Genomic DNA, 576,716 nt, shown 5'->3' on the forward strand with positions numbered 1-576,716 from the left:
GTGATTGAGTTGAATACATTTATTTGATGGAACTGATTTAGAGCATTTGTAAATGTGTAAATGATTCCTAAAACATATTTTATAAGGTGATCTGTACAGCAGTTTAGACTTTGGTATGTTGTATGGTTATATTTTGCCATGCAATAGTATTATGTGTTGTGGGCCTGATCCTATTCTCCTTAAATGGACCACACTGGTTCTTTGGCAGCTTTGCCTGCTTTAGGGGTAAAGGAATAGGCTCTAGCTCTGTGAAATGTTTTGTGCTTAGCTATTAGCATATAGTTCTTGTATGAGGAGAAGCAGTTTAATTCAATACAAATTAAGAAACACATCTGTTATGTTCAGTAACCTAGGGTTTTTTAAACATTATTTTGATAAGTAGCCTTGTTACCCTAAATTGGTTTTTTGCTTTTTAGCAACTCAGGGGTCCAGCAATTTACCTTGGAGAAGAATTAAAGTAATATCTTAAAACTTTTTCATAGTAATCATACTGTACATCTTTGTTGTCTCTGTTTAATGCCCTGTATTGAATGAGCTAAACACTGCATCTTAAACTGTATTTCTAATACCAAAGACTTATGTAACAATTCCAGAGCCGCTGCTTCTCAATGTGCTTTCTTTTGCCTGTATGGAGACCTTGCTGTCATGCAGTGACTTAGTACAGTACTTTGATTTGTAATATTTTGTACATATGTGAATATAATAAACTGGTTAATTTCTTGTTTAAATTCATGTGTCAGAATTCATACTTGGTAGCGTAAAGGCATGGTCTGGCTCCTGTGTGACTTTTTAAATAATTGCTGTTACTAGCAGGAATTGTTAATGGTCTGTTTATCAAACCCATACTTGTATAAACCTTGTTTATATGTAAGATTGTGTTGTCATTGTATATAGGTCAGTATATCCTTCCTTCCTTTGAGGATTTCTTTTTAGACTAATGTCCCTTGTGCTATATCCGGAATAGCTTTGTATATGTATGGATGGATACTCAGAATCAGCTATATATATTGTTGTTAATTGCTTATTTGTATGTTTTCCTCTATCAAAACCTGCACTTATCATTTCTTGCCTGACATATCCTTTTAAGAGAGATTTCTCTTGTCCATCTTGTTTTATAGATGTGCCCATCCCCATCTCCTTGTTCTGCATTCCCTCAGTGCTTAGACTTGAGATCAAGTCTGAAAATAGCTGTGTGCATAATTTCTTGGGCTGCTAAATTATCTTTTTACAATGTACCCTGTTCACTTAAAGTTTTGAAAATATAGCCTTTTATTTACAAACAGAATAATTTCTGTGCTGATTTATTAATTTGGCCAGTTCAGTGATAACGCAATTCAAATATGGCTTTACCATGTCACTTCTGCTTTTCAGTAACAAAGCTTTTCTTTGTGGAGCCACTTTTATGATAATCATTAAACTTAATGAGGCATTTACACATCTCTACACATGGAAGGCATAATTTTCCTGTCATATCAATTCTGTTCTTAACATCTCTCTCTCTCTCTTTCTCTCTCAGACACAAATATGTATGTGTGTATATATATATATGCAGATTCCTTTCACTTTTATGAGAGAGAAGAGAGGTATGCCCTCTGCTGAGTGAGAAATTAAGAGAAACTGTTGTAATTGATCTGTAGGGGCTGTTCATGGTGGGGTTCTGAATGCCAAAGTTTGCTTTGTAGGAATTAAAACTGAACCAGCCAGTGAAGGTTGATTTGGAGATTTGAGTTAGACAAATTCCTTCCTCAACCTGGAAAATCATCCCCACCAAGACCATTCCTTCTTATACCCCAAAGCAAGCTCTAATTCTCCTCCAAAGGTAAGGTGAGGTGGGGTTCCCAGGGCTTCTTCAGGTTATGGGGGTGGGAGAGAGGCATGCAACCTGGAGGAGAGGTTGCTGGCTTAACATTGTGGGCTTTTTCTTTGTGCAAACTTTCTTCGCCTGTGTTTCTGGAACACATGCAACCTCAGATCCAGGGTTGGTTTAAATTCAGTGCAAGTGTTTTGCAGGTCTCTGGTTTCCATTGATATTGTCACCAATGATATTTTGCAGTCAAGTTGCAATTGCAGTTTTAATCACTGCACTAACCCAGGGCTCTTTCACACTCAGTTTCATGTGTTACATTAATACTGCAGTACATTCATAGTTGTGGCTTTGCTGCACACTATGCCCACTAAGAGATTCACATTGATGTTGAAAATAGAATTCAAATTTTCCTGTCCTGAAAGCACTGGCTTCTCCCACTTGAGCTAAAGATGAGTCACAGCAGGCTAGGGCTTTTGACACACAGCTAAGTAGTTCTAATTCTATCTTTTAGAAGGCAGTGATCCGTATCATATGTGTGCATGCACACACATTGTTTTTAGCCAGTTTATTCTGATCCTGTTGAAGGATACTTACTAATAGAAAACAGGTTTCAGAGTAGCAGCCGTGTTAGTCTGTATTGGCAAAAAGAAAAGGAGTACTTGTGGCACCTTAGAGACTAAAAAATTTATCTGAGCATAAGCTTTCGTGAGCTACAGCTCACTTCATCGGATGCATTCGGTGGAAAATACAGTGGGGAGATTTACATACACAGAACATGAAACAATGGGTGTTATCATACACACTGTAAGGAGAGTGATCACTTAAGATGAGCTATTACCAGCAGGAGTGGGAGGGGGTGAGGAAGAAAACCTTTAGTAGTGATAATCAAGGTGGGCCATTTCCAGCAGTTGACAAGAACGTCTGAGGAACAGTTGGGTGGGGGTGGGGAAATAACATGGGGAAATAGTTTTACTTTGTGTAATGACCCATCCATTCCCAGTCTCTATTCAAGCCTAAGTTAATTGTATCCAGTTTGCAAATTAATTCCAATTCAGCAGTCTCTCGTTGGAGTCTGTTTTTTGAAGTTTTTTTTGTTGAAGAATAGCCACTCTTAGGTCTGTAATAGAGTGACCAGAGAGATTGAAGTGTTCTCCGACTGGTTTTTGAATGTTATAATTCTTGACATATGATTTGTGTCCATTTATTCTTTTACGTAGAGACTGTCCAGTTTGACCAATGTACATGGCAGAGGAGCATTGCTGGCACATGATAGCATATATCACATTGGTAGATGCGCAGGTGAACGAGCCTCTGATAGTGTGGCTGATGTGATTAGGCCCTATGATGGTGTCCCCTGAATAGATATGCGGACAGAGTTGGCAACGGGCTTTGTTGTAAGGATAGGTTCCTGGGTTAGTGGTTCTGTTGTGTGGTGTGTGGTTGTTGGTGAGTATTTGCTTTAGGTTGGGGGGCTGTCTGTAAGCAAGGACTGGCCTGTCTCCCAAGATCTGTGAGAGTGATGGGTCGTCTTTCAGGATAGGTTGCAGATCCTTGATGATGCATTGGAGAGGTTGTAGTTGGGGGCTGAAAGTGATGGCTAGTGGCGTTCTGTTATTTTCTTTGTTGGGCTTGTCCTGTAGTAGGTGACTTCTGGGTACTCTTCTGGCTCTGTCGATCTGTTTCTTCACTTCAGCAGCTGGGTATTGTTGTTGTAAGAATGCTTGATGGAGATCTTGTAGTTGTTTGTCTCTGTTTGAGGGGTTGGAACAAATGCGGTTGTATCGTAGAACTTGGCTATAGATAATGGATCGTGTGGTGTGATCTGGGTGAAAGCTGGAGGCATGTAGGTAGCAATAGGGGCCGGAGGTTTCTAGTATAGGGTGGCATTTATGTGACCGTCGCTTATTAGCACCGTAGTGTCCAGGAAGTGGATCTCTTGTGTGGACTGGTCCAGGCTGAGGTTGATGGTGGGATGGAAATTGTTGAAATCCTGGTGGAATTCCTCAAGGGCTTCTTTTCCATGGGTCCAGATGATGAAGATGTCATCAATGTAGCGCAAGTAGAGTAGGGGCATTAGGAGACGAGAGCTGAGGAAGCGTTGTTCTAAGTCAGCCATAAAAATGTTGGCATACTGTGGGGCCATGCAGGTACCCATCGCAGTGCCGCTGATTTGAAGGTATACATTGTCCCCGAATGTGAAATAGTTATGGATGAGGACAAAGTCACAAAGTTCAGCCACCAGATTAGCTGTGACATTATCGGGGATACTGTTCCTGATGGCTTGTAATCCATCCTTGTGTGGAATGTTGGTGTAGAGGGCTTCTACATCCATAGTGGCCAGGATGGTGTTTTCAGGAAGATCACCGATGGACTGTAGTTTCCTCAGGAAGTCAGTGGTGTCTCGAAGATAGCTGGGAGTGCTGGTAGTGTAGGGCCTGAGGAGGGAGTCTACATAGCCAGACAATCCTGCTGTCAGGGTGCCAATGCCTGAGATGGGGCGTCCAGGATTTCCAGGTTTATGGATCTTGTATAGCAGATAGAATATCCTAGGTCGGGGTTCCAGGGGTGTGTCTGTGTGGATTTGTTCTTGTGCTTTTTCAGGGAGTTTCTTGAGCAAATGGTGTAGTTTCTTTTGGTAACGCTCAGTGGGATCAGAGGGTAATGGAAATAGAAAACAGTATTTTTGGTGATTATTGGAAAGATGCTATCTCCACATCGTGTGCAAATAACTTTAGCATGAGGGGTGGATTAGATGACTTCTTGAGGTACCTCTAACCCTACATTTCTGTGATTCTTTGATTGTATCCCAACAGTGCTTTAAAAAACAATGGTAGTGCAAACTGGGTAAGCAAATGCACCAGTGCTTCATCTGCGTACAGCATCAAATCTTAGAATCTGTTTTATTAAAAGAACAAATGTTAATGTGTCCGCTAGTACTCCTTGAAAAGGGCCACAGAATTTTTAACATTTATCTGAATTTCCACTAGTGATCAGTGGCTGGTGGGTCACTTTAAAATCACAGCCAAAAGCTTTATGAAGCTAATGATAAATAATATACATTTTTCACGATATGTTGAAATTTGTAATTCAACAACAGAATATACAAAGAATTAAGCATCAAAATTCCAAATGCAGAAGACTGATCTCAGCATATCTCAGCAACTTTCTTTTCAAGAGCTAAGAGTGATTTGTTTTTATAGCAAATTAGATTTGGGTTTTTAATTTAGTTTTATAATTCCTGATCCACTGTACAGTATGCCACCCATTCATTATAAGGATCTCTGCTGCTTACTCTGAATATAATATTAGATTTTATTTAGTAAAAGAACCCTCCTGAAATGTTTGAGACATCTGTTTCCTTTGCTTGCTTTGACTACAGTTTTAATCTTGCGCTTTTGGAAGCTAGATATGTAGTTACTTTAAAATGTTGTAGTTTAACCTTCAGTAAACTTGTAGTTAGAACAAATGACAGGTTAGGAAGTGGCTATTTGCTAAAAGGGTTGTTTGCTTCTTTCAGAAATCAGGTTTTGCTAAAATTGCTATGGCAAAATGTAGCTCTAGAGAGGACTGAAATTGTCTGAAAAGAAAAAGGGGACCAGGAAAAAAGAAGACCAAAATTGATAGCAGGCCATGTATGCTGTAATCCTACAATCTGATGTGTAAAGTTTCACGTTAATACCATTTCTTACGCTGGATAACTTTTTTTAAACTATTGCCTGATATATCAGATACCTGGTGTTAGCTTTGGCTTTGAATCAGATATCCTGGAATGCTTCAGTGCTCTGAAACCTTCACTAATGCAGATACTCTAATTGACTGGCTTTGGGGAATACTGGGCCTGATCCTAGATGCTTTTGTTTGCTTGTAATCTTTAAGCTGAACTCCCAAAGAACCTATTTTGGGTGCTTAATTTTTGGAATTGCTCTTTTAAAATCTAGCAAAAGCCTAAGTTCCAGATGTATTTTCTTTTTCTGGTTTTCAATAAAATGTACCTTTTTTAAGGACAGGATTGGATTTTTGGTGTGCTAAGAGGTTTGTGCATATGTTGTTTAATTAGCTGGGGGCAACAGCTAGTTTCCTTTGTTTTCTTTTTCAGCTCTTCCCTGAAGGAGGGGGGTAGGGCTTCAGGGTACCCCACAGGAAGGAATTCCCAAGTGCGCCTTCCTGGGTTTCAAAGAAGGGGTTTTGCATTTCGGTGATGGCAGCGTTTACCAAGCCAAGGTCAGAGAGAAGCTGAAACCTTGGGAGTTTAATACAAGCCTGGAGTGGCAAGTATTAATTTTTAAAATCCTTGCAGGCCCCACTTTCTGCACTCGAAAAGCCAGAGTGGGGAATCAGCCTTGACAATATTCTTGAACATTTTACTGTGATTGGCCCTGTAGCCCGTCATTATTATTATTATTATTTTTATTATTATTTGTATTGCGCTAGTGTCTGGAGCTCCAGCCCCATTGTGCCAGTCCTGTATAAAAACAACTCCTTCCTCCTCCTACCTGCTTTCACAGACTTTTCTGTCTTCCACCTTCTATCTCCCTGGCTATGTGTGAATCTTCCCCTTTTGCCTCTCTAGCCCATCTCCCCTTTCCTCCATTAGTCGTATGTAACATTTATATTGCAGAGACCCCAGTCATGAGCTGGGAACCACACAAACACTTGGAGCTTATCTAAATTGAGAGTTAGTGCACAGCAAGCTAGGGTGTCAATCTATAGCACACTAGCCTGCCACGCACTAACTGGCTCTGGCGACCCTGCCTACTGCACTCTAAAAGTTCTCTAGTGCATTTTGATCTACTCCTGTCAAGGAGCAGGAGGGAACGTTTAGTGCATCGTAGCTGGTCTACATGGCCAGTAAATGCATGGCAAGCTACTCACAAAAGACTTGTCTATTCAAAGAGTAAGTGTGCAGCAAGATGGAGTATAAATCTTACAAGGCAGCCTTATAGATTTACATTCCAGCTTGCTGCACACTAACTCTTTTTGTATAGATAAGCCCTTTATAAGAGAGAGTTCTTGCCAATGGAGCTTACATCCTGCTTCCCTGTTTCTCTTTCCTTTCTTTCTCCTACCTCCCTTGCTCTGTTCCTCCCCATTACTTAAGATAAACTGTGTAGGGCCAGAGCGAAAGATTTTTCCTAAGAAGGAAATGTAGAACTATTGTTAAATGTAAGAGAAGGATGAATACATTTTTAAGTGAATCTTTAGATCTCTGAGAGCCTGGCATGAGATCTACAGTATCTGGTATTGCAGGTCAAGCAGTGACCATCAACTCTAACAAGGGTAACACATAAGACTAGATCGTGTGTCAAGGGCACCCAGCTCACAGTAACAATCAGAAAATAATCCTGAGCTATCCCAGGAGCAGTGCAGAGAAGAAACTGTGACACAGGAAGCCATGATCCTTTCCCACCATCACTTTGCTCTAGGCAGGTAGTAAAGTGCCACTCATCTATCCGATGGGAATTGGGGGGTGGAAGGCCAGAGAACAACGCTCTACCTATTCCTTAGCCGCCTTCTTCAGGAGGCGGGAGTGTAAGTGGGCGTGCATCTCCCTTTGTCCCCTACGTTCCAGGTAGTAAGCACAGGAGAGTCAAGGGGTTTTTACTCCCCTGTGCAGGCATGCAGTCTGTTTCAGAATTTCATTCATGGATTTCTGAATGCCTTACATAATTGCTTTCCGTAATTAAGCTTCACTAGACCAGGAAAGGCTCTCAAGTTAAAGGACTAAACTTTTTGAAATTGTATGGTTTTTGTAGTGTTCCATTCACTGACTATCTCTTGGGTTCAATTCAAGTTAGATAAAACCGAAGTGTTCTGTGTGAGGAAATGCTAAGTATACTGTATTTAGGAGAGGAGTGGTAATACCTCTCAGGGTGAAGGTGTAATAAAACCCAGCTGAGTAGGCCCAACTCCGAAATTGTATTGGCTCAGCCAGGTCGGCTCTGGAAAAAGGGCACATAGATTGTAAGAGGCAATTGCACTTCAATCCTTTACTAGTAATGTTCATACTTATTGTTGGGGAGAACCTTTGTTATAACCCAGCACACCAAGTAGACGTCCAAGGACAATAGGAAGATGATGGAATTTTCATCTTTATTGTTTGCAATGTAACACAACTTTAAGTATTATTAAAATTACATTAAATCAGAAGTATAGTGAGACTAGGTGAAGAAAGGAATGATGAGATGAAAAGAGAATCACTGACAAACGTTACTCATATGAACCTATTGGGTCAGATTCTGATCTCACACTGGTGTTAATCTGGAGTAAATCAAGAATTTATCCATGGCATATCTGAGGTCAGAATCTGGCCAATATTGAGTATTTTCATAAAATACTTCACCATAAATATTTAAACAAATAAAAAGCTATGGTTAATTCTGTATGAGATATGAAAGTAAATCTTCCTATTATCTAACTATCCCTAGAATTATTAATGTAAATTAATATTCAAGCTTAATGGGATCGTCTTTTTTGCATTCTGAATGTGTATACGTAACTACAATGGTTTATCTAGCAGACACAGATGAATTTTTTCTTGATTTTTGGACTTGTCATGAATATATTGTAGTTATCAGTGAAATGAATCAGTAAGTACAGAAAACAGCTGTACTACAAATAACATGCATCCAGTCAGTCTGACACTAATAAAACTAGATATTTTTTCTTTCTGCCTCTTCATCAGGGTTACACTGTGAACATCAAGAAGCTTTATTTGAATGTCACTAGAAGAACAGTTTTAATTACCATTAGAATTCATCAAAACATTTAGTGGAGAAGTGATATTAAGTAATAATTAATAGACTGTGTGATGTGGCTGCTGTGTAAAATGACAATGATTAACCTGTGACATAACAGAATGTGACTGCTTCCCATTCAAGCACCAGCTATTCTACAATATAGCTATGTCTAGGCTGCCCTGTGGCACTAGACCTCTGCCTATCTCTATACAAAAGGAAATTGGGTTCAAAAACCAGAATTTGTTATCTTGACTGGCAGTCTGGAATTTTGGATCAATTACTTGTCACCTTAAACTGTGATGCATGGGCTTATTTGTAGCCACTAACAGTAATTGCTGTGCTTATTACTACTCTGGTGGCTTATTACAGAGTAGGTGCTGATGCTAGTATATATATTTTTTCTCCCCATTGGGTAACTGTTTCTTGCTGTGTATATGCTTGAGAACATAGCTTGGCCGAAGTCTTAGATCTCTGATTGCCCAGATAAAATCATTGTACAAAAGAAGAATAAACTCTAGATTGATCTGAAGTGAACTGATCTCCAGTGCACAGGTAGGTGAGTATAAGCAGCCTTATTTTACAAATAGGGAAATTGAGGTAGAGGTTAAAGGCCCAAACCAACAGATTGCTGAGTGCCCCCAACTGCCACTGACTTCAATGGGAGCTGAGGGTGCTCTCCACTTTCCAGGACTGAACTCTAATTAGACTTGTCTACAATATTTTCTGTTAAGATCCTGTCCAAATGACAAGTGAATTGTTCAATACATTGGCTGTTATGTAGATTGACCCCAGTTGCTTTGACGAGTGTTTCCTTTCCTGGTCATAGTCAAGCACATTGTAGAAGGGCAGACTACTTTCTCTATGGAAAACTGCTTGTGATCAGAGAGTGCTGTAGATGGCTGGTTAGTAAGTGTTGACATAAGTCTGAGGGAGACAGCTGTAGTTCCCTGGGGCATCAATGATTGTATAGTCTCAAAATACTATAGCTTCCATTTTTTGTATCATGTACTTTATGGTATGCTGTTTAAAACTATATTACAGCATGACAGGGTGTGCCTGGCCTTGGCAGCTCCCTAATGGAGGCCACATGGTTATACTACACCCCTCCCCTTGAAAGGAGCAGTGAAGGTGGGTCTTCCAAGCCTGTCATGGGCCTTAGCAGGTCACTTCCAGGCTGGAAACCAGAAGTGTACTCTCTGGCCAAAGGAGTTCAACAACTAGTCAGAGGATATCACTGGTTGAATTTACGTCATTGGGATTGCTGAAAGAGAAGAGCCTGAGGACATTGGCCCTGAGATAGGGCTGAAGCTAAAAGGGCCGGCAGGAAGAGGCTGAGGGAAAGTGCAGTGAAGGACTGAGGTAAGGAGTATGTGGCTACTGTGTATAGGGTCCCTGGGTTGGAACTTGGAGTAGTGGACAGGCCCAGGTTCCCCTACCAGCCACAAGTAAATGGGACATGAACCCCAAGAAGGAGAAAGGATTGAGCCAGGAGCCCCCAAAAAGGAGTGTATTTAAAGGGACTCAGAGCCAGGTTTGAAGGCCCTAGTAAGGGCAAATAGATAGATAGATAGTTTAGTTATTTGGACTTGTCACTCAATTCCACTAAGACCCACTAAGGTCATCTGGCAGCCTGCAGGGGGTGCCAGGGATGAGAAAAGGACTGTGGTACCACACTCGGCCACTAGGAGGCCCTCAAGAGTGAGTGCTCCTATCACATAGGGGCAGTCCAAAGACACAGCATTCTAATAAGATTATAAAAAAAGAAAAGGAGTACTTGTGGCACCTTAGAGACTAACAAATTTATTAGAGTATAAGCTTTCGTGAGCTACAGCTTTGTTAGTCTCTAAGGTGCCACAAGTACTCCTTTTCTTTTTGCGAATACAGACTAACACGGCTGCTACTATGAAACCTAGTAAGATTATAGAAGTCTTGTTCTTCTGCTTACATTTCTCACAAATAATTTCATGTTTGATTTCTATATTTTACTTAGCTGGATAAGTGTTACATTTTAACATTTTGGTGTTGAAATCAAAATTATTCTTTGTCAGAACCCAGCCATTCTTCTTGTCAAAAAGACATATGATGCATTAGCTTAAGGGCGATTGCTAATAACTACGTAAGTGACATTTGGCTACATAGAATGGGCTAGGCTACATATATCTTTGTCAAGCTATCAAGATTTGCATACACTGCAGTTCATGCTGTTTAAGAGAGCTGCTGAACTAATGCAAAACCAAAACAAAACAAATTCAAGTTTGGCCTTTACACCATTTCATTACAATTAACATCTGCTCTCTCCCAGATTCACAGGAGATACCTTTTTTAGTGTTTGTGTTTATAATTGTAAAATGAGCTTGCTGCAGTTGGGGTGAAGAAAGCCATTTGATTGCCGTGTATTCTAAGTAGGCATTGGTGATGAGGAAGGCTTCTGTTTGTTTGGCGGATTTTCTCATTGAGAGAAGTGGAGCAAAGTGGGGTTTTTTGTGGGGAGGGGGATTTGCATTGGATTGGGTAGTATAAGATTTCCTATATGCCACATTTTACTGCACCCTTCTAATGTGTTTGATGTAATACTCACTTCCACTTGTCACCTCTCAAAGACATAAAATAACAAAGATGGTTTATGGTTGTTCAACACCACAAGACATCTTGTGTCTTGTTTCATCACTAGTGGATGAAAGGCCACATTTCTAAAGGTATTTAGATGCTTCTGAAAAAATCCCACTTGGTGCCTATCTGCATTTTTAGATGTCTAAATACCTTTAAAATTCTGACCCTAAGAGTATAAGCAAAACAGGACAAATCCTCCTCTCATTCACAGTGACTCCAGTGGGAGCTTGTAGCGGTGTAACAAAAGAATTTGGCCCCAAAACTGGATGATGTAAGCAGAGCAAAAACATGGTAAAATATTTTTCCTATTAATACAAACAGTTTCACAGCATAGTTAAAGGTTAAAAACCTAGACCCAGATTCTCATAGGGTGTAAATTGGCATAGCTCCATTTATTTATACCAGGTTAGAATCTAGCTCAGTACACTTAGGGTGAAATTCTGGCCGCATTGAAGTCAGTGGCAAAACTTTTCCTTTAGTAAGACCAGAATTTTTTTACTTAATAGGCATGCACATTTGGAGTTTAATTTACATTAAATTATTGAAAGTGAACGAATGTTATCATGTCACTTACCTGTTATCTTTTGCATCGTTTGCCCTCTTTCACTTCATTGAACCTGGACAAAGAAACAACAGGTCAGTTTTCTTATTCTTTATGGTCTGTTTCACTGTCACTCTGGCTCTCATGCACCTGTACAGTGCTACATTGCTTGGGCTGCAAACACCCCAGGAGAATGTTTAACCTCTAAAATTTAGTGACATGCCACCCCCATGAAATCATTTCTGTTAAATGGCACACCACTGTTGTACCAGATTGCTCGGGCAGATCCTGAGAACAACTTCCCCTTCCTCAGGAGATTCTCACATGGTGCTCACCAACCAATAGCATCGCCCTCCTTGTAAACAAAGCCACCATTCACCAGACGGGGTGCCTCTCTTGAGTGATGGGATTGACTTGGTGGTGGCTGGACAATGATAAGAAGCAGTAGTAAACAGAAGCAGCCCCCCATGTCACTCCTTTCCAGCCTCAGGTGTGCACGTAAGCATCCTAGCACTGAGTCTCCCTGCATGCTATGCACAGCAACAGCTCCATCTGTGTCACTGGAACAGGTTTTTAGAATGGAGGTGCTGAGCTGTGTCCGCCTTACCCCTGTCCGTGCCCCAGAGCTGGGGCCAGGGTGTCAAGACTGGTGCCACAGATGGGGGAGTGCGGAGCCCCGGGGTGTGGGCCAGCAGCCAGGACCCCAGGCATGGGGTCAGCAACTGGGACCTGGGGCCGGAGGCAGAGCCCCCGAGTGTGGGACTGGTAGCCTAGACCCTGGATGGGGGGCTAGCAGCCAGGACCCCATGCAAAACCTGGGGGTGCTGCAGCACCCCTGCACCCTTAGTTCCTGCACCTATTCACCAGTGGGGTTCCCTCGCTGGCCACTGGCAGTATGCTCAGATGCAAACCATGCTCTCCCTGCTCCCTTTTCCCCACTTGTGCTGCTCTTCTCTATCCTCCCCTGCCCCTTAGTATGGCAAGTTAGCCATGATACTGGGCTAGGTAGGCCAGCCTCTCTCTCGCAACCCCCTCAGCCCTTACCACAGTACTAGTGGCACTGTCCAGTAAGACCAACTACCTTTCTCTAGGCTAGAGGGCTTCCCTTCAGCTATTCTCCCTGGTGACCCACTCCACCAGCTGCCAAAGCCACATTCTTTGCAGTGCAGCTTCTGTAATTTTGTTGCTCTATCACCTTACTCATCCCACCAAAACCACTCTACTATTTTCAGAGTAGCAGCCGTGTTAGTCTGTATTCGCAAAAAGAAAAGGAGTACTTGTGGCACCTTAAAGACTAACAAATTTATTAGAGCATAAGCTTTCGTGAGCTACAGCTCACTTCATCGGATGCATTTGGTGCTCTGGGGAAACCCAGTGACCCTCCACTCTGAAGGATGAGTGGGTTAGAAGAAGAGCTTGGATTGGCAAAAAATTAGAGCCAAGTAAGAACTTTTGAGTTATGATATTGGACTTTATTTTAGGTTATTTTGACGCCTCTGTGTTAACAAATAAGCCTGCAAGAAAGGGTAGTTTTAGCTTATAGAGTATTGGTCTGACAGAGGGGTTCTCAACCTTTCTTTCTGAGCCCTCTCCTGCAATATGTTATAAAAATTCTGTGGCCCAGCAGTGCCACAACAACTGTTTTTCTGTAGATTCAATAGAATAAAAACCAGGGGCTGTGTTGGAGTAGCAAGCAGGGCAATTGCCCCGGGTCCCATGCCACATGGAGTCCTACAAAGCAAAGTTGCTCAGGCTTTGGCTTCAGCCCCAGGCAGCAGGGCTCAGGCTTCAGCCTTCTGTCCTGGGCCCTAGCAAGTCTAACACTGGCCCTGCTCTCTGGTTTATTTCGGCAGACTCCCTGAAACCTGCTCTGGGGCTCCCAGGCCCCTGGTTGAGAACCATTTGTCTGAGGGACTTTTGACAGAGGGGAGCTGAGGCTGTGCACCTGTGGGGCATGTTCCTGCGATGGAGGGGGCATCTCAGATAACACTGTCCAATCTGAATTCCTTCCAGCTCTACCTGTTATGCATCTATACACAAAAACACACTAGCCTATAAATAGTTTTATTTTGGATAAAGGAAAACAAGAAAGAACTAAAGTAAATTCTTCATGAAAAAGACATGTAATAGGTTGCAATAACTCTGAGAATTAAATGGCGGCTGTTTCTACAGAAATGCATAGTTCCTACAAATATAAAGGTGCATAACAGTTACATACCCCTTCTTTCCAGAACTACAAGGAGAGATCAGGGGGCCAACGGTAGGGACAAATCTTCCCTTCAGCCACTCTTGGGCCTTGTAGTCTCTGTCATCAGCAGCTGGCCACTGAACACTTAAATCCAAGTAAAAAATACATTTAAAAATGCTTTTAGTACAAATACAAAGTCATGATAACACTTCTATGAAGGCTTTTTTTCTTTATTTTAAAATGATGAACTAGAGCTAACTTGGAGAATTAAATTAGTTGGCATTGTCCTTTTAAAGGCCAAGGGCCTGATTCTCAGTTGGTGTATACACTGGTGTAGTTTCACAGAAGTCAAAAATGGAGATTTTCCAGTTTATGCTAGCTCAGGCTCTGGCCCCAAGTATTGTGTCTAGTCAGTAATATTTCTGGTTATTCAGGATGCTAATGAGATGCAGCTTTGTAGTTGCCATTTCTTGAACTTTATGTTCATTACTAACGTAACACTAATAAGACCACCTGTGGTTCTAATTTGAATGTTGCAATTATTTTAAAAAAATCTTTTCCATGTGGGCCTAATTTAAAAAAAAAAAAAGAAAGAAAAAGGGGAGCTGGCCAGTTGATGAGTTGCAAAGCCTTATGGTGCCAGCTGGAATGCAAAGGGAATGCAAGTGAACCTGAAATCATTGGCTGGGGCTTGGTGGAAGAACAGGTGCATTAGCTAAATGATGTCCTTGCTTTTCAGCAACCTTATCCTGCTCTCTCTAAAGACAATGAGCGTTTTGCTGTTAACTTCAATGGGAACAGGAGCAGGCCCTGGGGAGAAGTGCAGTTGGATCTGTCATGTAGCAATCTTCAGCTAGCAGATACATTAAACAGCTTTGGTGTTCACTTCAGAAGTAACAGCTGCTCACTTTCTTGGCTGGAGAAAAAGACTTGGGGAGATCTGAATAAATGTTGGAACATGTGGTATGGAAAGAAATCAAACCTCATAAATTATTTTTAATGTGATATTGCTTAATTGTTCTTTGCCAAAAAGGAGAGGTCGCAGTCAGCATCAAACCTCTTCAGGCAGTGTGCCAAATCTTCCCAGTCTGAGCCCCTCTCTGCCCTGCACCCCCCACAAGATTAAATGTATTTTTCTTTAAATTGAATCAATAGTCCTGTCTTTGGGAAAAGCAACACAAGCTACTCATCACTGGGTTCCTCCTACCCCCAACTGTTCCTATGTTTGTAGTCAAGAAAACTATTTTTTATTAGCGATTTATCATCCTGTCTGAGAGGGATTTTTTTTTTAACTCCACTACACTAAAGCACTGCATGTTCTATTCCTGTTGCAGAGAGCAGTTCAGTCCCTATGGCAAAATCAAGGCAATATTAAAAGCCACAACTTCAGAGAGAAACTTTCAGATGCCTTGGCCATTTACATCTCACATTAGATAAATAATAGTTTTGAATGTATGTGATCAATTTTTAGGATTTCAAAATATTACTTGAAATATTTTAGAGAGACAAGGAGAATGGGGTAATATCAGAGACAAGCTTTCTCACCAATAAAAGATCCAATCCCTCATCCATCTTCTCTCTTTTATATCCTGATGTAGCTACAACAACACTGCATACCAAAATAGTTTAGTTAACCAGAACTCCAGATTATTTGTAATTGCATTCTGTCTTTTAAAATTATGTATCAATTTGTCCCATTAACACATAACACTGAGACCCACTCCACATCTAATTAGATGAAATAATTGCACCTTGCATTGCTCCAGAGCTATTTTGTTTTTATGTAAATTATAACACAGTCATTAGCATGCTTCTGTGCATCAGTGTACAGATGCTTGGTTTGCAGAATGTTGTTTTGTGGCCACAAGATGTCAGGCTAATCTGAGTGTGGGACAGTGTTTTACCTATAGAATTTAGGAATGTTTATTAAATTGTGACAATTGAATAACTAGAGCTGGGATTTTCAAATAAGCCAAAGGAGTTAGGTTCCCAACTCCCATGAAGTTCAATAGGATTTGGGCACCTAATTCGGTTAAGATGCTTTAAAAATCCTACTTCTTGTGGCTGTTAAAACTATTATGCAGAAAAACCTTGTGTAGCAGGGTTAAAAGTAAAGTATAAAGGTAAGTTACATGTACTAGCCATAGGCAGAGATAGGTTGGGATTTTCAAATGGTCACACTGGGAGCAGAATTAGGCCAGCAGTGAGTGATTTTTTGCAAATCTCACCCATACGTGCTAGATGTTGCCCAGAAGATATTTTAAACTGTAAACAACACTATTACACATACCTGTTCACAACTTTACTGAAGTCATTCTACATTGCTCTTATTATATATTACCTTTATCAACCAGAAATGCTGTTTTACTTTATACTTACGTTAGGTTGACCAGATATCCAATATTAGGGGATTTGTCTTGTACAGACAACTGATCCTCCCACTTACTCCTGTCCCAGCATCTGTTGGTTCGCCATGCATTTCCCTTCTGAGCAGGCATGTAGATGGGTGAGTTGTCCTGTGCCTTCTGGCTGTGGTGGTTGGAAGCAAGTTGTCCTGCAGACTCCTGTTGTGTGTGGAGTCAGCCCGTTCTAGTGGTTGAGTGGCTAAGTTACATAGCACAAGCTGTGCTCCTCTGTCTGAGTTACAGAGCTAGGATGCGGAGTACTGTCAAGTGTTCCTCAGTACAGCATCACTTTTGTGTTTACTACACCTGAGTCCTGTCTTTATTTCATTGCAAGAGCGACTGCAGATAAAAGGCTGATTCTGTTAACAAAGGGCTCTTGGAAGACCTCCTGGTGCTCCATGGTAAGGAGCAGTTATTGGGGTGAAAAAGTTCTTTAGACAAGAAAAGTGCACAAAAGAGAAGGTTGGTTAGGTTAAAAAGCGATGTGCTAGCAAAAATACCTTGCAAATGAGTGGATGGAGAGAGATTCAGTTATTCTCTGTGTATGTTTGTGTAATACATATAAATACTACTTCATGGAGGTGTGAATTTTTGTAAGTCACTTTGAGATCTTCAGATGGCAGACATAGCAGTCCAATGTATTGGTGGGTGTATAAACATGCACACATAATATATATTATTTATGAAGGTCTTTACTCTGTCCTCATTTTAGTTCCTCTTAAAAGGCCATTTCTGCCCTGCTGTCAATAGTGAATCTAATTAACTGGTATTAAAATATTGTTGTTCACTATGCCTCTTACCATAACTTTTGTCCTCTTGCCTCTCTGTCCTGAGTCTGTGTGCCAAAACTACTCCTTCCTATATGTCTGGAAAATTCCTAGCACATTGTGAGCACTTTCATACACACCATAATAACTAAGAGTTATTAAGCACAAATGTTGAGCTCAGAGCTGTATGAGATGGATTGAAGAGATTCCCTACCCACAGGAGCTTATAGTTTCAGACAAAGATCTGACAAACACACAGTGGGAAACGCATAGGAAGGTAACTCGTTAAGTTATTTTTTTTTTATGTTCACACTAGCAGAGACCCTGAATAGAAGTGGCTTGGTAATGGGATCAAAAGCATTTGATAGGTGACCTAATCAAATCCAGTGCAAGGTAGTAGTGACTGAAACTTTGTGCTGTCTGGTGGCATGCATGAAATTAATTTAGTGCTCAGAGTCCATTTCCCAGTGGCAAGTGTTCATATCAAAAAGCACCAACATTTAGTGCTAATTGACTTGGTGACAGTCTGTTTGGGGTGTTTGTCTCCTAGATCCTGACATTTCTATAATCTTCCTGCATGTCTCTTTCCTCTAGTTCTGTGAGAGTACAGACAGTCCATTCTGGGTAGCCATTAACTGGCCAGGCAGTCACCATCACCACCTTGTAATGCTGTGCCTGTTGTTACCTCATCATGGATCTGCTGTGAGCCAGACTTCCTGTTGACATGGAAATTGACTCCCATGTTTGTAGTGTCAGCAGAGATATTAAGAGCTTGAATGGAAATGCAGAGAGAACTATCAGTTCTATACAGTGGCTTTCCTTTCATCGCTCTGGGCTTAAATACCTTGGTAAAGCAGTGGTGGTGCTCAGGGTAGGGAGGAGTTTGCCTTGCTAAAACATGAGTTACTCATTCTAGGGACATATAGGAAAAGTTCATCTCCAAGGCTGTTTATGGGACCTTCCACAAGCAATGTATCACTTAGAAAAGGTAAAACAGGAAATAAATTCCAGCCTCCGACTGGGTGACATGGTACGCGATCATGTGAATCCAGAATTTGATTTATTCTCAATTTGTGTACATCTTAACCATGCAGAGATGCAAAGTGTATAGGCCGCAGAAGGACTTAAGTGCTTTAGTATGTAAAACACTTACTAAAAAAAAAGACTGGTGAGCTTTTAGTTCCTTGGCAAGTGTGGCTTTCACAGAGGAAAGAAAACTGGCCATCTACACAGTGCAGTGCACATATGAGCGTGTGTTTGGATTCAGTCTCTACATTTGGTTAGATGTTTTCCTTTAGAGACAGATGTCTACTTCACAGTATGCTACTGGGACTTAGGGAGTCCAGATATGTCCATTAGACTCCTACGCACCCAGTCATTGATGGATGTTGCTGAGACTGATGGATGTTGCTGAGACCAGGCAGAAAGAACGATGTTAATAGTACTGTCCCCCACTGTAAAACAGTCCCTGATTGGATGAAGGGAATGACCATGAGGTGGAGTTCATGAACACCAGGCAGATCAGGTGAGATGAAATGAGTGAGGCTTTCCAGCAGAAACCATTCAAATGAAATTGAAAACCATGACAAATTTAAAGAAAAAATCCCCCCTCTCCCCTTCACACAAATACAGTCTTAAGTATGTGGCTAAGTTAAACAGATTGGACTTCAGTGTCTCATACTTTCAGCTATACAGTTGATTCATATTATGAAATACATGTTTAGTTCATTTAGCTGTTGAGACGTGATGAATTGGGCCTGAAAAGGAGAAAGTTGACTAATGTATTTGCTAAAAAGCCTGAAATGACATTGTTTTTCCTGTTCTGAACACTTACAACTTCTTTGTCTGCCCCTGCTCCCTGTCCCCACTGAAGTCCAAAGATACATTATGAAGCCTTTTACTAAGTTTTATATATTTCTGTAAGAAGACTGAATTAGGTTTAAAAGCATGTGCTGGCACATGCAAGAAAGCAAATGCGTTTCCCTCTTGGCTGTTTAGTTGTCTGTAACAATAATGTCATAAATGTTTCTGTACAGAAAAGAAGGGGATGTTTATCAGATATAATACATGCCAGTTAGGATAACTGAACAAAATGTTAACACAGATTAAACAGAAAAACATGCTGCTGGCAAACAAACAGTAGGTGAAAACAGCTTCAGCTAGGGAGTTCCTTTTGTCAGCTACATAGAAATGGTGCCTGCCACATAGGTGTGATTTTAAAATGAAGATGTTTGTCACCAATAGTGCTGTGGCTGTGAAAACATTCAGATGAAGACAATTTCAATGTTTGAGTAGGATAATGCACAATAAATGGACCTGTACAAATGTTGTGAATAAAATAGCATTAGTGGGATAATGATTCTGTGGTAGCGGTTTTATCTATTCTTGAAGTTGTTGTTCAAGTTAATTTAAGGCCTGATTCAAAACCCGTTGTAGTCAATGGAAGGCTTTCTATTGGGTTCAATGGACTTTGGATCAGATCATTGGTGAATGCAGATTAGCCAACCTTTGGAGAATGAAGGGTCTGTTTTTCCACAGAATTGAAACAGCAGGGACAGTGGGATTAAATTTCCCAACATTGATGGAGCAGTATGCTTCATCTGTGTTTAGGAGGGACCAGTGCTAAGGAAGGAGAGATCAGCATGTGCGTACGCTCTCTCGCTCTCTCTCCATTTATGATGTGAACATGTCCTGTGAACATAGTAACTGGACTGAGATTGGTGGCTGTTTTGAGGCTTACCTGCAATGAGTTGGCAGTCAGGAATTTCTGTCATCATAGATCTGGGCTATGTCATGTCCTTTTGAAATATTTCTTAATATAATGGTGAACAGGATGGGCACTTGAAGATGTGTAGCTTTACAACTGATGTTTCATCAGGAGCAGGAATTACTGCTTCTTAAACTGTTAACATCCCACTTGCAACAATAAAGGAAGTTTTTTAATAGATTTAGAAAGAAAACAAAACCTAATTCAAACAAAAATTGACTTCAGTGGGATATGAGCATGTGTTTAAGTGCCCTTTCTGAATAGGGGTACCTGTAGCTTTTTTATCTCCTTTCTCCTGCTTACTGAGAGATCCTTTTGCTAGAGAGCTGAAGATGGAAAACTATGGGAGTTTTCACTACAGACTTAAAATGCTCATTCTATGATTCTTACTATTGATTATTGCTTAATGGTGTCACATCAGGATACCACAGAATACAGAGAATACTTGGAGCATGTTTAATAATGATGATTTAAAATTGCTTGGAGTGGTGCATGTATTAGGATAAAGAATGAAATGGAAGGAAAAAAATAGGAATAAAATTTTAGAAAGTAGAATGAGAAAATGCGGAGGCATTACTAAATGCTTACCGACTGGCTAAATAGCTACAGAAAAGTTAATAGTCTGGTAAGAAGTATGCACTAGAGATAAGTAAGTCTGAAGAATGCAGTTATGTTCAACCATTTTTGCTGGCTTTCGGATAATCTGCACCATACTGGGACATATTGATTTATGAACTAATTAGTTGTACACAACAAAAATATTTTTATAGAAAATGTTTCTCTCAACCAGCCCTCAAACCACCCAAACAAGAGGAAAATGGTCTTTGTGTGTTAGAAAATTAAATTTAATATATATTTATGAGGCCATTCAAAATGTAGAGTCCTTCACTATCAAGTTTCCAGTAAGCAGAAATATCCATGCATCAAAACCTAATTGTGTCAGAAACCAAGACATTTGGGAATAAATTTAATTCTAAAGCTGCAAAAGATATTGTATATTAATTTAGAGGCTTATTATAGAAATGATTATATGAGCACTAATAAATCCAACAAAAAAATCAAAGTGGCAAATAATATGTAGACATCTTCTTTCTTTTGCAAAAATTTGGAGCATTTACTATTATTTTTCTAAAGTACAAAAACAATCTGCATTACTTTGGCTCTTTCCCCATTTCTGAGTGGATGCCGTAACTGTGGATTACCCCCAGCCTTAGATTCAGGAGTAAAATGGGAAGCAGCAAAAGGAGAATAGAATCACTTGTATGAAGTACTCAGAGCCTCTTGTGATGTGTATCATGAGACTCCAAGAATTACAGGCAAAGATGACGTTATGGAAAGTGTAATGTAAAATGGATTTGGAGTAAGCTTATTTGAAGTAGTTTTTGGTTGGAAAATGCTTGTAGATGTTTGATTTTGGACTTACAAGAATTTGGTGAAGCAGGAAACCCAGTAGTTAGGGGAAGGGATTGGGTGTCAAGACTGTGTTTTACTGCTGATTCCCTCCCTGACTTACTAAGTGATTGGGTAAGTCACTTAACCTCTCATTGCTTCACTTTCCCTATCTTTAAACTGATGACAATCAGTAATGTTTGTGAGGTGCTCAGACAATGATTAGCCCTATGGAAAATTATTCACCAGTAAATTTTCCTGGTTTAGTCACCACTTTATCATACCCTACCCAACAATTGCAGAGAGTGTTATGGCTCTGCCTACGAGAAGCAGGGAGGCAAAGAAGATCTCTGTCAAGGCGAGTACATAAACACAGATCCACCCACTTCTTTTCCAGTTGTAGACTTCTAGAACAAAATAATAAATAAGGAGGGCATAGAAAATATTCAGAGGGAGGCAAGAGGGATATAGGATGGGATTAGAGAGGACAAGAACAAATATAATTACCCATGCATATTTTTTGTTGTACATCCTTCTTCTCCCATCCTACTAAGCAACAGCTATTAGAGACAGCAGCTGTTTCAAGAAATGAAACAAAGGAGTCAAGCTAACCATTCAGTGATGCTTGATGCAGCTACTGGCCAATAAATGGCAGCAGACAAAGACCGGTCTAATTAGTATTGCCAAATGTGAGGGTGCAAATAACTGACCAGGTAGCTATCTCACAAGTTCTGCCCTATGAATCCACATGGAAGGCTCTGCCTTGAAATCTTCCCAGCAATTTAGAGGGTTGAGCCAATCTGTGAAGAGCCCTGGCTCAAACAATTGAAACAGGCTAGAGGTGCTGGGTCAGTCACATCACAGAGTCTGTCTTCACATCTGCCCAGAAAACTACAGGTGCTGAGCAGGGTCAAGGTCAGGGTAACATGTTGGCAGCACAGTTCCTACTCCTTTTCAAAAAGAGTGTGAGTTTTCCTCCTCTCTTTTCCCTAGGCTTGAAGGTCTCTCCTATCCCAGAGCTCATCCTGCTTTTACCTCTTTTCACTGGCATCCATTGACTTCAATAGGGTCAGGATGTCACCCTGGGTGTGGCTTATAAACGCATGAACTGACAGTAGTTACTGGTATTTGTGAATATAAATGTTATGCTGTGCAGCCCTATGTATATTTCCAGCTGCTCTGAACTTGTATTTTTATGGCTGTTTTAATGTTTTTATGCTTTCTTCCTTATTTTAAAAGCTGCTCATGAAATAAACCTGGATCTATACCAGCCTAATGTAATCCTGACTCATCTAATTAGAACAATTGTTTAGGATAATCTTTCTATTTCTACTTAGTTGTCAGTTAAGAAGGTATTTTTGTTTTTCTGCAGAATCTCGAAGAACTTGCCCACCCCAATTTTGTTTTGAGTTTAAAAAACAAAACAAAACACGCCTTCAAATTGTTAACTGGTTCATATTTGCTAAACTGTAGTTATGAAGAAGACAATCACAGAACCGGATGTCAGGAGATCTAAATTCTATAAATAGTTCTGCCTCAGACTTTGGGCAACTTAGCCTCTCTGTACCACAGTTTTTGCAAACTATAAAATGGGGATTAATAATCGTTAGCTTTATATGGTGCCACACATTGGGGTTGGGCAATTTTAGTCATTAATGTTTGAAGTTTTTGAGAGGTTCCAAAGTACTGTCTAGCCCCTGATGAACAAACATCGAATTAGGACATTTTCTGTTTACTTTTTTGCTTCTGTATCTTATTTTACTTTCTTGGTATGAACACTATCTCTTGGGATAAGAGCTTGCTGATTGCAACTGTATTTTAAATTTATCCTTGGATGGAAGATGCTATAGATGTGCAAAACATTTTTTAGCTCTTTTTGGATCCTTAGAAATGTAGTGCTAAATCAAGTCTATATGTTTCTGTGAAATATACAGACAAACTCCAGTTTTTGACATGTTGTGCACATAAATCTCTTAAAACCCAAATTATTTAATGGGACCGTTAGCTGCCACACAGTGGTTTATCTGAAATTCCAAAGCACACTCATTCTGTTTCATACATCTCACTCTTCATTAAAAAATTGAACACTAATGCATGGATCTCTCATTTATACCATAGCAGCTCAGTATTTTCCCATGTTAGAATTTGGTGCCCATCAAGGAAAGCTTATCAGCCATGTGAGAGGAGATGAACATCCACAAGAGTAGATGGAGGTAACTTTAAAACAATTGCAGAATGGTAAAAAAGTGCAGGGGAATATATATATTTCTCTCTTCAGAACACCAAGTTTCCAAAACTAAGTGCATGAATGAAACCTGTCTGTAGACCAATTTGTTTCTATTGTAGATCTAGCTATGGCTCATGACACTTGCATTACCTAATATAATTCCCATTAAATCAATTTAATTCAAATTATCCTAGAAAATGTCTAACAGCTAAGAGATAGAGGGATATTTACCCATTAGTGATACAATGAACCACTTTACCTACGGTCACTTGACAATCCATGAAAGTCAAATAAAGGAGATTTCTGAATGATCCCAATGGAGGAATGATGTTCATAAAAATGGTTCATAGCTGCTCTTCTAGACCCAGTTAATGTAGTGCAGAGGGATACATCTGGAGGACAATACTGCTAATAATGGAAACATTATTGCAAATCTTTTAAGGGAGAAAATGGACATTTAGTAAATAATCCTAATTTCTCCCATTTCAAATTCTGCACAAGAATATGAACATACTTTTTTTGGATTTTGTTGGGAACTGCCTGGTTGGCGAGTTCTTTTCTTTCCTTTACTCCTTGTTTAGAGAGCAGGATTCACCCTACTTCTGATACCATGTAGTGTGAGGATGCAAATGCAGAGAGCCATGCTTTAAGCAGTAATTATAGGAACTTCCTGGTTATGGAGTTCTCTATTTGTTAAGCTCTCTGCTGCAACACATCCTGGTCTTCTCTGGTAACTGTGGAGGATTAGGATCTCTTTATTCACTCCACACACATGATACTAGAATACATTCAGGGTGAAATCCCTGCCCCACTGAAGTCAGTGGAAAAACTGCCATTGACTTTAATGAACAAGGATTTCACTGTCAGTTTCCAAGCATCCCACAACAGCTACAGAGTCAAATGAGGCTTGGCCATCATTGTGGGTATCCCTGAACAGCAGTTAGAGAATGTAGGGTGTGATGCTGAAACCTTAAAAATTGCTGCAAAAATTCTTTGTCACTAATAGTGACATGTTTGCAAAAAGAAAAGGAGTACTTGTGGCACCTTAGAGACTAACAAATTTATTTGAGCATAAGCTTTCGTGAGCTACAGCTCACTTCCCGATGAAGTGAGCTGTAGCTCATGAAAGCTTATGCTCAAATAAATTTGTTAGTCTCTAAGGTGCCACAAGTACTCCTTTTCTTTTTGCGAATACAGACTAACACGGCTGCTACTCTGAAACCAGTGACATGTTTGTTACAATTTACACTATATTGGTTATATCTATGATATGATATAAAACCCTAACCATGCCTAACATGCACCGCCATTCACACCCACATCTTTCACACAAGCCAGCATGAGGTTCCAAGAGAAATATGCTGCCTTTATTAAGACAACAGCAGGACATAAAAATGAATGTGTCCATAAGATTTCCCCTGCCCCACCCTCCAAAGAGGCTGTGTGGATTTACAGATCTGGGTTATACCCTGGGCTGTCACACTCTAGCACTCCTTATTTCACACAGTGGCTCACAACAGGAGTCCAACCAAGATCAGATTCCCAAGACAGGCTTTTCCTTCTTAAGGAGCAATGCAGACAGTGAGTATCTACAGTGATGCAAGGCAGCCTTTTCAAAACAAGGTCGCTTTTCTTATTGACCTGGAATACAGCATTGGAGAGTCCTTAGGTTAGAATGGGAAAGGTAAACTTAAGACAGAGTCCATATTGGTGGAGGCCCTGGCACAAGATCTGTGGTGTTCTCAGATCCCAGTTGGCTTTCCTAATCCCTCTGTCCCTGCTCTGTCAGCACCACCAATCTTAACACTCATGATGCCTTTTTTTCTCCAGCTGGTGCTCTACTTCCCTGCAGAGAGGTCAGGGGAGAAGTAATTTGTTCTGGGAGTGAATGTGTGCTTATTTGAGGCTTCCATTGACTCTGTAATGTCTTCCATTCAAATGTGTTGATTCCAGCCCAGACAGACCTAGTAGGTATATGTCTCAAATGCTAGCCTTGACCTCTCCATCTCCCAGGGAGAAAATTAATTATCCCCCGCAATGGGTATTAATGCAAAGAGAATAGATACAGTCATACAGTTCATAAAACTACTACAGAAAATCCCCACATTTGTCAAATCTGTATTGATCAATTTTCATCCCATTGGTAGTGATAACAGAAGTCACAGGAGTACAGTGATCAATTTTTCTCGATTAACTATTGACATTCATGATGCTTAAGATATATGCATGCATTTGAAATGTTAAATTTCTAAAGCATAGAGAATTATAGAGCAGAGTTAGCAATCATATTTATAAATTTCAGCATAAGCTTTAATGGATTTCCTGAGCACAATAAGATAGTATGTTTGATGCTAGGAATATATCATGAATTTGACTGTGACAGTATATTTGGACTTCTCCAGTTAAAATGAATTTAGTTGCTTATTTACCTTTTGCTAGTACAATTGAGCTTAAGAATAGTGATTCTATTAAATTCTCCCTAGAATCTGCAAAGAAGGACTCAAATAGTCAGTTAAAATTAGATTTACAAGGTCAAGAATCTGTAACCCAAAAGTTGGTGCAAATCATAAAGCCCCCAAAGCAAGGTTTGCAGGACGATAGTAATAAGATCAGAGAACTGGGAAGAGTTCACAAGAAATGGGAATCAGACACAGAATTTTTAAAACAACTCTTGGACTTCAGGGAGGAGGAATTTAGAAGGTCAAATGTAGAAATGCAAACTGAAATCCAGGCTTCCGAAGCTGATCTTACTGAGAAGGAAACTGAAGGCCAATAAAAGAAAATTAATCCCCAGAATAATAATCAGCTTCCATCTACAGGTTAAAGATCAAAAACTGGCTCAGGTCCAATCAGGACTCCAACATTTAAAGGCTTTAATCAAATCCAAAGGGAAAGAATTCAAGCAGCAGGAAGCATAGATAAGAAAACTAGACTATTGTAGGGAACTCCAAGACTCGGATATTGGAAAGAAAGAAGGAGAGGAAAAAAAAAAAGGCTGCTCTTCTGTGAAGTGTGTGCTAGGAAAAAGGAACCATCAATACAGAATGGTCTAAAGAGTCCAAGGAATTACCAGTTTCAGTGCTTGTGGTGCTAGGCATTATCATGTAGTGAGGAGACATCGTGTTATCTTGTCTTCCTCATGTCATGTCCAATCACACAATAGGGACAAGGAAATAAATGTAACTGAAAAGAGTACATGTCCCCAAGCATGTCCACAGCCAGTCCAAATACATACATGTTCATGTGCATATGTGATAAATGAAGGGGGATCGGGGTGGTAGCTCCCTTTTATGGACACCCAGCCAGCCAGTAGCTATAAAATCCCTCTTAGGAGCTGTTCTCTAATTGCTCTACCTGTAAAGGGTTTAAAAAGTCACTGCAGTGCATAGGTAAAAGAAAGTGAGTGGGCACCTGGCAAAAAGAGCAAGTGGGAAGGCTAGAACTTTTTAAAATTGAAACAAGACTCCCCTTTTGTCTGTGTGTCTGTTCTCCAGGGAGAGGCAGACAGGGCTGCAACCATGCAACTGAATCCAAGTAAGAAGCTTGGATTCAGGTATGAAAAATCATCGGTATCATACCTAAAAACTCCTCATTTGAAACCCCAGATATGTAAGTAGATCAGGGAATGTCTAGGAAGACACGATCAGGTTTATCTCTTTTTATTTCTTTATGGCTTGTGGACTCCTCTGTGCTAACCCCAGGTGCTTTTGTTTTGCTTGTGACCTTTAAACTGGACCTCAAGAAACTATTCTTGATGCTTAATCATTGTAGTTGATTTTTAAATCTAGCAATAGCCTAAGTTCCCAGAAGTATTTTCTTCCTTTTGTATTTTTAATAAATTTTACCTTTTTTTAAGAACAGAATTGAATTTTTGTGTCCAAGAGGTTTATGCACATGTTGTTTAATTAGCTGGTGGCAACAGCTGATTTCCTTTGTTTTTTCTTTCTCAGCTCTTCCCTGGATGTGTGTGGGGGGGCGGGGGAGGGCTTGAGGGTACCCCCAAAGGAAGGAATTCCCACGTGTGCTTTCCTGGGTTCTCAAAGGGGTTTTGCACGTTGGTGGTGGCAGCATCTACCAATACAAGGTCAGAGAAAAGCTGTAACCATGGGAGTTTAATACAAGCCTGGAGTGGCAAATATTTTTAGAGTCTTTGCGGGTCCCCCGCCTCTGCACTCGAAGCACCAGAGTGAGGAAACAGCCTTGACAGCATATATTCATGCAGCATTTGTAGCTATTTAGGGACAGCCCTTGTGTTTCCAACAATTCTCCTCACTATGGGGTATGAGGAGACTGAACAGTTTCCCCCAGAATCAGGCTAGGGAAATAGAAACTGGGGCAGGGTCTCCCTTTTCCCCTGCCTGGAAGGAGAGCCTAGAATCAGCAGGCTCTCTTTCCCTCTGTCCCCTTGGAGGGAAGGGAGAATTTGAAGGGAAAGAGATCTTGCAGTATAAAAATCTAGAAGACAATACAGCCAAAGTCAGAATTTTTTCTTTCGTTTTCCAGTGTCAGCATTCTACCTCCCCCACCCCCCCAATTCATAGCTCACTAACTAAAGAATACTAAAAGTGACATTCAAGGAAAATTCTAGGACTTGGGTAACAAAATGAATGTTATTTTTACTTCCAAGTCTCTCTAATTTTCTTCAGCAAGTCTGGTGAATCTTTAGTATTAGCATAATTAGGTATTACAAAATAATGGCCTATTTCGCCAGCAATTATTGAAAGCTAATAAAATTATCTCCTAATCTTAAATGTTGCCCCTCGTTCAATTTACCATTCTATTACAACTGGTTTTTAGGTGATGGGAAAAAGCAAAGAGGGAATTAATGCATTAATTATATACTGGACTATTTATGTCTAAATCGTGCCCAAAGAAATGGAGGAAGTCTTTCTTCTTTTCCCTCTGAGGGACCTACTTTTTAAAATGTATCCCAGAGTCATTGTTATGCCATGTTAGAATGGAAACAATTATATTAAATTATTTAAAAGAGGGTCTCCACTAATAGTAAAGCAGCTACATTTCTTTCAAATAGTAGTCAGGTGTATGCATCCCACAATACAGAAACACTTCATCTATGAAGTTAATCTTGCATGCCCAAAACTCCTAGTTGCCTTCAGTAAGTTTTAAATGCATTGGGTATGCAGGATCAGGCTGTGGGTGTGCAAAGTGCTTAAGCACATGCTTAAATTTAAGCATGTGAATAGTCCCATTGATTTGCTGAATTGGGGCTTAATATGCAATCCAAATTCTCTTTCATGTTTATATGATTTATTAGTATTTATTTAAAACTCACCTTGTAGCAGTGCCTGGAGACCTCCATGGGGCCCTGTACAACCATACAGTAAATGACATTTCCTGCCCCTCATAACATCCTATTGTATGTTAATGTGACTTTTATCCTGTGCATACACCAACCTACAGTTAGGAATGATGTAGCATTTTTGTAACTAATAGGGTTGTGTGGCTCTTGGGTTAAGACTCCTCATAATATGACAGCCAGACTCATTGTGGCTTTTGTTGCACTTTATAAATTATAATAGGACTTTATTCTGATTTGTGTACCAAAATTGTGCAAGTTGCAGATATATCTTTTGGCACACAAGTCAATGTTTTCAAAGCTGGGTGCCTAAAGAAGGCTACCTAAATCCATATTTAGTAGAGCTGGTAGAAAAATTTTTGGACCCATGTGGGAAATTCAGATATTTCAAAATTTTTCTTCCTGAATCAGGACAAAACAAAATATTGAAAATTATCAAGGAATGGAGAGTCCTGAAAAATTTTATTGAAAGGTTTTGTTTTGGCTTGTTTCAACATTAATCTGTGTCCCCTGAGCTGTCATGGTGACTCATGTTCCCATTCTCCAGTATAGGCTGAGTTCTTTGGCCAGACTTCATTTCCCATAATGTTCTGTAGTCATGCGACTCCCAATATGCATTACTGCAATTCACCCAGAGGGGAGACTGCAGTGTACCATGGGAGATGTAGTCCAATCAGGAAGCCTTGCCCATTGGGGAGAATGGGGGGCATGAGTTACCTGAACAACAGCTCCCATGAGACACCATGACAGCTCAGGTGGACTCAGATTAATGTCAAACTGAGCTGAAATGAAATGTTTTGATTCATTTAAACAAACTCAGATGTTCTGATGTTAGTTAACCTGACCCAAAGCAGACTATTTCATTTCAATTTTCCCAACAGGACATCAAAAAAAATTCTGAAAAATCAAAATTTTTCTTTGTTTTTGTGGAAACTGCTTTTTCTGTCAAACATTTTGTCAGAAAATTTCTGCCCAATTCTAATATATAGGCATCTAAATCAGTGACCTGATTTTCAGACGTGTTGAGTATCCACAAGCTCTTTGAAGCCACTGGGAGTTGTCAGTGCTGGGCATTTCTGAAAAACTGCCTACTTTTTATTTAGGTGCCTCAGTAGGGATTTAGGTATTTGTCTTTCGGCATCCAGGTTTGGAAGATATTGGTCTTAGTATGAGTATATTTTTTCCAAATGTAGTACATCTCTGTAAGGGGATTCCAATATCCCCTTTTTCCATATTATGCCTTTTCCAAATATGGATTATACAATCTACAGGTGAAAAATATATTTCTCTGTTAATGAAGGATTCTTTTTACCTACAGGCCAGATTCTGATACTTTTATTCACAGTGAATAGCAGTTTGATTTCAGTGGGATTTCTTTTTGAGTAAGGTGCTACAGGAGTACTTGAATTTGGCTGTAAATATTCCACCCACTCCATTGCCCTTATAGGCATCTTTACTTGCAAATATTTTTCCTGATCTGATTGTTTAGGGTTGTATAATCCAGAATGAATTTCCTAATCATTTCTTTACTAGACATCATAAAGGTCTGTGCAGGGCGTGAGAATTACATTAAATGAGAAATAAAAATATATTTGACTGAAACTGTAGAGTGTAAACTGATCATTCAACAAATGTATGAAAAGAACCTACAGTTCAGAATCATTGCCTCCATTTCATAGTTACTGCTCACTTTAATTACAAATGGCATGTTTCCAGAGCTGATAACATACTTTATCAATATATTGCAAACATTTGCTGATGTAGCATTTTGAAACATGTAGTAAATATTTTAGTTAATCTAATCCACCTAGCACTTTTGTTCTGACCAAGACACACAATTAAGCACTCACTTCATGTCCAACTCTGTGCCTTCTTCCATATGGCCTTCCATGACGTGGAGCACAATGCATGTTCTTGAGTCCTTTCTTCAAATGCATTTCTTCCTAGAGGGGCCTGTATTCTAGTTCTTTCAAAGCATGTATTAGGTAAGCAGAAAACAAATGCAGAGGTACCTACAAGGCACAATGCTAACTGTTAGGGCTCTTATTCCTTCACCCACTTACTTCCCTGGTTCTTCTCATGTGAACAGAGAGCAACAATACCCGAAGTCCAAAGGTGCAAACAATTTGATGTTTATTGGGGTGAACTTCCAGCAAGCATGATTCCAGTTTCCGTCCTTAGTGTCCCCCTTCCCAGCTCTGACACCACAGAGCCTTACACCTGTGTCCCTGTTCCCATTCCTGCCCTTAGCCAAACATGATTCCAATTTCCCCACCCCCATTCCCTCTTCCCATTTCCCCCTTTAGCAAAACATGATTCCAATTTCCCCACCCACCCACTCACTCACTCATTTCCTTCCTGATTGACTGCAGACTATATAATAAAACTTGAGTTCTGCTTAGCTATACCTTAACCAATCATTTTCCTGAAATTTAACTAACCAATCCTAACATATTGTAACATGATTATTGAACCAATTATATCCCACCACCTTAATTAGTTTACACTCAGCAAAATGAATTATACAGCAGACAGGAACAATCATAGAACCAGACAGATTATACAGACAAACAATAGCAAAGTGGGAACTATAATGACAAAACAATACAGCAGTGAGGATTTCACATCCCAGCTATTGATAAGTGAGTTCTTGCCAAACAGGATGCTATCAGACTAAGTTTCCTTTTACATCTTCTAGGCACTTCCCTTTCTCTGGAGGCGATAGGCACTATCAGGACAGGATTGTGTTCCTAACAGCCCAATAGCACCTTATTTCAATGTGACTAGTTTGGAATGTGAGGATGTGGCCGGTCACTTTCCAGCTTATGGCTGCCTCTGCTGCTTAGCCAAAGGCCTTAGCCTAAGAACAGGGCCTCAGACTGTCACAGTAAGAGAAGGCCCTTACACCGGCAGACAATGATTTTGATTCTTTCTTTTATACCTCTAGAACTAGCCAAGTGATAAGAATACACCTAAATTCTTAGAGTATAGGTCTTTACAGACAGGCCTGAATATCTATATCCTTGCTTGTTTCTATTTATTGCATCTTGTCAGTCTTCTATATTGTTCCTTTAGATTGTAAAGCTTTTGAATCAGTGACCTTGTCATATTTATCTTAAAAGAGCATAATGCACATTTGGTTCTATATACGTAATAAACAGCAATCCCAATAATAGTGAAGTGATGGGTTTAACACAAGTTGGGTTTTTGTCTGTAGCACACCATAACACAAGCAGTGGGCCCTCCATTTCATTCAGGGAGATGCCACTGTTACAAAATGCTGCAGTACTCTCATGTTTTGCACAGTAATTTCCATTCTTTTGTGCTTTCTAGTACGTAGTATTGTGAAAGAGATAGATAAACTGATTTATATTTCTAATAGGGTTGTCAAGCGATTTAAAAAATTGCATGATTAAAAAAATAGAAAACCATTTATTTAAATATTTTGGATGTTTTCTACATTTTCAAATATATTGATTTCAATTACAACACAATACAAAGTGCACAGCGCTCACTTTATATTTTTTATTACAAATATTAGCACTGTAAAAAACAAAAGAAATAGTATTTTCAATTCACCTAATACAAGTGTTATAGTGCAATCTCTTTATCATGAAAGTTGAACTTACAAATATAGAATTATGTACAAAAACCCCCTACATTCAAAAACAAAAAATGTAAAACTTTAGAGCCTACAAGTCCAAACAGTCCTACTTCTTGTTCAGCCAGTCACTAGGACAAACAAGTTTGTTTACATTTGCAGAAGATAATGCTCCTGCTTCTTTTTTACAACATCACCTGAAAGTGAGAACAGGCATTCATATGGCACTGTTGTAGCTGGCATCGCAAGATATTTACGTGGCAGATGCACTAAAAATTCATATGCCCCTTAATGCTTCAACCACAATTCCAAAGGATATGCGTCCATGCTGATGATGGGTTCTGCTTGATAACGATCCAAATGTTCGTTGCATGTTCTGATGCATGTTCATTTTCATCATCCGATGCCACCAGCAGAAAGTTGATTTTCTTTTTTGTTGGTTTGGGTTCTGTAGTTTCTGCATCAGAGTGTTCCTCTTTTAAGATTTCTGAAAGCACCCTCCACACCTCATCACTCTCAGATTTTGGAAGGACTTCAGATTCTTAAATTTTGGGTTGAGTACTGTAGCTATCTTGAGAAATATCACTTTGTGTCATCTTTGCATTTTGTCAAATTTGCAGTGAAAGTGTCCTTAAAACTAACACGTGCTGGGTCGTTATCTGAGATTGCTATAACATGAAATATATGGCAGAATGCAGGTAAAACAGAGCAGGAGACAAACAATTCTCTCCTAAGGAGTTCAGTCACAAATTTAATGAATTATTTTTTTAATGAGAGTCATCAGCATGGAAGAATGTCCTCTGGAACAATGGCCAAAGCATGAAGAATCGTATGAATCTTTAGTGTATCTGGCACGTAAATATCTTGTGACTCCAGCTTAAAACAGTGCCATGCGAAAGTCTGTTCTCACTTTCAGGTGACATTGTAATTAAGAAGTGGGCAGCAGTCTCTCCTGTAAATGTAAACAAACTTGTTTCTCTTAGCGATTGGCTACACAAGAAGTAGGACTGAGTGGACTTGTAGGTTCTAAAGTTTTACATTGTTTTGTTTTTGTAAGTTATAAGTCTACATTTGTAAGTTGCACTTTCATGATGGAGAGTACAAGTACACTACAGTACTTGTAGGAGAAAAATTGAAAAATACTATTTCTTTTATCATTTTTACAGTGCAAATATTTGTAATAAAAATAATATAAAGTGAGAACTGTACACTTTGTATTCTGTGTTGTAACTGAAATCAATATATTGGAAAATGTAGAAAAGCATCCAAAAATATTTAATAAATTGCAAATGGTATTCTGTTGTTTAATAGTGCTATTAATAGTCATTAATGTTTATCACAATTAATTTTTTTAGTTAATCAAGTGCGTTAACTGTGATTGACAGCCCTAATTTCTAATCTATATTTAGAATCTAGATAATAAGACAGATTTTAATCACTAGACTGTGTTGTGATGAGTGCCTTTTGGCATTCATAAATAATTGCACTCATAGTTGTGCACCTAAAATAAATTGCTGTACCAAATATTAGTAGTTAGATTTCTGACTACTTGTTTGCAAGAGAAAACACAAAGCCTGGGCTGAAAGTCTAGTCTCACTTATTCCCTGAAAAATATGACTCAAATTATCTCTCATAGGTGAATAAACTCTAGGCATGGATGAGTCTTGTTAATTCAGTGTTTAATAAACCTACAATCCCAATGAGGCTATAACAAATGCACGTGGCTTATTCCTGCAGAATTCATGTCCCCCACAGCGTTCTTTGCTTCCCTGCAGAAAAATGACTTTCTGACAGGGAAGCGAAGGGAATCTGCAAGACCAGTCACGCACCACTCCCTAGCAGTGCAGGTACATCGTTCAGGCACCTGGATCAGCCAGCAGAGAGGTAAGTCAACGCAGAGCTGGGGACACCTCAGGCAGTAGCTCCTACCCTGAACTGGGGTCAGCTGCTAGTCTTGTCTGGGCTAGAGGCAGGAGAGGATGGGACTTCCTCTTCCCTTGCAAGAAGTGACTGGGGCTTTGTCAGACCCACTCCCAGAAACCTCCCGCAGCTCCAGGAAGTCAGCATCTTCCCCTGCTTCCTGTCCCCATCGCTCTTCAGCTGTTGGGGGAGGGGGTCACTGTACAGGGAGCTGCTCCCAAATCCCCATGCATCCGGACCTCTCATACTCTGACACCCCTGCTGAGCTTTGCCCAGTACATCCAGAACTCCCCTAGCCCTCCATAGGTGAACTGCACCCCCACGGAGCTTCAACCCCTGTAGCTAGAACCCGCCCCTGCATCCAGACCCCTTGCTTCCAGACCACCACCCCTTCATGCAGACCACTTCCCCCTGAGCTCCCTGCACTGAACCCCCCCCACCCTGATGCCCCACTCCCTGCACCACCCTGAGTCCCCATATCCAGACCCCCAGGCTAGCTGTACCCAGATCCTCCACCCCATGAAACCCTACTCCTCCAGCACCCAGACCCCCTGGACCCTCATCCGTCCCCTAAGCCCCAACTGCCTTCACCTGGAAGCCCCCCCAGAGTCCAATTTCCCTCACACCTGGAACCCCCCAACAAGCCTCTGTGCATTCAGATCCCCCCACACCTAGACTCCCCACTGAGCTGCCTGCACCCAGATTGTCCCACACAGAATCCTCTCACCCTTCATCTGGATCCCCCACACTGAGCCACTCCACACTTGGATCCTGTCTGGTTGAGCCTGCCTGCCCCACATCTGGTGCAGAGGGACAAGGCCCCAGTGTGTTTCTGGACTCAGCGGAAGGCCTGGACCCGCCCCAGAATGCAGAAGCTCCAGTATGGCAGTGGGGAACACTGGCTGTACAAAGGTGAGAGATCACCCTGCAGCGCTCCCATCCCCACCCCGCGCCCAGGACACAGACTCAGTGGTGAAGCCTAAGCAACCAGAGGAGCGACTAACAAGGGAGTTTTGCAAAGGAGTTTACAGGGGGTGTCTTGGGGAGCGGGGGGATGACTACATCCACTTAACATTCTTTAAACTTAAGCTAAAAAAATCCCCTGATTAAAAACAAAACAAGAACAAAGGAACCAGCTGCAGGAGTAAAAAGAGAATGCAGGCAGAAGTCTAGCAACAGAGTGGGGGCTACCCAGTTTATTGCACCCAATGCAGCATGAATGATTATCTGCCCTATGGGCAGGTGGCATAAGTGTGCATTTGGTAGACGGAGCTCCTGGCCCTCAGAGACTGTGTACAGGCTTTGGAGACCAGGGCGCAGAGCTGTGGCGGCTAAGAGAGACAGAGGTACATAGATGAGACGTTCCAGGACACAGCAGAATGGTCCCACCCCTGGTTTGACAACCTCTGCGTGGTTGAGGAGGATGAAAGCCTCAGGGAAGGAGAACATCCCCCTGGAGCCAGAGGAAAATGATCCCATAGTTGGGGCTCTCTTTCCAGATGATGATGTGGTATCCTCTCGCACTGAGGATACCTCTCTGGTGGAGGGAACTCCAGATATTAGGAAGACACAGGTATTAGTTATGGGGGATTCGATCATTAGAAACATAGATAGCTGCGTTTGTGATGATCAGGAGAACCACATGGTCACCTGCCTGCCTGGTGTGAAGGTTGAAGATCTCTTGAGACATCTAGATAGATATGCGTAGTGCTGGGGAGGAGCTAGTGGACGTGGTACACGTAGGTACCAATGAAATGGGGAAGGATAGGAGAGAGGTACTGGAGGCCAAATTTAGGTTGCTAGATAAGAGATTGAAGTCCAAAACCTCCATGGTAGTATTCTCTGAAATGCTTTCAGTTCCATATGCAGGGCCAGTTATACAGGCAGTACTGCAGGGTTTCAATGCATGGATGAGATGATGGTATTGGGAGGAGAGGGTTAGATTTATTAGGAACTGGAGAAACTTTTGGGAAAGGGGGAGCCTATACAGGAAGGATGGGTTCCATGTAAACCACAAGGGAACCAGATTGCTGGCGCTTAAAATTAAAAAGGTTGTAGAGCAGTTTTTAAACTAAGGGCTGGGGGAAAGCCGACAGGTACAGAGGAGCATGTGGTTCAGATGGAGATACCCCTTGGGGGAGGATCTATTAATGCAGATTCCCTATGTCCTAATAAGGAGGAGATGATGGAAGACGATAAAATACAGGTAGGATTTGATGAGAAACAGTCAAAAGAAAAAAAGTCCCATTCAATTACATCATGTAATGGCAGACAGCTAAAAAGTGACAAGTTTTTAAAGTGCTTATATACCGGTGATAGAAGTCTAAATAATAAGATGGGTGAACTAGAGTGCCTCGTATTAAATGAGGATATTGATACAATAGGCATCACAAAAACATGGTGGAATGAGGATAACCAATGGGACACAGTAATACCAGTGTACAAAATATATTGAAAGGACAGAACGGGTTATGCTGTTGGGGAGTGGCACTATATGTGAAAGAAAGCAAAGAATCAAATGAAGTAAAAATCTTAAATGAACCAAACTGTACCATGGAATCTTTATGGATAGTAATTCCATGCTTGAATAATAAGAATATAGCAGTGGGGATATATTATCGACCAGCCGGCCAGGATGGTGATAGTGACTGTGAAATGCTCAGGGAGATTAAAATAAAAAACTTAATAATAATGGGGGATTTCAATTAGCCCCATATTGACTGGGTACATATCTCCTCAGGAAAGGATGCAGAGATAAAAGTTTCTTGACCTCTTAAATGGCTGCTGCTTGGAACAGCTCGTCCTGGAACCCACAAAAGGCGAGGCAATTCTTGACTTAGTTGTAAATGGAGCACGTCCAAGAGGTGAATATAGCTGGACTCCTTGGTAATAGTGACCATAATATTAAATTTAACATCCCTGTGGCAGGGAAAACACCACAGCAGCCCAACACTGTGGCATTTAATTTCAGAAAGGGGAACTATACAAAAATAAGGAGGTTAGTTAAATAGAAATTGAAAGGTACAGCACCAAAAGTAAAATCCCTCCAAGCTGCATGGAAACTTTATAAAGACACCATAATAAAGGCTCAACTTAAATGTATACCCCAAATTAAAAAAATGTAGTAAGAGAATCAAAAAAGAGCCACCATGCCTAAACAACAAAGTAAAAGAAGCAGTGAGAGGCAAAAAGGCATCCTTTAAAATGTGGAAATTAAATCCTAATGAGGAAAATAGAAAGGAGCATAAACTCTGGCAAATGCAGTGTAAAAATATAATTAGGAAGGCCAAAAAAGAATTTGAAGAACAGCTAGCCAAAGACTAAAAAAGGAATAGCAACCCCCTTTTTAAATTACATCATAAGCAGGAAGCCTGGTAAACAACCAGTGGGGCCGCTGTACAATCAAGATAATAAAGGAGCACTCAAGGACAATAAGGCCATTGCGGAGAAACTAAATGAATTCTTTGCATCAGTCTTCACAGCTGAGGGTATGAGGGAGATTCCCAAACCTGAGCCATTCTTTTTAGGTGACAAATCTGTGGAACTGTCCCAGATTGAGGTGTCATTAGAGGAGGTTTTGGAACAAATTGATAAACTAAACAGTAATAAGTCACCAGGACCAGATGGTATTCACCCAAGATTTCTGAAAGAACTCAAATGTGAAATTGCAGGCCTACTAACTGCAGTCTGTAACCTATCATTTAAATCAGCTTCTGTACCAAATGACTGGAGGATAGCTAATGTGACGCCAATTTTTAAAAAGGGCTCCAGGAGTTATCCTGGCAACTACAGCCGGTAAGCCTGATTTCAGTACTGGGCAAACTGGTTGAAACTATTGTAAAGAACAAAATTGTCATACATGTAGATGAACATAATTTTTTGGGGAAGAGTCAAGCATGGTTTTTATAAAGGGAAATCATGCCTCACTAATCTACTAGAATTCTTTGAGGGGGTCAATAAGCATGTGGATATAGCGTACTTAAGATTTTCAGAAAGTCTTTGACAAGGTCCCTCACCAAAGGCTCTTAAGCAAATTGGTAACTAGTTGGTTAAAAGATAGGAAACAAAGAGTAGGAATAAACGGTCAGTTTTCAGAATGGAGAGAGGTATATAGTGGTGTTCCCCAGGGGTCTGTACTGGGCCCAGTCCTATTCAACATATTCATAAATGATCTGGAGAAAGGGGTAAACAGTGAGGTGGCAAAATTTGCAGATGATACAAAATTACTCAAGATAGGTAAGTCTCGGGCAGACGGCAAAGAGCTACAAAACCCACAACAAGGTTGAGATAACTGGTGTGTAAAGGCTTTAGTTTGGGTGGGTCAGACTGACCTTTTTTTGATTTTTACAGCACGGAGATATGTTAGATATACATATCTTTCTTGATGCACCTTTAGGAAAATGGTAGTTTTGAGCTGAAACTGTTGTCAGCCTCTCAAATGTGTAAGTTGTTCATTATTTTTATTACTATTTCCTGCATGTCTCTGAGTCTGAGATCAGAACTGAGCCCATAGTTAGTAGAAGGGAAACCTGGAAATTGTTCAGAAATAACTAAGTTTGGATTGTTTTGCCAAATAACATTTGGGTTTAGAGTCACATTACCTCAAACTGTAATCCTACAAGCTAAGCAAGGCCAAGCCTGGTCAGCACTTGGATGGGAAAACTTCAAGGAATGTCTATTAGATTCAGAAAATAATAATGGTAGTTCAGCAGCAGGCACTATACCCTCTGATCTAGTGTACGACCATGCCCTCAGTATGGTGGTATTCTAAGTTCTCTCTAAACTGCATGGTCGCAAAGCAGCCTATTAAGTGCCGTGCAGGTGCTCAGGGCTGCGGTGGGGAGAGATGAATTCTCCCCCAGCCCTGGAGCTGCTGTGGCACCCCTCCCCAGGCGTTGACCCAGCCTGGCCCAGTGGTCACAGCACTGGCTCCTCTCCGGACCCTCCCCCGCGTGCTTCTTAGCCAGCTGGCTGAGGCCTCCTCTCTCTGCCTCCATCACCAGCAGGTAGCAGCCGCTGGCCAGTTGCGCACAGGGCAGAGGGAGGGGGCAGAAAGGAGCCCACATCTGCTGTTGCTACTCTGGGCTGCCAGTGAGGGATGGTCTGCCGCTTTGAGCTCCCCCGGGGTCTGGAGCCTGAAGGGGTTGACCATCACTGGCGGCCCGGACTGCGGATGGACTTGCTGTGGCCTGGGGAGAGGCACCCCTCCCCCGGCCCCAGCCCAGTTCCCCCCGGAACTGATGTGGACAGAGGAGAGGCGCCCAAGCCCAGGCCCCCTGGACCTGCCAAGGATGGGGAAGAGGTGCCCCAACCCAGCCTCCCCCGGACCAGACGTGGCCCGAGGAGAGGCACCTATCCGGTGGCCCAGCCCCAGGGCTGCTGCGGCAGGGAGAGGTACCTCTCCCCCACCAGACCAGGGGAAATCTTGGATCTGACTCCCGGGAAGAAGGCCAGAGAGAAGCTGACAGAGGCAGCAACCACATTCTGTCCAGCCCTAATGCATCACTGCCACAGATGGTCCAGGTGCCTGCAGACCAGGATGAAATGTGAAAGGTGCTGCTGCAGTGGGAGAGAGCTGGGGGGAGTCCTCTCTCCCCACCATAGCCCCAGGGCAGCCTGCACCCTAAACCCCTCACTCCCAGCCAGAGCCCTCACCCCCTCCTGCAACCCAATCCTCTGCCCCAGCCCTGAGCCCCTTCTCACACTCCTACCCCCTCAGCGCCACCCCCGCCTCATGAATTTTGTTATGTGCACCAATATGGAGGTGATGTGTCACACATCACCTCCATATTGGTGCAGAAAACACAAATTTTTCTGCACCTGTGTGGAAAAAATTTAGAGGGAACACTCGTGGTATTATTATTACAATTTATGTAGCACTAAAGAGGTTTCATTTTTAGTAAAAAAGAAGGGGGGAAGGTTCCTGTGCCAGGAAACTGGAAGGTGTGCTTTTTCAGATAAGATATAAAACAGAAGTCATGACAGTTCTGGACAACTGTGCCTGTATTTCCCCTCTGTGGTCCCTTAGGGCACCAACTCTCGGCTTGTTGCTCCTCAGTCATCACCTGTCTTGGATTGAGACCTGTCTCTCCCTCCCGACCAGCTTTTTTCCAGGATGCTCAGTTCCCTGCAAGCCAAACTGCCTAAACAGGACAGCATCTGTGCTTTGCTTTCTCTTCCAAGGCTTATGAGCAATATAATTGCCAGCAGTTCTAAGTTACCACATAGCCCTTTATAAGCAAACACATTTATTTTTAAGGTGAAAGCAGTACAGAAGGTCGCCAATGTATATATTAGGTGTAGTATACACCCTGTTAATAGGTGTTATGTGCATGATATTAATTTAATATTCATAAGTGTTGTGAAGTTAATCTAACTGAATGTATTATTCTCTTCTCACAATTCTGTTCACTCATGTCAAGTATCCCACAACACTCTGCAAAACTGAAGTCAGCTTTGGAATTAGAAAATAAGAAGCTTGTAAAAGCAAAGATGCATGAATACATTTTTACCAAGTATAGTTAAGGAGTACTTTTATGGCTCATCAACACTTCGACTGTAGTATTCAAAATAAGAGCTGGAAATTTTAGGGAGGTACCTTCACAGACCAGTACCTGGAATGCTTGTTTCCAAAATAAAGATAAGAAAGGTACAGAACAAGAAGTTAAGGAATTAGTGCAAACTGGTGGGTTGGATTTTAGTGACATATAAGAGTGTTGTAACTTGTAAAATCATGCTATAAATACTATTAGCTGAAACTCATTTCTTTGAAGCACACCTTCTATGTAAGTTGAGAACTTGCTTCCCAGAGGGAGGGTATGTATGCCTCCTTTTTGTATTGTATTGCTTTGCTTAATAAATGTGGCTAAATTCAGTTATTTGGTTTCTTGAACATTTGTAAGAACAAGCCGTGAGTGTAATCAAACAATTGACTACACCTTTTAGTCAATACCGAGAGAACATGTTAAAAAATAAAAGTTCCTATATGCATGCTAAAAGCTTATCAGAGGTAACCTTCAGTCTTATGGGACTCAATAGATCAAAGTCCTGCCAACCCTTCCCAGGAAGAATTGGGGCCTCCTTTGGACAGAAGGTCCTGTCTATTTGCTGGATGAGAAAGAAGGCCCGAGTCAGATTAGACTCAGATTCTTTATTCAAAAGTCCTTTTTGTCTGTTGGTTTCTGGAGAATCCAGTTTGAAGTAGTACATGTGAGTCTGTCCAGGTGGTGGTACTTCTCTGGAGGTTTATTTGAGTACATTTGCCTAATTACCCCCTATTGTTCTTAGTTCCTGGAGGAGCTGTGGTCACTCTCTCATATGGAATTATGTAGAATCCCTGGCACACATGATACATAAACTTCATACAGTAAGTTTTCCCAGATATATTACAGGAGATTGCCACATCTTCCCCTTAAAGAACTGGATGACCGAATCCTAGGGAAACCCATTGACTTATTTCCTGGACAGGTTTATTTCTGTGGATGGTGTTTCTGCCATTACCTTTCCTAATTTCACATTTCATCCTGGTCTGCAGGCACCTGGACCATCTGTGGCAGTGATGCATTAAAGCTGGACAGAATGTGGTTGCTACCTCTGTCAGCTTCTCTCCGGCCTTCTTCCCGGGAGTCGGATCCAAGATTTGCCCTGGTGGGCTGGATGTGTTCTGCAAACCATCGTTTCCCACCCCCCCCCAGTCATCAGCATGATACAAGTTCACGAGCTGTACTGTTGTCTGATCCTTATCTCTGAGCTGCCTTTCTTTGCATAGATCAAGCATCTGACCTTCTTCAACTGTTCATAATTCATTCTCCCTGTCTCTCTCTTTTCTCTCTTTCTTTCCCTAAAAGACTGAGACTTTTCTCTGTTCTTTTCCCTTCCATGGTACTTGCTTTCACTGCTGTTGGGACTTATGGTAATTCACCCAGTCATAAATCCCACACGTGCTGAAACCCTATATGTCACAGTTCAGGGCAGTGGCACCTATATTCTCCCCTTTATGGTTCCTCGAGGGTGCCAACTCTAGGCTCCTTAACCATCACCTCTTTTGGATAAAGACCTGCATCCATGGTTTTCCAGGCTGCATAGTTCCATGTGATATTCCCACCAACCAAGAATGGCTAAACAGCCCAACATTTGTGCTTTGCTTTCTCTGTGAAGTTGTACAATAATGTAATTGCTGAAGTTATGAGTTACCACACAGCCCTTTATAAGCAAGCACATTTATTCTGATGTTGAAAGCATTACAGAGAAAACATATAAAATAATTAAAGTTCCTATATGCATGCTAAAAGCTTATTTGATGTCACCCATCAGTCTTATGTGGCCTTAGTGATTGGGGTCTCCTTTGGACAGAAGGTATTGTCCAGTTGCTAGATCAGAAAGAAGGCCTGAGTCAGTGTAAACTCAGATTCTTTACCCAAAAGTTCTTCCTTTGTTTGTTGGTTTCTGGAGGATCCACTCTGAACTAGTATACATGAGCCTCGCCAGGTGGCGGTAATTCTCTGGAGGTGTTACAACCTGAGTGAATTTGCACAATCATCCTTTCCCCACCCCCTCCCCCCACACTGTTGTTAGTTTATGGAGGAGCTGTGATCCCCCTCCCCCATGGAATTATGCAGAATCCCTGGCCCACAATGATATTTCTTAATAGAGCAAGATCTCCCAAAGATATTGCAGGAAGTTGCCATCTGTGTCACAGTGACTACTTGTGGTCATTGAAAGATCCCATAGCAATTTCAACAAGATGAGTCTGTTGTTCTGACCAATTTTCAATATGGGAAATACATTCTGGCTCCCTAAATTCCTCATTGACTTCAATGGAAACTGAGTTACACCAATACAGAGCAGTATGGAAATCTCATTATGTGTATGTGCATTATATAATTATTAATATACTCTGAATATTATAGCAGAACTCACGTTCAAAAATCTTCGGTACTGCAGTTCCTTTACAGTGTGTACAATGCAAAAATAATGAGGTTTGATGAAAATGGTGATTGAAAAGAAAATTCACTTTCCATTGGATGTGTACCTAAAATTAGTGTTTTATTAAAAACAGGCTGACCTATGTGGTGAAATGCAGAAAATGCTTTACAAATATATGAAAAGCTGTGTATTCCACATAGTTTTAGATGATCGTACCTACATGAAATTGAAATGCAGATGAGCTGATTAAGATCTGATATTCATTATACTTTAGTATTGTCTGGCAGAGTTCTGTATAATCAGACATGCACAACATGCTTCCTGAGCACTTTCACAAAGCCTTGACTGTATAATGACAGTTAAAGTGCATCTTTTCCAATAATTACCTGGTCTGCATTCGGTCTGGGCTAATAAACTTCAGGACAACTTAAATTCCACATTTTAATATTAGAAATCCATTTAATTATAAGTAATCTTATATTAGATCTGTATGTCACCTATATTTGCATTTATATTCCTCAGTGTCTCTGCAATATAATTTTCTGTTTGTTGTCTTGAGTATGCAACTAATATAAACCTACAATTTCACGTAGGCCATGCTGGCACACAGCCAAACCTTTAATTTATCTCACCCTTGTTTTGTAAACTAAAAGAGACTGCTGGTGTGATTAGCAAACATTCCATAAGCAGGGCTGAGGTGGTAGCTTGAACAAATGACAATCCAGGTAAACAAGTAGTAATCTCCAGATGGGTTTTTCTAGAAACAAAAACTGTTAAGATATACTGTTTCCTCATGTAGTATTCCTACAAGGAATCTGCCAGCAATGGGCTTTTCCCACCCTGGAGGTGGAGAGGCTATCAAAGAAGGTAATTCCCAAATTCACAGTCTATTCACCACAGGGGAGTAAGTAGCCAAGTAGAATCTATTGCCCTTAGGATTTTTGCCTGTGCTGATTAATTGTTTTCCATTCTAGACTATCATATTGGTAAAATATTTACATTATGTATGATGAAAATCTGCTAGGAAATGAATCCACACAGTGTTGCTGCCTTTTGATTTTCCTTGTCTCTGAAACATTGCCACGGTTTTGGTTTACTCGTACTTTTCTCTCTATCCCTTGCTGTCACACTCAGTAATTGGGTTAATAAAAGGTAGAAACAAGGATTTATTACACCTCGAGCAATACTTAAAACAAACTTTTATTTGCTGGAACAGCACTTTTTATCTACTTGCTGCTGTATATTTTGACACTTCCTCTAAATACTAAATCTGACTTTATTAAAAGTTGAATCACTGCACTTCTTTTTTCTGTGTGTACGGGGTTGTCATTGCTTTTGCTGTTTCTGAGGCAGACTAATGTTTCTATATAAATAAACATTTCATTTTAATGAAGCTTTAGGGGATGCATTTAAGCAGGGGATATATCCACTTCATTATTGTCAATCCACAAAAGTTGCATGATTTAAAGAAAATATTCTGTAATACTTTTGTAAATTAGCCTTGGAATAATTCTGGCAATTACTAGAGTGAATACAGATTTAGGGTTTTTTATAACCTTTTCCTCAAACAAAAGGTATCTTTTTATTCAGAGTGGATTGATAGAGAAGAAAACATGTTAGTTAGTCAGACTTCATTGTGAACTAAATTCTGAAGTTGAATTTGTATTTCATCCATATAGCAGACCTTAAAATGATCAAGGAAATAATTTTTAAAAATTGTCTTAAGAAATTGCAATACAAATTCCTGAAATTGTTTATGCAGGAATTTTTATTTATTTTTTTTATCTTCCAGTGTTAAAGCAACAAGAAAACATTTAGAATGTCCTTTGGTGGAATCTTATTACACTTGTTATATATGTAAACTGATATTCTTTGATGCCAGCACGTTGTCCATACAGAGAAATCTCTGCACAATTAAATGAAAGGAGAAAAGAAAAAAAAAGAAAGATTAAATAAAAAGTAGTAATTTTCTTATCCGATTAGAATTAAATACATTAATAAATTGTCTGGTAACACAAATTGTCAATAATACAAAAAATCTACATTGTACATTATTTCAAGAAAAATAACTTCATTTGAATACAAAAGGATAAATACACTTTTTGTCCTGTAGCCACTCTTGTACAGTAGATGAACACAGCATCTTACTGATGCGGTGCTGCTAAAATATACAAGGATATGACTGTCTTGAGTTTTATTGGGGGGGGGGGGGGCTGTTACACATGTGCGTCACTAACATCAGACAAAGAAACCTTTCAACCAACAAGGGTTACAGAGCAATGTTCACTAAAGCACAGGTTGGAAGGGATTTAGGGACTGAAGCAGGCCAATATGGCAGCTTTAACAGATTTCCTTATACCCACAATGCACTGACAGCAAAGAATGCCTCTATTTGGTTGGTCCACACACTGGGCAGAGGTACAGTAGCGCACCATATCAAAGTGGCAAATGTTTTTTATTTTCCATTTTGGGGGCTTGTCAAAGCCTTTTCAATCCTTTGTACTCTTTGCAGCTGGCAGTGTTGTTTGTAGTAATAGACTTGGCAGCTGCCAACTTGTCTTGAGTCAGAAATTAAGTCTTTTGACTCAGAGTGCAGTCCACAATTGATTAATATGGCTTAGTTCAGTTGGGCCTTCTTAGTTTATACGTGGTTTTCTTTTTTCTTTTTTAAATTTTAGTAGCAAATGCTTGGGTTTTGTTTTGCTTTTTTGTGGCACATTCCTTCTGAAGCAGTCTGAACGCGATGCCATCAACCAGACGGAGCCTAGAATATGAAAAGCCCAGTTATTCCTAGTAGAGCAGTCAGCGGTAATAGAGGGCCATGTGATACTGCCACATTGCCGGAGTTTGGGCTGCAGCCTCCTGGATCCCTTTCACACTTCAACTTCTCACACAAAATGCCAGTGTAGGCTGGAGGACACTGGCATCGCATGTTTTTGAGGCATGTTCCTCCATTCTGGCATTGCAGTAGTTCTTTGTCACATACATTTGCTACAGGACAAGGGGAAAAATAGAAGAGCAGAATAAGCTTAAGTTCATTTGTTACAGAAAGCTTTGAACTTAATTTTTTTTCTCGCCTTAGAGATGTAAATAGATATGTGATTCCAGTTTCTAAACAATTGCAGTTCACTATTTTTTATCATTTAGCTATTTTCCCATAATTTTTTTTGCTGTAATCTTAGAGAATATTATCTTCCATTTCAGACAATTGAATACTAAGTTACTTAGTACCAGCTGTTTGTCAGTGCCTTTATTATTATTTATTGAAATGGAATGCTTGGTGAAGTGCCTTATTTGAAAGGCCAATGTGTATGCTAACATCCCAGAGCTCTTGAAAAACATTAATGGCAATTAAAAAATGCAACACAATGAGGTGAAATGAATAGAACTGTATGAGAAACAGAACTGCCCCTGATACTGAGTGACTTTTATGTATTAATGTTCTGGAAGATCAACAAAAAGCAGTAGGGGATATGGCATGGGAAAGTCAGCATGCTTTATGGGTGTTAAACAATGTTAGTTTACAGAATAGCAGCCGTGTTAGTCAGTATTCGCAAAAAAGAAAAGGAGTACTTGTGGCACCTTAGAGACTAACAAATTTATTTGAGCATAAGCTTTCGTGAGCTACAGCTCACTTCATCGGATGCATCCTTTTCTTTTTTGCAAATGTTAGTTTAAATTCACACACCATGTCAATGTGAGAACAGAGAGAAAGGGCACCATTTTCATTACAGACTTACGTATTTCTTCTTAATTGTGTATGGTGCTTAGATACCAGGGCAATAGACACTTTAGAAATACCTAAGATATCTACTGAAGATAGGGAGGAAGGGTCACTAGGCTTTTTCTTTCCATTAATTAAACAAAACTGGATTGAAACATTCCCCTATAAGGGTGTGTACAGGCATACTGTGCTATTGTCTCACTGTAAATTCTAGATTATATTATAGAGTATAGTATGCTATAGATTATATTCTCATTTTAATAGAATATTTTCAGATTCAAAAGCCAGAAGGGACCATTGTGATCACCGAGTCTCCTGTATAATACAGACCATAGAGCTTCCTCCAAATAATTCCGAGAGCAGATCTTTGTTTGTTTTAGTTTTACTGTAAAGAGGACAAAGGGAGTGATCCTGCACTCCTAACTTGGGCAGAATTCCCATGCAATCGTTAGGAATTTGCCCTGAGTAAAGGAAAGCATGATTGGATCTAGTGTAAGGCCTCCAGGATCTGGAACAATGTTATATATTGCTTAAGCATGTAACATCCAGGGAACACATTAAAGGAGGCAAGGTAGAAAAACAAATTATTCCCAGTCTTTCTGCTGTGAGATATGCTAATTGTTCTTTACATTCCTAGATTTATAAATGCTTCACTTTTTTAAAAGTAAAAATACCATGGTAGCTGAAATCCAAATAGGTGGCCCAGATTCTCAAATTTATTTGGTAAAGCTCTCTGTCATAGGTTTACCAAGGCTATGTGGTGATTTACATCAGCTTTACACATGTTTGTCCCAAAGTGTTTCTAAAAATGACTTTGATTTGTCAAAAAACAAGTTATTTTTTATCTACTCCCCTCTTAACACCATCCCCTTGAACCAAAACAACAACAAAAAAGTTCAACCATCCCAAACACCATGAGTTGTTCTCACCCTTAAATGTCCTTTCTCACATATAATCGCTTTCTAATTCGGTGCATACAAAGGAGTCAAATGATGATGTTGGTGCGCTTCTTCTCCAGCATGTAATAATATGAAAATAACCAAAAGGCAAGTGTTTCTCACTTGACACCTTTCTCAATTATTCTTTCTTTTCAACCAATTGATATAACATTGAAAACCATCCACAATTTCTGTTCAGTAATTGTCTCAACTGTTTATTAAAGTTCAACTAATGCAGAATATTCAGGATATCATGAAGAGGAAGACCATATGTCTGCATTTCAGTGTTCTTTAGTATAGTACACTGGGCTATTTTTACATGATGAATATAAACTAACAGGAATAATAAACAATAAAATAAATACTGTATACAATGGTACCAAATCCAGAATGGTAAACTAAATTTTTCAACATTCTAAGTAAAATTGAATATTTGGTTATGTCTGTTATAATGAAGACCAAAAATGTTTATATATAATCATACAATTTATGTAGTGTTAACAATCATAGCAATAGCAAAGATCAAATAAAAAATACTGTCTTATGTAAAGATAAAGCTGCTGGGCTTTGCTTATTTTAATGTAACAAGTCTCTAACATTTCCTTTGATTTGGGCAACGGTGGTGAAATATCTATTCCATCAATATTAATCATTGTTGGCCTTGAATAATTGAGTAGAAATCAATAATTAATTAAATACCCTTTTTATGTAGAAGATGAGATCTTTTTTCTTAATGTTTGGTTTTGAATCCAAATTAGATATATATACCAACACCTTTGCCTTTTCCAAGTAGCCAATTAAACAAGTTTATTTGCCTACATTTGCTATTAAAAATGTTTTTTTTTGACAGACTCTCTGATTTTTAAGATAGTCTCTGATCTTTTGCCCCTAGTTTTCTGGGTGTGAATTATTGTGGTAGCATTCCACAGTACATTCACTGCTAACTCTATCTGGTCTACAAACACAATGAAGCACTTAGAAATCTAACTGCTATAAAATATCCCCACAATAATTTGCACTTAAAAAATTGCAGATGCAACATCACATAGGATGCTTTTCAAAATTAGGCCCAATATCTCTATTTATATATAGTGTTGCCTTAAGTCATCAAAAGAAGTGCTGCATAAAAAGTTTCAATATCAATGCTTTTTTGTGTACTCAAAAAACTACATAAAAAGGCTAATGAAGGTAGACAAAGGCATAGTCTAATGATCTGAGCAAAGTACTAGGAGTTAGTAATTCTGAGTTTCTAATTCTTGAAATGTCAGTGACTTCTCTTATGAACTTGTCAAGTCATTTCATTTTTCTTAATTTTCTCATCTGTAATACATAGATAATAATTAGGGTTGCTGTGGAGGATGGGGGCAAACAGTTGTGAAAGTTTTCATGAAATTTAATTGCTGGTTTCTGTTAATTTTATATTTGTTTTCATTTTCCAATCAGCTCTAATACCCTAACTTACATCCCAGTGGTGTTGGAAGGAAAGATGCATTGTTTGCAAATTGGCTTTGAAAATGACAAGCCCTATCTACGTTCAAATTACTGTTATTTATGTTGCTACTATTTTATTGACTTAGGACCTGCATTAACTTCTGATAATGTTTCCAGCACATAAGTTGCACAAAGCTATGGATCTGTACTTGAATTGTGACCAAAGTTGCTCACTTAACGAAGCCTAGTCAGCATGATGCAAAAACCAAGAGAAGGGCAGATACATTAGTAATAGTTAGGAAAAAAAATTAAGAGATTTTCCAATCTACTATGTTTTAAATGTTAAATGCAATATTTTGCAAGGAGAGTTTATCCTGACACTTGTATTATTATGTACTTGCTCTCTATCAAACCAACCCAATGATAAACAATAATAAAAATTTAACATCCCCCTACCAACATTGTGAAATGAACAAGGCTCTATTTGTTCTTGTTTCTATTAAATAAATGTCAAGGTGGAAACAATTGTATGTATTAGGCTAGGAATAAGATCCACAAAGTACCCATCCAGCTACTTTAAATTGGTGGTAGTTATTTTCAGAGTTTGTGGTACCATCTTTTGCTTCTATTTATTGACATAATTCAAATAAGCCACGCCTTAGTAAGAGGTCTGCAGTCACTCCTGTGGTGAGAAAAGGACTATATGTAATGTCTTGAATATAACTATGCATGGCTTTCAGAGTCCAGAGTCAAAGCTTTGCCTGAGCAATGCATTTTACATTTTTCTTCCAAGTATCAAAACAAATGTACCTCAGTAATAACCTGGCAGATATCTACTGGTGCCAATTCTGTCAAACTGTGGTGGATTTTTTGCTAATGCACACACAAGGACAAAGATGATCCCACCAAGCTTATATCCTTACCCAGAACTGTAAATCAGGGAACAAATTCACTGCTGGAGTAATCAGACACAACTCCATTGACCTTAAAAGATTAGCTATTTGCTTTCAGTGTTGGAGGCATGGTGCAGTGTGTAAAAAAACATATTAAAATGAGTCATTTTAGGCAGCTTCGATACAGCAGAAACTCAGAGTTACACCTGGGGAATGGAGGTTGTTCGTAACTCTGAAATGTTCCTAACTCTGAGCATGCTTTATGGGACTGGGGTGGACTACTCAGAGCAGGGCTCACAGCTCTGCATTGGCTGCCTGGTGAGTGGAGGTGGGGACAGGCAGCTGGTTCTAGCCCCCTGGCTGCAAGGGTGGTGAGTGAGGCACCTTGGGGGCATTGCAGTGTCAGTGGCTGCGTGGTGCAGGCTGTGGCCTTTAAAACTGAGCTGCTTCTCCAGAGCGCAGTATGCAGGCAGGAGCACAGGCGCCAGCAGCTTATACTCCAGGCCAGGTTTCAGTAGCAGCTCAGGAAATTTATTTCCCAGGCTCTGAACTTGCAAGCTTGTCCCCCTCCAAGCCAGGGGGGAGGGAGAGGGGAAAACAGCATTCACTACTTCCTACCTGTGACTGCCCCCTGCTGTGGCGAGTAGGGGTGGGTGTGGGAACAGGCCGTCCAGTTGTGCCTATCTTTAAGATGCAGTACAGGCACAGTACAGTACAGTGTTTGGGGGTTTTTGTCTCCGCTGCTGTCTGGTCACTTTCGTCAGGTTCCCCATGGTGTCCGGTTGACAGTCAGTCTGTATCTCTGGTGTTCGTATCTTTGAGGTTCTACTGTATACACTAAGCATTCACAGATGACTTTTCAAAATGTGATTTATAGTTGACATCTAAAGGTCAAAACTTGATGATCCTGAAACATCTCAATATAACTTCTAAAACCTGCAAATGTTGTTTGGTTTCTAAAGAACACAGTGAGCTAAGAGATTTTCATGTGGATCTCATTATGATTACTTTAAAAAAAATCACATTCAGAAAACAACCTCCAAAAGGCAAAAAGGTTTGTTTTTTCTCTGTCTCTCTACATCTCCCTTCTCCCTCCCCCCAAAAAAGCAAGCTTGTTTCCCACCACAGAGCAAATGCTCTCAAGATGTAAGAGAAGAAAAGGGACTTTTTTCTCCGCAGGACCATTTATGGGATCATATACTGCTAGTATATCCATCCTAAGGCACAAGTGTCTAGTCTAATATGTAACAAAGAATGAGATGGGAAGAGCAGCATGGATTCTACAGGGAAGGGGTATTGGATATGTGGTGTGCTTTTGCTCATCTTACATGGGATTTTTTGCCCAGTGAATCCACACAATACAGAAGTCCCCTTGTCAAATCCCTATCCCATCCTGAATTGGGGAGGAAGGGAAGTTTTGTGGTTGACCCTTTGGAGATATGGGTATAATTTCTGACTCTACTTCAGATGCCCTGTATGATCTTGGACAAGTCACTCAATATCTATGCATCTCAGTTCCTCATCTATACAATGGGGATAATACTCTTTTTTTTTTTCTTTTTCTTAGTCTGCTTTGTCTATTTACATGGTAAATTCTTCAGGTCAGGGATTCTTACCTTATGTGTATATATAGCACCTAGCAAAATGAGGCACCAATCTCAATTGGTGCCTCTAACCACTACTGTAATACAAATAAATAATAACCCTTCACATTGGCGCTGTGAAGATCTATGCAGGAGATCTCTGCAGCATTCAGGGGTATTGATTACTCCCTCTCAGCAGGGTCTCCATGGTTTCTGCCTTCTGAGGAAATGACCTGTATATTTAAAGCTGCTTTTGGTGACTCAAAAATTAGTATTTTGCTGTGGTGTTGTAGCTGTGTTGGTCCCAAGATATTAGAGAGACAAAGTGGGTGAGATCTGAAGAAAAGCTCTGTGGAGCTCAAAAAGCTTTTCTCTTTCACCAACAGCAATTGGCCCAATACATTCACCCACCTTGTCTCAGCAATTAGTATGTAGACTACAGTCTTCTGATTATGTTATTCTCAGATCACTGCACTAGATGGATGAAAGCCACCTGCAAAATTGGACAAAGTTTTCAAGCTTTGCCTACCTAGGGAAAAGACACTGCAGTTAACTCAGTGAATTATTCTCTGAGTTAAAACTGGGCATCTTTCCCAAAGTTATCATTAATAAAATATTGAAAACTTTTGTAGGTTATGACCTCCATAAATATTGAAAAGATGCTTTGCTACAGGTCACAAAATATTCACAAGAAATCATTTGTTTTGTAATTCCGATGTAATTAAAATTGCATTTTTTTTAAAGCCAGCCCTATTCTTCCAGCCAGGTCAGGCAGTTCAAATGGCAGATGGTACAATAATGTTTCATACAATTTAGTTGGACACTTAATCAAGCGTATTGATTTTGCATTACTGTTAATTATCAAGAGAGGATAATTGATAAGTTTTATTGAATTCATACTGTATTCTTAAATATTCATGTATGAATAACGCCTGGAGGAATTTCTAAGTTTGTTTAAAGCTTAACTTTCAGGCATTTGCAATTTAAAAAAATAGATTTTATCAGGACTGCTGTTAGTTATGAACCAACTATATAGATGATGTGACTACAACTTAGAGGAAAATTATATATACAATTATTGTTTCTTTCAAGTGGGGACCACAGGATCCAATTATGAGCTCTTTGTACCCTTACATTTTGTTTGAAGGTCAGTTCAGGGAAGTAAATGGGTTCCCCTCCTTTTTCTGGGACACTTTCTTCTTCTTTTGCTATATACAGCTTACTTAAAATAGCATTGTAATGCCAAAAAGGATAGGCAGGTGAGTCAGAAAGTAGATATGAGAGAGAACAGTCAGTTTTTCAAAAGGAAAATGAAGGTGATAACAAGGTTTGAGTCTGGAAAAGGGGGAGTTGCCTCTCCTCATCCAAAACTAGGACAATCTTCACATTTTGTGTGTGTGTGCACTAGAAACATTAAAAGGACTGTTAAATGATGGAGTAAAAAGCAAGCAAACTTTTGATAACATAGAGCTAGTTATATGTCTCATTTTTTTTCTTTTTCTCTTCCCTTTGTTCTTTCTATATCCTTATTCATCTTTAGGTCTCTGCAGTTTTTCCTTATTTTTTTTAGATTTTTTTCATCCTTTTGAAATTTTTCAGTTCACATTTTTTTTACAGCACCCCCCTCTTTCTTACAAGATATTTTTCTTTTCTGATCTGTCTCTTGCGTATTTGTATTTTTTTTGTTATCTTCTCTCACTCTGTCTGTCCCCTCTCTATTACAGCATTCCTTTCACAATCCCTTCCTACTTCTATCTCCCTAAATTATTTCTCCACTCCAGGTTAGTCCTCTCTTTCCCATGCTCCCCTGACAGTTTTCTTGGGAGCTGGAGTACAGGTATTGTTAATCCTCTAAATCAGCGTTTCCCAAACTTGGGACGCCGCTTGTTCAGGGAAAGCCCCTGGTGGGCCGGGCCGGTTTGTTTACCTGCCGCGTCCGCAGATTTGGCTGATCGCGGCTCCCACTGGCTGCGGTTTGCTGTGCCCGGCCAATGAGGGCTGTGGGAAGCGGTGGCTGGTATGTCTCTCGGCCCGCGCCTCTTCCTGCAGCCCCCATTGGCCTGAAACGGCAAACCGTGGCCAGTGGGAGCCGCGATCGGCCGAACTTGCAGATGCAGCAGGTAAACAAACCAGCCCGGCCCACCAGGGGCTTTCCCTGAACAAGCAGCGTCCCAAGTTTGGGAAACACTGCTCTAAATGCATGTGATGAGTGAGTTGTAGAGGGTAAAAGCATGGCAGAGTAAATATATGCGTATCATCTTTCAAGAGTGGATGGATTGACAGCCCTGACTACACTGTAGGACATATCTTGGTCAGTTTTAATGGTTTTTACTTCAATAGGCTATGGATCAGGCCCTATGTATGGTGAGTTAGCTACACTATTTCCCAACAGTCCAAGGGTGAAATCCTGGATCCACTGGAAGTTTGCAACTGACTTCAGTTGGCCTAGGATTTCATGCCTGGTGCATACTTTGACAGCATGCATGTCCGCTGGGCTGGGAAATATGAGTCCCACTTGTAAGGTTGTTCACATCTGTTCCATATTCGTTGGTTGAGAATGATATTTAACATCATCTTTGCAGAAATCTAAATAGTTTAGTTTAACATATGTTTTCAGTATGCTGATACTTACCTGTGTGCACCATCCAGACTGATTGTTCTGTTAAACTGTACCAAGTGGAAGAGGAACAGGTACAGTGGAACCCAGATTTAAGTAAAGGTGTTCACAGACAGCTTCAGAATTTGTGTGTGTGTGTGTTTGTCCACATATAGAAAGAGCAATTGGCTCTTGTGTGGAACTGCAAATAGCTCATTTACATGCAGTGAAAAAATTAGGGACATTTATTTCTCTTTGGCATAACAATGTCACTGTATCCAAGCTCAATATAAGAGGTTTAACTATACTGCCAAATTCAGATCAGTGAGTAACTAGAGTTACTGTAAAGACACTTTTATAGAAGAATGCTTATAACAATGTGTTCACTTAAGTCAATAAATTGGTAGTTTGGGAATAGGGAGAAAGGAGAAATCAACCAAAAAGAAACTCTATGTCTCTATATTATAAACTCTCTCTCTCATCTTCCAAGTGAGCCTCTGCAGGCATGGGGCAGAAGCAGAATTGTGAATGATCAAACTGATACTAGTTTAAGAGGACCATGAGAAATACCTACACAGATTTAGCTAAAAGGTTTTAATTTTTTCCCAGCAAATCACATATCAAGACATACATTTAAAAACTTACCAAATTATTGAATACAACTTAGTATGATTACCTTGGTATCTGTAATATTTCCTAGGTGTTCTGTATAACAAGTATAGGCCCAGTCCTACGACGTGTTGTGTGTGGTTTAACCCCTCTGCCTATACAGAGTGCCATTGATTTAAATAAGACTCTGCCTGAATGGAGTCAATTGCAGGATTCAGGCCGTAGGAAAATACAGGGAATACTTTGAAAACCTGGGCCATCAGAACTAGGATAAACTTGCCTAGTTTTTGAGAGTGACCATTGTTGTGTTTATCACTTCAGAAGTTACCATGATAGTCCTTAGTCACGACTCCACAATTAATGTTGCTTTAGCTGCAGCTAATTTGATAAACTCGGAATTTTGAGCGTTTAATATCTGACCTATCTGAAATTATTTAAGGCAGAAAACTGATTTAGGGTTCTTGACTTCAAGGATTTTTACAAAATAGGAAAAAACCAAAGATGTAACTTGGATCTAGTTTTGGATTACGTGGTTTTTTATGTTTTAATTTTTCTGATGCCATATATATATATATATATATATTGAGCATAGTAATTCTAAATGTTGATTAGGCTTTCTTAGGGGGTTTAAGCAGAGATAAAATATGAAAAATAGCTACTGCTCTTGCACAACAGTAACTATTCATAATTATATATATTTTTAGTGACACTAATTCGCTGTTTGCTGCAGGTGGCCATAATATCACTAAAACTCCCTTATGACCATGTCAAATCAAGTCAAGGTAGGTGATTTGATAACATGAAAACAAAACCATTTCTGTGCAAATCTATCGAGGCAACATTCCAAAGTCAAGACAGAAATAATCAGTGTTCATAAGTGGAAGCCTATGGAGACAATCTTACAACATCAAGATAATGGCCATAAGATGACAAACCGTAGAAGATGGTCTCTGGTGCAAATATGAAACAATGTCCTGACTAATTACATTGCATTAGAAACAAATCTAAGAAAATGAATAATACCTAGATGAGAGTGGCATGTGAAAACTGATAGCACCTGTCTTAGATATTCCTGCTGGACGCTCCATTGAGTTGAAGCTGTCTTATTTACCGATTTAAGAATTTGCCAGGGTACATGAAAGTGTGGGCTGCAGAGTAGGCTGCTTTTATTGTTTGTTTATTGCTGTTCTATTGTAGCTCCACTGATCTCTGGCAATTGGTTTATAGATTATTCCCTAGCACAACTTTTGATGTCACTGGACCCTATTCACTCCCTAGGCACACCGGCTTTGACCAGGCTTCAGGCAAACTCTTGGCTGTAAATTAGACAGAAGAAGGGAGGCAGCATTACAGAGAGGAGGGGACTGGAGCCAGCCAGCACAGTTTCAAAAACAGGCAGGTGCAGCTAGCATTCATAGCTTCTTAGCCTAGCCAGTAGAGCACCTGTACACCCACAGCTACTTTTCAAAGTTACCCTTTCTCCCCTGGTCCCAGGATGGTGGTTCACTGGGGTGATTACCTACATGCCCCTCAGCACAGGTGCAAATTGCACTCCCTGGCATCCATGTGGGTAAATTTGGCCCATTATGTCCTGTTCCTGTAAGAACAAAATCCTCTGGAGAGAAAAAGTGGATTTTTTTTCCAATTGTGGTGTAGGGTCAGCAAAGATGATGGCTTATTCTTTTCCATGAGTTTTGTCTGTGTCTCCATTCTCTCTAAAACCCCTGGTTGGACAATTAGAAAAGATCCATACAATCTATCAAAACTACAGTGCAAGGATTTTCAGGACTTCCTCTTCACTGAGTGGAATAGATAACTGAAATTCTGGATGCTACAGTTCCACATGATAGAGATGTTGTAACAGGCCTGGTAGGAAATAACAAGAGATTGCTTTCTAAAATGGATAGCATTGAAAATAAATCCAAGATTACTCATCTAAGAATTGCAGTTGTTCAGGAGAGGACAGAGCCCTCCTATCTCTTTTGGTTTAAAGCAATGGGTAACGGAGCTGTATGATTCTCTGACTTGGCTCTGATAAAGTATTTTCAGCTAGAAGGTTCCCAAGGGGAGGAAAAACCCTCAGCTGCATCCATGCTATTTATTGTTTTGTCTATATGTGGATCCCTGTCATTTTGTAATAAAGTTCGTAAAGCTGCTATAATAACCTGTGTATTACTCTTTCAGAGCTCTAAAACGGACACATTTACCTGCCTCATTGAAAAGAAAAAATATTTTGCTTTGGTCAATCTGTTATTTTGAAAAATAAGAATCAAAGCCATAGTTGTATCCGTCTGATTTATGTGGAGGTCGATGACCATTCCTACAGCTGTAAGTCTGTGGAAGAGGTAGATAGCTTTGCTTCAACAAAAATCCAATTATGCATTTGGATTCACCATTCAATGAGTCCAATATGAGTGCAACACAGGTAGAAGAACCACAGACAGCCAATGTGGCCCATAGTGTAATTTAAAGCAGCTTCAGGACTGCTCTAAACAATGCCCCAGCTCAAACGGGACAAATGGATAACCAGGGCATGCCAGAGTACAATATTGTGGTCATGCCCCTTCTTTCTCCTATCTCACCCACAATGATGAAGACTGGGAAAGGGGTGGGTGTGCCAGCTTTAAGCCACTCAAAGATTCCCTCTAAACTGGGAATCCCATATGGCTGTTTATCTGGAGCACAAAGGGGCTGTAGCAGGGCTTAGGCATAAGTCTGTGAAGTCTGAGTGACACCAGCTATTGTTTTGACCCTATCATGAAAACGAAGTTGTTTCGATCTTTGTTTTGCCCCATGCATGCAATTAATATATTTTGAATGTGCAAAGCTTGTTAATTTTTGTTAGATGTTATATCTTCTATGTACTTTTTATTCTCTTTGGTCTGTCACAAGTCTCCAGTCTCCAAACAGTCTCTGGAAAATAAGTTTAGTTTGTATTACAAATTCTTCAGATTCAGTTTCTTCATTATTAGTTGCTAACGCTTCCAAAAATGTTACTTTACTGGGTTTAGGTCATTGATAGACATGTGGAAGAGCTCATTTGGACTCTGATTTAGCAAAGTACTTAAGCCCGTGCCTAACTTCAAGCACATGAATAGTTCCTCTGGGAATCAGAGGAGCTCCTTATATGTTTAAAGTTGGGTATGTGCTTAAATACCTGACTGAAATGGTCACGCTTGTACTGCTCCTGGTTACTTACGATGCACATATGTATGAAGATTAGTATTACTTAGCTTTAATAGCCAATGCTTACAGTGTCTTTCTGTACCACCCTTTGTAAGAAGGAATCTCTTATTTCCCCGAAGATTACAAGGTATAAATAGTTTATATCAGTTTATAAATGTTTAATATCACCTTCCTGGTTTTTTGAGGGGTATTTTCAAAAGCATCAGTGACTTAGGGCATAAGGCTTACTGAAAGTCAGTGAAACTTGTGCTTATGAGTCAATTAAGTGCTCTTGAAAATCCCACCCTTAAATAATATCTGAATACAGCAGTGCTTAATTTGTGCAAGGGCTGAGCCCCGGCACCTCTAGGTTTGGCAGTTTATTGCCCCGGCACCTCTGGGCTTGTCACATAAGTTATGAACATAAAGAAGTTGCTTAAGCCCCGGCACCACTTTATTACAAATAAAGCATGGGACTACAGTTAAAAGATATTCAGCTCTTAGAAACACTGTAATGTTGCTAGGCCAGGAATCTGTGGTGTTTTCCTCTTTTTTAGCGACAACTTAGCAATTACAGTTGTATGTGGTAGCAGTGTCATTATTTCCATCTTCTTGGAGGAGAAAGATATGTCAACAGCATTATGTAGGAAGCATGAAAGTTAGAGGGTAAGAAGAGTCTCCCCTAAAGCAGAGTTTCTCAACCCGTGGTTGGGACTCAAAATTGAGTCGGCAAAATGTTTCAAAGGGTCGCGTGGCAGCTCCTGTTGCACAGAGCTGCCTGGGCTCACCTCCTTGGTCCAGGGGTCCTAGCACCACTGAGATTAGGCCCAGTCGTCATGATGATGGGAGTTCAGGTAGGCCAAATCTGAGTGAGTGGCATTGCAACCCCATGAGCCAGATCATAACTCCACTCACACAAATTTGGTCCAGTCACTGGGAGGGTGGGGCAAATCTGAGTGGTGCTGCAGTCCTGGAGGTTGCAACACCCAGAGCCGAGAGCCAAGCCCAGCCAGCCCCACAGCACAGGAGCTGCCACTGTGTGGTAAGTGCTGGGCAGGACCCAACCCCCCTGGCGGCAGGCCTCAACCAAAACCACCCCACGGCCTCCATCCTCAGACTATTTACTGGGTCATGACAGGTCATACCCATTTACAAATGGGTCCTGAGCCCAAAAAGATTGAGAATCACTGCCCTAAAGGATCTGTTTTTTCCTTCCTTGACAAAGAATGAAATAATTAACTCTGCAGTTTTTTAGTCTTGCTGACATTGGTAAAATCAGAAGGAACTATCAGCAGTGGCAGCTAGTATGTAGGGCAACTGAACACAGACATAGAAGATGAAACCAACAGCAAAAGGCCAGCTGCACAGGTGCAGTATACTCATGTGGATATGGGCCGAGCACTAGCAGCATGGCTGGGTAGCATTCTCAGTTTCTTACATACAGCTATGTCTTTGACAGGTGAGGATGGAGGAGGGCATGAGACAGGAGACTGACTGAAGAGTAGGGAAAGGTGAGACTCTTCCACTGCCACGAGCACTCTTAAAACAGACATAGTTGTGGTTTGGGCAAGGGAGTAAGGTTGAATTGACTTTAAGACTATAGTCTCAAGACCTGGATTCTTCACCTTGCTTTTCTACTGACTTTGGGAAAGTAATTTAACTTTTCTCTCTCTACCTCAGCTTCCTCACTGCATTTGTGTCAGTGCCAGGATTAAAATGTTCTTCAGAATCTCCTTGATGTCATTCCTGAGCTTAGCCTGCTAGACTACCCATGCTATTGAACTGCCTTGTGGTTGGAGGCATAGGTGCTGACTTCCTCTACACCTGGGGGTGTGCTCGACCCTCCCCCTGTACCCCAGGACTGCTACCACTCCACCCCTTCCTCCAAGCCCCCACCCTGCCCTGCCTCTTCCTGCCCCTGCTCTGCCCCACTCCCCGCTCCCACTTCACCCCTTCCCCAAAGGCCACACCCCCACCTTGCCTCTTCCTGCCCCTGCCCTACCTCTTCCCACCCCCTCCTCCAAGCACATCCTATCCCTGCTCCTCCCCCTCCTACCAGCGGCTCCTGCATGTGAGCGGGAGGATCTGGGGGGTCAGGGAGAGCTCTTCTCCGTGTATGCCTAAGGATGGCCCTGGTCCAGAATGCGTTTGCCAATAAAAAGTTACGAAATGTCAGTTTGAAGGTAGAATCTGGGCCCTGCTTGTGCATGCCTTGGCATTCTTCTAGTTTATTTTAAAACATTCCTGGGCCTCAACCTACAGTGCTTTGTAGATAAAACTTCAACTAAGGGCATGTCTACATTGCCATTTATAAAAAGAAAAGGAGTACCCGTGGCACCTTAGAGACTAACAAATTTATTAGAGCATAAGCTTTCGTGAGCTACAGCTCACTTCATCGGATGCATTTGGTGGAAAAAGCAGAGGAGAGATTTATACACACACACACACACACACACACACACACAGAACATGAAACAATGGGTTTATCATACACACTGTAAGGAGAGTGATCACTTAAGATAAGCCATCACCAGCAGCGGGGGGGGGGGGGGAAGGAGGAAAACCTTTCATGGTGACAAGCAAGGTAGGCTAATTCCAGAGACTTTGTTAGTCTCTAAGGTGCCACGGGTACTCCTTTTCTTTTTGCGAATACAGACTAACACGGCTGCTACTCTGAAAATTGCCATTTATGTCGGCAAAACTAATGTTGCTCAGAGGGGTGAAAAAAGCACCCCCCCTGAGCAACATACGTTTCACCAGTGTGAATGGTAGTGAACTCAGTGCTATGTTGGTGGGAGAGCTTCTCCCTCTGACATAATTACTACTGCTTGTTAGGATTTAATAATATTGACCGGAGTGCTCTCTCCCATCAGCACAGAGTGGCTACATGGGAGATCTTATAGCGGTGCAGTTGCATCGGTACAGCTGTGCCACTATAAGGTCTCTAGTATAGACTAGAGATAACTTCAATGAGATTTGTGCAGAGAAAGTGTAGGATCAGGCCCATCTCTTAATGCTATTTAACAGCAGTGGGCTTTTTCTGCCCCCTTCTGGTTTGAGAGACACGTATTCAGGTAGTTTTAAACATGCTTATTATGTATTTAATAAACATGAAGAATGTCTATCCAACTAATACACATTTTAAACCTGTATTGTTGCCTGAGAGGATAGAATAGTTCTGGCTTAACTATGTATGCATTTTTTGTTAAGAAAAAGACACATTTTAATAAATGCTTAGAATGTCTCCAAAGGAAAAAGTCAGGTCTGTTATGTAAATTTTTGTTGAGGACACATGATGTGCATAGCAAAAATGCTTATGAAATTGCTTTGAAAATAATGATTGCACATTTCACTAGCCAGTTTTTAAAGCCAAAATTCCTTGGATTTATATTTTTATTCTGGGATTTTTCATGCCCATTTAAAATTTTAATCATTGGCATCCTATAGTTATACATGAGCAAAAAATCATCTGTTGTTGGCAAACCTTCACTTTCTAATGTTTCTTTAGCTTAAAAGCAACTGAACTAATTGTTTTGAAAATTAGTAGCAAAAAAAATTCTGAGCTGGAAATGAGTCTTTATGGTCAAATTATAAATCACATATAATAAGGGTGTATAATGGAAACATCCATAGATCCTTAGCTACAGGCTCATGAACAGCAAAACTTTTATAATGGGAAAGGGCCGTATAACCTAATGGAAGGAAACAGATTTTCAATTATTTTTAACATTTATTACTATATTTTTACAGAGGTGAATCATAATCTACTACATTATAATGACCAGATATATGGCTAATGACATGTTTCTGTTGATTGCCTGTCTGTGTCAGAAGTGTGAAGATAATGTTTTAGTACAGAAGACCAAAATCCCATTGCCAGATCTTTTGGGAATTTCCATACAAATGATTAATAGTTACACGTTTTACATTAGTAATTACATTGTATTTGTTCCCTGTAAAACAGGAATATGCTGAAATGGAAGGAAGAGTAATCTCTTGGTTAGAGCAAAGATACCAGGACTCATACATTCTATTCCTGGTTCTGTCATTGATTCATGGTGTGATCTTGGATAAGACCCTTCTCAATGCTTCCGTTTAACCACTGGTAGAACAGGGATGATAATACTTCTCCAGCAGGTCTAAAAATCCTTTTCAAAGGTGGACAGGAATTATTATCCTCACTTAACCAGTGGGGAAGCTGAGACAGAGGAAAGTTACATTACTTTCCTAACGTCAGTAGGAAAACAAGGTAAAGATCCCAGTCTTGAGACTTGCAGTCTGTTGTCTCATTCACTGGATCACACTGCCTAACAGACAGGTGTGTTGGAAGGGTTAATTAATCTTTGCAAAGTAATTTTGAGATTCTCAGATGACAAATGCCACATAAGTGTAAAGTACAATGTGAAAAGAGGAGTATCCAAATCTTGCCAATTTAAAGCATTTGCAAATGGTTACAGGTAGACACCCCCTTTTTGACTAAAGAGTTAACTAGGATCTAGCATGCAATGTTTTAGCTTGACATGGGCAATCAGAGCTTCAGCATCTCCATATTTAACATAACAAGGACACTATATAACTTCCACTGGCTGTTTTTGACCTTGGGCTGCATTTTAGCCTTCTCTGTGTTAAAATATTACTTAACCTTTCTTTTTGTAATATTACAGTGAAACAGAGCATTAGGAATGAGAATTAATTATACTGTAGTCTCTCCCTCAAAATAAAGGAAACCACTTTGCTAAATCTATTGGGCAAGCTCATGAGCCGGTACATGAGTGACGTACACTGATCTAAATTAGTTGAGGATCTAGCCCATTAAATTTACCTATAAACAGATTTTTAAGGAAAAGGAAAGTTGAAGGGTGTTTTTTAGTTTAATTGTACCACTTCTGCTGTGAACAACTTTTTCTGGATGCTGACACAATATACTGTAAATGAAGTCTAATTTGGGTGGATGTATTATTCCACACTCTCTTTTACCAGAATAGTGACAGGATATCTTAACCATCTGTAGTTTAACAGTCAATGAAAAAAAAGAGAAATAATAAAATAATGCATCAAATAATTAAAGCTATTAGCCACTTTGGGATAACTTTTATCAGCAGCATTTGTTGTTACATGCAAGATTGCTTTAGGGAGCTTTGTGTGCTTAGCCTCACTAGAAGAAGTCACTAGAGGCAAAAAAAATATGTTGGATGCATTCCAACATGATTCTCTATGGTCATACTAACCTCTCTTTTCCAGTATGGTATGAAGATGTCCCAAATGAGATCATGATAGTCAATGTCTTAGCCCAATATTTTCTACTTTCTCATAATCTGAGTATTATTCAGCATAAATATCTAAAAGAAGTCTATATCAAAACACAGACCTTGTATAACAACTTCATTAACTTATATCTAGTCTACTTTATCCCTTTCTTCAAAAATATTATTTATTTGTATTTTCAAAGCAATTTACAGATGGGATCACAGTTAAATTTATAAGGTTGTTGCATACATACAAAAAGGTAGATATATAGGCGAAGTGTATTTTGTTACAATATCATTATGTAGGATGCTATACACAAGCTGCTAATACAGCAGAAAGGCTATGTTGACCTGGTTCTTGTCAGTTTCACTAGTGCTCTTAGTTTACAGATTTGCTGACAGAACACTGACAGGTCAGTTTTTGCTGTGCTGCAATTTGGGAAAGCTCTGAGGAGCTCCATTTAAAATATTACCAATTATTGGTGCTTTTGATAGATTTCAAAGCCAGAAAGGACTACTGTGATCTGCTCTCTTGTAAAAGAACAGACCATAGAACTGCCCCAAAATAATTCCTAGAGCGTATCTTTCAGAAAATCATATAGTCTTGATTTTAAAATGGTCAGTTACGGAAAATCCACCATGACCCTTGGTAAATTGTTCCAATGGTTAATTATCCTCATTGTTAGAAATGTACATTTTATTTTCATTATTTTTTTCCTAGCCTGGTAGTTCCTAATTTTAGACAATTGTCATTGGGTATCAAAGAGTTGGAGAACAGTGAGACAATTATATCATCCCCATTAATCTAGTTAACAGACAAAAATAAGAACATTTTCAACTGCTATTAGATATATGTTGAAGGAAAAAAGATTGATGATTTAATGTTTAAAACACTGCACCGATACCCTAGATGTTATGATGAAAATGACTAATTGTTGTATTGGAAATGTCTCCAACTCCCACCTTCTAAATGTGTGATATTGACGATTTTTTCTTATATCTCCAACTAAAGAGCTTTAAATGAGAACGTAAATACTCATAATATTTTCTCCTTAAACTACTCATAATACCAACATTAATGCCTTGTCTTCTTTCCATATTGTGGCAAAGTATTAGGTTAATAGCTTCCTAACATTTCAGGAGGGATATACGTAGTAACACTACAAACTCCTATGTCTACTTTATCTTAACTTAGGTAAGGAAGATTCACATCTGAGCATTGCTATAAGAATGTTGTACTTGTCCCAAAAATACTCTCTCTGAAAAATAAAGAGAGAAAAATAAATGGCTACATCTTTTTAGCTTCCTCTCTCTCACATACAAAAGTTGGAAATAAAATTGTTAATATTTGGATCATGCTTCCTCCTCAGCCAGCCAGCCTATCCGCTCCATCCAGTGACATTCCTTTTCCACTCATACAGCCAGTCTCCCTGTTTACCCTCTCTCAAGGAAGTAGCACCACCACCTCCTGCAGTGTGTGACCTCCCTCCAGTGGGTTCAATAGCAATGCCCATGCTGAGCCTCAAAGTCTATTCCTTATCAAAATCATACCCCAAAATCTAATATGGGAATGTGGTAGATTTGACTGGGATGGTGGTTTTCTGAAGAACATACAGCCTAGCAGCAGTCTGTTGGAGAGAGAGAGAGAGAGAGAGGAAGGGGGGATAGATCTGAAACTGGAATGAAGGAATTTAGACTGGTGCCGGAGGAGCGGGGGGAAAAGGGGGAGGTAGGAAAAGTGTGTCACATATCTTGGCTGGCACATTAGGATAACATACATACTGTTCAGTGGTAAAGTTTCGTATCTACAACACAGTCATGATCCTCCAGTGGTGTAGAGTTGACAATGGGTCCTTACACTACTGAGTCTCCATGGGTGTCTCTATGCTGGAGCTGAAAGGTGTGACTCCCAGCACAGGTAGACAGACTCACACTAGCTCTGCTCAAGCTAGTGTGCTAAAAATAGCAGTGTGTGAGTAGGGGCAGCAGTTCAGTGTGAACTTGCACTCTGGGGCTTGGACAGGCTTGGATTTATGTGGCTAGATTGAGCCGCCACCCAGCTGCAACATACACACTGTTTTCTAGCGTGCTACCTTGAGCAGAGCTAGTGTGAGTTTGTCTACCCAGGCTGGGAATTGCACCTCCCAGCTGCATTGTAGGCATACCCCATGCTGCCAGACAGGAAAACAGGGGGCATGGAAAGAATGAGGTGCCCTAACTTATCCTTAGCTGTGCTTTCACCCCAGTGCAGTCTTGCATGAGTAAGAGTGACCCTGAGGCTGTTCTGATCCAGTACATGGTAACCAGTCTGCACACAATATGTGGCCTTATTTCTGTGAGGGGTGCAAATATCGGGCCATATTTTCCAAACTTTGCACATACACAAATTCTGCTGCACACATGCTGCCCTTGTTTTCCATATGCTTATAGGGATGCAGAAAGAGGTTGTGCACCCAATGGGAGTTTGTGCACGTGTAACTTGGGCAGATGCATTTTGAAATATCTGAGCCATTATGTACAACAACTGTATATGGTACAGCATTACAATCTATTGGTAAAGAAGCTCTCAGGGATGGAATGTGTTTCTGTGAACTGAAGCCTGATGGCACAGAACTGCAGTGTGTTGCATAGCACTGATGCAGTGGGACTAATTTTTAGTGCTTTAGGAATTTCCTTGCACTAGTGACTCTGGTTGACATCCTATTGTGAGCACTATCCTGTTCTCCTTGAAATCAGTAAGAGGTTAGCCAGTGGAAGCAGTTTGGGACCCTGTGATATGAACCTGTCCTCAATGTCTATTGCCTCATTATCCAAATTCAGTGTTAGTTCTTGAAAGAAAGAGCTACATGTGATGAAGCTCTTTTCCTCCCTTGGAAATAAAACTAAACTTTTCAAAGTAAGAGTCCCATTTCAAGGATCTTTTGGGTTAAAAGGGAAATTCATATTCTTCTTAAAATATATATAATATTCAGAGAACACTATGAGGCAGCGTCTCGTTAACAGTACACCCTGCTGTGGACACTTTTTTATTTTCTTTTAATGAGGATGCTGTTTACATTTGTTGTTGCCTGTCAATGCAAATGAAACTGAAAATGGTAAGCACATGTCAGGGATCCTGGTAGCTCTTTAGATTATAGGTCTAGTGCTTCCCTTAGGGCTGCTCAGCACTGCTTTCCAAAGCTGCCCTAAAGCCAGCATAACTAGTCAGTGAAGGATCCATCCATAAAGGGAGGTGTGGTTGGGTGAGTCTCCCTTATAGCCTGGCAATTCCCTACTACTAGAATGACTCTGTGGGTCCATTAAAGCAGTCTTAAAGTTGCTCTAATTTAAGCAAGGACCAGACCAAGAATAGGATGGCCAACTAATGAAAAGTAAATGTGGCTTAAAACCACCTTTGTGTCCCCCATACTGAAGTTCAGCTTAGCTGCAGCTTCAGAGTATATGTTCTGTAGCTTTGAAACACCAGCTCAACATTTGCAGTTTACATCCAAGCACCCCAGAGCAGATCAATATTTTAGTTTATTCACTCATAACTGAGTATTAAGATGTGGCTTTCATGCTTCTTTCTTTGGAGACCAGGAAAATCTGTTGGGTTTTATATTTGTCTGAAAAGTGGGAAAGAACTGGTACTGTCAAAAGACCCAATGGATGATCATTAAAATGAAAGAAATATAAATCTAAACACTGTTTCCAGGTTCAGTGGGTAGACATTTGTGTGAATGTTAACATGCTGCTCTGAAATACCATCTGCAGAGTTTGGTCTACCAAGAGGGCACAGATAATCATTGGAAAGAAAGAATAGCATCTATAAACATGTACCTGTCCAATGTGTAATCAAACAACAAGAAATGGCTTTGGACACAATGCTTTAAACACTGCAGATCCTTTACTGGGCTCCAGATGATCCTATGCTGATGGGAGAGCTTCTCCTACCATTGTAGTTAATCCACCTCTGTGAGAGGTGGTAGATATGTTGATGGGAGAAACTTTGCCATCAAAGTAGTGCTGTCTACACTGGGGTGTAACTATATCGCTCAGGGGTGTGGATTTTTCACATCCCTGAGTGATGTAGTTATACCAAAATAAATCAGTAGTGTAGACGTGTCCTTAGTGATCTTCAGAAAGCAGCAATTTCCAGTAACTGATAGATTGATTGATATGAACCTATCTCCTTCCCTTTCTCTGTAGAGATCCTGTAACTTCTGGCACTATCTCATCTTCCCCTTCTCACTCATGATCATAGGTTAAGGTTTTATTTTTGATTTAGTTATTTTCTTTATAAGAGAAGATAATGGTAATGAACGTGGCTCTGGCTTCCAGTGAAGCCTCTTCTAGTTATTCTGCCACTAACTTTGGTCCAATTTAAGAAAACAGTAACTGGTAATCAACAGATGTGTATGTGGAAATCATATTGATGAAAGAAAATGAAAAAAGGTAATACTATTAATATCTTGCAGAACATTTTAACACCTGCATGTGCTGTATGGATGCCTGCAAATCTTTATTCATGTGAGTAGTCCTTACTTAGATGAGGAATTCCACTGATATCATGGGAGGAATGATAGTCATCCTGTGATCAACCAATAAAAAGACTATGAGCTGTTAATGTGATGCGGCTATGAAAAAGGCTAATGCAGTCTTAGGATGCACCAGACAAGGTATTTCCAGAAGAGATAGGGAAGTGTTAGTACCATTATACAAGGCACTGGTGAGACCTCATATGGAATACTGTGTGCAGTTCTGGTCTCCCATGTTTAAGAAAGATGAATTCAAACTAGAACAGGTGGAAAGAAGGGCTATGAGGATGATCAGAGGAATGGAAAACCTACCTTATGAGAGGATTCAGAGTAGCAGCCGTGTTAATCTGTATTCGCAAAAAGAAAAGGAGTACTTGTGGCACCTTACAGACTAACAAATTTAGGAAGATGATGTCTGTCTGTATCTGTACGAGTTTTTTCATGAAGTTGACAGATTTGTTAGTCTCTAAGGTGCCACAAGTACTCCTTTTCTTCTTATGAGAGGAGACTCAAAGAGCTTGGCTTGTTTAGCCTAACCAAAAGAAGGCTGAGGGGAGATATGATTGCTCTCTATAAATACATCAGAGGGATAAATACCAGGGAGAGACGAGAGTTCTTTCTGACCTTAAAATCTATAAGACTTTTGGTGAAGACACTGGACTGGCACTCAAGAGATATGCCTTTGGTTCCAGCTCTGTGGTTGAATTTCTGTGTGATTTTCCAAGTCACTTGGGCCTTGATCCCGAAAACACTCACATGCTTAACTTTCAGCAGAGCTTGAAGTTAATGAGACTACTAATATGTCTAATTCAGCCAGTGTTGTGACGATGCATTAATTAAAGGTGCTACAGGTACGGGGGCCAAATGAGTTTGAAGATAGACAGACTTCTTGTATGAGTAAAAGTTTTCAGAATCATGTCTTTAAAGTAGTTTGGGTTAGATAGATGGGGTTCTGGGGAAAATATATTGAGGTGGGAATCAGATAAGGATATGTGAAAGTTAATCTCTTGTATTCCATAAAGGAAGAAAATAATGACAGGCCTTCATTTATTTTCAGGAGATCATTTATATATAAAGTAGTTAATCTACTGACACCAAGCAATAAATCCTGTAACTCAGATTTAATAAAATAGGTATTCAGTTTGAGAAGATTTTTTGGGTATTCATAACAAATATTGTACATGGGTGAAAAAGTTAGAAGTCTCTCAGAAAATGCCCAAAATGGAAGTAATATGGTTCATCAACTGTTCAGGTACTGCAGTATTGGGCCCAGTATAAATATAGAGAGAATTGGCCTGGGGAAGGAATTGCTGGATACTTAAGGACAACATCCTTTTAGTATGTTCAATTCCAGGTCAGTAGTCAATGCACTGGAACATTAGTTATGCCTCCGGAAGTTAAAAGAACTTAAAGCCAATTGCAAACCATTCAATTTTCAGGTGAACTAGTCCAGATGATGTCTTTTGGAGGCTGCAGGAATGTAAAAAGTATAATGTTGTTAAGCAGTGTAAAAACACTGGCTTCAGCAAGAATTGAAGGGAGCTCAGTTCATCTCAGGAGGCCCTCAGCACCTTCCATGCTCAAACACTTAAGTGTAAGAGAAATATCATATATGAGAATACAGACCTTGTACAAACTTTAATTATTTCTATTTTAAATGGATTATTTTGATAAGCTTTAAAGTAACTTGCTACTCTACAGTGGGAATTCCAGACACAAGCTGTGTAACCTTTGACACAGTTTTACAAGATGATAATTGCCAAATTGTCTTGTTTGCAAGAAAATATGGCGACATTTGTCATGAGATGTCCATATTAATTTTTAGTATTGCTGATGGATGCATGTTGAGTGGTTGGTGTTTCTCTGAAGGTCTTCTGCAACTCGTTATTTTTATAGGATGTTTAGGGCTTTTTCCCCTACAAGTTTCCCTCTGGGGGCAGATGTTAGTGTCACCCTAAAAGGAGTTGGGGCTATGGCAACTACCTCAAAACCAGGCTTGTGCCTTTTTATGTTGGGGGTCACAAGCCCACAGTGCATATGGTGTGTGACAATGAGTATTTTTAAAAAATGCTTCCTTAAGTGGGACTTGAGGGAGACTGATGCTTCTGATTCCTGAGGCCAGCCTCTGTGGGGAAAGGGAAGGCAACAATGAACAAGTTATGCCAGTCTCTGACAAATCTCCCACCATCTGAAAGGCCCCACTAACATGAACACTGTTCCAGACCATCACCATATGGTTTCTTGATGGTCTCTCCAGATCCAGCTCCTATACCATGTGAATCAATAGACTCTGAGTACTGAAGAGATAACCCTTATTATCTTAAGTATATTATTTATCTTTTTTGCTATTTTTGTCCTTCATTTTATTAATGGAGACACATCCCAATCTTTTATTAATTTAGGACGTGGAAAGGCGGTTGTCTGCATGCTTGCGTGTGTGAGCACTCGTAAAGTCCACACAGGAAAGGCACCAGTAAGAAAGTTTTCCAGGTATAAACAGACCTCATAAAAATACTTGCTATTAGTGTTCTTCAGTCTGTGCAAGCATCCAAAAAACCTTTTAAATTGTCAATTGTAAACTGTTAAATAAGATTTGTTAAACTTCTGTTCATCAAAGGGTCCTATTAAGGCTTTCATTGTCAGTATTGGAGGGAATGAAAAGAGTTAGCCATCACATTGCAGTAAAATCCACTTAAGCTTTCACTGGCTGTGAGGTTGTGACTTAAGACATTCAATTACAATTTGGTTTTAATATTAAATATAAAACCAGTTAAATTTTGATAGTAATGCCATGGGGAAAGCTCTCTAATTTGGTTTTGGGACTTATAAGGATTAATTATCTGCTGTATTAATTTGATGATTTGACTAACTTGATGATTTAATTCTAATCCAATCTTACTGTTAACTTGTTGATTTTTACCTTAATTGTGACTTGATGCCTGTATTGCTTAATTTTAAGTTTAGGAGTGTTAACAGTTTACTTATGGTGATTTTTTTATTTGTTTATTAACATTCATAAAATGTCATATTTCCTCAATAAGAAATATGGTCCAGAACCTTTCAGAATCAGCTGGGGGTCAGCCAGTCCATCTAGGAACCTAAACATCTCCCTTTAAATTAACCTTTGGTTCTCACACAAGTGTTATCATGAACAGGAAAATCTTGTTGGTGACGCTAGGCTCTGATGGAAATATTTGTGCATGTTAATGTGTACCTGTGTCAGTATTGCATCAATGCCTTGCATAATGACAGGTTTCAGAGTAGCAGCCATGTTAGTCTGTATTCGCACAAAGAAAAGGAGTACTTGTGGCACCTTAGAGACTAACAAATTTATTTGAGCATAAGCTTTCGTGAGCTGTAGTTCACGAAAATGAACACTTACAAATGACTTAATACAGCTTTTACTATGCAGAACAAAAATGCTGCTATCCTTTATTTTTTAGTAGTTTATGTTTAACATAATACTGTACTGCATTTGCCTATTTTTTTTTTGGTCTGCTGCTGCCTGATTGTTGTACTTCCAGTTCAAATGAGGTGTGTGGTTGACTGGTCAGTTTGTAACTCTGGTGTTTGTAACTCTGAAGTTCTACTGCAATACTATGTATGTATTTAATAAAAGGTTAATAACTTCCCATCTGTACAATATATCTCCTGCAGCACTGCCTATTTTTATTAAATTAGTATTTTATCTTTTTTCAGTGGTTAGGTCTTTGTGAGCCTCCCTATTTTTTGCATTTTGCTTCTCTACAACTTAAAATGGATTGAGTTAGTTTGCTCAAAATTCCAATAGCTAGCTTGACAGCTGACCATATTGATAACCATATAGTGGAATCTGGAAAAAATAGTTGCTACCCTAAAAAGGCTGAAAGTGGACACCTTTATGAAGGCAATTGCAGAAGAAAAAAACATAGCACCATGATGGTAGGGGAGCTCCTTTCCTTTCTTAAATGGCCAGATTGGTGCTGTGGTTTTATAAATGCTGTTCATGTATAATGTGCTCTGATTTTGGGGGAAAATACACCAGGTGATCGCACTAGCCCTTTTAAAAGGAGAATTATTGCCCACTAGACCCCAGTGGCCTAGTAGTGTGATGCTAACTCTTTACTCTATTCCCTCTCCAGTTGTTTGTGGGCTGTCATCTTCCTGGGACTTTCTTCGAAATGCCCGTAGATGTCACTAACTGTTGACCATTGTGTTTACAATCAATGTCTTGGTCATACACTGCTATGGAATCCTTTCCTCCATGGAGAAGAGCAGACACAATTCCCCCCAGTGCTCATCAATACCACTTTCTCTGTAGGTCAGAGAAGATTGCTAACAAACTCGCTGTAGAGTGGAAAATGCTGTTTAGCCTATGCCAGCACTACTTAGCCTATGCCAGCACTACTAATGCTATAAATATATATCCATTGATTTCATTACATTCTATGCTGCAATCTCAACATTTATAGCATCCTCTCACCTTCTTTATGATAAGCACCCTCCCTTTTCCTCATCAAATCAAATCCCACACTAAAACCCACTTTTGTCATGAAACTATGCTTTGACCTGAGTGTTTTTGTCTCTTATACTTTGTTGCAACTGTATGGTTATCCCACATATCGTATTTGCCTGAACCAATGTACTCATCAAGGTATGGATCTTGTCTTTTCTGTCTTTAAAGATCCACAATGATAGGAGGTTATATGGAATTATGAGGCATATTTTCTGCTGGTAAATTGATATACCTCCACTGAAGTCAATAAAACTACATTCATTTATACCAGATGAGAATCTGACCCAATAACTCTGAGGGGATTTATAATTTTTTGCCTTGTTTGTTCTTGGCTTGCACATCCTTACATGTTTCAATATCGATATTCCTATTGCCTTTTATAGGACATCAGTGTGATTCTGGATTGATTTCAGTCAAGTTACTCTGAATTTACACTGGTGTAATTTGGTCTGGCATATTCAAAGCACTACCTAATTAACCACCACAATAGCCCTGTGAGATAGGTTAGTAAATATTATCTCCATCAGAATAGATGGAGAAACTGAAGTAGGGAGGGTAAGTGACTTGCCCAAGGTACACAGCAAGACCATGCCAGAACTGCATTAGAAATCAAGGCTTCCTGATTCTGAATTCTGTGTTGCTTCCTCTTGAGTATACTTCCTCATGTGCATAAGATTCATGTGTATGTAGTTAGGGTGACGTACAATGTGCATCTTTCCACACAGATATCGATATCTATATCTATATATATGTTAAGTATCCCTGCAGGCAAGATTTCTACAGGACAACTGCATTTATTTATTTTAACTATTTAGAAAGAACAGAAGGCTGTAATATGTCTTTTAAGAATGACATTTTTGGAAGTTCTCACTAGCAAAAGATTTTTTGTTGAATTGCAAATGTTAACTTCCTACAAGCAATGTTTATATAATTCATTGGCTCATGATTTAATGTTTGATTTTCTCTGGAAATTCATCCTGCATGATGATTTTCATAAAATGCTTTAGCTGCTAACATTTGTAACTCATGGCAAAATTCAGACAATAAAAGAAGCTTATTTACATTTAAATAATCAGGTAATATATAGAAGACATACTGACAGAATAACCTAGCATTCTATGGAATGATATAAGTTCAATCCACAAGACAGATGTAAGCACTTTGAAAAGTTCAGAGATGAGGATTTAATTGTAATCCTCTGACTGCTTTAATGAAAATTATTAAAGAATGGAAAAGGAGGAAAAATCAAAGAATATATGAAATGGCTACTTACTGTAATTGTGGTTTTGCAAGGTGTGATGCAGATATGTATTCCAGGTAGGTATATGTGTGTCCCGAGACTTTTGCCTAGCAGTATCTGTAGATGGGTAGCATTCACATCTTGTGTGTATCGCCTCTTCCTTGACTATATGAGGCAGCACTGCCTTCCTTCTCCCCACCTCCCCCACAGTTCTTTCACATTGAACATCCAGGGGAAGGCTCCGATGCAGAGGGGTGGACGGCGTGTCATACATCACATCTCAAAGAACCACAGTTACAGTGAGTAACTGTTGTTTCTTCTTCTTCTTCTCCTTCTTCTTCGAGTAGATGCAGATGTGTATTCCAGGTAGGTGACTCACTAGCAGTACCCTTGGTTGGAGTGGGGCTCAGAGTCTATGTGAACAGGGATCGCAGGACCACTTCTCTAACATTAGTGTCTGTTCTGGAAGAAGCAGTGATTGCGTAAACCTATCTATGGACAACCATGTGGTAGCCCTGCAAATGTCCAATATGGAAATGTCATTGAGGAATGTTACCAATGTAGCCTGTGCTCTCATTGAAATGAGCCAATATCTTCTGAGGAGGCATAGCTGACACTATCTCATATACCGGCTTGATTTAAGATGTTGTTCATCTAGAGATGGTCTGCGCTGAGACTGTTTGTCCTTTCACGTGGTCCGCATGTGATTCGTGCTTTGCCTTGCCTGTTTGCAACTGTTCAGTCCTGTTCAGATAAAAGGCTAGGCAGCATCTAACATCTAACGTTGCTTCTTTGGAGAGGAATGCAGCTTAGGGAAAAATACAGGGAAATACACCGCTTGGCTCAAATGAAACTGAGAGACCATCTTGGATAAGAATTTGGGCTGTAACTGGAATGTTACCTTGTCCTTGGAAAGCGTGTAAGGAGGGCCTTCCTTCAAGCGCCTGCAACTCACCCACCCTCCTAGCAGAGGCAATGCCTATGAAGATTGTGGTTTTTTGAGACAGGAGGGCCAGTGGACAGCATACAAGGGGCTCGAATGGAGGCCCCATTAGAGCTGCAAAAACTGTGTTCAGGTCTCACAAAAGGACTGGCTCTTGGACCAGTGGATGCAAGCAAAGAAGTCCTTTCAGAAATCTTGTCACTGTGGCATTGGAAAAAACTGATTTCCTTTGGATAGGGGGATGAAATGCCGATATTGTTGCCAACCCCAATTTCTGAAGGTATAGCAGGTACTCCAAGATGTCCTGTATTGAAGTTCCAGCCAGATAGGCCCCATGGGCCAAGGACCACACTGAGTAACCTCATCCACTTAGTCAAGTAGGCCATCCTATTGGAAGGCTTCCTACTGTTAAGTAGGAACAGTTGGTCTGCCTCCAAGCAATGCCCTTCTTCATTCAGCCATGCAGTGCCCACTCCATAAAGTGCAGGGAGCTGATCACCAGATTCAGGGTGTGGCTGTAATCCTGTGTGAGGAGGTCAGGAAGAAGAGGAAGCAGTATGGAAGGATAAATTGACAGGGCGACGAGGCCCCAGAACCAGCTATCATGGTCACATCGGGGCGATCCACTTTGAACTTGGTGATGACCTGGGGAATGATTGGGATAGGAGGGGAGGTGTACAGCAGCATCGACTGCCAGCTGCAATGGAAAGTGTTTGGAGATGGAGCCCTGGCTGAGCATCCCCATTAAAGCAGAATAGGCAACACTTCTTGTTTTCCCTGGTCGCAAATACCCCAATCGTGGGAATGTCCCATGCTGCAAAAACAATCCTCCTTCAGGAGCTATTCTCAGGGCGATCTGTGGCCTTGGTACCAAGGCAGGCTATATGGCCTGTTCAAGCAGATGCCGCTTGAGGCGAAGGTCCCGCATCCCCTGAGTCCTCTTTTTGAATGATCGACAGATCGAACAGCACTCTTTAAGGTAGGCTTTACCAAGGCGGAGCAAGCATCTTGTGTAGGAGTTGGGAATTGCCACTCCACAGGAAGGGCAATGCTTGGACCCTGGTGAGGGCATCATGCCTGCTAACACTACTCTTTCTCTCTTTTTAAACTAACACTAATTACTATTAACTATGTACAATGAACTAGGCTAAGAAGGATGAATGCGAGGTTGTGAGAGAACAACCACGCTGAGCTCTGACTCCAGCTGATGGGTGCTGAGAAGGAACTGAAAGGGGTCAGGGCAGCCCTGCCTCATATAGTCGGGGAAGGGCTATAGACACAAGGCACCCCTCTACAGGTATTGCTAGGCAAAATCTCTGGATCCAGAGGCACACACACCTACCCGGAATACACGTCTGTATTCTACTCAAATACATCTACTCAAAGAAGAATTAGTTTAACATTAGTTATCTGACTGAAAACCCACACTTCTGAAAGGAATGTTATGCTTGCTAATTGTTTGATTTATACTGTTAAATCAACAGATGATAAAACAGAGCTGATCCAATACTTCACAACAATAATGTGTTCAACAAACTTAGGTTCTCAGTCTGTAATCAGATCTACAGAGGGGGACATCTACACCTCCCAAAACCCCACTTGGGCTCAGTGATGAGTCAAGGATCTGCTTGCCAGGATCTCATTGCAGTAGCTGCTTTACCTGCTCACAGAATATCTGGGAGCAGATTGCTGGGGTTTTTTTAAACTGTATCCATTGTTTGATTTTTTTTATCTGACTTTTTCAAACTCTTTTTTTGTAACTCCGTGAGTTGATCAAACTGTGTTAATAAGTTGTCCCTGGTAGAAAGAATCACTACCAAAGTATTCTTTTTGTTATCTGATTGCAAACATTTCCAGCATAACTCCTTGCACTGGGGAAATTAAAAACTGGTTTCTGTAAATATTCCTGCATATATCAAATAAAATGCCTTGAAATGTTATGGTAATGGAACACAAAAGAGGTGAGAATATGGCAAAAGAAATATATGTAGAAATTTAATGTGGAAAATACTCTTTATTAGTCACAGCTTTAATTTTAAAACTGACATTGCCTTTGTCTAGATGCAGATGTGTCCCCACTCTGATTCAGGCTTCTCTTATCACGTCATTAAGAACCCACTCTGGACTGGTCCCTAATATGCAAAGATGTGGTTGGTCTTCTTGCTTTTTATTTATTTATGTATTCATTTATTTATTTATTTTTATTCAAGATTATTTAATTCTTAGAATTGCAAAATAAAAAAAAAGGATCTCTGATAATCTGGGTCACTTTCTCAAACTCTAAACAAGCTTAAGGGCTAGATTGTTTTTCATCCACTTCCTAGACTTTGGGGGAGAAGAGTGAGAGAAAGAGAGGAGGTTGTGCGTTTGTGTGTGCGTGCGCATGCCTGAGATAGAAATGGGTGATTGGCACACAGCAGTCACATCAGCTGCACCTTGTTTATTCAGTACAATAAGCATTCTCCCTGAACCAGCACACCTCCGTTAGATGTTATGTCTGCGTGGCAGAAGCCCTGAACTCTGAGGTTACTGCTGCTAATGTTAGTACTTATGATCTGGAAGGCAAGGACCAAGATTTTACCTGGCCCCGTATTAATAGGAATGCAAGGGGTGAGCTAAGTGTCTTTCTGCCTTCTTCTGACTTGTGTCCATGCAGTACTAAGAACAATTTGGGCCTTAATGTATAAAAAAATATTGCAGCACCTTGGTCCATAAAACAGAATAGGTCTTTGCATATAATATTTTAAAGAAGTGGATTAACAACTCTGGAACGTTATCCACTTGGAATGTATAATAATGTTTTTTAATACTTAAAATCTATCTGTGTAATTTAAATCTACACTATGAACTGACATGACATAGAATATGGATTTGTGTGATAGCAGGTCAAATTTCTGGTTCCAATGGGTCAATACTACACACTGGGAAAGCTCCCTAAACATAAATATGCCTAATTTTGTAAATAAACCATATTTTTTTAAAGAAGGAAAAAGTCCCATTATGTATATATTTCTGTAGCATCATGGCTCAGAGAAAACTGTTACAGGGAATGCTGAGGCAAATAATCCCTCCAGAGTCTTGATAAGTGCAGTGATTTTGGTTTTCATGTAATTTTCTAGAAGAAAATAGTAAACAAAATCTTCCAGACAGAAATTAATTGGAAAAAAATGGGCCAATTGCAAAAGCAACTAGATCATGGACTCCTCTGCTGCACACTGAAATATCAGACAGCGGATTTTAATCAGTGTGAACTCAGCTTGACATATTGAATACATGACAATCTGATGTCCAGCCTATATCCCTGACAAATGCATTCAGAAACAAGTTTTTTCTGATTTTTGAATAGATGGGCAGTGCTATTTGTTTCCTTTGTGTCAAGTAAAGAAACTTATTAAATATCTCTTGCTGTGTTTTAATTTTCTGAATATATCAGTCTTCTAGTGTTTTAACTAGATATCCTGCACAATATTTGCAAGAACTTTGATTCAACAAAATGTAGTTTAACTACATATTACACACAAAAACCACTATGAAGAAGTCCATTCTGACCAAGGCCATGAGACAGTGAACAAAGCATGAATTGACAGAAGCGTTCACAGTACATATAAATGTGTAACTAGTAGATAAGGGAACAGTAAAGTAGTGATTAATGTGTAACGGATGGCAGATGTGTGGCACGTGATCAGTTCATGATTTGTATGGAGTATGATGCCCAGAAATTAATGAACCAATCACAGAGTGCATGACATGATGTAAAGTAAAATGGGCATGTGGCATTCTCTTTTGGGAATGTGTATGTAATTAGATTAATGATATGTACTTTGGATTTGTGGCAACTCCTGTGCTAGTAGAGTCTGATCAACTCAGTGTAGTTTTACTATATGACAGTAAAGAAACCTAAATGACTAGTTTAGAGTCGAGCTGAATTGCTGGAGGTTAAGGTATTGGCGGAAATGCCAACACTATGTTAAAAGAAAATTGAGGTTGCAAACTCAGGCACTCAGAGGGTAGGAAATGCCAGAATTAAGGTTGCCTGTTTAATCCTAATGCTGTGTCTTGGGCATGTGCATTATGATACATCTTTAATTACATGATCGCATAATGTTTTTTTCCACAGGAGTCCTGCCTCATTCAGTGCATAGGATGGGCAGTGCTCATTTAGGGATTGTCTATGCTTGAAATGCTACAGCAGTAGTTGCATTGCTATAGCACTTCAGTGTAGACACTACCTATACTGAAGGGAGGGGTTCTGCCATCGCTGTAGCTAATCCAGTTGTCCAAGAGGCAACAGTACTGTCTATATTGAGTGTAGGTCAGAATACCTACGTTTCTCGGGGGTCTGGATTTTTCACATCCCTGAGAGAGACAGCTATGCCAATGTAAGTTTCCAGTGTAGAACAGGTTTCAGAGTCGCAGCCGTGTTAATCGTATCCGCAAAAAGAAAAGTAGAAACTGCATGCATCCAATGAAGTGAGTTGTAGCATAAAAGCTTATGCTCATATAAATTTGTTAGTCTCTAAGGTGCCATAAGTACTCCTTTTATTTTAGTGTAGAACATCAATTCAATAGTTTTGTTTTCTCCTTGTTGTTCAGCATTTGGCCTCATGCTTTATTTGCTGCATTAACTATTCCAATCCTGTTCTGAACATAGAACATAAGAAAGGCCTTACTGGGTGAAACCAATGGTCCATCCAGCCCAGTATCCTGTCTTCCAATAGCAGCCAATGCCAGGTGCTTCAAAGGGAATGAACAGAATGGGGCAATTATCAAGTGATCCATCCACTCCCAGCATCTGGTAGTCAGAGGCTCAGGGACACCCAGAGCATGGGGTTGCATCGCTGACCATCTTAGCAAATAGCCATTGATGTGCCTGTCCACAATGACCTTATCTAAATCTCTTTTTGAACCCAGTAATAGTTTTGGCCGTCACAGCATCCCCTACAAATGAGTTCCACAGGTTGACTTGTGTGAAGAAGTACTTCCTTTTGTTTGTTGTAGACCTGTTGCCTACCAATTTCACTGGGTGACCCCTGATTTCTTGTGTTATTTAAAGCAGTAAATAACACTTCCCTATTTACTTTCTCCACACCATTCATGATTTTATAGACCTCTATCCTATCCTCTCTTCCACGCTGAACAGTCCCAGTCTTTTTAATCTCTCCTCAAAGCTTCACAAATATTATTGAATTTATTTTCATGGCAGCCCTGTGAGATAAGGGAATTGTATTATCCCTGTTTTACAGATGTGAAACAGAGTCACAGAAAGATTAAGGTCAGAAGTATCCACTAATTTTGGGTGCCCAATTTGAGATGCCTAGAACCTTCTTTTTCATTATATAGCTCTTTATGTGTTCAAAGCACAACTCCCCACTGACTTCAGCAGTAGCTGTGAGTGCTCAGCACTTCTGCAAATCAGGCCCCAAGGTCTCAGGACAAGCACTCAGGAAATAAGGTATACACAATTACAGACCATCTGAGAAAAGTTTGATATAAATGACTTGACTAAAATCACATAAGCACTCCGGCAGAGGCAGGGAGATAATTCATTTCACCAGTGCAGCAGTCAACTGCTTTAATCATGAGATCATTCTTTCTCTTATTGTAGTCCCCCTGGCTCATTCACTATATATCTTCTAATGTCTGCAACAAATTAAGCAGGGGTTGAACAGCCTCCTTTCCTTCCCTCCTGTATCATTTCCGGAGCAAGTTCATCCTATACACTGAGTAAGGCAGGGATCCTGTGGAAAAATAGTATGTGATCATGTAATTAAAGTCAGTATGACAATGTGCATGCAGAAGGGGGGCAAATTAAGTTTTTGAGTGCTTGACTGTGCAGCCTCGGTTTTCATTTAATATAGTTTATTAGGCCTAATTTCCTAGGTTTTCAATAAAAGCAAACTGAGAAAACAGAAATTCCATCATGTGGCACAATATTGACACTCAGATGATTCATCAAGCAGGTTTGTACCTTTAGATTCACTGCACAGACCTCTGGCACTTGAGCTAAAGGAGTAATTGAAAGCAGTAGGAGGTTGTCATAATCTACTGAACCTGCATTAGAGGGATAAGACAATTGATCTCTTACATAGTTCATAGCCTGATAGTTAGGGAACTGGGCGAGGATGCAGGAGACGCAGGTTCAAGTCCCTACTCTGCTTGATTCACTGCAGGGTTTTTTTTCCTCACGGACCACTCTGAATCAGGGAGAGCAGGGCCTTGAACCACTGCTTCCCAAATCAAAAACCTCAGGTTTCAGTCTCAAAATGGACAATTCAACACAATTCTGATTTCCTTAAAAGCATTTGAAAAATTTTGTTTTAGTTCCAGTGAGGAAGGAAACCAAATTTCAAAACTTTGAAAGTTTCTGTCAAATATGTTTGCATAAACCAGTTATTGAATAATAAACATGTTAAAAACAAATCTGTGTGTTTATAATTCACAAATGTAGAAACAGGCCAAATTCATTGAATAAAATGTTTACTGTGAATAGGTCATTCATCTCTAGAGACTGCCTGTGGCAAACCTTCAGTAGTTGAAACGTCCTGTTTCAGGAATTATAGTCTTCCTACCTGCAATTCCTGATAGTTTTTCAAGTTCCTCGCTTTGGAACTCTTGTCTGCTTATTTGAATGCCAAGGTCTCTCTCCCTCTCCTCAGCCCTTCCCTCCCCTGGTAGTTGTATTTTAGGAAGCAGTGAAGTAATCTTAGGATATATCACCTGTATTTGGTTTTAGAGTATTTTAGAATCTGTAGCTAAAACACTATGCCAGTAATTCTTCTTCTTCTCATCTTCCATGAGTTTCTAGATCTTACTACCCAGGAGCAAGTGTTTCTTGCAGAAATTGTCTCTTGTATTTGTGGCACCTTAGAGACTAACAAATTTATTAGAGAAGTGAGCTGTAGCTCACGAAAGCTTATGCTCTAATAAATTTGTTAGTCTCTAAGGTGCCACAAGTACTCCTTTTCTTTTTGCGAATACAGACTAACACGGCTGCTACTCTGAAACCTGTCTCTTGTATGTGTGTGTGTGATTAGGACACAAGTGCTGAGAATCAGGGAGAGAAGGTGAAAGAAACAAATTAAAGGATGTTCAAGAGTTTGTAGAATTAAATCCTCAAAAGTAGCAGTTATAGAGATTAGAATATTAAGGATACAAATATTCTAATACAAAGAATCCAGCAGCAGCACCCTAGCCCAATATGTAATGGTGTGGCATTTGCCTGTGTTATCTAGAAAAGAAGCTTGGTATACAACTAAATACTGATCATCTGCTACTAAAAGTTATTAAATGCTGTTTTTGTTCCATTTTAAATGAAGTTAAAATCTTTAGATTTATTAACTCTGGTTTAGACTGTATTTTTGGTTTACTAAGAAATGAGTTAGTACGCTGTTCTATATATATTATATAGATGTCATTTAATTTATGAACTCACATTTTTAAGTTACTCAAAAAGGCTGAAGTTCAGTCATAGAAATATGTTAATACACTTAGATATCACCTTTTGTCTTTGTCAGAATTTTTAAGTTTGGAAAGTTGCACTTGTGGTTTAGCTCACACAAATGAATTGATAATGGGCAAGACACGCAGATCTGCATATTTCAGTACAAGCTCCTCCAGGCATTACCAGAGAAAAGGGGAGAGGGCACTAAAAGCATAATGAAATAAATGGACTGCACAGTCAATTTACTGCCCTCATTTGGGAGTATCCATACAGGTTCAGGGAGTAAGGCATTTTTAAAGCTTGTAAAAGTTTTGCTCTTTTTTAACTCTAAGTAACTGCACATGCTGGGATACAGAAGCACAGGCAGCAAAGGTGCGGAAAAAGGGCAGCTCTCAGTTACTTACGTTGACAGCCTAGGCTGTGCCAGATATATCCCAGCAGACACTTATCACATTTACGCCCTGATGTTCCCTCCTTACACTCACAGAATCCTGTGTCATTACAGCGATCACAGACAGAGCCAAAAGGGTTACAATTACAGTCTGCAGAAACAAGACAACACACATACGCTGGCCATAATTCAAACAATAGCAATAAAGGAAGCAATTCTAGTGTTTAAAAGTAAAGGAAGACTGTCTATTAGTGACATTTGGAGGAGAGAGAATAATTACCACAGGTCCACTTTTCATTTGTTTGGTCTTTTTAAGAGCAGACCTCTGTCTGATTATGTGAGGGGAAAAAATAAACAGAAAAGATGTAGAGTAAAAAGATAACTGATCGTAATGGAGATTCCATTTTAGCAAGGTGGTTTTGGACAGTTGAATGAACATAAGAAAAGATTTGTATAGCAAGGATAAATCAATATGCCATCAGGATGAAATCTGTTTTAAATTATTAAAATAAGTATAGCTGTATCACTCAATACTTTGAGTTCTGCTGAACATTTGTAAAGTGCTATATAATGCACTTTATTTATTTCCAAGATAGTCTTCCCTTTATATTTAGGAGTACTATGTTAATTATGTAGGTACTTGCCATTGTAGTGATGAGAATTTACAATGCACCTTTCACGTATTCCAAAACAACCTTGAGGTGCGGAGCAAAATACTCCAAGACTTGGTCAGTACTGACTTTAAGCTGTCCTTTTCATTCCACCTCTTTTCTTCCACTCCCATGGGGGGTGGATGTGAGGATGGAAGATCCAGATGCACTCCAGCACCCAAGTGCCTGAACCTGACCAAAGACTGTAGTAAATGGTGGTGGTTTGGGTTGACCCCTTTATCTTCCACAACCTTTAGTCTAGGGAAGTATGTCTTCTTCTCTTGAACCACAAATCTCTCTCTTTAACACCATCACAAATTCCGTGCTCAGCTCTGAGCTCCAGAGCAGGGGAGAGCCCATCAAAGAAGGAAGATAGTTGACAGCAGTGTTGAGTTTTCTGGTACTGCTATGGATCAGCTTATTTTCTCTAAGCCTAAGGGCCAAATTCTGATCTTGTTTGCACCAACATAAACCTACAGTAATTCCACTGTTGTAACTGAGGCCACATCCTACCTCTAAAAATAATTTTGTCCACACGCCTGATTTGTGCTGCTATCAAAGGTAAGAGATACAAATCCATTGGCAACCTTGCTGCGTGCATTGTTTATTTTTTTTTCTTTTAATCAAGCTGCCTTGCTGTTATTGTTTGCTAGGATTACATTAAATTGCAGCAATATTACAAATGACAAAAGAGGAAAAAGCAATAAAATATTTCAAAATCCAATGGAATTTTTTTATGGGGAAATGAATACTACCAGAAACAAATTTGTCACCTGTTGCCTTACTGCTTATTAACTTTAAATTAGAGAGGACGTTTCAAACATTTGGCATACTGGAGAAGAATAGTTACCTCTGGCAAACACAGTTCAACAATAATAATCCAGTCAATTAGCTAACAACATTAATTAATTAAGTTGAATACTGACATATAAAAAAACATTTTGAAACACTGAGCACAGTTATTCCTCAGTGGGGGGGGCATATAAAAAACTGGAACTTCTTATGTTAATCAGACATTTGAAACCTTTATGTAAATAGGCATACAGTTGAGGTACTAAATGGCAACAGTCAAATTTATTTAAAGAAGTGTAAGTCAAAAGCTAACAGCACTGTATATTATAAGGAAATGGCCTGATTCTCCTCTCATTAAACTGAAAGTAACTCCTGAACACAGCAGAATTACACTGATGTAAAAGTGGGAGAAGAGTCAAGCATGGAATATACTATCTGTATATAATATATCGTCCCATAAAATGGAAAGCCTGATCTAAAGGTCAACGAAAAACTCTCACTGCCTTGAATCATATCACTAAGTAAAGGGTATCAGGCTTATATTTTGCGACTAAAGGGGACAATATATACTGGATTAAAAAAACTGTTATGACCAACCTCTTTATAAAGGAGCTGTTCTGACAAGCCTCTTTAAAAAAGTGGTAAAATAAGTTAAAGGGGTATTACCAAAAAAAAAAAAAATTAAAGTGCAGCTCAACAAATTATTACCCCAATCTTGCAAAAACACTTAGGCATGTGGTTAGGCATGGAGGTTGTAAGATTACGCCCATGTGTAATGTTAAGCATGTGCCTAATGTCTGCAGGATTGGCACCTATTTGAGAAAGTTTAAAAAATCATCATTTCAGTATCTCTTTCTGAGACAAAATAAATGGCTATACTTGGTGTCTCATCTGTAACTACACTGTATTCATATGTTTATGTATGCTCCATGGTATTATGCATGGAACTGCATGTTTTATGTAGCTCGCAGCTTCTTGCTTAAAAGGATTCATTCACATGACACTAAATGTGTAACCTTCATGTAATTGCAGGCTTGAGACTCAGAAGTGTTGAGTATCTTTAACGCTCACTGAAATCGAGGGGAGTTGAGAGTGCCAACGGCTTGCAGGATCAAGTCTCTAGAGTCCCAACACAGGAAAGCACATGCTTGCATCCACCCCTTTTTAGGAAAGTATTTCAGTGTGCGCCTAAGGGCTTGTCTTCACGTACAGTATTAGAGCGGCACAGGTGCAGCTGTAGCGCTTTAGTAAGATGCTCCTACACTGGTGGGAGAGTGTCTCCTGTCAGTGTAGTTAGCTATCCGCTTTAGCAGAGGCAGATTATGTTGGAGGGAGAAGCTCTCCCGTTGACATAGTGCCGTCTATTTTTGGCAGGGAGTGAGTATTCCTCACCTCTGAGTGACGTAGTTATACTGCTATAGGTCTGTGGTGTAGACCTGGCCTTAGTCCTGCTGACTTTAAGGAAGTTTTTCGGAGTCAGGGCATCAGTCAGCCTATGTAGATTTTGTATGCAGTATGATCAACTGCAAACCTGAGGAACTGTTCTATATTTGATTTATATTTTTGATTTAAAATGACATTGTCTGATAGATACTATTTTGACCTTTTTGCAGTCATCCCACACGGTACAATGCCTATAGAAGCCCATGAGAATTTTATTTACATTAGGGTGTGAAGGTCCGGAAATGGTCTGTATATTTTTATTTTCTAAAGAATCTTCCTGATTAAACTTTTTAAAATTTTATTTCTGCTGAGTCAGGAATGCTGAAATCTGCTCAGTTGTTCATTTTGTGAACTAATTCTAAATGTATTGCTTGCAAATTATTTTTAAAAGTCATTACTTTTGGCTTTATTAACCTCTCCTTATTGCCCATACTGCAATAACTATTGAACCCCCTGTCTCCCAGCATTTCAATGTATATTCGATGACAATCTAGTGAATGTGAAAAAAAGGAAAAGTTATTAGATATCTTTTCAGATCTTTTAGCTTCTTTAGCCAGTTTAAAGTACATAGCCCTGTTGTCATAAAGACAATGCCCCTTGTCCACAGCAAACAATTACTAGGAAGGGATAGTTCTGTTCAACAGTACTATATATGGCCTATGTTTATTTTTTTTAAAAGGATAATGTGAGCACCTGACTTTCTAGTTGTCATACTAAAGTTCATATTAGCTCAGCTTAATTAATGTCAAAGGGAATAATGCACTTCATTTCACATGGTATCAACCAATGTTAAAAAGGACACATGAAATACAGTGTACATGTGTCTTATTTTTCATTAAATAAAAATATATCGATAAATTGCAGATTGGAACAAATGATAATCTAAATTAGGTTTTGGCTGAATCTTTCCAATGAATTATTAAAAAGTCACATGAAATGTGACTTACTGTGAAAATTTGTCCACAGTTTGTTTTTGAATTGCACAAAAATATTACCTTTTCAATCCTATATTAACTCTTTGATTACTCTCTGATTAATGACAGAAAACACCCCTCTTTGTAGATGTGGTGAATGATATAGCTGAAATCCATGACTGACTCATAGTTACAAGCAATATTGTAAAACACACTGTAGCTCTGTTTATAATTGGAACAAGCTTTTAAGGCAATTTGTTAACTAATAGCCATGGAATGAACCTGTATTTTCAACATACTATATGTTAATTTTTCATCCAGATAGTCCAACCTCTTTCTCACTAAATAGTATTTGAGATAATGTAAGGATGCTGTGTATTGCTCCAGTGTCACAAATGTCTTATATTCTCTTCTGTATGCCATTCTTATTAATGGTATTACATTCTGGCATTCTCCTGGTTTTAGCTGTTTTGAAGTTTTCATGGGATTATAGTGTATATGTGTTTGAAGCATCATAGACCCCGAGGAGTTTGCTTCAAAACTGATCAGATATGGCTCATAGAATTTTTTTTGTGAGTTTTGGTGTCTGACTTATTTTGTTGGATATAACTGATTTGAAAAAAATATGCTCTCAGCTACAAGGGCATACATTAAAAGTGAAAGGAGCTAACTCTGAATTTATACCCTTTTATCTGAGAAGACAATTGGGCACAGTATGTTTGTTTTTGAAACAGCATAAAAATGTTGTTACAAATATAGGCACTGGTCTTGCCATCGGATTAACTCTTATGGGTCTCCCTGCAGGTGTAAGGGTCTGCACGCATTGGCCCAACTCCAAGATTTGAGCTTATAACTTAAGGCTCAGTCCTTATGTTTTGCAACTCCCATGTGTTTTCTTCTGAGTGGAGGCACTGCACAATCAGTTTATCCCAGAGCTCCTGTGAAGAGCTTCCAAAAATCTTTAGCAATGATTTTACTGCTTTATATTGTTCTTAAAGACATTCAAAATACAGCCCCAAGGCCACAATTAAAACTGGGGCAAATGCATTGAATGTCTACACAGGAGATGCTCTTATCCATTGAAAAAGCTCATTCTGGTTCAGCAGGCAAATATATAGCGGTGGTGTAAATTGCTAGCCAACTCACTAGTAGCTCCCAATAGCTGAAAAGGCAAAGAACAAAAGCCAGAATTATAATGAAACTGACCTATGCATACATTTTCATCCTCCAGCTCTGCAGAAGCATTTCTGAAGTAGCCCAGCCTGCATAACTCACAGTGCTGCCCTCTAGTGTTGTGTTTACAGCTCACGCAAATGACTGTGTTTAGCAGCTCGATGTAACTGCACCGGTTGGAGTGGCCGAAGCATTCACAGTCTTGCAAGGAAGAACAGAAATGTATACAAAATGTATACAGTAGCAGAGTAATAGCACATTACATGCGTGGTTAAAATGAACTATGCATAGAAGATGAATGGTAGCACATACATGTTAGTCAGTGTAACACATGGACAACAACAGATGTCTGATTGGTATGAACATGACATCTGTTTCAGGCAGGTTAAAATGATCAGACATTCATGACGCTGAAGATCGCTTCTCCTCAGTAGATCTGATGGAAATGAAGCATTTGCAGTTGTAAACCTTTCAAGGGTTTTGTAGGCTCAGTTTACAAATGCATATCTTTTGCACATTTGAGATGGAAATAATCAAAACACGTGCAAAACTTTCTCACGCTTAAAAAGTTACGAAATGTTAAATACGTAGGACAAAATTGTCAAACTTGGGTGCCCAAAGTCAGGCATTTAAATCCACAGTTAAGCACCAAAATAAACCAATGTGATTCTTAGAGATGCTGAATAAGCATAACTTGTGCTTAAGTAAATAAAAGTTGTGGATGTTTAATACCTATGAAAATCAGGCTATTTCACTGAGGTGCATAATGGTCCCAAATTTGATAATTTTGGCCAGCATTCCTAAAACAATTAACTTGTAAGAACAGAAAGGAACAGAGATGAGTGCCATTTAAATGCCAGTTAAACTGCCATCTTGAGTCAATACCCAACCTATCTTTATACCGATGACAACACTTTTAACATTTGAAAAATATCACAGAAAATTCTTCGGTTTGTGTACAATAGGAAGACTGCTTACCATAGCCATCTAAAATGTAGTGCCCACTTTAGCAACTATAATTGTATCGAAAAAATATAACAGGCATTGGAATTCTGTCTTCATTTATAAAACCAATTTCTGGCTTGGGCACAAAAAAGTCATCCTAAACTTTTATTAGCAATTTTTGTTGTTGTTGTAAGTAAGCATGACACATAAGGCTAAGATGTCTGTTCAGCTTATCCTTAGCTTTTGTAATGACCTGATAGCAACACAAGATTTCGAAGCAGTCCTGTACCCTTCTCTCTGGTCTAACAGAGACTCTGAGGTCTGCTATCATGGCATAATTAGTTTCTGGGATGAGGACACCAAACATACTGAGCCTACAATCAAGCCAGCTGGCCAATCAATGAAGTCATATTGTAGGTGGATTTGGAAGAAATAATTTACCTTGCTTTGCCAAGTTCCAACCAGAAGTTGTATAATATCAGATCATTAGGTAATAAAAGTGTGTTCATTATAAAGGGGAGGTAGGGAATCTGACTGTATGAATGCTAACATCTATTAGTGAGCAGAGAGGAAGCTAAAGAATGCACTATGAATGACTGCAAAACTCACCCACATGGCCCTGTGATCATAGAATCATAGAATATCAGGGTTGGAAGGGACCTCAGGACGTCATCTAGTCCAACCCCCGGCTCAAAGCAGGACCAATCCCCAACTAAATCATCCCAGCCAGGGCTTTGTCAAGCCTGACCTTACAAACCTCCAAGGAAGGAGATTCCACCACCTCCTTAGGTAACCCATTCCAGTGCTTCACCACCCTCCTAGTGAAAAAGTTTTTCCTAACATACAACCTAAACCTCCCCACTGCAACTTGAGACCATTACTCCTTGTTCTGTCATCTGGTACCACTGAGAACAGTCTGTAACCTTTCAATACAATAATATCATAAACTCTTTCAAAGCCAAGAAAAACAAAGCTGCATAAAAATTCATTAAATTGTTGTAACAGAACTTTATCCAAAATATAGTTTGGACTAAAGAAGCACATCCTGAAATTATAGCTGACTCAGTTCTCTCTCCCTCTCTCCCCCACACTCTCAGACAGACATATCATAGTAGGTGATTCGATGCACTTGTTCTTGTTTCATCAGTACTAAAGAAAAAAATGAAACTGTGTCTTGTACTTAACTACACTAATATGGACACTGATACTTCTATTACATGAGAGAAATAACTTTGTGAGTTAAGGCGTCTCCTGTCAACCCAGTTACCACCTCTCGGGGAGGTGAAATACATCAATGGAAGAAGCTCTCCCGATGGTGTAGATCTTCACTAAGTGTTCCAGTGCTGTATGTGTAGCCTAGCCCTGATAGTTTACTACATTAAGGTTAGGTGAAGATTTGGAAACCTTGGCCATTAGACTGATAGTGTTATTTGATATAAATTAACCCCAGAGACAATCTAGTATCTGATTAAGGTGGAAAGTGAAAGAAACAACCACTGCTTCTTTATCATTAAATAAGACAATTGCTAATACAATAATAAGCGTGCTGCCTCGGCCTGTAGCCATTGGGCTTGATTTTTATTTACACTAATTCCCTTTCACACTGCTCTGGTGCCCTAAAATGGGCTTACATTGTGAAAATGGTGTAAAGGGGTCTTCATGTAAATGAGAATCAGGTAATTTCTCCACTGGTAACATTAGACCAGTTATCACAGACCAGTAGAACATAGTACCTAGAATTGCATGGCTACATCATACTAGCTGGGATGATAAAACAAGGTTGGCAGAATTCAATTTTTGTTTTTGATATTTTTGGTGGATAATATCAATGTTTATTTTAAAGCATTGTTCATGTTTTTATCAATATAAATGTACACAGTTGGAAATTATGGGGATGAGTGTCAGACAATGGAAGGCTCAGCCAATATCTGATTAATGGTAGTAGACACTGAGATTCCAAAAGTTAAAACTTTATATGCATTAAAACACAAATTGTCAAAATCACATCAAAATATACACAGTAAATATCATTATATCAAATTTTAATAAGTTCTTAAGCAGCATTTTTCTTACTGTGCTTATCTGTATATTTCCATTTTTGTTGATGGATTTTTTGGTTTGTGTGTGTACAGTGACACTGAAGTTTACTGACATTTGCCAATAAAAATTTAATCTGTCCAAGTCTAAAGATAATGCATATCGCCATGGTTGCGACTTTCTCACCTTTCTGGCATAGGAACTAGTGAGTCACCCTAACCCTTACACAGAAAGACCAGAATATGACATTATCACCCTCTGATCAGTATAGGCTGAAATACAACTTTAGTTTCTTAGACACACAGGTCTGTCTGGCAGCCAAGGCAGAATTCCATCAAAGGCAAAGCCATTCAATCACTGATATAGAGGGGGAAAAGGTGGTAAAAGCTAGGGTGCTAAAGCACTAACAAAAAAGAGAAGTGCTTAAAAAATTGACATATGCTGCTTTCAGTTTTGAGCACCACATGTCAGAAAAGACAGAGAGAGTTTAAAGCTGAGTAACAATAAATGGTAAATGGTTTGGAAAATAAAATCTCAGAGGAAAGCTTAAGATAGGTGGGTATATTTAATGCAAAGAAAAGGAGTGCAGAGATCGTCAAGACCAGATTTGATAACCATCTCTCTCTGGATGAATCAGGAATTATCAAATCCCTCATCAAGATGCAAAGGGATGAATGAGATGACACATTAGACGTGCTTTTCTATAAAAACAATCCCATCAATATTGTAAAATCAAGATACAACTGCACTTTAAAGGAGATGCATTAAATAATATCAACCATCAATCATTTTATTCTTCTCCACTTCTAGTTTTAATACCTCTCATTCCTTTATGAGGAAATGCAGCCATGCATTCACATGTGTGAAATGATACAGTCCTGTACTATGGAGGTTAGCTCCAGCTCAGGCTTGAACCATTCTCACTGAAACTGTCACATGAACAGTTATAGAGGTATATGCAAGAGAATCATAATTTCTGAAAAAAGACATTCCTTAGGTGATGTGTGAGACAGCTGTGGTTTCCATATTTTAATTAGCAGAATACAAGACGCTTTCAAGAAGAGAGAATTTTTTAAAAAAGTCTCATTTTTTCATTGCCTGACAAATCTCTCTCCCTTTTCCTCCACTACACACTAGCAAAAGACAAACAAATTAGCTTTTCATTATAACTTTAGAAATAAGCTGCTTCCGTTTCATAACAAACAGTATGGCTCGTTATCAGTTTAATTAACTGGGTCAAACTTTTAATTCAGATTTTTGTTAAATTAACCTATGTCTTAGTAACTCATGTTTCATGAATAATGAGGTGTTGATAATGATAAATGAGAAAAAACAAAACACCTTTTATACATACACCAGACAGATCAAATGATGAGAAAAAACAATAGGGGAAAAAGTTCTCAGATGGATTTCAGACTGTGAATGACAGATATTTAGCTGCAACAGCTTGCCTTTAAGTCATCAAGGCAATACTGCTATCCTTTCAAAATGCCAATAAAATTTCACTATGTTTATATTAAAATCATATCTGTTGATATGTAATGCAATGCATGCCTATAAATGAAGTTTGTACTATATTAACACACAATGGAGATGTATGGTATGTATGTAGATGTACTACCAGTTTAATACAACACTTTTTTGAATATCATATCATTACACCAGATGGCATTTATGTTTTATTCTAGAGAATATGAACAAGAGATGGTTTACATATTGCCTGCCCTCAACTAATCCGTTTACATTTCCTCATTTACAGTCTATGTAAATTAGTGACAAAGATAATCGTTAGGCTAACATGTTAGTTTTCTAAACAACAACCTGGACTGCCATATTCTTACTCAAATTTAATTCTTTCAAAAAACAAATGCTCCACTATTTTATATACAAGCAGAGATTGTCTATGAAGCATATTTATTTTGTTCTTCGCTATGGCTTATGTTGTTTGTGATACTTAATGCTTCAATTGCTGTCAATAAACATGCCTCACCAATAAACTGATAGGTACACTTCACAGATATTCCAGATTCATACAGTGCAATGTTCTCACAACACAAAACACTAGGAAATCACTGTATGAATCCAAGAATTCCTACCTCTCTTGTGGTTTGCAACTTGAACAGAAGAAACAGTTGACAAAGATAATTTGGGAGCAACTGGATAGGTTTAAAAACATGAACAATAAATTAGAAAGGTATCATACAGGAACAAATAAAAAACCTTAAAATGAATTACTTTAGTCACTACATTTTTAATTAGCTTTAAAAAATTCAACATATGTGAGTATTTTTTAACTATTGTTTGTTGTTCTGAAAAGGAAGGTTGATACTGAGGTGAAAATGGGTGAAACACTATCAATGATTAAGGTATTGGAAATGAAAATAATTTGAAGGGTTTTAAAAACAGGAAGGAGAGACAGTTTTAATAGTCATATCTGCATTTTTATTTGGCTTTGGCTCAGATGTTATACATGACCTAGGGAGTTTCTTCTCAAGTCCATAATTAATGACTATACAATACACCTCATGGTCTGAATAGTTTTTATCAAATTTATGTACACATGTTGTTCTAATTGTACTATAAAGAAAAGCATAATAAATAATGTGCAGGTATGGGCATCATTCTGTAATCAGGATGTGCATATATTATACTTCAAATACTGGACTCAAGGATCTTAATTCTGATAAATGTTAAACTCTTAACAATATGCTACAAACAAGTAATCTAACCACAAAATATTTGAAGTTTTTTGTGCTTTGCGTTCTCTCCTAACATGTAAAAGGTAAATAAAATTTTCGTGAGTGTGGGAACAATGCATAATCTTGTACTGCTCAAGATGCATTGTGAAGTGATGTTAATCACTTGCAGTATAATTTGTTAAACTATGAAATGCTTTAGAAATGCTAAGTGTCATTTTGTTGAGGATGTTTTGATTGATAATTCATATGAATAACAAACTAATGTTTGCTGCTAATCCTTAAAGAAAGAAGAAGAGCAGAGATAAATTTGTTTTTCTTTTTTAAGGAGCACATGCAGAAACTTGGAAAATATAACATGGACTAGCTGATTAAGATGATTCTATTTGTTAGAAACCTATGTGTATTGAGGGCAGCCTCATTTTCATCACCATGATCAAGGACTAATACTGCAGTCCGTACAATATAACTCCCCAACAAATTGCTAATGTATTTTGTTTAGCTTAACAGCTATTTCCTGGATCTTCCTCTTGATCATTTCCTCCTCCTCCATCTGTATTCATTATAGTTTAAAAAGAACATCCTGTGCATAACCATGGCAAGCTGCAGGCCAGAGTTCTGCAATTCGGGGAAGGGTGCAAGGGAGATTGGGGAGAGCAAGGGGATTTCATGTTAAATAATGAACGGGTTTACATCTGATTGTCAAAATTTGTAGCATGCAAGCTAGTATGAACACAAACTCAAATGGAAAGGCATTTTACTTTATATTTTATTACTCTTAAAAATCACTCTATCCCTTTCTGCAGTAATCATCATGCCACAGTCTGTCACTGTAATTTTTTATGTGTCATTGGAATTCAGATGCAGAAGTATTGCACTAGGGATTTCAGAGAGATTGCTGTCAATGCTAGAGGAAATGTAACTTTTAGACCACAAAGAAAAATACTTAGAAACATCTCTTCTGTGACCTGACCTGCTTAAAAAAAATGGAGGAAAACCCAAATTCTGAAAATACTGTATATAATATTATTAAAATAAATTCCAGGAGACTATGGTCCAACTGTCTTGGACTATGCAGCTGAGCTCTGAATACAAACGGGAATAACATTCAGTTCACTTAAGAAAACAAAATGAAAGAGAGACGTTAAGAAATGGGTTTGATGTAGACAATGGAAATCTCTGGCACTCAAAAGTCTTGAAACTGTCTCATAAAACAAACTGCGATGTCTATACAATTCCAGGCTTCTCCAGAGACTCACTTTAAATTTAATCTATGAAATTGCTTACAACTTTGGTGCCTGCTTTTCCATACTTTTTGCAGTAGTGTTTCTAGTTCAGAATCTGTATATTAGAAGAAGCCTTTTTCATGTAAAATTTTATTTATGCTAATTCTCATTAGATTGGTTTTGACAATACCATTACTTAGTACCAAGAGAAAAAGGAGCTGGATTATTATTATTTTTTGCAAACATGTGGGATTTTATTAAAGCAATTTAAGTAACTTTTGACCAGTAGGAATTTTACAGAATCCTACCTTGATTTGGTTTAGAAACCTCAAGGGAAGAAATATTCGGCCATATCCTATCAAACTTTGGTGGATCTGCATGCATCAGGAAAAATCAGGATTTGTTATTTACATATGTGATATTGTTCTAAACAGAGAAGTGTATGGACAAAGACATAAACCACAAACATCTGCTACTGGACTTGTCTATGATGCACTTGAACAATACGTGACTCCCACACTGAACAAGAACAAGCAATTGATGATTCCCAAAACACGGAATGGACATTAAATACTGAATATAGCAATTTATCTTTCAGGATTTTAGATATTAACTTCAGTGTTAAGAATATATACTGGAAAGATATATATATTATTAACACTGATCACAAACCAGGAACCTATCTGTTCATGCTATTATTTTAAACCTAGCACCCAGAGATAAAATGACAATATCATACAAATATAATAATTTCTTAACATCTCATTTTAAGGACTTTAAATGTACAAATACTTACATAAAGAGAAGCTTCTGCAATCAGCAAGTTATATTTACGAGAGGAATGGGTTATTTTGTTCTCACTTTTGTGTATTGTATCTCTTTCCCATTGCCCCATCAATATCTTATATGGCTTGATTTCTTTTAAATAAATAAGGAAATTAAATTTTTCTTAAAAACATTAGATAAAGGAAAAGATTTCTGAATTAGTTGGGTAGGTTCCCAAACCACAGATTTCCCACTAAAAGGTGAATCCCCCTTTTCTTTGTCAGATGCACCAGTTTACACATATTGGAAGTGCATGACAGCACTTTTGACAATGGGAAAGGGAGCACACACGAGTGAAAGGTATCAAAAACGTATATTTGTAGAGGTAGAAAGATCACCATAGCACTTGATGAAAGAGTGGCTAGAATTGTATGCACCTGTGAGATAGCTTCCCCTTTTCTAGAGTACCAACATTTATGGATTTTATTAAGGATCACCAAAAGCAAGTCGACAAATTACTTTATTTGGTCTTGTGTTTGAATAATTGAGGATTGAGCTCACGGTGTTAAGGGACTGTGAAAATAGCCTCTGTATGTAACAAAAAGAAAAAACAAATTAACAAAAAAGGAGTGAGGTCTGGATAAAGAGAATAGGAATCTCCTAGCTGTCTTACCTGTTGCCTTGATAGGACCTTATCCTTGTACTCTCCTAGCCACTGTGTAATAATACATCAAAAATCTTTGAGACAGACTAAAGTTATATTCCAGATAGGAAGTGCTACTGGCAAAATGGATCTCTTCTTGGCACATGCCCTCCAAAAATACAGAATAGTAAGGTGGCCATCAGCTGAAATGGCCTAAGCATTACCAGCAATAACATCATACTATGTCAAAGCTCAAAGGAAATCTGCACAACACTTTCAAAAGACGTATTTGAGAGCTTAAATTCATAACTTTTCTAGATACTAAAAATCATGGACTAAATAAACACACTGGATTTATGGGTTACTACAACTATCCCACTAATGACCCCCCTTCCAGCTGCTTTCCCCCCTTCCCTTTCTCCCTATGACTGGAGGAGTGTTAAAGGGCTACTTTATCTTAAATGGCCCCTTGAAATATATGTTAAGTACTTATGCTAAACAATCTGTTCCACCTTGTTTTTAGCTGTGACACGAGTACCTTTCCCAGACCTGAAGAAGAGCCCTGCGAAGCTCAAAAGCCTCTCTCCCCAACAGAAGTTGGTCTAATGAAAGATATTACTTCACCCACCTTGTCTCCCTAAAGCTCTGTAATACAGTTAAGACCAGCCCTATGGAGTATCTGTCACTGATTAAAATATATTGGGGGGGGAGGGATAGCTCAGTGGTTTGAGCATTAGCCTGCTAAACCCAGGGTTGTGAGTTCAATCCTTGAGGGGCCATTTGGGATCTGGGGCAAAACTTTGGGATTGGTCCTGCTTTGAGCAGGGGGTTGGACTAGATTACCTCCTGAGGTCTCTTCCAATCCTGATATTCGATGATTCTATGATATGCCTAATCAGAGCAATTCTTACTTGGAGACATATATTTTCAGTCTCTTGTCTGAATGAGACTACTAATAACATAACCAGAGATATCAACCAATTTACAGTTCTCTCAGCAATATTGCTGATAGCAGTACAGGATGTTCACACTCAAGTGCTGTAGATTATGAAAGCTTGTTTCAGAAAACCGATTTAAGCTATGGACCCTATATAGGGGATGAACCAGGGTAGAAAATACAACTCTAATGACCTTCCAAATTTACTTACAGTAAGATGAGTTTGCCAAGGGGACACCCAAGGAAGTGATATATATGTATTTGTATTATAACTGATTGAAGTAATTTTGAACGTTTTTGTGCCTGGAGGTTACTCAGTGTTCAGGCAGATACATCTGATGTATACAAGTAAATATAAACTTTCTGGACCTTGGTAATGTAGCTAATGAACTGACTGGTTTAGTTTTCCTACTTAGAATTTTTTTCCTTCTCTTCTAGGAAAGTCTTCTTTGACTACTCTATGATGAGTAGAAGGTTTATTTTGTTACCTCCCTGTCTATTGGTGGAACTTGTCATCACCAAGATTTTCAATTTCTCAAGAAGAGTCTTTGTTCTTATCTTTGAAAGCCAAGGTTTTATTTTCTGGATACTCTTTTTATTGCTCTATCAAAACTTTCACGTGACACTCGCCTCACAGAGAATATAGACTGTCCTCATTATCTAGTATAGACCCTTAACATCCACAGGTTAAAGATTTGTTTTGATTGGGCTTGAGTGTGTTAGGGCCTTATTCCAGGATGTGAAAGTTATATTATTTTATGTATGTTTAAAAATGTAGATGTTAATTTTAGAAATTAAGCTTTTAAGCCTACAGATCCTTCTATTATGTATTTTATTGTGTCTGTGGCTTTATGCAGTAGGAGCACATTCCTGTAATAGCATATTTTCCTGTGTAGTTAGGTTCTCTCTTACCTCAATTGTAGAAGAGTTTTTGAGTCATCAAAGGAGCTCATTACATGCATACTGTAAAAGCCAGATACTGGAACAGATTAGTCAGCCTCTGAACAGCCACCAGTCAGACTCCTTTAATAGGTTATTTAATAGCCAGTCATTCATTTACAGCAATTTGTGAAAATCTTTTTTTTCCAGAGTTACTAATAGGCAGGCCTTGTCTACATGGGGCAATTGACCGGAAGAGATATATTCCAGTATAGCTCTCCATGTGGGCACTTTAAATCTGGAATAAAAATCACATTGTTACAAAAGAATTACTTTGTGGTTGAATAATTTATCCAGAATACAGTGACTTTTATTTCAGAATAGTGTGTCCACATAGGGGCTATTTCAGAATAGTTTACTCTACAATAGCTATCCCTCTGTCAATTTTCCTGCATAGATAAAACTTAACAGTAATAGTTTTGAGAACACAGGAGGAGCAAAGTTTAGCTTAAAAGGAAAGCTATGGAATTGTGATCTCCAAAAGTACATTTTGAATATATCTTTTAAAAAATGTAGGTACTTTAGGCACATTTAAGTGTAGAGGGATGTGAGACATGTAGCTTAGCAGACAATCTATTTTAAACATTACTTGAAAAACAATTCTGTACTGCTGGTTAATCCATCCTGCAACATCTTGCTCAGGTAGTAAGGAGAAAATTATGATGCTTAACAAGTGTATAATCACTTACTCATAGTCTTAAAGACCAATAGGAACTTTCCCTATTGCTTTGCTTTTCACTGGATTCTTTTATAACAATGTTAGAACAATCTGTAGTGCTAAAGGAATGGAGGGAATATGTATCAAATGGCCATTGGAAATCAGAATTTGGACCAACTGGCACAGTATGGTCTTAATTTGGGAGGTTTATGTGAAATGAGTTGGTAGTTTCAGCCAACTGGATGGATTGGAACACAAAAACCACTGCCACAGTCAGCAGAAATTAAGCATCACCCTTACTGGCTGTTTCAAGAGGCCAAACACTGAGTTGACATGGTAATTAAACTGTGCTCTCAATCCAATGTGCTATCCTTCCAGAGCAACGTTGAGGAACGTTGTTAATGAAGTGTGTGGAAGAGGATATTACTGCTCCATGTGCTATGCATGTTCTTTGCCTAGTCAGAGTATTTGTTTCCGAAGCTATTAATATTATACAAAGATTGCATTTGCTTACAATTATTAATAAAATAATTAATAAAAAGTAGTCTTGAGTTTAGTTCACTCTGAAGATTGACAGCGGCCATTTGAATGACCAAGTGATCATTTGACTGGTACATAATAGCAGTGACACAACTGTCCGAGAAATTGACAATTTTGTGTTTGGGGAAAATTTGTTTAAAAGTCTTCAGCTTTTAAACCATTTTTATTTGAAAAGTAAGAAAAGCATGAAGGCTAAAAAAAATCACAATCCAATTTCATTTAAATCATTCCAAGTTGAAGTAAAGCACCTGATCATTTAGGCTTGGCCCTGCCATTGTCTTCTTAGACTGTAAGTTCAGTTAAAGGCAAGTCTCTTATAGTGAGTATGTAGAGTGCCTTGCACAAAGGGGTCCTGTTCTCATTTGGAGCCTCTGAGTGCTACTGTAATACAAATAATTAATAAATGAAACTATATGCCACTCCTATTTAAATCAGTGGAAGATTTGTATATGAATTCCTGGCATAAATGGGTATAATTAGATCAGGTGATATTTTATCACCACTCTCAGGGAGTAAACTATGACAAGGACAGTATTTCCCCCTTAATATATTTCTTATTTCAAATCAGGGTGATGCCTACCTCACGCAATAAGCTTACCTTAGGGAAGAAATCAACTTTTTCCCACAGGTTAATAGAATACTATAGAATAAAACTGAGCAAAAAAGAAATGTTTCAAAATTTAGTCTAAATCTCCCTTGTTTTAGAAATTCAAAAATTTAAAATTAAACAAATGTTAACCAGTGCTAGCTAGACTATTTTTTTGGGCAATGTAAGACATTTCATACCTCTTCCTTAGACGGATGAAAATACTGCATTAAAGTGGAAATGGAGTTGTTTTATTTGGCGTGGAAGCTCCTCAGCCATAACAGCTTTTACAACTGTTGGAAGAATTTGAATTGAATTAGTGGCTTGGGTGTCCAGCTATTCTCTCACAGAAAGAGAGCACTCTTCTGCAGAAGTGGTTTCAATGGGCCCTGATGATCCTGTGGTGGAAAGTTTTCATGAATCAGAAAAAAATCCACTTTTTCTAACAAGCAGGCTATCTGGGTCTCTTCAAACTCAACAGGCTTGTTGACATTTTCTAGTTACCTAAAGGAAAGTAGTAATAAGAATACATAGTAGATCTAAATAGTTCATGGAGGAAGAGAGCTCTGAATCTTTTCCTATGGAGTAGAATTATTTTGGTCTACTACAGAACTGGTGAAATTGGCTGCTAGTGTTGAAGACTTGGTATATCAGACTGTGGTGCAGATCTTTCTCTCTCTGTAATCAGGATCTGATTTAAAACTCAGAGAGCTGATTTGGAGAGTTCAGTCTTCTATACTCTACGGAATTCACTGAATATTGTTAGGAAGGAGGAGGCAGAGGTGGACGTGGGGAAAGAGAGGTGGAGAAAAAAGTCATATTTTTTTAGTCATTTTAACTATATATTTTTCTGTAGCTTTGCAGTAAGAACAGCCAGCACTGCACAGCTCTTGTGGCACAGATTAAATGCTTGCTGACTTTCTCATACTTTCTCCAGTGTCTCATCATTTGATTGCTTTTACCTCATTAACAATTCAACTGAAGACAGCAGTGCAATTCCTCCATATAGTGTAGTCAGTTAAGGTAACTGTGACAAGGTAACTTTGAAATTAGCTGGAAGTGATAAAGATTGCACCTTCAAAAATGGTGAATATGAAAAATATTGAAGTGTCATTGGCTGTGTCTACTAGTGGCTAAAGCCAGGCTGTTCAGATGTGTTATGTTGGTGGATCTGATGAAAATACTTTTTTTTTTTTGCCCCCAATGTAAACTTTTGTAGTTTACCTTTCACAGTATTGCAGCATATACATTCTCTTAAGCTACTGTCACCCCACATGGGAATTTTCTCTTCCAGGGTGAAGTGGTAGTTAAGTTCCTTTGCTCATTCAGTTTCAGGAAGTGCTGTAAATTGTACAAATTGTACAAATGTGAAATAGATTTGTGATGAGACTTACTGAAGAAACAGTATAAAAGATTCCCAAATTCTTATCACATGGGACATTAAGGTTTTCTTCCAGATCTGGAGTTCAAATTAATGTATTATGCTCTACTTGCACAATGAATTTTTTATATTATAGAAAACCTAATTAGTTAAAGAGCAATTCAAATTAAACTTTTATTTTTGGGATTTAGAAATATTAAGGCAGAGGGAGTGTGGGGACAAATACTGTAGCTTCCTTGATGTTATGGCTATGATGATTAATAATAATGCTTAGCTAAGAAGATGATTAACCTTGTTATTTTATTCACAATTCACACTTGAATCAAACAAAACCCAAATCAGAATATGTTGTTGCTGTGTCAAAACCAACATCTATATAATATCAAGCCAGTTTCAAATGTCTTCAAGGAGAAAAACATCTGAGAGGTCTCTTGAAAGGGTGATGGATTTCTGGAGGAAACTTTTTCTTTATGTACTAATATATCAACTCAAATAATAATAGGGAAAGATTAATAAACAAGGGCCAAATTCTGCACTTCATTGTGCACGTTGAATCTCCTTAAGTTAATAGGAATTGCATTCAGGACCAGAACTTGGCTCTACAGAAAGGGCTCTATCCTGCAACCACTAAAGTTAATGACAAAAACTCCTACTGACTTCAGTGGTGCATGATATCAGGACAATAATATTTACAGTGATGAAAATAATGGGAGAACTGGAACTCAAGTGTTTGTTAGCAAAAACTTTGGGTAACGTGCAAATTCGTATAAGCATATCTGAGACCACTAAAAAAAAGTGTTCATCCTGACACTGTTGCCAAACCTGAAAAATACCCAGCTAATATTTTAAGGTTATGAAAGCAATGCATGAAAGTCATGCTGTACAATCTTTTGACTTTTGTGTCTTGAATTGGTTATCCTTCCAAGAGAGATTTCTGTTTATTTGAAATTGGCAATTAGAAAAACAAAAAACAAAACATAAAATACCATTTGATTATCTTGATTGCATCTTGCATTTCAGTATATGGTCTGTTGCTAATCTCTGACTCATCTGCCACCAGCAGTCTTCAGAGGTGATAATCACCCACACAAAGCTATTTGCATATCATGTCAATCCTATCCATGTCTAATTATACTCTTAATAACAAACTGTTTAGCATAATTAGTGAAATTATGCTCCACAGGAATAAGGATAGAAGTTATCCGATAGAAGATTAAAGTTTTTTAAAGTCAGGCATACAGGTACAAGCTAATTACTTTGCTATTTGGTCACAATAAAATACATTTTGATATATTTGCCTACATACAATTATTATTTAAAGTAAGTCTGAGTAACTTTTTGTATAATTTTACAAATTGGATGAAGGCATCACTGATCATAAAAGCTTACATAATTATGAAATGGTTTTGGGATTCATAAATTGCTAACAATCTCACCAATATTTTTCCAGCCACGGCTGAAAAATGCTGTAAAGACCAGCACTAGAATCAAGTATGCTGGAAATGATCAAAGAACCTATTACTCAATTGATAGACAACAGCAGGTACAAATGACCTTAATGGGAAAGCTCTGGTTTATTGTTTTTTGTTGTAGATGATCAGAAAGGATGTTTACTTAATGACCACTCTTTCTTTGTGCTTAAACTTTAATGATGTGCTGCTTTAATATGAGATGCTTTGAGATCAAAGAGAACACAGTATTATACATATATGTACACATAGATAAATATATACATTGTTGATTTTTCTTTGGGCATGCTTTGATCATAAAAGTCTTATGGGTGTTGCATGAACATCTGTTGCAGTTACATTTTCTTTGTATGTTGGCAGTTTTGTGTTAATTTTTTCCGTATTAAATTGTGAAAAGCTTGAAGCATACAAAAGCCAATACACCAGTTTATTGTTTCATAGCAGGCAAAAAAACGGTGTCATCTGAGAATAATTTCCTGTCCCCAGCCGAGGACAGAAATCTACCGTTATGAACACATATATTGTATTAGCATAGACAAAAAAAAAAAGAAGAAATCATGCAGAATCCATTAAAGCAGCCTCAAGTAATTACTTATGTTTGTTTTTTAAGTATTGATTGTAATTCTGTTAAAAACATAGTTACATAGTGGAGTAGGACCAAGAAATCAAGGGGCTCTCCATTGTTTAATGACAATTCTATTATTTCTATCCTATAGGAAAGGCCATTAGAAAATTGTGCCATGAACAGCCACTTTTTTCCCCAAGCTACTCAATACGCCTGTGGGGGAGGAGGAATCTAGTAGGTAAGAGCCAAACACTGTAGTCATCTCTTTGTGTACTCATAAATTGGTGCTCATGCTTCATGCATTCCACATGGCCAGGGAAATTTGTTGAACCCTACCTCATCTATTCAAAGGACACCCATACCAGATATATTTAAGATAATGCATAGACTTGCAGTAACTACTATATTTACTAAGGGATGTTAAACAGAATGTTGTTCATTTTAATAAGTAAATGACACGAATCACCTCACTGTAAAAGTTCACAGAATTCAAAGAGGTCAACAATGCATCCTTTCAGATCACCATTGATTAAAAAATATTTGAGTTTCCCTATTAAGTATTCAAAGGCCAACATCTGCTGATGCTTAGAGATGGTGAATGTGGTGAAGAAGGCTGTATGGAGTGTAAAGTGAAAATCACAACAATGTAGTCCATGCAAAACAGTACTGACAAACAGTAGCACAACTGAGCTCCAAAAAGCTATTTTGCCATTTATCCATTTCTGTTACTCATGATGGTAGGATTTCAGGGAATAATAGTTTAATAATCTCTTTTTACTGCCTTTTATTTAGTTCCTTTTTTGGATACAAAATACATGTGCAAATGCAATTGTCAAAATTGTGAAAGTAGCATATCATTGTGCATTTGCAGTGAGGCAAATGTCAAGGGAGACACTAAAGTAGAAAAATTAGACTCTCAAAACTGAAGACTTTCATTGGCAAGTTTTCATGCTGTTTTGCTATTTAAGGTTGCAAACTGGATGCCATAGGATTAAGCTGGCATCTAAATGGACATGAAACACTACTTCCATTTACAAAGAGGCTAGTTTTGATGGCATTTAACATGCTGTCTAGTGCTTAACAAATCAGTGCCTAAGCCTGTTCATGTGTTTAAGTAAACTGAACTGATTTATAAATTGAAAGACCTGACCATGCATTTATAAGAAGCAAGGCAGCTGCTCTATCCAAATGATCAGAATATTGCTTTTCAGCCAGATATCAGGTATTGCAAATCTTCTTTTGACACTGCTTAAATTGTGATAGACCTGCATAGTACAAAATCTGTGCCTAACGCCTATGCAAAGCAGAGGCTGTGCAGGACCATTCTTTCACACAGCTACTTGAATGATACCTTTTCTGCTTCAGTGCTTTATTTCTAATTAGCTGTCATTCCATGACTGTACCCGCTTACCCGTAGGATGGTTTGACTCAAAGACCATATTCTTATTTTTTTTGCATTGTTTTTATTTATAATAGCTGATTTTTTAAAAAAGGCAATTTCATATGTTATTAGTTGTTTTAAATGTTTTAATTTTATACAATAAAATGAATCTCAACGAAGAAACTGTTTATTCTGTTCAAGGTCTGAGCTAGAGTCCACTGATGTCAATTAAAAGATATTCTCTAGTTTAGCTCTATGGCCTGATCACCATTGTCCCTGTCTGGCTTTGGAATCTATGAATCAATGGAAATCTGATTGATACACTACATTCACTAGATTAAAAACAAAAAGAAATACATTTTAGTGCATTCTTCCATTTGACCTTATATTTATCTATTCATATATACAGCTTTAAGGGCTCTACTCTTCTTAGGTATTAATAAAGTTTGGTGTTTTGGAAAATGTACTTGATAATATTTTCCTACCCAATGCCATCCTGATGTTCCAATTTGTAATGCTAACTCTTTTATTTGCTGATCAAGAAGCCGTGTTTTCAGACAGAAGTACTGTCATGAGCTACATATCATATTCTCTTTGATCACATAATGCAGTTATATGTAAATGCAGCATGGCAAAGTCAATAATATAGTCCCCTTACCGTAAAGCACATTTCAGTGAAACATTATCTACAACAGAAATGGATGTTGGGAAAATAGAGCTAAGAAGCTGAATAACATAGCAAAGCTATTCTAGATTTGCTTTTTATTACTTACTACCAATACTGGAAATACTTGGAATACCTGTAGAAAAAGAGAGTAAAAAGGGCATAGTTAGTAGTTTACTGTAAGTGTCTAAAAGGCTGTAGCATTGCATCAAATATTTACAGGTTTCAGAGTAGCAGCCGTGTTAGTCTGTATTCGCAAAAAGAAAAGGAGTACTTGTGGCACCTTAGAGACTAACAAATTTATTAGAGCATAAGCTTTCGTGAGCTACAGCTCACTTATGCTCTAATAAATTTGTTAGTCTCTAAGGTGCCACAAGTACTCCTTTTCTTTTTTCATCAAATATTTGGAACTTATTTTCTCATACTCTCATAAACTTCAGAATACTATATCAATTAACAGCTAGAACCAAGCACTTGCACATACATCATCCAAGCCTTCTATTTTTAACTGTAGAGGCTTTGGGTTCTTTAATATGAGATTGCAGGGAATTTTTGGAAAGTATTTGTTGTGTTCAAAAATGACATTTGGAGTATTTCTGAGACGTGCAGCATTTTCCTGCTCTCATAACTTCATGCAGTTGTTCAGAACACTTCTGTATTCCTACTAAACAGTTATTAGATTTCTGGTCTGGACAATAAATACAGGCCATGATTATCAGGTATATCTAGCAAACTATTTTAATACAGACGTTCCCTGGGTTATGCAAGACCCAACTTACGCAAATTCGCACTTATGGAAGAAGTTCCATAAGCCAGAAATAGGATTTTCGAGTTGCGGAAATTTTTGTATAATGTACAGTATATGTTTCTGACTTACACAAAATTTGAGTTACACAAGGCTTTCCGGAACGGAATGATTGCGTAAGTCGGGGGATATCTGTCAGGGATAGATCCATTATTAGCTGCTTCAGTTGGCTGCTGAAAATCATTTGGTTCTTTATTAGATTAACTTTATCTAGCTATCATTTTTTGTTCCTCTTTTACCTGTCAGTTGTCTGGATTAAGCTATGTAATAGAAATTTAATTGAGCAAAATAATACAACACATTAGGTCACTCATATTGATCATGACCCTCATTGATTTTTCTGCTCTCACTTCAATTCTCAAGTTGAATTAATGTGGGAGAACCATTTTAGAGTGTGACTGGACTTGGTAGAAAATGTGGATGTGCAATATTCCTTGCAATATAGTTCTCCTTAGCTAAAGTGAAACATGCCTATGAGATTATTTACAGGCCCATAGGTTAAAGCCACAAACTGCAGATCAGTATATAAATCCGTGCTACTTGCATCATCTCAGTTAAATAGTTTGCCTTTTATAAGTTTTACTGACTTTGATGGCATGATATTATAGTGTAGAAATCTATTTCTCAATTAGCATCTACTATCCTTTTAAATTCCTTCCTGAAATTCTTAATGCAGAGAAACTGTGGGATGGATTCTGCAACGTTTACTCAAGGGAATGACTTGCATTACACAGTGTAGACTAGGACTACAGAATCAGGCTTATTTTATTATAATTATTTTCATTATCATATATTAGGTACCTACTGTGCATTATGGCTATATCCTAGGCTCTAACAGATAGTTTACACCAGTAGACACAATTGGTTCCTGAAAATTGCATAGTAAGTTGAAACGTTGTAACTCGGAACTGCAATACACTCTGTTGCGGGACCGAGCATCGTAAAGTCGAAACCAATGGTCGTAAGTCAAATCAGTGTGTCAATTCAGAAACGTGATAAGTGCTATTTGTCTTAAGATGAATGTCATAAAGTCGAGGCCTGCCTGTACAGTCCCCACTGCAATCTGGTTTAGGAGCATGGCTGAGAGGAAAAGGAGTACATATTGAGGCAGCTCTAAATTATTTCATGGTTGGGGCCACGTAGCACTACTAGTGCCAGGGTCGGGGAATCATAAATGGCTCCTTTGTGACTCCCCACCTCAATTACAGATAGTACTTTTTGGGTACTTGTAAGAATTTTGTCCCAAAAGTTTTATATTCTGTTTTGAAACCCTATGTTCTCAGTCCTGCAAGGTGCAGAGTATCACCTTACAGAAGGCTCTCAGCAATTATCAGGACTGGGCTCCATATGCAAACACTATTTATAAAACAATGTATTTGATTCCTGATGAGAATAAACTGATGTTTAAATGGAAACTCCATCAATGTTTCAAAATTTCAAAATCATGTAATTAGTATCACAGACTACAACTCTGATATTTTTAAATAGAGAACATTAAAATTGTATTTATAGAATTAAAAAACCTTTCATTCCACTGCTGCCATATTTTCTTGGAAACAGAGTAACAATGATAGAATCTCTTTCCCATTATTTTAAATAGAAAAGGAACTCAACTTTGAACACAATTTTTAGATGAGCTTTAGTAACATATATTTACATGTATGTATGGCAGTTTAGTCATGTTTTGAATACATTTTATTTTCTTTATACACAGATGGGACTTGTAGAGATAAAAAGGCAGGTAATATTCTCACAGCTCCCCTGTGAAATGGTATTAAATATTCCCTTTTATGTGTACGTACACACACACACACACACACACACACACACACACACACACACACACACACACACAAATATACACACCTACCCCCCACACCTTCTCTTTCTCTCCAACACAAGTTGCAAGGTAGGGAGAGGTTTTCTTATTAATTTGTACTCCTCTTCCTTTAATGTATCTCAAAAGTCTCAATGAAAAATAATGATGAACATTTCCTTAGCAATGAGGAGTAATGAAAACAAGGTAACTGCTTGCCTGAAGGACTTTGCATTAATATTGTTAGCTTGTTTTCACATTCCCTATTTGAGAAGCTTCTTTTGCTATTTCCATACAGATTTCTCAAAAAGGAAAGAGAAGCTCTGAGTGGCAGTGAACTTCTCTCTGTCTCCTAAAATATTTTTGGCCCTGGAAAAAGACAGAAAAATAAATTTTGCACATAACAGGGAAACGCTTTATAGCAGTGGTTCTCAAAGTGTGGATTGCAACCCCCAAGTGGGTTGCTATCCTGTTTTAATGGGGTCATCAGGGCCAGAGTTAGACTGGCAGGGAGCCTGGGCAGAAAGCCCCACTCTGTGTCCTGCAATCATCGAGCTCAGACTGAAGCCACGGGGGGGGGGGGGGGCTATTTAGGGAGGATGGTGGGGCACCTGTTCGCCCTGAGTTTCATACCACAAATTTCAGCTCTGCACTTGGCAGGGCTTGGGCTATCAGCCCTGTGCTGATAGTGTAAGCCTTGCAGTGCATAGGGCTGACAGCCAGAGCCCAAGCTCATCCACAGCAGGACTTTCAGACTGAGCAACTTAGCTTTGCGCACCCTGTGACATGGGGCCTCAGGCAGTTGCCCTGGTTACCATCTCTTAACCCCAGCTCTGTGCATCACTTCCTCTACTCAGCACCTAGCAAAGAATCAGCACGTTAAAGCAGTTTGAAAAGTTGCTGTAGAAATAATTTTAGCAAGGGACTGTTTTCAGAAAAAAGGTGGAGGAAAGGGGGGCAATGAATGGGAGTTGGTTGCCACTTGCAGCAAAAGAAGAGCTCACAACGAGGATCTAAGCAGCAGTAAAAAAACAAGAAACTGAAAATACAATCGGAAATATTTGGAATAGGGATTTACTGGGCTGGTTTTGAGGGGGATCCATGGCCACAGTGTGTGGCAAAATTCTGGCAAAGGAGAGCTTAAAACCGTCTAAAATGTGGCACCCACTTAGAGACATGATGCAGTTCTATTCAAACAAAACCACTTGATTTTTTTTTTCCAGCAAAAGCTGAGAGAGCTACAGGGCCAGAAGAGAGTACTCAGATTGGCAGCTACAACAAATGAGAGCGCCCTTGAGGCATCTTCTGTTGTGTCATACTGGATAGGTAAAACTGGGAACCACACTCTATTGGAGAAACTTGTTTTCTGCCATGTACCGAGGAATGATTTGATTATATTGGGACAAGGTGCAGTGACTCAACTTGATTCAATTCCCCGTCTAATGACATTATTGTCAGGTGTATTCACAGTATGGTAAATGATGTGACTGAACAAGTGATCGCCAAAATCAAGCAAAGTTCTTTTTTTCCCCCATTCAACTTGACAAAACAACAGATGTGTCGGGGATTGTTCAGATGCTGACATATGTAAAATTTGAGAACGATGAAAAACTCCAAGAGGAGTTTCTGTTCTGCCAGCCATTACTACAGCATACTACATGGGAACAGCTTTTTGCACTTTTCAATGCTTTTGTCTCTGATTCTGACTTGGAATGGCAGTGCTGTGTAGGAATTTGCAGTGACAGCATTTGTGCAATAACTGGAAAAAACAGTGGGCCAGTCAACTGAGTGCAGGCTGTTGCACCGCAAGCAGTTTGGATGCACCGTTTTATACACAGGCAAGCCCTAGTTGCAACAACAACAAAAAGCCACCCGCTCTAAAACAAGTTCATGATGAAGCTGTTCGCACAGTCAAGAGCAGCTCAACAAGTGTACATCTGTTTGGAGATTTGTGTGGTGAGATGGGAGCTGAGCACCATCAGTTACTTCATCACACAAAAGTTTGGTGGCTGTCTCGGGGAAAGGTTCTCAATTATTTGTTTGAGCTCAGATGAAGATTCCCTGCTGGCCGAAAAGTTTGCAGGTACCAAGTAGCTTGCTTTGCTAGCCTACCTGGAAGACATTTTTGAATGCCTAAATGAGTTAAATATCTCACTTCTCTCACTGACAAAATTGAAAGCTGAATCAAGAAACTTTCCTTATGGTATGTGCATGTGGACACTGGCAGTTTTGAAGCGGTTCACTTTTTGGATGAAAATGCCTTGCCAAAGCATGACGTGCAACCCATTATGCAGCCACCTGGAAAGCCTAAAACTGCAGTTTAGGGAGTACTTCCCTGAAAAGGATCAGAAAACAGAGGTGTGGATTAGAAATCCCTTTAACGCAGAAGTGCTGTTATGTCACTTATAGTCAAAGAAACATTAATGGACCTTTCCTGTCACGAGACATTGATGCTGAGATTTTCTGAACAACCTCTTGCTAACTTCTGGATTTCTGTGGGAGAAGAATATCCAGAGCTGTCATCCACAGCACTGAAAGCGCTCAGGCCATTTTCATCCACCTACCTGTGTGTAACTGGCTTTTCAGCACTGACCTTACTGAAAAAGAAATACAGGGACCGTCTCACTGTTGAAGATGACCTTCGTCTTTATCTCAGCCACACAGAGCCCCGCTTCGAGGATTTGTGTTAATCAATACAGTAACTGCTAACTTAGGGCTTGGTTACACTTGTGAGTTAGAGTGCATTAAAGCAGCTCCGGGCGCCCTAGCTCACTATCTGTCCACAATGGCAAGGCACGTAGAGCGCTCTGACTCCATGGCTAGAGCGGTCCTGGTACTCCACCTCGGCGAGAAGATTAACCCTTGCTGATTCTTGGCTGAAATGCCCGGGTGCCAGTGTGAACGAGATGTTGCATTACTGCGCTCTGATCAGCCCCCGGAAACATCCCATAATCCCCTTAAGTCAAGTGGCCACTCTTGTCATCGTTTTTGAATCGCTGCAGGAATGCAGATATGCCCTTTGTAAGCGCCGTTTCTGACAGCCAGATGCTTATTTGCTCTGAGATAAAGCAACCATTAGTGTGGAATGTTTTGTATGAGAGAGGGAAGCAGGGGAGAGGGGGTCTGCTGCTGTCTGAATTTATAAGACAGCATGCTGACATGCTCTCAGGCCCCCCAAAACCCACTCTCTCTTCCCCCATATACACACAACACACTCCCTGTCACACTCCATCCCCCTCCCCCATTTGAAAAGCACGTTGAAGTCACTTGCATGCTGTGATAGTTGCCCATAATGCACCGCTCCCAATGCCGCTGCAAATGTGGCCACGCCAGTGCACTTGAAGCTGTCAGTGTGGACAGACTGCAGTACTTTTCCTACTGTGCTCTCTGAAGGCTGGTTTAACTCAACGTGCTCTACATCTGGAAGTGTAGCCATGCCCTTAAAGTCATCCAGGTTAACGTTGTTTCTTGTTACACTGCTGATCAATTAGGGAACATGCTTGTTTAAAGTTGCGCAATGCTCCCTGATAACATACTTTGGCAGCCGACTGCTTTGTCCAGTGCTTGCAGGAAGAGCAGCCCGTTGCAGCGACCTGGTGGGGGGCTTAGAACCAGGATGGACCGGGAGCCCCCCATCAGCTCCCCTAAGTTCCCTGTGCAGCAGGCTATCAGTTGCTGGCAGTTCAGCTGTCCCTCCCCTCATTGCCATGGGCTGCTCCATCATAGGGCCTAATCACATCAGCCACACTACCAGAGGCTCGTTCACCTGCGCATCTACCAATGTGATATACGACATCACGTGCCAGCAATGCCCTTCTGCCATGTACATTGGTCAAACTGGACAGTCTCTACGTAAAAGAATAAATGGACACAAATCAGACGTCAAGAATTATAACATTCAAAAACCAGTTGGAGAACACTTCAGTCTCTCTGGTCACTCAATTACAGACCTGAGCGTGGCTATTCTTCAACAAAAAAACTTCAAAAAACAGACTCCAACGAGAGACCGCTGAATTGGAATTAATTTGCAAACTGGATACAATTAACTTAGGCTTGAATAGAGACTGGGAGTGGATGGGTCATTACACAAAGTAAAACTATTTCCCCATGTTATTTCCCCCCTCCCCCCCATTGTTCCTCAGACATTCTTATCAACTGCTGGAAATGGCCCACCTTGATTATCACCACAAAAGGTATTCTTCCTCCTCCCCCCCACCTGCTGGTAATAGCTCATCTTAAGTGATCACTCTCCTTACAGTGTGTACGATAAAACCCATTGTTTCATGTTCTCTGTGTGTGTATATAAATCTCCCCACTGTATTTTCCACTGAATGCATCCGATGAAGTGAGCTGTAGCTCACGAAAGCTTATGCTCAGATAAATTTGTTAGTCTCTAAGGTGCCACAAGTACTCCTTTTCTTACTGCCTTGTTAAGTTAGAGTGGGTCAGCATACTTAAAGGGGAGATGCACAACACACACACACACACACACACACACACACACACACACACGGTGTGTGTCTTTGTCTGCCATGCTGTCTCCCCTCCCTCCATTCCTGCTGCCTTGTAGAGTGTGAGGCTACATTAACAACAACTTAACCCTTGAGGGCTCAGCCAAATGCTAGTTCATCAGTTAGCAGTAAGGCATTCACTGGGAAATATCCCACCCTCTGACTTAATCACCTCAACCAAGCTTCACAATCATCATTGCTGTGTACAGTATTAAATTTTTTATAAATGCACATAATATACGTTTTATATATATAAAATATAGTCTTTTGTCTGGGAAAAAAATTCCCTGGAACCTAAGCCCCCTATTTACATTAATTCTTATGGGGAAATTGGATTCATTTAACATTGTTTTGCTTAAAGTCGCATTTTTCAGGAACATAACTCCAACGTTAAGTGAGGAGTTACTGTACAAGCATACCCCTCCCATAAGGTACATATTTATTTTTTACTGCTGGATATAAAGATTGTCTTGTGAATTTAAATATTTAAATATTTATTTATTTAAATTTAAATATTTTTTCTAGATATGGTCTTTAATGCATTTTTTTATTTAAAATATTAGCGGTTCCAGAGTAACACAGCGCACTGGGGTCCTGTAGTAATTTTTGTTTCCAGAAGAGGGTCGTGGTGCAGTGAAGTTTGAGAACCCCTGCTTTATAGTAACATCAATTGTCTGGAGTTTTGGAGGCACATATTAAACTTGATTCTCTGGTTGAGCTGTGCTTGGTGCAAGCACTTAAGGTGATGAGCAAAAGGAAAGTTTAAGGTATCTTTCTTTTTCGCTGATCCTGGGGTCATGTGGGAGTTTGCATCTTATGGCTGCTCTACTATGCACCTGACTGTCTGTGGCACTAATGGACCATTCTGGCATTCAAGAATAGCTGGAGTGGAGAGACAATCACATTCCCATGGCAAGGCTTTTGGGGAGAGTCTGGCCTAAAGCTTCTATATCACTGAGGGAATTTTCAGTTGGTCTGATTCACTGGCACCTTTACACCAGTGGAATGGTGCAAATAGGCTGCAGGGTGATGGAGAATCAGACCCATTATCTATCTTGATTAGAACTCCCACTCCTCATCTAAATATAAAAAGAATACACTACCAAGTTAATTTATAACAAAACTGCATTTTCCTACACACCACTTTAAAACACGTTTAAATTTAACTGAATACAGTGTTTATATGTGAATGCTTTCCCCTCTGAAATCAATGGGAGAGAGATTCTCTCTGTCAGTTAATCTGATCACAGGGAAATTAGCAACCTCCATAATTAAAGCTCAGAACCATGTACTTCCACAGATAGCTCTCTAGTAATAGCTATATTTTTAGATTTGACTTGTGTTATAAGCAAATTCACTGTAAATATATATACAAATACCCACAATATTTGATAGAAAATATCTGGAGTTTTCCTTTTAAAGGCTTATAACTTGGATTTCTCCAATTATCACTCATCAGATTTTTATGAAATAATCTCAAATTTTTCTCTATTGCCTATCAAAGAAAAATTATACTTAACCTTTCTTAACTACACAGTAAAGAAAATGACATTATTTAATAAAATCAGATCCTCACAGAAAAAATGAGTTTTAGAATTCTTTTGCAGGTTTATATAAAGTATATAACAGCCAGTAAACAATTGACTTCAAAGATGGATTGATAGTAATTTCTGATTATTAACTATATCAGAATCTTTCTTGAAAAGGATGCTTTCCTTTAATTGGAGCATTCCACACTGCATGTTTTAACACCCGGAGGTGAACTAAATTTGGATCCTGGACCAAGGAGTCAGTTCAGAGATGTTAAATTCCACATCTGATGCTTTGCTAGAATATCTGTACTGCAGCATGACCTGGCAGTGAATCTTTTTTCCTTTTTCAAATGCCCTGCTGAGGTATGATTACAGCATCATAACTTCAGCATCAATTTTAGAAACTACAAATTTCCTAGTGATTGAAAATCCTGAGATGCTGTAAGAAACTAGCCTCTTCTAATCCTCCAAGGGGACTGATTAGTTATGATCATGTGTTTTCAAATGTCTGTTGACCCAGAGGACTACACACAGCTAATTTCTCAGGAAACCTGGCTTACCCATTTCCCTGTAATAGCCCTAGAACTCCTGCTTCTGTAAAAATTGCATTTGTTTGCTTTAGAAAGTCACAATTTTAAATTCACTGCAAGAGAATGGTGTATGTGAGGATTATCACTTATTCTGTGTCTATGGTCCTCCAAGCAATATCACTAGAAATGTGGCTCTCTTTCATTTGAACAGGCGTGAGAAAATAGTTGATCAATGTTTTAAAACATAGGCCCTTTTCCCTTGGTAGTTCAGTCTCTTAGGCCCAATCTTTCAGTCTCTATATGTAGGAAGCTCCTACTGAAGTTAAAGGGAGTTTTGGGTGTGTAGAGGCATACTTTATGCCTGGGCATACTTTATTTCTAAGACAGCACAATGCATGAAAAACTTTTGGGAACCACAAGGAAAACACAATCCATTCTAGGACTCTTAATGATTTGTGCAACAGTCACCTTGCTTTCTTATGCTAGAATTTAGTGACTGTGCCAAAGTAGTGTCATTGCTGCAGTTTATTTTAAACAGATTTGTTTCAAGTCAGTCAGTGAAACTGAAGTATTCCATCTCCCAACAGTAGGTGTCACTATAACTATCAAAAACAACTGCAAAGGGTTAGTGGACAGGGAATAGTGCATTAGAATAAATTTGCAAGTCACACTTTTTAAAAATATAGCAAATGTTACTTACAGTGTATCGTTTTTCAAGTGTAAATCTGGAAGCTTTGATTAACCACTAAAGTTGATGTCTAATATGAGGGAAGGCAGTTAATCAGCTGCAGGTTATCCTGACATTTCTCTTTCCCTGAATGCCCCAGCTCAAATACACTGCCATTTATTTTCTTTTCCCTTCATCAGGTCTCCCAGCTTCAATCTGTGGCTTACTACCTGCTCTAAGTCCTCATGAGCTAGCCAAATTCAGTAAGTTATACATAGTGAGAACAATAGGAAGAACTGCTATTTTGTAACATTTTACCACACTTACCTCTTCTTTCCTGCCTATCATGGATCTATCATCATCATCATCATCATCATCATTGTACAACACTGCCCTTCAAGCAGGAGTGGTCCCATACTTCATATCAGTATCATACCACAAAGGCGTCTTCCAACCTACAGATCGAAGTAGCATCTCTTTAGAAAGCTACTTCCAGTCACTTGAGCCAACCTCAGATACTAACTTCAGTGAAGCTAATTTAGCTTTGACAAGGAATAGGGATAGGATCTCTCTCTAATTGCAGGCATGCATGAGCAAGATGGGTAGCTATTTAGGGACATGACTAGGAATCCTGCTAATATACAAACTCTTGGCCCCCTTCATTCATATCACTCCTTTAAAATGGTACTATATCATCACATTTTAATAAGAATGGGTGCCAAACAGATGAGTTTGGATGAGAAATCAGCATAATATCTGAAGTGTCATATCTCCCGCCAAAACCCCTCTGTGTGACAGCTGTGCCACATTACAAGTAAAAAGAGTTATGAGGCAGAGTAGGATTAAGGCAGTATTGCTGAGATTCAGGTCCTATTGTCAGAGAGAGTCCCAATGCAGATGTAATTTAGCAAGCTGCTTATGGCTGGCTGGATGGCTGTTGCTTGGGAAGGAACCTAGGAAGGAAGGAACCTGTCCTCATCAATCCCTCATTTCATGTCATGCTATGACCTGGGAGAAGAACTGGCAGAAGTTGGGAGATGTGTCCGGACTGTTTGGTGCAGTTTATTCACTGATGGGATAAATTTTGGTGAAAGGGAGCCCAAAATAGTCTTAGATACCACTATTCAACTGAGCAAAGTAGGTAACACCTGAATGTGAAAGAAAACCTTAACAATTGGAGAAAGAAAAGACCAATGCTGTCAGACATCTGTGGCTGCTGACTAGAAAAGCTATTCTATAGCAGGCATGTGGGAAATCCGGTAAGATCACTTGGAGTGTCAAAACCTGTTACATAACAAAACTGCCTATAGCACGTGACAGCATCAGGAGACACATTTAATCACAAAAGAGTCAACAAGATGGAACTCGAAATGTTAAGCAGCAGTCAAATACAGAGTTATCAGTCATTCCAGTCATTCCAGCGGTCTCAAACACGCGGCCTATGGGTTATTTTCTGTGGCCCGCCAGCTCCCCATGTCCCCCCCCGAGCGTTTACCTAGAGCAGCTCCGGCCAGCCCGGTGCGCACCGGGGGCAAGGGCAGGCTCCTTGCCCACCTGCCTGTGCTGCCCCCGTGCCACTCCAGGAAGCCGCTGGGACCTGGGGGAGGAGGGGCACAGGGGACTGTGTGTAGCCCTGGCCGCTTCTCCAGGTCCCCCAGTGTGCACCGGGCTCGAGCCCGCCCCCCGAACCCCTCCTGTACCCCAACCCCCTGCTGTACCCACACCCCTCCTGCACCCTGAGTCCCCTAATGCACCCCGACCCCCTGCCCTGAGCCCCCTGCTGCATCCCTCTTGCACCTCGACCCCCTGCCCTGAGCCCCCTGCTGCACCCTTCACCCCTCCTGCACCCCCTGGGGGCAGGGAGGGGGAGGAGTTGGGGTGGGGATTTCGGGGAAGGGGTTGAAATGGGGGCAGGGAAGGGGTGGGGCAGGGGCAGGGCCTCATGGAAGGGGTGGAGTGGGGGCAGGGCTGGGGCAGCGGGGCACAGGGGTCAGTGATGCGGCCCTCGGGCCAATGTACTAGTCCTCATGTGGCCCTTGTGGTCATTTGAGTTTGAGACCCCTGGACTATCCAATGCCCTTTCACAAGGAACAAAAGCGAAGAGGGGAAATATCTTGCTCAGTCACGAAAAAGCCCAATTGATGATAATAAGAACACAGGAAACAGGATTATCCCGAAATTCTGACTATGGCTGCTGTAGACTGATCAATTAAGTTTCATTAAGAAAAGCTGGCTGTGATGGTTTCAGCAGTAGAGCTAAGTGAAAGAGAGAAGTTTTGTTTCATGATGGATTTAGAGATTTTCAACTTTGCATTTGTTCCAAATTGGAGCAAAGATTTAAAAAAAAAATTAAATTCTCTTCAAAGGAAAATTCCATTTTTTTCATTTCTAGCCCTTCAAAACATTTCATTTCAATTTTAACTTTTTAATTTTGCATTACATACTAATAATTCAAAATAAAAAAAATCAAAACAAAAGATGCAAATGTTTTGTTCTGAAAATATCAGCACAGGATTTTTTGATATCATTGGAACTTTTTGGGACTTTTTTTTCAAATACAATTCTGGTGAAATTGACCCAATTTTAAGAAACATTTTGATGTAAACACCCATTCTGATGGAATATGATTCCATCAAAGTTTCTCCAACCAGTGCTAGTCAGCAGTTGATACCAAGTGCCAATGCCATTGTTTTGCTGGCACTTGATGTACCATGTAAATGGTACAGGAAATATGGAGGTAGAGGGAACATTGATTTCACACTCTGATGTATTTTACCCCTAGACCTCAAGCATATCAAGTTTTGTATGGAGTTGGGATGCTGAATGAAGCCAGTAGAGAGTTTGTGATCAAGAACTGTGGCTCTCAAAATTTTGGCCGGACATAGTTAGACCATCACTTTTTCTACAACATGGAAAAAAGAGAATACTCTTATAAAGTACCCCTCCTCTTTCTTTTTGAAGGTTCATTTTTTCTACCTGGTAAGAATTTTTTCATAATTTCATGCCCCCAAACTTCTTTGTTTACTTCGTCTATTACTCTCAGGTTTAACTTGATACGATCCTGCTTCCTGTGATACTCATTTTTGAGTTTTGATTCCTCCCTACTGCCGCTTTGAAGTGTTAGATAACATTCGAAGCACTGCACATTGCTGCTGGTTTTTAAACTTTTCATTCATCTGCAGTACATAACCCTGTTTCTTCTAAATAATTTTTCAGTGAATGGTTATATTCGAAAACCAGCTTTTTGCTTTTAATTAGAGCGAAATGCCAACCTTTTTTCTAAAGCAGCTAGTAAGTGCGGTCCGAAAGGTTGGATGATTTTGTTTCAGTTTATTTCTTTTCTTCATAGGGATTTAGGTGCATAACTCGAATTAGGGGAATCTGAATTATTGTCTATTTCCAGCATGCATAAATAGGAGAATAGATACCTGTATTTTTGTTTTCATGCCCCTTTTCTCAGGATTGCACCCTTAGGGCCATATCCTGTCTATAATCTGTGCACGTGGCTCTCAGTAACATCAAGCAAATAGGAGTATATGGCCTATAAAGTTGTATCGTAATATTGGTTAAGCATCTTACACGGGCAATTATGCCAGTGTTGAGCTAGGAGTTAGCTAGAAATATACAGACACAACTGCTCATGTTCTGCCTTCACTGCCTATATTCTGGCAATCCCACACAAATCAAAGAGGTTGCATGCGTATAAATGAATCTGGATTGCAAGCAGAGAATATAGCTTAAAATCTGAAATTTTCCGACACAGTGCTTAAAACCTATTATTACACCCACCAAGTTCACAAAGACTTGGTCTGAAGATTAACCTTAAAAAAAGGCTGACCTCTCCAACCAGGGTGTATTTGTATGGATCTGTAGGCAATGTGAACACCAGCCCTCCCCCCACCTCACTGCTGGGTGCAGGAAGTGGGTCCATTGTGAGGTCCCTATAACTCAAACTGGCTGCCATAGGCCAAGAGCACAATGATGTACCATGAGTGGGTACGCTTCCATCATGTCTCACACGATGTATAGTTCCCCTTATCTCATCTCTCCATCCTCCTACGTGAAGGAGGAGAACAGTTTGCGGCTTTGGCTTCCAGCCCGAATCTCTGGGCAGGGATTCGTTTAAAGCGTTATTGCCCTCATGCCTTCCAGGTTTGTAGTACTGGAGACATTGGTTTCCAGCTGAAATCTCCACTGATACAGTCCTGCTATGTAGTTTGGGGAGTGGTTCCTCATTGGTTAAGGGTTTTCAATAAAGTTGTGATCTTCAAATTGCACCATACTATGGCATACTTATCTTATTGTATCTGTGTCTGCATCAAAATTCTTGAAGAAATTGCTTTATGAAAACATCTGCCCTATTCACAACACAACAACAATCCAAGATCCCCAACCCTGTCATTTCAATTATTTTCTACATATTTGGGGAAAAATTCTCTCCAGTTTGCACTGTGGATCTCCTACCCTTCATATGCTCTCTAATGGAAATTCCATGCATGGAAACAGAGTGGAGAACATGCAACAAAGATGGGCCACAGTTCGGACACCAGTTCCCCCGCATTTTTAGGGTGCTTCTGCCACACTTGATAGCACTTAATTTTATTGTAGGGGGCCAAGTTCTGCCCTGGAATGTAAAGACACCATTCTCATGCTGAGTTATTTACGTGCATATGAGGGCAGAGTTTAACCCATACTTGCAATTAAATGTTTTTATCTTTCCATCAAATTATAGACATAGATTGGTTTCACATTTGGGTCCCAAATGAATGACAAACTTTGGCTAGCACTATTTTTCCCCCCTCAGATATATGGACCAGAATTATAATTATGATGATGTATAGAGCCTTGTTGTACAAAACTACTCACAGATATTTGCTGTGCCCTTAGGAATAGGCAGATATGAGCCAGGACTCCAAGGTCGACCCTGATAATTCTTCTTGCATTTCCCGCAGTCTGGGCCTGTAGTATTGTGCTCACATTCACAAAACAATTTTTTGTTTTCTTCTTTACAGCCAGTGGCATGAAGGTTACACTTGCACCTATCAGAGAAAAGGTAGGGTGTTATTTCAACTACTGAAATCCTACTAAAATACTCCTTATGGCAGGGGTGGCCAACCTGAGCCTGAGAAGGAGCCAGTATTTATCAATGTACATTGCCAAAGAGCCACAGTAATACGTCAGCAGCCCCACATCAGCTCCGCCCCCACTACCAGCGCCTCCCACCCACCAGCAGCCCTGCACATCAGCACCTCCCCCTCCCTCCCTGCACCTCCCAATCAACTGTTTCGTGTCATGCAGGAGGCTCTGTGGGGGGAGCAGGGAGGAGTGAGGGCATTGCAGGCTGAGGGGAGGGGGCTAGAAGGGGTGGAGTGGGGGCAGGGCCTATGGCAGAGCCAGGAGTTGAGCAGTGAGCACCCCCTGGCACATTGGAAAGTTGGCGCCTGTAGCTCCAGTCCCGGAGTCTGTGCCTATACAAGGAGCCGCATATTCACTTCTGAAGAGCCGCATGTGCCTCTGGAGCCACAGGTTGGCCACCCCTGCCTTATGGCAACCAATATATTTCTCTCTAACTTTGCGGTGTTATTGTTTTAACATGTCTCCAAAGAAATTTATCTAGATTAAATTGGTTTCATGCATAAATGCCACATTGTGGTATCCTGCTGTTTGGCAGCATTTTGACAATAATAGCTTCACCTGAACTCCAAGGGGCTGATATCCTCTTATTGACACCAGTTTTACACTGGTGTAGTTCCACTGAAATCAATGGAGTTGCTTCTAATTTTCACTGGTCTATCATCCTGCAAAGAGTTCAGTGGGACTAGTCACATGGATAAAATTAGTCATGTGCTTCAATCTTTGCAGGATCTGGCACAAAGTGAGATCAGAGTGACATCCCAGGCACAGGTTTTCCATTAAATGTACTCTACAACGCCCACTCTTTATTAATAAGGAACAGTTATACAGGAAATGCAAACACTTTTTAGGTGTATTTTATTATACATACAATAAAATAGTGTTTTAAAGGTACCAGAGATGCCAGAAAAAATGTTCTCAGAAAGCTAGTGTTCTAGTTCTGAAACACAGATTCGGTGGATGATAAATTAGTAATAAGAAGGTCTCCAGGAAATAAGCTTAATTACTCTGAAAGAAAATGTTTACACAAAACAAGAAGTACTGTATTACATACATTTGGAAAACTTTTGCTAAGTTCCTGCTTTTTTTTGGCTGTGGGTAAGATAGAGATATATAGTATGTACCAACGGATATGCAATATCCACAAAAATATGTTACCCACATCATATTTGAATGTAAAATTGCAGAAGCCAACTTATTTGTTGAAGAGGCAGGTAATTACTTTGTATTGTACTAAGCACTGTCCAATTGCTCAGAAGGGACAATTAATCTGAAACCTTAATCTGACAAAATTATAGCACCTGAAGGGAGGAAAAAATAATTTGGTAGAAGTTGTTTTTTTTCAAAATCGGAAATAAAATAACCGCAATTCTTATTAAAACCATTACATTAATCAGAATTTGAACTTACAGTGTTTTTAAAATAGTTGGGGTATTTTCAGGAATGGAAAAAGCTAGGTTCAGAGACACTAAGGCATCGTTATTTCTTTCCAGTAGTTGTCAGAAATGGGTAAAATATTCTTGTTATTGGCCCTGGAAAGGAAACTAGTATTTAGCAACTCTGGTTCTTTGTTTTCCTAATGATTATAAATCCAGTGATTTAAAAGGTTCTCATATGGGCATTTGTTACCTGTTCCATACAGTGCCCAGTAATTAGAGCAAAGCAGCACATGGAATAGCCAAGATTTTTAGCAAGTGCAAATGAACAGCTGCCAAGCTGACTTCCATTTAAAAAGAATATGACCTGAAGCAAGTGGCCATACACACACATATCCCTAGGGTAAAACAAACTTGCAGTTGCCTTAAGTGGCAGCTGGAGAAAAGCCACTAGAATTTGCATTACAGAAGATGCTGTATGCACATTCTACTCACTGTTAGAAAGGAGACATGAATTGCTTGTTATTTAAACAATGATCACTCTAGCTGGAAATATAATCAACACCTTTTAAATTAAAATTTGCAAAAAAATCTTTTTTTAAACATGACTGAAAAAAAAAGAGAGACTCTGTTAAGCAAACAATATTTAATTATGAGCTGTGTCCTGCATATACATACTGCTGTGAATTACTTTTAGTGCTAATTTGCTTAAAGGACCTTTTTTCATACAACATTAGCGCCTTTCTTTGATGATGTGCTCTATATATGTACTACATCCAAAATTGCTATGTTAAAGGAATGTTTAGGTTACAAAGTCAAGCATTCAAGAGATAGGAAATGCTGTGTAGCTTTAATTTGGCCCTTTGTGTATATGCATTATGATTAGAGTCTTTAATGACATATTATTACTTCACCAAATTCCTGCCTCTTTCAGTGAATGAGCAGTTATTAAATATTTTTTATTAACCTCATTCAGTGTATGGCCCCAGGCTTATTTAATGCACACCATCCAGCCCCTGTGGTGAATACAAAATTATGCATTTCCTCATGGACAGTTCTATGGTGCTCTTTCCATAATATCTGAGTGCTTCACAGACACTAATGAATTTACCTTCATGACATTCCTCTGAGATAAAGAAGTATTATTATCATCCCCATTTCACAGGGGAACTGAAGCACAGAAATATTAAGGCCAAAATTGTCAAAAGTGTCCACTAATTGTTGGGTGGCCAATCTGAGTCTACCTATGAACTGATTTTTTAGAGTACTTAGCATTTTTATAGCACTTACATGTTCATGGCACAGCTCCAACTGACTTTAGTTTCAGTTGTGAGTGCTCAGCACTTCTGCAAATCTGGCCTTAGGTATCTCACACTGGGTACGCAGGCAATAAGGAACACACAAGTATGGGGAAACTCTGAACATTTTAATTTAAGTGACTAGCCCAGCACACATAGGAACTCTGGCAGAGGCAAGGATAGTGTGGCATTCAACTGCCCTAACCATAAGACCATCTTTTCTCTTCCAGCAATTCCTACCGCAGTGTTTCCCAAACTTGGGACACCGCTTGTTCAGGGCAAGCCCCTAGCGGGCCAGGCTGGTTTGTTTACCTGCTGCGTCTGCAGTGGGAGCCGCAATCGGCTGAACCTGCGGACGTGGCAGGTAAACAAACCGGCCCGGCCTGCCAGGGGCTTTCCCTGAACAAGCAGCGTCCCAAGTTTGGGAAACACTGCCCTACCTCTTTCACTGCACATCTTACAACTCCAGCCCACCACCTCCTTCTCTGACAAGCCTCTAGCTCTTACCAACTCCCCCACGCACAGTGTTGGGCAACCTTAACTATACGTGAAATTACAATCTCTGCCATAATACATAGATAGGTGCCAGATACAAAACTGCTGTAAATTGTCAATGGAACTATGCAGATTTACAACAGCTGAGAGTCTGCCTAGTGCATGTGTTTGAAACCCTGGTGGTATAATCACCCACTAAATAACAATATAATAATGTAGCACCTACATATGAAAGAAAATCTCAGACAAGCACCAAATGATTACAGGAAAAGGAAAAGAGAAGAGTAGAAAATAGGAAGAGAGAGAGTAAAATTCTAGAATCAGTGATTCTAACTGGATTATAGAAGCAGCAACAAATTTGAATGTTGAATGACTGGAAATGAAAACTGTCTCAAGAGTGCTGAGGGGGCTGAGTGAATATATGGGGGCAGAGCGGAGACAGACATAAAGACCTGTGATTCAGATAACACTGATAATTAAACATAAAGCGTAGGCAATGCTAAGGAATCCTGAAAACCACAGTTATTCAGACATAACTGTCTACAGTTCCCTTGAAGAAGACTGCAAGGAACAAGAAGTGGCTAATGTGACTTCATGAAGGATTACTTAAAGATCAGAGATAAAAAAACAACAACTGGTATTATAAAAGGGAGAGTCAAAAAGATGAATACTCAGAAACAGTTAAGGCTTGCAGGAAAAGGAGAAAGGCTGCAAAAAAAAAAAAGAATTAAAAAAAAAAGAGAGAAATGAGTTAGTGCTCAGAGGATAGCCCAAGTGAAATACAGGAACAACTATCATATGAAAAAGATCACTATCTCATCTAGAGAATAAAGAAATCATGACTGCAATAAGCAGCAATATGTTTATAAAGGATAATTCATGTCAGAAAAAAACTGACTGCTTTTCCTGAGAAAAAGATACCATAAATATGAAGGGGATGCAGCAAGCATAGCATATTTGGATTGTAGAAAATACTTCCTGGTACACTTTCACCTGATTGGAAAACTAGCTGAAAAACTGTACCAGAAACAAAAGATAAAGGGCTTGTCGACCCAGCACCACATTGTGAACTACTGGGGTGTGAACTGCGGCTGTGCTAATATTTTGCGCTATAACTGCCTTGTGTAGACTCTGCTAGCAAGAACTACAAGGTATGTGATTTGCATTAATGTAGTCCTGTTTGGTCAAAGCCCTGTAGTCCATGCTGTTGGGCCACGTAGACAAACCCAAAGACTAATAAAAAGAAAAGGAGTACTTGTGGCACCTTAGAGACTAACAAATTTATTAGAGCATAAGCTTTCGTGAGCTACAGCTCACTTCATCGGATGCATTTGGTGGAAAAAACAGAGGAGAGATTTATATACACACACAGAGAACATGAAACAATGGGTTTATCATACAAATTGTAAGGAGAGTGATCACTTAAGATAAGCCATCACCAGCAGCGGGGGGGGGGGGGGACGAAAGGAGGGAAACCTTTCATGGTGACAAGCAAGGTAGGCTAATTCCAGCAGTTAACAAGAATATCAGAGGAACAGTGGGGGGTGGGGTGGGGGGGAGAAATACCATGGGGAAATAGTTTTACTTTGTGTAATGACTCATCCATTCCCCAGTCTCTATTCAAGCCTAAGTTAATTGTATCCAGTTTGCAAATTAATTCCAATTCAGCAGTCTCTCGTTGGAGTCTGTTTTTGAAGCTTTTTTGTTGAAGGATAGCCACTCTTAGGTCTGTAATCGAGTGACCAGAGAGATTGAAGTGTTCTCCAACTGGTTTTTGAATGTTATAATTCTTGACGTCTAATTTGTGTCCATTCATTCTTTTACGTAGAGACTGTCCAGTTTGGCCAATGTACATGGCAGAGGGGCATTGCTGCCACATGATGGCATATATCACATTGGTAGATGCGCAGGTGAACGAGCCTCTGATAGTGTGGCTGATGTGATTAGGCCCTATGATGGTATCCCCTGAATAGATATGTGGACAGAATTGGCAACGGGCTTTGTTGCAAGGATAGGTTCCTGGGTTAGTGGTTCTGTTGTGTGGTGTGTGGTTGCTGGTGAGTATTTGCTTCAGATTGGGGGGCTGTCTGTAAGCAAGGACTGGCCTGTCTCCCAAGATCTGTGAGAGTGATGGGTCGTCCTTCAGGATAGGTTGTAGATCCTTGATGATGCGTTGGAGAGGTTTTAGTTGGGGGCTGAAGGTGATGGCTAGTGGCGTTCTGTTATTTTCTTTGTTGGGCCTGTCCTGTAGTAGGTGACTTCTGGGTACTCTTCTGGCTCTGTCAATCTGTTTCTTCACTTCAGCAGGTGAGTATTGTAGTTGTAGGAATGCATGATAGAGATCTTGTAGGTGTTTGTCTCTGTCTGAGGGGTTGGAGCAAATGCGGTTATATCGTAGAGCTTGGCTGTAGACAATGGATCGAGTGGTATGATCTGGATGAAAGCTAGAGGCATGTAGGTAGGAATAGCGGTCAGTAGGTTTCCGATATAGGGTGGTGTTTATGTGACCATCGCTTATTAGCACCATAGTGTCCAGGAAGTGGATCTCTTGTGTGGACTGGTCCAGGCTGAGGTTGATGGTGGGATGGAAATTGTTGAAATCATGGTGGAATTCCTCAAGAGCTTCTTTTTCATGGGTCCAGATGATGAAGATGTCATCAATGTAGCGCAAGTAGAGTAGGGGCATTAGGGGACGAGAGCTGAGGAAGCGTTGTTCTAAGTCAGCCATAAAAATGTTGGCATACTGTGGGGCCATGCGGGTACCCATTGCAGTGCCGCTGATTTAAAGGTATACATTGTCCCCAAATGTGAAATAGTTATGGGTGAGGACAAAGTCACAAAGTTCAGCCACCAGGTTAGCCGTGACAGTATCGGGGATACTGTTCCTGACGGCTTCTAGTCCATCTTTGTGTGGAATGTTGGTGTAGAGGGCTTCTACATCCATAGTGGCTAGGATGGTGTTTTTAGGAAGATCACCAATGGACTGTAGTTTCCTCAGGAAGTCAGTGGTGTCTCGAAGATAGCTGGGAGTGCTGGTAATGAAGGGCCTGAGGAGGGAGTATACATAGCCAGACAATCCTGCTGTCAGGGTGCCAATGCCTGAGATGATGGGGCGTCCAGGATTTCCAGGTTTATGGATCTTGGGTAGCAGATAGAATACCCCAGGTCGGGGTTCTAGGGGTGTGTCTGTGTGGATTTGTTCTTGTGCTTTTTCAGGGAGTTTCTTGGGCAAATGCTGTAGTTTCTTTTGGTAACTCTCAGTGGGATCAGAGGGTAATGGCTGGTAGTAAGTGGTGTTGGAGAGCTGCCTAGTAGCCTCTTGTTCATACTCCGACCTATTCATGATGACGACAGCACCTCCTTTGTCAGCCATTTTGATTATGATGTCAGAGTTGTTTCTGAGGCTGTGGATGGCACTGTGTTCTGCATGGCTGAGGTTATGGGGTAAGCGATGCTGCTTTTCCACAATTTCAGCTCGTGCACGTCGGCGGAAGCACTCTATGTAGAAATCCAAGCTGCTGTTTCGACCTTCAGGAGGAGTCCACCCAGAATCCTTCTTTTTGTAGTGTTGGCAGGAAGGTCTCTGTGGGTTAATATGTTGGTCAGAGGTGTGTTGGAAATATTCCTTGAGTCTGAGATGTCAAAAATAGGATTCTAGGTCACCACAGAACTGTATCATGTTCGTGGGGGTGGAGGGGCAAAAGGAGAGGCCCCGAGATAGGACAGATTCTTCTGCTGGGCTAAGAGTATAGTTGGATAGATTAACAATATTGCTGGGTGGGTTACGGGAACCATTGTTGTGGCCCCTTGTGGCATATAGTAGTTTATCCCTCTCACAGATCTTGGGAGACAGGCCAGTCCTTGCTTACAGACAGCCCCCCAATCTGAAGCAAATACTCACCAGTAACCACACACCACACAACAGAACCACTAACCCAGGAACCTATCCTTGCAACAAAGCCCGTTGCCAACTCTGTCCACATATCTATTCAGGGGATACCATCATAGGGCCTAATCACATCAGCCACACTATCAGAGGCTCGTTCACCTGCGCATCTACCAATGTGATATATGCCATCATGTGGCAGCAATGCCCCTCTGCCATGTACATTGGCCAAACTGGACAGTCTCTACGTAAAAGAATGAATGGACACAAATTAGACGTCAAGAATTATAACATTCAAAAACCAGTTGGAGAACACTTCAATCTCTCTGGTCACTCGATTACAGACCTAAGAGTGGCTATCCTTCAACAAAAAAGCTTCAAAAATAGACTCCAACGAGAGACTGCTGAATTGGAATTAATTTGCAAACTGGATACAATTAACTTAGGCTTGAACAGAGACTGGGAATGGCTGAGTCATTACACAAAGTAAAACTATTTCCCCATGGTATTTCTCCCCCCCCCCCCCCCCACTGTTCCTCTGATATTCTTGTTAACTGCTGGAATTAGCCTACCTTGCTTGTCACCATGAAAGGTTTTCCTCCTTTCCCACCCCCCGCTGCTGGTGATGGCTTATCTTAAGTGATCACTCTCCTTACAGTGTGTATGATAAACCCATTGTTTCATGTTCTCTGTGTGTGTATATAAATCTCTCCTCTGTTTTTTCCACCAAATGCATCCGATGAAGTGAGCTGTAGCTCACGAAAGCTTATGCTCTAATAAATTTGTTAGTCTCTAAGGTGCCACAAGTACTCCTGTTCTTTTTGGAACACCATTGTTAATGATCTAGAAATGGGACAATACTGTGTGCTAATGAAATCTGAAGAGGATACTAATTTGGGAGTAGTGAATATCAATGAAATCATACAACCTGGCCCAGAGAGTAGAAACACTGGCAGAAAAATAATAAATTGTGAGTCACATAATCTGAAAAACGTACGTTCTGATTTATGCCAGTGTCACTCCATTGATTTCAGTGGAGTTACTCCTGGTTAACAACTAATGTGAGAAACAGGCCCCTACTCAGTGAGAGGGTGAAACCTAGATAGCAATAATACTAAGAGAGACCAAATAGTAATAGAGGACAGCACATTAGACATGAGTTTTCAATATATTATGCTTACCAAAAAAAAAAAAAAAAGCCAGTGAAGTTGTGTGCTGTACACAGAGAAACATCACATTCTGGAGAAGGGGTGTATATTCTCTTTCTATATTGCTCTAGTGAGACTGTACTTGGAATCTTGCAGTTAGTTCTGGGCATTTCATAATGCATGCTTTGATAAACTGCTGGGAATTCAGAGAAAAGCAATAGGAAAGACTAGAGTGCTGGAAGGAGAGAAGGGAGGGTGAAAGTGTTTTTCGGACCTACGTTCTTCATGATTATTTGTACAGATATAGTTGACAGAATGTGTGAAGATACGTAATAGAAACTGTAAAGTCTTTTCCATCCTGTTTACAAAGCAAGTGTTAGATGATTATAATAAAATTTTACGTCTCGACTTTTTTTAAGTCCAAAGAAATCCAAAGTGCTTCACAAACTTTTGTATATGCACATAACTTTTTATATATAGAAATCCAGCTACCTCCGGCACAGCATGCAATAATGTGTTTGGGTTTGTTGAGGAGAGGGACAAAGCGAACAAACAGAGGAGCTATCAGAATTTAAGTAAAATGCAGCAAATGGAATAGGATATATCCAGTAAGCTTGTCAGTACACTGTACACCATATAAGAATAAAGCAGATGTTAAAGGCAAAACATAAATCTCATACTGCATATATTTAAAATGAGAGGTTATGGCACGGTTTAATGCTTTCCCACATCTTCATAACCCTTCAATAAGCTATTGACCGCTCCAGCAGCAATTAGAAGAAAAAGGGGGAGAGAGAAGCCCCACACTGGCTGTCTGCCCAAAGGGAGTGGTTTCATCTGTCTGTTACATCTGATGACAAAGTAGTTTTCCATGCTCTCTCTTTATCGGTCATTATGGCAGCCACCTTGTCAGACCTGAGCCTGGGAAAGTAAATACCAACTCTTCACAATGTTTGTCTATATTTGGAAACTTACATTCTGATGTTTCTACAGCTCAGCTGATTTTCATCTTTCCAATCCAACCTGTGAGAATGTTTACTGCCTAAAAGTTGTGTTTAGGGCATACACAAGAATACAATTCTTTTCAATGTGCAAATTTAATTCTGAATAGCCAGAGATTATCATCACTGTCCAACACTATAAACTCCACCCTAATTGTGTAGGAGAACAAATTTGTTTTTCTGACCACTCATCTTTGACAGACTCATTATTTTGTCATAAAGCAATTTCAAACAAATGATATTTTTGGCAGTTATATAAGGTGTAGGAAGCATTCTGGTGCGTTCAAGGAATAGCTCTGCTTTAGTGGGAGAACGAAGCCTTGGCATCCTGAATTTCTCACAAATTCTATTTACATATAGACAACTGACATTAAAATGCTGTAAATATCACTGAGGTAATTGCTAACAGCATGCTGATCCACTTGCATGTAAGTGCCAACCAGCAGACTGGAGGTCACATGAGGGGATCATTCATGTCAACAAAAGAGAGAGAGGCTCTTTGATACATTTTTAATGACAAGCCATATGTTCCTCACTTAAATTTTTGGATCCTTCTATGTCATTGCCAAAGTTTAACAAATCAACTTAAAAACAACTTGCTATGCAAAATGAAGCATGCATAAAATGGATTTGCATCAGCCAGTTCTTCACCCCATGTATTCTGTCAACCAACCTTGAACTTGAACAGGATTCTGTATAGAGCCCGTCTAATGCTACAACTCCAACCGTGACAGAGACACTCCTTAACCCAGTTTCCACACAATTCCTTTCTGTAGTATAGACAGGATATAAACAGTATCCTACTATACTAAAGCTTTGAAGGCATTGTCTACATTAGGGAATTTTTACCAAAACGACTGGTTAGCAGCATTGTGAGTCGTGTAGGCAACTCTCCAGCTCCAGCAGCTGTAAATACAGCACCTTGTTGGTTACACTTGCTCTGAAAAGGGTGAACCGACACCATGCTGAAGATGGCTGCCAGATTCTGAGAGCCATTTATATGAAGGCTGCCAAGGTTGCAAACAATGGGACAATTTCAACAGTGTTAGCAACACTGGGCTTTTTGTTTCTGTACAACAATCTCTAATGTAGACGAGGCTGGAAATTCACGTTGTAATGACATAACAAGTTTCCCCCTGTTATGGATGAAGATGGAGTGTAGATGGGCTATCATTTTAGAGGAACACTGTCAATATTTTTTTTTAAAAAAAAGCTCAAAGTAGTTTCAGATAAACACCCTGCACCCTGAACTCTCTGCTATTTTACAATTACAGTTTTTTAAAAAAATTGTTTTATATTTTCTTCTCCTCTGTTGTATTGTGTGGAAAACTCAGGCTAACAACAATGGAAAGGAATGGTTACTTACCTTACAGTAATTGGAGTTCTTCGAGACGTGTGGTCCCTATCTGCATTCCATTGTAGGTATGCATATGTTCCATGCACCTGAGACTGTAAGTTTCTTGCTAGCAGCATTTGTTGGACTGTGCCTGCGCCTCTCTCCTACTAGCTAGGTCACAAGGGACAACATGGACCAATCACCTCTCCAGTGTCATTCTACTGCGAATTAACCTAGGATGAGACTCTGCAGCAGAGGAGTTAGAGGGCGGGTAGCAGAATACAGATAGGCACCACACGTCCTGAAGAACTCTAATTACTGTAAGGTTAGTAACCCTAATTTCTTCGAGTGATGGCCCTTATGAGTCTCACTGTGAGTGACTCACAAGCAGTATTTATTGAGGAAGAGGGTGCAAAGACCCCTGCTATACCACTGAATGGAGGACTGCTCTGCCAAAAGCTGCATCAGCTGTAGAAGCTCGCACCAGGGCATAATGTCTCATGAGAGTGTGAACAGAGCCCTGTGTTAAAGAGTTTCCAGGAGAGGGACTTCTTAAAGGGAGGTTACTGATCCAGAGTGGGATCTAGATGAATGGGCCCGCAGCCCTTCTGGGGGAGGGGTTGCTGTTAACTCATAATAGAGCAGGATGCAACCTGAAATCCATTTAAACAGTCTTTGGGATGAGATTGCTTCATCCCTGCTCTGCGAAGGATATATATATATAATCTAGGTTATTTCTGAAAGGATGTAGTCTCTGTAGGTAGAATGCCAATTCTGGAAGGACATTCAGAGAATGAAGCTTCTTATTCTCAGTATAGGCCTGTAGTTTTGGGAAGATGACAGACAAGTGAATAGTCTGATTTACAAGATCACACTGCGGGATGAATTTTGGGTGTAATCTCAGGGAGATTTTGTCTCTATGGAAGACCATGTAAAGTGGACCAGCTATAAGGACTCCCAGCCCACCTACTCTTCTGGCTATCATGCTGGTCACCAGAAAGGGAACTTTCATCAATAGGCTAAAGAATGTATGGCTAAAGTGCAAGCAGAGTCTTCATTAACGATGATAGGACTAGACTGTGGTCCGAAGTCAGGGTAAGTTTCAGTACTGGGGAAAGGGTTGTAATGATACTCTTTAGAAAATGGACTGTCACAGGATGGGTGAAGATAGAATGGTTGTCAACTGGAGGGTGACTGGCACCGATAGCTATTAAATGCACTCATATGGAACTAAGATAAACCTGAAATCTTTAAGGAGAGGAGATATTTCAAGAGGACAGGAATGTTGGAATCCTCTGGTGTTATCCAACAATGTTGACATCAGATAGAAATTTTTTTCCACTTTACTGTAGTACTTTCTTGTGGATGCTTTCTTACTTTTATTAAGGATGAACTGAACTGCTCCTGAGCATGTCCTTCATAGATTCATCACCCTTTCAAATACCAGGCTGTTAGGTAGAGGGATGCCAGATTGGGATGCCTGATCTTTCCTTTGTCCTGGGTCAATAGGTCCAAGAAGAGTTGCATACAGATGCTTGGATGGATGTATCCAAAGATTGACCGCTTCTATACAAAGAGGGGTGGATCTTGCTCCCCTTTGTTTTTTGATGTAGAGCACCATTGTCTGACTTGACTTGGACCTGCAGGATTTGAATGGATGGTGGGAATCATGCTTGCAGTTCCAGGAATTTTAGGTAGATCCAAGACTCTTGAGAAGTCCATGTCTGCTTTGCTACATGCTCATCTTGATGGGTGCTCCACCTTAGCAAGGAAGTGTCAGTGAGCCGTCTCTTCTTGGGTAGTGAAAGAACAAAGGGGACCCCCAACTTGCACCTCTCTTCCCTGTTCTACCACCATAAGAGAAAACCTTGCACTCTGTGAGGGAGCAAGACTAGTTTATCTGCACTCTGTCTGCTAGGCACGTATACTCTCCATAGCTAAGCCTATAGACAATGAAGGCAAAGTATTGCAAAGAGTGTCACATAGGTACAGGAATCCACGTGACCCAGAAAGATCAGACATGAGTGGACTGAGATCTGTGGGCTTACCCAGTTCTGAGTAGCAAGCTCCTTCATGGATTGGAACCTGTCCTAAGGAAGGTATGCCTTGGCCTTGATAGTGTCCAGGGTTCCCCGATACACTGTACAGGCAGAGTCCCAATGAGCATAGAAGATTGAGCAGTGATAGAGTTGATGTCTACACCTCCCGATGTGATCCTCCTTAGCAGGTCCTGAAATTGCCTATAGTCATCAAGTGGTAAAGATGGTCTCACAACTCCTTAACATGGTGTGAAGGTATCGTCAATGAAGGAGGCGTGTGCTTTCATTTCTTTCTCACTAGTACTGGGATGGTCCTGCTCCTGTGATTAATGACGGTTTCAGGGTGCTTTTACTTGTTGGAGCTGGGAGATCGGTACCATGTTCTTTTGAGCTCCTGATACTCCCATAACTTGAGTGTGGAGTCTCACTCAACTTGGAAGTTATCGCAGAAGAGGTCCTTTTCTTGGAGGAGGACATGGAAGGAGATTTTTCTTGCTTCTTGTGAGAGTATTTCCTACTTTCCTCATGTCCCTGTTTGGAGAGCTCCTTAGCTCTGCTCTTATCAGCCCCAGAACTGGAGATCACTATGCTCAAAAGGATTCTAAGGTACTGTACTAAAGGTGTTTTTTAGCACCTCTACCTGTTGTATGGGGGAGATGGGGCACTCATGGAGCATGATCAGATTGGGGCCTCATTGCTTGATTTATCAAGTGTCTCTGAAGTTTAGACTGATGGGCTTGACAGGATCAGCTTGGGAAGGATTGGCAAATAGTGCACTTCGAGGGGACATGAGCTACTCCAAATTAGTAGAGGCACTTGAGGTGGCCATTAACGATCAGGAAAGCCTGGGGGCAGAAAACATAGTTCTTGAATCTCGGGAATTTGGGCATGCTAGTCACCCTGTACAGGTTGGAGGGGTGTACATAGTGGCAGACCCCCCAAGACCCTAATTACTAAAACCTACACTTACCTACTTATCTAATAACTATCTAAAATTACCTAAAAGTTATTTACAAATATTTACAGATAGATGCAGAAGCAGCTAGCAAATGCTGTGGTCACTGAAGAGGTTTGGTCTCAGACCACAGGCAGTAGAAAGGAACTGAAAAGGTGGTTGGTCTGCATTGTTCCCTATGCCCTCTATTCGGCGCACAGACATGGATGAAAGGATGCTGCTAGTGAGAATCTTTTGGTGTAAGATGCATGGAGAGCCTGCACACCTAGAATGGAATATACATAGGGACATCACTTTAAAAAATTGACTATAGAGGGAAATAGTAAAACTGGCTATATATAAAACACTGTCCAGTGCACAACCCAAACAACACCAGTTATTCTTCCACTTATTCCTTCCCAGCAAGTAAAACATTTTCAGACAGTGGTTCATGTACACACAGAAACTCCACAAGCCTACTGAATAATATTATGCACTAAACCATAAGATTTCCCATGTCACGTAAAAAACAGCTCATCCTAATTTCCAAAGTTTACTCACTGTCTACATCGCTTTGTTATTAAAAGTAGGTTTCAGAGTAGCAGCCGTGTTAGTCTGTATTCGCAAAAAGAAAAGGAGTACTTGTGGCACCTTAGAGACTAACAAATTTATTAGAGCATAAGCTTTCGTGAGCTACAGCTAACTTCATCGGATGCATCCGATGAAGTGAGCTGTAGCTCATGAAAGCTTATGCTCTAATAAATTTGTTAGTCTCTAAGGTGCCACAAGTACTCCTTTTCTTTTTATTAAAAGTAGTTTTTGTAGGGATGAAATTATAGAGCACATTACTGTTGTGATGGGGGCAGCATGTCGCACCCCCATATTTCCATGACTACTGCCTGCTCTGAGATATTCTTGCTTGTAAACACTATTTTTTAGTTTATTTACAGTGTTTTAATCCCTCTGCTAATATATAGCAGAGCCTCCACACTTTTACACTGTATCTCAGTGTTCTAACCCCTTCTCCAAAAGGGGAGGGGAAGTAAGGTACCTCTACTCAGAGGACTTTCTTTGTCAGGCTCTCCTAGCCTTTTGTCTCTATTTATCTCCTTCTCTTCCCCCCAAGCTCACTTTCCTGTGCCCTTTTATAAAGCTTCCCTGTTAATGGGCTAATTGGCTCATTGACTCACTAGCCCCAATCTGTCCTGGTACACCTCTGTCCACTTAGGCCTTTCCAGAGGAACCTAATTAGTACTAATAGTGACCAGAATGCTGGCTCAAGTGCCTGCCCTCAGCACTGTGTAACAACGGTGAAGAAATAAAATCATCTTTGACCAATTTACAGATAACTTTTGGAGAGAAACTGGGTAAGACAATGGGAACACAGAGATAAAAAAGGCAACAAGATAATTCCTGCAATCTACATGGCCGCTGCTCACTTCAGGACCAGTCAATCTGAGAACGTTCAGAGCTAAAAGGCTCAAAACAACTAAGGACAATTGGCAATCAGCAAATGACCCTGGTGGTTGTCTGCTATAAGGACAAGTCTAGTGAACTACTGTACTCCAAATCATTTGAGATAAAAAGCCAATTTGGGCTATTCACTATTTTCAGAACCAAAGGAATGTCTCAGGGGCAAATTCAGACCTGGTGTAAGAGGTGCAACTTCTGTTAAGCCAATGGTGTTACATCCTTCTCTAGCAGTTCTGAACTTGACCTTTGTGATCATATAACCCATTGTTTAAAAATAGCCATATTTAAAGGTCTGTAATAAATGCAGGCTTTTTTTATAAATAGATTTGGAAAAGTGGTCTTATATATATATATATATGAGCTCTTCCATGTCCCCTTGCCTGAATGCACTTAAGGTATTAGAATCTCTCCCCTTCAAAGTGAAATTCTTGGTAGAAAGGGTCTGCATCCACAACTAAAGAAAAAAACTGTTTCTCTAATAATAAATATAACTTTATATAGAGAGATATATTATTCTTTCATTTGCAAAGCAAGGACTAATGTTGGATCAGCTTTTTAAGCTTCTTAAATCTGTAAGTAGCTTTGTGGCTGGAAAAGAAGTTTAACCTGTGCTCAATAATCCTACTGCACCTTAGTCAGTACCTTAGAATCCAGTGATTTACAAAAGCCTCTTCAATCTTATTCTTTACTGCTTAGTTTTCACTGCTAAATTTGGGTGGAAATTGAATTAGATTCCCACAGGCAGTATGGAAAATTGGGGAAAATAGCTTTTTTCTGATTCCCCCTTTGTGGAGTTTAATATATCTAGCAGGGAACCCAGGCAAAGTACAGCGAGTGTACTTCCCTTTCTTGGTGGCGCACTTTTAACTAGTTTGGAGAGCTTGAACTCTTACAAATAAAATCCCAAAGGGCAAGCACGATCCACTTTACTTCATGAGTAAAACTACTCCTGGGTCTCCTATAGCTAAAAAGGTGATTCTGAAATAAAACTTAATGGAGACTGAGCTGCTGCACCCGATTCAGATCCAACCAGCACAATAACATGGCTGTACAATGCTGAATTTAAATACAAATAATATCTCGCTGTGGTGCTGGCCACATCGTGAACACTTACAGGAGTTCTGCTTACAGAAACAGAGTTACTTTCCTGAGTTCAGTGCTTACCGATGTGAATAAGGGCTCAGTCACAGCTCAGGGCAACTCCACCTGTTTCCCCTTTGCAGTTCAGCAAAGGCATCCACTCTCAGGCCTCCAGCTCCCTAGCTGTCACCTTTCTTGGGTGAAGACTTGTGCCTCTCTCTCCCTCCTGAGCAGGATATTTCCAGGCTGAACAGTTCCCTGCCTTCACTGTGTTATTTCCAGCACAAGACAGTCTGCCTAAGCAGACCTGCTTCACCTCTTTCCTCAGAGACAGCAGACAGTGTAATTGCTACATTTATAAGTCACCACACAGTTCTTTTTAAGAAAGTCTATTTTATCCCTACGATAAAAGCACTACAAAGAAAACATATTAAAAACAATAAAAGAACCTAAATGCATTCTCAGGATCACCCCCAACCCATTCTACATGGTCTCTGGCGAGTGTCAGTCCGCCCAACCTTCCCCTAATGATTGGAACACTTTAGGACCGGAGGTCTTGTCCGTTTGCGGGATTAGAACGAAGGCCCTGAGTCAGCTTAAGATCAGGCCATTTATTCAAAAGTTCTTTCTTTGTCTGTGGTCCCTGGTGAATCCAGATTGGATCTTTAAACTGTCCTCATATAACAGGTGCTCAATAGATAAAAGGTCCTCCATCAGTGCAAAGCTTCCAAGGCTGAGTCCCTAGGTGGGGGTTTGCCATTCCCTCCTCCCCTGTACATCCTACAAATTCCACTTTTCACATATTGTCCCAAAAGATTAATCATATCTGCTGTGTTATTCAACTTAGTCTTTTGCAGTTCAGATTATCTCCCAGAGAGTGTATTAATCCTTGTCCCCAGTAAAGAAGTTCCATACAATCCTACAACAGTACACAAACACTTGCATTTTCAATACAATGGACACAAAAGGTATTGTCCAGGATATTGCAGGATAGTGTCATATCTGTCACAGGCTGAACAATCGTGCCCCCTATATCTGCATGTATATAGCGATGTCTGTATATAGTGTATGCAGGCTATTTTACCCTTCTGAGATCAAATGATACCTACTAATCCTTCTTTGACACTGCTCCATATTACAGATTGCAGTATTCCTCATGCAACTGACTAGTAGAGAGATTGCCTCCTTTCCTGTCTTCCTTCAAGTGGGTAGAAATAATATTGTTTTAAAATGCCAGCCAATGATTCCTCTTCTATATACTGTAACAGTGAGAGTCAATTTATCTCAGATCAAGCAATAAAAGTGTTTACTGGAAGATATGGGGCGGGGAGGGGGAGAGAACCAATAGATTCTGAACTGTTGTTCTACCCTGAAAAGTTATTCTGTAAAAAGGGCATGGTGGGTTCACCACTGTTCTTTCTCAGTAGTCCCAAATCAAATTAGCTCAGTAAACAAGTAAAATAAAACCTTCTTCTATCAGCCAACCCTGTAAACTTAGAATCTCAAAGTCAAACTAGGATATTTCTAGTTTGCACCTCAAGTAACTATAGAGATGGGCAGCACTGGAACTCTGAATCATCCAACCAGATGCAAAACCTTAAAGAAGAAATCTCTGCTTTTGGGGTTCAAAAGCAGAAGTTAGGATGCTGCTCCTCACCCCTTCACTACATCTGGCAGTGGTTTCTGGAATGTGAGCCCACCAGTCTCCAAACCACCCTCCCTCAGCTTCTGCAGGCTGCTTCCTTTCATCGTCTCTTTATAGGGGGCTGCCAGAACAGATCCTACTCCACCTAATACCACCGAGTCTTCTGTGGGCATGGCAGCTGGCCTGACCAAACAGACAAAAAGGACCATAAGGAATAGCACAATCCATTTCTACAGTTCTCAGCTGAATCAGCTGATGCCCACTCATTCCCAGTAAGACCCATGTAGGTTATACCCATTATTCTCCCTTGTTGTGAACTTCTTTGCACTTCTGGGTTTTAGCCAGGACCAGAATTGAAACTGCCAAAATGCCAAAGGCCATTCTCATAATATTACTGGCTCAACTGAAAATGGGAACTACCTAGAACTTGAAAGAAAACTTGTTACAGCAGATCCAAGAGGTTCAGATAAGCTTTGGCTAAGTAGGCATCCTGAACTTACACGTCCAGCCTTTGAAGTACACAATTCACTAAACAAAATGATGACATCCGGTAGTCATCCTGAAATCAGATTATGAGGGCCAGATCCTGTACTGTAAATTGTCATAGCTCCATTGACTTTTCCAGCTGAGGCTGTAGCACAAAGTCCTGAAACTCCACAACTTCAGCCTCTAGAAGCAAAGGCCAACTCCTCTAACCTTCTCCCCACACGCAAGTCCAAGTGACTGGGTGTGGTGCAATCCTCTCTCCATCCCAGCAGTCAAGCTACTGCGGAGTTGCTCTGCCTCATGCCACCATAATCTTTGGAGAGAGCACAGGACAGGCCACCAAGAGACCATGGTTCTGTTCCCTATATGCCATTGACTTGGGAAAATCATTTCACCTCTCCTAGCTTCAGTTTCGTCATCTGTAAAATAGGGATAAGGATACATACCTTAGTTTGTAAAATGCTTTGAGGTCTATGGATGAAAAAACGAAGTATTCTTGTTATAGCAATGTGTGTAAATGCTTGTGCTATAATCCTTGAAGCTTACTATTCATTTTTAGTCTCCAAAGTGATCTTGGAACAACACAAAATTAGAATTGCCACTTTAATGGTACTTTAAATAGCAGATGTGTTGCACAATGGTACCTTTTAAGTCACAAGTTACAAAAGTAAAGGATTATTAGCTCACTTACAGGACTGAAGAACATATAGTAAAAGCCAAATTGATGTGCCACTGAATAATATATACCAGGAATGAAAATGAGGATTTCCCAGTTCACTATACAATTCGTGTTATACTTAAGACATGGGTAAACGAACTGATTTTAGATAGCAATGGGTGTGAGAGAGAGAGGGATCTGAGTGAAAAGGGTGCATAAGAAATCTGTTTTATTTGCTGGAAGTTTTTGTTATTACAGAAATAGGTTGAGTGCCAGCATTTCCTTTTATTCCCCTGCTTCTACGGGTTTATACCCAGCATAAAATTCAGTGTACATGGTGTTGGACTGAAATAGATTTTTTTTCTTATAACATTTCAATAGAACTTAGTTTGGAAGAATCTGAGTTACCATGCACAAGTGTAAAAAAAACATGAAATCTGCTGTTTAAGATGATTTTCAGCACTTGGACAACTCAAATGTTAGCTTTTTTCCAAAAAAGCTAGTTGGCAAGTAAACAATACATAATAGGATCTTAGGGGGACCAATTCCTTAGTCTCTATGCAGGTAAGACTCCCTTTAAAATTAATGGCATATTTGGCCGTATAAGGACTGTGACATAACGCCTAATTCTTCCCTGCATTTCACCTTGAATAGACATTTACATTTCTGCAAAGTGGATGTAAAAAGCTCCTGCTGGTATTAGGGACCAGAGAATTCTAATGCAGTAGCGTTATACATACATGGTGCACAGATGTAAAAGATTACACAAGGCACAAAACAGCAGAGCTCATGCTAGTCAGAAGTGAAACAAAAGGAATGAATGAATGAATAAATAAATAAATGGCACACGTTTTGTTTCATATTGTGCCATCAATTGTTAAGGACCCCTCCCCAGAAATCAATAGGGATTTCTACTTACATACGAGTGACATGATATGGCCCATACTTAGAAGAATGCTACAGTACATATAGAGTTACTAATCCTCATATGAATTTTTAGCTTTCCTGTTTCAAAATGTGACATTCAAATGAGACATCTTTTTTTTTTTTTAAAAAGGAACAATTGAAAATGTTTGATAGTGCAAGTATTTAGAGTCAGCATGTGTAGAACTACTGCAAATCACAGTAGCATGTTAGGTAAACTTCTTCAAAGTGTCTAAATACTTAAGCATTTGAAGGTACTCTGATTTATTGACTAGATAAAAAGCATTTTAAAAAATTAGAAATATGTATTTTACCAATAGAAAAGAACAGCTTCAGAGCAAACCCAGTCTCTTAAGTAGGTAAAGCGCATTTTAAAAAAAACCCTGTCCATGTACGCACTAGATCAGACAAGCTAGTTCAGAGCCATTTCAGGTCTACTATGTAGAAAATATGTATTTTCACATTAAATACTGACTTATTTAACAGAGTGGATTGTACCCAATGACTTTTCAACTTTTCCTTTTAGTTTCTCTTTCCTATTAGTTCCCCAAGCCTATTCATTAAAGAACATAAATGTGTGTTTAAGTTAAGTACATGCATAATTCCCATTTAAACTGTAGGCCATTGGTTTTCAAACTTTTTTTCTGGTGACCCAGTTGAAGAAAAATGTTGATGCCTGGAGCTGGGGATGGGGTTTGGGCTGTGGGAGGGGCAGAGGGTTGGGGTGAGGGAGTGAGGGCTGCGGGGTGGGGCCAGGAATGACTGGTTCAGGGTGTGGAAGGGGGCGTTGGGGTGGGGCAGGGATCAGGGCTCCGGGCTGGGGATGAGGGGGTTGGGGTGCAGAAGGGGGCTCCGGGTTTAGGGGGGGCTCAGGGCTGGGGGGCTGGGTTGCGGCACGGGCTTACCTTGGGCAGTTCGCGGTCAGCGGTGCAGCGGGGGTGCTAAGGAAGGCTTTCTGCCTGTCCTGGTGAAGAGCTAGTGCTTGGGGCAGAGGCAGCACGCAGAGCCCTGTGGCCCCCCTGTCTAGGAGCTGGACCTGCTGCTGGACACTTCCGAGGCACAGCGCAGTGTCAGAACAGGTAGGTACTAGCCTGCCTTAGCTGGGCAGCACTGTTGACGGGACTTTTAACGGCCTGTTTGGTGGTAGTGATCAGAGCCGCCGCGGCCCAGTGCCTTACATTCCACAACCCAGGACTGGGTCGTGATCCACAGTTTGAAAAAGTGCTGCTGTAGGCCCATTGCAGCGCTTAAGTACTTTCCTGATTTGGGCAAGCGAAGGAGTGTCTCTAAGCAATGGACAGGAATCATGGTTCTGGGTTCTATTCCAAATTCTGTTAGTGACTCCTCTCTACGTTTTTTTATAATGCCAGTCATTACAGCAGTGGTTTTCGAACTGGGTCGTGGAATGGAAGGCACTGGGTCACAGTGTCTCTCGTCAGCACCATCGACCGGGCCATTAAAAGTCCTGTTGGCGGTGCTGCCCGGCTAAGGCAGACTAGTGCCTACCTGTTCTGACACTGCGCTGTGCCCCAGAAGTGGCCAGCAGGTCGGGGTGGCGGACGTGTGCAGAATCCTGTGGCCCCCCCACCTAGATGTGGACCTGCTGCTGGCTGCTTCCGGGGTGCAGTGCAATCTGCAGTGCCAGGAGAGGCAGGAAGCCTGCCTTAGCACCCCTGCTGTGCCACTGATCAGGAACCACCCAAGGTAAGCCCACACCCCAACCCCGTGCCCCAATCCTCTGCCCCAGCCCTGAGCCCCACCCAAACAGAGCCCCCTCCTGCAACCTAAACCCCTCATCCTGGCTCCACCCCAGAGCTTGCACGCCCAGCCCAGAGCCCTTCCCCCCTCCTGCACCCCAACCGCCCTGCCCCACCCCAGAGCCCGCTCCCACACCCTGAACCCTCATTCCCTGCCCCATCCCACAGCCCTCACCCCAGCACCCCACCCTTCTGCCCCAACACTGAGCCCCTCCCATATCCCAAACCCCTCATCCCCAGCTCCACTGGGTCGTGGGTATCAAAAATTTTCTTCAATTGGGTCACCAGAAAGAAAGTTTGAAAACCACTGCATTACAGTATCTAAGTGCTCAGCTGGTAAAATAGATCAGCATGGAAGTATCCATTGTGGATCTTGTAGAGAATTCTGCTATTTGGCTTTCCAAGGATCTAGGAAGCTCTACTGGGTATTATTTTTTGTTTTTCCTTCAGTTCTGATGGAAAAGCAGCACACTCTAAAAATCAGTCTGTCTTTGCTGGCAGCTTTTTCCACAAACAATTAACTGAGAACACTTTGGGCCAGATTCTCAGCTGGTGTATATCAGTGTGGCTCTATTGACTCAATGGAATTAATTCAAAGGAGAGAGTGTAATGGATATATCTGCAGATTCCATGCATTTTCATCCTGGGCTTTGGTGGCTGCATTGTCCCAGTAGAGCACATTTTTCTTAGTGGGCCATGGATGGAAAGATGATCTCCGATTATTCTTTGATGGCTTTGAAGGTCAGGACCAAGATCTTGAACTGACCTAGGATGTGAACAGTGAAGAGTGTGAAATCCAAGAGTGATGTGCTTCTGGAAGAAGGTGGAGTACTGTGTTCTGCATTATTTGGAGCCTCCATGTTGCTTCAAACTTTAACACCAGGGAATTACAATAACCTAGTCTGGAGGTGCCATATTTGTGGACTTGTGTGGTCATATTTCCTTCTGAGAAGAGGCAAAGTCTCTTAATAAACTGCAAATGGATAAAAACATTTCTTGCCACTGTAGCTAACTAGTCATTCAAGGTTAATGATTAACTGGGCAAATCAGACTTTATATCATTTGCCAAACATAGGATATATGCCCTCAGTATAAGGGCAGTAGATAGATATATATATGCCTTCAGTAGGTCAGTTTCTCAGCTACAGTAACTCCTCGCTTAATGTTGTAGTTATGTTCCTGAAAAATGCTACTTTAAGCGAAACGATGTTAAACGAATCCAATTTCCCAATAAGAACTGATGTAAATAGCAGGGCTTAGATTCCAGGGAAATTTTTTTCGCCAGACAAAAGACATCATATATAAAAACACAGTATAAGTTTTAAACAGACAGTTTAATACTGAACACAACAATGATGATTGTGGAGCTTGGTTGAGGTGGTGAAGTCAGAGGGTGGAAGAGGGTAGGATACTTCCCATTGAATGCCTTACTGCAAAATGATGAACTAGCACTGGGCTGAGCCCTCAAGGGTTAACACATTGTTGTTAATGTAGGCTCACACTCTACAAGGCAGCAGGAATGGAGGGAGGGGAGATAGCATGGCAGAGAGGGACAGAGACACACACCCTGTGCGAGAAAGAGGGATATGCATTGCCCCTTTAAGTACGCCAACACCACTCTAAGTACACTGTCTTTTTAAGTAGATCAGAAAGTTGAGACAGCAGCTGCTGCCGGCAAGCTCCCTCCGTCCTGAGACCTGTCGTGTCCTCCGCCTGCTCTGTGGAGATGAGGTACATGAGCGGGGGGAGGGGACGCCCTACACCCTAACGTTAGCACCCCTCTTCCCCCGCCCCACCCTAATAGCAAGCAGGAGGCTTCCGGGAGCAGCTCCAAGGCAGAGGGCAGGAGCAGCATACGGCAGTGCGGGGGAGGGACAGCTGAACTACCTGCAATTGATAGCCTGCTGGGCAGCTGCTGCACAGGGAATTTAAGGGAGTGGGGAGCTGAGGGGAGGCTGCTGGTCCACACTGTTTCCAATCCCCCACCAGCTCACTCCAACAGACTGAGCTTTCTGCAAGCAGTGGACAAAGCAGGCAACTGCCAAGCAACATTATACGGAGCATTGCGCAACTTTAAATGGGCATGTTCTTTAATTGATCAGCAATGTGACAATGAAACAACGTTAACGGGACAACTTTAAGTGAGGAGTTACTGTAATTCCTCAAAACATTTCTCCCTTCTCACTAGAACCACTTTGATCCTATCCAACTCAGTATAAGCTACTGGTCTTCATCCACAGCAATGGCTGCATCTATTGCAAAGGAAATATAAAGGCTGATGTCATCAACATATTGCTAACAGCACAGCTTCTGGTGTCTAACGGTTCTCAGAGGTTTCATATAGGTATCAAAGAGGAAGGGGACAGAAAAGAACCTTGTCAAACTTTACAAGTAAGGACTCTTGGAGAGTACCCATTACCGTTCTGTGGGTCCTGTTTGAGAGGAATGACTATTGGAACTGTAATGTTGTGCTGTCTACACAGCTATATCATGTAAACAGGTTGGTAGAACCCTGAAATCAACTGTTTGATACTACAGAAAGGTCAAAGTTGCATGGGAATTGAGATTTACTCTCTATCCATTATGATGAGGTTATCCATTTGTGATACTAGGGTTGTTTGTTGTTGTTTTGCCATAATCCAGTGAAACTTCTGATTGCAAAAGGTGGTGGCAATTGTCATAGCTCACTAAAGCAATCTAGGCAAATCGCCTAATTGGTCTGTGCCTCAGTTTGCTCATGTATAGAATAGGGATAATATGGAGGTCACCATTCAAAAGTTAGTGTTTGCCAATAGTTATCATGTATTTAGGTCCTATTTTAAGCATAAGGCATAACTGTAGTGTCTCAGATAGCCATTGTGTTCTAATGGTTATGGACTACAGTACCAATGAAGTATGTATTGCAATCTGGCCAAATTGTTTGCAAATGTGACTTGAGATCCTCTTATGAAAGGTGTTGTATAAGTTGTATTAGAGATTTATTAAACTGTGACCCTTAAATCATAACTTTACATAATCCTTAAGTGTCACTGTTTTTGCTTTGGAAAGGAAGGACCAAAAATGAACATTAGATTTTAATTTTCTGGATTAAGATCAGTGTGCATTACCACTTTAATTTTATTTAGTGACACATTTTTTTATTTAATTAACACCAGTCTTATATCCGCTCAGCAGCAATCTCAAGGAAGTTGCTCTAAGATGCAAGTAATTACACTGAACTTCCTATCTTTATTTTTAAGTTGTATTCCCCAGCATCAACTGCCAGCTGGAATCCTGCACCCTTTCCCTCACTATGTCACTAAAAAGGAACAATTTGTTGTGTGGGAGGTCTAAAATTGTGGAGATTATATTCCATCTGAGTGGACATGGTTACAGCACCATTCAAAAATGTCACTTAACTCTCTGCCAGGGGAAAATTTTGTTCTTACATGCAGAGAGACCCAAGTGAGTTGTTATATATCTGTGTCAACCATAATTATTGGATGGACAGATCTGACTGAAGTGCCAGTAGCTTTATCTGTCTTCTGCTTAGAGAAGAGCCATGCAGTAGCAACTACTGTGTCACAATAGGGAATACAGTACATTTGTGAACAGAAATGAAAATCATTGTCATGTGAACTGTATTCCTGCTACAAGAGAAACAAGCAAGGTTAATTTCATACTGGTTTAGATAATTTCCTGAAGGATACAAAAGGAGAATGTGTTGGAGAATATCAGTGGTGTGTTCCCACACTAGGGAAACTAGCTTAGTGAAGCAGTATGTCTGTTGCTCTTTTCAATAGATTTTAAAGCATTTCTGTGTAAAAGCCTCCCTAAGGACTGATATTAAAGATTAGATTGTGCCTTAATAGCGACTGCTGCAGTAAGGGTATGGAGAGAGGCACTTTGCTAGCTACAATGGCTGACTATCAGTCTCCAAAGGAGAGATGACGCCTTTGATGCTCTGAAGGAACCCTTCCGGGAGTGGCACAGGACGTCCCACCTTCACGTCACTGCCCCCCTTGGGTGTCTAGCACTAATGCTACCACTTGTGTTCTTCCCTTTTCACCCTTATTTTTAATTTATACCCTAACAAGGAGACTTCTACCTTCCATTTAACCAAATACACAGCAGCTAGGAAGTGACTTGTTTCTAAAGAGATAATGAGTCATAGTTCCGAGAAAAGAAAATGCAAAACAGAACTATTTACTCAAGTTGACTAATCCTGCCAGAGAAAGAAAAATTCAAATGCTGAGCAGTTTATTCACAGTGGATCTTAGGAAAATATCTGGCAGGCCAAACTGAGCAGGCCTCATATCTTAACAGGTGGATAAAAATATGGGAAATGCCAGGAAAATGCAGGCAGAGCTGGTGTTGGGGGACAGCACGAAAGCTGCAAGCAGTTGGTCAGAAACATCCCTGCCTTCCTCTCCTGGAAGGTAGCCAGAAAAAAAAGAAAAGAAAAACAGAATATATCCGATTTTTTTCCCTCATCCTACATATGCTTTCCAGCTTCTGCTCCAGGTGTACCCACAATACATACAGCCAGCAACAAAATACCACTCAAGTACCAAGGCTGAGTCCTGGCACCAATTAATGCTCTGCAGTAAATATAGTCATACATGAGCTGTATCCAAGCAATGTTCCTGAAAAGCCTAGGATTGGAACTCTCCCAGAAAGAAAATGGACTTTTTTATTTCTTTTGGGAAAATTCAAATGGTAAAATCACACTCTAATTTTCAATGAATGCCAGCGTGAAAGGTCTAAATGCTGACAAAATACTCGGGCAGAGTGTGGAGTGGTGGAGGCTTTGAGAGTTTTAATTCAGACAAGACAGCTAATGACACGCGTGCCTCCTAAGTGACTTGAACTGTTGATTTTTTTTCATTTGTGTATTTAACTAGTTTAATATGAATTGTACTCAAATAAATGTATAATCTCCTTATTGTTTCTAACTGTAACAGCTATCTTATTATGTCACAGTCCCCTCTTCCAGTCCTGCTGGTTATTCATTTGTACTAATATCAATACCCAAGAAATGATGGTACAATCATAATGAAGGGAGAGGCTGAAGGTATTTTGATTGTAAGCCTCTTCAGGTAGAGACCATTTGTTTCATCTGTGTTTGTACAGCACCTATCATAATGCAGTCCTGATTTATGACTAGGGTTCCTATTTGCTACTGCAATGCAAGTAATAATTATTAATAGTAATAGTAAACGTCCTCTTCCTGCTCCCCACGGCGTTTTGCTATCCCAGTAATCATTATTTGTGTTACAGTAGCACCAAAAGGCCCTGAGACCAGGGACATCTTTGCTTCTCTCCCCATGCCATAATGCCACAGTTGCAGTTAGCACAGGCATCCGAGATGTATCCCCCTCATTACAAAAATGAGGTGGTGGCTGACAGGGCATTCTCTGAGGGCTCCAAGACTTGCTCCACCTCCTGGGCCCCAGTCTGAAATAGCCCAAATTTGGTGACTTTCTGGGCATGTTACAAAAGACGCCTGTTTGACTAGGTTGTCAGAAAGGGCTGAGGATTTGCTTCCCATAACACTGCAAGGATGGAAGAGTGTCACTGTAGGCACCTGAGTTCCTGTTGAAATTATTACTTTAGTGCTGCTGGGATTTTACTGTTAATGGTGTCATAAGGTGCCCACAGTCTTGGACTGGCATCCTTGACATCATTTTTAATCTTAAAATAAATACGGTAAATACATAAATAAAAATTGTGCTAAACATGGTACACATACCTAGTAAGGGACAGTCCTCTCATCAATGTTACACAATTTAGGTGACTGATGAAATACCCTTCAAATTAGCATCAATTCAAATAGTCAATGGGAAGATGCTCAAGAACAAAAGGGCACAACAGAGCCCTATATATGTGTTGCCATCATGAGAACTTAGATAAATTTCAAAAGCCGGTTCTCATTTGTAGTGCCTATCTTGAGTTACCTTGGGCCTGGTTTTCAGAAATGCTGAGAACCTTTAACTCTATTTAAAATTAATGGGAGCTCTCGGTGCTCTTTCCCTTGATAATCCAGGCACTTTTGAATATTTGGGCCTTACCTTCTTTATTTTTAAATCAAAACAAATATATAAATAACCAAACAAAAACATAAAAAGAAATTTAAAGAACATTTCTGACTGCCTATCATGCTAAACTAGCCATCTTCAGTTCTTAATTTGTAAACTCCAAAGTGCTTAAGCTTCTTTTTACAGTATAATTCCTTCTGAAATAACTGTGATAAGAATTATTTGCTACTGAAAAATTTAGAATTAGACAAAATCAAAATGGCTTTACTTGGTGTACTATTCACAGTACAGTAAAATCAATCTAGCATCATAGAATCGTAGACGTTAGATACAGAAAAGACTTATCAGGCTGTTTTGTTTCCTACCCCCGCTACTGCAGAAATACAGCTCATTCAAGTAATTTGTTTGGTCTACTTTTAAAGCATATAGGAAGCGAGGCTTCCACTATGTCTTTTTCTGTAATTTGGGAAACCAATCCTTCTTTCATTCATTCTTTTTCCATGACCAGTTTTGTTCCCATAGCTGAAAGCCCATTTTGTTTCTTTTTCCAAAAATACATGTGATTATTGCTTAATTTTAGACATAATTTATTGCTCCCTACAGAAAGGTATGGAAGCCTTGAACCTGCAAACATTTAAGCCCAAATGCAATCTTTCTCATCAGAGTAATCCTGTTGAAGTCAATGGAATAAAGTTACAAATATTGAGTGTTAGCAGGATTGGTGCCTAAGTTATTATGGGTCAGATTTATGGCATTACACTATGGATAAATCTGTCTTTGTACATGATAGCTAATAGATGGTTTGTGGTCTCTGTATTTGAGGAAGGATGGTCTTGTGGCTACAGAATTTCTGCTTCTGCCACAGACTTCCTGTGAGATATCGTACAAGTGTCTCTGTGCCTCAGTGCCTTCTCTGCAAAATGGGGATGATAATATTCCCTTGCTATTATTCCTTTAGCTCAAGTGATAGAGGCCTATAATTCGGAGCTGAAGGTTCAGGATTCTGTTCTGATGGGAGACAGGAGGATCATAATGATCCCTTTTGGTCTTAAAATCCAGGAACACATTTGGTATTTATTATTTCGTTACAGTGATATTCTTGTTTCATTTTTAAGAAGTCATGAGTAAATCAAAGAATGTTTGGAAGCAGAATACAACTGGAGCTGAACTGCACTGCCCACTAAGGTGTTAGAAGCATGTTCTTGTCTCTGAAAACAGACAAGCTGGGAGGTTGAATCTGATTCAGTTGCTTTAATATTCTACTACTAGAAGAATCAAACAACTTCATTTATATTTAAAAAGTTTCAAATCAATATCTCCCTTCATTTTGTATTGCCCTACCAGCATAACTATAGATAACTGAAAATTTTAGGAATAGATTGCCTGTTATGAATAATTTATTCCAGTCATAGGGGAAAACAAATTGTAAAATACTGCTGACAAAAACAATGTATGTATGTTTATATTAAGGAATAAACCTTTCTATCTTCATCTTGCCTAACTTAGCTTTTAAAATCCTTTAGCCTCTTTTCCCTTTTTAAATGCCATTCAGGCTTCCCCCAATCATACTCTCCAATGAAAAATGTAAAGGCCATGTCTGTTCTCAAAGAACATTTGAGCTAACCTGAAGGGTAAAAAAGCTGAAAACTCCAACCATTCAAAATATTATACATGGTATAAACATAAAATGAACCCTGTAACTGTTTTACCCCCAACTGTTACTGAACTCACTGCCCTGAGGCCATGCACATTTAGGGAGGAAATACATGCTTCCCTATGCCATATATAGCATAGTTGTAGCTGTCGGTTCGAGGATATTAGAGGGACAAAGTGGGTGAGGTAATCACTTTTATTGGACCAACTTCTTTTGGTCACAGAGACAAGAAGAAGAGCTCTGTGTGGCGCAAAAGCTTGTCTCTATCACCCACAGAAGTTAGTCCAATAAAAGATATTACCTCACCCACCTTGTGTCCTTATGTCATGGCATTTTTTCAGCCAGGGATGAAATTTAAGGAGACTGCAGCCCAAAGCAGGCACTCTCTGGCTGAGCTCTGCAGCCAGAGAAAAGAAGAGAGGATGTGTTTTCCTGAAGACTGTCACAGATCTTCCTCATAATGGAGAGCAAACGGGGGTGATTGGGGAGGCCTCCAGCAAATTTTCCATAGTCAAGCCTGTTTTTACAAGGCAGCACGTCAGCTCTAAATTACAAGACCAGGCTTATGAACCAGAAATCCTCTGAACTGTGTAGCACACTGGACATTTGGCAGTAAAGTTAATTGATTAGGAAATATTCTGATAAACTTAATTTTGAGAGATGAGGGAGTTGGCATTTGCTAATGATGCATTTTAGAGACAGTTTTCTGTCTTGCAAAGACTAGGGGAATGATGGAACAGCAGGCAAGAAGCTCTGACAGGATTTAGGAGCTCCATGTGGCAGCCATGTTCTCCAAGTACTACAGACTCCAACTACAGCAGACTGGCCCGATTTACCCACACCTATAGCAAGCCAGGGTGTTCCCTGCTGGAAAGTTCCATAGGCGAAGTATATGCTTTCTGGACTTCCTAAACTCCAATGGAGCTGCTCTTTCTACACCTCTTAAGGGGGTAGAGCACCTCAGGAGCAGAAAAGGACAGCTTTTAGTGGATTTCATGATGTACAAAGATTTGTCATTATATGAAGCAAATTGACCAAAAGAAAGTTTGGGATGATTTGTGTGGCCACATAATCACATCGCACATGGGGAACAAGTGGCTAACAACCAGTTAGCAGAAGACTCTTACTGTGTCACTTCATCTTTCTCTGCATACTCATGGGGTTTATTCTGTCTTTGCCATATAACCTCAAAGCCTCAGGTCAATTTTACCCCTATTACATGGTTGTCTCTGTGTTTTCACCTGCCCAACTCCGGTAGAACCTCAGAGTTACGAATACCTCGGGAATGGAGGTTGTCTGTAACTCTGAAAGAAACATTATGGTTGTTCTTTCAAAAGTCTATAACTGAAAATTGATTTAATACAGCTTTGAAACTTTACTTTGGAGAAGAAAAATGCTGCTGTCCCCTTGGTTTTTTAGTAGTTTACATTTAACACTGTACTCTATTTGCTTTTTTTTTTTTTGGTTTCCGCTACTGCCTGATTGCATACTTCTGGTTCCAAATGAGGTGTGGGGTTGACTGGTCGGTTCATAACTCTGGTGTTTGTAACTCTGAGGTTCTACTGTGTCTGTAAAGATAAAGAGCTTGTTTTAAAAGAAGTATTCTCAATATATAGCAGATGCACAGATTCCTGTGGAAACAAATGTACTCTGGATAGAGAACTGTGATAACACTCTTGACAAAACATTCATCATGCCTCTCACTGTCACACTGTCACCTGCTCAAGTGGCTTGTTGGGCCGACAAGTGCCCTTGGCTGCTGTCTCCAAGTCTCTGAGCTTCAAGCCTCACCTATTTCTCTTAGGGCCTCTTGATGTGTTATACGTATATCTGTTGTATCTCTGAAATCCATTTTCTTTTAAATATATAAAGAAAATACATATTTCTACGTGTTATGCCCCAGGCTACTGGAAAGTTCCTTAATGCAAAACACTGAGATTTAACTAGCGATCATGTTTCCACTACATGCATATTCATTCACACAGCACTGAAAAAAGAATGAATTGGTGTCAGTGTACACCCTGGAGTCGACTATTGGGGAACAGTCTCTTCTTTGGATGTTCTAAGGACCTGGTCAGGAATCTGGAAGGGATGTCCCCAAAACACTGCTATAACAAAACACAAGCATAGACAAGCATAACACAAACAGAAATGTCTCTAAGTACTTCATGACCAATATACAATCTGTCACCACAGCAAGGCTCCAGATGCTGTTCCAGATCTTCTCCCAGCCCACTAGCAGCACCTCAGTTTTACCCAGATTATGCTTCAGCCAACTCCCAGCCAAGTCCAAACACGGGGAAAGCAAACATACTGCACCAGATACCAAACTAGGTTTAGGGCCTGGAACACCTGATCTACTTTTTGGGGTCAAGAAATTAATGGAAAACCTATGGACACTTTAGTGGTAATTCAGGGTAGTTAGAAAAACCATCTCTACTATACAAATCCTAAAGATTTTTATGCAGCAATAACAAAAAACAAAAAACCAAACCAAAACAAAAAATAAAACAAAACAACAATGTAGTCCACAGCGGCTTAAGTATAAGGTATTCTCTAATAGTAACCGCTGAAGTCAGTGGATAATACCCTTTCCATCTCCAAAACTACTGGATCTCAGGTCTGTAAAAATTGAAAGAACAGGAGGAGAACTGAAACACCCAGAAAAATATTGTAGGAGACCAAATCTGAAGTGTGAAATGTTTATAAATTTAGAGAACTAGGACATCCAATGTGGTTTACATAGGGGGATTAACTGAAAAACGAATCTCTGAGAAAGACTTTCCTACTTGAGTATAAATGCTGTAGGCAGTTCATTTACTAACTGAGGTGAAGTTAACCCTGTGCAAACAAACCTTTAAAATCTGCAATGTTCTCTTTCAGGGAAAGGGAGTACACTGCCATAGCATCTTCCAATTGGTTATATGAGGATTTCTTCAGTTTATGGCTCCATGTCCCCTCACAGGGTTATTAAATAGCCTTAGGTGCCTCCATCCAGACAAAACACTTTTAGAATAGAAAGTAATTTTTTTTGCCTTTCTCCATCCCATGCAGCTGTTTCTCTTTTACTATAGTCCTCTAGTCCAATGGTTCTCAAACTTTTGTACTGGTGACCCCTTTCACATAGCAAGACTCTGAGTGTGACCCCCCTTAAAATTAAAAACACTTTTTAATATATTTAACACCATTATAAATGCTGGAGGCAAAGCAGGGTTTGGGATGGCGACTGACAGCTCGTGACCCCCATATAATAACCTTGCAACCCCCTGAGGGATCCTGACCCCCAGTTTGAGAACCCCTGCTCTAGCCACCATTCACCACTACAGCAAACAGGCAAATACAAAAGAGGGGAGAAAAATAACACAGCTTTGACAATCACAGTGTGGGGTAGGTTCATATGTAGGACAAGACTTTTCACTTGTAGAATGTTGGAAGTTAAATGACATTCTTATACTGTCCCGTGTCTACCTATTCGTTTTAACAAATAGTTCCAGGAAGAGAGCCCTAGCCCCAGCTCAGACCAGCAGCTCTCTTCCTGTGGTGCAAAGGGGAAACAGTTGTCCTCACAGGGAAACTGGCCATTCCAGTTGCATAGGGGCATCCCAAGATGTTTTAAAGTTCTCACAGCCAGCTTTATGCTGTCTAGCTCCAGTCTCCTCCCATTAGAAGGGGTGTTTCAGGGTCATGCTACAGTCTGGAGGGTGCATCTAGGCATCGTAGATGCTAAGTGAGAGAGATGGACTGGCCCACAGTTTCATAAACACAGTGAAGAATCTAGAGCCCATAACAGCACAACAAGGCTACAGAAACAAAGCCACGGCAGATAGAAGTTAAAAAAGTAACTCCCAAAAACAACAGTTGGAAAGCATCTGATTGCCCACACTACCAGGGTGCATGTATCACAGTAAGCACCAGCAGACTCCCTAAAGAATCCTTTTCAGAGGCAAGGACTTTAACGCACTCTACTGTACAAAAGACTCAACACATTTTGATGGATTCCAACTCTCTGCAATTCCTGTTTGTTTGGTTTCCAGTTCTCTCTGCCTTCTCTGGCTTAGCCTAAGCAAAAGTTCTAAAGCAGTCACACCAGATCAAGGAGGTTAAAATTAATATGCCTGTATTAACTTCAGTAAACACGCTCCTGAAAGCCTACAGATTCCTAATGCACAAGATAGTTAGAAGGGGAAATAAATAAAATCAGCATTATCAAAAATAAGAGTCAGAAATAATAAATATTCCTGCTGCTGATCTATCCCTGGTAACTTGCATTAAAATATTTATACAGTGTTCTGGAAACTAAAGCAGTGCTACAGTTCAATAAAACTAATGCAATTAAAAGGGTAGAAAGCCTGTTTTTTCCCTTGCTTGCAGTTTAAAATGAGAACTTCCTAAGACTCATGACCATTGTTAGAATCCAATTCAGTACCCCAGCTTATCAAATTGCTGACTGTGGCATTATGCCTTTAAGGTATTGAAGTCTACTTATTGCACGAGCTCTGTCTCTGAATGTTTCTGTGTAACTTTAAAGTGCAGCCACCCCATTTTGAAACCGACAAGTGTTCGTTTTGAGTCAAAATGGAGTTGCCAGATGCGAGCAGCCTTCAGACAGCTTTTCTTTTCATGTGAGCCAACAAAGGAAAATGTGTTTAGTACAAAAATCTCTCCTATTAACAAATATAGTTATTTTAAAAAAGCTTGTATTGCTTTGCAGGACTTCACACCTACACAAAGCTCCAGGTTCCCGGGGATCCTGAGGAGCAAGCTTTGTATTGTGTAATTCATCCAGGGACAGAGAATCTGCTGGGCTAATGAGCTCTCCTGCAGCCTCTTCTTCTGCAGGTGATTCCCTAGGAACGCAATCTTAACTCAAATACTGTAACACACACACAGCCTTCCAAACAGAAACCAACAACAACCAGGGTCAAGAAAGGCACAGTAGTGCTAGTATCTGAGTTCAGTGAAGTCATGTGCCTTCTGATTTTATTCTGTCAATGTGAATTGAATTAATTTCTGAGCTTCTTTTATGGTCAAGGCCACATTTTGAGTTTAGTATTAATCATTTGAACAGACCCATTCCTCTGATAAGGTATTAATGCAATGGATCACTAATGTGGCAGCTTGCACTTAAGCATCATGATAGTGACCCTGACCAGGAAATAATTGGAAAGCAAGGATAAAGGAGCTGTTCCTTTAGCTTGAAGGTGCAACATTAGCCTAGGCAGGTACAGTCCCTCACTTTTGTCCCACTACTAATTTCTCCATGCATTATTGTCACTTGTGTCCCCAGAGGTGTTCATTAAGAAGGCAAGTGACAGCCTCCAATAATATATGTCTATCTTAAAATAATCAATCCCCTCTTGCAGTGGTGCTGTTTAATACTAATACTGTATGGTAGATTATTAGATGGAAGGTGCACTTAGATGGTGTCTAGCGTAATACATTATCAGTCAGCAATATACTGATGATCTGTCACTTACAAAATAATGTAATCCATGCAGAAGGTGTAGGGGAGAAAGAGGGTTCAATAATATTTGTGGAAGAAACAATGTCCTGAGGAGAGTGTATTATCTACTGGCTGTTCAAAAGCGCTCAATGCAACTTGAGGAAAAAATTAGACTCTGAGAGATGGTGGTTCAGATTGCTGTAACAAAGGATGGCCTTGAAGTCAAGTTCAAGCTGAAGTACAAAATTATCTTTTACAATACATAGTTTGCTTGTGAAAATGAAAAGGGTAAGAGATGTATTAGTAATGTTGGCATTACTACAGGCAAATGCTTTTAGATATTTGGTATTTTGGGGACATGAGTTTTGCTTCATTATTAGAATTAAGGTTTACTATATTATTCTGCAAACTTTCCAGCACTGAGCAGATGGTTACCCTATTACCAACCATTTGCATTTAACATATTGTAATGATTTATGTACCACATGTCACTGAGCAAAGAAAAAACAGTCAGTGGCAACTAATTAGTTGAGTGTGAAGACACATATCTCAATGTACATATCCTTGTTGTAACCAAATTTTAATTTTTTGATAGTTTACAGGTTTAATGTGCAGTGTAACAGAAATACTGACAGCAATTAAACCTGAACCATGACATCCCTCTGTCACTATGATAGTGCTACTATAATTACATCCATACCAGCATTCCCATTAAAAGCCTGCATTTTGGGGGATGGGTGGGGAGGGCAGGTTATAACAATTCTTTGCACTTTTATATAGAACCTTTCTTCAGAGGATCTCAAAGTACTTTGTAAGCACTGATATCTCAGAGCTTAGCTCAAGTTTATGAGCTAGGAGGCTGCTTGAGTGTAGGGTGAGGGTGGGAATATTACTTGGTAGCAGAGAAGGACTATGGCCCAGGATACCTCTTGGAAGGTTGAAATGAGTCTAGGGATGTGGACGGGAGGAGGTGGACACTTTGAAAGGGGAACCAAGGTCTTATTAGAAGTTTGCAGGGAAGGAACAGGCAGCTGTGAGCAACTGAATCAGCATCAGTCAGGATAGAGTCAGATACAGAAGCACTTTGAAAGTGTTAAAGAAGAACTTTGGAAGGTTGCCCATTATTATTTCAAACATATTGTAACTATATACCATATGTGTTGCATTATCTACAGTAGGCCCCACTACTGCAATTCTTGATTATCAGCCTCATGTTTAAATGTTCTTGGTTTTAGGTTTATGTTGCAATGGTAAGGACTGTCACAAAAACGTCTGCAAATAAGTCAATGAAATACATCTGTAATGCAATTCCTATGTGATTTTCTGTGTGCCAATATTTTTAGATTCAAATAATACAGTGAGAGTTTTACTTTTCTACAATATACCAATCTTGCTTACTAAAGTACCAGGGGAAGAAATCTGGTTGAAGGGTAGCCCCTCTTTTCCCTTTCTCCTAGCATGTCTCTACTTTCAAAAAACAGACTCTAACCTAAATTCATAGCACTGAGATAAGTCCAACAGAGGGCTCATAAATCCCTGGACTGCACTCAGAAGGAGTGAAGGCTAGGAAGAGCTACCACGGGCCACAAATGTGATGACTTTGGTGAGCGAGGCAAACAGAATTTGGCCCTTTTTGATTAACTTTACTGCCTTCTGAAGTGCATGACTCTAATTCGCTCCTATGTGATTATACCCTCAGCTAGTGTAAGTCAGCACGGCTCCACTTAAGTCAATGGAATGATGCCAATTTACAAGTATCGGGGGTAGCCGTGTTAGTCTGTATCCACAAAAACAACAAGGAGTCCGATAGCACCTTAAAGACTAACAGATTTATTTGAGCATAAGCTTTCGTGGGTAAACACCTCACTCATTACAGAAGCAGCGTTGCCTCTCCTGGAATTGACACCTCCTCATCTATTGTTGGGAGTGGACTACATCCACCCTGATCAAATTGGCCCTGTCATCACTGGTTCTCCACGTGTGAGGTAACTTCCTTCTCTTCATGTGTCAGTATATTTATGTCTGCATCTGTAACTTTCACTCCATGCATCTGAAGAAGTGAAGTTTTTACCCACGGAAGCTTATGCTCAAATAAATCTGTTAGTCTTTAAGGTGCCACTGGACTCCTTGCCAATTTACAGCATCCTAGGATCTGGGCTACTATCTGGGGATCATAAAGTACAGGAAGGTTAGAAGCTTTGTTTTTGTTTATTTGAAATAGAAACAGCATTAGATTGCTCCATCTGGATTTTTTTTTATAACGTTTTGACTAAAAATATTCCTGCATAATTCTGATCCCATTTATGGCAGTGCATCAACTTCAGTCAGTAACTTGGATTTACATGGAGACTAACTGAGATCATTCTCTCTTATTTCAATATTTAATTTCATATAATTTGTAGGGAAAGATGCACAACTTTTACCACAGCACAGTAACAGATGTAGAAAAGTGGCATTAGGAAATGAAGAAAAGTTAATTTTTTCAGAATATTAACAACTGGAGTAATCTTTTCTTTTAACTATTTGAACAATATAGGGACAATTAAAGATGAACTCAGATAAATTAGACTTTTTTCATTAGATTGATTTTTTTAAAGTCCCTTAAATATTTCCATAAATCACAGTGGCAGAATGATACCTCATTTGTTACAACTAACAAAGAGATTAACAAAGAGAGATAATAATCATATGTGTCAAGAAAAATAAGTGAACATTCTGGGCTGAACAACTGATGCACTTCTTGCATTTCTAAGTATCAGGAAAAATTGACCCCTGCGCATGTGTAATTCTCTCCCTAATGAAGTACACAAAAATAACTGCATGTACACTATCAGTGGTGACTGGGATCACAGATTAGCAGCTGGGAAGAGAACCAGAGTGCTAATTATCAGACACCCTCCAGGGGTGATGGTATAATGACAACACACATACTCAAATACTGTGTGTGATTTTCATTGTGGGTCTCTTTGACAGATTCTTAGATAATCTGTCCCTGTGCTCCATGTATGAACAAAGGGTAGGCATAAGGGAACAAGGTTGACTTTGTCCCATCTAACTTGCACTCTGTTTTTCATGGCCTTCTATGGGCCATGGGCAGCAGTGAATAGCTAGAGCACTGTACCCCAACAATGCACACCCTTTACAAGCCAACTATGAGAGGGCTTGGGAGCAAAGCAGTTACAGGGCTGTTCTGGCAGCTTTACACCAGTGCAGGACATGTTTCCAGGGACCATTCCTGTCTCATTTAAGATCCCTCTGTGCACTAGCATGGTCTAAAGGAGCCTTAGTGGAACAGAGAATCAGTCCCTTTATTTCTGGATCAGTGTGTTAAGTTTAGAATTGGTTACCATGGCATTTAAAGTGCTGAAAAAAGACAGTAGTTTGAGTATGAAAAACACTAAGCTTTGCTTCAGTACAGAAGGTATTATTGCTGTTGCTACCTGTAAAATAGTTGAAAGATTTTAAATTTTTAACACAGGAATGAATTATTCTGCTGTAGCTATAACCTCAACTTTGAAGAACACATAGTGCCTTGAACCTTTCAGATACATGGGCCAACAGATTTGTAAGGTTATTTAACTGTTTATGTTTGCCTAAATTCTTTGAAATAAAAAGCTTGAAGAAAAGAAAGTTCCTGCCTAAAATGATTTGTGTTGGAATCCCTGAAGTTATTCACAAAGGCTCTGTGAATGTTTTGGACCATGAATTCGACTCCAAAGTAACACAGTAGGGATACTTCTATTTCATTTCATTAGGATTTTCCCCTATGTCTCTTTAACGTTGAATGACAAAATGAATTATACGACAAAAGTGACTGGTTTCACTCCTCACAAAAACATCGATCCTATAGGACGCTGAGAGCCCTCAAAAGGGAGCTGAGGGAGGTCAGTAGTTTTTATGTAAACTCTTGACTCCTCACAAATCGGGCCAAAGAAGATGATCAAAGGTGGTTAATGGAGATTGAAGTTTTAAATACACCTGCACTTAAATGATACACTAGAAATTAAGGACCCAATTGTACCCTCAGTTTCAAAAGTTCCCTTTGCAGTCATTGGAAGATTGGGTCCTGTCTGATTAACTAATAGTACTTAAATACCAGCATGGAAGTTGAGAACAAAAACTATTTGAGAACATGAGGGTAGTACACAATAAATTGATGTACCTTTGGAAAGACTGTTTATCTGGGTGAATGAATATTGAAATCATTTCATTACTTCAATTCATGATGTTTTGCTTAAAAAACCTCTAAGTGTTTACAGAAAAGGAAGGTTCCTTTTCTTTAATACATTTTACAGTAGATATACAAAAATCATTGTCTATTGGCACTTGGGAGTTAAGGATAAACCGACAAGTACATAAGTACATAAACTGTTTTTTCCTGTCCTCTAATGAAGTTCATAATTTAATTGCAGGAACTATTTGATATATGCACTCCAATCACTGGTGAAAACCTCAAAGGAAAACAAGTTGCCCATACAAGTATTCTCTTTGTAAATCAAGAAATCCTCAAGTACAGTAAATATATACAGTACTCCAAAAAAGAATGGCATTCAATTGTCCAGTTAAAAGCTTGCTGTTAGCATATCTTTATTTTGAGGGTTTGAGGCTTGAATTGAAGCTTAATGAGAAAATTTCCTGTTAACTAAACCACATCTAAAATTTAAAAGTTCTGTGGGGCCCAAAGTCTGCTTTTGGGTAAAATTCAGAGTAATGCCACTAAAGTAAACAGTGTCATCCAGATTTACAACAACCTAACTGAGAGCAGGATTTAATCCACTTGGGGGCAAATTCTGAAGCATAGGGCAGGTATGAATAAACCAGAAAATACAAGCATTATAACCTCAGCCATTTCTTTGTAAACATCCACTGCAATTTGTACATCAGGTCACAGACCATGGATAGTAGAATCTGCTCTTTTCAAGTGGCTGTTTAGGCCCTATCATCCACTTCCAAAACAGGGAGGTCTTATAAAAAATGGACACTTTAGAGCCATAGCAGATTTTAGGGCATACTGACTGAAGAAACAATATAGAACAGGAACTGTGCTTTCCCCAAGTGTAATTTATTCAGATTCTTGCATGGATTACATTTAGCACAGACAATGTGAGGGAGAGAAATTGTTAAAACTGAGGAAAATTTTCACTTATGTCACGTAAGGTAGAGGTTGCTATTACTGCTGAAACTGGAGCTGAGACAGGGTCAGATAAACTCGAGCTTCAAATACAGAAGCCTCAAGAAGAGGAACAGTCTAAAAATAGATTCCAAAGGGCATAACAATACATATTGTATAGAGTCTGGATATTTTAGCTTTTAGAGGAAAGTATTGGCTCTTAGATTGAAAAACTAATCACCAATGAGCAACAGTGTCCTTCACCTTAACCTGCCAATCATTTTTCAAACCATGGGGGCAATAATTTTCCACTATTATTAACCTGAACTACAGTCAACATACAGCATATAACATATAAACCACTAAAAGTATAACAGTAAAACTGAACAGTTATTTATTTTTTACCCTATTTAAGAATTAACATGATTAACCTTCTGGATCCTGATCCAAAGCCCCTTTCAGTCAATAGGAGCCTTTCCCTGGGCTTCAGAAACTTGGTATTAGACTCTTAATGAACATTTCCTACAGAAAGCACAAGTTACTGTTACTCACAAGTGACTGTCAGGACATAACTTTTCAATTAATCAAAGATATTCAGAGCTATAAAATCCTCCTCTTCAAGCAGCGTAATAAGAAAAAAAAATAGAGTTTAGTCTCATGGACCAGCCTTTGATTCTTTCTGCTCAAAAAGAGATGAACAGAGCAAATGTCTACCCTCACTTACTTTCCCATCCTGACAGGCTTTATTTATTCATTAGTCGACCTTTCTAGCCATTAGGACCATCTTGCTTCAGCAGTTAATTAACACAAGTGCCATAATTTAATACAGTTAATGCTACTTGATGCCCTTTAATGTACCTTCCATTAGTGATATTATTGTAGTATTACCCTGTAAATTAAAATGAGATCAAGACTATGAGAGGCTTTCTTTAATTAAGGTACTGGCACGCTACACTCGTCCATTATTCACCAGAGAAAATCACCCTGATTTAGTGAAGCAGACCATCCATAAGTCAGAATTAGTTCATGAGGATTATTAGGTTTCTTGAATAATGTGCATGCAATGGAGTTGCTGAAATTGCTAACAGCCATGTTTCCTCTTTTTTCATTATCTTAACAGACACACAATGAAAGCTGAATAAACAAATGGTAATAGAAAAACTAAAGGGTTTATCATCTCTGCTACAATAAACATCAAGCTCATTTCACAACAAAATGCAATGGAATGAGAAAACAAATTATATATTAAATGGGCACATTTCCTAGCTTGAATATATTGTGAGGTATTAAAAAGCTGCATATTTAATACAGTAGCTTTCAGACAAATACTTTTCACAGACATTGATCCCTAAAATTCAACAGGAAACAACTTACATAGAAAATCAGCTTCCTTTAAAAATATGCTGTTAAAATGACTGGTTATTTTAACCATCCTCAACCTATAGATGAATATTACAGCATAAGCTACAGCATTAAAAAGAGTCTATTAGCATCACTCATCCACAGCATGTCAAGTTACTCAATAACCTCTCTTTGCATGTTATCCTTACAGAATAGCCCAGACTAGCTCTTCAATATCCAGAAAAAATTCTAAGCCCAGAATATCAAACATCATGGCTAAACTTTAAGGTCAATTGACTTCTTGTTTTCAGCTACTATTGGTGGAAAATCCACCTGGATTGGATACATAGTGGAGTAACACTTGGGGTCCTGAGTTGCTCAGTAAGGCCAGCAGTCAGGTAAGAGACAAGGCAACTGGGAATACTGCTGATTCACAGAATCTTCAGGGCAGCCTCTGTCAGTGGTCTCCTGCAGGGCACGGGTGATGTTTAAAGCTGTCTTTCCCTGATGGAGGATAGCAGTGATACTACAGTAGGGTTGCCAACCCTCCAAGATACTTCTGGAGCAGTGGTGGGCAACCTGGGGCCTATTAGGGTAATCTGCTGGTGGGCCGTGAGACAGTTTGTTTACATTGACCGTTTGCAGGCATGGCCACCTGACCGCAGCTCCCTGTGGCTGTGGTTCACCATTCTCGGCCAATGGGAGCTGTGGGGAGCGGCAGCCAGCACGTCCCTGCAGCCTGCGCTGCTTCCCGCACCTCCCAGTGGCCGGGAACAGCAAACCATGGCCACTGAGAGCTGCGGGCAGCCATGCCTGCGGATGGTCAATGTAAACAAACTGTCTTGCGGGGTGCATGTGGCCTGCAGGTTGCCCACCACTATCCTGGAGTCTCCAGGAATTAAAGATTAATCTTTAATTAAAGATTATGTCATGATGAAACCTCCAGGAATACATCCAAGCAAAGTTGGCAACCCTACACTACAGTCTTCTCTTCCCTGGAGTGGCCAAAGGTTCACAGGGTACTGAGAGCACCCTGACATGTGCATGGGGATGGATCAAGCCCTACTTTTTTATTTATTAATTTATTTATTAACATACTTTGGGGAAAAAACAGCCCAGCAAGAGGTGTTTTTTTCATCATCAGCAGAGTAATAAAGGCACTCACATGAATTTAATCTACTAGGATAGGATTACATAGCAGATAACCTCTGGTAGCTGGTGTCTGATTATTGTAGTTTAGCCAACAAGCATCGCCATCAGATAAGTTCTCTGTACAGTCAGACTTAATTTTTATAGACAATTTGCTATGGGATTACTGTTTCCTTTAGCTGAGTTTTGGAAGGCTTCTGTTTGTGATTCCCTTAAAACACTCTCTTTCTCCTTCAGATTATTTATGCGATGTGACACTGATAGTCTAATTAGAGACAGACTGCTTGCCAAAGTTCAGGGTTTTCCCGATGTGGACCTGCACCTTCTCAAAGTATAGTGTTTTTTGAACCCTGGGTTTTGTTCTGGTCCATCTCTACATCTAGTCTACTTGAGAGTGAGGAAATGACAGAAGAAAGGATACAGGAGAACTGAACTATATGTTGTAATTCTGATAAATTGATTACTATAGTGGACATCCAAACCACTATTATAAGCTTCCCATGTTCCACTAAGCTTATTACATGAACAATATTAGTCTATGAGCAATATTACATATATGTATTACATTAAAATTCTTAATTCAAAAGCAATGATCCAGTGTTTTTGTATCTTTAATTAATCATCCTGTATCTATGTATGTGTATTTCGCATGGGGTACAAATAATTGTAACTGTAGCAAATGAACTGTGCAATGAAACTCATTTAGATTTGCACAGTTCATGCTCATTAAAATATATTTTCATTGAGAAAATGCACTGATAAATCCAGAGCCATGTAAATAGCATTGATTTTCTGCCTTATATATTTTAGCTAAATCTTAAAAATATAAGCAAAAATTAATACTAATTTGTATTCATTTAATTCTGCCAGGAATTTTTTGCAACATATAAAATTGATTTCCTTGCATGTATGAAAATGCTTAGAGATATGCAATGTCTTCCATATAAAAGAGACTAAAAATACCCACTTAAGTAATCCACTAAACAGCAGTAACAAACACACAGTCAATAGGTTTCAGAGTAGCAGCCGTGTTAGTCTGTATTCGCAAAAAGAAAAGGAGTACGTGTGGCACCTTAGAGACTAACAAATTTATTTGAGCATAAGCTTTTGTGAGCTACAGCTCACTTCATCGGATGCATTTGGTGGAATATACAGTGGGGAGATTTATATACACACACAGAGAACATGAAACAATGGGTTTTATCATACACACTGTAAGGAGAGTGATCACTTAAGATGAGCTATTACCAGCAGGAAGCGGGGGGAAGGGAGGAAAACCTTTATGGTGATAATCAAGGTGGGCCATTTCCAGCAGTTAACAAGAACGTCTGAGGAACAGTGGGGGGTGGGGTGGGGCGGGAGGGGAGAAATAACATGGGGAAATAGTTTTACTTTGTGTAATGACCCATCCACTCCCAGTCTCTATTCAAGCCTAAGTTAATTGTATCCAGTTTGCAAATTAATTCCAATTCAGCAGTCTCTTGTTGGAGTCTGTTTTTGAAGTTTTTTTGTTGAAGGATAGCCACTCTCAGGCTGTAATTGAGTGACCGGAGAGATTGAAGTATTCTCCGACTGGTTTTTGAATGTTATAATTCTTGACATCTGATTTGTGTCCATTTATTCTTTTACGTAGAGACTGTCCAGTCTGACCCATGTACATGGCAGATGATGGCATATATCACATTGGTAGATGCGCAGGTAAACAAGCCTCTGATAGTGTGGCTGATGTGATTAGGCCCTATGATGGTGTCCCCTGAATAGATATGTGGACAGAGTTGGCAACGGGCTTTGTTGCAAGGATAGGTTCCTGGGTTAGTGGTTCTATTGTGTGGTTGCTGGTGAGTATTTGCTTCAGGCTGGGGGGCTGTCTGTAAGCAAGGACTGGCCTGTCTCCCAAGATCTGTGAGAGTGATGGGTCACAGCATGCTATATAATCTCCTTGTCTACTGCATTAATGTCAATTATCTTTTCCTTACTACACAATGTACATGATATTCTTTTTCCTTCCAGTTAGTTAAGTGGATTTTGTTTGTATGCAATCAAATATTATTGATATTGCATCAGTCCTCAATAAAATCTGAAAATAAAGTTGTTTAAAAAAGATGTTTTGGACTCTTTAGTTTAAAGAGGATATGGATAACAGGTACAAGGTGCATGAAAGAGGTAAGTAAAATAATAAAATATATGGAAGAGGTCCTATTTACTTCACCTGATAATATAAGTACAAGGGGACATCTAACATATTTAAAGATAACACACACAAAATTGCTTAAAGAAAATACTCTTTTTACACAACGGGAAATAAATCTGTGAAACTCGCTATGACAAAATATAAGAAGGTCAAGAACTTAGTGGGATTCAGAAAAAAGTTTAGACAGTCATGGGGGAAAAAAAAGTATCTCCAACAATTACTGTACTGTAGCAATGATTAACATTTTCAGAGGATATCAGTCCCCATGCTTCAGGTAATAAACTAATCACTAGCTTCCTGGTATTAGGAAGACACTTTCTGCATAGGCACGTTTTGCACAAATGTCTATTATGAGACATTTATACCTGGTACTAGCCATTGCTAGACACAGGATGGCCACCTGTCTAAAGCAGCAGTTCTCAAACTTCATTGCACTGTGACCCCCTTCTGACAACACAAATTACTATATGACCCCGTGGAGGAAGGGGAAGGGGGGGGGAAGATGACCAAAGCCCGAGCTCTGCCACCCCAGGTGGGTGGGGGAGGGGCCAAAGCTGAAGCCCAAGAGTTTCTGCCCTGGGTGGGGGGAATATAACCTTAGTCCTGGGCTGTGGGATTCAGGCTTTGGCTTCAGCCCCAGGCTTGGGCCCTGGACCCCAGCAAGTCTAACACCAGCCTCGGCGACCCCATTAAAATGGGGTCGTGACCCACTTTGGGGTCCTGACCCATAGTTTGAGAACCCCTGGTCTAAAGCAATGTGGCAATGTCTATGTTCCTATCCAAATTAGCCTTGTGTTATTCAAACTATTGGTTTATTTTTTACACTTAATCTTCACTCCATTCTAGAACAGTCTAAAGCATCTGTAAGGGACACTAGCCTGATTGGTCTTCATTCTGTCCAACAGAACTACACCCTGCAGAAAGGGTGAAATTCACCCCACTGCAGAGGTCTCATCCAAGGCCCTTCAGACCAATTACACCTTACAGTAAGGGCCTGTATTAAAGCCCAGTGAATTCAATGGCTTTAGGCCATAAAGGCGTAAGGTAGCCTGGCCTGTGGAGTATCCCTTCAACTGGGATGAATTTCACCCTCAGACTTAAAAGCTTGGGCATCCCAGACCTCGTGTAAGAAGCTGTTAAAAGTATTCCACTCTTAAGATGTACAGAGAGTTGTCAAGTTTAGTGACAGTAGAACTTTGATGACTTAGTATTGCTGACTCAAAAGTGTCTAATACTTTCAGAAACTGTTTTTTACTGAGCTACATTTCTAGGAAAACATTTCAGAAGAAATTGCTTACATTTTGAGGGGGGACAGAAAATTGTGAGCATCCTTTAAGGACAGACATATTTACTCATTCTTAAAGACTCATATTCTCTTACCTTCCATATACCCTTATGTCTGAGATTGCATAAAAGTAGCGTGCCAAGTGCTGCTCATCTACATATATTTCCCCAGTTGCTGGTCTGAGCAATCTTATCCTCAGGTCTGTGATGGTAAAGAAATCTCTTAGCTTCTTGGTTGTGTCAAGCTGGCCATACAGGGAAGCCATATTATGAAGCCGAGGTCCAGCAAAAAATGCAAATCGATCTTTGATCTCAAAGTGGATAATTTTACTATTTGTCATGTACCCAGTGGAGTATTCTTCTGTGCAAATGATTTCTAGGACTGTGTGCTGTGATAAATCCTTCACTGATTTTGGATCCATATGGAAAGCGTCTAAGCAGTCTGTGGCATAATACTGGTATGGCTGCCAAGTTCGCCCATAGTCAAGTGATTTCTCCAGGATCATTTGGTCTGGACGGCCAGATTCAAAGGTGATAACTATGTTATCTGTTAGTTCAATGGTTTTGTTCCAGGAGAGGGTAATGTTAACCTGGAGAGGTTTTGGATAATCTTTCCACATTGTAGACTGCCAAAATGTGGAGGGATGTCTTCCTTCAAGATCAAACATCAGTTCAGGTGGATGTGCCAGTTCATTGGTACTTGCATCACATTCATTATTGCACATGTAGGGATTCCCCTATGAAAGAAGAACAAAACAGTTTTACAAGCAGCATTATATGAATGACTACAGTACATAAAGACATTCTTTGCTTGACAAATTAGAATTGCCTTTCTATTGTTTCTATTGTCTAAGGAGAAAATAAATGTTTGTAGAAAATATCTTTGTTTATCTTAACTAGATTTCTCCTGATTGCTTTATTTATTAAATTACGCCCCCTCCCCACACACAGATTCTTTGCCTTTGTAATTTATATGGCTTTCTCAGTGGGTTTTAGAGAAAGAAAACAGTTTATTTATCTTGAATGTGTTGGGCCAGTAATCTAGTCACAAAAGCACAAGAACAATGAGCAAATGTCTAAAGGCTCAATAACTCTGATTCTTCAAAGATGTAGCAGCGAAGCAAGGAGAATTTCTTTTTAACACAAGTACATTCCTCAAGAGCACAGTTCATAAAAAAGTCACTTTTAGGAGAAGTGCTTTAGAATCAGCAATACATTCTCTATGTGTGCAATATGAAACAATACCCACTACAGCTTTCTTGCTTCCTTTTTCCCTGGCCTCAAATTTATCATGCTTAACTGTGTTCCTGTTTAGTAATGTCTTCCCTTAAAATGTTTACACTGTTCACTACAAATCATTAGAAACACAGTGCACGCTGGGGTTTTGTCCAGACACCTACCACCCTATTAGCTATAGGCTAGTGAAGTACTTCAGTACTTTTTACCACACATGGGCTCCAATTTATCAGGATAAAATAATCCACCACTTGATTAGGTAGGAGAGTCAGCAGGTCCAGCTGGAAGGCTGCTTAGGTGGCTGGAGGTTTGAACTGTGTGTCGAGTTTTAAAAAAAACCTAACACCACATAAATTTACCAATAATGTGCAACTTTTACTAGTACTTGTCCTCTATAACAAGGTGAAAGTGTTATTATTCTGCTCTGGGCCTTTTGATGCATTAATTTGCACACTACAATCCTCCTCAAAAAAGCAACTTCATCTGGAGGCTGGGGATAACTTGATAAACCATTGCAAGCTATTGGCTACTTTAAGCTGTATTGGATCATGCCTACCTAATCTAGAAGGTTTCATCAGTACATTAATATTTGGCTACTTAATAATTTCTTATTTGTTTCAGAAAACAATTACTGCTCTGTATTTTTTAGAGTTAAATTGCAGCAGCTGGAGGTCTATATTGTCCCATCTATGCATAAGGGTTCCTCTTCCTCACATTAACAGGAGTTCAACTCACATATTGATGGGAGAATAGACCCTTATGTAATTAATTTTCCTTTTTCCCCTTATTGTTGCAATTATGTTTCTTTCCATCTCAAGACCTTAGGGATCTGAAGCTTTGCAATCACACCCACTGAATGAGCTGGGTCTCAAATAATGAGTTTCCACCTTGGTCATTGCCACAGTCCCTGACATACTCAAGTTAAATGCAAGAAATGCCAGCTAGATTACTGGCCCAACACATTCAAGATAAATAAACTGTTTTCTTTCTCTAAAACCCACTGAGAGAGCCACATAAATTACAAAGGCAAAGAATCTGTGTGTGGGGAGGGGGCGTAATTTAATAAATAAAGCAATCAGGAGAAATCTAGTTAAGATTTAGGTTTAAGTTAAGCACTTACTCTGACCTCCCTAGAAACAACTTTCTCCTACCTACTCAGAGAAATACTCTCACTCTTTTCCATTAATGTAGCTGATAACCATAACCGACAACAATTCATAGAGACTCAAATATAATGCAAGAGAAGAAAATGGGTTACTTAAAAACAGAACACTGTTTATTAGATTGACAGACTCTAAACACACAGCTGTAATTGAGAAGATCCTTGTTACAGTTTTCCTGCTTTCAAGCTCAGGATCACTATTTCTATGCATTATAGAATCATAGGATTAGAAGGGACCAAATAAAGCAAAGAGGGAAAAATAACAATACATTCTAAGCAGGATGGATAAACCACTAAGTTTTTTATATTTAAACTCAGTTTAAAAACATACCCAGAGACACAAATGCAAAGATCTTGCTTGGGCTTTTTTCAGGGAGCCTATAAATACTGTGGAATCTGTCAGGAGTTATACATTTTAAATATATGTAAATGTGCACTTTACAGAAAGAGGTCAGCATTATCACTGGAAATTTACTCGAACAATATGGTCACTTCAGAGTCTGTCCACATTAAGCTATCAGTATAGCCATGAACATGCATGCTACAATCTCCTTTCTGGCAAAAAACTTCTACTTCATCTAGAGTTCAGGAATATCAAAACAGAGAAAATCAAAGCTACTGGTTAGCAAGTTACAGACATTTATATTAAGCAGAACAGAAAAATGGCTTTGGTCTTCTACAGCACAGCTGGCAAGCACACATGTGGATCTGTTGTCATTTTTATGTTAAAAACTATCCACTGGTCCCAGGATATCAGCAGAGACAATGTTTAATGAACCAGAATGGATAAAGGAAGGCTATTTACCTTACAGTAACTGGAGCAGACAGTAACTGTACAATGAAATTAATTAGATGATTGGGTGGGAAAACTTGAACTTTGCTTGTTGTTTTCAGCTCAATCTTTGGGCAGATGAAGAGGCTTCACAAAACTGTACAATTGCTAATGATTTATGTAAGCAGATGTAGTCAGTGAATGCACCCTCCTTTCAGCGACAGGGCTTGCCTTAGGGACAATTAAAACAGATAACTTCAAGGTAGTCAGACAAACTTTACTGGAACAAACTCTCCCATCTCTACATTTTAGAGGTCAGCATAGTCTAATCTGGTTGGGCCCCCAAAAGATTAAAGGCTGATCTCGTTTGTTGGCAAATACGGTAATGTGCTGCTGAGACCAGGTCTATGCTACAGACTTCTGCCGGCACAGCGATATCTGTGAAGAGGTATGGTTCCCTAATGAACACAGCTGTGTTGGCAGAAGCCCATAATATAGATGCAGTAATATCAGCAAAACTGTACCTTACTATACTGGTACAAAGCGCAGCTGCTGGTATTGCTGCATCCATACTAGGAACACTTTGCCGGTACAGTATATTGATATTCCCATACAAGTAAAGTGCTGCTAGGTAGACGTAGTCTGACTGCTGCCAAGCCAGCCTAATCCTGTTTGTGAGATCTCTGATTTTTGTATTATTGCTCTCTCCAGGCTTCCATGCACAATGCAAATGAAATATTCCATAATTAATGGAACTCTATATGTCGCCAGTGCTGCTATTCTTCACAAGAGAGAGGGCTGCATTTTAATTCCTATCTGTTTATATTGTGCTTTGGGATGGAAGATGTTGTATAAATTCAAGTTATTACTGACCTTATAAAAATCCACTAGATATTAAATATTGGATCTTTTCGGTTTATACCAAACAGATATTGATTCTGTGAAGAGTGCAAATGAGAACTCAATTCATTGGGGATGAAATTCATCCTGAGCTGAGGGTCAGCACAAATCCTATGGACCACTTCATATTCATTAAAACCTATTTTCAGGCAAGCCTTGTCCAATGGAGGGGGTAGATTTCACCCTCTCTGAATTTTTTCACTGAAAACAAAGAGTAATCGTTACCAATGTCAGTACTGCCAACTCCAAGTGTTCAAAAATCATGGTCTGAAGAAAACATAAGATTGACTTAAAATATCCATCCATCCATCCTTTGGACTCTTTTTATTTGCCTTTTGATTTTTGAGTCTTTAGGGTGCACTTGGCTCACATTTTCAAGTTTTTCTCAACAACTATCAGGGCTAGGAGTTTACTCTTTTTTAAATGAAGGCTGAGAGCCTCATATTTTCACAAGACTCCAGGAGTTGGGACTTGGAGGAAACAGTAAATACCACAGGACTTGGAATAAAATCATGAAGCTAGCAACAATGAAATATCTAAATCAGCAATTCTCAAACTTCATTGCACCGCGATCCCCTTCTGACAACAAAAATTATTACATAATTGCAGCTATTTAAGAACATAAGGATGGCCATACTGGGTCAGACCAAAGATCCATCTAGTCCAGTATCCTGTCTTCTGACAGTGACCAATGCCAGGTACCCCAGAGGGAATGAACAGAACAGGTAATCATCAAGTGATCCATCCCCTGTCACCCATTCCCAGCTTCTGGTAAACATAGGATAGGGACACCATCACTGCCCATCCTGGCTAATAGCCATTGACTATACTGGGCTAGACGGACCTTTGCTCTGATCCAGTACGGCTGTTCTTATGCTCTTACATAGCTGCAATCATGAAATTTACCATTTTTAAAATCCTATGACTGTGAAATTGACCAAAATGGACTGTGAATTTGGTAGGGCCCTAGTTATATTAATATCCATTTTAAGGCCCCTTTACACAGCCAGAGCAGTGGTTTAAAGGGGTACCAGTGTAAATGAGAATCAGACTAAGTCTGGTTAGCTACAGTTTCATGAAATATGAATATCCATTTTCCCTCACTTCTGTACAGGCAATGGGGAACTTGCCTCTGTTTGTGATTTGTCTTCCTGTCCTTCTGTTTTTAAGATAATGTTAAAATTCATGATGTCTGATTAGATTACAATGAAATAGATCTTCTTCTAATTTACTCTCAGTGCTGTTATAATCTTGGCCTTCACAACATCCTCTGGCAAGAAGTTCCACAGGTTGACTATGCGTTGTGTGAATACTTCCTTTTGTTTGTTTTAAACCTGCTGCATATTAATTTCATTTGGTGACCCCTAGTTCTTGTGTTATGAGGAGTAACTAAGACTTCCTTCCTTACTTTCTCCACACCAGTCATGATTTTATAGGGTCTCAGTGCGTGGGTGAATTGATGGTGTAGGGAGAATTGACTGGTCGTCAATTTATAGAATTGACTGGTCGTCACCTATTGCCTTTCCCCACAATTACTGTCGCAAGTTAGTAATTGCTGTGTGCAAGTACATGTGCTTGTAGGTGGAAAATATCCTCCCTCAGTTGTTTCTTTTCCAAGCTGAAAAGTCCCAGTTTTATTAATCTCTCCTCAGATTGCAGCCGTTCCATATCTCTAATAATTTTTGTTGCCCTTTTCTGAACCTTTTCCAATTCCAATATATCTTTTTTGCGTTGCAGTGACCACATCTGCACACAATATTCAAAATGTGGGTGTACCATGGATCTATATAGAGGCAACATGATATTTTCTGTCCTATTATCTATCCCTTTCTTAATGATTCACAACATTCTGTTAGCTTTTTTGACTGCTGCTGCACATTGAGTGGATGTTTTTATCCACAATGACTCCAAGATCTCTTTCTTGAGTGGTAACAGCTAATTTAGACCCCATCTTTTTATATGTATAGTTGGAATTATGTTTTCCAATGTGCATTACTTTGCATTTATCAACACTGAATTTCATCTGCCATTTTGTTGCCCAGTCACCCAGTTTTGTGAGATCCTTTTGTAGCTCTTCACAGTCTGCCTGGGACTTAACTATCTTGAGTAGTTTTGTATCATCTGCAAATTTTGCCACCTCACTGTTTACCCCTTTCTCCAGATCATTTATGAATAAGTTGAATAGGACTGGTCCCAGTACAGACCCATAGGGGACAGCACTATTTACCTCTCTCCATTCTGAAAACTGACCGTTTATTCCTACCCTTTGTTTCCTAACTTTTAGCCAGTTACCAAACCATGAGAGGACCTTCCCTCTTATTTCATGACAGCTTACTTTGCTTAACAGCCTTTGGTGAGGGACCTCGTCAAAGACTTTCTGAAAGTCTAAGTACACTATATCCATTGGATCCCCCTTGTTCACATGCTTGTTGACCCCCTGGAAGAATTCTAGTAGATTAGTGTGGTACGATTTCCCTTTACAAAAAACATGTTGACTCTTCCCCAACAAATTATGTTCATCTATGTCTGTGATAATTTTGTTCTTTACCATAGTTTCAACCAGTTTGTCTGGTACTGAAATCAGGCTTACCAGCTGTAATTGCTGCGATAACCCCTGGAGCCCTTTTTAAAAATTGGCGTCACATTAGCTATCCTCCAGTCATTTGGTACAGAAACTGATTTAAAGATAGGTTACAGACTGCAGTTAGTAGTCCTGCAATTTCACATTTGAGTTTCTTCAGAACTCTTGGGTGAATACCATCTGGTCCTGGTGACTTAGTTTAGACTTTAGTTTATCAGTTTGTTCCAAAACCTCCTCTAACGACACCTCAATCTGGGACAGTTCCTCAGAATTGTCACCTAAAAAGAATGGCTCAGGTTTGGGAAACTCCCTCACATCCTCAGCTGTGAAGACCGTTGCAAAGAATTCATTTAATTTCTCCGCAATGGCTTTATTGTCCTTGAGCGCTCCTTTATCATCTTGATTGTCCAGCGGCCCCACTGGTTGTTTAGCAGGCTTCCTACTTATGATGTAATTTAAAAAGGGTTTTGCTATTCCTTTTTGAGTCTTTGGCTAGCTGTTCTTCAAATTCTTTTTTGACCTTCCTAATTATATTTTTACACTTCATTTGCCAGAGTTTATGCTCCTTTCTATTTTCCTCACTCGGATTTAACTTCCACTTTTTAAAGGATGTCTTTTTGTCTCTCACTGCTTCTTTTACTTTGTTGTTTAGCCATGGTGGCACTTTTTTGGTTCTCTTACTGTGTTTTTTCATTTGGGGTATACATTTAAGTTGAGCATCTATTATGGTGTCTTTAAAAAGTTTCCATGCTTCTTGCAGGGATTTCACTTTTGTCACTGTACCTTTTAATTTCTGTTCAATTCACTTCCTCATTTTCGTAGTTCCCCTTTCTGAAATTAAACACTACAGTCAGGGCCGTCCTTACTCATATGGAAACTATACAGCTGCGTAGGGCACCAGGAAATATGGGGCACCAAATTGCCCCAAATTTCCTGGTGCCCTACGCAGCTGTGTGCTGCTCCAGCGGCCAGCCCGATCCCCTGGCCGGCTGACCTGGCCAAGAAAGATGCCCCCACCCCACCTCTTCCCCAAGGCCCCTGCCCTACTCCATCCCAGCCCCGCCTCTTCCGACCCCTGTTCCACCCCAGCCCTGCCCCCACTCCACCCCTTCCCCTGAGCAACGTCCTGGGGGACTGCAGCACGGTCGGGTGTGCCCTGCACTTACTGGGTGGCGGGAAGTGGAGCGACCTGGCCCCGGCCTGCTCTGCTCCGCTGGCTCCCAGCCGTGCCGCCGGTGAGTGCTGGGGGGCAGTTCCCCCTGCCTCCCAAGTCCGGGAGCCAGGGGAGGGAGGTAGAGTGGGCTGGGGCCAGGTCACTCCACTTCGTGCCACCCTGAGTGCGGGGTTGGCCTGCCCTGCACTCACCAGGCGGCAGGAAGTGGAGTGACCTGGCCCGCTCTGCTCTGCCAGCTCACGCTGGGGGGTCATTAACCCCTGCCCCCAACCTCTCCTTTTGCGGAGGCCTGGAGCCGCCGCCCCCCTGTGGGGGCGGGGGGCTGCATAGGGCACCAAAATGTCTAGAGACAGCCCTGGCTACAGTGTTGGGCTGCTGTGGTGTTTTCCTCACCACCAGGATGTTAAATGTAACTGTATTATGGTGACTATTACCAAGCCGTCCAATTCACCTCTTGAACCAGATCGTGTGCTCCACTTAGGACTAAATCAAGAATTGGCTCTCCTCTTGTGGGTTCTGGGACTAGCTGCTCCAAGAAGCAATCATTTAAGGTGTCAAGAAACTTCATCTCTGGATCCTGTCCTGAGATGGCATGCACCCAGTCAATATAGGGATAGTTGAAATCCCCCATTATTATTGTTTTTTTAAAAAATTTTTATAGCCTCACTAATCTCCCTGAGCATTTCACAGTCACTATCACCATCCTGGTCAGGTGGTCGGTAATATATCCCTACTACTATATTCTTATTACTAGAGCATGGAATTACTATCCATAGAGATTCTATGGAACAGTTTGCTTATGCTTTCTTTCACACATAGTGTCACTCCCCCGCCAGCACAACCTGTTCTGTCCTTCCGATATATTTTGTACCTTGGTATTTACTGTGTTCCATTGACTATCCTCATTCCACCAAGTTTCTGTGATGCCTATTGTATCAATATCCTCATTTAATATTGAACAAGGCATTCTAGTTCACCCATTTTATTATTTAGACTTTTAGCATTTATATATAAGCACTTTAAAAACTTGTCACTTTTTAGCTGTCTGCCATTACATGATGTAATTGAATGGGACTCTCTTTCATTTGACTGTTTCTCATCAGATCCTACCTGTATTTTATCATCTTCCATCCCCTCCTCCTTACTAGAACATACAGAGTCTCCTTTAATAGATCCTCCCCTAAGGGATATCTCTGTCTGAACCATGTACTTCTCTGCACCTGTCGACTTTCCCCTGCCCTTAATTTAAAAACTGCTTTATGACCTTTTTAATTTTAAATGCCAGCAATCTGGTTCCATTTTGGTTTAGGAGGAGCCCATCCTCCCTATATAGGCTCCCCCTTTCCCAAAAGTTTCTCCAGTTCCTAATAAATCTAAACCCCTCCTCCATACACTATCGATTCACCCACGCATTGAGACTCTGCAGTTCTGCCTGTCTAACTGGCCCTGTGCATGGAACTGGAAGCATTTTAGAGAATGCTACCATGGAGATCCTGGATTTCAATCTCTTATCTAGCAGCCTAAATTTGGCCTCCAGGACCTCTCTCCTATCCTTCCCTATGTCATTGGTACCTACATGTACCACGTCCACCAGCTCCTCCCCAGCACTACACATAAGTCTATCTAGATGTCTCAAGAGATCTTCAACCTTCGCACCAGGCAGGCAAGTCACCATGCAGTTCTCCTGGTCATCACAAACCCAGCTATCTATGTTTCTAATAATTGAATCCCCCACAACTATTACCTGTGTCTTCCTAATATCTGGAATTCCCTCCCCCGGTGAGGTATCCTCAGTGCGAGAGGATACCACGACATCATCTGGAAGGAGAGTCCCAAGTATGGGATTATTTCCCTCTGCTCCAGTTGGATGTTCTCCTTCCCTGAGATTTTCATCCTCCTCAATAGCACAGAGGCTGTCAGACTGGGGGGGGGGGGACCATTCTACTCCCTCACTCTAAGTCCCCTTTACACTGCCAAAATGGAATAAAGGGGTCCTAGTGTAAATGAGAATCAGGTCCTTAGAATAAGTTAGTATGAAAACAATCACCATTAAAAAGATGAATTACAAAGTTTAATAGCTTCATCTTGGTGATAATCCTCCTTAACAGCACTAACAATAAAATGGATACATCAAAGAGGAATTTTCTCTTATTTGTCAAAACTAAGAAAATTCTTTGTTACCAACATCTAACAGACTACAACACTGAGTAATTATTTTGTGACCAACAGGCAGCATTAAGTAAATTTTAATGTAAGTGCTCCATGCGACAGCTCTTCAACTGGACAAGGTGGAAAATACTCACAACTTTTTAAAACAATATTTAAACCATTAGAATTTTCTAAATAATTGAACAGATAATGCCTCTAAATACTTCCTGACAATAAAAATAGAAGGATGATGAAGGTTTTCCCTACATTATCACCTTCTAAAGGAAGTGTATTATTTTACAGTACCTCTCTGAGGTTGTTATTAATTAGCACCTGAAAGCCAGTCACACTATGCTGTTACTATTTTGCCTCCTGACACTTTGGGACATCAGGATGTTAGCGAAACATTTTGACACACTGGAAAAGTTTTAGAAGAGCACTGGACTTGTTCTATACTGCAGCAGCATTCTATGGGGCTTGTCTCTCTTACAAAATATGATCATGTTCAGACATGACTGAGAAGAGCGGGGTTAGCTTACACAATGCTGTCCGGGTCTTACTGGTCCCAGCAGGGTTTCATCATGATTAGCTGAGTGCAGTTTGCTCTGGTCTACACTGACTGGTTAGTTTTGGTCTGTATTGTGTCAGAGAATTTGAATCTTCACAATGGTGTTTGAACACAATACCATTTTGTGAAGGAGACAAGGCTGAAAAAAACCCCTCAGGTTGCTCTGCTTGGCTGCACAGTCTGTAGTTCACAGAAAGGAGCATTGAGAGCTGAACTACAGCTGACGTTTTATTCTTCTCCTTGTTAGAAAACTTCCACAGCTTGCCATTGGTAACACTAGAGAACGTGACAACAAATGGGATAATGACATTTAAATAAATATTCATATTAAAGGCAAAGATCTACAGCAATTCAGTAGCTGAGCTATAATGGAGGTACTGGTGAAAAGGGGTTTTGCAGTTGCTTCTCAAGGGTTAAAATCTGATTGCTCCTTCTCAGATGAGGGGCCTCCCTCCTCTCATCACAAAGATTCTTCTGTGGCATATACACAGGCTTAGGACTTGATTGAAGCTGTTGCTTGTTTCAATCTGCTCCCTGTACACACTAACACCTTGTGGACTTTTTTACTCAGGAACAAAGACAGGGGAGCTTAACCTTTCTGCAGCGTGAATATTGGAAGCTGTATCACAGATTACATGCTGTAATAGACACCTGGCTAAATCCCTACAGAGGATTATGGCTTGGATTTTCAAACTGGGGAAGGTCGCAGAGGTCAAGCAGGCCGAGATTTTAGGAAAGAGCAAAATAAATTCTCAAGAAGCCAGTCACAGAAGCTGATTTTTATACTGCTGTCTCCAAGTAGTTAGCTCAGATATACTAGACAAGGAATAAATATAGACTGAATCAAGCAAGACTTAAAGTCAGGTCCTGTAGTAAAATATTGCATTAAAATAAATAATAGGGAAATAATAGGACAGTCATTATTTATTACTTTCCCAAAAGGTCATCACAAGAGAAACACATTAAGTACCATGCTGTACCTTGTGGATGATTAATTACTTAATTATTAGCAACAATTGCACTTATGCAGCACTTTACATCTTCAAAGTGACTATAAACATAGATAATATTTTTAGTTTTATAGAGCTAGATTACGATACCTTCACTGGGGCTGCATAGTACATTACTACATGAACAGTCCAATTGAAATCAGCGGGACTGTTCACAGAATGAGGTAGTACTCAATGTGAGTAAGGGGATCAGAATCTGTCCCATCATGGTATACATTTTCAAAGCACCATGAAAACATTAGCTAGTTGATAGTACACTAGTGAATGTGTATCATGAGCTTTCACGAGGAAAAGTGCTATTTAAGTACTAAAAATTATTGTTGATATTATGAGAACAGGGATGATTATAGATAAGAACACTTCAGCATCAATAATATTTTAAACACTGCACTGGCTGCCAGCATTTTAAGTTAAAGTGATTTAAGTATTAGAATCTCAATGGAGGATTGATGCTGTTTCACAGAGCTCCCAAATGAGAAGTATTTGGAGGGTCAGACAAGCACTTTGAACTTTGAGCCACAAGCTGAGCCACATGAATTCTTCAAAACCAGGAAAAAGAAAGTTCCTACATCAATAGCTTCTACAGAGATTTTAAAAGAGTAAACTAGGGAAGACTGGTTTGCTAAATATTAATAGTAATACTTATCACCTCCATGCACTTTTTATCTTCAAACTGTATTACAAACTAAGGCTCTAATCTTACAGTAGAATCCATGTGGGTAGGCCCGGCAGGCCAGATATTAAACATATTTAGGTGCCTAAAGATCTGGCCCTTGGCCCTACATCCTGCAATACTTAATTAATTAATGCTCAGAACACCCCTGACTTCTGTGAGGTAAATGTTATTGTGTGACACAGGCAAATATGTCTTATGCCAAATTTACAAAGGAAGGAGAAAGAAGTAAAGAGATTAAAGTCAATGGAAACTAAGGAGCGCGCATCACCTTGCAGGTTGTCTGCATCTTTCCAGATTAGATCCTAATGATTTGCCCAATACCATTCAGTTTGAAGCATTCCTGGCTCCACTGGCTACTAGACCATGCCTCTCTTGAATATTATGGGCCACAAATATAGCAGCAACCTTTTAATGTTTGTGTTTCCATTTAAGACGATTAAATATATTTCCCTCTCATTGTGCCTATGTTAATGTTAATTGAGTGAGTATCTTGCTCACTCTGAGTCTGTTTAGGCTTCTGAAAACTTCTAGTTCACACCAGGCATACTCAGAGATTTAATACAGATTAGCAGTGTCACTAATATATAGTGTCATTAATGTACATCATCACACTAGCATAGCCACTTGATGCCTGTCTGTACATTCTCTCTTTTTTGCTACTTTAATTGCACTTCTGTCTTTAAAAAAACCCATGGATAATAGATTTTGACATACTTTTCAAGTCACTTGATTAGAGAAAGAGACTATTTCACTCCCAGGTCTCTAGCTGCTTTCTCAGACACAGCCTACTCATTCCAAGTGGATTGTACAGTGTGTGTGGCAGTGCTTTTACTTGGCAACCTTGCTTATGCTATTGCAGCCATGATTTGTCACTTGGGGATTTTGGAATTACGGGTGCCTTTTAACAAATCTACTGGCACTAATACAGATTCTGCTATGCCCTTTTCTGTTCCTTGAAGAATGAAATACTTGCCTTTTCCTTTTGTATCAGCAAGTATCTGAGATAATTATTATTAACTTTTATATTGGGGTAATGCCTGGAGGCCAGTAAGACTGGGATCCTATTGGTAGGTGCTGGCCAAACATATGTCTGAACTGTATCAAGGAAATCTTCTATGATTTCTGTGGTTCCTCTGTCTAGTGTTTGTTTAAGTTTGAGTAAACAAAGTAATAGACTCATAGACATGTAGGGCTAAAGGGGAACATGAGCAGTCATAAAGTCCAGACTCCTGCACTATGTCAGGACCAAGTAAACCTAGACCATTCCTGACAAGTGTTTGTCTAAGCTGTTTTTAAAAACCTCCAATGATGGGGATTCCATCAGCTCCCTTGGCAGCCTATTGCAGACTTAATTACCCTTATAGCCAGAAAGCTTTTCCTAATATGTAGCCTAAATCTCCCTTGATGCAGATTACACCCATATCTTCTTGGCCTACCTCCAGTGGACACAGAGAACAATTGATCACAGTCCTCTTTATAGCATCCCTTAACGTATTTGAAGACTATTATCGGGTACCCTCTCAGTCTTCTTTTTTCAAGACTAAATATGCCCAGTTTTTTTAACCTTTCCTCATTTTTGTTGATCTCCTCTGGACTCTCTCCAGTTTATGCTCATCTTTCCTAAAGTGTAGTGCCCCAAAATGGACACTACTCCAGCTAATGCCTCACCAGTGCCAAGCATAGCAGGACAATTACCTCCCGTGTCTTACATAAAACAAGCCTGTTACAGTATAATACATCAATGACATTAGCTTTTTCTTCACTGCATCTGATTGTTGATTCATATTCGATTTGTGATCCACTATACCCACCGCCCAGATTCTTTTCAGTGGGACTACCTAGCCAGATATTCCCCATTTTATAGTTGTGTATTTGACTTTTCCTTCCTGAGTGAAGTACCTTGCATTTGTCTTTATTAAATTTCATCTTGTTGAAGACAGATGAATTCTCCCATTTGTCAAGGTCATTTGAATTCTAATCCTGTCCTCCCAAGAGCTTGCAACGCTTCCCAGCCTGATGTCATCTGCAAATTTTATAAACATATTCTTCACACGATTATCTAAGTCATTAATGAAAACCTTGAATAGTACTGGTCCCAGTACTGACTCCTGTGGAACCTGAGCCTGACTGATGACTGATAACTACTCTTTGAGTATAGTCTTTCAACCAGTTGTACACACACCTTATAGTAATTTCATCTTGACCACATTTTCCTAGTTGGCTTTTGAGAATGTAATGTGGGACTGTCAAAATCCTTACTAAAATCAAGATATCTCACACCTACTGCTTCCTCCCTATCCACTAGTTCAGTAACCCTGTCAAAGCAGGAAAATTATCTTGGTTTGGCAGATTTTCTTCTTGACAAATCCATGCTGGCTATTCCTTATAGTCCTATTATCCCCCTGGGGCTTACAAATTATTTAATAATGTATTCCAGTATCTTTCCAAGTATCTAAGTTAGGCTGACTGGTCTATAATTTCCCAGATCCTCTGTTCCTCTTTTTAAAGATAGGTATTATGTTTGCCCTTCTCCATTCTTCTGGGATCTCACCTGTCCTCCAGGAGTTCTCAAAGATAATTGCTAATAGTTCCAGGATTGCTTCAGCTAGTTTCTTAAGTACCCTAGAAAGAATTTCATCAGGCCCTGCTGATTTAAATACATCTAAATATTCTCTAACCTGTTCCTTCCTTATTTTTGCTTGCATTCCTTCTCCCTTGTTTTTGATATTTTGTTGACCATTCTAGTAAAGGCTGAAGTAAAATATGCATTAAATACTTCAGCTTTCTTCATGTCACCTGTTATTAGCTCTCACTCCGAGTCCACTCTAAGTAGAGGACCTACACTTTCCTTCATCTTTCTCTTGCTCTTGATGTATTAAGAAAACCTCTTCTTATTGTCTTTTATGTCCCTTGCTCAGGGTAACTCATTTGTGCCTTAGCCTTTCTGATTTTGTTCCTATATGCGTGTACTATTCTTTTGTACTCCTACTTAGCAATTTGTCCATGTTTCCAATTTTTGTAGGATTTCATTTTGATTTTCAGGTCATTAAAGATGGAGCCTATTGACATCTTACTATTCTTCTTATCTTCTCTTTGCATTGGGATAGTTTGCAGTTCCTTTAAGACTGTCTCCTTGAGAAACTGCCAGCTCTCCTGAACTTCTTTTTCCCTTAGATTTTCTTCCTATGGGACTGTACCTATCAGTTCTCTGAGTTTGTTTAAAGTCTGCTTTTTTAAATTCCATTGTCCTATTCTGTTGCTCTCACTCCTTCCTTTCCTTAGAATCATGAAATTATCTTTTCACGTTCACTTTCACCCAAATTGCCTTCCACCTTCAGATTTGCTGCCAGTTTCTCCCCATGGGGCAGAATCAAATCTAAAATGGCTATCACCCCAATTACTTCTTCCACTTTTTGGATCAAAATATTGTTCCCAATAAATTCTAAGAACCTACTGGAAATTTTGTGTTTTGCCATATTATTTTTCCAACAGACGTCTGAATCGTTAAAGTCCCCCACTACTACCAGATCTTGTTTTTGGAATATTTCTATTATTTATTTTAGAAATGCCTCATCCACCTCCTCTTCCTGATTTGGTAGTCTATAGTAGATCCCTCCCAAGACATCACCCCTATTTTTACCCCTTTTATCTTTACCTAGAGTCTGTCAACTAATTTGCCTCCCACCTCCATCTGAACTTCAGAACAAATGCATATATTCTTGATGTATAATGTAACACCTCCCTTTTTACCCTGCCTACCCCTCCTGAACAAGTTATACCCCTCTATACCAATATTCTAGTCATGAGACTTATCCTACCAGCTCTCTGTGATGCAAATTAAGTTACAATTTATCTTATGTACTAATACTTTCAGTTCTTCCTGTTTATTCCACATACTCCTTGCATTTGTGTATAGACATCTAAGATGTTGAGCAGATTATCCCTGTTTTCCCTGTTGTTGCTCATATGAGACACAACATTATCGTTTGTCTGTACTTTAGCATCTGTGATGGGGAAGCCAATCCTTCTACTGGTGCATTTATTAAACCAAACAGCAGTGGATGTTGATCTCTACTGTTATGCTCTTTTCTTTAATATATTTTTGTCTGAATAGCTCTCTCAGCCATTCTGTGGGAATTTTGGCAAGGAGGAGATGAGGGAGGTCTTGGTGAATTCTTGAAATTCTGCAGTGGAGAACTAGTTCCTTTGTCGTTAATAAGAATGTCTAGTATTCCTTATGTTACATTTTTTGATTGGATACTAATAATCACAGTACGTGTGTTTTGTTATTTTTAGAAATATCCATGATTTGCAATGATAATTAACAGGAAATAGTTTTCTTTGTGAAATTCCTTACCTCAAATTTTGGTGGGGAGAAGGAAGGAAATTGGTTGAGTCTAGAACAGGGATAGGAAAACTAAATTTGCCCACCCCTGCTCTAGAACAATGCAATTGGCAGGAATCAATATCTGAGGACATAGCAGCAGCAGCAAGGAGAGCAGGAAGTGGAGTTCACGTTGGCAGAAATATTACTGAGAGATGATCTCAGTATTGGAAGAGGGAACTGGAACACTGGAGGAACTACTGAAAAAAATAATCTTTTTTTTCCTAAAAATGTTCTCTGTGTATTTGATTCAGATTACTTAATAAACAATAGAGGTCTGAGGATGAGAAAAAAGCTAGGGGAATCTTTTGAGGAATGGGGAATGAATAGGAGATGGAAGTGACAGAAATGGAAGTGTTAATAACTAGATTTAGGAGACAGCAGAGGGGTTCAGAATAGTAATGTACCTCATAGCATAGTCAATGAAGAAAAAAAGTAGGAAGAGAACATAAATAGAGAGTGGAGAATGAATGAGCCAGTTTGCCAGCAATCATTCTAGATAAAGGGATGACCTTAGTGTAGATTATTCAGTTCTGTTCTATTTTGTATAGATTCTTACCAATGACTGAACAACTCAAAGTGGTGCATTTAGTAATTTGACTAATATCTGTCATATGGTTCATTCTGTTGCTTATCCTCTCCTCAGGGAAAAATGTATAGGGAATGGAGTGTTTTGGCTTGGTAGAGCTTTTTATTATTATTTTAATGTACGTGCTGCTATACGTTATTGTAGAAAGAGAAGACGGGTTGAATAAATGCCCCTTGTTTTCTGAGCAGAGCGTGCTGAGGTTTGTGATGGTCCTTAGTTCCTGAAAGAGTTCATTCCACAATCTTGGACCAGCTCCTGAAAAAGTTGTCTTCCAAATAGACGAGATCTACTCTTATGATACAAAGTTCCATTGTGCCATAGGAGCAGAGCTGATTATGCCTGTCAGAGGTTTACACAATCATTTAGATGTCCTGGGTCCAGGTAGGGTGACCAGATGTCCCGATTTTATAGGGACAAGTCCTGATTTTTTTTTTAATATAGGCTCCCATTACCCCCCTCCCCCATCCCGATTTTTCACACTTGTTGTCTGGTCACCCTAGGTCCAGGCCATTGAGCACCTTGAAAATAATGACTGAGATCTTGACGTTCACTCAGTATTCTATGGGAAGCCTGTGCAGTGAGTAGAGGACAGGATTGGTGTGGTCAGAGTTGTATTGCTGAAGAGATTCAAAGTAGAGACGTATATATGTAGCAACTGGGATGGCATGCTATGGTTAACAGCCAAACTCTTATGAAAGTGGCCAGGATGATTACAGTAAAGTGGGCACTTTAAACATTTGTTTCCATTTGAAAGGTATAATGTGCCTACCACAACCTTTATTTGACTAGGTCATTGTGGAGCTAGCTGGAAGAAAAGAGTCCTTGCCCCTTAAAGGGCTCCCTTACAGTAGTTGGAGACAAAGGGAGAAAGTTTACCCGGATCGAGGGGAAGCAATTGGAGCAGGTCAGGGCAAGGTCACTGCATTGCCCTTCCTGCTGATTGGAAGAGTGTGTATGGGGAGGTATTTATAGCCCATGCAGCCACAAAGTACAAGCAGTAGCATGGATTGCAGGCTTCCAGCGTTAGCAGCATCTACATATATAAGCAGTCTGCTTGCAAAGCCAGATGCTTGCTTTTTGTAACCAAGTGGTGAGATCAGAAAGGGTGGAAGCAACCCCCCTCTCCCAGCAGGTGGAGCCTGATCGAGAGACAGGAGAGAGTGTCTCCCTCTCCCAGCCCGAGGCCTGAGCGAGAAGGAGAAGTTGTCATCCCCCCACAAACATGTGGGGTTGACTGGGGGGCCCCTGTGGGCAGCACGGGGAATGAAGGGGAGATGAACCCATCTGGAGATAAGAGACCCCTTTCCATATGTGAGTAGCAGAGGTTGTCAGGGGACAAACGCTCCCTGTGCAGCACAATGAGCATTAAAGACTGGGGAGGCAGGACAAGAATTAATTGACATTATGTGTACTGTTACAACAAAAGCTGTTTCAGCAGCAGTTCAGAAGTTACAGGGTGCTACCCGACAAGCAGAGCAAGACCACAGGAATGAGGGACCTCTAGGTTTCAGGAAGCACAGCATGAGACTGGCAAGAGACCCAATTGCTGCTGGTAGGTGCAAGTTGGAATGACACAAACACACACTTTTAATTGCTCGTACTAAAGACAAGTTTCAGAGTAGCAGCCGTGTTAGTCTGTATTCGCAAAAAAGAAAAGGCACCTTAGAGACTAACAAATTTATTTTTGTGTAAAGACAAGCCTGTGTTAACAGATTGAAATAATATGAAGTAGAAAAAAAATGGTTTTTCAAAAGATACCCATTTAACCTTTATGCGGCTGGCTTCTGTGCCGCTTTGGAATGTGGTAATGTTCCTCTGAAGTCCTAATGTCCCATTAAATATCACCATTTAAAAACTAATTTACAGTACCTCGCACAGGTGTCAGCACTGGATTTGCATTGTTTTTGGCTCACAGATCAGGTACGTGACAGTTCAGCAGCTAATATTCTGTGCAATTAGTATTTTTATAATGTAATTATTTTACATATTTAATGAAGCCTAAAATATTTATACAGAACAGTAATACAGAGTTTACCACATTCCTATTAAGTTAAGATTAATTGTATGTATATTGCAAATAGATTTTGAGGACACATATTGAAAGTGGCTACACATGCAAAATATGTGTACAACCTTTTTTCCTGCAATACAAACATCTGCACATAAAAATGGTTAACTGTGTGCTAAAGTGCCATTTATTGTGTAAAAGACTGTTCTGGGGGCACAAATGCATTATATAATAGACTCACAGACATGTTTTTGTAAGGGCCAAGTGAGATCTGTAGGATTTGAGTTCATAGGTTAGAAAACCTTTGTATTTTCAAAGATAGAAATAATGATTGTGACCATAAACCATGGATCTGTGCTCCCAAAACAATCATTTTCTCTGCAAATGTCCCTTGGATGCATCACTGGGATTTTGACCTTACTGAAGACTGTAGAATTTGACCCTACAACATTGGGATCTATTCTTCCTTACATATGCAAACATAACTCCTACAAGCACCAACAGAATTTATATATGCACTGCTAGGGGAAGAAACCCAGTAATATCCATACAAACTGAATTCAGCTGTAAAGAATCCTAATTTTCTTCTCTGTATACCCTAATTTTCTCCCTTTGTACTGTGTGTTCAACTTTTTTCTTTTTGCTACCTATGAAAATTTCTCTCTCTTAAAATGAAAGAAATCTGGAGATGCAGAATGCACTGTAGCTTTAAAGTACATCTCTTTTGCTGGTAAATGCATCCGATGAAGTGAGCTGTAGCTCACGAAAGCTTATGCTCTAATAAATTTGTTAGTCTCTAAGGTGCCACAAGTACTCCTTTTCTTTTTGCGAATACAGACTAACACGGCTGCTACTCTGAAACCTATCTTTTGCTGGAAGTTACATTATGTTATTTTACATAAATGTAATTCTGGGTTTTATATTTTGTTCAGTGAAATATATGTGAATTATCATGACAAAAATTACGATGTGTCACAATGCATCATACCAACCTAAACTGCACTAAATGTTTATCTTGAACCCTTTGCATGCAATGAAACCAAACAATACCAACATTGATAAAACCCCCAGCCTTTTCAAAGACACATACTTTGTTTAAATATTCACCCTCAGGAAGCAGACATTACAATTTATTTTTCACTTTTTACTTCCACCAATTCATAAAATCCTATTTGCTTGCTTAAATGGGCGGCTACAAGTATTCCTATATCTACTCTGCATAATCTGTGGGATATTGGATATAAATTACAGAAAGACAATGAACAGAAAGGCATGCAATCCTCCATGGTATTCATTAATGGCTGCTTGTGACAAGCGAGTGTCAGCCTTAATTTACTAATTTTTCTTGGGATGGTTCCTGCTTTCTCAGTGGGAGGTTTTTAAGACTGCTAAGGAGGACTCATGGCTGGTGGCAACTGTGAGATGATTTATGTGTCAAATCTGATGCAAAACTGACAGAGAGACTTAAAAAAAATCTTAGAAGTGGCCCTCTAATCTTACTGTAATTATTTATTTTAAAAGAAAAGTGTCACCTCAAAATAAATGACCCAATCTAATACTCAATAGAGGACATCCAGTTCATAAGAGCACTACTGAATTAATGATGAACAAACATTTTACTAAACTGCACAAAGACATTCCTGAATACTCAAGATAAAAAATAAACAGTTTCCCAAATCATAAGGTTCCTTTGGGATTATTGAAAGTGGATTATTCACGAACATATACTGGGCCAAATTGGGCCACCCTTCCTCACACTGAATAGTACCTTATTACACGCATTGTCCTATTGATTTCAAGAGGACTCCTGCTTGTGTAGTATGGGTGAATAAGAGTGGCAACGTTGGGTCATTATAAATCACTGGAAAGCCTTTCCAGTCCATTTATTTTAGAAAGAATATTAAAACATTCACTTATATAACTTTTAATTTGTAGCTTTCAAAATGTTTTACAAGGAGGTAAATATCATTACCCAAGATGTAGGGATAGGGAAACTGAGGCATGGAATGGTGATGTAGTTTGCACAGAGATAATCAGTGGCTGAGCCATGAATGGAATCCAGATCTCCAGACTCCCATTCCAAGGGATGTTTCTTTTAGGAGCAAAAATTGGTATTTATTCTTTGTTGTTAATTCTATTGCTGATTCCACAGAGAAGAGAACCTGCAGAGCAAGCCAAGAAATGAAAGATGCTAAAAAGACAAAAAGAAAAGGAGTACTTGTGGCACCTTAGAGACTAACAAATTTATTAGAGCATAAGCTTTCGTGAGCTACAGCTCACTTCATCGGAATGCATCCGATGAAGTGAGCTGTAGCTCACGAAAGCTTATGCTCTAATAAATTTGTTAGTCTCTAAGGTGCCACAAGTACTCCTTTTCTTTTTGCGAATACAGACTAACACGGCTGCTACTCTGAAACCTAAAAAGACAAAAGAAGTTCTTTTCTTGTTGGGGATCTCTCAGCTGTGCTGCTGGAGCTGTCTGCATCTGTAGGCACTATTCATTCTATTCTGGACTATTATTGATTCTATGTCTGTGGATTATATGTAAAAATCATACTTCTACAGCATCCATTATTTTATCTCAGATTCTTAACGTTAGTATTGTTCTTGACAATTTCTGACCTGTTCCTATGCTACCAATGTGTCTACTGACATTTTTAATAAACTTTAGAACCAGTGGATTAAGCACTGAATGTCAAGCCCCACAATTAGAATTGCTGATGTTCTGGAGAAACACAGTTTTTTAATATTAAAAAACTGTCGTCTTATTGCCACAGAATTCAGCACTTGTTTCTGTTGTATTTGATCATTTTTGTTGCAAAATTTCCATACTCAGAGGATTCTTGTGTGTGTATATATGAACCATTTAAAGGGAGAAGGAAAGGTAACAAATAAAAGTGACAACTATAAATGAAATCCAATTTCCTTTTCACTTCTCTTAAAAGGTGAGGTAGATTATTTTGCCTCCATTTGTGTTTGTCTTGAGGATAAAATAAATATTGTTTTAATGAATCACAATGAACACCTACAAAATCTGGGATTTCCATAATTTTTTTGTAAAAATTGTATCCCATCACACAGACAAATGATCTCTTATTAGCATGCACAAAGAATAGTTCGCCATCTCTATATGTTTGGATTATAGAATACACAGTTTTCAAAAGGAACAAAGGCACTCATCAAATCCACATTAGATTACTGCAGAAATGTGACTAATTTTAGTGAAAGAAAAGCAATTCAATATCCTGGGAGCAAGGATGACCAAACTTTGTGGCACCCAGGAACACACTAGTAACTTTCCAAGAGCCTTTGAGGCACATATAATTACGTGTACATTCACATAGAAATGTAATAAAAATAATAATTGCACGCCCTTGAAAAATTACTATATTATAATATAGTAAGGACCTAAAACAAAACAGCTTGCACTAGTGATATGGTTGTATTTTGGAATATTGGTATAAAATTTTATATTCCTGGGTTTTTTTTTGTTTGTATTATCAATATCAAGCCTATGAATAATTGACTAACATTTAAAACACATGCAATCATGAAAATTCCCAAGGGCCAGATGGTGCTCAGCTGCTACCTGGGAAACAGAATGAGAAAGAACCTCCATTCTTATGCTTCCATGCAGAAACCAGGCATATTTGCAGTCCAGGTGTTTCTAAGTCCCTACTTGAACTCTAGGGCACTAGCCACCCTAGAGGGATAAGGTAGGAGTAGCAGGAGGAGGTGTGAATGTGACGAGAAAAACAGGGCACTACATGCCGTCAGTTCCATGCTGCCTCCAATGATGGTTATGCCCCCTAGTCACCATCTCATAGGCCATGTCTACATTACTGGCTAAATAGGCACCGCTGTGATCGATGCAGCAGTGCCAATTTGGCGGGTCTGGTGAAGACACACTAAGTCGATGGCAGAGGGTTCTCCCGTCAACATCTGTACTCCACCTCCCCAAGAGGCGGAAGCTATGTCAATGGGACAACGTCCCCTTCTGGCTGGATAAGGCAGCTTTCTGATGCCAGAATGGTACAAAATTGCTGTAACACAATGGAAGTTCTAGGTCAATGTCTTTCTACCACTACTCAGTAATTTAAACCAAGATACTGTTATATAACATTTATCTCTGTAAAAAGTGTTTTTGTTTGTACGAAAGGCGCTACACCAAATACATTTGTATTGCACTGTATTTATTAGATTGAAAGTTGGCTGTCTGGAAAAGGGGTTGTTTTATTTATAAGGGTGCAAAAATAAAAGCAGTAGGGAAAGACAAGCAAGCCTGTCTTCAGACCCATAAATTAGGCCTATACTATACAGTAAACCAAAACCTTGTGTGTCTTTCTTGGAAGATATGCCACATTAAAGGTTTATCAGTTATCTTTATACAGAGATACTTGTATTTAACCTCTAAGAACTAATACATTGCAACCCTAATCAAGCTGTTTTAAAGGTAAGAAGATGTGTAGATTTACTTTATGTTTATAACAATGCAGAATCTTTACATAGCATACAAAATAATCCTATTAAATGTGGCCATCTCTGATCTGTTAATGCAGCAAACTTCAAAAGATTTATGGTCTTAATTGCTGCTAATTTTTGATAGGGCATCTACTATCATCTACTGTGCCTCACAGAAATCAATGTAAAAATATAACGTTAAATCTAGTTGATGGATGAAATCAGCACAAAACCCCAAGTCATCTCAAACAGATTTAAAATTCCTTCTGTGAATTTTATTCCGTGTCATCTGAAAATCTATTTCAATAAATAATAAGTAATAAATACTCATTCTATGGGAAATTGTGAACTGTAAAGGCTTGATAAACCATTAAAAATTTACATCAAAAGATAAAAAGTCTTTAATTATCTGCAACTGTTATAACTGATATCAACTTATTAAGATGATTTTAAATAACACAGTGATGTAACTTTACAATCAAAGCTGAAAAAACCTTGTCTGTTATAGAAACTATTTAAAATAATCTGTTATTTCAGTCCTACCTCTTTCTCAAAAACAAACATTTGTGTCTCCAACATATATCTATTCTTATTTATATTTATCTATGTACTGTAGAGATATAGATGTTGAGGTTAACATTGTAACTAGCTTTCTATCATTAAACCAATTCTTCCATTCTCAACTTTCTACCTGAACTTTCTCATGCAGGTTCTCTAGAGACCACACTCCTCTCACCCCAAATATTGAGATTAATCAGTCAGGGTATTTTGGAGACAAACATTTGAAAGTCAGGAAATTCAGAATAAAGATTCTGCAAAGAAGCTTCATCTCTGCTCTTGTATTAATTCTCATCTTCTCCCTATCCATTAGGAATCCCAGCAAGACTGAGATTGACTATGTATTCAAAGAGGACTCGAAACCTACCCAATATCCAAATTTTGTTTTTTTCAAAATAAGAAAATGTTAACTTTTTCTTGTAACTTTGTCAGCATACAAAAAGAAAGCTATTGTTAATCAGCAACCATGGTGAATATATGATGATACATTCAAATATTTATCGTATTGTTAAATGGTAGCATGCTAGAAAATACTTTTATTACGGCTTTATGTTTTTGTTATTTTAGTAATCTGAAGGTGCTTACAATGAGTGAAATCCTGAAGTCCATATTGAGATTTAATTCATTGCTTACTCAAGCAAAAATCCATTGATATCAATGGTCATTCTGACTGACAAAGAATTGAACAACTGCTAAGGACTCCAGGAGTTGTCCCATCATTTATGAGGGCCCATATCTTCTCGTGCCTAAGGGTGACTTTGTATTGCTCCAGCAACACACCACTTCCCTAAAAATTGCCAAAAATAGTTAAAAATTCACAGGAATGTTCAAAATTGAAGATGGGGGGGAGCATTTCCTTGGAAAATAAGATTTCCAATGAAAAAATTAGTCAAAAATTCAGAAAATTTCAACAAATCTCTACTTCCCACTGACACAGGTGCAAACAAGAATACAATTTGGTCTATAGTTTACACTGTCCGTTTGCACGCAAAACTTCTACTGATACCAGTGAACTATCAACATTATTACTAACATCATTTGGATTGCTGTTTGTGGAAAAACTATAGAATAGGTTCCTAAAAGTGTAAAACTTCTCGGACAGTGGATCAGAACTCAAAAGGAGACATTTTCAATGACAGTAAATAGGAGGTTCCTATTGAAAAATGCTGCAGCAACTCCCGTGTCCCCAAAAAACTATCGTCAAATTGTGAATCCCATGTTCTCAATGGTGAGCATTTACTCACCGGAGTAGCCTCATTGAAATCAATGGTGCTACTCCTGTGAGCAACCAGTGTGAACAGGTGGTGACAGTATTCACAAATCCAGTACGCGCTCAGTTGTCTGAGCTTTGTATTCACATTTGCTCATTGCAATGCTGGTTTTTGCCAGCACAACCTGTGCTCATGGATATTTACAGTTGCACTCCTTGTGCTCTTTTTTGAAGGTTTAGCCTGAAAGAAAGTTATCAGGAAAGAGCAGAATGAGGTTCTGAAACGTAATAGTGATAATTGTAGGCACCTTTGGCTAAGACTAAAATAGAGAGGTGATAATGGTATGAAGCTGAAAAGGGAAGATGTGAAGAATTGAGGGGGTGAGAAAAGGGCAAAAAAGGACAAGTTTTTCAAAAAAAGGAAAACGACTTGATGGCAATTCTGCTTGTCTTTGTTTTCTTCCTTCATCCTATAACACTTACAAGCCAATGCTCTCAATATTATGATTTTATCTACTGCTAAGCTATTGTTATCCCTTTTGACCTGAACCAAGTATTCTATGTCCTGTCTGATGTTTCCGTGAGGAGGCGAAATTGATGGAGTCAGGTATTTCTTTGTTGCAATCTGGTTTACTTACAAAGAATGCGTGCAAAGTCTGTTCCCCAGAACCTTTTCCTTCTGTATAGCTCAGTTTCTGACCTGTTTAGCATGCGACTTGTCTTTTGGATGGTGGTTCCTAATGTTTTAGCTATCTTACTCCAAAAAGGAGCTTAACTATTTGTTACATTCATCCTGAATGAGGGGTAGCTGTTAGGCCCACCAGCTTCAGTGAGGTTTTACCCAACCTCCACCATAACACTATGATGCAAAAGAGCTGCCAGTCAAGTCCAGAAAAAACACCAGCCTTCCCACTTCTACTTCAAACAAGACATTTCTAGTAAAAAAAGGATTAAGAAAATAAAGGGCTCACAACCTAAAAAAACAAAACAAAAACACCTTAGAGGAGTGGTTGGCTGAACTAGGATGGGAAAAGAAGACTACACGAGAGAATTACCATTAAGTTATTTCCCCTATCTCCCCTTCACCGATATCTTCTCTTTTCCTCATCCTGTAAGATATTATGCTAAGTGGATGTAGCTAGCACTAAAGAAGAGGATTCTCACACAGTTGCCAGGAGCACAGCCCTTATCCAAAGGCTCTTTCTTCCACTCAGCCCCCACCCTCAAAAGACTAGATACGCCTTTATATAGTGTGTATGTCTGAAGCATCTATGGGAAAGGATTCTAAGGAACCCTGAGCACACATTATTTTCTGAAGTCTCGCATTGTAGATTAAGATCCCCACAGTAAGCCCAAAACTAATAGCATGGAAAAAGAAGAGCGAGAGATACAGTAAACATGGTTAAGAAGATTTATGTGTTTCCACTGAAACAAGAACCAGTGGCGTGTCAGTTACAGTCACTGACACAATGTTTTTCCAGTCTGAGACAACTCCAGGGTACAGCAGGGCTGTTCTTAAGGAGTCTGACAAACTGGCAAAACTGAGCTCCTGTTATATAAAATTTTCAGCACAGAAAAAGGCATCAACAGTTAATCCCAATTCATTCAGATGGACAAGTGTCAGTGGGGAAACACTAGGCATCTACAACTTTCAGAACATCTGGGCTGTCACTCCATGAGATTGATGTGCAGTATGTAGGCATTTAATATCAATGGGCAAAACAAATCAATGTTATCTATCTATTTTAGACAGCTATAGCACGCCCATCACCACAGCATCTGGACATCTCCATTCTGGTGACATCTGTCAAATAAGGCTGCTATCTTTAATTTATGAAGGAATAAAATGTAAAAATCCAGCTCATCAAGCTGTTAATAAGAACAGTGGCATAATATATTAGGGCCTGATTCTGTAAACCCTTTGTGACTGGAACTTCTACTCACTCCACTGGTACGGGTCTGTAGGATCAAGGCCTACGTCAGGGGCTCTGGGGTGCTGAATGCTTGCTAAGAGCTTTCAATTGGATAAATTTTTAAAATTAACTTTTTATTTTATTCTTTCAAATACAAGAGGTTTGATCAAATTCCAATTACACTTGAAACAACGAAAGGTGAATGAAAAGTAGGAAAGGGAATAAACAAACATACATAAATACAAAATGAAAGTTAACAGTTATCCCTGGTTTCTTACAAGTTAGTCTTATCTCCTGAAATGATAATAGACAGTCCTTGAAAAAAGCTTGTTCCCAAGGACATTTAGATCACGTAGGGGGCTCCTTTTCTGTATTTATTTATTTATTTATTTATTTGTTTCCTTTTCTCCTTCCTGCCTTCCATTGAGCTCTTCTTATTTCCACTGTGGTAAGTGCTTTCATGATCAAATATCTGTTATATGAAAAAACAAAAATAATATGTCAAGGAGATGGGGTTGCTATGGATTCTATCCCCTTAAGCCCCAGATTTCAGAGTCTCCACAGGTGATAAAGGGCATCCATGCAGATCATCTGCTACCAAGATTCACCATATCCTGGGGCTTCCCCTACTCTGGGTTTACTGGAATCCCCTTGAAGTTATTACAACTTCTGAATGCCTCTTGCTGCCTGCAAAAGTTTTGTTACATGGGAACCCCTTGCTTATTCCACAGGGGGTTCAATCCTCATAGAAGAATTCCAGGAAAACTGAGAGAGTTAAATTCACTGAGTTTGCCCTCAATAGCAACCATCAAAAGGTGAGACTAAAGGGTCAAAGGTTTGGGTTTTGGTCTGTGCAAAGGACATGGCAGTGGTTCTTATATGAACCAAAACACTTTGCCAATCCTCAGTTGACACAATGTTGACCCTGCCCATTCACTGTTTGTATTTTAGTGGCATGGTTTTTAATTTCTCTTCTTTCCCAATAATTGCTCTAGGTACTGCAGAGTCTAAAGGGTACATTATTAACTCTAAGCTTGGGCACGGTTAAAAATGTGTGCTTCATGAGGCCCATTTTCCTGTTTGATATTAATGCAGTTGTATGTTAAGAAATGAACACCCGCATCTCCCTTTTCCCTCCCTGCCCCCCGTATGTTTGGAAATGATGAAATCTAAATGATGTTTTCCCTGCAGAAACCACAAGGTAAACGTAACAGGTAATCAATCTACTGAACAGCAATCAGGCAACCACTTAACGAACATACTACATAAACAAAATAATTAATCTAAGCGCTGACCTGAATAGCAATTAATATAATCAGCTTCAACTGGCATGCTTACTGTACATTACTTTGTTTCTGAATTGTCATAGTTAGGATGTCATATGCAGCATAAATATGTTGGCCCGTTTTGAAGAATACTAATTTTAGGAGGAAAAGGTGACACAAATGTTTATGTAGAGCAGGTTATTTGTTCCTTTGTGTTCCGACTAAAGCAAAACACAATGTCAATGTCAATGTCAAAGCAGAACAAAAAGGACAAGTACTCTGAAACTAGAGTTCTAACCACAAAACATCAGACAAACCATTGTGGTCTGTGAACATAAAATGGGCGATTACTGGTGGGGAAAGCTTTTGCTTAGCCACAGTCTCAACACAGGCAGATGCACATTTTTTTCCCTTTTTTAATTAAAGGGACCCTGTCATTTTAAGAATTATATATCAGCTCTTCAGCTGACATAAATCAGCCTAGCTCTGCTCATTTCAATGGCGTTATACCAGCTGAGGATCAGCTGCATAGTTTTTGAAAAAGACTGCAAATGTCCTGTTCTGAATGATTTAGTAATAACTTGGATTTTTAAAAGTGAGCAATTTCAAAAGTCTAGCTTACTTTTCATTACGATTGGATAATAAAAGCAGTTTCATTTTTTTGTTCTCCTGCATTAGCAGGGCACAGTAGTGTATGTATGTTTTCCTGAAATGTACAGGGTTCCTTAAATATGAACAAAAATTCAGTCTCCATGAGTATTAAAAATAGGAACACCACCACATGGAAACATGTTGTTTCTATTGATCTTAACTTTTATAAAACCTTTGTTTTCAGAAAATCTAAATACTGGCATGAAATCAACCTGACAGCGACCTTTAAAAACAAAACAAAAAAACATGTTGCCAGAGCAAAGTTCCTCCTTCCATGAGTTTAGGTAACTCTCACTGCCTTCCAATGTTAGATGCATTCTAGAATGGGATTTACTTCACTGTGCTTGTTTCTTTAACTTGCCTCTATATTTGAAGGTGAAAAAAAAAGAATCCCTTGCCTTTTCCTTCCCGAAAGCTGGTAATAGTTGGCAGTGGGCAGACACTACCTAGGAGAATCTGGATAAATGTTCTTCATGACAGTCTTCTCAACTTACAATGAAAAATCGTATCATGTGGTCCATTATAACCATGGTTTAAATCCAAGTTCACCTGGAGCATATTATACCAGTTTGATACTGTACATGATGGGCCAGGCCTGCCTAAGGGCCAAGAAATCTGATGGGTACACCTTGAGGAGTCACATTTCAAGGGAAAATCAATTATTAATAACAACCCCTATCACTTACAAAGAAAAGAAAAAGCAGAAATTGTATGGTGACTAGAGGAGAGAGCATCTGGAGACTGGAAGAGGAACAGAGAAGGACATAGGTAGCTCAAAAAAATCTCTAACAGTCCCCCAGCACATACAAAATAATAAAGCCCACACATCACCTTAGGTATTTTTCATTACGACAATTGTTTTTTCTTCTATCTCAGAGCCTCTCTCTGTTCTTTCTACACTCATAGCTTCTCTTTCCTCACTCTCAAATCCCACTCCACTCTTCTCCACAGCTTCAGAGCGCTCCCCCCTTCCTTCTCTTTCATTCAGCCTCAAAAAAATTCCGTTTTCTTCTTATCCACATGGCATGACAGACTAATTTCCTTCCCTCCTACTTCTCAGCCATAGCAAGAGTCCCTCCCACACTCCCTTTGTGTTAGTCTCATCCACCTGTTAAATTCTGTTGCAACCCAGATCGTAAACTCTTTGGGGCAAGGACTATCATTGTAATAATGTGTTTGCACACACTTAGCACAGTGGGACCTGGATCCTTAACTGGGGCCCTTAGTTTTTTTACTTTTATTATTACTGCAATAATAAAATATTAATGAATAATAATAATGGTAACAACAAGTGTAAATCTGGAGTAACTTTACTTAGTCAGTGGAGTTCTAGATTTATATTATGAGAGGAAATGAGAACAGAATGTGAACCTGAATAAATAGAAAATAATAGTTACTGATAAAGGATAAAATTAAGAATTATAACAGTTCCTTAATTCATTTCTCCTGTTCCAAGGAACATCTATATTTCAAACATAGTTACAATTGTGAGGAATTAATGAAGTATGTTTTGTAAATATTTCAGGTATCAATTAACAACATGTATGAACAAAAGTTGAAATTATGATTTATGTTACAATAGGATTGTTTAGATTTTATAAGTACATGCTTATGTATCTGGAGAGACTGCATAAGCCTGCCTGATGTCTACAGCTCTGGAAATGGAATAGGTGGAAGCTCCTTCATCTCTGGCCCAGAAGATGTTAGGTTTGCACGCAATAAAAACACTGCTATGGAGAATGGCACTACAGGTCAGGGAGGAGGTGCTGAAATGACGTACTTTCCTTCAGCTGAGATGTAAAAGGGAGGTTTCATGTCCAACTCTAGTGATAGCTCAGGAAAAAAAAAACTCCTATGACAATATGGAAGAACAACAACCCTTGTATCATGCCCAACATCCCTCCCCCTCATCAAAACAGGCTCTAGAAGGTGGAGCTCTGCATGAGCTATTCAGGAGTGATTGCTTCATTTGCTTACGCTTTATGGGCCAAATTAAAGCTAACCTAATGGGAGTGGAGAGCAGGAGGCACAGGGAGTTTATATGCCAATGCCCCATAATTTGGCTGTGTCAAGGTTCCTTCCCCACTCTGAACTCTAGGATACAGATGTGGGGACCTGCATGAAAGACCCCCTAAGCTTATCCTTACCAGCTTAGGTTAAAAACTTCCCCAAGGTACAAACTTTGCCTTGTCCTTGAACGGTATGCTGCCACCACCAAGCGTTTTAAACAAAGAACAGGGAAAGAGCCCACTTGGAGATGTTTTTCCCAAAATATCCTTATTAGCCCTACACTCCCTTTCCTGGGGAAGGCTTGAGAGAATCCTCACCAATTTGTACAGATGAACACAGACCCATACCATTGGATCTTAAGAACAATGAAAAATCAATCAGGTTCTTAAAAGAAGAATTTTATTTAAAGAAAAAGGTAAAAGAATCACCTCTGTAAAATCAGGATGGTAAATACCTTACAGGGTAATCAGATTCAAAACATAGAGAATCCCTCTAGGCATAACCTTAAGTTACAAAAACAGAAATACACATTCCATCCAGCACAGCTTATTTTACCAGCCGTTAAACAAAAGGAAATCTAATGCATTTCTAGCTAGATTACTTACTAACTTAACAGGAGTTGTAAGTCTGCATTCCGGATCTGTTTCCAGCAAAAGCATCACATAGACAGACAAACCCTTTGTCCCCCCCCCTCCAGATTTGAAAGTATCTTGTCCTCTCACTGGTCATTTTGGTTCAGGTGCCAGAGAGGTTATCTTAGCTTCTTAACCCTTTACAGGTGAAAGAGTTTTGCCTCTGGCCAGGAGGGATTTTATAGCACTGTATACAGAAAGGTGGTTACCCTTCCCTTTATTTTTATGACACGCCCCCCAAATCAAAGATAGGGTGAAACACTGGCTGTGATTTTTTCCTGGAGCTCTAGGAGAAAACAGAGTTAATAAGAGACATGCACCTCTAAATATACTACTAACTGTATAAAGACTAACAATATTTTCCACATCTCAAGGATGATTTTAACGAATTGATTCTGGGAAACTTTCATGGGAGAGTGCATCAGCCACTTTGTTAGAAGCTCCTGAAATGTGTTGTATGTTGAAATCAAAATCTTGGAGAGGTAGACTCCAACGAATAAGTTTTTTGTTATTTCTCTGGGTGGTATGAAGCGCAGTATGGTCGGTTTGCAGGTGGAAACGCCGTCCCCAAACGTATGGGCGTAGCTTTTCCAGAGAGTAGACAATGGCGTAACATTCCTTTTCACTGATTGACCAGTGGCTTTCCTTCTCAGACAGCTTCTTGCTCAGAAACACGACAGGATGGAACTCTTGATTCGGTCCTTCCTGCATTAAGGTTGCTCCCACACCACCCTCAGACACATCTGTGGTTACTAGGAATGGTTTGTCAAAGTCTGGGGCCCTTAGCAGAGGGTCAGACATGAGTGTCGCTTTAAGCTGGTTAAAGGCCTTCTGACACTTCAAGCCACTGAACTGCATTTGACTGTTTCTTTTTGGTTAGGTCTGTCAGTGGGGCGGCGATTTGGCTGTATTGCGGTACAAATCGCCTGTAATATCCGGCCAAGCCTAAGAAGGATTGGACCTGTTTCTTTGACTTTGGGACAGGCCACTTTTGGATAGCATCCACTTTGGCCTGTAGGGGGTTGATAGTTCCTTGGCCCAACTGATGTCCAAAGTAAGTCACTCTGTTTAGGCCTATTTGACACTTCTTAGCCTTAACAGTTACTCCTGCCTCCCTTATGTGCTCAAAGACTTTTTATAGATGTTCTAGGTGTTCTGCCCAGGAATCCAAAAATATGGCCACATCATCAAGGTAGGTGACTGCATATTCTCCCAATCCCACTAGGAGACCATCTACAAGTTTTTGGAAGGTGGCAGGTGCATTCCGCAGCCCGAAAGGGAGCAGGTTAAATTCATGCAGCCCGACATGTGTGATGAAGGCCGACCTTTCTTTGGCGGATTCATCTAGCGGTACCTGCCTTGTACCCCTTGGTTAAGTCCAAGGTAGAGATGAACTGGGCCTGTCCCAGTTTCTCCAATAGTTCATCTGAGCGTGGCATTGGATAGTTGTCTGGGCGAGTTACAGCAGTTAGCTTACAGTAGTCCATGTAAAAACGTATCTCCCCATCTGGTTTGGGAACTAGAACCACTGGAGATGCCCATGCACTGCCAGAGGGGCGGATTACACCCATCTGTAGCATATCCTGGATCTCCCGTTCTATAGCAGTTTTAGCTTGAGGAGACACCCAGTAAGGTTGAGCTCTAATTGGGTGAGCATTACCTATGTCAATGGAGTGGTATGCCCGTTCAGTCAGTTCTGGGATGGCTGAGAACGTCGGCGCGTAGCTAGTGCACAGCTCTTGGATCTGCTGTCGCTGCTTATGCCCAAGGGTCATGGAGAGGTTCACCTCTTCCACGCCACCAGCACTTTTCCCTTCATAATAGGCACCTTCAGGCCACTCAGCGTCATCTCCTCCCTGGGCTGTAAACTGACAAACCTTTAATTCTCTGGAATAAAAGAGTTTTAGAGAATTAATATGGTACACCTTAGGCTTTCAGTTTGAGGTGGGGAATACTATGAGATAATTAACAGCTCCCAGGCGTCTTGGACTGTGAATGGCCCTTCTCACGATGCTTCCATTTTATGAGCCTGGAGTGCCTTTAAGACCATGACCTGGTCCCCTACTTTGAAGGAACACTCTCTGATATGTTTATCATACCAGGCTTTTTGCTCTTTTTGAGAATCCTTTAGGTTTTCTTTAGCAAGGGCTAAAGAGGTGCGGAAGGTGTTTTGTAGGTTGATTACAAAGTCCAGAATGTTAGTTCCTCGAGAAGGTGTCAACCCCTCCCATTGCTGCTTCACCAACTGTAATGGCCCCTTAACCTCGCGGCCATATACAAGTTCGAATGGTGAAAACCCTAAACTGGGATGGGGTACAGCTCTGTAGGCAAAAAGCAACTGCTGCAACACTAGGTCCCAATCACTGGATTGCTCATTTACGAATTTACATATCATGGCCCCCAAAGTCCCATTCAATTTCTCCACCAGGCCATTTGTTTGATGATGGTAAGGGATGGCAACCAACTGATTCACCCCATGAGCTTCCCAAAGGCTTTCCATAGTTCCTGCCAGGAAATGAGTTCCTGCATCAGTAAGGATGTCAGAGGGCCAACCTACCCTGGTAAAAATGTCTGTTAGTGCCTGGCACACACTTTTAACCCTAGTGTTGCTTAGAGTTATTGCTTCCAGCCATCGGGTGGCAAAGTCCATGAATGTATGTACAGTTTTCTTCTTTTTCAGAAAAGGTCCCAGAATATCCACAGCTACTCACTGAAAAGGAACCTCAATGATGGGGAGTGGCTGGAGAGGGGCTTTGACCTGGTCTTGGAGTTTTCCCATTCTTTGGCATACCTCACAAGACCGGACATAGGTAGAAACATCCTTGCCCATTCCCTCCCAGTGGAACAACTTTCCCAAATGGTCTTTGGTCCTGTTCACCCCAGCATGGCTACTAGGATGATCGTGGGCTAAGCTTAAGAGTTTTACCCGGTACTTAGTTGGAACTACCAACTGTCTCTGAGGATGCCAGTCTTCCTGGTGTCCACCAGAAAGAGTTTCCTTGTATAAAAGTCCTCTTTCTACAACAAACCGGGATCGATTAGAATAGCCGAGAGGTGGTGGGATGCTCCGGGCTGCCGTCCAAGCTCTCTGGAGGCTTTCATCTGCTTCCTGTTCGGTCTGGAACTGTTCCCTTGATGCTGGAGACATCAGTTCCTCATTGGATTGTGCACCTGGGCTTTGTCCCTCTGGAAGCAGTGCAGGTGATTGGGCTGTTTCTGTGGACTGTGAACCACTCTCCGCTGGTGCACTATGTTAGGGTTCAGGCTCCGGCTGAGCCTCTTGTGTCGGGTTATCTGCTGCTGCCTGTGCAGGTTTGGTGGGGCCCTATGATGTTGGGGTGCAAGCACTGGATTCAGTGCTGGCAATGGTTCTGGGACTGGCTCTGTCTGGGTCTCTGTGACTGGATCCACTACTGCTGTTGCAGACGTTGGCATGGGGTCCGGTTCCATCACCTCTCACTGGGTCTTGGTAGAAGTTTCCAGAACAGAGCTAGGTGTGACAGCTTGCTTAGCCTGGCGGCGGGTGACCATTCCCACCCCCTTGGCTAGCTTCACATGACTGGCCAAGTCTTCCCCCAACAGCATGGGGATGGAATAATAATCATAGACTGCCTTGTAGAATACCTTGCCTGATGCATCCTAGGACTTTAGCCTTTTTCACGGCTGCATCACACTGATGGCTCATAGTCATGTTGTGACCCAGACCTTTCTCTTCCTCTGTTGCTTACAACTGATAAATCCCCAGTTTATAGCAAAAAAATATTGTTGTTAGTTGCTAAATGCATGACCTTGAACTTTTCATTCCATTTCTATTACTCCAGTGTACAAGGTATCCAGATCTTGATGTATGATATTCTGATCCTCCTCCGCATTGGCTATACCCCCCCTCCCATTTTGTGTCACTTGCAAATTTTATTAGCACACACTCACTTTTTGTGCCAAGGTGAATAATAAAAATGTTAAGTAAGATTGGTTCCAAAACCGATCCCTGACGAACTCCACTAGTAAGCTCCTTTCAGCCTGACAGTATAACCCTCTGTAGTTGACCCTTTAACCAGTTCCTTATCCACTTTTTAATTCTCATATTAATCCCAATCTTCTCCAATGTAACTAATAATTTCTCATGTGGAACTGTATCAAATGTCTTACTCAAATCTGGGCAGATTAGATCTACTGCATTTCCTTTGTCTAAAAATCAGTTATCTTCTCAAAGATCAGGTTGGTCTGGCACAATCTACCTTTGTAAAACCATCTTGTATTTTATGCCTATTACCATTCACCTCTATGTCCTTAACTATTTTCTCTTTCCAAACTCTGTAATGTAGACCAGACCAAAGTTCCATAGGAACGTAGGCACTTTCGAGGCACCTTTATTAGGATGGTGCAGCTCCTCCAAGAGGCCAGCCAGAATCATGCCCTATGTTTGCCAGGTTCCAACTTTTGAAAATCTGTTACAGTATGAGTAAATATATTTTAATAAATTGAAGAAAAATCTTTTTCAATTAAAATAATTTTTTAATTTCAAGATTTCTGTGTAATTCTGTAAATCCAACATTGTTGCATTGATTTGTTTTACAACGACATCAACATTTTACTAATGCTTTAGAATTAGAAAATGAAACTAACTTGAAATTATTTGAAATTGAGCAGTCTATTTTTATTACCCACATTGAATGAAAAGCAAAATAGAAACATAAATCATAGTGAAAAGTAAATTAGATTAAAAAAATTCATTAATCTGTGATGACACATGTAAAGAATTTTTAAAATATATTAATATCACATTGACAGTGTCTCTTTAATTTTAAAGTAAAAAAATCTTTTATTTTCCCCCAAAGATGGGTTATATATTTGCTTGAATGAGGAAAATATGCTTTTTGTGTGAATTGAAATGGTAAATTATGTATGCTCAATTAATCTAGACAAGGTATTGCATTCAGTTTGCTTCACGTTCTTGATGCATTAGATGCAGGTGTATATTAGAGGCGCAGCTGATAATTAAAACCCCCAAACGTGCAGCAATCTATTTAAATCTAACAAATTGTTTACAAAATGTGCAGTATCTAAAATGAAGGTTTACAAAGCTTGTCAATTAAAGAAATTCCTTGTGGCCAATCGTTGATTATTAAAAATACCAGGAAATGTTGGGTATTTCCTAGTATATGTAATGGCAGATAAGGTAGTCAATACACAATAAATCTTTTATTTACTATTTGTTTTGATAAAGCTTTATCAATATCGGAGGAGTGGTGGGAAAAAGAAGGTAGGACTTTATTAGCAAAACTGCTTTGATACCAAGTACTTTTTCTTTGGCACAGTATGCATAACTTTTGCCAGAATCCAAAATGAAAACTTTAAAATCTCAGTACTGCATACTAGCTCTCTAGGAACCATCAAACAAAGTATCCTGTACTAACTATTTTAGATGCTGGTACAGGCTTAACCTTTCCTGCAACAGCTGTGGAAATATTTTTTTGATTCGTGGGGGGGAAAGCCACAGATTTCTTCCTCAAAACGTTCCAAAAAAACAATATGACCTTTTGCGGGATGGCACAGAAAATTAGAGAGAGAGAGAGAGAGAATGGATCCTTCAAAACAATGAATCAGTGGAGAAAACAAACAGAATTTTTAAGTGAAAATCCTCTTACGTGATCACACTGGTAAAGTCTGCATTTGTACTAGGAGACAAACAGGGTGTCTTTCTGTGGTAAGAAAGCGACATCAGTTTGCATTGTAGTCTCTGATGTGGATTAAAAATTCAAGACATTTTGAGCTATGCCAATTTACACCACCCGAGGATCTAGTCCTTAACATGAAGAAATTCAAGACCATTGAAAAAATGTAAGCAAAGAAATAAATCAAGCAGCCACCACCTTTGTTTTGCTAAATTAAAGAGAAAATGATGGAACTACTATATTAAAAATTAATGGGGGTACAATGAATGCACCACGTTCAAAACATTTTTCTTGTTTACTAATTGCTCAGTGTTAGCACTTTAACAACACAGAGGTACAGAATGCAAGTTCACTCTTTGCCTGTCTGTGCATTTACTGAAGTCTCTGTCTCTAAATATGCAAACTATACTCAGTTCAGGAACGTATATGATGTCTCTAGTGGATTGGTATATCCAGTAGATCTTTATTGCAGTGAAATATAATATGTAATAGCTCCCCCGCAGGATGGTTCCCTTTGAATTAAAAATGGAGTTTTCTAGGCTGTCTAATGTGAGAATTTGGGGATTGATTCTGAGGTGCTGGGATTCATAGGACACTACCTCTCAGGATCAGACCATTATTGCACACAGGATGGAATTCATCCTTGATATGAAAAGGAGTACTTGTAGCACCTTACAGACTAACGAATTTATTTGAGCATAAGCTTTCGTGAGCTACAGCTCACTTCATCAGATGCATCACAAGACTCCAATGAAGTTGATAGCAAAACTCCTATTGATTCAGTGAGCTCAGGATTATTATTATTAATTATTGGTATAACTGCCCCAACTGAGAGTGGGGCCCCACTGTACAACTCCACTCAGTCAAAATGATATTCTAAAAAGGGCCAGCATTACAAAATCAGCTGTAAAGCAACAGTGAGAAATCCATCTACATGCATGGATAAGTGGAAAGGGGAAAAATACTGTGTAATTTTTCTAAAGCACCAGAACTAGAGATCGCAAGATAGCAGGAGTAAGGGGAAAATGGAATTTCCAACAATCCCCATGATGCTGTGATCAAGCTTTAGAAATTTAAATCAGAAGACCTCTGGCAGCCCTCTAGGTAATCAAAATCTTGCTATGCCTGTATATAATGCATTGATGTATAATAACCTCTCACTGTAAGGGGTTATTTCCCCTCACATAAGGTTTCTACTCATTTTATATCCCAGATGCATTTAACCCTTCAGCATAAAAAAGTGTCCCCTCTCACATATGCATTTGAAAATGCACTAAAACAAAACAAAATATTGCTGATCTGCTATTTTAATTTTGAAATGCATCTATTTTAAATTTTCTATCTGAGACTTGCAGTGTGAATATCACTCTAATACATAGCAAAAACTTAATGGTGTCTAAACTGAAAGTCAAGGAAAATGAAGGAGTAAGTGTGTGTAAAGAGAAAAGTGTAATTTATTTCCCACTACTGAAAACTTCACTGTATACTTTATATACACAGTAGAACACATTTCAATCAAGTAAAATTTGCTCTGGAAAAAGGTTAAGAGGGTTTTCAGTCCTTTAAAACCAAACCTATTAGATGTGGCTATATTATAGTCCTAACAAACGTAGTTTAATTAAGGAACTACACAATCAATTAGGTGAAGAATGAATCCAGTATGGCAAGCCTTTCCTACCGCAAGGTCAAAGAATGCACTCTGCCAAATATTTATTAGAATGCCAGACTGCGGGGGGGGGGAGGGGAGGGGGCAGCGAGAACCCTCACTACAACCTTCTAACATGTTTAGCAGACCTGGACTCACTGGGGAGCCACAAATCATTTGCTTTTTAAAACTGTTTCCAGTTTAAAACGAAATCATACTACAGTATTCCTTTTAGAAAAATCTCAGAACTAGTGTTTCAAATGCTGACATCACTTATTGTGGTTTTGTAGTATAGCTAACACCTATGATTTATGTTTTACAACAGAATTATTAGAATGATACAATTTACCAAATACTATGCACATTTTGCAGAATTTTATTAGCTCTTAAAGGGACAGTGTTAATGTGAAAAAATACAGGATCACATTTCTGTAAGAGTTTGTTTGTTTTTATACCTACCACTGTTAGAAGCAACAGCAAAAATTACTATCAGTATACATGAAAGAGATTAGAGATTCCCCCCCACCCCAAGTTTGTTATGTAGTGCATTTGATAATACTTTGGATATAGTAGGTCTCATTGTTTCCAAACTACAATCAGGCAGTTTTCCCTTGTTCTTAGTGTGGGTCCCTCACACATCAACAGGGAAGAGAAACAAATGTAATAAAATAGGGAAATGTGATTGTAAACTCACAAAAATTGTCAGGACAACAACAAGTGTAACAAAACTAATTTTTAATTTTAATTTTAAGTTGATTTAAACCAAAACAGTCTAACATTTACTTTAAGAAAACAATTTCTGTAAGATTAAAGGAGTAGCTTTACATTTTATTTAGATTTTTTAGAAATGGAATTATTCATAATAGAGAGATGTGGAATGTGTAGAATGCCCTATTATTTGCTAGGAGTAAACAGTGCAAGTAAATGCAACAACAGCACCACTATCGTAGCCCTACCATTTATATCCTAGACTTTGCTGTTCTCCCAGTTCTTCTGTCCAAGAACACATTAGCAATTCATCAAAAGAGCAAATGTCATTATACACAGGAAGCCAGGGGAATTATTTTGCATTTGATTTCCAGTTCAGATAGCATTATTATTGATTTAAATATTCCCCAGAATGGCATAGGCTAGACACAACAGATCATTGTATTTTTGAACTGTCAGTCACAGTAATCCTTGGTTGCCCAAATGCTAATGCCTTTAGAAAACTTGAAAATATAAAACTCTGAGGTCAGGCTCCCAGCCCAGTGACTATCAAACTTCAACAAATGCTCCCAAATGAAAATCATAATTTCTGAAGTATGTGAAAAGGCAATGATAAAATAGCTTTATCAACAATGCTGTACGGCAGAAAAACTTTACTGCAAAATGCCATTGTGGCTAAAACTAGTGAGATGAGGGAAGAAAGTGTTCGTGTTGCACAATCCAATTTGAAAAATGCACAATTTAAGATTAGCACAGTGATCTATACTTACATGCACATGTGCATCCTAAGATCATCATGGGGATTGAACCCAGGATTTTCAGCACCAGAAGCACAAGCCCCTGCCACTTAAGGTAAATAAATAATTCCATTAGCTGAGAGACAGTAGCATGGAGCCAGGCAATAGGGAGATAATCATATGCCTAGGCCAGTGTATTACCGTATCAAGTCTTTTTTGTCATTCTCCTTAAAATGCAAGTTCCAGGTTCACTTTTGTTTCACATATATTGTGCAAGGCACAAGAAGCCACGATTATGCAAACTGTGTTGGCATCAAGATGGGTCCACAGGCATCAGCAATTTGCTTTGAGCTGCCCAAAAACTCACTCTGCCACCATTCTGCAACTACTTAGCCTGGAGAACTCCATTTTTCTTGAGTTGTTAATGTCAGGATAAGACTTCGTGAGCAAGTTAAGAATGGCTATGTGGGGTCTCACAAAATAACTGTGGGGACAGAAACCTATACAGAATCATGTTGTTTTTGGAGAATCAAGTCCCTTCTTCCCCCCTGTGGTACAATCTTGACTGGGACTTCCCAAACCTGTACTGGGACTGCAACTGACTGGCAGCTGTCAGGTTTTGCCAGCTTCCAAAGGGCAATAGCCACCAGCTTCTGCACTGGTATGGGTTTCCAAAAATGAGTGGTGAGGCACTGGAAAGGTTGGTGCAAGCTGCTCACACAACTACATGAAGGTGTGCATTCTCAGCCTGAAGTTCTGCAGCCACTGGTTATCATCCCAGGTTTCCAAGATGATGTGATCCCACCACACCATGCTGATTTTCCAGAACCAGAAGCAGCAGTCCATCCATGGGTATATCATTGCAATCCTGGCATTGAAGACATCTGTTCCATGAGACCTCACTGGATTTTCATTCACTCTCTTGGCCAGCTGTCGTCAGCATCTCAAATATTTCTGGACCAATTCCCTCTTGTATCTGGGAATGCACTGCATGAATGTTTGTCCCACAAGCAGCAGAACCACATCTTCTTGGACTTGTTCCACATCGTCCATACGTTTTGGGAGAAGGGAGTGAAAGCTGCTATTGCCAAATGTGTGAAGGCAATGTACAGTTCCAGAAGCGTGCAGCAAGGTGATTCCCAGAATGTCTCCAGTGATGCACAGTATCACGATACTGTCCCTGAAATGGTAGCGCTAACATCACATAATGAAAAGGGACAGTGTTGAGGTGGGTTTATCCCACAGTGCAAATGGTTTCATGAACTGCAACAGAATGTGCAGGCTCACTTATGCACATAAAAAAGATTGAAGAAAAATTACATCTCCTATTATATTAATAGGGCTGGTCGAAAATTTTCTATCAAAGCAGATTTAATTGAAAATTGGGTTTTTGACAAAACTAAATTTTGAGAAAAATGTCCACTTTCTGAAGGAAATATTGATTATTCATGGAAAAAACAAGCACCCCAAACCTGAAAAATTCCATTCTGGTATGCTGTCAGGGTACATCACAGGTTGGTTGACTTTGGTTGCATCGTGTCCACATTCTCCTTATGGATAGGGCTCTGTGGACAGACTACATCTCCCATGATACACCAAAGCTAGGGATTCCCATGATGCACTGCCTCCCCTCATCAAGAGGGAAGATCATAGTGCACAATGAGAATTGTGTTCTGAACAGGAAGCCTGGGCTATAGAGAAGAATGGGAACATGAGGAACCTAAACTACATAAAGCACTGCAATGGCATTTCCAAAGCAAAATATTTTTGTTTACAGTGAAAATATTTCAGTTTTTGATTTTTCACCAAAAAGTTGCAATTTTCCCCAGAAAATTTTGATTCCCTACCATCTCTAATTACTAATTATCTTGAAAGTTCTTAGTTTATATAGAGAAATGGATAGGCTCTTCTACAATAGCTACTTTGGAATAGCTCACCATGTGCACATTTTCTTCTAGAATAAAAATGATTTTCTTCTAGAATAATTAGCCTGTTTGGAGGAACACTAATTCTACCGGAACAACGTGACTTTTATGCTGGAATAGAATATCCACGTGTGTGGGAAATGCTGAGTATCAGATGTTTTAGAAATGTGTGCCAAGTAATGGAAAATAACAGTACAAGAGATAAAGGACAAGGCCAGAAGATTTTGGCTGGACTGAGGACTAAACTTTGGCTGAACTAAGGACTAATGATATAAGCAGCACCTGAGAGTCTTTACTACCACAAGATAATGGAACCCAAAGATAAGAATGATGAGAACATTGGGTGATAAACAACAGAAAAGGAATAAACAAGTGCTGTATATATATTGATGTGGGAAGGGAAATAAAGTGCTTTTTACCAGCAACTGTGTCAGTTGTCCTGTAAGCCAGCCTGCTAGCAGCAACAAATGGTGACCCCGACGTGATAGAATTATGGGAATTTGATACCACGGACAGAGGAAGAAATAGCAGGGACCGCCGCTGCCGGTGTCCTCCATTTGGGTGAGAAACCGGGACGCCCAAGAGGCGGGGGAGCTCCCACTGAAAGGTGAGTGGCGGGGAATATCTCTCATAATGGGAGCGGCAGCATCAGCAGATGAGCAGGCCGTGTTTAAGGTCTTAAGCAATCTGCTTAATAACCAGGGAGAAAAATTTTCCCCAGAAGCTCTTCAAAAATTGCTTCGGTGGGGAAAGCGACGGGGTGTCCTGGTTAATGCAAAGAATGTGTTTGACTCTTCGGTGTGGAAAACAGTGGGGGAAGACCTGTGGGACTTTGTGGGGGTCAGAAATAAAGAAGCTGCTGCCTTGAGCCCTATCTGGCGGACTGTTCATCGAGCCGTTACCACCGCAGCGGCTCAGGCAGGGGCGCGTATTGCCTTACGCGAGGCATTAGAATCATCAGCGAAAGGGGCCTTCACGGTAGGAGCGAAAGACTTTTTTGGTAAAACAACGCCTATGATTCCTTTGGCGCCGTTGGACCCCAGTGAGGTACCGTTGCCCTTGAAGGATGACGACTCAGATCGGGGCGAACCGATGGCCGTGGATCAGCCTGTGTCGGGGGAATTGTCGTCGGGCAATCCAGAGAACCCGTTACAAGGGGGGTCAGGATTGCCGCCCGCGGTTGTGCCATCAGCCCCTCCCTGACACGTTCGGATTATTGACTTGCGTAAAATTGGAGAGTTTGATAACTTGACGCAGGACCAGATAATTCGGTGGTTATATAAGGAAGGTATTGCAGCTCAGCAGATGATGGATGAGCTGGATAGAAAGGAAAACAGACCGCAAGGATCGTCACGATCGCATTTGCTGCAACAGCTTCAAGAGCACGGCATACCTGACCCCTCACGTTTGCCCCATATTTGTAGGTTGTGTGGGTATTATGGTTGTATGGAGCACCTCACTCCCGAGGGAGAGTTGCGACCGACAGCAGAGGAAGAATATCGCAAAATTTATGCCCCCGCTACGCAACCGGTTCAACCAAAAGTGAAACCTCCGCCACCTACGTGTTCTTCAATTGGACGAGGGCAAGAAGAACGGGGGATGGGGTTGATTTGGAGGGATGGGGGCGGAGGAGTGGGATCTCCTGACCCAATTAAGCGCTGGCATGGATTGATAAAGGATGCTATAATTGAAGGGGAATTTTTGGATGCCATGCCGGCTACTTTCCCGGTATCGGTATCAAGGGAGGGGGTTAAATCTTGGGTGCCGTTAGACTGGAAATTGATGAGGGAGGCTCAGAAAGCTATTGTGGCGTATGGCTTGAAAAATCCGTATGTACAAGCGTTATTAGAACAAATATTCTCGGGGCAAGCGATGTGTCCCTTTGACGCCCAGAAATTTGCAGACATGTTGTTAACACCCACACAGAGATTATTATGGAAGGATTCATGGAGAAAAAAGGCTGAGCACGCGGCAGTGCTTAATTTAGATAGACCCCGGGACGACCCTCTCCAGGTAGCATCAATAGACATGTTGTTGGGACAGGGGCGATTTGAAGAGCCTCAGCTACAGACGCGATTGGTACCCCAAATATTACAACAGTCTCAGCTTCTAGCATTGGAGGCATTCAAAGAGCTCCCTGATTTGGGCACCCCTTCACCTCCCTATTTAAAAGTCACACAGGGAGTGTGCGAATCTTTTGCCCTCTTTTTGGACCGCCTAAGGACGGCATTGGATAGGGCCCCTAATTTAACACCAGACGCCAGATCGGCATTGGGGGTAGATTTAGCCCTTCAAAATGCTAACCCCATGTGTAAGAAGATTTTGGTGACCTTACCAAAATCGGCCTCCCTAGTCGACATGATTGAAGCCTGCACTCGTGCTCCTTTGGTGGAGGAGGAGGATAAGGCAAAGATTCATGCACGCGCCTTGGCGGTAGCCTTGAATACCTCCAAGTCGAATTGGCGTAGAGGAAGGGAGGGGGCGTGTTATTAGTGTGGAAAGATGGGTCATTTAAAACGGGATTGCCCCAAGAAAAGAGGTCAGACTAAAGCCCCTTTTTTGTATTTGGGACTTCGGATCACTGACTGCACCGTACGCCCCCAGCAGTTGAAAATCTCTCCTCATGTTCGCACACTGTATGATGCACAGAAACTGCTAGGTAAATGGCAATGGCTTAGCCCCCTTTGTGGCATCACAAATCAGGATATAACTCCTCCTCTTCCTTTATTAGAAGGGGGGAGGGCGCCTGGAGAACAAGATCCCGCGCTTGGAGGGGAAGCATCAGAGGAGGTTGTGCTTGTAGCCATATCCTGTTTATTTCCAGAATGAGGATGTGGGTTATCGATATTGTTATAGTGATATTGCTTGGGTTACAGGGGGGACTCCTTGTACCCCTACGCGTGCGAATGACGTATAACCTATGGGAACGTCTAGCATTGATAGCCAATGTCACACACTTTTGTTTGTCTGATTCTGTGGCAGCCGGGGAACTACTGGGCACTTGTCTTGTGCCCATATGTCATCATCCCGAAGAAATTGGCAGTCACACCATGTTTGCAGCTTATGCAATTTGTCTTCACAGTATTCGAATATGGCAAATTGGGGCCCCGCCAATTACTCCTTGCCCCCTGGGGCCCTATCTTTACATACCCCGTACCCAGCCGGGGCAGATAATGTAACGTGTGCGCGAGTGGTTAATTGCACATGCGCAAAGGTACCCATGGGCTGCCAAACCGTAAGTGCCCCCCTTTTGAATTGTACTAATGCGGTTAATGTTTCTTTTAATTATGGACATATTATTTTGCCGTCTGGTTGGTTTTTTACCTGCGGCCAACGAACCTTTAGTTATATTCCTGCCAATCTAAGTCATAATACCTTGTGCTGTCTTAGCCGAATGACCCTTTTGTTGCCCGGAAAGAATCAGCAGCGAAATTGGCGAAGCACGGCCCTGCAAAATACGTGTTCCGCCGATGTTACCTTATATAGTCACTCAGAATATTTGGCTTTGCTGAATGCTGTTGCAGGCATTCCTGGCTTTGCAACTTATTACACGGTGCAAACTTTGAATGCATTAGCTTGTTTTGCTGTTAAAACGCTTAATGCTATATTACAGGCAATTGCTCTTTTAAGTATGGAACAACAGGAATTAAGAGATGCCATTTTAGATAATCGAGCTGCGATTGATTTTCTATTGCTTAAGCATCCCTGTTGTTGCTATTATAGAAAATGCTTTTAATTTAGAGAAATTAGTGTGTTGGAGTATTAAACAGTTTAATCTAATTTTTGAAATATTAACTGAATTATTAATCGATGTAGATAGCATTTGCCATGCAGTTTTATATAATAGTGCTGCGAGTGAATTTTTGTTATTAGCACATGGACACGGATGTGAAGATTTTGAGGGTATGTGTTGTGTTAATTTGTCAGATCATTCTCACTCTGTTCATGAGTTACTTGCAAAATTAGAACAAAATATGAATAACATCATTATAGCACACTTATTAATTGGTATCTGTATTGGTATAATTTGTTTGTGTGGTCCATATATAGTTCAATGTATGCGTTGGGGAATATCACGGATGATTCAAGCTGCTTTTTAACAAAAAGGGGGAGATGTCGGAAATGCTGAGTATCAGATGTTTTAGAAATGTGTGCCAAGTAATGGAAAATAACAGTACAAGAGATAAAGGACAAGGCCAGAAGATTTTGGCTGTACTGAGGACTAAACTTTGGCTGAACTAAGGACTAATGATATAAGCAGCACCTGAGAGTCTTTACTACCACAAGATAATGGAACCCAAAGATAAGAATGATGAGAACATTGGGTGATAAACAACAGAAAAGGAATAAACAAGTGCTGTATATATATTGCTGTGGGAAGGGAAATAAAGTGCTTTTTACCAGCAACTGTGTCAGTTGTCCCGTAAGCCAGCCTGCTAGCAGCAACACACGTGGGAAGCTATTCCAGAACAGCAGAATACTTTACTCTTCAATTTTTATTTCAGGCAATTTCCTCATGTAGACAAGCCCTTATTCCTTAGTAAACTTGATCCCTAACAAGGGTGCCCCCTGTACTTGAAGCTTGCCTACAGAAAGGGGTTCTATGTGTGACTTTAAAAAACAGTAAGAGATTGTACTTGTCAGTGAGTGTTCTAAAAGAACTTGACTACCGCACTGACTGTTTTCCAGAATGCAACAAGCATATTTCTCTTCCAATAAGGGATTAATATATACCAATTGTTAAAACTGGTTTTCTCAGAAAAACTCCTTCCTTGTTGGACTTTGAAAGTGTCCACACTATTTCATTTATTATGTATTACCAAATACTCTTACTTAAACTCCCAAAATGTTAGATATATTAAACTGTTTTGGGAACACTTTCCAGGGTAAACTCAAGTGCACAGACATTAATAAAACCCCCACATAGAACAATATCAGATACAATGAAAACCTTTTTTTAATGTGCAGCAGAAGTCAAAAGGGCAAACACAATGTTATGATGCCAGAGAGATGGGACAGAATAATACTAATTCTAAATGGAATTACGCACTTAACAATTTTGTTTCAGACATGAACTTTCTAAAATTTATTTTTTGCATGATCAGATGATGTCTATGTAGCTGAATATCATTAGAGTGCTGCATTTTGTATAGTGAATAAAATATAAGACTGAGCAATTTTACATTTACTTATATTGATTTTGACCAGGAAGCATGCAATCAATAGTGATTACAAAATCAAAGTATCCAGGGGAGAAAGAAAATTAAACTTGATTAATTACTTCTAACTATACAAATACATTGGATCTGATTCTCCATTGCCTCGCACCCTGAGTTGTCATATATTCCTATGCAACCTGAGTGCACAAGGAGTATAAACTCTCCCAGATCAGAACAGCACCACTGACACCAACTTTGCATAGGTGTAAATTATTATATAAGGTGAGGTTTCAGAGTAGCAGCCGTGTTAGTCTGTATTCGCAAAAAGAAAAGGAGTACTAATGGCACCTTAGAGACTGACAAATTTATTTGAGCATAAGCTTTCATGAGCTACAGCTCACTTCATCGGATGCATTCAGATGAAGTGAGCTGTAGCTCACAAAAGCTTATGCTCAGATAAATTTGTTAGTCTCTAAGGTGCCACAAGTACTCCTTTTCTTTTTATATAAGGTGAAATGCAGTTGAGAATCCAGACCATTATTTTTAAGATAAACTGCAAAAAGGGAAAATAAATTCCATAGAAAAGAGGTGTCTAAATTGGGGCACCTAAAAGCTAGGATGACTAGACTCCCGATATTAAGGGCTTTGTCTTATGTAGGCAACTATACCCCCACCATCCCCAAAAAGCGGCCTGATTTTTCACACTTGCTATCTGGTCACCCTACCTAAAGCCATGCGTAGGCATCTAACTAAAAATGGCCTGATCTTTAGAAGTCCTAAACAACTTCATGTCCCAGTAACTTCAGAGTTGAGGGTGTTCAGCACCTCTGAAAATCAGGATTTACTGTAAGAGAAGATTAAGGGCTTAATGTGGGTTCACCACAAGTCCTATGTAAGGGGCAGTGTGTCATTGCTCTGCCCCAAGAACAGAATAGGAAGCAGGCTGTTACTGAAGAGTCACAAAGCTGCCTTACCATCCCCTCCCCCAGACTTAACCTGCGTTAGCTGCATACCTGATACAGTATACATCTCGTGGTCTGCAGGTACGTATGTGGGGAAAACTGAGCCAAGGCTCCTCTCATTCCATGCTCCTTCCAGGTGGGGATGTGGGAATAACATTCTCATGGAAGCTATGCTCTCCACCACTCTGTACAGCCTCCTATGGTATGGGGAGCAGGCACCGGGGAGTTTAGGGACAAACCCCAGGATGGACAAACAGAATGTGCCACAAGCCGACCCTCACAACATTCAACAGCCAGAAAAATCACTATTAAGGTTGTACATATAACTTGAACTCTCCCTCATGATGCAAACGTGTGACAATCTGACCCAAAATGTCCCCTGGTAAATGAGAGATTATTCTGACCAAATAGGAAATCATAAATAGTAATATAAAAACAATAAAGAAAAACCTGTAAACAGAGCAATATGTAAAATTCTGCTGATCCCCTGCTTTCATTGCAGGGGAGGGAGCTGCATATGCAGAAGCTCTATGGTGCCTTGAATAAAAGCTCAATCTATTTAAACCACATGATTAAACTGAAATGGTGTTATCCACTTTTTAGCCTGCATTATGGAGAGATCTTGGCATATGAAGTCTGGGTTTGGAAAAGTGCCGCCTGCATGTCACTACCTCTTTGCAGCAATGCTCTGATTTCGATTAACACACTGCGGTGAGAGTGGAAGGCTGATCTAAACAATAATAGGCATTATTGCATCATCTGACAATAGCTAGATGATGAAATCTGTTACACAGATTGAAGAAGGAAGGGCAATACCTCATTAGAAAACAGAACTGTCTACTTAATTACTTGAAAAATATCTCAGCCAGTACATTTATGACACCTGGAGGGGATAAACATGTCGACAGTTTTAATTAATTTTATTTCTTTCATTGCACCTGTATGGCCTGAAGAAACAGAATCCTAATGAAAGTACAATCAAGCACTTCTATAGGACTTGTATTCATTTTGGCAATAACCAGAAAATGAAGCATTTCCATGAGTTTAATTAGAGAAAAAGGGTGTATTTGGGAAAATATAATTACAATTATAGGGCTATAACTCAAGCCATGATGCAAACTCCCTCATCTCAAGTCTTAAAACACTGCCTTTTTATAGTGTTAGTTTTCAATTTAAAAAGATAACAAATCAGTTTTGTTTCCCAGGCACACCAAGTAGATTTGTAGTAAAAATCACTTTCTTGTATTTTCCAAAACTAACAGCATAAACTAATATCTTGACCTTTTAGACCCCATGACTCATCTAGAATTGAAGACTCAGCCTTCACATTATCACATTGAAAATAAACCTGCCTAAAATTAGATTGCAAAAACAGGTCTCTCAACTGTGCTATTAAGACACTGCCCAAAGTAAAGGGTGATACAGAGCCGTCCCATCCCAGAGAAGCTCCTGGAAGAAATGTGCCTCAAAGAGTAATTCCTGGAGCACCTGGGTGGGTAGGCACGCTGCACTATCCATTACAATTGTGCAGCATGCTCCCCATATCACCTCAGGCCAGCTCTGCTGGGCATTGAAGGAGGAGGGAGAGACCACAGTCCTCTTTCATCCTTGCCTCTTCTAGGGTGACTTGTGTCCAAGGGAGTGTTATCAGAGAGTAGATTCTGCACTACTTAAGTGCAGGGCCTGAACTTGTACCTAGTTTCTGTGATCATGTGGAAAGTGGAAAAAGGTTCCATGCATCCTCCACTCCCATTTCTGTATGGACCCATGCAGAAATCAGGCACAATCTGGCCCAAAGCAAGTAAAAATGAAGACCTCGACAGTTAATCCTGGTAAATCTGAATCTTCCACACAGCAATCTAACATGCTACTGTAATATCAGGGGACCATTTACTTACTGAACATTGCATTTGATCTTTCTACAATGTATGCACTTCCTGTCCTAAACTACTGTGCAAGGTTGCTGTACACTTTTAAATAGCTGTCCTATTTTACCCCAGCACTGGCTGCATTTCAGTAGTGCCTGGTGAAGTGACTATTATATTACAGAATAGACACAAAACTGAGAGCATTCAATCAGAGTTTAGATGAGGAGGTTACTCACCTTGTGCAGTAACTGACATTCTTCAAGATGAGTATCCCTGTGGGTGCTCCACTTCAGGTCAAGATGCATCCCAGCTCCTTCGATTGGATATTTCTACAGCAATACCCTTACGGGCTGTGCATGCGCTGTGCTGGCCTCTCGAGCTGTTAGTGTTCTAATAGCGCACACACAGCCCAGTTTCTTCAGTTCCTTCTCTACAACGGAGTGTGTCACAAATTCCGAAGTAGAGGGGAGGAGGGCGGGTAGTGGAGCACCCACAAGGACACTCATCTCAAAGAACTGCACAGAGTGAGTACCCTCTTCAAGAGAGATGTTCCTGTGGGTGCTCCACTTCAGGTGACTGAAAAGCAGTATCCCTTAGGATGGTTGGGACTTCGGATGAGACAAGAAGGCTGTTGACAAGACAGCTCTAGCCAATCTGGTTTCAGACGATGCAATGTGAATGAGAGTGTAGCGATTGGCAAAGGTAAGGTTCGATGCCCAGGTAGCAGCCTTGCATATATCAGACAGTGGGACATTACAGAGAAAGGCCATAGAGGTGGAGACAGCTCTGGTAGAGTGTGTTCTAATTGACATAGGAGGTTGTATTTGCCTGAGTTGGTAACAAAGACGTATGCAGTCAGCAATCCATTTGGAAAGTCTCTGTGTAGAGATAATATTTCCTTGTGAGCACTGAGTAGTAGAGAGAAAAAGTCTAGGGTTTTTCCTAAACTGTTTTATTCTATCCAGGTAAAAGGATAATGTTCTGCAAACATCAAGAGCTTTGCATTGTCGTTTCAAAGGCGTTAGCATGAGGTTTTGGGAAAAATGTTGGAAGGTGTATAAGTTCATTGAGGTGAAAGGAAGAGTGTACCTTAGGGAAGAACACTGGATGCGTGAGTAGTGTGACCTTATTGCGGAAGAACGTGGTATACAGAGGGTCCGCCATAAGCGCCCCCATTTCTCCCACTCGTCTGGCAGACGTGATTTCTATGAGGAAGGCGGTCTTCATGGATAGGTGGAGAAGGGAGCGGGTAGCCATCGGTTCAAAGGGTGTATCCATCAGGGCTTTGAGGACTAAGTGTAAATCCAGGGTGCAGCAGGCAGTTTCACATCTGGGTATAATGTCTGGTTGCCCTTCAGGAACCTTTTGGTGATTGGATGGGCAAAAACCGTTACGTTGTCAACCTTATGGTGGAAGGCGGTGATTGCGGTGAGGTGGACTTTGAGTGAGCTCGTAGAGAGGCCAGATGTTTTAAGGTGTAATAGGTAATCCAGTATCAGTGGGAGTGAAGCAGAAACTGGAGAGGTCTGTTTGGCAGCGCACCAAGATGTGAACCGTTTCCATTTATGCAGGTAGGTAGTGCGCATGTTGTGTGTTCTGCTGTGTAGCAAGACTGTATGTACTTGGTCCAAACATGTTAACTCTGCATTAGAGAGCCATTGATCAGTCAGGCCCTCAGGTGGAGACGTCATATGTCGGGGTGAAATAGTTGTCCCCAGCGTTGTGATAGCAGGTTGCTGAGTGGTGGAAGGGGAATGGGTGGCTTGACCGACATGCACATGAGAAAGGGGTATCACGGTTTTCTGGCCCATGCTGGGGCTTCGAGAATGATGTTGGTTCTGTCTGTTCGTATCTTCTGAATTACTCTGTGCAATAGAGGCATTGGTGGGAACGCGTACATGAGAATCCCGGTCCAAGGGAGCATAAAGGCATCCCCCCTGTGCGTGCTTCCCCAGGCCCGCTCTGGAGAATGTTGGGTATTTTTTGTTTGTTGCTGTGGTGAATAGATCCAGTTGGGGATAACCTCAGGTCTGGAAAATGTTGGAAAGGATGGTGTTGTTGAGTTCCGACTTGTGCTGTAAGGGGAGCGATTGGCTGAGCTCATCTGTGGTGGTATTCTGAGAACCTGGCAGGTATGAAATGGAGATATGGATATTGTGTTGAAGGCACCAGTTCCAAAGTTTTATCACCTCTGTGCAAAGGGAGTGTGATCAGGCTCCCCCGTCTGTTGACATAAAACATGCACACAATATTGTCGGTCATGATTCGAATTTGGCGGTTTTGGATGATGGGAAGGAAATGGAGCAGGCATTGCATACGGCCCGGAGCTCTAGCAAATTTATGTGAAGCCTGGTTTCTGAAGTGGTCCAGAGACCCTGAGTGGTGAGGTGGCCAATGTGTGCTCCCCATCCTTTGAGGGATGCATCCGTGATGATGGTAATTGAAGGGGGATTGTGTCGGAAGGGAATCCCAGTGCAGAGGTTGATGAGAGAGGTCCACCAGAGGAGTGAGTCCTTGACTTTCTGGGGCATAGTTAGTAACCTATTTAGCTTGTGCTTGTTTGGTTTGTATACAGTGGCTAGCCAGCCCTGGAGGCATCGCATGTGCAGGCGAGCATTTGCGACCACAAATGTGGAAGCGACCATATGTCCTAAGAGCTGTAGGGAGTCTCAGACTGTAGTCTGTGGGCTGGCACATATCTGGGTAATAAAGATGCCCATTGTGTGGAATCTGTCCTGGGGGAGAGATGCAAGACTGGTGGTGGGTGGAATCGAGGTGGGTGCCGATAAAGTCGAATTGTTGGGTATGTTGTAAGGTAGATTTGTTTTTGTTTATTTGCAGGCCCAAGGTGCGGAAGCAGTGAAGCATTGCAAAAGTTGCATGGTTCGCGTCTAACTGCATGGGAGACTTGAGGAGACAATCGTCCAGGTAAGGAAATATGAGGATTCCTTTTTTCTGAGATGTGCTATTACAACTGCTAGCACCTTGGAGAAGACACGTGATGCAGTGGAAAGGTCAAAAGGGAGGACCTGTACTGGTAGTGTTGCACTCCCACAGCAAACCTGAGGAAACATCGATGTGCAGGGTGGACAGAGACATGGAAATATGCATTTTGGAGGTCAAGGGTTGAAAACCAATCTCCTTGCTCCAGCGTCGGAATTATCATTGGGAGAGTTACCATCCGGAATTTCTGTTTCTTGATGAATTTGTTCAAACATCGAAGATCGAGGATAGGGCGCCAACGTCCACTTTTCTTTTCCGTCAAGTAGCAGTGGGAGTAAAACCCTTTCCCTCTGTGTTGAGGGGGTACCTCCTCTATTGCTCCAAGATGTCTGAGATGTTGTACCACCTGACAGAGCAATTGTTCATGAGAGGAGTCCCTGAAGAGGGATGGGGTGGTAGGGTGGGTGGGCGGTAAGGAGAGAAAAGGGATGGCATAACCCAATTTGATAATTTCCAGGACCCATCTGTCCGTAGTGATGGATTGACAATTGGCCAGGAACGGAAGCAAAAAGAGTGTCCAAAAAAATGGTTGGTTGGAGTTGGCGCTGGAGAGGGTGTGATGTTTTCTATACCCCTTGACCAAGACTTCAAAATTTGTTTATTTGGCTTAGGAGGGTGGGTCACCATTGAATCATAGAATCATAGAATATCAGGGTTGGAAGGGACCCCAGAAGGTCATCTAGTCCAACCCCCTGCTCAAAGCAGGACCAAGTCCCAGTTAAATCATCCCAGCCAGGGCTTTGTCAAGCCTGACCTTAAAAACCTCTAAGGAAGGAGATTCTACCACCTCCCTAGGTAACGCATTCCAGTGTTTCACCACCCTCTTAGTGAAAAAGTTTTTCCTAATATCCAATCTAAACCTCCCCCATTGCAACTTGAGACCATTACTCCTCGTTCTGTCATCTGCTACCATTGAGAACAGTCTAGAGCCATCCTCTTTGAAACCCCCTTTCAGGTAGTTGAAAGCAGCTATCAAATCCCCCCTCATTCTTCTCTTCTGCAGACTAAACAATCCCAGCTCCCTCAGCCTCTCCTCATAAGTCATGTGCTCTAGACCCCTAATCATTTTCGTTGCCCTTCGTTGTACTCTTTCCAATTTATCCACATCCTTCCTGTAGTGTGGGGCCCAAAACTGGACACAGTACTCCAGATGAGGCCTCACCAGTGTCGAATAGAGGGGAACGATCACGTCCCTCGATCTGCTCGCTATGCCCCTACTTATACATCCCAAAATGCCATTGGCCTTCTTGGCAACAAGGGCACACTGCTGACTCATATCCAGCTTCTCGTCCACTGTCACCCCTAGGTCCTTTTCCGCGGAACTGCTGCCGAGCCATTGTATGTGGAAGGCGACGTCGTTGGTTTCTGAGCCTATGTCGTTGTTGCGTATCATATTGTCTGAAAAGTGGATGTTGTACAAAGGCATGATAATGCAGTCGTTGGTATGGCTGATATCTATATTGTCTCTTCTTTGAGGCAGGTGTTTGGATGCCTAAGTATCGGAGAGTGACACGGGAGTCCTTCACAGAGTGAAGGACCTCATTGGTTGTAGCAGCAGAAAGGGAGATCTTCGACCATATTCTGCATCTCCTTCAGAAAGGAGGAAGAAGCAAGCCATGAGGACCGCCACATGACGATGGCCGTGGCTGTGGATCTGGCTGCTGCATCCGCAGCATCGAGGGCAGCTTGAAGAGCTGTGCAGGAGATCAATTGGCCCTCAGATACCACTGATTTAAATTGTTGTCGTTTATCCTCCGACACATCAATAAATTGCATTACCTTAGCATAATTTTTGTGGTCGTATTTTGCTAAGAGCGTTGCATAGTTCGCTACTCTAAATTGCAAAGTGGAAGAAGAATACACTTTGCAGCTGAAGGAGTCCAGTCTCTTGTTATCTTTGTCTGATGGAATGGAGCGGAAGTGCTGGTATTTGTTTTTCTGATTGGCCATATCGACCACTAGCGAATTAGGTGAGGGATGTGTAAACAGAAAGAACCCTTAGATGGAACAAAATATTTTCGGTCCAATCTCTTGCTAGTGGGTGTTATAGTCGCTGGGGTTTGCCAAATAGTTTTAGCAGGTTCCATAATGGCCCCATTAATTGGTAGGGCTATTTTGGAGGCGGTCGTAGCTCACAGGATGTCAGTAAGCTCGTGGTGCGTTTCAGGTACCTCCTCCAGGGTAATCTTGAGCTCTTCTGCTACTCTGTGAAACAACTTTTGAAAGTGAGCGAGTTCATCAGTAGCGGGAGGTGGTGGGGGGTACCATGGTGTCTTATGGTGTTATTGCTATAGAAGAGGTGTGTGGGGCAGTGTCCTCTGTAGGGGTGGTGGCCACTTAAGGTCTTATCTGGGTTTCAGTAAAAGCAGGCAGTGCGGAGGGCCTGACAGCTTTCCTCCAGGCAGCCCGTGGAAGACAGTGTGGTGCAGTGTAGGTCCATGGACCCCAGTGTGGCCATTGCCCTGGAGGGAGGGCATAAGTGGTCCCATCCAGGGATTGCAATACCAGTGTGCATAGCCTTGAGGATATCGAGCTCGTGCTGAAATGCATCTCCCAGTTGTGGGTAACTGACTCTGGGGAGAGTATTGATAGGAAAACATCTGGTTATCGTATTCCTCTTCCTCCTCTTCCCACACTTCATTGGAGGGGCTTGAAGTGGTAGGGGAGTACTGAAGGTAGAGTGCTAAAGATCCCAGTGATAAGCTGGTGCTGAGAAGGGGAGAGTCAGGAGCATGGGACACCCTTAAATCCTCTGGCTGTAAAAGCTGCGGGGGAGCTGAGTGACTGGGAGTCAGTGCCGGTGTAGCTCGTGGAGGCAGAGTCTGCTGAGGCATCTGCTGGTGCACCGAAGGGTGTCCTGGGGGCACAAGCTGGCTCCGTGGAGTAGGAGCCCCTGAGGTAGGCACTGCAAGTGAGGCAGGAGACACCAGGAGGCTTGGTGCTGAGAGTGGTGGCTGTAAAAGCAGCGCTGAAGGATCAAAGGATGGAGCTGCAGCTGCCGCTTATGCTGACGGAACCGTAACAGCTCTAGGCATCGTAGTAGTAAAAGTGGCCATAGGAGAGCTGAGAGAGGTGGGCAACTGGAAGCCCTGAGCCTCAGCACCGTGTAGTGGGGCAGCCAACTCACAGTCGGTGCTCGAGGTGCCTGCAGTGTGACAAGTGCCGAGTCGTGGAACCTGAGTCAGTGGAGACCGGAGAGCCAGTTTTAACTTTTTCTTGGAGGAATGACTCCTGAGGGGAGAGGAAGCTGGCCATTTCTTTGCTTTCGCTCTACCTCTGGAGGGTGTCACAAAGGTTTGCTGACCAGGGTCAGAGACAGGTCTGAGGGAGTTTTCCAGGAGCAGCATCTTAAGCCTGAGCTCCCTGTCCTTGTGGGTCCGTGCTTTTAATTTGTTGCAGTGGACACATTTTTGGGGTACGAGACTCCCCCAAACAGCATACACATTGTGAATGCCCGTCCGAGATGGGGATGGCATCCTTACAGGAGGCGCATCTCTTGAAGCCTGGGGAGCCAGACATGTCCGAAACCGCGGAGATTTTGTTTTTGTTTTTTTAAAATAAAGTAACTACTAATGTCTAAATAGTAATTCTAATGACTGAAACTATCTAACTAAACTAAGAAACAAACTAGCTAATCTCAAAGAGCACTGCTGAACTCCTTCTCTACTGTCCCTGGCTAGAGACAGAACTGAGGAGCCCAGGCTGTGCACGTGCTATTAGAACACCGACAGCTCGAGAGGCAGGCACAGCGCATGCACAGCCCGTAGGGATGCTGCTATAGAAATCTCCAATCGAAAGCACTGGGATGCAGCTAGACCTGAAGTGGAGCACCCACAGGGACACCTCTCGAAGAAGAAACTACATTACAACAGACAAAAGAGGGAAGGGAGGACAAAAAGTATGATTAAGATGCAGGGATTGTTTGTTTACCTATGTACATGTTTTATTTGTAAAAATTAGGTTGAAGGAAGTTATTCCCCTGTAATGAGCAGGGAACAAACAGAATGAGGAAGTTAGTGAGAGAAAGTAAGAGGCAGTGGGGTCATCACTATGGAGGCTGAAATCCCTAAGGATGAAGATTAGAGAGAGAGAGAGAGAGAGAGAGAGAGAGAGAGAGAGAGAGAGAGCGTGCGAGTGCGCACACACAATCAAAGTCAAAGAGAAAGAAGGAGGGAGAGGTGCTCAGGAGGTGATATATATCAATGCAATGGAGGGCAAGAAGAAAGAATTGGATACTGGGTATTGTGAAGAAGGAAAAAAGAGTGAGAGGAAGAGGTAGATATTCATACTCACACTGCTCATAAAGGGCCAAATTTTGCCCCCGGTTCAGCTGCAGAGTCCTCAGATGCAGAGGACCTGGTACAATTCTGCTCTGCGGGGAAGAGGAAGTATTTGATTAGTCCAAACAAGGTTCCACACCCACAGCGTGATGCAGAGACAAGGTCCACTGGAGCCTCCGCTGTTTCTTCAAGAAGGCAAGTGTGGAGGCAGAGCTTCGACAGGCCAAGGAAGAAGTGGAGCTGGTAGGTCTACCACTATCCCCCCACCCCCAAGTATCCCCAGGCATTGCTCAGGGCAGAGTGGGTGTGTAGCGGCAGTGGTGGCTTTCCCATCAGCCTCTGCAGAGCTCCCTTCTGTTAGTTTAGCTAGTTGGGTTGATGGACATGGCCATAGTTTGTAAGGTCATTTGAACTTTTCCAAGCTGGAAGACTTTTCACAGGCAGGGTTTTACTTTCATTTCAGCCATTACATTTCTCATATTTTGCAATGAACATAGCTTCAATCTCTTGCAAACTCATTGACTGTTAATGTTTAGCAAGTTTATATACTCATTTAAATTGGTCTTATTTTGCACAATCAAGCACATTACACTTGTTTCAATTTTTTGCTTCAAAGATTGAACATCTGGAGATGTCATACTGAAAATTCCACACAAGTAACTACATGAAATATTGGAAAGAAAATACCGTAACTTGGCCATTCACAGGAATTCATACATACTGGTGATAGCCAGAGGCACAGGAAACCAAAGAATTTTGGTAAAATCAGCAAGTTTTCATCATTTTCAGGGTAGTTTTGTTTAGATTGCTTCTCCATTTCACCTTATTCCTAAATATATCAACTGATATTAATGTAAGGCTCAAGCATTCAAATACAGTAAGATTATTTACAGTGAACAGATTTGGTTGCTGAGTCTTTCTACACTAGCAAAAGAAATTGTTTGTACCAGCAGAGATTGTGACCACACAAAAATGCCATCTTAGGCAGCGTTGCCACCAACACCTCACTCTACCACCCGGAAGCCAGTCTTTAGCTTCAGTCCAGCTGCAGCTGTGCAGTCTACATCACTTTCCAATAATGGCAGCAAGAAAGCTCAGTTATGACAGCTATTGCTGTTCAGTCAGTCCCCTCCCCTAACCCCACCACCCCATTTCTTAAAGAAACATCTTACCTTTCAGCAACTGCTCTGTACAAGGGAGTGATAACATTCTGTGCCCCGTGCCCCAGACATCTCATAGAGCAACTGTTCAGGAAGCCCCTTATTTGTATGTAATGCTCAGTACTCACTATGCCATGCACCTAATCACCAGCACTCACTTTTGTGAGGTCACTAACTCCTGTGCTCACTGCTCTGCTTCTAGTTATGACTAATTTCATTGAATGCCTTTGACCAGGTTGCCTGCTGGTCTTGCTTGGAATCTGGAGCGATGAGGTGATATGATCCAAGAAGAGTTCATATCTACAACATACAGATCTACATCCCACTGTTTCAGTGACTCACTGAGGTGGTAGCACTGAATGCAGTGCGCTCCTGTGCAGACATAAATTAAAGAGGCTGAAAGGGGACAACACATTCTGGTGACACTTCTGTGAGAAGCTGGACTTGATCCTCACAGGCAGGCTATCCAGTGAGGTGACTGCCTACATGAACACGAGATAGGAGGAGCCTGACAAAGAGGAGCAAGGGATACAGCAAGTCACAGGCGTGGGCTGTCTCGGATACTGCAGACTGATCAGCAGAGGAACCCAATGAAGACAGAGCCAAGTTATTGAGAGATGAGGGGTCCTCTTGACACAGTATAAAGGAGTGTTTCATTTTATTTCACAGTGTTTTACTGTGGATATCTGGGGGATGAGGGTGGGTGAAATCAGGTCCCCAGGGCTAGAACCACTGATCACCACTATTATTCGTATTGAAATGGTGGATACTACTGCTAGTAAGAACTTAAGTTTTCTGGCTCTCTAACATGGGCAATGAGAGCACCAATTACTCCCCGGCTGCTTTCCCCCTTGCCTTAAAATGCTGTATTAATCCAGCTAGACATAATGCTCCTTTTGCTGGCAGTTATTTTTCCACCTCTGCTGTGAAACTGAATCCTGGCTGTTGTTACTGTTCCGAGGGAACTGGTGGCCCGTGAGGGTAGATGCGCCATGGATACCCCACTCCCACTGGTCTTCAAACGGTGACCAAACTCTGCCTAGTTTGATAAACAGTATTATCAAATGGACAAAGAGTATTAAAGCCAATTAAACAGGCAAATCTATTTATTGCACTAAAGCCTATATGGGGCATCAATGACACAAGCAACAAATTAATAATCAGTGCAATAAACCCATTACTGCTTATGGGCAAAATCGGGACAGATGCTCTGCATGGATAAAAGTGATCCTGGATTTAAGTTTTCTTCAATATCCCATTGTCAGTCACAGTGGTGATTCTCTCAGCCATTCACTAAGCCAACTTCCAACTCATGCCACTTTTCACTAAGTCACCTTTAAACTGCCATACTCATTCCACTGTGCTAGGGAATCAGCCATGATCATTTATTATTTGACATGTTTGAGTTCAAATTTATTTTGAAGACTGTAAAAAGTAACTCTGTGACAGGAGTGTCAGAGGAATAATCCTCTCTGAAGTTTGTGGGAAGGGCCTGTTATCTTCCATTCAGTTTCCTTGGCTGATATCTAACGAAGAGTTGGTCAGACCCCATTGTAAGGCTCACATTACCCCCCAAAAGTAAAACAAAATATGATTTGCTTGATTTAAGGCCCCATACTATCTTATTAGAGTATAGTTCTATGGTGATAAGAGTTTTGGAAATACAGTAAATACATCTTGCCTTAAAACTGTCAAAGAATTCAGGAAAATGTACATTGAGTTTTCTTGGGGATCGTTCTGGGGCTACACCAAGCAGTGGCCTCTGGAAAGCCCTCTCTCTGAATAGCACAGCTGCAGTACAAATTTGCAACTTTCTGCTGTACTAAACCTTAATATAATCTTAATTTTGCTTTTCTTTGGAGTATGTGCAGTCACAACTGGGTCCCCTGAATATACATGGTCTTGAAGATGCCATCTGAGTGGCCTATCTATTCCTCCAGAGATGTATCCAATGGACGAAGGAAACACAACTTGGATGTTGAAGGATGAGAGCTTCTTTGATCCTCCATTTAAAATGTAGAGAAAGTTCTGTCTGATCCTGGAAGAGAAGAGAATGTGGCTACCGAGGCAGCAGGGCAGTTACCACAGAGACTGCAAAAGGTGAATGAGAGACTGAGACTGCAGTTGGAGCTTGAGGAACAAAGGCTTCAGAGGAAGAAGACAATCAAAGGAACAGGAAATCTGGTGCACAGAATGAATTAAAACGAGCAGAATCCGACGGTCCTTATGCACATTAGGTGGATGGACTTGGAAAGCAATGCATCATCTTAACTGCCGGTTGATTTACGGTTTCTAGGCTACCATGGGAACTGCTTACTGAATACGCAGTCAGGAACTAAAGATGGGTGACAAAAATCACTAGAGGCATTGAAAGACTCTAGATGAAGACCAGGACCTTTTTTTTTTCTTTAAAAACCAGAGGAGACATACAAGAAGTGATAAGAAAGAGGTACTAAAGAATAAATAGCTTGTAAATCAATCCTTTTAACTTTAGCATTGCCTGATTTTTGTGTTTACTTAAAAATCTTAATATTCTTTTTCTTTGATTCCTTACATGGTAATTAAATAAAGGTACTCTTTGAGAATTGCTGAAGGGGTTGTGAGCTAGAAGCATCACATAATGAGTCAGGGGCTTCTATGCAACAGTTGCTTCAGAATTTAAAGAATATTCCTTAATTTGTTTTAACATATATTTAGTTTTGTAAAGGAATTGGAAGTGAACAATGAGTCAGTAGGGGAGCTGAATTACAGTCTGCCATCTTACTTTTATATTAATTTTCCTTCATGGAGACCCTAATCACAGCATTCACTAGGGTTTTGCATATTGTAGGCCTGCTTGTGAACTCTTTAGTAAGGCAAAGATGCCAGTGATTTCAATGGTAGTTTGCATGAGAAAGGATGTAGGAATTGGCCTTTCAGTCACAATATGCTGCATACTGAGAATACTGTGAATTTGCAAGATATGTCTAATTACATCAGACAAATATGATGTGAATGGAATTATGACAATGTAAATCACATTATAAAAAGTACCATGAAAGTGATGGAGTTTTATATCACACATACAATCCATTACATGAATTATAATGGTAATAAAAGTCATTAGGAAACAGAAATTGTGTGCACACTGTAGCTGCTCTTCAAAAGTAGCAGCTTTATGCTTTTTTAAAAACATGAGAGGCTTTGGCTCGTGGTAAAGACTTACAGTGTGATCAGCTGCTACTTTTAGATCCACATTCCCTACCTTTGTCCTTTGGCTTTATTTATGCATTTATCAGTTACACCACTATCAATTGGCCCAAAAAGGTATGCATATCCAAATGATCACGTCTTCCACATATACAGGGATTTTGTCATCACAAATAGTTTAGTTTGACCCTAAATTCAAACCCAAACCCCACTCATGGAATGTCCAACCACTTCACCTGCACTTCCACCTACAATTCTGGTCTCAGAGGTTGTGCCTTTTTCTCAGGGCTTCCTATAGTCCACATCCCCTTCTGAGGGGCTTCATACCACCTTACCAGCGGCTGGTAGAGGAACCCAGGCCCATACTCTACACTGAGTTCCAGTCCAAGGACTCTGGGACAGGCAGTCAAGGTGCACGTCATTTGATTCCTTGCTGCCATCTTCCTGAACTTCTTCCTGCACTTCTTCCTGCCAAGATTTTCTCTGGGCTTTCTCCTTGCCCTGCTGGCTCCAGCCTTCCTAATCCTAACAGGTCCCTTTGCCCTCTATAGGGAGAGTGACTGCAGAGTTCCTCCCTCTCTCCTTGGAGATCCCCTCTGCTCCAAGCTTCCTCTGTTAACAATACCACCCAGCCTCTCCCCAGCTGGGTTTCATCATTAATTACGCATGGCTCACCATCCAGGTGCAACCAGATGGGCTAACTGAGCTCTCTGACTCATGTTACCTCCTCTGCTAATCGGCAGGGGTATACACCCCATCACAGTATCCTTTACAATACAGTCATTAATTGCATGATCACATACAACTCTCTCTGCCTCATTCAGTGTACAGGCTGGATAAGACTGGCAAGGGTGTGAAACAGCCCCTGGTGTAACTTGAAGCAACCCTGTGGGATTCCCACATTGACTACAGATCTGGCAGGATGCCATGTGCTCTGCCCCACATCTTCCCACTCTGGCATGCTTCCTAGGTGGAGAGGAAACAGGCGAACAGAGGGTAGAGAAGTGGCTTTGCTACCTGCATGCCACCTGAGGAATCCCTCTGTGACAGGAAGAAACCTTTGCTGCCTTTTTAAGGCTGCTTTACAGCTACTTCATGCTGCTAAAACAGCACATAGCAGCTAGATTAGGGACTATGGACTGAACCCAGTGACTTCAAAAGACTTACTCCCAGTTTACACAGGAGTAGCCGAGAGCACAGATAAACCATCAGTGGACAGGTTTGTATTGAATGATGCAAGGCTATTCAGTAAATGAAGTAAAGGTCAAGAAATGGGCTTTTGATGAGGCAGAGATCCAACGTTCATTGAAAAACAAAGATAAAAATAAATATTGAACAGCTGCTTTGTTCACTCTGCACTGGCCAAGCGGTGATAGGACATTTTGTTTTTAATAAATATTGATTGGAATAATTCATTGTGGAAAAGACTTTGGAGAGTATGTTGACTTCAAAATATGCTTCAGAAAATTATTCTTAGTTAGAAATAGTCTTTACAGAGTCCCATCAGTTAAAAAAACTGCTTGGAACCACATTCTACATTTTGAAACCCGAACTAGGAACCTCAATAAAGTTGTTAGCTATGGATATGGAGCTAGCTATTGGCTGAATACTAATTATGTGCTTCCCAAGTGTAGCTCTGCAAGCACTATCTGGCAGCCTGATCAAGGGGATCTGTGTTCGAGACAAGGTATATTCTAATTGTGGAAGAAATGTTATTGCTTGTATAGCACGTAGGTCACCAGAACTTCAGTTTAAGCACTTTTTTCCTTGTGAAGTGCAGCATCTAGCCCTAAGAACCTGACAGGTTTAATTATTTAAAACTTAGACTTTTCTAAGGAAAAAACCACGACAAAAATAAGAATCTCGAACTGATAAAACCCTATATTTTCGATGACCTGGCTTAAGCTGCTATTACGTACACAAAATACAATCCAATCTCCTCCACGATTTGTTTTCCAACCTTCAGCCTGATACAAACTAGGACAGCCTCAAACACAGAGTTTATAATGGAAATGTCAGAAGACCCTTAAATATAGCTCTGGTGCCAGACTCTGCTATAAAGAAGAGAAGTATCTACTTTACATTACAGTATTAATCACAGAATCTAGACAGTACAAACAGCAGTTAGGGAAGAACATTCTGAGAATGTTAACACAAGTGAATAATAAATGGTTTAGATCACTTCTTGGCCAAAGCTGGTATTCTATGTTAACAGAGGCAGTATAAAAAAAAAGCCCATACACAGGTATTGAGATTTTCCAACAAACTAGGAGATTTCACAACACACTCATTGCAATTAATGGTATTCCCTCACCCTTTTCCCTGGTTGGCTTCAGCAAGCTCAGCCATTTGCTCTATGGACCTGATCTTGCAACAATGACATCAATGAGAACTTTGCCATCGTCTTAACTGGGCACAAAATCAAGCCTATTTGCTGCCTCATAGCATACTGCCCTAGCCTAGAATTCAGAACTCTTGCTATACCATCCTTTTTCTTCCTCAGGCCTAAGACAACCATGACTGCATCAGAAGACCCACACATACGGTTGCCATCTTTCTAATCACACAAAACTGAACAGCCCCTGCCCCCTTCCTGAGGCCCACCCCCACTCACTCCATCCCTCCACACCACCATTGCTCACTCTTCCCACCCTCACTCACTTTCACCAGGGTGGGGCAGGAGGTTGGGGTGTGTGTGTGGGGAGGGGGGTGAGGGCTCTGGCTCCAGCTGGGGGTGCAAGGTCTGGGAATGAGCGGTTTGGGGTGCAGGAGGGTGCTCTGGGCTGGGGCAGGGGGTTGAGGTGCAGGGAGGTAAGGGCTCCAGCTGGAGGATGGGGGCTTGAGGGGTTTGGGGTAAAGGAGGGGGCTCATGGCTAGGGCAGAGGGTTGGAGTGTGGGAGGGGGTTTGAGGTGCAGGGTCCTGGCAGTGCTTATTGTGGCTGCCAGGTCCCTGAGGTCCCTAGGTGCACGGGCGGCCAGGGAGGCTCTGCACACTTCCCTCATGCCCGCAGGCACTGCCCCCACAGCTCCCACTGGTCACAGTTCCTGACCAATGGGAACTGTGGAGCCGGCGCTGGGGATGGGGACAGCGCACGGAGCCTCCCTCGCCACCCATGCACTGCAGGGTGGGCCGCAGGGACCTGGCCACCGCTTCTGGGATCTGCAGGGAACCTGCCTTCGCTCTGGGCCTTTGCTGCGCCACTGACTGGACTTTTAACAGCCTAGTCAGCGGCGCCGACCAGAGCTGCCAGGGTCCCTTTTTGACCGGGCATTCCAGTCGAAAACCAGACACCTGACAATCCTACCCACTCGCAACAAAAACATTGTTCAGTTATGCAACTGTTTGCCAGCTGTATTTGTATGTCCACACCTACCACAAGCCCTAACCCTGTTTGTATCTGTACATTCTGGACAAATCTGGAGAGCTATCCCATAGTGCCCCAGTATACTCGGCATGTCCAGAGGACATGAACATGGAATTAAGGACACACATCAGTACACAGAGGGATTTCCTATAGCACAGAGAATTGGGAGAAAAGACAGACTGGCCAGCCTGGATAGATAGGCTCAGTTAGGAGGTTCCTTTTACACAGCAAAATAACTGAGTTTCTGTTAGTTACAGAAAAAGAGTCATGTGCCAGCTTTAGTCGTTTACAAGAACTGATGGGGTTACTAACCATGTATTAATTATGCTGTATGTGGATATAAACTATGTTTAGATTCAGCCAAGTTAGTAACTAGAGGCAAATTCAATTAAAAGATACAATGTAGACAAGACCTTAAAGTAAACCTGTCTCATTTTGGGATTGTATCACTGAAATATATTTGCACCGTGCTTTCTACCACGCTGTCCCTTATGCTTGAAGTTCCCTCCTTGAACTAATGTGCAAAGGTACTACTCTCTCCCTCTTTCAAATTCTTCCTCCAGATTCACTTCTGAAGTGATACCCCCAAGAAATCACCCATCTGATGACCGAGAGCTTGAGTGACAGTCATGAATACATATTATTTACTTTTAAAATCTTGTAAATAATGTGGAACTATCATACTGTGCAAATAAATAGTCTATGTAACTGCAAGATCTTATGAGTCTTGCTCTCATCCTGCTGCCCCTTCCCTCCTTTTGCTTGTTACATTCATGGTGCTTGTTTCAAATTAGACTGTAAACTATTTGAGGCAAGGATAGTGTCTTTCTGTGTTTTTGTACAGAGCCTAACACAATGGAGTCCCAAACCCAACCGAGGTCTTCAGTGGTAATACTGAAACTACTACTAAATAATTTATTTTAGCCATGTGAGCCACTATCCGAGGAGGTGAATGTAGGTTATTAAAGGTATGTCTACAATGTTCTTAAACTGTGGGTTGGGTGACCCAAAGTGGGTCACAACATCATTTTAATGGGGTCACCAGGGCTGGAGTTAGATTTGCTGGAGTCTGGGGCTGAAGCCTGAGCCCACTACCTGGGGCCGAAACCCAAGCCCAAGGACTTCAGCCCTGGGTGGCAGGGCTGAGGTTATAGCTCCCCACCGCCTGGGACTGAAGGGCTTTGCTCCCCTCCCTGGCCCTGGCAGGCTCCTGGGGTCCTGTAGTAATTTTTGTTGTCAGAAGGGGGTCATGGTGCAGTGAAGTTTAAGAACTCCTGGTCTACACTATAATCGGGACGTGTGATTGCAGCATGTGTAGGCATACCCGGGCTAGCTTTGGTTTAGCTAGCTCATTAAAATAGCAGTGACATCATTCCAGCAGCATGGGTGGCAGCACAGGGTAGCCACCCGAGTACAGCCCCACATGGGACCCTGGGTACATACTCGGGTGGCTAGTTTGCGCCACTGCCTGTGTGGTTGTAGCAGCTTCACTGCTATTTTTAGCACACTAGCTTGAGTAAAGCTAGCTTGGGTAGGCCTACACATGACTCAATCATTAGCTCCTGATGGAGGTGTAAAAAGGAATGGCATGGGATATTAATAGCCTTTCCTGGTGTCAAGGTTCCTTCCCCACTCTGAACTCTAGGGTACAGATGTGGGGACCTGTATGCAAACCTCCTAAGCTTACTTTTACCAGCTTAGGTTAAAACTTCCCCAAGGTACAAACTATTTTACCTTTTGCCCTTGGACTTTCGCTGCCACCACCAAACGTCTAACCGGGTTTTTTATTAGGAAAGAGCCATTTGGAAACGTCTTTCCCCCCAAAATCCTCACCAAAACCTTGCACCCCCCTTCCTGGGGAAGGTTTGGTAAAAACCTCACCAATTTGCATAGGTGACCACAGTCCCAAACCCTTGGATCTTAAGAACAATGAAAAAGCATTCAGTTTCTTAAAAGAAAAGAAAAGGTAAAAAGAATCACCGCTGTAAAATCAGGATGGTAAATACCTTACAGGGTAATTAGATTCAAAACATAGAGAATCCGTCTAGGCAAAACCTTAAGTTACAAAAAGACACTAAAACAGGAATATCCATTCTATTCAGCACAGAATATTTTCTCAGCCATTTAAAGAAATCATAATCTAATGCATATCTAGCTAGATTACTTACTAAGTTCTAAGACTCCATTCCTGTTCTGTCCCCGGCAAAAGCATCACCCAGACAAACCAAGACCCTTTGCCCCCCCCCCCAGCTTTGAAAGCATCTTGTCTCCTCAATGGTCATTGTGATCAGGTGCCAGCGAGGTTATCTTAGCTTCTTAAACCTTTACAGGTGAAAGGGTTTTTCCTCTGGCCAGGAGGGATTTTAAAGGTGTTTACCCTTCCCTTTATATTTATGACACCTCGTTAATTGTATTTTGTGTACTTTCTTAAAGAACATATACCAAGTAACTAAACCTGCTTCCGTTCACTAGAGACATATCACTCACAAAGATCATTTTCTGTGTTTAATACCTTAGGATGACAGAGCTCATATAATGCTGCCATTAATGAAAACACACAACATACTGCAGACAGAACAGTGAAACCTGTTAGCTCCTCCTTTTTGAAAACCAGCTTTCTGAATCGAACATTGAGAGAGAAAGCTAAGTATAAGGCAAATTAGTTAGCAAGATTTAGAAGGAGAGAAGAAAGCGCTATGAAAGTTATCTGGGCTACTGTGTTTCTTAACAGCTGTGTTATTTAATAGAATGAATAACATTCTTAACATGCTACTGCTTCAGACTACTGAACGGTGAAAAAACCTGCAGATACTATCAAATTATACACAACCATTACAGCTGTACAGGTCTCTGCATCTGAACTTTATAACCTTATACAAATAGAAACCAGACAATAATTGCAATCTAATTACAAGTATTGACTATATATGGAATTATGCTTCAATTAAATAAACTTTTAAAATTGCAATAAGCAATTTAATACCTTTCATTGAAAAGCAGAGATCTATATTTTACTATTGAAGGACCAATGGCACATCATTTTTGGAGGCATTTAAGGTAAGTGTAAGACAAAATATAGAGCAGCAAACAATGGAGACTTTTATTCCCACATGAATGCTGTTAATATAATAAAAAATTAGCAATCTTGAGAATTCTCCTACATCCTCTGCCTGGAAATTGAAACAACCAAAATGAGATGCAAATCAGTGCCTTTATCTAATGAATAATGCAAATGAAGGCTCTTCTTAAGGCAAGCCAGTCTGCAGGAATCCTGCCTTACCTCACATTTCTTGTGGATTTAAGCACCATGTGTCACAAGAAATTAGAGAAAGGAATTGCCAAGTAATGACAAAGCCTTGGAGCCTCAAGTCAGTACAGACAGCAAGGTACATTAAGATGCATGGTACAGCGAGGGAGAGACCTGACATCTCATTAAAATGAAAATGTTGCTATTTTTTCTTCACCTAGTTAATGGAGTTGTATGACACTGTAATCTGCGATTATTTGTGCAGCTATTACTTAGAAGCATCCTCCACAACACGTCCAAGATGGGAACTCAAGAACTTTATAAAACCTTTTCTCCCCCCACCCCCTCAACAACCACTAGTGCTATTTTACCTCTCTGATTCAAGTCAACTGCATCAGCATTTTTTCAGCAGTGCCATACAGCACATTGCATGTATCCATTTGTCACAAGCTTTGCCATAACTTTGTTTTAGCATCAAATATTAACTTCCAAAAATAAACTCGTGTCAACAACCCTACAGCCATACAGTCCTTAAAAAACTCACTCACTCTTTATACAATCATAAGTTATTTTCCCTGAATGAAGTATTCAGCACAAACTTCATTACTCTCATCGGAAAGCAGTCCTGGACCTGCACACACAATTTCTTACATGGAGTAATCACATCTTTCATGGTACACATATTATTTTGCTCGCCAGCTTTTTGTCCTTGAATTAGATGCCAAGATTGGGAATCTGCAGATCTTACTTTAGTCAGAGAGTGTCCTCTAAGATGGCACAAACTGAAGGTCCTACCAAAGTACGATAAAGGTAGATTTGACATAATGGAGTCATTCACTTCCAAAATAATTACCCATCTAGGACAGGGTGGAAAAAGTGCAGCCCAAATATGGAATGTACATGTAAAGGAGCTAAGCTGGGGCTCGACCCTCTCCGGGGTGGCAGGGAACCACACCGGCTCGCTCCACACAGTTAACTTTGGGGAATTTGTCCGGCCACCGGAGTCTCCCTCGGCAGCCCTTGTGGTAACTGGACTGAACACCGTAGGTCCGGGCCCTGAGTCAGAACAGGGCACCCAATAGTCAGTAGCTCAGGCCCTCAGGCAGGGGCTGAGCAAATACTCCAGTGTTAATAGGATCAGGCCCTGGGTCAGGGCAGGGGAACAAACAGTCAATAGCTCAGGCCCTCAGGCAGGGGCTGAACAACACAACATGTGTGAATTATCCCAGGCCTCCAAGGACCTGGAAGAGGGGGAGACTGCCACCCAGGAGTTGGGTGGCAGGGGGGACGCAGGCTCTCCCACTCTACTGCGTCCCAGCCCGGGACCCTAGCAGTGGCAAATGACCCGCTGCTGGGTCAGTGGGGATCCTGACCGCAACACATTGACATGGGTTCTGGCAGAGTTACAGCCAGACTAGGGTCAACTGTCCCCGGGCTACTTCCTAACTCCCCTCCTTCTGGTACCTGGGTCCCGGCAGTGGTCTCCGGGGGGTCCAGCACCAGGGGTTCCTCGGGGCAGTGGACAAGCGGCCGGCCTGGTAACTCCCCTGAATAGCTGGCGCAGGGCAGGTCCAGCAACTCCCCTGGATAGCTGGCGCAGGGCCAGTCTTGGTGTGGACCTGGGGCTGTGGGGTTTTCCCAGTCGCAGGCCAGACTGGCTATGTCGGGCCTCCCCGGCGGCTGGTCCTCTAGTGAGCTCTGAGGGCCCGCCTTTATACTTCCAGGTTGTGCCTTTCCACTTCTGGGTCGCTGCCTGACTCTCTGAGGGGCGGGCTCAGAGCTTCCTGGCTCCACCCACTCTGGTGTGGCGGGGAGCCACACCGCCTCGCTACAGTACGCCTTGGAGTTCTACAGTGCAGCTGCTCCCTGTCCTCATCTTAAAGAGAGGAATGGGATATGCAGAGTCTACAGGGTCCTGCATGCCATAGTCCATATTAATTTGAATAGCTTTCTGCTTGTGTAGAGATGGAACATTGCATGCACGGACTCTTTGTGTCTGCACTGATCTATTAAATATGAGGTTGGTTGCAATTTGTCCCATTTTATTTAACATGCTGCTCTTGGCAAATTGCCAATGTGTTTTTTGTGTCAAACTATGAATGCGTCTGACCTACCATCACTGGACTGATGTTGTGTGGACTTTCAATAATATCACAAGCAGAAGACACAGGAAATGGTTTTATTTCAGTATTGCTGATTGCCAGCATTTCAATGGATGCAAAAACAAACAGAAAAAAAAAATCCATCTGCTCATTTGAAAAGATAATAATACCACTAAGTCCAGAATCACAAGGCCAAGAACACAGAGTTAACTAAACCACTGACCTCTGAAGTGCCAGGGTTGATGAAGTTTATCACTCACATGACATGACCTTGGTGCCATGTTACTTTTGTTCTGCTCACAAGTTTGCAAACTAATTGGAGACAAATCAGTATTTTGGCTTCAGTAAACCATAAAAAGGTGAATCTATATAAGGAACAAAAAAAATGAGATTAGAAAGATTTTAACATGAGTCCTTTATGGGTCTGAGGAAAAAAGAAACCCCTTTATTACAAGCTGGCAAAGACATCATTGCTGAAAAAGTGTCTTAAAGCTTATTTTCTATTTATAGTTGCACTTCAGTTCATCTTTTGGATTTGTGCTAGAAAGGATGCAAAAGCATTTGAACTATTATTACTAAATTATTATGATTTTTAAAATTATTTTCTTTTAGTGTTCCCTTTGTTATAAAAACAAAGCCATTTTTATTGTACACCACTGCTGAAAATTTCACATAGCTTAAAATAAAAAGGTCAAATTCTGAGCTGATTTACACCCGTTTCAATCCCATTGAAGTCAGAAGGGGATGCCTGGGCTATAAGTCAGATAATTTGGCCCAGTAACTTAAAAACATTAGTGAAAATGTGACTAGTAATCAATATGGCATTGTCACTCTCTTAAATTATGTGCACACTGAGACTTGCCTCACAGGTTCTGCTCCTGCCAGCAGTAATCATGCCAGGAATGTATACAGAGCTTAGGTTTCCAAAAGCTAGAACAGTCACAACTAACAGGCTATATGGGAAGAAAGCTTTTGCTAAACCAGACTAAGCAGTTGATTTGAAGTGGGGAGACAATTAAAGCATGGCATTTCTGAAAGAGTAATAAAAATGTCACTACAAGTGATTGATTTGTTACAAGTCCTTGGCTTCCTACTGGCACTCCAACAAGATTTGGTGCTAAATCAGTTCTAAAGGATTATTAGTATCATATGTTATTTTCACAAACTCAAAGAATTCAGCATCATTTCATAAATCAACTGCAAGTTAAAATTAGATTTCCTTACAATTTCAGTTGTCATGTTATATCACATTCATACACACACAAACACGCACACAGATAGACTGCAGTATATTTGTAAATTTTGTGTGACTCAAACCGAGAAGAATAAATTTTAAAATGATTTCTTAAAAATAATTTTAAAAAACCCTATTCTGACAAAGGGCTCTGTTCTATGGCTGCAGCTGCCCATGGGAGTTCCAGAGCCAGGAGACACTATAGGAAAGGACTCTAATTTTTTTGTTCACCTACAGTCCCTGCACATTATTTGTAAAGTGGTTTCTGATATTCTGGGTTGTGTTATGTGTCTTTATTTACAGCACTACTTTTTCTGTGAAAAGCATTCTGAACCAAGGGGAAGAAGACTCTATAAAGGAATAAATAATAGCAACAACCATATAAGACCACCGTTTGGAGACCTCTGAAATACAATATTTAGGCATCGGGAAATACTATAAGTCAAGAAGGTATTTCAGGCTTAACTATGAATTTCTTTGCTATTAAGTATTTATGAGCTGGATTGTGTCCTCCAACTGAGTTTCCTTGAGACAAAACTGGCAGAATTTTTTTAGTTATCCTGCACATAAGACAAGTGGGGGGATTTGACTTCCCATGGAGATGAGAGAGCATGCCTACAAACTCTTTGAAATCCGTAGTGAAAAATGTAGCTCTCAATCCCACTGTTCTGAAGGCTATAATATACACATTGATGGCATGCACCCTCCAGCAGTACAGCTTGCTTAGGAGCTGTGTTCCCATTGGATCCCCTACCTGTACTTGCGCCCTGTATCCCTGCAGTGGGAATAGAATGCAGGGAACAGGCTATGGCAGAAGGATCAACATTAATCTGTGCACTGCTGTCATGAGGTTTGGGCATGCAGGCTAACTTATCACCAAGCTCCCCTGTATCAGTGCTTTACCACTCCTGACAGGAAATGGAGACCAAAAACCTCTAAGGCTATCTGCCTAGGAAGAGAGCTATCTAGTACTCAACTCCCAAAGCAAAAAATTGGCAACTAAACTTTCTCAGCAATTTACTGTAGACCTGAACATCTTCTCAGCAAAGTAGTCTGCAGATTTATAAGATGCTGCTAAACATCTAGGTTGTTATTTTATCTTTTTCTAAAAATATGTTTTAGTGCTTATGAAAGGTTTCATACATATGGCATTGATAACCTAAGCCCAAAGTTGATCCAAAGTAAAATTAGCAATACCAACAGTTTTCCCAACGCCGCCCATGCAGTATTTCAATTCTAACCTGTGGGGGAAACCCCTATGGGGTGAAGACTCCCTCACATGCATTCAGTCTTTGGGGCTTCTGCTAAGATGACCAGCAAGGGCACCAATTAGTGACAACTGTGATGGTGGTTTATATGATATGGTCACTAGGACCTGGTCTAAAAACATCAAACCTGATTTCAAGTAGGCTACCAAATTTTTGATACTACTCTTTTGGGCAGAACCCAAACTAGTAATCTACTTGATGAGATCCTTTAAATCAGTAGTTCTCAACCAGGGGTATGAGGCCCCATAGGGGGCCTCTAAGTAGGGCAAGCATTAGACTCACTGGGACCCAGGGCAGAAAGCTGAAGCCCCACCACATGGGGCTGAAGCCCAGGTCCTGAGCCCTGCCACCCGGAGCTGAAGCCTGAACAATGTAGCTTCATGGGAGCCCTGTGGCATGGGTCCCCAGGCAATTGCCCTACTTGCTACCCACTAACACTGACTCTGGCTTTTATATGCAGAAAATCAGTTATTGTGGCACAGGTGGGCCATGAAGTTTTTATAGCACGTTGGGGGGACCTCAGAAAGAAAAAGGTTGAGAACCTCTGCTTTAAATGAGGTTTCAGAAGGAAGTGCCCGAGTGGAAGAACAAGACTCTGGAAAAATTGTATTAGCGTACTCTACCTACGTTGTATTACTCTGAAAGTGGGATTGAGAAAAAGGAACAAAAATGTCAGAGTTTTCTGTTGGACTCAGTGCTGCCTTGCTGTTCACTGATGTATGTCTGATATTATGCACTAATTTTATCATCCCAAATTCACCTTTTAGCACTACTTGGCACTTGCCAAGATAAAACCACGAGTATGATATTTGCTCCAAATTCTTCATCAGATTAGTGTTGATTAGAAGAGTCAAATATTGCCTATTTAAAACCCTAAACTTTGTGGGCCTTTCCATATACTTTTGGTGCACAGCATGTTTACTTCCTCTGAGTGTGTGTACAGGGAAGGTGGCTGCTTCACATATGGCATTCTGAGAGAGATCTCATAATACAAGTCACATTTCAGTGCACACTTCTATCATATTGCCACTGAAGTGTTTGACCTTAAGATTTAAGTACCTGCCACTGGTCGACAACCCGAGTCTGCAGGGACATAGACTTCTGAGGGTCTTTCCAGCTGGTGGAAGATTATGTTGTCCAATAGAGAGAGGGAAGAGGATAAGGAGGGAGAAATCCTTTGGTAGTGGCTTCTTCTCAAACTAATGTGTAGTAGAAAAAAATCTCAGATCTAGAATCCACAATGTACAGTCAGGGGGGCACAGGTAATATCATTGCATTCTTTAAAGCATCTCCAGCTTTCTGTCTTTTGTATTCTTTGCAAGGACAGTTTTCTTCAATCTTCATCACTTTGAAGAGCATACTATTTTAGTGAGGCCAAACGAAGAACTCGTGAAGGGCTGGTACCCAGGGAAGAATGCAGAGACAGATTGTATCAGGCTTGAATCTCAACAGAAGCAGCAGATGTACAGGGACAGACCCTCTGCTGATGTAAGTTAGCACAGCTCCATTCAAGTCAATGGAGCTATGCCAATTTACACCAGCTGAGAATCTGACCCACAGTGTCTGAGAACACTACACAGAGAACCAACCAAACAGTAGCATATTTGCGAGAGCTAGCTGGCTATGTTCCTATGCTGCAGCTCAGCAAAACTGGTACTAGTTCAGACAGCAAAGGTCTGAGTCCTTTGCTGGCACCAAAACCAAAGCATATGGGAATGATCTCACTCCAAACTTACGAGTTTTCATTCTCTGCCTTTTGCCAAAGGGGGACTTTGTTCAGTTCCCTGAAACAGTGCAAGAGAGAAAAGGAAATGTGTGGATGGTTAAAAAATTTGGATATGAAAAATACCGAGCATTTTCACACATCAGTAACTTAGCCATTATTCTAATGTTAAAAAGGACACTGTTTACATTATTAATAGTCAACAAAATTATGCTAAAAATGCAACTGTTTTTTAATTTTAAAAAAGTATTCTGATTTACTCCTGTTCTGAGACCTATTTCTAAACCCATGAAAATTGGGGCTGATAAAGGATGAGCTCAGAGACACTTAAATATTATACAGTGTCACAATTAATGATGACATAATTATAGAGAAAAATTGGGAGATTATTCATTAATAGGTTCTTCTGTTCTTGTTAGTTATTTATAAACGATATATTTTAATATCCAGACTGTGATGTGTGTGACATTTTTGTTTGCAGTGTTGATCCCAGGATAAGAGAGAGACATTGTAGGTGAGGTTATATATTTTACTGGATCAATGGTGGAAGAGACCAGCTTTTGAACTTCACAGAGCTCTTCTTCAGGTCTGGGTCTAACCCACCTTGTCTTTCTCAGCTGTGTGACATGGCACTTTCCAGTTAAAAATTGTTAAAATATGCTATCTGAGCATTCTTACTTGCCCTAGAAGTGCAGTAAATGTATCAAAGAACAAAACATATCTCAGTAATAAAATCTTGTCCAGCCACTGGAGACTTTGACCCTTGCTTTCAAGGGTTCTGTAGGTGAGGAAATCCGAAAACAAAACAAACAGATTTAATATACTGGAAAAAATGCTTTTTAGTGAAAGTACTCATGACACAGAACGTAAATACACAGAAAGCTTATTACCAATTGTGCTTTTACCTAAAATAAATTAGAAGTCATTGATTGAGATTTCCAAAGCAATCTAGGGGATTTAGACACATCTTCATTACACAACTGACATATGCCAGTAGATTTTTGGATCAGGCCATCAATGGGAGTCTTTCCATTTACTTCAGTCAGTGTTGGTTCAGGTCCTTAAATGGTGCAAATTAATTTAATGAAGGATATGTTTCCAAGGAGGAGATTTTCAATGCTAACAGCTATTTGTGGCTTTGAAAATCTCCCTCTAGAATTATACCGTCATAGAGTTTAAAGACAGAGGGAACCTCCAGTTTCCAGTCTGACCTGCTCATCACAGGCCACTAAACACCCAATTACCCCTGCATTGACTCAGGTAACATGAATTAAACTAGAGTATTACAGCCTCAGGAGACTAAGCTAGTGTGTGCCAGAGTCCTCTACAGACCACTTACAAAATCCCAACTACTTACTTTTAAAGATAAAGTATAGATCATGCTTTACCCTTAAACATCTTTTCCCATTGGAAAAAATGAGGACCGACCATTTTTTAAAGAATCAAAATCAATGTGTCACCAATAAAGTTCTAAGCTTCTAAATCATCTTCCCCAAAACCCAAGCTTTTGTCCCAGCTTCAAATGACAAGTATTCCTATGTACTTCCGGACCTTATTCTTGCTGATGGTAGTGAATATGGATATCAACAAAAGCACAACATTTTCATCCTGGTTTCTTGAAAATATAAAATTTGAGATGTCCAAACTGAAGAATGAATGGGTGTGGGCACAAAGCTTGTACGTAGCCCCTATTATTTTCAAGAGCTACTTTTATTTCATCAACATCTAAATGAGGAAAAAATTGGCCTTTCTAGTGAATAATGAGCTTCCCAGATTTTTAGACAGGGAAAGTGTAGTGTACTGTTTAAATTTTGTTTAATGGCACTGGAAATTTGAACATATTCCTGCATATGAGTCACCTTGTTAGAGTTTCTCCCAGATATTTCTTCAGGCTATCCCTACAGCATTGTTTCTCCTTGCTAGATCCATCTGGGCAATGAAGCTGAGGGGCCTACCAGACTTTGCAGGGCTCAGATAAAAATAGAGGTAGAAAATGGAACATATAGTAAGAACTGTTTTAGTAGTTACAAGAATCACATTCTGTACTTTTTGGTTATACACAGGGTGCTTTTTAAAAGATATCTTTTAAAAAAAGTTGTTTGCTATTTAGTTGGTTTTTTTTTGCAATCATTTGTAAATGTCATCCATAATTGGCTCTGTTTCTAGTTTTCACTGGAGGAGATTGCCTTATGAGCAGGTATAGATGGCAAAAATCAAATTGATGAGTTACAGTGATGGCTCTTGACAGTTTTACAGATAAAAATGTACCAAGCACTGGAAAGACACTGTATTTACACATCAGAAAATGCTCTTCTTATCATAACACTGTCCCCTTTTAAAGGCTTTACAATTACTTGGCAGTAAAAATTCTCTCTGGTCTGGAACTTGACAAAATGTCTCAACTAGGGAATTGTTTTTTTACTTAGAGTAAACAATTAAAATTCACTTCAGCTCGTTTCTCTTTTTATTTATAAATTCCATGTAGAAAAAACTGTCTAAAGAATTAAATGATGAGAAACAAACATTCTATGGAAAAGAGAACATGGAAAACACCACGGCACTGATCTTCTAAACACTTACACATGGGTAGACCTACTGAATTCAGTGGAACTACTTGCATGCATAAGAATTTGCATGGTGAAAATGCAAGGCCTTTCCAATATCCAACAGAGTGTTCACTGTGAAGAAACTGGACTGGATGAGGGAGAGGAGCAATATAAAAATAAAACAAAAATCATGAAATCATTGGCTTCACAGGTCAAAAATATTATTAAAATACACTCATAGACTACTATCCATAACCACACTCAGACCTACATATCCAAATGGTGTCACTGTTGTGGATATATTAAACTGCAAAAGAAAAATTTATACAAAATCAAACTGTGCATAAATATAGATCTGTGGACATTGCCTCATCAGGCAAATTAGCTCAGAGGATTGTGTTGCACTTCTCAGTCTATCGAGACTAAATTTTTAAGTACAAAGGCCCCTTTGCCTCATCAATCGAAGAACATAGTAGCATCGAGGGCTATTATCAATTTTTCAGAGTAGAATATTATAGCCTCTGCACTGATAGAGGAAATGTCTGGCTTAATAATTTAAATATGTGGAGCCTGCTTTTGGCTACTTGCAAGACATCTGGAAATACACGCACTTATTTTCACATGCAGGACATTTCAGTCTCTATAAAACAGTTTCTATCTTGCATCACAATAGAAACAATGAAGGTGTAGTGGCACTAACTCGGAGGAAAACTTAACAGCACCTACAGTCTCACTATTTCCTACTCCCCTTAAGCAAGACCATATAATGAATTTTTTTCTCCATATGGAGTAAGGGATAACTCACTTAAATGGTTTCAAACACAACCTTTAAACTGCCAGCAGGGGATGCTAGTGCTTCCATGCATTTCATCCTCTCTGCTCTGTTCCATGAAGCAAAGGGAATGAGATGGTTCTTAGGCTCTGATCCTAGAAATACTTAGACACATGTATAACTTCTCACATGAACAGCCCCATTTAACGCTATGGGACTATTCATGTGAATAAAGGTATGTATATGGTTACGTGTTTTCAGGAGTGAATGTATGGAACCTTGGTCTATGCATTGGACTGGTCACTTTATGACTAAAAAGAAAAAAAAATAAAAAACCAAAGTGTTAATAAATGTTAATATTTGGAAACTGTCTTATGTCATCTTAAAAGTGAAACCATATGAACATCCTACTATGGTTCAGTGTAACAGTAACAGTTCTTTTGACTTTGTACAGGACTTGAAGAACTCACAGATGCCGGATGAGTTCAGTAGGTATTGTAATCCAGGAATGGGCTTTTATAGCACAAGCTCTTCAAGGCTGGCAATGGAATAATGTCAGAAAGCAAGTATTGTCTTGGGTGCAGTTTGGGTTGACCCACTCCTTGCAAAAATAAAGTCTACAGTTTGCTGTGTTCTAGGGCACCTGCACACAGTAGAGGTTCCAAATGATACATCATCATGACACAACGTCATCATATAGTGATGTTACGCCATAATAACATAGCCTCAGACAGTGAGTGTTTGTTGGGACACTACTATACAGATTATACTACTCTATTACAGCAAATCATGTCCTGAGGGGCTCCTTAAAGCTTGGAATCCACAAGCCATTGCCTCGTGATCAACTGTACCTTAGCAGTAGCTGTGCAGGTTGCAGTATATTACTAGTAATGGGTTTATTTATATAAATTTTTTTTAGTAACTGACATTAAGATTTCAGAGTACATTCCTGACACAGTTATATTGACAGTGAGCCACTATAATTCAGCTGTGAATGCCATTGAATCTGTTAAGAATTTTTTTAAATTACTATTTTACTGGGAATACATGTTATTTATTTTAAAACTGATGTTGTGTTTGCACATCCACACCCACCGTGATATATAATGCCCCAGAAGGTAAGAGAGTGCATTCAGAGCTGCACTAGCAACATGTGGGACCATGCATACTGTGATGTCCTGTGTGCAGAAAACTGGGAAGAATGAAAACCAGCCAACATATTGGGAGTGTGTGGGGGGGGGGTCCTGTCCACACAGCAAAGAGAATAATAGTATGCTGATTACAGGAAGACAACTCTGTGCCACATGACAAGGTTGAAATGCTGTTAGCGGCCACACCTAATAACTGAGTTCTAAACACATTGTGTGTGGATGCAAACTACGGGTATATCTTCACTGCATTTGGAGGTGTGACTGCAGCATGTGTAGACATATGCAAGACAGATTTAATGTAGCTAGTGTGAGTACCAACCACAGTGAAGCTGTGGCAGCATGTGTTGTACAAGCCCATCCAGGACCCTAGGTACTTATTTGGGCAGCTAGCCTATGGTAGGGAGACTAGAGGTCCCGATTTTCTAGGGACAGTCCCGATTTTGGTGGCTTTTTCTTACATAGGCACCTATTACCTCCCACTCCCGTCTTGATTTTTCACACTTGCTATCTGGTCACCCTAGCCCACACTGAAGCCTGTGCTGCCATGGTTTCCCGGCTATTGGTACACATGCTAACTCGATTAAAGCTAGCTCAGCTATGTCTACAGGGGCTACTCTCAAACATCTAACTGGAGTGTAGACATACCCTATTTTTGGATTCAGAGTAGCAGCCGTGTTAGTCTGTATTCACAAAAAGAAAAGGAGTACTTGTGGCACCTTAGAGACTAACAAATTTATTAGAGCATAAGCTTTCGTGAGCTACAGCTCACTTCATGCATCCGATGAAGTGAGCTGTAGCTCACGAAAGCTTATGCTCTAATAAATTTGTTAGTCTCTAAGGTGCCACAAGTACTCCTTTCCTATTTTTGGAACCAACCATGCTCATAAGCAGCTACAAAGATGATTGAAAGCTTGTTTGTGTACAGAACCAAACTCTAGTTATAGAAACTAGCTCCCTATAGGTATTTAAGGCAATCTGAGTAAGAATTATGTTGCTTGTCCGATTAAGTCTACCAAAGAAAATCTACATGTCTACCGCTCTCTCTCTAGTAAACTTGTTACGTTACACAGTTGTTTCCAGGTGGTAAGAGTACTAATTTAATTTTCTGCTAATTTTTTCTTATTACTTCTGAATGTCTACATGGGAACACTACAATTCCTTGTCTTGCTCAGATCTACAGTTATTGTGGTAACTATCTACTGGCACTGAAGGGAGTTGTTAGCTACATTCTAATATTCAAAGTTAATTTGACATACTGAAGAAAAACAAAAACCATAGGCATAAACCAACAACATTAAAACACGGTGTCCAGTACATGTTTATGCACTTGGCACATTGTTGCAGTGGCTGCATTGCAATCATTGCAGGAGAGTGCAAACACTGCAAGGGTAGGTTTGATTCAGAAAACTCTGTTTCCACAAATTTAACAAATTGAAAATTCCATTGGCACATTTCTGCTTAGCTTAGGTTTTGTAACAACTTGTTTCTAAAAACTTGTTTTTAAAAAATGTAAATTTGGAACTAAATTCAAATCGACAGATTCTTGTCAATAATTCACAAGTGAGCCTTGAAATGGATTAATAAATGAAATAAATAAATCTGATTTCCCCATAATCCGAGTCTTAAATTTTGATTTATGATGGTATTTTTTCTGCTGCCTTTAGATTGTAAAGGAAACAAGCATCCTGCAGGTTCCACCAAGCCATCTTTTGTTTCTACTGTCATTATATACATTTACTTTTTTTCCTTTTATAAAACTAAAGGAGCACTTCCATACTGGGAGCTGAGAGAGAGGCACACCACCACCTGGAGTTCCTTTGCATGTAAAAGAGTGCCACTGCTGTGTCATCCCTGATGAGGCTGCAATGTGTAGTCCCTGCACTGGCTGGCCAACTCAGGACCTGGCTGTTGGACAAGTGTAAGGTCACATTCTTCTTACCCACTCCAAAATGGCTAGCCACTCTGCTCAGACACTGTCCTCATGCTCAAGTGAATGCAAGAAGAGATATTGTGATTGTCTCCACATGGAGGTGAAAGATGGGACAGGGGTTGGCAAAGGCTTCCTACAATTGCATGGTGCACATAGTGTATTTCCTGATCTTATTATACTATATAATAAAATATTTCTTAAAATAATAGGAAATTCCAAGGCAAAAAAACTTTGTTATCTGAACTTAAAAGTACCCTTACAAACACTGCTAACTTTAATTACTGTAAATTAAATCTAAGCATTAAAAGGTATGAAAAATAGATGGATTAATTCAGGTAATGTAGGTAATGACTGATATACCTTTTACATTTATATAGTCTCTTCAAATGTATGTGTATGAAGATTCACATTAAGCAATCCACTACAGCCTCAACTTTAGCCAAATAAACCCATACAATCTCATGCTTATTAACATAATAGCACTGATGTAACAGAGTAGAATTTGTACCTTAATATTTACAATCAGTAAAAAGAAAAAAGTCTTTTCACAATAACACATCTGCTAGGAATTCTGCTAGGTGGAATTATACTTAATAATGCTTCTATACCACTGCATTAAATTGTTGTACTAGTTATGCTGCATACATAAGAGTGTTTCCCAAAGAAAATCCATTTTCATTGCACATTTTGACTTATAAAAGTTACTTAGAAGAATGATATCTCGTTTTAATTATTTCAGTAAACATAATAATGGCATTGATAACTACACCACAGAGTACTTTATTTTCCCAATTTTTTAGTAATATGAGCCTACTTGTAATTAAAGGCATGCGGCATTAATGATGCTGAAAGTCTCAGAGGGAAACATTTAATGTCCACCTCATAATATTATGCCAGAATTACATGCACAGAAGACTTTTTAATAATCTTTGTTTCTTAATTTAGTTTTGATTGACTATGAAATCCAGAGGAGTACTCTAGGGCTCAAATTTCTACTGTCATCAGCACTTCTGCTCCATAAATTGTACAAACGCAGATGACTTCTTCCGTCTGTAGGCTTCTTTTCAAAGCTTCTGTTTAACCTATCCAGAAAATTAGTTGCAGGCTGCAGATAATTGCAGATAATTTTACCATTTTTAAGCCACTGGAGTGTTGAATTGGGCTGTGACAGCCAAATTTGTCTAAACACAAAGAGCAAATCATATTTTTATGTTGTCATTTCAGCTTTATACGCATGTTCATAACAATCTCAGTTCTGTATGCAAACTACAGCAGCAGCCACTAGGGGTTTCCTAGGTAAGTATCTGAAAGGGGTTTCATTACGAACCAGGGATTAGAAATGGAATTAAAAGTTATATTAATAAGGGTTAGATTCGAGCAAATCAATCGCCTCTCACTAAAGCTAAAGTGGATAGCTGAGTAGGAAGAGAGAAGGAAATATTACACTAGCAAGTTACATTTATTAAAATAAAAATGGTGTCTGTTTGAAGCAGTGTTAGTGGGGATAGATTAGTGGGCAGAGTGCAAGTGGTGCAATCAAAAGGTACAAAACCAATGTAATTGCTTCATGTATGATATCAGCGCAGCGTATGTGATGAGTGTATGTGTCCATGCATACAGCATCCTAAATGTGTGTGTGATTGGACCTGAACACTTTCAAGAGTACTGGGGGTTGAAACTTATGCCATAAGCCATTCAAAAGTTAATTTTCCCAGAATAGACCTGTTTGTCACAGAGTAATAGTGATCTCCATACAGATAATATACAGGCAAACAAATATATTTAGTAGGTTATATCAATTTACAGTAAACTTATTTATAAGAACGCCTTAATTTCCCAGAGCTAAATTATTAGAATTATACAAATTTCTATTGATTTACTGATAACTTCATAATAAAATGAACCATGAATAACATCATATATATGATTTATATTTCAAAACTACATTTTCCTATCAAGGAATAATAGTTTTCAACAGCAATTAGCATTCTACTGAAAGAAAATTTATTTTATATATAATGTAAGAAAAAAGAAATCCTCTACAAGCTGAAAATTTCTTCCAAAATTAAGAATCTCCTAGGATCTGACCTGGAAAACATTTATGCATACAGCTTTACTCAGGTGTAATGTTTTGACACATACATAGTGCCTAGTTCTTCACAGCTGGCACAACTATTTACTAAGTGCAACATTTTCACAATTGGCCTCTAATTTTAGGGACACCAGATGCAGAAAGCCTGACTTAAGACCCTTGGGCATGATTTTTAGAAGAGCTGGGCACCCACAAATCTAATTAAAGTCACAGGAAAATGCAGGTACTGAACACTTCTGAAAAATCAGACTCTAGCTAATGGTGTTTCTTTTAATGCTGCCCATAAATACAGCTGCAAACATTTATGGCTCATGATAACGAAGCATTAAGTAGCAATGCTTAGAGCTGTGCATACTTCCCCGAAAACACTGTCAATGCACCTTCCCCCACCTTAAACATGCAATAGTTTAAGTATTCTAATTGTAGACTTCTACTGGGCAACAATGCCTAATTACACCACATTATGATGGTTTCATGATGTGAACACACTAAAATCAAGCCACCAAACTCTTTTTCACAAATAACCCATGCAAACACACCCAGGTGAAAGGTTAGTGCACTAGAAGCTTGATGTTGCTTTCATTTAAGTCCACTGTAAGTATCACCATTGATTTCAAGTGAAACAGCATTGAGTTCTAACTAAATGAACCACTTATCCTACAGCCTAATGTGTTTTAATGAAGATTGCCTATTTCTTCTTGCTTTGTTTCTCAGAAGCCTTTCACATTTACAAGCTCATAATATTATGTGGCTTTGCCTGGATCTTTACTGAACTGAGGATTTCCACTTTGCCTCTGCCTATTACAGAAACACATGCTGAAACTATATAGGAAAGGAGCACTGAAAAGTTTGCCTTACCATTGCACAGAAGGTCTCGGGAGGATCTCCACATGTTATATCAGGGGGATCCAGGGTCACTTTCACATATTTGATCATGTCTCTGGCTTCTGGCTGACAGGCCATGTAATCCCAAATTTTGCCTTCTTCAGTGTAAATCTGAGTCTTACACACGTCATAATGTCCCCACACTGAAGGATAATGCTGCATCATTGAAGATACAGTAACCCAAAGGGCATGAAGTGACAGGAATCTTGACAAATACATCTCTAAATCCTTTGAAATTGCCTTGATAATTATAACCAGTATTGATTTAAGGACAGTCTATAGATTATAAATATATGTACATGTATATTTATGTATGTATCTTATAAAACAGGTTCCACAACTGAACGTGAAATGTTAGAATATGGTGCTTGCTTTACTAAGTTGAAGACTTTGGTGGAAGCCTAACATATTCAAACAACAGCTTTTCACCGAAATCTGAAGCTTGTCCTTTGTCTTATAATGTGTCTATCAGGGCTTTCTGTAAAAGATGTCTGAGAGCAGATAATAATTTAGCAAAGTTGTAGGTCTTCACTCGTACTGTTGGTAACCCCGAGTGATCCTCCGTGTTCAAAGCTCACAAGAGATACCCAGACGCACTGATAAATCAGCATCTGAAGCAAAAGGATGAGTGTCTACAGCCTGGTGTCTGTTTCCCATCAATCATTCTTTTCTTCTGGCACCAACACCCTTTTAGAAACAATAAGAGTAAGAGTTATTGTCCAAGAATCAATGCATTATAAAATATATGATATGTTGACATTTTGGAGGTCTGATGCAATATAAAGCAAATTGATGTAATATAGATAACCTTTACTGAGGGTGCTTTGCTAGAATGAACAAACTACCAAAATCATTCACAGTGAAAAGTATTTCAACATGAAGGATTTAACTCTTCTCTAACAAAGACAGATTTATAACATTTCAGGTGAGCTACAGATTTTTGCTTTAAAAATGACAGTTCCATCTTGGCAAAACCTGAAAGGCAAACAACAGAACTTAAACATTTCTCATATTTTATAACCAATGAGGTGGGGGAAACCTAAACCACCAAGGAGAACAGCAGAGCGGATCTTTTATTACAGTGACAAAAATGACAACTACCATTGTGTGCTTTTTGTCTCTTGGAACGAGGACCTCACAGAGCTCAAAATGCCCTATATGCTTCTATGCTTTTGTTAGCTTAATAAGAGAGTTATTAGGAGCACACATCTGTCTGTTTGGATTTTCTCATTAGTATTGGAAAAGCTTTGCTCCTTTTTTTAAAATTGCAGTTAATGATAAAGATAACAACTGGCTCACCTGTAGCTTATTATATTAACAATTTCCCTTTTAACATTGTTCCCATGTTTTCTTAATTATTTTTACATATCTACCTCTTGTTTATGAAATACCCTCCAAACAGTTCTGTATGTTGTTGTAAGATGTAAAATACCAGGACATAAAATCATAAACCCTAAAAACAACATGATACAAATTCAGAAGTCATTTATATAGGTCAATGTAGTTTTCTCTAATTTTGCAGTCAATCCTGTTCCAATCAAGATATTGGAAGTTTGGCCACTGACTTCAATGGGAATAGGATTAGCCTCTTTGTGAAAAGAAGGATGCATTCAACTACTACTGTACTTTTCAACTCTTTAGCTGACTCTTACAATCTAAAGAACCTCTTAAATTTCATGTTTACAGACAACTATAAATCATAATGTTGCGTAGCTTAATAAATGTCTATAGTCTAATATTCTAGTTAGTATGATGAATCTTCCTATGCCATAAAAATATGAAAGGCTCCATCACATACACTTTGTTTTAGAACACACATTTTCAAGAAAGAGCAAAAGTTGTCTTCAAAGCAATTTCACAAATGGGTTCACTATATTTAAATACTGCACCATCTTAAACTGAAATAAGCCACACACACTATGAAATGCCAACAGATGGCTGAAGTGTGTTTCCATAGCAAAGTAATTTACAATAATTGCCTTATGGATGCAAGTGCAATTTTTCATTATATTCATTTCATAAAATGTTATCATACAGCAGTGATTTGTGATGTATTCTATTGGAAAGTGTATTGAATATCTGGATTTTTATATAACGATAATTAGCTATTTGTCCAAATACATGTAAACTTCAAGTCTGAATTTGCTACAAAACCAGAAACTTCAGATACTTTAGAAAAATTAAATATATTTTAAATCAGATCATTAACCATTACCATGGCTTTTTTAACAACCATCCATTCTTCCTGTTTTCATTGGCAATACTTAACTTGTTATTTTGGAATTAATTACAGAAAAAAATACAGCTCAAATACAAAGGTCAACATCTATAAGTAAGGAATTGACCTGAAAAAAAAAATGTTCTTTGTTTCTACATAAAAACTTACAAAGTGTCTTAAATGATCATGACAAATCAGTGCATATTCAGTACTGAAGGATGAGAAAAACTATTTTGAGCTTGGGCAAAGCTGGTATAACTAGTAAGTGAATGTTATGTTACTGTATAGAAATAAATTTACTATGTTTAAACAGCCTTACAATTAACCTTTTTCATTTAGTCAGAAATATACTCTTTTTTTAATGCTTTCTTTGGTAGTTTTTCTTTTCCTCTATAACCTGCTGTCACTGTAATCTACAAATAAGTGGGACTAGATAGGGCTGTAAACAGATGTATTAACTGGAATTGAGAATATAGCTATTGAGAATGAAGGTGAAGCTAGCCGTTATCTCAACATCCACTGTGCTACAATACTCACCATATAACCAATTCTCATTAAAGAAAGTCAGCCTCATAATGATGGTCATTACACAGAATTTTAGACTACAACATTGATCAAATTTAGTGCACTGACAAGGAAAAAGTGCAGAGGAGTGCAACATATTTTAGTATTGGGAAGATATAGGACTGAGCGACGGACATTCCTGACAAGAAGCGGCCAATTACAGCTTAAATTTCTGGCACATAACCAGTTGCGATTAATAGTCTTCCATTATATTACAGATATATTATTAATGTATTAAAAATGTCAGGCTTTGGCAAGAACTAATATGGCATGGTTCACTTACTCTGCAGTATCTTCTTTTAATGAGCTCCCATTGACATAGAGAAAGATATTGACCAAAGCACATTAAATATCATATTCTGTGGGTCACTGAGGCTTTTATAATAGAGCTACACAGTTTGTCTTTATTATATTTATGACTGCAGGGTCATTCATTATGTGCATTCTAGTTCCTGGTTGTCTATTCCCAAACATCTAATTTTTAAAAAAATTACTTTGCAAAAATTATTTTAAAATTACATTTCTGAACTTTAAAACAATTCCAATTGTAGCTCTAAACCACACGGCAAACTGTGGGTAATAGAAACCAAATTTGTTTTCATGAATACACTTATATTTGGCCCTATGGAGTAAAATGCACCAAACATAATAACTGATGCATTTCTTGTGCCCAAATCCTCTGTACCCTGTAGTCCTCTCTTCAGCAACTGACCACGCGTTCTGCTGTGTTAAACTGAAACAATTCATAAGGTCTGACATACAGACACTGACATCTTCACTGACTGAAGGAAAGGTGACTGCAAACTACTGGAAAAATTTATTATGCTAGCTGTATTCAATAAAATGGTGGCACATGGTATACTGGAGCTAATCTTTCTTGGCAACAACAGTATTAATTGTAGAACATTTAGGCCCTTGAATTTTCACATGTGCCTTAACTCCTGCCATATGAAAAACAGCAGGTATTCCCTGGGCAACTGTGGAGCAACAATGCTTAAGTCCCTAATGTCTCTGCTTTCTTCCAAACCATTCCTCTATATGTAAAGAAATGGATATATACCACATATAATAAATTCATGTATACCTCTGTATCAGCAATTTTACATGAAGAGCATTAGTTGACCAAGACTAAAATTGTCTGTAAAAGTGGCCTTACACACATAAATTTGTTTCCAGGTGGCTACACTTGAGTCAGTACAGCCTCACACAGCATTTTAATTACGTAGGTCTTCTCAGTTACCCTTCCTCCTCCCTCCCCCCCCTCCAGCCAAAAAGTATATTCCAGCAGTAATTAATTACAGTAAAAGAAGCTGTCAATTCTTATTAGGATATGGTAGTAAATACAGCTCCTTGTAACGGTTTTGGTCACTGTGAATATTTCCCTCCTCCCACACACACTATGATAATTTTCTCATTATAAAAATGGTCACTAGCAGCTTAGCATTCACTGTGTTACAGAAATCTCTTGGTGAGAACTTGCTGTACTTATATTATGGATTTTTTCCAAAAACTCAGTTATGCAGTGGATTTCATAAAATGGCAACTAGTGATCATTTCTTGTACAGACCATGAATTTGATAAAAATACACATTTTTGCAGCACATGAATTAGAAAGAAAGGTGAATAATCAGTTATCTGATAACATATTCCAGTGTCTGCTGGTGTAAGAAATAACATTTAGCTGTATAAAAAACTCAGTCAATGGCAGTTGTGTATGATAATAGTAGGAATATATAAAATATTTTAAAAAGTGAAATCTATTGTAATTTTGCATCTACAATAAGAGTACATTAATATTTCCTATAAAATACAAGTAACGGTGATTTTTGGCTGCTTTGGTTATAATTTCTAAATTACTTTTTTCAAGATGAATAAAATATGGTGTATACTACAAGATACAACTGGTAACTGATATATATTTTCACTGTTACCACTTATGAAACTTGGCATACAGTGATATACTGACATACTGTGATATATTAAATCTGAGCATTTCATAAATGCAGTTATTCATCCATGGAAATTAAATATGTTCATGTGTTTAATTATATTACATCCCATCTTTGATTAATGTAGTACCTTCTGAAAAATTCTTAGGATATTTCAAAATCAGTACTAATACTAGAAGAACTTCACATTCTTTTTCTATTAAATAGTTAAATAAATTTGATGAAAATGGAAAGATTTTCTTCTCTCTTTTAGGAGAAAGGAGTAATAAGACTTCTGAGATCTATTAACAGAAGACAACAGAATATGAAGTTCTACAAATAACACTAGGGATTCTGAAATACCCTACAAAATTTTAGGTTGCCCAAAATCTTTCTTTGTCCTGTAAAATAGCACATGAACATTACCACTTACACTGTATCATCAACATTCAGCATGGAATGAAAATACTTCAGAAACTTTCATTTAAAAGGCTTCACTTTTAACTGCTGTAAGTTTTTAATATAAAACCTTTGTAATTTTTTAACCGTCTCTTATTGGTTAAGTGAACTTTGGAGCACAAATTGCATTATTTTGCAATTGTTATGCACTTAAGATGATCAAAATGGTTTTCAGAAATAAGATTCCTAACAGACAAAGTAACAGGCTCTTATCAAAAACTACTCATAGATCATCTATTGTGTAGTGATAGTAAAGTCTTCAGATTGTGGTGTGAACTCAATACAACTTTCTGAAGCTGCTAAAGTTATGTTAAGGACTTAACACTGGAAAAAACAAAACAAAACTAAAAGGACCTGGATTTTGGTTTTGTGCTGTTGCCAAAATTCTGTACCTCTGATCAGAAAGTTGGTTCCACTCCTTATCAATGCCACTGTGGTGCACGGCAGATGACAAGGAACAGGAAAGATCAGGCTACTGCCATTAATTGGTGAAAAATGTCAGGGAAACATCCTTTAAAGCACCAACAGTCATCTTTGATTTTTTTCCATGTAGACTAAAAAAATGTGAAGTCTTACCTAGGCCACAATGTCTAAACATTGGGCTGCATTATGCTTGAGGCAAAACTGTAAATTGCTCCCTCTTTAAAAGCATCTGTACCACTTATTTAATTCACTTCCTCTTTTCAAATCTTTGCAAAAATTAGGCTGAATCTTAGTGCACAAAATATTGAAAAGCCTAATGCACAGCAATATAATGTGTTCATTAAAGCCAACAAATATACAAACTTTAGGAGAGAATACAGAACCATTCATTTTATTGGTCTAAGCTATTCAGCATTTAGTAAACCATTTGGTTTTTGTATGAATGATTTTTCATTTATTTTTTGAATGATTACGTAAACTGCTTGTAATTTCTGATATGAAGCAGGGAATTATTCCTAGTTGAATAAGTGAACTGTCAGTTCCATGGGGATTGGGGTTATTCTACAGACCATCAATTCCACCCTTTTTATTGGATTTCTGATAATATTTTTCTGCAGAAAAATCTTTATTCATAGACTGCAAACTGTTTGAAGAGAATGACCCTCTTTTGGCAGAATCCTTCTGAATTCATTTAAAAAACTCTTTCATTCCCTCCATTGCCAGTTTGTTGGCTCTTATTTAATACTCAATTTTAAAAAATAGGAATTTATAACCAATTATTTCCACAGTTCTGTAAAATCCTGATGTGTTTCAGGGGTTTTTTTTTGTTTGGTTGGTTGGGTTTTTTTTTTTTTTTTTTTGCTTCCCTGTTTGAAATTAATGCCCTTCATCTTTTTTTTTTTTTTTTTTTTTTAAAGTGCACAGCTGATTTCCATGCCGGGAAACTGATGAGAACAGATTGAAGGTTTGTAAGTGAACCAAAATGTAATTCGATGTTTGAGATAGGAGGGTAGCCCATTTGGAAAACAATCCACAGAGAAGTTTCAATAGCATGACAATGCATCAGAAATAGATTCATCGACTTGTAGGTTGGGGGAAGGGGTGGGACCAATACCTGTGTCTATAGGTGCCCATTCAGGATGCAAAAACAAACAGAGCAATCGCCTGCTCTTTTAACGAAAGTGCCTTTGAAATACGCGCTAGTCATTTTCCTCCCCGTGCAAAGCACAGGGGCAATGTACTGGAAACCAGGCACAGAAATTTGCTCCCCAGCGAGGAGCTCACGACAACAGCAGAGGGCGCAGTTTCTATTTGTATAGGAATTCCACCCCCACCCTCCTGCTAAATCTCTTAATTGGTTACGTGGGTCCAATAAAATGGCAAGAGCTCCACCTGATCCATGTAGATCTGTGCCGACGGGGAGACCCATAGCGGTATTCAAACTAAACCCACCGAGAGGCAGAATTACCACTACATGCAATTCTCCCTACCTACCCATCTCCCATCCGCTAGGAGCAACCCCAGGGGCAGATACCACTCCACCGTCCCCCGGCCGGTACCAGCCCTCTGCCCAGCGCCCCGCGCGGGGGGCGGGATTCCCACAGCCCAGCTTCCAAGCCCCAGCGTGTGCAGCACCCGGGGGCTGCGGGCAGCCAAGTTTTGGCAGCCCCAACTCTTCCCCCAAACGCTCCGGAGGGGCTGGGCGGAGTTCCTCTCCCGCCCGCTGCCATGGCTCCTGCCCGCCCGTTTCACCGGTTCCCTAGCGAGGCAGGGAAGAAGGAGCCGTACTCACCATGTGGAGCAATCCCTCTCGTTAGAGCGGGGAGGAGAGCGGACACCGCGCTGCCTGGGACCTTGCCAGCCTCATCCCCCTCCGGCAGCGGGAGCATGGGAGCCAGGGGCGCACGGGTGGGAGGCTGCTCCGCCCGCTGTGCCCCGTCCCCCGGCCGCGGGGAGCCTGGCAGGCGTGTGCCGCACGCCCAACACAAGTTCCTGGTGACGCCGAAGAGTTCAAGGGCTGGAGAAGAGCAGCCCCCGCCAGCCGGCAGGTCGGAGCCCCCTTCTCCGCCCCTGCCCCGGGACCTGTAGACTGCCCTGGAGCTGCCCCGCGGAGCTCGCCCCGGGGCGAAGGGGGAGGAACTCCTCCGGCTCCACTGCAAAGCTCGGCGACCGGCAGATCAGAGAAGGGGGGCCAGGAGCGACGCTCCCCCTGGAACAAGTCAGCAGCAGCCGCTCAGGGTTGCCTGCCAGCCCCGCTGCACTGCCGGGTCTCCTGTCTGCCCGAGCCACTTCTTTGCCTTAAACTTTTACCGGGGCTCCGGGAAGCTGCAGGACGTTCCCTGGCTCTCCGCGACAAGACGCGCTGCAAAGGCTGCGCTCCTGGCTGGCCCCAGCTTTCGTTTTATTTTAGATGAAGCCGTGGAAGGTACTTGGAGGGGACATAAATCACGACAATTAGCACTGGCGCTGAGGAGATCCTCTCCTACCGGTTTCGCCGAAGCTTCCTCCGCGCATTCCTCCGCTCAAGTCAGAAGTGTCACTGCACACAGCGTTGATGGCAGGGAGACGAGATGCATGGAAAGTCCATCCGATGAAATATACATGCCAGCGATTCTTCTGGATTGGAAATCTCCCGTGGCCCTTCCCCTGCCTCCCCCTCCCCCCCCCCCTCAGCGCTCGCGCGGCCCCTGCATCGCAAAAGGAGCTCTCAAACTTAAGGGCAGGACACTATTAAGGGGAATGAAACCTCAGAGAGGTGGCGGGGACGTTTCACTTAAAAGCAATCTTCTCCTGCAACTGCCAGCAAGTAGAGGGATTGCAAACCTTATACCACCTCCAGACCTGAGCGCGCCGAGCGGTCCTAACGCCGTTTAGATCTCCATCTCTCTCTCCCGCATCTCCACGCTTGCCACTTGCACAAGTCCCTTATTAACTCATGACACCGATTATATCTCCTGCTGCTTTCTCCCCTTGCACCTCCCTTTTTTTTCCTTAGAAAAAGCCTTTAAGATCTTGGGCTTAAAGGACACCAAAGCCTCAGCCTTCAATTAGAAATGGTCTGAAGGGTCAGGGTACAAGTTGGATCTTGCCAATTTTTGGCCTAGCCTTCCAAATTCCACCCCTTAAATGAAGAACAAGCCTAGCTGTTCCAATTGCAACAAATACCCCAGACCCTGAGACATCCCACCTCAGTTGCATTGCCAAACTCTGGATCCATCAGGTGGGACCTGCTAGATCCTGGCAGTTTTTAACCCCATCTACCTAAGTTTCATGCCTGAACAGAAAATATGTTTAGCTCTTATTAGTGCACCTTAAAAACACAGACCCTGAAGCTCACCAGTACAACAGTACCACAAAACTCAGGTTCAGCATCTGATCCTGGCAAAATTTGGTCATAAAACAAGACATAGAAGGGCCACAAAACATCCTGGTACAAGAAAGACAGAAAAACTATAATTTGGCACCTATCGCCTTTTACTTGGTCTGCATACACTCCAGTTTTACCACCTAAATTTAGGTCATTTGCAGCTTCTCCTAATCTATCAAAATAATGCAGATCCCAATCGACACCCATCCCTACATCCTGGTATCTGGCAACTGAATCTGGCTGAATCCAAGAGCCGGATTGGAGATCTGTTGCACATGGAACTCTCAAGAATTGGACTTTTTCTGGCATAACAGGAGCAGCTAAACATTCTCTATTTGGGCAAGGACCCAGCAGGGCTTCAAGACGCTTTGTGAAGGAGTCAGGAAGAGCCCTACTGCAGCTAGAGTGATTGCATTTTTCCTTATTTAAAGCATCGGCTGAAGGCAAACCTGAGGCTGCATAAAGTATAGTTCTTTGTCAAAACTGCATGCAAGTTGTGATTGCGATAGGACAGCAGGTGAAATCCAGAGGTTTGGACTCATTTTCCCTTTGAGTTTTTATATTTGTTAGAACTAAATGCTCAAACTAAATGCGACTGAAGACCCGCAATCAAAAAGAAAATGTTTGCATAAGCAGTGAAAAAAACCTGCTGAGTTTCACACAGCTCCATTGTGAATAGTGCTTAACAGAACGACCATATCTATTGAGACTGTGGAACCCATTGCCACAAGACATGAACAGCAGAGTTTAGGAGGATTCAAAAGAAGATGAGACGTTTATATACGGATAGCAAGAAAATATCCAGAGTTCTAACAACAAATGTGGGGGTAAAAGCTAACCCCCTAAAAACTTTGGGCGTATATAAATGTGCAAACTTAAGGGCTTAAGCCAACTTCTAATTATGGGAGGATAGGATGAAACTTCCCTGCAGATTAGGTTCTCTCATAATTGCCACAGTAGGGTTCTTGCATCTTGCTCTGAAGCCTTTGGTACTGGCTACTGTCAGATAGGATACAGTAGAACCTCAGAGTTAGAAACACCAGAGTTACAAACTGACTAGTCAATCACACACCACATTTGGAACTGGAAGTACACAATCAGACTGCAGGAGAGACAACAACAACAAAAAAGCAAATACAGTACTGTTAACATAAACTACTAAAAATAAAGGGAAAGCAGAATTTTTCTTCTGCAGAGTCAAGTTTCAAAGCTGTATTAAACCAATGTTCAGTTGTAAACTTTTGAAAGAACAACCATAATGTTCTGTTCAGAGTTACGAACATTCCAAAGCTACAACCTCCATTCCCGAGGTGTTCATAACTCTTAGGTTTTACTGTACTGGACTAATTAGACCACTGGCCTGACCTAGTATGGCTTTTAGTAGTGCATTTATCCAAGCCAATGACCTAACTGCAGCAACACAAACCTTGAGTATAGAAGCACTATCCTAGTTTGCAAACCTTTCAGGGAAACTAAGCTGAGTTTGGAATTTGTAACAAAACCCTAATCAAGTTTTGCATGATTTCAGGCTGTGTTGTGGCCATTGCACACATCTCTAAATGTTATCCATTATGAATCTCCCATTACCTGAGCTATCCTGTGTCTTTGTCACTAAGGAAACTGTAAAGGTATTGTATTTGTGGTATTCCCCATGTCCAGTTACCTACAACTCTCCCAGTGGGATGGAGCCGAGAGAGTTACTGTACCTGAAAGTATTTAGAGACACTGGGAATTTTGTTGTCTGAAAAATAGCATTTAAATCTATTAGTATTTGAAGCCCAAAGCTCCATGAAAGAATTAGACATGGTGTGCCAGTGTGCCTGTATCCTGGGTGCTTGTCCTCCTTCACACTGGAGGAGGGATGATGCCTGACTGGCCCACTGCAGGATGGCAACTGCTGCATACATTTTGGGCTTGATCCGCCCCTCCCCCACATTGTGCAACCTCAACATCCACAGATATCAATGAGAACTGAGAGCACGCAGCACTTTATAGGAAGTGTGAGCAGTTTAGAGTGGCAAGCCCTTTGTTGGAAGAATGGCTCAGGTCCTAGGATTCTTTGTGCAGTGCAACTTTCTTCTCCACACCCTGCTTTGAACACACTATTCCACTGCACTAACTCTCCATCTGGCAGCTGAAATAGACTTTTTTGAATGAAGTAGCAGACAGACTGTGTGCGAGAGAGCAGGAGGATGGTTGATAACCTGCTCCCCCTCCACAACCACCCAGCTATAGTTGAGGCAAAGGGTGCAAATCTCCAAACAGGAGCAGATTTCCCCAAGGGCAGAGCTGGCCTGTCTGCTTTCTCATTGCTTTGCCCACAGTAGTTTAACCTCCAATACAGTCAATCAATCAGTGATGATTTGAATGTTGATCTGGGCTTGCACCTTTACTACCTCCAAATGCTTCATTTTTAGCTCCCAGTGGAAGAGGAATGTTTGAAAAATTGCACTGGAGATACGTGAGCAAAATCAAGAGGTTACTGCATTCAGTAGGAAAGGCACAAACCCCTAAAACTGTTCAGTGAAACAGCAGAACAGACAACACTCAAAAAGACATTTACCACCCCACTGCCACCACAGGGGCCGGGGACGGAAAGATATACCTCACCTCTGCCTGTGGAAACCTCCATCACACGGGTATGCTTTATAAAAAGTTTGCTCTGAGAAAGGATAGATGACAGAATGACAAATGCTGGAGGCCACAAGTGCCTTCTGTGGAATAGGGCTCCCATCTTTGCTACCATTGCCAGAGCTGACCAATGTTAACAATGCTGAGAAATTTTAGTGGAAAAGGCACAGAGTGATATTGAAAGCCTTCTACCAATGTGTAGCTTAATCTGTCTGGCCATCTGGGAGTATGGTATTGCACTGATGCACAATACATAAAGAAGTATGCGAATCTGACATTTTACTCCTTCCTATATTTTCATGCAGTTTGATAATGACTATTTCCCCTTAGAGGGAAAGGAGATCTTTCCCAATCTTGTTTCAGGGATGGGAGTTTCTTTGTGCAGAACATCTTGGGGTGAAATCTCTACATTGGGTATGTACAAACCCTAAGAAAGACTGTCTAATAAACCTTATTTTTCATTCCAGTCCCATTGTTTCTCATTGGGACAGCATGGAACATTATTATTCATTTCTAGGATTTGGATAGAAAATGAACCAGACCTATTGAAAGGAATGATTTTTATTCTTATGCAGTTCACTGGAGAATAAAGCACAAGGAATTCCATAAATTAAACTCTTAGAGAAATGGAGAAATCAAGCTCAGTGTACAAAGGGTTAATATTAAGTATCACATTTTTGATCCAAAAATACATATAAAGATTTGGTTTCTACTCCCAGAATATTAATGAAAAAGTGTCTTATTCTAATAATAAACACTGGAACCCTGCAGGGTCCAGTTACAAACACATGACACTATGTACAAAGATTTGACAATTTTTCAGATTTTGCTTTAGCTATTTGTTTTCCAGTGAATGTTAACATTTTCTGTATGTATTGCAACAATTAATAAAATGCCACATGCCTATAATTGCAAAATCGAATCCCAAATATACATACATGTGTCTTCTAAAGTGGCATTCCTGTACTATACTTGACTTAAGCAAAGTGGTAGCGTGTATTCTATTTTCTATCCGGGATGGTTTGGTGTCTCATCTCACGACAGATAGAAAACAGAATACATGCAACCATTTTGTTTAACTCATGTGTAGTATAGGAATGCCACTTTCAATGGGGAGCATGGATCAGCGTTCACATCACAATCCCTGTCAGTACCCGACCAAAGCTGGGGAAGCTAATGATCCAACCAGTGGACCAGATTCTGTGATGAATCCTGGTGCCACCTGACGCATGTTGCGCATATACTAAGAAGAAGGTGTCTCAACAAATATTCCAATAATCTGACTGTTTTTCTTTTAAAAGAGAGAATTCACCCTTCAATTCATCTTTACAAAAACCCCAAAAACAGTCAACCATCATTTAAAAAAAAAAAGAAGATCATGCTTGGAACACAATCTTTGTAACTAAAAACAGGATATAAATCGAGGGATTGTAGCCCATACTGTGCACCTGCACAGAGGAGTAAAGAGAGATAAAACAATTCTTTGTCTACAGGGCCAAGTATCTGCTAGGTGGGGAAGAAACAGCCTCCACAGAGCCTCACCTCACCTCCTGGACAGGTTGGTGGGAAGTGGACAAGTAGTGGCTCCATCCTTCCCATGCGCAGGCCCAACCGTACGAGGGATGAATGGTATTATGCTATGTGCATGGCTTACCCTTCCCTTCTCTGGAATTAGGGGCAATCAGGAAGCAGATTGAGACACAATCTGCTTCCCAGTCTGCTGCTAGATAAATGTAATTCTGTGCTGCCTCATATACGGAGCTTGTGCCAAACCACAGTCTACCTTATTATTTTGAAAGTGAAAAAAGTTCTTAGTTGATGAAACTTCGATCTTTCACCCAGGTGGCTTTATTCTGAGTCTACATTTCTAATACTATTTATTGCTCTATTTTAGAAATTATTTATATAATTATATACACATACACACATTATTTTTAACCCTAATATGAAAGGCAACACAAGAATAAAGGAAAATAACCCTGCTAAAGATATCCAACGATTTAACTCCATTTCAACATTCTTGTGCACGATGGGACAGAAACACACTATGGCCTCGTCTACACTAAAAATATTTTACTGGTATAGTTATTTTGGTATACCTATACCAGCAGAGCCCACCAATGTAGATGCAGCTTATGCTAAAAGAAGGCATTTTTCTGTTGGCGCAGTAGCACCACTTCCCTGAACTATATTGGCTATACTGATAGAAGCACTCATTTCAGCCTAATTTTTTTTTACTTTTAGCAAAAATGGTTCAGACATTTCTTAGAACAAGATTAGGGGAAAATGCATTGTTTTCCCATGTTAAAAAATTCTTACAATTGTACAGTTGAGAAACTAGCACTTCCTTTGACATTTTGCTGGGTGGTTGCCATAGCATCTGGGATGTACCTTTTCCTTACCAACGGTGGCTGGACCATGGTTTAACCTCAGTTTCTGAAACAGAGCTGACTGCAGTTTTTTTCAGTCTACATCTGCAGCTAAACTATGTTCAGACCCAGTTCAGCTGCACAAATCACTGAAATCTGTTGTTGCCAATGGATCATCTTTCTAGTGTAGACCAAGCCTATGACTACTGAAAAACTAGTGAAATAGTGACATTACAAGAGACATGAAACCCGAACTATTGATAGAGAAAGGGATTTTTGACTGTTAAAAAAAATCAAGCAAAAACCAGTTTTAATTACTATCTATCTAACTGAAATGAATGTTTTGGATAAAGGATGTTTTTGTTAAAGATTTCACTTCCTTATCCCTGTCAATTAAGATATAAGTGCTAAGAAATTCTCTGAGAACCCCATACAGTTACTCAACAAAACTAGGAAAGGCTTGACATTCCTAAGGTAACCCCCACTAAAAACAAAACCTTTCCAGGCCTTCTTTATGAATCCTAAAAGCAAACCAGCCCAATTTTGCATGCTATGTTTAAGCAATGCATGTGGACCAAAACCTGTTAATTGAGAGAAAACATGGTTTTACAGCAAGGACGGTCTTGTGGTTAAGGCACTGGACTGATCATCAAGAGATCTTGATTTACATGTTGCTTACAGTCACAGGCATGCTGTCTGACCTTGGCCAAGTCACATGAGGGAAGATTGTGAAAGACCTTAAGTGCCTCTTTTGAAAATCTCCTCATTAGTCTCCTTGTGCCCCAATTCACCAATTGCAAAATAGAGAGGATAATATTTCTGTTCTCTAATCTTGTGCGTCTTGTCTATTTAGGCACTAATTTTGCACTGAGCTTCACGCTATCAGACCTCTGTATCTGTGTGGCACCTCACTGAAGTTAATAGGGCTCCAAGAGCAGTGTAGTACAGATTTGGGACCTCACATTGTACATAGAGATTATCCACATTTTTCACACAAAAAGGTTTTTTTTTTTAAAAAAATGGCCTTTTTAAAAAATAATTTTTTTGTGAATTGTCATCTTTAGTGAAATTCTGTTTTTGAGACATTTTCCATGGACTTTCCTATTCAACATTTTATCAACATAACCAAACATTTTCTTTTTAACATTATTTAAATTTTTCATTTACTGAAAAAACAATTTTCAGAAAGAAAATGTTTTTCTAATCAAGTTTGCAATAATGATTTTGATAAAAATTCAATAACATATTGATAAATATTTTAACTAAAAATATTGTGACTTTTTTTCCAAAAAACAGAAAACAGATCAATTTTGAACCCTGCAAAAGAAAGTTTCAATCTTTTGAAATATTTTGTGAAAATGATTTTCAACCAGCTCTAACTGCTAGTTTGTTAGGGTGTGGATTGTCTCTTATGTGTTTGTACACTGCCTAGTACAATGAGATTACGATCTAAATTGGAACATCTAAGTGCTACTATAATATACATAATAAGTAATAGTAATTAAACAGGTCCCTCCGTCACCTGGTGTTTTTTGAGTGTAAATGGCATCCACAGCATCTTTCCTTATTCTAATTAGCACTTTTCAATTAAAATGTCCTAAACTTACTTTATCATACTGATAGCTAGCTAAAAACCAAGAATTTAACTGCCAAGTCAAACTCAGTAATATTGGAATATAATAAGATTTGCATTTCCCATTTCTTTTTAAGAATTCTTTAAAAACGTTTATGTTATGTATAGAAAAAATTAAAAGCAGAAGTGGACCTAGTAATGTTAGGTATTTACACATGCACAGGACATGAACATAACTTGATAGCAACAGATTTTTATTTGAATCAGATCATACTTTTAACATAAAATTTAAAAAATAATTTGGGAATGTTTTTTGTTGTTCTATTTGTGATGAGTATTTTTAATGAAAGAAAAACAATTTAATGTCACCAGTGGGTTATAACACCGTGGTGGGGTGGGATAAGAACATCAGAAGAATCAGTGGAAGCCACTATTTGAAACAGTTTTACTCAATAAAATAAATAAATAAATATATTTAGTGGTGGAGAGGCTGGATTAAGGAGAGAGGTTTTGTTAATTTCTGAGAGGGGTTATGGAATTGCACTAGACAGAAATACATAATACTCATTTAGCTTTTGTAGGTCTGCATAATATTTTCTCAATTAACCATTATTTTTGATTTGTGATATACCATTAGAAACCAGTAAAGGGCAGCACTAACCAACTGTTTTAAGTCACTAAAAAAAATAAATTATTGTTTTCAAGTTTTAAATAATGTATACATCTATAGTTTGACTGTATTTACAATAAATTTAGTGTCTTGCCATCTTAGTGCTGAATATCGATTTGAAGAGTCTTCTATAATCTTTAAACAGAAAAACCAAGGCTATAAATGAGCAGTTTAGTTATAATGAACTTTTGTAAAGGGCATTTCAGTTAGTGAGGAGCTGAAGCTCTCTTATTAAAACAGAGCGGTCACTTTAATTGCTTTATTAGATTTTGCCATAAAATCCACATAGTAAAACCGTACAATGGTTTAGATAGGACAAAAAGAAAAAAGAGATACTTGTGGCACCTTAGAGACTAACAAATTTATTTGAGCATAAGCTTTCGTGAGCTCATGAAAGCTTATGCTCAAATAAATTTGTTAGTCTCTAAGGTGCCACAAGTACTCTTTTTCTTTTTGCGAATACAGACTAACACGGCTGCTACTCGGAAACCTGTCGTTAGATAGGACAGTAACTCAATCTCAAACATCTGAAGACTAAATGTGTTTGAAATGTTGCTGGTAATCTTTATTTGCAAATAAACTGGTAAATTAGATTAGTGTAATTGTCTTTGAGTCTAACTTCAAATAGCTTTTTTTTTTTTTAGAAACAACATGAATTGTACGAACTAGACATTGCATATACTGTAAAATACACACACTCTCAAACATGAATTACATTGTAAAGAATTTTCATCAGTCCTTCCATATTTTATTCATGTTTGTAAATGATGTAATGAATTGATGTGAACTTTTAAAATGCTGTTTTCTTTACCCTGGTGTCTGAGAGGGAATAATTAATGAAATATATAGAATTGTGATAAGAAATATCTTTTGGAAGACAAAAAGTGGCTCTTCTTCCATGTAAATTTAATAAATTCTTTTAACACAGGCATATATAAAAAGAGGCCCTTGGTTCTAACACAAGGAGGGCTGTTTTGTTTTGTAATTTTAGGTTCTTCATAATTAGCTGCACCTATTTAATGGTAAAAATAATAAATAAGTACCATTCTAAAAATCAAAAATATACCATTTGAAAGATTTGTCATGAGTGTAAAATGTTGAGTTATAGAAGTCCTATTAGAGCCTTAAGTGCATACATGGGATAGTCCCCATATAAAAGATGCATCAGATATTAGATTGATACTGTATTACACTTGGCAGAAAAACAGGCCAAGAAGAAGCGATCAAGTCTATGGCTGCTATCTACTTTCAAACTGCTTTCAGTAATATTACATTGTAGCACAGTTTCTTTTACAACCAACAATATTTTATTCTATCACTGGAAAAAATATTAGAGCTGAAGAACGAAAAGTTATTGTGGTTCTGTTCATGTATACTAAACACTCACACGCTTTCATTCTTACTTTCTCTTTTCATATTGTCCTTTGTAGCTTTAGGAAACCCAACCATTCTGAGGTAGAACCACAGAGTCAGCATTGTCCCCAAATATGGAGAGTAAAAGATACAGCACCTCAGAACCCCACAGCCAGTTCTGACTCAAATAATTTCTACTAAGCCTTTGGATGGCATGCCACAGATTAGCATTTTAGACACATGATAAAGATTAGTGTAAAGCCCAATCACAAGTCAAGCCATTGCCTATTAATCCAAAACCTTCTACTTTAACCTCAGAAGTTCTGGCATATAACAGACTTTTAGTAATTATTATTATATGTCTGTTGTGAACACAAGAAAACAGCATTCACTGCATACCCACTCTCCCACTGAAGTCAGTAGGAACTTTTGATACTTGGTGAATAAAAGCTTATTTTTTCTTACCTTTTATGTCTAAAACATTTAAATTAAAAGCAAGTTCATATCATGCAATAAATTTGTACTTACAACTTTTTGCAGCAATAATTCTCAACTGATTTGCCCAATTTAGTATTTTCAGTGGTATTTCTGTAGTAGTTTTTTTCCGATTCTTTATTGGCATTTCCTTCCAGGAAGACCTAAAACCAGATTATAGCCCCTGAATCTGCAGCTAAGGTGACCCTCCACAAACAGATCTGCCACTGGCCAGGTAGGTAAAGGGCACTTGGATTTCCAGGAAGAAACTGTGGATCCAAGGAGCACAGGTCAGAGGGAAATGCATTAACCCATCAGAGTCCCTGGAAAATCCATATTAAAGTTAAAGTTATATAGCCTTACATGAGGCTGTAGGGTCAGCTGCCAGTGGAGTATGCCTGGCAGTATGGGTCTAATGGAGTTGCATTCCTCAGTCTTGGAGTATGAGCAGAGTCCCAAAAAGTGGCTCAGGCACATGAACTCTACACCATGAGGGGTTGGAGGGAGGGAAGATCCACAAGATCTGTGGGCAGGCCTCTTCCCCTTAATTTATATAGGAAGCCAACCTCCCACCCCAGAAGAATATTATGGGACAAGCTGAGAGGAATGGTGCTGATTTGGGTTTTCCCATGAGAATGGTTGATCTGGTCCTTTATTATTTTCTTTCCTTCCCCCCCGCCTTTTTTTTTTAAATATACACAGGGCCATGCATTTATTAGCCAAAAACATCAGGATTTCTGGCTTGCTTTAGTTTGTAAATTCAATACAACAGACCGCTGGGAATAATAGAATAATAGTTATTACAAAAGAAGCTAAAATGATGTTGTAATAAAATATTTAATGAGTTGTGTATAATCTGTCAATAGTGGAGCGATGAATGGACACCTGGAATGACACTGATTGAGGTTAGATTTTCTCAGATAGAAATGGCAAGGAAGTGCAACCAGCAGACTGCCTCATTACAGTATTCACTCATTTGAACAATGCTAGAAATTTTCAGATCACAGTATAAAACAAATTCTTTCTTAAGTGGCTCATGTGAAACTTTTCTATAAAGTCTGCAGGCATCTTCTCTATACAGAATACCAGCAAAATTTACAACAGAAATCTGCCATGCAGTATGGAGAAGAGGAGAAGGTGCTTTAAAGGGTGAAATGTATCCCTCTCCATATAAAGCTATATTAAAAAGGGAAATATAATGAGGATTAAAATGGGGGAAGCATCAACTCCCAAAAAGCATGGATAAACTATGGGATTTCAACCCAGCCTCATGTTGGGTTCTGTTCCAGCCTAGGAGTTTCCCCTACATAATCCCTCCACAGGAATCCCTGACCATTGTCTTAGTGCAAGAGTGATCACCCTCATAAGAGGGTACAGATGGCTTAGAAGGACCTGCATGTTGCTTCTTTGCCAGTCCATCTCACCTAATGCGAGAGTACTACATAGTTTTAATGGTGTGAAGGGCCTTCAGTGACCGTGTCAACTCCATGCTACTGCGACAGTCAATTACAAAGAGACCAAAGTGCTCAGTTTCAAATGTGAACCATGGTAAATGCTCTTCTTGCAACAAATTATTTGAATGTAACCATGTGTTCACACTTCATTTACATTCTAAGCTACAGTTCAGTTCTTAATATATATTAGATCATGAAACTCATCCTTGGAAGAGGAAAAGGGGTAGTAGTTCTTTGGAAGGTTTAAAAGAAGATCCTATAGAATTTCCCGAAGACTTTATTAAATTAAAATGGTAACATTTTCTGACCCACTGATGGACAGATTATGGTCTGTGAAGGAAGTATTTTCAGATTCCCAAGCCAGAGAGACCATGTAAAAAATTCTAGAACAAGTAAACCAACAGAGACAATAAATGGAACTGAACTGAAGGTCCAGATTGGTATTTAAGTTTCATATTTATACTCTCACAGGAAAGATATTAGCCTGAAGGTTGATCAGTAATATTCAGAGACCTATTATTGTTATGTTATATCATTATTATTTATTTCCATTACATTAACAGTGTGGTACACTACCTGAATACATAGCTGAAAAGGCAATCTGAACTCCCATTACTCAAATTGTTCAAATCTCCTAGGGAACTTTCTGTTTTCTAAGGGCTTGATTTCACTTCCACTGACCATGAGTGATGGATTGGGTCCCAAGAGACTAGATTTTAAAATTGCTATCTTCTTTGCCAGGACTGTGACAGACTAGAAAACGGAGCTCTCAGGACTCTTTGTTGTTTCTAAGATATGCAACTCTCAAGTGCTTTCAAGAGTAGTTTCTGTGGTTGAGGAATTACTTTGCCAAGCCTGAGTTCTTTGCTTTCCTGCCACGTCACCACAAGGGTTAAACTTGACGCTCAGATTGCCCACAGATCTGAGGAAGTGTGTGTAAGCAACCAGGAGCCTTGGAAGGCCTCAGACACCAATTTCAGGGTCTAGGATGGCTGGTTAGCAGCACCCCATTTTCCAAAGAGGAATGTCAGACAGGAAGCTGAGCCCTAGAGTGTGCCATGTAAACCCAGAACTAGAAATGTGACTCAATTCCATCTAGGCATAATTGGTATGGAAGCATATGGGGCCAGTGACTGGGTCCACCTGTAGCAGACCACTGATTGTATAGGGGGGTATTGGGCCAGGTTATAACAAAGGTGTCATTAACTGTAGAGGTTTATGGGTTAGCCATAATTAATAAAAGAGAAAAGTAAAAGGACCTGTAGAAGAGAAATGACTAATCAGAATTTAATTTTACTTAGAATCGTGCATTATACATAAACATTTAAAGATAAAGGTTTTGAAACAGGATTTTTGGAAAATAAGAGAAAGAACTAAATGCCAAGGGCAGGGCTACATCCAGCATTCATTGAAGTCAATGTCAAAACTACCAATAATTTCAATACATGCAGACCTCGTATTTGTCTCTTTTGAGACCCAACTTCCACATTTCAGTGGATCTACTGTCACATTTTATTTAGTACTTGAAGCTTTGTTTTCCGATCTGGGGCCAGATCTTCACCTGGTGTAAACTGGACAATGGTATTGACATTAATACCATTTACACCAAGTGAGAATATGGCCTTTAGTTTCAATATCTTCCTTGTTACAAAAACGGGTCAATTTATACCACATTCAACACATGAGTGTTTGCAGTAAATTTTTAGTGTTGATCATGTGTATCTTTCTGGTTGTCCAGTCCATAATGACCGGCTTAGTCGTCATCCCTCCCCCCCCCCCAAAACAACAATAGTGATTAAATTATGTGAGGAACAAACAGGTGCTAGCTGAAACTGCAGAGTCCAAAGAGCTTAGCCAACATATGTAGAAACATTAACTAAAATATTGTTCCCCATTTTTCAGTCTGTATCTTATTATTCAAAACCACAAATTGCATCCAGAACAGTAATACCATGTGGTTGACATATATATTACAACGTTATTCTATGCATTATTTATACAGCACCATAAATATACTTTTTTATTAAACATTTGTATCTATTTAGCACATGGATGCAAATGGTGCTTTACATATCCAGTAGATACACAGTTCCTGACCTGTTTAGAATCTAAAGGGATCACATCAAGACAAGACACTAATAACAGGTAATTGTGGTGGGGGAAAGGGGAAGGAAGGAGAAAATAGAGGGCAGGAGAAGAGACTACCCAGAATAAGCTTAAGGGATTCTTTGGGTGGCATAGTATATATTATAGCCATGATCCTGAAAGCACTTATGCTTGTGGGTAACTTATTACAGTAAATTAATGTTAGTGGTTTTTATAATCATATTTAAATGGAATTGAACATACAAGATACTTAAAATCAGACCTTTGGCAATGGGAATTGCAGCTTTTTGAGTCAAGTCATATCACAAATCAACATCTAAGGTTCCTTTTACTTTTGAGAAACTTGACCCACATACTATGAAATGACTGCTTATCCCTCTCCCATTTTGTATAAGAAATTCACATTGAAGCTTTGGGATCTGAAATAGTTAAAAGAAAACTGGCCCCATTTTGCTCAGCCCAGCAGTCTGAGAGTTCAAAAGATAAGCATTTCTCAGCATGAATAACCTGAAATGTGTTTTAAAATAAAGTCATTAAAAACATTGTTTCCCAATACATTTCACAGCTTATTCGTGCTGAGCAGTGCAGAAATTGTGAGAAAATGCAAGTAAGTGTCATTTCATCACTGGACCATCTTAGAAATTGTGATTAGAGTCTGGTAATGAATAATAAACAATCTGTAGCTGAAACTGCATGATCTAAGCATATATATGACCAGAAAAAGTATGATCTCATATGGTAATTATGACAGTTAATATCCAAAACAATAGTGCTGGAATGAATACCTGCACAATATAAGCCAGTTTTATTGTGCATTCTCATGCACACAAGGTCTTGAACTTAATATTATAGGGAGATCAAGATACCTCTAATTGATGAAAATAATAAGTATGTCCTTGCCCCAAAGATCTGTCTGCGTTGTGTGTTTATACAGTGCCTAGCAACTGGGCCCCCGCTGTGCTATAACAATACAAATAGTCATAATTTATGCAATACTGGAATCCATTTATTGATTTATGGATCCCAAATCTTAAATTATAATCCATCTAATATCCCATCTGTAGGATTTTGCAGGCCAGATTCTCCTCTCCCACCTGCAGTGGGGAGCACGAGAAAGATCCTCACAGTGGATCGAAAAGAACTTTCCCTCGTATTTGTGAATTAGTCAACAGAGGTATAAAACCACACGTAGCAGGATAGCTCTTTAGTATTTCCATGACAGAAGCAACTTGGCCCAGCCCACGGGGAACCCTCAGGTGATATAGCACCACCATAGCAATCCCTATGCCATCATCCTCCCCTCCCATACTCTGGAAGAGGAGGTATGGTCAGGAAAAGGGCAGCATACATGGGTGACCGTGTATCCTGGTGATCCCTGGCCAGCAGAATGGGCTTTTGTGGCAGTTACTCAATGAAAATTAAAGTACTGAGCTAACGCTCAGATGGCTTCAGGATGTTGGGGGTGTGCATTTGTGACTCTAAGCCATTGCTGTGCCAAGTAAACCTCAGACATCTCTCCAGAGCCGAACCTCTATGTCCTATTATCCCCTAACCTGAGCCAGCTAATCGCTATTATTTATTAATTAATTTTCTGAAATCACTCTGATTATTAAATCACTACTGCATGTTAGTACCCATTATTTTTTATAAACCGATTGCAGGCTTCCATGCATGATAAATAAAATTGTATTAGCTCCAGTTTATACGAAATATTTATAAATATTATGGAAAGGGCTCACTTTCTGAGCATAGTTATTAGACATTTTAGATTATGGAGGATTGCAAATGGTCAATTATGTAAAATTATGAGAATACAGACAAAACTAAAGCTCATGTTTTCACTCAGAGACATACACACACACAACTTAGATTCCAACTGGGTTCAAGAAGAGTGACATATTTTAATGTTTCTTAATTATCTTTATTTCCCAATTGTATTGTTGTTATAAAGGCTCAATTACTAGACACCAATGAGAGAATAAGATGTAGAGTTACTCCTTTTTCAGATGAAAGTTTCACACTCTTTCTTACATAGTCAGAATATAAACTCATAAAGAACAGATGATTTCAGGATTTACTTTGTTCTACTCAGAGCCACTTAAGAGTCTGGGCAAAATACATTTACTAAATACAAAAACAAGACAGGGCCAAAATGCATCCCTTTTTATCTTACTTCTCAGGCCAGGTTCTTATATTGTGCCCATCACCATCAAATCTGAGCACTTTGGAGGCAATAGGGTGACACCATGGATGGATTTGGTCGAATATGATTAAACATTTCTAATTGGGGAGATTTTCAAAGGCAAAAAGAGATGTTAGGTGCCCAACTCCCATTGAATATGATTAACAAACACCAAACGAAGCCAGTAATACTGAGGAGACTACTGCTTCATTGTTATCTCATTGTGTTGTAGAGTGAAGGGAGACACAACAGAATGACACAAAAGACAGAGGGGGGTATTTTCAAAAGTGCTCATCCCCTGGGCCAAAGCTTGCCCTCATTGAAATCAATGGAAGTTTTACTATTGATGTCGATGGGAGCAGAATTGGGCCAATGCTGGGTGTTTTTAAAATCCCACCACTCAGATGTATAAGCTCATTGGTGTTGCCATCAGTGAATAAAAACTCCACACCTGGTCACAGTTTAAAGTCCTTCTCCAAAGCTCATTCAAATTGAGGAGCATCTCTTCATCAACTTCAATGAGCTTTGAATCAGCCCCTCTCTGAATGGCTGCAACTTCATTTTTTTAAAATATTTTAAATGCCTGTTCCAGTTACCATTCTACTGTGATTACTTTCTTCAACAATGGCCATAACATTGCAAACCCTGGGCAGGAACGGAATTTGCCTCCCATCCTCCCCACCCCTCCACCCACGCATGGCCAGAGTTGCCTTTCAAATGCAGAAGTCAAACTACGCCTATGCTTATGTATTGAGAGGAGAATATAACTTAAACAACAAAAAGTGTGGACCAAGTCAGCATAGCTCCATCAATTTACAACAGCTGAGGATCTGATCCTTTTATATTCAAAAGGCAAACACATGGGAGTACTTTGTAAACACTAATGACACCACATTTTGTTCTCAGACGTTGTCTCTAGGTTGATGAAAAGCACCAATGGTCTGAATCCTCTTTTTGGTGTGGCTTCAGGTTAAAAAAAAACAAACCCAGAACTTGTGTAGGTAATAGAGATTTTGACTGCAAGCATTTGAGGCAGCATTTAGCCTTTTCATGTGTACAGCATGACTGTAATTTGTCATGTATTTTAATTTTATAGTCAGTGATTCTGCAATACAGCAAGTAAGGGCCCAATCCAATGCCCATTGCAGTCAACAGCAATCTTTCCACTGAGTCTTTCACTTGACTTAAATAGACACCATATGTGATTATAGCATTGCATTTTCCCCCTACAGATTGCCATATAAATCCAAACATTACAAAAAGCTTTTTATTTTTTATGTGACCGATTCCTTTCAGCTTCAACACAACATCTTCAGAATCTAAAACTTCTAAGGACAATCCTACCCTTTTTCATCCCCAATTGCGCAAACAGACCTAAATGCAATGGAACCAATGCAGTTCCGCTGTGACATGGGTGCAACATTCAGAGAGGCTATTCAAGAGACTCCACCCTTTTCATGCTACTGAACACAGATCTGCAGGTGGTCCCTGCTCTCTGTGTGTGTTTGGGAGATGGGGTGAGAGATGAGAAGGGCAATTGTTTAAAATGCTGTAAAGCTACTATAGCCAGCAGTACAGTACATTTGCTTGAATTGTTTCATTCTGTCTCTCTCTCTAGTTTTTTGTTAAAATGTAGCTTTCATTTTCCAGAGGTTATCTGTGAAAATTGCTACAGACTTTGTAAATTTAGGATCCATACTTTCCTTTGACTGTATATGCACCATAATTTACACATTTTTTTCTCTCCTCCCCCAGCCCACAAAGAATGCCTGTTGTAAAAGTGGACTGACCATTTTTAGAAATTCATGCCTGGATAAGGCCTGTCAATAACTATTTGTCAATGTATCTTACCGCCAGTTATTTTTAGCATTTGTAGTTCCTGTAAATATGTTGTGATAATGTTGGTTTAAAATAGCTATGGTTCCAATCAGTTCACATTAGGACTAAACTAGCAGACAGCTCATACTAAGAAGGAAATGCTTATACTAAAACTCAGAAACACCATATGCACCAATTCTGGAAATGGACAATCTTGATAAGAGGTTCACCTTTGTGTTCTGTAGGGAAGCTTTTTTAAGAAAGCATAATATCACAAAGTAAGCCTGTTTAAGCAAAACCCCTTTAATTCAAAACTTTCTCCTCTTCAAATCTAGGTTATACCCCCAGTTAGAAAATGTATATATTAGTTAAATGTGTGTACAGCATCTTGAAACATAAAGTGCCAAGTAATATTACATCTCTCCATCATATAACCTGTTATCCAATTGTTGTCCCCAAAATATTTTGGATAAATGCAGTTGTACTGTATATCCCCTACTGAGAACAGAGGAAACCAAGTCTTATACAAATGCAGCCTTCCCCTGACAGTATACAATTCAGAAAAATGACAGCACAAAGAATAATAATTTAGAGTATAAAAATTTTCTAAATATTTGGAAACATGAAAACAATATTTCAGCAAACATTAGAATGGTAGAAATGAAAATCCTCTTAATCACATTGCTATGTTGATTACAGAGGCATCTGGAAATGTTATAACTGCAGCACATTAATTTTACTATAGTTCAAGGCCTGATGGTATCAAAATACTACATTTTGTGACGAACCTGTCAGGATGAGCAAGATTCTTTTCCTGTAATATTAATACTCTGTACTGATATGGTGTGTTTCAACCCAAGTGCTTCACAAACTATTTCCATACAATATTTCCACTCTGGAGGTGGCGGTAGTAACAGTGAACACCACATTTTGTGACACTAGAGAAGAAAGAATTTTGGCCAAGGATACCACGGTAAATCCATATTCTTAAGGGAAATGCTGGGAAACCTCTAATGTCCACATAGAGCAGACAGCACTTTGATTTCTGAGAAATCATTCCCAAACTGCCTCCCACATGGTAAACTATGTGGTACTTGAGTTATTTACCTTGAAAGATGAAGGGCAGAACCAAACCTGTTAGAATTTGAACCTAGAATAATGCCAGGGAAGTCTTGATAACCAGGCCTAAGGGATGCAATAAAATATGCTATGTGAGTAGTCCTAGAACCTCCCTACTTTTACATGTGTGATTTTCCTCTATGTACAATATACACATCTAAGAATTGGCAATGGTTTCAACTTATTTAGCAACAGTGTAACACTAAGTGCTCATATTTGCTATCAGATTTGCTGCTTTCAAGGTCAGCCATTTTCCACTTAGCTGTTGCATTGTTTCCTTTTCTGCCCGAGGTATATAATTTTACATATACGACATGCAGTTTCATCTCTCATCTGGATTACATTCCCAGTGCTGATCTAATGTTTCATGGTGATTCCTCAGGTTCCCAGCCTGGCTCTTAAGCTAATTACCAAACACTGAGATGTTTGTGGTGTGTAATTTTCTTCTTGAGAATTATCAGGACTCCTAAAAACTGAGAAGAGAGACTACTGTGTTTGAGGCATCAGCACAAAGGAGGGAAGGAAGCAGGTGTCTGGAGTGCTTCCTGACCCTGGGGACTAACTATGAAAGATGTTGTCATCACTAGTAACTGAAGAATCTGTTTTGCTTGATGGGTTAGTGTGGAATGACAACATGGATCATTTCCTTTCTTCTTCAATAAATATTGAGATTTTTTCCCCCACAGGATACCGTGCCAAATTCCGCTCTGATTTACATCTACACAATCCCAAGGAGTTCTGTAGGATTGCACCATTGTAACTGTGAGCAGAATTTGATCCACTAAGTTTTCTCTTGCTAAATAAAATGTATAATTGTATGAAAAAATAGTTGTTGATACGATATTTAATCACATCACTGTCTGGTGTGGCTTTCTTTTAAAAGAAGCGCTACAGTACATATTGTATTGGTAACACACTTATCAACCAGCACAAGGGTTTCCAAAGCAATTGCTTTTATTGAAATCTACAGTAAATAGTAGACTAAAATCCTCAATAAATGTTGTTATATAGCTACCCATGGCACAGAAGGGAGAGCTATGGGAAAGCAGCCAATTCTACACCAGCTTTAATTTCCAATTCTAGTTTTCCAGTGGATGTACAGATTTTCTGGCCTTGGGAACAGAAATACAAAGTAGGAGTTTTCACACAGGGAAAACGCTTTCAGCAACACTCCTTTCTGATAGGAGTTTGGCCTGTGTATGAAGTGTTAAATAGGGCATTTAATAAAATACTAGAACTGCTACTTTGTTAACTTAAGGTGAAATTCACCCCCTGGCAGAGGCCATGCATAAGACTCAAGTTACTGAGGAGGAGGTGGGTTCCATTCCATTCTATTCTGTCTATATTCTTATGTCCCCACCCATCACCTACCTGAAAACAGGCTGGCAGGAAGGGAGTATTGAGGATGGGCACTGGGAAGGGATGCTGGATCCATGCATGCATATGTGGATTCAGTGGTCGGGAGCCACCAAACTGAGGGCAGTGGCCACTGGTATAGTGCACAGGCTGTAGTAATCAAGTACCATGGGAGGTACTACACTGCAACTCTGAAGGCTGATCCTGAGTTGTTGGGGCTTTGATTTCTAGATTTCCTAACTTCGGCATAGCCCTGCAATGTCACTTTGATTTGGATGTGTGTACAGGAAAGAGGAATAAAAATGGGTGGTAAGGGTTATGGAGAAAGTAAATTCTGTATTTATATTTTGCATCATGGAGATCATCTTTAACACATTAAGAACAAATTATTTCATATTATTTTGTGTTAATCTAGATATGACTATTTATTTACCATAATTTAAACTTTTGACAAATTTAGTCATTGGAGCATCTCAACAAAATATTTTTAAAGGGGAACTCTGTTCTTAAAATGGAGTCATTTAAAAAAAAAACTTAAAACACTTTCAAATACTATTCATCCTCTTAAGTCTCCCTTACAATTTCTGGGGGTGTTCTCATCACATTTTCACATTTTTAAATGTTTTTCTTTCAACAAAGTTGTATGAAAGCAAGCTGGTATGCCCTCCAACAAGAGATACTGATCATAATGGAACCAATTATATACAAAGTGCTGTCAAATGCACAAAGTAAACTGAAAATGTAGGGGAAAATATACATTTATACCAATCTTAGATGAGTGGCTGACCAAAACAAACCCTGACATACTGCATATTTTGAATAATAAGCTTACAGGGATCTATTAAATGAGGAGATTTAAAAGGGTACCGCCAGTGCAAGCTCAAAATATAGTTATTCAGGGAAAGAATTTTTACAAAACTTAACATTCAGACAGAGGGGTTTCATGAATTTTTAAACAATTTTTTTAAATATTAAATTCCTCTGCCATATTTTCAGCCCAAATATTGCAGCACAGCACTAGTACATAAAAACCAAGATCTGAAATGGACTATAAAAAATAAAACCAAGTTGTCTATTTTCATTGTCCAAGCTGAAGGCCTTATCCTACAAGCTAATGAGCAGAGCCATGTCCTTATATCTGTGAAGAATCACACTAAAGTCAATGGGACTTCAGGCAGGTGCAGGGGTCCACCTCCTTAGATCAGGTTGCAGCCTTCTGTCCCTACTCATGGGTACTCAGAATCTTCCATTGCTTTAAAGTGAGCAAAGGGCTCTCTAAGAAGACATAAGCAGCAAACAAAAGTGCTAATGGGTAATGAGTAAAATAGATTTGTAAAATGTTCTTTCGGTGTTAGGAAATTAAGTTGTTGTTTGTAACACAGCTAAAGAAATTTTTTCTCTCTCCTGCTGAGGTGATTTTTAACCTTACATTGTGATAGATTCACCAATGTGTGCTGCTATAGGGGCACAGAATCAGAGGGGCTCAGATCACCCTGGCCACGCTAATAAATTGGAGAGGGTTCAGAGAAGAGCCAGGAGAATGATTCAAGAATTAGAAACCCTGCCTTACAGCATTAGATTCAAGAAGCTCAATCCAGTTAGCTTAACTGGAGAAGGTTAAGGGGTGACTTGATTACATTCTGTGAGTACCTAAATGGGAACAGTGGCAGGGCAGACTTGCTCCTACCTACTTTCTAACCCATTAGACCTTTAGGTAAAACAGCTTGTGTGGTTTATTTACAGTGTTCTTTTCCACCACCTGTACAGACTATGCTGCCTCATACCAAGAATAACATGGTGCTCTCAGCTCCTGAGGCAAGGAAGGGAGAGAGATCTCATGTTTCTGATGCTACAAATAAACCAGCCATCCTGCGCCCTCCCATTCCTCTCTCTTATCTTCCCCTTCTCACTTCCTTTCTATGCCTTTTGTACCCTCTGGGCTAATGAGCTAAAAAAAAGTTAACTCTCTCCAGCCCATACCAATCTATCAAGTGAGCAGAATTCCCATATTCAGGTATGCTCCAGGGCAACTAACTGGAGTTCCAGTGATCAGAGTGTCGGCTCAGCTGCTGTTGCCCAGCCCTCTGTCACAGGAACAAATATGTGATAATGGGCTCTTAGATCTAGCAGAGAAATGTATAATACAATCCGATGGCTGGAAGCTAAAGAGAGACAAATTCAGACTGGAAATAAGGTGTAAATTTTTCACAGTGAAAGTAATTAACAAGGGGAACAACTTAGCAAGGGTCAGGATGGATTCTTCAATCCTGACAATTTTAAAATCATGATCGGATGTTTTTCTAAAAGATCTGTTCTAGGAACAACCTATGGCTTGGATTATGCAAGAGGTCAGACTAGATCACAATGGTCCCTTTTGGCCTTGGAATCTATGAATTTCACCCCTGGGGTTTGACCCATTCCTGCCATTCTCTTGCTCCATCTTTGTGTCTCCCTAGTATGCCCCCTTAATTGAAGGCTTCTGTGGAGATCTTTCAAGTGTTCCATGCCTGCTATAATCTGATGGGCACACTGGGGTTATTCTGGTTCTGTCTCTGGGAGGGTGGAAATCTGCACTAGAGACTTGGCAGGCTTGTTCTCCATGCCTGATAGCCACCATTTTCAATTTGAAGGTAGGATACATAGTAGTTATCAGTGCATATGCTCCACACGATCCAAGTCTGGATGCTGAAAAAGATGCTTTTTATGCCATGTTAGAGGAAGAGCAGATTTTATTATTAGTTGCTCTATCACAGAGCTGAAGAATACATGGGGGTGAGGAGAATGAAAAAGCAACATTGGATTACAGATACTGCCATCAAATTGTGGGAGAGAAAAAATGACTGTGCAGAATGGATGCACTGGAAGGTCAGAGTTGAGAGTGAAGAGGGGAGGAAATGGGCTACAGAACAAAAGAAATGTCTTGAACGAGCAGTCAGGAGGGCCTGTCACAATGATCATAGTCGATGGTGGAAGAGTATGGAACAGTGCATTGAGGAAGCCTCTGAACGACATGACCAGAAATGAATATTTGAGACTTTGAAGATACTAACTGGATGTCCATTCTCATGGCTTTCACCAGTTAAAATGGAAAATACTTGCAGGATATTGATATGCAATTTATGTGTTGGCATGAGCATTTTTGTGAATGAACAAATTGATCCCCACCGAAATATAAGCTACAACTTAAATAAAAAATGAACCCCATGGAAAACAAGGTGGTGACATTAGAGGAAGTGATGCTTGCAGTCACACACAATTATGAAATATTAAAGCACCTGGTCTTGACAGTATTTCATCAGAACTTCTAAAGAGTGGAGATTTGGAGTTAGTTCACTGGCTTCATAGAGTTGTCTTAAAAGTTTGGGAAACTGTTCAACTGCCAGAAGATTGGAAAAGGAGCTGCATCATCTTCCCTCTCCCCGCCCCCCCAAAAGGAGAGAAATCAGCTTGCTTAAATTACAGGAGAACACACACCCAGGGAAGGTGTTTACAATTATATTACTGAACAGACTGAAAAGCTCTCTCTACCCAAAAAAGGAGAAAAAACCAATGTTTCTGTACAGGTGATAGCTGTATAGTGTCCACTGTATCTTAAAATATACAGTAAATTGTTCATTACTATAATGGCAATTTTACATGACTAACAAGAGCACTGAAGTGTACAGAGTGTGAGGCACAGTATAACATATGTATAGATAAGTTTCATATTTTCTTTTTTAAATGATGTGTGTATGGTGGGATTAAACTGAGACAGAACTAGAGCACTGTGACTAGTGGTTAGAGCACGGGACTAGGAATCAGGAGATCTGTATTCTATTCCCAGTCTGCTACTGATCTGCTGGGTGACCTTTAGCAAGTCACTTCACTTCTCTGTTTCTCAGTTTCCCCATCTGTAAAATGAGGATAATGATACTAACCTCCTTTGCAATGCACTTTGAAAGCTGTGAATGGTAAGACCTAATGATAACATAATAATACTTATTATTAGGGCTGACAAGAGATTAAAAAAATTAATCGCGATTAATCTCGCTGTTAAATAGAATACCATTTATTTAAATATTTTTGGGTGTTTTTTACATTTTCAAATATATTGATTTCAGTTACAACACAGAATACAAAGTGTACAGTGCTTACTTTATATTATTATTTCTATTACAAATATTTGCACTGTAGAAAACAAAAGAAATAGTATTTTTCAATTCACCTAATACAAGTACTGTAGTGCAATCTCTATCATGAAAGTTGAACTTACAAATGTAGAATTATGTACAAAAAAATCCCGTCATTCAAAAATAAAACAATGTAAAACTTTAGAGCCTACAAGTCCAATCAGTCCTACTTCTTCTTCATCCAATTGCTCAGACAAAGAAGTTTGGTTATATTTGCAGAAGATAATGCTGACTGCTTCTTGTTTACAATGTCACTTGAAAGTGAGAACAGGAGTTTGCATGGCACTGTTGTAGCTGGTGTCGCAAGATATTTACATGCCAGATGCGCGAAAGATTCATATGTCCCTTGATGCTTCCACCACCATTCCAGAGGACATGCGTCCATGCTCATGACGGGTTCTGCTCGATAATGATCCAAAGCAGTGCAGACCAATGCGTGTTCATTTTCATCATCTGAGTCAGATGCCACCAGCAGAAGGTTGATTTTCTTTTTTTGGTGGTTTGGGTTCTGTAGTTTCCGTATCAGAGCATTGCTCTTTTAAGACTTCTGAAAGTACGCTCCATACCTCATCCCTCTCAGATTTTGGAAGACACTTCAGATTCTTAAATTTTTGGTCGAGTGCTATAGCTATCTTTAGAAATTTCACATTGGTATCTTCTTTGCATTTTGTCAGATTTGCAGTGGAAGCATTCTTAAAACGAACATGTGCTGGGTCATCATCCAAGACTGCTATAACATGAAATATATAGCAGAATGCGGGTAAAACAGCAGGAGACAGACAATTCTCCCCCAAGAAGTTCAGTCATAAATTTAATTAACGCATATTTTTTAACAAGTATCATCATCATGGAAGCATGTCCTCTGGAAAGATGGCCAAAGCATGAAGAAGGCATATGAATCTTTTGAGCATCTGGCATGTAAATATCTTGCAACACCAACTACAACAGTGCCAGGAGAATGCCTGTTCTCATAGAATCATAGAATCATAGAATATCAGGGTTGGAAGGGACCCCAGAAGGTCATCTAGTCCAACCCCCTGCTCAAAGCAGGACCAAGTCCCAGTTAAATCATCCTAGCCAGGGCTTTGTCAAGCCTGACCTTAAAAACTTCTAAGGAAGGAGATTCTACCACCTCCCTAGGTAACGCATTCCAGTGTTTCACCACCCTCTTAGTGAAAAAGTTTTTCCTAATATCCAATCTAAACCTCCCCCATTGCAACTTGAGACCATTACTCCTCGTTCTGTCATCTGCTACCATTGAGAACAGTCTAGAGCCATCCTCTTTGAAACCCCCTTTCAGGTAGTTGAAAGCAGCTATCAAATCCCCCCTCATTCTTCTCTTCTGCAGACTAAACAATCCCAGCTCCCTCAGCCTCTCCTCATAAGTCATGTGCTCTAGACCCCTAATCATTTTTGTTGCCCTTCGCTGTACTCTTTCCAATTTATCCACATCCTTCTTGTAGTGTGGGGCCCAAAACTGGACACAGTACTCCAGATGAGGCCTCACCAGTGTCGAATAGAGGGGAACGATCACGTCCCTCGATCTGCTCGCTATGCCCCTACTTATACATCCCAAAATGCCATTGGCCTTCTTGGCAACAAGGGCACACTGCTGACTCATATCCAGCTTCTCGTCCACTGTCACCCCTAGGTCCTTTTCCGCAGAACTGCTGCCGAGCCATTCGGTCCCTAGTCTGTAGCGGTGCATTGGATTCTTCCATCCTAAGTGCAGGACCCTGCACTTATCCTTATTGAACCTCATTAGATTTCTTTTGGCCCAATCTTCCAATTTGTCTAGGTCCTTCTGTATCCTATCCCTCCCCTCCAGCGTATCTACCACTCCTCCCAGTTTAGTATCATCCGCAAATTTGCTGAGAGTGCAATCCACACCATCCTCCAGATCATTTATGAAGATATTGAACAAAACGGGCCCCAGGACCGACCCCTGGGGCACTCCACTTGACACCGGCTGCCAACTAGACATGGAGCCATTGATCACTACCCGTTGAGCCCGACAATCTAGCCAGCTTTCTACCCACCTTATAGTGCATTCATCCAGCCCATACTTCCTTAACTTGCTGACAAGAATGCTGTGGGAGACCGTGTCAAAAGCTTTGCTAAAGTCAAGAAACAATACATCCACTGCTTTCCCTTCATCCACAGAACCAGTAATCTCATCATAAAAGGCGATTAGATTAGTCAGGCATGACCTTCCCTTGGTGAATCCATGCTGACTGTTCCTGATCACTTTCCTCTCCTCTAAGTGCTTCAGGATTGATTCTTTGAGGACCTGCTCCATGATTTTTCCAGGAACTGAGGTGAGGCTGACCGGCCTGTAGTTCCCAGGATCCTCCTTCTTCCCTTTTTTAAAGATGGGCACTACATTAGCCTTTTTCCAGTCATCCGGGACTTCCCCCGTTCGCCACGAGTTTTCAAAGATAATGGCCAAGGGCTCTGCAATCACAGCCGCCAATTCCCTCAGCACTCTCGGATGCAATTCGTCCGGCCCCATGGACTTGTGCACGTCCAGCTTTTCTAAATAGTCCCTAACCACCTCTATCTCTACAGAGGGCTGGCCATCTCTTCCCCATTTTGTGATGCCCAGCACAGCAGTCTGGGAGCTGACCTTGTTAGTGAAAACAGAGGCAAAAAAAGCATTGAGTACATTAGCTTTTTCCACATCCTCTGTCACTAGCTTGCCTCCCTCATTCAGTAAGGGGCCCACACTTTCCTTGGCTTTCTTCTTGTTGCCAACATACCTGAAGAAACCCTTCTTGTTACTCTTGACATCTCTTGCTAGCTGCAGCTCCAGGTGCGATTTGGCCCTCCTGATATCTTTCCTACATGCCCGAGCAATATTTTTATACTCTTCCCTGGTCATATGTCCAACCTTCCACTTCTTGTAAGCTTCTTTTTTATGTTTAAGATCCGCTAGGATTTCACCATTAAGCCAAGCTGGTCGCCTGCCATATTTACTATTCTTTCGACTCATCGGGATGGTTTGTCCCTGTAACCTCAACAGGGATTCCTTGAAATACAGCCAGCTCTCCTGGACTCCCTTCCCTTTCATGTTAGTCCCCCAGGGGATCCTGGCCATCTGTTCCCTGAGGGAGTCAAAGTCTGCTTTCCTGAAGTCCAGGGTCCGTATCCTGCTGCTTACCTTTCTTCCCTGCGTCAGGATCCTGAACTCAACCAACTCATGGTCACTGCCTCCCAGATTCCCATCCACTTTTGCTTCCCCCACTAATTCTACCCGGTTTGTGAGCAGCAGGTCAAGAAAAGCGCTCCCCCTAGTTGGCTCCCCTAGCACTTGCACCAGGAAATTGTCCCCTACGCTTTCCAAAAACTTCCTGGATTGTCTATGCACCGCTGTATTGCTCTCCCAGCAGATATCAGGAAAATTAAAGTCACCCATGAGAATCAGGGCATGCGATCTAGTAGCTTCCGTGAGTTGCCGGAAGAAAGCCTCATCCACCTCATCCCCCTGGTCCGGTGGTCTATAGCAGACTCCCACCATGACATCACTCTTGTTGCACACACTTCTAAACTTAATCCAGAGACACTCAGGTTTTTCCACAGTTTCGTACCGGAGCTCTGAGCAGTCATACTGCTCCCTTACATACAGTGCTACTCCCCCACCTTTTCTGCCCTGCCTGTCCTTCCTGAACAGTTTATAACCATCCATGACTGTACTCCAGTCATGTGAGTTATCCCACCAAGTCTCTGTTATTCCAATCACGTCATAATTCCTTGACATCACCAGGACCTCCAGTTCTCCCTGCTTGTTTCCAAGGCTTTGTGCATTTGTATATAAGCAGTTGAGATAACCTGTTGATCGCCCCTCATTCCCAGTATGAGGCAGGAGCCCTCCCCTCACAGACCTTCCTGCCTGTGCTTCCTCCCGGTATCCCGCTTTCCCACTTACCTCAGGGCTTTGGTCTCCTTCCCCCGGTGAACCTAGTTTAAAGCCCTCCTCACTAGGTTAGCCAGCCTGCTGGCAAAGATGTTCTTCCCTCTCTTCGTAAGATGGAGCCCGTCTCTGCCCAGCACTCCTCCTTCATGGAACACCATCCCATGGTCAAAGAATCCAAAGCCTTCTCTCCGACACCACCTGCGTAGCCATTCGTTGACCTCCACGATTCGACGGTCCCTACCCAGGCCTTTTCCTTCCACGGGGAGGATGGACGAGAACACCACTTGCGCCTCCAACTCCTTTATCCTTCTTCCCAGAGCCACATAGTCCGCAGTGATCCGCTCAAGGTCATTCTTGGCAGTATCATTGGTGCCCACGTGGAGAAGCAGGAAGGGGTAGCGATCCGAGGGCTTGATGAGTCTCGGCAGTCTCTCCGTCACGTCACGAATCTTAACCCCTGGCAAGCAGCAGACTTCTCGGTTTTCCCGGTCAGGGCGGCAGATAGATGACTCAGTCCCCCGGAGGAGAGAGTCCCCGACCACCACCACCCGCCTTCTCCTCTTGGGAGTGGTGGTCGTGGAACCCCCAACCTCAGGACATCGCATCTCATGCCTCCCAACCAGCGGAGTCTCCTTCTGCTTTCTCCCCCCAGACCTATCATCTGGTCCACTCTCCGCAATGGTACCTGTGGAGAGAACATGAAAGCGGTTAGTTACCTGTGTCTGTGTTACTGGAACCCGGACATTCCGCTTACCTCTTCTGGAGGTCACATGTTGCCAAGCTTCTTCACTGGCCTCTTGGCTCCTCTGTGCAACCTGCTCTATATCTTTAGAGCTTTGTGCCCCTAGAAGCCTATCTTGAGTTTGGTCCAGAAAATCCTCAGTCTCTTGTATACAACGCAGGGTCGTTACCTGTTGCTCCAGACCTTCAATCTTCTCTTCCAATATGGAGACCAGCTTGCACTTTGTACAGACAAAGTCGCTTCTGTCCTGTGGAAGAAAGACAAACATGGCACATCCAGTGCAGGTCACAACAGCTGAACCCCCCCCTTCCATATCACCTACCTACTATGAGCTTCCTCAGAGACGTTGGCAAGATGTAAGCCTCACTGGGCTCACTCCAGGCGAACTCCCAGGCAAACTCCTGCTGTGAGCTGCTCTGCTGTCCCCGCTGCTCAGCTGGTTCGCGAGGCTCTGGCTATTTTTAAACAGCCAGGCTTCCCTGACGCAAACACACAGACACCCTAATGCCCGCCCCCTGCAGGCTAGCAGCCAATCGGACACTCACTCAGGCTCTCTCCCTGCCCTCCCAGCAAACACACGCTCGGATACTTCCTCAGCAAGCAAACACACACACTCGGATACTTACCAGTCCCAGGCAAACTCCTGCTGTGAGCTGCTCTGCTGTCCCCGCTGCTCAGCTGGTTCGCTGCCGCTCAGCGGGTTCGCGAGGCTCTGGCTATTTTTAAACAGCCAGGCTTCCCTGACGCAAACACACAGACACCCTAATGCTCAGTTTCAGGTGACATTATAATTAAGAAGTGGACAACATTATCTCCCATAAATGTAAACAAACTTATTTCTCTTAGCGATTGGTTGAACAAGAAGTAGGACTGAGTGGACTTGTGGGCTCTAAAGTTTTACATTGTTTTGCTTTTGAGTGCAGTTATATAACAAAAAAAAAAGTCTACATTTGTAAATTGCAGCACTTTCACAAAGAGATTGCATTGCGGTACTTGTATGAGGTGAATTGAAAAATACTATTTCTTTTGTTTATCATTTTTACAGTGCAAATATTTGTAATAAAAATAATACAAAATGAGCCCTGTACACTTTGAATTCTGTGGGCTGGGGCTTGCCTGGCTCCATTCCATGGCTCCGTGCAGCTTCTGGAAGCAGCAGCATGGCCCCTCTCTGGCTCCTACACGTCGAGGCAGCCAGGGGGCTCTGCATGCTGCCCCCACCCCAGTGCTGCTCCCGCAGCAGGAACCTGCTTCTGGGAGCTGCTTCAGATAAGCATTGCCCGGAGCCTGCACCTCTGACCCCCTCCTGAACCCCAACCCCCTGCCTTAGCCCTGATCCACCTCTTGCCCTCTGAGCTCCTTGGTTCCAGCCCAGAACATCCTCCTGCACCCCCAACCCCTTATCCTCAGCCCCACCCCATACCCTGTACTCCCCCACCGCACCCCAACCCCCATCCGGAGCCCCTTCCCACACCCTGAACTCCTAATTTCTGGCCACACCCCAGAGCCCTCACCCCCTCCAGCACCCCAACTCCCAATTTCATGAGCATTCATGGCTCGCCATACAATTTCCACACCCAGATGTGTCCCTTGGGCCAAAAAGTTTGTCCACCCCTGCTTTAAAGTATGCTATACATAAAGAAATAGGTTGTGACATTCATGCAAAGGACATATGAATGATAAATTATAATAGTTAATACTTTCAATATTTACATCTGCCTACGTAACATGGTTTAGTACTTTTTCATGCAACTTTTAAGAAACCGCTAATGCATAATTTTAAACTTAGATCCTTTTGATGTGATGACAGGGCTCAAGACTGGGGTTGGTGTCATAAGCTAAAAGGATATGAATATTCAGCATATGCAAGTATTATTAATGACTCCCTGTGAAAAAAGTAACTCCTCTGGATATTAACTGCAGTTTTTTGTGCAAGAGGATTATATATATAGGCCCCATAAGATGTAGTTGCATTTACATGCTGCAAGTAGAAGGCATATCTTGGTGGCAGGGAGCACTTTTTGAACAAAAATGCCTTTTTTTTTTTAAATTACCAAACATTTTTTAGGGTACGTCATGCATCTGAAAAGGCCCAGAAACACACCGAGTTAATTGGTTTACTCTGTCATCCTTTATTTTTATAGGGACTGATCCTGAGTTCTTAATGCACTTGAAATTCTTGCTGAAATCAAAAAACTGTCAGGGAGTATTAGGTTTCAGAGTAGCAGCCGTGTTAGTCTGTATTTGCAAAAAGAAAAGGAGTACTTGTGGCACTTTAGAGACTAACAAATTTATTTGAGCATAAGCTTTCGTGAGCTACAGCTCATGAGCTGCATCCGATGAAATGAGCTGTAGCTTACGAAAGCTTATGCTCAAATAAATTTGTTAGTCTCTAGGGAGGATTAGGTAAGTGATACTCTATCCAGTGGACCACTCTTCCTGAATTCTGTGTATTTACCAGGTTGTGTCGCCCCATATAGCCTGAAACAGTAAATTATGAACCCAAACTTGCAAAACAATAACTTGAGCACGTTATAGTGCAAGGATTCCTTGTGCATCTGAAACTCCCACCGACACCCTGACAGCTTTTTGACCTCAGTTTGAATGCCTAGGATGCATTCCTCAACTCAACCACTTTGTGATTACGTCAATCACATGAACATCTCAGTGTGTCTGTTTCCCCTTCTGCACAGTGAGGACAATAATGCTTACCAAGCTTTGCAAAGTGCTTTGAGTTTTACTAATGAAAAGCTCTATACAAGTGCTAAATATTATTATTAATATATAAAGAAAGTGAGATTTTTTTCTTCTTTTTGTTGCTTTTTCTCCTCTCAAACCAGGATCTTCACATTATTTTAATATTTTATTGTCCTTACTTAAGAAACAGATACAAGTATCTTCACCCATTTAAGGCACATAGTTATATAGACTTCAGAGGAACAGATGTGAACAACAAATCAATGCTTACGTGATTTGATATTTAAACTCCCTCTGCTTACTCTGTATTGCGAGTTAACAGGTGGAGATTTAATACTTTCTTACTGACAGAACCACCTTTTATTCTGCTCCTAAAAGGATAGATTGATCTATTTTTTAAGTTAATAAATATGCCATTGACCCTGTCTGCTAGGATACTTTGGGAATATCTTAAAATCTTCCTATATTGTATTATTTACTATGCAGCTACGCAAAAGAGAAATTCAGCCAATACTCTGTCAGTTAATAACTTTAATATGCAAATTGAAATTGGCTGGCATTAGACAGCTGACCCATCACTCAAATTTGACTGAAGTTATACAAATGTAATACAACGTGCAAAAAGTTTCTGAACAGACTGAATTTGTATATTTGTTTAGGAAAGAAATGGAGGTGAATGGATGGAGTGGTTAGCTGGACACCCACCTACAATGCCAGCTCTTTTCAAAGAATGGAAGGGAAATTAACTTAGACATCCTTTTGATTAACCAGCTTTTTAAAGACTAACATAAGCTCTTTAGTCTTTGGAAGAAAATGCTTCCAAGGAGGATAGAGAGTTCTTTTTAATAGAAGTAATCTTCTAATAAATTACTCCTGACCAAGGGGACACCTGGAAGGGCAAGGTAATCCCAGAGTAAAGTTGATTTAACTTCCCCATTATCCTCAGCAAGGCTCTGGGTTTGGAGCTTTGAGTCAGTTTCATGTGATGTTTTTAAAAGGTTTCAAGATGGCTTAACTCTCATCATGTTACATATGTTTTGGGAAGTGCCGAGGCTTTCTATCCCTAGTGAATAGGCACTAACAGAACGTTCATGTACACCAGGTAGCTTGTGACATTTGCTTTTTGACAAGTTTATGACAAGACACAGAGACACACACAAAAAAATCAATCCCCTCCTGCCCTGGGGAACAGCTTTACTTCATTGCCAATGAGCAACACCAAATGGGTTCCCCTCTCCCCCACCCAGTCCAGTGACATGTGTAGTAAGTATGTGATCTCAGTTAATTTCCTAATGGGCATGATTCCTCATCAAATCACAGTTGGCAGCCTTTTCTCTCCCTTTGCTGACAGCCTGAGGGAAACAAACAAGGACAATAAGCAATCAAAAGGAAATATCCTCTCACTGCATCCTCAGGTCTGGGTTGAAGCACATTGACAGGGTCAAGCAGGGAAGCTTGCATTGCTGCTGCCCCTACTCTTTCATTCTGTGGATATAAAGAGCTTCAGTCTTCAAGGCTCTCAAACCAGCACCAACTGCACTCAGATGCAGAAATAAAACCTTAAAAAGCGTTTTTTAACCAGGAGACCCTGATTCGCATCACAAAGTTGGGGGGCAGAGGGAGAAAATATCCATTCAGCTAGTTATATTTCCTGGCCTTGTGAATTTCACACACATGGTCAGTGGCACTGACTGTAACAGCGTGATAATCTTTGGTAGGGAAGGAAGACAGGCTGAGTGCCACTACACTTAACTCAGAATAAGCAAAATTATGTCTCTTGTGTTCCTGACTACACTTCACTTGCATTAATAAGAGTGACAGGTGAGAATTAGTTCAGCTATCACTGGCTAAATTTCACATTTGTCAGTGACTGGGAAGGGCATAACTTTTCAACTCTGTTTCCCCAACCTCTCCATGTGGCAATTTTGTTACAGGTCAGAAAAACTGTTGAAACCTGATGCAACAGTGGTCTTTGGCTTCTGCAGGATGCTGCTACTATATCTGCCTTTCTAATTTTCTTCCACTGTTATGTTTCCATCTGTAGTCTGTCTCCTCAGCCTCGGCAAGTGGACCTTCTTTTACATCAATATGTGGTCATGTTGTGAGATAATGAAAATTAAAAAGCTGAACACCTGGATTTCATCCTTTCCAAAGTACTATGGCTCACCCTTATTAGCTGTTATTTTGGGTGCTAATAATGTTTCTGGCCTTCACCCCAATTCTTTGATTTATTTTTCCTGATGTGCTACATTACATAATGAATGATAATACATGCTTGTTAGGTTCCCATAGTCCCTTCACCAATCTTCTTTTTCTTATTAAGACAAAGAAAAACTTCATTTATTTTAATATATTTTATATACAATCTGTTTTGATTGAAATTTCTTCCCTGTGGTAGACAGAAATAAGTTTTCATTTGTTAGGTATCAATCATGCAAGTCTTCTTATTCTAAATCTTTCTATAGTTGTGGTCCCAGTTTGCACTTCATTTAATACCCCCATGGTACTGTTACACTAAGATATTTTCCTCCTAAACCCAGGTTTATCTTTTTAGATTTCTCCTTTGCAACTTAAATTCCATAGAATGTCTTGCACTAGATACCTGGGTTTAATAGTGTTATTAGTAGAATGGAACAATCTTATTTTGTAAACTTTGGGTTCCTGCCATAGTAAGAGAAAGGGGAAATGGAAAAATATTTCCCCTCATCTGATAGGTCACTATAGAACTAATTTCGTTGATAAACTTTGGACTATTTGAGAATGATCTATTTATGGTATTTTTGTAGCATCCATAAGCAAAGCTGTTTGGTCACAATGAGAGTTGCTGTCAGTTACCCAAGAGAACATCTCTTCATGTAGCCAACATCCATTTTTAGCTCTGGAGGGAAGGATTTAAATGATTCATAAGGGCAATGCCTATTGTGGGAGGTTTGAGTAGTGCATGCAACAAATAGTGACTAGTTATATCTTGAATTGTGACTAGGCTTCATGGGTACAGAGTTAAATTTCTGCGAACAGACCCCTAGCAATGTCTCAGGTGTGATTAATTAATACAAAATATTAGGAGCCTGATTTTCAGAGATGCTGAGCATCCACAGCTTCATATTTACTTCATCTGTAGATTTGGGTGCTCAGCACTTATGCATATTTTGTAATGAGTAGCCCTAAGAACCAGGCAAGCCAATGTCTTTTTCCTTTGATTTTATAATCCACCTTGGGTTGATAATAAAGATCAGCATGTCAAATGGTGTTCAAGCTATAACATCAAAACAGTAAGAAAGGCAGGAATCACTGTGCTCCTAAGAGCCGTAAATATCTTCCAAGATTGAATATCAATTTTAAAAAAAATAAAGCCTGCTATAAAAAGGAAACTCTTGGAAAATACATTTTATGGTAAGATTTATTTTATGAATTTCTACTGACTACAGTAGTTTCAAAGCTTGCCAGTCTGAAAAATATTATTTTTTCAGCTGCAAGTGTTTTAATGACCCTCATTCTTCCTCTGTCTTGCTTCCAATTCTGCAAAGCATGGTCATTGCTGGCTTCTGTGCCAGAATGACCTACGGCACTAACAAATATTGAGTCAGCAACACGGGCTTAACTCCCTAGTGTAACATTGCTACTAATTCCCATCTGGCAGAAGGTACCTGACTGGTACAAGGTTGAGCATGTTCTTTCTTCTTCTAAAAACTACTGGATCCTGGTGGTGTCAGGAGCTAGAACTTCCACTCTTATGCAGCATACTGTACTTGCATTACCTTCAGCCGCTGAAATTCTGCAATTGATTTGTTTAGGAAATCATTTGTTCCCACTTAGGTCACTGTCCTCATCACATTTCATGCCAAACACCATCCTAGGGATTTTACTGGTCTTGCTCCTCGCTTCTTTAATACAGACTGCAACTTAGTTTAAATCATTTGCACTCATTATCTCTAGGTTTTTTTATAATAAACAGGAAAAAAGGAAAGGGTGTTTCTCTTCGCAAAAACTGGCAACCTATGAGTAAATCCACTCAATGCCTCTATGACAAACACACTTCAATTCTGATACTAAGTTTTATCATGTGTTTTGGGATATGTAGAAAGTCATCTTCCACATTGTTTATTTACTTTGTTTCAGAAAGTCAACTCAGCTGACCAAATATTTTAAGGGGGGCCATTTCCGCAAGGAACACTGAAAAACTGTCTATATTTTTAAATAGAGTTTAGGATAGCACACCATTTAAGTGGTACATCCCAAAATTAAAAACAAAACATCCATTTAAAATGGATGCTTCCCTATTGCTCTATATAAGGGTCTTTTTGGCAGGAGAAAGTGAGCGGGCCTGAAAATACCAACATCAAAACTCCTGCAAGGGACTTACTGGATGGTCTCGGGCAGCAAGGAAGTAGCCATATTTCCCTAACTGCCATTGTTCCCTGGCCCCACACACTGATCTAGGGAGTAAAGAAGGATCTGCCCCGAGCTACACCCCTACCAGTCTCCCTTTGCTCCCTGGCCTTCTTCAGGGGATTCAGAAGGGAAGAAAAAATGTCCCCCAGGTTTTAGCTCCTCAGCCCTTTACATTGGGGTTCATTCAGAATAAGGGCTCATCCACCCCTCAAGGCCCTTATTGCTTCTTGGGACAATGCAGGTATCTGGAAATTAAAGAGGAGGCCACCTGTCTACATGCCAACAGACAGGCTCTCTTCCATTGTTCCTTGGTCCTAATCAGGGGGCTAGGGAAGGAAGAGTGAGTCTCTACCAGCCCCTCCATGGGTTGCAGTAACTCACTGGCCTTGTGAAAGAATTCAAGGAAGGAAGGGGTTCTTTCCCAGCCTCTAAATAAGGCCTCTCATTGCTCCCAAACCATACACATGGGTTCTCAGAGGAGACGACACCTCGCTAGTTGCAAACTCAAAAAATGCAGCCTCTCTGTAGCTAAGCTACTGGCAGATAAACATCCTCTTATAAGGCCTGTGGAAGAACAGCATGTTCTCCCCAGAGCAGTGCAAGAGAGTGATTTTTTTTTAGTGGATGAGACAGTTAATGCAAGTGATCATCAACAAAATATTGAGTTGAACTGATGGAAAATTTCAGCTTTTTGTCAAAAAAACCACTGCAAAACAAAAAAATGTAAGTTAGAAATGCTGTCATGGTGCTTTATGGGAGTTGTAGTTCTGATGCCTAGTGCCCCCATTCTCCACTGTGGACCAGGCTTCCCCAGCCAGATTACATGTCCATGAGGCACCATGGCTAGAGACCCCAATGATGCACCACTATGGCTCAGCAAGAGAAGAGACTGTGGGGCATCATGGGAGACATAGTGGCCAAAGAACCCAACCCAAAGGAGAGAATGGAGGCACCAGAACAATTTTTATGAGACACCACTGTGGCTTTTCTAAGTTGAAATTCTTAGATTTTCAATTTTTCACTGAAGATTCCATGGAAGATTTCAACTAAAACTATTGCCCCGTGCCCATTTTCATCTAATTTTCCAAGCAACCCCTCCCATTTTGGAAAGATATCCCTACCTGGAATGATACTGAAACATATCATTTAATAATCAGTTCGTAAGCACCTAGAGAATAGAGCGATAAATGATAGCCAACATGGATTCATCAAGAACAATTTTCATGCCAAACCAATTTCATTTCCTTCTTTGACAGGGTTACTGGCCGAACAGATGGGGCAAAACAGTAGAGGTGCTATATCTTGATTTTAGTAAAGCTCCTGATACAGTCCCACATGACCTTCTCATAAGCAAACTAAGGAAATGTGATCTAGATGAAATTACCATAAGGTTGGTGTACAACTGATTTAAAAAAAGTACTTAAAGAGTAACTATTCATAGGTTGCTGTCAAACTGAGAGGATATACCTAGGGGTCTGTCCTGGGTCCAGTACTATTGAATATTTTCACCAGTGACTTGGATAGAGGAGTGTATGCTCATAAAATTAGTGGATGACACCAATCTGGGAGGGGTTGCAAGCATTTTGGAGGACACAATTAGAACTCAAAAGGGCCTTGATGAATTGGAGAATGTGTCTGAAATCAGAAAGATGAAATTCAATAAAGAAAAGTGCAAAGTATACACCTTGAAAGGAAAAATAAAATGCACAAATATGCAATGGGGAACAACTAGCTAGGCCATAGTACTGCTGAAAAGGATCGGGGGGGGGGGGTCATATTGGACCACAAATTGAATATGAATCAACAATGTGATGCAGCTGCGAAAAAGGCTAATATTCTGGGGTGTATTAATAGGAGTGTTGTATGTAAGACATGAAGGTAATTATCTTGCTCTACTCACTACTAGTGAGTCTCAGATGTTTCTGGGATCCACTCTTCAAGAAATACATGTACAAATTAGAGAGAGTCTGGAGGAGAGCAACAACAGGTTTAGAAAACCTGACCTATGAGGAAAGATTAATAAACTGGGCAAATTTAGTCTTGAACCAAGATGACTGAGAGGGGACCTGATAACAGTCTTCAAATGCATTACGTTACAGGCCGTTATGAAGAGGACAATGATCAATTGTTCTCCAGGTCCACTGAAGGTAATGGGCAGCAAGGGAGATTTAGATTAGATATTAGGAAAAACTTTGTAATTATAAGGGTAGTTAATTATTGCAATAGATTAATCAGGGGAGGTTGAGGAATCCCCATCATAGGAGATTTTTAGATTAGACAAACACCTGTCAGGGATGGTCTAGGTTTACTTGGTCCCGCCTCAGCACAATGGGCTGGACTATGACCACTCAAAGTCCCTTCCAGCCCATTTCTATAATTTTCTGACCTGCCTCAATGCTGAAGATTGACTATACAAAATAGACTAGTGCAGTCATGGGCATAGGCATTTCCAAGTTTTCAGTGTTTTTTTTAGGTTTTTTTTCTTTCATCCTGCTACTTTGATCATTGAAACTTTAACACCCACCTGGGTGTTGTGCAGATCTAAAATTAATAGACTGGGCTGTAATACAGAACACAATTAAGAATTCTGGCAGCAAATTTGAAAAGTATTAGAGGTTTTTTGTTTTGTTGATCTAATATTACCTTAACTTTATTTAGTCTTTTTTTAAAATCCTCCTCTTTGATGGTTTAGTGCCAAGTTCACTCTCCACCCTGTTCCTTTAAAGCATACGCTAATTAAATATGCTTCCAAATAAAGCATGATATCAATTTAGTTAATTTAACTCTTGAGATCACAACTATAATAATATTTCTATGCTTTCATTTACCTGGTGATCTAAAAATACTTGTGTTGTAAAAAAAGTGGTAGACGTGAATGACAGTTTCTATTTATGTTATATTTCACATGTTTAGAATTAGGATTAGAACTACAGGAACCTTATTGGTTTTGGTTCACATAGGTTTGTGATGAAAATCATAATTGGATTCAGTTTATCTAAGTTCACACATATATGAATTGATGTTTCTTTGTTTCCAGGTTGGGCTACCCATTAAGAAGATTCCAAGACCCATGCAAGCAGGGAGATGCAGACTATGTATGTGCTGGGCAGCTTCTCCTTCTTTTCATCCTCCTGCTTGATACCTTAAAAGGTTACTAATATATTAAAAGTCCCACAGAAATACCCCATCTAACCTTCCTACAGACATCCATTGATATAGACTATTGTATATACTGGCTTAGGCCTTCATACAAGAATATGCCTTCCACTGAATGCCTTCCTGTGCTCCTTGTTATTTACATTTGCTGCTGTGTTACTTTTGCCTGGGTACTCTATCTGTGTATGGCCAACGGGTTGGATGCTTGTTCTCTATTATGAACAGTCTCTTAATATTTCCTGTGGGGAAGGAAGCAACATGGCAGTTGCTTCCTCTTCCCAGGCTTTCCCTTAGATTGACATACTGCTATTCATTTTTCATAAAAACTGGATTTTGCTTGTGGGAGCAGTAGCAATTCCATTTCCAATGCCCTCATTTCTCTGCTGCTCTTCCCTTCAAGCAGAAGCATATCTGCTTTCAACAGAGGAGAGGTGCCCTCTCATACGTCTGCAAGAACATAATCTTCCGTGGATTAGGATGACCAGATATCCCAATTTTATAGGAACAATCCAATATTCAGGGCTTTGTCTTACATAGGCACCTATTAACACCACTCACTGTCCCGATTTTTCACACTTGCTATCTGGTCACCCGACTGTGAATGCAAGTAAACTAATTTTGAGTGATTTTAAAAATAGCCATGGCTTTTGGCTTAGCTACTTGGACAGCTTTCTGATGCCGACACAAGACTTGGGCCTGCTTCACCTTCCATGTCAACAAGGGACATTAAAGTCAATTGCCTGGGACAGAAATGACAGGAACCAGAGCTGTCTGTGCCACTGTAATAGAATCATAGAACATTAGGGTGGGAAGAGAACTCAGGAGGTCATCTAATCCAATCCCCTGCTCAAAGCAGGACCAACACCAACTAAATCATCCCAGCCAAGGCTTTGTCAAGCCAGGCCTTAAAAACCTCTAAGGACGGAGATTCCACCACCTCCCTAGGTAACCCATTCCAGTGCTTCACCACCCTCTTAGTGAAATAGTGTTTCCTAATGTCCAACCTCACTCCAACTTGAGAATATTGCTTCTTGTTCTGTCATCTGCCACCACCGAGAACAGCCTAGCTCCATCCTCTTTGGAACCCCCCTCAGGTAATTGAAGGCTGCTATCAAATCCCCCCCCCCACTCTTCTCTTCTGCAGACTAAATAACCCCAGCGCCCTCAGCCTCTCCTTGTAAGTCATGTGCTCCAGCCCCCTAATCATTTTCGTTGCCCTCCCTGGACTCTCTCCAATTTGTCCACTTCTCTTCTGTAGTGTGGGGACCAAAACTGGGTGCAATACTCCAGGTGTGGCCTCACCAGGTCCAAATAGATGGGAATAATCACTTCCATCGATCTGCTGGCAATGCTCCTACTAATACAGCCCAATATGCCATTGGCCTTCTTGGCAACAAGGGCACACTGCTGACTCATCCATCTTTTTGTCCACTGTAATCCCCAAGTCCTTCTCTGAAGAACTGCTGCTTAGCCAGTCGGTCCCCAGTGTGTAGCGGCGCATGGGATTCTTCTTTCCTAAATGCAGAAATCAGATTTCTTTTGGCCCAATCCTCCAATTTGTCTAATTTGTCTAAGTCATGCTGAACCCTATCCCTACCCTCCATTGTATCTACCTCTCCCCCCAGTTTAATGTCATCTGCGAACTTCCTGAGGGTGCAATTAATCCCATCATCCAGATCATTAATAAAAAGATGTTGAACAAAACCGGCCCCAGAATCGAGCCCTGGGGCACTCTGCTTGATACCAGCTGCCAACTACACATTGAGCAGTTGATCACTACCCATTGAGCCCGACAATCTAGCCAGCTTTCTATCCACTTTATAGTCCATTCATCCAATCCACACTTTTTTAACTTGCTGGCAAGAATACTGTGAGAGACCATATCAAAAGCTTTGCTAAAGTCAAGATATATCACATCCACTGCTTTCCCCATATCCACAGAGTCAGTTATCTCATCATAGAAGGCATTCAGGTTGGTCAGGCATGACTTGTCCTTGGTGAATCCATGTTGACTGTTCCTGATCAACTTCCTCTCCTCCAAGTGCTTCAAAATGGATTCCTTGAGGACCTCTTCCATTATTTTGCTGGGCACTGAAGTGGGGCTGACTGGTCAGTAGTTCCCCGGATTATCTTTTTTCCCTTTTTTAAATATGGGCACTATATGTGCCTTTTTGCAATCGTCTGGGACCTTCCCCGATTGCCACAAATTTTCAAAGATAATGGCCAATGGCTCTGCAATCCCATCAGCCAATTCTCTCAGCACCCTTGGATGCATTAGATCTGGACCCATGGACTTGTGCACGTCCAGCTTTTCTAAATAGTCCTTAACCTGGTCTTCACCACTGAGGTCTGCTCACCTACTCCTCATGCTGTGTTGCCCACGGCAGCAGTCTGGGAGCTGCCCTTGTCCGAGAAGAACAATGAAAAAAAAAAAAAGCATAGAGTACTTCAGCTTTTTCCACATCATCTGTCACTATGTTGTCTCCCCCATTCAGTAAGGGTCCCTCACTTACCCTGACCTTCTTCTTGTTGCTAACATACCTGTAGGTTTCAGAGTAGAAGCTGTGTTAGTCTGTATTCGCAAAAAGAAAAGGAGTACTTGTGGCACCTTAAAGACTAACAAATTTATTTGAGCATAAGCTTTCGTGAGCTACAGCTCACTTCATCGGATGCATTTGGTGGAAAATACAGAGGGGAGATTGATATACACACACAGAGAACATGAAACAATGGGTTTATCATACACACTGTAAGAAGAGTGATCACTGAAGATGAGCCATCACCAGCAGCGGGGGGGGAGGGGGGGAGGAAGGAGGAAAACCTTTCATGGTGACAAGCAAGGTAGGCTATTTCCAGCAGTTAACAAGAACATCTGAGGAACAGCGGGGGGTGGGGTGGGGGAGAGAAATAACATGGGGAAATAGTTTTACTTTGTGTAATGACTCATCCATTCCCAGTCTCTATTCAAGCCTAAATTAATTGTATCCAGTTTGCAAATTAATTCCAATTCAGCAGTCTCTCGTTGGAGTCTGTTTTTGAAGCTTTTTTTTGTTGAAGGATAGCCACCCTCACGTCTGTAATCGAGTGACCGGAGAGATTGAAGTGTTCTCCAACTGGTTTTTGAATGTTATAATTCTTGACGTCCGATTTGTGTCCATTTATTCTTTTATGTAGAGACTGTCCAGTTTGACCAATGTACATGGCAGAGGGGCATTGCTGGCACATGATGGCATATATCACATTGGTAGATGCGCAGGTGAACGAACCTCTGATAGTGTGGCTGATGTGATTAGGCCCTATGATGGTGTCCCCTGAATAGATATGTGGACAGAGTTGGCAACGGGCTTTGTTGCAAGGATAGGTTCCTGGGTTAGTGGTTCTGTTGTGTGGTGTGTGGTTGCTGGTGAGTATTTGCTTCAGGTTGGGGGGCTGTCTGTAAGCAAGGACTGGCCTGCCTCCCAAGATCTGTGAGAGTGATGGGTCGTCCTTCAGGATAGGTTGTAGATCCTTGATGATGCGTTGGAGAGGTTTTAGTTGGGGGCTGAAGGTGATGGCTAGTGGCATTCTGTTATTTTCTTTTTTGGGCCTGTCCTGTAGTAGGTGACTTCTTGGTACTCTTCTGGCTCTGTCAATCTGTTTCTTCACTTCAGCAGGTGGGTACTGTAGTTGTAGGAATGTATGATAGAGATCTTGTAGGTGTTTGTCTCTGTCTGAGGGGTTGGAGCAAATGCATAGAGCTTGGCTGTAGACAATGGATCGTGTGGTATGATCTGGATGAAAGCTAGAGGCATGTAGGTAGGAATAGCAGTCAGGTTTCCGATATAGGGTGGTGTTTATGCGACCATCGCATATTAGCAGCGTAGTGTCCAGGATGTGGATCTCTTGTGTGGACTGGTCCAGGCTGAGGTTGATGGTGGGATGGAAATTGTTGTAATCATGGTGGAATTCCTCAAGGGCTTCTTTTCCATGGGTCCAGATGATGAAGATGTCATCAATGTAGCGCAAGTAGAGTAGGGGCATTAGGAGACGAGAGCTGAGGAAGCGTTGTTCTAAGTCAGCCATAAAAATGTTGGTATACTGTGGGGCCATGCGGGTACCCATCGCAGTGCCGCTGATTTGAAGGTATACATTGTCCCCAAATGTGAAATAGTTATGGGTGAGGACAAAGTCACAAAGTTCAGCCACCAGGTTAGCCGTGACATTATCGGGGATACTGTTCCTGACGGCTTGTAGTCCATCTTCGTGTGGAATGTTGGTGTAGAGGGCTTCTACATCCATAGTGGCTAGGATGGTGTTTTTAGGAAGATCCCCGATGGATTGTAGTTTCCTCAGGAAGTCAGTGGTGTCTCGAAGATAGCTGGGAGTGCTGGTAATGTAGGGCCTGAGGAGGGAGTCTACATAGCCAGACAATCCTGCTGTCAGGGGGCCAATGCCTGAGATGATGGGGCATCCAGGATTTCCAGATTTATGGATCTTGGGTAGCAAATAGAATACCCCAGGTTGGGGTTTTAGGGGTGTGCCCGTGCGGATTTGTTCTTGTGGTTTTTCAGGGAGTTTCTTGAGCAAATGCTGTAGTTTTTTTTGGTAACTCTCAGTGGGATCAGAGGGTAATGGCTTGTAGAAAGCTTGTAGAACATACCTGTAGAAACCCTTCTTTTACCCTTCATATCCCTCGCTAGCTGCAACTCCAATTGTGCTTAATAGAGGTGTGTCACACAGGAGTGTGGTTAAGAGTGCTGTTACTTGGCATTTGTACCCGATGTATCAAGGCTGCAAAAGATTAATATCCCCTCACGAGAAAGGTCAGTATCCACAGTCTCCAGTGGTTACTATTACAATCAACACTCTCGCTCGCATTCCCATTCATTCTCTTCTCACTCAGTCCCACTTTCAGGACCCGCTTTCCCTGTAAGCCAACATGATCTACATTAGGTTATTTTAGCCCCTATACCATTTGAATTAAGTCTTGTATATAATGCCTGAGGTGAGAGTGGATTTCTGATGCTTTAACAAACAAATGTGGCACAACCTCTGACTCCAAAACCTCCTTGCCCACCAGACACTTCTCTTTTGCCCCCACCATGTTTTTTTTTATTATACACACACACACACACACACACACACACACACACTTTTTACTTCTTTCCAAAGAGAACACCATAATTCAGGAAGCACAAAACTGGCAGGTAGTACAATGATTAAGATTAAACAGCTTAATTGTCTCCTAGATGGAGGAAGGAATCAATAGTAGAGAAGCCAGTAATAGATGTTCAACCCAACCAGTCACATTTTGCCGTGCTTTTCATGATACAGGGTAAAGTATTTTTAGATTTAGCATTCCTGCACAGAATATTTAGATATTTTACTTTGCTTTTCTATTGGACCTTTCACCTGAGCATCTTACAAACATTTATTTTGCCTCACAAACCGCTGTATTATTCTATTTTACAAATGGGTAAACTGAGGCACAAAGAGCTCGTGCGACTTGCACATGATCATCTTGAAAAATGATAGCAGATCTGGAAATAGAGCCCAGAAGCCCTAACTCTCAGTCTCTTGCTCTAGCCACTGCACTTTATTTCCTCTTGCCTCTTGTCGCAGTTGATTTAAATCACAAAGAGTCAGAAACTCAAATTCAGGCAACTATTTTTAACACAGACCCCTGTTCCTCAGCACAGGAGTATCCATTTATTCAATATCCAACCTGATAAATAACAAAAACCACTAAATAAATAAGTAAACAGTGGTCTGAAAAGGAAAAGAAGGGGATGCTCTTTGAGGATATATTACAGACAGGTCAGCTTTTCTTATTTTTTTTTCTTGCTTGTTGTTTACATTATAAACACCAATAATTTTTGGTCCTGAAATTCAGGTCCTTCCAGAAGGACTCTGACAATGTCTGGAGAACTAGGATGGTGACATCACAATAATTGGGAACTACAGATTTGCCTGCACAAAAAAGTTGCCTTGGTTAACTGAAGGTGTGAATTTAAACAGATGCAGTTAAACCAATGCCAAAGGCTGTGCGAACACACTTACTTTGGTTTAAAAGTGGCACATTTTGTTTAGCTCAAATCAATTAGGAATAGGTTAAAGATAAACTGAAATGCAGGTAATTGTGCAGCCTATTGTATAAGTTTACTATATTCAAGTAAAAACCAAGTTAAATCAGTGCAATTTTCTCACATACACAACCCATTGTTTATACATTATTATAATATGGTTAATGAAGACTGATTAATAATAATGGCCTGCTATATTTTTTTTAAAAGAATTAGCTATTTCTGATTTATAAAAAATATTTTTCACTGAAAAATTTAGCAAAACTGGTTTATAATAAATGGTTCCAAATTCAGCTCCCTCTTTATATCTGAACTGTAACATCAAGGTAAAAGACCATATTATATATTTTACCTTTTTAGTCTCCTTATCATAACTTACTAATATTTAAATACTTAAATAAATTGCCTTTGAAAAAAGTATTCATATTTCAATAAAAGTATTATTTGTAGTACTTATCTCATAGTGTCTCTCCACATTTTATGTTCCTAGGTAGGAGTAACTCAATGCTACTTATTTGTTCTCTAGGAAAAATTTTGCTGGATAATTCACCAGAGCGCTGAACATTTTAACATTAATGCTACTGAGAAGCTGGTGTTACACTTATGGGGAAGGAATCCATTGTAATGGGAGTTGCCATTACCTCACTCTTTTTTGGATTCTCATTTGAATTATATTTGATCACCTGAATAGGCCAGAGACATTGTACACCACAAGGCAGAACACATATACTCAGTTTAATTGCTGCTTGGAAGTATAGAAAATACTAGAAAATATAGGTAAAGCTAAATTGCTCTATTAACATACCATGTTAAGCTTACAGAGAGACTTAGTTAGAAGTATTCTCCAACCCCAGCACACATTTACCTGACTACTTGCACAAACAAGAATAAAATATACTCACAATATTAGTGTTCATGGTATGATATCTAGTCATTATATAAATAAAACACCTTTCATCCTAAAGGCAAGAATAACTACTTACTTCTGGAATGAAACAGGATAGCTTCTTTAGCAGCACACAGTAAGAGTGCACAGCAATTTAGGATAGTGAGCAAAAAATAATACTGCATCTGACTGAAGATTCAGAAAGAATTTAATTTCTCCAAATTGACTATTTCCCAGATACCATTGTGTTTAATACCCCCACACACATGCAGAAAATGCCATGGGCTCTTTAATGACCACTACATCCAGGACCTTTGTTTCTTTATCCTCTTTTTTCTTTCTTCCTTCTTTTTTTCCTTTTTCTCTCTCTCTTTTTTTTTATTTATTAAAGAGACACTTCTAGCAACACAGTATCCCTCGGCACCAGGCAGGGTCTTCTATTTAGTATTGCTTCTAAAGGAACATTACTTGCTAGTGCATCTTTGCTTTTTTCCTTGGGGGTTGGGGGCTGTCTCCCACCTCAGGACTGGCCCAGCCTGACATAGTTTTACTTGTGATATTTGACATCACCACCAACCAAACCTTGATCACAAAAGATCAGATAAGATCATTTAACACACATTAGTATAGTTTTCAGAGTAGCAGCCGTGTTAGTCTGTACTCGCAAAAAGAAAAGGAGTACTTGTGGCACCTTAGAGACTAACAAATTTATTAGAGCAAAAGCTTTCGTGAGCTACAGCTCACTTCATCGGATGTTCATCATTGCCCCTCTGTAATGGTCAGGCCATGTAGGAAGGGAAGAATCTACAACAGCCACTGACTACAGGCTAATGCTCCGAGCTCTAAAGATTCCTGATTCAAACCCCCTGGTGAACCAGCCAGCAGGGAGGTCTGTCACTCATTACAATTGGAGCCCAGACCCCACAATGTAACTGCTGACGCAGAGACTATACCTGGCTTTGACTCCAAACTCAGAGCCCAGCTCCCTTGCATCTAGGGTGCACAGAGTCCACCTATATGTTCACTCCACAGTTGCCCGTGCAGCAGTTACTGCTGAGCTTGAGGGCTCCTGCAATCTTTACATCTGTGGGTGAATTTTCTCATGTCTGATTTCTTATAAAAATTAAACATGGACTCTCCATGGGGTGAAAATATACTTAAAAGCAGCCCCTTGAGGGGTTAATCCACACTCCCCTCCCTTCTTCTCTGCCTTTCTGAGCCACAAAGGGGAAAACCTTTACAGTGATCCTCTATTGCCAAGTTCCTACCCCTTCCCAGCCTTCTTGATGCTCTAGCTATATACACAATGAAATAGTAATGCTGTGGCCTCATTCCAAGGTTACCTTATGGTTTCAGCTCCCATTCTTGGAACAAGCTGAATTTCCTGGTTGCTCAGTGGCACAGTTTTCAGGAGATGTTTATGCTCTCCCCCGTCTGCCTTGTGAGTCTGTGAACCACAGTGAGCAGGGGAGTGCTGAGGGGATTGCTTGCCAGGTTTTGAATTACTGACAAAGCTTGCTATACCTCTTTTTCAAATGTGCATTAAATCTGACAGGGTAGGTAGCCAGATACAACTGGGCATAGTTCCCCTTCCCTCGCAGGGATTTTAGAATGCCATTAACTCCCTCACCTTATTTACCTCCCATATCTGTACAAAAATTAGATATACTGTGTAAACCTGTGCTTTTAAGTGCAATGAATAAAAATAATTATGTTAGCCTAAAGCAGCATAAGGAATTCTATGGATAATTAAAAAAAAAAAGAGTCCATGTGCTGTTGGAAAAATGGAATTTTTCTTTCATGGGAAATTATGACATTTTGAAATTCCCTTCCATTCTGAAACAAAATGAAAAGTCAAAATATCAACCATTATTGGAAAATAAAAAATTCCAAAAAGTTTTGAAGCAAAATGTAAACAAATTTTTGATATTTTCAATCACAATGAAACAATTTAGCAAAACAAAATAAAATCTTCATTTTGAATTCACATCAAAACAAAATTTTCAATTCAAATTAACATTTCAAAATAAAAAAAATTGACATTCCAAGACAAACTAATTTGAAATGAGACTTTTTGTTCTGATTCTCCTGACTGGAAAATTTAAAAAAATTAAAAAAACAAAAGATTTTCCTGCAGAAAATTTCAAATTTTGACAAAAAACACATTTGCAACAGGAAAATTTTTCAGTCAAAATTTTTTGTCCACCTTTAACTGTAAGTGGGAAGTAAGTAAGTAGAAGAGAAACACTGAGGGCTATACTTTATTGTTCTCTTTCTCACTGCTTTTTCACAATAAGTGTAGATCCTTCTGTGACACTGCACCCCATGTTCTTCAGTGATATTATGATATCATATATAAAGCATAAATATGATGTATTTTGTACAAGACGGGTCATGTGAGGTGTCACTGGAAAAGTTATGATTTGCTGAATACAATTATCATATTTGTATGCATGTATCGTTTTTGTATCTAAAGTTAGGAATACTGACTATGTATCTGCATTTCAATCGTGCTTACTCTGGGTGACACCCACAACTAGCCTTTCTGGTACAACAATGAAGAAGCCAGTCAGTGCTGATGGCCTATCAGCAAAGACAATGGATCCTGAAAGAACTTAACTTTCCTGTGAATGTTCCAGACAGCCTGTAAGTAATGGCTACTAAGACTCAGCAAGGTGTGCAAGGGCATGTGACCAGGCCACATGACTCTGGACTCCATCTTGGGATGTCAGTATTTTTCCACAATCTGAGTTTGGGACAAAGGGTTCCCACCATATGCTAAAGATACATAAGGCAGGGAGTGACATCTTCTGTTGTTCTTCATGCCCCACACAAGAAAACTCCTGGAAACACCTAAGGAACAAAAGACTGAACTGGGGGAAGTGCTAGACCCAGGCTAAAGGGATTTCTAGCCTGTGAATGAAAAACCTGGGGATTCCAAGCTGTAAAGCAAGTGCAGCTAGTACCTTAAGAATCTGTCAGCCTGCTTGTTTCATCAGTCTGGTGAGAGATTACTAATTCAGATCCTATCTAGTATCGTAGGCTCAGTTTGCATTTGTTTTATTTCTTATGGTAATCTACTTTGATCTGTTTGCTATCACTTAAAATCTATCTTTTTGTAATTAATAAACTTACTTTATGTTTGAATCTAAACCAGTGAGTTGGAATGAAGTGCATGGGAAATCGTAGCTCAAAGGGCAAAGGCTGTTGCATATTCTCTCCACATTGGGGGCGGGACAAACTCTACAAGCTTACACTTTACAGTTCCCTGTGCAATGCAAGACGGAATAATTTTGGGTTTTTGCTTTAGGGGGGTGCGCCCCTGGGGAGCGGAGAGTTACCTTGGATTTAGCCTTTCTACTGTTGGTCCATAGAGTGGCTGGTCAGAGAGCCTGCATGTAACTGCAGCTGGATGTGTCCCTATCTGTGTGAATGCTGGTGGAAGTATAGGATCCGGAGCAAGTCTGCAGATTGTCACTGCAGCACAGTGAGAGAGGGAGCCCAGGCTGGTGGGTGAGAGGGCTCAGTGGTACCTCAGTCCAGGCAGCACCCCGGGGGGAATCCATCACACCTTCTTCATGTTTTCAGAACACTGTCTAAGAATTTACTAGGCTAGGATTTAAATATGTGTTGTTAGAACATATTAGGACATGCCTTTAAATCCTAGCCTTGCAAAAGCCTTAGACTGTGTTCTGAAGCCTGTTCTAAGAGTACGGTTTATCCAAGACACTGCATGTGTTAATCAGGTCAAGTTAAAGATTAGGTTCCCCTCACAGATTTGGAGATCCCTCAAAAGCAGGTGAAGAGCAACCTAGACCTTCCCAGATCAACTAGCTTTAACCATCCGCAGAACTTTTTTCTGCAATTCTATAAAAATATGTTTTTATTTTTACTAGCTTACCAATAAAATGTTCAAGAAAAAAATTAACGCAAGAGGAGTAGTAAAGGAACACTGTGCATTTACCACTACTGGTAAACTTTGGCTTTCCACTCTGACTATGTTAGCTTTAGCAAACAATCTAAATTGCTTTTTAGCAAGTGGTAAGACTCCCTTGAGATACAATCTCACCCAGAGCATAAAGGGACAAAGTGAGGGCAAATCCCTATGTGGGATCACAAAGTTATAAATTCCAAAGAATTTTAATTTAGAAAAAGATAGATTCATTGTGACAATTTATTGTTTAGGGTTTACAGAATAGGGAGACGAGGAGGATAAGAGACCAATTGGTGAAGGACAGGAATAGTTTTTAAACTATGTACCCATAAATTATCTTCTCCCAATATGTACATATATTATGGGTGTAATTTCATCTTGAAATTCTGGTGATATGAACAAATCTCTTGAGCTTCACTATCATTGTTTGTGCTCTTACTAGAATCCTTACAAGAATTATAGCCTTATGTGGAATGAGTATACTTTTCTCCTTATACACTATAAATTGTTCAAAAGGAAAGCGAATTATAGAAAATAAGTTATTTTATATATAGTCAGATCCCATAAGAAATACTTTGTACCACCTAACTGTACTTTGTTTGCACTGCACTCATTTAGAGTTTGTGCAGATTTTAAGGAATATACATATTTTGTAATGTTTTATTGATGTGATGTATATTCGCATGAAACATTGCTGAATAAATATAGGATGAGATGGGAGATGTTTCTTCAGAACTTACTGACTCTGAAAACCATCTTACTTTTTAATTAACCCCAGTAATGCACATATTTGCTTTGTCACAGCATACTATACTCTGTTGTGGTACGAGTACAGTACTTGCACATTTAATGTAATTTGTTAGTAGACATTCCTTCAGGCAAAATTAGAAAAGGAGATGGACACCAGAAGTGGGGCCCAAACACCAGGAAATTGGGAGCGGGATCTCCAGCTTAGTGGTCTGGGCCAAGTTTTATAAATGGATCCGAGTCAAATGCCAAGAGCCTGACTCTCCTATTAGTTGTGCCAGGGTAACTCAGAAATAACTTCATTCAAGTTATATTGGTGTTAAAAATGGTGTAAGGTACAGGAGATTTAAGCCCCAGATCTGAATGCTCCTCTAAATCTGCAGATTAATTTTAGTTTTGTAGTTAAGGCTCATCTCTAGTCAAAATAAGTATTAATAAGGTTGTGTTTAGCAGGGGTCCAAGGCTTAGGTTAAAATGAAGCCATTCACTTTGGATCCAAAGTCAACGTACTGATTTTATATGAATTTACTAGTGATGTTTTAAACTAGAAAAATAAAATGAAAATATACCAAATGGTTTTGAGCAAAATGGTCTTTACTGGAACTCTTGCTTTGATGTTATCCATACAAATGTGCATCCTCACAGTGAAGGTTACTTTTTCTCTTGAAAACCTATTGTGGTCATATCATTTGTTTTCAGCTAGAAACCTGAATGAATGAGTGAAAACCACAGGTACAGAAAATATGCATCTTCTAGTACAGAAGCCTAGCCACTTCCCCAAGATAATGTCAGCTGTATTGCTGATGAAATGTCACAACGCACATGCACATTTCCCTTGCTTTTCATTGTCATTTGTCAGTTCAAAATTATCTTCTTTCCCTTTGTGTTATACTAGCTTATTTCTCTCCCCTTCCACTCCTCCAAATAGCGTGTTTTTTCTCTGTCCTTTTTATTCTGCTCCAGGGGATTCCTCTTAGCCTACTCAGAACACTTATTTGACTGTGTTAGATCTGATGGCCTCTTCTGTCCTCCTTCATCCAGAGATTTAACATTTTATGTCCCAGTTATCTGCTATTATAAATGTTTTCTCAAAATCTTTCACAGACTTAAGGGATCACCTGGCTGTGTAAGGGGGAGTGGACTGAAACCTGAAATCCTGTTTAGGGATGACACTTATAAGACCTGTCCATTGAAGAGCTGGATGAATTTGGTAAAAAACCACAACTGGAAATACACAAAATATTTTCTTAACTAAAATTCATGTTGAAGACATTACTTGCTGCGATACCATCTCAGCCTGTGATCTGATCAGATGTTATACAAGCTATGTAGGGTCAGTCCTAGTCAGGACTCGGATGGGAAAGACCTATGGAAAACAGAAGGTACTGCAGAAAGTGGTACTGTTGATTCAGCAGGTGTCACTCTCTCTCTTTTAAAATCAATCTGTCCCAATCTGGCGCTGCTGCTGGATGTACCATGTTTTGGAAGAGAAATAAAACTGAGGTCATAGATTATAGTTTAATAAAGATTTCATAGCACTTTTTTTAACATAGGGGTGCTTTCTCAGAAAAATCCATTTAGATCATTACAATACCCTGCCTGAAACTACTGAGGGAATTTTAATAGGATATAGTACTTTCATATTTTGTCTTAAATGGTCATTTACTATTAGTTTGTGCCAAGATATATAGTCAGCCCATTCCACCTTGGAGATGGGTTTGGATATACCTGTGTACAATGGAAAACTGAAAAGCCTGATATATTGCTTCTGAGTGATCCTACCACCAGGATTGCTGCCTGCATTATTATGCCCAGATTTCTATCTGCCACAGGAAAAATAATGGACTCAAAAGCATGTTATTTTCAAAATTAACTCCCCTCCATACACTATATCCCCTTTAAGGTAGTCTAGTCAATGGTAGGAATTATCCTCTTTAAGCTTCTCTGGACAGGACTCGGCTCTCTTTCCTCTAGTCTACTTTAATGTCATCTTCATGATTGTAACAGTCACCCACAGCAAGACTGCATGCTACCCTCAACATGCTAGTCACAGAAACACCAACAGTCACAAGAATTTGGAGACAGCTCTAAGGGCTTGAGAAATTCCCCCCAAAGCCTGCAGGAGATGTGTATAATGGCGGGTAAAGCAGTTCCTGTGGAGAAGAGGGAGATAAGATTTTTGACTACAATTCACACAAAGAATCTTACTTTCAATTTTCTGCTTTCTCTGCATGTACTTAACTCTCATTATTCTCAACACAAACTCTGCACATGCAGTAACAGCAGAATACTGGAGCTGAGAGCTACCTTAAGGATATAAGAGCAAAATGTTGCCAATGGCTTGCAAAAAAGGTTTGGAATCCTTCTGGATGAAAGGCTCTGTATAAATGTAAGACGTTATTATTACTAATAATACATTTTATACTCCCTTAGTTACAATTACTTTCACAACATTACTTGAGAGACATGCTGCTAAGAATAAACTTGATACTTGCGCAGCATTACAATACAATTGAAGATAATTTTCCATAAAGAGTAAAAAGAAGTAAATCTTTTACCTATGGCAAGGCAAAATACCAACTGTTTAGACTACTTTGATTTCAGAGCTGATAAGTCACCTGGGAGGGAAACAAAGGTATCATGAACTTTGAAACATTTACCCCATTGACTAATAAGTCAGTTTTGCACTATTTGTAATTTTACACATTTCATGGCTTGTCACAACCTTAACTGTTTATGAATGCAATTTCTCTGTGTTAAATATAGTCTTTTAAAATAAGCGATATTTCCCATATTTTACACAATAAATGAAATGGTCAAAGTAACTGTCTTAAAAATGCTAGATGACATGCATATTAAGTGCCTGAAAAATGGGTAGCTCAGGGTATCATTTCTTCTAAGAGACATGCAATACGTAGTCAGAGTAAATCCTTACAGTGGCAATGACAATACCAAAGATACCAGGAAGATTTAGAGGGATTAAATAACTATAGGAAGTTGGCAGAGAAAAATCACTCATGTTCAAGACACTTTGTTTTATATCTGATGCCTAAAGGGACATACATTTTGATCAGCTATGATGTTTTTGGTATAGAAAATATTTGAGCATCATTGTATTATCATCCTCATTATTTATTTGTGCTGCAATAGTGTCTAAGAATCCCAATCAGGAACCAGGGCCCCACTGCAGTAGGCACTGTACAAATCCAGGACAAAAAGACTGTCTTTGCCCCAAAGAGTTCATAGTCTAAATACTGTTTACCTTAACAGTAACTATACAGTGCAGTACATACAGGCCTAAATCTTACTGCCATTGGTGTAAATGACAATTTCCCTGATTTTATTGGAGCAGGACTGAAACAACTTAGAGCAATTTACTCTAAAAGACTTGATCCTGTAGTTTGGAGTATAGATCTAGGATATGATAAGTAAGGAACTATTGAGAACTAGAATAATACTTTACCCATAGTTTGTTATAATTTAAGAATCACTGAGCCAATTTCTTCCTTCAGTTATGCCCAGGCAACCACTTGGATATCAGTTACGTCACTGATCCCATGGACTCATGTGGAGATCAGGACTGAATTTTACCCAAAGTTTAGCAGTACAAGTCATTGACTATCCATAATGTTACGGAAATAGGTTGCATTTATTGAGAAAAATATACCAGAATTGCCCACAGCATAGCCCTCAAGTCCTATTTTCTGTAGCATGGGCTTACACAGCACAGAGGCTGGATATATTTGCTTTTTAATGACTTAAATTGTTAATGTTGGCCTGAGAGCATCCCAGGTAGACCCATGATGCAAAAGAGCCCTATATGTGAGGATCTCTTTGTTCTGTGCAGAATAGGGGAGTGCTGCTTCAGCAGTATTATGCCCACTTCATGCAGAAGCCTCTCCAATTGGGGTTAACATGGCTGTCACTCCAAGTGGATTTGGGGGTGGTTTGGGAGTCGGAGGAGCGTGAAACAAGATGGATAATGCTCTCTGTCACACTGTCCTCTGATCTGCACTTGCCCATTCACAAAATCCTAGTCAGAAGAACTGTATTACTCCCTCTGGGTCCCTTCTGAGAAGCCAGAATGGGACTCAGCCATCGACAGTGTGGCTGTGAGATATAGACCCCTGTGCAGAGCCAAGAGCTATCTGAACCCTAAAAATTCAACACTGCCACTGACTTTTGGAGAAGCAAAGGGGGAAATCTCTTCTCCACAGGAGATGCCTGTGGTTAGGAACGGTTGTGGCCTCAAAAAGTCAATGCCTAGCAAATATTGTCATATGATGTAACTGGGCTTTTTTCTCCATTTTCTCTTAAAAATATATCCTTGAAACTTCCATATGAAAATACTACATGAAAAGATTATAAAGGTTATAGAAATTAGGAAATGCCAAATTAAGGCAGGCCAAGCAACCTTGATTCTGTCTACTTGTGTGTGTGTGTGCATGTGTTATAATACAGTCTTTAATTACATGTTCACATATTATTTCACAGAACCCCCTGTGCTACTCAGTGCAGAGGATGAATGGTGAATAAGGCATGGGTGTGTGGTGAATAAGGTGGGAGCTACACAAAGAGAAAGGGATACAGCTCAGGACTAGGATAAATGTGGTCTAAGATCTTCTCCTGGCTTTGTGGCCCAACATCACATAGAAAGCGTGCAAGTCATTTCAGCCAAAGTTTGTAACTTCTGCTTCTATGCGTCTTATTTTCTGGATGCCCAGCTTGAGACACCGAGGGTTTGAGTTTCAGAAGTCCTGAGCACTCAACTCCAAATGAAGTCCATACGAGCTATGGATGCTCAGCACCTCTGAAAAATTAGGTGTTTCAATTCACTACCCAATTATTGTAGCACCAAAAGTCAGGGGAATGTTTTTGCAAAGCTGGTTTCTGGTTTTCCTGTGTGTCAGTACCCTTCTGAGAAATGGGGATGATATCGTCTTTCTATCTCAAAGGTACTCTGCAGATAGGTCCATTACTGTTAGTATGAGGCACTCAGGTCCTTCAGTAAAGAGCTCAATAGAAAAGCCCATGAAGAATTAAAAATCCCTTATTCTGTGCATGTTTTGGATGTGTGCAACTAATAAGGTATGGGACCACACACTGACTGATGAGGACAGAAAGAAATATTGAACATTGTCTCATTCCCTGAGCACCAGCCATACTGTGCACTGAATGAGGCAGGGGTCCACTGGGGAAAAAATAGCATGAGATTATGTAATTTAAGACTGCATCATAACGTATACAAACAAGGGGGCCAAATTAAGGTAGCACTAATTCTGTCTTTTTGTAATTTTAAAATGCTTCACTTTTCAGTCTTAATATTTTTTTAAAATGTCATTCTTCTGCATGGAATATAAGTGCTATTTAGGAGGTTGTGATACAGTCTAACTAATAAAAGTCTTAAACTAATAAAAAAAAGTCTTAATAGACTGCATGAGTATAACAAAATATCTTGATCCAAAAAACCTGATCAGAACACTGCATTTACCAACTGCTCACATGGGAATGGGCCAGGAATAATCATTTGAAGTAATATTTAATTAATCCTGCTTTGCAACAGATGTCAGACGTATTCTCTAGTCTTCTGCACATGAATCTGGTTTTAGTAACTTTCATCCTAGTTAAACATGGTTGGCTCAATTCTCAGCCCTTTATCCAGTGTCGAACACTGAAAGCACTGGCCTAAAAGGGTCACTGAGGATCAATTTATGCACCTGATCAGCAGACAGTGTAAAGCCAGTATATCCAGCTCTATGCCATTTACTCCTCACACTCCACATTTGGAGCATCACTGGGGACAGGACGGGATGGACTGGAGAGCCTGTAGCTCTGCCAATTCAGAGCCAGTGCACTGCTACCTAATTTAGCGATGTGGCCCTTGGAACCCTAGTGTTGAGGGAGGCAGAAAGATAGCGCAAAGCCACCTTCTCCTTCATCTCCCTCATCTTTTTTTCCATCTTTGCCTGTTTGCATGCCAGCCAGTTGGCTTGTGCACCCAACAAGCTTTTGTGTAACATGTATTACTGATAGGTGTGTGTGTGAAATGGCTGCTGGTAGGGACAAGCAGATGGTCAATGTCTCAGCCAGACAGAGTAGAGCGATTCAGCTACAGCCCACAGCTGAGTTGTGTCCTGATGGACCCAGTCACAGATCCTGTGCTACCCACATCAGTTAATTCAGTTCAAATTAGATGATGAATTTAGCTTTTCTTGTACCCCCTGTAGTTGAGAGCGTCTCTTGTATTTTTCTCCCTAAAAATATTTTGTTATATTGCCCTTCTCCAATGGCATAGTATTGGCATTATCTGTCCTGGTCTGTGTAATGTCCTGCACTGATGCTCCGAAGTAGCTTAGGAATGTCATTTTACATATACCTCAACCAGCATTATTACAAAACCTGCATAGTTTATGCAGTGTGCATACCTTTCTACCAAACTGCATTTATATGGCATACATGGCTATTTATATAGCATGCATGGTGCATTATTCATATACGTGTCCATGGCACATTACAGACAAGTCCAAAGAGCTTGCAGTCTCAGACAAAGAACATAAGGAGAAATGATAAAAGATCATGAGGGGAATGGAAACCGGAGAGACAACAAAGAACAAAATGATAGAGAAAACTTAAGGAAATTTTAATATTTCACAGGTGTTCTGTCCATCTCCTCTCATCCACTTTCCAACCTGCAGAGCTTCAAAAAGAGGTGCGCACAGGTGAGTGCGCACAGGCCATGGAAATTGGGGGTGACATGGATAGGAGGTGGATGTGGCTCTGCACTGATTATTTTGCACAGAGCTCCAACAAAAACAAGAGATGGCTCTGAAAGCTGGAGGGATGACTGAGCAGAAATGAAAAACAGGCAGCAAGATCTGTTCAGCAGGAGAGAGAACCTATACATTCTAAACAAGGTACACTGGCAAAAAGAGTAAGAAACAACAAACTTTGCAGTCTGGGGATCAACTCAGTCCTACAAGTCAGCTAAAGAATCCCACTTTCTCCCCCAAGACTATCCAGCAGCTCTTTTTATTCTCCCTCCCTTGTACACCTTTCATAAGGAGAGAGGAAAAGGAAACAGGAGTTAACTCCTTCTGTATTGGGGCCAGGTAGTGCCACCCTAACCCCATCTATGTTAACACTGGTCTTACACCCTTCTCATTATTTTTCTAAGAAACAGGGATGAAGAGTTTTGAAAATGACTAGTGATTGTGGGAGCATCAATTTTGGGGTATCTTATTTGAGAGTTTCCTAGGTTTGGCTACAGAATAAACTCTATGGCATGAGTAAAAAGAAAAGGAGCACTTGTGGCACCTTAGAGACTAACAAATTTATTAGAGCATAAGCTTTCGTGAGCTGCATCCGATGAAGTGAGCTGTAGCTCACGAAAGCTTATGCTCTAATAAATTTGTTAGTCTCTAAGGTGCCACAAGTACTCCTTTTCTTTTTGCGAATACAGACTAACACGGCTGCTACTCTGAAATATGGCATGAGTGGTAGCCTTAATTTTCAGCTTCCCAGTTTTTTGTAGGCTTGTTTAATCTTATAATATATGCAAAAAGTACAGTCATCAAAAATTGCCTTGCAGGCATAACTTTAAAATAAAAGATTGGCGTTAAAATATGCAAAGTAATTAATCTATGTAAAGAACTAAACAACATTTACTTGTCTAAAACAGGTTGGATTTGAGTTATATGCGCAAAAGGCAAAGCTTAAAAATAGCAAGTCTGATAACTTGAAAAACAGCTGAAATTATTTTCTTCTACAAAAATCGAGCTCTTGTGCTCAGACTTCTATGCCAATTTTCAGCCTAGAGTGAATTTTTATGGTCAAGCCATAAACGCCTGCAAATTACAGTTTATAGTAGAAAGGCTGACACAGCCTTAATTATAGCGTTGCAAGAAGTGACATGACAAAAAGCACATCAACTCCTTCAGTAATACATGACAAAGGAGTTCTAATGTTCTGCATCACCTTTTTGGTCATATTCTGAAAAATGTGACAGTGAAACTTGTACAGAGACTACTACTCATTACACCAATCTAAATTAGCATCTCTGTAAGCACACTACATCAGTCTCCTAAATTGCACAGACATATACCTATTTCGCTAAACAATCTACTTTGCCTTTCTGAATACATTGTATTTGATTTGGTTTGGGCAGAGGAGAAAACTATATTTTTAGCATAAATTTTAGTATTATTGGGCCACTTTAAAAAAAACAAAACAGCCAACAATTTTCCATTTGCAATAGTACTGCTAACTCTAAACATTCAAAGTTCATAATTCAAGCCACCAAATTCATGAATCTGTCTTAAAAATCAGAATATTTTAAATATAATAGATTTTGAGTTCCTTTTATTTGCCTTCTAGTTTTTGAGCTTTTAGGAGTCACATTTTTGAGCATTTCTTTACAGCCAGAAAGACAAGAAACTTAATAAGAAAAAAAAAGATTTTCACTTATTCACATGATTCCAGAAGCTGGGAACTTTAACAGAAACACCAAATATAACTAAGACTTGCAATAAAGTTGTGAGTTAACAACACTATACTATTGTGGGCACAAAATTGTGGACATAATTAGTTGTGGGTGTCAAACTACAGACTGGACTGAGACCTATTTAATTATATCTGAATTTAAAATTTGCCTCCACCCTTACCTAGAGGGTCCAGCTCTAGGAGGAGAGAGTGTTTAAAACTTCCTTATCAAGTTCTCTGCTCAGACTGCCTACAAAGATGTCAATTGTTACCATTTGTGCTAGCATGTTAGTGATGGGGACACTGATCTATTCAAATCTGAGTTGTGTTAGGCAACTCATTTGTCATCATACTTATTTCTCTCACTGTGACCATTAGAGGATAATGACCTTTACTATCAACCTGGGGGGTGTTTTTAGACCACTGAAGTCATTGCAAGTTCTGGCATCGACTTTAATGGAAACAAGCCTTTGGCTAGATATGAATGGATGGCTAGAGGCTATCCAATTACTAGAGTCTCCCACTTCCCCTAAAACTTGTATTAAATAAGTAGGAATGCCTGGAATATACTCTGCTTTTTAATTCACCACCAGTATTTTATGGCTTTGATACACTGAGTATCCTTTCACAATGAGTGTTATTTTGTTTTTTTAATGTGTTTTGTTATTTACTAGTAATTATGCCTATTATTGAGATTTTGGAAAGAAGTGCACACCCTGCAAGGATCGTCTCCTGAAGTTTTAGCTTTTCATAATGTGAGCATCACCTGAAGGATGTTTTTAAAAATGACTTGGGACCATATGGCACCTTAGAGACTAACAAACTTATTAGAGCATAAGCTTTCATGAGCTACAGCTCACTTCATCGGATGCATTTGGTGGAAAAAACAGGAGAGATATATACACACACACACACACAACATGAAACAATGGGTTTATCATACACACTAAGGAGAGTGATCACTTAAGATAAGCCATCACCAGCAGCGGGGGGGGGGGGGGGGGGAGGGGAGAGGAAGGAGGGAAACCTTTCATGGTGACAAGCAAGGTAGGCTAATTCCAGCAGTTAACAAGAATATCAGAGGAACAGTGGGGGGTGGGGTGGGGGGGAGAAATACCATGGGGAAATAGTTTTACTTTGTGTAATGACTCATCCATTCCCAGTCTCTATTCAAGCTTAAGTTAATTGTATCCAGTTTGCAAATTAATTCCAATTAAGCAGTCTCTCGTTGGAGTCCGTTTTTGAAGCTTTTTTGTTGAAGGATAGCCACTCTTAGGTCTGTGATCGAGTGACCAGAGAGATTGAAGTGTTCTCCAACTGGTTTTTGAATGTTATAATTCTTGACGTCTGATTTGTGTCCATTCCATTCTTTTACGTAGAGACTGTCCAGTTTGGCCAATGTACATGGCAGAGGAGCATTGCTGGCACATGATGGCATATATCACATTGGTAGATGCGCAGGTGAACGAGCCTCTGATAGTGTGGCTGATGTGATTAGGCCCTATGATGGTATCCCCTGAATAGATATGTGGACAGAGTTGGCAACGGGCTTTGTTGCAAGGATAAACTACAGCATTTGCTCAAGAAACTCCCTGAAAAAAGCACAAGAACAAATCCGCACAGACACACCCCTAGAACCCCGACCTGGGGTATTCTATCTGCTACACAAGATCCATAAACCTGGAAATCCTGGACGCCCTATCATCTCAGGCATTGGCCCTCCGGCAGCAGGATTGTCTGGCTATGTAGACTCCCTCCTCAGGCCCTTCGTTACCAGCACTCCCAGCTATCTTTGAGACACCACTGACTTCCTGAGGAAACTACAGTCCATTGGTGATCTTCCTAAAAACACCACCCTAGCCACTATGGATATAGAAGCCCTCTACACCAACATTCCACACAAAGATGGACTACAAGCCGTCAGGAACAGTATCCCAGATACTGTCACGGCTAATCTGGTGGCTGAACTTTGTGACTTTGTCCTCACCCATAACTATTTCACATTTGGGGACAATGTATACCTTCAAATCAGCGGCACTGCGATGGGTACCCGCATGGCCCCACAGTATGCCAACATTTTTATGGCTGACTTACAACAACGCTTCCTCAGCTCTCGTTCCCTAATGCCCCTACTCTACTTGCGCTACATTGATGACATCTTCATCATCTGGACCCATGGAAAAGAAGCTCTTGAGGAATTCCACCATGATTTCAACAATTTCCATCCCACCATCAACCTCAGCCTGGACCAGTCCACACAAGAGATCCACATCCTGGACACTACGGTGCTAATAAGCGATGGTCACATAAACACCACCCTATTTCGGAAACCTACTGACCGCTATTCCTACCTACATGCCTCTAGCTTTCATCCAGATCATACCACTCGATCCATTGTCTACAGCCAAGCGCTACGATTTAACCGCATTTGCTCCAACCCCTCAGACAGAGACAAACACCTACAAGATCTCTATCATGCATTCCTACAACTACAGTACCCACCTGCTGAAGTGAAGAAACAGATTGACAGAGCCAGAAGAGTACCCAGATGTCACCTACTACAGGACAGGCCCAACAAAGAAAATAACAGAACACCACTAGCCATCACCTTCAGCCCCCAACTAAAACCTCTCCAACGCATCATCAAGGATCTACAACCTATCCTGAAGGACGAGCCATCACTCTCACAGATCTTGGGAGACAGGCCAGTCCTTGCTTACAGACAGCCCCCCAATCTGAAGCAAATACTCACCAGCAACCACACACCACACAACAGAACCACTAACCCAGGAACCTATCCTTGCAACAAAGCCCGTTGCCAACTCTGTCCACATATCTATTCAGGGGATACCATCATAGGGCCTAATCACATCAGCCACACTATCAGAGGCTCGTTCACCTGCGCATCTATCAATGTGATATATGCCATCATGTGCCAGCAATGCCCCTCTGCCATGTACATTGGCCAAACTGGACAGTCTCTACATAAAAGAATGAATGGACACAAATCAGACGTCAAGAATTGTAACATTCAAAAACCAGTTGGAGAACACTTCAATCTCTCTGGTCACTCGATCACAGACCTAAGAGTGGCTATCCTTCAACAAAAAAGCTTCAAAACCAGACTCCAACGAGAGACTGCTGAATTGGAATTAATTTGCAAACTGGACACAATTAACTTAGGCTTGAATAGAGACTGGGAATGGATGAGTCATTACACAAAGTAAAACTATTTCCCCATGCTATTTCTCCCCTCCACCCCACCCCCCACTGTTCCTCTGATATTCTTGTTAACTGCTGGAATTAGCCTACCTTGCTTGTCACCATGAAAGGTTTCCCTCCTTCCCCCCCCCCCCGCTGCTGGTGATGGCTTTTCTTAAGTGATCACTCTCCTTACAGTGTGTATGATAAACCCATTGTTTCATGTTCTCTGTGTGTGTGTGTGTGTGTGTGTGTGTGTGTGTGTGTGTGTGTGTGTGTGTGTGTGTGTGTGTGTGTGTGTATATATATAAATCTCTCCTCTGTTTTTTCCACCAAATGCATCCGATGAAGCGAGCTGTAGCTCACAAAAGCTTATGCTCTAATAAATTTGTTAGTCTCTAAGGTGCCACAAGTACTCCTTTTCTTTTTGCGCATACACACTAACACAGCTGCTACTCTGAAACTTGGGATCATACATTCTATAAAAACAGATGCACCAGTGAATCTTCAGACTCTTGAAGATCACCTGAAGATGAACCAACTGTAATTATCTGATCAGCAGAATGTGCAGAATATATTCATAAGACTCTTGCAGCAAATTTATGCTGGACTGTCTATGACATTTGGTGTGGAGTGAGGCCTAAAGGAGAAATAATTTCAGAAACAATTCAATGTATTCAGCATGTAGAATATATTCATTTCTTCACATGCTTGAGATACATAGGAAAGGAGAGCCCCTAAAACAAAGAATTTGTAAGCTACTTGGAGCAAGGCCCCATCTTTTTTGCTCTGTGTGTGCGCAGTCCATCTCACAAAGGGGCACTGATCCTGATTGGAACTTTTAGCAGGGTATTGCTATACAAATAATAAATTATTATATCAATGGATCCAAAGTGCCAGATATCCAGGAGGAAACTCATCCAAAAAGAGATGGGAGACCAGTTCTAAAACAACACAGGCTTTGGTTGAATCAGTCCTTGCAATCAGTAATTATATTAGTACATTAGACTCTTTGGTACCCAGCTCACAAAGAGATGCGCGTCTTAGAAATACCATAGCTAGGTGTTAGATCATACCTCGAATTACTGCTTATTTAATAAGGCCAACAAAACTACTAACCAGAGAAACCACAACCCAGCCAACTTAGGCTATGTTTGTTAGTAAACATATTTAGTTGAAAAAAAGAAAGAAAAATCTGCAGGAAGTGGAAGAGTAACACATGGGAATCGCGGTTAAAGTTATACCATGTTGGCTGACACACAGCAGCTTCAATTCTCTTTAATTAGTTCAGAGTTAAGTGACAAAGTATTTAATCAGCAAACTAACAAGTGCAGCAGCTGATTGCTCTGTGCGTGCTTGTGTGGGGATGTGACTTAAAAAAGTAAATAAAATTACTATCCTTGCTTTAAATGAAATAGAATCCCTAATTTTATTACAGTAGCAATCAGTTTAGAAGCATGATCAAGCAATAAAAATTGATTCTTTCCTGGTGTATTCCTTTAACAAAGTATTTCATTTAAGAGGAGACTATTGTAATTTAACTCTTTGGTTCCCCTGCAGCTGAATATGGGCCTTATTTCCATACATCAGGACACATCTTGTATGATGGGGATAATCCAACAGCTATATCCTGTCACCTGTTATTTTTAAAAACACACCCACTTTTATTTGCAACTGACCAGATGATTGAGCCCCATTTTTTTTAAACTGATCTAGCCACGGTGATCCATACAATCAAGACATCCAGCTTTGATTATTACAATTCATATCTAGAAATCAAGCCAAAACACCCTGAAAGTGATCCAACTACTACAAAACACAAGCACCTACCTGCTAAGTAACACAGACTGTCAAACACATCACCCTTGTGCTCTGCTCACTGCACTGGCTCCCCATTGGACAAATTCCAATTCAAGATTTCTGTTTTCATATTCTAAGTCATCTATACATATGCCTCTAGTTACCTGAGAGATCACTTCTCCCGCTGCAACTCCCTTAACAGACTCATCCAAAATAATTTGTGTGTACACACTTATACAGTCTTCTGCTGCAGCATGGAGCCCAGCTGCCTATTCCTTTTAATATTAGCAATCAGATTACATTTCCAGGACTATCTTTGCAAGAAAAAGGACTACAGATGTTCATTTAAAAAAAAAAAAAAAAAGTGATCCTTTACAGGACCCAAGGGTTGGCAGCGTCAGTAATCAGTTCACATGAGTTACCGACACCTCATCAGTGCATGATAAAGACAAAAGTAGAGTGTAATTAGTACCGATATTTTTGTAATGCATCCCCCCATCCCCAGAAAAATGGGAGCAAAGATGAAAGGTTAGGCCAGGTCCTGAGCTGGTGTAAATCAGCAGCTTTCCAGTTGAAGATGTGGGGTGAAATTCTGGCTTCACTGAAGTCAACTGCAAAATACCCATTCACTTCAATGGAGCCAGGATTACACCTCAGCTCCTAGTGTTAGTCATTCAAGGAACAAACACCTCATCTCTCTCTCTCTCTCTCTATCTCCAAGCATGCGGATATGAGCCCTGTAACATTACTGGAGGTAGCCCTAGCCAACATATGGTAACACATGTGGAGGTGCAACTATAGACTTCTATGATAAGGTCATTTACACAAGACTGGAATGTTGATACATTAGATAGTATCCCTGAATCTAGATTGGGCTTTTCAGACTGGCAATTATGAAATTCAGTTTTGGATAACTAGATTTATGGGGTAAAATCCTGGCCCTACTACAATCAATGGCAAAAATTCCATTGATTTCAACGAGGTCAGGATTTCACCCATGGTAACTAATTTACAGCAAGGGACTGCCCAGTACTAGGCAGCTCAGGATCAGCACAGTTCAAAGGTGGCTTAAAATGACCTTCAGCTGACCTTCAGTGTCCCGCTCCTGAGTTACACTGTGTACTCTTCAGCTACAGGTGAGGATTGGGACCTCAGTTGCTAACTGTACTGCGGAGAGCAAAGAGAGGTTAATCTGTGAAGGCAGACTTGGAAAACAGACCCTTAAATGTGGGGCTGAAAGGCTTTCTTTAGAAAGCCAATATATGCACTGGCTGCATCCGTATCTGAAATATTTCCCAACTTGACAGGCAGGCAATCTACAGAACAGTGTATATTAAGGAGAGGTAGTTTAGGATTTGGATTTTAGTTCACTTTTAGCAGTTTCTATAATGTTGTACATTTTTAGATAGGCATTGATTTTGTTTTCCAATAAGGGCAGTGGATACAGCTTATCTTATGTCTTATTTTTAAACAACCCAGAGAAAAATAATTGCATTTTTAAGATGATTCTGGCTACCTGTTTAGGGCTGGATTCTGCATTTTCTCCATGCACTGATCCACCATTAAGGTCAGTAGCAGTTTGGAAAGACTATTGAAATGGATGATAAGATTTATTTTTATAACTTTAATGTCTTAGAATTATTATCCATCAGGAAGAGTGCAGTAGAGAGCAAAGTAAAGATTTTTGTCATTTCAAAGAGGTGTTATTGACTGACGTTAAAGTGAAACATTGAAACAGATGGTGAAAATACAAAATCTCTGCCCTTAAATAACAGGGTCTGCTCTGCTCCATCCCTTGAGTGTCTTTTCATTTCCCAGTGACCTTAGGAGGAGGGCTTGATGTTGAAAGTGTTTTCAATTCAATAAAATTGCTTTGAGATCACAAGTTGAGTGGTCTGTACCCTGCATGAACGTCAGGTTTGTCCTCAGCTATAGAGAAGTATGAGCACTTTAGAGACATATGATTGGCAGAGGCATATGTTATGAACCTTCACTCAGGCCCTAACTCATGAAAGCATCCCTATTCTGGAAGACAGACACTTAAGCACATGCTTATGTCCCATTGAAATCAATAGCACATGTTGAGTTGTTTTCCTGAACTAGGATCTCCTTCAGCACATGCTTAAGTAATTTCCTGAATTGAGGCCAATGAAATATTGGTTGTAAATCACCTTATAAATAGTAGGACAAGTTTAAGAATCCATAAGACAATTCAGACAGAGATATTACTGAGAGTGACAAGCTGTTCTCAGAAGTGCGTAGCAGGTGGAGCTAGATCAAGGCATAGGAAGGGTGAAACCATGAACCTGAGGAGCTGACTTAACTTTTCTTGATTCAGTAGGCAATGAACTAGTATAATTGCAGTGGTTTATTTACAGCATCCTATTCTAAGGGTAAAAAAGAATGATGGTAACTGCTGGCAAATGCTATCTTTTAAAATAGTTATTTCTGTATTTGATTTACAGAGCTGCTTCAAACAAAGATCACCTTCTAATAGTTTGACTGGAAATCTCCATCAACTATTTCCCTAATCCTCCACAAACACATATACAAATTCTGGTGAAAATGCTCCTGATTCTCCACTGTCTTGACCCTTAGTCATTTACACCAATGCACAGCGGATGTAAACTGCTGCCATTCTGATTTGGTAGTGTTTTTACATCCACTTTGCACTTGCATTAAGGGCCATAAAATGTGCAGGGTAATGAAACATTAAGGCCCACTGTCTATTTTCACCAACACAAATTGTGGTGTTGAACCTTTGTAGCAGCCTTACCACAGGATATTGGAGCAGATATTTGAGAGAATATTGCATGTGGAACCTAAGATTACCTCTGAATGAGTCTGCAGGGTTCCCCAGATTTACTTAACGGTCCTGATAATTCACTATTTGTACAGTTAACCAAACAGCGATGTCTGCTGGAAAGAAATAAACAGAGGAATCCACTCCCAGTTGCAAACAAACAAAGAACCAAATTCAGAGGTAAGTGAAGACAATATGTTGAGGAAATCTAAGTTGGTTTAGTTTATATCATTTTTTGCCCTGGCCCAACCCAATTGTGTGTTACATCAATTTAAGATTCCCTTTAGGCTCCATTTACTTAGACTCACACTCACTTATCAATGTATCCAGTAACTTACACTGCCTTCTTACAGATCCCCTCTGAATTTGGCTCACTGAGTTTATGTTGGTGTAGAAAGACCACAAAAGAGAAGTACAGCAAAAAGCAGTTAATAGGAAGGTGTGAGAATTAGGTATTTGATTATGGTGTCCAAGTGCCTTTAGGAAGAGAAAGTACCAGTAAAGGACTCTTTAACCAACCAAAGAAACAAGAATCAGTGGGTGGAAGCGAAAGCCAGACAAATTCAAATGAAAAATAAAGGCATCACTATTTGAACAGAGGGTGTGTTTAGCCATTGGAACAAACTACACAGGGAAGTGGTGGATTCTTCATCTCAAAGTCTTTTTGAACTGGCTGCCTACCTGGAAGATATGTTTTAGGTAAATACAAGTTACTGGGCTCAACACAGGAGTAACACTGATATTCTATGGCTTGAGTTATACAGGAGGTCAGACTAGATAATCTAATGGTCCCTTTGGGATTTAAAGTTTGTGAATCCACGAATAAGTGAAAATGAGTTCACCTACTTTACCTTACAACTTCCAGTGCCTTAGTATAGAAATTAAACCAGCTTAGATTTACGACCTGTGAGTAAATGGACACACTGTGAACAGTTCTATCAGGGTCTAAGTGTGAGGGTCTAAGTGTTAAATTACATTACCCTCATGTCAACTCTGAATTTGGCCTAGTGAGTTTATGTATACTTTGAACTGCTTAATCCAATTCTTATCAAAATTACAGATGAGGACTATTTTGCTAGGGACTTAGTACTTCATGCACGTATTTTGAACATTAAATGATTTTCTACATGATACCAGGGAGCCTCACGTCATTCATTGTTCAGGTAAAAACTTTAAAGGGACAACAGGCTTTAAAGTATAAAAATATTTTAAAACAGGAGGAGGAGACTGCTCAAGCAATTGCTAAGGGAGCTTTTAACTTCTAAGTGGCAGGTTGGAAGCCTTCCCATCTGAGTAGTGATAGAAAATTAGTACTATGTGATAGCTGATTGCTGAACTGTATGTGAAATGAATAGGTTCCTAGACGACAGGTGCCCAGCTGATAAAACTAGCTACCATTATTGGCACCAAACACCCCTGCTAGTCTCAGAAGAAAAGAAAAGGATTGAATGGGAATGATGACTGAACTATCCTCTTGCCCTTAGACTTGACCCCTCCAGTTCAGGAGCGAGACACAAGTAGGACAGGTAGGGGACAAGGATAGCATTACAAAGGAAACTTATACCATTTTTGCACTTGCCATACACACCTTCCAGACAATCAAGTATTATCTTTTAGCCATTACTGAAAATCACTCTGAATAAGACCAATAAAATAAAATTCTATAGACAATCATTTTAGCTAATAGTGTTTCACAGCATTAGTTTGCTTTGACTTTTTCAAGTTTTTGTTTAAATGAATCCATCCAGGCTTATGAAGAAGAGCTAACCTTCTCTCTGGCAGGAGATCAAAGCTTCGGAATTTTGGACTGTAGGCCATGGGAGGAGAACATATTTCACTCCCTTGGCTTGGCACAGTATAGACATTATACACATCTTGCATGGGCTGGCTGATTTCTGACTGAATTAACAACAAGGTGTGGAGCCAATTTCAGCGGCTTCCATGGCACTGCCTGCTCTGGAAATATTTTTCATTTGAAACTGAACAGAGCAGTAAGATGAGCATAAATGCAAATGAGAATGATGATGAATTCTCAGAGAGTTCTTACTTCAGATTTTTAAGGTTATTATGGTATTAAATTGACATATGGTCAGGATGTAGGAAACATTCTAAATATACCTCCTCTCCAGTTAAAATGAACTCTTCTGGCTACAGTGTTTGTATATGGGGGGAGAAGGATGGGGGAATAGAGAGAGAGAGAGACTAAGAGAGTTAGTTGATGCGCTTTCCAAAGAAAATATAGTATCAGCTACTTTGTGGTTAAACTGATTAGCTCTCTTATAATCGCATCTCAGCTGATGAACCTTGAGATCTTAAATCTGTAAGAGTCCTTTCTAGCTTTATTTCATTCTTTAAGTAGATTAAAAGGGTGATCCTTAAGCTGTGCAAACCACCTGTTTGGGCCCCTAGCTAATATAGCTTTTGATGCAATATTCTGATAGCTCAAGCGTTTGATTTTCAGCAGGGCTACCTATTTGTGCACCTGAACATTTTCCATGTATAGCATATTCAGAGCACTGTGCACCTCACAATTTCCAGCAGCACAATTAGAAGGCCCTTTAAATAATTGTGCCTTTCTTTCCAGCTGACCCAATATTCCTCTATTCCTCTCTCCCTCAATTCCCTTTTAAAATCCACCAATAGTGACACTGATTTCATTGCTACAGATGTCCCTTGCTGTGGGACAGTCTCTTACCATCTGGGTATTTTCAGATTTAAAATGCACCCTTCCACCTGCACACTCAGTTCATCAGAGATCATGGCTAACTGAATGTTTGGGACCAGCACAGAGGCATCTGGGGCCTGCAGCCCAGATCCTCAAATGTTTTTAGGCACCTGACTCCCATTGAGCTCCTATAAATAAAGGAAGAGGTGAAAGGCAGATCCACTGGAAGGGGAAAGAGAAGGAAACAGGACAGCCAGTCAGTGGCAGGCTGGGCCAGCCAAGCAGTCATATTAAAACTGGAACAAAATCCTCGTTTGACATAATTTGCTGGGACATTGAGGCAGCCACTTCAAATTAGGATGCAGTCCTGAAAGCCACACTGCCTAGTCATCCTACTCATTACAAGTTACTCATTACAAGTGAAACACCTAATTTTAGACCCACATACAATATTTCCATATGAATGTGGGATCCTCTAGTTATTTTTAATTATTTACAAACCTGAGGTGATAAAAAAGGTTATTTTCTATAAAATATGAGTTAACCACCCATCATTCTGAATCTCCTGGACACCTTTTCTTGTCTCTCTCTGACTTCAATAGGCAAAGCATTTAAGGAATTTTTTAACTTTACGCAGACGTAGCTTTAATGGGACTACACAAGTGCCGAGAGTAAAACATATGCATAAGTGCATTAATTGACTGCACCCATCTACTCTATATGTAAAGAGATTATGATGAAAAACAAATATGAAGAAATATAGTAGTATTTTCGTCCACAATAAAGACTCTCTAAACCCACTAAAACTGAAGTCCTGCTTATTAATCCATTTACCCTACCCCTTTGGAGAAGGCTGTAAGAATAGATACGCTTTGCGGCATGACTTGAAAGTTGAAAATCCAGGTGAATGGCAAGCATGCAGGTCCCTGAGTCAAGGGATCTTGTATTGAAAATACCCTGTTAGCCTCCTCATGTTTAATCGTGAGAAGCTCGTAAGTCCTTTTCTGATGTGTTGTGTATCCAATATTCTTCACAAGCTCCTCTGCATTTCTCAGATAATTTAATACTCTTTTTGGTCACAATATTTTCCAATGTATCATTCTCAAAATGATAGTTGCATATGGCTCCTGTGTCCTCCCTTTGAGTTAGATGGTTTGGGAGAACCACCGTTATTTGCTAAAGATTTATTATAAGCATGTTTTGTGCTATGGAAATTAACAAAAAAAGAATCAAGCATCAATTTATCAGCACATTTCTGACTGTGGAAGCATGATTGCCAAGAAACATCTGAAGACATATGGCCATTGTTCTTGATGAATCTGTTCCTTCATAACCCCTGACAAGGAGTGAGGAGGTCACTGAATTTGAGTATGGATGTATCACTTCTGGATGCTGCTAGTTCTGATCTCTAGTAATCATCATTAACAGAGTACAGCATAATTGAATATTTTATACTGGGAAATGGATCAGTAGAATTAGCATTTGTGGTACTAGGCATGGCTCAGTAGAAAAAGAATTGCCTGAAAAAGGAATCCACGTGGGTGGTTTAATTGACAAAGTGCAGGACAAAAACAGAACAGATTACAGTTACGAGAAGCAAATTTTATTAGTTATAGTAGCAGTGGATGAAAAATGGATTAATCACCAGGTTCCTGACACTACAACACAGAACAAGTGAATAGTGTAAGATTTCTTCAAGACTCAGCCTATTGTGCAGTTAGCCAAGGAAGATCATGGCATCCATATTTCTGAATGCTCGAGACACGACTCTTATTGACTACTACAAGCCATCTTACAGCTGAATCGTAGGAAACAATCAGCATCTTGATGAATAAACTATCAAGAAGGACAAAGGTCAAGATAAACTCCTGTATGGCATGATTCCTGTACAAGCTAATAGAGCACACACTGATGGCAGGAGGCTTTCAAAATGTAAGCTTTGCATGTGCTTGTTTTGCATGGTTCTGTATTCATTGTTTTCTAAAAAGGCATATAGTTGTTTAAACAAATCTTTTAATCTTGGAGAATACAGTTTATATTGCATCAGGACATTTAAAGTTCCCTTATTTTTATACACTTGCAGAGCATAAGGGTTCAGTTTAGCTTTGGAATTTTGGTCTTTGTCTACACTGGAATTTTAGTTCCTGGTGTTGTTACATTTATTTCGCCGGTCCATAAAGTCTCCAGCCAAGCACCTTCTGCTGCTCCTACTCCAGGATCTCCCCCCTAATAAATCCTCATTTCCCCACCCACTGAAGATGTTTAAAAAAAAAAAAAAAAAGGAGCGCTCTGGGAGAGGTGAGCTCTTCTAAAGCCACAGAGATCAGAGGTATCTTCTCTCTGCTTTTAGCAGAGGTGAGAGGGAGTTGCACTCTCTCATTCTCAACTTCTGTTAACTCCTGGAGAAGGGACACTGCTAACAGCAGTGCAGGGCTGCCATGGTTGGCTGAGAAGTCTGGGCTGCAATGTAGGGTGATGGCCACTCGTTAGTACTATTGAAGAGTGCCTTCAGTCAGAACTTGTGAGCAGCAGCAGCCGGAAGCAACCACTTCATTCAATGTGAACATGTTGGGCTGGGAGTGCAACTGCACTCCAGCCAGCTGGACCAACCCATCAGGCAATTACCTTATCTCCTGGTGAGCTGCCCAGTGCAGGTCTGCCTGGTTCTGTTGACTAAATTCATATTGAGTTGAAACAGAGAGGGACTTGGCCACTACTAATTCTGCATACAATTTTTAGTATAAAGTTTGGTATACCTCATTCTTACTGTGCGCTCAGTGAATAACTGCAGTAACCTATTTCCCAGGCTTCCTGCACCCGAAATGGATAAACATTACTGATGTGCTATTAACGAGGTATTCACCATTTTTTTTTTTTACAATATACTTAATGAGGGCTTTGTCAGTGGGTTTGCATTACACTGTAAGAATAATCAGGACCCACTCTTAGATCTCAATGCTTCTTCTAAGTACAATTTTTCAATTTTAGTATGTTGATCTTTAATAGTTGCATGAGTACTAAAATCCCAATTATTTTATTTTCAAGTCTTACTTTATACTTACATTAATGCTAAGTAAACAATTTCTCCCTTCTTTTATTTTGACCTATCTGCATGGCTCTTGTCTTATTCAGTTGTAATCGCCTCAAATAAGTCAATAAATAAAACCTCTCCTCGGCAAGAACTCTTCTTTGCATCTTACGAGCAATTATACTGCAGCTGAGTGGCGTTATATTACTAAGTACTGACACACAGATATGACAGCCTCACAGGAGAAAGAAAGAGCTGTTGAGTACATAAAGGGGGATGCTAAAGAAAGGTAGACTTTTGTGAATTACTAGTCCCTGTTCTTTAGATGGCAATAGCTATATTTCTTGTTGCAATAAAATATAAGAATACAGACCCATGAGAACAAAAGTGATTGCAACAGTATTTAATGCAGCTATTTGCATATTCTAGATGATAAAAGGATCAAATGAGACTTCCTTTAGTTCGGTATAAAAGGATTTTCAATATTGTAGTCATTAATTTTGTACTTTCCATAAAATACTCAGAAGTCAGACCATTTATCTTCATGTCAAAGTATCACTAGAAATTAGCTGCAGCCTCATTGGAGTGATTATTAGTAATGCAAGGCAAATAGAAGCTGAATGACTATTGAAAGTTGCAGGAAAACTTGAGAGTTACCTGTATTGAGGCCAGAACAGAAAAGGAGAATAATTTACTAAATTTAAAAAAGGAGGAGGATAGTGTAAGAAATAAGTAGCCAAGTAAGTCGTCATAGCTCATTCTACACAGTATGGCACTTTAGAGACTACAGCTGTAGCTCACGAAAGCTTATGCTCAAATAAATTTGTTAGTCTCTAAGGTGCCACAAGTACTCCTTTTCTTTTTGCGGATACAGACTAACAGGGCTACTACTCTGAAATCTATACAGTGTGGCCATTTTGGAATTTCCCAGGGACAACGGCATGCAACTGCAGATCCTCCTGCTCCAGCAGCACAGGCCCCTAGCTGCACAGGGCCTATTACACACAATTGAGCAGTTCTGGTCCTATCCACTGGAGGGAATTTCAACATACACACATTATTCAGTGAATTACAATATTAAAGGCAGCTTCCCCTGAAGACGACATGAAAACTGAAACTCTGGGGAACAAACCATGGAAACAACTGGAACTGCACAGCTGGAAATTCCATATTTTTGCAGAAAACAGACTTCATCCACAAGCATGGCAGCCAGAACATTTCACCAGATTTAGAGATTTCAATAATTTGAATTATGAAGTTTTGATTATGTGCTACCGAAAGCAAGTTTGATTTAATCCAAAATCATGCTAGTGAGTGTTTTGAAAAAAAACTGTTTTAAATCTAAGGATTAAAGTATGTCAAGCAGAACTGCTTGATGACAGCCTCATTTTGATATTTCAGACCTGTATAATAGTGCCCCATCCCGTGGACACATGGCTTATTTATATCATTAAAAGCAGTCATTAACAATGAAACAAGATCTTTAAACTATAGATTTAATAACACCAATGAAACAAAAGTGTTCAAAATAAAGACTTAGTAGCTATTAATAGGGCTGGCCTTACAGGTGGGTACCGCGGTTGGGGACGCAGGGGGAGTCATGGTCAAGAAGCAGGGCAGACCTGGGGTGAAAGGCCACAGAAGGGAGCTCGGGGCAAAGTGGGGGAGGGGGAGCCCAGGGAGGCAGCGGGGGCCTGGGGTTCCAAAATACAAGTTCGCATTCTTTCCTAAGGCCAGCCTTGGCTATTAAACTAATGTACTAGTAAGACAAACAAAGCCATGACCAAACAGATAGTTCTTAGGTTCAAATCTGGAGCATGCCAAACCTAGACTCTTGCAGATATAAGAATTACATAGGGAAAGTAATGCCAATACTAAAATTGGAAGAAAATTATCGTTTGCTTATTGGTATATTAAAATTAATGCCGATTTTACTTCCAAGCAGAAATTATTAACTAAAATAATGCCTCACCAGCAGAGGGTCATAAGCAGGAAACTGTTCCTAAGCAATTTTTCTAGGTGCATTGTACACGTTCAAAATAATTTCCATTATAATGTTCCAAAAATATCACAAGTCTATAGACAGGTTGAGTGTATAATTTCTAAAGTGAATTTAACATTCTTTTCTATTGCTGTTTTCTCTTATGAATGTATTGAATACTCACCATGTAATTGAAGGATATGTATATGCTGATCACTTCTAGAGTATATACTGTTCCTGAATGAAACTAATATGGTGGTATAAATTTCAATATCTATTCCTTTATTTTTGCCTATCCTTTAAATTCCCTGATCCTGCTATGTAGCTAACACTTTCAAGACACTATTCTGAATGAAGCAGTTTCCACATATGGCTATTTCAAGAGGAGAGTGCTTTCATATTTAGTGATTTCATATCTGTTCCTTTTCCAGCATTTAATTAAATTTTAGCTCACCAAGATAACTTTATGACTGGCAGGATCTCATTTGTTCTCATGAGGCACATGAGTGACAGCATGTATATATTTATATGTGATATCCATAAATATACTACTACTAAATGCTGCGAAAACAACAAAAACAAACTTGCTTACCTCTTTCCCTCCAAAACTTTGAGGTTTTGCAAAACAAGGCATCTGAAAAACAAAAGATTTGCAGTAGTATTGGTGGGATGAATATATTCCAGAATGTAAAAGACTAGGGAACAGGTGTAAATGGGTTTCATGTAGATAGATAGACAGACAGACACACACACACACACAATCTGAAATGGAAGACCTTTGGGGTAAATATAGGCCCCAATCCTGCAAGCTACTCCACATGGGTGCAGATGGGTTAGTGGTGGATAGGTCAGTTGCTGGTCTGGGGCCAGAGGATTCAATTTTGCGATTGATGTGCACAAGGAGAATTTGGACCTGTTTAAAGCCATGTCAAAATCAGTGGAAACTCCATGCTTGCTGGGATCAGACTATAGGATTGGGACCATAAATTAAAATTGAATACAAATTATTTATTGTATAAAATATACAAATAGTTTGCATTGCATAAGTCTGAGATCATCTTGAAACAGAGGGTGAGGATTTAGTTTGGTTTGGTTTAAATGTTCACATCAAATGTGGAAGAAATAAATCCTTTAAACTTTTTTTTTTTTTATTTTACAATAGGAGGGACAACTTTCACCATGGTAACACTTTATATTCAGGCTATTTATAAGCTTTTTTCCTTTTTATATATGTTATATTACATAACACCACATTATATGCTGCAGTTAATAAAGGTGTATTTTGCCTTTCACACACCAAATGTTATTATGAACAAAAGCTAAAGAAACTGTAAATTGAAGTGTCCAAATCCAATTTCTCCATTATCAGCATTAAGTTCAGAAAAGAACTTAAGGGAGCCAGAGGATACAATATTAGGTATGCATGCATCTGGAAAGGTAGATTGTGGCCTTTCCTAAAATAATACTGCAACAAACTTCCAAGTCCAGGCCCTGATCCTGAGAAGATGAATATGTCCCAGGCCAACCCATGGGCTGAATTAGCGGTTTAGTTTTTCTTTTTCTTTGTTTCCTGGATTTGTGCTTCTTTCAGTATAAATTGCTGAGGAAATGGTGAGAGAAGAGATCTCGCCCCAGGAACCGAAGTCTGATGGATATGTCTTCTCCTTCACCATTGGAAAGACATGGCATGCCTTATCTAAGTGAGTTTCTTTGACAGTATAGGGAGGGCAGAAAAAGTTGAGCCTTTGACTCAGTATAGGACCATGGGGTCTCCACCCAGGCTGAAAACCTGAGAGATTTCTTTGACCCACAACACAGTTGGTTTAAAAATTGTCAGTCAGCTAGGAAAAGCCATGCCCTTATGTAGACGTTAGGGAACACAGTCTGGTGTTACTATGGCATCATATTTCTCCTGGGCCCTATAGATAGGAAAGGTAGTGTCAGAACCAGAATTTCAAAGCAGTTATTAAGGAGGTAGTACCCCCCCCCCATGAGCAGGGAATATTCTCCATTTTCTGACCCTCGGGTGCTTCCACAATCATGAAGGCTACTTTGGGATCCCACACAGAGTAGTCTCAGAAATATAAATAAGTACATCTCTTAGCTCATCTACATCAGGAATTAAAAATTATATTAATTGCAAAACAGTTAATATTTGCTAGTTAGAAATTCTCATTCCTAAACAGTAATGGGTCTAAGAGAGTAAGCTAACCCAGAAAAGTTTCTTCTGATCTAATTGATGCAACATTTCTAGGCTCTAGGATCCTTATTTGTGGCTCCGCAGGGTTAATTATTTAGCAAACAAGAAGCCACTAAATAATTCTTGTATGTTTCACAAGTCATCTCACATTGACCTTAAATATTTTGCTTTGTTAAACAAACCAACCAACCCACCTAGCTGAATCCAGTCATTTTTCTTTGCTTTCTTATCTTGCTAATGCTGCTGCCTCGCCTCTGGAAGCCCCGCAGCTGCACTGGGGGGGAAAGTGGATTTGAGGAGCCCAGCCCATGCTGCCCCGCGTCCAGCTCCCTGTGTGAGGCTGCAGGCCAATTAGTCCACCTGCCGTTTGGAACGTTGCAGAGCCTCAGTCAGCGGCACAAGCCCGCGTGGCTGGGGAAGAGCGCGCGGGCGTGAGGCGAAGCCGGGGGCTGCCTGGGGCCAGTGAAGTGGGTGGGGAGGGCACTCAGGGGGCTGGCCGTCGGTTGGCCGGGGCTCTTGGCCGGGCACTACCGTGCCTGGGCTGGCAGGCGTGGAGGGCATTGGCTGCGGGGCAGGTGTTTGTGCTGGGGGAGGCTAGGGTAGGTCGCTGGAGGTTGAAGGAACCTGGGGCCGGGGCTGGAGTCCTCACAAGCTGCTGCCGCTGCCGCCGCCGCCGCGTCGCGTTCCAGGGGCTCCTTCCCGGCTGTGAGCCAGCGGCGGGGGAGTCAGACCGGCTGCCTGCTTGGCGGGTGCCACATGCGCCCCACGTGGCCAGTAGGTGCAACTGCAGAGAAATGCCCTGCAGCCTGCTGACACCTGAGCGATCCTGGAGCCGGACTAAATATCCTCGCTGCCACCTGGCCCGCTTTGAATCCTGTCCTACCCAGTGGCCGCTGCCTGCGGCAGAGATGCAGCTCCGCGAGGGCACCAACCCCAGCCACTGCTATGAGACTGGTCTGCAGCTTGCGGGAAGGCGACTTTTCCTTCACCGCCACGGATCTCCCAAGCCCGCAATCTGATTCCTGGGGCTGTACCCCGAACAGCCAGGCTTTGCCACGTAAAGAACACCCAGTACGTATTTTATCCCCAAAGGGCTCCGTCCTGTGAAGAAGTAGACGAGAGATCGCACTTAAATTATACACTAAATAGTTCCAATATTCAATCCCAACAATAAAGGAACCTTTTCATACATGGAATGCCGAGCAGACTATTCAGGGGCGAATAATGTATTATGATAATTATGGCATAAACCAAGATGTCAGCAGCTAGCTGTTTAAATTGCGCCCCCTCCCCGCTCCACTCTTCTCTAATCTTTTGGGAAATCACTGGAAGAAATGACCCCTCTGCATTTCATACGCATCAGAAACATGATGCTATACATGAACACTTGGCTGTGTGATGAAACAATTCTCATCTGCAGTGATCCTGGAGCTCCACAAGGTCAACGGGTGTTCTGGTAGCCAGGCTTACTCTTTACAGCCAGCCCATGACATTAATTAATAATGCCCACACACCTTTTATCAGCAAAATTAGAATAACATTTATGCACATAATTATGAGTCTTTTGTTTTGTAATGCTTTGACAGCCATAATTTTTACTTTGCATGCACCTCATTTTACTTCACTAACCATAAGCTAACTGGGCTTTATTTTTAGTGGCAAAGATGTTTTAGATTACATTATGACATTTTCTGACCCACATTTGTGCTTTCAGTCTTACCTGGGCTCTGTCAACAGCACATTTTAGAAACAGTGCAGTGTTCAGTCTTGCCACTAAACTGTAAGGTAAAAAAGTCCCCTGAATATTGTAAAGCTGATCTTGATGCCAATGAAAGGTGTCAAAATAACAAAACTGGAGGTTGAAGTACTCAGTATATTCACAGAACAGACACAGCTTCCTTGAGCTCCTCTTCCCCATCTCAACACTATGCTTCAGCCCTGACCTGAATAGTCTTTTTCTAGGAGTTCATTCTTCATAGCAATTTAAGGAGCATGCAGAACTCCCACTGAGTTCAGAAGATGCTCAGCACTTTGAAGGATCAAGCCATCAATCCCTAGCCTCTCTGCAGAGACTGCTGACAAGGGTGCAAACTGGGATGGTGTTTTTTGTGATGTGGTTACTTGCTCACTGGGAACCGGATTGAGACCATCCGATGAAGTGAGTTGTAGCTCACGAAAGCTTATGCTCTAATAAATTTGTTAGTCTCTAAGGTGCCACAAGTACTGCTTTTCATTTCACATAGGCCACCAAATAATTTTCAAATGCTGATGACTTTCTTTCACTGCCAGTTAGGGATGAGATACATCTGTTTTTGTGATTCAACAAAATACTAAATGTGCCTATTCATTTAAGAAAATGCATGTGAATATGAATACCGTGAGCTACTGAGCAATCATGGACAGGGTAAGGTACCCAGTGGGGCTCTCTGCATGAGGGAGGAAGTGGTTGATGGGTTAATGCCATCAAAGAGGAGAGGTGGAAGTCAAGGAGCAGGTGGAGGAATGTAGCTGTAGAGAACTTAACAGGGCCATGGCCACTAGGCACTTGCTATTCAAGTAAGTATTTCCGTTTCAGTGTGGTTGAATATGAACACTCGCTTAATGACTACATGCATGTAGAGAGCTGCTGCAAATGAAAGGTTTATCATCTGTACTATGAACCTGGAGAACCTGTTAATTTGAATTGCAAATCTCTGTCTCCCATTGTCAGCAAATGATGGAACAACTTGTCTGCATAAAATAAGAACCAGTTCAAGAGCTTTACCAAAACATTTTTAGAGTTCCAGAAAGTTTGATCAAACGGTTTTATGAAATAGTTTTACGTTTTGCATGTGTCTGTGGTTTTAGTTATGCTCAGGATTGGAGGTCCCAAAGGATGGTTCTTCTCACAGGGTTCTCTTTCCAGTACATCAACAGTGCTACTGATCTCCAGATGGGTCCATATGACAAGATTTCTAGCCCCAATTTGCACATATAAGAGCTTTAGATAATATAGGTAAATTCCTAGATTTTTAGCTGTTTCTCCAAACAGAACCTCTCTGGCATGTGAAAGGGATACATATGCTCTATCATCCCTCAAGATAGTGAAGCTTGGTCCCCTCCCTATAGCTAGCCAGCTCTGCTGTCATTGTAGAGAGACGAGAGATAGGACTTAGCTTCACCAGCTGTCTGCCACTCTCCACTTCCTTGTGGTGACTTTCCCACAAAAGTGCTATAAGGGAGAAGTGCCTGTAATCCCTGGCATTTAGGGGCTGTGATTATCCTTGGCCATGTTGACCCTCTTACCTCTACAATTCCGGGAACAATCTAGTACATTGTACAGGAAATGGACTAGATAGTTAAAGAAAATGGTTTCTTGGCAACAGTCTTCTGTGATTGGAATTTTATTATGTGTAATTTCTTCTTCTGAGACAAACAAGCTCTCCTGATATTTGACAGCTTTGTCATTATGCTGTGGGGAAACATGCTGCACCTTATACTTATGTCCTTACAGGGTAAAATTAGTATGAGAGTAGATGAGTAAAGCAAGAAAGTCAAGTGTGTTAGGGATTGAGAACTGTAGATTTTTGAGATTTCAGATAAAAAGTATTGCCAGTAAGGGAAATCATCTGTAAAGCTGTGCAACCAGTAACAAACACTAGAACACACAGAGATGGACAAGTTCCTCTTTCTGCCTGGTAACAGTACACATGCAGATCCTGAGTGTCAGTAACCATTCTTGCAGAAGTGCTATATGCCAGAGTCTATACATCTTGCAAATGATCATTGTGAAAAAACAAGGAACCTCCACAGGCAGTGGTCAGGAGAGTCCCTGGCAGTATGATTACTTCCATCAGAACTGCCTTGATAGGGGGTAGAATGGGGAAGCAGGGTGTGCCACAGCCAGGGCAGAGGCTTGGGCTCTGTAAACAGATGAACAACAGTGTTCCTGGAAGTAAGGGTGGTAAGGGTTCTGCCCCACCTCCCGCCTTGAAGTAAAAATACCAAATACATGGTTTCCATCATCAGCACTTGCACTATAAAAATTGTTGCAGCACCTCTGATGAGCAATGCCTCCAGTAGATCTCTGAGGATCCATGGGTTCTGGGAGCTGGTCAACCCTACTGCTTGAAACATGGAGGAAAAGAGGGGAGAGTGAAGTGAAGGACAACTACAGAACAATCTGGTGCAAACTGAGCTTGTCGTCACTATGGAGCTAAATTGGCACTGCTGCAATCTATACAATGGCATTGATTTAGCAGGTCTAGTGAAAAAATGCTCAATTGATGGAATAGCACTCTCCCATTGATTTCTGAACTCCACCTCAATGAGAGGCAGAAGCAATGTCAGCGGGAGAGTGCCATCAACATAGTGTAGTGCGGACCCTGTAGTAAGTAAATCTAAGCTATGTCGACTTGAGTTATGCTACTAATGTAACTCAAATTGCGTAGCTTAGATTGACAGGCAGCAGTAGTGTAATGAGAAGGACCTGGTGAAATTTTCTTCTGCCGGGGTCAGGTTTATCCATGGGAAGGGGCAATGTGGCCCAGATTGTTTGTTTTTTTTTCTAACTAGCATATCACACTATTTTTATTGTCAGTCTGATGTATATGGACTCATGTGACCAAGATAATAGTTTTCTTTTTCACAGCTTTGAATTCCCACTGAATGAATTTGATAGTTTCAATTTAAAGCCCCAATGGACAATAATGTACATCTTCGAACTAATATATAATTCTCTCTCTTTACTCAGGAGAGGTCTAGGATCAAGGCTATATAGAAATTAATTAATAATTTGTCCCTGGAGGATGATTCCTGTTGGACAACATGGAGGTCATTGGAAGGTCAACGTAAAGAAGATTGCACTAGTGACCATTCTAATATTTTCACCCCTGATGTTAAGGGGCTATCATCTCTGGGGATGGTTTGTTAATCACTTGCCTGTGCTAGGTTCAGTTTGTAGATAAAATGAGACTTTGTAATGATCACATTACATCTTATGCTGGTGGTTTTTCAGTGTAAAGACTAATCCTCACTGTTGGGGGTATATGGAATTCAAAGGTTGTGAAATTGGGGTCAACCACTTTTAGCTTTTAAGACTGTATATTTGAAACCAGTTCAAGAATTCCAATGACTACAAACCAGAAAACAATTAGAACTGTGATTTTCAATATGCTTTTCCCCACAATATCAGTTAACCCCACATGTGCAACCCTGGTAAGGAATTAAATGCGACTTTGCATGGAAATTCTAGATTTTCTTGTATTAGAACCTGTACTGTTCCTCTCCTATACTTCTCTTGATAAATTATTGAATTATCACTCATGCTGAAATAAATTCTCCTTAATCTGTGATGGTGAATAGCACATATTGACAATTCTATTGATATAAGACCTAAGACCAGTTTCTATTTATGGTGTAAATGGAGTCACTGGAAGGGATGGCTGAAGAGCCCACCATCTGATACTCACCCTAACTGAAAGCTGGGTTTCTGAAAAATTGTGCAAGAAATGGTGACAGATGATGAAACTCAGCAATCCACTGGAAGTTAAAGTTGAGGAGATAGAACAAAAAGCAGGATCTGCTGAGCACCCAGTCCAGTGCAGCACAAGTACAAATCCAAGTTTGGGGGACAGGGCAAACCATGGAGGGTCTGCCAACTGTTGATGAGGCCAATGAAGGTCAAGAATAAGGAAAGATGACAGTGAGTAATCCTGTCATTAACATTCAAACTAAAACTGAAACTCAAGGCCACACCCAATCCATTTATTAGAGAGGCATCATGATCTAGTTCAGGGGTTCTCAAACTGGGAGTTGGTACCCCTCAGGGGGTCACGAGGTTATTACATGGGGAGTTGCGAACTGCCAGCCTCTACCCCAAATCCTGCTTCACTCCAGCATTTATAATGGTGTTAAATATATAAAAAAGTGTTTTTAATTTATAAGGGGAGGGTCACACTCAGAAGCTTGCTATGTGAAAGGGGTCACCAGTACCAAAGTTTGAGAACCACTGATCTAGTCATTAGAGCTTGAGACCAGGATGCTGGAGACTTGGGTTCTAGTTCCAGTTCTGCTTCTGATTCTGAATAATACTACTGTACTTAGTTCTCTACATCACAGGAGTGTTGTGTTGGATTAGTTAACATGCGTAAAGTGTCTGAATGTGTAAGTCATTGTTTAAGTACTAAGTTCTATTACGGTTATTGTTTGGAGGAAATGAATACAAAATATTGCTTTTTGTTTAAAGCACTGGAACAGCATCTTTCATATAGCTGGAGCAGAAAAAGAACACATGACATACAACAAATGCTAAATACCAAATACTCTGAAACCCAAATACCCTTGTTCATATTCATGAATCCAGATATTAATATGAAGAAGAAATCTTCTACAAATATTCACAGAAGCAAAACTCTGGTTGTGCTGTTGTTTGTGGATAGCAAGTAAAAGGAGGTTAGAACATGGGCTCTCAGAATTGGAACAAATATTTAAAAACACATTTTTGTCAGTGTTTGACCAGCTTGAATAAAGAGGCAGAAGAGGAGGAGGACTGGCCCTGATTTGGAGGGAAACAGTATACTCAGCACCATTAATAACAAGAGGCTTTTGAAGCGACGTTTAAAAATCTACCTCCAACATTCACATAAATTCTTGTACCTTTCAGGCATTCTTTACAGCTTTCCTTACCCTTTTTGCTTATTATTAAAAAATATTCTTTTTAAGCATAGATTTTCTCCCTCACAGCCATTTTCTTCTCCTGTTTGACCCTGCAGTGAAGTCAAAAATGACAAATTTGTGACATCATAATAATTTTTTCTCAGGTAACAAACTGTGAAGCCATTAACGCAGATCTGTGACTTCACTGCAGGACCAAAGAAAATGAGCAGCTGGCTACAGAAGGAGAAAGCTCTTATTCAAACACATATATCTTCAATAATAGCAGGGGAAATACAGAAAATTACTGTCAAAGTAAATTGCATTTTGTATAAATGCCATCTCCTTTCAAGTTTGCCCCAGCATGATAATCTTTCTTTATTTAGTGGTGTTGCCCTTTTCTCTTTAGAGACCTTCAGTGAAGCCTTCTTTTATATTTAATGTATTACCAAAATGACTTAAATGAGCAGGGATGTGGTATGCTTGACATTTGTTTTAATTATTTACATAAATAAAGAGGTTTCCTATTCCACACCTGCTGCAATTATAAAAATATATTTTCTTCATTTATTAACTGAATTAGTGCTTATGAGAGCTGAACAGACAGAGCACAGGCAGCGGCATTGGAAAATTTCCTATACCATTCTCCCAATATGCATGAAACCTGAGTAACAGGACAAACTTTTCTAGGGATAATAAGGTCTCGATGCTCACTCAGTTCTTGGCCTCACTGTCAGGCTTCCAACAAGGGTACAATTTGTTTAAAAAATGGGAATTTGGTGGGAAGAGAAAAATTACAGGGTGAAACTCTGGCTAGTATTTCACCCGGGGTCTTGGTCTTGCGTTGCTCCTTAGGCCACACTACTACAGACTCTGATCCGCTTCTGAAAGACAATGCAATAATTGTTGAACTGATAATGTATCAGTAATCAAGAAGTTAAGGCAGAAGATAAGCAGAAAACAAGCTCTGCGTGTGATTTATGTGCAGCCTGTACACACTGGTTCTAGCAGAGTAACCCTATTTAAACTTCGGAAAACTTAAAGTGAGGAAGTTTTATGTGAAATCAAAAAGTTGAGTTGTATTTTGTTGTGGATTTGTTTTTTGTTGGCCATTGCAGCTATACATGTATATTGGCATTGATCATAAAATGTATAAATAATTGTTTTAAAAGTATAAGAATTTCAATTAATTTAAATTAATCCAAAACTCCATATATCAAAGTACACTGCCATTGCAGATGATTGATTCTCCTTTCTGATGCAGTCCATTCTGTTTTCTTATACTAGCAATCCATCTCTAAATGGCTGAATAAAAATTATACCAGACACACATTTCAGGAATGACCTTGGAGACTATTCCAGCCATTTCAGAAGTTACAATGATTTCAACGGAATCACTCTTCTTTAAAATAAGATGCAGTGAGGCTGGGCAGTTTTATCTAAATGATTTTTTTTCCTGTCACATGCATATAAAATTGCTACTTTCTTTCCCCATTCTTTTTGGAATTGGTGAACCACATGCTCCCTTATGTTGGGTTTTCTGATGTTGTAGACAGAAAACTCCAGGAGACCTGTTTCTCTTCTGCTCTATACTAGTTTTGGTGTAACTCTAAGGCTATATCTACATTACGCAGCTTTAGTGACACGGCTATGTTGCTACAGCTGTGCCGCTAAAAGCTGTGCAATATAGCCGCTGTTGGCAGGAGAGACAACTCCTGCTGACAGAAAACTTCCACTCCCAACAAGCAGTATTTGCTTTGTTGGCAGGAGAGTGCTCCTGCCGACAAAGTGCTATTCACATTAGTGCTTGTGATCAGCAAAACTTGGGTCTTTTGGGGGAGTGTTTTTTTTAACACCCCTGAAAAACAAAAGTTTTGTTGTTCAGTTGCCAGTGTAGACAAAGCCTAAAGGCTTGTCTACATTACCTATTGGATCTACAGACAGTGATCGATCCAGCGGGGGTCGATGTATTGTGTCTAGTCTAGATATGATAGATCGACCGCTGAGCACTCTCCCATCAACTCTGGTACTCCACCAGGACGAGAGGTGCAGGCGGAGTCAATGGGAGAGCATCGGCCATCAACTTACTACAGTGAAGACACCACGGTAAGTAGATCTAAGTATGTTGACTTCAGCTATGTTATTCATGTAGCTGAAGTTGCGTAACTTAGATCGATTTCCTCCCTCCCCCCAAGTGTAGACCAGGCCTCAGGAATTTTTCTGGAGTTTGCTCCCATGATCCACTGACGAATAAAGACTTGCTCCTACCTTTGTAGATTGGGGTAGAGTCTCTGTCCCTAAATCCACTGATGGCCACTTAGACTTCAGTCACCTGCTGGGGTCAGGCACATCCATGAAGGATCTCTTCACAGCTCCTCTGCTTTTCTCTCTTCCACTGCAGCATGGCTCCCTCAGGGAGGGTTTGCCGCTAAATAATGGGAGATACAGTTGAGTCCATGACTAAGCCACTCAGGCCTAATGTGTGAGTGCCACAGCAAGGAGTTTCACTTTAGTTCCTCCCCCTCTGATATCCTTGCTCTACCCTTCCAAAAGTTACAGAACCCCTACCATACTGAAAAGATTCCATGGTACCCTCTGGGAGAATGCAATAGTTGCTGCTCTCCCCATTATGTGAATTTGCTCCTTTCATATCACAATTTGTTACTCCCTCTACCATTCATCAGAGGGCAGCATGTTTATCTGTATGCTTGTTGACAAAGAAGATATGCAGTAGCAATCTGGCGATTTACTGTGACTAACTCAAACTGTTAAAAGCTCTTTGATTAATGGTAGCTGAACAGCTTGGTATATGTATGACTATTCCACTGCTGAGTTGATGAATTCCAGGTAAGGTGACTGATTGTCTTAATGGTGTGCACATATGTTTCAGGGTGCACATAAATTAGCTTAAGGCACAGTGCTGCAGTCATAGGATTATTTTTGGGGATCATTCCCTCCCTTTTAATTTTAATTTTTTGCTTTTCAGTTTGATTCCAGGCATCCTACACTGCGACCTGTCTTGCACTGCTCCCTTTGCAGCTGTTTTCTTGCTCTCTTTCATGTAACTGTCATGCCCGAGGTATGATGACAACAACAGCGACAATGAAAAGAAAATCTATTCTGATATCTTGGTAGACACAGCAATTTACACAAACAAGTTCTACATTTTAAGCAGGTAAAATTACTTTAAATCTTGTTGTGTCGAGACAACTGGGCTTTAAGGGAACATTTTCAAAGGCACCTAAATGACTTAACAGAGTTAAGGCTCCAAAGTCATTTAGGTGCTTTTGAAATGTTTACCCTTAGTTTAAAAGCATATGCATTATTAGGCCCAGTTCATCAGATATGCTGTGGCCAATTTGTGCCGCGCTGCCAGCACAAGGTGGCCATAAAGCTGGCATATTTGACCACATGGTTTTCATTCCAGAGTAGAAAGATCTTCTGGTGATGAAAAGGCAGCCTAATAACTCCTGCACCACAATCCCTATACCTAGGCTTGGCAGAATTCAATTTTTATATTTTAGACGAATTGTTCCCAAACTTGTTCTGCCGCTTGTGCAGGGAAAGCCCCTAGCGGGCCGGGACGATTTGTTTACCTGCTGCGTCCACATGTTTGGCCGACCGCGGCTCCCACTGGCTGCAGTTCACTGCTGCAGGCCGATGGGGCTGCAGGAAGCGGCAGCCAGTACGTCCCTCAGCCCGCGCTGCTTCCAGCAGCTCCCATTAGCCTGGAGTAGCGAACCACGGCCACTGGGAGCCGCAATTGGCCGAAACTGCGGATGTGGCAGGTAAACCGGTGTGGACCGCCAGGGGCTTTCTCTGCACAAGCGGCGGAACAAGTTTGGGAACCAGTGCTTTAGAGGATACTAACAAAGTTTATTTTAAAGCATTTTTTCATTTTTTATCTATTTAAATTTTCACAGTTGTGGGAAGTTCGGGAGTGTCAGACAATAGGGGCCAATTAGAATAATTATTTAATGACAGCAGATATTGAGGTACAAATAGTTAAAGTTTTATAACTGTTAAAACACAAATTGCCAACGTCACAGGTCAAGATATACCCAGGAAATACCCTTAAATCAAACTCTAAGTTTCTCAAGTAGCATTTTTTTTTTACTTTGCCTATCTATAAATTTCAATTATTATCAATGGAAATATTTATATTTGTATGTCTGTGTGCAGTGAAATTGATGGTTACCAACAAAAATCTAATCCTTCCAACCTTGTGGCCAGTTTAGGGGCATGGCTGGAACAGAGGGGAGGTAGCCAGGATTCCCCTGCATGCTACTGGTCTCTGGATGCCATATTTTCCTCTTGGAAATTTTGGCAGCTCTTTTAAAGTAGAGCCGAGAGGGGAGCAGCTCAGCACATAGACGGGCTAGGACCGGGGGTGTGCAAAGGTGGGTTAGAGCCACTTTTGCCACATCTATTGAGTTATGCTATACACTCTTTGGCTGCAGCCCTAGATCTGGAATGTTACATTTTAAACATCACAGTTTACAATTACATTGTAAAGTTCATTTAAAAAAAGAGAAGCAAATGTGCCAGATTGGTAACATTGGGAAGTGGAGTGCTCCATTTGTCCAAATAACATGTACAATATAGACAGCAGCAATACATGTCTTGCCCTGTTAACCCTAGTATGCCTCAGCCATTGCTTGTAGGAATCACCTTTAGGGATAAGTGGGGCTACCATATCCATTCACGATTTGGCCTCTCTGCTGAGACTGCAAATTGTGCTGGAGTTTTGTGGTGGGGTTGCCTGTCTGGCTAAGACGGGGACTGAGACCAGAACCTCATTTCATACAGACTGCAGAACAGCCATCAGATGGTAAATGCTTTCATTCACAAACCTTCATTCCATCTGTTATTTGTACATTACTGTCATTTCTGCCTCTTTCCTCATGTAGCTGCACAGCACACCAGTCTGTAGACATTCAGAACTGTTTGCTGTATGCAGATCTGGGAAAGGTTTGCTATCAGAAATCAATATTTTAAATGATGTTTTCCCTAGAAGATTATCATCATTGTAAAATCAAAATATTTTGCAATTTCTGAAAGCTCAAAGAAATATTCTACGTCTGAGCTGACAGCACACCATAATCAAATTGTCAAGCAATTGCTCCTACTGTGGCAAAGTGAGAATGTTAGATTACATGTGTCAGCATGTGAAGATAAAGACTGCATAGTGAACAGCATGTTGAAAGCTTGATAGGAGATGAGAAGTTTATCGCTGTAAACTGTAACCTATCGTAGACAGTTCTGCTACCTCAGCAGTCCTTAGTTTGCATTAAAAACCTTTATGATCAATAAAATGCCTCAGTTTGACACTTGAAAAACACTTTAAAATTTTTCTGCCAACTTTATTTGGCCAATTAAATCGAAGACTAATTGTTATTCCAAAGGGTTAAAAGCATAAAAGATGCTGAATGATAGTAACTTGCGTACCCTAGTTATTTACTGAATTTAATATTATCTCCACTATAATCTCTTCATACAGGCCCCAAATGCATGTTGCTGTGCTATTTGAGTAAGAAAAATAGCTCATTTGCTCAACATATGCGTTAGCTGCTAGCCTATGTTGTTAGCTATTTAAAGATTTTTCTCCAGTTTTCCTGTCCTTTTACCTATTCTCAAAACTCCTCAATCTTACTGTCCAATATAGCTGTTCTGCAGACTACCACTAAGAACATCTCCTAAGGGTATCTATTCTTCAGTGACCTGGGGCCCAATCTGAAATGTGCTGAGCACTCAGACTCCCATTAACTTCAATGGAAATTGAGGATGCTCATCCCTTTACAGAATCAAGAGTGTGGAGCACTATCTTAGCTTGTCCCTTACATATCTATCTGTCCCTTGAAGGCAAGGATTAGAGTATATTTTTGAGAGCAGATCATATCAAGTATTTAGCCTTGATAGCCAGCTTCTTATTCAGATATATTATTTAGTTGTAAAACCAGAATATAAATGTATATCTAGATATTTTCCAAATATATTATTTACCTCTCATATATTTAGGTGCACAACTATTCTGATGTACATTTTCTTCCTCAGACCATTATGGTACATATCACAAATACATAATTTGATACATATAGAGGCCAGATCCATGGCTTTTGTAAATCAGCATAGCTCCACCAATTTACATGAGGATTTAGCCTACCATTTTGAAAAATGTACATTGTGGATACAAGTGGTTTATATCTGTTGATTTATTTGGTAAATGCACATTGAAGTGAGCAGACTTCTCCATGTAACTCCTGTTGGCATTCCCAGGAGCCACATGAACTTACAGCCAAATCCCATCCTCAGTCAATGGGACTTTGCCATTGAGTTCAATAAGAACAAGATTTGGCTCTTACGGAGTGGAGAATTATGCACACTTGTGTTAATGGGTAAAGTGTATATTTTCCTTGGAGCAACTTCCAGGTTTGTCAGATGCAAAGAATTACAATTTGAAGCTTGCATCGTTAAAAGGAAAAGAGAAATAGCAAAAGTTAAAGTTCTGACAGCAACACCAGCTTGACCACTTTGCACATAAATGTACACCACGAAATACCACTGAACCAAAAAGTTGTAGACTACAATTCTATATATGGGCAACATGGCTAATGTAAAGGCACTTTCAGGACCCTGGCCTAGATCTTCAGTTGCTGCTTGGATACACACAGCAAAACTAGGGCATATACAATATCAATATCTACTGTATAGCACTTTTCATCAACAGATCTCAAAGCGAATTACAAAGGAAATATCATTATCTCCATTATAGATGGGGAAACTGAGGCACAGAGTGATGCCGTAACTTGCCCAATGTTACTCAGCAGGCCAAGAGCAAACTGGAACTAGAACCCAGCTCTCCTAAATCCCAGTCCAGTGCTCTATCCATTTGGGAATACTGCCTTGCTCCTCAGAGCCTGAGCTTACTGCGTGCCAGGCCAGTCCTTTGTTATAAGTGAGAGAAGTCTCGAGAAGTATCTCCCAGGTGAAAATGTCTTTTGAGCAGATTTTTAATTGTATGTGATTCTATATGCAAGAAAAAGAATAATCTCACTACAGTATAGTATTCCAGGGCAACGCTAAGGAGTCACACAAACAAGGAAACTCAACATTAAGGCTAGGTTAAGAGCTTGTTGATGATTTTGAGCTGTGTATTCTGCAGTCTTTTGCAACTTCTGTTTACTTCCAATTTGCAGGTCTTTTCACTAGTCAATTAGTATTCACTGTCAGTCACTGTCTCATCCTCCCTGAGGATTTCTCAGCTCTATTCCACTAGGCAAATGCATCCCTTTAATGAAAATTTGTTGATTGTCTGTCTTGACAGCTACAATGACTGCTCTGACTTTCACATATCACCTGTGCTTAAGTAATGAATTTCCATTGGCTGCTCACTGTGTCCTCTTCTCCCTTCCCCCCTGCCCCGGCTGCCCGCCACACATAGTAGGAGCTGAAAACAAGCAAGAATTAAGTAACAATTACTATTGCTTTTAACTCTTGATTTGAAACTGCTTACTTATGGTTTATTTTTGCACCGCTCTCCAAACTGTCTAGCTAAAAAGGCATTTAAAATATATGTTGAATTGTGAGTCAGGCTATACTGCCAAGGCTTATTATGCTGATAAAATAAATGATAATGGTCATATTTTGCCAACAGAAATATTGCCCCACAGCCTTTTCTTTCAGCAGTTTTCACCATCACAGTCTATCTGAAGGTCTGTGTGTATGAGGTGTAATGAAAGGACTTGGGTTCAGCATAGTCACTCTCTTTTAAAAAGACCCTAAATATACATGTTCAAGGGATGAATCTCCCAGCCCCTTCAATTTCTCCAGTAATTAGCAGGACTTTAAAATTGAAAGAATGTCTTTGTTGTATCATTCTAGCAGGAGGAGGCTTTGTTGTCTTACATCTTAATAATTTATCATTCACTTGATAAGAATTCTAAAAGATTAGTCGATAAGAATAAACAGTCTCAGGGAGACAGCTCTTTGATGCTGACTTTGTTAATTTTGCAGCAACTAAATCAGTCTTCTGTCATTACAATTTAAGAAGCAGAATTGCAAAATCATCATTTTGGGGAAATTACTACTGCCAAATCTTTTACAAAATGACTTATATTAATTAAACCTTTTAAAACAAAACAACAATGAAAATTACAGCTCTCCTTACTACACAGGAGGGAGGAAAAACTGCAAGGGGTTGGAACGTCAAAACAATCATAAATGAAGAGACTGAGCTGAAAACTCTGCTCTAAAATTAAGAGGGGAGGAGAGGAAGCCAAATGTTTTGATAAATACTCAAGCATAGTTAGACTATAGTTAGTTACTGAAACCCTGCAAGGAAGGTTTCAGAGTAGCAGCCGTGTTAGTCTGTATTCGCAAAAAGAAAAGGAGTACTTGTGGCACCTTAGAGACTAACAAATTTATTAGAGCATAAGCTTTCGTGAGCTACAGCTCACTTCATCGGATAGGGGACAATCTAGTGGGTTTAAGCACAAGACTTGGAACTGGGAGTTCTTGCTATGACACCAACTCCTTCTGTGGTTTTGGACAAGTCTCGTAACTTCTCTTTATCTGCTTCCCCATCTGTAGTCTGGGATAATAGCATGTACCTACTTTGTAGGGATTATTTAGTTAATGTCAGTAGAGAACTTTGAAGATGAAAACAGCTATGTTTTATAGACTCAATTGTTGTCAAATTTAAACACAGCTGACAGTAGGGTGCAAATGCAGAGAATCAACCTCCTAGCAGAGGCTGCTGGAAGAAGAAGCTCATTGGCCTCTAGAACTCCCCAAGGAGCAGTGTCACCCTGGCAGTTTTGAAGAAGATGCAGTTTGTACTCTCCCTGCATCAGGGACAGATCTGTTGGCTGGTCAGAACCACGGCTCCCACATTATTGAAGAGGCACTTAGCATGATTTCAAGTGCGAGGGCCACACACTACCCATTTTACTCACATGTGACCACTCTGAAGAGTAAGGACAACAGGATTTGAAGCTCAAAACCGTAATGAACAAAGTAAGGGCCAGCACCTGATCTCAGTTGCGTTAGTGTAAATGCAGTGGAACTCCACCAAAATAAATGAAGTTACTCTAGATTAACAGTGGTGCAATTGAGATAATAATTTGACCCAATGCATCATGAATAGGGCTCTATCAGGCCCAATATATAATATAAGTAAGATTTCTAAAATTCTGGATTAGCTTTTCTACCATTGTAAGTTAATATATTTAACAGCCCTAGCAGAAATGAAAAACAAGTGGGATTTATTTCAGAGTAGCAGCCGTGTTAGTCTGTATCTGCAAAAAGAAAAGGAGTACTTGTGGCACCTTAGAGACTACCCAATTTATTTGAGCATAAGCTTTCGTGAGCTACAGCTCACTTCATCAGATGCATGCAGTGGAAAATACAGTGGGGAGATTTTATATACACAGAGAACATGAAACAATGAGTGGTAAAAGGTGGTGGTGGGGGGTTTCCTCTCCTGCTGGTAATAGCTCACTTTATGTGATCGCTCTCGTTACAGTGTGTATGGTAACACCCATTGTTTCATGTTCTCTGTGTATATAAAATCTCCCCACTGTATTTTCCACTGCATGCATCTGATGAAGTGAGCTGTAGCTCATGAAAGCTTATGCTCAAATAAATTTGTTAGTCTCAAAGGTGCCACAAGTACTCCTTTTTTTTAAGTGGGATTTAGTCATTTCTAAATATGCTGGCAAATCTTGTCACTTAACAGCTGTTTATGTTGCCTTTTTCATTATTATTAATATTTCTTATAGTAATAGTTATGGTAATTTTAGAAGCGTGTATCATGTCAGTCAATGTTTAAAAGTAATTTGAAAACATTAAAACAAGATAAAAATGATTTCTTTCATGTTGATCATAGCCAGCTTATCAGCAATGAAATCCTCAGTCTTCATTACTGCAGCCTTCTTATACTAATTTCACTAATGCACTAATAAAACATGATAGTTCATTCAAATAAACGTTGTGCATTGTAGAATGGAAAATTTACAGCCTGATTCTGATCCCAGCAGTGTAACTCCATTGATTTCAAAAGACTCATTCTTGATTTACACCCAAGCATGATTGGAATCTGGCCCACAGTTTTGGTGTGCATCTGCCTATGTCTATAAGGACTTGTTTATACTGCCCAGAAGTTTGGACTGCAGTTTGGAATAACAATGCACATCAGAGTGCTGAGATGTAATTCCCCTGTGTTGATCATACAGGCGCAAACTAAAAGGTTCCTAGTACACATTAATGTAATCCTGTTTCATGCTCTTGTAGTCCAAACTTTCAGGGCGGTATAGTCATAGCCTAACTCTTTTTGGAGTCTCTGATCAGTGGATTAAATCAGACCTTCTGAGGGGAAACAGTTCTTGAGATTTATTATTTACTTATATGACTCCATCATGGAAGTATGTGAGCACCTTAGAAACATCAATTTTCCTCAAACTGTTGAGTGTGGCTGAAAGAATGAGCTGAAAGAAGAGACCTAAATCTCCATATAAGGGACTTGGAACCTGATAGCCATGGTCCCTGACCATGGGCTAACTTGTGCTCTGTGCTCCTCCTGCTGAATGTGTGGGTTCTGGAATCTTTTCAGAGCAGCTGCTAGAATGTGGCCTTATTTAACTAACTTCTATTTGCCTTCACCAATATTAACCCCCCCATTCATAATATCTGGAATTATTTACTATCAAACAATGCATTGCTTTATTAGCTAGTTAGGCATTTTCACACTATGTTTTCCAGTGTTCAATATTATCTTTGGCATATCCAAGAAGCGTAAGTTAACACAGTAAAGAACATAATGCTGTTTACTGTGTATTACATTTAAATGTCTGTGTTACTAAACTCTGGATACTTTTGTGTGCATACATTCATCTGGGTGCATGGTGTATAAATCATGTTACCTTCAGGTAAAATATATCTCTGACTCCCAAAGTTTCTCTGTAGTCTCTGAAGTCTTTCAAGAAACATGCACAATGTACAAGATTAATTTTATATTCAACATGCAGTTCTTTTTCTTCCTTACTGTATGTGCCAGACTGATCCTGTGACAATTTGTATTGTACAAAATGAAAACATGCCTTTCTTTCCATTCTGCTCTTGGTTCTCATGGTTGTCTTAGTTGTCAATTTTGAAAACTTTCTTTCAATTAAAATGTGATCTGCAAGGCTTTCAATTTAATAATTATTGTTGTTGTTTTTTTAAAATCTGCTTGAACAAGAGAAGCAGAGAAAGGAGTTCAGTCTATTGGATAGGGCACTGAATTGAGAGTCAGGATACCTGGGTTCTGTTATCAGATCTTTGACTCACCTGTGTGAGGTTGGGCAGATTGCTTGACCTCTTTGTGCTTCTGTTTTCACTCTATCCTTTATCTGTCTTTTCTATTTAGATTGTTAAATTTTCAGGGCTTGGGCCATCTCTTACTATCGCTTTGTATGGTCGCTATCATCTTGAGACCCTGATTTTGGTAGGGTGCTACAGTAATACAAACAATATAATATTAAAGGGCTCAATTTGTGTTGGCTGTCAAGTGCTAATGCACAACTGCATAACATCTTCTAGAGACCCGAGCATTTTACTCAAGAAACCAAAAAAGCCATAGGAAAAAACCTATTTTTTTCCATGTATAGTTAGGATGCCAGGGCACATTCAGACACAGAATAAGCTTTCTGCTTCTGTGTAAGTCATACTGTTAGTCTGTTTTCAGAGTAGCAGCCGTGTTAGTATGTATTCGCAAAAAGAAAAGGAGTACTTGTGGCACCTTAGAGACTAACAAATTTATTTGAGCATAAGCTTTTGTGAGCTACAGCTCACTTCATTGGATGCATTCAGTGGAAAATACAATGGGGAGATTTATATACACACACAGAAAACATGAAACAATGGGTTTTATCATACACACTGTAAGGAGAGTGATCACTTAGGATGAGCTATTACTAATTATTATTAGTCTGTCTGTCCGGATTCAGCTGAGAAAGAGACAAGATTCCTGTCAATAATTCAAAGAACATTCTATGGGCCTAATTTTTAGAAGTTCTGTACCTACAACAACAGTCAGATTTTCAAAAGAGCTCAGCTCCAGAATAGGCACCAATATAAAGTGACCAGATTTAAAGAGCTCAGCATGAATTCTTTTAAAAATCTGACCGAAGTGTCACATTGGAAGCAGTTGGGTGCTGAGCACTTTGGAAAATCTATCCCTTATTTAGGTGCCTAAATGGGATCTGAGCTCTTTTGAAAATCTGGCTTCAATTATGGGTGCTGAGCACAAGAAAATATAGCCCTGAGATCTTTTAAAAATCTGGCCACACATCTGTTAAATTAGAAAACCATGGGAATGATCTTTTGTTATACATATTTACATCCCTCATTGATTTCAATGGGAGCTGGCTATAACATCTGGTGATTATGACTTGTATATTATTATAAAGCATAAATATGTTTTGGGGAATGAAAAAAATAATTATCTGTTAATGGGCTATGACAAAGCTCTTGAGTGCATTTATCATCATTCTCTTTTTTGTATTTAAAGTATGCATCTCACCCACAAAGTAACTTTTAAATTGATGACAGGTTGGGACAAATTTAGCCCTACTATAAGTGAAACAGTTCCAACTGAAATTAATGGCAGGTCCATTCTTTGTGCCAGAGTGTGGACCACTAAATTTCATTAACCCACCATTTATAAAAAGATTCCATTTGAGATCATTTTTAACTTTTCACAGCACTTGTATCTATTTCCTGGTTTAAGGCAATAGAGGGGGTTTAGAGGCAAAATCCTGTCCTCATTAATTTCAAAAGCAAACTGCCTTCAATGGGCCAGGATTTCACTCTAGCAATCAAAGACTATCTTCATTGTGGCCTGCCTAGATTATAACCTGCCTACTCTGTTTAACTTCATTTTCATGGTGGTGGTGCTTATAATCACAGCAGCTTGGCCTCAGCAGAAGTTCTGGGAATTTAGAGATCAACCAGCATCTGAGCTTGGGCTGGTATGTGCTGACTAACTGCCTTCATGATGTCACACAGGAACCATCAGAACACCACCTGGTGCAAAGAGGTGGAGGTCCAACCCAGGATACTGATGAGTCCTTTAGCAGTACATTTCCTTTACCCTTTTCCAGAAGCAAAACCCTATTATAGAGACTAGATGTATCCCTTTGAGTACAGACTATAAAAGATTCAGGGCCCCTCTGGGTGAAAGGGCCTACCTCAAGCTATAAGGTATTATCATTGTTATTAGGGATACTTATCATAAATTATTTATGGATGAGCTAAAGCAATGTCAGAAACTGAGGTGAGGATGGTTAGCTCTAATGGCTGGAGCAGTGGAAGTCATGCCTACAAGTCAGGGTCAGAAGTCAAATGTGGTGTTGGAACAAGGTAAGAGTAGGGTTAGGGACATGTCTAGGAAAAAAAGCAAGGCTGAAACAGGACTAAAAAAAGGCTGGAACAGGCCAAGGCCACTGGAGTCTGTCACCACTATCAGACAGAGGAACATTCCAAGCCATAAAGCAACATTGAGCAGGCTGAATTACTGATTCTCTTGTGAGGCTTTTATACCTGCCCTGAGAGTCACCAGATCAGCTCCGGCTTGTAGATTGACTGGAGCCTAACACAGGAATGACTCATCACTGTATGTGGCTTAATTAGGTTTTAGTTCATGGTGACTCATCACCTCACAGTCAGAACTTGGACTCATTGGAAACACTGGATCACACACCTGGCATACCTGAATTTTCAAGACCACCCAGCCACAGCCCTTGATAGATCTTAATTTCAGTCCCCCAATTACTGCTATAGGGTGTTAGGGTTTTAGATTTCAATCTTCATGTTTTGTTTATATATTATGTATTATTGCTCATATTTTTATTTGTTACATATTATTTCTTCAGATTTCTTGAATGAAGCCAGTGTGGCAATCTACCAGAATTTTCTGCAATGACATCATTTGCATTAAGAATAAACACCTGAGCCAAGTTTTCTGCTAGAATAACTTCACTGACTTCAGATGACTTAGGCCAGCAAAGAATTTGGCCCTATCTAGGTAAAGGTGGTTAAGATGGTCACACATTAAGATGGTCACACATTATGTGTGTATGTTCATGAATACGAAGGGAGGTAAAACTGCCTATTGTGAACTCTTTCTGTACCCAGGGAAGCAGAAAGTGTATTTGGGGCAGTAACAGAGTGGTCTCTATATGACAAATAATTACAGATCCATCTTAATGTCTCCAGTCTCAAGCGTAGGTCACCAAACTTAACCAACAATAATCTGCCATCCATTAAAGTTGAAGAGCATATAGGATTTTTTATTTTAAAAAGACCACTCTCAATAATCATCTTCATTTAAAGCATTATACAAAATCACTCACTTTCATTAACAAGTGATCAATCTTTGAATGTCTTATTTAAAAACTAGGTTATCTATGAATCGTAAACGTACTTTACTACTTAGTGAATAATCTTTGATGTAGGTGGAAAAATGGACATAAAATTCTACTGCACCTCACTTTTCTCTCATTTACGAGAAGGAGTGACAATGGAATGTTGCTGAACCAGGCTTATCTAGAAAGTATGGTAAAGGGTATTTCAGTCAGTTGTTTAGTGACATACTAATACTGCTTAGTACTTATACAGGGTTTTTCTTCTGTAGATCTCAAAGCACTTTACAGACATGGGTCAGTATTAACATCATTTTACACATAAGGAATCTGAAGTCCAGAGAGGGAAAAGGCAAAATTTTAAAAAGTAACCTCTGATGTTGCATACCTCAATTTTGCAGTAAGTGACCCAGCATCTTGTAGCAAGTCATTGGCGAGCTTGGACTAGAACTTGACACCTACTCTTGTATTCTGTCCATTAGACTCTATTGCCCATATGGTCTGCATTTCATTACACTGTGTTTCAGACCATAATTAATGTATAGTTTTCATTCTTGTTAAAACCCAATAAGTAGTTAATTACAATTTTATACCTTTCATATTCTACTATGAATTGTTATTAGATGTATTTCTATAGATACCATTCCTGTACTGTCCGGGGCAAAGATTACACTGCATATTTCATCATCTACTTTCAGCCAGTGAAATGTCAATAGTGTGATACACTTACTTGATGTGTAAACATACATATTTGGGGACCTATATGAGTCCTTAATAAAAGAAATAAAATAAAAATAATAAAAGCATGTTTTGGATTTGGGGTACACAAACATCAATAGATTATTTAACTTCAACCCGACCCACATCATTAGTGCAAGCACCAAAATTAGTAGAGTGCAGATTGGAGTTCTATGTGATCCAGTACAAAATGATCAGGGAGTCTATGTGGCATGGTTTCAAACAAACAAACAAACAAAACAACCCACTAGAAATGAAGGAAACCAAAATACCAATCAAAACAGGAATAAAGGGTTTCTGACAGCTGAGAAACAAAATCATGATTTCATTTGTAACTAGATCTGGAATAACAAAGATGCAGTCCCTGGGACTGCCTTGCTCGTTAGATTTTTATAGTTTCAGAGGCACAAGGCATGTTTTCAATTCCACTGCCTAACTCCAACAGATCCATAATAATTTTGACATTCCCTTGAAATGTCACTGAAAGATTTTGTTGTTTTTAGCCTTCCAAAAATTCTGCATATCTTTCCAAAACCTCTTTTGTATTCTTTCCATCACCCTGAAGACTTTTTGAATTCACAGTTCGCAGCACTCCTTCCATTTCTAGTGGGCTAGAACTCATTTGTGAACATTTGCCATTGACTGAAACTGACCATAGAAAGGCTCAATCTAGGAATATATTTTGTTTTACAATTTAAAAAAAAATCAGTTAAAAATAGAAAAGCTCCTGAAGTCCATATACAAAAATAAAATAAAAATTCAGGTTAACAGTTTCAATAGCTTTTTTGTACTCGGAGAAATATAGCATATGCTTAGTCCATAATGTGACCCAATTTTTTTTAGTATTTTGAAATAAATAAAAATTAAACAAGACACTTAACTCTGCAGAGTGGCTACTGCACGTGAACAGTAGTTTTCTGACATGACAGACTGTAATTGTTCCCTTTCATGGTGGGTAAGAGTGTGTGTGTTGGGGGGGGGAGGCGCAACAGATTCTTCTAAGCACCCCTAGGAGCATTCAGTATTCCTGAGGCCCTTTGCTTTTGTTTTTTATTTTATTTTATTTTTCTCTGGAATTTATCAGTGTTTATTACTACAACAACCAAAACAGCTGATAATTGGTGCAAAAAACTATTAATAATTTTTCTGGGTAAATACTGGGGTTTATTTTGGTGGAAGGAAGGACAAGAAAAATATTCAGTGGATTAATGCTTTGATGAATGGAATTCAATGTGGTTTGCTGCAAACTAAAACAGAACTCAAAACACAATGCCACCTCTGAGTTTAAGAAAACAATATATTTCTAATTCCCAAATCAAACTTTTTATTTGAATACACAGTTCATTGTTGTAGACTTAGAACCATTATGCTATAAATATTTACATTTAATAATTGGGCCCAATATTTTAAAACATTTATAAACATTCACTGTCTTATGGGAAGTCCTTCAGGGTAATTTCCAAAAGTCCTGCATAGCACAGGCTCACAGCTATCTTTTTAAGGAGTCTTTTCCAAGGCCTGTTCTCCTACAGTCTTGGATGTAGCTGAATTTAGAAAATACTCTCTCCACATCAGCTGAGCCAGGTGGGACACTGCGGATGCAAGAAGCAGCCTAACTCACCATCAGAACGTTGGTGCAGTAGATTTTCCAGAATTCAAGAGGAGCGATGGAGCCATTGTCCGGGGAAGGCATTGCCATGTAGGTGTGGAATTCATTTTCTAATTTTGCACCTTCTTCATCAGAAGCCACAAAGGGGGAGGTTTTATGAGCACACTCTTTCAATTTATCAGCTGAGGCCACACTTTTACAATGAGGGTCAAACAGAATAATGACCTTCCAGAATGATGATTCACTGTGAAAAGCTTCAGGGGACATATTGTGAGTGACCATAGTTTCTCACTTCTTTGACAGCATTTCATAAAAACTTCTGAAAGCTTTTGGGAGGTTGTCCTGTTCAGTGACTGGCAACATAGATTCCAGGTAAGTTCATACTCATTTAAAGTTTTATGGATACAAGCTGCAACTGTTTGACTGTTTGCTAACTTTACAAACGCCAAATCTGGCAAAATGAGCGCAAGCTTCTCCACAACAAAATCAAAAAATGAAAACAAAATCACCAGGGTAGGGTAGTCAAGAACATCTGGCAATTTGTCAAAAATCAAAGAACTAACTATATTTCCAACCGACTTCTCTTTAATTTTGTTGGCCAGAGCAACATCATTCTCCTCCAAATAGTTCTTGGTCAGATTAATTGTACCTGGGACAGTTCAACAATGCATTTGAAAGAGATTCACAAACATTTATTCACTTGTTTGTCTGGGCTCAGTCCAGATAAACTAGCTATTCCATCTACTGGACAGGAAATCCCGATCTAGCTGATAAAGCTATTTCAGGCTATTGGGAAAATAAAATGATTTTAAAAAAAGATCAGAACATTGAATGAAAAACACAATACCACTGTAAAACCAACTTAAATTAAAAAAAGAATTTGGGATAAATTGTTAGCAGAGAACAGGGTTTAATTAAGCATCTCCTATTAAAGTCAATGGGATGCTCTCTGAAAATAAAAAGGGTAATTGGAAGCAAACAAAGTAAAATCCTAACTAAGATTCTGTTTGTGGGTAGTATGCCACCCTTTTTACTCTGGCAGCATCTATAGTGCAGGGAGATGCACAGCCATGGGAGGACAGCTTTAAAATCTGTTCAGGCCAGGGATCTGTAGCAGCCTTGCCAACCCGAGGCTACCCAGGAAAAGTGCTGAATCATGAATCTTCTGGCCATCCAGGCCCCATCTACTTCTACTTTTCGGGGAGGGGGCGTGCCAGCTGGGTTAGGTCTCCTCAACAGTGGAAAGTCTGCTGCACCCGTGCTCCTGATGGACTTACCAATATAGAAAGCCATGACCCGGGATGTGGATCTGGCCCCATATTTCATACCTTTCTAATGGTCTGAGCTTTCAATCTCTTTCCTAACTCTGAACCGGGCTGGTTTAAAAAAATAAAAATAAAAATCTGGGGTTGAATCCAAATCCATCACATTGGGCCCCCTGGTTGCAAAGCCTACGTGTGTAATGTTATTGTTTGTGCCCCAATTTCTAAGTCATGTCAGTAGGGGTGTATTGCCCTATTGGGGGGTGGGCAATAAGCAATGAATCCAGAAATGGGGTGAGTTTGGGAGGGTGAGTTAAACTGAAGGAGAGGGTGATGTACTCCAACCAGGAAGTACATGATAAAGAGGGAGAAATTCCCTAGGACCCTCAAGTTATTATAATCAACAAGCTCTCCAATCAGCATGAAACTGCTTATACTCAATATGGGGGGGGGAAATGGAGCACAACAAGAAAGCGTAAACTGGGGTCCCCCTGTGGCTACAGGTTTGACAACATCTTCTTAACCTACCCTGCTCTTGTTCTCTTTTCTCAGAGATTTAAGAATTACTTTTAAAATTACTTAGATTCTGTGGTTTAAATTGTATACTACTGAGGGAGTGGGGTGTATTGTGAAGGAAGAGAATTGATTAAGGGCTGAAACAAATGGATTGGTGTTCACTCTCAGAGTGAAGTTTGTTCTCTGTTGGCCAGGTAGAACAGAAGCTGAGTTTACATACTAAGCAAATCTATTTAAAAATACCAATAACTGCATTAAAATTGAAAATACTTGTTACAATAATCTTATCTCGGCCATCTGTCTACAAAGATAAGTATTTTCATTTGCACTGTTTTCCTTCAGATTGGTGATTTTCTGTGATACATAAATAGCATTACAAGATGTATATAGAGATGACATCATCAGCATAACATCAGCAGAACAAATATGGGCTATAGGTGTAAATATATTCATGTCCCAATCTGCAGTTAACATATAGCACATTGGACTTTAGTTAGCACAGTCAGATTTGACACATTCTGTGTAATTACATGCAGAATGGAATGCAGAGAGATGATTCAAGCAAACTATACAGCAATCAAGGCACCAGTTCAAGAAAGCACACAAATACTTGCTTAACTTTAAGCACATGCTTAAGAGCTTTTCTAAATTGAGTCCTAAGTCTCTAGACACTCCCAAACTAACTGCAACTACATCACAAATAAAATAAAAACCAATATGCTTCATTATTATTTTAAACATTTGTGGTTTACATCAGCAATAAAGATGTTGGTGCTGGACATTTTCTGGGGATAATTAAAAGGCCATTGACTCCACTCATCCAGTCATTCAGCCATAATGAATTCCATGTGCTTTGATTGTAATGTGCAGCTTTCAAATGAGGAATACCTTTGCATTCCTGAATATTGTGGTCATTAAATATCCCTGTCACTTTTTGTAAGAGCAGAGTAGTTCATCCTGATGGACTGGCCAAATTCCAATTTGGGGAATAACAAGCCAGATCCTCAGCTGGAGAAGATAAGCCTAGACCTAAATTCACCTTCGCAGTTTCAACTGCACAAAATATTCTTCACTTCCTGACTTATACTGCTAATAATAAATAATTATCACTGTTGCTTAAGGAAATATGTAATAATAGTACATTCCAAACAGTTTAAAGGTTTTTATATATACAGTTCATATTTATTTACTTTGAATTTAAAGAACTGTTAATTTCTATTGATATTAGGTATCTCCTTATTTCAGAGAAGCATTGGATTTTTCTAATATTACTAGAAGCACCATGATTGCTAGTTGCTATGAATGTCTTTTGAAGAACTTTTTAAAAAGGAAGGGTCATATGAGAATACTCACCCATCCATAAACACTTTCTCCCTGGGTATTTTTATTAGATTGGTCTCAACCAAAGAAGAGCATCTGTTGCAAATATTTTAAAAAAGATATTCACTGAGATACCATCTTGCAGTCTTGGCAGCTAGATTCTTTTATTCTTAACAGAGAAAACCAAAAGGCTAACTGCTCCAAAGAGGAGGGTGTTCAAAACCAAACCTAGGCTCATGACCCAAGAGCAGTCTCTTCAGAGTGCTTGCAGCAGAAATTGATTCAATAGGCTTTTTCACTTTCCCTGCATTCAGTTACCACTGTGTAGTCCTTTAATTCAATCATTTGGGGGCTTTTCAGGAAAACTCAAAGAGGAAGTATTCAATCTCTTTCCTTTCTATTTCTATTATTCCCAGACAAAATGCTTTAAGGTACTATTAAGATTGAGAGTACATAGCAGTAATTTAAGGGTGAAAAACTTTACAATAATGTTGTTCTTTCTATAAAAATCCAACCATTAAAAAGCTACCAAATGTTAAGGCTGAACTTAGAAGAAAACCCAGCATTCTGAACTACTGATGCACATATAAGGTCACTCCAAACAACTTCTACTCAACTGCTATAGCAAAGCCTGGAAAAGAATTAGAAACTCTGGGACATCTGCAGCATATTTTTTATTTTTTGGAGGGTGGGGACTTACGACAATTCACACATCAAGGTGGAACACCTGAGATAGTGTGTATCAATCACAGAGCTACCTTAAAAGTATGGGCCGGATCCTTCACTGGTGTAAATTGCCATGGCTCTATTGAAGCCAAAGAGGCTATGCCAATTTACATCAGCTAAGAATTGGACCCATGTTATTCTAGAAAGAACACAGTTTTAAGATAGCTGCTGCCATCCTTAGGTCAGCATTGCCCCCTTTGCATCTTAAATTAGCAGAAACCATGATGACATTCCTAATTCACTAATGAACTAATTTCCAACTATGCCTTTTTCTCTCTCCAAATTGGTTATGTGCAGTAAGGCCCTAAACCAAAGCTCATTGAAATAACTCAGAGCCCTAGATCTTTGCCAAGATCTTTCAAGTAAATGTCATTTGAAATTTCTCAGACAATTTTTTTTTGGAGAGATAAGATGTGGCAAAAAAAAGTTAGAAGAATTTTTCACAACATGATTAATGTCTATTTTTTATGAAGGACCATATCATAAAAACAGCTTGTCCATATCACTTTCAATTTCATCGAAAGACTGTCATAGTCACAGATTGCACATGCAAAATGTGAAGTGGAAAGACGTTTTTGATGATTTTTGAAGTGGGGGGAGGCAAAAACAGAACTTATAATGGATAGCAAGTCTCATAAACATGATGGGGCTCCTGCCTCCTTAGAATGCTCAGAGAAAAAGAGTCAGTTCAAATACTTAATAGTTTCAATTTTCCTTCTGATCTGGTTTGTTGGAGAGAAGTTTTATGCTCTATCAATTACATCCAAAAGATACATGTTAGGTTATGGACCCAGTTTAGCTCCCATTGGAAATACTGGGGCTTTGACCTAGGTTTCAGTAGGAGCAGCATAAAATTTAAAATTCTTCCCCCAAAGTGGATAACTTTAGTACTCCACTGTTAAATCATATCATACCTTAGCTGAAAGCAAGAAGAATGCAGGCTTCCATACACACCTTTGCCAGTATACCTTAGCCCCAATTGTGGGCTGCCTCTGAGCTGCACTTAGTGCAGTCCAGGAGGGATATGAGGGCAAAAATAACTTTATTCCACATATTGCCACCCTGATACTGGGGAGTGGGCCAATCCCTAGAGCTATTTAGATTGGCCTCAGGGATGTTCTGAATTACATTGGTCTGCCTAGGTCTCAAAGAAGCTGGTCCAGCACCCAGGAATTGTCAGTAATCAGGGCTTTCCAGTGCTCCCCTTGTCCCCTTTCTGTAGGCTGAGTGCCTTACACAGGAGGGCAGGAATGGGGTGGCATAGAGCTCCCACCTGGAAGATTGATTAAGCTGCCATGGCATAGGATAGGACTGGAGCCCCTGTTTCTAGCTTCAGCAGTACTGCTGTTCCAGAGTTGTCTCTCCTAACCAAAGGATGGTAAAGATGCCATATTGTTTGAGCACTATAATCCCATAGAGACTTGATTAAATCTTCAAATTTCTTTCTTATCATTTAAATGTGATGCTCAGGTGTCATGCTGAGGGGTGAAGTATAAGAATCTAGATAGATAGGACCTATAGAGAGAAATAATATAGATATTATTTATACTTATGGTTATTCATCATTATTAGTAGTAATATCATTGCAATGTAGCCCAGAGGCCCCAGCCATGATTGGGGCCCCTTTCTTCTTGACACTGACACATCTCATGACATAGTCCATGCCCCAAAGCTCATACAATCTAAGATAAATAATAGATTTTAAGTCAGTTGACAACTTGGTCTTCAGAGATAAAGGGCTTAATTAACTCACTGCTGCACATTGTCTCTAAAATCGATCTTTTGCTAAAATCCTTGGATAGCGTATTAGAAGGCTCCCCAGATGGAAACTACTAAATCAGTTTCATATATTAATTCTTCGAATACTGTTTTTACTGGTTGCTTGTTCATCTCTGATCAAATAATCTTACGAAATTGTATGTGTCGATAAACTTGATACCAGGCCATATAGATGAACTGGAGTCACAGACAACTTCCACTTAGTACAAAACTGTTTCAGTCCAGATGATCAGAGTTGATAAATAGAGACCTTATCACTATCTATTATTGCATTATCACTGACTTTTCTATATAATAGAGCTGCGCAAATCTTTCAGAGAAGTTCCATGTGAGGTACATTTCACCTGATTTGTTATTTGTTATTCAGCCCAAGTTTGCTGAAGTTTAGAATCTTCCAATAAGCCTGAAATGAATTTCAGATGTACTAGGGTTGAAATTCCAGATTCAGGCCACTGATCCATCTCCCGAACAAGAACTGGGACTTTCCATTGTCTTTTGCAGTCTTCTGGTGTGTTTAGGGGACCTTCTCACTTTCAACCTGCTGGTCTAGATTCATAGATATGAAGGTCAGAAGGGACCATTATGATCATCTAGTCGGACCTCCTGCACAATGCAGGCCACAGAATCTCACCCACCCACTCCTGCGATAAACCTCTCACCTATGTCTGAGCTATTGAAGTCCTCAAATTATGGTTTAAAGACTTCAAGGAGCAGAGAATCCTCCAGCAAGTGACCCGTGCCCCATGCTACAGAGAAAGGCGAAAAACCTCCAGGGCCTCTTCCAATCTGCCCTGGAGGAAAATTCCTTCCCGACCCCAAATATGGTGATCAGCTAAACCCTGAGCATATGAGCAAGATTCACCAGCCAGATACTACAGAAAATTCTTTCCTGGGTAACTCAGATCCCACCCCATCTAACATCCCATCACAGGCCATTGGCCTATTTACCATGAATATTTAAAGATCAATTAATTACCAAAATCATGTTATCCCATCATACCATCTCCTCCATAAACTTATCGAGTTTAATCTTAAAGCCAGATAGGCCTTTTGCCCCCACTGCTTCCCTTGGAAGGCTATTCCAAAACTTCACTCCTCTGATGGTTAGAAACTTTCATCTAATTTCAAGTCTAAACTTCCCAACGACCAGTTTATATCCAGTTCTTGTGTCCACATTGGTATTGAGCTTAAATAATTCCTATAGTGTCTCCAGCTGGCCCCCTTCATTCTTTAAGGGCAGACAGCTGACCCACACCTCTATCTTCTGTTTTAGGGTGGGAGGAAGGTAAGCATTAGAACAGATTCCCTAGTACTTCAATAGATTCTGAGGTGCATGAGGACTCTGGACATGGTGCATCTGGACTCTGGGTAATAAAGCTGGTGGTGACAGGATCAACAGCAGGATTTACAGTAGAGTGGCTGTTGAATGGGGGTAGGCAGCCCACTATCTATAAATCAATTTATTTGATTTATATAAAGAAGTTTATGGTTCTTTGCCAGTTCCCACCAAATATAGAAGATGGGAGAACAACCTAGCCCTCTGCTCCTAAGACAACTGGCAAGGGGGTTGGTTGCAGGCCAGTAAGACATACCAGAATATTGTAAAATGTATAAAAGGGTGTGCTGGGAGCTGCAGGGAGTTGGATGATCCAAAAGGGAAGGGAGATCGAGATCTTGGCTCAGGGTTTCAGACAGAAGCCATATGAAAACTGGTGACTTGTAATAACCTTGTGATCCAGCTACAATGTGTTAATCAACCTCACAGTACATTAAACAGTCAATTTTATCTGTGCATCAATCTTTCTCAAAATAAGATGGCAAAAACAATATCGCAGCAAGACAGCCCAGAAAAATAATTAATATGCAGTATTAAATCTCTCATAAGTGAAGAGTAAGGGAAAAGAAAGCTCAGTCATTACATTGGATTTAATTTGCTGAGGGAAACAGCCTTCACACCTGAGCCACAGTCACAGCTTGGTATTCTCTCAATTAAATCCAAGCTTGTCTAAAGCAATGAGAGATTGGAGGACAAGATCAGGGCACATGCTAATGAAATGCCCTTGTTCTACAGGGAATTAGGCAGAAACTATTACAAGGAAGGAATCACATAATCTGTATCTAAAACTCTCTTAAGTAAGTATTATAAAATCTTATTAATATCACATGTAGGCCACAATATTGATAATATAAATCAGGGAGTATCAGTGGTTTCAACTTGTACACAGAAGTACCAAAAAATGATCTTGGCATTTTATTTAAATAGTGAAAAATCCATAGTCTTTAGATTTAAATGTTTCATTAGATGAATCCACAACATATGTATATTTTCCAATTTACAGTACTTTAAAAAATGTACATTTGTTCTTTAGAGGACACTCACTAAAGACTATCTCATAAGACGTGTACAGTATTTTGATTCTTAACTCTATTGGAGTTCAGTCGGATAGGAAAGGAAAAGACCTGCTGCATTCCGGTGCCCAGCTAGCACTTACCATGTAGGTGGAAGGTAACTTGGTGAGAGTGATCATAGATTTCATGATTCTAAGCAAAGGAAGGAGTGAGAGCAGCAGAATAAGGACAATGGACTTCAAAAAGCAGACTTTAACAAACTCAGAGACCTGGAAGGAAAGGTCCCACAGGAAGAAAATCTAGGGAAAAAAGGAGTTCAGGAGAGCTGTTAGTTTCTCAAAGACAATATTAAAGGAACAAGAACAAACTATTCTGAGGTGAAGGAAAGATGGGAAGAACAGTAAGAACACAATATGGCTATATCAGGACCCTTTACATTACCTAAAAAAATAAAAAAAAATCCTACAGAAGGTGGAAACATGGACAAATTGTGAAGAATAAAGACAAAAGAATAGTACAAGCATGTAGGGACAAAATCAGAAAGGTTAAAACACAAAATGAGTTATATCTCCTTTACTAGATGTAAGACAATAAGAATAGCTAAAAATAAGTTAAGAGCAAGCAAAATATGAGAAAGTGTAGGTCAACTACTTGTGGGAAGAAGAGCTAATAACAGACAAGAAGGAGTTTAATGCGTATTTTGCTGCAGTTTTCACTAAAAAGGTTAATTGTAATCAGATGTGTAACACAATTAGTTTTAACAACGAAGGCAAAGGAACACAAACAAGAATAGGAAAAGAACAGGCTAAAGAATATTTAGATGAGTCAGAAATATTCAAGTTGGCAGGGCCTAATAAAATTCACCCTGGGGTATTTAAGGAACCAACTGAAGCAATCTCAAAACCATTAATGATTATCTTTGAGAACTTATGGAGAATAGGTGAGGTCCCAGATGACTGGAGAAGGGCAAACAGTACCTGTGTTAGAAAGGGGAACAAAAAGGATCCAGAAAATTATAGACTTGTCAGCCTAACTTTCATCTATGGAAAGATACTGGAAAAATTATTGAACAATCAGTTTGTAAGCACTTACAAGATAATAGGGTGATAAGAAACAGCCAACATTGAATAGTCAAGAACAAATCATGCCAGATCAGCCTAATTTCCTTCTTTGATAGGGTGACTGGTCTAGAAGATGTGCAGGGGGAGAGGATGGAGAAGAAGATATGGCAGATCTTGATTTTAGTCAGGACTTTAATACATTCCCACATAACATTCTCAGATGCAAACTAGGGAAATGTGGTCTAGATAAAATAACTATAAAATGAGTGCACAACTGTTTGAAAAACCATATGCAAAGAGTAGTTATCAATGGTTTGCTGTCAAACTGGGAGTATATATCTAATAGAATGGCACTGGGGTCTGTCCTTGGTGTGATACTATTCAGTATTTTCATAAATGAAACTTGGGTAATGGAATGGAGCATATGCTCATAAAATTTGCAGATGACACCAAGCTGGGAGGTGTTGCAAGCACTTTGAGAGACATGATTAGAATTCAAAAATACTTTGACAAATAGGAAGAATTGATTTGAAATCAACAAGATGAAATTTAATAAAGGGAAATGAAAAGAACTGCACTTAATGGAAAAACAAAATGCACAAATACAATATGGGAAATAACTGGTTATACAGTAATACTGCAGAAAAGGATCGGGGGGTTAGAGTGGATCACAAATTTAATGAGAGTCAACAATATGATGCAATTGCAAAAAAGTATTATATCATTCTGTGCCTCAGGTGGCATGTGATTAGGATTCTTTGCCAAATTTGGTCCACCAGTTGGATCATTAGCTTCCCTGGCTTGGGATGGGTAGTGACGGGGAGTGCAACATGAACGATAATCCATGTCCTCCCCACCATTTTGGGGTGTATTAACAAGAGTGTCATATATAAGACACCAGAGGTAATTGTTCCACTATGCCTGGCATTGGCGTGGCCTCAGCTAGAGTATAGTGTCCAGTTTTGGGTGCCACAAGTTAGGAAAGATGGCCTTAATCTGCAGCTAAGGAGATTTAGGCTAAATTAATCTTACCAGGGGAGGTTGTGGAATCCCCATCATTGACAGGCTAGACAGACATCTGCTAGAGGTGGGCTAGGTATACTTGGCCTTGCCACAGAATGGGATGATGGACTAGATGACATCTAGTCTTTTTGAGCCCTACATTTCCATGATTCTGTAAATAGTTACTAACACAGGTAGGTAAGAACATAAGAAAGGGTAAAGGTACCCTTTACTGAGATCTCTGAGCTGAAGGTATGCAAAACATTCAGCTACATCTTCAACTATACTCAAAATCAGCCTTGGTGTGACTTTGAGCTGTGGTCATGTACTGGCAGTGATTTTTCTGAAATGTGTCTGTGTCCAGACCACAGTCTTTTCTCTCTGGATATGAACTTTATTTTATTCTCTCTGGATGTGCGTGAACTTTGTGAAGCTGCTGTTTCTCTGTGTATTTGAGTTCAAATGAGGGTAGTTGGACAGTCACATGGTAGTTTGCATTCTGGTAACTAGTTCCAGTTTAGTTTTCGAAGTACTGGTGCAAATTGATATGAAGTTATTCAAACCCTATAAACCCAAACCTTGTCCAAAGGTCTTCTATGCTATTTAACCATGGAAAAGCCTGATTTGTTGAAACTGAACTTTTTCAAAAACTTTGTGGTTTGAAAACCCATATAAACTGGTCCTAGTATTAAAGAAATCAAAAACTCATTCCACACTAAAGATGAAAAGTTTTGTCCAGCTCTACTCAACCTCTTCTTGCTCAAAATTACTGTCATTTACTGACCTGTTTCAGCTAATTTTAATCATCCTCCTGCTTTCTTGCCATAGTGTGTGCTTGGAGTTCCAACAGTGAAACAAGTCTTGAGAAAACTATCAAAAAAACCTTGAGTTGCTATAGAGGTCATTAAAGTTAATGGGACGGCTTTGATTTGTGCCTCTGACAAAATTATAAATTGAGCATTTTTTGATCTAGAAAGTCATAAACCTCAAAATTAAATATTAAGAGGGGAGAAGTATAATTACACATTTCAAGACTCTAGGATGAGACTCAGAACCTGATACTGATTTCATTTACATGCGTTAAATCAGAAATAACTCCACTGAGCTCAATGGAGTTACATCACTGTAAAATTAGTGTGAGATCAGAATAAGGAACATGGTATTCAATTCAGTGCATTTTTAAAATCTCTTATTTCAGTGGGAATCATAGAATAAGAAAAATTGGAGATGAAAAAGACCCGATAGGCCAATTAATCCAGCCCCTTGCCAGTTAAGGATTTCTCCATAGTGCTTTATTTAGTCTAGTTTTAAAGTTCTAAATGACCTCAGTCCTCATTGTCAGGATATTTTTCCTGATATTCATCTGAAATTTCCCATGTTCTTTATTTTATCCCCAACTTACAGTTATACCATTTTATACCATCCCACGTTTTCCCTCTCCATTCTTGGTGTTCAGACAAGTGCTAATATTGAAACCCTTCCCCACCCCATGCCATGCCTGAACTTTGAGGTTTCAGATAATCCATGATGTGGATCTGGAAGAGCAAAGTTCTGTTTTTCAAAACACAACTCTGACAGATAAGATTTTGCTAAGACAAATTAAAAATCACCCTATCTTGCATATATCTAGTACTTACATCGTTCACATTTGCCAATATGCCCCCATCGCAGTATACAGATAAAAGTAACTTGAAAAATTAAAAATATCTTAATTGCTTTTTTCAGAACTCTTTCCACTTTGTCTGTAATGTCTGGTTCTGAGGTTCCTCATATTAAAAACATAATAGTTTAGGTGAAGTCTTACTACATGAATACATTCCATGCTCTGTGATGTGATACCTCTCCGCATGCAGATCAAAATGGCACTGGCTTTTTTTTTTTCCAGCTTCCATGCAGGTTGAAATCATACTAATTTGTTTTCTTCTTTCACCTCTATGCCGCCTCCTTTCACCAATAGGACCCTTTCAGCATTACTTCCCATTGAACATCTTTTGGATTCTCTGTTTCCAAATGCGTTAGGGTTCAAGCCTCCTCACTCAACCCTCCACTGAGGGTTTTTATTTTAAGATGATCCTAACATGACATCAATGAAAGTTGACACTCTTAAAATAAAAGGGAAAATTATAAAACCTCCAGGAAATTATTATTATATATTTCAGTCTCCATAGGTTTGCACAAGTCCGGCCTGTCTCTGGGGTATCCCGTTGGTGCTTATTTCATGTATTTTGCTTGATCTCAACTAGCAGTGTTGAGCATAATTTTGTGAGACCCTGAAAATAAGCACATATAAGACAAATGGAAGTGTTTTTAAGGTCCTTGGTAATGTTGAGATTGCTGTGGTTCGGCAGTCTGATCAGCAATTGTCCATATCTGAGTCTGCAGGTTTAAATATGCAAAGGTAAGTATAGTAATGAATAGATGAGAGAAACTTGGCAAAAGAGAAGAGGATATAAAAAAAGTCTCCAAGTGATGGAATACTTGGAATGCAAATGGACTTAATGATCCAATTTAAAAGAGAAAAAATTTAATTAAAAAAACTCCAGAATTCTAATATAATTGTCATAGAAGACATACATCTCCCTAAACCAGAATATGAAAAACTGAGAGAGGAATGGATGTGAGAGGGATTTGCTGCTCTGTGTAAATCTAAATGACAGGGATAATGATTTTAACAAGAAAAAGCTTACCTTATTAGGCAATAAAGTTTATTCTAGATAAAGAAGGAGGATGGATTGTAATACCAACCTCAGTAAATGGTATGACTGTAGTCCGAACCAATATTGATGCTCTCAGATAAAGAACTAAAAACTACATCAGCAACAGGACTGTACAAAAATAAAAATGTGTAGATTGCAGAATTTGATATGACAATGGGTGGCATGATTTGGCAGTTCTCAGTTTCCTCCCAAGTTATTTCAATGAAATGGCAAGGTGTCACTAAAAATATGCAAAACCATGAGTTTCCAAATTTTCAATGCACAAACCTCCTTGTTCAAAAATATGTCCATTTTCAATAGAGGATGGGTTTTTTTGGCAAAAAAATCAGAAAGATACAATTTTTGAATAATTTTGCATTGTGTTCTAACAATTTTACACAGCTTTAACGAATAATCTAATGCTGACATTGGTATCTTTTACCATAAAGAAGGCATTGCTTCCTGGTTTTGATGCAGCAAAGCACTCACAACTCCAGCTGTAGTCAATGGAGTCTTTAGGTGCTTACCACCTCTGACAATAAGACCTTAAGGGTGCCAAGCTGGACATACAAAATGAGGAGGCAACTCTGAAAATGTTGTCCTTAATGCATTAGAGATGGGAATTAAATGTGATACTAAGAAAACAGGCTGATTGTCAAATACAACTCATGAAGACTGGCACTCAGTTTCTGAATATACAAGAAGCCATGCTACATCTGGTTATTTGTTCCAAATACAGTAGAACTTTTTAAACAGATTTTACTATACTCCTGTTAAATTAGTCTCCCTGAAGATCACCAACCAGAAGGTGTACTAGAGGCAGTGCATGGGGGTAGGCATGTTAGAACATATGCTCTGTTTCTGCCCTTGAGTAGGTCAGTTCTGAAAGCAAATTATATAAGATGATGGCAGAAAACTAAACTCCCAGTGGTAAATTTAGCTCCTGAAAATATTCTCCTAGAATCACTTGACAATGAATTTAAGAATAAGTCTATGAAAAAATATATGTTTTTAGCTGCCTCAGAGCTTTCCAGCCTTTTATAAGGGGTTAAAATATCTCTGGTTTATAGTAGACATAGAGAGACTTACAATAGTTATATAATTTTGAGGACACAGATTTTTTTTTCAACATATGGAGAATACATGTAACCCACACTCCTCCTCAGTGTGGTGCTCTGTCCCATCTAGTGGCACTGAGACCACTTAGAGAGATTTATGAGTCTGCTCTATAGCCTTAGCTAATGGCCATGTGGCTTTTAGCTCATGCAGTAGAGGTTCATGCACTAAGGTCCAGAGCAGGGGTCTCAGAGTCCCAGCCAGTGGGCCATCTCTGGTCTGAGAACCTCCCCACTGCGGCCCGCAGAGGAGAGACCCATGCAGCTACGCTGCTGGCTGTCTGCTGCAGGCGTACCTCCCCCACAGCTCCCATTGGCTGGGGAGGGGGACAGAGATACCATCACGAGACGCCAGGTGGAGTCAGCCATGGTGGCAGCATCATTAGTTGTTGGGCAGAGTCAGCCATGGAGGCAGAGTCACGTTTCTCCACAATGAATATAAACAAGTCAAAATACCGAATATAACTATCTGACACACACCTTGCTGCAATCCTGAAGGTTTCAACTGCTGAGGCCAAACATCAACAAATTGACAGAACTGAAGCGTTGTCAGGTGTCTGGCAAACACTAAAAACTCTCTGGCAGGCAAAGAATTGTATAAAGTTGTATGACAGTGGTATTATTTCTAAGAAATTCAAAATAAAAAATACAATATAAACGTTTTCTTTTCTGAACCATCTTCAGTGACATTATTGGCCCGCTGGAAGGATTTGAGGACCGGCATTGGTCCTAAAGTAAATTGAGTTTGAGACCCCTGCTCCAGAGGTCTAATTCCGCCCACCGACAACCGGTGCTACAAGATGGGACAGAGCACCACACCCAGGAGGTGACTATGCATTCATTATTCCAGGTCTAGAGAAGATGGGCCCAATTCTGCTCTAAGTTCAACTGAAAACTGGGCTAAATTCTGCTCTAAATTCACCCGACAGAAATCCAGAATAACTCTGCTGAAGTCAATAGAGCTTATTTGTTGTTGCAATAGAAGAACTTGGCTTAGTGAGGTATTATGAAGCAGTGTGGATTTTGCAAACTGTAGAAGGCAAACTTAAGGTTTGGTGGATAGGGTAAGCAGGGTGGAGTCATGGGGTGACAAATGATTATATGGCAGCAGGGAAATGTCTGGATCCCTTAATGATTCATATTTAGACATTCTAACACTTGAGTTTTTAAAAGGGATTTTTTGCAAACAAAACTTAATATTGTTTTCTGAGTGTTAGCTAGACTCCAATGAAACAGACATAACTCTCAACCCTTTTTTAAAACTGGTTTTTGTTTGGGAATAAATCAAAAATAAAAACGTGTTATTTAAAATGAATGCTATTGGAACTGCTGTCTGGTATGTGAGAGACCTCAGCAAAACTTTGTGATGTATAAAGAAATGAAAATGAAGCAAAGTTTGTATTAAAAGCTTATATTTATTGTTAGGCTGTTTCTAATTAACATATCTGTGATTTTTCTGATCCAGTGGACAAAATAATCTTTTCTGTTAAAATATAACTGGTGGGGAAAACTCTTATCTCTTCCACCTTTGTGTTTGGACAAGATATTGTTTGCCATTTCCCATTAATGGGATTCCCTTATACTTTCCACTTTTAATATACTATATTCCACTGCAAATAACATTTTAAGATGTCTTGGGCACATATCATTTCACAGGAATGACAGAAAAAGATGCAAACATTTTGTTTTCCTGGGGAATGAATGTACATTTCAATGCAATGTTCTATGCATTTTAAAATCAGGTCTCTTGATTGATACTCCCACTTTAAGATCTCAGTTCAGTTGAATTGTACACGCCATAATGTATACTTTGTAGTACAGACAGAGGGAAAATGCAATCCAGAGACCTTCTCATTCCTTCTGATAATATTAGTTTCATGTTTTAAACCAAGTGTATCTCTAACACACACACAGCATTTTGAATTTGTATATGACCTCTGCTGAGCCCTCCCCCCCCAAATCTTACCTGCTTCATACACTCCTCTATGGGGAATAGTGTACTCTACTGTAGCTAAATTATTACATTTGTATAATTTATGATTATTATTACAATAATACCCAGAAGTCTAATCAAGATCTAGGCCACATTGTGCTAGGCACTATACAGTCTCTGCTCTGAAAAACTGATGATATAAGAAATGTGAATGTACAATTCAATTATTTAACATTCAAACAAACATGGCACTATAAGGACGGGAGATTCAGGGGAAGTGGTCTAAGACATAGAGATGGTTTGATGAGCCAAAAGATTAATAATGTAAAAGGTTCTACTCTGAAAAGTGACTACGTAAAAATGGCCACCTGGATTTTCATATTTATTTTCTCCCCTTTATTTCCATATCAAAACATACCAGTTTGTAAGTGAAAACGATTTTTTGTAACTGTCAGGCCTGTAGACTCAATCTAAATTCAGAAAGTTAAGCTTGCATAATTACCAGTAATGTTGACACAGCTCATGTGTTTTATGTGTGTAATAAGGTCCCAATCAAGCCAAGCACTTAAGCAGGTACTTAGTTTTAAGCACAAGATTAGTAATATACACATAGCATGTACTTACCTTTAAACATGTGGGATTTAAGTACATGCTTGATGTTCAGCATGTGTTGAAGTGCTTTGCTGAATATGGATGAACTAAAACACATGCTTAAAGTTAAACATATGCTTACGTGTTTTAATGGATTTGTGTCTTAAAGTATACAGCTCAAGGTAAAGATTCCATAATGGGAGCCTACTTAATAATTCGCAACAGGATGTGCAAACCAGAAAGAGTCAACTGACTCTCTTGAAGTTGTATGGGTTCTGCAATATTAACAGGAGTAAAAAAAAGGGTAATAAAACTTAAGTTTAGCACTATAGGAAATCAAACTCAGAATGCTCAACAACAGACCCTGTGTGTCAGAAGATGCCATTGTTGTATGCTGGAGTAACTTTCTTGACCATAACTCAACTCTACAAAAGATGTTAGTCTTCTGATTTACACCATATTTGCCATCACTCTATGTTTGATCATTCAAATGAATAAAATGGTCATTGCAAATAAGCTAGATGCTTTCTTGAAGGAGAAGGGTGGAATATCCCATTTCTTTTGAACATCAGTGAGAATGGCGCTGCATTCTGAATCAAGGTATGAAACACAGAAATAACTTAACATTTTCTTGCATTAGAATTTCATTTTAGCCACACTTGTAAGCTCTATGTTTATAGTGATACCTTGAGACTTCATTTCAATTATTTTTTGAAACAAAATCTTGTCTTGTTTTGTCATACCTTACATGAGCTCATCAAAGCATATTTTGACACATCAAACACAGGCTAGCTTTGATGGGATTGCAAAACAACCAGAATCCTTTCACAAACATCACACATATGTCACTGATATTAATATAAAAATGTAGCCTTATGATTAATTTTGGATGCAAAATGAACTTGTCCCTAATAATAGGTCCCGCTGAGGTTTGCGTTTGATTCACATTTTATGCTCCAATTCCTTACACCCACCTATTTCTGAGACCATATTTCATTCTATGTCCACATTTGCCATTTTTGCGACCCATTTTGGGGTCTCAACAATTGTCGTAGGCATTTGCACAGATAGAAGGTTCTGTATACAATGTGGTTAAGGAAGTTTATCACACAACATATATTGCTAAATCTAATGCTAACTTTTATTAGGCCTAATGTGGCCTTATGCTAACTATTACTTCCACTATGCATCAAGATAAATATTAGGCTTCAGGCTCACTGAAAAAGCTCATCTTTAAGTGTCTTTTGCTTATTCCTACTTGCACTGTAGCTTTAGTTCCATTTGCACTAATTTAACAAGCATCTTAACTTTCTAAGATATAAATAAATTAAGGTCATGGGTCATCGGTCAACGAAAGTAAGTGGTCTCCTCTTGCACAATACAAGACTAATAAAATCAAAGAGATTCAGAAATTAATTCCTATTTATATTAATCTTTTTATTTCTTTCACTGAAATACTTGGCTGGATTAATTTATTTGCAGGGGGGAGAAAGAACCACTCCTCTGCCTTAATTCCTTACTTCTTTATTCTGGAGTCCATATTTTTGTATTTCTACTTTGAAGTTCTTCCATCTTCTACCTAGGAGTATCAACTGTTGCTCCTATGGCAACCTTTCATCCTTTAACTAGAAGGGCAGGCTGCTACTGCTGTTAATACTGATCACAGTTCAGCCAGCAGGAAATACTTCAACAGCTGTAAAATTTTCCTTGTCTCTCCCTTGTCATCACATGTATCACCTTCAAAATATGATCACTGTCAACTCTCCCAGGGAGTGGAAATCTTCAGGTTGTTCCTTGACCGGTTTTATGCTCCACCAACTTCCCCAGTGGGCCCTCTAGTTAATCTTTCAGGGCCTAAAATGTGCTACTGCTTCATGTAATTTATTCTTGACTTTTCAATTAATAATTGGAATTTGTTTTATGGAGAGGGTTTTTAAATTTTTTATTTTTAACTCTTATCTTATTCATCTGATCATACCTGCAAAATATTCATACTCTGCCTTTGTTAAGACTTTTATCACATTCCTTCCATCTACGTAGGGCAATCTCCTGTCTGTACAAAATTAAAGCAAGTCAAAGACCACCTTCAGGTGACCATGGTGGATCAAATTGCTGTATGGCAATTTCATACCCAGAATGATTCCTATTCCAGTTTCAATAGATATCAGTACTTCTTTGCAATATAGAATTTTCAAACAACTCATATTTTTTCTTCCATTGATTTCCAGTGCTAGCATCCTGTTTTATTGAAACTATCCTCCCCACCAATCTCAAAATGTCAGCACAGTTTACAAAATATTGCACCCTCTTCATCACTGAATTCTATTCAATTAAATGCATCATACCAGCAAGCTTTAAAACTGCAGAGCTTCCAGAGGAAAGTAATACAGAATAGGTCATTTCAATTTTTTTGATTGAGTTTCATTCAAATTAGTTAGATTAAGATGACTATTACTAAGAGGCAGCTTTTCAATAGCTGAAAAGAACTCTGGTGCTGCTGAGAATCATTCATTTTCGATCAAGTCCATCTTAGATAATTATTTAGTCAAAATTTATGATCCAACAGTTTGTATGACTTCCCTGAAATGTTGTAGCTACAAGCAGATAGCTTTTGATCACTTTCTATGTGGGGAGCATATTTATTATGGCATTTCTTGAAAGAATCATCTGATTGAGACCCCAATTCTGCTGTATTCCCCATGTTGAGTAATAGCTTACTCCACCAGTAATCCCATTCATTACCAGGAGTCTGCACAAAGAATAAGGTATTGCTCAATGTAAGTTAAGATGGCAGAATTGGGCCCTAAGATTACCTGAGTCAAATTCATTTCTAAGTCAGGAGGACTCTATTAAAAATGTGTCTTTTGACATTTCTTTCTGCAAGAAAGATTCAGTAAGAAACCAGCTGGTCTTCAGAAGGTTATTCAAAAACACATTTTCTTCCACCTGGCGATAAGCTGTTCAGATGACTGGATAGAGGAGAGCTCACACAAATGAGTTGCCCTCCTCCCACAGCACTTAATGCAACAGAATTTTGCATCTGGGGCACTTGACTTTGTAAAACAAAATAGCAACTTTGTCAGGAGTGAAATTGCAAAGAGCCTCTAAACTGCATGAATACCATGATCTTCACTGCATTGATGGTTGCATCATGTTGTTGTATCATCCTGTCGCTATGTTGTTACATCACACAACACTGCAAGACAAACATTGCAATGCAACATTAGGAGGATAGTGCCCCATGATTATTTTTTGTAGCTGTATGATTTCTAGATACACAATAGGCTAGATTGAGATTGCTTTGTGCCACTCCAGCACACAAAACAGCTTTGAAGACAGCTTAACTGGTCAATGCAGGATTTACCTGCTGGCCATACACAACTGTCTTCCTAGCTCTTAGCTTAGGGGACATGTCTGGGGAAAGGATGCATGAATGATCTCTGGTTGCTGGGACTGTCTTTTGGGGCCACAAGAAGCTGGGCATAAAATTGTGTGGACATAAAGTTATCCATAGTTCTATCTTTCTGGTCTTGTGCTGAGCCCCACTCACCTGGACTAGAGAATCTGACCTAAGATCTCCTCTCATCTCTCATCTCTTCTAGGAGGGGTGAGAAGGAATGGAGTATTCCTTTCTCCCTGGTCCTGGCTGCAAGGAGAGGATGAGGTTTTCTTCCTCTTTCCCTTCTCCCACTTTGTCTGCTTGAAGGGACAGAGAAGGATCCCAGCCCCTCTGAACTATGTGCTCAGCTCTTCTTATTCTGCCTTGTATGTATCAGCTGGCATTGGAGTGCTTGAGAGGGAAGCAAAAGGAGCTGTTCTCTGACTCATAGTTATATACTGTACATTATCCCACAATACTGTTTATGGCCCTATGGTCACAAGTGAAGTATCACTTCCTGAGCTTGCTCTTCCTTTCTCCCTGACCAGGCAGTAGAGTTTAAAAACCAGGAGTCACTTCAAAATAGCCTGGATTTTAAAACAAAAAAGTATGTCCTTGTAGAAGTAAACATGCTGGAAAGAAGGGCAGATCTTTCTTTTACTCATCAAAGAACTTCTTTTCGAAATAGGTTCTTATAACGTGCTTATCACCATTGTAACTAAATGCCTTTCAGTAGTGCACTAAGCATCATCAAGTCCTATATGGAGGTTATTTACATTATGACCACAATTCTTAAACTTAAATGTAAGTAGTGAAATCTATATTCATATAGTGGGAGCTGCAGTTGTTCAGAAACTCTGAAAATCAGGCCACCTATTTGACTTGCTGAATAATTTTTGGTGCCTAATTTTGGGAACTTTAAGTTTAATAACTGTGGCTTGTACCTTTGGTTTCAATGCTTCCTTTATGCTTTTTCTGGCTGAATGACAGTGCTTTTCTGATATTAGAAATGGAAACCGATGTATCCAGAAGAGTATAAGGGGAATCTGAGTCAGAGTTCCCAATTCACAATGAACACATCCCATCAACAGCCTGTGCTGGCTCCATACACACCTATTCTGACTTAAAGGTGTTCCCTCCTAGCACTCTTGGAAGCTGGTGTCAACAATACTCCTGTCCTCCCTCTGGATGAATCCTTACTAAATTGCAGGGGAGAACAGGACTGTGAACAGCTGATTCTGGGAGTTATCCATAAATCTGCTTTGATGAGTCTGGCCCTACATATCTATTGAAAAGGATTCCATAGCCAGTGACTCAGACTCATGGATGCACTGTCAGGGCAGATCACCAGTTTCAGAAAAACAGAAATACTTTATCTTACCTGTACTTAAAAATCAAATTTAAAAGGGAGCTCATTGAAACATGAAGAAGAAAATGAGCTGGGACTCTGTCGTAGCCTACATTTTTTCAATATTCTTCCTTTTAAATCAGTTCATTTTACCCAATCATAAAAGTTACATAATCTTTGTGGGAGAAACTATTTTTATCTTTTCTTCCCTGTTAGTCCAACAGCCTGACACTAGCCATGAGGTCTAATTCTAATCCTACATATTTGATTTTATTGCTCAGCACTTGATAGTGATGATGGAAACCCAGGGCTCTTGAATAAATATAAAAAGGGTTTACGTGACTCACACAATTGGTACATTTGCAAACAGCTGTAGGACAAGCTCTCTTGGAAATGGACATGAAAAGTCACCAAGAAAGAGAGAGAGTTGCAAAACTGATTCCAATGTTTAGAGCAAAATAAAGGCTAAATAATTTTATATGAACTCATTAGAGTCTCCAGTATGCTATTAAACCCTCTCTCAATAAAACAGGGTTAAGCATGATGCAAAAGAAGTGTTTTCTTTATATATTTATTCTTGTCTGCTCTGTTTTTCATTTTTCTTTAAAAGCTTTTTGTTGTTACACTTCCAGATTATTATAATAATATTAATAATGACAGTGTCCTGACATTAATGGCTCGGATCATCCCTTCCCACAGCAAAACCTATGGAATGGTGCTCAGGGGGCACTTAATCTACATAATATTATATTTTTGTGCACTCCTCCCCTAGCCACACTCCCATAGACTAGGCCATGAGAGCTGCCCCCCACAACTCTATGGATGCAAAGAGATGTCTGGGATACCAGAACTATGAGCACAGAGATCCAGGTCTCCACAACAGTTATATTTCCCAGAGGCTCTGTCCCTGCTCCCTGGCAGCTCAGGCATGATGGAGCTGTGCTGCCAGCTCTCTTCTAGCTGTTACTGGGACAGGTGCATCTGTGAAAGGATATAAAATAAAGCATCCCCCATCACTTTATCTTTCACCTGTCCAAAATCTGCTATGATTTTTGTCCCTGAGATGCAAATGAGAGTTATATTTTAATAGAATGCTGACATGTAAATTTACACCATTTATGCCACTTCTGAATTTGACCAACCAAAGTAACAGTGACTTTAAAATATCCTTTAAATAGGCAAATAGAATCAAATTAATATCTGGTGAAAGTTGGTGCTGTTACAAGAATTTCATATGAAAGTCAACATGTATGGGATCTATGTGTATAGTTAATGTACACTGAATCATCTATTAGCATATTTATTACACTATTGTTCATGAATTTGTAGGTTCATTAAAGTTGTTGTTATACTGCAAAATGTTTCCTGACTCAAACTCTTAAAAGGCAAAACTTTACTGATTCCATAGAACAATGATAAATTTGGTCCATAGGTTTTTAGCTCTCTTCCATAACACTTCTATGATGCCCACAGAGGTTAGATGATATGTTCTATACCCAAATTCACCTCCATGGCTTCTCCCTCTACCATTTTGGGAAAGATCACAAAGGTATACAGTTATGTTCTTAGTTGAAAGGGTGGCTTCACCTACATTAGAGGCTCCACAACTGGAACCAAGATTTGTGGCAGAGTTTTAATATAAATTCTTTGATAACTTCCTTAGGAAAAAAAGCCCCCCAAAATAAAACTCATTTTAAAATAGTGCATACAGAAACTCCTCTTTTCACAAAATGTGAAGATCAAGACAGGAGAACCACCTCCACATATATTTTCAGCTCTCAGAAGCATCAAAATAGGCTCATGTGTCAGCCTTCAAACATTGTATCAGAAAAGCTTTACAGGAAAATGTCTTACATTTTTCACTGACCTGAGAAAAACAACATTTCCAAAGGGATGGGAATAGATTACTATAATTTTGCTCCTTGCTACTTGAAATTCTTTAACTGAAAGTTGGGTCTTAAAGTCCTCTTGTGTTGGCAGAAAGGACCCTTGGCAGGTGCAAATAGATGGCAGAGGAAATGGGTAGCAGTGCAATGGGCACAAAGCAGATGCAAAGAGGAGCAACGGTTCTGCAGCATGCATCCCTCAAAAGCCCATTTAAATCTCCACAGGATAGATGAAAGCATGGTTGGGTTGGCAGAGGAGAAACTAGGAAGATGTCAGATTTCCATAGCATTGTTTCCCTTTTAAGTTGCCTGTGGAGGATTTGACAGGGTTAGTTTTATTTTATGTTGTTATTTCCTGACATTGGAAACTTTCCTGAGGTGTGGGCTGGGCGGTTCAGTGGTGGTACAGAAGTTCCTGAGAGACTTGGCAGATGTGTGAAGCCATCAAGCCTCCATACAAAAGCACATAGAAGTATCCCGAGATCCAAGCATTCCCCACGTGCCCCGAAGATTGCAGTGTATGTTTGTGCTAAGAGGGATGTCCCACTGACAGCATGAGCTAAAGGAAATTTCACAAGCTGAAACTCTGATTCCTGGATCGCACTGGAGAGTCTTTTTTTATAGTGGATAACCTGGACTTTGAGGGAGCAGAGTTTTTTCGGCCTATATATATATATATCAGAACTAAAACTGAGTCAGCCACAAAGCTGTGAGGATGCTGGGATTGAAGAGAAAGGTTACAGTCTTTTATATGATGCTTTATATAATCTAGTTTACATGCCTGCATGCTACTAAAATACATGCCGAAACACTCATAATGGCAACAATTCTGCACTTGCGCTGAACAGTTTTGATTTCCTGCCCAGCTGCAGTAAATACCATAGGCCAGATTCTTTGTTAGTGTAAATTAGCATAGCTTCTCTGAAGTCTTTAGAGTTATGACAGTTTTCACCAGCTGAGGATATTGTCATTGCCTACTGTTCTCAAAACTGGTCCTGCAAGGCTCACAGAAGCAGCCTGTTGGCAATAGCTTCCTTGAGACCCATGAAGCCCACCCTCATTATGAGGCTTTACCCAGAGGGAATCCCAGAGTAGTTAATTGGCCTGCTGGCCCTACTTAAGACAGCTGTAGGCAGAGGAAGCAGCCTGAACAAATGAATGCCTTAATTTTCTAGCACTCTGACCTGGCTTGACTCCTGATCTCCGTTTATTTCCTGATATCTGTACCCATCTGATTCTTCACTCCTGTCTTGTGGCTGTGGAGACTGGCTCTGACTACCCATGGCTGATATGGCCCTAAATATAATTCTCAACTCTCTGGAACATTAGCTTCCCCATAATCGTAGCTTTAGCAGGTAAGTTGTCATTTATCTTCCTCTGTGATTCCTCAGCAGTTTCATGAACTTTTGGATTCCTTACCAATAGTGAAATGAGCTCTCTGGTCCCATTCTACAGTATCACCAGGGATATGATGAATGACCACTTCCTTGTTTTTGGTTTCAAAGGCTATTTACCTAGGACAGTTTTCCTGAGTGGAGAAATCACTCATCTGCTAAAATTACTTATTTTCCTTTCATCTTGCTCCCTAGTAAATTCATGGTGTGAATCACATGTGTATAAACAGAAGTAAATTTTAAATGTCACCACAGTAGGTATTGCACTAATTTAACCACACCCCTAAGAGGGTAGGATTGTTTCTCAGCATGTCATTATAAAGGGAAGCAACACCATATTCCTAAAATAACTTTCTGTAAAACACAAAGCACTCCGTACATGAGTGATTCTAAGAAAACATCACTTTATTAAAGGTGCAACCTGCTGTGGCTTCCTCTTTATCCCTGCTGCTGAGTGATAATTACTGCCTATCAACATAAAAACTTGCAGGAACCTAAAGTCTCTGTAATCTCTTAATTTAAAGTATTTTGGGTACTATTTTGTAGTCCTCAGTTCATGCCCAGCATTTGCTGGTCTCGAAGCCATGTGTCTGTGTCAGGAATCATGCCTTTTAGTGACTCACTTCTCTTACCCTAGTAGATCACAATGGGCTTATTACTCTAACTGTATCCACTTCAACTCATCTAAGAGGATCTTGAAAGTGAGGCAGAACAGGGTTCATAGGAAACCACGGGATTTTATAACAAGAAATCATTTCCCCTGTTTAGAGACAAGCAGTGAAGTCTTGAAAATTGAGGTGTCTAACACAAAAACAGCCAAACAATCTTGAAAGAAATGAGGTTCCCTGGGAAGATGGTCCATTTCAAAACTATCTGTTTTTGAAACTTCAGAGGTTCCCTTTCTCCTTCCTTCTATCTTACCAGGTCACTGCACCCTTGACTTCCCTTCTCCAGCCCAGCTTCTTGTTCTTCCTAGGACACTTCCTGTCCCTTTTCTTCACCTCCACTTTTAAGGACTCTCTGATATAGTCCAGAGAACTCTATACTCATTTCTGGCATGTAGTAGTGCCTGATGCAGTCTGCTGTGCATGAAGCCTCAGAACCCCCAAATGAGAACAACAATTGAGGATTAGAAGTGCCCAGGAGAAAGCAAAGACCCAGCTAAAGCCAGCAATAAGTCTTTAAAAGTATGGAGTTCTGAGGGCCTGGAATGGGGACAGGAGGCACAATGTGGTAGAGAAAGGAGAGAGTCAACATGAGGAAGAAGCTAGGTCCTGGGATGGGCAGGCAGGTTCTCTGAAACCAGACTAATTCAAACTTTTTTTTTAATTGAAGTTCAGGGAAAAACTTTGTGCTGGTTCTTGTATTAGTAAAGATTGGTTCATCCTGACCTGCAGCCAATAGCTTACCTCAGAAATGTTATCTGAGAGGTTGCACATGTAGTCTCTCTCTGCCTGTCATTAGACCCTTTCTACTCTCATCTATGTCTGTGCTCTAAGTCTTCTATCTGCATCTAACTCCTGATGGGCCCTTACTAGTGTTAGTTCTCACCAATCTTGCAATATTTGTTGTGTTGTTAAAGCCCCTGCCCCACTCCTGGAATGATGTAGGACTCTTTGCTTTCATTTAAAAAAAATAAGTGTCTAGTCCCCATGATTTTGGAGAAAAATCAAAAATTTGACATCTAGAAGGCTCAAAAGGCCTAGTTTCAGCTTTTTTTTTTGCGGGGGGGGAGGGGCTTCACCCAGCCTCCACCCTGGGTGTGGATTGCTGGAACCTATGATTCCACAGCTTTGGGCCAGCCTGAAAAGTCAAACTATAAAGTGTCTGCTGGGTAATAGGCTGAAGCTGGTGCTTACTGGGCAATCAGAGTGAAAGTGATGGCTGTAGCTCTCTCCTACGTAGTCACTTCACTTCAGCCTGACTCCACCTTCCCTCCATGCTCCTCCCTTTCTTCCCAAGTCTCCTCTTCTTAAAACTTCTTTCCTTCCCTAACGTCTGTACAACAAAACACAATATCATGGCACTAATAATCCATCACACAGTTCACTCTGTTATATCCCTTTCTCTAACACTTGTTTGCTTAGATCATAAACTCTTACTACCTATATGTACAATAGCTAGAACAATGGGCTCCAGTCTCATGTGGGACCTCTAAATGCTACTCTAATACACATATATAATAGGGACCTTGGTTAGATCAGAAACGAACAGGGCCCCATCTTGTTCTCATTGACTTTAAGGGAAGTACTCTGGACCTTGACAGTTATGCTAAACTATGTGTTTTTGTGATAACAAATGTCTTCAATCACTTGAGAATGAAGAAATAAATAAAAGGGTATGGAACTAATCCAGTGCATTACATAGGCTGTGGCTGTTTTTGCTCCTTCAACTTTAGTTTGTAAACTTCAATGTCAATTTCTGTTTGTTCTATTATTTAATCTTCGTTACTAAATTTTTTTGCATTCCTCGAGAGTGCAAGAGTAAAGAATAAACCAATGACCTTCTAAATTAAATGAGTGGGATTCCCATTCCTTTTTAATTGTCAATCTTTCTCTGCACTACAGACAAGACAGTTTTTTTCCCCAGTATGGTGTATATAGTTGATAGGTTTATTAAGTACCATTTTTTTTTCAGTAGTTACATCTGAAGGTTATGGAACTGCAGTCACATTTTTTTTTAATTCCTGACATCTTATGTATGTACTTCATAGTTTTTGCAGTTATAGAGTATGTGTTTATTTCATTGTAATCAGTAACTATTCAACTCATGATTTACATTCACAAACAATCAATTTATGTTCATTTAGGCACAATACTGCAAGATGCTAAGTCTCTTTGCTGTGTTTGGAAAGGGCAGTGATTTCACCATGAGAAACTGCTAACTTTAGTGGATCCATAGGAAGCTAAGGCCATCTCTGGTGAGATCATGTAACTTAACACTAGTTCATGGGCTAGCTGGTCCCCACTAGTAAGTCCTCCCTTACCAGCTCTGTCTCTGTTGCTGCACAAAAGAATTCTGCAACTTCACAGCACTGAAGGGTTTCTACACAATAGTTAATGCAGCTGTGGGATGAGCATCTATTTATTACTTACCCCTTCTCCAGATGCAGATCCCTGCACCTGAAGTAGCAGCTGACTTCCCTTCTGTGTGGGATACAGCAGTTTGTGCATTCTCTTTCTCACACACCTAGCTCATTGTTGGCACCATACAAACAACTCAATAATTCTCTTCAGGTGAGAGAATGAGTGATTACTTACATCCTGGTGGAAGTGATGTGTTCCTAAACTCAGAAATCCTAGTTGGCAGCGGAGATCATGCAGTTTTCTCAATTGAACTTCATCAAACAAAAACAGTCATACTAGATATGGTTGTGGGGAAGAATGCTTTTTTTTTGTTTGTTTGTTTGTTTTTTAAATCACATTTTAGAAGCATAAATAATAGACAAGAAATAGAAGGTAATGTTGATTGCTCAGGTGAATATAGTAGACTCCAGCAATCCATTTGTGAATTTGAAAGTGATTTTATCGTGTTAAACATTATACTCTTTTTTTTTAAATGTTCACTTTCCTTTGTGTTAAATCCAAAGGTTGCATTCCCCATTATCTGGTAACTACTCCTTTCAGTCTGTAAAGGAATACTTGTTTAAAGAACTGCTCAGATTGTCACACTTTTCAGGGATTTGCATGCATTCTCCTTTTATGATCTGGCACACTGATGTGTAGGTGGCCAGTGATGGTAAAACAGAGTGCTTGACTTTGATCTCACACTGGTACAAATTAGGAATAACTCACTGATGTCAGTGGAGCAATGCTGGTGTAAGTGAGATGGCCTCAGAAAGACATTTCAAAACTATGGATTTTGAAAATGGGATACATTTTTGTCTATTGCTGTGTGACACAACCCTGGCAGCTGAACACTCACTGGATTGGTGTTTGGGGGTCCCAGCATGCAACACCTATGTGCTGTTACACTTCCCTCGATCTAAGTAGATTGCAGTACTGTCTCACCTTTTGGCTTCTGTCTTGTACATTTGTGGGCACAGTTACCTGTGTGTTACCCCTTAACAGAAATCTGACCCCACCTCAGCTGTGTGAGGTTTACAAGGATAGTTCTGAGCCCCCCAACACCATAGTAGCTGTAAAGATGCTGGTTCTGATGGGACACAACTGAGAGTGCCAGTTCAGGACAAATTGCTTAAAGCAGGGCAGTTTCAGCCCAAGGCTGGGGTTTATATGCATGCAGGGCTGGATTAAGACCTTTAGAGGCCCTAAGCACTGAAAAGATTATGGTGCCCCCCACATATGTAATTCAAAATAAAAACAATACTATACCATAAAATAAAATTTTATTTTTAGAAATGACGACACAAAACTTACATGTATGCTGAAATTAAGATAGCTTCTTTCTAGATTTTTCTGATTGCAAAATTTTGGATAAGGTCATCGAAGCTAACTTGACAAAGCATGTCCGCTTCCATACACAATAAGGAAAGTGAATCAAGTCTGTCCTGATGCATTGTTGCTCTCTGAGGGTTTTTTATTCTTTTCAGCTGAGGAAAAAGAGCGTTCTGTGGAGTAGTTAATCATGATCAATATTAGAAAAATGTGTAGTGCAATCATTGTATTCTGTCTTTCAATATTGTGTCATGAAGATCAATGTGACTGAATTTCATTTTTCCTGTTTCATTAAACTTTGTGCGCATATTACAGTGGAACTGCCGTACTTCTCCACAGAGATTCATGTTCAAGTCAACAGGGTATGAGTCAACTAGCTTTTGGGAACCTTGTAAATATTGTTTGTCAGAGAAGTCCATATCATTTAGAAAAGAAAATCTACTTGATACTACTTTGTACACTTCACCTCTCCTCTTCATATGAGCTTCAAGTGTATCAATTGTAGCGTAGTAAGTAGATACGTGAAATTTGTCTCTAGGATTCAGTGCTGTTTCTGTTGCAGTGCTATCATTTGCTTGTTTTTTCCTGATTCGCTTGCAGGACTGGGCTTCTTTGTAGTTAGTATCAGACAAGATATTTTTTGATATGTCTTCAGATCTTTTGAAATCATTCCTCAAAGCGTGTAAGTGGTCTGCTAATGATTGACAAAGGTCTGCACACGTTTTCAAATCCAATTCTTTTTCTTGAGAGCTTGACTTGTGTGGTAAAAGTGTTGTAAAATTTAATTCCACATGGTCAACATGAATACAAACTCTAGTTCTTGTATCTTGTTTGCAATGTTTTCTGCCTCTCGTATAGTTTCTCCCTTTTGTGATTGGTCTTCAGCTATACTTTCTAATGCATCCACAATCTTTGAGTAGGACTCCAGAATTGCACTTGTTGCCACTGCATATGCCTCCCAGCGAGTATTAGAAAGAGATTTCAGCACATGATCATTGCCCAAATATGTTTTAAGAACTGTCCATCGGTGTGTTCAGGCAAAGAAAAATGTATAAAGTAACTGGACTGTTGAGAAAAAAACTTACTGCCACTGGACAACAATCAACAGTACTGTGGCCAACAAGACTGAGAGAGTGTGCAGCACATGGTATGAATATGGCATATTTGTTCTCTTCTAAAAGCTTCTTTTTGTGGACAATATCTTGTTTGTTTGCCATTGGTAAAAGTCCAACATGATTTCTCAAATGGCCGAGTGTGGTATTGACAGTCATTTGGTCTATGATCTATCCAGTAAGCTATATCATCGGTAGTGAAATCAACCCACATACCAGGATCTTTTCTCCTATTATTTACAGCATGAGTAGGTTCAGTCTCTGACATATCCACACCTTCTAGAACAATGTCTGTTTTACCACCAGGAGTAGGATGATCAGTTACAGTCTGACACATCCACATGTTCTGGAATGGTGTTTATTTCACCAATAGAAGAAGGGCCAGTCTCTGAAACATCTATAGGTTTTGGAACGATGTCTGTGCTACTGAGAGATGTTGCTTCTGATGGATTCGCTTTGAAAAATGATGTCAGCTTTGGAAGATTTTTAGAAAATGTCACTAGTTTTGTTTGTTTGTTCCTTTGCCAATTTATGTTTCTGTGCTCCTCTCAGTTGGTTAGGTTTCATCCTGCCTCTTATCTGAACTTAAAAAAAAAACAACCAAAAAAACTACACAACGTACAGTATTGTGTGTGTGTAATATAAATAAAAGGAAAAAAACGAATCAAGTATATATTACTTAGAAGAATATCAATAATAAAACAAATTTATTGCAATACATGACAGTATCTGATTTCCTGCATTATTTTGATCTATGTTAGTAGGACGTCCCTCTGGTTTAGGTGGGGATAAGTTATAAAAAGAGGACAGAGTGTGTAGTGTGTAGTGTGTGTAGTGGAGTGTAAGGAAGTTTAACAAAGTTCTGATTTTTTCCCATGATGACTACTTTGATGTGTGTGGGTGTTTGTTTTTTGTTTTTTTTTTTGTGTCCCCTGCTTTGCTGGTGCCCTAAGCACATGTTTTAGTCTGCCTATTGGGTAATCCAGCCCTGTATGCATACCAAGGCAAACCAAACAAGCCAGACAGAGAGGACTTTAGTTTTACCCCACTAGCTAACCATAAGTCACACAAGCAATTCCCTTAGATACTCCAGTTTCCCAGTATCACCACAAGTGCCCCTTGTTATGGAGACAAATGGTTATGAAAACCAATACCCCAATAAAAGAAAAAAGGTACTCTCGATCCCGAAGGACCAAGCCCCAGACCCAGGTCAATATAAAAGTTAGATCTTACCCATGGCAAGAACAAATTACATTGTTGCCAATCCCCAATCCTTTAGAATCCAAAATCTAAAGGTTTATTCATGAAAGGGAAAAAGATATAGATGAGAGCTAGAATTGGGTAAATGGAATCAATTACGTACAGTAATGGCAAAGTTCTTAGTTCAGGCTTGTAATGCTAGAATAACCACAGGTTCAAATCAAGTCTCTGGAGTACATCTACAGCTGTGTCGGGGAGGGGTAGCTCAGTGGTTTGAGCATTGGCCTGCTAAACCCAGGGTTGTGAGTTCAATCCTTGAGGGGGCTATTTAGGGATCTGTAGCAAAAATTGGGGATTGGTCCTCCTTTGAACAGGGGGTTGGACCAGATGACCTCCTGAGGTCCCTTCCAACCCCGATATTCTATGATCGGTCCTTTGTGTATAACTTCTGTTTGTAGCAAAATCCCTCCAGAGGTATGAAGCAGGATTGAACATAAGATGGAGGCACTGCAGCAGTCTTTTATAATCTTTCATCATGTGGCCTCTCTATCTCTGTTTCAAAGACAAGCATTTGGGCACATGGGAAGAACAAACCTCAGAGTTCTGGCCACAGGTATGGCCTTGCATATCTTGCTGAGTCACAAGGTGTATCTGCCTTCTCTCAATGGGTCAATTGTATAACTGATGGTCTTTAATGGGCCATCAAACAGGCTAGGTAGAGCTGACACCAACTTGTCTAGGGTGTCGCCTGGAAGCACCACATAAGTTTGAAATACTGACAGGATAGAGCCAATACTTTAAATACAAAAATGATACATGCATACAGATAGCATAATCGTAAGCAGCCAACCATAACCTTGTCTTAGACACCTTATTTGACCCCCTTTATACAAGATTTGGTGCCACTACAGGATTTTGCTTGCAACAATGATCTATATGGTCCCAGTTCATATCAATAACGTCACAGTAGCTTAAGCACACCCTTTCTCAGAACTCCATTGTTGTGAGCCCTGCTTGTGTGTTTACAATTTAGCTCTTTGAGGAAATGTAATAGTAAAAGCAAACACACACTTAAGGGTTCCAAAAATCAATTATTTTTTACTTGAGCTCGTACAATAAAATCTATAGTGCTAGGCAAAACAATAAATGCCTGTGTGCATTTCCCTACCTCAGTTTCCTCACCATTCTGGTGGTGGTCTTTAGGCTAGGTCAGAGTCCTTCAGGGAGTGCAGGATTCCCTCTCCTGCATATTGACAGGTTTCAGAGTAGCAGCCGTGTTAGTCTGTATTCGCAAAAAGAAAAGGAGTACCCGTGGCACCTTAGAGACTAACAAATTGAAGGTGCCACGGGTACTCCTTTTCTTTTTTCTCCTGCATATGGCTTCTTCTCCAAATCAGGGAGTCTCTTCCTCTTCAGAAGCCTGTTTCCTTTTTCTTTGACAGGCCCTACTTTAAAAAGGACTTGGCTGCTACAAAAGCATGTTCCACTCTTCCTCTCTCCTGCCCTCATGCATAGGCCACCTCCTTCTCCACAACATGGAGTTAGTTGTGTGTTTGTGCATGCTTGCATGTGTCTTCCCTCTCTTTCCTTCTTTTTCTCCCTAAAATGGGCAATGAGCGAGTTTTTTTTATAACCTCCAGATCCCTTTATCAAGTGACCTTCTGTTCAGCCTCATCAGGTGGTTCAAGTCCCTTGTTGGGGGTTATCTGTTGCTTAGTTACTTCCCCACAGAGTTCAGACCTGAAAACCTCATTTGCCCAGGGCACTAGCCAACTCTTTGTCTAAGGGTGCTCCATCTGAATGGATGTTAAAATTTAAATGACCCTCTATTAGCCCTCTGCCAGGTGATTTCTCATGTCACCTCCTGCAGATTTTATCTCAATACGGAGGCAAAATATGGGAGGGCTATGTCTACACTACAGCTTATGTTAGCATAAGTTATGTTGCTCAGGGGTGTGAATAAGTCACCTCTTGAGTGACATAAGTTACACTGACATAGCGCTGTCCTCCCACTGACATAAGTGCTGGTGTGAACTTCTCCTGCTGACATATCTCTCCTGTCAGCTTAACTGTTCCAGCTATCATCCCTTGCAGGGGCTGTCTACACTACCTGCTGGATCAGCGGGCAGCGATCGATCCAGTGGGGCTCCGATTTATTATGTCTAGTCGAGATATGATAAATAGACCCCCTAAGCGCTCTCTCGTCGCTCCTGCACTCCACTGCAGTGAGGTGCAGGCGGAGTTGATGGGGGAGCAGCAGCAGTTGACTCACCACAGTGAAGACACCGCGGTGAGTAGGTCTAAGGACATCGACTTCAGCTACGTTATTCACGTAGCTGAAGTTGCGTAACTTTGATCAGTGCAGCTGCACCACTGTAAACTCTCTAGTGTAGCCATGCCCTAGTGATGCTCTACCTTCAAAATGAAGTTTTGCAGACTGACACTAAGACAGACCACAATACTAACCAGCATTCACAAGTTGTACATAGATCACACAATGATACAACTTTTACAAATTGTACTAAAAATGAGAGCTAAAACCAATTAATAACTGGAACTGGTTGAAAAAAACAATTTCCCTTCTGTGTAAAATCCTGAGACTTCAAAAGTTGGTTTCATCCTGAAACAGAACAAAAAGTTAATCTTAGGATTTGTCAAAATTGAAATATTTTGAAAATATGGAAAAAACGATAGTCATTATGAAAATATTTCATTTTGACCATTTTGAATCTTGTATTAATATAACAAAAGCTGAAATAATAGTAAAATTTTTAAAATATTTTTAAATGAAATACTTTCATAATTCCCCACAAAAATTTTGACAGTCAGTATGTTCCTACAAAACACTTTTTGATTTTGAGTCTGCATTTTCTGACAAATGTTCTGCTGAAAATTTTTTAACCAGCTCTACTAACAACATTTAAATGAAGTGAGCTGTAGCTCACTAAAGCTTATGCTCAAATAAATTTGTTAGTCTCTAAGGTGCCATAAGTACTCCTTTTCTTTTTTAAAAAAATGGTTGTGCACCCAGTTATAGATTTACCAAACCAAAATAGTGTTGGTGACAGACATAAATTCATCCATTGTCAGCACCACTCATAATCATAGTCCTATCTCCTAGTTGTTCTAAATCATACTAATTTTCATTTTGGATTGTTCTCATGATCATTGTAATAGGAGTTCCTTCCCTACAACCCTTGGCTAGACCCGTTGGAGAGAGGCAACATTTTAGGGATGCACTCAAACCAGAGCTGTTTATCCACTCCTTTCCCTGAATTTTGGGGATTTGGATAAAATGGAACCTGTGTCTGAACCACTCATTATTTTTAGTTTCACAAAATACTTCTGACGTTTTGCAAAGTCAAAACCACTTATACTCTTTTTGGCTTTGGCTTATAGCACAGAGCCATTAATCCAGAGACCATGGCTTTTTGTGGGTTCAGCTGAAATAGAATAAAGATCTGAATCAAAACATGGAGGTTTTGCAAATCCAAAACCATCCCAGTTTTGCTGCTCTCAAGGATTCTAGGTCTGTGAGGTGCTGACTGACTTCTGCTGAGAGTAACTCCCAGGATGTAGGATGTTTGTTTGGATGTAGTCCTAGATACTGTAAGTAAAGGAATGTTTTAGTGGCTCAGGTGAAATCTCACAGGAGTTCTCTCATTCCTTTCCAACCCAAGTGACATTTCAGTACAATGACTATTGTTCTGTCCAGAACAGCAAGGAGCTCTAGATCACTGATTCCTGATGCCAAAGGAAGTACTGTATGGAAATGCTATGAAGTTGTCTGAAGAAGAACCAGATGAAGGAACAATTTATCCCATTGCAAACCGGACTATTAACCCTGGAAACTTAAGCAATCTGATCTATGTGAGATTTTAAAAACATTAGTTTTGCCTTTCTAGATTCCAGGCTTTCAGACCTCTCATGTTCTTCCCTCTTACGCCCATTTTCACCTTTATAGTGTAGGCATTTTATTGACCATGAGAACAGACGGCTCCAGACTGGTCTGAGGTACTAAAGTACTCAAGGAAGACTTCCTTGAGACAAAAAGACATCTTTTAAAAATTGGAAGTCAACTTCTACTGAGGAAAATCGAAAGGAATATAAATTTGGCAAGTCCAAGTGTAAAAGCATAAATAGTCAGTCAAAACAAAATTTGAAGAGCAATTAGCAAGTGACACAAACTAACAGCAAACTTTTTTTCCCCTAAAGTACGTCAGAAGAAGGAAGCCTGCCAAACAATCAGTGAGGCCACTAGACCGTCAAGGTGCTAAAGGAGCACTCAAGGAAGACAAGGCTGTCGAGGAGAAGCTAAATGAATTCTTTACATCAGTCTTCACTGCAAAGGATGTGAGAGAGATTCCTACATCTCCACTATTCTTTTTCGGTGACATCTGAGGAACTATCTCAGATTGAGGTGTCAAAAGAAGAAGTTTTAGAACAAATTGATGAATTAAACGGTAATAAGTCACCAGGACCAGATAGTATTCACCCAACTGGTATGTAACCAATCACTAAAATCAGCCTCTGTACCAGATGACTGGAGGATGGCTAATGTGTGTGTGTGTGTGTGTGTATGTGTGTGTGTGTGTGTGTGTGTTTTGTTTTTTCTCTTCTTTAAAAGGCTCTAGAGGTGATCCTGTCAGTTAGAGGCTGGCAAGCCTAACTTCAGTACCAGGCAAATCAATTGAAACTATAGTAAAGGACAGAATTATCAGACACATAGACGAACATGATTTGTTGGGAAAAGTTGACATGGCTTTTGTAAAGGGAAATCATGCCTCCCCAATCTACTAGAATTCTTTCAGAGGGTTAACAAGCATGTGGACAAGGGTGATCCATTGGGGATATCATGTACTTGGAGTTTCATAAAGCCTTTGACAAGATCGCTCACCAAAGGCTCTTAAGCAAAGGAAGGGGGTCTAAATTAGCTGTTACCACTCAGGGGAGAGATCTTGGAGTCATTGTGGATAGTTGTTTGAAAACAGCTGCTCAGTGTGCAGTGGCAGTCAAAGAAGTTAATAGAACTGTAGGGACCGTTCGGAAAGGGAAAGATAACAAGACAGAAAATATCATAATGCCACTGTAAAATTCATGGTATGTTCACACCTTGAATACTGGGTGAGTTCTGTTCAGCCCATCTCAAAAAAGATGTATTAGAATTGGAACAAGGACGGTAAAGGACAACAAAAATGATTAGGGGCATGGAACAGCTTTCATAGGAGGAGAGATTAAAAAGACTGGGACAGTTCAGTTTATAAAAGAGATAAGTGAGGGGGTATATGATAGTCTTTAAAGGTATTAATGGTGTAGAGAAAGTGAATAAGGAACTGTTATTTACTCCCTCACATAATATTAAAAACCAGGAGTCACCCAATGAAATTAATAGACAGCAGGCTTAAAACAAACATAAGGAAGTACTCTTCCACAACCTGTGGAATTTGTTGCCAGGAGATGTTGTGAAGGGCAAAAAGAGTTGGATATGTTCATGGAGGATAGGTCTGTTAGCCATGATAGTCAGGGATGCAACCCCATGCTCTAGATGTCCCTAAGCCTCTGACTTCTAGAAAATGGGATTGGACAATGGAGGATGGATCATTCGCTAAATTGCCCTGTTCTATTCACTCCCTCTGAAAGCATCAGGCATTCGCCCCTGTTGGAACACAGAACATTGGGCTAGATAGATCTGAGCCAGTATGGCCATTCTTACATTTTTATGTGAATGGGCTGAAGGATAAAATATGCACATGTCTCATTTACTCCAAACTGCTCAGATTTTGTTTGCTTTTTCTAATTTTTTTCTGCTTAAATGCGTCATTGGAATAATAAGTCTTCAAATGAATTGAAAAACTGGACAAAATTTTGGCACAAACAAGTGATATTAAAAGTACAGCTTCTAGGCCTAGTGTGCAGGCACTGATGAATTTTGTGCCTCATGGAATGATAAATCCACTTTTGTTGAAGGATTACTTTGTAAAAGCGGCAGGTTTTTATCTTTGACATTTTGTTACCACGCACTTTTCAAATCAGCATATTAATTTATTTCCTAAATATTATGGAGCTTGTTTTATTCATTTGGATACGTGCGCCCTCATGTTTTTAACAGAGGTAGAAATGCATTTAACACAAATAATACAGAAGTGTGTGTGTGCATTTTAATAGAAACATCCCGAATATAAATTCCTTTAAAAGTACATTGGGAATTCACTGTGTTTTGGAAATGCAGAATTTGGATGCACTACTGTATTTAGAATATGGCAGGCACTGTTTCCATCCTTAGCTATTCACTTTACTTTACTTTATTATTTTGACTTATTGATTTTGAGTGCCTACTAATTCCCGGTGTGACTATGCAGAAATTTTGCACAGACTGAGTACAGTTACCAGATAGCAACTGTGAAAACACAAGACGGGGGTGAGGCGTAATAGGTGCCTACATAAGGAAAGTCCCACAAAACAAAAAGACTGTCCCTTTAAAAACAGTACATCTGGTCACCCAAGTACAGCACATAGCATTCTTATTGTCTTTAAGTTTCTGCTCTTTTCAACAAAGATGAGTCAAACAGAACTGGGTGGGTTTTTGTTTTTTTTCAGTTCATTTGGGCATCTTTATTATCAGAAGTGAGTAGATTAGATCTTTAGGGTTCTCCATAGGCAACAATGCTGGAATTAAGCTAATTGACATTAGGGGATTGGAGCACATGTCCAGATGGTTAGTGAACTCTGTATAGCTGCACTGACACTGACTCTTAAACATAGAAAAGGGCAAGCTGAGGTTTACACTGATAGAGTTCATCCTGGTTTTATGTCATTTGGGAGAAATTCTGGCTTGTCCCTTGTCCTAGATGTAGGAATCCAGACTGGAGCAGTTACATTTATTAGTGGCCAATAACTGATGTATCAGGGCTATTCTTGAGTATAGATAAACTCCAGCAGGATGTGGTAGAATAAGGGGCAGAAAAACCTCAATTTGTGTGAAAAGTGTTTACAAAAAAGATAGTTACTAGTGAAAGAAACCTAAGTCCAGAGGAAAGAGTTGCTACTGAGGATTTAACAACCATCTAGACACACCTTCCAACACGCTACCGTAAATTAGCTTAATCCCAACAAGATTGCCTATGGAGATCCCTAAAGATATATCAACTACTCATAAATCAAGGCACTTGTAATCACTAGTCACTTTTGAAAATTTAGGCTAGAGTGGTTGTTCTATAGAAGATTCTAGACCTGCATTGGAATGGCTGGATGTCTTTTTGGAATAGGATGATTATTTATCTTTATTTTGCTTTGGCTTTTCAAAATATTTTCCATTTATATAGGAGTGTCATCTGACCAGGTTTTACACTGGTGTAACTTCATTGCTTTCAACACAGTTAATCCTAATTTATGCCTGTGTAAATGAGAAGAGAATCAGGCCCATTTCTGTGAGTGGGGGAAGGGATTGTGAATATGAGTTTTAAAGGAAATAAACATTTGAGGTTAATCTAAATAACTAATGAAATTTGCTGTTGCTTCTGCTAAATACAGATGTAGGTACATTTATCTGGCTGTTACACAGTATAACTCTTAAAGCCACAAGTTTTAAATGTGGCAGGAAGCTTGGCTCATGTCTCTATTCCCTAAAAGTTTTATTTTGATTTTAGTATCCTTAAGTAGTCATTGATTTTTCTAACCTAATTTCATTCCTGATGTATTTAAGATCAAGCCATCTTTGCCATCCATCTACAAATCACTTTGACTTTACAAGCCAGCTCTGCTACATAGCTACAAATCACTTTGACTTTAGTCAGGAAATTAGAGGCAGGTTTAATTTTTTGGAAAGTAAATGTAATTCTTAAATCACTTACCTCAGCCATCTTTTATGACTCAACTTGTGATTTTGTTTGCTGCATTTCCTGGCTCATGGACTCTGTCAAGGTAATCATACAACATATTGTAGCTGACTCAAATTCTGGCAATCAGATCAATTGTATTCAGGTTTTTCCTTGCAGAGAAAAATGCTTTGTTTTTTTTCTAAAAAAATCTAGAATAATGCTGTTTCTTTTATCCTTAAAATGTGTAAATTCTAGTGTGTGTAAGAAAGAGCCAGGTTAAATTAGAATAATAATGTAGCACCTTCCACCAAAACATCTCAAAGCACTCTACCAACAGAAATAAATTTAGCCTCACCACAACTATGTGTGCAGGCAAGTAGGATTTCTCCAGGTAAAATTTTAGAAACACATCATGGAAGTGACAGGAATCTAAGTGCTATTGAAAGTCAATGAGATTAAGATTCCTATTTCACTTGCGTGCGTCTGAAAAAGAGACTTAAGCTCTAAGTCACTTGGGTATTCTTGGAAAATTTTACTCAGTTTGACTTGCCCAAGACCACTGAGAAAGTCTGTGGTAGAACAGGGAATAGATTCCCAGTCCAGAGTTTTAATTGCAAGATCTTATACAACCAAGCTGTTTAACAAGATGAACAATGGGTCATTCCAGACCTCTCTTAAAGTGGGTTATACAAAGGACTCATTCCTACAAACAAGGATTATTTCTTCAGACACTTGATCAAAGGAAAAATGGGATTTTCTAATTTATTTGATCAATACTTTGTGAGGAAAAGTATTTTTATCAGGCTTGATTCTTAATTTCTTCAGACAGATTCTAAAAGGCATCATAGTTGTTTTCATGAAGCTGTCCTGAGGCTAATGGGTCCTATGAAGAAGAGAGTGGCTCCTTAGATCTTTCTGACATTGAAGTATTAGAAGAATGATTCATCATTTTTTACCTTTGACACTCACTGGAAATTCATTGGAATCACAATTTGGTAAAATTATCTGAATAGAATCATATGATAATATATAGTAACATTTGTGAATTTCAGATTCTTCATTCAGTCTTGGCTAACATTTAATGTTTACATCAACTTTAGGATTGCCCTAGATACTTTCCTTCTCAATCTTTTCATATTTTATATTTCATATTTGGACTATTCTCAAGTTTACATCATTCAGGGAATTAGACAGAACAGAGGGCCACATTTTCAGAGGTATTTAAGCATGTAGATTTCAATGTGAGTTTAGGCACCAAAACTGCATAGGTGCTTTTGAGAATCCATCTAGGTGGCTAACTGCATCATTGGGGCCCTAAATAACTTTGAAAATCTAGCCTAATATTCCTACAGTCCAGTAGACAGATTCAGTTTCCCTTACTTGCATTAAGTGGTACCTTACTCTACAGATTGCTCCCCTGAAACCAACTGGGATATAGGGCTTTGCCAACAAATTCAGTATAGGATCAGACCTAGCTACAGAATAAAGCACTACTCAACAGAAGTAAGGCTGGCAGAATCTGGCCCTAGGATTGTTTTAGAACTGTGCAGAAAGATAAAAAGGAGACAACTATTGTATTTTAATCTGCATGTTAATGGAAAAGAAATATCCAAGTTAGGGATTTCTGGATTAGTCTGACACATTAAGGGTCAAAGACATTTGTTGAAAAAATTGAAGTTCATTGAACAAACTGCAGAACCCCTGGAATACGTGCATATCAACACCAGGTATTATATGGTAACCTCTCAGTGTGATGTAAATCAGCTGTGGCAGGGCAATTTTTTTCCTTCAGGCTGTTGTTCTTTCACTATTTTTGTTGAGCCATCAAATATTCTCTTGCACCTGTTTCACAAGATTATTACAAAGTGGGTATTTCCTGCTTATGCATATATTTTAACTGTAGATTCTTTATCAGTTGATCTGAAGACATCCCCAGCAGATATTTACAGAGATGACTCAGTTTTATTGTATATTTGACAAATTTCTTGTAATGTATCATTTATTGCAGAAGGAGAACTCATCTAATATAAGAAGAGAGTCAATGCATTTTAAAGTGTGCATTGCTGCCAAAAACCTCATGCATATGGACTGATTCTGTGTTTGATGGTGTGCAATGCGAATACCAGATGTCAACTAATCTTTCTACACACAAGTTTCAAAAACACAAAGTTATAGATAAGAAGTTACCCATTTTCGCCATGAGTTGCTGGAATGAAAACGGAGAACTATTGAGTGACAACATATAATAAAACCCACACAAATGTAAAACTAAATGGGCAGAGATACTGTATGTGAAGCAGTTCTGTAAAAAAAGTCTTTTCTCTATGCCTGATGGAAAATCTTAGGGAATCTGAGAAGTATGTTAAACGCATGAAGTGCAGATTTAAAACGTTTTAAAACATTACAGACCAAAAAGACAAAGAATTATGTACAATACCTCAAGATTTAAAAAGGGAAAACATTTAAATTTTAAGCAAGTTATAGCAGTTGTCCTAAATCATTTGGATTTACACCAAAAAGGTTAAAGATTTTAAATATTTAGCAAGATGTACCTTCTTAACCTTCACTCCTCTTGGGAGGCAATCTAAACTCTGCCCAAATCATTAAATGAATCCTCAATGCCCTCTGTACAGTCAAAGCTTTATTTCTTTAGCATGCAAATGATATTATTAATGTTTTGAAGATATACAGCACAAAAAATCATCCACCTTTCTAAATTCTGGGCTGAGATCTTTAACTTAGTTTTATATTGCATGTGTATATATTAATTTAAAATTTAGCATTACAATTAGATTGCAAAGACAAGCTTTCTTTGAAGGATAAAAAGATTAGTCTTTTCCAGAAAGCGTATGTGCCCATATTATGAACACACAGTGCAAGAAAAAGCATATTACTATGAAAGTGTGTCTTTTTGCACTACGTCAGTAATGGATTGTGAGACTCCACCTTTTCTGTAATTCCACTGGGTCAGATATTGAAAGGTACTGAACACAGTTGCTAAGGATTGAAGAGAAGAACACTTGAAGCTCTCACTGACACTAGTGCTTATCATGTTAGGATATAGTCTATTGTGTGTTGTCAAAGAATGGTATTTAGCATAGTTAACCAGACTTCATCTCCAGCAAAGCACCTGACTCACTTTTCAATGCCAGCAGACTTGTGAGGAGTCCTGGAAGACTTGTGTTGTCTATGCTGCAGTATTTCTGGGGAAACCACACACTATCTCTAAGCCCTTTTCCGGCAAGCGTTTATGAGGGTGCATAACTTTGACTCAGTCAGACCATTCATGTGTATCAAGTACTGTACAACTGTCAAACATGTTTGCAGGATTAGGGTTTTAGTTTTGCATGGAGTGATTGCATGTTAATTTGTTGCCCATTCTTGATAGCTCCCAACTATGGATGAATGCACACTGCTGAGAGATAGGGGAGCTTATTGTTAACTCAACTGGTTTGGCATCACTGTGTAAATGGCTTTATATGGCTGTTTTAATGCCTGTCTCATCTTTGTCTTAGAAACAGTCCCAAACACCCAACTACTCCAAACTCTGGGACACTTTGGATCTGAATCCAGGTCCAATCTTTGTGATTGGCTTGTGTCCGTATAATGAGCAAAACAAAGGGCCTGATCTGGCCCCCCATTAAGGTCAAAATAAAGACTTCCATTGACTTTAATAGGCATAGGATGGGACCTTAAATTCCCAGATGTGAATACCTCATCACTTTAGGGAAATTTGGGTTGGGAACAGAATCGGAAACCTCCTCTTTATAAGGCTGCACAGTTCTTTTTCTAGTTCACCTTGCCTTTAAACATAGCATAGCATAGCATAGCACTTGCATTGGCTATGACAAAAATATACCAGAGCATTAACAAAAATAAATCAAACCCTTCCTGAAACAAATATTTGATATAGTTGATCATAGTTCTCAGTAAAATGAAACAATAACATATTTAACATCTAATAAACTCTTAACAATATTTCCAAGAATTAAGTCGCCCAGTTGCCAAATATATGCTTATATTACTGAAATGTTGTTTAAAATCATTGTTCCTGTAGTGGCACAAAGGGAATAGAAAGTCCCTTAACTCCCCAGCAAAAGGGGTGAATTGAGGATTGGGGGTGATGGGGCAGACAAGGAGCATGGCTGGAAAGTGGTGCATTCTGGCAATTCCAAACGGATGTACTTTCTTTTTGGGACCATAGATAGCTGGTCCAGTCTCATGGAGATCAGTCAGAGGGTGTGATTGGATCCCTGATGGTTCACTCTTGTTTCCATGCTAAGCTGATCTCCTCACACGAGAGAGTATTTTGCAATAAGTCATGTGCACAATAAGATTTATTTTATTTTTAAGGATGATTTATAATGATTCATGGATGCTTGGGAATGGTTTTAACTATCTATCATTTACAATCCTAGAAATCCTTTGAGAAACTCTTCCCTTTCACGCCCGTTCACAGCTTATTTCCATCTTACCTATCTGCTCCTGTTCAGGGTCAACTCCTGCCTCCAATCAATTCATGATGCCAGCCTCCACTGCGTAGTTAAATTTTCAAACAAGCACCTTTGCACTTTCTCCCCTGCTGGCTCTCATGCTTGGGTGGTACTTTCTGTAAACCCACTTCACTATTCTCCTTCAAATCCCTCCTTAAGACTATTCTTTGCTGTGATGCCTACAAAAAACTTGATAACAGTTAGGCTGCTGGTGTGTGACACCACAGCCTATCATGCTTATCAATATAATCTCCTTGTTCATGGTACTCTTCCACTGATCTGTCTACATCCATCTGTTGTCTTTTGTCTTAAATTTACATTGCAAGCGTGGGGTAGAGATTATCTTTTTGTTCTGTGGTTTGCAGAGTGCCTAATACAGTGGGGTCTTGGTCCAGGAGTGGGGCTCCTAGGCTCTATGATGATAAGTATAATAAATAATGTACTGTACTGCTGTCATAAATATAAAGGGAAGGGTAAACACCTTTAAAATCCCTCCTGGCCAGAGGAAAAACACTTTCACCTGCAAAGAGTTAAGAAGTTAGGATAACCTCGCTGGCACCTGACCAAAATGACCAATGAGAAGACAAGATACTTTCAAAGCTGGGGGGCGGGGGGAAACAAAGGTTTCCTCTGTCTGTGTGATACTTTTGCCAGGAACAGAAAAGGAATGGAGTCTTAGAACTTAGTAAGTAATCTAACTAGATATGCGTTAGATTCGTTTTGTTTAAATGGCTGACAAAATAAGTTGTGCTGTATGGAATGTATATTCCTGTTTTTGTGTCTTTTTGTAACTTAAGGTTTTTCCTAGAGGGATTCTCTGTGTTTTGAATCTGGTTACCCTGTAAGGTATTTACCATCCTGATTTTACAGAGGTGATTCTTTTACTTTTTCTTTAATTCTTCTTTTAAGAACCTGATTGCTTTTTTCATTGTTCTTAAGATCCAAGGGTTTGGTTCTGTGTTCACCTATGCAAATTGGTGAGGATTTTTATCAAGCCTTCCCCAGGAAAGGGGGTGTAGGGTTTGGGAGGATTTTAAGGGGAAAGACTTTTCCAAGTGGGCCCTTTCCCTGTTATATATTTGTTAGATGCTTGGTGGTGGCAGTAATGAAGTCCAAGGGCAAAAGGTAAAATAGTTTGTACCTTGGGAAGTTTTAACCTAAGCTGGTAAAAATAAGCTTAGGGGGTTTTTCATGCAGGTCCCCACATCTGTACCCTAGAGTTCAGAGTGGGGAAGGAACCTTTTGACAACTGCTATTGATAGAAATGCTACAACTGTTAGCAAATTCCTTAACCTTTACAGTTGTTATGCAAGACAAAATCTGACTTCAGATGTGCATGCACAATTGACTTCAGGGATGGATATCTGAGGGTGAAACCTGTCTCTATTTTGGGTGTGTCAAATATTCACACACCTCTGAAAAATGCAATCTCTCCGGTCTGATATATATGTAATAGGTGCCAAGAAAGGGAAAAGATTACTTCTGGAAAGGTAGGCTTTTTCTTGTTAATGAAAATGGTTAGTTGAAATTGCATGACTGGTCTACTGAGGAATTACAAAGCACAGATTCAGTCACTTTGTATTTTTAAGACAGCTTGCCATTACTAATAGACATAGATCAAAGAAAGCTACAGAAAAATTGCAACTACTTTACTTATTGAATATAGTGAGGTTTTTTTATTTAATCCGGTCCATTGCAAAAAGAAGGTTTCAGAGTAGCAGCTGTGTTAGTCTGTATTCGCAAAAAGAAGTAAACTTTAATTACCCTTTTCATGGTTTTGAAGGAAATTAAAAATACAAAATATATGATATGCTGGAGTACCATTGCCATGATGTGCTAATAAACTAGTAATCTGAAAACTTTTTAACATATTGGAAACAGGTAAAGAGAGTGAGATTTAGATTAGAGATTGGCCTAAAGCAAAACTTCATATGGAAACTTGGGTTCAGCTCTTAACTATGAAGCTGGCCCATTTCCTGTGGCTGGAGATGGGACACTAGGTGGAGAAGGCTCTGAGTTACTACAGTGAATTTGTTCCCAGGTATCTCGCTGCTGTGTCTTGTGAACATGCTCCAGATCTAACTGCCATATTTGGAGTCAGGAAGGAATTTCCCCCCAGGTTAGACCCCTGGACTGTTTTTGCCTCCCTCTGCAGCATGGGATCACTTATTTGTTTGAACTAGAGCACATGATGAATCCTTTGTAACTTTAACTGAAGTCCTCAAATCATGATTTGAAGACTTATTCAACCAGAGGTTATGGGTCTATTACAGGAGTGGGTGCTTGAGATTCTGTGGCCTGTGATGTGGAGAAGGTAAGATGAGCTGATCATGCTGGTCCCTTCTGGCCCTAAAATCTATATCGGAGCTATGTCTCCAACTTGGAGTGGAAAGGGAGTGTTTTGAAATCCAAGTGCATATGTTCTAGTGTTTGCCTTCTCTAATGGAGATTTGCATACTTTTTTTTTTAAACACAGCATGGTTTCCTTTAAGTGGCATATAACTATTCAGTTTTCAGTTGTCCTTGTCAGGTTCCATTGGTCTCAAACCTGGGTCCACCACACTCCACCTTACAGACAGCAGAAGCCCAGGGTACAGTCTCCCCACCAGGAGAGCTCTGACTAGGAGAGCTCCAAGCCTCCTGATTGAGCCACAGCCCCTATTTAAACTAGAGGGTCATGACCTATTGGCCTCAAACCCAGATCTACAGGGTTCATAGGAGCAGCCACACTTCATCCCTCTACTTAGGCTCTTATTGGTGACGTCTTATTGGTGGAGTCCCAGAGCAACTGATTGAACTGCTGGCCCTGCTTAAGCCAGCAACAGGAACAGGAAGCTGTCTGTACAAGTGGGCTTCACTCTGCTATGGATGGCTGGTCTGGTGTTGACCTTTTCCTGCCTTCTTTCTTGGCCTGACTCTTTATCCCTACCCCTTGGTTCCTCTCTGGATTCTGGTGTTCTAACCCAGCCTGATTCCTGGTATCTGGCCCTTGGGCTGTGCCTGATGCTAACCCCTAGGCCAGGCTGCCCACACTCTGTCCCTGAGTACCAGTCAGTATGAACTTAACATTGACAATTTGTGAAAGTTATCCTACAAACTACCAAATCAAATCCTTGAGGGCTTTGTTCAGCCTAAACTGGTCTCTGGCTACAGATGAGCCAACAACTGTTAAAAGGAAGTGTGAAAATAGCCAGTACCCCTATGTACTGATGAACATCTGTGGCCTCATCAACTCCCCCACAATGAATCCTTCCAGCTCTCCTTTCTTCAACAAGTTCCTCTTTGCTTTCCCAATTACAGGTCCTTGTCACAGATCTTCAGGTCATTTTTCTCCCTCCTTTCTAGGTCTCATGAATTTTCCTACCATCACAGGCCTCCTCTGCTTGCCCTCCCTCTTGCAAGTCTCCTCTGCCTCTTCTCCTTGCTGGTCTTCTTTCATTGTTGCTCCAATGCCTTGCACACTTGCTTAGCTTCTGCGTCAACCTATTTTCCCTGCCCCTTTCTAAAACTCCTTTTCTTCTTCCACTTCCTTCTTTGCCTTCTGCCTACATGCTGTCCTCCAATTTGTATGAGAAAATAAGTGGTGGGTTTCTGGCCTATCCACAAGATCCTCTGAAGTGGTGCTGTATGGTAGCTGCTGATGTTTAGCATTTCTTAATTGTGTACAGTGGAGGGTATTTCCCTTCAGCTTCCCTACCCATTTGAGTAATATGGAGAGAGATCTCAGAAAGGAATGCGGCTGCTGCTTCAGATTTTATGAATTTACAGAGGACAAGAGAAGTGGGATAAAAGATTAGCTAGATCATGAGAAAAAGAGAGAGGAAGGAATTGAGACACATGACCTGCCTAGTAGAGGTATAAAATAGAAAACAATGAAGAAACTTATCAAGCAGCTGTTGAAATAGTATTATAGATGGTGAATCTCAGGATGGATAAGAAAGGCAAATACCAAATGCTCCTCCTTACAGTATCTTCAACCAAAATTTAAATACAGATTTATCACAAGACTAATCAAATAGAAAAAAAGTTCAGTGGTGGAATACAACATATTTAGCATGATTCTGTTTACTAGGGGGCTAGGCTGTGAGGTGAATCCTCCCACACTGGAAAACCCATTCTGCTTTCTCTCTCATGGAGATTTTATATTTGTTGTTTCTTGCTTTCTTTATTCTAAAATAGCACGCACTTAGCCTGAAGTATCTATTTTTATTCTTGTCTATTGAAAATATTACACCACAATACCTGCAGTCATATGTGAGTGGCATGCTCATGATTGTCCTTTTGTGATATTTGTTCCATTTGTTTTTTTTCCCTCTTCTCTATTTAATTTTTATTTTCTCTGTATAGGTCATGACACATCATCAAATTTTTTTTACTTGGTAAAACAATAGCAATAAGAAATGTCCAGCCTACATAACTACATATTTTCATTTCTTTCATAAGCATTGTTGGGGAGATCTTCAAAGGCACAAATGGCTGTTACATGCCCATTGGAATTCAGCTTGTGTTAGGCACCTAACTACCATTTGCGTCTTTGAAAAGCTCCCCTAATGTAACATCTGAGATATGGTCATGCATCCCAGAGAGTTCATTTGTTTTGAATGCAAACCCAGCCCTTGTCTTTGAGGGCCTGTTGTATTCCTGGTGCTGCACCAACAGAGCTGTGGGCATCACCAGCAGAAAGCCCACCTGGAGTGGGGACACTGTGGTGCTATGTCAGGGACTTTGAATTAAGCTTGCACAGCCTTGGAAGTGGGGATGGGAGGCTGAAGGAATGCAGCGATGTGGAGGTATAAGGCAGGGAAGGAGGTGAAGGACCTCTCTCAGAAAACTGACAGTGCTCTAGCCAGAATTTATAGCGTCTCCTCACCTTGTATAGTTCCACCTACCCTCGTAAGCAACTTCAAAGCCTACCAGTGCTATCAATCATTATAATAAAATTAATAAGAATTAATTCATAGAATTACAATTTGTATTTCTTACATAAGCCAAATACTTCTGTCTGTATTCTATATTTTCAGACTTTTTTTTTTAATGTAGGAAAGATCCAGTCACAGGGCATTGTTTCTTTACTGTTGTTGATGGCCCTGCTGTTTTCATTCAGTCTGTTTAGTGTTTTCCATGTGTTCTACAATTGTCTGGCTTTGAACATAATCTACAACCTTGCTGCATCCATACAGAATAGCACATTACCATCAACTTGAAATTTGTCCTTACCAAACTCAAATCACCTTTAAAGGGTGATCTTTTTTTAAAAAAAATTTTTTGGCATCTTTTCCTAAATTTAATTACGTCTGGAGGCTGAAGTGAAATTTGAGATGCATTAAAACACAAACCCCATATGCTGTTGAATAACCTCTACACACCAAAGCAGTTTATTGGAGTATGATTAGCTGTGTAAACTTAAAATGCATTCAAAGACCAACCACAAGAGGGGAAGGTTGTGCACATTGAATAAGTGTTAATGGTACTTTCAGTAAAATTTAGTTAATGTTTTTATTTTTTCACAAAATGTGAACACTAAAAATTCTTGGTAAAAATGCAAATTCTGCATTTTTCTGAGGCAAACATATTTCTAGGATCCCTGGTGATCTATGTGAGATGATTTGATGGTCTCAGATCAGTGCCTAGTGGGCAGATGTTCCTCTCACAAGAGCTATCATCTCAATTGGCACCCTTGTTGGCAGAGAGGTCATGGATTGAGTAGACCTGGGGACTGAACTACATCTTGCTCTCCAGAACAAGAGTGTGGTGGTTCCCCCTAAAACAAAATTGGGGCACACTGGCAGGGTGTTTGCATAGTCAGTGCCCCTGCTGAACTCTTGTGTGGTTTAAATGGAAGAATTCAGTTACCAGGACTGTCAAACCAGGACCATCGGTATTAAAACCAATAGAAACAAAACATAATCCTTGGCTGAGTGCTCTCTTGTGACTACTGCATGACATGGTGCCTGACAAATACTTCTCCTTAAAGTAATTGTTCAATGGGAAAAGATAGCACAAGGGAGTCCTAGAGCTACTGTTACTAGAACAGATAAGAAGGGGAATTTCTATTAATTTCAATAGAGCTAATACACAGGCAGGGTATTCAGCATGATTTTAAAATTGAAACTGGTGAATCTGTTAAATATAATAGCCTTATAAATTCTAACATGATTCCATGTCTGAAAAGTAAACAAAGGGAAAATGAAATGATCTGAAAAGAATGGTGGTGTCTGTCAAATAAATAAGTGGAACCAACTTTTCTCTGTGTTAATGACAATTTTAATTTTAAGAACCACTCTCTCTAAAGAGATACAAGATAGTCAGTCATTTTATAAAGAAAAGGCTTCAATTAAGAAAACAGCCTGATCTGGTGAGGAGAATTTTGAGCTATAAAAGCAAGATATCTCCTTAGGAAAGAACTCATTCATTAAAACATTGCCATCTCCAAGGTTTATTAAAGTTCACAGAACCCAAAAAGACACAGCTCTAGAGTTTATACCCACTCCTCAAGTGTTTGAAGAAATCATCCTTCCACTTCATGCCTTACACTTTTATCAGCAGTACTATGACCCAGATTTTTAAAGATAATTAGGTCGAAAATCTCATTTCTGAAATGAGATTTAGGCTTCTAAATCAGCAATGCCTAAATACCTTCAAAAATCTGGGCTATATATGCTTACATGGTAACACACTATAAAATATCTTGCTATGTAGTATTGCTTACAGAGGGCCAGGATGCTCCTCTCTTACATTTATGAACAGCTACTCACAGGTATAATCCTGCTGAAAGCAATGGCAGTAAATTTGTGCACAACCTGGCCTATAATTTTATGATTTTAATGACTATTGGAGATTATATCAAAATAGCTCAAGGTCATGATTTTCTTTCTTCTATAGAGTATTGTAAATCTTAATAGTAACATCCTAACATCTGAAAGGACTTTACACTTGATCATTAAATCAAAGAAATCTCACAACACCTCCTTTAGTACATAAGTATTGTTAACATCATTTTACAGGCAGAGAAACGGGGAAATACCCACATTTTAACCAAATTATGGAGATTTTTAGCCTGTTTTAATTCAAAATTTTAAGTTGGTGAAATAGAGTAAGAGCAAAATGTTGCTCAAACCTGTGTCTCAGCAGAGATTAGCCTGCAAACTAAGCTCTTAATTTTAATATATTTGGGCATTAAAACTAGATACAGTAACCTGCATAGAAAGAACCACAATCATTACTTTTACAAGTATCTATTTCAACACTTACATGGGAGCACTTATTAACTGTACCCTCCAATCATTCATTCTATTCTGAATATCTATTACTCAAGAGGGCCAAATCTAGAAGTCCTGAACTCAATATTTATGCAGTCCCACTGGCCTCAGTAGCACATTTGCCTGAGCTATAACTAAGTAAGCCCTTCAGAATCTGGACCCTAGTGGAAATACGAGAGCTGAATTTGAAAAGAATTGCCCTGAGTACACAGAAATATAGCATACAAGGGGTGAAGAAGAGAATTCACTGGATCTTAGGTTTTAAATTATTAATTCCTATCTGAATTTATCTTCTACCTTCCCTTAAAAACTTTTCACTTAAATATTTTTGAAAGAAATTGCTTTCATTTGTACTGGCTTGGTGTCAGACTCATACTACCCTTCCACCAAGGATGGAGGTTGATAGTTTCCCTTAGCATGGTCAATGGAATCCATTTATTTTTCTGATGACTGTTCAATATCCATATACTATATAGCCATACATATACTATACAACCAGGTCGGTGACTGACATTGCTAAGGGTGGCCAATGCAAAAGTCCAAGGACAATGTTTCATTTTTGTGAATCAAAATTGGACTCAGCAAATTTTCTTAATGCTACATTTACAAAGCCAGAACTATTACAGCCAGCTTATATGGACCCAGCATTTTGACTGCATAGATAGGTTAAGATAAGTCATTGATAAACATTATTGAGCCATATGGTTGTGCTTTCAGTTCTTCACATAGTATTTCACTTTTTTTTTTCTTTCAAAAATGGTACTTGGTATTTCATCCAAAGTAGGGCATTTGTGTTTTAACCCACAAATACAGGGATAGTCCATCCAAATCAAATGATCTCACACATTACCTATTCATTATTATTATTTTATTAGTATTACAATAGTAAATACAAGCCTTGGTTGTAGCCTAAATTGAACTTGTATAGGTACTTTTTTTCTCTTAAGCATAAAAAATGATGTTAGAAACATTTCATAAGGGGCAAGAGGGCACAGAATTGTGGAAGATGTATAAAAATGCATTTTGCAGTATTGCCATGATTTCATTGTAACTCTAGTAATTTGGAGGTGGCTGTAGGAATGGGGGGGGTTGAGCTTTTTCTATCTGTGTCATGAAAGGCTGCAACTCATGAATTTTCTCTTATTCAAAATGCTCATCATCTCCTATTCTTGTCAATGGGGCTGAAGTCAGTAAGATGGCTATCATTTCCATATAGGATATCTGTGTGGAAGTGAGACTGCCCTTAAAGTTGACTGCCATCTCCCACTCTTCTCAAAGGGTTTCTAGCCCTGCTCACAGGCAAAATGGCTGCCACTCTGAGTCAGGTGTCTTGACAGGACACTGAGATTGTGAGGAGCAGCAGACACTGTGAAAGGTGTATGAGGGGAACATGGCATGGGGGGGGGAACAGGAGGCAGATTTAAGGGTTGTAGGGGGATGTGAGTGTAGGACAGAGGCTGAGGGAATGCAGAGGATAGTGACGGGGTAGGAGATGGAGGGATCGGATGTCAGGCCTCTCAGGCTAGGGGGTAGTGGTGGGAAAGGCAGTCTCTGAGTAGCCAGTGGAAGGCAATGTTGAATTATTGCCAACTTGAATACTCATCACGAGTCACAGGATTTTGGAGTCTGCAAGTGGAGCTATTGCAATGATGCGAGAAGCAGCTCTGATCTTCTGATTTTTTTTCCCAGTGCTGGGCACATGGTCAAGCACTGTAGAAGAGCCTTGGAGCAAAAGACACAGATCAGCCCTTCCACTGAGCCCTGCCTTCAGGTATGGCTCTGCAGTAGAGAGAGCATCCTGGGGCAATGGGAGGCAGGAGATAGGTGAGTTGGGGAAGTGGTGCAGCTGGGACTTGGGTGGAGGAGTAGTTAGGGAGGAGTCTGCCCACCTGGGTCTAAGGGTATTATTGGGGTCATATTGCCTAGGGAAGGTGGGATGTGTTGCTGCTGGAACCTAAGCAGGGAAGTCCTAGAGCAGCAGGAGGCAGAGAAGTGTTGCTGCTGGGACAAAACAGTAACAGGAAATGAACAGCAGTTCCCTTATCTTAAGGGAGAGGAGAGGGTAAGTGGAGTCTCCATCTGAGCAGGCAGGAGAGGCATGCATTTTTGTGTGCATTAAAGGTTGATTTTTTTTTTCAATCTGATCTGATACTCTGACAGAGGAGAGTTACAAAGTCAATGGCAGACTAAAAACCATGATTTGATTTTTAAATCTCAAGATGTGTTTGGCCAATCTCATGATTTTTGATCTCTTGAGGTTAGCAATACTGATTTTTTGTCACTATGCCTCCCGTCTTCTCTATTTTTCAGGTAGCACATTTCCACTCTTATAAGAAAGCTGCTTTTGTAAGTTTGCACATTTTCCAGTTTAATCATGCCTTTATTTCAGAGCAGTACAAATTAAGGCTGGTTTGACTGCTTTAATTTTGAATTGGCTAGATTTGTTGGTTTCTCAGGCTGCAACAGCATTCACGTTGGGCAGTATGGCCCCAATACTATCATTGGATCTTGGTTGGCACATCCTTGGGCTTGTATACAGCCCATTGGCTTTGGTGGGGCTCTTGGGAGTGCAAAGTGTACATCTGATTGTATGACAGGATCCAATTAATGTTTATCCACCCTTCAATGGACCCATAACTGAGCAGGGGGAGCCCCTTCTTTGGTTGTTAGGCCCATATAGCTCCAGCCTTCCAAACTCAGGAAAGAAATAAACTGCAGTGATGAGTGAGTTCAGCTGCTGGTGGGATCAGACCAGATTTTGTGGGTCAAAGCAGCTGCATGTGTAATGCCGACAGACCCCCATTGGCAGAGGCAAGATCAAACCTGGGTCCTCTAGAGTTTAATACCTGAGCCTCTACCGCATGAGCTATAAGCCAACTTGCTCTTAGCGAAGGTTGTAGAGCAGACTCCTTAAACTCTCTCTAAGTAGTCTTGGTGCCACTAAATGGGATAGAACACCACACCCAAAAGGTGTGTGTTACATATGAACAGCTTTGCTGTGCAAAATCAGTGGCCGACTGGAGGCTGACTGTAAGGTCAGCCCAAATGTACATCACTATAAATCACTGAATAGGTGAATGGCACACAAAAGCTACTATACGTATTCTTCAAGAAAACAAATATTACTTACACCAATAGCAGGAATTTATTGGTATGTCCAGAGAAATTAGTATAAAATACTATAGGAATCCATTTTTTGGCCTGGACTGGTGGAATCCTTTTAAAAATGTACATCACTCTGTTTCATCTTCCCCAGAGTATAATTCGAAGCCTAGAAAATTATTATTTCTCCTTATTTTGTTTAAACATTGACACTTTACATTTAATCTCTAACAAATACACATGACACCATCCTAGCTGAAATGTTTGTCTTTATTTAAATATTAACATGGCACTTCCATAGCCCTTTACTCTATATCTTGAGATAGCTGGTTTTATATATTATTCATGTCAATCAATTTAACTCTTCTTTGAGCTCTAATCTAAAAGCATGTATAGTGTCAAGGTTTCCTTACCCCCCATATCACCACCAAACAGTTATTTATTGGCTAGGTCCCTCACAGTATAATATATACAAATAGTATTCACCATTGCCATATTCTGAATGTAAAAATCATAAAACCAATATTCTGTACATATATAAAAAGATTTATCTCATCTAGTAGGTTCAGAAGTGATCTTTCTTAACATTGCATCCTTTGTCACTCTCCATCACTGACTTTCTATCTAGATACTTTTATGGTCCTCATCACCAGAGTACCTGAACACTTCACAATCATTAATGGATATTATGGAAGTATCCCCATTTTAGAAGTGAGGAACTGAAGTATGGGGAAGAGTAAACTAGCTTGCTCAAAGTCATATGGAAGGTTTGCCTGTGAGGCTGGAACTGAACCAAGGGCTCCTGAGATTCAGTCCAGTGGCCTTCTATTATTTTTTTTCCTTAGAAAGAATTCCTGAAATAGTCTGATATCTAACAGAGTGAGTAATTCTTAGCGAATAATTTATTCAACTTTCATTTTTCCTTCTATCCATAATTTTATTGAATTTTCCAAAATATTCACTGAACATTTTTCTGAGTAATTCATGGCATATAGATTATTTGTGAGCAGTTTGTTGTGACCGTTCAATATTCAGAATTAGAAATGTGAGTGATTTTGATTAGACATGTAGGTCATCTGGTATGTTTCTGCTTCCTCTGAATGAGTGTAACTCTTAGAACAGACTTCTGGTGTGAATACTTCTGATTATGAACTCTAAACTCAAGTTCTGAAAATTCTATAGTAATTTTTTGAAAACTGGCTGTTTTGGCAGGTAGTCCTGCCAATAGACTCATTTGCTAGAATAAAGCACAGGAAGTGGACACAATTGTGCCCAGTATGGGATTGACGACAGCCTACATGTATTTGTTTAAAAGAATTCAGCGCAAAATACTTTGCTGGATTATACGGGTGTGACCAGCACAGAGAGAAAGAGTAGGGAGCTTATATGTAATGGGGTCTATACACCCCATAACGAACTTAGACAGAGGTGGGGGGGGGGAACCTCTCCTGTTTACAAACAACCAGCTTGATTACACCTCCATGTAGCTATCAGAGCTACAGGCACCCACAGATCCAACTAATAGAGGAAACAAGGCCTGCTATAAAGGAGAGAGTATTGAGGAGGCAGAAAGCCTAGTGCAGGGCTGTTTTCCCCTTTGCTGTTCCAGGCCTATCTCCAGGAAAGTAACCAAAAAACTGAAGGAGACTGATAGCCCTAAAATATAAATGACTGCTAAGCTTAATTAGAGGTGGAAATTCCAGGTATTGACTTGATTGAAGACAAGCTAAGGAAGGTCAGCCAGGAAAATGTGGGGCTCCTCAAAAGACCACACCAAGAAACTATGATGGCCTCAAATTGGGCCTCAGCCTTTGTAGTCAATGAGAGATTTGGCATTGGCCTCAGTTGGAGCAGGACTGGGGTCTTTGCGTCCTGACTGATACATGCAACAAAACTGTGTTCTGGAGGGAGACTTACCGAATTGTAACATCTTTGCAGGTAATATGTATAGGAAAGGTGGAAGGAAAAGAGGAAAAATTAGGGGGAGCCTCTCAGGGAATAATGGGAAAATACTTATATTCTTGTCTTGTAATTAGTCTTTATCTCTTGTTGCTTTTAATATTTCTCTCAATCAGTTGGGCTTTAAATGGTATCATTAGTTCAATATATCATAGGAGAGTGCACACTAAGTCACTATAAAAATAGCTGCTTTTCCCATACTGACTAGTTTTTCCTCATTTCATATTTTATAAATAAAATATAGAAAAGAGACACATTAAGGTGAAACTAATTTTTCAATATGACTAGCTAAGTGAAATCTCCTCTTCCTTTGGAAAAAAAAATTAATCCATTAAAAATGAATGACTATTGATCCTACATATTTCTGTCTTCAGGCATCAAAGAGAATCCATGCTGAGTTATTCATGCTGAGAGTAAGTGGCAGTGGTCGTGGGAAGAGGTAGACCACTCCAGTAGTATGTCGGCCTGATTTGAAACCAGTGACATATACAGCCTAGACTGAAGGAAATGTAGGACAGGATCTCTGTGGATGGGAAACTGCTGAGTATGGAAGCTATGCTCCCACCCTCCAGCAAATACCCTCTGTTTAAGTCTCCCTCTGTATGAGAGTTTTGAATCTTTCAGTGGAAAATATTACCCATTAAGGCTGATTCCTCTAATAATATGATGGATTAAAAAGATGAACCTGAGACACAATTACTGGAATCAGAGTAGCAGCCGTGTTAGTCTGTATTCGCAAAAAGAAAAGGAGTACTTGTGGCACCTTAGAGACTACCCAATTTATTTGAGCATAAGCTTTCGTGAGCTACAGCTCACTTCATCGGATGCATTTGGTGGAAAAAACAGAGGAGAGATTTATATACACACACACACAGAGAACATGAAACAATGGGTTTATCATACACACTGTAAGGAGAGTGATCACTTAAGATAAGCCATCACCAACAGCAGGGGGGGGATGGAGGAAAACCTTTCATGGTGACAAGCAGGTAGGCTAATTCCAGCAGTTAACAAGAATATCAGAGGAACAGTGGGGGGTGGGGTGGGAGGGAGAAATACCATGGGGAAATAGTTTTACTTTGTGTAATGACTCATCCATTCCCAGTCTCTATTCAAGCCTAAGTTAATTGTATCCAGTTTGCAAATTAATTCCAATTCAGCAGTCTCTCGTTGGAGTCTGTTTTTGAAGCTTTTTTGTTGAAGTATAGCCACTCTTAGGTCTGTGATCGAGTGACCAGAGAGATTGAAGTGTTCTCCAACTGGTTTTTGAATGTTATAATTCTTGACGTCTGATTTGTGTCCATTCATTCTTTTACGTAGAGACTGTCCAGTTTGGCCAATGTACATGGCAGATGGGCATTGCTGGCACATGATGGCATATATCACATTGGTAGATGCGCAGATAAACGAGCCTCTGATAGTGTGGCTGATGTGATTAGGCCCTATGATGGTATCCCCTGAATAGATATGTGGACAGAGTTGGCAACGGGCTTTGTTGCAAGGATAGGTTCCTGGGTTAGTGGTTCTGTTGTGTGGTGTGTGGTTGCTGGTGAGTATTTGCTTCAGATTGGGGGGCTGTCTGTAAGCAAGGACTGGTCTGTCTCCCAAGATCTGAGAGAGCGATGGCTCGTCCTTCAGGATAGGTTGTAGATCCTTGATGATGTGTTGGAGAGGTTTTAGTTGGGGGCTGAAGGTGATGGCTAGTGGCGTTCTGTTGTTTTCTTTGTTGGGCCTGTCCTGTAGTAGGTGACTTCTGGGTACTCTTCTGGCTCTGTCAATCTGTTTCTTCACTTCAGCAGGTGGGTATTGTAGTTGTAGGAATGCATGATAGAGATCTTGTAGGTGTTTGTCTCTGTCTGAGGGGTTGGAGCAAATGCGGTTATATCGTAGCGCTTGGCTGTAGACAGTGGATCGAGTGGTATGATCTGGATGAAAGTTAGAGGCATGTAGGTAGGAATAGCGGTCAGTAAGAGTGGCTATACTTCAACAAAAAAGCTTCAAAAACAGACTCCAACGAGAGAATGCTGAATTGGAATTAATTTGCAAACTGGATACAATTAACTTAGGCTTGAATAGAGACTGGGAATGGATGAGTCATTACACAAAGTAAAACTATTTCCCCATGGTATTTCTCCCTCCCACCCCACCCCCCACTGTTCCTCTGATATTCTTGTTAACTGCTGGAATTAGCCTACCTGCTTGTCACCATGAAAGGTTTTCCTCCTTCCCCCCCCTGCTGTTGGTGATGGCTTATCTTAAGTGATCACTCTCCTTACAGTGTGTATGATAAACCCATTGTTTCATGTTCTCTGTGTGTGTGTGTGTATATAAATCTCTCCTCTGTTTTTTCCACCAAATGCATCCGATGAAGTGAGCTGTAGCTCACGAAAGCTTATGCTCTAATAAATTTGTTAGTCTCTAAGGTGCCACAAGTACTCCTTTTCTTTTTGCAATTACTGGAATGTGTTTTATTAATGCTAGAAGTCTAAATACTAAGATGGGTGAACTTGAGTGTCTGATATTTTATAAGGGTATTGATATAATAGGCATCACAGAAACTTGGTGAAACAAAGATAATCAATGGGATATGGTAATACCAGGGTACAAAACATATAGGAATGACAGAGTAGACCATGCTGGCGGGAGAGTGGCACTATAGGTGAAAGCATAGTCAAATATAGTAAAAAAAAAAAAAATCAAAATCTTAAATGAATCCAAACTGCACCACAGAAATCTGTATGGATAGAAATTTCATGCTTGAATAAGAATATAGCAGTAGGAATATACTACTGACCAGAATGGGCTAGTGAGTGTGAAATGCTCTGGGAGGCTACAAATATAGAAACTCAATAGTGAGGGATTTCAGCTATCCCTATATTGACTGGTACATGTCCCCTCAGGATGGGATGCAGAGATACTGTTTCTAGACACCATAAATGACTGCTTATTGAAGCAGATAGTCCTGGAACACATAAGTGGAGAGGCAATTCTTGACTTAGTCCTCAGTGGAGCACAGAATCTGGTCCAAGAGGTGAATTATAGCTGAACCACTCAGTAATAGCAACAATAATATAATTAAATGTAATGTCTGTGTGGGAATACCAAAGAAGCCAGTTAAACGGAAATTAAAAAGAACAGTCATAAGATTTTTATGCCTGCAAGCTGCATGGAAACTTCTTACAAACACCATAAATAGAGGCTCAAATTAAATGTATACCCAAATAAAAAAAACATAGTAAGAGGACCAAAAAAGTGCCCGCAGGCCTAAACAATAGAGTAAAAGCAGTTAGAGGCAAAAAGGCATTCTTTAAAAATTGGAAGTTAAATCCTACTGAAGAAAATAGAAAGGAGCATAAACTCTGGCAAATCAGTATAAAAGTATAATTAGGCAGGCCAAAAAAAGAATTTGAAGAGCAACTAGCAAAAGACTCAAATTTTTTTGCTGTTAGGTTTTTAAGTACATCAGAAGTAGGAAGTCTGCCAAACAATCTGGGCCAGATTAACTTTTTGTGCGCCCTGCGCCAAACGTATTTGTGGGTCTCCCTGGGGAATGATTGTAAAACGGGCTGGGGGCAAAAGCACAGTGGGGCAGGAGCTAGGGTTAGTCCCTGGAGCAAGGGAGGGGCTGGGGTAAACTGCAAGAGCAGCAGGGCTGGGAAGGGGGTAAACAGGATTCCCCCCACCCCGCCCCTGCCCACATAGAGTGGGTACCTACCTTCTCCTGGTTCTAGCCCATTCTCTTCATCTCTCTCTGCACTGAACTGCCCCTCTTCCAGTGTGACAAAGTGGGAAAGTTCTTAATGTTTTCTCTGAATACTGTGTGGGTGCCTCAGTTTTCCCTATGCATTTCTTAAGTATCTAGGTGGTGGGATAAGGGTGTGTGATTGTTGCAGAGCCCTAGGCAGGTGTGATGCTGTCTGCACAGAGAATAGTTGATGCCCTGTCTCCTGGCAACTGATGGCCTGGGCCCTTCCCCTGCAAGGTGCCAACAGAAGGTGTTGGAGAACAAAGAGATCAGGTGGCCTCCTGGCCCAGGAAAGAGACAAAGGACAGAGGAAGAGCTGAAGGAGGTTACAGTTTGGAGCTGGCTGGGGAAACGGAGGGAGGTCCAGAACTGGTGTCTGGGCTCCCTACCCCACAAGACAGACCTGACTGGGGGGTCCTGTCTTCCATACCTACAAGTGCCGCTTTGACTGTGTTCCTGTTATCTAATAAACCTTCTGTTTTACTGGCTGGCTGAGAGTCACGGTGAATCGCAGGAAGTGGGGGGTGCAGGACCTGACTCCCCCATACTCCGTGACATCCAGCAGCAGCAGGACAGGTTCTCTTCCAGCCCTCTGAGATGGGTGTTGGGAGTGGGAGGAGTGGAGGCTAATGTGGTTACTCCAATAACTGGACTTTTAGTTTCCAGTCAGCACTTCTAACTGGATACCCAGGTCCCATTTTCTACTGGAGTTTCCAGTCTAAAACTGGATACCTGGCAACAGGGCTGCCAGAAAAGCCTGAGGGTAGGAGGAGGGGCAAGCAATCATTTTTAAAAGTGAGAGGGCTAAGCCTTAAGTGGTGGGAAGCAAGTATCCTCCAGCCCAGGTGATGTGACAGCCAGTGGTGGATTTAGAGTTCGTGGGCCTCCCCCTGGCCCTCTGCTCAGCTTCAGTTTTGGGGCCCCTCCTTGGGACCCAGCCAAGAAAAAGAACATTCTCTCATATCTCCCGCTGCCCCAGTTTTTCATTCTTTTTTTCTTCATCTTCCTCCTATAAGTAATAGCAAGTAAATGAAAATAAAGTACTTGATTGTTCTTGTAGTCTAACTTATTTTTCCACAGACCACTTGAAAACCGCAGAGGGTCTCGACGGACCACTTAATGATCTTTCCAAATATTGTTTTAAAAAAAAAGTTGGGGTACAGGATCTGGCCTGGAGCTAGGATGAGGGAGGGGGCTCAGGATTGGGGCAAGAGGTTGGGGTGTGGAGCGCTTACCTGGGGCATCTCCTGTTTGGTGTGGGGGTGCAGGTGGGAATGGGGGGGGGAAAGGTGCAGGAGCGGTGCAGGAGCTCCCATTTGGTGCTAAGGATGGGGGTGGGGATGTGCGGGGTTCAGGGTCATGATAGGGTGTGGGGGGATGGGTGTGTGGGGGAGTGCAGGAGTCAGGGCAGAGGGCTGGAGGTGTGTGGGCTGGGGGCAGGGTGGGCAGGGGGTATGTGAGAGGATGAACTCTGCCCGGATACGTGAACAGACCGAGGATCAGAAATAGATCTCACAGTCCCAGGAGATTCATTGCAGAGGATGTAAGGGAGATCTCCTATCTAAGCCATTCTTTTTTAGGTGACAAATCTGAGGAACTGTCCCAGATTGAGGTGTCAAAAGAAGTAGTTTTGGAACAAATTGATGAATTAAACAGTAATAAGTCACCATTACCAGATGGTATTCATCCAAGAATTCTGAAGGAACTCTGATATGAAACTGCAGAATTATGAAGTGTGATATGTAACCTATCACTTAAATCAGCTTCTATACCAGCTGACTGAAGGATAGCTAATGGGACACCAACTTTTAAGAAAGGCTCCAGAGGCAATTGCAGGCTGGTAAGCCTACTTTTAATACCACACAAACTGGTTGGAATTATAGTAAATGATAGGGTTATCAGACACATAGATAAACGTGATTTGTTGGGGAAGAGTCAACATGGTTTTTGTAAAAGGAAATCATCCCTCACCAACCTATTAGAATTCTTTGAGGGGGTCAACAAATGTGGACAAATGTGATTCACTGGATATAGTGTACTTGAAGTTTCAGAAAGCCTTTGACAAGGTCCCTCACCAAAGGCTTTTTAAGAAAAGTAGGCAGTCATGGGATAACAAGGAAGGTCCTCTCATGGATGCGTAACTGGTTTAAAAGATAGGAAATAAAGGGTAGGAAAAACATTCAGTTTTCAGAGAGATAAAGTCGTATCTCTCACAGATCTCTACTGGGAAACGTGCTGTTCCACATATTTATAAATTATCTGGAAAAAGCAGTAAACAGTGAGGTGGCAAAATTTGCAGATGACACAAAACTACTCAGATATTAAGATATTTTAAGTCTGAATCTGACTGCAAAGAGCTACAAAGGGATCTCAGAAAATTGGGCTCAGACTGGGCAAGAAAATGGCAGATGAAATTCAATGTTGATAAATGCAAATTAATGTTCATTGGAAAACATAATCCCAACTATGCATACAAAATGATGGGGTTTAAATTAGCTGTAACCACTCAGGAGAGAGATCTTGGTGTCAAAGAATCATATCGCCTCAAGAGGTCATCTTGTTCAGTATTTTCCATTCATGGCAGGACCAAGTGTTAGCTAGACCATTCCTGACAGGTGTTTGTCTACCCTTGTCTTATAAATCTCCAATGATAGAGATTCCACGACTTTCTCCTAGGCAATTTATTCCAGCGCTTAACCACCCTGTCAGTTAGGAAGTTTTTCCTAATATCCAACCTAAACCCACTGTGACAGGGTCAGGACAGATGGCTACAGGAGAGTAATAGAAGGCAGATATATTAGCTCCAGGTTAAGTAGTTCCCTTTTCCTTGGGTAAGGTAACAGGGAAGGTTCCAGAACAATCAGGAACCTTCTGGAGACAATTAAGACAGGCTGATTAGAATACCTGCAGCCAATCAAGAAGCTGCTACAATCAATTAAGGCAGGCTAATCAGGGCACCTGGATTTAAAAAGGAGCTCACTTCAGTTTGTGGTGTGTGGGTAAGTAGCTGGGAGCAAGAGGTGCTAGGAGCTGAGAGTGAGAATGCATACGGTTGGAAGACTGAGGAGTACAAGAATTATCAGACACCAGGAGGAAGGTCCTATGGTGAGGATAAAGAAGGTGTTGGGAGGAGGCCAAGGGAAAGTAGCTCAGGGAGTTGTAGCTGTTGCACAGCTGTTCCAGGAGGCACTCTAAACAGTTGCATTCCACAGGGCCCTGGGCTGGAATGCGGAGTAGAGGGCGAGCCCGGGTTCCCCCCAAACCTCCCAAATCCTGGTCAGACACAGGAGGAGTTGATCTGGATTGTGGGTTCACAAAAACGGCCAAACTGAGGGCTGCCGTGAAGCTCCAAGGCGAGCAAATCTACCAATAAGCGCAAGACCCACCAAGGTAGAGGAGGAACTTTGTCACACCACCTATGCTGCAATTTAAGCCTATTGCTTCTTGTCCTATCCTCAGAGTTAAAGAAAACAATTTTTCTCTCTCCTCCTTACAACAACTTTTTATGTACTTGAAAACTGTTATATCCCCTCTCAGTTTTCTCTTTTCCAGAATAAACAAATCCAGTTTTTCCCCCAATCTTCTCTCATAGGTCATGTTTTCTAGACCTTTAATCATTTTTGTTGCTTTTCTCTGGACTTTCTCCAATTTGTCCACATTTTTTCTGAAATGTGGCACCAAGAACCGGACACAATACTCCAGCTGAGGGCAACTTAGCATGGAGTAGAGTGGAAGAATTACTTCTTGCCCACAATATTCCTGCTAATACATCCCAGAATGTTTGCTTTTTTTGAAACAGTGTTACACTGTTGACTCTCATTTATCTTGTGATCCACTGTGACCCCCAGTTTCCTTTCTGCAGTACTGCTTCCTAGGTAGTCATTTATTCAGAGTCAATAGTTCTCTGAAAACAGCTGCTTAGTGTGCAGGGGCAGTCAAAAAAGCTACCGGAAAGTTAAGAACTATTAGGAAAGGGATAGATAATAAGACAGAGAATATCATAATGCTACTATATAAATCCATGGTATACCCAGACCTTGGATACTGAGTGTAATTCTGATTGTCCATCTCAAAAAAGATATTAGAATTAGAAAAGGTACAAAGAAGGGCAACAAAAATGATGAAGAGTATGGAACAACTTCCATATGAGAAGAGACTTTAAAAACTGGGACTTTTCAGTTTGGAAAAGAGATGACTACAGGGGATATGATAGAAGTCCATAAAATGATGACTAGTGTGGAACAAATGAATAAGAGAGTGTTATTTACGCCTTCACATAACACAAGAACCAATGAAAATAGTAGGCAGCACTTTAAAACAAACATAAAATACTTCTTAACATAACGCAGTCATTAAGTCTTTGGAACTCGTTGCCAGATGATTTTGTGAATGCCAAAACTATAATAGAATTAAAAAAGGAATTAGATAAGTTTGTGTAAAATAGGTTTCAGAATAGCAGCCGTGTTAGTCTGTATTTGCAAAAAGAAAAGAAATACTTGTGGCACCTTAGAGACTAACAAATTTATTTGAGCATAAGCTTTCGTGAGCTACAGCATCCGATGAAGTGAGCTGTAACTCACGAAAGCTTATGCTCAAATAAATTTGTTAGTCTCTAAGGTGCCACAAGTACTCCTTTTCTTTTTGTGTAAGATAGGTCCATCAATGCATATTAACCAAGATGGTAAGAGATGCATCCCCATGATCTGGATGTCCCTAGACTCTGACTGCCAGAAGCTGATAGTGGAAGAAAAGGGATGGATTACTCAGTGATTGTCTGTTCTGTTCATTCCCTCTGAAGCAACTGGCATTGGCCACTTTTGGAAGATGGGATACTGGGCTAGATGGACCATTGGTCTGATTCAATATGGCTGTTCTTATGTTATGTTCATATGCCTGTTACTAAACAATACAGAACTATTCCATGTGATAAGCCAAAAGTGACTGAAGTTTCTTAATGCTATGTGGACATTATGGGACAAATTAATTTCTGGCATAACTCAGTAAAATTAATTGAGTTACACTGGGGATAAATTTGGCCCAATATAGTTAAATTAGAAATCTAATAATTACACTTATTTAAACTTTTCTGTTGTCTACTGTAGAAGGCCTGGGGATATTTTCAAATACCATAAATCTCAGTATTGGGTTACTTGATATCTCTCGTCCATGAAATGTTTTGCCACAGGCGACCTTTCATCTTCTTCCTTAGTATGTCTTTGTGATCTGATATTCTGACTTTCAGAGATCTAGGTATCTCACCAACATACCTTTGGACACAAGGGCACTTAATCATGTAAACAAATTCAGTGTCACAGGTAATCCTTTGTCAAATGGCAGATTTTTTCCAGTGTATGTTTTGATCATGATGAAAGGAATTGCCTTTTAATACTGTAGTATTATACCCTGTACATTCAGAGAAGTTAAAGATTACTTCTATGGGCTGTAATTATAATATTTTTTTCTCTTGATTTGTGTATGCATTAGAGTCAGATTAGATTATAATGCTTCTCTGATTTGGGTTTTTTGCACATTATAAAAGGCAGAAGGTCAAATGCATCCAATAATCTTTCCTTTGTGGAAAGAATGTATCACTATTTCTTCATTACGTTAATAATCCTTTGAGATAGTGAAATGTGGATGCAAATGAATGACACCAAAAATCTTTTAATCCTGACTCATAACTTCAGTGTTTAATAGCTCTTATCAACTGATTGGTGGTTTAGAGTGAGTATCAAAATGTCCTGACTTGTATTTTGTGGTGTGGAATGGGGGTCAGCTGACAATGAAGATTACATCTTGCCTAAACGGTTTCCTTCCTTTTATAGTAATAATTCTTCTGAATGAAAATGATCTTGTCAAGAGGACAGGCAGTTTATTGTATATTGGTGTGTAATGGGATTTGGGAGAAGATGTGGCAGTTACTTTCACAATTCCAGCTCTACTAGCTAGTCAGTATGGCATGGAGTTGGATGACATTTGGCAGGAATCATTAAGGCTCATCATAGAGTGAACAGTAGAACCCAAGAGTTCATAGAATCATAGAATATCAGGGTTGGAAGGGACCTCAGGAGGTCATCTAGTCCAACCCCCTGCTCAAAGCAGGGCCAATCCCCAACTAAATCATCCCAGCCAGGGCTTTGTCAAGCCTGACCTTTACAATAGAGTTAAATGGAATGGTTAGGTGGTCAGGTGCAGTTGCTATTAGATGAATTATATGGAAATATATTTATCAAGATATGAATTTTGGATAATACAGAGATTCTGATACTCAGGGTCAGAACCTCACCTTGTGTAAATTGTCATAGCTCCATTGATTTCAGTGGAGTTATACTTGAGGGCCCTCAGAGTTTACTTGCACAGTGTCATCCCTTAAACTGTCACATACCATGGACAGCCTATTGCCTCAATGAAGGGTCTTTTCCAATTTTAGGCCCCCAAGGACTTGCAAAGTGCTGAGGACCCTCAATGCCCATTGGCTTCAGTGGGAGGTGGGAGTGCTCCGCAGCTCTAAGTCTTGAGCCCCAGTTCAGGAAAGCATTGGAGCACATGCCTAAATTCTGTTCCCTTGAAGCTAAGCATGTGCTTCAGTGCTTTCCTGATTAGGAATGCTCTTAATTGAGGCCTATGGGCCTGATCCATTGTAGGTAATGGAAGTCCTTCCACTGGACTTTGGATATGGGCCTAGGAGAAGAGAGCATGAAGAAGAAATAAGTTTTCTGAAAAGACTTAAAATGACAGAAAATATTGTACTAAATAATAATAATGAAAAGGGATATTCAGTGCATTTCATCTTTTATCTCTTCTTCAATCTTTATTTCCCAAGTTCTGTACTAAAAGAATCTAGTTTAGCATTTCCTACCTATTTTATGCCTGGATAAGTACCATTTAATCATTTGTCCCTGGCCAAATGTGTTCCCATTAGGCAGATTTTATTCCTATACTCTCCCACCTAAGTAGCAGACATTACCACGCACTATCATTAGGCTAAATAGATTTCCTGGGAGAAGTCCCAATAAGTGGTTGGATTGATGTGTTCCAATTAAGTGCCACATATTGTATTTTGCTAATTGTACAGAAACAACCAGGTCTATTCTTTGACAAATATACAGAGCTTTAAAATAGAGTTCTCAGGAATTTGGGGGTCCACTGATACTGAGCTATAGTACAGTATGTTAAATATGATCTGACACATTTTTTCAATAATTTGAGTGAGCTCAAATAAGAGAAGTTCTCCATCTTATTGTATCAAGGCAAACATGATTAATGATTTCTGTACCTTCATCTAAGCCCACAGCAAAAGAAATGGCACATGCTAAGCATTTTTTTAGGCTTGTGGTAATCTCACTGTGACAGATCAATTCTAATCTGCAATAATACATGTATGATATAAAGTTGAATTAATGTTAAGAGAATTATAAGAATACGTGAACCATGTCACCTTACAGTAAGATGCAAAGCAGATGGAGTTGGACACCTACAGCCAGGGCAATTAATATACAAAAGCACAGTCCTTGAGATAAAACCAAAGATCAGATCCTCTTAGGGTGACAGAGGAGATTTATTTGGGGGAAAAAAAAGTGTAAAAAAGGCGCAGGAAAATAAAACTAGGAATGTACCTTTTTTTACTCAAGAGCAGCGATTACAATAATGAATAACAAAGGAAAACAGACAATGGACGTGGCCAGAGTTACAGATGTTACAGACTTGTTTTTTGTTATAATTAACCAGACACATAAGAGAAGCCAGAAGAGTATAATGGAATTGTGAATCTCTTATAAAGGGAATCTAGAAACAATAGGCAGTGTCTGTAACATGGTGCCTTGCAAAGGCTCAGAGATAAAAAGGACCAACTGAGGAGAGAAGATGCTCTCTTGAAGTGTAAGGTTTTCTTTTTCACTGTGAGTGTACAGATGGCACCTATCTATAATCTTGATTTTGTGCCCATTGACTTCAATGGTGCAGATTTGGACACTAAAACAGCTTTTGCAGTTTAAGGCTAAATATATCATGCATATATTTTCTTTGCTTTTTTAAAATAAGATTTTCTCTTTATATGTAATCAATCCTGTTTTATTACAACCCACTCTGTTTATACTACTTCAGCATTTCACACAGATCCGCCTGGAGAGGAGAAACAACCTGCAGCCTCTAAGAAATACCCATAATGGAAGTGGGTCTGGAGCCTACCCTGCACCAGATGAAGTCAGATTTACCCAATGAGTCCTGTGTTGCAGGCTGAGGTGGATATTATGTATTCCAGTCATCCTGACCATGTGTAGAGAACCATGCACGCTCCAGATATTCACAAGCGTATCTCCTCAACCACAGAATTCAGCCTCTGATCTGAAATGTAATAGAATTTTTGCTTAAATTAAATAGCAGAGTTTATCATCTGACTGAATCTTTGACTAGCATGATCATATAGGGCCCAGTCTGAAAATATTACCCATGTGACTATTCCCAATGATGAGCAGGAAGCACTAGTTCTGGTAAATGCTCACCAGGTCAAATCCTAAAGATCCTCATTCAGGTTTTACTCTAGCTTCATTTGGAGTTTTGACTGAGCAAAGACTATGCGATTCCCCCCCCCCCAAGTAAGGAGTTAAGATTTTGGCCTGTTTGTGTTGGAATTTGTTTACTAGCCATGTTGATTTTAGTACAGTTTGGATGTTTAATTGAAAGCTAGGAAACTAGTGGAGTCTGTGCTAGTGTTTTTATTATGAAAATCCTTTAATTTCCAAAAAACAAATTATTGTAAAAGGCTATATATTAACCCTTTTGTTCTCACTCATCCTGATCATTAGGCTGAATGAACAGAAAACATCAGAGTTGGAAAACCTCAGTTTCAGCACCAGGCACCTAAGCCAGCACTTTATTTTTTTTTTTTGTATCAATCATGTTTAATAAGTTCAAAAACATATCAACGAAAGTGATTGTATCCTTGATGTAAATGTAAAGGTTAATGTAGAAACGGCTATATAACACTGTTTAAGCTGCTCCTTGTCAAATCACATTCTGCTAATGACTTTTCAACTATAAGTCAGACCATTTAAATCCAGGATTGCTACTGCACTTATCCAGTATGAACAGGTAGCTAGATATAAATACTGATGTGATGGTACTTATAGGCTGGAAGTGAAATAAATAAGAGATTTTTCTTTTCACTGGGAGGAGGAAAAAATAATCTGGAAATGACTATCAGAATAGTAACTACGAATAAACTGAAAGAAGAATAAAAGAAGGAATACTTTAATTTGCATAGGTCAGATATTGTTCAGCAGTAGAGATTAGCTTCTTACAAAGTTTTTAATAATATATGTAGGGAGATTTCAAAACTTGCTTGCCAGAGACTTTTTTTTTTTGCCCTTCCCTCTAACCCTAATACGTTGTCTTTAAAGCCAAGTTGGATTTATAGTGAAGCACATCACACTTTTTAGACTAATTCAAAATGGATTTTTAGTCCAAACACACAAACAAACCATATTTTTCAAATGTGTTAAAGAAGGGATAGAAAAATTCCTGCTTTTTTAAAACCATAAATTTCCCAGGCAGTCATGATGAAGAGTTTAAGCAAAAAGAAAGTTTACACTGAGAAATTCCAGGATGTGCTTTATATGAAACTGCTTTGGAAATCAAGGATCAATCCTCATAATTTGATTTTAGAAATACATCAGTGTCATTCTGTATTTCTATCCCACCCATACACATCTAGAAAAATGATTACTCAAAAATACCTCTGTGAGGTGTTTTTTGGTTTTTTTAAAGTAGTAATTTTTCTCTTGAGGTTAAGGCTGCAGATCAAATAGGTATTTCAGTATTTGAGTGGAAAATACCTATTAACTAACAGCTTCACAAGTAGGAAATGATTATTATTAATATAATCAACAACCTCTGTATTAATGAGGTTATCATATGTATTTCCTTATTAGCCCAGTGTCTAAACACTGTAAAATGCTACTAAATAGTGAGGGGGGAGTTTTTTTTTTTTAAACTAGACTGTTAAAATGTTTCAAATCAGGCAAATTGGAAACAGTGAGATAGAAAATTGTTAAATGACCAGTCATTAGGAAAAAAAACTTGAAAATAAAGGTATATTAAACCCTTAGGCTATATACCTTGTTTCTACAACAAAGAACATCTACAGAATAAGCAACCAGTACAACAAACAGAGGTATGACTAATAGATTGGTATGAACTGCTTGTTTTGTATTCCTCTCACATCTCACCTTTCCCCAAAGCAGAGAAATTGAAAGAAAACCCAACCTCTCTGGGGCATTTATTCTTCTCAGAGCTGGTACACAAAAGTTATGATTGTTTAATTTTAGCCTCAAGCAGTATAGAGTATAGAGCTATAGGGTGGTAGGTGCCCTCTCTAAACTAAATCACCCACTCATGATTCATTTACTTGCTTTGCCTGTTCAGCAAAAGACAACAGGGAAGGTCTCCAGAGATAAGTCTCCCATTTGTAAAATGGTAACAATGTTTAAGAGGAAGATTTTCAAAGGTGTTTGGGGCCTTGAAAGTCAATGCTCAACAGCGGTGTTCTAAAGCTCAATCTATTATTATTCATCAAATGCTTTGATATCCTCCGACAGAAGATGGTATAAAAGTGCAATGTATTATCACTATATTCCATGATTAAAATGCCTACTCATGTAGGTCTCCATAAGCTATGTGTAGCTGAAGAGTCTTCAATCCAGTAAGTATTGTGCTCTGTCACTAAAATGTGTGAATAGATTTTTATAATGAATGTTGGGTCTTATCCTATTGTCCTCATGCACATACAATACTCATTGTTTTTTGTGGGAATATATGTACATGCATAAAGTCCATAGGATTAATCCTTTCACCAGTATTATTGAAGTCCATGGAAAACTAGGCCTTTACACTTCCTGATCTAAAGGTATTCAATTAGATGTTTACAACATAGTTGTTTCACCGTTTTAAAATGGATAATAAGCAAATCCTCAAGTGTGAAATTCACCCCTGTGCAGAGAATTAGTGCAAGCCCCACTCAAGTTCCTCTTAAATTGTATTTTGCGGGCTTGAGTGATGCATAGGTCTTGTGCTGGACTTCTGCATAAGGAAGAATTCATCCTAGCAGAATATAGGTATAAACCTCGCCCTTGACCTTGCAAATACTTATGCATGTGCTTTGACTTTACTTGTAAAAGTGTGAGTAGCCCCATTGATTTTTATATGGAGCCATATATAGCACTATCATTTTTTGTACATGAAATAAGGGTTGGAGAGAGCCAATATTTTGCTAATAATTTCTCTGTATTACTAAAGCACTGCAATTCACTTTTCAGCTTTGATTATCATGTTCAATAGGCTTGTGTATAGTGTCTGTTGTTACTCAAATTCCTCATGTCAAATCGTTTCTGTCCTCCTGCTGTAATAAATAGTAATGTGGTTTAATTGTGTTGCATATCCCCATCCCTTGGAAATGACTGAAACATATGCCATGTCTGATGAACCTAAAAGTGAGTGTAGGTAGGAACAAATTTGCTAAAAGGTTTATTCCAGTTGACAATCTGCCCTTTGTGACGTTAATAATGCTTCAAGTATGTTGATTATAAATGAAGATATAGCCAGAAGCAAGTCATAGACATCATGGGGAAACAGTAGAATCCTGTTTTAGTATCTCTAGAGCTGATGAACACAACAGTTTTTAGTTTAGAGGATAACAACACCATTCCTTTTTGACAGGAAACTTCTAGACGTAATAGCAATCAGAATTTGACTGTTTATAGTGAGTCAAGCCAAGAGTTTCCAGGACAAATCTGTGAACCTAATATAAAGTCTGATCCAAAATCTAAGGATGTCTGTTGGAGTCTTTTCATTGACTTCAGTGGGCTTTGGATCAGGCCCTTAGTGTGGCTTATTTCACAGGGTATGGTTATGCCTTGGGAAGCACAAGTTACTGGGACTTCTTGGGACAAAGTATTGGCTTGACTCAGGCAAAACACCTATTAAGATCCAGTAAATGGGTGTTTTTTAAGGAGTAAGGATTTAAGTGACTCATGGCTTATGCTGTTCCTCTGTGCAAGGGTGAATTTCAATCCTTTTGAGCACTGTGCAACTCCTCTTGCATGGCTGGCAAGGAAGGGCAATCCCATGAGCTGCAGAGCTTGAAATGGATGCCTAACCTTTATGCTTAACCAGAATAATGATTGCTTAATTTACTTTTGCTTGAGTTTCTGCCTAAGAATGTAATGGCCCTTAGTCTGAGTGAAATTTTCCCCACCCACAAAATGCTAGTTTCTGGAAATGTGATGATGGGTTGTATTCCTTTCAGATATCAGTGCCAATAGCTTTGCCTGCTTTTCTAGTGTCTGACATATGGAGCTGTGAGCACATGTGAATACTATTCTGAAAGGATTCAGAGTAGCAGCCGTGTTAGTCTGTATTCTCAAAAAGAAAAGGAGTACTTGTGGCACCTTAGAGACTAACAAATTTATTAGAGCATAAGCTTTCGTGAGCTACAGCTCACTTCATCGGATGCATTTGGTGGAAAAAACAGAGTAGAGATTTATATACACACACACAGAGAACATGAAACAATGGGTTTATCATACACACTGTAAGGAGAGTGATCACTTAAGATAAGCCATCACCAACAGCAGGGGGGGGAAGGAGGAAAACCTTTCATGGTGACAAGCAGGTAGGCTAATTCCAGCAGTTAACAAGAATATCAGAGGAACAGTGGGGGGTGGGGTGGGAGGGAGAAATACCATGGGGAAATAGTTTTACTTTGTGTAATGACTCATCCATTCCCAGTCTCTATTCAAGCCTAAGTTAATTGTATCCAGTTTGCAAATTAATTCCAATTCAGCAGTCTCTCGTTGGAGTCTGTTTTTGAAGCTTTTTTGTTGAAGTATAGCCACTCTTAGGTCTGTGATCGAGTGACCAGAGAGATTGAAGTGTTCTCCAACTGGTTTTTGAATGTTATAATTCTTGACGTCTGATTTGTGTCCATTCATTCTTTTACGTAGAGACTGTCCAGTTTGGCCAATGTACATGGCAGAGGGGCATTGCTGGCACATGATGGCATATATCACATTGGTAGATGCGCAGGTGAAGGAGCCTCTGATAGTGTGGCTGATGTGATTAGGCCCTATGATGGTATCCCCTGAATAGATATGTGGACAGAGTTGGCAACGGGCTTTGTTGCAAGGATAGGTTCCTGGGTTAGTGGCTCTGTTGTGTGGTGTGTGGTTGCTGGTGAGTATTTGCTTCAGATTGGGGGGCTGTCTGTAAGCAAGGACTGGTCTGTCTCCCAAGATCTGAGAGAGCGATGGCTCGTCCTTCAGGATAGGTTGTAGATCCTTGATGATGCGTTGGAGGGGTTTTAGTTGGGGGCTGAAGGTGATGGCTAGTGGCGTTCTGTTGTTTTCTTTGTTGGGCCTGTCCTGTAGTAGGTGACTTCTGGGTACTCTTCTGGCTCTGTCAATCTGTTTCTTCACTTCAGCAGGTGGGTACTGTAGTTGTAGGAATGCATGATAGAGATCTTGTAGGTGTAATAAGTAATAAGCGATGGTCACATAAACACCACCCTATATCGGAAACCTACTGACCGCTATTCCTACCTACATGCCTCTAGCTTTCATCCAGATCATACCACTCGATCCATTGTCTACAGCCAAGCGCTACGATATAACCGCATTTGCTCCAACCCCTCAGACAGAGACAAACACCTACAAGATCTCTATCATGCATTCCTACAACTACAGTACCCACCTGCTGAAGTGAAGAAACAGATTGACAGAGCCAGAAGAGTACCCAGAAGTCACCTACTACAGGACAGGCCCAACAAAGAAAACAACAGAACGCCACTAGCCATCACCTTCAGCCCCCAACTAAAACCCCTCCAACGCATCATCAAGGATCTACAACCTATCCTGAAGGACGAGCCATCGCTCTCTCAGATCTTGGGAGACAGACCAGTCCTTGCTTACAGACAGCCCCCCAATCTGAAGCAAATACTCACCAGCAACCACACACCACACAACAGAGCCACTAACCCAGGAACCTATCCTTGCAACAAAGCCCGTTGCCAACTCTGTCCACATATCTATTCAGGGGATACCATCATAGGGCCTAATCACATCAGCCACACTATCAGAGGCTCCTTCACCTGCGCATCTACCAATGTGATATATGCCATCATGTGCCAGCAATGCCCCTCTGCCATGTACATTGGCCAAACTGGACAGTCTCTACGTAAAAGAATGAATGGACACAAATCAGACGTCAAGAATTATAACATTCAAAAACCAGTTGGAGAACACTTCAATCTCTCTGGTCACTCGATCACAGACCTAAGAGTGGCTATACTTCAACAAAAAAGCTTCAAAAACAGACTCCAACGAGAGACTGCTGAATTGGAATTAATTTGCAAACTGGATACAATTAACTTAGGCTTGAATAGAGACTGGGAATGGATGAGTCATTACACAAAGTAAAACTATTTCCCCATGGTATTTCTCCCACCCCCCCCACCCCCCACTGTTCCTCTGATATTCTTGTTAACTGCTGGAATTAGCCTACCTGCTTGTCACCATGAAAGGTTTTCCTCCTTCCCCCCCCTGCTGTTGGTGATGGCTTATCTTAAGTGATCACTCTCCTTACAGTGTGTATGATAAACCCATTGTTTCATGTTCTCTGTGTGTGTGTATATAAATCTCTACTCTGTTTTTTCCACCAAATGCATCCGATGAAGTGAGCTGTAGCTCACGAAAGCTTATGCTCTAATAAATTTGTTAGTCTCTAAGGTGCCACAAGTACTCCTTTTCTTATTCTGAAAGGAGAAACTCTGCCTCCTGTCCCCCCAAGAAAAAAAATTCTCCTTGAAATACAGTACATGCAACAATAGATGAGAAAAATGAAAGAAAGGAGTCAAAACAGTTAGACAGCTGTTACGTTTTTCTAGCAGGAGGCTGAATGCAACAGATGTACTTGGCAAATCTATATTGTTTCATTCTTTGCACAGATAAACATGTAGTTCAATAGAATATTTTACCAGAAATCTTGAGAGTCCTAAAATCTGCTGAATTAAGGAAATTTTGGGCCAGGGTATCGAGGAGGAAACACTTGAAGCTGTTTCTGGCAATGCTTATAATTCCCTTCAGCTTTTCACTCATGCCCACTTTATATTAATTCCTTTATCAGTAACTCCCACAAATATTTCAAGTTCTGAATTAAATGATCTATTGCAGAATAAGTACTGTACTGAAATCTTGAGAACAGGCAAAAAGTCTATTCACAGCCCATGTTTAGCCTTTTAAATCAACTTTATCCAAAGCAATGGAACTTGCTACTCATTCTAAGGCGGTTAATTTCCCTTCAATGCAATTCCCTTTAAAATAAATGTGAGTTATGCATCCCTATCAAGGGGATGTGAGACCCCAAAATGTTAAGCAACATGTGAATTGGGGAGACAACATGATTAGAAAGAATGCACAGTCCAGACTTTGAACTTCAAAGAATCTTGTCATCTCCATTAGGATGTTGTTTGGGGAAAGGAAGAGGTTTAGCTAAGGCAGTTGAAAAACTATTTGTTCCCTCTTTATTGAAAATTGTAATACAGTTCTTGAGTGTAACACAGAGGATAGCTAATATAGCAGGTATTGTTACTGGTTATAAGGACTGGTGAGACAGGAAATCATAAGTCAGACAATGTAACATAATAGAGGTGGGGGGAAATGGATGCTCTTCATGTAAAAATATTGAATGAGCCTTTAGGAGATGTAGGTGATGCATTTTGCCATTTTTACTATCAAACAACTAAGAATGAATTTCCAGCTATCCTCCTCTAACTTTCTTGATTAGACTTCCAATAATAAAAATTACATGCCCCCTACCAGGAATCAGGACCTGCAGCAGAGCCAGTCTCTGGGCAACCTAACCCATGCAGTTGGTTTATAGTAAGCTGCCTGAATGGCTACACCAGCTGATTGGTGGGCAAGGCTAGATTAACCTCTTGTAGGCCCTGGTGCCTGGACTGTGGCCATGCCCCCACTCAGACCCACCCACTGCTCACAGGTGGAAGAGGGGCAGAGAGGAGTGACCTGGGGGAGGGAAGGGGAGGAGAGGAGCAAGCAGGGGGCAGGGTTTCTGGGGGAAAAGGCTGAGCAGGGGCTGGAGTGCAGGTCTAGTGGGGCCACAATCCTGGTGCCAGAGCCCCTTGTGAATGTGGACCTGGCGCCATTGTAAACCCAGTACTGTCGGTGGGAAGAATCAGCAGACCAGCTCTTAAACTCAGCAACCGGAGATGTTCAGTGTCTGTTCAAAGCACTTGTCCTCAGTAGTGATCGCTCCTGAAGCTGTGTGTTCCAGCTCCACTTGATGGCAGTTCCCTAGCCTTACTCAATACAATCCAGCCCTGATCCTCTGGTCTGATTTCTGACTTTGGTTCTGACCCTCGGCTCTGGTATCTGGCCTCTGACCCTGGGCTCCTATTCCTGGCTACTGACTCCTGCCTTAACCACTGCACCTGAGTGCCCATGTCCTGGTCGCTGACACCTGCTTTACATATAACACCCTTCCTCAGTTCATCTGCAAGTCCACTCTTTCCCCCCATGTTTAAATCCTTCTTGAAGATCAACCTCTAAAATGCTGCCTTTGGGGACACCTACCTGATGTATAGTGACAGGTATATTGCTTAATGTTACTTATTTTGCCAAGATGTGGCCAACTATCTCCTTCAACACTCTTTTTCTGCGGTGTACACATTCCCTTAAACTTTTGTTTGCCAGTATGTCTGTCCGTAGGTTCTTGGAGCAAGGACCAAATCTACATGTCTGTCAGGAAGCACTTTGTAAACTGAAACAGCATATGCTGTCCCTTGAAGGCAGGTTAAAGGTAGGGCACAACTCTAACCCCACTTCAGCACAGAATAAAGGGAATTTGGGGGCTTGGACTTCCTGAAGGGACATGGTGAGTGACAGGCTGATACAGATATTATTATAAAAAACAAATACCATAATCACATTGACTAACAACAATCACACATTGGATCACTTAACAGTTTTTGTTAAAATCCTGATTCTAAAAATAATCTGTCAAACCAGACCGTTCTGTGGTCCCTTAACATTTGGTTCTTCTCCTTGCCCACAAACAAATTAATCTGGGTTTACTACTTGGATATTATTGTAGTTTGATTCCTTTCTTCTATACAAACTACTCTCAGCTACACTTCTATCTGGTAGTATTAAATGCTTTATTTCTTTACATCTAAATGATCCACATAACACTGTCAGATGCTGGACTCTCTGCCTATATATTAGCTCCACTTGCCTAGTGGTGCTTGCCTTGCCAGAGGCTGGGAGGCCCCAAGTGTTCTCATTTGCCTTGTAATCTCTTTTATTACTAGCTAAAGCTGCATGCATCAGGCCCAGTGACATTTTGACCTGCTGGTCTTGTTCGCAAAACAGATAAACAAGACCTCTTAGATAAAAAGATGGTGGCCCTAGTTCCTACAGCTTTATGGCTATAAAAAAAATCCCATTTATTTTCAAATGACGTGACTATTTTTTTTCTGCATCTGCTCTCATAATATCTTTTGAGAGTTACATATTCTTTCATCCCTCGGAGGATGGATTTAAGATTCTGAGAAGAAACTTTTCTTCTCAAAAGAAGTGATCTTGTTAGTTTCAGGAGGACTTTTTTAAAAAAACGCCAGCCTATATTTCTTCACTCTCTCTACCACTCCCTCCCCCGGCCATACTCAAATTAAAGAACATGCATTATTTCTGATACCTTATGAATTACATTATTTTCTCTTTCTTGACAAAGAGTCTTGTGTGTTCTGTACTAAAATGCTCTCTTTTGGTTTGGGAACCTGTAGAGTTTTTCATGTTCAATATTAGTTCTTAACTGCTCAGCACATGGTCCTAATAAATACTATATTAGCTTCCTTTTTTACAAAGACAGCCTATTTTTGTAGCAATGTCATGATGAAAATTGTTGTAATTTACTTTTGGTACAGTACCTCATTAAGAAAAATGGAAAGCTGATTTTACAGTCTGAAGTGGTACTTACATAATAAAACAAGACATTTAATTGACAGAACACAATAAAACATTGATACAACACCCCAATATCATTTTTAATAAGCAGTTCATGTTCATTGTATTATTCCAAGCAATTTGGTCTGTGATCAAAGTATTGACAAAGACTTTTTTAAACACCTTGTCTGTTGGGCACATTCTTCTACATTTCTCTAGAGCACTTACAATATTTAGGACTAATTACCTCTGTCTCCTGTAACAGGGCAATCAGACGCTTTAAGAGCCTGGAGAGATATGGGGAACAGTGAGCGACCAACCCTGTCTCAGAGAGAAATACAACAGGCAGGTGCCTATGCTCTGAGCTGGAAAATATAAGGGAGAATTCAGCTCCAGGCCACTTTGGAACCAGGTGTTAACATTGGCCCATGATATACCTTGGTCCTGCCAATTGGGAGTGGAAAACAGAATAGAGGATACTTTCCCAGTTCTTTTGGCCAAGCGCTTTCTGAGATATCAAGGATTATTGCGCATTCTGCCCAGAATATTAATTAGTGGGCCCTAGATCGGCCTATAAGGGCCTCTTAACTCCTCTCCCACTAGTGGACACCCCTTATGAGGGGATTGGGATAGACCTTTTTGGACCTCTAGAACTGAGGTCAAGTGGATGTCTATTAATTTTTGTAATTGGAGGCAGTGGCTTTGCACCCTGCAGACACATAGACAATAGCATTACTGAACGTATTCTCCCAGGCAGGGATCCTGAGAGTCATCCTGACTAATCAGGGCACAGATTGTCGCTGCTAATGCATGAGGTGTGGTACCTTCCGAAGGTCCACTTGAGAAGAACCTCTGTCTACCATCTGCAGACAGATGGGCTGGTAGACTGGTTTACCATATGTTAAAAGGAATTGTACAAAAATTTGTAGCTGTTGAGACTAGGAATTGAAACAAGATGTTACCCTATCTGTTTGTGATCAGGGAAATCCCACAATTTTCTATGGGCTTCTTGTCTTTTGCATTACTATATGGGAGGTAGCTATGGGCTATATTAGCCCTCCTGCATGAGTTATGGCAGGAACAAGGCACCATAACCCTTAGCATAGTACAATATGCCTTTAAGTCAAGAGAACACCTAGATCTGGTAGGGGACTTTGCCAAGGAGAACTTGCAGGCAGCACAGAGGTCCCAAGAACAATGTGATAATAGAAAGGCTTGTCTGCAGGTTTACCAGCGAGGGGACTGAGTGCTTTTGCTGCATCCCTCTTTTGAAAAAAAGTTGCTGGCAAAACGGCAAGGCCCTTCTGAGGTCCTGAGACGCAGTAGAAGATGGACTGAGATACACTTAGTGGGGAAGTGACAGAGGTCCTAAAAATATCATGTTAATGTGTTTAAAGCTGTGGAAAGCCTTAGAGGCTTATTTTATCCACTCTCGGACACAAGAACTGGATGCAAGGTCCCAGCTGGTGGTCCCAGAGCCATACACACACAGAGGAAAATCTTTCTTTCACATTACAGGAGGAAGTCAGTGAGCTAGCTGGGGACTTTACTGATGTTTATTCACCCAGACCCAGGAGAACCCATTTCATGAAACACAACATTCATCTTGAACCTGGGAGTTTGGTCCAGAAGGACATTGCCAGATTCTGGAGCAGCTAATGAGCACTCTAAAAAGGGAACTGCATAGTATGCTCCAATTGGGGGTAACAGAGGAATTCTATAGTGAATGGTGTAGTCCAATAATGCTGGTCCCAAAACTGCACCACAGTATTTGGTTTTGTATTGACTGCTCCAACATAAATGGAGTATTTAAATTTGATGCACATCCTATGTCTCCATTGCATGAGATGTTGGATGGACTAGGGAAGGCCCCATATAACAACATTTGATCTTACTAAGGAATATTTGCAAATTCCCTTAACCCCAGAATCCAGGAGGCTGACTGCATTTGCCACACTTTACTGCCACACCAGTTTTAAACCCTTCCATTCAGTCTCCATGGGCCCACAGTGACATTTCAAAGGCTAATGAATAAGATACTCCTAGCCCACCAGGCTTGCACTGTGGCTTACCTAGATGATGTAATAGTTCATACAAATACCTGGGACAGAACATCTCCAGTGAGTCAGAGTGGTGCTCCACTCCCTCAGGGCGGTGGACCTCACTGCCAACTCCATTAAATGTCAGATTGTTGTGCAGAAACAGAATACCTGGGATATACCCTGGGGATTGGGAGAATCCAACTGCTAACAGATAATGTAAAGGCCCTTGTAGAATCTGCAGTCACACCACTTAGCAACAACTGAAATCTTTTTTGGGGCTGGATACTATTGGTGGTTTATATCCCAGTTCTCAACAATCACAGTCCCTTTAATGGACATTCTGTGCAACAAGGCACCTGGTAAGGTACAATGGACTCCTGCATGTGCAGATGTATTTGGAGAAATGAAGTGAATTGTTTGCAGCACACCAGTTTTACATAGCCCAGACTCTACTAGTGACACCACTCTACAAACACGCCTCTGAACACAGGATGGGAGGTGTCCTGTCTCAGGTGTTTGAGAATAGGGAGCATCCTATATTATATTTTAGCAGAAAACTCCTGCTCCATGAACAAAACTATGCAGTGATCAAAGAGAAGTGCCGGCAATAAAGTGGGCCATTTTGTTCAGAGCACCCTTCAGCTTCATTACCAACCCTGCTTCAGCAGCTACACGCCACGTGGGAAACGAATCCCAGGCAGTCATGATGGTACCTAGCCCTGCAGCCATGTGCCACTCTTGTGGGGAGGGGGAGAGGCATGTAACAGTATGGTCTGCCCCTTTAATAGCCCTGGGGGTAAGGACAGGAAGCAGCTGAACCAGCTCCAGAGAAAAGCCCAGCAGACAGGTGCTGGGAATTAGCTGACACCATTGATCAGTACTTCATATTGCCCCATGCTCCCAGCTGGACAATATAAAGACGAACTCAGCTTCATGGGTAGAGGCAGTGGAAAGACCAGAAGAGAGGATTCTCTCTAGTAACCTGAGCAGGAGGAGGCAGGCAGGCAGGCAGGCAGGCAACCAACCAACCAACCAACCAACCAACCAACCAACCAGGGCCCTATCCAGTAGCTATTGGAGGCCAGAGGACCCCAGTGTGAACCTCCTAACCAGACTATTGTTTGTGTTACTTGTTGCATGTTTTTCTCTCTTTGTTTGTCAAGACAATAAACAGAGATCTGAAGAAAGGGACCCTGGGTGGGGCTGACTGTCTATCCCCAGCTGGTCACTAGAGCCACCAGCATACAAAACCATTTCTGGGAAACCGGAAAAAGAACAATTCAAATTTTACCATAGTTACTAAATGACAATCATTTATCTAAAGCCAGGAGGCAACATGTCTTCAGCATTCACCAAAGAGAATGACCCCAGCACAGCAAGGCAGAAATCTTACCAAGTGTGTGAGTCAATGCACTGAACAGGTGACCTAGCATGTCAAATCTCAGTTCTGATGAGATCTACTAGTTAGAAGAGGTTGTTCGTTTTAAAAAGGGATGTACGTGCATACATACGTGACATGCATGTATATATTTTTGACTCATTCATAGAATAAAATCAGAGGTTTTGCAAAACTTGCAAACTATTAACAAAAATTAGTTCAAGGTTATGTATTACATTTCTGTAACTGAAGTCTTTTAAAAGAAAAGATTCTAACTACCATGAAATCTTTACCCCATCACTGCTAGAGCAGACAAACCCTCAAAAAGTGAGGTGGGTGCAACTTGACAATCTGTATAAGTTACATACGATTATGACAGTTTTTTACTCCTCATCTCTGCTTCTCTTTCACACTCCGTTGTTCACTCTTCACCTTCTCTGCTCCATGTTAATTCATTCTCACAGGATTTTCTCTCTCTGCCCATTGCTGGTCCCTTCATTCATAGTCTTTCCTATGCACAGTTTTGCTTTAGCCTTTCCAACCCATGATGTTCAAGCAGATTTAAAATTAGGCATCACGATTACACTATTACTAACTATGCCCACAGATGGAACAGAACTAAACACTTGAGGGCTGGTTTTCAAAAACATGGAATACACATTTGTAGATCTCAGTTCTGAAAATATTACACATGTACTTAACCTGTGTGTGTAACTAGTCTCATTAAACTCATCAGCTGAAGAGCAGGCCAATTAATGTTAAATCATATTCACTGTGGCAAGATATTGATCCTTACAAAGCTAGTTATGGTAAATAAAGTCCCTTGTGGGTCAGTTTTTCAAAGGAGTCTTATCTTCAACTGCAACCTTATGAATTTAGTTTTGCTTGTCCAGATTTTTTTTTATTTATGCAAATTCCATATGCTAATAGAAAATGGCTAGTTAGATATTTGAACAAAAATTTTCTGTGCCCAGAAAATCAGGCCTTTAGCTATCCAGGGGCTGATCCTGCAACATGAATGGTTCCAAATCAGCAGTCCATCCTTATTCAGCAAAGCACTGAAACATGCGCTTCAAACTCTTTACTCATTGACTTCAATTGAATTTAAGCATATACTTAAAATTAAGCATGTGCTTTGCTAAAGCAGGATGGACTTAAGCATGTGCTTGAAGGCTTTGTTGATTTGCGGACTATGGGGTTGATCCTGCTCCACTGAAGTCAATAGAAGCAATACCTTGGGATGAGGCAGTATGTGTATTAAGCATAGAAAGATGAGCCCCTAATATGTGTGTACAAATCCAGTTTACATGCACCAGTCAAAGTTTTGGACTGCACCTTCAATTTTAGAGGCTATTTTCGAAAATCTGTCCTTTAGACTATCATGTTACTGAAAAATCTGTATCTAAACATACACTTTGTTACATGTGTTTTATAATCCAGGATATACATGTGCCTGAATTACAGTTATAATAATGCCTGTCCTTTTTACCTATGTACCACCTAATATATGAGGATCTCAAAACACTTTCTAACAATTAATTAAACTGTATGTTATTCCTAAGAGGTAGCTAACTAAAGAGTACTAAAGATGGAAAAACTCCATATGTTCCTCTGCTCTAGTTGATTTGTTCCCATTAAGATTATTTCCACAGTAATATCTTCAGAAAAAAGATGTCTAGATAATCACTTAGGCCATCATGCAAAACAACTAATCAAATCCTACCTGCTCACACAAGATTCAAATCTCTATTGAAGACCTAGTTAATTTTAATGATTTGTCTCAAGAATTAGCTTAGCTTTTTAAAACTAAAGGTGATATTAGCCCAGAATGAATGACATCAGTTGAAATGTACTTTTTTCTTCAAGGTGATTGATGTAATTTTCTATTAAAGTGACCTTTGCTAGAAATGTTTTGACTGTAATGATTTCCTGTCTTTTTCGCTCAGCAGTCAGAACAGCAGAACTGACATAAGCCTGTTTCAGCCATTTGATATTAAAGTGTAAAGGGAAGTGAGCTATAACGTACGTATGTCTGTATTACAACGATGGTAGTGCATACAGGGAAGTGGCAATGTTAGTCAGCTGTAGAAACTTAAAGCCTCAGCCTGTGAGGCACCGAGTACCCTTGACTTCCATTTTAGTGAATGGGAGTTGAGGAGGCTCAGGACTTTGGACTATTGGGACTCAGTAGAAAAAAACATGGAATTGCTATTTTAAACTGATACCACTGGATTTCTGAGCAGGAACTGTTGATCTTGGGTGGATTTTGCTTCTAATATGGAAACAGAGCAACTCACACTCTGTGTCCTGAACAATCTCAGCAACCAGTCTGTGCTGAGCATTTAGCTTACAGCAAATTTTTAATTTACCTTTATAAAAATACATTTTTCTCTCCCTGAAAACTACTGGTATTTCCTTACTTGCGCTGTATCGTACTGTGCTATCATAAACACAGGAAATATCAAGGGCTGGAATAAGCTTCTGGTATCTATATCATAGAATGTTACATTATGGTACATTTTCATCAAAATAAGAAGTACCAGTGAATTTCGCTGAGAAGGAAATGACTTCTTAAAAGGAAAGTCAAAACTTTGTTCTCTACAGAATGTTCATAGCACCTAGTGTGTTAGATCTTCTAGCAAACCTTTAACTTCATTTTCATTTTAGAGAAGAAGCTCACCTTTTAAAATGAGAGACCATATTTATTACCATCTGGTTTTTAACAGAAGATATCTTTTGTTAATGAAGTGCATTTGTTATCATATAAGATTTCTGATTTTTTTTAGTAAATAAATCAAAAGTACAAAACAGGAGAAAAATAATAGGATCTGGTCAAAAATAAGGTTGTAATTATAAGACATTCTACTACCAGGATTTTTCCCATACACCATATGGCTTATCTAATTAGGAAGAGCACTTTTATTTTTCATATTTTAATCTTTTAAGCTGAATATAATACCTTAAATTCTATTGCACATATTACCATATTTCCAAACTGTGCCTGATTTTGCATCACAATCCTCCCTGTCTTCCTCAATATGCTCCTACCCACTTGTTAGGGGCTGGGGTTAAAATAAATTATAAAATGTCTGCCTTTTGATGTTACTGCTGATCTTTCTTTTAAAATGCTTCCTTTATTCCACCATTTTAGTTGTATAACCTTGAGGTTAGTATTTCTATTTTTCAGAAACTCCTCCTGGCTATGGCCTTTGCCCCTAATTTATAGTTGTTGTCTCCAACATTTTATGCCTGTGAGGTGATGTGACTATTGCATTCTTATTGTTGTGTCAGGTATCTTGAGCACAACTGGCATACTGTTAAGAATAATTATGTTATTATGTGTAATATTATATGCAACTTTTTAATTTTTTTCTCAATACATTTTGCTACTTTAGGAAGCCCTTTAGCTAAATGATCTCTATAGCTGGCCAAATCCTGTTTACTTTCCATATGCTAGTAATCACATTGATGTCAATAGGGCTACTTAGCATGAGGAAGTTGTGCAGGATTTTCCCCAGAATTTTAGTTTTTTTCTACTTCACTACATTTAGTGCTAGAAGGCCCCAATGCTGAAAACTGCAAATCATGTAAAAAAATCTGATGGAAATCAATGGGAACAGTTGATGGCCCTAGGCTAGGGCTAGGGCTAGGGCTACAGCCCTTTCCTACCTATCTACCTATCAGTTCACCAACTCTCTCCCTGTTCACATGCCCAGCTCTGCAGACAAAGCTTGCTGTGGTGGGCTCCTCAAGCCTCCTCCTAATGGAGTGGGTCAATGGGTCAGAGCAGGGAGCTGGGCCCAGCCCAGCACAGTGGGACAAAATGGAACTGCTGCTGCTGGAGCTAGCTCTCCAGCCCCTAATTATCTATGATCTTCAGTAACTGAAGGGTTTTTCTCTTGTGAAAGTCACTGTCCCAAAGTATCCCCACCCATGCTACTTTTTTATGCATGAATTCATAACAATGTCACACACCCTTGGAATCAACTTATTTTTTAATAACAAAAAGTCCAGCCTGTCCTCTTTGAACTATCTCTGTATAGGGGCTTATCAATAAATCATTAAATTGATCTTAGTCAGCCGCTGCAAGGCTGAGAAGCTACACTTTGTTGTCACAATTCTATTTTTAAAGTTACTTATTCATGGATATGTTAATATTTATACTGATGACATATTCAGAGTTCCTTTGGCCCCAATTCCTTAAAGTAGAATGCAACTTCAATTTAAATGGAGGTCTAATTGTTATTTTGCAAATTATCTTACCGAATGATTTCTGTTTATAAACTGGTGCTTATACAGAAAGCCAGAATCAAAGAATTATCAATGTATTTGTACACCTATTGATATTGTGGACGTCTGTGTATGAGAGCAAAAATTTAAAACAGACCGTCCAAAAAAAATGCTGGTCTATAAGGATGTGTGTGTGGTGGGGGGAAGAAATCAGGTCAGGCCACTCCCTACTTTACTTCCATTCACCATCAAGTAATCAATGCTTAATTCAAAGGCCTTATGGTACAGACACATCTTGCTCTACCATATTCTGGCTTTGGTGAAGTACAAGTGGGAACAAGTTTGACAAGGTGCCATCAGCTGCCAAACATTCTCTGCAATTCAATTTTCGAGACAGTGTTTCACCCAGAGTGAGAGGCGGTCTTGGGGACAACATAGCCAAATATTACTTTAGTGGGAGAGAAGATATGTCTATTATTCGGCAATATCATTATAGAGAAGGTAGAGAGGTAGTGGGCCAAATTCCCAGTCAGTGTAAATTTACACCACTGGGGCTATGCTGACTTACACCAGTTGAAGATCTTTCCAACTGAAGTCTAGTTGTTAAAGCAGGGGATGCCGAGGATGAGAATTTTGGGGTTCAAGCCCTGGCTGTGCCTGACTAACTCTGTGGCCTCTCCAGCTCCCAGTCAGGAAAAAAAATCTTGTTACAACCATCTCACACAGGGGTTTTGGAAGGCTTAATTGATTGATTGTTGTAAAGCACATGGAGAGCCACAGATGAATGGCAGTAAGGAGGTACAACACCCTCTGAACATCAAAAGCAGCATTTAACAGGAGGTATTCCTGAAGTATAATTCATTGTCACCAGTGTCTTAAAACTCCCTGCTCAGGGCTGTCTTCTAAAGCTGAATTTGTGAGTAAGCATAAAACCAATTTGCCATGCTGTTGTCTGCAAGGTACTTTTCTCCCTACATGGTGAAAGGGGGAGGAAAATAAAGGACATGGTTCTAGTTTGAAAATATATTAAATTTACAGTATTAATTTGTATAAAAGGGGATTATGTTGTTTAAATAAGGTAACATGCTATTAGCATCAAACTCAGGAATCCTCTCATATAATTTTGCAATATTAGATATACTATTTTATTTATGTATTTGTTCTCTCTTTCTATACATAGATATTGCAGCAAAATACCTGCAAATAATGCAGTGGCTGAAATTGATGAGATTATCTGGCATCACAGCCCCTGCTGTGTGAACTCCAGCAAAAGGAGCCTTTGTTTCCATAGGCAACAGAGCTGCTGTGGCACTATGGATCAAATGCATCCGGATTTACTTTCATGCCCCTGAGGTAAACAGTTGCCTGCTGCACTACATAAATACTGAAAGAAAAACTCTCTTGGTAAAAGACCTGACCAGCATGAACTGAGGGTAACTACAGGCTGCTCAGAAAAGCCTAACTCAAGCAGCTCAGTGATAAAGGTTCCCTAGGAGAGTGCTATATTCACTGCCATTTTTGCCATTTAGTGATGTAACTTTTTGTCTGGTATTCACCTCTTTTATATCAGCTTAGAGACATGACAGAAAATCATTAAAGTGATCATTTCCTTCCCTCCCCACCTTTAAAGGACGTCAACATCCTTTTCCAGAAAAAAAAAATTGCTTGTCTTCTTAATCAAGGTTTGATAAAATTGTAAAATGTTTCAGAATCTATTTGATCATAGACATCTGGGTAAATGCTTTAGTTCTTAATTGTAAACCAGTATTATACCATTGTTAATAGAAATTGTTTGGCATTACATTAGCTGTTCCATTTATGTAGAATCAGATTTTCAAAAGTAATCAGCACCTACATGTGAGGTTGAAAGATCTCAGCACCTAAACAAGAACCAGATGGTTGAGCTTTTTTGAAAATCTCACTATATATGTTGAAGCCTAAATGGGAACTGAGGTCTTCTGAAAATCTGACCCCAGCTGTGAATTTTGAGCCCTTCTATAAATTCAAGCCACTGCCTCAGTATTTGTGAATGGAATTTTCACTTGTAGAATTGGTGATTGGAGAATTAGCTGTCAGCTCAAATTGCAATTACTCTGATTTGTAGACACAACTGCAGATGTTAAGAGAGAATGTGGTTTGTGCCCACAAAAGAGAGCGGGCTTATTTAGAAAATACTGAACCTTTAGGTTTAATGGAAGTGCCCATACCTGCTGAATCATGTCTAAAATAAATTGTATTTTAAGAAACTTAGTATAAATGAATGCACATGAGTTATGACCTTTAAATTAAAAAAAATAGATAGTTGTACAGAAATGTTAACTATTGGTAAATTATATCTGAATTTGCTGAGATTGCTTATTCATCTGATTAAAAATGTCATTCTGTGCAATCTATATTTATAGTATTTTGCATTTTCTATTTATCTTGCTTTTGGATATTTTCTCTCCAAGTTACATTTTCACAGGTGTCAGCCATAGATGCACCACATGCTCCAAGGACTCAATTTGAGAAAAACCTAATCCCAAATTAAATACACAAAATTCTGCAGCTGTTGGGTAGGAATCTGAATGATTAGTTTTTCTTTTAAAGTTGTCCATTGTCATGGAATCTGGACACTTTACGTCAACTACAAATAATCCAAATCTTCAGAGAATATCTGGCACCTTAATATTGAAGAGACACTAATAAATATACAACCCATGGCTAAAAATGTTCTGGAGCTTATTTAAACACTTGTAAGCTCTAACTTTTTTTTCACTGCATCCTGAAACTTATGAAAGAGAGAATCAGAGAGAACAGGTTCCAGAGGCCTGGGCCTTCCACTGGAAAAGCCTTGATGCCTTCCTTAGGCAGTTCATCCTCAGGAGTCAATAGCAAGGCTGTCACAAATGGTGTCACAGTCTTGACTAGACATGGAGAAATTTCTCAAATAACCGAGTCCCATACCACACTGGTCCCACCCACGATGTTTTGGACTCAGCAACACCCACCCATTGCCATGAAAAGTGTCTGTCAAGACATTGGCCCCCTGTAATCATTTTCATGAGCCTCCATTTTCCTCCTGTTTCTGCTAGACTAACTTTTCTCTTCAAAATAGCTGCTGGCAGGTGCTGTCTCTACCTTCCTGAATCTGGAAGAGTAATGAAAGGTGGGGTGGGATTGGATGGGATGATATCTTTGCCTCAATTATTCTCTACACAAAAGGGGCCTATGGAAGTCACCATGTCCTGGAAATGTGTGATGAATAACTCTGCTAAATAACTTAGGCCCCCCCTTCTTCTCAGGGCAGAAACCCATGGATAATTACTGATGCATAGAATTTGGAGTACCAATTTGTTGAGGTTTGTCTCCTAGTTCTATTCTGTTTCTTTCAGTTAATATTAAAGCTTTTCAAGGTTAGGAGTGACATACTGGTAATGATGAGCCTGACGTAGGCTTATGTTAAATTTGTCCTCAGTGGTCAGGTTAATCTTTTCATTTGTGTTTTTTCCCTGTAAATAAAGACATTGCCTGTGCCACAGATCTAATCTTCCTATTACCTCCCTCTCTTCCTCCAACATGGTCTAATTTTCTTAGTCTCACCTGTACTTTAAAAAATAGAAAATGTAACTGAGGTGTGGCAATAAACTTACATCAAGTGCTTTATTTAGCAAAAATTAAAGCTCTGGTTATGAAGTATTTTTTGTAAGTGTATTGGTCCCAGGATATTAGAAAGTCAAGGTGGCTGAGGTAATATTTCTTACTTTTGTTGGTGAAAGATGCAAATTTTGATCTTACCGAGAGCTCTTCTTCAGGTCTGGGATTGCATCTCTTCCCCAACAAAATGATCTGTGGAAAAAGAAAAGGAGTACTTGTGGCACCTTAGAGACTAACATTTATTTAAGCATAAGCTTTCGTGAGCTACAGCTCACTTCATCAGATCTCTTGGTTATTCTTTAATCTGCATCCACAGAGAATATCATCCTAGCTGGGACTAACATTCTCTAGAGAACACTGATATTGGTGGTGGACAACTAAAGTCAGAAATCTTATTCTGAAGGATTATTGCTCAGTGGAGTATCCCAGGCAATGATTTCCAAAAATGCACAAAGTATTTGTTTCCAAAACAAGGGAGTAGAGACTGAAGGTTATTAGAGCATCTTGCATGCATCTCAGTGAAGCGACAGCCAGGTCACACATCTGTTGTGATATTTTACTGCCAGTTTCTAGTATGCCACATTCTAAGTGACATGGTGAGTAACACAGTGACACTCACTTGACTGACAAGCATGCCATATACCCTACAGTACTGAAACCTTCTCAGTTAATGGATGGACAATTTAACTTTATATGTTTGCACTCAGGGTGTTAAAGAGGGCAAGGAGAAAACTGTACTGAGAGCAGACAAGAAGGGACTTCTACTTTTTAATTTCTCTTTCCAGTCTCCAGTTTACTTGTAGCCCAGTAAACATGCAATTCACACGCCTTCAGTAAAATATTCCACCCTTCTTTACAAAGTACAAAGTAGTAGTGAAGGTACAGAATATCAGAGTTTCCCAGTAGCTGGAATTTTACACAGTAACTCAGGCCTTGTCTACACTTCAAATTTTTGTTGACAAAAGTTATGCCGCTTTAATTTAAGAGCTTTATTAAACTGCTGTTGCATGTCCACACAAAGCTCCTTATGTCAGCAGAATGTGTCCACACTAGGAGCTCCTGCATTGACACAGAGAGCAGTGCACTGTGGGTAGATACCCCAATGAGCAGCTGGCCACACGATTCTTTGGGAAGGGATGCCTCATGGGGCAGGTACAGCATCACATGATGCAGGTTTCTCAACCTCATCTTCCATGGGCATCCTACTAGATTGCCAGCTGCTTTTCAACTGAAGTGTGTGTGTGTGTGTGTGTGTGTGTGTGTGTATTGGAGGGGCGGGTGGGGGTGGAAGAGAGAGACAGAAACAGTCTGTGTTGGGGAAGTGTGAGAGAGATTGTGTGTGTGGGGGGGGGGGAGTGGGTGTGTTGCTTGAACAACGAATCCTGGAGGGGGACCCCCCCACATCAGCCCCCAGCTCTTCACAACAGTCTTTTCCCTGCCTCTCCCACAGCAGCAGCCCACTCTGCCTGCCTGCCTATGGTTCTGTGATTCCTCAGAGTTCCCAGAGCCTCCTCAGCTACCAGGAGCAGAATCCTTAGTGAGCTCTCTAGGCTGAGGAATGTCAAAGCTTCCCAGCGCTTTAAAAGGGGAGAGGTGCATGCCTGCAGGGCAGCTGAGTTCAAAACAGTGAGCAGAGGGGTCACAATGGGCATTCTGGGATACTGGAGGAGGCCAATTATGTTGTTGACATAACGAACAGCACTGGCACTTTGTCAACACAACTTTTTGGCAAAAAACTGTCTCTCATCAAGGTGGTTTTATTTTGTTACCAAAAATGGCATTTCAGTGTGTACTCCTCCACTGTTTTGCTCTCAAAAGCTGCCTTTTGCAGACAAAACTCTGCATGACTGAGGCCTCATCACCAAATTTGAAGGTAGTTGTATTGAGGTTGCCTCATGCTTTAGTTTCCAGCATGCTTGTGGAGTTGCTTACTTTGGTCCTCTTGTTAAGAAAATAAAGCCAAGTAAAGTATGCTGATGCGCAAGTGTTTGCTAATAATTGTTTCTCTGCCTGGCTAATAAAAGTCTGGGTGATTAAAATAGTCTTTAGCACAAGCCGCAAGCTTGGAGCAAAATTCTGCAATGGTCAAATCATTCCTTATCGTTATTGTCCCTCAACCCCTCCAACAGTTCTTCCTCCAAGTTTGTTTGCTATTTTATGCCATTGGACATATGCAAGCTGCTTCCAAGCCACCATAACGAAAGTCCAGAGCTTCTCCAGGCAATTGTAAACACTTTTTGAAATGGATCCCTACTCTTAGAGGTCACTTTCCCTTCTCCCGTCCCCCTGAGCTTAGCTGGCTTTTGAGCAGCACAATGTAGCTCAATATTCATTGTCATTTTTCAACTTCGCCTGAAAACATTAATGTAGGTTCCTGATTTCATTTTTTTCAATGGAAAGGGAGAGCTGAGAGTGCTTGTTGAGCCACAAACTGCTGCTGGAAGTGCAGCTGAGATTGGGAAGGGAGCAGGTGGGAATAGGTAAAAAGATAATTTAAATGCAGACATTTCTTTCCCTCTAGTCCCTTCTCTCCATCAGTTCCCAGCTCAGGGATGGATAAAGGGTCAGTATGCAAATGAACTGGAGGGGCTCAAAGAAAGGGAAATACAGAACTGGTAGACAGGAGCTGGGCAGGTAGAAGGAGCAGAGATGTTCCAGAGGTGTAAGCACATCAGAACATTTGGGAAGCTGCAGGTCTCTTCCCCCAGCCTGGACTGCAATCAAACAGCAATTCTCTGCTCTCTGCCCCATAAAAGAACTTTCCTAGTTCTCTTGAGCTCTGGTGACCCTCCTCCCAGTCTAGGGCTGCACTGCTGGGCACAAGTAGCCAGGGCAATACACTTTGAACAGCAATAAGCGCCCTTTAAGTGACCAGATATGTTTGTGTCTGTTATATACATAGTTGAATTTTGTGGACCACTCCAAACCTATGATTTGCATATAAAATTAAATATTCTTTTACTTTAGCTTAGTTTGGTATCATCCTTTAATAATGAATTTCAACGTACTCTGTCTCCCTTGCTTTTGCTCTTCCTTATCTTTCCTTTTCTCCACCCCATACTTCTCTCCCTCATTTTTCTAGCACTCAATTCTCCATTATTTCCTTTTCCAAGCACTCCCCGGTCTCTCCTTCCTTCTTGACTTCCACCTCCCCTCCAACTCTCCTCCCCTGTTCTTCCTGCCCACCCATTTTAACTGAAACCCTCATTCAGCATGATACTTAAACACATGCCTAATTGGTAACACACCACAAATCCCACTGAAGTTAATGGCACTCCTGATGTGCTGAAGTTAGTCAAGTGCTTAAGTTCTCTGCTGAGTCAGGGCCAAAAACACCCCTAGGCATCTAACCACTTAAACAACCTCCAAACATGCACTCACACCCTATTGTCCATCCCTGCCCCACCACATACCTACTATCTGTCCCTTCACACACTTCATTATCTCTTCCTCCGCTGCATTAAATACACTAGGAGTGGCCAACTTGAGCCAGAGAAGGAGCCAGAATTTTCCAATGTACATTGCCAAAGAGCAACAGTAATATGATGACAGCTTCCCCCGTTCCCAGTGCTTCCTGCTCACCAGCAGCTCCCTCCTTCCCCGCACCTCCTGATCAGTTTTTTTTGTGACATGCAGGAGGCTCGGGAGTGAGGGGAAGGAGCGAGGGCATGGCAGGCTCAGGGAAGAGGGCAGGGCCTGTGGCAGAGCCAGTGATCATCTCTCAGCACATTGGAAAGTTGGAGGCTGTAGCTCCAGCCCTGTAGTCGGTCCCTATACAAGGAGCTGCATATTAACTTCTGAAGAGACACATGTGGCTCCAGATCCACAGATTGGCCACCCCTGAAATACACCATGTCTCACTATAGTGACTCTCTTTCTAAGATGCTGAGTGCTTCCCTTCCAAAGATGGTTTGAATAGAGGGCTGTTTGTATGATCTACCAGCAGTGATTGCTGTTCTGCAGTCCTAAACTGCACATGTTCTATGTACATGCCTGAGCATCGAAGAGTGATCTGCATTTACAAAGTGAAAATATAAGTTTGACATTTAGCATCAGGAATGGTTGAACGAGGCTTAAATAGAAGCACATATTTTACCATCTTCTCTAAGCATTATGTTGAAAGGATTCAGGCCAGCAGTGCCTGTCTGCAACCTGCCCTGCTTGGGCACCATGGAAAGAGAGAAATCTCCTGTTCAGCTAAAAAGCATCAGAAAAAGGCATGGGTGATTCTAATGCTATTACCATGGCTGATGTAGAAGTGGCATATTCCTCTTCTGTGGCTCCGTATCGTCTGATCCAGGAGAATACTTTACTCTCCATCACAGACGTGATTAATATATATTGTCCTCCCCAGCTTACCTTTATTGTACATTTTATGCTATATATCAAAGTGTATGGGCATTTTGTGTTATCCTGTGCTGCGTTTTTGTAGGTTCCAAATGTGGCTAGGAGGTAGTGAGTGTTTGCAGAGATTTCTTCCTTTGAGCCCCAGGTAAAATGGACTTTTGTACTAATCTGTCCCTGCCATCACATTTCTATGCCACAAATAGTGAGGTGGTGGTTTTTTTTCTAAAGCCTTTTAAAAACTCTACTGAAAATGTGATGAGATATATTCAATCAACTGAGTTCCAACAACAAAAAATTAGAATAAGTGAAGAAGAGAGAAGTTCTCTCTCTCTGTTTCCATTCTTCTCTTTCCCCTTCTATCTGCTTCATTTAATTGGCTTCCTCATGAAATTTTATGGGTTTGAAGGAGACAGGGAGAGAGAGGAAAAAACTATTTGGACTATTTTACCCCCCCCCCCCCCGCCAAAAAAAATCTCATTTTTATGACTCATCCAATGTGGGTGCATTTGTTTTATCTGAAATGCAGGGCAGTATTAGCCTTGAGCTTGCCCTCTCTAGGGAAGAAATGGAGAGAGATTATATTCTAATGTGTGAGTCTGAGCAAATAAACAAACTGAGATCATTCCTGGGCGGCGGGGGATGGGTGAATGTGTATGCATAGCACAGGATCAGGGGGACTTTCCCCTTTATATCGGAGAGATTTACAACCTTAGCTCATCTTAACAAAGGATTGGGATAGTGAATTTCCTTTTATAAACCCAATTGCATATGGATCAGTGACACAAGCCCTTATGACCCTTGCAAGCTTTGCAAAAATGAAACTCATTTCTCTTAAAACCATCTCCCCAGCTTCCGATGTCATTTTTCTCCCTCTTGTTTCATCGTCATATGGCTCTCTATTCCGCTCTTCACTATATGTGCTCTGCCCAATGTTTCCCCATTGTGGTTATCTACATTAGAACCTCTGGGACATGGCAAGTGAGAGTGGAGGCCATGAAGATTTTGCAGGAGATTTAATCAAGGTCCTATGGGTGGTGGGAAAGGAACATATATTCATAAGCCATTTTAATAATTAGACAACTCTTACCTTCTTCCACCATATTTAGCCAAAGGCAGCCACCCTCATCTACACCAATTCACAGAAAGAACCTAGCAGCTTCTAGGCCAAGTCACTATGGAGTTATGACAAACCCAATAAAGTTAGGAAAATGTTCAGGAAGGGAGATTGTTGCATTTTTTTTTTAAATCCACATCTCCCTTTTCTAACATCCAGCCTCAACAGTAATTTGTTTCCTTCTTCCACTCCCCTGGCTGTACCTTCTTCCAATCCTGCCTGTTATACCTGGTATCCCCTCCCACTTCCAGTATACCAGGTCCTCACTCCCTCATTCAACAAGTGGGTAAAGACTTACTTCTTCTGTGAGACTCCAATAGAACAAGGAATAAATAAAATGTCTATGCCAGCTCCTTCCCTGTCTGTGCATCTTGCTTTGTGTCTGTGATTTAGGCCCTGATCCTGCCATTGAATCCATGCAGATGGTGCCCTTGTGGGGCACCATTGAGTTCAGCAGGATTCTGAGTGGCCATAAGGGTACATCACATAGATCAGATTGCAGAACAGGGCCCATCAACTGAAAGCCCACCCAGGCAGGGGCTGTCCAAATATGTATTGTACAGTACTAGCTTCATCCTTAGCTATTGAGAGAATAGATTTTCATAACAGAGGCACATCAGTAAATTTGGATCACTCTGCTCCCTGTTGCATCCACATGACTTTGATACTGGGAAAGTAAATAAGTGCATTATAGGCAAGCAGCGTGTTTATACAGATATCGATCTAAAAATCTATGTTCTAAGAGTGTATTCCATTGCTTGAGACAGAATAATATTATTGCCTAATTTTTTTCCTAACCTTATTATACTCCTCTTTCCTTCCCTTTCACCTGCATTTGATTTATTTATCTTTGATAGATATTCTCCCTATCCTGGGGGCTTATGGTAGCCTAACTTGACAGTCTTTTCATTTCTTTTAATGTCAACATGTTTCATCTTTCTGTGTGGAGAAATAAAGTACCTGAAGAGGCTGAGCTAAATTAGTAGCATTTTAAATACTGCAGTTCAACAGTATTTAAAACAAGTCACTCAATGTGAGGTTTTTTTAAATAAAAACATTAAACAAAATGGATTCTTGTCTTACAACATCCCCCCCCCCCAAAAAAAACAGAACATCAAGAAATTGGTCTTTCTTTCGGGTCTGGGTGATCTTATTTAATAAATCATTAACTTTTAGTAAGGCAAATAAAAAATGGAGCTTGGGGGCAATATGAGAATCAGTGCTGTGACTGAAATAGTGCTAAGGTATAATGATAAATATATGGAACTGGTATTATTAGGTCGGGAAACAGTTTCGAGGCATGAGGAAAAAATATTCTACCTGATGAATAATTCATACAATAGGGTACATATTTCAACTCATTTATTATGTATTTAAAATTGTGCTTTTTTTTTTGGCTGACAAGCAATTTTATGCTAATGCAAGAAACAATACAAATTGCTTAATTTGTAATTGATGCTTTAAAAATATTGGTCTGTCAAATTCAAAATAAAACTTCATAGCTTTACTCTGCTCTGGTTTATTCTCACACAGAGGAGAGTGATGGGGACCTACGTTCCAACTACAAAATTTTTTCCATGATGCGTAGAGCAGTGGTATCTTACTCACACCTATGAACACACCCACCCACACTTCATTTGGGTCAGTTCACTGGTGATGATGATAGGGGAACTGGAAAGAACCAGGCTTGACTTTCAGATGCTAGGTTGGTCTTCAGGTCTGGAAAAGGACCAAATTCTGCCCTTGGTCACTTCTTTAAAATCTTATTAAAATCAATTGGTTGTATGGGTATAAATAAGGGTAAATAATGACCCAAACAGAACACATTTGATATGAAAATCACTGAATGATAATAAATGTTGAACCTCAGGTGCTATTTTTACTGAGTCATTTTCAGAATAGAACCATACTTTGATGCTGTTAAAATCTACTACAGTTCAAAATTCCTTAAAAAACAATTGAAAACTTCTGGAACTAATCAGTCATTTAATTGTCAGATGGTATTTTAATCTAGTCTCCTCTCTCTGCCCTCCCTTCCACAGCCCTTTGCTTCAGTTAGGAACTCTTGCCAGGTGATATTTATGGTTACTTCTTATTACATACTTTAGAAAAGACAAAAAGTGTAAGTAATAAGAGACAATATCCAGTACATGGAACAAGAAAAGAATAGGACTAATTGCTGGTAAGCAGCCTTTTATAAGCTTCCATCTTCTAGCATAATAAAAATAATAAACATTATTATCCAGGGATCAATCAGACAGAATTTTTCAGACAAAATTCCATTGAAATGATCTTTTGGAAGTCAATGGGAATTTGTCAGGAGTGAAGACTATAGGATCAAGCCCTAAACCATATATATGAAGCCACTCATGTGTAAAGCTAAGCATGTGCATAAGGACTAGGGAAATAGCCTCTTAAAAGAAATTTAGAACCTTTCTTGTGATTTATTCCTTAAATTTCAATGAGAACCTGATCCTAAAATGAAGAAATATGGCAGGAAATATTTTCCCTCTATTAACTTCTGTTTTTCTTGGTAAAACATTGTTATTTGTGGTGTTTATATAATTATATTTCAGTGTAACTCAAGTATGTAATGACATTTCTCCAATAAAAGCGTTTAAATAACTCAGGAAATAGCTTTACTGTTCTGTTTCCTGACTTAAAACCCATTTTGTCATGTTAATTTTATTGTTCAATCCATCTGAACGCATCTAGACATATTCCACGCTATATAAAGCAAAATAAAATATTTACCGGATCAGTTTTTATGTATAGATGTACAGATGAGTCGCATCATATGTGCATTTAACTTATACAAATTCAACTATACACGCTCGGCAAAAAAAAAGAAAAATAACAAGATACCTTGTTACCTAGTGCAGCGATTCCACCCGTGATTCCACCCACCATTCCACTCAATGAGCATACGTCCTGCAGCGAGCTTGAGATGGGAGACGTGAATCTGCTGTTCCCTCAGTCGGTCTCAGTTCCTGTGTGCTTCTCATAGTGTAAGCATCTCGCTGTGCTGAATATGATTCTAGTGTTTAAAGATACTGTACGTATTTTTCATATAACATGGCCCCTAAATGCAAGTCAACTACTTCATCTGGTGCTCAACCGAAGAAACAGCGATCTGTTCCAATGCTGGAGGAAAAACCGGCTGTGTTGGACTTATTGAGAGATGGTATGTCAGTCTCCAACGTGGCACGTAAATATGGCTGCCACGAATCTAGCATCCATGCCATCAAGATTCAAGAGAGAAATTTGTCAAGCCGTGGCATCAAGTGCTCCAATAACTGCTAAGGTGATGAGCCAGGTGCATGATAAGACTTTGGTGAAGACTGAAAAGGCATTAAACTTCTGGCTGGAAGACATGAACCATAAACGTGTGCCTGTTGATGGCAACACATTGCAAGAAAAGGCTCTTAGTCTCTCTGCGATGTTCAAACCTCCTGTTGAAGAGGGACAGCCTTCTAATGAGAAGGAATTCAAAGCCAGCCAAGGTTGGCTTAACAGTTTTAGGAACCACTGCAACCTCAAAAACGTGCAGACTAGTGGAGAAGCTGCATCTGCCAATGAAGAGTCAGCAAAAGCCTACTCCGAACAATTAAAGAAAATCATAGAAGAAAAGGGCTATCTTCCGGTATAAGTTTTTAATGCTGACGAAACTGGGCTCTTCTGGAAAAAAAAATACCCAACCACACTTACACTTCGAAATCAGAAAGACAAGCCCCTGGCTTCAAAGCAGCTAAAGACTGTGTGACTGTATTGTTTTGTGGCAATGTGGCTGGGCATTTAATAAAGCCGGGCTTGCTCTACAGAGCTGCAAATCCCTGTGCCCTAAAAGGCAAGAACAAAAATCTCCTGCCTGTGTTCTGGCAATCAAATAAATAGGCTTGGCTGATAGCAGCATTATTTCTGGATTGGTTCCACAAGTGTTTCATTCCAGAGGTCAAGTGGTACCTTGAAGAGAAAGGACTTTAAAGTGTTGCCTGAAACAGTCAATGCATGTTGGCGAAACCTATGAAAAGAATGTGTGAATGATTTTAAGGGTTTCCCGACCATTGACAAAGAAGTGAAATGCATTGTTCAAGTGGGCAGGCAAGTGGGTGGTGATGGCTTCGTCGACATCCTTGAGGAAGAAATTGAGCCATAGAGAAACATTGACTAATGAAGAGTTAGAGGAACTGATAAAGTCGTCTGTAGAAGACAAAGATGATGACGACGAACAGGAAGAGCCAGCAAGTTGGAATCTTCATAAATTTGCTGAAGTGTTCCAAGCAGCAAAACACTTGAATGATTTAATTTCTGAATACGATCCCTCTATGGTATGAAGCCTCAAAATCACACATAGTATATGGACTATTTGAGACCATATCTAGAAATGTTTGAGCAGCTCAAAAGACAACTGCGACAGTTGCCAATCATCATGTTTTTCAAGGAAAAACAACAAGCAGCAGATGAGCCTACGCAATCAACTTCTCAAGCTGAACTGGAGTCAACCACTTCGTCTATTACTCGCTCTCCGTCACCCAAGCTCTCCTTCACCTCCGTCTCCTGGATCAACAACAGGCCCTGACGACCCCCTGTAATTACCTCCTGTAATTAAAAATACAGTACTGTAAAATTATATTTTGCATATGTACTCTTTATTATATACTGTACATTATACATTTTATACATTACTGTACAGGGCTGTATACACAAAAAACCAAGTGCAGTATACTGTATTTTAAGGGATTTTCAAGGGTAATTTTGACTATACGCGATTTTCATCTTACGCGCTGACTTTAGAACCTAAACCCGGAGTAAGATGCGACTCCACTGTACATGTATACATACTATGCCCCACACACACACACACACACACACACACACACACACACACACACACACACACTTATACTTCTCAACCTTCAAAGTGTTTTTAGTTGGTATTAAAAGCATAAAACTCACGTAGTGAGATAATACCAAAATGTGATTAGGACAAGAAATAGAGGAATCTTCTTAAAATGGGAAAGAGTTATAGAATAATAATTAAAAACACACAAAATGGAAACTTTCATTTTTGTTATAAAACCAGTGAAACAAAATAAACCTAGCGTGTCTGCCCCCCAACTGCATTTGAGTTAGGGTTTTTTTTTACATATACAAAACAAAAGAAGCATTTTGTTTTGTCACATGAGATAAAATGATCTGAGCAAATATTCTGAAAAGGAAAGGGACAATTTGCCAGACCTGCTGTCAAACAGTTGCTTTCTCTTTTTACCATAATGGTGTAGCTTTTAAATAAGTGACAGGTTAATCTATCTCATTTTGATCCCAACATTTTCCAATTTAGTGGATAAAATTAAAGAACAAATGCAAACTGAACATCACAGGTGTAGTATAGGTTTTTAATCTGATTGATTCTGGATTCACTCTAGTCAGTGAATGGGGCTACTCATAATGTATGTCAGAAAATAAAATGGGAATCTTTGCTCTTGGAATACTTTAATTTCCCTTCGGATAAATCAGTGGAAAATACAGTAAACTGAGAACAATTAAGTTTGAGATGCACAGTTACTTCAAGAATTAGAGTTTAAGAAACTACAGTAGAAATTGAGAGAGGCAGATTGAACAAGGAGGTCAAACCAAGGACAAATTCTTGTACTAATGAACTGCCATGTGCATTGAAATTGATCTGGAAGCACCTGTGCAGGTCCAAAGGCAGAATTTGGTCATAAGTAAATATTTTAGCAAATAGAGGATTCCATCCAATTGAAGCCTCTCGGGTTGCATGATGCAATAAAGACCTGTTTGGTTGTGATCCTTACCTCTAGAGCTGGATGAAATTTTTGGACAAAAATCTTTTTCGCTGAACAAATGCAGATTGGGTTTACTGAGACATCTCATGAATTCATATCAAATTTGCCAAATTGTTTAATAATAATAATAAAAATGTGAAACAATTGAAATGTCTCTTTGATGTTTTTGAAAAGAAACAATTAGATTTTTCAATTTGAGACAACTTTTTGTTTTAAAATTTACTCCACTTTTAAAATAAAAGGCCAAAAAGCTCAAAAATGAAATAATAGGTGGGGTTTTTTTGGGTCAAAAAAAAAGTTCAACCCAGTGAGATATATATTTGCTTCAGGCTTATATGAAATTATTTTTTATTTTTGTTTTTTATTTTTCAGTTCAGCCAGAGAACAAAAAAATCAGTTATTTGCACAGCTCTCCTTTTCTGTCTATAACTTCCACAAAATATAAAGGAAGAAAAGAAGTGTGTGTGTGTGTGTGTAAAATTAATCCTGACATATAGCAGAATTGTCTGGCTTGGGCCAATAGCTTATAACTGTAAAAGTCTTTTCTTCATAAAGCAAATAACGTACTATGTATTCAAAGCCACATTCTTCAGCCCTTAACTGAACAAAACTCCCGTTGTTCTCAGTGGGAGTTCTGCTCAATTAAGGGCTTCACAACTTTTGTTCTCAGGAATACTGATGGTTTTGAGGTGAATATTTTGCTACTTTTAAGGCCATACACTTCGCTAAATCTTCATTTAGGATCTCCAATTGACATATGGTACCAAAGGGGCCAAAAAAGCCAAGATTTATTCTGAGGATCCATCTGGATAAATGTTTAATTTTCCACAGATGTTTAAGTTCAGCAAGAGAAGTCTAATTTGATCTTCAACCTTGCCTTTGCTTCCCAATAGATCTGACAAGACTGAATTTTTCCAAATAAAACCAATGGGTCTGGTTCTTCTCTTACTCTGGCTTTACACCAGTTTAAATTCTTTTGCTTCAATGGAATTAAGATAGTAAGAGCAAAAACGAGTCCAGGATGTTAATTTTTAAATCTTACTTTTGACTTTACTGCGTATTGAATATATACTTCTAGGACAATATAACTCATGCTATTTTTTTTAAATACAGAAGGACCAGCCACGTATTTATTTACCTGTAATAGTTATAGACCATCCTAATAACATAATTGCATCTAATTAAAAATGTTTTGCTGAAACCTCACAATCCCGACAATTAATCCTAAAGATCATTACACAATAGAGTACCCTAGAAAATATTTATCATAGAAATACATGCTTACATATAAGGCAAATATCAAGTAAATCTTGGTCAAAATTCTCTCTTGAGACTCATGGAGTTTCATTGAGTATTGATTATTTTGTAGGTAATGCTGATTATTTGTTGTTAATGAGTGGTCAATGTTGTTGAAGGTAAATATGTGCCCCATCAAATAATATAAATGAGTTTGTTTTATAGTGTCATATAGTTCATTAGTTAAATAAACTAAAATAATGTTCATTGAAAAATGTCACTTTCCTTAACAATTTAAGAAATGCAAGATATGGAATCGGTTCTAATTCTGCACATCCCAAGCCTAACTGTTTTGAGTGAAAAACGAACACCACCTACCCATAGGATATGCTTGGCATATATTTATTACAACAATCTTGAGAAGCAATTTCCATTTAGATGTGTTCTCTCTCAGTCTGTATTATTAAAAAAGTTAAGGTGAAGAGAGGATCAAGATTGGATCTTTCAAAGATGAAGCTGCAAAAAAAAAAAAAAAAAATGAATGGAGCAATGTAATCTACTCAGAGCGGTAAGGAAATATCACCCAACTTTTATAGCTCTTGTACAGAAAATAATCAATAGGCATTGAGTTTCTATGGTCTTGAGTTCCGAGAGTTTTGCATGCCTAAGGGCTGTAGGATTGTGCCCTGTGTCATTATATGACAAAGCACATATGCAAACATACTTTTTAGGTGTAAAGGCCCTTAAAAAGGACACATAACCAGTCACCTATGGGATAAGGATCTAGGTAGGCTGACAAGTAAATGCAGACTTTCAAAGTTCTCATAGTTTGTGTATGTGAAATTGAGTCTATATTTCATAGTAGCAGCCGTGTTAGTCTGTATTCGCAAAAAGAAAAGGAGTACTTGTGGCACCTTAGAAACTAACAAATGAGCTGTAGCTCACGAAAGCTTATGCTCTAATAAATTTGTTAGTCTCTAAGGTGCCACAAGTACTCCTTTTCTTTTTGAGTCTATATTGATTCAGGAACAAAGGTTGCTTAGGAAGAATTATGACATTTTCCTAATACTACCCATTTTGGGTCAAAATGCCTGTTGTTAAAGACCTGACTTCTGTTAGTGTTGTAACATATGTATAGTTCCATATAAGTTACTCTAGACAGTGTATTTTCTCCTTAAATAGTTAGCATTTCCTAGCATAAATGACACACAACTCATTTTGTTTTCAAATACCAATCATGTTTTTAAATGTACATGCAAGATCTCTGAACAACCAATGTCAGTTACATTCAAGGAAATCAAAGTCTCCCATTGACTTCAGCAGGATTTAGATCAAGTCCTTAGATAGTGGCTCGTTTTTGATGTGGCACTTTTAAGCACACTGAGGAACTCTGTGAGTCCTTGCATCCCGGAGATAGCTGAAGCAATTCAGAAATGCCATACAAGTCCTTCAGTTCTGGGCAGAGTCTCTCTGGAGACGTGAGTGTGATAAAATGATCCAGTTGTGGCTAGCTGCTCCTGGGAAGAATCAACTTGTTGGTTATGAAAAAACGAGAATAGTTTTCATATATAAGAATAGTTTCTCAGTCTGTCTCCTTGACTGTAGTCCAGGCTGGGCCATCCCTCTCCTGCTATCTCTTTCCCTTCCTCTGAGCCACAAAACCTGCATTTGCTCAATAGGGGGTCTCTATGAGAAACCAGGAGGACTTAAAGAGACAGTCACATGACACTGGTCAGTTAGTCTAGTGCTTTGAATCTGTGTAGTTTTAACAGAGGGGTAACCGGCACAACTGGGGTAATGTTCTGATCTGTGTCAGTTCAGACAAGTGGAAGGGTGCTGATTTAGAGGCTGCTTTGTGTAACTTACTATAAAAATGGGAGATAGGAGGCAAAGGCCTGAAGGTAGAATTTAGCCCTTGGCAGAGGAGACCTGCAGGGACAAAGATGTGATGGCAGATAGAAGCGGAAAAAATTAAGACAAACACAGGGTTTCCTGCAGCTGTTCAGTATTGGAGTATTCTTATGAGAATTGCTTTGATAACTCATATTTCATCTACAGAAAGCACTGAACATTTGAGATATGATGAAGCTGCTGAGGCATGTCGTTGTCAGTAGATTGTGGTAACACTGCTCCAATAATGGCAAGTCCCACCTGACTGCAATTGCTCAACTACTTTAAAAGATGTATGCTGATTTATCCAACCTACCTGTCAACTTACCCAGCTGTGCAGGAATTATAATTGCACATTTGAAAGCTCTATCTTCAAAGCGTATCAATATTTTTAGAAGAACATCCCGTTCAAGATAAGTATGATCATCATTCTCAAGAACATGTCTTCCTTCAAAGGAACAGAGGACTGGAAGGGATCTTTGGGGTCATCCTGTTCAGTCTCCCGCTATTGCAAGCAGTCCCTTTGTAGACAATCTTTCCCCTTCTTGCACATATGCAACAAACAGAGAATGTGTATGCTGCTAGAGCTTGGGTAGAGAGTTTGGGGTGGAGAAAGGAAGAGTATGAAAGGAGGAAGCAAGGGTTTCTCCTATGTGGGAACTGCTTCACTGTGAAAAGCGTGATTAACTCCACTTGAAGAACACTTAGAAATACAAGAATGCAATTATGCCACATTGAAATTAGGTGGGATATGGACATAAATGTAATATTGTTTGAATTGTACTGCTTCCCGTGTAAGAGTTTCTGCTGAACTGTGTAGGAATGAGTGTAGGAATGTAGGAATCAGTGTAGGAATGACCAGTGGAGTTCCTCAGGGATCGGTTTTGGGACCAATCTTATTTAATCTTTTTATTATTGACCTTGGCACAAAAAGTGGGAGTGCGCTAATAAAGTTTGCAGATGATACCAAGCTGGGAGGTATTGCCAATTCAGAGAAGGATCGGGATATTATACAGGAGGATCTGGATGACCTTGTAAACTGGAGTAATAGTAATAGGATGAAATTTATTAGTGAGAAGTGTAAGGTTATGCATTTAGGGATTAATAACAAGAATTTTAGTTATAAGATGGGGAGGTATCAATTAGAAGTAACGGAAGAGGAGAAGGACCTTGTAGTATTGGTTGATCATAGGATGACTATGAGCTGCGAATGTGATATGGCTGTGAAAAAAGCTAATGCGGTTTTGGGATGCATCAGGAGAGGCATTTCCAGTAGGGATAAGGAGGTTTTAGTACCATTATACAAGGCACTGGTGAGACCTCACCTAGAATACTGTGTGCAGTTCTGGTCTCCCGTGTTTAAAAAGGATGAATTCAAACTGGAACAGGTACAGAGAAGGGCTACTAGGATGATCAGAGGAATGGAAAACTTGTCTTATGAAAGGAGACTTAAGGAGCTTGGCTTGTTTAGCCTAACTAAAAGAAGGTTGAGGGGAGATATGATTGCTCTCTATAAATATATCAGAGGGATAAATACAGGAGAGGGAGAGGAATTATTTCAGCTCAGCACCAATGTGGACACAAGAACAAATGGGTATAAACTGGCCACCAGGAAGTTTAGACTTGAAATCAGACGAAGATTTTTAACAATCAGAGGAGTGAAGTTTTGGAATAGCCTTCCAAGGGAAGCAGTGAGGGCAAAAGATCTATCTGGTTTTAAGATTCTACTTGATAAGTTTATGGAGGAGATGGTATGATGGGATAATGGGAGTTTGATAAGTAATTGATCTTTAAATATTCAGGGTAAATAGGACTAATCCCCTGAGATGGGATATTAGATGGATGGGATCTGAGTTACCCAAGAAAGAATTTTCTGTAGTATCTGGCTGGTGAATCTTGCCCATATGCTCAGGGTTTAGCTGATCACCATATTTGGGGTCGGGAAGGAATTTTCCTCCAGGGCAGATTGGAGAGGCCCTGGAGGTTTTTCGCCTTCCTCTGTAGCATGGGGCATGGTTGACTTGAGGGAGGCTTCTCTGCTCCTTGAAGTCTTTAAACCATGATTTAAGGACTTCAATAGCTAAGACCTAGGTGAGGTTTTTCATAGGAGTGGGTGGGTGAGATTCTGTGGCCTGTGCTGTGCAGGAGGTCGGACTAGATGATCAAATGGTCCCTTCTGACCTTAGTATCTATGAATCTATGAATGAGGCAGGGTTAAATCCCAGGCATAAATTAGACAAACTGCTTGATTCTATGCTGTTTTACAACAGACCCCTGGGGCCACTTCAGATAACCAAGGATCAGCTGGATGCAGAGACACCCCAGGCCTGCCCCAGCAGCTGGGGTGGGGCGCTATAGGAGCCACAACAGCAGCTGTATCTTGACCAGGTATTCCCCCTTAATGGAGAAATCCTCCACCAGTTTGATCTGTCAGGTACAAGCCTGTGTTGTATTGGCCCAGGAGATTTTAACTCAAAATATCCATTTTTTTGAAGGTGTATAAATTAAAAATATTTGAAATGCAGTAAATTCCCAAAATATTCACTTTGTAGCTGAGGGTAGTTGTATGCCAAATTTCAGTTCTGAGTGAATCTCAACAGTGGAGTTGTGACTTCTCCAGTGATGTACTAAGTGGTTATATTCACCCTCTTTTTATAAATTAAAGAGACCAGCTGCAGAGACTGAAATCAGACTCTGGGCTTTGCATTTGCTTTGTGTTATTAAATAAAAAGATGTCTAAGGTTCCATCACACAGAGACACGGACTACCATTTAGGATGAGTGATTAATAAAAGCTTTACATAAATCCATAAAGGGAAATTGGAGTCAAATCCAAATCCAAACACAAGCACTGTTTTTGCAAATTAGAACCCAAATCCTAATCCTTCTGAGATTTGCCCATCCCTCTGAAACTACATTGTTGTTATTTCCCAAACAGATTCTTTATGAGGGCTTTGAAAGTATTTAGAGTTGGTTTGTCTCTCAGATGGACTAATTTTCAATAAAGCCCCAACAAAAAACAAACTTACTATAAAGCCAGCACCAATGCTAATACTATAATCTTTACCTATCCCATAATTAAATGCAAATGTGCACATGTGATATATACCCTTATCGTTACTGAACTGAAAATTATGCTTATTCTCTATACTCCACTGGAGAGCATATGTTCTACAATAATACAAAATGGAAAAATTTTATGCTTCTATCTTTATACTAGTTATTCCCTGAATAGAATTTAACAATGCCATATACTGCTTATATCCTGCATGAATTCAGTACATATTATAATGTATATAATATATATTGTGTGTGAAGATAATAGCTGTGCTAGCACAAATCTTCTCTATATGCTGTAAGTAGCAGCTATGGCCACCTCCCCCAGCCCTCCAAATAGGGTTCTGTAAGGGGAGGCTAGCTCAAAGTTCTGTCTAGCGCCCTGGTTACTGGCTTCCCAGGAGATATGATGAATCCGGGTGGTGGGAAACTGAGCTGGCTCAGGTTATATAGTAGGAAGAGGTATTGAGAGCTTTTCCTGATGGTACTGCCTCTGAAGCCAAGAGCAGATATCTGAGGGCAGTGATTGAGGAATGAAGAATCCAGCAGTATTTGCATCTTCCAGTAAATTGTGTGGGGGATACAAGGACATGGTGAAAGAAGGACACTGAGTTTGGAGCTGTTGCGGTCAGTGGTTGGTGGTATATCATTGCCAAAGCACAGCTGGGGAGAGTCTCTGGAGGAAGGCAAAGCAGGTGGTAGGCGCAGGCCAGAAAAGAATGGGGGTGAAAAGTGGCTTTATGCCACCTTTGTGCCCTGCAAATTCTGGACTGCTATGGAGCTAAAGATAGAGCTCCCAGCATAAGGGAGAGAAACCTGCAGCTGTTGAGAATTATATCAGTCTGTCTCAGGTCATTTATGGGCTGTGATCCAGCACAGGTTCCCCATAGTGCCATGTGTTACAGATCCTTGCATTGCTTCCCCCGTCTCTTGGGCTTGCATCTGAGGCAGCATAGGACCATTAACATCATTCAGACACCTTGCTATGCCAATAAATTCTCCCCCAATGTTAACAGCTCCTTTATGCTACTCTGTAGTGGTCGAGGCTGGCCCTTTAAGATTAAAGTTTGGGCCTCTACCAATCATATTGTTTCCTTTAGCAGTCTCCTGGAATATGGTGGACCATTGTGATTTTCTTAATTGCAGAGTGTCTTCCCAAGTCTCAGAATTGGTTCTGAACACTAGATCTCACCAATATCTTTTAAATAAACCTCACCTAAAGTTTCTAGGATAAGTTATTTTAAGATAAAATAGGGCAAAAATGCTTGAAGAATTTTCAAAATTTGACTAAGACTTATTTCTTTTGAGTCCCATATCTCCAAAGTGGACCATCTGAGTCACTTCACAATGAGGTAAGATCTCTGTCTACAAAACAGAAAGGACCTTTTTTTTTTTTGAGGATGTTGGTGTAGGGAACTAAGCAGAAATTTGTTGATAATGAAAGGTAATTCTCTCCCTTAACTAAGTAGAATGTACTGCTTCTCCATATTTCTATACATTTAGGCTTGGCATAATTCAAGTTTTATTTTTGTATAATTTCAATGGATATCATTTGTTTCTATTGACTTAAAACCCATAGTTTTGTACAACTGCGAACATTTAAGCTTTTTTGTAGTTTATCAATTTAAATTTTCACAGTAGCAGGAAATTATGGGAGGGTCAGGCAAAGGGGGTGTCAGATAATTATTTAATGACAATAGAGGTTGCAATTAAAAAAGTTAAAGCTTTATATCTGTTAAAACACAAATTGTCAACATTAGATGTCAAAATATACCAAGTAAATATCATTAAATCAAACTCTAATAAGTTCTCAAGAAGCATTTGTCAGACTTGCCTATCTGTAAATTTTCATTATTATCAGTTGAAATATTTTTTCAACATCTACTGACATTTACCAATAAAAATTGAATCATTCCAAGCATATGTACACTGTATTTAGAGCTTTTAAGCCGTAGGTTTCAAAATACTTGACAAAAGAAGGTAATTATTATTATTATCCCAATTAAAATGGGGAAACTGAGGCAGAGAGTGAAGAGCCTTAGCAAGTCACACAGTAGGTTAGTGAAAGAGACAGAAATAAAGTGTAGGTTTCCTAATTCCCAGTGTAGTGTCCTACTCACTAAACACACATTCTTTATATATAAAGTGCATAGTATAAGTATCGACAGACCTCATATTCAATTGACTGTTTAAAACTTAGCCCATCCGTCCACCACATATCTATAATGCCAGCTTTTACACATGCTTAGTCTGTCAGACTGTCAATCTCTGGTGAAAAGCATAGTTAGAATGCTATGACGTCATCAAGATACAAGGATAGATGTTTTAAGTGAAGAAACTGTTTAAAGATATTGACCAAAGTATTGAATAGTGTAGGCATAACTTTTTAAATAATAACTTGGAAGAACTCCCTAAATAACTAGTAAAATTGCCAAAGCAGCCTGAATTACTTGATCTGCTAGTGACACATGCAATAATATGTAATTTAGGATAGGCTAATTTAAACAGAGCATTTTTCAGCTGTATTTGTTTTTAATTTGTGAGAGAATGTAGTGATTATGAAGGTGAGGGACTAGTACCATTGGCTTGAACCAGGCTTAAGGTGAGCAGGCACCTTGCAATCTTCTCCAGATAGCTCTGCTAATGAATGACAACCCTGCTGCCACTACCACTACAGTAACTCTTGTGAGTATCTCTTCTGTGCAGGTGTTGCAAATTGTGGCAAACTGCATGATGCTTTTTTGTTATAGATTTACTTTATTTAGTCCAAAGGAAAAAAAGGAACAATCGCGAGACTTCAATGACTGCAACCTTATTCTAGTCTATATAATTTTATTTTATCTTTAATAGAATGATCATTACTCCACTGTAGACTATGAGCACCTGATTATTATGTCTATGCATTTCTACAAAGTAGCCTGCAGTATGACATCTCTAATGGATCAAAACAGTGTTACATACTGCTTTGTGCACTAAGTGGAGAGGATAAGAGGTTCAAAAAGGTGTCAGCCCTACCCTCCACATTTGTGCCTGCAATTTTTTTTTTTTGGCAGAGGGCACTTATGAACAAATATTGGGTAGTTAGATGGCTAACTGTCCCATATGAACATGGAAGTGCTGCTTACAATGCGAATTAAGGGTTTCATATGAATAAATTATTGCAGGTGCAAATTTAGAGGCTATTTTTGAAAATGTAGGCTATAGTATTAATCTTAATTCTTTATGATATGGATAAATAAGAACTAGAATGAGACAATTATCTTCATTCTCAGACTTGGCCTATCTTCAATAGAACTTTAACCCAGGACTCCAGAGATATAAGGCTAGTTCACTGACGCACTAAACTACCTAATCCCATTTCACTTACATTGTAAAATTCTGGGTAAGCAAGAACAAATTCCCTTAATGCTGCTTTTTCCGATTGGTTTTTCATGTTGCTCACATTCAGCAGTTTACAAATAAATATTTACTAGATTAGTGAGTTAGAGAATGTTTGTGTTAACATAATTTTTAATGCAGATGTCCCAAATGATTTTGCTACTTGCACTCTATGAATAAAGCAGGAAAACTCAATTCCTATGGAAAATATGAATTATTGGATGCATATTCTGACTTTTAAGATGCACTACACACTACTTCTTTGAATTAAAGACCAAGTAAAAAAATTAATGTTTACTAAAGAATTTTTTTAAATTGAAAAATGATACTATTTATATATAGACCTAACAGCAATGTATCAAGGAAAGGACTCATTTTGCTTGAATTTCCTTTTCAAGAATGTTTCCAAAGCCATTCTGTTGACTTTAATGATTGTTAAATATTTAGCATTTTAATGTAGGAGACCAAATAGAATAATGCATGAAAGCAATAAATAAATAAGTAGACAAATAGAAATGCTATACAGATAGATAGTGGAGCTTTTACTTAAAGATCGACCGATTGGCTCAGAAAAAACATTTTAGTTCCTTTGAAAGTAAAGATATGAGAGTGCATTTGCTTGGCTTGCATTATATGGCCATCGATGATGGCTCAAATACTGACTGTTTTCTGAACCTAAAAATATCTAGGTTTTATGTAGTGCTTTTTATCCATAGGTCTCAAAGCGCTATACAAAGGAGGTAGTTCGCTTTATCACTCCCTTTATAGATGATTCAACCAAGGCAAAGAGAGGTGAAGTTGCTTGCCAAGGGTCACCCAACAGGGGTACATCTACACTGCCAAAAAAAAAAAAAAAAGCTGCAGCAGTGACTCTCGGAGCCCCAGTTTACAGACTCAGGCTTGTGGGGCTCACATTATAGTGCTTAAAATAGTAATACAGATGTTCCTGCTCAGGCAGGAGCTAGGTCTCTGAAACCTGACAAGTGGGATGGTTCTCAGAGCCCAAACTCCAGCCTGCTATTTGTAGCACCTGAGTGTGTAGACCTAATCCTGAGTGTGTAGACCCATGTTCTGAGACTCACTTCAGTGGCTCTTTTTTTTTTTTTTGTAGTGCAGCTGTACCTTAGGAGACTAAGGGACACAACCTAGTTTTCCTGTGTCCAGTACCCCATTCACTGGGGCAAACTGCTAAGTTTTACTTTAATTTATAATCGCTGCAACACATAGCTCAAAAGATTTTTCAGGTCCTGCATTATAGAATCATAGAACTGGAAGGGACCTTGAGAGGTCATCTAGTCCAGTCCCCTGCACTCATGAAAGGACTAAGTATTATCTAAGTATTATGTAGATGTATAGGTATAAACTAAAAAGCCTTAGCATAAGTAATTAACCCTAGAGCATAAGACATCACAAGATAGAATGCTGTAGTGACTAAACTGCTGACTGGTAACCACAAGAGACTCGTATATGCCAGCTTGGGATACTTTAAAGACAGGAACATCAGCAGACGTCTGACCATGAGAATGCCATAGCCTTATATGCTGATGAACTTGAAGTGAATGGACTAATAACCTATGGGAGAAGAGCACCCCACTATTAATAGAGTGAGAAAATAAAAATAAGGAAAAGGGGATGAAATTCTTAATGAATATGCATTAGGCATAGTGGCATTAGTAGAACACATAAAAGCTGTATCCTGGTCTGCCTGCCTGAGTAGAGATGTAGCTCTTGGGAGATGCCAGGATGATGACCACTGGTGGTGATGACAAGGAAGATGATGATGAGGTGGAAGATAATAACTAGTCCTTTAGGATATTCTGCAAGGGATATGAGTATATGAATGCTCAGACACACATTCCATATTATCCCCATCTACCTTGCTGGGTTGGAGTGTTTGTAACTTTGCAAACTGTATTATTAAAACTACTGAAAATTCAAAAGGCTTTTCCTACTTGTGAGTGTTCCAACCATGCACATCAGGGTTCCCAACTGAATAATAATTCTGTGCCTGATTTTGTGACAAGAACCAATCAAATCTCAGCATGTTAGTGGGGAATTCTTAAGTAATCAATATAATTAATATACAATCAATAGCTCAGGCAACAATTACACAGGCCATAGAATTTCACCAAATGGTTCCTGTATCAAGCCCACTTTGGTTGAGGTAGAGTATATCTTTTAGAAAGACATCCATTCTTGATTGAAAGACTTAAGTAATAGAGAATCCACCATACCCCATGGTAAGTTCTTCCAGTGGTTAATTACAATGGAAATGAAGGGCCTAACTGTGGAAACACATTTTTGAAAAGGTTAGCCATAATGTATATAAAATGGTACATAATTGGTTTGTATCCTTCTGTCCATCCCAACATATGTTGCTTGTCTTTTTAACTTATTCCTGGACACAGGGACTGTCTTTCTATGTGCTTGACCAACCCCTAGAACAATGAGGACCTGATCCTGATGTAGGGCTATGGTGCTATAGCAAATAATAAAAATAATGTAGATAGTGGATAACCCTTGACCCTGAATGTTTCTGAGACTATAGGCAAGCCAGGAATCATTGTGAGGGTTATGATGATATAATATTAAGATGCAATAATCAGCTACATATTTATTTGCATGTTTATAATTGTAGTTTAAGTTTCAATTTAGAGAGTTATCAACAGGTGAGCACTATTACTCCTTTAACTTTTCTCCCATATGCTATTTAAGAGGCTGTTGAGACATGACACCTCTTGCCATATGTTGAGGTTTTTGGAAGCACTGGGATTGATATTATAGATAGATTGATAATTAAATACTGAGCTTCTGCCAGGGAACAATTTGCATAGTGGGGGTACTGAGCCCCATTGAACCAAACTGTAAACTCTGTATATGATGGAAATTACTTTAAGCCAGGCAGCACCCCCAGCATCTCTAGTTCCAGCACATATGACTACTGCTTGCTCATAATTGCATCTCCGTTTACTATGGGAGTGACAGACAGAGGGAACTGCATTTTTTCATTACTCTGGGAATTGCTGCCTCAGCGTTGCCTTGGACATACTAATCTGTAAAATGATACTGCACGTCATCACCCTTGCTGGGAAGCATCTCTAAACCATGCATTTGTTTGGAAGTAAGTGAGGAAGTCAAAGTACGCAGCCTACTCAGAGACTGTCCAGTTCCTTTGGGTTTAGAGGGAGGAGCTATTTAGATTTTGTACAGTTAACATTTAATTTATCAGAAAAACTTGATTTTCCTTTCCTTTCAATTTACTTTCTCTCATTTTGGAGATTTTTTTTTCCAATCACATTCACACAAAAAGCTTATCTTCTTTATTCTGAGTATTGATTTGCCTAAAAGAAAATGTATTATAAGGGAATAATATTGACTTGACAGAGATGGAGCTGGATGATATAAGTCTTTTCTTTCTCTAACGTATGATTATATGAAACCATGGCCTAGGGATAGCAACTCTGACCAACCTCTTTCCTTTTTTTTTTTTAGTTAACCTCTATCAACTTTTTAATATAGATTCTCATGTTTGTCATATGAATTAGTAATTAATGTTATCCTATTCCTCATGTTAATATGTTCATTGAAAGTGACATCGAAGGAAGGGCATTTTGCTCTACAGAGAATTAATTAGCATGTAATTTTCAGTATATTATCTAGTGTTAATTAGCAGTTAAACCATCTTCTTGTGCATGACCTGATGATTTAAATACAGTGTTCTGTTACAGCAACCCTGGGGAAAGTAACTTGAAAGGGTATTTTCTTCTTGAAAATGGAACTTTGTGCATCAGTTTTCTTACTGCTGCACAGTGTTGAAGTATCGGATCTTTCTCTCAGCCCTTCCACAATATGAAATTCTACATAATAAACCATGACATAGACAAACAGCAGTGGTGGCACTAATCAAATAAATTAATGTTATCGGTTTCTCTGAAATTTTACATCTATATTTAGGAATTGGATAGCACCATTTGAATCTTCATAAAAACAACTGGCATAAATCAATATGGCTGCAGTGACATCAGTGAAGCTATGCCAATTTATACCAGATGAGGATCTGGCTCAAGGAAGTCTAGAAATACCAGAAGGTGAAGTAGCTCAGTATGCTTGTGCTTTTTTGGATCCCATTTCCTTTTCAGGATGTCCAGTGAGCACATCTAGACTTTTTTTGCTGTGGTTGTTTTGAGGGGCACTGTTTTTTATTACCTATGTTATAAAATGATTCTGCCCAAGTTCTGTAGTTCAGTGGCTCTCAACTAGAGGTACGTGTGCCCCAGGCGGTATGCAGAGGTCTTCCAGGGGGTACATCAACTCATCTAGATATTTGTCTAGTTTTACAACAGGCTACATAAAAAGCACCAGTGAAGTCAGTAGAAACTAAAATTTCATAAGGACAATGACTTGTTTATATTGCTCTATAGACTATACACTGAAATGTAAGTACAGTATTTATATTCCAATTGATTTATTTTATAATGATATGGTAAAAATGAGAAAGTAAGCAATTTTTCAATAATTGTGTGCTGTGACACTTTTGTATTTTTAAATCTGATTTTTGTAAGCAAGCACTTTTTAAGTGAGGTGAAACTTGGGGTATGCAAGACAAATCAGACTCCTGAAAGGGGTATGGTAGTCTGGAAAGGCTGAGGCACTGCTCTAATTACTCCTACTTTCCTCATCTGTAGCTTACATCCCCAAAATTTTGGTATCTTTTTTTTCAGTGTAAAAATATCTAATGCTCCATTAATTTGAGTACTTTAATCATTTTGAATACATCCATTAGATTTCTTTGAAGTCTTATTTTCTAGCAATTCCAACTCCCTTGACCTCTACTCATAAGAATATTCAGAGCGGGTATCCCTTTTGTTGCCTTATGTTGTGTACAGTCTTACACAAGTCCTATGGATTTTTTTTTTTAGTGCAGTTGAGAGATGATTTAACACTATGGAATCAGTTTTTTTGTATTTGTATGGGAGAGATACCAGGAGACAAAACCAAGTAAGCAGCAAGTTTCTGTGTTGTTTCCTTGACTTCTTTGGAATGGGAGAATGTAATGAAAAGTAAAAGATGATGTGTGATTAAAAAGGAAATACAATACATGTACACAAGTAGCAGATTTTTTCTAGACAGTTTATGCCCACCCAGTTCTGAGGCTGGTAATAACCATTATGACAAGGCTTTTTGGCTAATCTGGATGGTTCTGATGAAGGTATTTGTATAGTAGACAATCTCAGTTAGAGTCACAAATGGACTTCCTATTTTTACAAATAGTAAGTGTGGACAGCATCTATCCTGCATCATCATGACTGAAACTTTCAGAACAGTTGTAGAAGACTATGCATGACTGTTGTTTCTGATGTTTGTCTGTCATGTATGCAACTATTTTGCACATGTGCTCTAATGTGCTAGCTCATCCATTAGTCTGTGAATGGTCCTAATTAGCAAGCATAATTTTGGATTTGAAGGACTATGTCGTACATTAGACCTTTCAGGGAAATGGGATGTGGTGAAATCAATAAAAACTAGGAAGATTTGTTGAGTCAAATAGCCTTTTTCTGTTCCTAAAATTCCTTGTGTTTTAATGAGATCTGAGAAAATAATTTACAGGAAATAATTTACTGAAAGAATTTAGCCATTTTCCCTGCAAATTCCTTCTGTACTGTCTTGAGCAGATTGTAATTTCTTCCAAATTAATCATAATTCAAATATTGTTTAATCTATGGATTGTAAGTAATTTATTATGAGTATTCAGTATCTGATATTTGGTTAGTTTGTTTTCAGTGGAAAGCAATTCAGAAGTCTCTGCTTAGACCTGGATTCAGATTAGTTATAGGTAAGGTTTTGGATTTTGAGGAGTGAGGATGAAGCAGGATTTATATGCAAATGCGCCAAAGTTTTATAAGTTGTTTACATGAACTTTTAACTCACAATAGCACAACATTTCATTCAATCTGGGCTACATTGAGATGATCTCGAATTCAGGTCCCTTCTAGTTTTAGAACTAATTTAGAATCAAAAGTGTAGGGAAGATTCAAATTTAGGGATTCGTACGGAATTCCAGGTGGTTTGGATTTGAAATTCAAGTTAACAGACCACATCTCCTAGAAATCAACATTCTAGTTAAAAATTGTCATTTTAAATACAGTGCCCTGGTGCTGTTCACCAGCTGAACATTCAAAGGAGGCTGTACTTAGAAGCAGGAAGAGCTAACAAAGTGTGCTTGTCATCTAAAGCTCACCTTGGTAATGTGTCAGAGACAAAGCTGTAGAGACATGGCTCTCTAAGATGGGGTTTATGACACAATAAAGTCTTCTCTGGAGAGACTTCATGCTCTCATAAAATGTTTTTTAAACATGAAAAATGGACTGAATATCTTTATCTTTATTTGTAGTTTTAGAATATTAATGTGAATAAACCTCCAGAGCATTTCTGAGATTGGGGCCTGCATTCTAAATCCTCTCAGATGACTTGAAAAACAGGCCTCAGTTCTACCCACATTACATGTTTAAATTTATACATTTGCAAGATAAAGGAAATAGAATAAAATGTAAGACTGATGTGAAAATAGACAATGTTTGAAATATCAATCACATCCGCTATCATTGCTTTTTTAAAAGCCCATGTCACATTAGTTTTAAATTGCATTTTGTATGTGTGAATCTATCCTGTCCTGTGATGGGTGAAGAGACACAAGAGGGTTCAGACACACCGTTCCAACTCTGGAAAACCTTTTTTTGAAAGCAAAACAGTGAGGAGCCTGTTTCATTAGCATGTCAGATGACACTGGCCCCAGCTATACATTATGTACAATAATAATTTTGTCCTAGTAAAAAACACTTAATATATGTTCACATACTTCATTCTTCCTTTTTTGTTTTGTTCCTACTCTAGCTTGGAAAAGGTTTACTTGCAAGGTTTAAAATAGCCTGAAACCTATCATCTCAAAAGCCTCAGCCTTAGGTTTACTGAGATGGTCTTTCCATTGTCCTCCTTCCCCTTGAAGAAACCAGTGTAAAAATGCTTTACAATTACGTCCATCCCCCAAGCCCCTAGTCACCCTTTGCCTGGTGCTTAGAGACCGTATTATGGAATGTGTGATTGCAGAATCTTGACTCAGTCACTGGCAGAGGGAATTAAACTCACAGTTTCTAGGTCAAGTAATACAACAATGTGTAAAGATGCAGTGATAGCAGCTTTTATTCATCTCTGTTTTCCCCTCTTTGTTTATCTTTTTTCATGACTTCCCCCTCACTTCCATAAGCATACTGGTACCTGTGCTTTCAGTAAAACCTATTACTGCTTGTATGAGTGAGTAGTGTAAATATGGGGCTCCTTGAAGAGCTTGGAGGCTTATAAATCATCATCCACTAAATGATGAACAGGGAGAACAGAGTAAGGTGGATCCGATATTCTTTATTCATCATCATGGGATGGAGTGTGGAGGGAAGAAAGGAGAATGCTGCAAAGAAAACACTCCTTTGATGTGCCTAATGATCCAGAAATGTACTGCTCACTAAAGTTGAAGTCATCGCCTTATATCCTTTTGGTGCTCAGTGTGACAATAGGGGGCATGATGAATTCTTTTGGTCTAAATGGGAATATTGTATGTTATTTGATCAGAATTCCATTGTAATCTGGCAGACATTAAAGTCTACATATTGCAAAGTGTTTCTGGTTACAGTTTTTAACCTAATTCCCAGAGTTGGAATCAAACCATAAAGTAGCAGTTTGTATATTACACACAGACTTCTCAGAGGGTCAGTGAATTACAGCAATTTATATATTACTGACTGAGGTACAGCTGCAATATAAGATGATGCAATGGGGAGAATTTGGACCCAAGACATTTACTTTTCTCCTTCTTTCAATGTTCTGCACATATAATTAGTATTTATATGTGTAAGCAGTACTTTGGGGATCAAGTGGGTGGTAACTCAGTGGAGATGTATTTTATCCTTATTATTTGTATCGTACCATAAGTGTGCAGACAAATAAAAGGGCAGGTTCCTGCCCTAAAGAGCTGGCAGTTTGGCAGACAAATCCTCCCTACCTGGAAAAAAGTTGCACAAAGTGCTGGAAATTCCCTGCAGTTCTATTTGTAGAGTTTCCATTCGATATTTCCTTTGGTAAGTGAGGAGGGATGGCTTTCCAGTGAAATGATCAGGCTGTTTGGTCCCCAAAGTTCATGGATTTTGGGGGAGTCACTGGTGACCCTGCATTTCCTCTTATAGATCCCAAGGAATCCCCCACAAATCACTGGTTTGGGATCCCCTGGGCTTCAATACTGTGGAGGGGATTAACTACTAATTTAATGCTGAATCGGGACCCTATTCTGCATTCCTGTACTACCATTTCACCTACAGGAGTGGTCACAAAGGCAAAATAAGAACAAGCAATTAATAAGCATAAGCACACGATAGGAAGTTATATTTCCCATACTCTCCCACAATCTTTCTTCCCCTTAGTCATACTTCATCCAGATTTTTGATCACATGACTTGATTTTTTTAGATGTAGTAGAGTACTTCTTCAGCAGGGCTTCAAACAGTGTGTCTGTGTTTGGATGAGTACTCAGGAAAGCTTTATCCAAAACATACAAACCAACTCCTTTATCCTCAGGAAGACTAGAAATAAAGGCAAAGTACTGCAGAGAAGCTTGCATTTGCCTTTGCTACATGTGAGTTGTGGATAAACATAGGGGTGTTGTCTTTTGAGCTTCAGTACCCTAAATCAGCATTATACTCATTTTTTCCCCTTAAAAATGTTTTAAAAGATCACATGAACACTTCCTAGAGTAAAGAACATAGCAGCTGAGAATAGCTATTTTTGTTAAGCCTTTGAAAAGTTAGAAGCTAAAACTTAGGGCGAGTCTTGGAACCCCAAATAAGACTATATTATAAAATACGTGTGTTCCACATGGGGGATCAATGCACAGATGAGATAAGTGTCACTAACAATTAATGTTTTTGGACTTTACTTCACAGAAGAGATGCTGACAGGATACCCTCTCCATGAAAAAGCAGGAATTGCTTTTATATAGTGAATTTCATATGCAGATTTTTGACCCAAAGCATTTTATAAAAGTATTGATTAGATCCAATAGCAATGCATTCCTTGTGCCATCTAACATGACATTTGTTATGCACTTGGAAATATCCCTCACACAGTCTTAGAGATTACATGTTTTCTTGGAAATGAAGGTCAGGATTCACATTAAGGTTAAATCCTACGCTTTTGGAAAAGAGTGATGGAATCTTTAATGGCCATCTGAACAGCCAGGCACGCCTCAATGTAATGTCTCCACTGAAAATCAGAGAGCCATTATTAATAGTGTACAAGCTGAGAACCCTGCCTTGCTGTGGCTGAAAACTTAGCAACTTAAGCAGAGCCACGTGACAGTGGTGGTTTGAAATTAATAGGCACACAAATGAATAGAAAATTATTGTATCAGGCAAATGAGCCCAAAGCATGCTAGCAGTCATGAATGCACATTATTACCTTTGTACCCCACATGATCTTCTAAGGCCAGCCTTTTGAATGTGACTGGCAAGGCCCATGGAATCAAATTCTTTCTTCACCTGTGCATCCCTTCTAAAGTTAATGGATCTAATGCTTATTTGCCCTATGGCCCCTTTACATCATTGTGGTAGAGGCATTAAAGTGGGTGTACCTAATTTATACCCCCCCTTTAAGGGCCTTTACCACTACTAAAGCAGTATAAAGCAATGTTGGTGTAAATGAGAAACGGCTCCAATATATAGAAGTTCAGGGCTCAACTGTGTCTGTAAGACTGGTCTTGCTAGGGGCGGTGTAGAGCCATCCTACCTTAATGGCAGCTCTGAAAGGCACTGTGAGGTGCAAACTCTCCAGCTGCAAAAGCTGCTACTACAACCTTTAATGGGCTGCATCATGTACACTCAACTATTGGCTGGTGTAGAGGTGGCTGCCCATCATCTTTGGGATCCTTATAGTTTGTTCCTAGGCAGTCTTTCTGTCTTTATGCTCAAGAAAGCTCATGTAGTCGATTGTGGCCAGCATCTGCATGGGGTAGTTGAAAGGGGTTTACAGACTAAACTAAACAAAAGCAAGACATGGAGCAGTACTGGCCCAAGAATACCTTGCCCCTCAGCAACTGCAGGGCATGCTGTAGGTAAATGGACAGTTTAAAAGGGCACTGACTGGGCTAGGACACGGGCAAAGTCAAAGGAGTTACAGGCTGCACCAGGAAGTGAGGCTGATGGAGACTGAGATCCATACCCCTGGTTTCCTCCCACCTCCCCTTTTTTGAGTCAGGAACCCAAAGAAGGGGATGTTGTCCCCTGGGCAGAGTATGCCAATACTGCTAAGATTGTGACCATGACCTAAGATGAGATTCTGCAGCAGGAAGCACCACAGGGGGAAATTTAACTTGGGGTGGACCAATGCATGGTCCAGACACTGAAACATCCCTTTAGGCTCCAGGTCCTACACCTATTGGGAGAGAACCCTGCAGTGGGGAGGAAGGGACACAGAGGAGGGATTGATGCCCATTGTATATGACCTAGATGGACACTCCAGGATGAGCAGACTGAAGAGAACTTTGGAGTCACTGTGTGACCACTAAGCCAGCTGGCCATTGGACTGACCAATTACACATACACAAGTGGAGGATGGTGTATTGCACCCTACCTCTGCCTTGTGCACCCATGCAGGGCCTCTGCAATTGGGCCCATAAGAACTTGCCTCCAAATATGTGCAAGTTACTATTATTTTGGAGTATGTTTGTGAATAATGCCCCTTCTTCCCCAACATGCTCACAAGTGTGTCCTTTCATCTGATGGAGAACATTACATATATCATTCTGATGCAGAGTTAAACCCCACAATGCTGACTTGCAGATTCCACGCTTTTGATTTATTTTTTTTAAAATACTGTACCTTTTTCAATTAGGACCAGAGTGCAAAACTATCCAAAATGAACAAATCCTTTCCTTCTCATTTCTAGCCCCATTCTCCAAAGATAGTCAAAGTTCCAGCCCAGGTGACACCAAGCCACATTTCATCTCAAAGCAATTTCAAAGGGCAGAGTTATACAAATTTGTATGGAATTTGTCATGTGGACAGACCCTCAACTAAAGAGGTTCCATAGACCAGTTCTATAAGCTCAAATTACAACATATGTAGAGGACCTGACAACTCATTATGAGCCTGATTGTGCAAACCTTGCTCAGGGCTAAATTCTGCCAACCTCATTCACATAGAGCAGGAGTTCCCAAACTTGGTTTGTGGCTTGTTCAGGGTAAGGCCCTGGCGGGCCATGAGATGCTTTGTTTACCTGAGCATCTGCAGGTACGGCTGCTCGAAAGCTCCTAGTGGCCGCAGTTCACTGTTCCCAACCAATGGGAGCTGCGGAAAGTGCTGTATGGGGGCACAGCAGCAAAAGTTGCTGGCAAGCATGGCTCTGCTCAAGTGCTTTGTGCAGCTCAGAGTAGAGCATGACATTCATCACACCTCCTGAAGAACTTCTGATGGCTGGGCACCTATGGATTCCTACTTTCCTCAGGATGAAACCCTGCTGATATGAAGCTGGCCCCACAAGGAAAGAAGGTGCAGATTGCAAATTGTGATTGGGGTGGAAAAGGGTGCTGTATTCTGTGGTGATATCACCTTAGGCTTTGATCTTGTCACATCTCACATGCCGATCAGGCCTGATTAGTTCTTAGTCTGGTCCTTTAAGGAAAATCAAAAGTACAGCAGAAAGCAGTATATATTAACACTGTTTAATCAGCAATATTAGGATAAAAATTTTGTAAGCACCTTGCTCCAGAGAGTTCAGAAATATTCTAAGGGCAGCATTCTTCTGTGTGTGTGTGTGAATCCACTATACCCAACAATACATGTTTACAAGTTTTGGCTCTAAAATATTATACAGCAGTTTTACATAATTTCATTGACTCAGTGGTGTTACCCTTGCTTTATACTGCTGTAAGTGAAAGTAGACACTGAGTTATCTCTGATGCACATTTGTGATTGACAGTAATAGAGGGCACAGCACATTAATGTGAGCTCATATTTAAGCACTGCTAATAATCAAGAGAGCTTCTTTGAAGTTATGGGCATATCAGTGTAGTATATAATTAAATGTGTATGGTATCTGTTATTGGTTATAATTAAGGTGCATGATCTTTGTTGTTTATTATAATATCAGAATATACTATAATCACACTGAAAAGCAGTGTTTGTCATGTCCTATTGCTTAATTATGGAAAAGTACAATATGACTTCAGGTTGTGCTGATTAAAGCAATTAGTACAAAATTATAACCAGATGCTATTAAAAAGTATATAGAAATATTTACAAGCCTTTACATGACTACAAGAAGCAGGCTTTAAACACTGAATATTTCTTTTTTCCACTGATTATTTTTGCCCAGTTTTCAATTAGGAAACATCCAGCACTTGCTAAGTTATTATGCTGCAGTGCACTTATGTACATAGTACCCATTTGTTTAAAATAAGAATATTCTAAACAAGCACTGTCAAGTACTTTATAAATAAGTGTGAATGGTGAAAATTGGTCTTGATTCTCCTCTCATTTACACAAGTTTGAGAAAGACGTATCGCCATAGGAGCACCTCAACCGACGCCTCACGTCCAAACAGGCCTGCGGTTTATGTTCTAATAATGAAAGCGTGAAAATACTAAGCCCTTGACTGTTTAGCTTTTTCTCCAGTTGGAAAGTTGACTGTCTCAGAGAGGAAAATTATTACTTAATAGTTCAAATGGCCCCCACTCTAAAGGGGAAAAATCCTGTGGCCTGTGCAGGCCTTTTGATTCCATGATGGGAGTTCTACATTGACCTGAAAGGGCATCCAAGGTGGTCACAGAAGGTGAAAACAGTATTGCCAGCCCCAAGCATTCAAAAAAAAAATATCCTTCATGTCCCCAAGAATCAAGAGATAAAAAACCCCCACAAACATTTTGGGTTCATCTTATTTATCTTCTGGGTATTGAGCCTTTAGGCTGAACTTGGGTCACATATACAAGCTTTTCTTTGAAACCATAAGGGATGGAAACATACTTTTTATTTAACTTAAAACAGATTCTCATGAAATAATACGATTCCATGAGATAGGACTTTTTTTTTTTTTAAATTATCAAATAGTGCAAAACTCATGATAGAATTGTAGGGGCGTTCCAAGTGCTGGCAAAGATTGTGTCTCCAGTTTCTCTCCAGCATCTTCTACACTGCTGGGTTTCTTTCTTTCCCCAATGTGAGGCTCAGGCAGAATTTCTCATACAACAGGTATTAGTAGAGGAGTGAGAATGGGCAGGGAAAGGAAATAGTCACAGATATGCCAACACTTGTGAATTGATCACAAGAGTTGCAGTTTTGAATTAAATTAAGCCTCACTCATGATAGAATTCTCAAATGTCAGGATTGGTGAGGTTCCCCCCCCCCCCAAATGTTTTTCCAGTCAAACAGGAGTTACCCCACCCTAAACAAAGGAATGTGATTTCTCTACCAGGCAGTTACTTCCAAAGTACTTTGAAAGACAATGAAAATTCATTTACATATCAATTAAACAAAGATATCAAGCTAACAAGTGGGGGGGAATCAGAGTAGCAGCCCTGTTAGTCTGTATTCGCAAAAAGAAAAGGAGTACTTGTGGCATCTTAGAGACTAACACATTTATTTTTTTAGGAGGAGACTGCATGGCTACACCCCAGCAGGGAAGAGAAACTTGATCTGAGATACAATGAAGGGGGGAATGGCCAAACCTCAAACAAGCAATTGATCTAAAGGTGGAGGGGCAGGCTTCCCGATTGGCCCCTGTCCCTCCTCTGCATCCACATCCAATTGGTCCCTCACAGCTGCTGGATCTTGTCCACCCAGGCCCTGGCTCCCAGTCTGGGGAAAGGGAGAGAAGGAAGATGCTGCTGGACAGCGGTTGCTAAGATTGCCAACTCTGACTGAAGCTGTTCCAGGAGATTCCCCCTCCCCCAACATGTCAGTTTCTCAAAATAGCCTATTAAAATCTCCCAGATTGCTTTCAATAGTCACTGGGAGATCAAGGCCAATTCTGGAAGACTCCAGGCCAATCCTGGAGAGTTGGCAACCCTAGCTGTCACTATGTCCTAAGTCTGTGCCAGCTGCCTTGTCATCATGACACGGAGTGACCCTGCCTCCCCTACGTCAAGAATGAAGCCCCAGATACCCCTCCCAGTATAGCCCTTCCTCCTCCCTTTGGACTAAACTGCAGTGGCACAGTGCTCTGGATTCAAATCTTTTTTTTTTTTTTTTTTTTTTTTTTTTTTTAAATAAGTCCTAATGTGTAGCTGAATGGAACAAGAAATGAAGCCCTGGAGTTCCAGGCTTCTGCTCTGTAACCATTAGATAATGCTCTCTCCTTCATCCGAGTCAAGCTGTTAAACAAACATACTACCTTTTCAACATGAACCCCTGAGTTTTGCTACCTCCGAGAGAAGAAATTAAGGGTCAGTTCTGGGAAATGATGTGCAGCAAGCTAATTGCCCGAGATTTTCTCTCTGGTGGTTCTCTATACTCAGCAAAACAAAGCGCTTTAAGTTACTCAGTTCCTTCTGTCTGTTACTCATATGCTCAGGTCTTGGTCATGTACAACAAATAATAATATCCGACCACAATGAGAACATGTTGTAATGATCTCATTGTTACTTTGTGGTTTCAGCAGCCCTGTTCTTATTGGGAGTGCTTCAAAATTTCAGTCAATTTATCATCATATTTGTCTGATACACTCTTCATTATTAACCTAATAGGGAAGGACCTGGAGGACTTTCAAATGGATCCAAGTGTGAACCAGAACTGCTAAAGACACAAGGTAATATACATAATGAGGCCACTGCTACAGCTATGCTGTTTGGTAGAGTTAACTCACAAAGAAACTCAATAGTGGCCTTCGCTTGAGTTTGCAGCTATGGACCAGCAGAGATTGAAAAATTTTGAATTTCGGGGATAGAAATTCTGTTTTTTTGACCAGATTTGCATAACACAAAATATAATGGGTCCAGTGAGCTGTCATGAATTTAGAGATAAAACTAGGTCTTCTCTATAAACTTGCAATGAACAGCAACTCATTGTGATCCTGAGAGTTTGTGCTTATGCAAACAAAGGAATTTTTCATTCATGTAAATGAAAACCACTCTGAATGTACTCCTTGTGATTTTGTGTATTAATTGGAGAGTTAGTGAACTGCTGTGCGACCTAATATTGGGAGGTTACTACAGCATAATACACATGCAAATGATTTTAGTTGTGTTTTTGTGTATAAACATGGTTTAATCTTCAGGGAGACATGGGCAACTGAGTTCTTTAAAGTGCCTTATTTTTCCACTTGAAGCAACAGAAATGGGGAGAGGGGTGGGGTGCTGCAGGGAGACCCAAAGAACATTTAAGTGATTTTTATTTCCTCATGAGTATGAGAGAGGCTGAGAAATAAAGTGAGAGGCAAAGTCTGTAATGACTTTAATCAAGGCCTCTACAAGATGGCAAGCTTTTTTGGCCTTCATTTGTTTAAGCAAGACAAAAACCAAGCATGTGACCTTGTGGGATTTCCCAAATTTGTGCAGTTCTAATTTTTAAGTGTCTGCAAAAGAAAGCTGGAGCCTAAGGAAATACTTACTCTTGTATTTCTTTTAGGGATGGTTGAACTAATTCAGAAAAAAAAACCCACTAGAAATCCTCCTGAACCACATCCTGTTTCTACAATTAAAATGAACCAAAACTATTTAAGGATCCTGAAATGCTCAGATAATTATCTTCTATTCCACTTTCCAGTAGTGACTCAATTGTGAAGGGCTAAAATAGCCAGAGAAAGGCACTTTTAAACAGTATTTCCAGCTAGAATAATGAAGCTGAAGTCATAGGTTCCAACTCTATGGGTGCTTCAGAGCTGGAGCATCAATGGAAAAAAGTAATGGCTCCTCAGCCCCCACCAGCCACAGCTGTTTAGTGGCTCTGGGAGGGCACAGAGTATCAAGCAGGTGGGGACTTCAGGGAGGGGGTGATGGGAAGAGGTGGAGTGAGAGCAGGAAGAGGCAGAGTGAGCACAGGGCCTTGGGGCAGACAAAGGTGGAGCAACCCCAGAGAAAACTAAGTCAGCATCTATATCTGAAGTACTAGAAACTCCATAAGGAAGTCCTGCCCGAGAGATTCTGGAAAGACAGGTTAATTTAAAGAATCATCCAGAATTTTAGAGGCTCATCTGAACTGAATGTGAACTTTGAACCTTTAGAGATTCACCCATCACTAGTTCCTTTAATGTGAAAAATTTCTGAGGCAGGAAGCTTTCTAATACTAGGACATTCAATGGTCCTGAAGGATTGCTTAACTCAGGCTTGCATTCAGCAGTGAGACAGAAACCAAGGGAAGGTGTTTTGCTGAACAGTTCCCCAGTGACAATGGACATAGCAGCAGCTAAAAAAAAAAAAAAAAAAAAAAAAAAAGATAGTAGTGTGCCTCTTTAGCCTTGTGACAGTGTGCAGAGCCATTGGGAAGAGAACACAGTTGCTGTATGGCAAGCTATATTATTTTGATGGTCTCTTCTTCATTTCACTTGAATTTATTAGTCTGTGGAATCTCAGGGCCATATTCAGTGTTGATATAATTTGATGCCACTTCTTTGAAGTGGAGTTGTATCTGCTTATGCCAGTAGTAGTATGCCAAGCCTCAAAGTCCAGAAATCGTGAGTCAGCTCCCACACCAAAAAAAAAAAAAAAAAATCAGGAGATTGGATCAAAAATAGAGTTTTTTTTTTAAAAAATTAAATAATATTTTTGAACTTTCTTCATGCCCCCAGTGTGTACGTGACAATTAGTGTTGACAATTCATAGTGAGAAATAGGATTTTGGCTACAAACCAGTACCATCAGTTAATTTTCTGTCCCAGCCCCCCACATCAACTATGCATCTCCTGCCCCAGATCAGTTAATTGTGTGCTCCACAGCATTCACAGTCCCCATCCCCATATCAAATCCACCCAGCTAGCCCCACATTGAATCTGCAGCTTCCTTGACCCTTCAAACAATATCTGTGGCTTGTTCACCAGCGTACTCTACTCTTCCTGGAGTGGTGGTTCTCACCTCTCAGAAGACTAGGGGAAGAGCACCTCCAGGGGGTCTTCACACCCTCCCTTTCCAGGTATGTGTACAGCATTAGAGAGGAGGAATGGGCAGGGGAGATGAGTGAGGATCTGAGAAGAGGAGTTGGCCTATTTTTCACAAGTGGAGTGTGGAAGAGGGAGCAGAGGCATCCTGAGCTATTGGACTCTTTCTGCTCCCGACTCGCCTCTTGTGAAAATAGTATTGGCTGCTCCTTCTCTTGCCTCCCATGCAGCCTTAATTCAGTCCTCTTATTTGTATGGTTAGGCTCTGCAGAATTGGAGTTTATTTTTTTAATATAATTTTGATGGATAATATATTTTAAAGCATTGAGATTCAAAAAGTTAAAGCCTTATAACTATTCTTGTTATCATTCTTGAGGCTATCTTGTTGGTGCAGTTTCTCCAGGTTCTATAGGCTGGCAGGAAGGAGTGGGTGCAATGCCATTGACCATGGTGGAGGCTCTAACTTTGATGGAGAACTACATGGCAGCCAATAGTCCCACCTCAATTACACCTACTACGTGTCCCCAGAACCAGGACACCAACCCCATTCAATATCTTGTTCATAGGTGGGGCCTGGGCAAGATGTTGCTGCTGGTGTGGGTCAATGGAAGTGAAGTGACATGCCTGATAGACTCTGGGTGTAGCCAAATCACTTTATGAGCAAGCTTGGTAGAGTCCCCCAAAAAGTCAGATCCTCCAGTCTACCTCCAGTGCATCCATGGGGATGTGCGACTGTACCCTCGCCCCCCAAACAAAAAAGTGCAGCTGAGGTAGGAGCCTACACTGAGACTTGCTGGCTGTCTCTTCCCCGCTGAGTCTCAGAACCTCCTCTCACTCCCACTCCTATCCCTCAGCCCCCCTCCATTCACACAGAGCTTCCTCCCCTTCCCCACCAGCCCTGGCTCAACAGCCCACATGGTGGGTTTCTTCAGGGCTTCTGAATCTCTGGACCTTTTGTAGCCCACCAGCTGGGCTCCCATGGCTTCTGGGCTCACAGGGATCATGTTTCTTTCCCACAGGAATGTTTTTTGTTGATTCTGAAACAAAGTATTGTGGACTTCCTGTTCCGCAAAAATTGTCAAGTTTTTGGAAAATTCAAAAGTTTGAAATTTTTCACAGAACTAGAAATTTATCTCTTGGCCAACTTTTACCATTATTTGTACATACAAGGGGTTGAAATATGGGATTCCTATGGTGAGGTTGTCAGACACTTCCAAGATCCTGTGAGAACTTGAAAGAAAGAATCGTTATTGGATTTCTACAGTATACTTCCATAGTGTGCAATACACATTTTTACCAATTCATCATTCTATTTCAAAGAAATAAATGAGAAAAAATATAGCTCGTATTTACTTAGGTCCTGTGTATGAATAAGGAACTGTTTTGTTCCCTATCTTGAGTCTACAGTAGAAGTTTCCAACAAGCCTCCAGATTCCTAGATCTGGGCTGACAAACTTAGTTCCTTGTTTACAGATAAGGAAGCAAAAAAGGGACTATTGATTTCCAGGTCTACTGGAAAGTGAGCAATACAATCAATTTTTTCAGTTTGGCTTTAGATTCAGTTTCAGTTTTGTTTGATTGATGGTCAGTCCCCATGCATGTTATTTTGATGATCAGGCATCAGAGGATTACTCCTGAGATAGTCAAGACCTTTTGACAGGAAGACTAAGTGAGGAAATAGTCTATAATGGTTCTGAGTGAGACAGGGGTTATTTTTACTTCTATAATGGCTAATTTAAGTCACAATGATTGCCAGCAGCCAGGAAAAACACATTCTGCTGGAAACGTGCATTTTCTTGAAGAGGCAAAACACTGAAAATGAAGAAGGAAAAATTTAGTAGGCAATAGAGAGTAGATTGTGAGAGACAATTGCTGCCTTGAATACAATGACTCTCCTAGCCACATGGTGCACAGATGGAATGTGCAGGCTGCATTGTCCTATAAGACTATACAACCGGCTCTTTCTACTGTGGCATAGGCAAGGCCACATCCCATATCTTTTTCAACTATGTGAAGTGTGCCCTCAGAGGCACATGAAGGGAGCAATCCCTGTGATTTACTAACTTGCCCTTGTGTGGGGTTTGCATGAAGAATAACTATGTGTGTCTATCCTCCTATGCACCCACACACAAGCCAGTCACAGTCTGGCCCTAGATGGTGTGTGAAAGTTTTGAGGCATTGGCATCATTACTAATGTTGCTCAGCTCAAAATCAAGATATCATTCTGTGTAGTCAATAGTAGAGCTAATTCTCAAATTCAACATTTTTTCAGTGAAAAGTTTTGGATTGAATAAAAAAATCATTTGCAATGAAACTTCCATGGAATTGTTTGAAACAAATGGAACTGAGTTTTTTTGTTTAGTTTTATATTAAACATGTCTTTTATTTTGGTGGGTTTCCCCTTCCGCTCCCTTTTATTTCCACTGGAAAATGAAGAGTTTTGGGGGGAGGGAGAAGGGAAGGAGGAGAAAATCCCTAAAAACCAAAAGATTAACTGAAAATTTTCACTTTCAAGAAATCAGAACACTTTTGAGGAAAATATGTTGCAAAAATTCTCGTTATCTTTGAAAAGTCTTTTTTAATTGAAAAAAATTTCAACTAGCTCTTGACAGAGACTGAATGACAGACAAGGGAAATTGCTCTTGCTCCTCACTACCTATGTTTAATGATGGAAAACTTGTGAACTGAAGTTGTTGACTTATTCAGAGAGAAGGTGGAGGGCCTGATCCTCCAGTATATTACATCAGTTTTATACTCATTTTACACTGGTGTAACTGCTTTGAAATTAGTGGTGGTCCACTTATTTAAAATTAAGGTAACATAGTGGAAAAGCAGGCCCTCTGTGCCTAGTTATTATGAGACAAACCTTATTAAATGATTAAACGATTAAACGATTAATTGTAATGCAAACAAGAGCAATTTAATAAATATGTAGAAATGGGAAAACTGTTAAAAAGGAAAACTTTCCACTCACTCAGTCATCTAAAATATACTTGAGTGACTATGTAATAGTGCCATAATATTAAAACATACAGTAATAGTTATAGGCTCAGCCCATGGAGATTCCAATCCAGGACTGAATATAAAAGTACTTAAAGCTTGGCAGGCATTCAGATCTCATTAGGCCAATTTAGGAGCTGCCATGTAGAACTCCAAATAAAAGCTTCACTACAGTTTGAAGTGATCAGGTTTGGATGGGCTGTTCAAGTTCAGCTCTGTGACTAATGACAAACAGTTCAAGACATTTCCTAAATTTTTCATAGTTTAGCAGATTTGAAACTACTGTACAGATGAACTGGAACCAGAACCACTTAGTCATTACATTTGGAAAGTTTGTGTTTGAACTTTGTAGCTACAATTTAAACACATTTTATATGGCCTCAATATAAGCAATGCTCAATAGTCCAATTTTCTGGGCCTACTTTGCTTTTCTATCAGGTATCCAGGATTGTTAATGTTTCTTCTTGTCCTCTACTGTGAGAGTATTATTAAAGTAGTTCTCTCTCCAGTGGTCTGTTGCATCTACTACATTGACTGTGACAAAGTTTCAAGCCTGTAATTGTGGGTCTTGTGCTTCCTGGAGGATCCAGGGGCCTCAGAAACTCATTAAAGCCCTAATGCAGCCTTCCTTTCACAGTGTAATGGCAAGAGTCATAACTTATTGAGTTACTTTCATCACAGGCCAGTATGGGAAATGGAAAGGGTAAATACGCCAGTCTTTGTTGCTCCGTAGAGCTCAATAGGCACAGTTGAGCCTCCTGAATGGAGCAAGTCTTGCTTCCCCTCTCAAAGGGATCTCTGTTGAGTATGGGGACAGGGAAGGGAAGGAACCCAGGCCCACCCCAGGGACCCTAATGGTAGCAGCTGTTGGTAGCTTTTCCTCCACCACTAAATGCTGCTTTGATTCCCTAGGCCACTTCCCCCATAGTCCCCTCTTCCTAGCATCACCCTTATCTCAGAATACAGCAATGCTTGCTCCTTTAGCTCCTTTCACCTAGACTCTCTCTCAAGAGAGCTGAGAAGGATAGCTTTTAAGCAGTCTGAGTGACACCTTGATTGGATCCACCTGTCTCCATTAGCCTAACGACCTTAACAGGTTAATTGGCATCAGGTATCTTGATTGACCTGGAGTAGTCTTTGTTTGGCTATCCAGGGAACAGGGACCTGCTCTTTCCGAGGCTGATATACCTATCTCTACTATTCTTCTATAGCCCTCTAACCTGGAAGGAGGGAAAGGGCTGCTATTACTGCTGCTAGGCCCTGGGCTCTCCCTATTGCTGCTCCAGCTCCTCCCCTGGCTGTACCAGACACTACTACCCCTTCTTTGCTACCTGATTGCTGGCCAACTGCTGGACCCCCCCTTGGGTGCTGCTACTGCTCCAACTACAGTCCTTTGCGGGGGGGCATCTGCTGGTCTGCTCCCCAGAGGAGGGGAGTGTGGGGACCTAGCTGTTGCTGCTGTGGACACCATCACTACCACCACCTGTGAGAGGTCCTTTGTGCCTGCCTGGACCACCAGATGGCTATCTGGAGTTGCTGCTGTACGTGCTGCTGAGGAGCTGCTGGAGCCTCAAGGAGAAGAGGGCTATCTGCTATTGGGGGAGCACTTAGAGACTCTGCAGACCACCATGGAGGGGGCCTTTCAGACTGAGTAACTTTCAGACTGTGTTTTTGTGGTGGGGATTTTGACTGTTTGTGGGGACATGGGGTGTGGTGTGGAGCCTGCTCCCTAGTCCATCTGTGTCCTTCCTGCTCCCCCCCACTGCCGCCGCCCCCCCTTCCAGTGAACACTTACAATCTGCCTCAAGCTCTTGCCTCTGAGACTCAGCTGCTCGCCTGGCTTGCCACACCCTTTCACCACCTTTTGGGCCTGAAGCAGCAGCCAGCCCAAATTGACTTTTGCAAGCACAAGTTCCCTCCCCGCCCCCTGGACTGACCTCCCCCCAGCTTTGCCCCTTGCTACCTGCCCCATTTGCCCCTTGCAGTCTTTTGCCCCTCCCCTTTGACCCAGCCCCCCCTTACTGGCTTCAGTTTGTTTGCTTGCCCTGCCCTTTCCCCTCTGCAGCATTTGTTTGTTTGCCCTGCCCTAGCCTCTGAAGCTAGCCCCTTGGTTCCCTGTCCTACCTCCAGCCTGGTTCTTCCTTCTCCCTCCCTCCCCTCCCAGCACAGTTCCCCTGCCCTGATTAGCCCCTTGCTCAATGCGCCCATGCTCCCTCCATGCACTTGTGCCCCTCCCCATTTTAGTTTAACCCCTTTAACTGCACCCCCCCCCATGCTGTTGTAATCCCCCCTCCCCTAGTGCAACTAAAGGAGCCAGACTTCCACCCTGGGTTGATGACTGACCCAAAGACCTTGATTACTCCCCCATCCAGCCCACCCCTTTTGGCGCCCTCCTCCCCTGCCTGCAGCCTAGTGGAGAGGAGAGATCAACTTGCTTCCCCTTTCCCCTCCTCTTTCTGGTGTTTCCCCTCCCTTCCTGATCATTATGGTGGGAGACAAGGTGGGTGGGGCCCCTCCAGTAGACCCAGCTGTCCCTCCCATGTATGCCTCCCTTTCATGGCCCCCCAGCCTCTACCTCAAGTGCTGCTGCCGAACCAACTGCTACCGCCCCTGCTGGGTCACTGGCAGTGGCAGGCAATGGGGTGACCTCTGCTGCTGCCACGTCCCTCGCCACCTCAGATTCTGGGGGAGCCCCCCACCTGCTGGCGGGAAGGGCCAGGATAAGAAGAAGGGGAAGAGCTCCTCTAAAAAGACCAGGCCCTTCATCGCAGGGGCTGTCCCCACTGCTACTGCTACGGCCCTGCCATTGGCTGCAGCCTCCCTCCCCACTGTTCCCTCCACCAGCTCTATGGGTGCCCCGGCCCCTAGGGCATACGCCCAGGTGGTGGCAGCCACCCCACCTGCCACTACATCATCTCTCCTGCCCACCGCCTCTGCTACCATCTACAGTGGCCAGGGCCCCTTTCCCACCTTGACCAGGAAGCATGGTGTCCGTTGCCTTCTGGTGCCCGCCTCGCCCCACGTAGAAACCTACATGTGGGCGTTGGTGAAGATGGTGGGGTCCACAGCCATGGTAGCGGCCCCCAAAATGTACAGAAAGGTTGTGCTCTTCCTAGCATCGGAGGCCGCCACCCAGGAAGCAGTGGAGAAGCTCCTGGCGGTGGCGGATGTGTTTGTCCTCCTGGAGCTGCTGGAAGACATGGGTGTCCGACTGGTCCTGACCTCCGTCCCTCCCTTCCTTCCCAATGCTGCCCTATTACCCGCCCTCTCTATCCTGAGGAAACACATTTCCATTGTAAGCCCTCTCCCACTGGGCTGCAAAGACCTCGCCCTTCATCATGTCCTCTCATTCCGCCGGCAGGTGCAGCTTCAACTGCCGCCGCTGGCACGTGATGGAGAGGTGCTCGAGGGGTCCTTCCTGGTCCCCTACCAGGGGGCCCGCTACTGGGTGCATTATTCAATGGGGGAGGCCCAGTACTACCTCTGCCGGGCAATGGGGCATATCCAGAGCTGCCCCTCCTCCTTCCCAGCCCAAAACTGCTCCCGCTCGGGCCCCAGGGATACCCCCTCTTCCACCAACCTGGCCGCAGATGGCACCCCGCTGACAGCTGCCAAGCCTGTTGAGGTGACGGCCAGTGCCATGCAGCTGGGACATAAGCCACCAGAGGCACGCCTCGTTGGTGTGGAGCAATCTACCTCCTTCCCAGGCGGGGGCCCTACAGAAGATAGTCTACCTCCTGATGCCGTGGCTGCCACACCCACTGTGGAACCTGTGTCCAGCATTGCTGAAGGCCCCCTTCCCAGCCCCCAAACCCTTGAGCCTGACTGGAAGGTGTCACTGCCCAGTTGCTTGGCTTTTGGAGCCCAGAAGCTCGCCCCTGCCCCTACCCCTGACCCCAGCCCTGTCCCAATGCCGACCCTGTCCCTATTCCGTCCACCTCCTGCGATGTTATTGCTGCCCCTGGGGCTGTCTCCTTCCCTTTTCCAGCAGATGACCCCCAGGGAGTGGCCTTTGTGTTTCCCTGCCCCGATCCATGAGCAGCTGCTGTCTTCCCTCTGCCGCCCCCTACTGAGCTAGGGTTTGAGGCAGGCCACTTGGCACCGGCCCATCGGGTGCCATGTCGGGGGTCCACCCCTTGTCTGCCCATCTCAGTGGGCCACAGGATTGTGTCAGGCCCCGCCAGAGAATGGTCAGGAGCCAGTAACGCCGCATCCCCCCCCATGCCATGCACTGCGAGAGGAGTTGTGGGAGTTTTTAGAAGACGTCCGTGGCTCGCAATACAAGGTACAGCTTGCTCTCCAGCAATGCGGAGACTTTCATCAGATCCTCCAGGCTGCAAGGGCCCTTAGGCAGGAGGGTAAAAGGACCGGGAAGCAGCCCTCACAGCTTACCAGCGGGTCCACGGCTTCTGTGACTCCTTGCTCACTTAAAGGGTAGGTCATGGTTTGCTGTGTGGCCCAATGGTCTCGGTAGGAACCAGGTGCTCTCCTTCCTTCGGGAAGGGGGGTACTCTATGGCTTTCCTGCAGGAGACCCATACAGATCCAGCTGCTGAAGACAGCTGGCAGCTGGAATGGGTGGACAGGGTCTACTTTAGCTATCTCCCAGTTCATACAGCTGGAGTGGCGACCCTGTTCTCCCCCGACCTATGGCCCGAGGTGCTGGGGGTTGCCGAGGCTGTGCCGGGCCACCTGCTGCACCTCCAGGTCCATATGGAGGGGCTCGTGGTCAACCTTGTTAACATCTATGCCCTGACATCCGGCCCAGAGCGACTGCTTTTCTATCAGCAGGCATCCGCCTTCCTCGGCACCTTGGATCCTCGCGAGTGCCTGATCCTGGGCGGGGACTTCAACACCACCCCTGAGGAGGAGGGAGGGCGGGGCCTGAAGTGTCTGCACACTCAGGTCCATGTCTTCTGCTTCCAGGTCCTGCAAAGGCTCCTTTATGGTTCAGGTAGTCTGACATGGAACGTACTGGCACACGCCTTCCTGCACCGCTTCCGAGGGCTCTGATATGACCGCAGCTCCTTTATCTCCATCCTAGAGGTCTTCCGTGAGACCTTTCCGGGCTGCCGGTCTTCTACCAGGACCTCCTCCAGACCTGGAAACTGTTCTCAGTGACCAGGTCCATGGGGGCAGATCTCCTCATGGAGCCCCTGCTACACAACCCCCAGCTCTGTGTACAGGTGGCCGAGTCCCCCTCGGTGCGCCAGAGGTTGGTCCTGGCAGAAGTCACAAGAGTCGGAGACCTCCTGGACTATGACCGGGGAGACTGGCTCGATCCCCTGATGCTTGCTCAGAGCATGGGGCTCTCCAGGCCTTGTACTTCCCAGCGCGTACCTCAGGAGGTGAGGGCTGCTTTGCTGCCCGCTGCTCGGGTTTACCTTGACCGGGTCCTGCACGAGGGAACGCCCTGCCCATCCTGCACCCCAGGCCCTCTGGACCTTTTCATCAGGCCCCATGGACCCAACTGACCCCCTCCCCCGCATCCCCCTCGCCCCTTCACCATGAGCCGGCTGCACAATCTGCAGCCGGTCTGCTTCCAGACCACACCAAGGAAACCTCTATACACTCTTGTGCTCCACACCCTTCATGTCCTCACCCTCGCGTTCCGCCCAACACAAAGTGGCAGGACCTCCTGCCGCCTCTAGAGGGTGAGGAGCCCTGGTGGGTCAGCCTATACTCCACCCTGGTCCTGGGGCCTGCCGGGGATATAAGTTGGAGGCTCCTCCATGGGACCGTGAGCACGGGTGTATACTTGGCATGGTTCACGCCTATACCGGATACCTGTCCCTTTTGCAGCGTGAGGGAAATCCTGGCTTAGAGTACGCCAGGTTGCAGCCCCTATTCTAGCTCCTCACAGATATTTTGTTACGTTTTTGGTTGCACTTTTCCCCTCACCTCCTTACCTATGCACTCCCTATCTGTGGCCCCACAAAGTCACAGGACCTCCTGGTCGACTTCCTCCTGGCCCTGGCTAAAGTAGCCATCTATAAAAACCAGGTGAGGAGGTTGGCCAGTGGAGTCTCCTGTGACTGTGGGGCCTATTACCTGAATGGATGGAGGATCGGAATCTGGCTAGAGTTACTCTGGGCGGCGTCCACTGACTCCCTTGACGCCTTTGAGGAGCAGTGGCGCTGTCCAGGGTTCTCTGCTCAGTGTCCTTGTCTCGTTCTCTTTGTTTGACCCTTTAACCGCACTCCTGTCCCTGTTGTTTCATTAGTTGTCTCCCATATTTATTTGGCTTCCAGGTCCTGTGGATCCCCCACTTAGGCTGGGGGGGATCCTTTAACAGTGGGCGGGCTTTGCCTGCCCACTTCCTGGATTCCAATAGGACCACTCTCTCTTGTATCCTTTTTGTCTCACTCCATCACAGTACATATTTGGTTCCTTGAGACATACTTGGTTCCTCCCACTCCACAATCCTGTTTGAGTTACAGTTCCTGAGCTAAGGCAATAGCCTCTTTAATTGGCTTTGATTTATTGTTCATATTTAAATGCAGCTTCTCTACTCTAAATGATTATCTTGAATACAATGTGAAATATTTGACTTTAAATGAGAAAAGTATGAAAAAATCAACCTTTTCTAAGTTTAAGCTACTTCTATTAACATTCAGAGCCCAGTCAGAAATTATTTGCATACGCCAAACTTTTGCCAGAGTTGGACACAGAGCTCTGCGCTATCTGGAAGTCAAAGATTTAGAGACAGGTTTTTTTCACTTCGCAGTTTAAGGTTCATGTTAGAGGTGATGACATGGGGCGAGTCATCTGGTTGGAGTCTCAGGGTATTTTTCCTGGTTCCTCAGATGAAATATAGTCAAGAGTGTCAGAGAAGCAATTTTGACTTGAACTCAGGCTGCGTTTAATGAGCTCTATACCTTTCTCTCAGCCATGTATAAAAAATAATAATACTTCTACCACATCTCAAATAAAATTATCACTCTGGTAGACTCTTCTAGCAGGCTGATGCTTAGTACATTTTGACCCACATTTTCTTGCAGGACCACACAATACCCTGATGTGTCATGCCCTTCACACCTATATGTGCATGTGCCAGCCTGACATGAAAGTATGAGTCAAGGGATTTGCACATCTAGGTCAGGCCTAGCAAAAGAACACATGAATTTTTTCCACTCACTCCTTTGGAAGTCCAGGCCTTTCTTAACTTATAATTTCAATTAGATGTAACTACTTTGTTGTTGTTTGCTATTTCTCTTCATATTATGTGTTACTAATCTTAAATTGGAGATCTGAGATCAGTTTTCTAATTGGAGAAATTCCTCCAGCTTGTAGTCTAATCTTCTGCAATTCTCTGAGTTGTTATTGCTGGGGGATGGATTCAGTTTGTACAATTTTTGAGCTTTCTGAGTCTCATAAGAGCAGATTTTTAGTTTTACAAGCAAATATCCCCATGATTTCAGCCTCTGAGGAAGATTGCAGTCCTGGTTTGCTACTATCACACAGAGGTGTAGTGTCTACTACATGTGCACCTGGCAAAGCTGGGGCTTTGTTACTACTGAATAGTTCTATGCTAGGAATACTGCCATCTGGAATTTTCTGAACTACTATTAGGAGTTACTTCAATTTTATTAGGAGTTACTTCAATTTTATGTTCATATCTCTGAGTCTCTCATAACTTTTTTAATTTTAGTAGCAGTATCTTCAACAAAACAAAAGAACAATTTCCTAAAGAATTGCCTATAGTTTAGTCAGCTAGCTTAACAATTTCCCTTATACTGCTGTTTCTCAGAACTAGAAGAGTATTAGAGTATTTTGCTTCATACTGCATCCATCCACCTCTCTGGATTAATAGCCACACCACTGATCATTCACGCTAACAGTTTTCCTCATCGTTTGGTCTCTTCAGAGACATTAAGGTAAAGTTTAGCTTTTCAAATAATCAATCTGATCATGTTAAGTATCGAACAGCAGAAAACGCTGATGAACTAATCCAGAATGCTTGTTTTATCAATACAACTGTGTGAAGCTGCTACTTGCAACTTGGTGAGTATTTTATATGTGAAACAGGGAGCTTTTCATCAGAATTTGCCTAATTCTTCTACAGAATGAAATTTTAGTACTTATCTGTGAGCCTTGTGTGACATTTTGCCTAGGTTAAAAAATAAGTCTGCAAATTTGTCTAATTTTCAAAAAGAAATATTACCATTTTTGGTGTGAATCATCTTTTTTTTTTTAACCCAGGCAGTTTTCTATCTCCTCAAACTACCCTTTGTTTTCATTCAGATCAGTGAAAGTTCAAGGCAAAACTGTAATTTGTCTTGCTTTATGTGATAATGGCAGAAATTCTTTACTTTCCCCTTGATTTGCTAAGCAGTGAGATTCTGCCCCACCTCCCCTCTGCTCTATACATTGGCTTATTGAGGAATTCATGATTTTCCTCATCTGCGTTCTATCACACATTTATTTCCCCCTATACACTGCATAGGGAAAAACCTACAAGCTGATGTTCAAATCAGGAACTGTCCTAGTTCAGGGCCAGAGCTACAGCTGGTGTAAATCAGAATAGCTTTATTGAAGCCAGTGGAGCTAAGATTTATACCAACTGAGGATTTGGTCCTGTCAGTTGTTTGGGGGAAAAATATTAGATTTAGCTTTAAAAAGGCCTGAACCAGCTCAGTACAGTGACTTCAGTGGGAGATGAGGCAATGGGAATTTGGAATACTCTGCAGCACACAGTATCAGGCCCAACGAATAAGTAAGGATTGGTATGACTTACATGCAGGGTAGCAGAGCCACCAGGTAACGGACACCATCAGCTCTAACCCAGCTGCTCTCTGCAAACCACTGTGGATGACACTATGGGAAGTCCTGCCTGAATAGTCTGATTGGCAGCCACCTTGGAGGCTCCTGATTAGCTCTTGACCCCATATAAGCCCATGGGGTGTACCAGGAAGTGTCTAGGAAACAATTTTGATCCCCCGTGAGCTGCCCTTCCTGACTCTGCTTCTCTGCTCCTGAGCTCCCTCCATCAATTTTGGCTCTAACTCCTCGCTTTCGGCCTGGAATCCTGACAAAAATGCCGATCTTGTTCTGGAAATCTGATGTTGAGCCCCAGCCCAGGACCCTTATACAAAGAGAGGAAAGTTTCCCAAATTAGTTTGTCCTGAGCCCTGATGATGAGATATATGTTAAATCACTTTAAATCTCCCCAGGGAAGATGAATAACCTTGTATTGGAAACACAAGTCATAACCATATAACTCTATGTGGAAGTGCTAAAGCTGGTATCCGTGCATGAATGTTTTCTGATCACTGTTTGCCAGGATGCCCAGAACTCATATAATCAATATATAGTTTCATATAAATATGTTTCTCCCTTGATAATATAGATACCAGAATAAAACAATGCAGGCTGTCAAAGAAAAAAGCTTAGCCCCAAATTCTTTTCATAGCTGCCTTGTAGTACTTGTACTTGCTTCCAGATAGTAAAAATCCCCAAAGACAATCTTTATGCCCAACTTCTTTCCAGGCATCTGATCATAAAATTCTCAAGGTTCCTAGTTTCTTTTCAATACATGCTTGAGCTTTCTGTAACCCACCTAGTGCATTTTCATCCTGCTATTCTTCTTTGCCGGGTGCTCATATCTCCTTGAACTCCAATTTAGCTAGACTTTTACCTTAACAATTTCCAGTTCCCTTGATTTTAAACACCTTTTAAAATCTTATCTCATAACAATGGTAACCTGAAATTGTTAATATATGTGGTCTCAAAAGTTCCTGATAGAACAAATAAAGAGCCATCATGGGAAGCTATAAATAAAAAATGCTCACATTCTGTACCTGAACATATCTGGAACCCACTGTGTACCTCTGGGAGCAATGTGGGAGGAACGGTCTGTTCAGTCATTCCTGGGACAAACACATGATGTGCTCAGAGCTTCCAGGAAGGACAAAATATATGGTTGAAATCTACTATAGAAGCAAAATAGCTTGATCTCAGTGATATGTAAACTCAGCATAACTCTGGGTAAATCAGTGATGTTACTCTGGATGTATTTTGGCCATAACTAATTTGATTTATGCTGTAACTAATCTGTCCCATCATCACTACTCGGCAATTAATTCAGTTAAATCCAATGGAAGGCAACTGGCGATTTCCTGAGTGAGGACCTCAGGCTTTCACCCAGTAAGTCTACAGATTTCTGATGGGTGACCTTCAAAAGGCTGTAGGTACTGATTCAATCTGGATTAGCATCAAATATTTAAGATGCTTATCGTAGCCTTCTCCGACCTATCTAGGCCATTTAAGTCTGAAGAATTTGGGCACATGGAGAATAGAGTTTAAGGCCAGAAGGGATCACCAGATCATCTAGACTGACCTTTTGTATATATCCGGCCACCACCCCCACCCAGCACCCATATGCTAAACCCAATAACTGAAATTAGAGCTATGTATTACAGCCCTCAGGGGTGTAAACTATTGTGTGTCACAGGCAGAGAGTAGGAGGGACTGAGCACATCTGTTCCAGTCCTGGCAAGAATCTGGAACAGCGGTGGCACAAGAAAAAAGGTATGTGAATGGGGAAAAATAACCTTATTATTGCAACTCTCTAAAGGGTTCCATCTGAATTTGGAATGAAGAGCTTGCAGAGGGAGGGTGAAGGGATTTGTGACTGGAAAAAATAAACCAGCTTGAGTATCCCTATTTAAACATTTTCAATGTTATTTTAGTGGCAAATCCTGCCTCCCCCATGTTAGTGAAAAGGCCTGCGTACAGAGAGAATTGGTGCCATTCTCTTGCATAGGATAGGGATAGGACAGGACTGGGGAGCCTGGGCAGAGGGTCTGTACATCTTATGTACCATAGAACTCTGCCCTGTGGATCTTCCCAGTACAAGGCATGGGTGGGAGGATGAGCCCTCTGCAGAGGCGTGAGCTCACCAGTTGCTCTCGTGACTGAAAAGTGATTTGAGGGGAGGAGTCCTTCCCCTGGAGATCCATATGAACCTTTCAGTGCAGTTCCATTACTGAGTGCTAAGGGGATGATTTTGCCTTTGGGAACTAGTGTTTAAATCAGGTTTTAATTATTTTTAACCAGATTTACATCATAAAGTAATTGCAAAGAATACATGACTACTTCCAGGAGAAAAGGAGTACTTGTGGCACCTTAGAGACTAACAAATTTGTTTGAGCACATGCATCCGATGAAGTGAGCTGTAGCTCATGAAAGCTTATGCTCAAATACATTTGTTAGTCTCTAAGGTACCACAAGTCTTCCTTTTCTTTTTACTGATACAGACTTACATGGCTGTTACTCTGATACTTCCAGGAGAGATGTTTTTTTGAGATGACTTAATAAATTATTTCATTCTCTTTTCCCCTCAAAGTATCCCTATTCTTGGGGGTGGTTTCTGTCTCATGGTCTTAAAAATGTGCTGCTTACACACTATACTCTCACTATAGTATATAACCTCATTGATAGTACTTACGTGGTGCCCAACACCATAGTATCTGTATACCTGCACTCTCTATTGTAGTTATTCTCACATCACTCCTATGAGGAAGGGAAGTGCTATTATTCCCATTTTACAGATATGCAACTGAATCATAGAGAGATTCAATGATTTACCCAGCATCAGACAGGAAGTCTGCAGTGGAGCAGGGAACTGAACTCCAGTGCCAAACAGCACCCTAACCTCTGTACCATCCTTCCTCTCCCATGCACAGAACTTAATTACAACTTGAGATCAATTTCAATTATGGGTTTAGACAGCTGCTAAGAACAGATGAGAACTATGTTTTGGCCTTGGTCTCTTATTAGGTTGGATCACAAACAAACAGAGCAATCCTTTTCAACACATTAGACATCCCAGATTGAAATGAAGGTAAAAGATAGCTAGTAGGAAACAATTTCATTCATCATTCTGCTGTTGAAGGATATGCTCACCAGTGGAGAGTGGCATTTAAATCAGATATCTACATCATTACAGAAAATAACAACAGGAGAAAACTTTCCATAATCAGAATCTCAGACATCCTTTAGTCTCCATAAGGACTCAGGCTACAGGCAAAGCGGTGGGATTCATCACACCCACATCTGTTCACTTGCTAGCCCCTGATCAGGCACCCCCTTATGTCTTTCCACGTAGATCTAGGCTGTGACTTGACCCTCTTCTGTTTGATCTGGCTGCATTTGTCCTGGTCAGCAAGCTTCTGTTGCTCCAGCTCTGCCTCCTCACTCTGACACCAGACTTCCAGCTTCATTAATCTCTCCTCCCCAGTAGCCTTTTCAACCCCAGCATCCACGGCTCTGGACTTTTACCATTGCTGGTGTCTCTGCTGCATTGTCTGGCAATCTGTCTGTTCTCCTGCATGCCCTGTAGGAGAAAAAAGACTTCTGGTCCCCATCTTGCCTGATGGCATATGAGAGCAGCATGGCTACTAGCTCCGGTTTCTCCTGATCAGCTGCTGATGGACCTCACTGCGTGCCCAGCTCTTCTAACTGCTTCTTGGTGAGCTCAACATATGTTTCTTTGCTCATCCTACCTTTTCTGATACTCACTAATCTTTAAACTTTACTTTTTTCTATCTCCACCTGATATAAACACACAGAAGATGACAAAACTATAACCTTTTTGACTGTTTCCAGTCTTCTCACACTGTGAATCACTTAAAAATCTAGTTTAGTAGTTTTTTGAAGTGTGAAATACAGCTAACCAGCAAACTGTGTGGAAATCCTGCCTCAGCTACACTCCTGTGATGCTTTCTTGGAGCATCCAGAACTGTAAGTCACATTGTTACCCTTCTGCCTCAGTGTGAGAGAGATTTGTTGGTGCTGTATTGTGCAACAGCTGCCTGCCATCCCAGTTTCTTAGCCAGTGAACAAACTCCTCAGGACTCTGCCAGTCCAACCTTTGCCTGGCAGGCTAACCCTTGTACTTGGAGTTTCCAACGCTGCTGTAAAAGCATTCCTCTGCTACATCCTTCCCTGTTAGTGGATGCCCACAGAATTACCAAGTTCATTGCTCTGAAGAGACAGAATACTCACCAGCCTGTTGACTCAACTGAAGATGCTCACCTCACATTATAATGAATAAGAGCACTGAGATGAACAACAATGATTTATTAATAAAGAAAAGAGATTTAAGTGATGCTAAGCAGAAGTAATAGAAATAGAAAATGCATACAAATGAAACAGAAGAATAATGTTCTTCAGAGTCCACATGTTACCTTAACAGGCTGCAAACTTTGTCTAAAGCTGTTTTCTCACCTATAGTTACATTTCAACATACCCAACCCACATAGTTGGGGATCCACTGTTCATAAATGCAAAGAGTGCTGACCTCTGTTCCCTTAGTGAGGGATAACAAGATGCCTTTTTGCTTCTCTTGATATTCCCCAAAGTTAATTGTCTTTGTCTCCAGAGTCAAGATGACCCCTTCGGATTCAGACTGTGGTATGTCCTCTCTTGTGCCGACACCATGTTGTTTCCTCAGTCTCCTGATAACAGTGTTTTCCTCAGATGCACATGAACCGCCCATTATCTCTGGCATCATCTTGCTTAATTTACATTGGAGACACAGGCAAAACAGTATTCCTTTGTCTAGGACAAACTTGTTTATCATTTCTCCCTCCAAAACATATTTTATGCACATATTTCCAGCATATGAGCATAACTCTTTTTACATACAATCATACAATGCTATTAATAACCGGTGTGTCATCAGCTTTCATTTGATACTTCACATAATACTCTTTACAAATAATTATTAGGACAGCAATGTTTTGGATATAGTGAATGTGTCAGGCCTGATATAACGTACAGTACAGTGGGCCCTCTGCCAGCTGGCACTGAAGGGGTCCTAGGGTCACACATTCTCTATTGAAGAATGTTAGTGCCAGACAAGTGTCAAAATGAAGAACATAACTGAAGCCTGCACGTGATTTGTCAGTTTAAAGAGCGACTTCCCTGCTCTGTGTGTATCTGTGTGCTTGCATGCACAGATCTGTCAGTGTACAAAATGTGAATTTCTTAGGCATAAATCTTTAGAATAATTTGTATAGTCCGTTATCAAAACGTATGCACAGTAGTTTTGCTTTATTTTTCTTTAATACATTGGCTGCGGTGGGTTTTTTTTTAACAAACTAGAATACTTCCCCTATGCAGTTAACTAATATTGCTCTGACCCCTTCTGAGGGCAAAATTGAAAAGTCCTCAATATGTGTCCCTGATTTTCTGACTTTATTGCTTATTTGTTTAGTCTGATAGGAATAAGCTTTGTCTATTGTGGTTGAATAAGAAAAGAAGATTTTGCGCTCCCATGGGGGAAAAGCTGTTTCACTGGCATTTTAGTGAAATATTAAAGGTAAACTAGAATTGGAGGGACATTCTGTAAAAGCTGTCACAGTGATCAGAGAAGCACTGGAGTGAGGAGAGTGTGCAGGTGGAGAGATGGCCCATTTGTGCAAAGGTATGCGTAACCAAAGTTATGAATTGGTTGCAGATGGAAGCTAGCAAGCAAGAAAAGTGGAACAGAATTATATTGACATCCTTGTGTTATCTAAAGACCACTACAAAACCATTAGTATTGTTGCATAGCCAACAGGGAGGTACTGTCAGGGTGAGATTTTACTTAGGCAACTGGTATTGATTTTAGGTCTGCAGCCAGGATGTAGGAAGGAAAAGATTCTTTTTGCCATGTCCATATTTATGGGTCACAAAGTGCTGTATTTGAAACAAAAATGCAGATCAAGAGTAGTTTGTTTTCCTTTAATATTATTTTGGGAGCAAAATAAATCCTCTGAATTATCCTTTTATACTTCCTGCCTTTCGTTAGCTTTTCTTTCATCATCTTCCTTTTCAATTCTCCTGTTAGGCCATTCTGAAATATATAGTTAAGGATCCAGTACATTTAGTGATAGATGTAGGTGTCATTCTGAGCACTGTTTTCTTTTTTCATGTCTCAGAATTCAGAGTGACTTGTTAGTGCTCCAGATTGATAACCTCCAGACTGATGGATTGATTGTTCTTTGTTAATCCACACTAGGTACAGCATGGACTGCAAGTTTCTCCAGGTTGCTCTGCCAATGATCTGGGAATCAACAGTAGGGGCTTGTTCAAAAGCTCACTGACATCCAAAGGAAAAACCCTAGATGATTCAGGGCAAGTTCAAGATCCATGACCATTCAGTCCTTGAACCTCATATTGCCTATAAGGTTGCCAAATAGTGTTCATTTGTGATGCAGAAATTTATCTACTAAGAATTGGACTTATGCCATGATCTTATTTCAAATAGGCTTTGAAATAGCCATCAGATAGGTAGCAATTTTCATTCATTGAACTGGCAAGATAGGGGTAAAATGCTCTATGTCCCATTTTCAATCCTTCTCCCCCATAATGTATATTCAAGGTTGTTTCTGTTTATTTATTACCCATTTTAAGGGGTTTATAGGAGGTTAAAAAAAGGGAAGGCAAAGTGAAGTTTTGGACTAAGAATTTTTTTAAATTATGTATTTAGTTTTTATTATACTATAGCTTTGCTAGTGGAAAAATAAATCTGAAATAAAAATTTTTCTTCATTCTTCAACTAATATATACATACAATATGTTATGTACATTTGATATATATAAAAAACAAAAAACTGGTTGAGAGGTTTTTTCAATAAAAACAACCAAAAACAACAGACAGTGACGATTACTGCAGCCTTACAAATGTGTATAATAAATAAAACAATAATAATTACCTATAGTAGACTAATGAAATATCTCATGTTATTCCATCTCTGTTCTTATATGGATTTATTTTCTTTTTTGCTGCTTAAATGTCATTCTGCTATTCATTCAATCAATCAGAGATTATTATTATGGAGGCTAGATCTGAAAAACTTGCTGCTTCCTGGGGGATAAAATAAAAATATTCCTGTGGGAATTTTGCCCTTTAATTATAGGTAATTTTATTACAAATTGGTTTTGATCATTGAGACACCAGAGTTAACCTCAACATTTACTGTGGTCAGTTTTATTAGCTCTGCGGATCCTGTGTGGTCCACAGTGTGATGGCTTTCTTTGTATCTTGAGTGTTTGTTTGCTGCTTCATTATTTATCCATTCTCTTCATAACCTTACTTTTAGCAAAGCATTTGATTAGAAGTGATGTGAAACAACTATTTGTGTATGGAGAAAAATCTGACATATGATAACAGTGATCTATTTGTGAAATTCTTATTGTTATTGTTATTATGTAGGTAGCATCTGTGAATGGGATGAGACCCTCAATGCTCTCAAATCTACAACATAGTTATTGGCTTAGGCCCAGACCCTCAAAAAGGTATTAGGCACCTAACTCCCACTGATATCAAATTAGGCACTTAAATACCCCTGAGGATCTTGGTCTTAGTGTCCAAAATTCCAAGTCTTTGGAACATTTTTGTTGGAATGAAATTGACAAAAACCAGTAACTTCCTTGAAAATTTTCATAATTTTAAAAAATGCTTTCCAACTTGTTCTAATTTTTAACTAAAGTACAGCAGGAGTCAAGCCTCAGTTTAAACCTTCTCTTGCATTCTTCCTGCAGAACACCTCTCTATGTACCAGTTTGCTCTGCTTTATAGAGTGACTGCCAGGCCTTTTTATACTATCAAGCTGGTGTTGAGAAGACGCTGGGTGACCTTGCAGAAATAATAACCTTGCCTGTCTGCGGAGGGTGTTAGCCCCTTACATTGGGTGAGAAGAGATCTGCATCTTCAAATAAGCTATTTATTACAGATTGTTCATTCAGGTCTCTGATGTATAATCAAAAATGGAATTTACAGGATGGTGCTAAAATTAACCATTCATTCACTCTGCTTTTCTGTGTGACAATCCACCCTTTATCTGAATTATGTTTATCTAGACTGAAAACCGTTCAGGGAAGGGATCTTTGTTTTCTTAGTCTGTAAAGCACCTGGCACTGTTTTGTCACTATATTAATAATAGATTTGCAATTGTTTCAGTGCAACATGGCTTCATAAGACCTAAGTTTGCGGTTAGTTTTATAAAGAAATTGGGACACGTTTTATATAGTTTTCATCAGTACAAATGGAAAATTTTGCAAAAGAATGGACGAGAAGGAATTTTGAGGGGTTTTTAAATTGGATGCTTCTTACCTTGTAAGCTTGTCGGGGCAAGGATTGTCTCTTAAAGTGCCTGGCACAATGGAGCCCTGATCTCAGTTTGTCTCTAGTTGTACCTTAACAGAGAGAAATAACTTGCATTGCACATATTTTTCAAAAATATTTAACTTTCAAGACAATTTTAAGTTTTGCTGGGCGCATTTGGCAAAGCCAGAAGCTTTCTTCAACTCAGCTGACCCTCATTTACAAACAAATATACAGCTAATTTGCCATTCTAATGCTTTGCTTACAGGTTTGAAACTCAAGATCTTGAATTTCTCAACTTGGATTTCCCTAGAAACAGGAGTACAATCTCTTACCATTATACAGACCCAGCTTATAATTTTAGAAATACATGCAGTATTCCCAGTAAATGCTATGCAGAATTCCGGCTCTACAACAGCTGACAAGCACCTTTTCATAGTTCAGTATAATAGGTACTCTTTTTCTTTGTACTGGTTGATAGTAAATGATTAAATATAAGATACAGGAGATTCATTTATTCACAATGACTTGTCTTGGAACTGAAGAAAATGTTAACATTTCAGAATGCTGGCTACATAAGGTGATCAATTTAATTCTTCCACTACAGTGACAATGGAAATTTCTGTCAAACTCACATTCTGTCAGATGGAAGCTTCCCTGCTTCTGTGATTTCTGAGCTTAACACTTAGGCATATAGGTACTCTATAATAACACTTATTTTTATATATATATATAAATATAATATAACTTTTTAGACTTGCAAATAAAAAAGAACTTAAGCATTGTTCAAGGAGAGTTAGTTCTCAGGCTCAGTTGTTACCTCGTGTGTGTGTGTTAATAGTAGTGTATATAATACTGGAAAGTTGGAAAACTGCACCAGCAAACATATATGTGCTAGTGCAGTTGCAGATTTGTGAAGGTATGTTTTAATTTGTGACTCTGTGTGTCAGATTAGACTCAAACTCTTGCACCTTATTTTTTTCAATCACTCTCTGTATAGTCCCAGGATTTTGAAATCAACCTTGTGTGTGGGTACAGATAGACACCATAGTCATCAACTCAACCACCTGGGTAGTTGCATGGAAAATAGAAATCAGGACCTTCATTTCCAAAATCACAGGCCTCTGCCACATGAGATAAAGGAGAATCTCCTTTAGGCAAACCAAGAGTCTCCTAGAGTTTTGTATGCCAGCTACTACAGGCTGGTGCATCCACTAGAGGGTATTGACACACTATATATGATTGATATATAATAAGCCATATGAGACCTTTAAAAGAACACTGTCTCTTATAGAACCTATATTCTGGAGCACTTCCATTTTCCTGTAGTAACTACTTTCCTATTACAATGGCAAGTGAGATGATATTAGGAAAGTAGTTACTACAGGAAAATGGAAGTGCTCCAGAATATAGGTTTTATAAGAGACAGTGTTCTTTTAAAGGAGAACAAAGGAGTGGTTCTGAGCTACTCACTGCTAAATTATCAAATAGAACGTGCCAGAAGGTGACTGAAATACTGATGCACTCAGTACAATCTCAGAGAAACTGAATATGTCAATCATGTAATGAGAACACTAGAATTTTCCCACGCTATAGGATCCATCAGTGGGAAAGAGTGGGTGGAAACATTAATGTCATCAGACTACTTATGAAATTTTTCATAACGTACTGAGAAAATAAAGTAAAACACAAAAATCTTTTAAATAAATTATAGTTAGCCCATCATTAGCAAGACTATTTTAACAAATGAATTATTGTAAACTTTTAACTTATGATACACTATAAAACAATATTTTAGGAGAAATTTGCATTGCTTCTCTAGGTCAAGTTGGAATTAGAACATTTATGTATTTATTCCTTTCAATCATAAAATAAGAAGAGAAACAGCAGAAAGATTCCTAATTCCTTCCAAAAGACAATATTAAAAGGAAGACATTTTTTAAATGTAAAAAAATTAAAAGAATAGCAAAAGTACATTCTGGGCCTGATCCAAAGCCCATTTAAGTCAATGGAAAAACACCCATTGATATCATTAGGCTTTGGATCAGGATCTATAGTAAGAGCCTTCTAATCTTGTGGAAAAAATTGACAAATTACTGTATAGTCTAATCATATTGTTGGATCTATGGTGCTATAAAATGCATATATTGACTCTATTGAGGTCAACATCAAGACATATTGACTCAAGAAGAGGCTTACATCTTGACTGAAATATGAAGTCAGTATATGGCTTGTTACATACATTCTGAATGTGTTTATCTGAACTATGTGAATGACAAAGACAGAAGTGAAACATTTTTTTTAAAAGCAGTCTTAAAACATTGAAACAGCTAACACCTCCTGTGTTTCATCCAGTGCGACTTTTCTTATTTGTGGTGGGCTTGCAAACATTAAGTGCCTCAGGGCAAGAGTTGTCTTTGTGTATTGCAAAATAAACACCTTATTGTCAGTGTTTAACAAATCATACAGAATAATATTTACATTATAAAAAATGTAGTGTGGCAATGCCTTCAGATTCCATCTGAGATTCAGGCCTTATTTTGTTTGGCACTATACAAACAAATAGTAAGAGGCAGTCCCTGTCCTAAACTGCCTGCAATGTAAAGAGACAAGAAAGACAAGGGAGGGGAAACAAAGGCACAGATAGAAAGTGAACTGTCTTGCCCAAAGTCATACAGCAGAACTAGAACTAGAATTGAGGTCTCCTGACTCCCGGACAGGGTCCTGTTCACCGGACCATGTTGTCTCTCATAGCCATGAATTTAAAAAGCGTGACTGTTTGAAAATAATATTCTAAAGTGTTGTAGTCCATCTATTCCCATTCTCCCAGAAACTTTTTGGACAGTTTCTGTTAATACTGTTCAATACTAAAAAGTCTTACAGAAAGAACAGTTTTTCTGTCTTGGTCTCTTTAGGCATCCATAGAGAGTACTGTATCCAATTACATTAGGCATTCATATCCATGGATCCATATCAGGGTCTGAAGCTTTTCATATTCTTAATTCCATAGTACATGATTTATTTATCTATTGATACTAAAAAAGAGCTAGATAGCTCTATGCATTTCTAATGAGTTACAAAACATTTAGTCTCTAGTTTACTGATATGGCCCAGGTTAGTAGAGAGTATTCACTGAAAAGCATTATCTGACAGCTGTAATGTGGAATGGGTGAAATGAGCTTGTAGATTGGTGAAATGAGTTAATAATGGGAAGGTGTCCATAAGAACCAACAACAAAACTATCTTCAGGTTAGCAGCGTTGGTCATAACATATATGAAAGACAATGTCCTTCATGCCCATGACCTACTGTAAGATAACTGATTGATGTATAAACTTGATGATACTTCATATGAGTTTTCTGATATAAGTATTTTATGCTGCAGAGAGAGAGCCCATTGTGTGATATCCATTTTAATCTAAATCAGGCTCTAGGGGATCACATAACATGATACAATGTTTAAGGATTGATTTATAGGAAGATGTAACATCATTTTGTAGTTGGAGTCTTTAAGGAAAATGTAGCCTCTAAATATTCAATTCCCTTTATACCAGACTCAGAGCTATGTTACAAATTAATCTGTGTACCAGATATCTGTGCTTGCGATGTTTTTTTTAACTAAAAAACTTGATTATTTTATAAAGAATTCATTACTCATCACAAGTAAGGGGTTTTTTTGCATTGTATCAATAGTTATATGCAGTTTGAATAATTTCTTTATTATAATAAATTCTAGAGATGAAAAAGATTTATTAGGTTATCTGGACCATCTCCTACCCAAACAGGATTTTTCTGTACATTATGCGTTCTAATGCTTTGCCTAATCTAGTTTTAAGTGCTGCAAGTGATGGAGTTCTACAAATTCTCTTGGGAGATTATTCACCAGGCTAATGTATTTTACTATTAGTAAGTCTTTCCTGATATTCTGCCCAACATTTCCCTGTCCTATTTTTATCGTATTATTCCCAGTATTACTAGTACTCTCCCTTAAATATGTTAAAGATTTCCTCTCGTTTGTTAGAGATGATGTCCTTCAAATATTTGTAGACCAGTATTGGATGCCCCGTTAGTCACACCACTTAAGTGAGCTATAGATTATAATCTTAAAAATCAATCACTTCATCACCCCCTAATCATATATATAAATATTTTTGCTCTTCTCTGATCTTCCTCCAATTCGTCAATATTGTTCTGGTAAAAAGTTATCCAGAGTGAATGTAATAATCCAGGTGTAGGCACACCAGAGCCATATAAATATACAGGTATATAGTTGTATAGATTTCCTCTCTGCTCTGGGACATGCTTCCTTTATATATGCATCTTGAAATTCCATTGGCCTTTATTGCTGCTATTTTGTAAATGCGTGTGTCCATTTTTTTCCATTTCATTCTTAAATCTTTTTTGTGATTATTGCTTTGAAAGGTTTTTCCTCGCATTGAATGTCAGTGTCTTGGATTATTTTTCACCAGATGTTTTAGCTTGCATTGTTCGACAATGAGTCTCATTACCTTATTTTCTGTCATATTTCTAATGTCTCTCTCTCTCTCTCTCTGTTCCTTTTACTTCTCTGTCATTTTGGTGTTTCCTACAGTTCTCAAGATAGTATCTTCTGTAAAGTTCATAAAAATCTTGCTATCCCCTCTCCAAGGTCATTAATGAAGATATTAAATAGAACAAGACCTGACCCCAGTCCATTCAAAAACCCACTAGACATTTCCTTCCTTCCTTCCTTCCTTCCTTCCTTCCTTTGCTAGTACATATTGCCTTTTTTGTCATTATTCTTTGTTTATGATCCCTCAACAATGTCTGAACAAATCCAGTAAAGCACCTTGTATAAATAATTAACAATAAGCAGCCCATCAGTAATATCTCTCAGTACTGACCTTAGTAAAATGTGTGAGAGAACCATAAAGAGAAGCTGACAAGTCCTCTCATCCATTTTGCTCAGGAGACAGAGAGTACAAGAGTTATATAAATTGCTTCTCAGCAAAATAAGAATGCTTTAGAATTTTGGGAATCCTAGTTGCTGAATGACTGGTGAAGACAAGTTAATTAGTTTGTTGCCATGCCATCTTCTACTGTGATCCAATCCTATTTTACATGCTGAGTAGGGTTGAGCTGGGTCTCTCCTGAAATAGATCTTCTAGGAATACCATCTTGCACAAAGTGATGTTGATTGTTCAGTAAGGACCCAGTATGATTTTTGAGGGGTGACTGTATTACTGAAAAAACAACGAGGAGTATTTGTAGTACCTTAGAGACTAACAAATTTATTTGGGCATAAGCTTTTGTGAGCTAAGACACACTTCATCAGATGCATGGAGTGGAAAATACAGTAGGAAGATATATATACATACATAGTACATGACAAGATGGAAGTTGCCTTACCAATTCTAATGAGATAATTCAATTAAAGTGGGCTATTATCGGCAGGAGGAAAAATCACTTTTGTAGTGGTAATCAGGGTGGCCAATTTCAAACAGTTGACAAGGTGTGAGTAACAATAGGGGGAAAATTAGCATGGGAAAATTAGTTTTTAGTTCTTGTAGTGACCCATCCACTCCCAGTCTTTATTCAGGCCTAATTTGATGGTGTCCAGTTTGCAAATTAATTCCAGTTCTGCAGTTTCTCGTTGGAGTCTGTTTCTGAAGTTTTTTTTTGTTTAAGAATTGCCACTTTTAAGTCTGTTATTGAGTGTCCAGGGAGGTTGAAGTGTTCTCCGACTCGTTTTTGAATGTTATAATTCTTGATGTCTGATTTGTATCCATTTATTCTTTTGATAGAGACTGTCCGGTTTGACCAATGTACATGGCAGAGGGGCATTGCTGGTACATGATGGCATATATCACATTGGTAGATGTGCAAGTGAATGAACCCCTGATGGTGGGGCTGATGTGGTTAGGTTGTATGATGGCTTCCCTTGAATAGATATGTGGACAGAGTTGGCAACGGAGTTTGTTGCAGGGATAGGTTCCTAAGTTAGTGTTTTTGTTGTGTGATGTGAAGTCGCTGATGAGTATTTGCTTCAGGTTTGGGGAGCTCTCTGTAAGTGATGACTGGCCTGTCTCCCAAGGTCTGTGAGAGTGAGGGATCGTCCTTCAGGATAGGTTGTAGATCCTTGATGATGCATCAGAGAGGTTTTAGTTGGGGGCTGAAGGTGACAGCTTGTGGTGTTCTGTTACTTTCTCTGTTGGGCCGGTCTGTAGTTGGTGACTTCTGGGTACCCTTCTGGCTCTGTCAGTCTGTTTCTTCACTTCAGCAGGTGGGTATTGTAGTTTTAAGAGCACTTGATAGAGATCCTGTCTTTGTCTCTGTCTGAGGGATTGGAGAAAATGAGATTGTATCTTAGAGTTTGGCTGTAGACAATAGACTGTGTGATATGGTCTGGATGAAAGCTGGAGGCATATAGGTAAGTATAGCAGTGAGTAGGTTTCCGGTATAGGGTGGTGTTTATGTGACCATTGCTTATTTGCACTGTAGTGTCCAGGAAGTGGATCTCTTGTGTGGACTGGTCCAGGCTGAGGTTGATGGTGGGATGGAAATTGTTGAAATCCTGGTGGAATTCCTCAAGGGCCTCTTTCCCATGGGTCCAGATGATGAAGATATCATCAACGTAGCATAAGTAGAGTAGTGGCATTAGGGAATGAGAGCTGAGGAAGCGTTGTTCTAAGTCAGCCATAAAAATGTTGGCATACTGTGGAGCCATGTGAGTAACCATGGAAGTGCCGTTGACTTGAAGGTATACATTGTCTCCAAATGTGAAATAGTTGTAGGTGAGGACAAAGTCACAAAGTTCAGCCACCAGGTTTGCTGTGACATTATTGGGGATATTGTTCCTGATGGCTTGTAGTCCATCTTTGTGTGGAATGTTGGTGTAGAGCGCTTCTACATCCATAGTGGCTAGGTTGGTGTTTTCTAGAAGACCACCAATGGACTGTAGTTTCCTCAGGAAGTCAGTGATGTCTCGAAGATAGCTGGGAGTGCTGGTAGCATAGGGCATGAGGAGACAGTCTACATAGCCAGACAATACCGTATAGTGTACACTGTATAGTGTAAAACCAAATTGCCAATCACTGTCTTCCTTAAAGAACTCCTGGGACTTTTCACAAAAGTCCATTACAATATGGAAACAATAACCTACTATGGTACTGTACTTACGTAAATTCTCCCTTCAGTTTCAAATGGATGTGGTATTCTTTGCTTAGGATTCCTAAACTGTTGTGTAGTGTGGCATATGCTGTTTTATTTCACCTCACGGATGGGTGAAGTGATTCCTATATGTAATTTGAAAAGCATTTTGGGGTGGAAGATTCCATATAAATGCAAGGCAAATTTATATTATTACAATGATTTATGACTGTGTTCTAATGCCATCTTTATGTGGAACATGGAGTATGCTACAATGTTCAAGTTGTACAATCACTAAAAGATTTTTTTTTAAGTATTCAGTTTTATCAGAGGAGGAAGAAGCTATCAGTGTTACTGAGCCAATAAAAAAACCAACCTTTATTCCAATCTGCGAAACTGAGAAACTAATCAACTATAAAATCAAGTTAAAAAACGTTTGTCATCTTTAAAAAAACTTATCAAACTTTTAAATGAAAACAGTTAAAATTTGTTTTTATTCACTTTATGTTTTGAAAGACATTTACATCTTTTTTTCAACTGAAAAAGTTCCTAAGAGACAAAAGTACTATATTCCTCAGTTTAATATATTGTCAAAGTTTGCTTCTCTGTAAAGTGTTTTGTTGGCATATGGCCTTATGTAGTTCCTTTTTAAGGTCAAAGCAAGGGGAAAACTTTCTGCCCATATTTAAAGAGGGTACTCAAGTATGCAGTTAAGTCAAACATAGACAGATGTTGGTGGATGCATATTTTAGATGTTCTTTTCTAGGATATTGTGCTGCCAATGCACCTGTCCTGCCAGATAAAGACATCACATAAAAAGGAAGTTGCACTTGCATAAGTTGAAGCATTTATGAAGAGAGAGCTCAGTATCACTTAACAAAGCAATCCATGTAGCATATGGGAAGTCTGGCTTCATCTACAGAATAGTGGGCTTTCATGCCCACACCCATATCAGTCAATTCCAGCTCATATCTTTTGATGCTCCTGCCATATGACAGGACATCCAGTTGTGCAGTGCATTATCTCTATAAAACCTATTTCTGGAGAGTGTAGGTTGCAGACCTCTAACATAACTAGGATATGGGGTATGGAAAAGGCACCAGCAGATGATTTTCTGTGTTTTATTCACACAGGCTGTGAAAGACTCAGATCTCTCTCTCGCGCGCTCTCTCTCTCTCTGGTGTGTTTAGGTTTACTGGAATAATTCACGTGGCTCAACCCTGTCCCATTATCAGGTCAGTGGGAAGGAAAGATAGACATTTCCAGGATAGGGAATAGTACTGTACAGGAACTAGGAAGTTCATTTAATCCAGTGCATTGTCTTCCTGACTTTAAGGGAACCTTGAACAGCAAATCAGCCTGCTGCCTATTAAGAGAGTTTGTTGTGAAGTCAGCACCTTTAGGCCAGCATGACACTAATGTCTTCTGCTGGGTAGGACCCATACTGTATACAAAATGAAAAAGCTGACGGGGCGTTCTGAATTCTAATACCAGTTCTCAGAGTAGCAGCCATGTTAGTCTGTATTCGCAAAAAGAAAAGGAGTACTTGTGGCACCTTAGAGACTAACAAATTTATTTGAGCATAAGCTTTCATGAGCTACAGCTCACTTCATCGGATGCATTCAGTGGAAAATACAGTGGGGAGATTTATATACATAGAGAACATGAAACAATGGGTGTTACCATTGAACACTTCAATCTCTTTGGTCACTCTATTACAGACCTAAAAGTTGCAATTCTTCAACAAAAAAACTTCAAAAACAGACTCCAACGAGAGACTGCTGAATTGGAATTAATTTGCAAACTGGATACAATTAACTTAGGCTTGAATAGAGACTGGGAGTGGATGGGTCATTACACAAAGTAAAACTATTTCCCCATGTTTATTCCCCCCCACTTCCCCACTGTTCCTCAGACGTTCTTGTCAACTGCGGGAAATGGCCCACCTTGATTATCACTACAAAAGATTCCCCTTCCCCTCCCGCCCCTCCTGCTGGTAATAGCTCACCTTAAGTGATCGTTCTTGTTACAGTGTGTATGGTAACACCCATTGTTTCATGTTCTCTATGTATATAAATCTCCCCATTGTATTTTCCACTGAATGCATCCGATGAAGTGAGCTGTAGCTCACGAAAGCTTATGCTCAAATAAATTTGTTAGTCTCTAAGGTTCCAAAAGTACTCCTTTTCTTTTTGCAAATACCAGTTCTGTCACATGCTGTGTAGCTTGAGCAAGTCACTTTCCTTTTCTCTGTGTCTCAATTTCATCATCTGTAAAATGGGGATAATGATATTTATCTGTTTTGTTAATGTGTATACAGTGCTTTGAATGTATAGGGCTAATTTTTCAAAAAAATGGCCTCTATTTGTGTTTGAACAAAAATTTCCCAGCAGATTACAAATATTGTATAAAAAGGCAAACAGTTGATGCTGTAAGAAAAAGAGTACTTGGCACCTTAGAGACTAACAAATTTATTTGAGCATAAGCTTTCGTGAGCTACAGCATCCGATGAAGTGAGCTGTAGCTCATGAAAGCTTATGCTCAAATAAATGTGTTAGTCTCTAAGGTGCCACAAGTACTCCTTTTCTTTTTGCAGATACAGACTAACATGGCTGCTACTCTGAAGCCTGTCAGTTGATGCTATATGTGCCTAAAGTGATATTCATTAACATAATAAAGTCCTCCTTTTCTATCTATCCATTTTCCTTTATTTTAGTTATTCTTTGCTTGCTGTAAGTGGCATAAACTGTTTATTGCAAGAAGGAAATGTATGTGTTAAACTGTCATGATTAATTTGGCAATCTAACCCCTAACTTCACTAAAGAAGCAACTAGTGGACTACCACAGTTATATGTGCATTTAAAGTGCCTTGCATTTAAATTAAAACAGTATCAGGGTGCTAACTATCTTTTACCACTTTAAAAGTAATTATGAAAAGAAACTATTTTAGTATTGGTAAAATAGCAGTAGAAGCCATGTTTGCCACTTTAAAATTCATTTATGTTTTCAGTTTATAAAAATGATTTTATCCAGACTCCCAGGTACTCAGTACAGCAGTGAAGTGCAATTTTATGAACAACTAAATAGGTGCATGTATAATAAATGCCTACAAAGTCACATACAAGTTTCACTTCAGTTTGCTACATTATAATCTTCCCCAAAGTTGTTCAGCTCTTCATAGGTCCAAATTTAACATAACATGAAATTGGTGTTGAGCTTTAAGTAAATTTATCTTTTTAAAATGTACATGCTTATCTCTGAAATATATTGGTAAAAGCCGTCAAAAGCTAATAAAGATCATGTCTTGAAGATATTCCTCATTTTTGTGGTGTTATGTTAAATTTGAGAATATTACAAAGGACTTTACTGATGCACAGTGGCAGCATTACTCCACCAGCTTACACTATGTTAGCGCTATCTCAGTATATTACAGTGACACCCAACAAATACAATACACTTCAGGCTTACCCAACAGGGTCAATCTAACAACAATCTGTCAAGCGGGTGATATAAGCCCATGCCTTGTTGAAAAATTTGGATAAAAAAAATCTTTGATTTAACATTGGATTAAAAATGTTTTGTAGGAAAAATATTTTGACTGAAATCTTCAGATCTCTGCAAGCGCGAGTTAGTGAGAGACCCTGCTCTGTTTCCTGGGCAAGCAACATCCAACTCACCATCAACGAGCTCCTATGAGTCCTTGTGCCTGGATATACTCTCTTCTCCTGATGATAAACTGCGTGGGGTTGGTATCTCTGCTCACCCCCCATATCACTTCCCACTTTTTTGACAAAAGTGGGCATTTGTCCCATTTCCTCTTGCCAACTGACCAAGTCGGCAAGAGCAAATGGGACAAAAGCCCACTTTTGGGGGGTGGGGGGGAGAAAGGTGGAATGGCCAGGACAGGGCTTAAAAAGGGACTGTCCCAGCCAAAACAGGATGTATGGTCACCCTATGCACAAAGGAACTTCCTTGACCCAATGCATTAACTCAGATTCAATGTCCCTGCGAACTCCTGCCAGTCTTCTACCCTGAGAAAATGAGTAGGATGGGATGTTGAGTTCTATCACATTTTCTTCTCCCCACCACAAGTATTGTGTATTCTCATAATGGGTATTCATTTCAGTGGAGATTACTATATTGTTAACTATGTTTTGTTTTCACATGTAGTCAGTATATTTATTTGGCAAATCAGTTTCCAATTAGATTTTACTTTTTGACAGACTAGTAGGTTTTTCTTTCGGTAGATGTATTCACATAATAAGTGCTGTATTTGTCTAAATGGTCTTTATCATATAGTTTGCTATTTGTAGTTGAGGAAAATAGCAATAAAGTAAGATTCCTAAATAAAAAGTAGGAGAGAGTTATAATAATCAAAGCATTTTTTGCACTCAACTAAATATTTATTGTTGTAGTAAATGTTTGGTTGAGTGCAAACATTGTAGTTATCTAACATTTTACTTTACTACACACATATGATATATAGACATTGAAGAGCCTGAGTTTATAATAATGTGCCCAGCAATGTCATCAGTGAGGCCTCACGAAAGCTTATGCTCTAATAAATTTGTTAGTCTCTAAGGTGCCACAAGTACTCCTTTTCTGTTTCTTTCTCACTCACACAGAGGGATTTCATCCTAGACAGCTAGAGAATAGACAGTCATCTCCACTAATGCATCATGAATACATTTAAGAGCAATGATGCCAACTGTCATGATTTTATTATAAATCTCATGATATTGGATGTTTTTCTTAAAATCTTGTTCCTGTAGTCCAGTGAATACATAAGAATCTCAGCTTTTGTTTTTTTTAAAGAAAAGTAAGTTCCTAGCTCTCGTAGTTATGGAGAAAAGCTTAAAAATGTGAACCCTAAAGGCTCAAAAACCAGAGGGCAAATAAAAAGAATACAAGATTTATTATTTTTATAAATTTCATGTTTTTTAAGTAAGTCTCATGAACACTTGAAGTTGGCAATGCTGCAAAAGACTTGTTGGATTCATCTATGGGAACATCATACATATTGATGATGGCTTTCATTCATCTGCTCTATTATCATGCTATTAATTAGAGGATAGGTGAAGCAAATCCCTAGATTCCAGCACTCCCAGTATTTGGGGAAGAGAGTTGAAATCCAGATCTGCATCCAAATTATAGGGCTCAGGTGCCTCTCTATATTCTAGCTAGTAAAACTCTGGCTGTCAGATGATTGCCTTCCTGTACCCAGTTTGATTCATTTCTAGCAGTGTAGATATGGTCCCTTAAATATGCCTGCATTTGTCTTGTCTTCCTTCTTCCTGGCTTTTTTTTGTGCCGTAGTAGATACCAGAGGGTATTGGCCTGTGAGCTGCTGGTGCTACTTTGGGCATATGTCTTGTAGATGCTATCCCCTGATGAGGCAGTAAGGACTAGATGTCTACATTATACCAGAATGCAGTGATACAACCAGGACTAGTAAGCATGATATATGTAGGCAGCTAACAGGGTTCAGCCATGATTATGGAGGCAAAAAGGCTGTATCCCTGTGCTGGCCCTTTAAAAGGTGTCAGATGCGGAGCCTACTTGTGACAGGCTCCACTGCAGGGAATACGCCAACCCAGGTCCATCTGGACAGACTTAACTCCCTACATAGCTGGAAGAGGAAGAGAAGGTGGGTGAGGTAATATCTTTTATTGAGCCAACTTCTGTTGGTGAGACAGAGAAGCTTTCGAGCCACACAGAGCCAAAAAAAGAAAGCTTGTCTCTTTCACCAACAGAAGTTGGCCCAATAAAAGATATTACCTCACCACCTTGTCTCTTTAATATCATGGGACCAACAAAGCTACAGCAACACTGCAAACAACAGTGAATTAATAACTGGAAGGCAGTTAATAAGGAACACCTGAGCCAAATAAAAGGCTTAAGAGCTCAGTTGAGAGGCTCCTGAGGAGGAAAAAAGTTCCTCAGGGACTCTGAATTAGACAGCCATGGTATTCCAAAGGCAGACAGAGGAGATTACAGAGCTTTCCAGGCAAAGAGGCCTGGGTGAGACCTTGGGAAAGGCTGCAGAGCTCTGGAGTCAGTGGTGAAATTGAGGCCTTATAGAAGAACCTAGAAACTGCTGCTGGAACCTAGAGACCTTTGTTTTGGGATTTCAGTTTATTTTGGGAGCTGAGGTAAGAGCTTTTAAATCATTGTACAAATCCCCCTTTCAGACGGTTTGATTAAAGGAAGATACACTGCTGTAAAGTAGATTTTGTTTGGCTTCTCCTTGATTGGGCTGTTTGTGACCTGGGGGGTGGGGATTGGGAGGGTAAACTGAGGCAGAGCCACACTCAGCAACAAGGGGATGCCTGGGAGGTGATGGCATCCCTTCCACAGGCTGCAAGGTGGACACATCACGAACTTGTGACAAAAACATGGTGGGTATCGTAGTGCGCCATGTCTAAAATGGCTTATGATGTGTTGTACAGCTACATCAAAAGTGCTTTCCCAATTCATGGGACTATTCAGTGGTTCATACATTCTTCAGAGGTGTTTGGAATATAAAGCACTTAGAGTGGGTTAGTTTCCCAAGGACACTTACCTCAAGATTGGCTTTTACTTTACTTTAATTTAAACAAGTTTACTCCCCCCCCCCAAAAAAAAACTTAATTCCAATAGTTTCAATGTGTTTTTTTTAATTCACACGTGAAACAGTTGTCTCTAAACATATAATTACCCCCTGTCAGCAGTAAGCTAAATATTGCAGCACTGAGAATCTGTATATTAGGCAACCGTGAAACTGATTTTCTTTGTCTAGCCCAAGAATATATAGAAATAAAATTATGTGAACAGAAAAAAATTGTTTTCTTTCACTTTAATTTTTAGAAAAAGCTAGGACAGGTAATACATTAGAGGAAAAGGATTTTACACAATAAATACAAGGATTACACTGCAAGAACAGCAATTTCCCAGTTTAATACTGCTAATGGGAAAATCTTTCACTGATATTAATTTGTCAATCACATTCAAAATGCATGAACTATACACAAATAGCTCAATCAAAATAATATTTATAAGGGTAATGAGCTATTCATAGTATAAATACTGCCAATAAGTGTTTTCTCAATAAACAGCTATTGTCTTACATTCATTAGGGAAAAGATCTAATACACAATGAGATTTCTTACAGTAGTTATAGGACATCACAATCCCATCTCTTTCCACTCCCTCCCCTCATTTTATTTCAATCTGGAGAGTTAAATGAATAGATTAAATTCATTTGAAACATTACCAAGTAGGGCCAAGGGTGTGTCTGATTAGCTTTGCTTTTCAAAAATAAAGCTAATAAGAATACAAAATTGATTTTTTGATACTTTTTAAACCATTTTCACATTTAATAATCCAAGATGTTACTGGGAAGTATCACAGTCAGTGCATTTATTTGCAAACAATATACTTTTAAGATAACAGCGCACCTATAAGCGATTTCATTCTGAACACCTATTGAGCATTTTTTCACATAGTGCAACTTGTATTACAAAATATTCAGCCCCATGTAATGAGGTGAATCCTTGATTATAGCAAATGTCTGGTTTGCTGAATGATCTTAAAATATATGTTTGCTGACTCTTTATTCAAAATACTTTCCCTAATTATCCAAAAGTTTAAATGTATTAAAGAGTATAGTAGCCTTTTATTAGTTTTATACTCAGAAAAAGAATGAAGACTTCATCTATGTTATATATCAATTAGTCTGAAAAATAATTTGACAATAACCGCTATTGGGGATCACATATTACTAGGTATACAGTACAGAAAAATGATCATATCTGAAAACAAGTTTATCCACTTGAACTGTAAGGTAAATATTTATTTATTTATTATGTATGTTCTGTAGTGGATGTCCTTGAACGAAAAGAATACTCCATTCAAATCAAGCCTAATATCAACAAGCTGTACTTAAAGATTACATCTGTGCCTGTAAATGGATTTTCAGAGTTCACATTGTGTTTGTGTGTTTTTATAGTGATCAACAAGGAAGCCCTTCCACCACATTTAGGTGCTCCCATGCTGATTGCTCTGACAGAAACTGTATCATTGCTAAGAGATGAAATTTGTTAACAGGTTATTTTCTGCTTGCTAAACTCACTGACTGGAGAGAACAGAAAATAGCAGCTGAGGGATAGCATGAAGTAAAAGTATAAGATACTCATTAAAGAGAGAGTAACCTGGTAAACACAGTAGTTTTCATTTTCTCAATTGTTAGGTCTGAATTCCACAATTTAAAAACAAAAACAAAAAGTAAAAAGTTCAGGCAACTTGGGAGGCAAGCTGGAGCAGTGCCAGCAGCACAATGAGATTTGCATGAGTAGGGCAGGTTTCAAGCACTCCAGCACTGAAAGTTATTTACAAGCAGAATAGGGAACAGGAACTGCTGAAGTATCCTCCCCATTTCTTTAGCTGAGGTTCAAACTCTGAAAAAAATGCCACCCTCTGTCCTGTTCCCTGCCATGGACTTTAATAGGAGCTGAGAGCAAATGTAGCTGAAAGTAAAGGCTTTTTTCTATTCTGGTCCAAATTATAAGTGTTAAACTATCCACCATCTGCAAAAAGGGTGCCTGAATGGAGGGCACTATCGTACAAAGCTAATAAATGAATCATACTCTTTAGCCCCAGACCAAGCTTATATCACAGTCCATACTTAAATATAGAGGAAATAACCTTTCTTCAGTTACAGTCTCCATAAAAAGCTGGAAAGAACAACCATGTGTTCTCTCCTCTCTCACAATCACATTCTCTTCAACCTTTTTCTTTTCTCTGGTTTTATTCCTTATCAGAGGAGGCGAAGGGGGGGCTGATCTGTAGCCTCCACAGAGATGCTTCTAATTCCCTGACCTTTGTTATTAGACTACACACAGCCAAGTTGTCGGATGGCTCCATTTCACTGCAATTCTAGCAGCTTTGGCAGGGGTCTTTGGCTGTTTGAATCAAGGTTTTAAACTCCTTCCTTGCCTGGCTTTGTACCAGGGCTATTCCTACTATCCATATTCAGGTAAACCTTTTTCTCTACTTCATAAAAGGCATACATGATAACCAACATCTAAATCAGAGCTGTTGAATAATTTTAGCCACAGTCAAAATCTGTTCCCCTTCCACTGCAGAAACCTCCTACGATTCCTCTGTTAGGGTGACTTCCCAGTGGTGTATGCTTGAAGAAGTCAATTCCTATACTTCTCTTTCTACATCTCCTGGCACAGAGGCCAGGTTGCCATTGGAAGGGGGAGTGACTAGAGTACACTGTGCTATAACTGTCCTCAGCTCGTGTATGGCCTCTGTAACCTGAACTAGAGCACAGAAGCACAGAACTATATCTGGTTATTGGGTCTCAGCTTCTCCTGGGCTGCTTTGGGTGGCTGTGTAGGGGAAGGTGGTTATCCTTCCCTATGAGTAGTCCAAGCTCAGTTAAAGCCATTTGAGTGGCTATCCGCTCTCCATGAGCTTCCATAGCCTGGAAGGAAAGTATGCAATAGGGCACCCAGAGTGCCTTTCCTTCCTCCCAGGGAAACTGCTGAGTACCGCAGCAGATAGGACAGGGTGAACACTCAGTTGCTTTTGGCTCACACTACAGCTGATCCTGGAGCTGTGAGGGAGGTGGTGACCCTTATCTCCTCCCGATAGCAACAAGTCCGATTTTAACTTCAGTTTAAATATCAGAGGGCACAGCTCAGGAAGCACATTTTAATTTAATAAATACAAAATTTATTCTTAACATACACCCAGGTGCCCCAATGTAGAGCCTTAGGGGGCCTCAGGTTGGACATCCTGGTCTAAATTAATGTGTAGCAAATAGCTTTTGTTACCGGATACTGTAAATAAATAGTCTGATAATTTGGAGCTGGTTAGCACAGCCCACAAAGTGAGTGGCACTGTCTGGGGAGGACATGTAGACAGGGCATTGAGGGGATGAACTTAGGAGCTCTGGTCATACGTACTTCTTATCTTGAGTGTTGTACCTAAATTGAGTCTTTTAAATTAAGGCTTTTAACTCAAGTTGGCTGGTGGGCCAGAGGATGTAGTTATACTAGGAGTTAGCAGCTGACATGAGTTGTGCTAACACAATCACCTTGTGCTGCTCAAATGTTATTTCACAATGTGGCCTCTCTCACTTGTGCTAAGCTAACTCAAGAGGGGTTAACTCTACAGTGCAGACATGGCCTCAAAGCTTGTTCCCTCTTAAAAATCCCAGAGAAGGGTAGCAGTACAAGCATAATCTACCATCCCTAGAGACCTTTGGGCACAGCAGCCCGCATTTGATTCTAATCTTGCATATGTTGTATAGTATGATTTAACATTGTTTGCTACATATTTAAGCAACTGTTTGCCAAAGCACAATACATTTTAACAGCAATCAGAAATAATTAATTTATTTTTCTCCCTTTAGAATGAAAATCTGGGGGCTTCAGGTAAGCCATTGAATTATTGTATTTGCATATTTATATCATGAATTTGTTTCCTGTGGAGAAAAATAAGGCTGTTGTATGTAATTATAATTGTTAAAAGGCTTGCACCAGGCAGGTAGACAACTTTAATTGGTATATTTATTCAATACACCAAGGTTCATATGAGACAGATAATGCAAATGATTAAATTATCAGCAAACCACAGAGCACTAAAAGTGATTTTGACAAACCTATTTTCCATCTGCTTTAGAACAAGTGTTTATGAAAATTATCATCTAGATCTTCTCTTAAATTAATTTTTCTGTGGAAGGGGTAGAAAATAGGCAGGGGGGAATCCCATCATTTTCATCGAAAGTTTTGCATTATTTGATTTAACATCTTCAGTATTCCATTTTGAAATTGATAAAATCTGCAAATTTCTTTGATCTAAGCAACAGAGGAAAAATATATTTGCAGCCTTCAGTTAACTGTTGCAAATGTTTACTCGTATTTCTATTTGGAGTGTCTACAATTAAATTTCATCCAGTATTCATCTCCATCAAATATATGATGTTGTTTAATTATTAAGAAACCTTACAATGTGACATGTTTAACAATAATATTAACTCTTTTGACTGTTATTACTAATATTCATGGCTCTGTTGCTTGGACTGAACTAGAGCTGTGTGAAATGTTTGTATCAAAGCCAGAAACCACATGGAAACTCAGCTGGTTTGGGTTTTCACTAAAAACTCACGCTATGTTATTTGATAGAGCCATGAAAGTTCATGAAGCATCTGAGCAAATGTGGGCAGATTTATTAAAATTACTTTATATGTGATTGCCTCATCTGGGTTTCAAAACAAAAGGAAACCTGGAGGCTTAAACTAAATTTTGCTTTCAGATAATGTGTTTATTATGATTTGAGTTCATGATTTAAACAAAAATTTGATTAAATGAGAATCTAACAACTGACACTAAAATGCTTCCGTGTGAACCCAGATGTGAAGAACTTCTTGCGTGATCCAGTCGATCATGTGAAAGTTACTGCAGCATATACTATTTTTTTCTGAGCTATATCTTAAAGTAATAGCTTGCTTAAGATGATGTGCCTCAGTATAAGTTCATACTGGGCTCAATCCTGCACCACTGAAGTGAATGGGAGTTTTACCATTGAATTGTATGGATCAGTATGATCAGACCCATTCTGAATTATTGTGTAACTTTAATATTTCTTACACTTCAGCCAGGGAATCAAAGGCCAATATGGATGCACGGTATCCTGTACTACTTTAAAGAAGACAAGATTTTTGATTGTCTTCTGAAATGGTGATACACCTCAAAACAAACCCTATTTATTCTTCAACTGTGTGTGTGTGTGTGTGTTCTGCTACAACTGACAGATGCAAAGTAGTAACCCCCAAAAGAAAAATACTTGCATAAATGCAGTAACAATAACTTCATTTGGTACAAATAGGCAAAAGTACAAGGTGTGTAAATAAACTTTGGAAAGTCGGTGCCTGTGCAGCCGTGCATGTGCCGTCCGGAGGAGGGAGTGGTGCGCTCCAGCAGGATAGTGTGGGTTCATCATCAGTTCAGTTTCTGCAGGGAAGTGTTTGTAGCCCTTGCTGTGCATCTATTGTCTCCTGCCTCCCTCGGTGCAGCTTTGTAGAGAGTGTGAGGCTACGTTAACAACATGTTTCAGAGTAGCAGCCATGTTAGTCTGTATTCGCAAAAAGAAAAGGAGTACTTGTGGCACCTTAGAGACTAACAAATTTATTAGAGCATAAGCTTTCGATGAAGTGAGCTGTAGCTCATGAAAGCTTATGCTCAAATAAATTTGTTAGTCTCTAAGGTGCCACAAGTACTCCTTTTCTGTTAACAACATGTTAACCCTTGAGGGCTTAGTCGAGTGCTGGTTCATCATTTAGCAGCAAGGCATTCCCTGGGAAATATCCCACTTCATATCAACACGGTTGGTTTAGGAGAAGCTCAGGGAATTCATGAGCAGGTCCCCAGACAATCCTCTGATTAGAACTTGTTTAAAATGTATACTGGATATGTATATAATATCTTTTGTCTGGCGAAAAAGATGTCCCTGGGGACCTAACCACTCCTATTTACATTAATTCTTATGGGGAAATTGGATTTGCTAACATCGTTTTGCTTAGTCACATTTTTCAAGAAACATGACTACAATGTTAAGCGAGGAGTTACTGTGCCCCAGACTATCAATCATATTTTCCTAGAGCATTATTTGGATGATCTGAAACCTCTCAGTCATAGGCAGCATACATCTATTTGTCACTGGACCTTGCAAGAAGCAAAGCTGCCAGTTGAAACACTGGCCAGTGAACTTTTCATATTGTGGGGAAACCTGAAGTGCAGGTTTTACTATTATGTGTAAAAGCAATGGTACAGGTAGCCCTGGGTTGCCATTACATAGAGTGGCAGTAAATCATTTGCTGAAAATGACACTTTAAGTTAAATCTTACTCAAGAGTAGGTGGCAGCATCAAATCCTGATTTTTTTTTTTCCCAACATCACACCACACATCACTCCAAGTAAGGGATCCTACAGAGTCACACTATTCCAAAAGTAGCACTGAGAGACAGTCCAAAGAATGCCTTCCCAGAATGTGCACCTCTTCATGGGGTGCAAATACTCCCCATCTCCACTGCTGGCCAATTAATGTATATGGTGGAATGGAGTCATGGCTTTGCCTCTTTTCCCACCTTCCTTGGGACATAATGTGTCCCTAATAGTTGCAAGGAAGAAGTCCCCGCACTGAGCACTGAAATGAGTGAAAGGACTTAGAATTCTGCCCAGCCTTTGCATGTGTCACACCAGGGAGAGGGACAATCCTTACTCCCTCCTTTCCCACTCAACATCTGCATGAACTGGGTAGAATGTTTGGATTAAAGAATTTAACTCCTGTTTGGGGTAGACAATCAATCATGAGCTCATCCTGAATCTGACCAATGTGTTAGTTATGTAGTCCTATCTGTGAGTAAATCCTTCTAATCAGAAGCACTATACAACTTGAGTAAAGGACAGCAGAATCTGGCCTTTAGAGAGCTCCACCAGATTAGGGTGACCAGATGTCCTGTTTTTATAGGGACAGTCCTGTTTTTTGGGGATTTTTTCTTATATAGGCACCTATTACCCCCCCCCCACCCCCTGTCCCATTTTTTCACAGTTGCTATCTGATCACCCTACATCAGATGCACACATTACAAGTTTTGCAGAACATGACAGATTTAGAGGATATGAAAGTGTGAGGTAGTATGTGTTTCGGTTACAAAACAAATGGGGGGGGGTGGTTTTTTTTGTACTTTCCTATTGTTTGACAACTTTGTTCTAAACAGACATTCAAATATAGGATAATCTAGAAAGATAATGCAGATGTGAAATAAATCTTTGCATGAAGTGCATGATGAAATGCCTCACTCAGTTCTTTCAGGAAGGTAAATATGCTGTCGAAATAAAACTTTTTTTTCTGTCTTCATTCAGAACTTCCCAAAAATGAACAAAAAGCTTCTAAAAGGGAAAAACTGGCAATTGCTGAAGTAAGCCCTAGCCAGTTTAGAAAAAGAAAAATCCAAACAAGCCGATTTTTTTTTTTTTTAAAAAAGGGTATAAAATGAAGTGGGTAGATTTTTTAAAGATGTTCATTCCTCAGCAGCACACCTTTTTCTCAAAGAGGGTGCGGGGTGAAAATCTGGCCACTCCATTTTGGTACCTAAATGGGAGATGAGTGATTTTGAAAATCTAGTATTCAGTGCCGGCAATTCTGAATCAAATTATTAATAAAATATATACATTGTATACACTAACCTACAATATGTACAGCAACTGGGCAATTAAATATCCCATAATTACTGTTTGTCTTTTAATTGGGGATCAAATATAACTAGACTATGGCATATATTTACCATTTGTAGTGCTCTATATTTACAATGAACATTTATGCCATCATCCCCTATTTTCTCTAATTCTTCCTATGTCCATTTGACATCTAACACATTTAAAAATCAAATTTTATTTCCCTGCATAACAGAGAACTGCAAAATGCTGTTTCAAATAGAAATGTACACAGCTATTCACCAGACAGGAGCAGAATTGCACTTGCACTGAACTCAGACTGCTTATTTTAGGGGCAAAGCTGGTTGGGAATATTTTGATGAAATGTTTCTTCCCCAGAAAATGTTGCTCCATTGAAACTATTTACAGGAAAGGGTGAGTGTTACTGAATTTCTAAACTTATTTTTTTCAGGTTGGGAATCATCATCCCATTTTGGCATATCTTAAATTTTAAAGTTTTGGGTTTTTTGGTTCAAAATTTAACTATAATTATAGTAGAAAAGGTCAAAATGAAATGTTTCAAAATTCTGAAAGTAAAATGTTTGTATTGACCCACCCTGAAGTTTTATTCTGGTTTGTCTGAATTTTTTTTTATATAAGAAACTTTTTCAAATCTCAAAAATTCTCATTGGATATGAAAACAATTTCCTTTAATTGGAAGGTCCTTTACCTGAGGACTTGTTATAAAGAATGATCTAGTGGAACAGCAGTCTTTAGTCCAAATATGTAATCTCATGATTCTATTAAACTAATTGCTAAAACATGCACCAAATAACAGTCTGTCTTCATGCACCATTCTGATGGTTGCTCATTATTTTAAAAAACAGCACACTGAAGTGAATAAAGTCATGTGACTTATGAAGACTTCAGTAACAGGTAATGCACTTAACTATGGTCTCTTGAGAATAACACTGTCTGCTGTACACAGCAGTGAACATCATGCATGCTTGGATGAGTTTCAGAAGGCATAGAAAGAATGCTGAGAAGTGAGAGATATTTACAACTGCTGATTACTCTTTCTGCAACATTTAACCTCTTATGAATATTGAATCATTTACAGCCTAATTCTGTGTTAATGAGCATAGACGGGCTTACTGATGCTACATTGCAGTTTTGTCCTCAAAGTCAATACAAGGGAAATAGCTAGAGATTTTCAATTAAAGTAATATTTTATAATTGATTATGATTAAGATGACATGATAGGATGCTCGTTATGACCTTGTGATAAATGTCTACAATTACAGGTACCTTTGTTGAAGCCATGATCTGAAATTTAATGGCAGAGTTCTGGTAAGTTTTACATAACTTGCAACTTAATTTAAATCATCAGGCTGATCACAAACGGGTCCATAACACATCAGTCTTAGACTAATTAACCATATATCCTTGTCGACTTTAGTAATGTTTTGATAGTTTTTGCCTCAGTGCCTTTGAATTATAAGTGTGCAGAGATGTATTGCTTACTGCTACAATAGGTCTTTCCCTAGGGATATGGTAGGTCACATTTACTGAATCTGAATTGGTTAACAATGACAACAGATTAATGTTGTAAAGGATGCAATCAATTTACTAGTTTAATTACGTTTTTCATACTTAAGTATAAAGAGATTACATAGCAATCCCAGGCATTGTTTTAAATTGTATTTCCTTAAAATGTTTACAATGTAGATGACTTACAAAGCAGTGAGATTAATATTAAAGTCACAGAAAACTTTCTTTAATGTTAAGATAGTGATATAGACCCACCAAGCCAAGTGAAACACACACATCTGGCTGACAGAAAGCTGCATATCAGAAAAAGCAAGAAAATTCAGATTTCTAGGTTAAAAATCATAGGTAACTTTTCACCTTCAAACTATTATTGTTTGTGATATACGGGAGTGATGTAAAACATATTTAAAAAAACCGCAACAACAAAAAACCCCACCAGCATAACCTTTTACTATGCAACTCGCCTCTCTTCTAACCTCCTTTAGTTCAGCAGGTGTCCTTTTTATATTATTATCCCCAATGCCTTTATGGGGCTCTTTAATTGGAAGAGCCAAACAGCTGCAGGCCTGAAGTAGGCACTTTGTAATTAGCTTGTTTCATCTCCTTCTCTTCTAGCAGCAGATTAATTTTCCTTAACCCCTGTTGTATTCTGTCTCTCCTCCCCCAGTTTTCCCCTTTCTTATTCCTGAGTTAATAACTATTTCTCTTCTCTCTCAATGGTTTTGATTTTCTTGTTTTTGTGAGGTGATGTAAGCAAAAGGCCTATTCCTGTTAATCAGCATAGAAGTAAAACTCCCTCTGAAGTCCCTCTCTCACACATATTGCCAGGCTTTTAATTTTCCCAGTGAATTTCCTTTTCTTTTCTTGACGTTAAGGGAGTTTTGTTTTGAGAGGGACCTTTACTTGCCTCTCCAGCAAAAAGACATATGAAATAAGCAAAACAATTGAAACAACTGACAGGTAGGTGGCATTAATGTAAAATACCTAGATTTGCTTAGACTGAAGTCTAAATTTCCTTTTCGGGGAGAAGGGGTGGAAGGGTTAAATCAAAGCTTGAAAGTTACTTCAGCATTTAAAAAGAAAATGGGCCAGATTCTCCTATGAAAAGCAGGAAACTGAACTTGGAAATGTGTGGTGTTTTCTTATTACTAAATTGGGGGAAGAATGGAAGGACTGGCCCTGCACCCAAACCTCTGGCCCTGTACCTTTTGCACTGTTTCCAAGCACACAACCCTCTAGGAGCCTGGCTCCTGTGGACGCTGTGTTGTATGGGCTACCCTTTCATGCTCCCATCTCCCCCTCAGATCTTCTTTTCCATAGCAGGTTCATATTATGGAGAGGGATGGTGTATAATTTAATGCTGCCCACATCAGCATTAATTTAGGTCCCAAAGCTCCATGTGGCTGTGCAGCAGGTAATCTCCTGGAGAGCTGATGTTCCCCTGGCACTGCTCCCTTCAGTTCATGACCTGTCCCTTCCCCATCCTCATGGAGTACCCAAAGAGGTACTCTCTCTTTTCCACCATTCTATGATAGCATGCTGGGACAATGGTATTCCCCCTTTCCCTTGCTCCCACTGTGTTGTCCTGTAACCCTTCTTTTGAAACAGAAGGCAGCATAGGACCCGTAACTTCATTTTTTTCTATAGTAAAACAAAAATCATGTCTCTAAAACGTACATGAAGCTTGACATAAAATATCATAACCCCTATTATAAATATGTAATTATCTGCTCAATAGTCCATTATAACAGCTCTGGAGTCATTGTCTTGAATGTATTATATGATTTCTTAAAGACTGTTTTAGTTCATGGATCACTGACCTTGAAAGACCTGTGACAGCCTATTAAGTGAGTGCAGATAATTCAGTCTTTAAAAATCCTCCTAAAATGTATCCTAAAATGATGATCTAAACTGACCTTCTGTTTTACCTCTTCAACCCCAACAAAGCATTGGGAGTGCATGAGTGTACCTAAGGAAATGGAGTCTGCTATGACACATGTGCAAACCCTGTTTTTAAAACTAAGGGCTTGCATATATGCACTATGGAGCAGGAGGGAGAGAGTTGGTGTGTAGGTGGAGCTATGCTGCACCCCTTAAAGTCAAATAGCATTTTTTCAGCCCCCTGCACACTGGGGAATTGTGCCTAATATAGAGCTGTGTTTAAATAGCACAAATGAGCCCTAAATAACATTCTACCCCCCATACTTATAACTCAAAATATACTGGCTGAAATTCATCTCTTTGGTTACAATCAATCAGAACAAATTTGAGAACTTCTAGAACTGTATTTTAAAGAAACCCCTTTAGGGTATGTCATGGATGGGCTGGCCCTTTGAGGCAGGCTGGCCTCAGCCTTGCCCATGACTATCCCTGAGCCTTATTGGTGAGTTGGAAACCTAAGGACTAATTAGTAACTCCAGCTGGGTATAATGAAGTTTAATTAGAAAGACTGATCCCAGTGGGGTGGTGAAGCAGTGAGACACTACTTAATTAGAGCTGGGAATTCTGTCATTGAAGGGAAAGTAAGGGGTAGTCCCTTTTTGGGTTGAACCTGAAGAAGTCAAGCTGAGCGCACCCTGAGGGTGGTGGGGATATGTGTCTGTATGTCAGTTGAGCTAGGTCTTGCAACAGCAGACAGAGACCTTCAAGGAGTATACTAAGCTGCTGTGGGGGAGACTTCTGACATAAGGCCTAAAGGAAGTAGGGAGGTCTTCAGAGGTAAACTACTGGAGTCCCTGGTGAAGGGAAGCAGTAGGGGAATCCTTTTAGAGATGAAGCAAGATAAGAAAAGTTGTGCAGGGGCAAGGAGAAAGGACCAAGAAGCAGAGGACTTCAGTGGAGCCTGTGCAGAGCAGAAGAACTATTATTCTGGGCATTGGATTTGGACCTTAAGCAGGACCCTCTCATTACCCTGGATGGGTAGTTACATGAGTTGGCTGGAGGGTTGAGCCACCAAAAAACAAACAAACAAACAACAATCCAGAGAGGGAGTCAGGAGAAGATAGTGTCTGGGACTAGCCATTTTAGCCAAGGAATTATGCCCCTGCTGGCAATGAGAGGTGAAGTCCCTTGCAATGCTGTGTCTGGACATGAGAGGGTGCCCTAGAGATGAGGATGTGCCTTTACTGGGTTAGAAACTTGTTTCTGAAGTCCTAGCGCATAGTGAATTCTTACAGTGGCATTTTAGACTGAAAAATAGAAATGCTGTCAGAGTTTTTACTCTATGGGCTTATGGCCTCTTGTACAGCTAGATTTAAGTCCTTTTACTGAGGACAGGGCCAATTGTCTGGGCTAACCGATTGAAGATAAAATTGCTCCTTTTAAAGATGTATTTGTCTTGTTTCTGTGACAAGATAATCATTATGTTCCAAGTAAATTTAGAAAGTGAGCTTTTGTGAATATTGGAGAAACTTTGGACTCTCAAATTCCAATTACAATGTGATGGCAATTTGTTTTGTTCAAAACTAAGACATTTAACAATGATTGACATTTTGAAAAGTTATTGTTAAACTGAAGAGAAACTGTTGGTAATTATTAACTGTAACTGGGGTATATGTGTAACGGTGCATGTGCGTTAGTGCAGGAGGTAGAGTCTCCCTAGAACATTGAAAATACAGCTCGAGGATGAGACTTATTGAAGTATTAAGGTTTCCCTGAAAAATGTTGCAATCTGCATGTGACTTTGCATTTTAACTTCTTCCTTCCCTCAAAACTACATAAAAATGACTTTAATTCTCACTAAGACAACAGTAACATCCACCTCAGTATTCCTTTCTTTTTCAGTCCTAGTATCTGTATGTGTGGTAATTGAAATGAATTTAAATGCATTCCAAATGTAGGGGGTTTGATTCTCCACCGTGCCTGAGTTCTGCTTGTTCACAGTGGAGAGGGGAGGCTGTGGAGGACTCACCTTTGGCCCCTTGATTCTTAGCTGTCTGGAGTCAACTTTAACTTAGGTCACTGACATCAGGTCCCTCAGTTCTCCTTTAGTGTAAAGCCCCTGAGTGTTATGTCCTTTTCCTCTTAGAAATGACAATAGATTTTTTTTTTCATCTGTAGCTCTCATTGTGCTTTACAAAGGAGGCAAGTATTGTGCTGCAAGGAGGAGTTCTGGTACAGGAGGTGGTGGAGCCAGGCAGCAGAACCATCACTACTAGCTTTACACAGGCAGCGATTCCCTCGACACAGTGTAAATTTCTAAACAGTTTTAATTCACTTTACCAGTTAAGCCATGGGGTAGGCAGTGCAAAGTGAACTTGTCAGCTCCAAGAACCTGATCCACCTCATCTTAGAACTCTTATTAATATAATACACTTTATTTGACATTGCACGCAGTAGTATCACTGTACATCACCAAGTTATATTTCTAATGCACTCAACAGCTTTTTACCAGGATACCAGTATTGGAATATATAAACTATTCATATTTAACTCTTGGATCCAATGAGGGAAAGAGAAAATTGAATAAAATGTTTCTGTTACTGCAAATCCCATCCCTTTTAGGGTTAAGGAATCATGTCAGTCAGATTCAGCACCATCATTTTGTTTTCAACTGGGTGGTTGTTTTCAAGTTGATTCCAAACCTGAAAATCTCTTCCATCTCAAATAGCCCCTATTCACATGAGAAATCAATGGGATTAGTCATGTAACTGCTATTCACTCATGTGAGTTAGTAGGACTGGGGCCTCTGATGGCCCACTCTTCCTAACCTCCAGGTCATTTCAAGATTATTGCTTTTAAACTGTGAATCAGTTGAGACATCAGAGGCATTTAAAACTAGATAGGACAAAGCTGGAAAGGTATACTATAGAGAACAAAGCTGTAATAGAGGGATAGGCTGGATATGTAACTTCTCTGGTTCTGTTTTATTACCCATTTATTATTGCTCTTGTCCACTACAATTAAATTTTCCAGCAATAATGTTGTAATCTTGTTTGTGGCTTGAGCACACCTTTTGAATGGACTCCCCCATACATACAACTATCTTTTTTTTTTCCCCACAATACCCACCTGCTGAAGTGAAGAAACAGATTGACAGAGCCAGAAGAGTACCCAGAAGTCACCTACTACAGGACAGGCCCAACAAAGAAAATAACAGAACGCCACTAGCCATCACCTTCAGCCCCCAACTAAAACCTCTCCAACACATCATCAAGGATCTACAGCCTATCCTGAAGGACGACCCATCACTCTCACAGATCTTGGGAGACAGACCAGTCCTTGCTTACAGACAGCCCCCCAATCTGAAGCAAATACTCACCAGCAACCACACACCACACAACAGAACCACTAACCCAGGAACCTATCCTTGCAACAAAGCCCGTTGCCAACTCTGTCCACATATCTATTCAGGGGACACCATCATAGGGTCTAATCACATCAGCCACACTATCAGAGGCTCGTTCACCTGCGCATCTACCAATGTGATATATGGCATCATGTGCCAGCAATGCCCCTCTGCCATGTACATTGGATAAACTGGACAGTCTCTACGTAAAAGAATGAATGGACACAAATCAGACGTCAAGAATTATAACATTCAAAAACCAGTTGGAGAACACTTCAATCTCTCTGGTCACTCGATTACAGACCTAAGAGTGGCTATCCTTCAACAAAAAAGCTTCAAAAACAGACTCCAACGAGAGACTGCTGAATTGGAATTAATTTGCAAACTGGATACAATTAACTTAGGCTTGAATAGAGACTGGGAATGGATGAGTCATTACACAAAGTAAAACTATTTCCCCATGGTATTTCTTCCTCCCACCCCACCCCCCACTGTTCCTCTGATATTCTTGTTAACTGCTGGAATTAGCCTACCTTGCTTGTCACCATGAAAGGTTTTCCTCCTTTCCCCCCCCTGCTGCTGGTGATGGCTTATCTTAAGTGATCACTCTCCTTACAGTGTGTATGATAAACCCATTGTTTCATGTTCTCTGTGTGTGTATATAAATCTCTCCTCTGTTTTTTCCACCAAATGCATCCGATGAAGTGAGCTGTAGCTCACGAAAGCTTATGCTCTAATAAATTTTAGTCTCTAAGGTGCCACAAGTACTGCTTTTCTTTTTGCGAATACAGACTAACACGACTGCTACTCTGAAAACTGGGAATTATGTGGCTGAGCTAACCTTAACACCTGGACTTAATTACAACCAATAGATGTCTGGCACTCGGGGCCTGATCCAGTTCCCATTGACATTAATGGGACGCTTTCCACTGACTTCAGTAGGTTTTGGATCAGGCTCCAAATGACTATTGATAGCACTGTTAAGATATTAATAACTAGCGATGGGGCCTAACCAAGACCCCCAAGAACTATTTGAATTCCACATGTACTAGAAACAACTGCATGGAAACACTGACTCCTAGTTCGAGATGAGGAATTTGAAAAGAGGAAAAAAGTGCAGATGAATGGAGAGGCGCTCTATCACTTTTGTTATGAAAAATCTAAAAGAAAACAGAAAATGACAGCATATAATTATACCTAAATAGTCCCATTTGTTACAAGTTCAACAGTAAAATACTGCTATCAACAGTGATGACATTATACACATTTGCGTTCTGCTTAAGACTCATTAATGTGATTCGTGGTGGATTCAATAATTTTCCTGTATCGTCCTCATGGAAGGGATGAATATTAAAAATTTAGTGAATTAGTCAAGATTTTAGCTTGACATCTATTCTAGCTATTTTTAAGATTTTCTGTAGCACCTATCACCATTGCATCTAAGATGTCTTTTTCCATAACACTTTCATTTCAAGAATTTACAATTGTCTTCAAAATATGCCTAATACATATTTTTATATACAGTTAAAACAATTTATGTGCTACAGTTTATTTTATTTCCATTTATTATTGGTTATACTTGAAAATCTCTGGAACACTGAACGGTGAACCTGAAGTATTGAAATAGGATGAATCCCTTAGTGTGTTTTGTAAAAATTGTGTTTAGTAGATAGCTATATAATAGGCAGAAAAACGAAATAAGGGATGAACACTACAAAAAAGTGGGGGGAAAATGAGTAGGAGATAGTCCAAATATGCAGTTTTTTCACGTAGGTACAGCTGTTGGCAGACAATCCTAAATAGAAATTTAGGACATTCAATTAGTATATGCTCTTGAGTTCCATACACAAATCTAGAGTGGTAAAATTTGACCTGAGTGACTCTCCTAACCCTCATATTTGTTCGAGCTAGAGATGACTGAAAAATCTTCTTGCTAAAAAATGGGATTTCATGTTTAAAAGAGAGAGAGAGAGAATTTTCACTGGAAAATGTTCTCAATTAAATATTTCAAAGGGAAATTCCAAAATGAAACACATGTTGCTTAAGGAAAAATGAAGTACTGGAACTCTTTCCAAAACTGAGGAAACTTAAGCTACAGAGGTGGCAGTTAGTTCACTTTTTCCTTTTGCCACTCTAGCTTTTCCAAAGTAAGACAGTTTGAAAAGTGTTAGGGTTGAAAAAGTGAAACTAAATCTAGACATCACTAATTCTATTATATTCAGTGGCCAAAACCCCCCCTGAATGAAGTATACTTCAAATAGATGAATTTTTGCTTTGCTTTGAAATATTCACTCCAAGGTGTGGAGGAAAGAAACAAAACAAACCTGAATGAAATCTTTTCATTTGTATGACAGGTTTCAGAGTAGCAGCCGTGTTCGTCTGTATTCGCAAAAAGAAAAGGAGTACTTGTGGCACCTTAGAGACTAACAAATTTATTTGAGCATAAGCTTTCGTGAGCTACAGCTCACTTCATGCATCTGATGAAGTGAGCTGTAGCTCACGAAAGCTTATGCTCAAATAAATTTGTTAGTCTCTAAGGTGCCACAAGTACTCCTTTTCTTTTTTCATTTGTATGTTATTGGGGTAGGGGGAGGAGTGGAGTTTTGATAAGCCCTTAACCAAAGTTTATTCAAAGAGGATCTTAAAGATCATCTTCCATAGTCACTTGGGGCCAGTCATCTTTATGTTTCTGGTCCTTTGAATTTGCCAGTAGATATTTTTATCACTGTCAGAAGGTAGAATAAGAAACCTCCCCTAAGCTACCCAAATTAGTTTATGGCTTTCTCAGAGATATCCTCTTTGTCCTAATTCTGGAGAACACGTATATCACTTCCATGATGTGCATGAAGCTCATGTTCTTCAGGAGTTTAAGGCTGCTTCTGAGCCCAGGTTTTCCCCATATCAGTACATTATCCGGTCCTTAAGCAAATGAGTCAACTAAGCTCAAGGGTCAAATGCTGAGTTGGTGTAAATAAACATATCTCCATTGACTAAGATATACCCATAGAAGCTCTGTCACCATGTCTTTAGAAAAATCCCAAACATGATCAAGGGAAATTTATATATGAGAGTTTTAAACATATGTATTTAGTTTGTATATCCACTATGTTGGAAGGTTTTGTTGGAGGCTTATAAACTTTCTTATAACATTCAAAACGATGACAGAATTTTCATGATAGAAACTGATATCTGGCTGCAGTTTAGTCAAATTCTATTTAGACGACTGAAAGTCCAAGCACCAGTGAAGATGACTTAACCATCATCTTCATACAGCTGTTCTGAGTGATGATTTTGTAACCAGATGAAGCAGAAAAACAATAGCTTTTTATTCTGAACATTTTAAGTTACTGCATTTAACATTACATTTAACTACCCTGCAATTATCTTTTCATTCAGCCTCTCATGTGATCTTTTCCAAAGTTATTCTTGTCTAAAAGTTATGTGAAGTTGACACACTTAAAAATCAGATTTAATTAATGTTTTAAGATTTAGGACTGCTGAACACTCACTACACTAAAACCTTGATCTGTTCAGTGAAAACTTAATGAATTACCTGCATGACGGACAAATGTGGAAAAAGGGAGAGGAGTGTGCTTTGGGCCTATTCAAGCCCATTAAAGCTCATAGGCATCTTTCCATTGACTTCAGTGAACTTTGGATCATACTGTTTGTAATTGGTAAAACAGATTGTGACTTTCCATTTTGTTTTAATAATGCATCATATGGGATTGTCCCCTTCTCCGCCTTTATGACTGAATTTAGTCAATCTAACTTGCTAATAATCCAGTCACTATATAAAAAGTTAACAGTAGGTAAGACCAAAGCTCTGTTTTAGGGCAATTATTTTTAATAAGTTATCTGAAAAAGCAGGTGTACAGTGAGGTGTCACGATAGTATTGGTCAAGTGAGACTAGAGAAAATAGTGAGAAACTGTAGAGGGACCTAACAAAATAACACAAATGGGAAACATGGTGACAGATGCATGCTAATGCACGTAGGAAGGAAAATTATTTTTACAACTGATTGGGTTTTGAATGAATTGTAAGTGCTCAGATAAAAGAATCTGTCATTGTGGAAACATCTGATTAATGCACAGCATCAGTCATAAAAAGCAGGCAAAACATTGAAGAAAATAATAATGAAAATACAATACATTTACCAATGCTATGTCCTTACCTGGGAAACTCAGTTCAGTTTTGGTAACTGTATCTTAGAAGAGAGACAGCAAAAATAAAATGGACTGCTAAAATGTTCAAAGGCATGAAAGCCTCTTGCATTAAGAAGAGATTGAAAAGCTGGGATTGTTTAGCTAGAAGATGCATTAATAAAGATATGACACATGCTTGCAAAATAATGAATGGTATAGAGCAGTGGTTTCCAGACTTCTTCCGCCGCTTGTGTAGGGAAAGCCCCAGCGGGCCGGGCCGGTTTGTTTACCTGCCGCATCTGCAGGTTTTGCTGATTGCAGCTCCCAGTGGCCGCCGTTCGCTGCTCCAGGGCAATGGGAGCTGCTGGAAGTGGCACGGGCCGAGGGATGTACTGGCCCCTGCTTCCAGCAGTTCCCATTGGCCGGGAGCAGTGAACCGTGGCCACTGCGAACCGCGATCGGCCGAACCTACGGACATGGCAGGTAAACAAACCGGCCCAGTTTGTCAGGGGCTTTCCCCACACAAGCAGTGGAACAAGTCTGGGAACCACAGGTATAGAGAGAGGGTAAATAGATGTGCCCACTTTACCTTTCTCATAATGTAAAGATGACAGTGACTTGTATCACAGAAACTTGGTGGGATGAATCTCATTATTGGAATGTTGGTATAGAGGGTTATAGCTTGGTCAGGAAGTGGGGATGGGATCTGAGGAGGTGTTGCATTATACATCAAGAATATATACATTTGTTCTGAGGTCCAGAAGGAGGTGAGAAATATATCTCTTGAAAGTCTCTGAGTGAAGATAAAAGGGGAAAAACTCAGGTGATATCATGGTATGTGTCTACTGTAAACTGCAAAACCAGGAGGAGGAGGTAGAGAGGCATTTCTAGAACAAATATCAGAAAAGTCCAAAACACAAGATCTGGTACTGATAGGGGACTTTAACTACCCAGGCATCCGTTAGACAAGTAATAAAGCAAAACATAAAATCTCCAATAAGTTCTTGGAATATAGGGGGGACAACTTTTTATTTCAGAAGGAGGAGAAAGGAGCAATGGGAACAGTAAGTTTTGGACTTGATTCTGACTAACAGAAGAATTGGTTGTGAATCTGAAGAGAAAAGGTCATTTGGATGAAAGTGATTATGAAATTATAGATTTCATTATTTTAAGGAAAGAGTGCAGCAAAATAAGAACACTGAACTCTAAAAAGCAGACTTCAACAAACTCATAAAATTGGTAGGTAAGATCTCATGGGAAGAAAACCGAGAGCTGTCCATTTCTCAAAGACCATATTAAAGCACAACAGTAAACTATCCTGATGCAAAGGAAAGATGTAAAAAATAGTAAGAGACCAACAAGGCTCCATCAGGAGCTCTTTAATAATCTGAAAAGGAATCCTCCAAATAGTGGAAATATGGACAAATTACTAAGGCTGAGTATAAAAGAATAGTGCAAGCCCGGAGGGACAAAATTAGAAAGGCGTAGGCACAAAATGAGTTGTATCCAGTAAGGGACATTAAAAGGCAGTAGGAAGAGGTTCAACAAATACTTTCCTTCATCTTTCTCTTGTCCCTAATGTATGTCTTCTGTTTAGTGGGGAAGGAGAGTTAATAATGGACACATTAAATACCTCAGATGGTTTAATGCATATTTTACTTCAGTCTTCACTAAAACAAAGGTAAATTGTGACCAGATGCTTAATAAGCCAAAATAGGAAAGACTTTAATATTCTTTAACCTGTTAAGTTAATGTATTCTTTTCAGCAGGGCCGAATGAAATGCACAGGAGGGCACTTAAGGAACTAGCTGAAGCAATCTCAGAACTGTTAGCGAATATCTTTGAGAACTCAGAGGATGGGTGATGTCCAAGAGGACTGGAGCAGGACAAACCTAATACCTATCTTTTTTAAAAAAGGAAACAAAGAGGTTCTGAAATATTATAGATCAGTCCTCCTAACTTCAATTCCTGGACAGATGAAGGAACATGTTGTTAAACATAAATTTGTATGCAGCTAGAGGATATTAGGGTGATAAGTAATTTCTAACATAGACTTGTCAAGAACAAACTGGGTCAAACCAACCTAATTTCCTTCTTCAACAGAGTTACTGGCCTAGTAGATGAGTATTGGAGTGGCGGGAAGCAGCAGATGTCATGTATCTTGATTTTTTTCATAAGGCTTTTTCTCAAGATCTTCACATTTTCCTAGTTTTCTCATGAGGCCTAAATAAAAATATAAGGTGGGCACACAACTTGCTGACAGTCTGTACTCAGAGTAGTTATCTGGTTCGCTGTCAGACTAGCGGATGTATATGGTGGAGGCCGCAGAGGGAGGTCAGTACTTGGATAGAGGAGTGGAGAGTGTACTTCTAAAACTTGCAGCCAGCACCAAGCTGGGAGGGGTTGCAGGTACTTTGGAGGGGAGGCCAAGATTGGAATTCAAAACAACCTTAACAAATTGGACAATTGGTCTGAATTCAACAAAAGCAAAGTATTGCACTTTGGAAAGAAAAATCAAATGCCCGCTACAAATTGGGGGAATAACTGCAGCAATACTACTACTGAAAAGGATCTGGGGGTTAGAGTGGATTGCAAATTGGGTATGAGCCAGCAATGTGGTGCAATTGTGAAAAGCTGCTGCTATTCTGGTGTGTATTAACAGAAGTGTCATGTAAGATAGTCCTCAGCACTGGTGACTTCTTGGCTGGAGTACCGTGTCCAATTCTGGGCATCACGCTTTCAGAAGGATGTGAACATATTGGAGAGAGTCCAAAGGAAAGCAACAAGAATGATAAAAGTTTTAGAAAACCTGATATATGGGAAAGATATGTGGGATTTTAAAAATCTGGGCATGCTTAGCCTTAAGAAAAAGAAGACTGGGGGAGAAGGGGGACCTGATAAGTCTTCAAGTATGTTCAGGGCTGTTCTAAAGAGGACATGGATCAATTGTTCTCCATGTTTACTGAAAGGAGGACAAGAAGTAATGGGCTTAATCGTCAAGGGCAATCTAGGTTAGATATTGGGAGGGAAAAACTTTCTAGCTATAAGGGTAGTTAAATACTGTATTAGGCTTCCAAGGAAGGTTTTAGAATCCCTTTTATTAGAAGTTATAGAGAACAGGTTAGACAGACATGTAAGAGATGTTCTCAAAGCATGGGCCTACAGTAGATTGCCTCCTGAGGTCCCCTTCCAGCCCTATATTTCTGTGATTTTCTGAGAGAACATCCAATGAAACTGAATGACAAATTTAAAAATGATAAAAGGAAATACCTTTTGCTTTTTTTCTGGTTGCTGATATGCTTGCTAATATTCTATCATAAAATTAAATTAAACTGGACTTTGGGATCCTTTGGCTCACTAAGATTCCTCAGTCATATTTCATGTTAAGATTCCATTTATAAAGGGTTTATAACTGATTGAGATGCTATAAGTATGTTACAGACATGAGTAATGTGTTAGAGAGATAGATAAGCACATTAGGAGAAAGTGTTCCAAAGGATCATTCACCATGGTTATAAGCAACCTGTTGAACTCTCTAACAATTGATTTAACCTTTTATTAAAACATTTATTAAAATATATTGCCCATTTATGAACAAAACCTTCTTATAAAGTGTGACCAATTCCTCTGATGATGATGTTAAGCAGAATTTTTGGTAGTCTTTCAAGAATTTTCTTCTTTTTCTTTTCCTGAGAGGAGGAGGCCGGGCACTAAAAACAAAATAGGAATGGAAAGAGAAAGCTCTGAACAGCTAACATTCTCTGTCTTACTAGCTTTATCTTTCATGGTGGGGTTTCACATTGTCTGGTCAAGCAATCATTTTTCTTTCTATAGGAATAAGGGGGAGGAGGAAGGGAAGAAACATCACGGCATATACTCATAACAGCTGGAATCTGCCTACTGTTTGAGGGCAGTAATTCAACCAAAAAGTCATACAGTTGAACTGCAGGGCCTACTCCCTGTCAGTTAACTGTGGAAATGATCAGATGGAAGAGGAACCCTGCTGAACTGCCAACAGTTATCAATACTTTTGATTCAATTTAATTTCCACAGCTTGTTTCATTGCAAATGTAAACTATGAAAGATATGTTAACCTACAGCCAATTTGGCAATAATCTGTAGTCTCCTGTCATGAAGAAGAAATAAATGTAAATATTCAGTGGCTTTTGTAAAAAATATATTTCCTGATGTGCCAAATATCAATTAATTTTTTTTGTTACCTCCAAGTTCCCATTCCTCCTGGGTAGTGATATTGTACTGGAAGAGTGTCAGATGTGGCTCAGTGTAACTGAGAACTCTGTGTGAAACATGCCAGACAATGTTATGGGTCATGTGGTGTGATGGGGCAAGGCCAGATGGCTATAGGAAAGTAGTGAGAAATGGGTATGTTAGCCCCAGGCTAAACAAATACCTGTTACCATGGTAACCAAATGACAGTTGCTCCAGGTTAATCAAGACACCTGGGGCCAATAAATATCCTTCCAGAAAGCAGTGGAGACAGCTAGGTTGATTGGGACACCTGAAGCCAATCAGGCTGGCTGAAATTAGTTAAAAGCCTCCCAGTTAGTCAGGTGGGGGGCGTGTGTCAGGAGCTGTAGCAGAAAGCCATGCTGCTGGAGAAATGGAGCAGTACAAACTCTATTAGGCACAAGAAAGGAGGCCCTGAGGTAAGGATGATGTAGATATTGAGGAAGTGGGGGCTGCTGTGGGGAAGTGGCCCAGGGAATCATATTCATCCTGTTTCCAAAAGGTCTGCTAACAAGAGCTGCTACTATCAGGGTCCCTGAGCTGGAGCCCACAGTAGAGGGCCGGTCCAGGCTCTCCCCTCCCCTCCCTGACTAATCACTGAGACTGGGAGACAACAGAGACTGTGTGAGGGAGGATAGCTTCTCCTCACCTCCATTGCTGGCTTATGATAAAAATGGCTCAGTAGGCTGTGACCCTTGCCTCTAGAGAGAGAAGGACTACATGGAGGGTCACAGTGAGCCTCTGAGGCTAGCATAATCTGCCAGGAAGCACGGGACCCACTGACACAAGGTCGGAGCTTTGTCACAGTGGTTTAAAAAAACAAAACCAAAAAACCACCAGACATGCCTATTGAAAAGCAGTGAAGGATGCAGGAGGTCTAAAAAAATGCAGTTATTTTATGTTCTGTATTTTCTAACTACACAAAGTTGGTCCATAGATTAATATTCAAATTCTTGCATATAATTTTCAAGTTAAATGGAAAATGACCACCCTTACCAGGGAATCAGAGGCTCTGATATCTGCTAAACTGCCGGGCTCAAGTCTACTTTTCCTATTGATCTAGCTGTTTTAATGCCTAATAGAGAGGAAAATAAAACGGTGGATACTGAGAGTGAGAAATATTTTTTTCAATTAGGGATGACCTCATAACTCATGGGTGGCAGAGTGAAGTGGAACTAGGAATGAGTTCTAGAAGGACATCCTAGCTAGTGGGGGCATGGAGGAGGGAGAAGAGAGGAATTCTGATTGCATTCTACCTATATGAGAGTTTCTAGGAGTAAAGTACTTTTGTCTTACTTTATAGTTAATTATCTGACTAGAAATTGTGTATATGTGGAGTTAATCCAGCTGAATGCTATTGGCATCTGTAGCTATTTTAAAAGTAATTAGCATAAGATAAATAAATTATTTTAATGCTAATGGCACCCACATCAGAGTAGTAACAGTTTCCAGAGGAGCTACTCAGAACAGACTACTACTCAGCAAGAGGAAAATGTAGCAAAATCTGGCCCTGAGTTAGTAATTGCATTTTGTCTTTGCAGTTTACATACATTCAGTAGGTACGTAAGTATGGTCAAATCCTGCTGCAAGACACACGTGCATATACCTGTGGTCAGAATTTGGTTCTGAGTACATCCATCGTTACTATTGTTGTTCCACTTAACTTATTAAATTATATTTACATTGCCCTGATGAAGCCAATGGGACTCTTGCTTGAATAACATCTGAACAAGGACTGCGAGATTTTACTTAAAGAATTGCTTATAACTTCTGAAATATGGTCACATGTCTTTTAAATGGGTCACCTAACAATATAATTATTGTGTTGATAGTAATTTTAATAAACCAGAACCTTTAGCTATTCAATAGTATTTTCCCTTCTCAGGGCTGCTTTGTATTTAAGATCACTGTATGATCTTCCAGAAACTTACTGCAACATTGCTCTTACATTGAACTGCATGGTAAGTACCTTGAAATTATCCACATACAGTAAGCCATTCAGTAAACTTAACCTTGATGACAGTTCTTCTCCCCATGGGTGATATGAGTAGATATTTATTACTATTATTTGTATTAATACTAAGTATAGTCATTTGGCTTGCATAATGTTCAAAATTTCTTCTTTATAAAAGCAAAGTCAGAGAGGGCCTGATTCAGACTTGAACTCAGTTGTAGGGAATTCCATTGTGGAAGGGAACCTGCAGCTAGCATGGAACCAGCTCCTCTGCCAGTTGCCCCTTTTCCACTTTGACAAAGGGGCATTCTGTAGGTGGGACAGAGCTCTATCCTATTATGCCAGTCTCTCATTGGAATAAGGTCCCTTAGGGATCACATGCACTACTCTCTCTACTCTCTTGAAGGTCAGGACCAGGGTGGTACAGAATTGGGGAGCTATCACCACCACTACTGATCGTGCAAGCAGGGGCTGTGCTGAGAAGACTTTCTGTATAAGGGAGATTGAGCCCATAGCTCTTATTATTTAATATTAAATTTTCATTCCTGTCTGAGAGGTACTGTGTACTCTCCAACAAGCACAGAAGTAATTTCCGTGTTCCATATAGTACACGGAATTAACCTCTCAAACACATGTTAGTGAAACCTTTTAGTAAAACCATTTTCATAACAAACCATCCCATTTTAGTCATATTTTCATTATCACTAAAACATAACTTTTTTCTAAAACCCTTGTCTTACATTTCCTCCTGGTGATGATGGAGGGAAGAGTAATGCCTCCTCTTCAACACCCATTGCTATGGGGCAAACAGGAAGGATATCACTTCACTTTAGGACAGGGGTAGTCTATAGGCAGATCACAAGCCAAATCTGGACCACCAGACACTTTTGAGTGGATCCCAAAATCTTTTTATTTACTTATTATCATTATTGTTTTTTAAATTGTTTTTTCTTGAGTCTGGACTGTACCTTAACCAAGAAGTTTGGACCTTGACAAAAAAAAAACCTACTCCTGCTTTAGAGGCTCTGGGGCATGGTTCCCTTACGGTTATTTTTAATCCCATTAGTGAGGGAGTGGTGTGGGAGAAGTAAGAGAAAGTACAAGTCTCCTGTTCACTCTGTAACTTTTAAAAGGCTTTATCATAATCAATACACTCTGTGTACCATGCTCCCTTCTACCCCAATATAGTAGAAGAAGCCATTGCTGCACTTTATTTCTACCAGGCAGGTATCCAGTGAGGCACTGAAGAGTAGAACCTATCTATGGAGAAGGAAAACTACACTGTGAATGGAAGCTTCCTTTATGATGAATATACAAACACCTCCGAATTTCACAATCGAAACATGGAACCTTGTTTATTTGCTCACTAGGATAGCATCATGAGATATAAAGCTTTCATGAAGGCCTTGGGGGAGAACAGTCATATGATCACAAATGAGGTTTCTTAAGATAAGGGAACTAAAGCTTCTCAAAATCAGCTAGTATTGTTGCCATAGATGGCTGAAGAAGACAGGAAAAGAGTGAGAGAAACTGTGTGACTCTTCCTTTATAAACTCCTTCTTGGGGGTGGGAGGGTGGGACAGCACATGGTCCCTTTTTACAGCTCTATGCTTTCAGAGGTCCAGACTTCAAAAGTGGGGATCAGTGGAGCAGGGCCGGCTCTAGTCACCAGCAAACCAAGCACATGCTTGGGGCGGCACTTTTCAAGGGGCGGCACTCCAGCCTTTCTCTTTTTTTGCTTCAACAGCATTCCACTTAGGGTGGCAAAAAACCTAGAGCTGGCCCTGCCATGGAGACAATTTTATGAGGCAGGACAGAAAGTATTACCACAATTTTCAAATAAGGAACCTAAAGACACTTCATATATACGGCTTTGTTATCTGACGTGCTATACATCTACACAACCCATTGAAGTCACCACTGAAAACTAGGCCACTTTTTGGGGACATAAATATAGATTTAACTGCTTAGTTTTAGGATCCCTGGTTTGAAAATGTGCCCAGTAGCTTTTCCAAATGTTCAAGACTGTAACCCCCAAAGGCTTGCCTTCCACAGTCAGTTTTGACTAAAAATACTTTAAATGAAAATACTGGTTCAAGTAAAGGGCACGTTTGCATTTGGATTAAAGTGGATGTAAATAGGTTAACGAGAAGTTATGAGCAATTAATCTACGGTGAATCAGTGTCTCAGCTCTGAGACTTAGCCTGTTGGTGTGGGCTAGTGATAATACCAGCTACTCTTCTTTTAAGCACATAGCAAGGATTGCTAGTAAGTGTGCTTCCCTGTATGCAGGGCTCTTGCTAACATTGCATAGGCAATGGACCTTGTGCATCTCTCCCTAGACCCAAATGCTGTTCTGGCTGTACAACCCACCGCTAAACCCTTAGGATGTACTGATAATCATGTTGCATGTCAAATAAATGCTTAGGAAGGAATACAGCTATAAAGAATATATATGGAAATGCAATATATGTCTGTGGTCTCCAAAGGGTTAAGATTATTTTAGTAAATATGTAGTTCATCAACTGACCACTAACTGTGGGGCTTGCTTCACCTACTGCTGAATTCAGAGATCTGTAGATTAATTTTAACTCTGATGACAATTGGCTGTAATGTTTCTTGTTGTCACTGCAGCCATGGAGGTCAGGCCTAATGATATGCCAAGAGCTCTTTGACAGTTTGCATACAGACACAGTTTACTCAGGGTTCAGCACTGCCATTCTCAGAAGATGAGGAGGTATTGAACTGTCAGCCTGGGACTAAACTGGTGACAGCTGATGCATTTTAGATTATCTGCCTTTATGACTGACTTAATAAACCTAACTGGGAGGAAGCAGATTTCCCCCCCTTCAATATTTTCTTTTTCTTTCTTTTTTTTTTAAAGCTGTGAAAACATGTAGCCTTATTTTTAAACATTGTCCCTAACCTTTCATTTCATTTTGAAATCTATATGCATAAAATAATAGAGGGTGTATGATTTTAAAAAGCATAAATTTTTTTCCTATGGAAAGGTTGATGGAAGAGAAATGGATTTTTATCCTTTCCACAGCTCTATGGCAATTTAGCATCAGGCTCTTCTATCAGTCATTCATGCTCCTTGTTCTCTTCATTTAGATAGTATAAGTAATAGTAATGCTAGGAATAATATCCATAGGTGTAAAAAATATGGTTAAAATATTTATGGCTTCGAACATCCCTTAATCAACAACTGGCCACTAGAAAATGACTGACATTTCTTCTTCTAAAGGATTTTACATTATCGTTACACTTTTGAGTTCAGAGCCAATTGCCCTACTAGGAAAGTGTTCAATTGCCTGGTCTGGGCATAGAGAGGTTCCAGCACTGTACATTAACATTTGAAAGGCCTCATTGGGATTAAGTGATAAATCCTACCATATCTCCTTTAACAAAGGTTCAGTGGCAGATCAGTTGTAGCCCCACTGCATGGGGGGATGGATTTCTGGAAGGTCATGTGGGTGGTAGAACCCAGCTGTTGGGGGGACAGGGTTCCTTGCACACTGTTGCTCAAGAAGAATGGTGTGGAGAAAGGGGACTTACCACTATATGTCTGTGTATCTTACTTACTATGGAGAAAGAGGCCATATAAGTATCTGAGCACCCCATGAACTTTAATGTATTTATCCTTACAACAGCTGTGGGAAATAGGGAAGCATTTCTCATTTTACAGACAGAGCTGAGGTACGGAGCGGCTAAGGCCCAGATCCTCGAAGGTATTTAGGCTTCTAACTTTCATTGATTTCTAGGTCACACAAGAAGTTTGTAGTGGAATAGGGACTGATCAACAGCTCCCCCCTCCCTCCCGTGCTTTCTGTATGCTGCGGAACAGCTGTTCAGCAGCATGCAGGAGGCACTGGGAGGGAGGGGGAAGAGTGGGGATAAGGTAAGCTCGGGGGAGGGGGCACAAAGGGGGATGTTGAGGGCCGGGGTGGAATGGGGGCAGGGCCTTGGGCTGAGCGAGGGTTGAGCACCCTCAGGGAAAATTAGAAGCCAGTTTCGGAGGTCTGCAAAATTTTTAAAACCAGAATGGGGGTCCTCAGGTTGCTAAAGTTGAGAACCACTGTGCTAGGCTTCACCAGCCCTGCTGTCACTCTGCAGGTTAGCAATAGGCACACTTCAGTATCCAAGTATCTCCCTGGAGTGTGCAGCTTGTGTTCAGTGGACCAGTTGCTGCATTCACTGATCCGCAGCTTCCAAAAAAACAGCACACTCAAGCTTACCAGTTTTACCTCAGATCACCTCTCTGCTTAACTCACAGCACCTAGATTTGTTTATTGTGAAATCAAGTGTAAGTTTATTTAACAAAGCACAGAGATTTGACTGGTAGCAAGTAGAAGTATAAGAAACAAATAGTTACATATAAAATAAAATCATAACATGCAAGCTAGAGCCTAGACTTAACTAACAAGGTACTCTTATGTCTAATAAAATCCCTGCAGTGCTTTACAGCCCTTCAGGCTATGACCCTTCTTTCATAAGACAATGGATGCTATTGCTTTGCCTCCTAGGCAAAAGATTGTGTTGCTTTACATTTCAAGATATAACAGACAAATCCTTTGTCTTTATTTTTTAACAAGGATACTGCCTTCCTGTTTGTTTCTGCCTGTAGATTTTGCAATCTCTCAATTTGTACCTGGCTCAATATGCAGATAGATATACAGTGTGAGGCATACAATACAAAAATGGTCAGACAAAAATATCAATTACCTTCTGCCTAAAAGGAACGTTTCCGAAGTATGTTACCTCTTGGTGACCTGTCTTAACCCTAAGACCTTATAGGCATATTTTTCAGTATAAATACATATTACCTCTATGCACATTTCATGATTATGATTACTAGTGGGCAAATGGCTCCCCATAGAGATCTCAAATGCCACCCTTTGGTGAACTATTATGCACATATCAGACCAGGGGATCCCTGTGCACTCCACCAGTTGGCATCAAGGGGTCCCTGGGTCACAGGGAGAAACCCAGAACACCACAGCTAGTCTTAGACTCTACAGGGAGCAAGGTGGCTCTTGCAGCATGGGGAAAGCTCAAGAAATAGGAGACAGTGAGGAAAGTTCTCCAGGCAGGGAGGCCTGGGAGAGACTGGAAAGGCCTGTGGAGAAGGACCAACTCCAGGCAGAGGATACTGGGAAGCAGACCTACCCTTAGGGAGGAGTGGCTGTGCCCAGCTGAAACTGGGGTAAAGACTTTATGAATTTATAAAGAATGTATGTTCTATTTTCAAAGACTTACTTTGGACTACTGAGAGAGACTGAACTAGGGTTGGGCCTGGAGTGCCAGTGTGTGCCCAAGAACTAGCTGTGTGGGTTGTTTGAACTACCTTTGAACTGAGTGAGTTCTTAAAGGGCCTGAAGAAGGGGAAAAACAGAGGCGAGGTGCTGTAGGGTGACTCCTGGCCATGAGGGGACACACAGGAGGTGACTGCCTGTGTTATAGGATGACTTGATCAAGTCCTGTAAGTACCTTCATGAAGACCAAAAATTTCAAAATGGGCTTTTCAATCCTGCTGACAACATTATAACAATGACTGGAAACCAGGCAAAACTTTTTAATAATGTGGGTAATTAAGCACTGGAACAACTTACCAAGTGTTGTGGTGGATTTTCCATCACTAGTATATTTTAAAATCAAGATTAAATGTCTTTCCAAAAATATATGCTCTGTTTCAAATAGGAATTAATTCAGGGAATTTCTATGGCTGTTTTATACAGGAGGTCAGTCCTAGATGGTGGCAAAAGTCACTTGTGGCTTTATAATTTATGAATCATTTTCTTTTCCTTTTTTCTCTGCTATGCCCGTGGAGAGGCGCTGTTATTGCTCTGTGCCATCATGAGAAAGTATCTTCTTCCCTTTTCCCCTCCAGCATTCCTCAAGGGCCAGGGATCAATTTCTGTTGATCCATAAAATCTCATATACAAGATGTAAAGTAGCACTGAGCCACATGTGGCTTTGTTTAGGAAGCAAATTTTTTATTTAAAAAACCCAGAATATACTATTCATATTAAATATGCATAAGGTCAAAACCGATTTCTCTTCTCATATGCTGTTTTGAAAATGTATTTAATATTAAAATAAATCGTAAATGCCTGAAAACTGGGTCACTGGTACAACAAAGCAATTCAACCATCACAATGGTGTTAGATATCCAACTCCCCTCTGCAGGCCCTTTATTTCTCATAAAAATGACGGAAGAAAATAACAGCATTTATGCAGAGTATTCTTTCTTCATTGTCAGCGCAGCAGGGATGGCAGTACTGCTAGTGATGACTGACGTTTTCTCTCACCTCTCTGTCCTCTGCTCATGAAAATGCTTAGCTGCTTCTGAGGAGCACAACTGCTGGACAAAGCACAGCGTCCAAGGCTGTGCCTTTGGGAGGACTAAAGTAGAGAACTGGCCAATCAAGAGACAAGTTGAACAATGTCAGATCAGATACGCCAATCACTATAAGAAAGGTGATGACCCAAAGAGACGATAGTGCCAACTCAATGCTTAGTTCAATCTATATAGCACAGGTCTCTAGTGGCTGCTGTTATTGCTTTCTTGGTATATTATAAGTTGGGGGGGGGCAGGATATTGCAAAACACTACAGAAAGCAATATTGTTTTACAGAATTAACACCCAAAAGTCTAGATTTAAAATGATTTTAAACAATAAAGAACCTCGATGGTTTTGGACAAGTGTAAAAGAACTTTCAATGTTGCTTTAAATCTCCACATCAGAGGAAGGAAAGTTGAAATGTGGTAGCAACAAAGCCTTCCAGATTTTGATACAGATACACTTTCACATGCACTGAAAACATACTTGGATATCTCTTACATCCTTAAAACATATTATTGAGGGGAGGGGAGTGGGGGAGACAAAGTGTTTTTCTCCATAGGCTGTGCTGCTGATCTTCTGCATAATCAAAAAAGCAAATGCCATTTGGATTACATAGTGCAATAGTGTTGTCATGGGATATTTGTGTATTGCTTCCAATAAACTTCTCATATTAATTTTGAAAATAGATGCTATTTTTAGATGCTCTGATTCCTCTTAGCCCTTTGTGTGGTTGTGTTGGATATATATATATTCCTGTCAAACCTTTATTTTCTTCCTGCCAAAAAAAGTAACTATTCCCATCTTTTTCATGTTTATTATAGTGCATGGCTGGCATGGAAGTGCCCACAGCTGCACACAGTTACCAAAATATTACCTGATGGTCTGTGGGTTACATAACCTGCCAATTACTTCTAAAAATCTGGAGCTAGGTGCTTGAAAGTTGGAACCCAGATCATTTAAATGAACATGACACGCTGGAGCTGGGCTTAGTTGTGATGTCTGATCAGTATTCATCATCACTGCTGTTGCGGGAAGAAGGAAAAATAACAGGATCATGAGCAGAGGAGATACGAAAGGAAGGAAATGAATTTAATGGTGCAGCAGGTTCTCTCTTACGGAATGTATCCCCACCCACCCTACCTGGCATACATCATTGATTGCCGCTATGGATTTATATGCAGTACATCAGCTTGTTAGATCTGCTGCGCCGGTGCTAGGGGTTTGTGTTTTCTAGCTGGATGGGAACAGACAGATGCTTCCTTCCACCCCCTGCCCCCGAAAGGCACACAATATACACACATTCATAGGTCTTGAAAAGAGCAGTCACCTGATACCGTTGAGTGAGATAGTACTAGTGATGGGTATCCTTCAGAATAATTCATGGCCTTGAGTCAGTAAGGCAGGGACAGGAAATCTCAAAAGAGAAAATAATTTTTCATGATACTTCTGCTTCTGGCTAAAAATAGCATGACACTCCAATGACAAAGGAATGTCTGTAGATTTGTAACAGTCAAATGGAATTCTTGCCCAGATAATAGAGATCCCAGTCCTGCAGAAGGGACTTCTGCATGGTTACAAGCAGTTGTGTATTAGATAGGACACCCAAGGCAGAGCTCAAAGATTAAAATTGAGAGAAAGGCTCATATCCACAAGTCGGGGAGGCGGGGGGAAATAGACCCTAGTTGCAGAGTTTGGATCTGACTCTGAAATTACCAATCATTTTAAGATTGTATTTTGCCTCATTATGTTAGAGTAGCAGCTCTCAAACTGAGGTCCGTGGACCCCCAGGGGGTCTGCGAGTCATGTCAGGGTCCACCAGCCCTACTGATCAACTCCTTCCCCTCCCTCCAGCATCTCCTGCATGCTGCTGAACAGCTGTTCCATGGTGTGCAGGAGACACTGGGAGGGAGGAGAAGGAGTGGGGTTGGGGCACACTCGGGGGAGGGATGGAAAGATGTGGGGAAGAGGAGGGGCAGGGCCGGAGTGGGGGAAGAAAGAAATAGGGTGGGGGTGGGACTTTGGGGGAAAAGGGGTGAAATTGGGGTTGGGTTTGCGGCTCAGCAGGCATTGAGCACCCCCAGGACAAATTAGAAGATGGCTTGGGAGGGTCTACAAAAAATTTTAAATAAAAAAGGGGGTTTACAGGTTACTAAAGTTTGAGAAATGCTGTCACGAAGTTGAGATCCAGATCCATTACTTCCCCAATGTTTGTGGAGAGAGATGGCTTATTTAGAGCCATGATTTTGTTTTGAACCCATCTGTAGAAATAAAGGAAAAGGTCACTCTCAAAAAGGTTTTTGAAATTATTTTCGTTCCTTACTGAACCCCCCCTAAAATCCCATTAAAACCAGTGGTCAAGAGAACTGTCAGGGAGTCAGAGTTGGGTGAATATCCAGGTTTTCAGTTTCAGAAATTTTCATTCCCCTAATTCTTCCTCTCTACTTATTAAGACAAATAAGGTAGATGGATCTCTACTCCCTTGCTATCCTGGGAATTTATTTTTTGTTTACCAGTTTCTACCTTGGTATGTAGACATCATGGCACGCATTGAGGGGTCTATCAAGAATCCTTGTATCTTGTGGCCTCCCTTGAAAAACTCAAGACACAGTTGGTGAGTGCAGTGCTCTGCACATTGATTATTGATAATGCTATGCTAACCTCATGAAAATCTGATGAGATACCTTTTTACCTGTTTCAGAGTAGCAGCCATATTAGTCTGTATTCGCAAAAAGAAAAGGAGTACTTGTGGTACCTTAGAGACTAACAAATTTATTTGAGCATAAGCTTTCATGAGCTACAGCTCACTTCATCGGATGAATTCATTGAAAAAAAAATGCATCCGATGAAGTGAGCTGTAGCTCACAAAAGCTTATGCTCAAATAAATTTGTTAGTCTCTAAGGTGCCACAAGTACTCCTTTTCTTTTTACTTGTGATGGTTCTCATTAGAAATCTCACTGATTTTTTTTCCCCCTTGACTTGTGGCTGTGTGCAGTGATTTCCATAAAAGGGATGACAGCTAAAAATCAATCCAAAAATACATTTTAAAATCTTTGAACTGGATACATGAAGCTGTGACACTAAGTTTTTCAGACCTCAAGAAGAGCTCTGTGAAAACTTCTCTCTCACTAACAGAAGTTTCAGAGTAGCAGCCGTGTTAGTCTGTATTTGCAAAAAGAAAAGGAGTACCGGTGGCACCTTAGAGACTAACAAATTTATTAGAGCATAAGCTTTCGTGAGCTACAGCTCACTTCATCGGATGCATTTGGTGGAAAAAACAGAGGAGAGATTTATATACACACACACACAGAGAACATGAAACAATGGGTTTATCATACACACTGTAAGGAGAGTGATCACTTAAGATAAGCCATCACCAGCAGCAGGGGGGAGGGAAGGAGGAAAACCTTTCATGGTGACAAGCAAGGTAGGCTAATTCCAGCAGTTAACAAGAATATCAGAGGAACAGTGGGGGGTAGGGTGGGGGGGAGAAATACCATGGGGAAATAGTTTTACTTTGTGTAATGACTCATCCATTCCCAGTCTCTATTCAAGCCTAAGTTAATTGTGTCCAGTTTGCAAATTACTAGGCAGCTCTCCAACACCACTTTCTACAAGTCATTACCCTCTGATCCCACTGAGAGTTACCAAAAGAAACTACAGCATTTGCTCAAGAAACTCCCTGAAAAAGCACAAGAACAAATCCGCACAGACACACCCCTGGAGCCCCGACCTGGGGTATTCTATCTGCTACCCAAGATCCATAAACCTGGAAATCCTGGACGCCCCATCATCTCAGGCATTGGCACCCTGACAGCAGGATTGTCTGGCTATGTAGACTCCCTCCTCAGACCCTTCGTTACCAGCACTCCCAGCTATCTTCGAGACACCACCGATTTCCTGAGGAAACTACAGTCCATTGGTGATCTTCCTAAAAACACCATCGTAGCCACTATGGATGTAGAAGCCCTCTACACCAACATTCCACACAAAGATGGACTACGAGCCGTCAGGAACAGTATCCCCGATACTGTCACGGCTAACCTGGTGGCTGAACTTTGTGACTTTGTCCTGACCCATAACTATTTCACATTTGGTGACAATGTATACCTTCAAATCAGCGGCACTGCGATGGGTACCCGCATGGCCCCACAGTATGCCAACATTTTTATGGCTGACTTAGAATAACGCTTCCTCAGCTCTCGTCCCCTAATGCCCCTACTCTACTTGCACTACATTGATGACATCTTCATCATCTGGACCCATGGAAAAGAAGCTCTTGAGGAATTCCACCATGATTTCAACAATTTCCATCCCACCATCAACCTCAGCCTGGACCAGTCCACACAAGAGATCCACTTCCTGGACACTACGGTGCTAATAAGCGATGGTCACATAACCACCACCCTATATCGGAAACCTACTGACCGCTATTCCTACCTACATGCCTCTAGCTTTCATCCAGATCATACCACTCGATCCATTGTCTACAGCCAAGCGCTACGATCTAACCGCATTTGCTCCAACCCCTCAGACAGAGACAAACACCTACAAGATCTCTATCATGCATTCCTACAACTACAATACCCACCTGCTGAAGTGAAGAAACAGATTGACAGAGCCAGAAGAGTACCCAGAAGTCACCTACTACAAGACAGGCCCAACAAAGAAAACAACAGAACGCCACTAGCCATCACCTTCAGCCCCCAACTAAAACCTCTCCAACGCATCATCAAGGATCTACAACCTATCCTGAAGGACGAGCCATCACTCTCACAGATCTTGGGAGACAGGCCAGTCGTTGCTTACAGACAGCCCCCCAACCTGAAGCAAATACTCACCAGCAACCACACACCACACAACAGAACCACGAACCCAGGAACCTATCCTTGCAACAAAGCCCGTTGCCAACTCTGTCCACATATCTATTCAGGGGATACCATCATAGGGCCTAATCACATCAGCCACACTATCAGAGGCTCATTCACCTGCGCATCTACCAATGTGATATATGGCATCATGTGCCAGCAATGCCCCTCTGCCATATACATTGGCCAAACTGGACAGTCTCTACGTAAAAGAATGAATGGACACAAATCAGACGTCAAGAATTATAACATTCAAAAACCAGTTGGAGAACACTTCAATCTCTCTGGTCACTCGATCACAGACCTAAGAGTGGCTATACTTCAACAAAAAAGCTTCAAAACCAGACTCCAACGAGAGACTGCTGAATTGGAATTAATTTGCAAACTGGACACAATTAACTTAGGCTTGAATAGAGACTGGGAATGGATGAGTCATTACACAAAGTAAAACTATTTCCCCATGGTATTTCTCCCCCCCACCCTATCCCCCACTGTTCCTCTGATATTCTTGTTAACTGCTGGAATTAGCCTACCTTGCTTGTCACCATGAAAGGTTTTCCTCCTTCCCCCCCCCCCCGCTGCTGGTGATGGCTTATCTTAAGTGATCACTCTCCTTACAGTGTGTATGATAAACCCATTGTTTCATGTTCTCTGTGTGTGTGTATATAAATCTCTCCTCTGTTTTTTCCACCAAATGCATCCGATGAAGTGAGCTGTAGCTCACGAAAGCTTATGCTCTAATAAATTTGTTAGTTTCTAAGGTGCCACCGGTACTCCTTTTCTTTTTACTAACAGAAGTTAATCCAATAAAAGTATTACTTCACCTACCTTATTCCTTTATTTTGAATAAGTTTGAAACTGTGGGAAATAAATAGCAGGAAGGAGGGCCTCCAAGGAGTTGTGGGTTAGATGATTGAAGATATAATCTTTTTGTGAAATCTTATCAGATGAGGAAGGTTTTAAAATTTGATTTGATTAAGGAGTGTGTAATAAAAAGACAAGGGAACTCCTGGAAAATCAGGCTGGTGCCAAGTCTGTTTAGACTTTTAGGATCTTGTCTAGAAAGCTGGCAGCCACCCATACACATTTTCTCAGCCAGCTTGTTCCTAAAGTATTGGGTCTACATATAAAATCTGCTTTTTAGATTTGGTGGACAAAGACGGATAGCATCCTTTCAGGGGCTGAGGTGGGGAAGGGAAGAGGGGCCGGGAGAGACATTCTGTGTAAAGGGACAGTGGAGCTTCATTTAAAACAGGTGAAAGAAGCTATCCTGGCAGAAACAACCTCCTGAAAAAAAACAGCATTTCTGCAAACAATCAGTATCCTGCCAACCTGGAAGAAGGGATCAGCCCAAGATACATAATTTCTAATGCTTATCCTTTGCCTTCAGGCTATTTGAAAAAGATACAGAAGCAAGTTGGCTAAAAAAGGTAAATTAGACAATAGTGACTTGGGGTCCAATTCTATCTACTCATTGATGATAACATGCATAGGTAGTTGCAGAACTGGCCTCATGAGTAGGATTCTAGGGCCTGATTTTAATCTCATACCAGTGAAAAATCAGGAGCAATTCCATTGAATCCAATGGAGGAACACCAGTATAAAACTGATGTCACAAGATCAGAATCAGAACCTCTTGCTCTGTTCGGATTTTCATGTTTGTTGTCATACAATGTTACTTTGTAAGACGCATGAGAAGTCCCATATCTGGTTGGCAGAGAAAAATGGAAACTGGGCATTAATCAGTTTAGGTAGTTACTTTCATTTTGATTCTGTATTCAAGTACTTCAGGTTTTTATATCCATTCTTCAATTTAAAAATATGCACAAGTTTTTAACTCTGCTTAGGTAAATATGAAATGTGCATTTCTCAGAAATTATATTTGTGCTTCTTAAAAATACAGCCCTATTACTTTTTTTCCTTGGCAAAGCTCTGCTTGTGTTTCTGATGGTGTTTTAATATCCTTTCTGATCTAACATATTTTGCTCAGGTTTCCTTTTAGCTTGTGAAATGCACTCATGCCAGAGCAAGGCAGAGAATATTTCAGAAAATTAGAAAATGCAGTTTGAATCCCTGTCTGCACCTCTTCAGTGTTTACATCTGAAATACATTTATATGAGAAGTTTTATTCACATGACTATTCATGGAAACAACATTTCTGGCGCACAGACAAAATGCATTGACCAAATAAATGGAATAAACAGCCATCTTAGAATATTCTTTGTGGGTGTTGTAACGGAGAAGGGTAAGTGACAATGCAGAAAGGGAAAGAGTGGAGACAGAAGTAAAGAAAAGGAGTGGAAGAAAGAGGAAGCTAAATGGAGTAGTAGATGGTGAGATGAGCAGGAAGGCCCACTCCTTGCTTGCCAGGGGGGAGGGAGCACGGCTAGCTTGACAGAAGGTGCATAGAATCTCTCAAACCTGCAAACTCAGTGAAATTCAGGTGAGCTTGTGAAGAGTTGCACGCAGGAAGCCATCTGCAGTGCATAACAAGTTTTATTAGTCCTGCAAACCTAAGAACAATGCTACATATTCTTGTGCGCCAACTACTGGCATTTTAGCTGTTGACTGTTTACATATATACAGACATGACTCTCTTTTAGATCACTTGAGTAAAAAGCTAAGGCTGCAGCGAGGACAGGGCATGTGCCTTAGCTCTGTGGGGTTCGTCAGCAGGTTCACAACAGGGATAAGTTGGAGGCCCTGATTTATCTTGATTATGATGTGGGAAGATGCTCCTCCTTGTCAGTAGGGGACATGGCTTTCCCTCTGAGGGAGTAGAGTTTACTCCAAAAGAAGCAGCAGCAAAAGGGAAAGCGATTGCCAGGGGTAACTCTGTATGCATAGTAGCTGCACTTCTTCCTTACAGACTTCTGGGACAGTTTTTCCAGCAGCATACTGATGGCTAAGGAGGAGGAGGAATTTTGCAAGAGGAGAGAGCAGCACCTTCAGGGGAATCTCTATTGGGAGAGAGCATTAAGAGGAGAAGAGAGGTTACATCTGTCCTCTCCAGATTTTGTCCTCCTCCTGCCCAAATCTTCCTGCTTTCCAGTGGATGTTGCAGCCCCAGTCCCAAGGAATCTCTTCCTGCTTGATCCTTATGTTGATGTCTCTTGCTGATCCCCCTTTGTGTTACCATTCTACTCCTATTTTTCCCCTCAGACTCAGAAGCATTTGCGTGGAGCAAGTCAAGTGGAATGTGTTCTGTGTCACTTTCTGAGTTCACCATTTTAAGAGGAAGCAATGTGTATGTCTACACAGAGGCATTAAATACTCAAATTAGTATTTAGATAGTTGTAGTTTAGTTTGCTAAAAATAATTCCAAACTACTCTTGAACACACATGGCTTTTAAAGTGAGGGAAACTTTTTTTAAATTTAAAGACAGCCAGATTGCATGGATGACAAAGAGGTTGAACAATGTTTTTGTTGAATTTTTTGTTCTTAATGCAGGTGGACTTTTTCCTTGAAACACTTGAGTCCAACTGTTTATAGAACTGTTTACAAAGAGGGTTAAAAACTGAATGCTGGATCTTTTATTTATGTTGCTCCAGTTGATCTGCTGGCATACCTCATATTTCAGGGATCTGTAAAGTTGAGCTTCTAGATATGGAGGGAACGAAATTCTACTCCCTAAAGTCCTCTCATGTATCCACATTAAAGTGGAGGATGCTAGTTTCTCACTGGAATCCTTTCTCATTTTGTCCGTTGGTGCGTACTTATTCTTTATGAAGGCCAAGCGCAGTTCATTGACAGCAGTGGTCTGCACACAGTCAATGACAAACAAAATAATTTAAACACAACTTATATAACTTTGACAGTATCTGCAGTAGCAGCAGCTTCCTCTCTGCCCTCCTCACACATATAGGGTGCATGTCACACCAGCAGCATCATATCAACCCTGTCTTGATGGCCTGCTCTTCCCAGTTACCATGTGCAAAGTAGGCTAATCATTGTGGTTGCCAGTAGCAGAAGAGCTAGGTTGTGATGATAACTCTTGCTGGTGGTGCCCTGTGAGGAACATTCCTTGGTATCTATTGAAGACTTAAATGTATGTGGGAGTTTTAGGGTAGGGTCCCTTTCTTTATTACAAATGCTGATAAGTAAAGACAATTGCATATAAAACAAAGCTTAATTAACATTAAGCTGAAATATTGGACCATTGGCCACCATGCTAAACCAACTGTGGGGAACTTTCCCACCTACAAGCACATGTACTTGCACACAGCAATTATAATTTGTGACAGTAATTGTGGGGAAAGGCAATAGGTGACGACCAGTCAATTCTATAAATGCATTTACAACATTAAAATCTGGAATGGGGACATAGTGCTTAACAAAGTATTATAGGGGCTGTTTCCCAAAGCCTGAGATCTAACAGTGTGAGACAAAAATATTTTACCACATCCTTCTTAGTGAGCACCCTGCAAAACTCTTGTCTAGCACCCTGGAACAGAGGCATTTAAATAAGTAAACAAGAACCTGGCTACATACTTTGCAGTGGGGACTGTACATACATGTGCCACACAATTACTTTGAGTTAATATGTTAAGAGAAAACTGAATTTAAAATAGGAGCCTTGCCAATAATGTTCCATCACTAGAAAAATAGCGTACTGAGGTCTCAGGCAATACTTTATTCAAGTAGCCTCCCCCCAAAAAAGTTGTAAATACTTTAATCCTCACAGTCTAGCTACTCCTAATTTTACTAGCTGTGCCCACCCTTCTCTGGGGAGAAATGTACCTTTCCTGTCTTTATTACAGTTTTTCATCCAGTCAAAGAACAGCAGCAATAACATGTGACTAAGCTGATTGGTCTCATGGCAGTCATAACAAATGACTAAACTACACAGCGAGCACAACTCAGAAGCAATCCACAGTCTTAAATTTGTTTTGCATCTGACAAGGGGAATTCTTGTTGGATAAAGAGGAACTGATCACCAAATTAAAAATTGATAATTTAAGTACAAGTGATGAGGGCTGGTGCATATAGCTCAGTGGTTTGAGCATTAGCTTGCTAAACCCAGGGTTGTGAGTTCAATCCCTGAGGGGGCCATTTGGGGCAAAAATTGGGGATTGGTCCTGCTTTGAGCAGGGGGTTGGACTAGATGATCTCCTGAGGTCCCTTCCAACCCTGATATTCTATGATTCTATGATTTGATCACATTTGTAAAGTGCAAACAGAGTAAAGTCCAAGACAGTGATATAGATATACTTGGTGCTTTAATAGGGCCCATTTCACAAAACTGAAAACAATTATGAACCATATCAGGTGGGAGGAAGGATTTAATAAAAAATGTGAATGATAACTGGGAATTGTTCAAAAACATCTTACTACAATTGAGGAAGTAGGCAGTATTGGTTTAAAAAAATGACCCAATTCAGAGGGGAAGCAAAGGCAGCTATAAAAGAATGAAAGGAGACGGTGATAATACTAAATATAAATTAGAAGCTAAGAATTGTAGAAAATTGATAAGGGGAGCATAGGGACAAAAGGAGAAATCTATGACCATCAGAGTTAAGGATACTAAGGAGTTTTTAAAGTATATTAGGACCAGAAAGAATCCTAACAATTGTATTGGTCCATTATTAGCTGTAAATTGCAGAATTATCAATAATGCAGAAAAGGTAGAAGTGTTAAATATTTCTGTTCTGTATTTTAGATGGTATAGTCATATCCTGTGATAATTCTTTCCATTCAGCTAATATCTCAGGAAAATGTTAAACAGCAGTTGCTGAAGTTAGAAATTTTTAAATCAGCAGGTCCTGATAACTTGCAATCAAGAGTTTTAAAAGAGCTGTATGAGCAGATCACTGGACCTTAATGCTGATTTTTAATATAGGTCTTGGAACTCTGGGGAAGTTTCAGAAGACTGGAAGAAAGCTGCTATTGTGTCAATATTCAAAAAGGTAAATCCCATTTACCCTAGGTAATTATAGTCCTGTCAGTCTGATCCCAATGAGGATAATAGAGCAGCTGATCCAGGATTCAATTAACAAAGAAAGAATTAAAGAAGAGTAATATAGCTAATGCCAATCAACATGGGTTTATGGAAAATAGATCCTGTCAAACTAACTTGATATTTTTTATGAGATCATAAGTTTGGTTGATAAATGTACTAGTGTTGGTATAATATACTTACACTTCTGTAAGGTATTAGGCATGGTATGGTGTGATATTTTGATTAAACAAAGATATAAAATTAACATGACATACATTAAATGGATTAAAAGCTGGCTAATCACTATATCTCAAAATATAACTGTAAACAGGGAATCATTGAATGGATGTGTTTCTAGTGGGGTCCTGCAGGAATCAGTATTTGGCCCTATGGTATTTAACATTTAATGATCTGGAAGAAAACATAATACCAGTGACTCTGAAAAAGATTTGGGAGGTCACGATGATTAATCAAAAAGAAAAGGAGTACTTGTGGCACCCTAGAAACTAACAAATTTATTTGCTCAAATAAATTTGTTAGTCTCTAAGGTGCCACAAGTACTCTTTTTCTTTTTGCGAATACAGACTAACACAGCTGCTACTCTGAAACCGATGATTAATCAGAGGAACATGATCTCCCAGAACAATGCTATGGCAAAAAGGGCTAATACAATCCTTAGATGCATATAGGGAATCTTGAGTTGGAGTAGAGAGGTTAGTTTACCTCTGTATTTGGCCCTGGTGTGATCACTGTGGGAATACTCCATCCAGTTCTGGTTCCTGCAGTTGAAGAAGGAAATTGGACAGGGTTCAGAGAGGAGCCATGAGAATAATTATCAAACATGCCTTATAGTGATGATTCAAAGAGTTCAGTCTGCTTAGTTTTAAAAAAAAGAAAAGGTTAGGAGGTGACTTGATTACAGTCTGTAAGTACTTACATAGGGAACACTATTTAATAACGGGCTCTTCAATCTAGCGGAGGACGGTGTAACATGATCCAATGGCTGGACATTGAAGCTAGACAAATTCAGACTGGCACTAAGGTGTATAGTTTTAATGGTGAGCATAATTAACCATTGGAACAATTTACTAAGAGTCATGTGGATTTTTTTTATCACTGACAATTTTAAAATCAAAACTGGATGTTTTTCTAAAAGATCTGCTCTAAGAGTTACTTTGAGGAAGTTCTCCTGTATAACACATAGGTCAGACTACATGATCGCAGTGATCCCTTCTGGCCTTGGAATCTTTGAATTAGTCAAAGAATTTCAAAGAGCAAACACAATAAAAATGTCTTTTCATGATTAGAAGAAAAGTGAAATCTTTCAAAAAAAAAATTTGCTATGCGTAGTTTTCCCAGCTCTAATCTACGGAGCTCTTTATCTATAATGATCCTTATATTCCTTGGGCCAAATCCTGCAGTCCTTAATCAGTCAAAGCCTCTTGTAAATTCTACATAATGGCAGTGACTGGTTACCAATAAAATAGAAATCTTCCTTATATAAAAGGAATGTGTTTTATTTTTAGAATCCACTGAGAGCATTTATGCCTGATATCAGTATCAACTAATCAAGAGCTTTGAGTGATGTATGCAGAGAAATATTCTGAAGCTAGTACTAAATCTATCATTTTGGTGAAAATGCTTCTAGCTACAGAGGCTGTTAAAGGAAAATTATTAAAATCAAAACTCTGGAACAAGAACTGCAAGAGCTTTGTAAAGTAAAGGTGGAACACAGGGGAGTCAGAAAACAACTCTTATTCTGTAAATATTTTCTGGACAGATTCTTTTCACCTGCATCTCCCCTCAAAGTAGCGAATGGCTTTGTGACATTTGCTGTTGATAACAGATGACAGGGCAAGCAGTGCTTAATTTGTGCCAGAGCTTGCCAGGGTTGAGCCCTGGCACCTCTAGGCTTGGCAATTCAGAGCCCCGGCATCTCTGGACTTGATGTCAGTTATGAACTGGAAAAAAAAATTGCTTGAGCCCCACCACCTCTTTGATTACAAATTAAGAGAGCAAGGTCTAAATTGTCACTAGAATTGATATGACTATTACTGCTTGTTGCTTAAGGTGACTGAAAGAGCAGTGAAAATACTGGGTTTCTTCCCTTGTTTGCTTCATTATGATGTATAAAAATGACCTGAACACTGTCACTGATAAGTAAATATTTTTAAAATATCCAGGCTATGTTTTAACCTTAGAGCCACCAGGAACTTCAGGTCTTGCCTTCTATGATTTGCTGCAAGTCTCCTGTGGAGATCCGAGGTTTAGACTGGATTCCCTCTCAGGTCATTAAATTAAGGGACAGGGATTTTGAATCTTTAACAAAGGAGATTGTCTTCCAAGTGCTTGTAGAGAAGAACTCAGCTTCTAATATAAGAGCATATCCTGGCCCCACTCCCCCAGCTCATGCTCTCTCCCAGTCTTTCTTATCCACTGGAAAAATTTTGAAGGAGAGAGAGAGAAAGAGAGAGAGAGAGAGAGAGAGAGAGAGAGAGAGAGAATTACATTTTAGAGGCCATTACTCTATCCTCTCTTCCTCCTGGATGCTCTGGGAGAGCAATAGTAGGCATGGAATCACATTGGAATCACCAACAAACCAGCTGTAGAGTAACACCACATACTTCAATGGAATTACATAGGTGTGCCTGAGATCAGAATCTGGTCTGACTAGTGTGTGCATGATTGACTTCTTATTAGGTCTAGGATTTATAATTATTACATGTTTATAAGACAGTTCTTAGTCTACCAAAACTAGATGTATTTCTGCAATATTTTGAAAACAAAAAATCCCCATAAAGTTAAGCATTAAAATGTGAAAAAGTTCAATACTAGCCTATGTCAACAAGATCAATCTGTCAGTAACAATGTCAACATGAGCAGAACATTCAACAGAGAAATGGCTGCACCTGGCTTCATAGCTTCCAGATCTTCCCTGATATTTAGTGACCTTTTAGCATAGAACAATCCTTCCACCAATAAGGAGGCAGATGGATTTTGCATGCATGAAGTCTTGATTCATTCTGAGGAGATGAGAAAAGTAACAAGATCTGATCTAGAAACAGCTTTTGTACTGCTAAACTATTTCAATGAGGGGTATGATATTTATTTTAAAAAAGAAATAGTTATACCAGTACAGCTCCTTGTGTGGATGCAGTTATACCAGTATAAAGATGCCTTATACTAGTATAGTTTATTCTGCTGCCTGTATAGGAATATGTATACTGGTATGTCCACTGGTGTAATTGCATCCACACTTGCGGGACCTTGGGGGGGGTCACTTTAGCTATACTGGTATAGTTAAAGCAGTACAAATTCCATGAGTAAACAACCCCTTAGAAACAATGTGGGCTTTATTCAGTTTATACTTTGTGGCAGGGTCGGGCCAGATGGCTACAGGAGAGTGATCCTATTGGGATTCAGGAAGTGGGCAGGCGAAGCCCGCCCACTGCTAAAGGATCCCCCCCCAGCCTAAGAGAGGGATCCACAGGACCTGGACACCAAATAAATCCGGGGGACAACTAATGAAATAACAGGAACAGGAGTGTAGTCAAAAGGTCAAATGAAGGGAACTGGATGGGGACACCGAGCAGAGAACCCCGGACAGTGCCCACTGCTCCTCAAGGGAGCATCAAGGGAGTCAGTGGACGCCGCCCAGAGGAACTCTGCCTGGACATGTGAATGGATGGAAGATCGGAAATAGGCCCCACAGTCATAGGAGACTCCATCAGCCAACCTCCTCACTCTGGTTTTATAGATGGCCATTTTAGCTAGGGCCAGAAGGAGGTTGACCAGGAGATCCTGTGACTTTGTGGGGCCGTGGATAGGGAGTGCATAAATAAGAAGGCGAGGCAAAAAGTGCAACCAAAAATGTAATAAAATATTGGTGAGGAGCCGGAATAGGGGCTGGCACCTGGCCAAATATGTGCGCCAGGGTTTCCCTCATGCCGCAAAAGGGTGATAGGATAGGGTGATAAGAGTGAACCGCGCCAAGTACACACCCATGCTCATGGCTCTGTGAAGGAGCCACCAACTGATATCCCCGGCAGGCCTCGGGACCAAGGTGGAATATAGGCTGGCCCAACGGGGCTCCTCAACCTCCAAAGGTGGGAGGAGGTCCTGCCATTTTGTATCAGGGTGAGGGCGTGAAGAATGTGGAGCACGAGCGTGTATATATGTTTCCTTGGTGCGGTCTGGAAGCAGACCGGCTGCAGCTCATGCAGCCAGCTCACAGTGAAGGGGTGGGGGTGGGGGGGGTCAGTTGTGTCTACAGGGCAGGGACCTGATGAAAAGGTCTGGCGGGCCTGGGGTGCATGACCCGGTCAAGGTAAACTTGAGCAGCAGGCGGCAAAGCGACCTTCACCTCCTGAAGTATGAGCCAGGGAGTACGAGCTGGGGAGTACGAGCCAGGAGGTCTGGAGAGCCCCATGCACTGAGCGAGCATCAGGGGATCCAGCCAGTCTCCCGGGTCATAGTCCAGGAGGTCTCTGACTCTTGTGACTTCTGCCAGGACCAACCTCTGGTGCACTGAGGGGGACTCCGCCACCTGCACGCGAAGCTGGGGGTTGTGTTGCAGGGGCTCCATGAGGAGATCTGCCCCCTCAGTGGCTGCCACAGACCTGGTCGTTGAAAGCAGTTTCCAGGTCCGGGGAAGGTCCTGGTAGAAGACCGGCAGCCCAGAGAGGTCTCACGGAAGACCTCTTGGATGGAGATAAAGGAGCTACTGATCGTATCGGAGCCCTCGGAAGCGGCGGAGTAAGGCGTGCGCCAGTATGCTCCATGCCGGACTACCTGCACCATAAAGGAGCCTCTGCAGGGCCTGGAGGCGGAAGACATGGACCTGAGTGTGCAGACATTTCAGGCCCTGCCCTCCCTCTTCCAGGGGTAGATGGAGAACCCCTGCAGGGACCCAGTGCAGTCTTGATCAAAAGAACTCCAGAATCGATGTCCAGGGCGTTGAGCCGGTACCAGAGCATGGACAGGACTAGTTGATTAAGCACCAGTGCTCTCCCTCAAAGGGAGAGGCACTGGAGTAGTTCTGTCCATTTCCGGAGCCGCTCTATCACCCCACCCTCTAAATTTTGCCAGTTCTCCAGCGGAGAGAGATGCATGGCAGAAAGGTAAACGCCAAGATAGAGCAGCAGGCCCACACTCTACCGGATGGCCTGAACCACGGGTGGGAGGAAGCTCGCCTGCCAGTTGTCCCCGACCATCAGGCCAGAGCTCTTGACCCAGTTGACCCGGGCGGAGGAGGCTGCCAAATAGATGGCCTGGCAAGCCTCCACTCGCGCCAAGTCCCCCGGGTCCTGGACCACAAGGAGCACGTCATCAGCGTACGCCGACAGGACCAGCCGCAGCTCCGGCTCCCGCAGCACCAACCCTGTCAACCTCCTTCGGAGGAGACAGAGGAAGGGCTCGATCGCCAGAGCATACGGCTGGCCTGAGAGGGGGCACCCCTGCCGTACTCCTCGTCCAAAGCTGACCGGTTCGGTCAGGGTCCAGTTGAGCCTGACCAGACACTCTGTGAAGATGTACAGCGCCCGGAGAAAACCCACAAACTGGGGTCCAAAGCCAAATGCTTGCAGAGTGTTCAGGAGATACCCGTGATCCACCCTGTCGAACGCCTTCTCCTGATCCAAGGACAGGAGGGCAAACGATAGACCATCCCTACACCCGAGTTCCAAAATGTCCCGGACCAGATATAGATTGTCAAAGATGCTGTGGCCTGGGACGGTATAGGTCTGGTCTGGGTGGACCACGTCCGCCAGCACGGACCCTAGCCGCAGCGAGATTGCTTTTGCCATGACTTTGTAGTCCATGCTGAGGATTGAGACGGGACACCAATTTTATAAATCGCGGAGGTCCCCCTTCTTTGGCAATAAGGCGAGTATGGCTCGCCTGCACAAAAGAGGGAGGACCCCGCTCCGCAAAGACTCAGCCCAGACAGTGACTAGGTCGAGAACATCCCAGAACATGCAGTAGAACTCCACAGTCAGCCCGTTTATGCCCGGAGATTTATTGGTGGGCATGCGACGGAGGGCTTCCAAGAACTCGGCCAGAGTGAGAGGCAGCTCTAGCTGGTCTCGGTCACCCTGGATGACCGTAGGGAGCTCCTCCCAGAGTACTCTGCAAGCGTTAGGATTGGTCGGATCCGGGGAGAAAAGGCTTGTGTAGAAGGCTCTCGCCCTCCTGCACATCTCCATCAGATCCGTGAAGGGAGTGCCGTCTTCTGCCAGAAGGCAGGTGACGTGTTTCTTGCCCTCCCTCCTTTTCTCCAGGGCGTAGAAGAAGCAGGAGCGTGATCCATCTCCTGAAGGAGATGGATGCGGGATCGAACAAAAGCACCCCAGGCCCGATGGTCCTCGAGGGCCCGGAGCTCCTCCTGCTTCTCCCGGCACGCTCCGCAGAGGGGCGGATCCTCAGGGCTGGCGGCCAGATGCTTCTCAAGCTCTAAGATCTCCTGTTCCAACTGCTCTATTACCACATCCCTCTGTCAGCTAGCGCCCCAGGTGTAGTCACGGCAGAAGAGCCGGGTGCGCACCATTCCCTGGTCCCCCCACCACCGTGCTGAGGGAAAGGCATGCTGCTGCCCTCGCCAGGCCAGCTAGAACTCCCAAAAAGACGTCATGAAGCCCACATCCTCCAACAAGCTGTTGTTGAAATGCCAATAGGCCGGCCCCAGTCTCTCCACGCAGAGGGAGCCCATCATGGTGGCTAAAAGATGGTCAGAAAATGGGGCTGGCCAGATGCTGGAGGAGTGGGCTTGTGAAAGATGGAAGCGTGATAAATAAATATGGTCCAACCGGGAGTGGCATGCTCGATGGGCCTCCACCTGGACAAAGATGAATGTGGAAATGTCATCCGGGTGGTGGTTGTGCCAGATGTCCAGCAGGGAGTGGTGTTTGACTATCTCCCAGAGGACGTCCGTGGCAGCCGGGCTCTGCTCGGTCCCCGTGTGGTCCCGCTCCTCGAGGGTGGTGTTAAAGTCCCCTCCCAGGACCAGGCACTCATGAGGATCCAAGGTGCCGAAGAAGGCAGACGCCTGCTGATAGAATTGCAGCCACTCCGGGCTCAATGTCGGGGCATAGACGTTAATGAGGTTGACCACGAGCCCCTCCATACGGACTCGGAGGTGCAGCAGGTGGCCCGGCACAGCACCTCGGGCCGTAGGTCGGGGGAGAACAGGGTTGCCACTTCAGCCGTACGAACTATGAGATGGCTAAAGTAGACCATGTCCCACCAATCCAGCTGCCAGCCATCTTCAGCATTCTAATCTGTATGGGTCTCCTGCAGGAAAATCACAGAGTACCCCCCCTCCCAAAGGAAGGAGAGCACCTGGGACCTGTGGAGACCCATCCTCACCCCGGGTGTTCAATGTTGCAATGGTAAGAGGTGCCACGAGGAGGGCTGGGGGGGATCCTCGCTGGCAGCCGGCCAGCAACCAGGTAGCAGAGAAGTGTCTGGCCCAGCCAGGGGAGCAGCTGGAGCAGCAGGGAGAGCCTAGGGCCTAGCAGCAGGAGCAGCATCCCTCTCCCTCCTTCTCCCTCCAGGCCAGAGGGCTACAGGAGAATGATCAAAGAGAGATCTTGGTTGCAGATTAAGCAGGTCCCTTTTCCCTGGGTAAGGGAACAGGGAAGGTTCCAGAACAATCAGGAACTTTCTGGAAACAATTAAGGCAGACAGGCTGATTAGAACACCTGCAGCCAATCAAGAAGCTGCTAGACTCAATTAAGGTAGGTTAATCAGGGCACCTGGGTTTAAAAAGGAGCTCACTTCTGTTTGTGGTGTGCGTGCGAGGAGCTGGGAGCAAGAGGTACAAGAAGCTGAGAGTGAGAAGGTGTACTACTGGAAGACTGAGAAGTACAAGCATTATCAGACATCAGGAGGAAGGTCCTATGGTGAGAATAAAGAAGGTGTTGGGAGGAGGCCATGGGGAAGTAGCCTGGCAGTTGTAGCTATCATGCAGCTCTTACAGGAGCTACTGTAGACAGCTGCAATCCACAGGGCCCTAGATGGAACCCCGAGTAGAGGGTGGGCCTGGGTTCCCTCCATCCCCCCCAACTCCCTACTTGATACCGGAGGAGTTGAACTAGACTGTGGGCTCTACCAGAGGGGAAGGTCTCTGGCCTGTTCCCTGATCCCTAGGTAGATCAGCAGAGACTGCGGGAATTGTTCTTCTTCCTTTCCCCATGCTGGCCAGTGAGGAGGCTAACTGAGTGAATGGCAGATTTGAGCCACGAAAGTGGCCAAACTGAGGGCTGCCATGAACCTCTGAGGTGAGAAAATCTGCCAATAAGTGCAGGACCCACCAAGGCAGAGGAGGAACTTTGTCACAGCTTGTAGAGAGGCTAGCTGGGGCACTGCCTCATTCCCTTTGGGAATAGCTCTTGTGGGGAATTAGTCTGGCCACGGGAGTCTTCCTCTACGGCCTTAGTGAAAGTGCAAACAAACACAGTGAGCCTAGGTCAGGGTGGGGCACTGGTGAGTCAGGTGCTCAGACCCTCAGGCAGGAGTTGAGCAGTAACAGTATATAAACAGTAGGCCCAGGCCCTAGGTTCCAAAGGGCCCAGGAGAGGGGGAGACTGCCACCCATGAATTGGGTGGTAGGGGGGACACAGGCCCTCCCACTCTACTGCATCCCAGCCCAGGGCTCTGGCAGCGGCAGAAGACCTGCTGCTGAGTCAGTGGGGATTCTGGCTGCAACACACTGACATGGGTTCTGGCAGTGCTGCAGCCACACTAGGGTTGGCTGCCCCAGGCTACTTCCAGACTCCTCCTCTTAAGGTACCTGAGCCAGGGTGGTGTCCTCAGGGGGATCCAGCACCATGGGTTCCTCAGGATAGCTGGTGTGGGACAGGCTCAGCAACTCCTCCGGGTAGCTGGCCCGGGCCAGGTAGGGCCAGTCTTCAGGTCTTCCGCAGGCCACTGGGCTTTCCCACTTGCAAGTTAGGCTGCAGGCCTCTGGCCTCCCTGGTGGCTGCTTTCTTAGTGGGCCCTGAGGTCAGGCCTTTATACTTGTGGGGCAACGCCTGACCCTCTGGGAGGCAGCTCAGAGCTCCCTGGCTCTGCGCACTCTGGTGTCCAGAGAGGCTCGTCTCTCTCTGGGGCGGCAGGGAACCACACCGCTTCACTACAATGTTGCTATTTGTTGCCTACCTGTCTGACAGTTACTGTTTCACTAAGTTTTTTGCACTCCAAGTTGTCCCCAAAAGTCATTGAGATATGCCTGGTCTGGAAGTACAGAGAGGAAAAGCTGGGGAAGTAAGCAGAACAGTGACATGGCCTCTAGCATTTTGTTTATGAGAGCATCCATCCATGTCTGCATGGGATGGTAGAATAATAGCAATTTTGTCCTTGAGACATGAATCAAACAACATTGCTCTCATACATTCATCCCTTTCAGACATTCCACTGATCCTAGTATCTAGGAGCAGCTTAAATGCAGGGTTTCTCTGTCTGTCTGAATGTAACATTATTCTTGGCTTGAGAGTTACTTTCCTACTTTATTTTTCTTCCATTCAAACATGCAAATTCCAATGAGTAGGAAGTAGAAAAGTTATAATGCTCATTCTCACTTCTCACTGTCCTTTTATCAACAAGTATAATAAATGTATGCAAAAAGTTCTATTATGGTATGTTAGTTGACCTGAACGCCATTTTAGATAACTGTACACAAAATACTCTTTGGGACTGATTCTGTACTTCATCTCTGCACAGTCCAGGAGGGGAGGACAAAGTTTTGTGCCATTCACATTCTGTGTATCCTAGGGGCCAGCATGACCTCCAGTATAAATAAAAGCATACTTGGGGCTACTCTAATTTATGACAGCCCCTAGCATCTGCCTATAGGCTGCTATAGCACTAAGGAACAAGGCTACTTTGCAGGAATTGTTTCAATGGTCCTGAAGTTATGAGCACTGGACATTTCTTGTTGTCTAACCAGTAGGATTTTTCTGAACCAATGTTCTTCAAACTTGGCTTTGCTTTAACAGATATGAGATATAAAAATGAAGCCAAATAAGAAGACTATTTGTTCAATAATACATCATATTGTGGTCAATGCTTCATGACATATTGGTTTTGTAATATATAATATTTTAACTGATGAAGGGTTTATAATGATATTGAGACTTTATTTGAAAACTAAAGCACTTTTGACTGCTTGATACCTCTGCAATGTTATTTTTTATTTAGAGTCAGGAGCTTCAATCCTAGACCAAGACCCTATTATGCTAGGCACAGTACAAACAGACCAAAAGAATCATCCCAGCTCCAAAGAGTTTACACAACTATAAGACAAGAGACAACAGGTGGATCCAGACATAAGGAAACAATTGGGCAATACTGGTTAGCAGGATAGGCTGTGGTTTCAGCACACTGTCAGCTTAACTGTTGTCAAGTTTTTTGTAGGCATCATGGCAAAGGAGAAGTTTGAGGAGGGATTTGAAAAAGGACAATGGGGTAGCATTGCCAATGCTTACAGGGAGTGCCTCCCAAGTATGAGGGGCAGTATGGGGGAAAAACATGAACATGCTTAACATTGGAAATATTTTCTCATGAATGATTTCTCTAAACTTAAGTTTGCATTCATGTTGGGGTTGGGTTTTTTTTGTTTGCTTGTTTGTTTGTTCCCTGCTTCCTCTCCCTCCATGGATGGGAACTTTGCCTGAATTATATTTGGCTGAATTTTGAAATGAACTATAGTATTAATTATTTCTGGCAAATGTAGGTGAGTATGATTTGTTTTTTGGAATCACAGATTTGTAGGGAGGTTGCAAATCTACAGGTTGTGGTAGATTTTACATGTAGTGTAGCTCTCTGAGTTAAATGAAACCACAAGCAGGTGAGAAATCACAAGTAGGCAGAGTGTAATCACTAGGGAACATTCCAAGGAAGTAACTGTGCATTTATTCCAGCAAGTACATGAACAAATATTGCACTCATAAAATACAGTGCTGCTTCTAACAGCCCTGAAATCTCTCACTTTTTGAGAGTCCATTCCCATTTTTTAGGTTATTGGACCACAGGCTTGTTAAACATGTCCTAATGATCCTGTAGGAGTTCAAGGTATCCTTATGGGTTGTGGGTTGTAGTTAGTCATTCAGAAGCATCCCCAAGGTCCATATGCTCCTGTGTCTTGCACTCTGAAAAAACACAGCTAGTTACCACTAGCTATGCCTTATGATTCAACATACAAAATGAAAGCTCACTTTTTTGCTATGCTACTACCAACTTGCAAAGCAAAACTGGTCCCATATGAACATCAGCCAATAAAGTCTCAGGAGAAAAATAGGAGAAGTCTGGTCATAGGCAAAGTAGCACATACGCTACCCAGAGAAAACAATGTAAGCTACTACAGAAAATTCATAGCAAGTTAATCTGCTAGTGGTAGAAATTTGTACCTTGTGTCAAAATATATGCATTATAGTTGATGTTTAAGCACAGAAGGGCTATGTACACATACAGGGGAGTTATGTTATGCTATACAAAGCACACAGGATCTTTTATAAGAGAGAAAGCAAATATGCCATATTTGTTGAAAATACAACAGTTAGCATATGCTTTTCAGGCACACAACATACACACAAACACACACAGACAATTTCTGCAGATGGTCTTTATAGTTACCAGTCTGTTGTAGCTCAAGTCAATCTAATGGCCAGTTAGACTGAGCACGAGTGAGGAGCTAGGCTCTGTTGGTTGTGATCTGATGCTCCAAGGCTTTGCAGGACTGAACCCAGAGTTCCATGGCAAAACACCCCATCTTTATAGTTGTAAATTCCCATTTGAGTCCATGCATTTTTGCAATGTCATCCTGTAATCATCAATCCTTAAGTGGTGTTAATCTTGGTTTTCTGCTGTTATCATTTGATGGTTATTGTAGGGCTTCCCATCGGTATCTCCTATTTGTTGTCTCGCTTTCGGGGGTGCCTGCCTCACCTGAGGCCGTCACACCTTATCTTTTCCTGATGCATGCATTCCTCATTCACACAAACAGTCTCTCACAGAAACCTTCAAAGGTATACAGAATACATTGTAAATTAAGTCTTGCTAAATCTTTTATAACTAAAACAATTCACATTGGGGCTTCAGGCCCTCAACATTTCTCTAATCTATTTATCATAGACACAATTCAAAATCCTGTTTTTACTTAACCTTAAAACAAAGAAATGTATATTTAACTAGAGTGCCTAATTTGTAATATATATAGGAAACCATAGTAGACATTATAACTTATCCTAAAACAAGGGTGACCATAATCAGTCATAAGGATTGTTCTGGTCTGTCCCTGCCTTAACATCAATACAGACACTGGCAGTCTATCAGATGCATTCCTACCAATGTCCCAGAGGGTCATTCCTTTCTGCTATTCAAAAAAGGTGGCTGATAAAATGAAATCAAGACAGACATTAGTACCTCTATTCTTATAGTACAATTATAAAATCCTGCTCCTACATTTGTGGCCTTTGACTCTGATAACAAGAGGCTTGAAAATGTTTGTTTGTTTGCACTTTTCCATACATCCTACTGAAGAAGCTGCCACATGTGTAACAGTGCTGTGATCAACATCTCCCCTAGGCCCCTCAATAATGTCCCCATGCTCCAAATTTACCTACTTTGTACAAGGTATTATGTCTTCAGTGGTGTTTTTATACAGGCCCACCCATGGCTACTATTTTTTTTTCTCTCATGACTGAATAGCTTGCTACTTGTTACTGTAACTTATGCAGATCACTTTTGTAATACGTTTGTAAAAGCTTAGTCATCTTCCTTCCAAGTGTCCCCATCCCCCTTTTTTTTTACTACAAAAGGATATATGCCCCTAAATCAACAGATTCAGTGTACTCCCCTCCTCTAGAAACCTAGCACTGTGAAGAACTGCACCGTGGCCCCCACTTTATTTTTCACTTCCTTGCTGGAAACATTAGCATATATTCCTCAACATGACATACACAGTAACTGATCATTATTTAGATAACTTTAGACTTCTGTCTGATATCTATCATATTTAGGGCAGTTATGATACCTCTTTGATATAACTAATTGTGATTTCAGTCAGCTATGGGTTGAGTTTCCCAGAATACCAAATTGGCACTGAAGTGAGTGATATTGACAGCTCAGTTCTTTTGTCATCAATGACAGCTGCACGCATATAACAAAAGGCAGGATTTGCTCTTTAGTGATTAATCCAGTTCATTTCCTATTGCTCTCTTCTTTAAACCTCAATCTTTTTGGCATATGCACTATGGTGTCAACACCTTTTCTATTCTGGACAAGATAATGAGGTCATAATTTCAGTCTGAATTATTTCAGTAGCACCAATGGCTTTTCTGCTTATAGTATGAATTTCAGTCCCAGCTAAGAAGTGCATTCATTCAGACTTGGCATTCATACCAAGACTGCTGGTCAATGGCAATTAACTCCAGACTGTGAGACCTGAGGTGCTCATCTACAGAAACTGAAATACTTGCAAAGTGTTCTGACTATTAATTCACAATGTATAATGGAAATCAAATGTTGCTTGCTTATTGATATAAAGTTTTTTTAATAGCATCTCTTATTTTAGTGTCCAATTGCTTCCTGTATGAGTACAGGAAAAGGGTAGTTCATATAAGAGTTTGAAAATGTTAAAACTAACAAATGTAATTTAGGATTTTTACAAACCTTTACAAATAGCAAACAACAATACTATCTACAAGATTATTACTTCTCTGATTAAATATAATTACAAATATTTATTCTATTTAAGATTAATGTATAAATTAACATAAACCAGTGACAAAAAAGCAAAGCTCATATTGATCTATCCACATAGGTTTTAAGTTATACTAGATGTGACTTCAGTGATATAAAGAGGAGGGATGTTTTACTGTCCTGTCTCTCGGTCAACATTAACTTCCTCAGTATTCTAGAAAAAGGAACAATCATCGTTCCTAGGGCCAGGTCAGGCTATGATTTTTGTTACTGGAAGTCCCCAAATGGAACTATTAAAGATAGTCTTCTGAGTCTTTTTAAATAGATGTGTATATATACAGTTAGAACTTGGAAGAAATGCTAGATTGCTGGCTGTGGTAAAATTTTCTTTTCCTGTGGTTGCATATCACCATTGTCACCGCTTGAGTATCTGTAACTGGAATAATTTTTTATGTTTAGAACTACTGCCCACAAGTATAGCCACAAGAAAAGCAAAACAAACAGAACACCCCCCCCCCCGGCCAACCCTCTCTGCTCCCCACCCCAAAAAATTATATGGAGCCAAAAACATTAGGCTGTAGATTAAAGTTCCTACTTTCTATTTGTTGCTCTCTGAATCCATAGATTTGTCCAATAAGTTTTGCTATTCTGTCTTTCTACTTGGTATCTTGCCTACCTCTGCTTGGCATGCATTCCAAGGCTATCTTTGTTAACTGTACTCTGTCCTTCATATTATTTATCCTGCCCATGTGTCTGTCCTTTGTTCAGTCTTAAAGAAATCTCCATTGTATTAGTCTTTCAATACATCTATAACATTTTATATAAAAATACATAGGACAGCTTAGAGATACAATACAATATATATGTTCTCTGCAACTAAGACTAATATGGCATCAATGCATCAGAAAGAAAGACTGAGATGTATGAATTTAATGAAAAATTAATATAGTGAATAAACTTTAACCTCCCCCCTCCCTGCCCCATGTATCCAGTACAAGAAGACTATTTAACACTTAAAGATTACAAGCAGTAATCGGGCATCTCAGTATTATCAGGTGAAATTTGCAAAGCCTTTAAAACATGGATATTCCCTTTATACTTTGCCTTGCATCTATTAAACATTCAGTCATCCCCACCTAGTACCCATACATTGCAAAACCCTTATGTGTACAAGATGAGATGAGCCCACTGATTGAAGGCCCAATGATTGACTGAGCTGTAACATTCTGAGGGTTTCAAGAAAGGGTTTTACTCAACAAGTCTTCCCTCAGGAGTTCACATTTTCTGTTTTATCTCTGGGAGTGAGCTTAGTGACAGACACACATTGAAAGTCTGTGAGAAATGCCATGGGAGCTGCTTAACAGCATTCAGATGCAGAGATGGCATTTGATTTCCAGGCATCTCTGCTGCATCTGCTTTATAAAATTTCTAAATCGGGAAAACCTACAAGGTATCAGGGAAGGAGACCTCTGATTTGCCTGCTTTTACCCTTAAAAGCTTAGTCCAAGTTTTTAAAACAAAAAACAAATCTAAAGGTTCGAAACTTGAATAATTTTCATACATTTCAGTGAAATGAGTAAAGTAGTAAAATAGGCAGATGCATAGATACAAGTATGTACATTAAGACTGCAACAATTCCTCTGATGGTTTGTGTGTGCGTTAACAGGCTGAATAACATGCTTATTGTAGTTGTTTTCATTTAATGTAGGAATTGTGTTAGTTTAATTGTTACATAGTCAATAGTCAATCAGGATGTTCTGAGTTTTATAAACTGAACAATGTCTTCTTGACATGGTTCCCAGCACATGCATTACACATACAGAGTGTTCTAGTATAAAGGACAGCCAAACTGGAAATCTTTTCTTGTTTTGCATCTTATTTTTCCTAAATTTGTATTAATTTATAAATATGTCAGTGGTTAATTGATACTCTGCAATAATCCATCTTCCTTTAGATGTCTTGAGCCTTCAAAATGTGCAATACCTCAGAAACAGTCATGTTAATATTATGTAGATCTTTTTCTTTCATTTAATGGAAATGTTTTATTTCATTTATTTATATTTTTGCAATTCATTTGGTGATGTGAAATTAAGAAAGTTACCAGAAATGAATGCAAAAAGCAAATGACTAGATGGGAAAAGTGATAAAAACATAATCACTGCAGCTGTAAGATAAGGTGCTTTATAATGTCAGAACTCTGAATTGT

The 576,716-nt window shown here is 40.2% G+C and overlaps 1 protein-coding gene and 1 long non-coding RNA gene across 11 annotated transcripts; one reads left to right on the top strand and one right to left on the bottom strand.

Moving 5' to 3' along the window:
* Positions 1-44,719: 44,719 nt before the first annotated feature.
* On the bottom strand, positions 44,720-335,328 carry NTNG1 (netrin G1). 10 transcript variants are annotated; one of them, XM_043490711.1, is made up of 9 exons: positions 335,183-335,328; positions 333,381-333,422; positions 250,044-250,757; positions 165,633-166,273; positions 119,545-119,717; positions 104,927-104,953; positions 94,598-94,663; positions 87,419-87,586; positions 44,788-46,192 (listed from the first exon to the last, which is right to left on the bottom strand). In XM_043490711.1, exons 3-9 carry the CDS (start codon positions 250,287-250,289, stop codon positions 45,966-45,968), a joined length of 1,548 nt encoding a protein of 515 aa, XP_043346646.1. In that variant the 5' UTR covers positions 250,290-250,757; positions 333,381-333,422; positions 335,183-335,328; the 3' UTR covers positions 44,788-45,965. The 10 variants fall into 10 exon arrangements, with proteins under 10 accessions (XP_043346652.1, XP_038270739.1, XP_043346646.1 ...); XM_043490713.1 differs by lacking the exon at positions 87,419-87,586 and adding an exon at positions 92,464-92,523 and having other exon boundaries at positions 44,789-46,192; positions 335,183-335,327; XM_043490717.1 differs by lacking the exons at positions 94,598-94,663; positions 333,381-333,422; positions 335,183-335,328 and adding exons at positions 82,427-82,564; positions 257,455-259,289 and having other exon boundaries at positions 44,720-46,192.
* A 109,428-nt stretch (positions 335,329-444,756) lies between these two features.
* Positions 444,757-462,330, top strand: LOC122455505. Its single transcript, XR_006273726.1, has 3 exons — positions 444,757-444,822; positions 460,082-460,177; positions 461,668-462,330. It is a non-coding gene; the product is annotated as an uncharacterized LOC122455505 (long non-coding RNA).
* Positions 462,331-576,716: the final 114,386 nt, after the last annotated feature.

Source organism: Dermochelys coriacea, chromosome 8, assembly GCF_009764565.3.
Source record: "Dermochelys coriacea isolate rDerCor1 chromosome 8, rDerCor1.pri.v4, whole genome shotgun sequence".
Taxonomy (NCBI): domain Eukaryota; kingdom Metazoa; phylum Chordata; order Testudines; family Dermochelyidae; genus Dermochelys; species Dermochelys coriacea.

Bases quoted from the DNA above. Each gene is read 5' to 3' on its own strand.
- NTNG1 (XM_043490717.1), bottom strand. From the start codon at position 250,289: ATGTATTTGTCAAGATTCCTGTCACTTCATGCCCTTTGGGTTACTGTA. The intron at 166,274-250,043 runs GTAAGGCAAACT...CTTCTTTCATAG, and splicing joins CCGAGACCTTCTGTGCAATG to GGGAATCCCTACATGTGCAA. The intron at 46,193-82,426 runs GTAAGTAACTGA...CTTGTCCTGTAG, and splicing joins GCACAGCCTAGGCTGTCAAC to CAAATGTATGTGACAAAGAA.